At 43.8% G+C, this 576,716-nt stretch overlaps 5 protein-coding genes across 12 annotated transcripts in view; 3 read left to right on the forward strand and 2 right to left on the reverse strand.

Annotated features, from left to right (window-relative positions):
• The window catches only part of LOC106608509 (RNA binding protein, mRNA processing factor), a 58,150-nt gene extending 20,820 nt beyond the window's left edge, over positions 1-37,330 (forward strand). Inside the window, exons 4-9 of one of the 2 annotated variants that reach the window (XM_014206455.2) lie at positions 5,087-5,149; positions 8,723-8,873; positions 10,614-10,741; positions 13,812-13,875; positions 32,511-32,619; positions 33,178-33,253. In XM_014206455.2, the coding sequence (XP_014061930.1) occupies positions 5,087-5,149; positions 8,723-8,873; positions 10,614-10,741; positions 13,812-13,874 (405 nt within the window). In that variant the 3' untranslated portion in view covers position 13,875; positions 32,511-32,619; positions 33,178-33,253. Of the gene's footprint in view, positions 1-5,086; positions 5,150-8,722; positions 8,874-10,613; positions 10,742-13,811; positions 13,876-32,510; positions 32,620-33,177 lie in introns of both variants that reach the window. The other variant, XM_045721467.1, reaches the window with a different exon arrangement.
• A 17,801-nt stretch (positions 37,331-55,131) lies between these two features.
• LOC106608508 (fatty acid-binding protein, intestinal) lies at positions 55,132-60,087 on the reverse strand. The gene is made up of 4 exons (XM_014206454.2): positions 59,783-60,087; positions 58,184-58,356; positions 56,877-56,984; positions 55,132-56,323 (listed from the first exon to the last, which is right to left on the reverse strand). Exons 1-4 carry the CDS (start codon positions 60,072-60,074, stop codon positions 56,273-56,275), a joined length of 624 nt encoding a protein of 207 aa, XP_014061929.2. The 5' UTR covers positions 60,075-60,087; the 3' UTR covers positions 55,132-56,272.
• A 53,199-nt stretch (positions 60,088-113,286) lies between these two features.
• LOC106608505 (doublesex- and mab-3-related transcription factor A1) lies at positions 113,287-115,349 on the forward strand. The gene is made up of 2 exons (XM_014206453.2): positions 113,287-113,877; positions 114,272-115,349. The coding sequence occupies exons 1-2, from the start codon at positions 113,403-113,405 to the stop codon at positions 115,096-115,098; spliced, it is 1,302 nt and encodes a 433-aa protein (XP_014061928.1). The 5' UTR covers positions 113,287-113,402; the 3' UTR covers positions 115,099-115,349.
• Positions 115,350-117,904: 2,555 nt separating this feature from the next.
• On the forward strand, positions 117,905-381,164 carry glu2b (Glucosidase 2 subunit beta). Of its 2 annotated transcripts, none has more exons than XM_045721341.1 (15): positions 117,905-118,107; positions 118,860-118,976; positions 122,125-122,220; positions 126,748-126,805; positions 129,300-129,417; positions 132,618-132,759; positions 148,083-148,155; positions 159,672-159,750; positions 193,261-193,347; positions 210,101-210,170; positions 264,110-264,179; positions 286,585-286,674; positions 303,660-303,734; positions 303,999-304,058; positions 306,148-306,576. In XM_045721341.1, exons 1-15 carry the CDS (start codon positions 118,005-118,007, stop codon positions 306,275-306,277), a joined length of 1,368 nt encoding a protein of 455 aa, XP_045577297.1. In that variant the 5' UTR covers positions 117,905-118,004; the 3' UTR covers positions 306,278-306,576.
• Positions 381,165-434,183: 53,019 nt separating this feature from the next.
• Positions 434,184-496,550, reverse strand: elavl2 (ELAV like neuron-specific RNA binding protein 2). 6 transcript variants are annotated; one of them, XM_014206449.2, is made up of 8 exons: positions 496,130-496,550; positions 470,699-470,789; positions 459,035-459,275; positions 452,263-452,366; positions 444,532-444,685; positions 442,965-443,190; positions 441,115-441,153; positions 434,184-436,746 (listed from the first exon to the last, which is right to left on the reverse strand). In XM_014206449.2, exons 2-8 carry the CDS (start codon positions 470,768-470,770, stop codon positions 436,416-436,418), a joined length of 1,167 nt encoding a protein of 388 aa, XP_014061924.1. In that variant the 5' UTR covers positions 470,771-470,789; positions 496,130-496,550; the 3' UTR covers positions 434,184-436,415. The 6 variants fall into 6 exon arrangements, with proteins under 6 accessions (XP_014061924.1, XP_014061927.1, XP_014061922.1 ...); XM_014206452.2 differs by having other exon boundaries at positions 443,004-443,190; positions 459,035-459,278; positions 496,130-496,542; XM_014206447.2 differs by having other exon boundaries at positions 459,035-459,278; positions 496,130-496,530.
• Positions 496,551-576,716: the final 80,166 nt, after the last annotated feature.

The raw sequence follows: 576,716 nt of genomic DNA on the forward strand, positions 1-576,716 counted from the left end.
GTTCAGTTCCTCAGCAGGATGTTTCAGTGTAGTTTAGACATGGTTCAGTCCCTCAGCAAGCTGTTTCAGTGTAGTTTAGACATGGTTCAGTCCCTCAGCAGGCTGTTCCAGTGTAGTTTAAAAAAAAAAAAAAATAGCACATCACAGCACTACGGAACTGACCTAAATACCTGTAGCATCGCCGTCCTGAACACATCTGGTGTTTGGGTTAAAGTTCAAGATAAGATGTGCCCTTGGCATTAGGATATCAGGGGCCTGCTGGGAGAAAGCAATTGCAAGCAAAGTCTCAGTAGAGTAAGGACCTACTTCTCCTTATGTTATGATAGTTTTATTGAAGTGTATGAAAGTGTATTCTTATTTTGTGTGTGTCTGGTAGATGCTGGTGGGTGTGAGTGTAGTGTGGGGAATTACATTGGAAATGCAAAACAAGTTTATGAGAACTGTAACACGGGGGGGGGGGGGGGTAGACTGTAACACGTTACACTATATCTCAGTTAACCCTTTATGGGTGGTGTACTGTAACACAGCAAATGGTTTAGTTCGATTATATGCACTAGACATGGTGGAGGACGTGAGGCCCATCTGATGATAATGATGACTGTTAAATTTATTTAACAGAGTGGAGTGATGGATCTCTAAAACATCCACATATTTAGCTAAAGTGAAGGATTGAATTGAAACATTAGCTGGAGAACACTCCAACATGGTTGCTGAGGTGAAAGGTTAAATTGAAGCCTTAGCGCGGAGGACACTCCAACATGGTTGCTGAGGTGAAAGGTTAAATTGAAGCCTTGGCGCGGAGAACACGCCACCATGGTTGCTGAGGTGAAAGGTTAAATTGAAGCCTTAGCGCAGAGAACACTCCAACATGGTTGCTGAGGTGAAAGGTTAAATTGAAGCCTTAGCGCGGAGAACACTCCACCATGGTTGCTGAGGTGAAAGGTTAAATTGAAGCCTTGGCGCGGAGGACACTCCAACATGGTTGCTGAGGTGAAAGGTTAAATTGAAGCCTTAGCACGGAAGGAAAGTCCATCTGTAGCTAATTTATGAGCTGAATGGTACGATTGCTACTGTAGAGTGAAAACTGTGGTTGAAGGCTTAGCTGGAGGAATTGTTGCATTTCCATTGTCGTTGCACTTGCATTCAGTAGCATCTATGAATCACATTATTATTATGAACAGTACTGACATCAAACGGGAGAACCAAGGACACGGGTGGTACCTAATGTTGTGAGATTCTCGCTAGTGTTTATAGAAGAACTTCGGTATCCATAAAGTACTTTGAATGGCTGGTCATGGCTCACATCAACGCCATCATACCGGAAACCCCACTCCAATTTGCATTCCGCCCCAACAGATCCACAGATGACGCAATCTCAATCGCACTCCACACCGCCCTTTCCCACCCGGACAAAAGGAACACCTATGTGAGAATGCTGTCCATTGACTACAGCTCATCGTTCAACACCATAGTGCCCACAAAGCTCATCACTAAGTTAAGAACAACTGGAACGAAACACCTCCCTCTGTAACTGGATCCTGGACTTCCTGACGGGCCGCCCCCAGGTGGTGAGGGTAGGTAGCAACACGTCTGCCACAATGATCCTCAACACTGGAGCTCCCCAGGGGTGTGTGCTTAGTCCCCTCCTGTACTCTCTGTTCACCCACGACTGCGTGGCCAAGCACGATTCCAACACCATCATTAAGTTTGCTGATGACACAACAGTGGTAGGCCTGATCACTGACAACAATGAGACAGCCTATAGGGAGGAGGTCAGAGACCTGGCAATGTGGTGCCAGGACAACAACCTCTCCCTCAATGTGTGCAAGACAAAGGAGTTGATCGTGGACTATAGGAAAAGAAGGGCCAAACAGGCCCCATTAACATTGACTGGGCTGAAGTGGAGCGGGTCGAGAGTTTGACATCACCAACCAACTATCATGGTCTAAACACACCAAGACAGTTGTGAAGTGGGCATGACAACACATTTCCCCCCTCAGGAGACTGAAAAGATTTGGGATGGGTCCGCAGATCCTCAAAAAGTTATACAGCTGCACCATCGAGAGCATCCTGACCGGTATTGCAACTGCTCGGCATCTGACCGTGAGGCGCTACAGAGGGTAGTGCATACTGCCCAGTACATCACTGGGTCCAAGCTTCCTGCCAGCCAGGACCTATATACTAGGCGGTGTCAGAGGAAGGCCCAAAAAATTGCCAAAGACTCCAGTCACCCAAGTTATAGACTGTTCTCTCTGCTACCGCACGGCAAGCGGTACCGGAGCGCCAAGTCTAGGACCAAAAGGCTTCTTAACAGATTTTACCTCCCAAGTCATAAGACTGCTGAACAATTAATCAAATGGCCACCCGGACTATTTACATTTACCCCCCCCCCCCCCCACACACACTGCTGCTACTCGCTGTTTATTATCTATGTATAGTCACTTTACAAATACCTCAACTAACCTGTACCAACGCGCATTGACTCGGTACCGATACCCCCTGTATATAGCCTCGTTATTTTCATGTAATTTCCGTGCGTTACTTTTAGATTTAATTTTAAAATAATAATAATAACTTTTGTTTATTTACTAAGTATTTTCTTAACTCTATTTCTTGAACTGCATTTTTAGTTAAGGGATTGTATGTAAGCATTTCACGGTAAGGTCTACATCTGTTGTATTTAAATTGATTTGATTTGAACTGGTTCTAGGATCAGGACCTGCAATTGTAACAGTAAGCAACTGTATTTTTATTTTATTTTATTTCACCTTTATTTAACCAGGTAAGCTAGTTGAGAACAAGTTCTCATTTACAACTGCGACCTGGCCAAGATAAAGCAAAGCAGCGCGACACGAACAACAACACAGAGTTACATATGGAATAAACAAACATACAGTCAATAACACAATAGGGAAAAAATAAAGTCTTTATACAGTGTGTGCAAATGGCGTGAGGAGGTAAGGCAATACATAGGCCATAGTAGTGAAGTAATTACAGTTTAGCAAATTAACACTGGAGTGATAGATGAGCAGATGATGATGTGCAAGTAGAAATACTGGTGTGCAAAAGAGCAGAAAAGTAAATAAAAACAATATGGGGATGAGGTAGTTAGATTGGGTGGGCTATTTACAGATGGGCTATGTACTGTACAGCTGCGGCGATCGGTTAGCTGCTCAGATAGCTGCTGTTTAAAGTTAGTGAGGGAAATATAAGTCTCCAGCTTCAGCGATGTAACAAAATGGATGACTGCAGTGTAGCCGTTATTATGAGTACATGTTTCATGAATTGCTAAGGCATGACAATATGAAAGTGTGTATTCTTATTTTACATCTTTACCTGTCTATTATGTCATGTCGTTGGCTCTCAGATAGCGTGCTTGCAGACACTCTTGTGGGATGTTCAAGGGGAAGGGAGATGGAAGAAATTTGTGGGGTCAAAGCGAAGGTTTTGACAATTTTATTATTATTTTACCTTTATTTAACTTGGCAAGTCAGTTAAGAACAAATTATTATTTACAACGACGGCCTAGGAACAATAATGAGTCTCTGACGGTATCTTTTCGCTCTCTGAGGTGGCTGAAAATGAGCTTGTCTGGTGTGTGTCCACTTGGAGAGCTAGGCAGTTTAGCTTATGTCAGTGTACTTAATGCCAAATGACACTGTGTCCCGTAAAGAGATAACACATTCATTAAAACGGGGTAATGGTCATCGAGATTCCTCATGGACGGTATCGGCAAACGGAAAGCTGTCTTTGCTTTAAGTGGAAGTGAATCCTACATCATATTCATTGTCAGTATTTTGAGGACTTACTTGTTTGCCTTATGCCAGATGTCATATGATGCTTCTGTAGTTGTCATACAGTGTAACGGACTCAAGGCTTTGTTTTGAATGCCTCTTCCATGTTCTGTGTTCATTGCACTGTGAGTTGATCCTTCCTGACTAATGGTAATGACAGTGCTAATGAAAATCAATCATTCCTACAGAGAACACAGCCGTCTCCATATATAGCAAGCCGTCTCGCTCTCTCTCTCTCTCTCTCTCTCTCTCTCTCTCTCTCTCTCTGTCTTTCTAGAAAGCTTTCTACATCGCCCACTGTGGCTTAGCCTCTTGAGAACATGTTTAAAAACTCTCTCTACTTCCCCTCTCTTCTCTGTCTCTCTCTATCTCTCTCTCTCTCTCTACTTCCTCTCTCTTCTCCATGTCTCTCCCTCTCTCTCTCTCTCTCTCCACATCTCTTTTCTTCTCTCTCCCTCTCTGATGTTTGTGTTCAGGAATCTATGAAAAAGTGTCTCCCGTGTTCATAGCCAAAAATTGTTTTCAGCATAGAGACCTTCCTATTCCAAACTAGTACTGCATGTTTATGTCTTTTGATACCAACCAGTACTGCATATGTATGTCTTTTGATACCAAACCAGTACTGTATGTTTATGTCTTTTGATACCAAACCAGTACTGCATGTTTATGTCTTTTGATACCAACCAGTACTGCATATTTATGTCTTTTGATACCAAACCAGTACTGCATGTTTATGTCTTTTGCTCACACCTCTCTCCTAAATATTTGTCCCTGAACAAAAGTGAAGTCACAGAAAATGTAACACATGCACTAATGTTTTGGTGAAAGAAACACAGAACAGGGATTTATGCTTGGCTGCTACAATAAATGACAAGCCTGGAGAGTTCGCAAACAAGTGAACTCCTCTTTCTGCCTCTCCCTCTTTCTCATCTCCCTCTCTTTTCCCTCCCTCTTTCTCCCTCTCCCCCTCTCTCCCTCCCCCTCTTCTTTCCTCTCTCCCTCTCTCTTTCTAGTTCTTTCAAACACACTCGCTGCCCCTTTGCCCGTATTTGGGCATAGGGAGCTATGCACCATCCAGTGAATGTTGAACTCTTGGTGGACTCCACATTGCAGACCTCGAGTTCTCTCTGTCGCCATGATTTTAACAGAGAGAGAGAGAGAGAGGGAGAGAGAGAGAGAAAAACATGTCTATGTCACTCAGACAGAGAAGTGCGGAATCAGTATTATGCCTAAAACTCTGTTTCTTTCCTTTGTTCTGTCTCTTTTTTGTCTTGCCGGTTGTATCTCTCCAGCCAGTGGGGTTTGTCAGCTTTGACAGCCGATCAGAGGCAGAAGCTGCCAAGAATGCCTTGAACGTAAGTTATATGCCCTCATCAAGCTCAAGCACAGCCCAGTCTAACAGTGTTTTTAATGTTTATAATATGTGTTGCTAAATATATATTATAGGCACTCTTACGAACACCCAAATACATTTCTTGGCATCTGTACCTCTGAAAGCACATGATAGGCAAGTACAGATGTACGATCTTAATTTGATCTCTCTTTTGTTGCTGAGAATTTTCATGTGCAGATGAGCTTTGTGACGTACATAAATTCACTGAAAACCTGCACTAACACATGGTTATATTAACAGTATCGCACATTTCCATTCAAGCCTAATTTTGTCCAGCTAATAGCCTAACCACCGATCAAGCAACATTATGGTCTACAATTTCAAATCCTGTTACTGCAGGATTATTTTGCTACGACAATACTGACAACGATCAAAATGTGTCAATTCCCTCAACATTCCCTACATCATTTAATATCTGTGAAAGTCTTTTCAGTCAGGTTTTCAAATAAACCACATTTAATTTAATTTTACATAAAGCTTTGCCATCCCTTTGGATCATACAAGGTCAATCACTCTTAACGCAGTAGAATTAGCACTCCTTCCACACCGAAATAGCAGACATTGATCTAGGATTTGAATTTAATCTAGCTGATTTCAAGCAGAGGCTACCAACCTTGCTTGAGGAAATCATTGATGAGGCAGACAGACTGATGCAAAACAGGACTGATCCCGGCAAAGCTTTAAGTTTATCTATCGAAACAAAGATTCACAGAGAACGCAAAGAAAACTTTCAAATGCCTTTGTTTTTGTCATCTTCGTTTTTTTTAAATGAGTTATTCCAGCTTTATATTTACATATTATGTGCCTCTCGGGTGCAGAAATAAACCAATTTAAAGGTTATATTTGGGTCAATAATGACTACTTTATTACAGAATATCGCGTCTACTGAATCGAAATGGACCAATCCTCGAGATATTGTTGTACATATATCAAAGACGAAAAATGTAATTAAAAAGCAATGCTCACATTATTAGATCAGATCTAGGGTAGGTCTCAAATGAAACCCTCTGTAATGCTGAAAATGGTGTTCTTGTGTGCAGCCCATTTCCCCAGAGTCGTGTAAAGAACACCCCAGTGTCTATAGAAACCTTGTGCCCCCCCCCCCAAGTTTTCTGAGCAAAACATTTGAATGAAAAAAAAAAACGTTTTGGGTATTCTTTTGCATTTTAATTTTTGGACATAAAACTATCAGGAAATCAGCTCCAAGGGATTTTAATTTAAGAAATCTGTTCCCAAGTATTCCCACTCATAATAGAGAGACACTTGAACGTATACAAATGTAAGCAAGATTTGAAATGATTAGGTTTTAGTCAAACATTATATTAGGTTTGGGCTTCCTGAGGTTAATTTGCAGTCCATAAATTATTTGTAATTATGTTTCGGCCCCCCGACCACCCGCTCAAGAAAAAATCTGCCCGCGGCTCAATCTAGTTGATGACCCCTGGTCTATAGCTACATATTAAACTGTAGAATCTAGTTGGTGATCCCTGGTCTATAGCTACATATTAAACTGTAGAATCTATTTGGTGATCCCTGGTCTATAGCTACATATTAAACTGTAGAATCTATTTGGTGATCCCTGGTCTATAGCTACATATTAAACTGTAGAATCTAGTTGGTGATCCCTGGTCTATAGCTACATATTAAACTGTAGAATCTAGTTGGTGATCCCTGGTCTATAGCTACATATTAAACTGTAGAATCTAGTTGGTGATCCCTTGTCAAAAGCTACATATTCAACTGTAGAATCTAGTTGATGATCCCTGGCCTATAGCTACATATTAAACTGTAGTAGAAGAAGAAGAGGTACTCTATACATGTACTATCTGCCTTCACATCAAAACATATAAACCTGTTGGAGGTGTCGAGAAAACTGATAGGCGAAAATAACAATTTCAAGTCAGAGAATCAACTCTCCTCTGAACCTTTTGATTCTGAGTTCAAATTAAAGCAGTCCTCATTATGCCTGTGTAGCTTATTATACCCTCTGTAGCTTCAATTGGCAGAGGCTCAGAGAGTGGTGAGCCAAGGCAATCCTAGTTAATTCCTCCCTTCATGAGAACCGCGATCTCTCGCTTCTTTCAGCGCGGCTCTCTGCATGCCTGCTGGGACGGACCTAGAATCGACCCTAGGTGCGCACCACAGAACTCACTCCACGGGCTTCTCTCTTCATTGATCCGATTCGCTGTGTTTTTCTCTCCGTCTCCGACACACAAAGAAACTCTCATATCGGGGTTGATGTAAGGGTAGATAGCCAGCGGTTAATGCTGTGTTGTACTGTTGATTCACAACTCACAGCAAACAAACAGTGCCTTTGTTTCTGACGAAGAGGACCCATGTTCATCCTGCATTCCATATTTGTATCATCGGTCTCGGGTAGGGTTGGAACATTTTACAATCCTAGTCTTGGGGCTAAAAGTAATGGAGAAGGAAAAATGTTTTGGTAGAAAAGGGAGGTTTTTAATAATTGATGACAGAAATCAAAGTAACCTAACCTTGAGTCAGTTACTCGCAAGGGCCAAAATGTAGCTCCCCTGACTGTATGTTTTGCAGTGGAATCCGAAGAATTTGTCAGGGCTGTCGAAAGATCGCTTTGAGGTGTGGCGATCGCTGTGTGTTATGGTTGGTGGGGGTTTGAGGTCACAGTATTGGGTTACGCTCAGAGTTCGTGAGGGAAAGTGGCGACGTCAGTCTCGTGGCTTCCCTCTTCTATGCATTCTGCCGCTGACACAAGCGACATGGTATCCCCACCAAGCGACATGGTATCCCCACCAAGCGACATGGTATCCCCACCAAGCGACATGGTATCCCCACCAAGTTTGGGTCACCATGAACCAAACCTTAATGCTTGTGTCACCACATGCAACAGAATGAGAATGACGTTGTAATCCAAGTTGAATCCCTCAAGACCACGTTCTTCACAATAGCTCTTAGAATATCTCTTACAATAGCTTTTATAATAGCTCTTAGAATATCTCTTACAATAGCTTTTATAATAGCTCTTACAATATCTCTTACAATAGCTTTTATAATAGCTCTTAGAATATCTCTTACAATAGCTTTTATAATAGCTCTTAGAATATCTCTTACAATAGCTTTTATAATAGCTCTTAGAATATCTCTTACAATAGCTTTTATAATAGCTCTTAGAATATCTCTTACAATAGCTTTTATAATAGCTCTTACAATATCTCTTACAATAGCTTTTATAATAGCTCTTACAATGGTTCTCACAATATGGTTTCAAATGCCAGGCTTTTACATGTGATTTGGTCAGGATATGATTCGCTCGTTGAACACCAACAGTATATCATATTATAGAGGATATCTAAGTTACTGGATGGGTGTAACCAATATCTCTATATTTTAAAGACAGCCTAGATTTATAACTCTGTTCCATACATCGAATAGGCAGTGTGATTTCTTCCTAGAAACTAGGTGTATCTTTATTGTCAAGACAACAAAAGACAAACAAAGTTCTATGTTTTTTTAAATGTATTTTATTGTGTATTTCACCCTCTTCCTTTGAACTCAGGGTGTCCGCTTCGACCCGGAGATCCCCCAGACTCTGCGGCTGGAGTTTGCCAAAGCCAACACCAAGATGGCCAAGAACAAGCTGGTGGGCACTCCCAACCCTCCTCCCTCCCAGCAGAGCCCTGGCCCACAGTTCATCAACAGAGACCCATGTGAGTGTTCCTGTCTGTCTGTCAGACGCTGCTGCAGGGCCCTGCACCACTGATAAGTGGCAATCCCCTTACTTGGGGCGAAAATAGTAGGTCTTAACTGTAGCTACATTATAAACAGACTGTTATAATTGTACACACAGTGTTGATGTATGGGAGCTACATACAACCTAGATTTGAGCCATGTTGGAGTTAGAACTTAGGATCTCAAACTATACAGCTGAAGAAACATGTGTGTAGGTTTTCATTTATCAGTTATAAGACACCCTTGGTCAATGTTTATTTTTACATTTAGAGAGTTATCCAGTATGGAATGTTATGAAATTACTGTCTAAAAGTTTGTCTCTGGTCAATCAGTATGGTTTTAAATGAGGTTAATTAAGGACTAATATTCGTTCTCAAGCTCTCTCAAAACACATTCCCTTGTTAAATGAATGTTTAATAAACATTCTCTCTGTGCGGTACTAGCCTCTGTCATAATCCTACGCACCTAAACCCCTTGACTCTTGAGATTGTGTGGAATTCGCTGATGTAGCTCTGTACTGTTTTACGTCTAGTTAAATATTTTGTCAAGCGTTAAGTTGAACATAGGCCATCTGTGGATTGCGTGGTTGTAGCTAGATTCTTACTTATTGACCAAAACATGTTCTTATCTGAAATCTTTTTGCCGGAGGAGAGAGGGAGTATACTTGTTGGGTCCTTGTGGAATAGGGAAGGAAACGATGAATGAAGATTACGGCGTAATTGTCAACCAATCTCCAAAACAGAAATCAATGGCTGTCATTTTCTGATAAGGAGATACACTACCGGTCAAAAGGTTAAGAACACAATGTAGAAAATAGTAAAAATTAAGAAAAACTCTTGAATGAATAGGTGTTTTAAAAATGTTGACCGGTAGTGTATATCTGCCAGTTGATCTGAGAATACACTGAAATGGACAGTTTTTCAAGGCACATGGAACATGGAAGCCATTGTTATTGTTGTTGATATAGGTACAGCTATTGGTATTCTGTAGATCTATATGCTGCTGTCTGGAGATGACCTCCTCTTTCTATGAAAGAGGAGGCGGCAGGTAGCCTAGTGGTTAGAGCATTGGGCCAGTAACCTAAAGGTTGCTAGATCGAGTCCTTGAGCTGCCAAGGAAAAAAAGTGTTGTTCTACCGCTGAACAAGGCAGTTAACCCACTGTTCCTAGGCTGTCATTGGAAATAAGAATTTGTTCTTAACTGACTTGCCTAGTTAAATAAAGGTTAAAATATATATATATATATCAACTGTCCCATTAATGACTAGGGTATATCTTTTTGCTTTTAATCTGAAAGATTTTTAGTAGTGTAAATATCCACCTGCCCTCAACCGGTAGCCGATTCACTCTGTTCACCTTTAAACAATCTCACCATGTATATTTCTTAATTTCTCCCTCTTACCTCTATTTCAAGTCACGTTCACTCTGTAATACCTCACTCACTGCATCACAGTAGTCTAAAGTTCCTTCTTCGCCTCATCTCCTCTCTTCCAACCACAATGGTCTAAATATAGAGGATACGCGAAAGCAATATGGCGGAATTTCACAGGGAGACTCCCTTTCACCTATCCAGGTCTTTCAGATCAACGCTTACAAAAGAGAGGAGATCACTTATGACGTGTGTACCTACATGTCACACATCCCTCCACCCTGTCTGTTCCCACTCATCCACTCCTTCCGTCACTCCTCACCGTTCTCCTCCTCTTCTTGTCTCCACAGATGAGCTCACAGTACCCGCTCTATACCCTGGCGGCCCAGACATGTGGGCGTCATACCCGCTGTACCCGGCGGAGCTGTCGCAAGCCCTCCCTCCTGCTTTCTCCTACCCCTCCTCACTCCACACTCAGGTAACGCGAACACCTGAGCCCACACCTACCTAACCTACCACACCTATCTGCCTACCTTTATTTATCCCTTATTTTACCAGGTCAGTTGACTGAGAACGCATTCTCATTTACAGCAACGACCTGGGAAATAGTTACAGGGAAGAGGAGGATGAATGAGCCAATTGGAAGCTGGGGATGATTAGGTGGCTATGATGGTATGAGGGCCAGATTGGGAATTTAGCCAGGACACCAGGGTTAACACGCCTACTCTTACCATAAGTGCCATGGGATCTTTAGTGACCAACAGAGAGTCAGGACACCCGTTTAACATCCCATCTGTAAGACAGCACCCTACACAGGGCAATGTCCCCAATCACTGCCCTGGGGCAATGGGATAAAAAAAACATTTGACCTAAAGAAAGAGTTCCTCCTACCGGCCCTCCAACAGCACTTCCAGCAGCATCTAGTCTCCCATCTAGGGACCAACCAGGACCAACCCTGCTTAGCTTCATAGGCAAGCCTGCAGTGGAATGCTGCCCTACCTACCTACAGTTGAAGTCGGAAGTCCACATACACTTAGGTTGGAGTCATTAAAACTTGTTTTTCAATCACTCCATAAAGTTCTTGTTAACAAACTATAGTTTTGGCAAGTCGGTTAGGACATCTACAGTGTGTATGACATAAGTAATTTTTCCAATAATTGTTTACAGGCGGAATATTTCACTTATAAGTCACTGTATCACAATTCCAGTGGATCAGAAGTTCACATAAACTAAGTTGACTGTGCCTTTAAACAGCTTGGAAATTCCAGAAAATGATGTCATGGATTTAGAAGCTTCTGATAGGCTAATTGACATAATTTGAGTCAACTGGAGGTGTACCTGTGGATGTATTTCAAGGCTTACCTTCAAATTCAGTGCCTCTTTGCTTGACATCATGGGAAAATCAAAAGAAATCAGCCAAGACCTCAGAAAAGAAATGGTAGACCTCCACAAGTCTGTTTCATCCTTGGGAGCATTTTCCAAATGCCTGAAGGTACCACGTTCATCTGTACAAACAATAGTACGCAAGTATAAACACCATGGGACCACGCAGCCGTCATACCTCTCAGGAAGGAGATGTGTTCTGTCTCCTAGAGATAAACGTACTTTGGCGCGAAAAGTGCAAATCAATCCCAGAACAACAGCAAAGGCCCTTGTGAAGATGCTGGAGGAAACAGGTACAAAAGTATCTATATCCACAGTAAATCAAGTCCTATAATTGACATAACCTGAAAGGCCACTCAGCAAGGAAGAAGCCACTGTTCCAAAACCGCCATAAAAAAGCCAGACTACGGTTTGCAACTGCACATGGGGACAAAGATTGTACTTTTTGGAGAAATGTCCTCTGGTCTGATGAAACAGAAATAGAACTGTTTGGCCATAATGATCATTGTTATGTTTGGAGGAAAAGGGGGGAGGCTTGCAAGCCGAAGAACACCATCCCAACCGTGAAGCACGGGGGTGGCAGCATCGTCTTGTGGTGGTGCTTTGCTGCAGGAGGGACTGGTGCACTTCACAAAATAGATGGCATCATGAGGTTGGAAAATTATGTGGATATATTGAAGCAACATCTCAAAACATTACTCAGGAAGTTAAAGGTTGGTCAGGAATGTCAGGAATTGTGAAAAACTGAGTTTAAATGTATTTGGCTAAGGTGTATGTAAACTTCCTGAGCGGTATGACGGCTGCGTGGTCCCATGGTGTTTATACTTGTGTACTATTGTTTGTACAGATGAGCGTCGTATCTTTAGGAGTTTGGAAATTGCTCCCAAGGATGAACCAGACTTGTGGAGGTCTACAAGTTTTTTTCTGAAGTCTTGACTGATTTCTTTTGATTTTCCCATGATGTCAAGCAAAGAGGCACTGAGTTTGAAGGTAGGCCTTGAAATACATCCACAGGTATACCTCCAATTGACTCAAATGATGTCAATTTGCCTATCAGAAGCTTCTAAAGCCATGACATCATTTTCTGGAATTTTCCAAGCTGTTTAAAGGCACAGTCAACTTAGTATATGTAAACCTCTGACGCACTGGAATTGTGATACTGTGAATTATAAGTGAAATAATCTGTCTGTAAACAGTTGTTGGAAAAATGACTTGTTTCATTCACAAAGTAGATGTCCTAACCGACTTGCCAAAACTATAGTTTGTTAACAAGAAATGTGTGGGGTGGTTGAAAAATGAGTTTTAATTACTCTAACCTAAGTGTATGTGAACTTCCGACTTCAACTGTATCTACCACATACCTACCTACCCTCCTACCACCTACCTACCTACATACCACCTACCTACCTACCTACCTACATACCACCTACCTACCTACCTACCTACCAAGCTACCAACCTACCTACCTACCTACCACCTATCTACTTACCTACCTACCTACTACCTACCTACCTACCTACCTACCCACCTATTTAAAAGAGAACAAAGGAAAATTAAATTACATTTCGATAAAATCTGCACCGTCCCTAAACTAAGTTACGTAAATAGTAAAAGTAAAATAAATGATTAAGTTGGCTAGCTATCTAATGAGCTAATGCTGGTTAGTTGTTCAAACCTGGTGATTTACATATACACCTCTTTTCGTAGACATTGATTTCATCCATTCCATCTATTTGCTTTTTATGGGCTATAATGGCTTGATTACACACACACGCACACACACACACACACACAAAAAAAATAGGCTTCTGTGTTTTCACTTAGGGCGAGAAGTGCATGAGTTCATTAGGCTCTGAATCAGGTGATTCTGAATGAGTCGATTCTGGTTTCAAATTATTTGATTCATGACTTGAATCTCAGCAGGTTGACACTGGTTAACTGAATCAATTCTTATGACCTGAAGTATGGAGTCAACTCTGTTAAAATGTATCTTAGAAGATTGACTGAATATTTGGTGTAATGAATATGAAGGAATTTACTTGAAAAGGAGTGAGTCGACTCTTTTAAAATTAATCTTAGAGGTTTAACTGAATGTCTGGTGTTCTGAATATGAGCGAGTGGACTCCTTTGAAGTGAATCATGTTGCTGGTGTGCCTTTTGTTCAGATTCGCTGGCTCCCTCCTGCAGATGGAACTCCCCAGGGATGGAAGTCCAGGCAGTTCTGTTGAGGTATGTGTAACGTGACAGACACACACACAGACGTACATACACACCTACACACACACACACACACACACACACACACACACACACACACACACACACACACACACACACACACACACACACAGACGTGCGTATGCACACACACAGAGATGTGCATACACATACATTACACAATACTGTTGTAGTACTCCAAACGAGTCTCGGTCTCAAGTCCGGTCTCGATACCAAATTTTGAGTGTCTTGGTCTTGTCTTGGTTTCGTATACATTTGTACTCGGTCTCGGACAGTGAGGACTCATAATTCCTTCCTGAGACTAGTACTCATAATTATCAGCTTCCATTCTGTCAGTGCAGTGAAACTGATTCGCCAGGCCAAATATATACACTCCTTTCTTGATTCATTTATAATGAACAGTCTTTATATCTTTAATAGACATGTCTGTGCAGTGGTGAACCTATTTGACCTACACTACCGGTCAAACGTTTTAGAACACCTAGTCATTCAAGGGTTTTTATTTTAACTATTTTCTACATTGTATAATACTAGTGAAGACATTAAAACTATGAAATAATACATATGGAATCATGTAGTAACCAAAAAATTGTTAAACAAATCTAAATATATTTTAGATTTCAGATTCTTCAAATAGCCACCCTTTGCCTTGATGATAGCTTTGTACACTCTTGGCATTCTCTCAACCAGCTTCACCTGGAATGCTTTTCCAACAGTCTTGAAGGAGTTTCCACAGATGCCGAGTCCTTGTTGACTGCTTTTCCTTCACTCTGCGGTCCGACTTGTGCCAAACCATCTCAACCAGCTTCATGAGGTAGTTACCTGGAATGCATTTCAATTAACAGGTGTGCCTTAAGCTAATTTGTGGAATTTATTTCCTTCTTAATGCATTTGAGCCAATCAGTTGTGTTGTGACAGGGTAGGGGGTATATAGAAGATAGCCCTATTTGGTAAAATACCAAGTCCATCTTATTATGGAAAGAACAGCTCAAATAAGCAAAGAGAAATGACAGTCCATCATTACTTGAAGACATGAAGGTCAGTCAATACGGAAAATGTCAAGAACTTTGAAAGTTTCTTCATGTGCAGTTGCAAAAGCCATCAAGCGATATGATGAAACTGGCTCTCATGAGGACCGCCACAGCAATGGAAGACTGAGAGTTGCCTCAGCTGCAGAGGATAACTTCATAAGAGTTACCAGCCTCAGAAATTGCAGCCCAAGAATTCAAGGCACACTTAACCAGCATGTCTACCACAGCATTCTGCGATACGCCATCCCATCTGGTTTGGGCTTAGTGGGACTATCATTTGTTTTTCAACAGGATAATGACCCAACACACTTCCAGGCTGTGTAAGGGCTATTTTACCAAGAAGGAGAGTGATGGAGTGCTGCATCAGATGACCTGGCCTCCACAATCACTCGACCTCAACCAAATTGAGATGGTTTGGCATAAGTCGGACCGCAGAGTGAAGGAAAAGCAGCCAACAAGTTCTCAGCATATGTGGAAACTCCTTCAAGACAGTTGGAAAAGCATTCCTCATGAAGATGGTTGAGAGAATGCCAAGACTGTGCAAAGCTGTCATCAAGGCAAACGGTGGCTACTTGAAGAATCTCAAATATAAAATATATTTTGATTCGTTTCTTGATTCCATATGTGTTATTTCATAGTTTTGATGTCTTTACTATTATTCTACAACTATTGGTTAGAGCCTGTAAGTAAGAATTTCACTGTAAGGTCTACACCTGTTGTATTCGGCGCACGTGACAAATACTTTGATTTTATTTTATTTGTAAAAATTTTTTTGTAAAAATAAAGAAAAACCTTTGAATGAGTAGGTGTTCTAAAGCTTTTGACTGGAAGTGTAGGTCTTCAGTGTTTGACAGGCTAGGGATTCTGAAAGGACAGCAACTGTGATTCCAGGGCACTCATGTATGAGTGCACTTTCTGTAAAACACAATGGGCCAGTGGTGTAGTGGAGGGAATACACAGGTATATGCCATATATTTAATTTCAGTGGGAACTCACTTCTTAATCCTTACTGATGCATATCAAAGTAGTATAGTGGATGTGTACGACTTATCAATTATGTAGTGCAACAGAGAAATCGTGTACAAATTAGCCTACACAATCGCAAAGCACGTGAAATATGTTCACATGCGGGCCGTACACATAGCCTAGTTTCAGATGAACTAGCCGACAACAAAAGATAGCTTGCTAGACCGTGGAAAAACTTCTGGTCGCTATTGCGTAGAGAGATTTGTTGGCCTTTGTGAAGGCAGGTTTCCATGATTTTTTTGTTAAAACGGTCCCACCCATTACAAGTCAAAATGTGATTGGTTGATTCCACTGTCACTCCAAAATGTTGCCCTAATACAGTTGAATGGCAGATGCCTAGAATCTAGCTTCTGATGGCCGAGCCAATGGCTGACTTAGCTAGCTAGATTCATCTCCCCAGAGACCACCAAAGAAAAATCCTGATTGGATCTTTTTTTCTCTCTCGCTTCAGTGTTAACCCATTCATTTCCAACAAAAACTCAAGAGATTAAATCAGAGCATCATTGAAAAGAATAATATAATTATTATTTTATAAATCCTTAACCTTTCTCTGAAGGTGTAGAAGGCCCTCATTGTTCTCCACTGTGTTTAGGTTATTAATCATTTATAGAGTGTCTCTATTTGCCCTCAACATGCATTTTTTTCACTATTCTAAATGTCTAAAGATTCCAGATGTTGTTCTGAAATATGAACACAGAAATACTGGACATTTTGAACTCTTATTATGGTTGCGATTTGACAAAATTACTTGAAATGGACTCAAATACTTCTGGTCTCGGTCTCGGACCCCTTGTCCCCCTCCCGGTCTTGACTCGGTCTCGGTCTCGCCCCCTGTCTGGTCTTGTTCTTGACTCGGTCTCGCCCCCTATCTGGTCTTGTTCTTGACTCGGTCTCGCCCCCTGTCTGGTCTTGTTCTTGACTCGGTCTCGCCCCCTGTCTGGTCTTGTTCTTGACTCGGTCTCGCCCCCTGTCTGGTCTTGTTCTTGACTCGGTCTCGCCCCCTATCTGGTCTTGTTCTTGACTCGGTCTCGCCCCCTGTCTGGTCTTGTTCTTGACTCGGTCTCGCCCCCTGTCTGGTCTTGTTCTTGACTCGGTCTCGCCCCCTGTCTGGTCTTGTTCTTGACTCGGTCTCGCCCCCTGTCTGGTCTTGTTCTTGACTCGGTCTCGCCCCCTGTCTGGTCTTGTTCTTGACTCGGTCTCGCCCCCTGTCTGGTCTTGTTCTTGACTCGGTCTCGCCCCCTGTCTGGTCTTGTTCTTGACTCGGTCTCGCCCCCTATCTGGTCTTGTTCTTGACTCGGTCTCGCCCCCTGTCTGGTCTTGTTCTTGACTCGGTCTCGCCCCCTGTCTGGTCTTGTTCTTGACTCGGTCTCGCCCCCTGTCTGGTCTTGTTCTTGACTCGGTCTCGCCCCCCTGTCTGGTCTTGTTCTTGACTCAGACTTGATTTGCTCCGGTCTTGGTCTTGAATCGGTCTCGCTTTAGGTGGTCTTGAACACAACACTGGTACACACACACAAACACACACACACACACACACACACTTGTAATTATTATGGTCTGGTCTAATAACTTATGGGTATTGCAATTGAAAATGCTTCAGTAAATGCTAGGACACAACATACTGAACACATTCATAGGAATAACACACACGGTCAACTTTCACGGGGTAAGTAGTATTTAGTAGTATGTAAGTAGTAAGTAGTATGACAGTCTCATTGGAACTAAGGCTCATGAACAACAATTTATTCAGCATTATACAACCTGTAAACAACCTGACCATGACAACATAAAATACCTTGTAATGTCCTCTTTGCATCCAGATTCACCCGCTGGCCACTCACTTCCTGGTAAAAGGCACTAAAATATATTTTCATTTATTTTTTCCTCCCAGGTCATAGCCCAGTAAGCCAGTCTCTCAATTGATGTCATGCATTTTTTCTTAGATATGAAACATCAAAGGCAATGACTCAAACAGAATGAAGAATCATCTCTGGGGGCTATGTTTTAAAGGTCCGATGCAGTTGTTTTGATCTCAATATCAAATCCTTTTCTGGGTAACAATTAAGTACCTTTCTTACTGTACCTTTAATTGTTTTCAATTGAAATGGTAAAAATAAACAAAAAATAAACAAAACTTTATTAGCAAAGAGCAATTTCTTATGTAAGAATTTAGCTAGAACCGTGGGGAGATGAAAACGGTAAACTAGTCGTTATTGGCAGATAGGTTTGGAACTCTCTTTCTTATTGGTCTATTAACTAATTTATTTTACCAGACAGGCCAAAACTCCATCCCACCAAAACAGCCTGAAATTTCAGGTGGTCTTTTCAAACAGCTCTTACACCAAAAATGGCATTATTATACTTTTCACAATTGCACGGTATTATTCCAATCTCATAGTGTGGAAATATAGATAAAACTTAGAGAAATAACATTTTTGACTCCACTGGGCCTTTAATACTGACTGATAGCTGGAGGGAGATGACATTGAGATGCATGGCTTCCACCTGTATTCAGGATACCTACCATACATCCTGTATTCAGGGTACCTGCCATACTCTTCCTGTATCCAGTGTACCTGCCATACTCTTTCTGTATTCAGTGTACCTGCCATACTCTTTCTGTATTCAGGGTACCTGCCATACTCTTTCTGTATTCAGGGTACCTGCCATACATCCTGTATTCAGGGTACCTGCCATACATTCTGTATTCAGGGTACCTGCCATACTCTTTCTGTATTCAGGGTACCTGCCATACTCTTCCTGTATTCGGGGTACCTGCCATACTATTTCTGTATTCAGGGTACCTGCCATACATCCTGTATTCAGGGTACCTGCCATACATTCTGTATTCAGGGTACCTGCCATACTCTTTCTGTATTCAGGGTACCTGCCATACTCTTCCTGTATTCGGGGTACCTGCCATACTATTTCTGTATTCAGGGTACCTGCCATACATCCTGTATTCAGGGTACCTACCATACTCTTCCTGTATTCGGGGTACCTACCATACTCTTCCTGTATTCAGGGTACCTGCCATACATCCTGTATTCGGGGTACCTTCCATACTCTTCCTGTTTTCGGGGTACCTGCCATACATCCTGTATTCAGTGTACCTGCCATACTCTTTCTGTATTCAGGGTACCTGCCATACATTCTGTATTCAGGGTACCTGCCATACTCTTTCTGTATTCAGGGTACCTGCCATACTCTTCCTGTATCCAGTGTACCTGCCATACTCTTTCTGTATTCAGGGTACCTGCCATACTCTTCCTGTATTCGGGGTACCTGCCATACTCTTCCTGTATTCAGGGTACCTGCCATACTCTTCCTGTATTCGGGTACCTGCCATACTCTTCCTGTATTCAGGGTACCTGCCATACTCTTCCTGTATTCGGGGTACCTGCCATACTCTACCTGTATTCAGGGTACCTGCCATACTCTACCTGTATTCAGGGTACCTGCCATACTCTTCCTGTATTCGGGGTACCTGCCATACTCTACCTGTATTCAGGGTACCTGCCATACTCTACCTGTATTCAGGGTACCTGCCATACTCTTCCATCATTACAGATAGCATACTGTAGTAATGTCACACCTCTAGATAGTTGTACAGTCAACATGTTGAAGGTTTCCAGTCATAACCTCTAGATAGTTATACAGTCAACATGGTGAAGGTATCCAGTCATAACCTCTAGATAGTTGTACAGTCAACATGATGAAGGTTTCCAGTCATAACCTCTAGATAGTTGTACAGTCAACATGATGAAGGTTTCCAGTCATAACCTCTAGATAGTTATACAGTCAACATGATGAAGGTATCCAGTCATAACCTCTAGATAGTTGTACAGTCAACATGAGGAAGGTTTCCAGTCATAACCTCTAGATGGTTATACAGTCAACATGATGAAGGTTTCCAGTCATAACCTCTAGATAGTTGTACAGTCAACATGTTGAAGGTTTCCAGTCATAACCTCTAGATGGTTATACAGTCAACATGATGAAGGTTTCCAGTCATAACCTCTAGATGGTTATACAGTCAACATGATGAAGGTTTCCAGTCATAACCTCTAGATGGTTATACAGTCAACATGTTGAAGGTTTCCAGTCATAACCTCTAGATAGTTGTACAGTCAACATGTTGAAGGTTTCCAGTCATAACCTCTAGATAGTTGTACAGTCAACATGATGAAGGTATCCAGTCATAACCTCTAGATAGTTGTACAGTCAACATGATGAAGGTTTCCAGTCATAACCTCTAGATGGTTATACAGTCAACATGTTGAAGGTTTCCAGTCATAACCTCTAGATAGTTATACAGTCAACATGTTGAAGGTTTCCAGTCATAACCTTTAGATAGTTGTACAGTCAACATGTTGAAGGTTTCCAGTCATAACCTCTAGATAGTTGTACAGTCAACATGATGAAGGTATCCAGTCATAACCTCTAGATAGTTATACAGTCAACATGTTGAAGGTTTCCAGTCATAACCTCTAGATAGTTGTACAGTCAACATGTTGAAGGTATCCAGTCATAACCTCTAGATAGTTATACAGTCAACATGATGAAGGTTTCCAGTCATAACCTCTAGATAGTTATACAGTCAACATGTTGAAGGTTTCCAGTCATAACCTCTAGATAGTTGTACAGTCAACATGTTGAAGGTTTCCAGTCATAACCTCTAGATAGTTGTACAGTCAACATGTTGAAGGTTTCCAGTCATAACCTCTAGATAGTTATACAGTCAACATGATGAAGGTTTCCAGTCATAACCTCTAGATAGTTATACAGTCAACATGATGAAGGTTTCCAGTCATAACCTCTAGATAGTTGTACAGTCAACATGATGAAGGTTTCCAGTCATAACCTCTAGATAGTTATACAGTCAACATGATGAAGGTTTCCAGTCATAACCTCTAGATAGTTATACAGTCAACATGATGAAGGTTTCCAGTCATAACCTCTAGATAGTTGTACAGTCAACATGTTGAAGGTTTCAGTGGATCCCTTTGCACTACTGCTGATTATTTAGAATTCTATTTTTGTTGTGTTTACAACAATAGTTACAATGTAACACATTGCAGGGACATGGCAGTGGGTTTAAAGGCTGTAGAAGAAATGACTCAACTCTAAACAGGACAGCTGCATCACTGCATGGAATAGTCAACAGTAACCGATCCGATTGTGGTACATGCTCATCTGTCGGTAGACAAGCACAACTCTGTTATACAAAGAAGCCACAAAACCACACTCCCTGCTCGTGTGTATGTGTGTGTGTTTGTTCGGCGCCAGTCATATAGTCACCAGACCCCCCCTCCTCCATTCCCAAAGGCTCAGACAGGAAGAAACATGTTCCCGAGACCCCCAAAGGAAAAAGGGAGAGATGAGAAGGGGTGAAGCGCAGATAGGGGAGGGTTAAGACTTACTGTTGATTGGTGCTAGTTCTATTGTGCCGTTCCCCCTAACCCTGCTCCCAGCTCTAGAAACACACAGGCTGTTTTCAGAGGAGGCAAGGACAAAGAAAAACTGACCGTAAATACGATTCCCCCCCCGCTCTTTATCTGTCTATCTTTCTTTCCTTTTGGGGATTCTGGTTCCTCAAGGGGGCAGCGAGGAAGGGAGTGGACAAGGGAGGGGTTTTAGGGACATAAGTGCCCTTCTATCAAACGGAGCTGAAGTCATGTATACGGTCAGGCTGCCCCAGTGGATATTAACCCCTTGATCAAAGAACAACATCCCTGCATCCCGCACTGATTAGGATCAGAGTCAATTGTTGTTTTCTGATTAATTGGTCTGTTTATGGATTAGAGTCAATGGTTGTTTCCTGATTATTTGGGCTATTTTGAGATCAGAGTCAATGGTTGTTTCATAATTACTTGGGCTGTTTATTGAAACTGCACTCATCTACTGTACAAAGACTTGAACATATCTAAAGAAACTCCCTAAAGAGGAGGACTTACAGGAAGTCGAGAGCTTGGAACTGTCTGCAAAAAGAGGATTCTGAGATAATTGGCTTTAATGTTCCGAACCCTCATTGGTTTGAATGGTGTCAGCAATTTGAACTTAATATTACTTTGAACTTAACAACGTGAATTGAGGTATTTATAGTACTATAGGTGGAGAACATTGAACAGAACAAGGCTATGCCAATAACTACATTTTGAACAAAAATCCATATAGTGTCACGGCTTCCACCGAAGTCGGCTCCTCTCCTTGTTCGGGCGACGTTCGGCGATCGACGTCACCGGCTTTCTAGCCATTGCCGCTTCATTTTTCATATATCTTGTCTTGTTTCCATACACACCTGGTTTTCATTTCCCCAATTAATCTACTTGTATTTAACCCTCTGTTTCCCATCATGTTTTGTGTGTAATTGTTTCATGTTATTGTGGTGTTAGTTAACTCGCTTTACTTTTATGTTCTGTGTTTTTGAGCATGTTTGATTTATGTAGTGCTCTCGTTTATGGAACTATAATAAAAGTGCGCCTGTTCATTACACTCTGCTCTCCTGCACCTGACTTCACCTCCAATACACCTTTTGACAGATAGAAAGTTATATAAGTCAGTCCCAAGCTCTCGATATGCACGTGATTACATACAAACATACGCATATGCACGCCTCTGCAGGCACACACGCACACACACACACACACACTCTCTCTCTCACACACACACAAACACATCTCCCACTTTCCACACTACACCCACCACCCCACCACACTAATCGCACACACTAATCCTCACCCTCCCAACACATCCCCAAAATCCCCACAATTGGCATCTAAACGTGTAAAGGCATCCTGAGACAGGATCCCATAAGATCCAGTAAGCTTTGTCCCCATTATAATACATAACGCCATCTATTTCCTGTGACGTTTGGGAAAAGGATAATGAAGTTAAGTTCAAAGGGCTTTGTTTATCCTTGCCCTTTTCAGCTGTGGCTTTTTCTGCAGCTGTGCCAACTCACGGTGGTAGACTAGTACTGACCTCATGCCTTTCTCCAGCATCGCTATGCTAAATGAATTGGTCATAAACGTAGGTATGTGATATTTTAAGACAATAAGTATGTACATAAGATCAAGAGTGCCCATCTATTTAAATCAGTGCTTTCCAGTCAACTACTGTACATTAAAGGTTATACTTGTAACATGTCCACCTGCAATGTGGGGTGGCAGGTAGCCTAGTGGTTAGAGCGTTGGGCCAGTAACCAAAACGTGGCTGGATCGAATCCTTGAGCTGTCAAGGTAAAAATCTATTGTTCTGAACAAGGCAGTTAACCCACCGTTCCCTGGTAGGCTGTCTTTGTAAATAAGAATTTGTTCTTAACTGACTTGCCTCGTTAAATATATAATAGCTGTAAATGTCCATAACATATCAGTAGTAATACAGGAATAAAAAGTGTCAAATGGCAAAGTAGCTTTCTTATCATGGCTAGTCAAACCAGCCTGTTATGCTATGTACATCTTCCTGTTTTACAATTGGTCGTCATTCGCAAGGTTGACAAAAATGTTAAAAAAAATATTGGCAGCACAAAACTGCAAAAGTTATCTTTGGGATTATGATAAGCGAGGTAAGAAAACAATAAGCCATTCCAAGCATTTCTAAGTGGTCTCCTTCAGAAACCCGGATGAAAATCTAAATCATCGTGACATGATTAGCCTTGCTACTGGTATATCCTCACTACTGGTATATCCGCACTACTGGTATAGCCTCACTACTGGTATATCCTCACTACTGTATATATCCTCACTACTGTATATATCCTCACTACTGTATATATCCTCGCTACTGTATATATCCTCACTACTGTATATAACCTCACTACTGGTATATCCTCACTACTGGTATATCCTCACTACTGGTATATATCCTCACTACTGTATATATCCTCGCTACTGTATATATCCTCTCTACTGGTATATCCTCGCTACTGGTATATCCTCACTACTGTATATATCCTCACTACTGTATATATCCTCACTACTGGTATATCCTCACTACTGGTATATCCTCACTACTGGTATATATCCTCACTACTGTATATATCCTCGCTACTGTATATATCCTCGCTACTGTATATAGCCTCGCTACTGTATATATCCTCACTACTGTATATATCCTCGCTACTGTATATATCCTCGCTACTGGTATATCCTCGCTACTGCATATATCCTCGCTACTGTATATATCCTCGCTACTGGTATATCCTCGCTACTGTGTATAGCCTCGCTACTGTATATAGCCTCGCTACTGGTATAGCCTCGCTACTGTATATAGCCTCACTACTGTATATATCCTCGCTACTGGTATATCCTCGCTACTGTATATATCCTCGCTACTGTATATATCCTCGCTACAGTATATATCCTCGCTACTGTATATATCCTCGCTACTGGTATAGCCTCACTACTGTATATAGCCTCGCTACTGTATATAGCCTCGCTACTGTATATATCCTCACTACTGTATATATCCTCACTACTGTATATATCCTCGCTACTGTATATATCCTCGCTACTGGTATATCCTCACTACTGTATATATCCTCACGACTGTATATATCCTCGCTACTGGTATATGCTCACTACTGTATATATCCACGCTACTGTATATATCGTCGCTACTGGTATATCCTCGCTACTGTATATATCCTCGCTACTGGTATATCCTCGCTACTGTATATAACCTCGCTACTGTATATATCCTCACTACTGGTATATCCTCTCTACTGTATATATCCTCGCTACTGTATATAACCTCGCTACTGTATATAGCCTCACTACTGTATATAACCTCGCTACTGTATATATCCTCACTACTGTATATATCCTCACTACTGTATATAGCCTCACTACGGTATATATCCTCGCTACTGGTATATCCTCGCTACTGTATATATCCTCGCTACTGGTATATCCTCGCTACTGGTATATCCTCGCTACTGGTATAGCCTCACTACTGTATATGTCCTCGCTACGGGTATATCCTCGCTACTGTATATATCCTTGCTACTGTATATATCCTCGCTACTGTATATAGCCTCGCTACTGGTATATCCTCTCTACTGTATATATCCTCGCTACTGGTATATCCTCACTACTGGTATATCCTCGCTACTGGTATAGCCTCTCTACTGTATATATCCTCACTACTGTATATAGCCTCACTACTGTATATATCCTCGCTACTGTATATATCCTCGCTACTGGTATATCCTCGATACTGTATATATCCTCGCTACTGTATATATCCTCGCTACTGGTATATCCTCACTACTGGTATATAGCCTCTCTACTGTATATAGCCTCACTACTGGTATATCCTCACTACTGGTATATAGCCTCTCTACTGTATATAGCCTCACTACTGGTATATAGCCTCACTACTGTATATAACCTCTCTACTGTATATATCCTTGCTACTGGTATAGCCTCTCTACTGGTATAGCCTCACTACTGGTATAGCCTCGCTACTGGTATAGCCTCACTACTGTATATATCCTCGCTACTGGTATAGCCTCTCTACTGGTAAATCCTCACTACTGTATATATCCTCGCTACTGGTATAGCCTCTCTACTGGTATATCCTCACTACTGGTATAGCCTCGCTACTGGTATAGCCTCACTACTGTATATATCCTCGCTACTGGTATAGCCTCTCTACTGGTATATCCTCACTACTGGTATAGCCTCGCTACTGTGTATATCCTCACTACTGGTATATCCTCGCTACTGGTATAGCCTCACTACTGTATATATCCTCGCTACTGGTATAGACTCACTACTGTATATATCCTCGCTACTGGTATAGCCTCGCTACTGTGTATAGCCTCGCTACTGTATATATCCTCGCTACTGGTATAGCCTCGCTACTGTATATAGCCTCACTACTGTATATAGCCTCGCTACTGTATATATCCTCGCTACTGGTATATCCTCGCTACTGTGTATATCCTCGCTACTGGTATATCCTCGCTACTGGTATAGCCTCGCTACTGTATATATCCTCGCTACTGGTATAGCCTCGCTACTGTATATATCCTCGCTACTGGTATATCCTCACTACTGGTATAGCCTCGCTACTGTATATATCCTCGCTACTGGTATAGCCTCACTACTGTATGTATCCTCGCTACTGGTATATCCTCGATACTGTATATATCCTCGCTACTGTATATATCCTCGCTACTGTATATATCCTCGCTACTGGTATAGCCTCACTACTGTATATATCCTCGCTACTGGTATATCCTCGCTACTGGTATATCCTCGCTACTGGTATATCCTCGCTACTGTATATAGCCTCACTACTGTATATATCCTCGCTACTGGTATATCCTCGCTACTTGTATATCCTCGCTACTGGTATATCCTCTCTACTGTATATATCCTCGCTACTGGTATAGCCTCACTACTGTATATATCCTCGCTACTGGTATATCCTCTCTACTGTATATATCCTCGCTACTGGTATAGCCTCGCTACTGTATATATCCTCGCTACTGTATATATCCTCGCTACTGTATATATCCTCGCTACTGTATATAGCCTCGCTACTGTTATATCCTCGCTACTGGTATATCCTCGCTACTGGTATAGCCTCACTACTGTATATATCCTCGCTACTGGTATATCCTCGCTACTGGTATATCCTCGCTACTGGTATATCCTCGCTACTGTGTATATCCTCGCTACTGGTATATCCTTGCTACTGGTATAGCCTCGCTACTGTATATATCCTCGCTACTGGTATAGCCTCGCTACTGTATATATCCTCGCTACTGGTATATCCTCACTACTGGTATAGCCTCGCTACTGTATATATCCTCGCTACTGGTATAGCCTCACTACTGTATATATCCTCGCTACTGGTATATCCTCGCTACTGTATATATCCTCGCTACTGTATATATCCTCGCTACTGTATATATCCTCGCTACTGGTATAGCCTCACTACTGTATATATCCTCGCTACTGGTATATCCTCGCTACTGGTATATCCTCACTACTGTATATAGCCTCACTACTGTATATATCCTCGCTACTGGTATATCCTCGCTACTGGTATATCCTCGCTACTGGTATATCCTCTCTACTGTATATATCCTCGCTACTGGTATAGCCTCACTACTGTTTATATCCTCGCTACTGGTATATCCTCTCTACTGTATATATCCTCGCTACTGGTATAGCCTCGCTACTGTATATATCCTCGCTACTGTGTATATCCTCGCTACTGTATATATCCTCGCTACTGTATATAGCCTCGCTACTGTATATATCCTCGCTACTGTATATAGCCTCGCTAGTGTTATAGCCTCGCTAGTGTATATATCCTCACTACTGGTATCGCCTCGCTACTGTATATAGCCTCGCTACTGTATATAGCCTCGCTACCGTTATAGCCTCGCTACTGTATATAGCCTCGCTAGTGTTATAGCCTCACTACTGGTATAGCCTCGCTACTGTATATAGCCTCGCTACTGTATATAGCCTCGCTACTGGTATATCCTCTCTACTGTATATAGGCTCGCTACTGTATATAGCCTCGCTAGTGTTATAGCCTCACTAATGGTATAGCCTCACTACTGGTATAGACTCACTACTGGTATAGCCTCGCTAGTGTTATAGCCTCGCTACTGGTATAGACTCACTACTGGTATAGACTCGCTAGTGTTATAGCCTCGCTACTGGTATAGACTCACTACTGGTATAGCCTCGCTAGTGTTATAGCCTCTCTACTGGTATAGCCTCGCTACTGATATAGCCTCGCTACTGTTATTTTTCACTGTCTTTTTACTGTTGTTTTTATTTCTTTACTTACCTATTGTTCACCTAATACCTTTTTTGCACTGTTGGTTAGAGCCTGTAAGTAAGCATTTCACCTGTTGTATTTGGCGCACCTGACAAATAAACTTTGATTTGACATATTACATGTTTATCTCTTCTTTCTCTCCTTTAATATAGGTATTTTTCTCCCACAAAAAAAATGTATTTTAGTTGTATTTACACCATTGAATTTGGTTAGATTTTTTTTTTTTACAGTTGTTCACTGTGTAATTACATACAAGGAATATTTACCTTTGTAAGTTATACTGGAGAGGGAGCAACAAGATCTCACTTGAGTATTCAACATTTGTCCAGCGGGGGGATTATGTATTTCACCTTTATTTAACTAGGCAAGTCAGTTAAGAACAAATTCTCATTTACAATGACAGCTGAGGAACAGTGGATTAACTGCCATGTTTAAGGGGTAGAACGACAGATTTTTACCTTGTCAGCTCAGGGATTCAATGTAGCAACCTTTCAGTTACTGGCCCAACACTCTAAACACTAGGCTACCTGCCACCCTAAAGTCTATTGGTGAAGGGGCTGTAGGTAAGGGTTAAGGTTTGGCATAGGGTTACAACTGAAAAAAAGAGTGCCTAGCACTGGGATTGAACCATCTATCCTCTATCTGTAGCTCACAGTTTACTAGATGGAAATAGGTGCTCACGTTGCCCCTAGTGGACTGTGTTGAATTGCATGCAGAAGACATCTCCCGAATAAAAACATTTAATACTGCAGTGGATTTGGTGTGACCTGGGTGGACGGAGAGGCCCAATCATACTCTATCAATGCTGTGCAATTGTCCAAACAATGGATGTGCTCTCTTAAGAGTTGCACAGTCATTACAGGCTTGTCGTCCACTTGTGGTCGTTCTAACATTTGCCACATGGTGGCTTAAATTTACGGTCGGGGGGGTTTATGCGGTTGGCAAGCAGAACGTGTAAGTTTCCATGGGAGACTGCGTGTCTGGGTGGTAAACAGCTGAAACGTGACACTGGGCAGAGTGCTCCACGCAGGAAAGGCCTTCAGTCACAGCCGGTAACGAGGTTTATTAATCACCTGGCATCCTGCCTGTCACTGCGGCGGACATTTTGAAAACTCCCAGCTTTAACTGTGCTGTATGTAAGTTTTTTTTTTTTAAGAGCTTTTGGTTCCGAACATATTAATGTGTTGAAGCGTTTGTTTTTTATTCTCCTCCTCCTCCGTCTGAAGTTATTTTTCAGCTGCCTTCATGTCAAAGCAATCTCAGTTTATTTTTCTCCTGTCCACAAGCACATGGTTATGCGCACAGACAACCTAATACTGAACACAAATGCTTAGTGAACTGCAGGGAAAGGTAATCCGGATTTTCCATCTGACAAGACATCATGGGGGAGTGTTTGTGTGTGTTTGTGTGTGTTTGTGTGTGTGTGTGTGTGTGTGTGTGTGTGTGTGTGTGTGTGTGTGTGTGTGTGTGTGTGTGTGTGTGTGTGTGTGTGTGTGTGTGGTTGTGTGTGTGGAGCCTTGCTGCCTGGCCTGGGGGACTTATTGGCCAATAGCCCGACAAACCCAATTCCTGTTGAACTTCTGACTAACTCCCACCAGAGAGGGACTGACCCCCAGCTGAGACCCCTTTAATAAGGAAGTAGAACTTTATTCATCCCCCTTATAACACACTGTCACACATTCAATCTCACTCTCATCCACACACAAAGACATGTACCTACATACAGTCCACATGCATGTGCGATGCCTCTCATCTCCCTCATGCACACACACACACACACACACACACACACACACACACACACACACACACACACACACACACACACACACACACAGTATACAAAGGAGTGTGTTCTGTTCAGGATACATGTCAACAGCTGTGGTCATCACCTCCCCGTCCTACTAGCTGGTCTGGTATGTGAGAAACATGGCTACAGCCTAAAGGCTTTTCAGTGGATTAAGGGACTTTGGCTTCCCCTTTTCATGTTACTGTAAAACAGGTATCAGACTTTGGCTTCCTCTTTTCATGTCACTGTAAAACAGGTATCAGACTTTGGCTTCCTCTTTTCATGTCACTGTAAAACAGGTATCAGACATTGGCTTCCTCTTTTAATATTACTGTAAAACAGGTATCAGACTTTGGCTTCCTCTTTTCATGTCACTGTAAAACAGGTATCAGACATTGGCTTCCTCTTTTCATGTTACTTTAAAACAGGTATCAGACTTTGGCTTCCTCTTTTCATGTTACTGTAAAACAGGTATCCGACTTTGGCTTCCTCTTCATGTTACTGTAAAACAGGTATCAGACATTGGCTTCCTCTTTTCATGTTACTTTAAAACAGGTATCAGACTTTGGCTTCCTCTTCATGTTACTGTAACACAGGTATTAGACTTACAAGCACAGGAGATTATTCAGAGGTGGAATAGGGTTGTAATGCATGGGTATGCAGTATTCCCATTCCAATGTACGCCCATCCCTAATGAATAGGGATCATTTCCTGACAAGATGACGAGAGTCGCACCTATTTCTCTACTGGTGTTCTTGTGATTTTTGGCTGCACCTTGTCTCATGTTAGTTGAAATACTGTCTACTCCGTTCCTCAAAAATAACACAACATATTGCCTGAAGCAGGTCCTATACATTTGAAGTAATACTGTAAATTATTTTTATAGTGCTTTTCTGAAACTCAAACTCTCAAAGAATGTGTTCATTTTGATTATTTTCCAGTCCATTTAGGGCTAGTAGATTATCTTCCAGTCCATTTAGGGCCAGTAGATTATCTTCCAGTCCATTTAGGGCCAGTAGATTCTCTTCCAGTCCATTTAGGGCTAGTAGATTCTCTTCCAGTCCATTTAGGGCCAGTAGATTCTCTTCCAGTCCATTTAGGGCCATAGATTCTCTTCCAGTCCATTTAGTGCCAGTAGATTCTCTTCCAGTCCATTTAGGGCCAGTAGATTCTCTTCAAGTCCATTTAGGGCCAGTAGATTCTCTTCCAGTCCATTTAGTGCCAGTAGATTCTCTTCCAGTCCATTTAGGGCCAGTAGATTATCTTCCAGTCCATTTAGGGCCAGTAGATTCTCTTCCAGTCCATTTAGGGCCAGTAGATTCTCTTCCAGTCCATTTAGGGCCAGTAGATTCTCTTCCAGTCCATTTAGGGCCAGTAGATTCTCTTCCAGTCCATTTAGGGCCAGTAGATTCTCTCCCAGTCCATTTAGGGCCAGTAGATTCTCTTCCAGTCCATTTAGGGCCAGTAGATTCTCTTCCAGTCCATTTAGGGCCAGTAGATTCTCTTCCAGTCCATTTAGTGCTAGTAGATTCTCTTCCAGTCCATTTAGTGCTAGTAGATTCTCTTCCAGTCCATTTAGGGCCAGTAGATTCTCTTCCAGTCCATTTAGGGCCAGTAGATTCTCTCCCAGTCCATTTAGGGCCAGTAGATTCTCTTCCAGTCCATTTCGGGCTAGTAGATTCTCTTCCAGTCCATTTAGGGCCAGTAGATTCTCTTCCAGTCCATTTAGTGCTAGTAGATTCTCTTCCAGTCCATTTCGGGCTAGTAGATTCTCTTCCAGTCCATTTAGGGCCAGTAGATTCTCTCCCAGTCCATTTAGGGCCAGTAGATTCTCTTCCAGTCCATTTCGGGCTAGTAGATTCTCTTCCAGTCCATTTAGGGCCAGTAGATTCTCTCCCAGTCCATTTAGGGCCAGTAGATTCTCTTCCAGTCCATTTAGGGCCAGTAGATTCTCTTCCAGTCCATTTTGGGCTAGTAGATTCTCTTCCAGTCCATTTAGGGCCAGTAGATTTTCATTTGTTTTTTACCATCAACAGTTGCCTATGTAAGTAAATCATTGATAACATTGTCAGATAGGAGATTGCCAGTGGGAAAATCTCTGAGAAATCAAGGCCTCTCAATCTGAAGTAATGTTTGTTTGGCTATCCCACATTACATACACCTGTGTCAGGTTAAGTCAGGAAACACATTAACCCAAAATCAATAAACCTTTCGGTAATCCACGAAGATGTGTTCAATGATAAACCCGCCATCTTTAACCTTTGTGCTTCAGCCAGAACGAATACGAATCTAAAGAATGCATGGAGTCAGTTTGGCCGAGCGTGCATTGATTGTCCCATTCCCGGTTGAACACACAACAGGCATTGCCAAGCCAGCCATGCCTGAGCTTGTTACCTTGTGTACATATGCTTCTCAGTGGATCAAGTCAGGCCCCTCTCTCTTCCACGCACATATTGGTTTTTCTAATTGTTTGTTTTCTTTTGAAGGACTCCCTAAACTTCTGTCATAATCATTGCCAAGTGACGTCTATTTTCTGTGGAGCATCTGCATGCCTGTGGTGGAGGGGTCGACCTTCCATAATTGAGGGGGGGGGGGGGGGTTCTGTTAGGAGCAGGAAGTCCACTGTAGTGACTCTAGGGACATATTCACTGAATGCCATACAGTACCATTCCAAATATGGTATGTCAGATCAGAGTAGACTGGCTTCTACTGTTATTATTATTGTAGTTATTGTTATTTATTATTATCATTATTATTATTATTATTATTATATATATATTTTTATAATGCTGTGGATTATAATAACAGTTAGCATACTGGTATATGAGTTATTACTGATGTAATTTCATTGTTGTTTGAATCTGTTACAAGCAGATTGTCAAATGTATTAAAAGTCATTATAAACCATTATAGCGTTGTAGCATTATAAAGCGCTACGTACTTTTTAACTCCATAGCTTGTTATGTCTCCAGGTTCATGATGTGTGATGGTGGCCACGGTCGGCCTTGATGGTGTTGCTGGCGGTTCTCACGTCCAAACCAGGAGGATTCCTGACCTTGTTTACCGCACAGTGGACCGTTGGTGAGTTCACGGTCAAACGCTCAATGGACTCAAGCTCAGCGATCATGACAGGCAGGTCGAACATGTAACACACACCTTCAGCTGCTGGTCGCCAAGCTCCAATCTGACAGAACATTTTATTTGAATGTGTAGATTTGTGGAAGAAGCTGCGAAAACCAAGTGGAGGTTTTCAGAAATAATATCTCACTCCCAAACAATTGTGCAGAAATGATGTTGAATGCCTGCAGCCATATTGCCACTGTGTCAGCTTTTGTGTGTGTATTTCAGTTAAGGCTTAAGATGGGGTCATTTTTGTTTTAAACCTCGAACAGGACATATGTGGTGAAAACGTGTGTGTGTGTGTGTGTGTGTGTGTGTGTGTGTGTGTGTGTGTGTGTGTGCGCCATGGTAAGTTATCCCTAAAATCTCTCTATCTCTCTCTTTCGCTCTATCTCTCTATCTCTCTCTTTATCTCTCTGTCGCTCTCTTTCTCTCTCTCTCTCTCTCTCTCTCTCTCTCTCTCTCTCTCTCTATTCTCTCCCTCTCCCCCTCCAACCTTTCTCTCTCTGGTTCTATCAGGCAACAACAACCTCACGGGCCTCAGGACATTCCAGACCCAAGCCGCCATCACACATCAGCCCCCCCTCCACCCCCCCTGCTACAACCCCCCTTTTTATACTGTTACATACTCAAGAATTACTGATGACACTTTGGTTCCAGTCCAATACATAAGACCTTATGATGCCTTATGAGAATGACATAGTCTAACATACAGGCTGTGTTCCAATATCCCTGCTAGCACATACACTACCGTTCAAAAGTTTGGGGTCACTTAGAAATGTCCTTGTTTTTGAAAGAAAAGCACATAGCCGTTTCCAGCTACAATAGTCATTTGCAACATTAACAATATCTACACTGTATTTCTGATCAATTTGATGTTATTTTAATGGACAAAATTATTTTGCTTTTCTTTCAAAAACAAGGACATTTCTAAGTGACCCCAAACTTTTGAACGGTAATGTATGTATGCTAGTGTGCTTATTGGAACATAACCACTAAAAACCTTCATTGACATATATCAAACTTTTTTTTTTAATTGACATGAGCCCATACATTTAAACAAAAATTTAAAAAACGTGTGTATTACTTTAAAATACATTCAAGAGTGCAATGTTTGGCCACATCAGTTGGGATGAAGTGTTTCTGAATTTATACCTGTGTGAGTGCAAGGCCTATGCAGGCATTTTGAAAGTCTTATGTAAAAGAGGATGACCAAAATGTTAACAGATTATATTATTATTGATTATAATTATTACCTTTCTGTATACCTTTCCTTATTATGTATGATTATTACTACATGTTGAAGCATGACTCCCCCCCCCCCCCAAAAAAATAAAATGAAAATGCTGTAAATCTTTAGATATTTTAAAGATAAACCAAAATGTATTTTTGTAATCAATCCGATGTTTGAAAATGTTTGATTGTTTTCTGTGTATCAAGTGTGTGAGTAATACTGTTTGAGATCCTCAGTCGTTCTTACTTCTCGTATGAGTGCCAGTCGCCGTGTAATGGCCGATTGCTCTGCCACACTAAAGCAGTCGCATCAGTTCGCAGACTTATGCTTTTTTTTCCTATAGTAACGATTCTGATTAGTCGTGTAGCTTTGTGTTAATCCTTAAGCTTTTTTTTACAAGTGGAGACACTAATATAATGCCAAACTTGTTAGTTCCTACTTGTCATAATACAAAATGTACATAATATTGTACTGCAACAATTGGCTGCTCAACTCCAACCCCTGAGAGAATTGGGCTATGGAGTTGAGCACCCCTGTTCTACACCAAATAGCAGCCATTTAATCACGGTAAATTGATACCAGGCTATAATTAAGCAATAAGGCCTGAGGGGGTGTGGTATATGGCCATTATGCAGAGTGCCTGGATACAGCCCTTAGCCGTGGTATATTTGCAATATACCACAAACCCCCAAGTTCCTTTATTGCGATTAAACCGGTTACCAATGTAATTAGAGCAGTAAAAATACATGTTTTTTCATACCCGTGGTATACGGTCTGGCTTTCAGGGCTCGAACCACCCAGTTTATAATCCAAGATAAGCAATTTCGGAACCATGCCAATATTAAAATCTTCAAGAGTACAGTATCTAGTCACCGTTAAGACAAATGTTTGTCTTACGTATGCAATGTAGGAACGGAAATAGTCGGTCCTGCGTACTTGCGGCGTTTGTAATTGCGGGACAACACTAGCTAGGATCAACATTCTGCATAGCTATTTGTAGTTCTTGTATTGCCTCGGGTATGTCTTGGGCTTTATGGGATACTTCCCAGGTCCAGATTAAACCTACTCCTGGATTGAAAATAGGCTTCTATTGGGGGACTCTATTGAAAATACTTTTTCATCCTGGAGTAAGATTTTTCTTGGTCTGGGATACCAGTCCTGTAAATTAATTGTAAACCAGGACTATACAGACAATACTGACCAAAGGCGTGTTTTTGTAACGTAGCGAACTAGGCTAGTGGAATTATTCCATCTCAACAGCTACGTATGTAATGCTCATATCCTCTGATTTATTTTCAAGAAGTGTGCTATTTTTTCCTGCATGCCTCACGTTTTCACTCAAAATAGTATCCTAGCATCCAGAAAGGAAAAGCATTTTCAAATGTTTCTGTGTCTTATCTAATTAAGTGAAGATTCAACCTCTGGTTTTGTAAAGTATTTTTACTTAAATCAGGGATGGGCAACTGGCGGCCGGCCCCCCTTTTGAAGGCCCTTGGATCCTTACCCCCCCTCCCCTCTAAACTTGTTATCACGGTCGAATTACTGGCAGGGGGGCCCCATTTATTTTGTTAGTCAGTCTCACTCAAATATCATGTTAAAAACTGCAAACATTTCTCTCCACCCTTTTGCAAAATATGTAGAATTGCAGGAAATGAGCTGTAAAACAGCTCATTTTCCTCTCCGGCCCATGGCAAAATGAGGGGCAATTTTTTTGTGTGGTCCTCACCCTTATCAAAGTTGTCCATCCATGACCTAGGTGGATGATTGGAATAAAAAATAATGTTTCCTGTTTCACCGTTGTTCGCCGAGTTCTTGGTTAAAGACTGCAATATAGTTGGCTATACGAGCTCTGTTCATTCTGTGAAGCTTTAGGGCTTAAAGCCTTCGTTCTGGTTGTTCTTCTCCTGTAATCTCAAAATAAAAATATGCAGTCTTGTATTTTCATGTTATGTCCAATAAATGAGTCAAGGATCTCACACAACCAAGAGTGTAATAATAAAAAAAACGGATCTAATATGAAAGTTGGCGGGAAAATCTATAAGGCATTTAAAAATGAAACGCCGATGTGAGCATCGTAAATGCATCCATGAAGTAATATTCCTTTTAACACAGACGCAATTAACCTTCCAGTTCATAAGAGTCACTGTGAGTGCCTAACATAAAATGGATTGGCTGATTGATTGATTGATTGAACTTTATTAGTCATGTTAAAATCATGAGTTTGTAAGTGTTTTAGTGGATGTGATGTGATATAGTGAGTCCATGGAATATTAATCTCAAAATATCCAAAAGTCCTTTATGAAATTAAATATTACCCAAGTTTTTACAATACTTTCCCGCTCTCACCACTTTAAAATATTGTAAAAAAAATTATAATCCTTTTACCAGTTTGCAACGTGAATTGACAATAACGCTATTGCAGGATGTATCTGGCAAATGTTTTAGAATCATATTTTTTGGTCCTTGATTTAATGATTGTACTACATTATCACACATATCGTTATACCCAGATACATGCTGGCAAACTGGCTGCAATAGCGTTAATGTGATGTTAATTCACATTGTAAACTGGGTAAAATAATTATTATTTTTTACAATATTTTGTTAGCGACCCCAAAAAAAAGACATATCTTAAACTGGCTGTTTTCTTTGTTATCTGACAAGATAACAACTAAAATATGATGATATCATGATATCGTATCTTTACTTGGTTGTAATCTGGTTATTTCTGGCCAGATAACAACAAAAAATATGTTGTCTTGATGATATTGTGTCTTTACTTGGTTGTAATCTGGTTATTTCTGGCCAGATAACAACAAAAAATATGATGTCTTGATGATATTGTGTCTTTACTTGGTTGTAATCTGGTTATTTCTGGCCAGATAACAACAAAAAATATGATGTCTTGATGATATTGTGTCTTTACTTGGTTGTAATCTGGTTATGTGATGTCTACAACCAGGAAAACAGTTTAAAACCAGAAAATGTCTTCATTATAACATCGCATGCCACCTTTTAACCATTGGGATGATCAACTGTAAATCAGAGTGAGAATATATGAAAGAAAAGTACATATTTTCACCCAGTGTCACCTTTCAAGACGCAGCTGTTATGTGAGTTGAAATAATCATTCAGTAGAATGTAATTCCTTTGTTTGATGTCCTGAAGCTACTGTAGGACTAAAGCTACTGTAGGACTAAAGCTACTGTAGGACTAAATGGGTGTTATATGCATGTTTGTGTATTTTTTTATATTTTTTTTCAATGCATACTGTTGATATTCATGTTTTGCCAATGTGAGGAGAATACATATTTCAGTGAATTGCAGGGGTTGTTTGAAATTTTTATTGTTAAAACCAAAAAAGATAAGAAAAGTTATGAAAATTAATATGTAAATGAATATGTTCAGGGCATCAGCCATTAAAGATTGATGTTGCCATTGTTGTTGCCTTGCTTTTTCTGTTGAGTGACATGCACACATGATCATTTTATTAATAAAAAATAAAAAATAAAAATGTTATTAGATATTCTTCTTAAAACTGCATTGTTGGTTAAGGGCTTGTAAGTAAGCTGTAAGGTTGTATTCGGCACGTGACAAATTCGATTTGATTTGATTTGATCAAATAATTAACTTCCAATCATATTAACCGTTACTCTCTCGCGGGAAACCTTCTCTCTTGCACAGACATTTAGAAACGAAACAGGTCATTTTGAAAAATAAGCCACGGGAGTTTTTTGAGCGAGAATAAAGATGACTTTCGAGTAGTAAGACATTTGCTTTTGTAGAAAAGCAATAGATACCATTAATAAGAAGGGTCGAGAAGCGTCTTATATTGTGAGCTACCGAGTGGCTAGGACAGGCAAGCCCCATACTATTGTGGAGGACTTAATTCTTACTGCTGCCACGGATATGGCTGGGACAATGCTGGGGGAAAAGCCCCAAAAAACTATACAGACAATGCCTTCATAAAACAACACTGTTTCACGACGCGTCAGTGACATGGCAGGAGATGTTTTGAAACAATTACTGCTTGGCATACAAGCCAGTGAATTCTATGCGTTACAGCTGGATGAGTCAACAGACGTGGCGGGCCTGGCACAGCTCCTGGTATATGTCCGTTACGTTTATGGGGCGTCAAATAAGGAATACATCCTCTTCTGCAAACCACTGGAAACCAGGACAACATGAGAGGATATGTTTAAAGTACTGGACAGCTTTGTGACATCAAATGGACTTTTGTGGTCAAGATGTGTTGGTATCTGTACTGATGGAGCAAAAGCCATGACAGGGAGACATAGTGGAGTGGTAACGCGCGTGCAAGCAGTTGCTCCCGACGCCACTTGGGTACACTGCAGCATCCCCCGAGAGGCTCTTGCTGCCAAGGGAATGCCTTGACAGCTTGAAAGACGTGTTGGACACTACAGTGAAAATGGTTAACTTTGTTAAAGAAAGGCCCCTGAACACTCGTGTATTTTCTGCATTATGCAATGATACGGGCAGCGACCATGTAACGCTTTTACAACATACAGAAGTGCGCTGGTTATCAAGGGGCAAAGTATTGACACATTTTTTTTAAATTGAGAGACGAGCTTCTTTACTGACCATAATTTTCACTTGTCTGACTGCTTGCATGATGACGAGTTTCTCACACGACTGGCCTATCTGGGTGATGTTTTTTCTCGCCTGAATGATCTGAATCTAAGATTACAGGGACTCTCCGCAACTATATTCAATGTGCGGGACAAAATTGTGGTTATGATTTAGAAGTTGAAGCTCTTCTCTGTCTGCATTAACAAGGACAACACACAGGTCTTTCCATTGTATGATTTTTTGTGTACAAATTAACACAAGCTCACGGACAATGTCAAACATAAAACAAAGCACCTAAGTGAGCTGGGTGCGCAATTACGCAGGTACTTCCCCGAGACGGACGACACACTTTCATGCCCTGCCTCCAATCCACTTACCGATATCTGAACAAGAGAGCCTCATCAAAATTGCCACAAACGGTTCTGTGAAAATTGAATTCAATCAGAAGCCACTGCCATATTTCTGGATAGGGCTGCACTCAGAGTTTCTTGCCTTGGCAAATCGCGCTGTTAAGACACTGATGCCCTTTGCAACCATGTACCTAAGTGAGAGTGGATTCTCGGCCCTCACTAGCATGAAAACTAAATACAGGCACAGACTGTGTGTGGAAAATGATTTAAGACTGAGACTCTCTCCAATACAACCCAACATTGCAGAGTTATGTGCATCCTTTCAAGCACACCCTTCTCATTAACCTGTGGTGAGTTATTCACACTTTTTGATGAACAAATAAGGTTTGATATGTAAGATGGTTAAATAAAGAGCAAAATTATTGATTATTATATTATTATTTGTGCCCTGGTCCTATAAGAGCTCTTTGTCACTTCCCACGAGCCGGGTTGTCACAAAAACTCACACTCATTCTTATGTTTAATAAATGTATTGTATAGTGTGTGTCTGTGGCAGGCTTACAATGATGGCAAAAAAACAACATTTAAGAGTGCGCTGACCCTGATGCTAGATGGGGTACGCAGCTGGAGGTTGAATGTTTGAAGGGGTACGGGACTATAAAAAGTTTGGGAACCACTGCATTAGGACAATAAAACAAATCTGACCCTGGAGCAATGGTTAGGGGGCAACTTCTACACCTAGCTCAGAGAAGTGGGACAGTCATTCCCCTTTACCCCTTGGGCGGCAGGTAGCCTAGTGGTTAGAGTGTTGGGCCAGTAACCAAAAGGTTGGTGAATGGAATCCCCGAGCTGACAAGGTAAAAATCTGTCATTCTACCCCTGAACAAACCCTCTGTTCCTAAGCCGTCATTGAAACTAAGAATTTGTTCTTAACTGACTTGCCTTGTTAAATAAAGGTTAATAAAATACACTCCAGCTCCTGAAGGTTACGTCTCTATCCTCCCAGAGCGTCTGTATCCTCCCAGAACATCTCTATCCTCCCAGAACGTCTCTATCCTCCCAGAACGTCTGTATCCTCCCAGAACGTCTCTATCCTCCCAGAGCGTCTCTATCCTCCCAGAACGTCTCTATCCTCCCAGAACGTCTGTATCCTCCCAGAACGTCTCTATCCTCCCAGAACGTCTCTATCCTCCCAGAACGTCTGTATCCTCCCAGAACGTCTCTATCCTCCCAGAGCATCTGTATTCTCCCAGAACGTCTCTATCCTCCCAGAGCGTCTGTATCCTCCCAGAACGTCTGTATCCTCCCAGAGCGTCTGTATCCTCCCAGAACGTCTGTATCCTCCCAGAGCGTCTCTATCCTCCCAGAACGTCTCTATCCTCCCAGAACGTCTCTATCCTCCCAGAGCATCTCTATCCTCCCAGAGCGTCTCTATCCTCCCAGAACATCTGTATCCTCCCAGAGCGTCTCTATCCTCCCAGAACGTCTCTATCCTCCCAGAGCGTCTCTATCCTCCCAGAGTGTCTGTATCCTCCCAGAACGTCTGTATCCTCCCAGAACGTCTCTATCCTCCCAGAACGTCTCTATCCTCCCAGAGCGTCTGTATCCTCCCAGAACGTCTGTATCCTCCCAGAGCGTCTGTATCCTCCCAGAGCGTCTCTATCCTCCCAGAACGTCTCTATCCTCCCAGAACGTCTCTATCCTCCCCGAGGGTCTGTATCCTCCCAGAACGTCTGTATCCTCCCAGAACGTCTGTATCCTCCCAGAGCGTCTGTATCCTCCCAGAACGTCTCTATCCTCCCAGAACGTCTCTATCCTCCCAGAACGTCTGTATCCTCCCAGAACATCTCTATCCTCCCAGAACGTCTCTATCCTCCCAGAGCGTCTCTATCCTCCCAGAGCGTCTCTATCCTCCCAGAACGTCTCTATCCTCCCAGAACGTCTCTATCCTCCCCGAGGGTCTGTATCCTCCCAGAACGTCTGTATCCTCCCAGAGCGTCTGTATCCTCCCAGAACGTCTCTATCCTCCCAGAGCGTCTGTATCCTACCAGAACATCTGTATCCTCCCAGAACGTCTGTATTCTCCCAGAACGTCTCTATCCTCCCAGAACGTCTGTATCCTCCCAGAACGTCTGTATCCTCCCAGAACGTCTGTATCCTCCCAGAGCGTCTGTATCCTCCCAGAACGTCTCTATCCTCCCAGAGCGTCTCTATCCTCCCAGAGCATCTCTATCCTCCCAGAGCGTCTCTATCCTCCCAGAATGAGGTGTCAGAATAACTAGGAGCATTTGGTGCAGTGAATTTCCTCAACCCCTCACCCCCCCTCATTATCACAAATCTAAAAGCACTTACCGACATAAATATGGTCACATTTTCTATTTCACCTATGAGTAATAACGAGACAAGTAAAGGAATAGTTTTTTTTTAAGTTTCCCCAGTTGATTGTTTTTCTTGGCAGAACTAACCAGGTTTATATTAGATAACCCAGTGGTTGCTCCTTTAAAACAAACTCAACCTATGAGGTATCCAGACACCCTGTAAAAAAGGTGCTAGTCTTATTCGATGAAACTCAATTCCCCACTCCTCCCACACCACTTTGCATGACACTTCCCCCATATCTTCAGGTATACTCCAGGGCACGGTGTAGTCTATAGTCATGGGGACACCAAGGGAGATGGAGGCCTCTCTCTGCCCTCTATAAGAATAGCCTCCTTGTCCCAAGGGTTAGGTAGTCAAGGGAGTGGGGAGGGGGCATAGCCAATTAAGTCTTTCTTTCTTTCTCTTGTTTCTTCCCTCTCTCTTCACAGGTCACTATCATCATTCTGTAAGAGGCTTACACTCTGTACAGTACATCTTGTTACATTCTGTACAGTACATCCTGTGACATTCTGTACAGTACATCCTGTGACATTCTGTACAGTACATCCTGTGACATTCTGTACAGTACATCCTGTGACATTCTGTATAGTACATCCTGTTACATTCTGTACAGTACATCCTGTGACATTCTGTACAGTACATCTTGTTACATTCTGTACAGTACATCCTGTGACATTCTGGACAGTACATCCTGTGACATTCTGTACAGTACATCCTGTTACATTCTGTTCAGTACATCATATTTCATCTTGTCTATGCAATCATGTGTCACACTCGCAGACACACAGTTTGTATTGCTATCCTTGTGGGGACCAAATAATTGATTCCCATCCAGAATCCTATTTTCCCTAACCCCTAACTCTAAATCTAACCCTAACCTTAACCTCACCACAACCCTATGCCTAACCTTAACCCCTAACCCTAACCCCTAACCCTGAACCTAACCCTAAACTTAATTCTAACCCCAACTCTAAATGTAAACCTAACCCTAAGCCTAACCTCTAAGCCTAAAATAGCATTTTTCCTTGTGGGGACCTGCAAAATGTCCCCACTTGTTTGAATTTTCCTTGTTTTACTTCTGGTACCCATAAGGACAGTTAAAATAAAACAAACACACACACACACACACGCACGCACGCACGCACGCACTCACACACACACACACACACACACACACACACACACACACACACACACACACACACACACACACACACACACACACACACACACACACACACACACACACACACACACACACACACACACTGTCTATGCTCCAGGGCCTTCTGCTGCAGAGCATTGAGGGGGATGGGTGTGACATGGTGGGTGTAAAATGGGGAGGGGGGGAGGTGTACCCTAGTTCACCTAGCCCAGTGCAGGCATCACATTGTAATGGCGTTAATCCTTTTGACAAGTGCATTTAAGAGGTGTTGCTGTCACTTTTCACGCATAGCTATGGTTTCCACACTCTGCAGCTGCAGCCCAGTCTTAAATAACATGTCTTTGTTTGGGATTTAACTATATATGACTGGGCCACTCAAGAATTCTAGTGTTTGTTCAAAACTAAAATTGGATTATAAATCGTACAGCTCTTCATGGATTACAGCATCACCAAGACATCAGCACTGGTGCTTTGACATCACTACTCCTATAGTGGGTTGTGTTGCTTAGTTTGGACCCTTACACTCCATAGCCTATACCCACTGAGCACACACTGGTTGAATCAATGTTGTTTCCACGTCATTTCATTGAAACAATAGTCCTGGATATTAGATGTCAGAATATAACCTGTAAACAATAGTCCTGGATATTAGATGTCAGAATATAACCTGTCTACAATAGTCCTAGATATTAGATGTCAGAATATAACCTGTCTACAATAGTCCTGGATATTAGATGTCAGAATATAACCTGTCTACAATAGTCCTGGATATTAGATGTCAGAATATAACCTGTCTACAATAGTCCTGGATATTAGATGTCAGAATATAACCTGTCTACAATAGTCCTGGATATTAGATGTCAGAATATAACCTGTCTACAATAGTCCTAGATATTAGATGTCAGAATATAACCTGTAAACAATAGTCCTGGATATTAGATGTCAGAATATAACCTGTCTACAATAGTCCTGGATATTAGATGTCAGAATATAACCTGTAAACAATAGTCCTGGATATTAGATGTCAGAATATAACCTGTAAACAATAGAACACAATCATTGATTGACAAATAATAATAATTATCATCGTCATCGGGCTGACATGCTCTTGAAATGTACATAAATGACGACCATTTCACCATTTTGAACGAAATACAAACACAGCTACGTAACCTGAAGGATTCATTTTTCCCTCATCTCTCTGGGTACACCCCCTTCCTCGTCACTGACAACTCCTTCGTTCTGCCGTCTTCAAAAGCCTGTCATGGTACTGCCCAGTTACTGACCAAATCGTGAGTAATGCGCCAGGCCACATTTCCTGGCAGCATTACCAGATGCTCGACACTCCCTGATTGGTCTCTGTGTCCACTGTCCATCATGATCACAACAAAATCAAACGAGGGGGGGGTCTGATTTGAAGGTGACTCAGTCAATTTGGGTCGATTCTTTCCTCTGTCTCTCTCCTCTCTTCTCCCTTCCACAAGAAACACTTTTCCCAAGGGGAGAACCCTACGCCCTCCGTCTCATAGCAACCAAAACACTGAGGAATCTTGTCACTCCTCTCCTCTTTCTGAAGTGTCATGAATTAATGTCCCGTGCAGTAAAGTACAGTGAAATACCTTTCTTCCCAGCTCCAAACCCCAACAATACAGTAATCAATATCAATGTAGTACTAAAAATAGCATAAGGTAGAACAAAAACACACAATAAATCAAAATAGGAAATAAGAAGAACATGAGAAAGTAAGAATCTATACACAGGATTAGTTTCACTACCATCTTTACAATGTGCAGGGATACTGGAGTGTTGGAGGTAGATATGAGAAAGTAAGAATCTATACACAGGATTAGTTTCACTACCATCTTTACAATGTGCAGGGATACTGGAGTGTTGGAGGTAGATATGTATAGGGGTCAGGTGACTAGTCATCAGGTTCAAAGATAAACAGAGTAGCAGCAGCTTAAATTAGGATTGTATGTTAATTAAGACTGTGTGTGTGTAGAGTCAGTATAAATGTGTGTGCATGTTATGTGTGTGTTGGAGTGTCAGTGTGTGTGTGTGTGTGTAGAGTCCCTTGAGTGTGTGGAGTCCTGTCAGTGTGTAGAGTCCTGTCAGTGTGTAGAGTCCTGTCAGTGTGTAGAGTCCTGTGAGTGTGTAGAGTCCTGTCAGTGTGTAGAGTCCTGTCAGTGTGTAGAGTCCTGTCAGTGTGTAGAGTCCTGTCAGTGGGTAGAGTCCTGTGAGTGTGTAGAGTCCTGTCAGTGTGTAGAGTCCTGTCAGTGGGTAGAGTCCTGTGAGTGTGTAGAGTCCTGTCAGTGTGTAGAGTCCTGTCAGTGTGTAGAGTCCTGTGAGTGTGTAGAGTCCTGTCAGAGTGTGTAGAGTCCTGTTAGTGTGTAGAGTCCTGTCAGTGTGTAGAGTCCTGTCAGTGTGTAGAGTCCTGTCAGAGTGTGTAGAGTCCTGTGAGTGTGTAGAGTCCTGTCAGTGTGTAGAGTCCTGTCAGTGTGTAGAGTCCTGTCAGTGTGTGGAGTCCTGTTAATGTGTAGTCCTGTCAGTGTGTAGAGTCCTGTCAGTGTGTAGAGTCCTGTTAGTGTGTAGAGTCCTGTGAGTGTGCATAGAGACATAGAGTGTAAAAATATAAATAAAATACAAGGGTCAACTCAGAAAGTCTGTGGAGCCATTCTGTTAGCTATTTAGCAGCCTCATGGCTTGGGGATAGAAGCTTCTCAGGAGCCTGTGCGGAAGCAGAAAGAGGAGTCTATGGCTTGGGTGGCTAGAGTCTAACAATTGTCAGGGCCTTCCTTCCACACCGCTTGATATAGAGGTCCTGGATGCTGCTCCACTGCAGCCCCGGCGATGTGGATGGGGGCGTGTTTGTATGCTTGCTTGTGGGTAGAGTAACAATGGTCTAGGACTTTATCGCCCCTAGTGGTGAAGGAAACGTGTTGATGGAAGTTGAGCATCACGTGTCGTAGTGATGCGAAAATAAAATTGCCTGCGACAAGAAAGGCAGCCACCAGATGTACGTTTTCCTGCTTGGTTATAGCCTCATAGAGTTCTTATATTTATTATTATTTTTATTTAACCTTTTATTTAACTAGGCAAGTCAGTTAAGAACAAATTATTATTGACAATGACGGCCAAACCACGTCCAAACCCTAACCCGGACAACGCTGGGCCTATTGTGCGCCGCACTACGGGACTACGGGACCAATCAGAGTTTGTTAAGTGCCAGCTTGTTATATTTCTTATCCTTTGGTGGAATGTATACAACCGTCACCATAACAACTGAAGGGTCAGCATTTGACCATCAGGTATTCGAAGACGGGTGAATAATGGGTCGAGACTACCACTGCGCTGAAGTCAGCACACCATTAAATGGACAAGCAGACAGGACAGTAGACTAAAGGAAAAGTAGAGTCGATTTCCTTGACTCTACTGTCCTGTCTGCTCGGTGAATGGAGAATACATTGAGTTGGATAGCCAGGGGGGGTATCTTGTCCGAAATACATGTTTCAGAAAAGCATAGATTATATTGCAATTTTAAGAGTCCTGTTGCTAGCAAATCCGCGATCGGCGGTCATCCATCTTGTTATATTACATTGACCAATAGAATGGAGGGAAGAGTTGGCCGGTTTCCCTTTGCCTTAATAATCTCACCAGCACTCCCCTTCTCCTGCTTCTGTAACACCAGCGTTTCCTCTTGCATACCCCCGAGAATTGGGTCGGAATTACAGAAAGAGCCCTGGGCAGATGACTCCAAGTTGAAGGCGGAATTGGGGTCTGCCGATCTGATGTTCGAAAGTTCTTGTCGGTTGCAAGAACATATTTCATGAAAATAGATAAACGCCAAAAGAATCACAAAATAACAAAGTTGGGTCGGAGTTTTCAAAACGGAGGCCATCCTCCAATTTCCAAAATTTTACTGAGTTACAGTTCATATAAGGAAATCAGTCAATCAAAATAAATAAATTAGGCCTTAATCTATGGATTCCACATGACTGGGAATACAGATAGGCATCTATTGGTCAGAGATACCTTAAAAAAAAGGTAGGGTCTTGGATCAGAAAACCAGACCGTATCTGGTGTGAGCACCATTTGCCTCATTCAGCGTGACACATTGATCAGGCTGTTGATTGTGGCCAGTGGAATGTTGTCCCACTCCTCTTCAAAGGCTGTGCGAAGTGGCTGGATATTGGCGGGAACTGGAACACACTGTCGTACACGTCGATCCAGAGCATCTCAAACATGCTCAATGGGTGACATGGCTGGTGAGTATACAGTTCATGGAAGAACTGGGACATTTTCTGCTTCCGAGAATTGTGTACAGATCCTTGTGACATGGGGCAGTGCATTATCATGCTGAAACATGATGGCGTGGTACGACAATGGGCCTCAGGATCTCGTTACAGTATCTCTGTACATTCAAATTGCCATCGATAAAATGCAATTGTGTTCATTGATCGTATCTTATGCGAGCCCATACCATAACCCCACTACCACCATGGGGCACTCTGTTCACGACATTGACATCAACAAACCGCTCACCCACACAATGCCATACACGCTGTCTGCCATCTGCCCGGTACAGTTGAAACCGGGATTCATCCGTGAAGAGCACACTTCTTCAGCGTGCCAGTGACCATCGAAGGTGAGCATTAGCCCACTGAAGTCGGTCACCCTGATGAGGACGACGAGCACGCAGATGAGCTTCCCTGAGACGGTTTCTGACAGTTTGTGCAGAGATTCTTTGGTTGTGCAAACCCACAGTTTCATCAGCTGTCTCGGTGGCTGGTCTCAGACGATCCCTCAGGTGAAGAAGCCAGATGTAGAGGTCCTGAGCTGGTGTTGTTACACGTGGTCTGCGTTTATGAGGCCGGTTGGGCCTGCTGCCAAATTCTCTAAAACGACATTGGAGGCGGCTTATGGTAAGGAAATTCACATTCATTTCTCTGGCAACAGCTCTGTTGGACGTTCCTGCATGCCAATTGCACGCTCCCTCAAAACTTGAGACATCTGTGGCATTGGGTTGTGTGACAACACAGCACATTTTAGTGTGCCATTTTATTGTCCCAAGCACAAAGTGCACCTGTGTAATTATCATGCTGTTTAATCAGCTTCTTGATATGCCACACCTGGCAGGTGGAAGAATTATCTTGGCGAAGGAGAAATGCTCACTAACAGGGATATAATCAAATTTGTCCACAAAATTTGAAAGAAATACGTTTTTGTGCATATGGAACATTTCTGGGATCTTTTAATTCAGCTCATGAAACATGGGACCAACACTTTACATGTTACGTTTCCATACTTTTTCAGTATAGTATTGTGTTCTGCTTTGTGTCCGGTACAACAGCCTAGTCTATCCAAGTCACACATATTAAGGTAGGCTTAAGGAGACACCTGCATTCATCCATATTGAGATCCATCCAGTGAAGCAGGAACCACTTTAAATCCTAGTCCAGATTTGACTTCAAATAATATTTGTTCGTTTTTTCAAATACTTTGACTGCTTGATTGAGCCTGCTAAGAGTGCTGGATATGGGCGGTTTGCACTTGTGGGATAATTCCATTGGTTCTATTGTGACAGGCAAGCTGCTCAAGTATTGGAAGAAAACAACTGCTATTTGAACCCAGGTATGCACCGATGCATCAATCTAAGTAACATAATACAAAAAAATGGTGTTCTCTTACGACCCCTCACAAGTGTCACGGGACTCCTCTGAAGGTAACCGGTATGGTTAAAAACATTTATGGAAGTATGGAGGTAGCTTTGTGCCTACACCAAAAAAATACTATATATATGTTTCCTGAGCTTTGTTATATCTCCTAAATATAGGACAGACACTTCAAAACCTTATTACTTATGATACATTTTTTGACTGTCTTTTTTGCCATTTATGAATGTGTTATTCAACACTGGCCTTCCATTAAATGCTACAGTGATCTGACCCTCGAGGAGTGGCCGGTAACACTTTATTTGGATAGTCCATCTGCTCTACAGACTATCTACAGACAAAGATTTCAACTAATTATCTACTAACCCTAACCCTAGCTCTAACCCTAACCTTAACCTTTATCCTAACCCTAAACTTAACCCTTACTCTTATTCTAAACCTAATCCTGAACTTAACCCTCATCCTTACTCTAAACCCTTACCCTAACCCTAACCTTAACCTTTATCCTAACCCTAAACTTAACCCTTACTCTTATTCTAAACCTAATCCTGAGCTTAACCCTCATCCTTACTCTAAACCCTTACCCTAACCCTAACCAATAGATTGTTGATAGTAGAGCGTCTACAGATGGACTATCCATGTATAGTGTGTACAACTGACCTTCCATTACATGCTACAGGAATCCGATCCTCAAGGAGTGGTGGTGTAAGTCAGAAGGTGTGTCCATGTATTTAATTTCAAAGTCAGAAATCGGGGGAAATCTACAATTTTAGGTCAATATTTGACAGTCTTTTCTATACAGAAAGTATGGGCTCATTTTCCAACCTCTGTGTTAAGCTCTAAAGAGTGGACAGTTCTGCTGATGTTCCAAGGGAAATGAAAGGGAAGTGAAATGTAAAGTTTCAGTGGGGACACTGCCATTATTTCAGAGTATAAAGCAGCTCTCTCTTCTGGCCGACAGAAACATTGCAGCTTTCACTTATGACGATCAAATTGTTATAGTGAGTTGAATGTGAATATTTTGTGTACGACATATTAGGCCGCATTTAGCAATGGGTCAAAAACAGAAAGTGTTATGTAATGTGCAAAAATAATTGATTGAAATCAGAACGTGCCGTTTACTAGACCATTTGATACCAGCAATTTAAGCAAATTACAGTTATTTATTTATTGCATTATTATTTTATTTATTTATCATAATATTTTTATTTCCTTTATTTAACTAGGCAAGTCAGTTAATAAGAACAAAATATTATTTACAATGACGGCCTACCCCGGCCTAACCCGGACGACTCTGGGCCAATTGTGCGCCGTCCTGTGATTCAGCCTGGATACTGCAGATAGATATCACAGACATCATTCTGAAATATGTTTTTTTTTTTTGGGGGGTACAATAGATTGAAAACCCACTAGAGAAGGCGACAATCTAAACAAAACAAACTCCAGAACAGCTGAACAGAACCCTGTTCTCCCCTCTCTAAGCTTCAGAACAGCTGAGCAGAACCCTGTTCTCCCCTCTCTAAGCTTCAGAACAGCTGAGCAGAACCCTGTTCTCCCCTCTCTAAGCTTCAGAACAGCTGAACAGAACCCTGTTCTCCCCTCTCTAAGCTTCAGAACAGCTGAGCAGAACCCTGTTCTCCCCTCTCTAAGCTTCAGAACAGCTGAACAGAACCCTGTTCTCCCCTCTCTAAGCTACAGAACAGCTGAGCAGAACCCTGTTCTCCCCTCTCTAAGCTTCAGAACAGACTGTCAAACTAACCCAGCCTCCCCAGAGACTTAGCCCCAGCAGACCATAGTCTCTAGAGTGGATTTAGGGCAGTGCCTGCTTTCAAAGCCGCCCCAGCCTGCAGTAGGTTAGCGTTGGATGATATCGGGGAGGCTGCTGGGGGTCTAGGCAGGGGGCTTCATTGGGCTGTTAATCGATGGCGATGCTAACCGTCCCTCAAGTTGGGGGGGTTTGGGGGGGAAATAATGCTCTTGCTAATGTGCCTAGACGCTAACATGCTATTGTGATAATGTTATAAGTCTGCGACTAACGTGTCAATGCAGGGGTTACGTCCCAATAATCTCTCCTTCCTCCTGAAGCGTGCACTCATTTACTACTCTTCACAAATGTAAAAGCTTTTGATTGAAGTGTACACTTCGGTGGAAAAGTACATTATTTCAAATCAATTCAAATTTTATTGGTCGCATACACATATTTAGCAGATGTTATTGCAAGTGTATCAAAATGATTGTATTCCTAGCTCCAACAGTGCAATAATATCTAACAATTCACAACAATACACACAAATCTAAAAGTAAAAGAATGGAATTTAGAAATATATAAAAATAAGGACGAGCAATGTCAGAGTCCGGAGAATAAATATGAATGAATGTATATATATATATATGTGTGATGGGATGTATAAATATTATGGACAGTATGTGGAAAGAATATTGTATATCTGTAGAACACATATGATATAATAGGTTATATACACCAATAGTTGAATAGGATGGACTTGACTACTACTACAGTACTACTACAGTGTGTAAACATTATTAAAGTCACCAGCGTTCCATTATTAAAGTGACCAGTGATTCCATGTCTATGTATATAGGGCAGCAGCCTCTAAGGTGCAGGGTTGAGTAACCGGGTGGTAGCCAGCTAGTGATGGCTATTTAACAGTCTGATGGCCTTGAGATAGAAGCTGTTTTTCAGTCTCTCGGTCCCAGCTTTGATGCACCTGTACTGACCTCGCCTTCTGGATGATAGTGAGGTGAACAGGCCATGGCTTGGGTGGCTACGAGGTCCTTGATGATATTCTTGGCTTTCCTGTGATATTGGGTGCTGCGGGCATCCTAGAGCGCAGGCAGTGTGCCCCCGGTGACGCGTTGGGCAGACCACACCACCCTCTGGAAAGCCATGCGGTTGCGGGCGGTGCAGTTGCCGTACCGTGCTCTGAGGATGCGGCGAGGGATGCCGTCTGGGCCAGCAGCCTTGCAAGGGTTAATCACATTTACATTTGATACTCACGTCAGCCACGGAGAATGAGAGCCCACAGTCCTCGGGAGCGGCCCATGTCGGTGGCACTGTGTTATCCTCAAAACGGACGAAGAAGGTGTTAAGCTTGTGCAGGAGCACAACCAAGGAATCCGGGGGTAAACTGTGCCTTTCTGGTAATGAACTTATGACCCAACTTCTACCATGAGCCATAGGTGGGTCCCAACTCCCATCCATCCCTAGGGTATCACAGCGATAACACATGAAGAGCATCACAGAGATAACACATGAAGAGCATCGCAGAGATAACACATGAAGAGCATCACAGAGATAACACATGAAGAGCATCACAGAGATAACACATGAAGAACATCACACAGATAACACATGAAGAACATCACATGTATACAACAGGGTTGTGGTCCATTGTTGTCAATTCCCTTTCATTCAGAAAGTAATTTGACATGTAAATCCTCCTAGAAAACGATGGACAATTAACTGGATTTCAGTTGAATTCCTGTATTGACTGAATTGACCACCACCCTGATATGCAGTAGAGATCAGGTGGTTGTGAGGGCATTGTCTAATTTGCTGAGGGATACAACAAGCATGGCTACTCAAACCGAAAGGCTCATGTCGCCATCTTGTGGACATAGAGGGTTGGAACATTAAGTTGGGTCGTTGTTCCTATGTTCATTATTTAAATAGATAATATGCCTTTTTTCAAACCATGGACTCATTTTCAAGTTCATCAAATACACTGAAGCACCTGCAAATGAATGATACATTGTCAATAAGCACAGCACAGATACCATATGACTTTCATGCCATTCAAAATGTCTAAATGTAGCCTACTGCAGAGTTCATTGAACTTTCTCAGCACATGACTGCAAGTCATGGTCATCATGTGGTTGGAAGTAAGAGCAATGTTTAACTCCTCCCTCACCACCACTAAACTGTTGTGAAAATATGAGACCTATAAAATGTAATCTTCATCAAATCGACATTATCATATCTTTATTACGACATCTTGATAACAGGTTGTTATTGTCCAGCTTTGATCTCAAAGTCCACTGATTCAAATTCCTAAAAAGTAGGCAGTGACATTTGAACAATGCCTTCAGAAAGTATGGTATTTCAAAGTGGTATTAAAATGGATTTAACTGGCATTTTAGTCAGTTATTTACACAAAATACTCTGTAATGTCAAAGTGGAAGAAAAATTCTATCATTTGTAAAAAATTCAAAATAAAATATTCAACCCCCTGAGTCAATACATGTTATACAACGGGTGGGTCCAATCCTGAATACTGATGGGTTAAAACTGCATTCTAGCTGGTGTCCATTCCACAAGTCACCACCAGATAAATCTATGACGTTAAAAATGTTATTTTCTCTTTTCCATCTGACTGCGCAATCCACTGTCTCATCAGCCCAGCCAGGCTATTTATAAACTTGATCTCCGCTATAAAAAGCATCTAGACATTATCTCATATTTCTATTATAACATTTAGTTTTCAACAGCGGTGATTTGTATAAACATTGTTGTCTGTCTCTCCGTTTCAATATTTAAATTCGATCTCCAGTTGTTGCATAGTAATGAATGTGTTGGGAGTCGGGATGAGACAGACCGGCAGGCAGCTTTTCTCACCCAGTCGAAATCATGAATCAGCATTATTTTTAGGGATACATAAAAATAAATATCAATAAAAAACAGGTCAAATGAATCAAAGTTCAGCTAGTTTGCAGTCTTTCCAGCTTCAGTTTGAAGTAATTGTGTTAGCTGTGTTGTTGGCTAGCTCCTCTGAACAACAAAGTCCTGACGAAAGAGCACATTTTCTACGCCAGGTGAGATTGAGCGTCATTTGCTCATTGTTATGGATGTATCCAAATAAATGTCACTAGAAAACAGCTTAAACAAATGCAAATGCATCTACTTTGTTGTTATTCTGGCTGCACTGTTCGACTTGGCTGTAAATTAGCCGTAGTTGGATAGCTAGCAAGCAAAGGATTTGAATGTTGCCAGCCAGTATGGCAATAGGACACTTAGAACGAATGACTGGGTCGCGTCTGGGACACATCCCTGGCAATGGAACAGATAGAAAGAACAAATGGCCAGGTTGGATACGACCCTAGATTTGTGTCGGGACTATATCTTGTCGAAGGATGAAATAGTGTGAATAAATTCCTAAAAATTATCATCAGACTGAACCAGGTTTTCCTCTGGAATTTTGCCTGTGCATTGCCCTATTACGTATCTTTTTATCATAGAAAAACCTAGTTCTTGCCAATGACAAGCATACCTATAACATGATGCAGTCACCACCATGCTTGAAAATATGAAGAGTGGTACTCAGTGATGTGTTGTGTTGGATTTGTCCCAAACATAGCCTCATTATTGTTATTTTATTGTGTTCCTTTTTTTGGGTCTTTTTTTTTTACTTTAGTTTTGCATTGTTGGTTAAGGGCTTGTAAGTAAGCATTTCATGGTAAGGTCTACACCTGTTGTATTCGGCACATGTGACAAAAACAATTTGATTTGATTTTGTATTCAGGACACGAACTTCATTTCTTTGCCACATTTTTTGCAGTATTACTTTAGTGCCTTTTGCAAACAGGAAGCATGTTTTGGAATATTTGTATTATGTACCAGCTTCCTTCTTTTCACTCTGTCATTTAGGTTAGTATTGTGGAGTAACTACAATGTTGTTGATCCATCCTCACTTTTCTCCTGTCACAGCCATTAAACTCTGTAACTGTTTTAAAGTCACCATTGGCCACATGTTGAAATCCCTGAGTGGTTTCCTTCCTCTCCGGCAACTGAGTTAAGAAGGACGCCTGTATCTTTGTAGTGAATTACACTCATCCAAAGTGTAATTCCTAATACCATTCTCAAAGGGCTGTTCAATGTCAGCTTTAAAGAAAAATCTTTACCAATCTACCAATTTGTGCCCTTCTTTGCAAAATATTGGAAAACCTCCCTGGTCTTTGTGGTTGAATCTGTGTTTGAAATTCACTGCTCGACTGAGGGACCTTACAGATAATTGTGTGAGGTACAGAGATGCAGTAGTCATTCAAAAATCATCTTAAACACTATTATTGCACAGAGTGAGTCCATGAAACTTATTATGTGACTTGTTATGCAGATTTGTACTATTTAGGCTTGCCATAACAAAGGGGTTGAATACTTAATGACTCAAGACATTTCAGCTTTTCATTTTTAATGAATTTGTAAAAAAAAATTGAAACGTCATTCCACTTTGACATTATGGGGTATTGTGTGTAGGCTAATCTCAATTTAATCAATTTTAAATAAAGGCTGTAACACAACAACAAAAAGTCAAGGGGTGTGAATACTTTCTGAAGCCACTGTAGATACCTATGTAGGCAACAGAGCTTATTGATGTATCTAGCAACACAATAAACTGTTAGAATGTTAAAGACTATTAAATGTGTAGATTTTAAAGGGGCAATCTCCAATTGAAAATGAGGACCCCGCCTCTGTTTTGGTAAAAAGCTGAGGGAAGGGCCTGGAGTAGTTTATCCACTCTGAAATTCATAGACAGAGCAATGTTTATAAACTGATGGGGTTAGACAGTTGAAAGAAGCTCATGAGGCTTTTAGAAGTTATATTCTTAAAGAATCAATGGGTATATACCATTAATAAGTTTACAAAAATAAAACAGATGTAACAACTGCAGATTGCCCCTTTTAAAGTTACATTAATATTCTGGAGAAGCCCTCTCCGACATCTTGTCGACCTTCTCACTGTCTTGGATTGTCTTTTCAGGGGTGTTTTGAGGAATCAGTCTATTTTTTGTCAGTGTTACCAACAATCTCCTAATGATTTGTCAAAACACTTCAACGTGAAGGTCCACATAGTGCTGTCATAATAATGGTAGAGACTAGACGATGATAGAAATTGTCATGACAGATTATGTCAGTTCAGGACAATTGACTCCTGAGCTAAATAACAGCTTGTATCGTGATACGACTTATTTATGACACTTTTACATTGGCCAATGATGGAGGCTTCACGTAAAGTATGATAACAAATCTCACAGTGACATTTTCAAAAAATCATGCAGGCATATACAATTCACTGGAACATTAAAGTATTTTTATTGTGCAAGACCAATTATTTAAAAAAAAAAGTTTAGTATAAAAGGACACCTGTTAAATGTACACCAAAGATGACAAATCCCTTTCTGGATTCAGTGGAGAGTTTAATCTTGATTGTTCAAAGGTTGTAGTCACTCTGGAAGTATATCAGCCAACATAATGTTCCTTGCTTTATGAATTTATGGAGGGTCTTAGTGGGCCACTCTGTGGAATTGCTATTCATTTACTAGAGGGGCTATGTCATAAACCCTCAAAGTTCTAGAATGGAGATGGAAATGGTAGCCATATTGGTCAGGTAGAAATCCAAACCAGTCTAATTGGAATGAATGGCAGTCGAGGCATAATCCAGATTTGTTTCATGCAGGAAAATAAAAGTAAGGCATGTGATATATCAGAAATTGTGTAATATAATTACAAACTAAAATATTGTCATATAATTATAAACACCGTTTATACTTGTTTTATACAAATGTTTTGTATAAATAGCTTCTAAAATACATGTAAACAGACCATAAATGTCTAAATGTTTATTTTCTTTGAAAGCTGTGAGTGCTTTTATATGATACAATATCAGTACTTGTTGCATTTACAACTAAGTCCTTTCATCATCTGATTTCAACCACTGTATCGCTGTGGATTGATTGCATTGTTTCAATGGAATATTGGCAGTTAATTTGAAAAATTGATGGAATCATTCCTCGAAAATTGGCTGGCTAGATAGCTAACAAACATACCAGTGCAGAAACGTTCTTAAAATTCATTATTTTACACAATATCTTATCACAGCACTGGCAAACCGTGGTTGATCAACTTCCTGACCAAAATAGCTAACCTTTATACCGTCATAAGAATGTTCATGACCATTCCAGTATTCTAATTCTTCATTCTGTGGTCCACACCTTCTTAAGGGCTCTTCAGCGGGTGATACGGTCTTCATCCAATAGTGAACTATTGGAGCTATTTTTTGGGGGTACATGGGGTTTAGAGAATGAGGGGAAGGCACTGCAAATTTTGACTTATACTTTAAATTTGGCACCTGAGCCAAAGTCTTGCCACATATTCTTAAGGTTAGAAAAAACGTAATGGTATGTGAGATAGAAATTCATCATGAATCCCTTTAAGCCTTCTTGAAAATCCTCTTGGCATCCACTCCATCGTAGTTATAGCTCTGTTGGAGAGAGAGTCCATAATCAATGTAAAAAGGTTGCCATTTTCATTGAAATAGAAGTACCAGCACAGTGAGTACACCAGAGACTACAATATGAATCTTGATATGATTACAATGCTTATGCAGTTATAACAATAATATTGGTAATGTTTCAGTAGGACAAATGTTCATTCATAAGCATTAATATACTGTATAGGTGGCGTATATACATGTTATAAACATTTATCTGCATTTATGTACATTTTTATGCATTAGCATTTATAACCTTTTAGATTGTAAAAGTTAAAATGATTTCTAATGGCTTATTTGATTTGATTTGATTCATGCTCACAGTCAACAAGACTGGATTATGCAGAAGGTAACAGTTACGAGAAAAAATATACTACATTCAATTGCAAAAAGTCGGGGAAAAAAGTCAAAATTAAAGATTTAAGAACTCACATTTGGTTATTAAAAACATATCACTTCAAGTTATTCTGGTATAAAGTGGTACAACACTATAAAGATAATTTCAAAAGATAAAGATACATGATGTGGGTTTTTCCACACTGACCTGTACTAGCTCTCCTCCCACCAGGGCCCGAGTGGTGGTCAGCACCTTACTGTTGTCTTTCCTGGTGAATTTACCCTTCAACACATCTCCATCCATCTCCCAGGCACCCTGTGGGACAGATAGGGTTAACGGTGTCGACTGTAATGTACGTCGCTCGTAGACATTATATATGCTCAAATCACCCATTGTTATCGATGCATGGGTTAAACAGTATCTTGAGATAAGATATATCTAGGGCATAAGTCGATTCAAACAAATGGCTAGCCAAACATGAGCTAATAAAGAAATGGCTAGCCAACCATGAGCTTATAAAGAAATGGCTAGCCAACCATGAGCTTATAAAGAAATGGCTAGCCAACAATGAGCTTATAAAGAAATGGCTAGCCAACCATGAGCTTATAAAGAAATGGCTAGCCAACAATGAGCTTATAAAGAAATGGCTAGCCAACCATGAGCTTATAAAGAAATGTCTAGCCAACCACGAGCTTATAAAAAAATGGCTAGCCAACCACGAGCTTATAAAGAAATGGCTAGCCAACCACGAGCTTATATAAAAAATGGCTAGCCAACCACGAGCTTATAAAGAAATGGCTAGCCAAACATGAGCTTATAAAAAATGGCTAGCCAAACATGAGCTTATAAAGAAATGGCTAGCCAAACATGAGCTTATAAAGAAATGGCTAGCCAACCATGAGATTGTAAAGAAATGGCTAGCCAAACATGAATTTATACAGCAAATATACATATATTCATTGTAAACTTATTCTAATGGGTTACTCTATATGGACTAAATCTCCAAAACACTTTTACAGTGTACAGTCATGCATAGGTCACTGCCAGACTTCAGAAGGCTTACATCGTATAACCGGTTGTAGCCTGGTTCCTCTCTAGGTTTTTTCCTAGGTTTTTGGCCTTTCTAGGGAGTTTTTCCTAGGGAGTTTTTCCTAGCCACCGTGCTTCTTTCACATGCTTTGCTTGCTGTTTGGGGTTTTAGGCTGGGTTTCTGTACAGCACTTTGAGATATCAGCTGATGTACGAAGGGCTATATAAATAAATTTGATTTGATTTGATTTGATTTGTAAATGGTCAAATCTTCCAACTCCATTATCAGCACAATTTCCACTTTTTCTGAGCATGACAACAGTTTAGCAGAAGTAGAAGTAATTTGAAGCAGAAGTAATTTGGAGGATTTACATTTTATGAAGGCTTTATGACTTGGTTTAGATTTCAATCTCTACAACTGTCTGTTGGATACTGTGTACGATAGCCTACTAAAATAAGTCTAGGTTGAAAGAGTTGAAACATACTGAGACTTCGGTGCCGTCGGCCAGTGCATAGTCAAACTGTACGCCCAGGGTGAAGTCGATGTCTTTGTTACGGAAGGTGCTGGATTCCTTGATGTGGAACTTGTCTCCTGTCTGCTCGATGATAACCTTGAGGTTGTCATGTTCAGCTAACTTCCTCTTCATCACATTGATGCCTGTTGGAAAATGCAGTAGATTGAGTGTTGTAGATGAGGCGTGGGTCTGAGTCTCTTGGGGTAATGGCTAAATTGCTGGATATATAGAGTGTTGTAGATGAGGCGTGGGTCTGAGTCTCTTGGGGTAATGGCTAAATTGCTGGATATATAGAGTGTTGTAGATGAGGCGTGGGTCTGAGTCTCTTGGGGTAATAGCTAAATTGCTGGATATATAGAGTGTTGTAGATGAGGCGTGGGTCTGAGTCTCTTGGTGTAAATACTAAATTGCTGGATATATAGAGTGTTGTAGATGAGGCGTGGGTCTGAGTCTCTTGGTGTAAATACTAAATTGCTGGATATATAGAGTGTTGTAGATGAGGCGTGGGTCTGAGTCTCTTGGTGTAAATACTAAATTGCTGGATATATAGAGTGTTGTAGATGAGGCGTGGGTCTGAGTCTCTTGGTGTAAATACTAAATTGCTGGATATATAGAGTGTTGTAGATGAGGCGTGGGTCTGAGTTTCTTGGTGTAAATACTAAAGTGCTGGATAGATAGTAAAGGTTCAAGCCCAAAGTTGGGATACTAAACATGTTTTATTCACATTGTGTTTACGTACTTAAGAATTGTAAACTGCAGGAGTTATCAATTAAGTCCAAGGTCCAATTTGCTAATTTATTCATATTAACTGTCTGGAAATGGTGCGCGTCCGTCACCATAATATTACCCATTAGACCCTACCTAGATCACAAAAAAGCTTGTGCTTGTTGACAAGCTTTTAAAATGGCAACAGCCAAGAGCTATTATTATAGCTGTGCTGCAATACAGCACGCCTCTGACTGGTAACTCACATATACTCAAACAAGCCACAGGATCAAAGATTACCTCAAAACCAACACAGTCACACACAACATACCAACACTTGCTTTATAAATCCTATATGACACAGTCAGACTTATAGGATGATAATATAAATCTGAATTTTTTTTTAACCTTGGCAAGTCAGTTAAGAACAAATTCTTATTTTCAATGACAGCCTAGGAACAGTGGGTGAACAGTCTTGTTCAGGGGTAGAACAACAGATTTGTACCTTGTCAGCTCGGGGATTTGAACTTGCAACCTTTCAGTTACTAGTCCAAAACTCTAACCACAAGGCTACACTGCCACCCCAGTATCACATATACAGTATCGTATCAGATGATACTATAAATCTGACAGTATCATATAAGATGATACTTTAAGTCTGACAGTATCATATAGGATGATACTATAAGTCTGACAGTAGCTTATACCATTGATGTAAGTGCTGATCATACCAAGCCACATTGGAAATATAATCCTTCATTAAGAAGTGCAACATCACCTTTCATAAAACACAGACACACACACATACAGTACACACACACATGCACATACACATTGCACACATCCACACACACACCGACTCACCCATCTGCTCCATGAACTTGTCATAGTTCTCGTTGCGTTCAACTTTCCAGGTACCGTTGAATGCCATGTCTACGGTGAGCAGTGGTACTACTGTGGCAGGACTGTGGGACTGAGAATGCCCGTTTGCCTCCCTTTTTATAGAGGCCCCAGTTGGCTCTTCTTTATCTAACTGATTATCTGTCTGCTGATGTGGCCATTTAAAGCTGATGTCAAATATAGGGCGATTACTGCACGGCCTCAAGGATACAAAGATAAATGGCCAAGGGCAACTCCCTCCCCATGGCTGGCACATGGACAATGTATCACTGTTCTATTTCAGAAGAGAAAAGCATTAGTTTATAGGACTCTCCTTGGCATATTTCCCAGGGGACCTCTCTCTGTGTCTGTCTGTGTCCAGCATGACAATGAGCCCCTAATGAACCGCTCATTGATGGTGGGAGAGTTCTAGCGTTTTTAATTGGGCTGACAGAATTCGCCCCACTACTAGAAGGTTTTTTTGTAGTTCATGATACAAAGTCGATGCGTAAATTGTAGACTGATATTTTCAGTGTATTCTCACGGTCAATTTTACAGAGGAGATTTTGTGCCCTTGTAACTGGCATACTTTATCAATGAGAACAACGGAGGAATATTGTTACTTAGTTCCCACTTACCATTGCCAATTAGCTCACTGCGTTGAGATTAGATACTGTCGGCCTCCTGGAAAAACCTTGTATCTCCATAAAGGAAACTTTTCATTAATTGATTGCCATATAGTCAAAGGAAATTAATTTTGAATAACTTTAGGTTATATCCTGCCTGTTTGGCCCTGTCCGGGGGTATCATCGGATGGGGCCGCAGTGTCTTCTGATCCCTCCTGTCTCAGCCTCCAGTATTTATGCTGCAGTAGTTTATGTGTCGGGGGGCTAGGGTCAGTCTGTTACATCTGGAGTATTTCTCTTGTCTTATCCGGTGTCCTGTGTGAATTTAAATATGCTCTCTCTAATTCTCTCTTTCTCTCTTTCTTTCTTTCTCTCGGAGGACCTGAGCACTAGGACCATGCCTCAGGACTACCTGGCATGATGACTCCTTGCTGTCCCCAGTCCACCTGGCCGTGCTGCTGCTCCAGTTTCAACTGTTCTGCCTGCGGCTATGGAACCCTGACCTGTTCACCGGACGTGCTTGTTGCACCCTCGACAACTACTTTGATTATTATTATTTGACCATGCTGGTCATTTATGAACATTTTAACATCTTGACCATGTTCTGTTATAATATCCACCCGGCACAGCCAGAAGAGGACTGGCCACCCCTCATAGCCTGGTTCCTCTCTAGGTTTCTTCCTAGGTTTTTGGCCTTTCTAGGGAGTTTTTCCTAGGGAGTTTTTCCTAGCCATCGTGCTTCTTTCACATGCATTGCTTGCTGTTTGGGGTTTTAGGCTGGGTTTCTGTACAGCACTTTGAGATATCAGCTGATGTACGAAGGGCTATATAAATAAATTTGATTTTGATTTGATTTGATTTATGTGTGTCTGAAACCTTCAAACCCTACTTGCAATTTATGTTTTCAAAAGAAATCTAAATAAATAGAGACACAAGCTTTTTCCAGGGTGTCGATGATAGTGGCGTAGTACACCATGAAAGCCATGTAAAACAGGGACAACCAGGGTAATAAAGAATCCTCGGGTGTGGCTCATACGCCAGATGCTATACTGATGTCACAAATGATAAGTCTTTATGTCCTTACAACAAGTCGCCAGTACTTGAACTTTCCACGAGTCTTCTTTTGCACGCCACGTTATCAAACCCCTTTGGAATTATGGGTAGTATTCAACAGTTCATTTAAAGGAGGTCAGTTCAGGTAACATAATGTAACTGCTTACATTCAGTCAAAGATAATCACTGATAACCATATGGGATGGCTTATTCCAACGTACAAAAGTACCCTACGACCGTAAGGCGCTACAGAGGGTAGTGCATACGGCCCAGTACATCACTGGGGCCAAGATTCCTGCCATCCAGGACCTCTATACCAGGCGGTGTCAGAGGAAGGCCCTAAAAATTGTAAAAGACACCCTAGTCATAGATTGTTCTCTCTGCTACCGCATGGCAAGCGGTACCGGAGGACCAGGTCTAGGTCCAAGAGGCTTCTAAACAGCTTCTACCCCAAAGCCATAAGACTCCTGAACATCAAATCAAATGGCTACCCAGACTATTTGCATTTGATTTGATTTGATTTGATTGACAGCATTCTTCATAAAAACTGAAGTCTCAGTGTGAAATGTGTCTATACCAGAAATGTACATAATGGAAATATCAACATGTGGTTGTTGTTATGAAATACTAATGTACTGCTTATTAAAGTGTTATGTATGGATTATGATTGTGTTATGAAGTCCTTATCTAGGTGCCCTTCAACAATACTCATGCAGTAATACAAATACAATAACTACACTACTAAAGTCCTTTTTACTGAGGCCCTATCAACTTTAATAATTTAGGTCCGTTTTGTAACCTGTAACATTAACTTTCCCACACATCTAACATTGCCATGGCATGCTATGTTTACTGTACAACACAGGAGGTTGGGTGGCACCTTAATTGGGGAGGATGGGCTCGTGGTAATGGCTCTAGTGGAATAGTGGAAAGGTATCAAATACATTAAATACATGGTTTCCATGTGTTTAATGCCGCGTTCCATTTGCTCTGTTCCAGCCATTAATGTGAGCCGTCCTTCCCTCAGCAGCCTCCACTGATGTACAATGTCATACATGCGTATGTCTTGAGTTCCTCAATGAGTGAAGACAAAATTGTAAATCAAAGAGGCACTGATCAAGTGTTATTGACCTCAGTTATCAAATCAAGGACTGATTTAGACTATTCTCTGAGAATCATCTCAGGCCGTTGTAACAACATGTGTGCAATACCATGGGATGTTTTACTTTTTATCTCAGCGCAAATGTCAAAAGCCACCAAAAAAAGTTTCTATGATGTGAATTACTGTTTGATAAAAAAAAGAACTAATCTTTATTTCGGCGTACCGAATGTCTCTCACTCACTCACTCACTCACTCACTCACTCACTCACTCACTCACTCACTCACTCACTCACTCACTCACTCACTCACAATTTCCAAAAGAATAAAGACATTTCAAATGTCATATTATTAATATATACAGTGCTGTCACGATGTGCAAATAGTGAAAGTACAATGCCCCACTGTGTCCTCTCTGTTTAGGGCCAAATAGCATTCTAGTTTGCTCTGTTTTTTTTGTTCATTCTTTCCAATGTGTCAAGTCATTATCTATTTGTTTGGGTCTAATCTAATCTCCCTCTCTCTGTCTCTCTCTGGTCACCATGGGGACATAAGTTACTACAATCAAACATTTCTTGTAAAGCATGTCCACAATAACAAAATGACTCACTAATGCAGGGTTGTTCATTATTATTATTCTAATTCATTATTAATGGTTACTTATTTCCCATCTTCTTCCAGTGGAATCAGTTTCTCTCATTAGAAAAAAGCAAGTCTGCCTTGACCGTTGTCCCGGCAACATGTCTAGCTGTGTCATTAGATTCATTTGTAACAAACACATCAGGACAGAGAGGACATCAGCACTTTGTCAGCTGCCATTTGTGATAACGCACTTGCAATAGACAACCGTACAAATTACTTTTATATGTTTATTTAACCTTTAAATAAAGGGGTTCACTACAGCTCAAATAAGTCCATGATGATCCTAAAGGTGACGTTGTGGAGTTAGAAAGGACTCATGCACTCCACACTTGGAGGCCTGAATACCAGTTAGTTTACTGTTATTAAGATCTCTTTGTACAAAATAATATGTATGAATTCATATCCAAACCGTAAGTATCAGTAGTACCTCTGGGGATGAATCTGTACGGTCATTGGGCATAAAGTCCCACACATTCTCATTTAAAAAAAAAAAAACACACATTTGGAAAGTTCTGGGTGATCTTTTACAATCTCTTTTTTTTTCCCCTAACGGCATAGTATGGCCATTCCCCTTACAAATACATAAACACACAAGCATACACAAGGTGACCAGAGACCAGATCATGGATGGCATCCAGCTCCCTGTGGAACAGCATGCCATCTAGTGGCCCACTGAGATCTTACATGTTCACTTATTTCCTTTACTGTGATAATAACAGGAACATATAATCACTATTGCAGTAGTGATCTGGGGGGGTGGGCTGTATGTTTCAAGCGTCTCAGAGTAGGAGATTTAGGATCAGTTTTGTCATTTAAATCACAGTTGATAAGATTTGATTGACAGGACGGGTCTGATACTAGATTAGCTTTCCTATTTGATACCCACGGCCCCTGGTCCAATATGATTTTACAATTAGAAAACGTTTACAAGGAAAACCTTGCACTGTATATTCTTAGTACAAACCTCAGTTGTACGCCTAATAAACCACACATAAAGACAAGCAGTCATAATTAAACAGTCATAACTAGCCAATGGCAATGCGGATTACACAGTGAGCAGACCAGAAGCAGCTGGTTCATAAAAATAAAAAATAACAACTTTGTACTGCCCCCAAAAATACCTAAAATGGTCCTCGGGAGTAATTGAAAGTCAATATTATTGAGACGCGGCAATGAGGCAACATTTACATGTCTAAAGAGCCTTGTATAGTATAGAGAGCTGGTATTCAGTCACTCTGACACGGGAGTACACGAAGAGCGAAGAGGCAAAACGAATGACAGAACGTTGACAAAACAGCGGAAACTTCACGCTGACTGAGAAACAGTGTTTCCCTGAGAGGAAATGGGTTAATTGATCAAAATGAGGGCAAAATTTACCTAGAGCAACAGTAACCAATGCAGGCAAAATGTGGGTAGTGTTAACAGAAAAAAAAAGACTTTCTCGCTGGTATTGCAAATCTCCAACCTTAGTGTTTTAGCTTCAGTGATTTACGTACACTGGCAAATGGGTCAGGGGTACGTTTGATAGCATGTGACAAAAAAAAAAGGAAGGCAGAAATGTTCATATAAGAACAAGTGTACATTGTAATTGCCGTTACCCAATAAGACACTTTCTCACATCATATAACCGAACCCTGTCCAGTGTCATTTCAGTAGCCACTTGGGGTTTTGAGGAGTTGCTGGTCCTCCTTCTCTACTCCCGTCTCCCATCTTTAGCAGTGTCCCCTTCCATATTTATTTTCCAACGTCGACGGTGCGTACCAACTCTGAGAGGGGGATTACACGCCTGGCTTGGCCTACATCCTACAGGCCCCGTCAGGACTGGCTCTGCCACCCACTGCAGGGCCCGCAGGTTATGGGCTACCAGCATGGTTCGTCTGTGGGGTGGCAAATGAACCGGGACCAGGCGCCACACATCACTCCTACAGCAGCCTGAAACACCCTGGCTCCACCCCACCCCTGTCTTTCACATCATTGCCCTCTCATGTCTTTATACTGTACAGCAGACTCCACAGCAACCCTACTCTGGCCCTAGGCACTGAACATCTACCTCTCCCTAGCTTTTGCACAGAATCTCTCAAATAGCATCCCTACATTGGTTAATTTCTTCTCTCAACAGTAGGACTATAACTCTATTTCGTTGGTTCATTTCTTCTCTCAACTATAGAACTCAAACTTCATTTCATTGTGTGGAGGTCTAAACCGACAAGAAAAATGACTAAATTAACCTGAGAGGACAATCTGTGCCTGTGTTATAAATATAGAACTGTATGACTCGGTGTGTTGTGCACTACAAGGAATCATATTACAGAGCAAGCATGTGTCATTTCAATTACAACTGGTAGAGTACACACAAAAAGCCTCCACTGAGAGTTGAAAAAAAAAACTGAGTTTATAGAGGAGGCAATTGTAGGTAAGCACACTGAAGTCACTGAGTTGGTACGATGACACGGCATGAGAGGGTTTTTGTCCCAGACTGCAATGAGGTAAAAATACAAACCAGCGGGACTAAACATAGTCTTTATAAACCAGTAACGGTGCCTCGCAGAAAAATATCAACAATGCTTCTCTGTTTCAGCCTTATGGCTTCTGTAACTGCCACCTGTGACAGGTGGTTAGGAACAGGTAATGCAGTTTCCTGAGTGACTCTCAAAATCTTGTTGTCATTACACACGACAGTTCTGATTGATATGTTGTATACGTGAGCATCGTTTAGCTGGTTCGGTTCGGTTGGTGACTTATGCTTGTGTGGTGAGTAACCCTGTCTGAGACTTATACTATTTCCCAGAGCGTATGTCTAGGCACGGTCTTGTGGTGCATATGAGACCCATGTTGGAACCCAGTGGGTCACATTGGTGCCGTCAGCTGGATGGGGCTCTCCGCAAGAAGGAGGGCTTGAAAGGAAGTGACACGTGTGTTGGAACCCAGTCAGTCACATGCTGTTTGTATCTAAATGACTGACTGGAAATAAACAATCATCACATCTTATTATTAGCTGAAGTATGTTCCTCCCTAACAGAGGGACATGCAGTATGAATTACTCTATTTAACATACGAGCAACAAAGTAAGAGTTATCATGATTACTATATGAGCTGGTACAGTTAACCCTGAGTTACAGTTAACCTCTGAGCTACAGTTAACCCTGAGTTACAGTTAACCCCGACGGGGTTAAAGGTGAGGTACAGCAACCCCTGAGCTACAGTTAACCCTGAGCTACAGTTACCCCTGAGTTACAGTTAACCCCGACGGGGTTAAAGGTGTGGTACAGCAACCCCTGAGCTACAGTTAACCCTGAGCTACAGTTAACCATGAATTAAAGTTACCCCTGACCTACAGTTAACCCTGAGCTACAATTACCCCTGAACTACAGTTACCCCTGAGCTACAGTTAACCCTGAGCTACAGTTACCCCTGAGCTACAGTTACCCCTGAGCTACAGTTACCCCTGAGCTACAGTTAACCCTGAGCTACAGTTACCCCTGAGCTACAGTTAACCCTGAGCTACAGTTACCCCTGAGCTACAGTTAACCCTGAGCTACAGTTACCCCTGAACTACAGTTAACCCTGAGCTACAGTTAATCCCAAGGTACAGTTAACCCCGAGCTACAGTTACCCCTGAGGTACAGTTAACCCCGAGCTACAGTTAACCCTGAGCTACAGTTACCCCTGAACTACAGTCAACCCTGAGCTACAGTTAATCCCAAGGTACAGTTAACCCCGAGCTACAGTTAACCCTGAGGTACAGTTAACCCCGAGCTACAGTTAACCCTGAGGTACAGTTAACCCCGAGGTACAGTTAACCCCGAGGTACAGTTACCCCTGAGGTACAGTTACCCCTGAGCTACAATTAGCCCTGAGCTACAGAACCCTGAGCTACAGAACCCTGAGCTACGGTTAACCACAAGTTACAGTTAACCCCGAGGTACAGTTAACCCCGAGGTACAGTTAACCCCGAGGTACAGTTAACCCCGAGGTACAGTTAACCCCGAGGTACAGTTAACCCCGAGGTACAGTTACCGCTGAGCTACAGTTACCCCTGAACTACAGTTAACCCTGAGCTACAGTTACCCTTGATCCACAGTTACCCCTGAGATACAATTACCCCTGAACTACAGTTTAACCTGAGCTACAGTTACCCCTGAACTACAGTTACCCCTGAACTACAGTTACCCCCGAGCTACAGTTAACCCTGAGGTACAGTAACCCCCGAGGTACAGTTAACCCCGAGGTACAGTTAACCCCGAGGTACAGTTAACCCCGAGGTACAGTTAACCCCGAGGTACAGTAACCCCCGAGGTACAGTTAACCCCGAGGTACAGTTAACCCCGAGGTACAGTTAACCCTGAGGTACAGTTAACCCCGAGGTACAGTTAACCCTGAGGTACAGTTAACCCCGAGGTACAGGCCTTAAAAGTGTTTAATTGGCATTGATTGTCTCTAATTATCCGAGACGTCATAATGGCACTCACAGAGGCTAGGGTGGCTGAGTTTTAGCATCCTGTAAATAATAGTGACATTTGTTCATTCTCTCAACCCTTAGCACATAATACCCCCATAGCCCATCCCACCTGAGCTGAACATTTCCTCTTCTCTTTTCCATCCCAGTCACTAAGGGTTTTTTGTGCCAGAGAGAATTCCTGAGCTCTTAATTGCAGTCCGTGTGTGTGCTTTGCATTTCCCAATCCCCCCACCCCTTTTGTTCTGGCTGCCGAGGGGAGGTACAAAGACCCCTTTCTAACTCCCTGCCATGACTCTCTGAGGTACTGTAGGGAGGAAGAAAGGATTAAGTCAACATTTCTCATGACCTCTGGATCGTCTGATGGATAGAGTGGAGGGAGGAGGGGGGTGGGGGGTGGGGTGGATGGGGAGGGGGGCAGTTTAACACATACAACAGAGCACCTAACTGGGGGGGGTCTGTTTAAATCAAATCAAATTACATTTTATTGGTCACGTACACGTGTTTAGCAGATGTTATTGCGGGTGTAGCGAAATTCTTGTGTTTCTAGCTCCGACAGTGCAGTAATATCTAACAATTTCACAACATATACCCAATACATACAAATCTAAGTAAAGGAATGGAATTTAGAATATACGAATATATGGACGAGCAATGTCAGAGCAGCATAGACTAAGATACAGTAGAATAGTATAGGATACTGTATATACATATGAGATGAGTAATGAAAGATATGCAAATATTATTAAAGTGGCCAGTGATCTCAACTCTGTATGTAGGCAGCAGCCTCTCTGTGTTAGTGATGGATATTTAACAGTCTGATGGCCTTGAGACAAAAGCTGTTTCTCAGTCTTTCAGTCCCAGCTTTGATGCACCTAACTGGAAGGGAAGGGGGGGGGGTAAGAGCTCAAAGCTGTTGACATTGAATTTACAGCATCAATGATCAAAATACATGCATTTCAAGTATCATCATTAAATGATGTGTGATTTCATGTCATTTTAATAAAACAAATGTTCTAAAACAAATGCTCTACTTTAAACGTTTCACTTAAAGATACCAGCAAAAATGTCCACTCTTTTCCATTTGATTATTTAGGGGTAAGAAACACTGAAATGATGCAATCAAATGGTGCAGTATGCACTGAAGAGATACATGTCCGTGTTAACGTGATCAGCAGGAGGAACATGTTGCTACTGTTAACAGTTTTTGTTCATATGTCTTGCATTACACCCCCCTCCATTTTGCTAATTAGTCATGACGGGTAATTTTCCTTCTGGTGTTGATTATACTTAATTAATGACTGCAGGCAGGATGGTGTTCCATGCCCTTAAGGACCTTTTCTGTACCTCCCATGATAATTGGATCATTCTCCCTCCATCACAAAGGAACAATATTATTCTACTCTTTTAGTTTTTTTGTCCCTTGCTGTTGTTGTGTATGTTGTTTTCAAATGGCTAAACTCTGTTGTTTTTATGTAAAAGTGTTTTGCTGAAATGGCTTTGGTATTGCATCACTTGAAGTCAAATCAAATCAAATCCCTGTGTGGTTTCAATGGAAGTTTATTGTTTAGGTTATTGAACAATGCAGTTTTTTTTTTCACAAGATAAATCACTATTTATGAATGATTCTCATCAAATTGTAACTCTGTGGTCGCGTCGCACTGCTGTCGTATGAAGTAGACCAAGGTGCAGCGGGAAAATGTACACTCATCTTCTTATTTATTATAAAAGAAGGAAAAACCAAAAGAAACACGTATACAAAAATGAACGAACGACACTAAACAGTCCCGTCAGGTGCTACATACACTAAACAGGAAATAACTACCTACAATTCCCATTACCAAAACACCCCTATACATAGGACCTTCAATCAGAGGCAACGAGGAACAGCTGCCTCCAATTGAAGGCCAAATCAATAAACTAAACATAGAACTAGAAAGACTGGACTAGAACATAGAAATATACTAACATAGAACATAAACCATAACCCCGGAACACTCTAAACAAACACCCCTCTACAAGACACACAGCCCAACAAACCCCGAAACACTCTAAGCAAATACCCCCTGCCATGTCCTGACCAAACTAATATAACAAATAACCCCTTTACTTGTCAGGACGTGACAACTGCTTTGCTTTATCTTGGCCAGGTCACAGTTGTAAATGAGAACTTGCTCTCAACTAGCCTACCTGGTTAAATAAAGGTGAAATAAAAAAAAATAAAAAAAAATGTAAACTGTTTTTTAATTATTTTTTTTTACTGATTTTCAATATTTCACAATGAGCCATATCGCAACTTGAGGTTCGTACACACCTAATTCGAGTTCATGTACATCTTCCATTGATATTAATGCATGATTGAAATGAATACTTCAGGAATTTTGGCCCTTTATCTCCTTCCCCAGAGTTAGATGAACTTGTGGATACCATTTTGATGTCTCTTTGTCCAGTCTGAAGGAAGTTATTGGTTGTTTTGCGAGCCAACGCTAACTAGCATTATCACAATGACTAAAAGTCTATGGGAATCTGCTAGCATGCTAGCAGACACCTATAGGCTTCCAGTCGTTGCGCTAGCCCTAGTTAGCAAATTCCTTCAAACCGCACACGCGGAGACATAAAAATGGTATCCACCAGTTCATCTGACTCTGGGAAAGTAGATAAAGGGCCAAAATTGCTAAAATCCTGAACTATCCCTTTAAGTGAAAGTACGCTGTCCAATACTCCTTGCTATCATACCACATAATTCATGCCAAGATCCTCTCTACTTCAACCATTGTTCAACGAGAAGTCCCATCTCCTGCTGCACCAGAGAAACCTAGCTGATTAGATCAGTAGTGAAATCCTCATCGGCGAGTACCATGCCAAACTATGCATGTTGCAGGGGAGCAGATCGTGTGGAAGATCTGATTAACATTGTGAAAACTTGCCTTATCTGTGATGACTTGAAACCTCCATACAAGAACAGAAGATTGAGTGATTAAAGGAAGATGCGTTCAGCACGTATGTACAGTGTCTGACAACTACTATGTGATATCTTAAAGACGTCCAGTCAGAACGGGAACATTTTCACAAGGTCAAGTAATGCCAGAGACATAGAATATTTTTATTTTTTATTAAATGAAATATAAAATAATTTCTTTCGTCTCTCTGTTTCATAATTTTCCTTCAATTCGCAAGAGGCTGAATGTATCTCACCCAGAGAAGGCATCTGAGTGAGCAAAATAGCATCCCTTTCTCTCTGTATGTGTAGGCCATCTATCTGATACTGTCTGGTCCAAAAGAGTATGACATTGTTGCCGGCCCATAGCATTGAATGCAAGGGAAGCCAGCGAGCATTTGGCCTCCCTTGATAAAAAATAATAAAATGATAAAATAATAGCCAATCAGCGTTGAGTGCAACTGTGAACAGTACTGGCGCACCAAAACAAAGTGTCAAAGGAAGCCAGTTTGGATTTTGGGCTCACTCACACTAATCACATCGAGAGCATATGTCACTGACAGAAACTCGTTGTGAATTTCGTTGTGTTGTTGTCCTCTGGTGAGTAGCTTGCTAAAATTGGCCCTATCCTAAATTAGCCTTGGACGGATAAGGATTTGGACTTGTGGTTTTACTTAATTCTTCGTACTGGCCAGTAATTATAACGGGGATTCTGATCCAACCATAAATTCATACACTGTTGTGCCCCTGACCTGAGAGGATGGAAGTTTCAATACGCAGCTAGATATAGAAGGCTAATGCTAACTATCTAACGTTGCCCATGAAAGGAAGTTAGGCTAGCGAGCAAGCTTTTTAGCCAGCTAGCCTAGGGCAAGAAAAATTAAAGTGTGTACTGTATGACAGAGTGACAGACCGTTTCTTCAACATGAAAGAGAGGAGGATGGCATTGGCATTTCTCTACAAGTAGGGTAGAGAAACTTGCATGAACACACACACTCACACAGAAATCATTGCCATGGACAGCCACATCATGTTTAATTTACGGTGATTGGACTAAATTGTTTTTTGTATAATTTAGTTGTCACTGTATTAGACTAAGTGTAGGTGATTTGATGATGTTGAAATGTTGAAGTTGAAATGGTGCTGGAATAGTGGAGGCAGCTCCTGATTTCTTTGTGACTTGCAGTAACTCTCCGTGGTTCTAAATCAATCGTTTTTTTTTGTGGATAAGAACATTTTGGAAACATTAACTTCCTTAACCATGCTGTAGGTAATATCATTATTTGTTACATGCAATATCCTTTGTGGACTTCACTGGACAGAGGTTGCTCTCCGGTTTTGTGATGAACAAAGGTGTGGTTGAATTTATTCTGCCACTGTGTCTTCTTATTGTCTAGGCATTTAGGCCTATATATCACAGTGTCAAGACATATGAACTAACAGGTTATACAGCAAACAATGCAATTATCACAACACATATGTTGTAATATGGCTTTTTTTTCTGGCTTGGCTTCCCCAGTGATTTCACCCACACACCACTACTGGGTAATGCTGGAGAAGAATGGTGTGAACAAAGCCATTACTATTATACAATCATTTTTAGAAAAGTTGTTACCAAATGAGGGAGGTAAAACAAGAGAATTCCAAGGTAACACAAGAGAATTCCAAGGTAAAACAAGAGAATTCCAAGGTAACACAAGAGAATTCCAAGGTAAAACAAGAGAATTCCAAGGTAACACAAGAGAATTCCAAGGTAAACAAGAGAATTCCAAGGTAAAACAAGAGAATTCCAAGGTAAAACAAGAGAATTCCAAGGTAAACAAGAGAATTCCAAGGTAAAACAAGAGAATTCCAAGGTAAAACAAGAGAATTCCAAGGTAACACAAGAGAATTCCAAGGTAAAACAAGAGAATTCCAAGGTAAAACAAGAGAATTCCAAGGTAAAACAAGAGAATTCCAAGGTAAACAAGAGAATTCCAAGGTAACACAAGAGAATTCCAAGGTAAAACAAGAGAATTCCAAGGTAAACAAGAGAATTCCAAGGTAACACAAGAGAATTCCAAGGTAACACAAGAGAATTCCAAGGTAAAACAAGAGAATTCCAAGGTAACACAAGAGAATTCCAAGGTAAAACAAGAGAATTCCAAGGTAAAACAAGAGAATTCCAAGGTAAAACAAGAGAATTCCAAGGTAACACAAGAGAATTCCAAGGTAAAACAAGAGAATTCCAAGGTAACACAAGAGAATTCCAAGGTAAAACAAGAGAATTCCAAGGTAACACAAGAGAATTCCAAGGTAAAACAAGAGAATTCCAAGGTAAACAAGAGAATTCCAAAGACAATCTATCCATTCCATTGTCTGTCTTGTCAGTCTAAGGTTTCATTTCATCTGTTTAGATCTTTATCTGTTATGGTTTTCCATTTAAATGTTTTATTCAACCTTTCATTAAGGAGGGACTCATGCTGAGATCACGGTCTCTTTCTCAGATGAGCCCTGCATGAACACATCCATAAACAACTATTACACAAGACATATGTATATACATATCAATTACACTATACATATCTATGTACACATCAATTACACTACACATATCTATGTACACATCAATTACACTATAAATATCTATACTACCGTTCGAAAGTTTGGGGTCACTTATACATTTCCTTGTTTTTGAAAGAAAAGCACATTTTTTGTTCATTAAAATAACATCAAATTGATCAGAAATACAGTGTAGACATTGTTAATGTTGTAAATGATAATTTAGCTGGAAACGGCTGATTATTTTTATGGAATATCTACATAGGCGTACAGAGGAGAAAGAGGAGTCGGAGGCCCCGATGCACAACTGAGCAAGAGGACAAGTACATTAGAGTGTCTAGTTTGAGAAACAAATGCCTCACAAGTCCTCAACTGGCAGCTTCAATAAATAGTACCCGCAAAACACCAGTCTCAACGTCAACAGTGAAGAGGCGACTCCGGGATGCTGGCCTTCTAGGCAGAGTTGCAAAGAAAAAGTCATATCAGACTGGCCCTGGAGTCACCTCTTCACTGTTGACGTTGAGACTGGTGTTTTGCGGGTACTATTTATTGAAGCTGCCAGTTGAGGACTTGTGAGGCATTTGTTTCTCAAACTAGACACTCTAATGTACTTGTTCTCTTGCTCAGTTGTGCACCGGGGCCTCCCACTTCTCTTTCTATTCTGGTTAGCGCCAGTTTGCGCTGTTCTGTGAAGGGAGTAGTACACAGCGTTGTACGAGATCTTCAGTTTCTTGACAATTTCTGCATGGAATAGCCTTCATTTCTCAGAACAAGAATAGACTGACGAGCTTCAGAAGAAAGTTGTTTGTTTCTGGCCATTTTGAGCCTGTAATTGAACCCACAAATGCTGATGCTCCAAATACTCAACTAATCTAAAGAAGGACAGTTTTATTGCTTCTTAAATCAGGAGCAACAGTTTTCAGCTGTGCTAACATAATTACAAAAGGGTTTTATAATGATTAATTACCCTTTTAAAATGATAAACTTGGATTAGCTAACACAACGTGCCATTGGAACACAGGAGTGATGGTTGCTGATAATGGGCCTCTGTACGCCTATGTAGATATTCCATTCAAAATCAGCCATTTCCAGCTACAATAGTCATTCACACCATTAACAATGTCTACACTGTATTTCTGATCAATTTGATGTTATTTTAATGGACAAAAAATGTGCTTTTCTTTCAAAAACAAGGACATTTCTAAGTGACCCCACTTAGAAATGCAGTATATATATATATATATATATATATATATATATATATATATATATATATATATATATATATATATATACTGCTCAAAAAAATAAAGGGAACACTTAAACAACACAATGTAACTCCAAGTCAATCACACTTCTGTGAAATCAAACTGTCCACTTAGGAAGCAACACTGATTGACAATAAATTTCACATGCTATTGTGCAAATGGAATCGACAACAGGTGGAAATTATAGGCAATTAGCAAGACACCCCCAATAAAGGAGTGGTTCTGCAGGTGGTGACCACAGACCACTTCTCAGTTCCTATGCTTCCTGGCTGATGTTTTGGTCACTTTTGAATGCTGGCGGTGCTTTCACTCTAGTGGTAGCATGAGACGCAGTCTACAACCCACACAAGTGGCTCAGGTAGTGCAGCTCATCCAGGATGGCACATCAATGCGAGCTGTGGCAAGAAGGTTTGCTGTGTCTGTCAGCGTAGTGTCCAGAGCATGGAGGCGCTACCAGCAGACAGGCCAGTACATCAGGAGACGTGGAGGAGGCCGTAGGAGGGCAACAACTCAGCAGCAGGACCGCTACCTCCGCCTTTGTGCAAGGAGGAGCAGGAGAAGCACTGCCAGAGCCCTGCAAAATGACCTCCAGCAGGCCACAAATGTGCATGTGTCTGCTCAAACGGTCAGAAACAGACTCCATGAGGGTGGTATGAGGGCCCGACGTCCACAGGTGGGGGTTGTGCTTACAGCCCAACACCGTGCAGGACGTTTGGCATTTGCCAGAGAACACCAAGATTGGCAAATTCGCCACTGGCACCCTGTGCTCTTCACAGATGAAAGCAGGTTCACACTGAGCACATATGACAGACGTGACAGTGTCTGGAGACGCCGTGGAGAACGTTCTGCTGCCTGCAACATCCTCCAGCATGACCGGTTTGGCGGTGGGTCAGTCATGGTGTGGGGTGGCATTTCTTTGGGGGACCGCACAGCCCTCCATGTGCTCGCCAGAGGTAGCCTGACTGCCATTAGGTACCGAGATGAGATCCTCAGACCCCTTGTGAGACCATATGCTGGTGCGGTTGGCCCTGGGTTCCTCCTAATGCAAGACAATGCTAGACCTCATGTGGCTGGAGTGTGTCAGCAGTTCCTGCAAGAGGAAGGCATTGATGCTATGGACTGGCCCGCCCATTCCCCAGACCTGAATCCAATTGAGCACATCTGGGACATCATGTCTCGCTCCATCCACCAATGCCACATTGCACCGCAGACTGTCCAGGAGTTGCGGATGCTTTAGTCCAGGTCTGGGAGGAGATCCCTCAGGAGACCATCCGCCACCTCATCAGGAGCATGCCCAGGCATTGTAGGGAGGTCATACAGGCACGTGGAGGCTACACACACTACTGAGCCTAATTTTTTACTTGTTTTAAGGACATTACATCAAAGTTGGATCAGCCTGTAGTGTGGTTTTCCACTTTAATTTTGAGTGTGACTCCAAATCCAGACCTCCATGGGTTGATAAATTGGATTTCCATTGATTATTTTTGTGTGATTTTGTTGTCAGCACATTCAACTATGTAAAGAAAAAAGTTTTTAATAAGATCATTTATTTCATTCAGATCTAGGATGTGTTGTTTAAGTGTTCTCTTTATTTTTTTGAGTAGTATATATATACTGCTCAAAAAAATAAAGATACACACATCAATACATGAAAAGCAAACACAAAACATATACAGTATGTGGTCATGACAGACAGTTAAAATCATATCAAATAAAAAATAAAAATTTGCAGACCAGAGGTGTAGACTAACAATGAAATACTTACTTATGGGTCCTTTTCCAACAGTTAAAGATGAGACAGGGACTATGGTGGTCTGTTTGAAACATGTAGGTATTAAAGACTGGGTCAGGGAGAGGTTGAAAATATCAGTGAAGACACTTGCCAGCTGGTCAGTGCATGCTCTGAGTACGCATCTTGATTATCCTCCTGGCCCTAGGACCTTGTGAATGTTAACCTGTTTAAAGGACTTACTCATATCGGCTACGGAGAGCACAATCACAAAGTCATCAAAGTCATCCGGAACAGCTGGTGCTCTCACATATGGTTCAGTGTTGTTTGCTTTGAACAAGAATAGAAGGAATTTAACTCATCTAGTAGGCTCATGTCAATGAGCAGCTCGTGCCTGGGTTTCCCTTTGTAATCCGCCACATCAGACGAGCTTCAGAGCTGGCGTAGAAGGATTCGATCTTAGTCCTGTATTGACACTTTGCCTGTTTGATGGTTCGTCGAGATCATAGCATGATTTCTTATAGTGTCTGGGTTAGTGTCCCAAGGCAGCTCTAGCCTTTAGCTCAGTGCGTATGTTGCCTGTAATCCATGGCTTCAGGTTGGGATATGTACGGTACTTATGGTCACTGTGGGGATGACGTTGTCGATGCACTTATTAATGAAACCGGTGACTGATTTGGTAAACTCTTCAATACCATCTGATAACTCCCAGAACATAATCCCAGAACTTATTCCCCTCTGTGCTAGCAAAACAGTCCTGTAGTTTAGCATCCGCTTCATCAGACCACTTCCAAATTGAGCGTGTCACTGGTATTTCCTGCTTGTAAGCTGCAATCAGGAGGATAGAGTTATCCTGCTTAAAGAGGCACTCCAGTGTTTTTAGACCTCATAGTGGTCTCTTGAGTTAGTTCATTTTCAAAGGAAAAAGGTGCAACTACTGCTCACAACTACTGCTCACAATGAAATGCTAAATGCTAAAAACATCAATGGCCTTCATCAAAATGGTTTAATTTGGTGCTCATCCTTTCCGTCATTTGGGGTTTGGACATATAGCTGGATCTACACCAACGATGGTGTGGGATGTCGATTTAGCTTTTCAGGTCTGAACATGGTTTGAACTACTGTTTTAACCAACAAATTGACGGCTCACTTTTCCCATGTGCAGAACACTGGTGAAACAGAGATTGTAGATAAGCAGGAGCCCTAACTGTGGGGTGGTCTGTGTGTCAGTCAAACACCACTTTATTTCTCTGCAGGTACACCCCTTAACCTTTTAACAGGGGGATTAGCATCTTCGCTAAGCCTTTTCCTGTGTCGCTATTCTTTGTTTCCAATAACACATTGTACACCGTACAGAGTGAGGTGGTGGAGGGAGGGGGGGTAGTCTAGAGGAGAGGAGAGATGTGAGTGGATAGGGGGGTACTCGAGAGGAGAGGAGTGATGGGGTGGAAGGGGGGAGAAGAGAGGAGTGATGGGGAGGGGGGGTAGTCTAGAGGAGAGGAGTGAAGGGGTGGAGGGGGATAGTCTAGAGGAGAGGAGTGATGGGGTGGAGGGGGAGAAGAGAGGAGTGATGGGGAGGGAGGGGGAGAGAAGAGGAGTGATGGGGTGGAGGGGGGGTAGTCTAGAGGAGAGGAGTGATGGAGGAGGGCAGGGGAGAGGAGAGGAGTGATGGGGTGGAGTGGGGTAGTCTAGAGGAGGGGAGGGAAGAGGGAGGGCAGGGGGTAATCTAGAGGAGAGCAGTGATGGGGGAGGGCAGGGGAGAGGAGAGGAGTGATGGGGGTTCCTGGTGAGAATTTGAAGGGGTTGGTGTCTTGGTGCCTCATTGTCCCTGATGTTTATCTCGGGACACTCCAGAGGCTGATCGCTGATACCATGCTCCCATCAGCAGCTGCTCCCCGATATCCAAACAACTACCCGGTCTCTATGTGGGTGGTGTTTTTATCTACAGCCTCTAACAATGGGTTATAATAATATGACATCATCATGAGAGAGAGAGAGAGCTTCTTATTTATTCAAGATTAAAATGGCGAATTCTCATTAAAAAAAAAAATGAATCATTGATATGCATGATTTCATTTTTTTTTCTTCCTTTTACTACATCCAAGTACTACATTGCAAAAATATTTAAATAAAGACCACACGAGAGGTGGGGCAAGTACTGGACTGAGCAGAGTAGCATAGTGCTGCCCCCCATCTTTGAATTAACCTAGTGTGCACCGACTGACACAAGACGTCCATGGACGTTGATTATTGGTTTAAATTTGGTCCGTCCGTCCGTCCTGGGCTTGATTTGAACATCCACAGGCGTAGATTTCTGGTTCGGACCAAAAATAGGCGTATATGATTAGTTCAGATTTGGTCCGGTTTGAACCGACCTTGATTTAATGGCTAATGGTATTATATCAAATGGATGTTGACCTTAGAATTTTATTTTACCCTCATCTGCTACTTTTATTTTCTTAAGAACACACAGAAGAGCGTGGAGAAACACATCCTGCTGTTTTAGACAGCCAAGAAACATTCTCTCTCTTTCTTAGTAACACCACAAGCATGCCTTGACAAGTCGATGAGTCATCGATGCCAAAGACTAAATAAACAAGTGATTGACACAGACAAATTGGTTTGCGCTGTCAGGGAGAGTTGAGATATATCAACCCACACAAGCGGACGTTAAAACTTGTTTGACAGAGCAAAGGTAGCAGTGAAATGATCTGTAAAGTGTTTTTTTGCAGATACATTTTGAGTGACAAATACGGATGTTATCTGAGGAAATTATACATGTAAGTATAAGGAAGTAGAAGACATACTGCTGACATATTCAGAAGTGCTCAATATTTGTGACGTCCCTCCCACTCTGTCTCCTGGGATCTCCTGTTTGGTAGTCGGCTTGTTGCAGGAGGCCAACGGGCAGAGCTGGGAGAATCGTCAGCTGATGTGTCGCACCAGGGCAGGCTTGGCCTGCAGGCTATAAAGATTAGCTACATCAGCCAGCACTCTCCCTTTTTCTCCTGACTTGCAGGCTGGCTTCCACCACATTTTGGGTTGTTGGTCTGTTTTCACCATACAACACCCTCTCTTCTCACCCACACACTGCATACGCTACAGACGTCCACAGCTTCTGTTATATTTTGTATTATTATTATTTAGTTTAAAAGTCATGCGTGGTCTCCTTTTGTTGTTACGAACTATGAGCCAGGTCTTAACACCTTAGATACGGTATTTTGTAAAAAAAAAAAAAAACAGTAGTCCTTTTAATCGAAAATCACTTTCTTTCTAATCAATAGTGTTAAGATAAGATTGAAGTCACATGACCCCAGAGGAGTATAGGGTCGTTGTGTCTCACTGGCGTGAGTGACAGTGGGCTGGCCTGTTGCCCTACAAACAGAGTTCAGAGGTGTTTCTGTTTCATGCCTGTTTTAAATCCTGGTCCTCCCTGGATTTTTAACGCACAGCATGACAGGCATGCAATATGAACCTTACTATCTCGCTACTTCACCCTCTCCTAAAACAGAGTGCAAACATTTTAAGGATTACAGCGTTTATTATTTCAGAGTCAATCGTCTAGAAAATGGGCCCCTCAATGGGTGACCTAACTGATACCAGCCCTTAGCAGAAGGAGCTAGCTGGCCAAAGAGAGCAGTGAGGTGGAAGAAATGCAGGCATGCAGGGAGTGGAGAAAGGGAATTAAAACTGAACCTTGGAGAGAGAAAAAAAAAACATTTCCAGGCCCTCTGCTCACAATAGCTTTCAAATTTGGCATGGGGAATCACTGGAGGAAAGTGTTAAAGGCATGGGGAATCACTGGAGGAAAGTGTTAAAGGCATGGGGAATCACTGGAGGAAAGTGTTAAAGGCATGGGGAATCACTGGAGGAAAGTGTTAAAGGCATGGGGAATCACTGGAGGAAAGTGTTAAAGGCATGGGGAATCACTTTAGGAAAGTGTTAAAGGAATGGGGAATCACTGGAGGAAAGTGTTAAAGGCATGGGGATCACTGGAGGAGAGTGTTAAAGGCATGGGGAATCACTGGAGGAGAGTGTTAAAGGCATGTGGAATCACTGGAGGAGAGTGTTAAAGGCATGGGGAATCACTGGAGGAGAGTGTTAAAGGCATGTGGAATCACTGGAGGAAAGTGTTAAAGGCATGTGGAATCACTGGAGGAAAGTGTTAAAGGCATGGGGAATCACTGGAAGACAGTGTTAAAGGCATGGGGAATCACTGGAGGAAAGTGTTAAAGGCATGAGGAATCATTGAAGGAAAGTGTTAAAGGCATGGGGAATCACTGAAGGAAAGTGTTAAAGGCATGGGGAAATCACTGGAGGAAAGTGTTAAAGGCATGAGGAATCATTGAAGGAAAGTGTTAAAGGCATGGGGAATCACTGAAGGAAAGTGTTAAAGGCATGGGGAATCACTGGAGGAAAGTGTTAAAGGCATGAGGAATCATTGAAGGAGAGTGTTAAAGGCATGGGGAATCATTGCCTACATGTGCAGGAGGAAAGTGTTAAGCGGTAGTTAGCGATTAGTGTCTCGTTATCTTTTGGCAGAGGTGTAACTTTGCCCAATGTGGTGTGGGAAATGGCGATACCGAGGAAGAGGGCTCACTCTACAGTTCACTGATTTCAGACCCATATCTCTGTCAAATAAAGTTAAATAAAGGTTAAATAAAAAATTAAATAAATAAACAAATAAATAGTGATATCAAAATGAGTTGCATTTTGCTTTAATGATGGGGCTGTCTAAAGCTAGCATTATGAAATGTATGAACTTGACACATATTATAGTGATAGATGGAATCTTCAGTAGTTCTTCTACCTGCTATTGGTTCAGTGGTCCTTCTAACTGCTATTGGTTCAGTAGTTCTTCTAAACGCTATTGGTTCAGTAGTTCTTCTAACTGCTATTGGTTCAGTAGTTCTTCTAACTGCTATTGGTTCAGTAGTTCTTCTAACTGCTATTGGTTCAGTGGTCCTTCTAACTGCTATTGGTTCAGTAGTTCTTCTAAACGCTATTTGTTCAGTAGTTCTTCTAACTGCTATTGGTTCAGTAGTTCTTCTAACTGCTATTGGTTCAGTAGTTCTTCTACCTGCTATTGGTTCAGTAGTTCTTCTAACTGCTATTGGTTCAGTAGTTCTTCTAACTGCTATTGGTTCAGTAGTTCTTCTAACTGCTATTGGTTCAGTAGTTCTTCTAACTGCTATTGGTTCAGTAGTTCTTCTACCTGCTATTGGTTCAGTAGTTCTTCTAACTGCTATTGGTTCAGTAGTTCTTCTAACTCCTATTGGTTCAGTAGTTCTTCTAACTGCTATTGGTTCAGTAGTTCTTCTAACTGCTATTGGTTCAGTAGTTCTTCTAACTGCTATTTGTTCAGTAGTTCTTCTAACTGCCATTGGTTCAGTAGTTCTTCTAACTGCTATTGGTTCAGTAGTTCTTCTAACTGCTATTGGTTCAGTAGTTCTTCTAACTGCTATTGGTTCAGTAGTTCTTCTAACTGCTATTGGTTCAGTAGTTCTTCTAACTGCTATTGGTTCAGTAGTTCTTCTACCTGCTATTGGTTCAGTAGTTCTTCTAACTGCTATTGGTTCAGTAGTTCTTCTAACTGCTATTGGTTCAGTGGTCCTTCTAACTGCTATTGGTTCAGTAGTCCTTCTAACTGCTATTGGTTCAGTAGTTCTTCTAAACGCTATTGGTTCAGTAGTTCTTCTAAACGCTATTGGTTCAGTAGTTCTTCTAACTGCTATTGGTTCAGTAGTCCTTCTAACTGCTATTGGTTCAGTAGTTCTTCTAACTGCTATTGGTTCAGTAGTCCTTCTAAACGCTATTGGTTCAGTAGTTCTTCTAAACGCTATTGGTTCAGTAGTTCTTCTAACTGCTATTGGTTCAGTAGTTCTTCTAACTGATATTGGTTCAGTAGTTCTTCTAACTTCTATTGGTTCAGTAGTTCTTCTAACTGCTATTGGTTCAGTAGTTCTTCTAACTGCTATTGGTTCAGTAGTTCTTCTAACTGCTATTGGTTCAGTAGTTCTTCTAACTGCTATTGGTTCAGTAGTTATTCTAACTGCTATTGGTTCAGTAGTTCTTCTAACTGCTATTGGTTCAGTAGTTATTCTAACTGCTGTTGGTTCAGTAGTCCTTCTAACTGATATTGGTTCAGTAGTTATTCTAACTGCTGTTGGTTCAGTAGTCCTTCTAACTGCTATTGGTTTGATCAAATCAACATTCAGTGTTTTATCATTGTTATCTCACGATACCTATACCAAGACCTCTATACACCCCTTCAGTTGGCGAACTGGCTGCATCCCAACTCACAGCTCGCTGCAGTTTGTCTTTGATAAGCACACGTGTGTGTCATAATCAGATCACAAAGGCTAATTTGCTCCTAAACCCCAGGAATTCTGAGATAAGCTTATGATCATGGTATGTTGTCATGTTTTACTTTGGTATTCCCAAAATGTATGTATGTTTGGTGTCATCTACTATCAGAAGTGTCAGCCTTGGCCAGGAGTGGCCTTACCCATACATAATGGAAGTGACCGTCTTAAAAATGTCAAAGGTTTTGCTCCACCATTAACTTTCTGAATTGCCATTGTGATTTGACTTGTGGCCATCAACAATGTCATAACATAATTGCCATGACACCGTACTACATTTTACAAGTATGTATACTGTATGTCAACGTGTATATTGTAACCCAGTATCCAACGGCCCCATCTTGACCTGTTGTGGGTTTCACCACTTCAACACCCTGACATTCAAAGAGACGATCCTAATCTCTTTTTTTTTTTTTTGCACATCATTTATTTAAAGGAACACAAAAAGAAAGGTTGTTTAAAGAATTTCACGCCTCATTACCTGAAGTCTGTTCCTTGAAGTTATACTAATGCCATGGAGCTATCATATTCCTCAAAGCTCTGTAAATCCACAGGGGATTAAGCACAAGAACTCCTATGTTGTCAGAGTCAATTCACAACCCAAAGACCACAGTGAGACACTTTACCTGTCTCAGAACCTGTCAATTCACAACCCCAAGACCACAGTGAGACACTTTACCTGTCTCAGTGAATGTGAAAGGCAAGCTGAATCAAGGGGTGACTCATGGGCCTGGGATTTGCAATTAGCAGGAAAGTTATGTTTCCCAACATGTTTCACAAAATTACAAAGCCAAACTCTCATTGGTTCAGTTGTCATTCTAACTGCTATTGGTTCAGTAGTTATTTTAACTGCTATTGGTTCAGTAGTTATTCTAACTGCTATTGGTTCAGTAGTTATTCTAACTCCCATTGGTTCAGTAGTTCTTCTAACTGCTATTGGTTCAGTAGTTATTCTACCTGCTATTGGTTCAGTAGTTCTTCTAACTGCTATTGGTTCAGTAGTTATTCTAACTGCTATTGGTTCAGTAGTTCTTCTACCTGCTATTGGTTCAGTAGTTCTTCTAACTGCTATTGGTTCAGTAGTTCTTCTAACTGCTATTGGTTCAGTAGTTCTTCTAACTGCTATTGGTTCAGTAGTTATTCTACCTGCTATTTGTTCAGTAGTTCTTCTAACTTCTATTGGTTCAGTAGTTCTTCTAACTGCTATTGGTTCAGTAGTTATTCTACCTGCTATTTGTTCAGTAGTTCTTCTAACTTCTATTGGTTCAGTAGTTCTTCTAACTGCTATTGGTTCAGTAGTTCTTCTAACTGTATTGGTTCAGTAGTTCTTCTAACTGATATTAGTAGAGTAGTTCTAACTTCTATTGGTTCAGTAGTTCTTCTAACTGCTATTGGTTAAGTAGTTCTTCTAACTGATATTAGTTGAGTAGTTCTTCTAACTTCTATTGGTTCAGTAGTTCTTCTAACTTCTATTGGTTCAGTAGTTCTTCTAACTGCTATTGGTTCAGTAGTTCTTCTAACTTCTATTGGTTCAGTAGTTCTTCTAACTTCTATTGGTTCAGTAGTTCTTCTAACTTCTATTGGTTCAGTAGTTCTTCTAACTGCTATTTGTTCAGTAGTTCTTCTAACTGATATTGGTTCAGTAGTTCTTCTAACTGCTATTGGTTCAGTAGTTCTTCTAACTGCTATTGGTTCAGTATTTCTTCTAACAGTCAGTTAATTGGCTGCTTTTCCTATATGAAAACGTGAATTGAAACATTCTGCTTTGCTGTGTGACTTGGATCACATGTTTGAAGCTGAGAACACACTGCAGAGAGCGGTGTATTAAATGATCCCATGGCAAATCAATCCCACAGGTCCCCACACACGTACACGCACACGCACACACACACACACGAGAGAGATGGGGGCCTTACTGTCATTTAAGCATCTTTCTTTCCTTTAATGTTGCACTATGGACTTTATTGGAATGTGGATGGAGATATGGCTCTGGTCATTGGTTTCTTTACTTCCAGTGATACAGGAATTAACAGTTAGGACAAATCACCACCATGGTTTGTCGCTAATTTGCAGGAAGGTTTTTAGGTCTCCTTCGAGGTAAAAGGAACAAAAATACAATATTTCCTGCTCATGTGAGAGTTCACAGCTGAGAAAGTTTAATTTTCTACTTAGAGAGCTAAATTCAGGAGCAGCATTGGGAACCTGGTGAGAGAGCCCAGATGAAAGGTGTCTGTGGATGTATCTCACAGTTAGACACACAAACAACTGAAAATAACTCTAGCACTTAGGAATGGCATGCTATTATCTGAAAAATAACCTGCATTTTTCTCCATAGGCACTTCCCAACAAATAGGTGTTTCTGCAAACTGAGACTTTGATGAGTCTCTGCTGTGCTCGGCTTTTGTTAAAGGTGAACATCTAGCTTTGTGTCTTGACGCTTGTGGACAAGCAAGACTTAGAAAGCTTTTGAAACAAGCAGTTTCTTTCTGGTCGAGGCTTTCATCTTATTTACTGGATAGGTCCTGCTACTTTGGAGTAGATGTTTGTTGTTGTGAGAGTTAGCCTCTGGCTAGCCTTAACCTCAGCTAGAGTTAGCCTCAGCTAGCCTTAGCCTCAGCTAGCCTTAGCCTCAGCAAGCCTTCCCCAATGGGGGGGTAGAGCACCCTGCTAGCTTTAGGAAATCAGGTTGTTCTTAAAGAGGACAAAGCCCAAGCAATGATTCGAGAAAGCGGCCTGATAACTTTGTGTCGGGTGAAAGCAAAACACAGCAGGCTAAAAATGCTTCTCCACATTGGAGATAGTTACTCCTTTGGGGACACTTTGACCCCCCTGCTTACCTGAGAGGATCAGTGAGGAGTGTTGAAGGGAGAGAAATTCACTGGGTTTAAGGGCCGAACCTCATATCCTCTTTCCCTATGGGAGAAATGGGAAACGTGGATTCGTTTAACAGGGTAAGGGGTAATTATGTAAACGACCGTGTCCAACGATGTCGTATGTTGCTTTTTGGTGCCATTTCAATGGACTAAAATGACATTTTGAAGAACATTATGACACGTCCATTCACAAGTTGCTTATAGTTATGCCCCTTCTGTCATTAAAATGTTGGTTTGGATTACATCTGAATTGTAAATGATTCTACACAAGGCCTCGGGTGTTATGGGGACAGACGTGCTTTAAAAAAGGATTCAAGCCATGCTTCATCTCCACCAAACCCAGCAATTAAAACAAAAACTAGAAATAAAGGAAACTCACCTCACGAGCTTAAACACTTGTGAAAGACTTTGTTATTATCGGAGGGGGTGGGGCCGACAATAGCGCGGAACACAAAGACACAATGGACTCAACGAGCCCCTGGGTTTGGCACTAGGACATCAGAGGCCCTGTAATCTGTCCTTTGTGTCCCTATCGTCTGTCTTGCCCCCGGCTCGTCCCCCTCGTTCTCACCAGCAGGTTTTCTCGTCCTCGCTAAGCTCTGAGCCAAATCGTCGACCCCCTAACTCCCATCTGACCCTGGTCTGACCCCGGACAGGTCAGGGAAAGGAGAAGGTGACAGTTGGTACTAGTGAAGTTCTGGTGACATGGAAGTCATTGGGGACTGATGCTGTTGGGCCTATAAGAACCGCTTTACCGCCATATAGCCTAATTCATCTTCATCAAATCTTCCTCTGAGTAGGATAAAATAGTCCAGGGGTAGACAACCCTGTTCCTGGAGTGCCACAGGTACTGCACAATTTTGTTCCAACTAGGCACCACACCTGACCAACTGAGCTAATTGATCAGGTTGTGATTATCTAAATTCAACACACCTGATCTTCCAGGTTGGTTTAATCAAAAACATGAAGCGCCTGCAGCCCTCCAGGTCCAGGGTTACCTACACCTGGAAAAAAGGAACAAGTAAAATGCACGTAACTTGTCCCTGAGAGTTTCAAGTTCCTTGGTGTCCACATCACCAATGAACTATCATGGTCCAAACATACCAAGACAGTCGTGTAGAGGGCATGATAAAAACCTTTTCCCCCTCAGGAGACTGAAAAGATTTGGCATGGGCCCCCAGATCCTCAAAAGGTTCTACAGCTACACCATCGAGAGCATACTGACCGGTTGCATCACCGTCTGTTATGGCAACTGCTCGGCATCTGACCGTAAGGCGCTACAGAGGGTAGTGCGAACGGCCCAGTACATCACTGGAGCCAAGCTTCCTGCCATCCAGGACCTATATAATAGGCGGTGTCAGAGGAAAGCCCATAAACTTGTCAGAGATTCCAGTCACTCAAATTATAGACTGTTTTCGCTGCTACCATACGGCCAGCGGTACCGGAGTCTAGGACCAAAAGGCTCCTCAACAGCTTCTACCTCCAAGCCATTAGACTGCTGAACAATTCATAAAAATTGCCACCTGACAATTTACATTGAGACCCCCTTGTACACTGCTGCTACTCGCTGTTTGTTTGTTATGCATAGTCACTTCGCCCCCCACCTGCCTGTAAAGACTACGACAACTAGCCTGTACCCCTGCACACTGACTCAGTACCGGTTTTCTTCTTGTTGAACTGCACTGTTGGTTAAGGGCTTGTAAGTGAGCATTTCATCGTAAAGTCTACATTTGTTGTATTCGGCGCATGTTGCAAATAAAGTTTGATTTGATTTGGTAACATCACATGCACAAACAGCAATCACATGAACTATCACATTGCACCTGCTAGTGGTTACTGGTTTGGGCAAGGCTAGGACATATTTTGTCACTTTCACAATGGAGTTATACAAAAACAATGGAGTTTTAGGGGAAAAAGCAGGAAATCTACGCTTGAGGAGATACTGTATGCAAATATGCTTTACTTTAACTGCTATTTCACAACATTGGAAGGTACTTACTTACAGTTGAAATGTGAAACTAACACCAGCACCACATACTCTACTGGAGAGTCAATATCCAGTTTATATAAACACGTAACCTGTTTGTCGATGAACACAAATGCTTGAGCTCCTCACCGGGGTTAAATTGTAAGGAAACATTTGAGTGCACTAAACACTCTATAAGTTTTAATCCTGCCCCGAGGTCCTGGTAAACAGTGACAACCTTAACACACGCCCCCTTCTCCTTTAGTTGCACACTTATAAACTGATAAATAGGGTCTTTTAAGTAAACATTTTTGAGAAAAGGGAGTGTCCATATCTTTTCTTTAAAAAGGTCCCCCCAAAATATCCAAAACTCCCCCATTTTATGCATGTTTTTATGATTGTGCTTTCTTCACACCTGTGCTGTTGTCTCATTCCATTATCTGTGTACCATCTGCATGCAGCCAGCATTTTACAGTCCATAGTTCTGAATAGACTGCAGTCTGTATTGTTGTCTAGCCCTTCTGTCTCTGTATCTGACTACAGGACTATGCTGGATCCCCGACAGCTTTGAACCACATCCAGGTAACCCAGGCTGTTTCTCTGAATTGGTTCCAAATATATTCATCTGACACTATTTCCACTGCTCTGAATGATGTACCACCATAAATGATGTAGCACCAATGAAAATGCATAGGTGATGCCCACATAAACCCAAGGAGCAGACTGTATTCCCATCAATTTCGCATCAAGGCTAGCTGACTTGAATAACAATTTAGTCAATCAATTATAAGAGCCAAATGGGGCTCTGGAGGCCAGATATAGCCTAATATGGATGTATACCATTAAAGGGGTAATCTGTCACTGGTACATACATTTTTGGAACATTTTGATCACATATTTTAGATTATAAACTGGGTTGTTCGAGCCCTGAGTGCTGATTGGCTGACAGCCGTGGTATATCGTATACCACAGGTATGACAAAACATGTATTTTTACTGCTCTGATTATGTTGGTAACCAGTTTATAATAGCAATAAGGCACCTCGGGGGTTTGTGGTATATGGCCAATATACCACGGCTAAGGTGTGTATTCAGGCACTCCACGTTGCGTCGTGCATAAGAACAGCACTTAGCCATTGTATATTGGCCATATACCACACCTCTTCGGGCCTTATTGCTTAAATATAATCTTGTTTAACTCTATTATTTGTAAATTCTCCAGCCCCATCCGCTAGCTGTTTACCAACATAGTGGTTGGATGACCACTTTGTTGTTGTTTGAACTGCAGATTGCACCTTTAAGGCTAGTATTCAGTCATTGCTGATTGTGAATTTTCCCTGTTTACATGTGCTGGACTATCGATTCCTATATTAAGTGTCATCTCCCATCATCCAGGAAAATCTATCACAATCTGTCAAGATGGAATTCCAGCGAAAGTATTTGACTAAATCTTTAACCGTCTGTGTGTCCTGCATGTGAAGTACAGTATGCTGAACTTTAACCAGGCTCAACCCTAACCTGTACAACAGAAAACTAATTACAAGCCAATTTACAAGCAAATTATTAGGTAACATATTTAAAAGATTCAACATTTAATTAATTTTAGGTTTAACATGCCAACTGCTGAGTGAAAACCATGTGGGTTAGTAGTAACTCAGCCTGCATTGGCCCATATACTCTGTTGCAACACCAAAAAAGGTTGTAAATGTTTTCACAATTACATAAAGTGTGGCCAAATGAATGTTTGCATTACATCAAGAAAAGCATGACTTCAATGGCAGCATTTACACATGCTTTCCCTCAGACTTTTGGGCACCTCTTGTTAACCACACATCCACCTGAGCCAGGTTGAATATTACCAAGGAAACGTACAACAAGGAGCGGCTAGCCAGTATGACAAAGGTCAAAAAAATATATATAATGTTTCCAGTCCTTCGTACTGTAACAGATTTGCCATGGTTCCCTTGCTACCTTTGTGAGAGATGTTTGAGATTACCTTTCATTTCCTGGTCTGATAATGACAGTGGATGAAAGTCGGGCAGATGTGAGCAAACACGTTTTTTGAAGTAAACAAAATGGTGGACAACAAAACGTTTTCAGAGACCAAGACCAATTTATTAAATCATTATTTGTTTGGGAACCAATGCGGGGCTGTATAACATCTTTATGGCCTACTTCAGTTATACAGCTATAATAAAATTCAAGACTCACACAAATGACTTTGCCAGTAAAACGTTCTAGTCTAATTAATCTCATTAGAGGTTGTAAAAACGTTGCGACCCCTTGTCATTCATGTAGTGATGTGTTATTATAAACAATACAAGTTAGTGTATTTCAACCAGCAAGATGGTTACCACAACATAAAAAACTGCATCTACGACACTACAGAGACAGTTGTGTTACTCGTAATCTCTGTAGCAATGTCTGATATGTTAGCAGATACAGTGCCCTATCGCTCCCACCAGTGTTTAACTATTTCTAAGCTGTTATTGTCTGCGACTGAAAGAGTAAAGCATTTTCCCATAACACCCAGCCATAGATGTATCACAGTGATGTCTGTTCCTCTCCTTGGAGCCCATCTGATAGCACCCCCACCCCCCCCCCCCACCCCCCACCCCCACCCCCCCACCACTACCGTTAGCGCCTCTCTTCTTACTCCTCCGCCTTTCCTTGTCCTTAACGCTCTCCTGCTCTTTTTACATGGTTGTTGCAATCTAGAAATGTTTCTGATCGTTCCAGTTTGGCTACCTGTCCTAACGGCGATAAACAATCAAGCACATTACCATGGCTCTTCGGTGAGTAGGGTGAGTATAGATTGAGTATAGATTGAGTATAGATTGAGTATAGGGCGAGTACAGCTTGAGTATAGATTGAGTATAGATTGAGTCTAGATTGAGTATATGGTGAGTATAGATTGAGTATTGATTGAGCATAGGGTGAGTATAGATTGAGTACAGCTTGAGTATAGACTGAGTATAGATTGAGTTTAGATTGAGTATAGATTGAGCATATGGTGAGTATAGATTGAGTATAGACCGAGTATTGATTGAGCATAGGGTGAGTATAGATTGAGTACAGCTTGAGTATAGACTGAGTATAGATTGAGTTTAGATTGAGCATATGGTGAGCATAGGGTGAGTATAGATCAAATCAAATCAAATCAAATTTTATTAGTCACATCCGCTGAATACAACAGGTGTAGACCTTACAGTGAAATGCTTACTTACGAGCCCCTAACCAACAATGCAGTTATAAAAAATACGGATAAGAATAATAAATAAAAGTAACAAGTAATTGAATAGCAGCAGTAAAGGTTAGGTTAGTTGAGGTAATATGTACATGTAGGTACAGAAGAGTTATTAAAGTGACTATGCATAGATGATAACAACAGAGAGTAGCAGCGGTGTAAAAGAGGGGCGGGGGTTGGGCAATGCAAATAGTCTGGGTAGCCATTTGATTAGATGTTCAGGAGTCCTATGGCTTGGCGGTAGAAGTTGTTTAGAAGCCTCTTGGAACTAGACTTGGCGCTCCGGTACCGCTTGCCGTGTTTTAGCAGAGAGAACAGTTTATGACTAGGGTGGCTGGAGTCTTTGACAATGTTTAGGGCCTTCCTGTGACACTGCCTGGTATAGAGGTCATGGATGGCAGGAAGCTTTGCCCCAGTGATGTACTGGGCCGTTCGCGTTACCCTCTGTAGTGCCTTGCGGTCGGAGTCCGAGCAGTTGCCATACCAGGCAGTGATGCAACCAGTCAGGATGCTCTCGATGGTGCAGCTGTAGAACCTTTTGAGGATCTGAGGACCCATGCCAAATCTTTTCAGTCTCCTGAGGGGGAATAGGTTTTGTCGTGCCCTCTTCACGACTGTCTTGGTGTGCTTGGACCATGTTAGTTTGTTGGTGATGTGGACACCAAGGAACTTGAAGCTCTCAACCTGCTCCACTGCAGCCCCGTCCATGAGAATGGGGGCATGTTCGGTCCTCTTTTCCTGTAGTCCACAATCATGTCCTTTGTCTTGATCACGTTGAGGGAGAGGTTGTTGCCCTGGCAGCACAAGGCCAGGTCTCTGACCTCCTCCCTATAGGCTGTCTCGTCGTTGTCGGTGATCAGGCCTACCACTGTTGTGTCATCAGCAAACTGAATGATGGTGTTGGAGTCGTGCCTGGCCGTGCAGTCATGAGTGAACAGGGAGTACAGGAGGGGACTGAGCACGCACCCCTGAGGGGCCACCGTGTTGAGGATCAGCGTGGCGGATGTGTTGTTACCTACCCTTACTACCTGGAGGTGGCCCGCAGGAAGTCCAGGATCCAGTTGCAGAGGGAGGTGTTTAGTCCCAGGGTCCTTAGCTTATTGATGAGCTTTGAGGGCACTATGGTGTTGGGCGCGGAGCTTTAGTCAATGAATAGCATTCTCACATAGGTGTTCCCATGGCAGTGTGGAGTGCAATAGAGATTGCATCCTTTATTCTCCATGTTTGCTAGCAGAATGGAAGGAAGTGGGGATTTATTCGATCGCCTACGTCTTCTCAGAAGGCAGCCCCACTCTCCGGCCCCTTTTTCTCTGCCTCCTCTTCATGCAAATCACAGGGATCTGGGCCTGTTCCTGAGAAAGCAGTATATCGTTCGCGTCGGGCTCGTCAGACTCGTTAAAGGAATACGAGGATTCTGCCGGTCCGTGGTGAGTAATAACAGTTCTGATGTCCAGAAGTTATTTTCGGTCATAAGAGATGGTAGCGGCAACCTTATGTACAAAAAAAACCCACAAAAAAAACACAAACGGTTGGGGACACGTAAAACGTCTGCCTTCTCCAGCACCATTTAGATTGAGTATAGTGTGAGTATAGATTGAGTATAGGGTGAGTATAGATTGAGTATAGGATGAGTATAGATTGAGTACAGGGTGAGCATAGGGTGAGTATAGATTGAGTATAGGGTGAGCGTAGATTGAGTATAGGGTGAGTATAGATTGAGCATAGGATGAGGATAGGGTGAGCATAGAGTGAGTATAGATTGAGCATGGACTGAGTATAGATTGAGCATGGGTTGAGTATAGGGTGAGTATAGATTGAGCATAGGGTGAGTATAGATTGAGTATAGATTGAGTATAGATAGAGTATAGATAGAGCATAGGGTGACTATAGATTGAGTGTAGAAGGAGCATGGATTGAGTATAGATTTAGTATAGATTGAGCATAGATAGAGCATAAGGTGAGCATGGATTGAGTATAGGGTGAGTATAGATAGAGCATAGGGTGAGTATAGATTGAGTATAGTAGAGCATAGGGTGAGCATGGTTGAGTATAGGGTTGATATAGGGTTGATATATGGTGAGTAAAGGGTTGATAGAGGGTGAGTAAAGGGTTGATATAGCGTTGATATAGGGTTGATATAGGGTGAGTAAAGGGTTGATATAGGGTTGATATAGGGTGAGTATAGGGTTGATATAGGGTGAGTATAGGTTTGATATAGGGTTGATATAGGGTTGATATAGGGAGAGTAAAGGGTTGATATAGGGTGAGTATACGGTTGATATAGGGTTGATATAGGGTGAGTATAGGGTTGATATAGGGTTGATATAGGGTGAGTATAGGGTTGATATAGGGTTGATATAGGGTGAGTAAAGCATTGATATAGGGTGAGTATACGGTTGATATAGGGTGAGTAAAGAGTTGATATAGGGTTGATATAGGGTTGATATAGGGTGAGTATAGGGTGAGTAAAGGGTTGATATAGGGTGAGTAAAGGGTTGATATAGTGTTGATATAGGGTGAGTAAAGGGTTGATATAGGGTTGATATAGGGTGAGTAAAGGGTTGATATAGGGTTGATATAGGGTGAGTATAGGGTTGATATAGGGTTGATATAAGGTTGATATAGGGTGAGTATAGGGTTGATATAGGGTTGATATAGAGTGAGTATAGGGTTGATATAGGGTGAGTAAAGGGTTGATATAGGGTTGATATAGGGTGAGTATAGGGTTGATATAGGGTGAGTATAGGTTTGATATAGGGTTGATATAGGGTTGATATAGGGTGAGTATAGGGTGAGTAAAGGATTGATATAGGGTTGATATAGGGTGAGTATAGGGTTGATATAGGGTGAGTATAGGTTTGATATAGGGTTGATATAGGGTGAGTAAAGGGTTGATATAGGGTGAGTATACGGTTGATATAGGGTGAGTATAGGGTTGATATAGGATGAGTATAGGGTTGATATAGGGTTGATATAGGGTGAGTATAGGGTTGATATAGAGTTGATATAGGGTGAGTATAGGGTTGATATAGGGTTGATATAGGGTGATATAGGGTGAGTAAAAGGTTGATATAGGGTTGATATAGGGTGAGTAAAGAGTTGATATAGGGTTGATAAAGGGTTGATATAGGGTTGATATAGGGTGAGTAAAGGGTTGATATAGGGTGAGTATATGGTTGATATAGGGTGAGTATAGGGTTGATATAGGGTCAGTATACGGTTGATATAGGGTTGATATAGGGTGATATAGGGTGAGTAAAAGGTTGATATAGGGTTGATATAGGGTGAGTAAAGTGTTGATATAGGGTTGATAAAGGGTTGATATAGGGTGATATAGGGTGAGTATAGGGTTGATATAGGGTGAGTATACGGTTTATATAAGGGTGATATAGGGTGAGTAAAGGGTTGATATAGGGTGAGTATAGGGTGAGTATAGGGTTGATATAGGGTTGATATAGGGTGAGTATACAGTTGATATAGGGTTGATGTAGGGTGAGTAAAGGGTTGATATAGGGTTGATATAGGGTGAGTATACAGTTGATATAGGGTTGATGTAGGGTGAGTAAAGGGTTGACATAGGGTTGATATAGGGTGAGTAAAGGGTTGATATAGGGTTGATAAAATTGTCCTCCCTGGAAGCCTGTGTTTCAGACATAAGGAAGTGGATGGCGGCAAATGTTCTACTTTTAAACTCGGACAAAACATATGCTAGTTCTAGGTCCCAAGAAACAAAGAGATCTTCTGTTGAATCTGACAATTGATCTCAATGTTTGTACAGTCGTCTCAAATAAAACTGTGAAGGACCTCGGCGTTACTCTGTATCCTGATCTCTCTTTTGACGAACACAACAAAGACAGATTTCTTTCCATCTACATAACATTGCGAAAATCTGAAACTTTCTGGCCAAAAATGATGCAGAAAAATGTATCTATGCTCTTGTCACTCCTAGGTTAGACTACAGCAATGGTCTACTTTCCGTCTACCTGGATAAAGCACTAAATAAACTTCAGTTAGTGCTAAACACGGCTGCTAGAATCTTGACTAGAACCAAAGCATTTTTATCATATTACTCCAGTGCTAGCCTCTCTACACCAGCTTCCTGTTAAGGCAAGGGCTGATTTCAAGGTTTTACTGCTAACCTACAAAACATTACATGGGCTTGCTCCTACCTATCTTTCCGATTTGGTCCTGCCGTACATACCTACACGTACGCTACGGTCAAAAAACGCTGGCCTCCTTACTGTCCCTAGAATTTCTAAGCAAACAGCTGGAGGCAGGGCTTTCTCCTATAGAGCTCCATTTTTATGGAATGGTCTGCCTATCAATGTGAGAGACGTAGACTCGGTCTCGACCTTTAAGTCTTTATTGAAGACTCATCTTTTCAGTAGGTCCTACGATTGAGTGTAGTCTGGCCCAGGAATGTGAAGGTGAACGGAAAGGCACTGGAGCAACGAACCGCCCTTGCTGTCTCTCCCTGGCCGGTTCTCCTCTCTCCACTGGGATTCTCTGCCTCTAACCCTATTACAGGGGCCGAGTCACTGGCTTACTGGTGCTCTTCCATGCTGTCCCTAGGAGGGGTGCGTCACTTGAGTGGGTTGAGTCACTGACGTGATCTTCCTGTCCGGGTTGGTGCCCCCCCTTGGATTTGTGCCGTGGGGGAGATCTTCGTGGGCTATACTATATTGTCTCAGGATGGTAAGTTGGTGGTTGGAGATATCCCTCTAGTGGTGTGGAGGCTGTGCTTTGGCAAAGTGGGTGGGGTTATATCCTGCCTGTTTGGCCCTGTCCGGGGGTATCGTGGTACGGGGCCACAGTGTCTCCCGACCCCTCCTGTCTCAGCCTCCAGTATTTAGGCTGCAATAGTTTTTGTGTCAGGGGGCTAGGGTCAGTCTGTTATATCTGGAGTATTTCTCCTGTGTTATCCGGTGTCCTGTGTGAATTTAAGTTCGCTCTCTCTAATTCTCTCTCTATCTCTTTCTTTCTCTCTCTCAGAGACCTGAGCCCTAGGACCATGCCTCGGGACTACCTGGCCCGATGACTCCTTGCTGTCCCCAGTCCACCTGGCCATGCTGCTGCTCCAATTTCAACTGTTCTGCCTGCGGCTATGGAACTCTGACCTGTTCACCAGACGTGCTACCTGTCCCAGGCCAGCTGTTTTCAACTCTCTAGAGACAGCATGAGTGGTAGAGATACTCTGAATGATCGGCTATGAAAACCAACTGACATTTACTCCTGAGGTGCTGACCTATTGCACCCTCTACAACCACTGTGATTATTATTATTTGACCCTGCTGGTCATCTATGAACATTTGAACATCTTGGCCATGTTCTGTTATAATCTCTACCCGGCACAGCCAGAAGAGGACTGGCCACCCCTCATAGCCTGGTTCCGGCCTTACTAGGAAGTTTTTCCTAGCCACCGTGCTTCTACACCTGCATTGCTTGCTGTTTGGGATTTTAGGCTGGGTTTCTGTACATCACTTTGCGACATCAGCTGATGTAAGAAGGGCTTTATATATACATTTAGTTGATTGATTGATATTTCATCTGTCATGATGAGCGTCCGTCCCCCTATCCCCTAGCCAAGGATCTCCTATCTCTGGTTGGAAATAGAGATACTGCAGCACCTCTCACAGTTAGCCGTCACAGTTAGCCGTCACAATTAGCAGTCTCAGTTTGTTCTCTCAGTTTGTTCTCTCAGTTAGCTCTCTCAGTTAGCTGACTCAGTTAGCTCTCTCAGTTAGCCCTCTCAGTTAGCCCTCTCAGCTAGCCCTCTCAGTTAGCCATCACAGTTAGCCGTCACAGTTAGTTGTCTCAGTTAGCTGTCTCCGTTAACTGTCACAATCTCAGACCTCTGACCTAGGCCAGCTGTAAAGCAGACACTGGGAGTCAGGAAGCAAGTACAGGGGGTGAATTTAATAATTCAAAAAACACGGCACAACACAAAACAAGAGTAGCATCTGGACATGAGAAACACAACTAATAGTGCCTGGGGAAAGAACCAAAGGGAGTGACAGATATAGGGGAGGTAATCAGGAAGGTGATGGAGTCCAGGTGAGTCTCATGAGGCGCAGGTGCGCGTAACGATGGTGGCAGGTGTGCGTAATAATAAGTAAACTGGCGACAATGAGAGTCAGAGACGGGGAACGAGGAGTAGATGTGACACCAGCACAGGTTGTGTGAGAAAGCTATTTGTAATTGAACAACTTGAGGCAAATTTACTTTTGGGGCATTGTCACGGGTGTCATTGGGTAGAGATGACCAAAACGCAGCGGGAATGTGGATGCTCATCTTTATAATTTATGAAATAAAGAGAACCTCAAAAACAACAAAACAAAAGAACGACAGACGACAGTTTCACAGGCTAAGAACACTAGCAGTGCAAAAGACAACTACCCACAAAATCCCCAGGTGAAAACAAGCATCTAATATATGACTCCCAATCAGGAACAACGACGTACAGCTGTTCCTGATCGGAAGCCACACAAACCATGCAGAAATAGACAGACTAGAAAACCATAGAAAACCAACACTAGAACATATACTCAAACCCCAGACTACATAAACCAAACACCCCTTTAATGACACACACAACCCCAACCATACAAAACAAATACCCTTCTGCCACGTCCTGACCAAATTATAATACAATTACTCCCTCTGCTGGTCAGGACATGACAGTACCCCCCCCCAAAGGTGCACCTAAACAACCAAAAAAACAACCAAAAAATAAACCCCTAACTAAAGAGAGGGAAGGGAGGGTGGCTGCCATCAACGACGGCACCTGTCCTACACCCCCCCCCTCCCCAACCCACCTATACTGGAGGTGGCTCAGGTTCTGGCCTACTGTCCTCCAGACTGTAGGCAGACTCTCTTGGCTCCGGACCGTAGGCAGATTCACTTGGTTCCGGGTCGTAGGCAGACTCATTCAGTTCCGTGCTGTAAGCAGACTCACACAATTCACAGTTATTGTCAACCTCATTCTGTTCCGGACCACAGGCAGACTCACTCGGTTCCGGACCGCAGACAGACTCACTCGGTTCCGGACTGCATGCAGACTCACTCGGTTCCGGACTGCATGCAGACTCACTCGGTTCCGGACCGCAGGCAAACTCACTCGGTTCCGGATCGCAGGCAGACTCACTCGGTTCCGGATCGCAGGCAGACTCACTCGGTTCCGGATCGCAGGCAGACTCACTCGGTTCTGCACAGTGGGCCGTCTTCCTTGGTTCCGAACTGTAGGCTATCTCACTCGGTTCTGCACAGTGGGCCGTCTCCCTTGGTTCCGAACTGTAGGCCGTCTCACTCGGTTCCGGGCTTAACACTCTCACCGGATACTCATGACGGGGTACTGTTGTCGGATACTCTGGACGGGGCACTGTTTCTGGACACTCTGGACGGGGCACTGTTTCCGGAAGCTCTGGACGGGGCACTGTCTCCGGACTCTCGAGGCTGGGCTGACGCACTGGAAGCCTGATGCGTGGGGCTGGTAGTGGAGGTACCAGGCTGGAGACACGCACCCTAGGGCTAGTGCGGGAAGCAGAAACCGGCCGAGAGGAACTAATATTACGCACTAGAAGCCTGATGCGTGGTGCTGGTACTGGAACTGCCAGTTTGAGCACACGCACCTCATGGCTAGTGCGAGGAGCGGGAACAGGCTGAGTAGGACTAGGCTGACTCACTGAAAGCTTGATGCGTGGTGCTGGTACTGGACGTGCCAGCCTAGGGGTTCGCACCTAGGGGTCAGCACGAGAGGCGGGAACTGGAAAAACTGGGCCATGGAGGCGCACAGGCGGTCTTAATCGCACCTCCTGCACAACCCGTCCTGGCTGGATGGAGCTAGCAGCCCTGTACGAGCGGGGTGCTAGTACAGGGCGAACTGGGCTGTGCAGGGGCCTGATGGTTACCGTGCGTAGAGCGGGTGTAGGGTAGCCTAGTCCTAGGAGGTGTACCGGCAACCAGACGCGCTGCGCAGGCGTCCTCCTACCAGGCTGGATGCCCACTCTAGCACGGCATCTGCGAGGGGCTGGAATAACGCGCACCGGACTGTGCGTGCGTATGGGCGAGATCGTGCGCACTTCCTTAAACTTCGGCGCCCTCCACTCCATACGTTTCTCCATATAAGCACGGGTAGCTGGCTTAGGGCTCATCCTTGGCCCAGCCAAACTACCCGTGTGCCCCCCCAAAAAAATATATTGGGGGTGCCTCTCGTGCTTCTCCCTCAGCGCGTACATGGCCTCATACCGACGCCTCTCTGCCTTAGCTTCCTCTATTTCTTCCCGTGGGCGACGGTATTCCCCAGCCTGGTGCCAAGGTCCAGCCCCGTCCAGAATTTCCTCCCACGTCCATTTCTCTCGATAGTCCATATAATCCACCTGCTGCTCCTTTCTCTGCTGCCTGGTCTTTTTGTGGTGGGTAGTTGTCTTTTGCACTGCTAGTGTTCTTAGCCTGTGAAACTGTCGTCTGTCGTTCTTTTGTTTTGTTGTTTTTGAGGTTCTCTTTATTTAATAAATTATAAAGATGAGCATCCACATTCCCGCTGCGTTTTGGTCATCTCTGCCCAACGACACCCGTGACAGGCATTGAGGACTTGTGTCTGTCTTATAAAGGCCTTGTCAGAGCATTTATGTTGCAGCCATTTCTTGTCCAATCCATCTGAGAATATATACTTTAACTAAACTAAACAATCATGTAAACCCCTGAAATATTGTATTATTTAGTTAGAATTTGCCTCATCAAATACAACTTTATAGGTTAAAATAATTCTTACACTGAAACACTTGATAAATACGGGCCCTGCTCAGAGAAACATTTGATTCAAGTTTTTTTCTGATTGCTTAGGCACTATCATTGAAACTATAGGGTATTTTTTCAAAACTCTACACACGAACCACAAAACCTTACACCAAACCAGCAAAACATTATACATCTCTTGCAAAAGTAAACAATTCTTGCAGAACTCTTCAAACTCTTTAAAAAAAAAAATTTTTTGCCTCAATACAGCACTGTACACGCAAAACATCATTTGAATAAGCACACGAAGCACCAACTACGCACTGATAGTATAAATGAAAAACACTTTTGCTTTTTCTGCGTGCTAGGCATAGCAGTTTGCAATAAAGTTTTGTCATACAGGTAGTAAACACACATACACACAGGTATCCGAATGTGTAAAGTATCGAGGTGCATTCCGAACATAACACACTATCAGTACAAATAAGGGGTCAAAAGTTCATTTTTTTCTCAAAATGTTCTAACACTCCTCAAACAACAAAAGCGCAGAAGAAGAAAACCAAAACATTTGTGCCAGAAAAAAAAAGAACAGAATAAAATTAGGCTAAATCTCGCCTTCTTTGTGGGTCTGGCCATAAGACTTCATCCACATCACATGCGATGTTGTCTTGAGCTAGGCAGCGTGGAAAGTATCACCAGGAATGCCATGCAGTGTTGTATGGGCCTAGGATTGCATGATGGTGAAGGACGCCGTTTTGACTAACAGCCGCACACATTGTTGTTGCCATCACGTTGTCCAGGGACGACGTTGATGATGGCACGGTGGTCCGATGATATTTCTGCCGCGGCCCCTTGTTTTTGCAAGGTTGAAACTGGCCTTGTCCACATATATTAGCTCATGATGCACTGCATCTGCTTCTAGCTCCATGACTCTCTGAAAGAGACAAGACAAAACAATGTAGCACAGTATGAAAAGACAGGGATCAGTCAATATGATGTAGCACCATACACTTCCAGATCCAGTACCAATGATAGAGTATAGTATATTCATATCTCAGTTGTTTTACACGGTCTGAGTTTCTTTCGAAAGGGACTCTGTTCAGCTGCTTCATCCTAATTCTATTGCGTTTCAGTAGACGAGACAGTGCAGAGAGACTCACCCTGTTGACGTTTTGGAATATGGTGTTACCTGCCATTATTTGGTCCTGCAGTTCTCTGAGTCTGATGGAGTTATTTGCAATGACCAAATTTACAATGTGGGTCTAGTGCTCTGGGGTGTACAGTCAACCTCTTCCACCAGATACTGGTTTTCTTGCAGTTCTGTAAAAACATTTGAATGATTTTAGTGATAAATCTTTCTCATTATAAAAGTACAGAACATATTACTGTACCAGTAAGACTACAGCACTTATAGTTACTTACCGGTTCTCATTTCGATATATCAGGATGATACCTGCAACAGTATAGCAGCTCAGATTTGGTTGAACCCGTTGCCCAGCCTCCCTCATGCTCATCCAATGGTTGACAACACGGTTGACCACAGTCGCTCTGATTTCATCAGCTATTGGGTTACTGACTCCTCTTCCTCTTCTCCGTCCTCTCCCCTTCCCCATCCTACATCACCTCTTCCTCCTCCTCCTCTTACTTCTTCACCTCCTCGTCCTCCTCTAGTTTTCACCCCTCTTACTCTCTGTCCAATATTGGCCTCCATTGTTGTCTAAACCAAATGTTTACCTGTGGCCTATTTATAGTACTCAAGCTCTGATTTGTAAGTGAACTCATTATCTAAAAGGGTTTTCATATGTGTCAATGTGGAAAGGCAATTGGCAAAATAGTGTAGCAATGGAGAGACCAATTTTTACAGTTTTGATAGAAGTGTGTTTTAAAATTACAAACTGAGTGTAAAGCAGAGAAGGTGCATTCAGTCTGGCACACTTGGTAAATGCATTGGCTACAAGTGTTAATGGTTTCAGAGATAGTGCTTCAAGAATCACTGTTAGTGTTTAAGCATTCAGAAAAAAACTGTCATGTTTGGAAAATACTTACTATAGATTTCTGTCAAATCTCAACCACTCACAGAAAATGGAAGTATTAATGAAATTCTCAGTAAGATGAAACAACATTAGGTTTGTATAGTTATTGTTCAGAGACGCCACTCAGGTGAATTTCGCCAGGCCCTTTGGTATTTTCTTCTCATCAATGATCCTCTTTACAGTTTTTTTCCAGCTGCTTACACACAAAATCTTTTCATGTCACACGATTTTTGAAACCTCTCACTCAAAGTGCAAAACTACACACCAAATATCCAAAACCATAAGCTATTTCTCAGCCTTTGACTCAGTTGTCAATTGCATAAAACACTTTTTTCAAAACACTACACACAATTCTCTACCTAAAACACAAAAATCTAACAGGAAGTGACTTGCTTTCCTTTTCCAAACACAACCAATCAAAATGCTACACTTATTCACCAACAGTGTTTACATGGTATATCCAAAAATGTACTATTATGAAAGCAGTGTTTGCCATTTGATGCAAATGCTTCATTCTGACATGTGTTTATGGCATTTTGAATGCAGTGTTACATTTTGAAGGAGATATGAGGCATTTTGCATTTTGTGTGTGCAGTTTAGGGAATTGCGTGTAGAGTTTTGAAAAAAAAAGGAGACAGTTTTGAAAACGTGTGTAAGCAGTTGGAAAAAACTGTAAACGTCCTTGTCATACGAGTGTCACATAGTAGCCTCCACATGGTCCCGTTGACAAGTTATATGACCACCAACGGTTGCTGGGTCAGTGCTGGAGGTCAGTGAGATGTTCTACATAAAGAAGGGCTGTCACAATGGTTTCCTCAGTGCTTACTGTTTGGTGAGTGACATTGCATGTCAAGGTGTTTTGTGTCTGCTGAGGACACACATGCGCACGCACGCACCCACACACACACACACACACACACACACTCATGCAGGTACACACACACACACACACACACACATATGCAGGTACACACACACACACTAATGCAGGTACACACACACACACACACACACACAGACAGACAGACAGACAGACAGACAGACAGACAGACAGACAGACAGACAGACAGACAGACAGACAGACAGACAGACAGACAGACAGACAGACAGACAGACAGACAGACACACAGACAGACACACAGACAGACACACAGACAATCTACACTCATATGCTAAAATTCACTCTAATTTTCTCTCTCTCTCTCTTTCTTATCATCAATCTTCTCGTCCCCTATTCCCCCCTCTATCTCTCTCTCTTTCTCTCGCTCTCTCTATCTATCTATCTATCTCTCTCTCTCTATCGCTCTCTCTCTATCTTTCTCTCTCTCTCTCTCGCTCTATCACTCTCTCTATCGCTCTCTCTCTCTTTCTCTCTCTCTCTCTCTATCACTCTCTCTTTCTCTCTCTCTCTCTCTCTCTCTCTATCACTCTCTCTCTCTCTCTCTCTCGCTCTCTATTTTGCTCTCTCTCTCTATCTCTCTATTGCTCTCTCTCTCTCGCTCACTCTCTCTCTCTCTCTCTCGCTCTCTCTCTCTCTCCTTCCTTTTTTCACACCTCTTTATTCGGGGTCACAGGCATCAGGGAGGTATCCATCAGGGCCCCTTACTTAGCCTGAACATGCCTCACTGGCAGTGAACAATAACAGGCCAAAGACAGCAAACTCGTGTTTGCTCTTAAGGGTGTGTGCGTGCACATGCGTGCCTGCGTGAGTCTGTGCACGTGTTTGAGATGAATAAACATGCATTTATGTTTTTTTTTGTGTTAATCTGTATATGTGCTTGTTTATCTATTGGTGGGGTAGTCATAGGATGTGTCTGACTAACTGTTCTGTTCCTGAAAGCTTCTGGTCAGCTGCCAATGACTGGTGACTTGGTTGTTTAAACAAGGTACAGGTTTTTGTATGTGGGGCAAGGGGGGGCATCCCATTTATTTATCCTTGATTATCATATTAAATAGATATTTATTTCAGTTCACGCTATGGAGTATCCCAACCAAGGAAGTGGAATGCTGACTGAACATTTAAGAAAAGTATTGGCATATTTGGTCATTACAATAGCTGAAATCAAACCATCTATTTTAAGCAACATATAGACTTGCTTACAACAACATAGAACTGGTTCATAGGACTGGTTCATAGAACTGGTTCATAGAACTGGTTCATAGGACTGGTTCATAGAACTGGTTCATAGAACTGGTTCATAGGACTGGTTCATAAAACTGGTTCATAAAACTGGTTCATAAAACTGGTTCATAGGACTGGTTCATAGGACTGGTTCATAAAACTGGTTCATAGGACTGGTTCATAGGACTGGTTCATAGAACTGGTTCATAGGACTGGTTCATAGGACTGGTTCATAAAACTGGTTCATAGGACTGGTTCATAGGACTGGTTCATAGAACTGGTTCATAAAACTGGTTCATAGGACTGGTTCATAGGACTGGTTCATAAAACTGGTTCATAGGACTGGTTCATAGGACTGGTTCATAGAACTGGTTCATAAAACTGGTTCATAGGACTGGTTCATAGAACTGGTTCATAAAACTGGTTCATAGAACTGGTTCATAGGACTGGTTGATAGGACTGGTTGATAGGACTGGTTCATAGGACTGGTTCATAGCACTGGTTCATAGAACTGGTTCATAGGCCTGGTTCATAGGACTGGTTCATAGGCCTGGTTCATAGGACTGGTTCATAGAACTGGTTCATAGGACTGGTTCATAGGACTGGTTCATAGAACTGGTTCATAGGCCTGGTTCATAGGACTAGTTCATAGGCCTGGTTCATAGGACTGGTTCAGAAAACAACATGTGGTGGAGAACAGAACGATGCTGTAGGCATGTCCTGGAGAACTGAACGGTGCAGTAGACATGTGGTGGAGAACTGAACGGTGCTGTAGTCATGTGGTGGAGAACTGAACGGTGCTGTAGTCATGTGGTGGAGAACTGAACGGTACTGTAGTCATGTGGTGGAGAATTGAACGGTGCTGTAGTCATGTGGTGGAGAATTGAACAGTGCTGTAGTCATGTGGTGGAGACCTGAACGGTGCTGTAGTCATGTGGTGGAGAACTGAACGGTACTGTAGTCATGTGGTGGAGAACTGAACGGTGCTGAAGACATGTGGTGGAGAACTGAACGGTACTGTAGTCATGTGGTGGAGAACTGAACGGTGCAGTAGTCATGTGGTGGAGAACTGAACGGTGCAGTGGTCATGTGGTGGAGAACTGAACGGTGCTGTAGTAGTATGGTGGAGAACTGAACGGTGCTGTAGTAGTATGGTGGAGAACTGAACGGTGCTGTAGACATGTGGTGGAGAACTGAACGGTGCTGTAGTCATGTGGTGGAGACCTGAACGGTGCTGTAGACATGTGGTGGAGAACTGAACGGTGCTGTAGTCATGTGGTGGAGAACTGAACGGTGCTGTAGACATGTGGTGGAGACCTGAACGGTGCTGTAGTAGTCATGTAGTGGAGACCTGAACGGTGCTGTAGTAGTATGGTGGACTGGTGGTGGCTCCATATTCCTCTCTGGCTGAAGGAGCAGGAAGCAGAGAGCAGGAAGAGATATGTCTTATTACAGTAGATAGTAAGGCCTTTCTTCTGGTCAGGATGTTTGCTTAGAATCAATACTTGGGCCCATATTCATAAAGTGTCTCCGAGTAGGTGTGCTGATCTAGGATCAGTTTTGGATGACAACAAATGAGATAGCTTAGACACCGTTCAGTTCTCTAGTGGTCTTCCCTGTGGCTCAGTTGGTAGAGCATGGTGTTTGCAATGCCAGGATGGTGTGTGCAATGCCAGGGTTGTGGGTTTGATTCCCATGGGGGGCCAGTACAAAAAAAAAAATGCTTGAAATGAAATGTATGCACTCACTGGTGGTGGACATGTTATAAGAGTGTCTGTAAAAATGAGACTCTGATCCTAGATCAGCACTCCTATTCTGAGATGCTTTATGAATACGGGCCCAGGTCCTTTAAAGATTAGAAAGCTGCTGCGGTCATCCCCCTCTTCAAAGGGAGTGACACTCTAGACCCAAACTGTTACAGACCTATATCCATCCTGCCATGCCTTTCTAAAGTCTTTGAAAGCCAAGTCAATAAACAGATCACTGACCATTTCGAATCCCACGGTACCTTCTCCGCTGTGCAATCCGTTTTCCGAGCTGGTCACTGGTGCACCTCAGCCACGCTCAACATACTCAACACTACCATAACCGCCATCGATAAAAGACAGTACTGTGCAGCCGTCTTCATCGACCTGGCCAAGGCTTTCGGCTCTGTCAATCACCGTATTCTTATCTGCAGACTCAATAGCCTTGGTTTCTCAAATGACTGCCTCGCCTGGTTCACCAACTACTTCTCTGATAGAGTTCAGTGTGTCAAATCGGAGGGCCTGTTGTCCGGACCTCTGGCAGTCTCTATGGGGGTGCCACAGGGTTCAAATCTTGAGCCGACTCTCTTCTCTGTATATATCAACGACTGTATATATCAACGATGTCGCTCTTGCTGCGGGTGATTCCCTGATCCACCTCTACGCAGACTATATCATTCTGTATACATCTGGCCATTCTTTTTATACTGTTTTAACAAACCTCCAAACGAGCTTCAATGCCATACAACACTCCTTCCATGGCCTCCAACTGCTCTTAAACGCTAGTAAAACTAAATGCATGCTTTTCAACCGTTTGCTGCCCGCACCTGCCTGCCCGACTAGCATCACTACTCTGGACAGTTCTGACCTAGAATATGTGGACAACTATAATTACCTAGGTGTCTGGTTAGACTGTAAACTCTCCTTCCAGACTCATATTAAACATCTCCAATCCAAAATTAAATCTAGAATCGGCTTTCTATTTCGCAACAACGCCTCCTTCACTCACGGCGCCAAACGTACCCTCGTAAAACTGACTATCCTACCGATCTTCGACTTTGGCGATGTCATCTACAAAATAGTCTCCAACACTCTACTCTGCAAACTGGATGCAGTCTATCACAGTGCCATCCGTTTTGTCACCAAAGCCCCATACACCACCCACCACTGCGACCTGTATGCTCTCGTCGGCTGGCCCTCGCTACATATTCGTTGCCAGACCCACTGGCTCCAGGTCATCTATAAGTCTTTGCTAGGTAAAGCTCCGCCTTATCTCAGCTCACTGGTCATGATAACAACACCCACCCGTAGCACTCGCTCCAGCAGGTATATCTCACTGGTCATCCCCAAAGCCAACACCTACTTTGGCCGCCTTTCCTTCCAGTTCTCTGCTGCCAATGACTGGAACGAATTGCAAAAATCGCTGAAGCTGGAGACTTATATTTCCCTCACTAACTTTAAACATCAGCTATCTGAGCAGCTAACCGATCGCTGCAGCTGTAAATAGCCCATCTGTAAATAGCCCATCCAATCTATCTACCTCATCCCCATATTGTTTTTATTTACTTGTCTGCTCTTTTGCACGCCAGTATTTCTACTTGCACATCATCATCTGCACATCTATCACTCCAGTGTTAATTTGCTAAATTGTAATTACTTCGCTACTCTGACCTATGTATTGCCTTACCTCCTCATGCCATTTGCACACACTGAATATAGACTTTCTTTTTTTCGATTGTGTTATTGACTGTACGCTTGTTTATTCCATGTGTAACTCTGTGTTGTTGTTTGTGTCGCACTGCTTTGCTTTATCTTGGCCAGGTCACAGTTGTAAATGAGAACTTGTTCTCAACTAGCCTACCTGGTTAAATAAAGGTTGAAATAAAAAAATAAAAAAATAAAAAAATATAATTTGAGTCCGGTGTTTTTCCTGACCGTGTGACAGAATTACAAAGTGTGGGAAACCGTTAACACAGCAATGCTCTCTCTCGCTCTCTCTCTCTCGCTCTCTCTCACTCTCTCTCTCTCTCACACTCTCTCTCTATCTCGCTCTCTCTCACTCTCTCTCTCTCTCTCACACTCTCTCTCTCTCTGGCTCTCTCTCACTCTCTCTCTCACACTCTCTCTCTCTCACACTCTCTCTCTCGCTATCTCGCTCTGTCTCACTCTCTCTCTCACTCTCTCTCTCTCTCTCTCTCTCTCTCTCTCTCTCTCTCTCTCTCTCTCTCGCTCTCTCTCGCTCTCTCTCTCTCTCTCTCTCTCGCTCTCTCTCACTCTCTCTCTCTCACACTCTCTCACACTCTCTCACACTCTCTCTCTCTCGCTCTCTCTCTCTCTCTCTCTCTCTCTCATAAAGGGGTGGGGGACATTATCAGGTTTCTCACACTGAGGTCAGAGATTAGCGGCCACATTGCGTCAGATTAAGTATTGCTTTAGCGATGAGGCCAGAGATTAGCGCCCACCTTGCGTCAGATTAAGTACTGCTTTAGTGATGAGGCCAAAGATTAGCGGCCACCTTGCCTCAGATTAAGTCCTGCTACAGCGACAAGGACCCGACTCAAATCCAGTGCCATGATGAAACACGTTATCTAACGTGCAGATCTGTTGGGGAGCCAATCAAGACACTGTCTGCCCACATCTACAACCACTGAATGTGTCACCCCTCCACCAAGTTCCTTATTGTCATTTCAGCAGTGGGATTGGAAATGAAGAGAAACCAAGAGCCTCTCGTTACCACTGAATATTTACACTATCAACAAGTATTATAGTTCTATAGAGCACACATACGCTTTGTTGGCCCAACGCTCTAGTGGTTAGAGCATTGGGTCAGTAAACCCGAAAGGTTGCTGGATCGAATCCCCGAGCTGACAAAGGTAAAAAATATGTTGTTTTGCCCCTGAGCAAGGCAGTTAACCCACTGTTCCCCGGGCGCCGAAAAAGTGGATGTCGATTAAGGCAGCCCCCCCCCCTTGGGTTAAATGCGGAAGACACATTTCAATTGAATGAATTCAGTTGTACAACTGACTAGGTATCCTCCTTTCCTTTTCCCTTGTATTCTAAACCTAGTTCCTAACACCAGACTGAGAATTGTTCCTTATCTGTTGAATTAAAGAGTACAATTGAAGGGTATGTTTTCCAAGGCCCAGCATTCGTAGATTACCATCTAGCGTAACAGGTAAACACATCTAGAAAAACACACTGAGGTTTGCCATCCTGGTGCTTAGCTCCCCATGCATGAGAAGGATTCACCAGGTGCATTTAAACAAAAGGAGCGATAGCAGCTTAATGTACCTGGATAAGCCAGCCAGCCGCAGATGCAAACCTGAATTCCCTTCACAATGGATGGAATTATAAAGGCCTCATCCACACAGTGACACATCTGTTCTCGAGTTCTCTACCACACAGTGACACATCTGTTCTCTAGTTCTCTACCACGCAGTGCCACATCTGTTCTCTAGTTCTCTACCACACGGTGACATATATGTTCTCTAGTTCTCTACCACACAGTGTCACATCTGTTCTCTAGTTCTCTAAAACACAGTGACACATCTGTTCTCTACCACACAGTGCCACATCTGTTCTCTAGTTCTCTACCACACAGTGTCACATCTGTTCTCTAGTTCTCTACCACACGGTGACATATATGTTCTCTAGTTCTCTACCACACAGTGTCACATCTGTTCTCTAGTTCTCTAAAACACAGTGACACATCTGTTCTCTAGTTCTCTAAAACACAGTGACACATATGTTCTCTACCACACAGTGACACATCTGTTCTCTAGGTCTCTACCACACAGTGTCACATCTGTTCTCTAGTTCTCTACCACACAGTGTCACATCTGTTCTCTACCACACAGTGACACATCTGTTCTCTAGTTCTCTACCACACAGTGTCACATCTGTTCTCTAGTTCTCTACCACACAGTGACATATATGTTCTCTACCACACAGTGTCACATCTGTTCTCTAGTTCTCTACCACACAGTGACACATCTGTTCTCTAGTTCTCTACCACACAGTGTCACATCTGTTCTCTACCACACAGTGACACATCTGTTCTCTACCACACAGTGACACATCTGTTCTCTAGTTCTCTAAAACACAGTGACACATATGTTCTCTACCACACAGTGACACATCTGTTCTCTAGTTCTCTACCACACAGTGTCACATCTGTTCTCTAGTTCTCTACCACACAGTGACACATCTGTTCTCTAGTTCTCTACCACACAGTGACACATCTGTTCTCTAGTTCTCTACCACACAGTGTCACATCTGTTCTCTACCACACAGTGTCACATCTGTTCTCTAGTTCTCTACCACACAGTGACACATCTGTTCTCTAGTTCTCTAAAACACAGTGTCACATCTGTTCTCTAGTTCTCTACCACACAGTGACACATCTGTTCTCTAGTTCTCTACCACACAGTGACACATCTGTTCTCTACCACACAGTGACACATCTGTTCTCTAGTTCTCTACCACACAGTGTCACATCTGTTCTCTAGTTCTCTAAAACACAGTGACACATCTGTTCTCTAGTTCTCTAAAACACAGTGACACATCTGTTCTCTACCACACAGTGCCACATCTGTTCTCTACTTCTCTACCACACAGTGTCACATCTGTTCTCTACCACACAGTGTCACATCTGTTCTCTAGTTCTCTACCACACAGTGACACATCTGTTCTCTAGTTCTCTACCACACAGTGACACATCTGTTCTCTAGTTCTCTACCACACAGTGACACATCTGTTCTCTAGTTCTCTAAAACACAGTGTCACATCTGTTCTCTAGTTCTCTAAAACACAGTGTCACATCTGTTCTCTAGTTCTCTAAAACACAGTGACACATCTGTTCTCTAGTTCTCTAAAACACAGTGACACATATGTTCTCTACCACAGTGACACATCTGTTCTCTAGTTCTCTAAAACACAGTGACACATCTGTTCTCTACCACACAGTGTCACATCTGTTCTCTAGTTCTCTACCACACAGTGTCACATCGGTTCTCTAGTTCTCTACCACACAGTGACACATCTGTTCTCTAGTTCTCTACCACACAGTGTCACATCTGTTCTCCAGTTCTCTACTACACAGTGTCACATCTGTTCTCTAGTTCTCTACCACACGGTGACATATATGTTCTCTAGTTCTCTACTACACAGTGACACATCTGTTCTCTACCACACAGTGACACATCTGTTCTCTAGTTCTCTACCACACAGTGACACATATGTTCTCTACCACACAGTGACACATCTGTTCTCTAGTTCTCTACCACACAGTGACACATCTGTTCTCTAGTTCTCTACCACACAGTGACACATCTGTTCTCTAGTTCTCTACCACACAGTGTCACATCTGTTCTCTAGTTCTCTAAAACACAGTGTCACATCTGTTCTCTAGTTCTCTAAAACACAGTGACACATCTGTTCTCTAGTTCTCTAAAACACAGTGACACATATGTTCTCTACCACACAGTGACACATCTGTTCTCTAGTTCTCTACCACACAGTGTCACATCTGTTCTCTAGTTCTCTACCACACGGTGACATATATGTTCTGTAGTTCTCTAAAACACAGTGTCACATCTGTTCTCTACCACACAGTGTCACATCTGTTCTCTAGTTCTCTACCACACAGTGACACATCTGTTCTCTAGTTCTCTACCACACAGTGTCACATCTGTTCTCTAGTTCTCTACCACACAGTGTCACATCTGTTCTCTAGTTCTCTAAAACACAGTGTCACATCTGTTCTCTAATTCTCTAAAACACAGTGACACATCTGTTCTCTAGTTCTCTACCACACAGTGTCACATCTGTTCTCTAGTTCTCTACCACACAGTGACACATCTGTTCTCTAGTTCTCTACCACACAGTGACACATCTGTTCTCTACCACACAGTGTCACATCTGTTCTGTAGTTCTCTACCACACAGTGTCACATCTGTTCTCTAGTTCTCTACCACACAGTGCCACATCTGTTCTCTAGTTCTCTACCACACAGTGTCACATCTGTTCTCTAGTTCTCTACCACACAGTGACACATCTGTTCTCTAGTTCTCTACCACACAGTGTCACATTTGTTCTCTAAAACACAGTGACACATCTGTTCTCTAGTTCTCTACCACACAGTGTCACATCTGTTCTCTAGTTCTCAGCCTTTCTCTTTTTTTGTGGCAAACACTGGCATGCTGATGGTTAATTTTTGATTATTTCCAAGACTGTGCTGTACTGTACATCCCCTCTACACCTCTCAAGACCCAATCCTTGTGGGGAATCTTTCTGCAAATAGCAATTTATCTCTCTCTCTCTCTCTCTCTCTCTCTCTCTGTCTCTCTCTCTCTCTCTCTCTCTCTCTGTCTCTCTCTCTCTCTCTCTCTGTTCTCTCTCTCTCTCTCTCTGTCTCTCTCTCTCACTCTCTCTCTCTCTGTCTCTCTCTCTCTCTCTCTCTCTGTCTCTCTCTCTCTCTCTGTCTCTCTCTCTCTCTCTGTCTCTCTCTCTCTCTCTCTCTCTCTCTCTCTCTCTCTCTCTCTCTCTCTCTCTCTCTCTCTCTCTCTGTCTCTCTCTCTCTCGTTAATTGCAAAGCTTAGCTCCTTCTGTAGTGATTAGCTAGATGCCTTTTTTCAAGCCCTGTAAGTATGTGATGTATGTGTGTGTGTACCTGCATGTGGTGTGTGTGTGTGTGTGTGTGTGTGTGTGTGTGTGTGTGTGTGTGTGTGTGTGTGTGTGTGTGTGTGTGTGTGTGTGTGTGTGTGTGTGTGTGTGTGTGTGTGTGTGTGTGTGTGTGTGTGTGTGTACCTGCATGAGTGTGTGTGTGTGTGTGTGCGCATGTGTGTGCTAGGCAATAGTTCCCAAGCATAAAAGGTACACACAGACGCTGTTAGGTATATGTCTGATAAGGCCCATGGTTGAAGGACTGACTGATGGAGGGGTCAGCCATGCCAGGCAGTAATGCAGTTGGAGAAAACAAGAGATGGATGGATGGAGAGATGGATGGATTGATGGAGAGATGGATGGATGGAGAGATTGCGATATGGAGAAAAGGAGGGGGTTGTTGCAAGCAAAGGCCATTTACATTAGTGTTTTAAATGTACTGTCATCTTTCACACGTCTGCATGAAGCTGATCGCTAATAGCAAAGCCAAGCAATAATAGTAGCCTAAATATTGATTGTAAACATTATTACAATATCAAACATTAATTTTATAAAATATTTTAGGAAGGACATTTGAATAAGGTATTTGGCCTGAATTGTGTCCAAACATCTTGTTTTAAACATGTAATTACCCACTTTGATGAAACGCTATAGAAGCATTCATTTTAGCCTAGGGGAATTATTAGATACCATCAAAACTCATTAGGGAATAAGATGCTTTTATAATTACAACACCTGTTAATCTGATATATTATACATTAGTAACTATACAGTCAGAACATATCCATAAGGAATATGTATTGGTCAAGTTTGAAGCATAAAATTCGTGTTTAGACTATTTTCCTGCTCAATTATTTTCCAGAAAGGTAAATAATTGTAAAATACAAGAAAAGTAGTCTGGATGATTATTTGTCTTTTTGAAAATACAGTATTACTGAATTTTCACATAAATCAATAAATACCACAACTACACTGAATGACCTGACTTTGTGCTCATAATGCTCCACCACATTATGTTTTCAATTAAAATGTATAATATATAGTCATATAGTGTATTAAATATACCGAAACCTATAAGCACATTTTTATAATCATTATTTATCTGATACAATATCCTGATTACAGATATACAGTCAATAAAGCCACGTGCCCCCCCCCCCAAAAAAAAGTAGGCTAGAATGTCTTTGATCTAAAAAAGTTTGAGTAGATTTTTATATAATTTAAGATGATATACAATGACATTGTTCTTGACAGTAGCTCAAATGAATGATCTTAGTCAAACCTATTAGACCACCCTTCACCCTGGGAGCATATTCATGAGGGCTAGGAAGGGAAAGGGGTGTGACCGCGGTGTATTATTTCAAGACAAACCACCTGGAGGTGAACAACTTTTAAGCGCAAGAGTTTAGAGTGGCAGAGTCAGTTGGAAGAAGACAGTACACAAACATTGACTGACTTCTAAACTACACTGGACTTTCTGGAGACCTGGTTTACGTCTCCACGCGGAATGGAAGGCAGCATTAGACCGCTCGGCTTGGCTGGGCATAGCTCCTCTCCACTCTCCGTCGGGGGCTTACAGATGCCCGCCTCCCTTCTGCGCCCTCCGCCTCTCTTTCTCCGAGCGGCTGCCTGTAAACCGTCGATGGAGAGGGGCTACCCCCGAACTCCGAAGTGTGCAAGGTGCAGGAACCACGGCGTGGTGTCCGCTCTGAAAGGCCACAAGCGCTTCTGTCGTTGGAGAGACTGCGTGTGCGCAAAGTGCACCCTGATAGCGGAGAGGCAGCGGGTGATGGCTGCACAGGTGGCACTCAGGAGACAACAGGCGCAGGAGGAGAGCGAGGCCCGGGAGCTCCAGTTCATGTACACCGGCTCCGGGGCGGGGGAGACCGGACTGACCATGGCATCTGGGGTACAGCGATCTGGAAACACCGTGCCAAGAATATCTAGTTATGATGTTTTTGGAACTGAGGACCAAAAAGACGGTGAGTTAGTCTATCGTTACCTGTTGGTATTGAGAGTCGATTTAAAAACAATGTTTTTGGTCAATTTGATTAATTTGGTTAGTATGGCCGTTTGATGCTTTAATTTGACTTAGCCTAAATTGAGATAGGCCTTTTACAATGGAAAAGTCCCACCTGCAATTATTGTTCAAACTGTTAAAAAAATATGCTTGAATTTATAGTCTTAAACAGGGTATTTCATACGTGCAAATCGACATAGATTAACCAATTATTTGTGGAATGATATCTGACCAATGAGGCGTTTTACGCAGCGTTTAAATCAGAAACCTATAGAAAATGCATACAATTTGGAAAATTAGACATAACGCCCTATCACATATATCTAATCTAATTCCCTTATTATTTATATTTTCAGATGACAAACTGACCAAGTACAACCTAAACAACGGATTCATGGGCCGAACGTTCAATGCGCCTCACTCCGCACCACTGTCTTCTCCATTGGAAAAGAATGATACCTCTCTTAATCAAGAGAAAAAACAGGCGGTCTTCGACAAGGAGAGTGGCAGTCAGTCGGCTCCTTTTGACCAGATGTCAGACCACACAGAGAGCCCAAGGTCTCTGTCATCCTCGGACCTCGAGTCGGGCAGCGAGTCCGAGCGGCCCAAGGACTACCCTTCGCTGGAGATTACCGAGCCCGGTGGCGCGTCAAAGGACCGGGACCCCACCGAGGTCATGACCAAGATATTCCCCCATCACAAGCGGGGTACTTTGGAATCGGTGGTGAAAACTTGCAAAGGGGACATCGTGAAGGCTATTGAACTAGTTCTTAGCTCCAAAGAGAATAAATGCAACACGGATAGCGTCGGTCTATCTCTGTCTGTTCACTCAAATGAACCAAGGCCTCATTTTGGACTTCCAGGGGTAGCATTGGGGGCTCTGGGTACCAAGTCTGCTTTTTCCCCACTGCAAACCACGCCAACACCTGCCGGAGGTGAAAGTATGTACGGGCTGAGTCCTCGCTTTGGTATTAATCCTTTGCGTCTGGCCTACTCAACCGCAGGTGGTGGCATACCTAATTTCATGTCACCGTATGTGACATCCGGACTGATGCCAGTTTTCCCATTTCGCCCGCCGTTGGACTATTCTTTCCCTGGCATGATGCGAGACCTCTCCTATCTCCAGAGTAAAGACTCCCTATGTAACACCGGCATATACTCTCGTATAAATCATGAGAAATAATTTAGGTTCAAGCAACAAAACATACATAGGTAAAATGCCAAAAAAACTAAACAGTTCGACTATTTATCAAACTGCTATGTAACTTCTTTCACAGGTTGTCTGATTGAAAGTACTATTGGGGAGGTGATTATGCAAATAATGTTATCACATATGTCTTAAAATGTTTTCACAGTGTGTTACAATTCCAAGATATTTTTTGAAAATGTACATTTTGTAAAGTTTGTGTCTTAAATAAAACACATTAAATGAAAGGTTTGTTGTATACTTTGTTGTATAATCATGACAAATATCAGCAGACCTGTTGAGGATTCGAATTATATGAAGCTCTTTCATGGTTGTATATTCCAGTTATATTTTGCAATCAAGCATAATTCAAATATCCAAACATTTGGCCTATTCTATGCATAAAAAAACGAAAGAATTCTGAAACGAATCAAAGTTGGACACAAAACCTGCTCTCCATATTGAGTTACAGAATCTGATGCTCTCCATATCGAGTTCCAGAACCTGATGCTCTCTATATCGAGTTCCAGAACCTGATGCTCTCCATATCGAGTTCCAGAACCTGATGCTCTCCATATCGAGTTCCAGAACCTGATGCTCTCCATATCGAGTTCCAGAATCTGATGCTCTCCATATCGAGTTCCAGAACCTGATGCTCTCCATATCGAGTTCCAGAATCTGATGCTCTCCATATCAAGTTCCAGAACCTGATGCTCTCCATATCGAGTTCCAGAACCTGATGCTCTCCATATCGAGTTCCAGAACCTGATGCTCTCCATATCGAGTTCCAGAACCTGATGCTCTCTATATCGAGTTCCAGAACCTGATGCTCTCCATATCGAGTTCCAGAACCTGATGCTCTCTATATCGAGTTCCAGAATCTGATGCTCTCCATATCGAGTTCCAGAATCTGATGCTCTCCATATCGAGTTCCAGAATCTGATGCTCTCCATATCAAGTTCCAGAACCTGATGCTCTCTATATCGAGTTCCAGAACCTGATGCTCTCCATATCGAGTTCCAGAACCTGATGCTCTCTATATCGAGTTCCAGAACCTGATGCTCTCTATATCGAGTTCCAGAACCTGATGCTCTCCATATCGAGTTCCAGAACCTGATGCTCTCTATATCGAGTTCCAGAATCTGATGCTCTCTATATCGAGTTCCAGAACCTGATGCTCTCCATATCGAGTTCCAGAACCTGATGCTCTCCATATCGAGTTCCAGAATCTGATGCTCTCCATATCAAGTTCCAGAACCTGATGCTCTCCATATCGAGTTCCAGAACCTGATGCTCTCTATATCGAGTTCCAGAACCTGATGCTCTCTATATCGAGTTCCAGAACCTGATGCTCTCTATATATCGAGTTCCAACACCTGATGCTCTCTATATCGAGTTCCAGAACCTGATGCTCTCTATATATCGAGTTCCAACACCTGATGCTCTCTATATCGAGTTCCAGAACCTGATGCTCTCTATATATCGAGTTCCAACACCTGATGCTCTCTATATATCGAGTTCCAACACCTGATGCTCTCTATATATCGAGTTCCAACACCTGATGCTCTATATATCGAGTTCCAGAATCTGATGCTCTCTATATCGAGTTCCAGAACCTGATGCTCTATATATCGAGTTCCAGAACCTGATGCTCTCCATATCGAGTTCCAGAACCTGATGCTCTCCATATCGAGTTCCAGAACCTGATGCTCTCTATATCGAGTTCCAGAACCTGATGCTCTCCATATCGAGTTCCAAAACTTGCAGCTTGGAGCAAGTGTAATTGTCATTATACTACCTTCAATGGCAAATTATAACATAACATAGCAACACAATAACATACATTCATATCAATAATTCACTCTTTTTAAAAAATGTTATCCCTTAGTTCCTGCCAACGCAGCAGCTACTCTTCCTGGGGTTTATTAAGGATCCCCATTAGTTCCTGCCTAGGCAGCAGCTACTCTTCCTGGGGTTTATTAAGGATCCCCATTAGTTCCTGCCTAGGCAGCAGCTACTCTTCCTGGGGTTTATTAAGGATCCCCATTAGTTCCTGCCTAGGCAGCAGCTACTCTTCCTGGGGTCCAGCAAAAATTAAAGCAGTAATATACATTTTACAACAGATTTCACAGAGCATTAAATGTGTGCCCTCAGGCCACTACTCTAATACAACCCACGATCCAAGTGTATGTGTGAGTACAGTGTGAATGCTGTGTGTTTGTATGTGTGTTTCTACCTGTGTGTGTGTAACTCTTCACAGTCCTCACTGTTTTTTTCAATCTGATATGACTGCTTGCGTGAATTACTTGATGTGGAATAGAGTTCCATGTAGCCATGGCTCTATGTATACAGAACAAAATATAAACGCAACACACATCATTTTCAAAGATATTACTGAATTACAGTTCCTATAAGGAAATAATAGATAGATGATAGATAGATAGATAGATTGTCATATGTTGTTTGTCATATGTTTTTTTGTGAGAGAGTCAGAGATTTAACACAAATAGCTATCAGCCGGTCTCCACAAAGCAGATCAACAGTCAATGGTAAATGTCAAGTTCATTTGAGTAATAATTTCTCAATTAAACAGTAAATTAATTATATAGCCTATCAGTCAATGTGTAACAGACTGTCTAAAATATTATTTTATTAAGTTTCTATTGTTTGATAACAAACATATTTTGTCTGTGTTAAATACATTTATGCTACTTTTAAACGATTTTTTTTTTTTTACACTGCGGCTTTTATTTTGAAACGTAGACGGTAAAATCCATGCGCACGTGACGTCACATGACCATGTTTCAGGAAGCGCTGATAGTTCACTGGAAAATGTTCAACTAGCTAGCTAATATTTGAGTGTAAAGAGCAATTTAACTGCTTTGCAGCCTGTAAAGAAAGTAATGTTTACAAACTGTTCCCTCGGACATTGTCATATTATCATTGCTGTAGTTCTTTGGTCTATTTGTGTAGACTCGCGGAAAATCAGAGGAATTTCTTTATCTTGTAAGTCTCCCGAAGTAAACAAATATTATGCTGTTGCAAGATTAGCTACATAGCCTGGATTAGCTAGTAAACAAAGTAGCTTCTTAGCATACATTTACAATACTAGCATGTTTTACCAAACTAGGCCTACTGAACTAGTTGAACTAGCTAACGATAGCTGTCTAATTAGTTTAACAATATTACAACATTTGAATTATCCTTTGCTTTCTCCAAGTGTTGTGACTGTCAACAAATCAAATCACATTTTATTGGTCACATACACATATTTAGCAGATGTTATTGCGGGTGTAGCGAAATGCACCTGTCATTGAATCACACATTCAGCCTGGCTATAGGCTACTGTAACATGTAGTAATGTTTTGAATTATTTTAGAATAGAGTAGAATACATCTTTATTTTTTATTTGCATGGACATTGTGTCAGCCCTGGCATATTTGAACCGGCAACCCCCCCTCGTTATGTGGCCCATCTCTCTAACCTACCGCCGACCCCAAAATGAGCTGTAAAGTCAATACCATATGAGACTGTAAACAAATGATGATTAAGACAGTGTGGAATGAGAGAGGGAGGTCTGATTAACATAAAGTGGCAGAAGGGGTAGCCATATTGATTCCCCGCCATTGGGGAGACATGGGTGATCTGTAAGCAGATGTGTTAACCACTAGACAAACCAAGTGTGTAAGTCAAGAATGTCAACACAACACACACGACGTTTGTTTAGATTTTTTCCCTTGCTCTCTCCCTTTTAACAGATAAGAGGTTTTATAGAGAAAGAAAGTCCTTCCTGTGTATCGATGGGTCCAAAATGATCCCTTTTGACCAGGTGAATGATGATTACTGCGACTGTGTGGATGGATCAGATGAACCAGGTAAAGAGGCTCGAGGTACAGGTTGCCCCTAACCACAAATAGAAGATTCTGTATTCATAAAGGGTCTAAGAGTAGAAGTGCTGGTCTAGGATCAGGTCCCCTCTTTCCATGTAATCTTAATCCATTATGACAATAAAATGCTAAACTGATCCTAGATCAGTCCTACTCTGAGACAATTTATGAATATGGGCCCAGATCAGCCAAGTCCCAACTTTAACCATTAGGAGGATAATGATTTTTCTAATCCTGGACCAACAGTTAATGGCAACTTTGATCAACTCCACTGCAGCTGTAGACAGGTATCATTGTGCGGACATAGGCTATACTTCACATTGTCACGATGATGAGTAGAATAACTTTTGCACACCTGAAGTCACCTTTCAGATCACAGGTATAGTATATAGATGAAGCAAAAACTGAAGTGAACTGGTAGAATGACTCTGTCACGTAGACCATCTTCAAGACATTCTGTAAGCATGTGGCCAAATAGCTGTATTGCAAGATAAATGGGTGATTGATTGCTTGCCGGTTATACAATCTAATCAAATAATCAAAAGTTTGGTACAATCAATGACTTTCAGATATTTCAATGGGTTGACTTTATAATGTAATTGAAGTCCTTGTTTAGAGGTGGTAAGTTACCCATGGTAAGTGGGTGGTAAAACCATGATTTACCTGGCTGGTATAGTGATAGAGAACGGTCTAAGTGTGTCTATACATTAGGTATACATGAGCAGGGAGCACAAAGAGTGTAGGGAGACAAGCAGTGCTCTTACACTGACTAGATAACAGCTCTACTGATTCTTGACGATCCCTGGATTTGATTTAGTTTATATTAATGTATAAATATAATATATTCATATATAATAATATAATATATTCACACTTGCTGAGATTTCAAGTTGTCATGAGTTTCTTTGAACTCAAGGAACTAGGTTGCAAGCGAAAATAAAATCAGGGGTGTCAAACTCATTTTTATTGTTGCCCCGGCGACTGCATTCGATCATTGATAGACAGCCTTTTTCAGGTCTTGCCATAGACTTTCAAGCTGATTTAAGTCAAAACTGTAACTCTGCCACTAAAGGACATTCGCTGTCTTCTTGGTAAGCAAGTCCAGTGTAGATTTGCCCTTGTGTTTTAGATTGTTGAAAAGTGAATTTTTCTCCCAGTCTCTGGTGGAAAGCAGACGGAACCAGATTTTCCTCTAGGATTTTGCCTGTGCTTAGCTCCATTACGTTTATTTTTTATCCTGGAAAACTCCTCAGTCCTTAATGACTACAAGCATACCCATAACATGATGCAGCCACCATCTATGCTTGACAATATGGAGAGTGGTACTCATCACTGTGTTGTATTGGATTTGTCCCTAACATAACACTTTGTATTCAGGGCAAAAAGTTAATTGCTTTGCGACATTTTTTGCAGTATTATTTCTTTTCACTCTGTCAATTAGGTTAGTATTGTGGAGTAACTACAATATTGTTGACCCATCCTCAGTTTTCTCCTATCACAGCCATTAAACTGTTTTAAAGTCACCATTGGCCTCATGTTGAAATCCCTGAGCAGTTTCCTTTCTTTCCGGCAACTGAGTTAAGAAGGACGCCTGTATCTTTGTAGTGACTGGGTGTGTTGATACACCATCCACAGTGTAATTAATAACTTCACCATAATCAAAGGGATATTCAATGCCTGCTTTTTACATTTTTACCCATCTACCAATAGGTTCCCTTCTTTGTGAGGCATTGGAAAACCTCCCTGGTCTTTGTGGTTGAATCTGTGTTTTAAATGCACTGCTCGACTGAGGGACCTTACAGATAATTGTATGTTTGGGGTATAGAGATGAGGTAGTCATTCAAAAATAATGTTAAACTGTTATTGCACACAGAGTCCATGAAACTTATTATGTGACTTGTTAAGCACATTTATACTCCTGAACTTATTTAGGCTTGCCATAACAAAGGGGTTGTATACTTATTGACTCAAGACATCTCAGCTTTTAATTTGTATATATTTTTTGGAAAAACTTAATTCCACATTGACATTATGGGGTATTGTGTGTAGGCCAGTGACTAAACATATCAATTTAATCCATTTTAAATTCAGGCTGTAAAACACAACAAAATGTGGAAAAAGTCAAGGGGTGTGAATACTTTCTGAAGGCCCTGTATTTTAGGGATTATTATTGAGCCTGACACAGTCAACAAACTGTATGAATGTATGTTTGTATCATTTTTTGTCATTTTAAGGAATATTCAGTTTGTTTTCGCCCCATTTTTTCCCCCCTTTATTTTCAACACAGTCCGTCCGCTGGCCAGATTGGACCCGGTCCGTATGTTTGACACCCCTGTACTAAATGAATCTACTGGCACAAAGAAGGAATATATTGTTAGAGTGGGTGATGAGGAATAGAGTAAATCTTTAGGGCAGACATATTTTTTATGAAATGTTTAACGAATTTAATTTTTGGAAAAGTGAGGCGATAGAGCGAAACATATATATATATATATATATTTTTTAAGATTAAAAAGTAGACCCTCTTGTTAAATATTATAGCAACCTCAGTTCACCTAGTGACCTAATCCGGAGATTCTTGGGGAGGCTAAAAGAGGCATAGTTCCACCATAATCCGAGAGGATTATCGCTTTATCGGAACTGTAGGACATTATTTTCAATTATTCTGATGCTCACTACAACTTTTCACTTCTTCAGATTTATAGTTATTTTTTTGAAAACATTTAAACATTCAATTAAATCTGTATCGCCTTATTATAATGTAATTAAAAAAAGTAGGTTTGGAAGTTTGTTGTTAATGAACACATTCAGTACGACCCATCTAACCATCTGCCCCTGCAAATTTGGTCTGGTCCCAGAAATGAAACATCCATGTGATTATTTGCAGGACACTGCCACCCTAAGAGCGATTGTGGAAGTGCATGTATTTTCCTTCACAACCCATTCAAGTTTGAACTTTTAATGTCACATGCACAAGTATAGTGAAATGCCTTTCTTGCAAGCTTCATATGAAATATAAAATCAGATAAGCTGTTTCAACATGAATTATTATTCCATTGAAAATCTGCTTCCAATGATTACCTTAGTAATGAAATGCAGTCATCACAGACTTACCTTTGAACTTTGCCCTCTTTAGGCACTGCAGCCTGTCCTAATGGCCGATTCTACTGCACCAACCTCGGCTACCGCTCTCACTACATACCATCTTCACGTGTCAATGATGGCATCTGCGGTAAAGTTTTCCCTATTGTGCATGGCTAGAAAACTGTAGTGTACTGTAATATACTGAACTGTAATGTACTGTACAGTAATGTACTGTAATATACTGCACTGTACTGTACTTAACTGTAATGTACTCCACTGTACTGTAATGTACTGCACTCTACTGTAATGTGCTGCACTGTAATGTACTCTACTGTAATGTACTGTACTCTACTGTAATGTACTGTACTCTACTGTAATGTACTGTAATGTACTCTACTGTAATGTACTGTACTCTACTGTAATGTACTGTACTCTACTGTAATGTACTGCACTGTAATGTACTGTAATGTACTCTACTGTAATGTACTGTACTCTACTGTAATGTACTGTAATGTACTGTCTACTGTAATGTACTCTACTGTAATGTACTGTACTCTACTGTAATGTACTGTACTCTACTGTAATGTACTGTACTCTACTGTACTGTCATGTACTGTACTGTACTCTACTGTAATGTACTGTACTCTACTGTAATGTACTGTACTCTACTGTAATGTACTGCACTGTAATGTACTGTAATGTACTCTACTGTAATGTACTGTACTCTACTGTAATGTACTGCACTGTAATGTACTCTACTGTAATGTACTGTACTCTACTGTAATGTACTGTAATGTACTGTCTACTGTAATGTACTCTACTGTAATGTACTGTACTCTACTGTAATGTACTGTACTCTACTGTAATGTACTGTACTGTAATGTACTGTACTCTACTGTAATGTACTGTACTCTACTGTAATGTACTGTACTCTACTGTACTGTACTGCAATGTACTGTACTGCAATGTACTGTACTCTACTGTAATGTACTTTACTGTAATGTACTGCAATGTACTGTACTCTACTGTAATGTACTGTACTCTACTGTACTCTAATGTAATGTACTATACTCTACTGTACTGTACTTTACTGTAATGTACTGTACTCTACTGTACTCTACTGTAATGTACTGTACTCTACTGTAATGTACTGTACTCTACTGTAATGTACTCTACTGTACTCTACTGTACTGTACTGTACTGTACTGTAATGTAATGTACTGTACTCTACTGTAATGTACTGTACTCTACTGTAATGTACTGTAATCTACTGTAATGTACTGTAATGTACTGTACTGTACTGTACTGTACTCTACTGTAATGTACTGTACTCTACTGTAATGTACTGTACTCTACTGTAATGTACTCTACTGTAATGTACTGTACTCTACTGTAATGTACTGTACTGTAATGTACTCTACTGTAATGTACTGTAATGTACTGTACTCAACTGTAATGTACTGTACTCTACTGTAATGTACTCTACTGTAATGTACTCTACTGTAATGTACTGTACTCTACTGTAATGTACTGTACTCTACTGTAATGTACTGTACTGTAATGTACTCTACTGTAATGTACTGTAATGTACTGTACTCAACTGTAATGTACTGTACTCTACTGTAATGTACTCTACTGTAATGTACTGTACTCTACTGTAATGTACTCTACTGTAATGTACTGTACTGTACTCTACTGTAATGTACTGTACTCTACTGTAATGTACTCTACTCTACTGTAATGTACTCTACTGTAATGTACTGTACTGTAATGTACTGTACTCTATTGTAATGTACTGTACTCTACTGTAATGTACTGTACTGTACTGTAATGTACTGTACTGTACTGTAATGTACTGTACTGTAATGTACTGTACTCTACTGTAATGTACTGTACTGCAATGTACTGTACTCTACTGTAATGTACTGTACTCTACTCTACTGTAATGTACTGTAATGTACTGTAATGTACTGTACTCTACTGTAATGTACTGTACTGTAATGTACTGTACTCTACTGTAATGTACTGTAATGTACTGTACTCTACTGTACTCTACTGTAATGTACTGTACTCTACTGTAATGTACTGTAATGTACTGTACTGTACTGTAATGTACTGTACTCTACTGTAATGTACTGTACTGTAATGTACTGTACTCTTCTGTACTCTACTGTAATGTACTGTACTCTACTGTAATGTACTGTACTCTACTGTAATGTACTGTACTCTACTGTAATGTACTCTACTGTAATGTACTGTACTCTACTGTAATGTACTGTACTCTACTGTAATGTACTGTAATGTACTCTACTGTAATGTACTGTACTCTACTGTAATGTACTGTACTCTACTGTAATGTACTCTAATCTACTCTACTGTAATGTACTGTACTCTACTGTAATGTACTGTATTATCCTCAACCAGATTAGACTATATGCATGTTGAATCCATTTGTTACAGCTTTACTACCTTTACTTTATTAAGCCAGTCATGCTCTTGTGTAAATGTTGATTAGGTAGTTCAAAGGCTTAGTTATTTACAATAATCCTTTGATCCTTCACATTGATGCTACTGACTGCTACTGAACGGCTTCATATTGCTATCCATTATGATTCCCACACTGTTGTTTAAACTAGACTACAAACATCAGCTGTGACTACAGTGGGAGTGAGCTCCACTCCAATAGGAAGAACACTGTCTCAGTGATGTCCCACTGGTTGGCTCTTCTCTTTGAGAACACATTTTGAATGCTGTCAAAGATTGACATCTTGGAAGTTGTTATACCCGCTGCCATTCCCTTTAGTGGAGGAAACAAACTGAGATAAAGAGGCAAAACAGTAAACAAGACCCCCCTCTTCTCCCCCTCTATCGCTTCTCCTTGAACAGCATTCTGTCTTCATCCTCAATACCTCTCTTCCCCTTGAACAGCATTCTCTCTTCATCCTCAATACCCCTCTTCCCCTTGAACAGCATTTTGTCTTCATCCTCAAGACCCCTCTTCCCCATGAACAGCATTCTGTCTTCATCCTCATCTCTCTCTCCTCTCTCTCCCATGAACAGCATTCTGTATTCATCCTCATCTCTCTCTCCTCTCTCTCCCATGAACAGCATTCTGTCTTCATCCTCATCTCTCTCTCCTCACTCTCCCATGAACAGCATTCTGTCTTCATCCTCATCTCTCTCTCCTCACTCTCCCATGAACAGCATTCTGTCTTCATTCTCAAGTCTCCCTCTCCTCTCTCTCCCATGAACAGCATTCTGTCTTCATCCTCAAGTCTCCCTCTCCTCACTCTCCCATGAACAGCATTCTGTCTTCATCCTCAAGTCTCCCTCTCCTCTCTCTCCCATGAACAGCATTCTGTCCTCATCCTCAATACCCCTCTTCTCCTTGAACAGCATTCTGTCTTCATCCTCAATACCCCTCTTCTCCATGAACAGCATTCTGTCTTCATCCTCATCTCTCTCTCCTCTCTCTCCCATGAACAGCATTCTGTCTTCATTCTCAAGTCTCTCTCTCCTCTCTCTCCCATGAACAGCATTCTGTCTTCATTCTCAAGTCTCTCTCTCCTCTCTCTCCCATGAACAGCATTCTGTCTTCATCCTCATCTCTCTCTCCTCACTCTCCCATGAACAGCATTCTGTCTTCATCCTCAAGTCTCTCTCTCCTCACTCTCCCATGAACAGCATTCTGTCTTCATCCTCATCTCTCTCTCCTCACTCTCCCATGAACAGCATTCTGTCTTCATCCTCATCTCTCTCTCCTCTCTCTCCCATGAACAGCATTCTGTCTTCATCCTCATCTCTCTCTCCTCTCTCTCCCATGAACAGCATTCTGTCTTCATCCTCAAGTCTCCCTCTCCTCTCTCTCCCATGAACAGCATTCTGTCTTCATCCTGATCTCTCTCTCCTCTCTCTCCCATGAACAGCATTCTGTCTTCATCCTCAAGTCTCCCTCTCCTCTCTCTCCCATGAACAGCATTCTGTCTTCATTCTCAAGTCTCCCTCTCCTCTCTCTCCCATGGCGTGTGAAGCCTGCTGCTGTAAATCCTTTAATTAGATCATTTTTGTCCTCCTTCCCTCTTGTCTCTGAGCGTTGCAAGCTTTCAAAAAATGGAATGTTTCCCGTTATCGCCACCCCCTCCCCGTCACAGGCGTTCCTGGCTGTTTGTGACGGCACGCGGCAGCGGCAGGCGGTGGAGAAAGAGATGGAACTAAGGGAGGGAGGGGTTAGTGTCTGACTCCGGCAGTGTTTTACCTTCTCATCCTCCCGCCTTGAAAGGAGCCACTTAGAGTTGGTGGTTTGTCCTCTCGGCTCAGTGAGAGCTTTTAACTGTGTCGGGCTCTGGCGCGCTAGCTACTGCTCAACCAATGGGATACCAGCGTAATTGAGGAATTTCCAACTGTGACCGCTCTCGTGGCCTCTGGTCGCTCCCTGGCAAGTCTCGGAATGAAATCCGACCTAGTTAAATAGTAGTTATTTTGTCAGGTGCTGAACATTGCTGTAGGCATCAGCAGATTGGGATTTTTAAATGGCTGCATTTCAATGATCAATAAGAACGCACAAGAGAAGTTTCAGAGGTCAATGTGGCACTCTTGTCTTTGTTGAGATCTCTTGTTCTTGTGTACCTCATTGATTTGCCTGGTGTGTACTTCCTTTTACCGTTCTTCCCTCCAGACTGCTGTGATGCTTCAGATGAGTACAGGAGTCAAACGCCTTGCCAAAATACATGCAGGTCAGTTGGACTGGGAGTCCGTACTTCTAAAATCATACACCTTTAGTCCAGGGGTGGACACCTGCTTGTTTTCTTTTCATCTGGCGCTTATCTGATAGCTCAGAGTACACACCCCTGGTTCCCCAGGTCTAGCTCAGAGTACACACCCCTGGTTCCCCAGGTCTATACTCAGAGTACACACCCCTGGTTGCCCAGGTCTATACTCAGAGTACACACCCCTGGTTGCCCAGGTCTATACTCAGTACACACCCCTGGTTGCCCAGGTCTATACTCAGTACACACCCCTGGTTGCCCAGGTCTATACTCAGAGTACACACCCCTGGTTCCCCAGGTCTATACTCAGTACACACCCCTGGTTCCCCAGGTCTATACTCAGAGTACACACCCCTGGTTCCCCAGGTCTATACTCAGAGTACACACCCCTGGTTCCCCAGGTCTATACTCAGTACACACCCCTGGTTCCCCAGGTCTATACTCAGAGTACACACCCCTGGTTCCCCAGGTCTATCTCAGTACACACCCCTGGTTGCCCAGGTCTATACTCAGAGTACACACCCCTGGTTCCCCAGGTCTAGCTCAGAGTACACACCCCTGGTTCCCCAGGTCTAGCTCAGTACACACCCCTGGTTGCCCAGGTCTATACTCAGAGTACACACCCCTGGTTCCCCAGGTCTAGCTCAGAGTACACACCCCTGGTTCCCCAGGTCTAGCTCAGAGTACACACCCCTGGTTCCCCAGGTCTAGCTCAGAGTACACACCCCTGGTTGCCCAGGTCTATACTCAGTACACACCCCTGGTTCCCCAGGTCTATCTCAGTACACACCCCTGGTTCCCCAGGTCTATACTCAGAGTACACACCCCTGGTTCCCCAGGTCTATACTCAGAGTACACACCCCTGGTTCCCCAGGTCTATACTCAGAGTACACACCCCTGGTTCCCCAGGTCTATACTCAGTACACACCCCTGGTTCCCCAGGTCTATACTCAGAGTACACACCCCTGGTTCCCCAGGTCTATCTCAGTACACACCCCTGGTTGCCCAGGTCTATACTCAGAGTACACACCCCTGGTTCCCCAGGTCTATACTCAGAGTACACACCCCTGGTTCCCCAGGTCTAGCTCAGAGTACACACCCCTGGTTCCCCAGGTCTAGCTCAGTACACACCCCTGGTTGCCCAGGTCTATACTCAGAGTACACACCCCTGGTTCCCCAGGTCTAGCTCAGAGTACACACCCCTGGTTCCCCAGGTCTAGCTCAGAGTACACACCCCTGGTTCCCCAGGTCTAGCTCAGTACACACCCCTGGTTGCCCAGGTCTATACTCAGAGTACACACCCCTGGTTCCCCAGGTCTAGCTCAGAGTACACACCCCTGGTTCCCCAGGTCTAGCTCAGAGTACACACCCCTGGTTGCCCAGGTCTCGCCCTAAATCAGTTGCTGTGGTGGACTGTGATCATTTGGAGCTGGAATATGTTCCCATTGGCATGCCGTCCGACATCCCAATTGAGCACCTGGTTAAAATGTATATGATATGCGTTTCAGAAAGGATGTTTTGGTATGAATAACCTATTAAATATTCCTGTTGTCCTAACCGTTCCGTAGACATATGTGCGGGATCAGAGCCTGTTGGGCCTACGTGACAGTGATAACCAGTGGATCTTCTTATACTGAATGTTAGCACCAGGGGGCGTGTTGTCACTGTGCTAGAGACTGAGAGCTGTATTGACATAATATGATTCCTATAGCAACCCTCCCTTAATGTGAATACATCATGGATAACAAGAGTTCAATATAGGCAGATACAGAGTCGCCACCTCATTGGCTTCTCATTTGCCATCTTATTGTGCTTGTTTACCAAATAGAACTAGAACGGATAATAACAACAGCAGCCGCTCAGTTAAATTGAGACGTTGTGAATATTTTCCTAGGGATAATTGGTTCTTTCCAAACGTCTAAACAACACTTTAGATTTGGTGTCAAAACAGCGAAGGGCTCTAATTCCACTTAAAGAATACTTTTTTCCCTTTCAAGCATTTCTTAAATATATAGGACGTGTGCGTACATTTTTCAGAAGCATATTATTTAGCTAGACCTCAATTAGTAAAACACCCCTAATTGCATTGATGTTCATTTCCACGGCTAGCACATGGGTACACCTTTGGCAAACACAAGCACCAATATAGGTTTAATTGAATTGAATTATGCCATATGCCTCAAAACTACAAATAAACAAAAAATATTATACCTCATTTTCGACCTCACAACCTCCTTCCCTCTACTATATCTCGGGCAAAAGAGATATCTGCTCTCCCACAGAATCCTCCTGTAGCTCATGTACCCAGTTATTTTCCCATTTGGACTGGGTGAGTACACTGTGAGCCCTCCAGAATTGGCCCATGTCGTCACTGTTAGAAGGGGAAGGGAGGTGTCCGTGGAGACAGCAGACGGTGGGTTTTCTCAGTAATGATGGGGCGGCCGCGTTTCCTTTCTTCCAGGAATCTGGGACAGAGGGAGCGAGCGGAGGTGGAGGGCCAGATGAGGGTCCTGGGTGAGGGGCTGAGGCTCAAGCAGCAGCTGATCGAGGAAGGCGTCCTCACCTGGCGGGAGAAACAGGTAGATAACAGTGGTAATATACACTGGCTCCCTGTCTGACTGTCACCCAGGGAAATCAGTGTTTTTCCTACCCTGCCCAATCCTCCATGTCTCCCAGACAAATAGTTGATACCAGAGTACATGTTGCAACCATGCCATGTGTTGCTATGGTTACTGTTTAAACTAGCACCTACCTTAATGTATGTACATGCCTAACTACTACCACAATATTATAAAAGCTGCCATGCTTAGTACCACCACCACTACTACTACTACTACAGTCATCCATAATGACTCACCTCCACCATACTTAGCCGACTACGATGACACGGAATAGTCAGCCGACTACGATGACACGGCATAGTCAGCCGACTACGATGACACACGGAATAGTCAGCCGACTACGATGACACGGCATAGTCAGCCGACTACGATGACACGGCATAGTCAGCCGACTACGATGACACGGCATAGTCAGCCGACTACGATGACACACGGCATAGTCAGCCGACTACGATGACACGGCATAGTCAGCCGACTACGATGAAACGGCATAGTCAGCCGACTACGATGACACACGGAATAATCAGCCGACTACGATGACACGGCATAGTCAGCCGACTACGATGACACGGCATAGTCAGCCGACTACGATGACACGGCATAGTCAGCCGACTACGATGACACACGGCATAGTCAGCCGACTACGATGACACACGGCATAGTCAGCCGACTACGATGACACGGCATAGTCAGCCGACTACGATGACACACGGCATAGTCAGCCGACTACGATGACACACGGAATAGTCAGCCGACTACGATGACACGGAATAGTCAGCCGACTACGATGACACGGCATAGTCAGCCGACTACGATGACACACGGCATAGTCAGCCGACTACGATGACACACGGCATAGTCAGCCGACTACGATGACACTGCATAGTCAGCCGACTACGCTGACACGGAATAGTCAGCCGACTACGATGACACACGGCATAGTCAGCCGACTACGATGACACGGCATAGTCAGCCGACTACGATGACACACGGCATAGTCAGCCGACTACGATGACACACGGAATAGTCAGCCGACTACGATGACACGGCATAGTCAGCCGACTACGATGACACACTGCATAGTCAGCCGACTACGATGAAACGGCATAGTCAGCCGACTACGCTGACACGGAATAGTCAGCCGACTACGATGACACACGGCATAGTCAGCCGACTACGATGATACGGCATAGTCAGCCGACTACGATGACACACGGCATAGTCAGCCGACTACGATGACACACGGAATAGTCAGCCGACTACGATGACACGGCATAGTCAGCCGACTACGATGACACACGGAATAATCAGCCGACTACGATGACACGGCATAGTCAGCCGACTACGATGACACACGGCATAGTCAGCCGACTACGATGACACGGCATAGTCAGCCGACTACGATGACACACGGCATAGTCAGCCGACTACGATGACACGGCATAGTCAGCCGACTACGATGACACGGCATAGTCAGCCGACTACGATGACACACGGCATAGTCAGCCGACTACGATGACACATGGCATAGTCAGCCGACTACGATGACACGGCATAGTCAGCCGACTACGATGACACACGGCATAGTCAGCCGACTACGATGACACGGCATAGTCAGCCGACTACGATGAAACGGCATAGTCAGCCGACTACGATGACACACGGCATAGTCAGCCGACTACGATGACACACGGCATAGTCAGCCGACTACGATGACACGGCATAGTCAGCCGACTACGATGACACACGGCATAGTCAGCCGACTATTCTATACTCAGTCACAACACAGATGTGCACATCTGCACACGCAGACACCATCCTCTGATTGCCAGCTGATGGGCTTCTTATACCCAGGGCACGTTTTGTTGAATATTTCGGGTGAATGTTCTGTTTCTGTGTGTAGGTGATTGACAGATCCAGGCTTGTACAACCCCCTGCCCCTACTGCAGTTCTTGATCCTCTGTTCTGAATGTGTCTCTGTTGATATGGCAGAGTGCTTTAGGGGCTAGTCCTAGGAACCTTACACAATGACCCCAAGGGAACCTATCCTGAGGGGAAACTGTTAGAAGAACACCAGACCTTTTAGAGACATTACTGGAATAATGTATTCTATTGGAATTGTGCACATATTTTTTCATGTTGAGTCAACAGTTCCTTCCAGCGTACTGAATAAAGGATGTTTTGTATTATGTTTCTGTTTTGATTTACAAAAGATTGAGGACTAGATTTAATGACAAACATGCAGTAAAAGAGAATGAAGGACATTCCAACTTTTTGTAAATTTGCCATCAAAGTTTGCCACCAAATAATATAGTTTTTAGTCTTGTGTCGCGGAAGGTAGCTAGTCATGCTAGCATGTTAGCACTTAGGCTAGTTGTTTAGGCTTTAAGTTGATAATGTAGTCTGGAGGCACTTGTTTACTCAGACAGTGCTATACATTGGAGCAGGTATGCTTGCGCTAACTCAAAATGGACTCCATAAATCACTCTGGCTGCTGAATGTGGATAAGGAAGTAACATGCCCCAGAAAGCTAGTCATCCCTATCATAACCACAGCTCTAGAATTCATCATTGCATTATGAGAAACTCTCAGAGGGGATATTTGAAAGTAATATACACACACATACACGTTTTGTTCATTAATTGGACTATTACGGAGAGTGATGATAGTCTATGCTTCTCTGTCATTCAGTGTCATTTTGGTGCCACGGCAACACAGCCTGGTGCTGGTGATTTAAATAGTCCATTGTGTAGGCCCCTCTGCTTTTACAGCAGAGCTGCTGCTGTGAATACAGAAAGAGAGAAAAATAACTGAATAGGAGGCTCAATACTTGAGATTCATCATTAAATCCATTCAGGCCCCACTCTCTAAATGAATGAGATACAATTTAAGGAGTTGTACATTTGCACCCACTCCATCACTTCCATGACTTCTATACAACACATTTTGCCCATACTCTTTCCTTTTCATACAGCAAAACATGCACAGAAAGGTATTCATGCTTGACCATTAAGCTTACCCAAGATAAACCATCTAAGTTTTATTTAGTAAAGTAGTTATGTAATAAATGTGATGCGTTGTAATGTTGTGTTAGGTTGCCATAGGGCTTAGTGTTGCATTGAGTTGAGGATGTCTTCCATTTTGTTTTATCTCCTCAGGCCCAGCTTCGTGACCTGCAGCGGGTCTCTGACGACCTACAGACCCAACTGGACGATCTCAGGAAGGAGGAGGCAAGGAGGAAGGAGGAGGCAGACGCACTCAGAGAGCGGGAGATAGGGGCACTGGAAACGGCGGACAACAGTAAGTGTCATGACAACCAATAGAGTAGTGACAGGGCTACACAGTCAGGGATTGTTAGGCCAGTGCTGGGGTCAAGCTTCCATATAAGATAATAGTATTCGTTTTGGCATTGAGTGTTGGAAATAAGGTTGGTGTTAGAGTAAGCAAGCGGCACGGTTAGGGTAACAGGGTTCGTGTTCCATTCTTTGATGGAAGTGAATTGACCCCAACTCTGCAGGGCCGCATTTAGGGTGACATATTGGAGGGTCACAGTTAGGGCGAGGTGCGTTTTTAAAACCAGGTGCTCTCCGCATCATAGAAATACGTCTATCGGAGTGCTGACTAACAGCATGTTTTCATACTGCATCCTTCCTGTACATCCCCTTGGAGTTGGAGGGACAAGTTTATTCTGAGTCATAGGGGAAATTCCCTTACCACAGTGTGAGTAGGGTTGCAAAGCTACCGGGTAATTTATCAAAGTTACCAGAATATTCAGTAATTTTGGTAGAAAACAGAAAATCTATGGCAATCTATCATAACTTTGGTAATTTAATATATAATATTCATTTATATCTGTGTCCATATGGTTCAAGAGAAAATAGCCAAATTAATTTAAAAAAGCATCGAATCAACAAAATAAATTGTCCAACTATTGACTTTTTTCAAAACTGTTTTGACGGCAAAATATTCACAACATTTGCATATTTATATAGTAAAATAAATAAACGTTTGTAGAAAAATGATATTACATTTTACATTTTAGTAATTTAGCAGACGCTCTTATCCAGAGCGACTTACAGTAGTGAATGCATACATTTCATAAAGGATATGTCATACTGAAACCCTCATATTAAACGCCAGTGGTATTCACTAAGATAATGGTTTATGTTAAGGATAATGTTTTACTGCTTTCTCATTTTAGTTTAATGTTTCGATATATTTTACATGTGATAAGGCCACAAAGAAGAACTGAGATAATTACAGACACCTATGATAATCTGAAGGACCCAAAAGGGCCACTAGATTACATAAAATCTTTGAAAGATACCAACATTCTGGTAGTTTACTGGTAAAGTTTCCAGTAATATACCCTCCTCTTGCAACCCTAAGTCTGCCTAAGCAGGACATGCATTTAATACTACTTTTGGGTTGGGTTGGGGGAAAACTCATGGTTTACACTCCCTGTGCAGGGACTTCAAATCCATTACGTGGGGGGCAAAGCAAAGGTTTGGATATTTAAATTGGATCAGAATTGGGCCTCTGTGTAGTTTGCATAATTAATCGCCTGTGATTCAGTGGCAGCCAGGAAATCCCGAATGAATTAGTCACTCACTTTATCAAACATTCCCATTATACACCCCCCCCCTCCCCCCACTCCCTCCCCTGTCAACCAATCTTAATGGAGACATCATTTAATAGGCCACCATTTTAGGCAGCCTGTGTGTTATTAGTAAGGCCTAAATGTTTCTGTGGTATGGAGTTGTACCTAGATCCTCTTCTTTTCATTTACAACTGTCCTCCGTGTCCTCAAGCTTCAAGATTGATTTGCTGTCGAGGCCCATCTTGCCACCTCTGGGGGGGAAAGTTTTCGGATCGAGGCGGTGGAAAGGTCATTTGACTTTGGCGTCGCCGCCGAGCCCCCATCCATCAGCCTCCCGCGGTGCCAGCTGACCTTTCCCAGGGGCACGTTTTAATGACACGTTAATGACACGCGTGTGTGCGTCGCTCAGCCGTGTTCCCGGGGCCACACGGTCTCCCTTTCTGCATCCTTTTCATCACATCTTCTGGACGTTACACCCATTCATTTTCACTTCCCACGCTAATGACTGCTTTGTTTCGGGGGGGGGGGGGGTGTAGCATGTAGCTGTGTATGTTCTGCAGACTCATGGCCATTTCTGTGTGTGGATCTGTAGATGTGTATTTCGGGAATCAGTTGGTATGGTGAGGTTTTCGTCGTCGGTCCGAAAGGCAAAGTGCACCTAGCCAACCAGCCAGCTATCCAGTACCACGATGCCTAACATTAAATACTGATTAATTCAGGACTCACGTTGTTACACAATAAATGAACAGCACTTTATGAATCCCTGATGGTCCCTTAGCGTTATTGTTCGGTGTCGTGAGCTGGTCAGGGAGCTGGTCAGGGAGCTGGTCAGGGAGCCGGTCAGGGAGCCGGTCAGGGAGCCGGTCAGGGGGCCGGTCAGGGAGCCGGTCAGGGAGCCGGTCAGGGAGCCAGGCCGGTCAGGGAGCTGGTCAGGGAGCCGGACCGGGCCGGTCAGGGAGCCGATCAGGGAGCCGGTCAGGGAGCCGGGCCGGTCAGGGAGCCGGTCAGGGAGCTGGTCAGGGTCAGGGAGCCGATCAGGGAGCCGGTCAGGGAGCCGGTCAGGGAGCTGGTTAGGGTCAGGGAGCCGATCAGGGAGCCGGTCAGGGACCCGGTCAGGGAGTCGGTCAGGGAGCTGGTCAGGGTCAGGGAGCCGGTCAGGGAGCCGGGCCGGTCAGGGAGCCGGTCAGGGACCCGATCAGGGAGCCGGTCAGGGAGCCGGTCAGGGAGCTGGTCAGGGAGCCGGTCAGGGAGCCGGTCAGGGAGCCGGTCAGGGAGCCGGTCAGGGAGCTGGTTAGGGTCAGGGAGCCGATCAGGGAGCCGGTCAGGGAGCCGGTCAGGGAGCTGGTTAGGGTCAGGGAGCCGATCAGGCAGCTGGTCAGGGAGCCGGTCAGGGAGCCGGTCAGGGAGCTGGTCAGGGTCAGGGAGCCGATCAGGGAGCCGGTCAGGGAGCCGGTCAGGGAGCTGGTTAGGGTCAGGGAGCCGATCAGGGAGCCGGTCAGGCAGCTGCATGCATTCAGATATCATTCATTTACATTTTACATTTTAGTCATTTAGCAGACGCTCTTATCCAGAGCGACTTACAGTAGTGAATGCATACATTTCAGACATTTCATACATTTTTCCCCCGTACTGGTCCCCCGAAGTAAAATGCACAGGCCAATTGAGCCAACACGGACATATAAATATTCAATCTGTAACTTTTTACCTTGATTGGATATATGTTGTGGTCTGATTTTTCTCTAGGTCCTTCATTTCTCTGCTTGTGTTTGCTAAGTTCATTATACAGTATATATGCCATTCTGACTGTCTCTTCATGTTCCCTTGTTTGTAGAGGAAAGCTACATCAGCAGATTCCATCTTTATCCGTTCATAATATGGTATACCTTTTGTTTGTTTGCGGGTTCGTTTTCTCCGTGTAGATTGGATCAGTGGTGTATAGTACTTAAGTAAAAAAAGACTTTAAGGTGCTACTTAAGTCGTTTTTTGGGGGTATCTGTGCTTTACTATTCTCTGACTACTTTTACTTCACTACATTCATAAAGAAAATAATGTACCTTTTACTCCATACATTTTCCCTGACACCCAAAAGTACTCATTACATTTTGAATGATTAGCAGGACAGGAAAATGGTCCAATTCACGCACTTATCAAAAGAACATCCCTGGTCATCCCTACTGCCTCTGATCTGGAGGACTCACTAAACAGAGAACATCCCTGGTCATCCCTACTGCCTCTGATCTGGAGGACTCACTAAACAGAGAACATCCCTGGTCATCCCTACTGCCTCTGATCTGGAGGACTCACTAAACAGAGAACATCCCTGTTCATCCCTACTGCCTCTGATCTGGAGGACTCACTAAACAGAGAACATCCCTGGTCATCCCTACTGCCTCTGATCTGGAGGACTCACTAAACAGAGAACATCCCTGGTCATCCCTACTGCCTCTAATCTGGAGGACTCACTAAACAGAGAACATCCCTGGTCATCCCTACTGCCTCTGATCTGGAGGACTCACTAAACAGAGAACATCCCTGGTCATCCCTACTGCCTCTGATCTGGTGGACTCACTATACACACATGCTTCGTTTGTAAATGATGTCTGAGTGTTGGAGCGTACCCCTGGCCATCCGTAGTTAAGAACATGGTGCTGTCTAGTTTGCTTAATATAAGGAATTTGTAATTATTTTTTTGCAATTCCATTTACTTTTGTTACTTAAGTATATTTCAAACCAAATACTTTTAGACTTTTACTCAAGTAGTATTTTACTGGCTGACTTTCACTTTTAGTTGAGTCATTTTCTATTAAGGTATATTTACTTTTACTCAAGTATGACAATTTACTACTTTTTCCACCACTGTAGGTTTGTGTGAATGCCCTCTGTATGTTGTACAATGCATCATTAGTGTGTGCGTGCGTGTGTGGCGTGAGGTACAGGGTCTTGGAGTCAACTCTATGCTATATTTAAGCAAAAAGGCACGAGAGGGTGTGGTATATGGCCAATACACCACGGCTAAGGGCTGTTCTTAGGCACGACGGATGGACACCGACCTATATTGGCCATATATCACAAACCCCCGAGGTGCCTTATTGCTATTATAAACTGGTTACCAATGAAATTAGAGCAGTAAAAATACCTTTTTTTTGTCATACCCATGGGATACGGTCTGATATACCACGGCTGTCAGCCAATCAGCATTCAGGGCTCGAACCACCCAGTTTATAATGGCATTCGTTACCTCTGCTTATAGTAGGTCTCATGGCTCCTTGTTGCCAGTTCCTGGAGTGGTGAACTTAACTGGCAAGTCCCACCTCTGTTAAGCAGGGCTGTGGATGCCCTTCTATTTCATCTACATCATTTCAGACTGCCTTTCCCTTCCCAGCTACAACCAAACATGATGATATTTTAAGCTACCACATTCCACACCACTAAAGCGTGAAACACAAAAAAAAAATAGATACTTATCACAGTGAGAGGCCGTTCCTTCTCTTGCGAGAACAAAAGCGGTAACTGCTGCATGCCGACCCGGTAGTGACGAACCTACCGATTTTTATTTGTAGAATCGCAATGCTCGTCAGTGGCCAACAAAAAGTGCATGTTCGCCGTACATCCACGGGTGAGCAAGTCACTCTTCATATGTAGGCTATGGGATGGTAGCTAGCTAAGTGCACAGACGCAATGCGCACAACACTGAATACTTCACCCAAGCTAGGAGCTAGTAATGACATAATTAAATCACATTGGATTAGCTAGTTTCCATGAAACAGCTGCCGAGTTAGTGCAGTGTCCTTAGCTAGCTAGCTATGTTGTGCTAGGTAGCGAATATGCTAACGTTAGCTAGCTAGCATAACATTTGGCTATGGGCTGCCACTGGCAGTAGGGGATTATGGAGAGTGTATTCAATTGTTCGTCATCATCTTGTTAGGTAGTTATCTAGCTGAGGCCATCTGGCTAGTAACAACAAGGGTTTATTCTACAAAATAGCAACATTAGTGCAGATAGCTTGGAATCTAGACCATAAGCAATGCGCACACATACACTATGCATTGCCAAACAACACTACTGCCACCTTCTGGTTTGGAGTATTTTAACAAGGCAGAGTGTCTGACTTGTTCCGAGGTCTTTGCTGTGTGAACAGAAAAGAGATTGACTGCCAACAAACACTCTGTTCAGAGGTGCTAAATACTGTCGGCAGGCAAACGTTTAACAATCATACCGGTGTGTCCGAGCTTTAACATTTAACCAGATTCCTAGTAAATGAAGTATGTTATCTTCAATCAATTATTTATTTACTCTGCATGGTTGCTTTTAGTCCTCTTCACCATGGCGAATAAAACAAAATATATAATCTAACAAAAAATAAACCATCGTTAATAAACGAAGTTCACAGACATTATGGCCAGTAAGAAGCCTTCTGATTTGTAGGAACTTTTGATTCCTCCCATCATCATGGATTCCTCCCATCATGGGCCAAAAGTCAAGCTCAGCATTTTAACCCTTAAAGATATGGGCCTTTATCCAGTCAGGACCAAGCTAAAACCCTCCAAGGGGTAACAAAGAATGAGATTGATGGGGATTAAATGATCAATATAAACAGAAGTATCACTTTAATAAAGAAACATTGACCCGTCATACCATCTCATCTGTCTTTTTATATCTGTACATGTCAATATGTGGCCAAAGGTGGGAAATACCAACACAGGGGCAAGTAGACATTATGGTTCCCACATTGCCTGTGGGTTGCCCTTTTCTGAGCCAAAATGGAGTCTTCTCCTTTGATTACCGCTGCAGTTGATCAAGGCTGTCTCTGGGGGTTCATATGCAGATATTGGGGAGGGCCGTGTTATTGGTGCCCTCAAAGGCAATTGCAAAGCGACGTGTGTCAGGGGGCCAATGACTCCGGGAGGATTTAATGGAATGAAGACGTGAAAAAAGGGAGCGTTTATTTAAGAGCTGTCTTTCTCATCAGTGGTATTGACTCCATAGGTTAGCGGTTTCTCTTTGGAAATGTAATGGGGAATGAGTTGTTGTTGAGTTTTTGTTGAGTGATGCAGGTTAGGAACGGGTGATGAGTTGACTTACAAGTACACACACAGACGTTTCTGTTGTTGTTGACACGCTGCCTATGTTAACATTTTTTCGAGCAGCGCTGCGAATGAACTGTGACGTGTGTTAGTCATCTTCGATCATCACAGGCTAATCTCAAGCCTTTTTATTATATTTTTACTTTTTTTTATTTTTTATTTATTTATTATATATATATATATATATTTTTTTTTTATTCTGTCACTGTTCCTATTGAGGGAAACCGATCCTAATACATGCAAGATACCTCTACACAACTCCTTCCAAAACAGATGTCCACTATCATGTGAGATCGTATTAGGCGGATTAACGTGCGTACACACTGACTTTAGTCTATTAGCGTTCCTTAGATCTCTATCTTAACCTCCGGCGGCGGTAATTTAGTTTTTTAAAGGGAAAATGTCACACATTGTTTTGACAGAGCGCGGACAACATTACCCGAGTCATCACACATTTTTTTTTTCTCTTTCTTCTTCCATTCGCTAGGCTAACCGATGTTGCTCGGCATTCATAGTCTTAATGGGAGGTCTTTGTTTGGCAAAGAATATTGGGAGATTTGTGGTTAAATCCCTCCTTGAATAACAAAGCGGGCACATTAGTGGGGAGGAGGGGTTGCGGGAGCACTGATTGCATGGGTTGTTTTAAAGAACCTTCTTCCTAATGTCTGTGGTATTGGGTTCACGAGGAGGTCGGCAGTCGCCCCCCCCAATCTTCCCATAAATACAGAAAGTAGTCTACATGCACCATATTATCCTCCCCCCCAAACCCCTGGATATTAATAGCACTAGAGTTGAATGGCAGGAACCCGGTTACCGGGATTTACTGCCCAAAACCACTCCCTTTTCCTGGGATAAATAACTGCGAAAAAACGGTCAATTATTATAAATTATTTATATGAGCAGCATGGCGTGAAATGGAACTGTTAAAATGATATGCAATGTCTAAATCTGGCTTCTCTATGGCCTCTGCCTGAGAGAACGCTCAGGGTGGGGACAGACAGCCCATCTCAGTATGGAGCGCAGTTCACGATGCATATAGACCTATCTTATCATGGTAACTTATTCTCTTGTGACAGGTAGGCCTGCATTTGCTGTAGCATAGCCTATGCTACAGTAATATAAAGACTGAATGCGGGTCTAATTTACCCATCTACATCTGCCTTTCGGTTGTTACCTTGTTTTTTTGAATTGTGAAGATTTGTTATTTTTTTTAATTGCAGCTACAGACGATTAAAACAGCCTATCACTCGAATATCGTTTCTTTAAATCAGTTTCTCGCAGTCTTTCTCTCTGTCCATCAACAGTCAAATTGCATCCAAAATAGATCATCCTGTTCTATATAGCCCTATACACATTGATGTCCTAGCCTCAGGTAATATAGTCAATGCAGTATTGCCCTTATATTTAGCTAATTAATGCATAATAAGCTTCTAACTTAAAACCTTTCTCTTGTGCAATATGCAAGCACCTGAGCTCCACTGGCCTCTCCTTAAGAAAAAATCCTTTATCCTATGTATTGGATAATGGGCTTGGGCTTATTTAAATATCATTAATGCGTGGCTCATAACATATTAAATATACTGTATGGCTCATCAGGCCCAGGTAGCATCAGGTTAGAATTGTCATGCTGATCAAAACTCTTAACAACCATAAATAGCACTGCCCCATATGCAAATCTTCTCTCTGTCCCATTGTATTGAAGTGTGTCATGTTCCGATGTGGAGTTACAGTTGAAGTCAGAAGTTTACATACACTTATGTTGGAGTCATTAAAACTCGTTTTTCAACCACTCCACAAATTTCTTGTTAACAAACTATAGCTTTGGCAAGTCGGTTAGGACATCTACTTTGTGCATGACACAAGTCATTTTTCCAACAACTGTTTACAGACAGATTATTTCACTTATAATTCACTGTATCACAATTCCAGTGCGTCAGAAGTTTACATACACTAAGTTAACTGTGCCTTTAAACAGCTTGGAAAATGCCAGAAAATGATGTCATGGCTTTAGAAGCTAGGCTAATTTACATAATTTGAGTCAATTGGAGGTGTACCTGTGGATGTATTTCAAGGCCTACCTTCAAACTCAGTGCCTCTTTGCTTGACATCATGGGAAAATCAAAAGAAATCAGCCAAGACCTCAGAAAAGAAATTGTAGACCTCCACAAGTCTGGTTCATCCTTGGGAGCAATTTCCAAATACCTGAAGGTACCACTTTCATCTGTACAACCAATAGTACGCAAGTATAAACATCATGGGGCCACGCAGCTGTTATAGTGCTCAGGAAGGAGATGCGTTCTGTCTCCTAGAGATGAACGTACTTTGGTGCGGAAAGTGCAAATCAATCCCAAAACAACAGCAAAGGACCTTGTGAAGATGCTGGAGGAAACAGGTACAAAAGTATCTATATCCACAGTAAAATCAGCCCTATATCGACATAACCTGAAAGGCCGCTCGGCAAGGAAGAAGCCACTGCTCCGAAACCGGCATAAAAAAGCCAGACTACGGTTTGCAACTGGACATGGGGACAAAGATCGTACTTTTCGGAGAAATATCCTCTGGTCTGATGAAACAAAACTGTTTGGCCATAATGTCCATCCTTATGTTTGAAGGAAAAAGGGAGAGACTTGCAAGCCGAAGAACACCATCCCAACCGTGAAGCACGGGGGTGGCAGCATCATGTTGTGGGGGTGCTTTGCTGAAGGAGGGACTGGTGCACTTCGCAAAATAGATGGCATCATGAGGAAATAAAATGATGTGGATATATTGAAGCAACATCTCAAGACATCAGTTAGGAAGTTAAGGCTTGGTCGCAAATGGGTCCTCCAAATGGACAATGACCCCAAGCATACTTCCAAAGTTGTGGCAAAATGGCTTAAGGACAACAAAGTCAAGGTATTGGAGTGGCCATCACAAAGCCCTGTCCTCAATCCTATAGAAAATTTGTTACACCAGCTCTGTCAGGAGGAATGGGCCAAAATTCACCCAATTTATTATGGGAAGCTTGTGGAAGGCTACCAGAAACGTTTGACCCAAGTTAAACAATTTAAAGGCAATGCTATCAAATTCTAATTGAGTGTATGTAAACTTCTGACCCACTTTGAATGTGATGAAAGAAATAAAAGCTGAAATAAAGAATTCTCTCTACTATTATTCTGACATTTCACATTCTTAAAATAAAGTGGTGATCCTAACTGACCTAAGTCAGGGATTTTTTACTAGGATTAAATGTCAGGAATTGTGAAAAACTGAGTTTAAATGTATTTGACTAAGGTGTTTGTAAGCTTCCGACTTCAACTGTACATGGGTCCACTTAGAGTTCTAGGGGTTTCCTCAAGTTGATGGATATTCCAGCGGCTGACCTGATTTTTTACTTTGGAGCGTCTGCGAGCTGCCTTAATGCATGTTTTCTAAAGGTCCACATTTGGCCCATCCATGAAGCCAGCAGGACTTAGTTTAAAAGCACATCAAGTGCACTTGACACCCGAGAGCAAGACCTTGACATTGATTCCATTCTATTATTGTGACAAAATGTTCAGAATATATTATTATGTCAAGGATTCTTAAGATACAGTACCAGTGAAAAGTTTGGACACACCTACTCAGTCAAGGGTTTTTCTATATTTTTTTTACTATTTTCTACATTGTAGAATAATAGTGAAGACATGAAAACTATGAAATACACATATGGAATCATGTAGTAACCAACAAAGTGTTAAACAAATGAAAATATATTTTATATTTGAGGTTCTTCAAAGTAGCCACTCTTTTCCTTGATGACAGCTTTGCACACACTTGGCATTCTCTCAACCAGCTGAATGAGGTAGTCACCTGGAATGCATTTCTTTTAAAAGGTGTGCCTTGTTAAAAATTAATGTATGGCATTTCTTTCCTTCTTAATGCGTTTCAGCCAATAAGTTGTGTTGTGACAAGGTAGGGGTGGTATATAGAAGATAGCCCTATTTGGTAAATTACCAAGTCCATATTATGTCAAGAACAGCTCAAATAAGCAAAGAGAAATTACAGTCCATCATTACTTTAAGACATGAAGGTCAGTCAATACTGAAAAGTGCAGTCGTAAAAACCATCAAGTGCTATGATGAAACTGCCTGTCATGAGGACCGCCACAGGAAAGGAAGACCCAGAGTTACCTCTGCTGCAGAGGATAAGTTCATTAGATTTACCAGCCTCAGAAATTGCAGCCCAAATAAATGCTTAACAGAGTTCAAGTAACAGACACATCTCAACGTCAACTGTTCAGAGGAGACTGCATGAACCAGGCCTTCATGGTCGAATTGCTGCAAATAAACCACTACTAAAGGACACCAATAAGAAGAAGGGACCTGCTTTGGCCAAGAAACACGAGCAATGGACATTAGACTGGTGGAAATCTGTCCTTTGGTCTGATGAGTCCAAATTTGAGATGGTTGGTTCCAACCGCCGTGTCTTTGTGAGGCGCAGAGTAGGTGAACAGATGATCTCCGCATGTGTGTTTCCCAAGTTGAAGCATGGAGGAGGAGGTGTGATAGTGTGGGGGTGCTTCGCTGGTGACACTGTCGGTGATTTATTTAGAATTCAAGGCACAGTTAACCAGCATGGCTAACACAGCATTCTACAGCGATACGCCATCCTATCTGGTTTGCTCTTAATGGGATTATCATTTGTTTTTGAACAGGACAATGACCCAAAACACACCTCCAGACTGTGTAAGGGCTATTTGACCAAGAAGGAGAGTGATGGAGTGCTGTATCAGATGACCTGGCCTCCACAATCATCCGACCTCAACCCAATTGAGATGGTTTGGAATGAGTTGGACCGCTAAGTGAAGGAAAAGCAGCCAACAAGTGCTAAGCATATGTGTGAACTCCTTCAAGGCTGTTGAAAAAACATTCCTCATGAAGCTGGTTGTGCGAATGCCAAGAGTATGCAAAGCTGTCATCAAGGCAAAGGGTGGCTACTTTGAAGAATCTAAAATATATTTTGATTTAACACTTTGTTGGTTACTACATGATCCCATATGTGTTATTTCATAGTTTTGATGTCGTCGCTATTGTTCTACAATGTAGAAAATAGTAATTATAAAGAAAAACCCTTCAATGAGTAGGTGTGTCCAAACTTTTGACTGGTACTGTATTTGAAGTCTATATACGAATTTCCCTCAGTGCTGATTTCATTTGGCTTTTGATGCTTTTGTGCCCGTCTCATGGAAGTCTTCCGTGCCCTTCCGTCTCATGGAAGTCTTCCGTTCCCTTCCGTCTCATGGAAGTCTTCCGTTCCCTTCCGTCTCATGGAAGTCTTCCGTTCCCTCCCGTCTCATGGAACTCTTCCGTGCCCTCCAGTCTCGTGGAATTCTTCCGTTCCCTCCCGTCTCATGGAAGTCTTCCGTGCCTCCCGTCTCATGGAAGTCTTCCGTTCCCTCCTGTCTCATGGAAGTCTTCTGTGCCCTCCCGTCTCATGGAAGTCTTCCGTGCCCTCCTGTCTCATGGAAGTCTTCCGTGCCCTCCGGTCTCATGGAAGTCTTCCGTGCCCTCCAGTCTCATGGAAGTCTTCCGTGCCCTCCCCTCTCATGGAAGTCTTCCGTGCCCTCCTGTCTCATGGAAGTCTTCCGTGCCCTCCCCTCTCATGGAAGTCTTCCGTGCCCTCCCGTCTCATGGAAGTCTTCCGTTCCCTCCCGTCTCATGGAAGTCTTCCGTTCCCTCCCGTCTCATGGAAGTCTTCCGTGCCCTCCCCTCTCATGGAACTCTTCCGTGCCCTCCAGTCTCGTGGAATTCTTCCGTGCCCTCCCCTCTCATGGAAGTCTTCCGTGCCTCCCGTCTCATGGAAGTCTTCCGTTCCCTCCCGTCTCATGGAAGTCTTCCGTGCCCTCCTGTCTCATGGAAGTCTTCCATATTAACCCCTGGAACAAAGAAGCTCCCTGAATGATTTGTTACATGTACTGCAGGTATAGATCTTAAGAGCCCATCTGATGTGTTCCATTCTCTCTCTTCTCTCCCTTTACTTTAAGAGCTCTCGGTGTGCAATCACTACGGTAACGCTCCACGGATGACTGATGGTCTCCATTAGTAAACATAGCCAGCTATATGTGCCGTCTGCCAGGAGAGCCAGTGCCTTCGAACTCGCTTCCCTCCCTCCCTCACTCTCCCTTCCACTCTCTCGCTCTCTTTTTCTTTCTCTCTCTGCCTCTCTCCCACTCACTCCCTCGTTCTCTCTCTTGCGCTCTCGCTTCCTCCTCTCTCTCTCTCTCTCTCTCACTATCTCCCCCCATTTTACGGCTCTGGCTGCTACAGCCCTGCAGTGAATGGAGGGATGACATTGTCTCCCACAAGATGAGTGGAAGAAAGGATGGAGAGAGCAGAGGGACTGCAGCAGGGTGGGATATCAGGATGGAGAGAGCAGAGGGACTGCAGATGGGTGGAGAATGTCAAGCAGCAGGGTGGGATATCAATCAATCAAATGTATTTATGAAGCCCTTTTTACATTAGCAGATGTCACAAAGTGCTATACAGAAATGCCAGCAGCTGAAACACAGGAAATGTCTTTGACATGACAGATACAGAATATGTTGTGTTTGCAAGAGGACATCACCTCACCATGGTACCATGAACCCATGCAACAGTTGAAGACATTGAAAGGTTTCTATGAGATAGGGATAAGAGGCGTATTATTTCCTGGCGCTGGAAGCAGTATATGGACCAGGAAAGGCTGCAGTCCTTGATTTGGTTAGCAGTGTTGGTGACAGTGGCTAAGTAAACAAACCCACAACATGGTCTTTGTCCATAGACTGCTTACACAAATTAGTCATTTTGTAATTTGGGTGAACTGTCACTTTAAATTCAGAGTTGACATAAAATGTAGTTTCTCGTTTAATGATTCTTCCTCCTTTTGAGTTTTGTGAACTTTTGGAATCTTTGAACAAAGGTCGGGGTGAATTCCACATTTAATTGTAATTATAATCTCTCTCCCTGTAAATTACATTTAATTCAATTCAAATTCCAGGTCAGTCTTTGAATTCAGAGATAATTCAATTCCTCTCAATTCCAATGTTTGGTAAATTCCAAGAATTCAATTGCAAATTCATTATCCTTAACAATTCCACAAATTCCAATTCTAATTAAATTCCCCTAGGCTTTCAGGCTGAACATGTCACTGTTCAGATAGCCTAGCTATACTGGAAATATAGAAATACAAGTTGAACTGATTTAAAACAAATTCTGCAGCCAATGTTTGATACTTTGTCCATTAAATCCATTTAGTGGGAAATGTAAAAATACTGAATTCCAAAGATGAAATGTTTTACAATTCCAATAAAAAAAAGTCAAAACAGTCTAATCAAATAAATTCCATAACTTGAAGATTGTTGAAATTCGAATTGAATTCAAATTACATTCTCCACTTCATGAGGGAAATCAAGAATTGAATTGGAATTTCAAGTTAAATAGGAATTGACCTTAACCCTGGATCTATAGATTTAAGATAAATAGTGTACAATGCATTCAGTGTTCATATTTTGCTCTGTTAAATATCTAAACACAGGGATTCTTAATGCAGCACACATACTGTATGGTGGAAAAAAATAGCTAATTTCACTATTAGCTTTTCCATAATTAGCCAAATCATGTACAGAAAGCTAATTATGGCGGATGTGTAATTAGCATGATGTAAAGTGCTTCTTTCTGCATCTTTGGGGCAATCAGTTTGCTCCTTTAGATTCCCAGCTTTTGAGTCAACGATAAGGGATTGGTTTAGTCGTGAATGGAGGTCAACTTCCCCCTTTCTTGCTCATCTCGTTTCTTGTGATCGGAAAGTGAATGTGGCTCACGTGGTTCGGTGAAGGAGAATGGGGGTGCGGGAGTGTAGCTTTTTTCCAGTGCCTGAAAACTAGGGCGAATGGCGAACAGAGGGGAAATCATGTCATTATACTGCCGTACAGCACAAAGCGCCCTGATTGCATTCTGGATCCTGACACGTTTTTATGTTGTTTTTTTTTATTTGTATTTTTTACAGTAGAACCAAATGTTCTCTCAGCATGACTGACTCATCGCCTGATTGCCCAAGCACTGGGTGAACCCCCCTCCCTCTTCCCCATCCTCTCTCCCTCCTCCCCTCAGCCCATCCTCCCCTCAGCCCATCCTCCCTCCCTCCCACCTCTCCCTCCCACCCTCAGTAAAGTTGGCTGGATGTCCTTTGGGTGGTGGATCATTCTTGATACACACAGGAAACTATTGAGTGTGAAAAACCCAGCAGCATTGCAGTTCTTGACACAAACCGGTGTGCCAGGTACCTACTACCATACCCTGTTCACAGGCACTTCAACATTTTTTTTCTTGCCCATTCACCCTCTGAATGGCACACATACACAATCCATGTCTCAAGGCTTAAAAATCCTTCTTTAAACTGTCTCCTCCCCTTCATTTACACTGATTGAAGTGGACATCAAGAAGGGATCGTATCTTTCACCTGGATTCACCTGGTCAATCTATCATGGAACGAGTTACGGATGTTTTGTTCACTAAGTGTATTTTTATTTTATTTAACCTTTATTTAAATAGGCAAGTTAGTTAAGAACAAATTATTGTTTACAATGACGGCCTACCCTGGCCAAACCCGGACGACGCTGGGCCAATTGTTCGCTGCCCTATGGGATTCCCAATCACGTCCGGATGTGATACAGCCTGGATTCGAACCAGGGACTGTAGCGACACCTCTTGCACTGAGATGCAGTGCCTTAGACCGCTGCGCCACTCGGGAGCCCCGTATATTTGATATAGTTAAAGGGGAGTTCCACCACCAAATTGACATTTGAGTAAAATTGTTTTTGCCACTCAATAACTTATTACCGTTTTCACTGAAGGTGGGATTTCACAGTTCACAACAATGTAGCCTAGAACGTTATCAGGTGAGTCCACAATAACCCTTTTGTTACCTTGTTGTGTTCACAGGTCCCACGAGTCACTATAGGACTGAGTCTCCAATCAACGTTTTCAAAGAGTTGGACAGCAATAGAGATGGAAGGTAAAGAACCTCACTGTTACATTCACTGTATATATACTACCAAACATGCAGTGTTACCAAGGTTACTTGCAGTGTTTCCTCTGGAAATATTTGTAGCAGTTGAGGGGAAAAAGTTGCAGAGGGGGGAAGGTTTCCTTGTTTTGTCCCCGCCGGGGACATTTTATGTACAAAGACTGAGAAGTTCAATTACATTCTACTACTAACATTATACTGGCCCCATCTAAAATATAATTTCCATCTCCAGAAATGGGACTAAATAACATATTGATCAGGATTATGTTAAAATGATTTTAACATGTTGGACCATGCATATAGCCGCTGGTCTACAGTATATTATCAATAAGCATGATCACCTGTGGCCCATATGATGCTGCATAGTGTTTTTATTAATATATAGGCTGAAGCATGGGGTTTGCCTCTCTGTAAATACCATGTGCTAATCATAAGCTAGATGTGTTTTAACTAGTTACCATGCGTTGATGAATTTTAGGTTAGCATATACACAGTCGTTTTCTTAGTTTTGTCAATTAGAATCACCGTTCTTAAACGCTTCCTTCAGAATAAACTTTGCGGTATCTTATTGGGTTATTAAGATACCCCACCTATCAGGATTAGCTTATTTGACTAATATGGTGTTCCAACAAAGCTGACAAATCAAATCTGCCGACCATCTGTAAATGTAGATGATATCTTGACTTTGTCTACCTTCGATACAATGATCGATTGTACCTCTTTCGTAGCGGTCAATAAGAAAAATGGTCAACTCATAGGCCTCATTCATCTTGGAATGCATATCCTCCTCCCATTCTTTCGTCTCCGTCGGTGAGTGTCATTAGTCTCTGTGAACACCTCCCTTCCGCTCAACCATCCCACCTTGGATTGTTTGTGCTCCCTCAGCATCGGAAAGCATTTTATTGCCTTGTTTGCGTTGCATAATCTGCCACTTCAAAGGCTTCGACTGACCCGTTTTCACCCAGCGAGACTTCTAACTCTCTGCTGTGGGCTGTGTTTAACCTCCTCTTGTCTGCTGTGGGCAGTGTTTAACCTCCTCTTGTCTGCTGTGGGCAGTGTTTAACCTCCTCTGTCTGCTGTGGGCAGTGTTTAACCTCCTCTGTCTGCTGTGGGCAGTGTTTAACCTCCTCTTGTCTGCTGTGGGCAGTGTTTAACCTCCTCTGTCTGCTGTGGGCAGTGTTTAACCTCCTCTTGTCTGCTGTGGGCAGTGTTTAACCTCCTCTTGTCTGCTGTGGGCAGTGTTTAACCTCCTCTTGTCTGCTGTGGGCAGTGTTTAACCTCCTCTTGTCTGCTGTGGGCAGTGTTTAACCTCCTCTTGTCTGCTGTGGGCAGTGTTTAACCTCCTCTTGTCTGCTGTGGGCAGTGTTTAACCTCCTCTGTCTGCTGTGGGCAGTGTTTAACCTCCTCTATCTGCTGTGGGCAGTGTTTAACCTCCTCTATCTGCCGTGGGCAGTGTTTAACCTCTGTCTGCCGTGGGCAGTGTTTAACCTCTGTCTGCTGTGGGCTGTGTTTAATCTCCTCTGTCTGCCGTGGGCAGTGTTTAACCTCCTCTGTCTGCTGTGGGCAGTGTTTAACCTCTGTCTGCTGTGGGCAGTGTTTAACCTCCTCTGTCTGCTGTGGGCAGTGTTTAACCTCCTCTGTCTGCTGTGGGCAGTGTTTAACCTCTGTCTGCTGTGGGCAGTGTTTAACCTCTGTCTGCTGTGGGCAGTGTTTAACCTCTGTCTGCTGTGGGCAGTGTTTAACCTCCTCTTGTCTGCTGTGGGCAGTGTTTAACCTCCTCTGTCTGCTGTGGGCATTGTTTAACCTCCTCTGTCTGCTGTGGGCAGTGTTTAACCTCCTCTTGTCTGCTGTGGGCAGTGTTTAACCTCCTCTGTCTGCTGTGGGCAGTGTTTAACCTCCTCTTGTCTGCTGTGGGCAGTGTTTAACCTCCTCTGTCTGCTGTGGGCAGTGTTTAACCTCCTCTGTCTGCTGTGGGCAGTGTTTAACCTCCTCTTGTCTGCTGTGGGCAGTGTTTAACCTCCTCTGTCTGCTGTGGGCAGTGTTTAACCTCCTCTGTCTGCTGTGGGCAGTGTTTAACCTCCTCTATCTGCTGTGGGCAGTGTTTAACCTCTCTAGGGTAGGTGGCACCAAATCGTCCCACCTACGTAACAGCCAGTGGAATCCTGTGGCGCGTTATTCAACTAGATTAGAAATGCTATTACTTCAATTTCTCAAACATATGACTATTTTACACCATTTTAAAGACAAGACTCTCGTTAATCTAACCACACTGTCCGATTTCAAAAAGGCTTTACAACGAAAACAAAACATTAGATTATGTCAGCAGAGTACCCAGCCAGAAATAATCAGACACCCATTTTTCAAGCTAGCATATAATTTCACATAAACCCAAACCACAGCTAAATATAGCACTAACCTTTGATGATCTTCATCAGATGACAACCCTAGGACATTATGTTATACAATACATGCATGTTTTGTTCAATCAAGTTCATATTTATATCAAAAAACTGCTTTTTACATTAGCATGTGACTAGCATGTGACTAGCATTCCCACCGAACACTGCCGGTGAATTTACTAAATTACTCACGATAAACGTTCACAAAAAGCATAACAATTATTTTAAGAATTATAGATACAGAACTCCTCTATGCACTCGATATGTCCGATTTTAAAATAGCTTTTCGGTGAAAGCACATTTTGCAATATTCTCAGTAGATAGCCCGGCATCACAGGGCTAGCTATTTAGACACCCAGCAAGTTTAGCACTCACCAAAGTCAGATTTACTATAAGAAAATGTTTATTACCTTTGCTGTTTTCGTCAGAATGCACTCCCAGGACTTCTACTTCAATAACAAATGTTGGTTTGGTCCCAAATAATCCATCGTTATATCCAAATAGCGGTGTTTTGTTCGTGCGTTCAAGACACTATCCGAAAGGGTAAATAAGGGTGACGAGCATGGCGCAATTCGTGACAAAGAAATTCGAAATATTCCATTACCGTACTCCGAAGCATGTCAACCGCTGTTTAAAATAAATTTTTATGCCATTTTTCTCGTAAAAAAGCGATAATATTCCGACCGGGAATCTGCGTTTAGGTAAACAGACAAAAGAAAATAAAGCATGGGGTTGACTCGGGCACGCGCCTAAGCCCATAGTACTCTGATCGGCCACTTGCCAAAAGCGATAATGTGTTTCAGCCAGAGGCTGCCTCGATATCGTTCAGCTTTTTCCCGGGCTCTGAGAGCCTATGGGAGCCGTAGGAAGTGTCACGTTATAGCAAAGATCCTCAGTCTTCAATAAAAAGAGCCAAGATGAAACACAACTTGTCAGACAGGCCACTTCCTGCATGGAATCTTCTCAGGTTTTGGCCTGCCATATGAGTTCTGTTATACTCACAGACACCATTCAAACAGTTTTAGAAACTTTAGGGTGTTTTCTATCCAAAGCCAATAATTATATGCATATTCTAGTTACTGGGCAGGAGTAGTAACCAGATTAAATCTGTTACGTTTTTTATCCGGCCGTGTCAATACTGCCCCCTAGCCCTAACAGGTTAACCTCCTCTATCTGCTGTGGGCAGTGTTTTATCTCCTCTGTCTGCTGTGGGCAGTGTTTAACCTCCTCTGTCTGCTGTGGGCAGTGTTTAACCTCCTCTGTCTGCTGTGGGCAGTGTTTAACCTCCTCTGTCTGCTGTGGGCAGTGTTTAACCTCCTCTGTCTGCTGTGGGCAGTGTTTAACCTCCTCTGTCTGCTGTGGGCAGTGTTTAAACTCCTCTGTCTGCTGTGGGCAGTGTTTAACCTCTGTCTGCTGTGGGCAGTGTTTAACCTCTTCTGTCTGCTGTGGGCAGTGTTTAATCTCCTCTGTCTGCTGTGGGCAGTGTTTCTCTGTTTGCTGTGGGCAGTGTTTAACCTCCTCTTGTCTGCTGTGGGCAGTGTTTAACCTCCTCTGTCTGCTGTGGGCAGTGTTTAACCTCCTCTGTCTGCTGTGGGCAGTGTTTAACCTCCTCTATCTGCTGTGGGCAGTGTTTAATCTCTCTAGGGTAGGTGGCACCAAATCGTCCCACCTACGTAACAGCCAGTGGAATCCTGTGGCGCGTTATTCAACTAGATTAGAAATGCTATTACTTCAATTTCTCAAACATATGACTATTTTACACCATTTTAAAGACAAGACTCTCGTTAATCTAACCACACTGTCCGATTTCAAAAAGGCTTTACAACGAAAACAAAACATTAGATTATGTCAGCAGAGTACCCAGCCAGAAATAATCAGACACCCATTTTTCAAGCTAGCATATAATGTCACATAAACCCAAACCACAGCTAAATATAGCACTAACCTTTGATGATCTTCATCAGATGACAACCCTAGGACATTATGTTATACAATACATGCATGTTTTGTTCAATCAAGTTCATATTTATATCAAAAAACTGCTTTTTACATTAGCATGTGACTAGCATGTGACTAGCATTCCCACCGAACACTGCCGGTGAATTTACTAAATTACTCACGATAAACGTTCACAAAAAGCATAACAATTATTTTAAGAATTATAGATACAGAACTCCTCTATGCACTCGATATGTCCGATTTTAAAATAGCTTTTCGGTGAAAGCACATTTTGCAATATTCTCAGTAGATAGCCCGGCATCACAGGGCTAGCTATTTAGACACCCAGCAAGTTTAGCACTCACCAAAGTCAGATTTACTATAAGAAAATGTTTATTACCTTTGCTGTTTTCGTCAGAATGCACTCCCAGGACTTCTACTTCAATAACAAATGTTGGTTTGGTCCCAAATAATCCATCGTTATATCCAAATAGCGGCGTTTTGTTCGTGCGTTCAAGACACTATCCGAAAGGGTAAATAAGGGTGACGAGCATGGCGCAATTCGTGACAAAGAAATTCGAAATATTCCATTACCGTACTCCGAAGCATGTCAACCGCTGTTTAAAATAAATTTTTATGCCATTTTTCTCGTAAAAAAGCGATAATATTCCGACCGGGAATCTGCGTTTAGGTAAACAGACAAAAGAAAATAAAGCATGGGGTTGACTCGGGCACGCGCCTAAGCCCATAGTACTCTGATCGGCCACTTGCCAAAAGCGATAATGTGTTTCAGCCAGAGGCTGCCTCGATATCGTTCAGCTTTTTCCCGGGCTCTGAGAGCCTATGGGAGCCGTAGGAAGTGTCACGTTATAGCAAAGATCCTCAGTCTTCAATAAAAAGAGCCAAGATGAAACACAACTTGTCAGACAGGCCACTTCCTGCATGGAATCTTCTCAGGTTTTGGCCTGCCATATGAGTTCTGTTATACTCACAGACACCATTCAAACAGTTTTAGAAACTTTAGGGTGTTTTCTATCCAAAGCCAATAATTATATGCATATTCTAGTTACTGGGCAGGAGTAGTAACCAGATTAAATCTGTTACGTTTTTTATCCGGCCGTGTCAATACTGCCCCCTAGCCCTAACAGGTTAACCTCCTCTATCTGCTGTGGGCAGTGTTTTATCTCCTCTGTCTGCTGTGGGCAGTGTTTAACCTCCTCTGTCTGCTGTGGGCAGTGTTTAACCTCCTCTGTCTGCTGTGGGCAGTGTTTAACCTCCTCTGTCTGCTGTGGGCAGTGTTTAACCTCCTCTGTCTGCTGTGGGCAGTGTTTAACCTCCTCTGTCTGCTGTGGGCAGTGTTTAAACTCCTCTGTCTGCTGTGGGCAGTGTTTAACCTCTGTCTGCTGTGGGCAGTGTTTAACCTCTTCTGTCTGCTGTGGGCAGTGTTTAATCTCCTCTGTCTGCTGTGGGCAGTGTTTCTCTGTTTGCTGTGGGCAGTGTTTAACCTCCTCTGTCTGCTGTGGGCAGTGTTTAACCTCCTCTATCTGCTGTGGGCTGTGTTTAACCTCTGTCTGCTGTGGGCAGTGTTTAACCTCCTCTGTCTGCCGTGGGCAGTGTTTAACCTCCTCTATCCTCTGTGGGCTGTGTTTAACCTCTGTCTGCTGTGGGCAGTGTTTAACCTCCTCTGTCTGCCGTGGGCAGAGTTTAACCTCCTCTGTCTGCTGTGGGCAGTGTTTAACCTCCTCTGTCTGCTGTGGGCAGTGTTTAACCTCTGTCTGCTGTGGGCAGTGTTTAACCTCTGTCTGCTGTGGGCAGTGTTTAACCTCCTCTGTCTGCTGTGGGCAGTGTTTAACCTCTGTCTGCTGTGGGCAGTGTTTAACCTCTATCTGCTGTGGGCAGTGTTTAACCTCCTCTGTCTGCTGTGGGCAGTGTTTAACCTCCTCTGTCTGCTGTGGGCAGTGTTTAACCTCCTCTTGTCTGCTGTGGGCAGTGTTTAACCTCCTCTGTCTGCTGTGGGCATTGTTTAACCTCCTCTGTCTGCTGTGGGCAGTGTTTAACCTCCTCTTGTCTGCTGTGGGCAGTGTTTAACCTCCTCTGTCTGCTGTGGGCAGTGTTTAACCTCCTCTGTCTGCTGTGGGCAGTGTTTAACCTCCTCTGTCTGCTGTGGGCAGTGTTTAACCTCCTCTGTCTGCTGTGGGCAGTGTTTAACCTCTCTAGGGTAGGTGGCACCAAATCGTCCCACCTACGTAACAGCCAGTGGAATCCTGTGGCGCGTTATTCAACTAGATTAGAAATGCTATTACTTCAATTTCTCAAACATATGACTATTTTACACCATTTTAAAGACAAGACTCTCGTTAATCTAACCACACTGTCCGATTTCAAAAAGGCTTTACAACGAAAACAAAACATTAGATTATGTCAGCAGAGTACCCAGCCAGAAATAATCAGACACCCATTTTTCAAGCTAGCATATAATGTCACATAAACCCAAACCACAGCTAAATATAGCACTAACCTTTGATGATCTTCATCAGATGACAACCCTAGGACATTATGTTATACAATACATGCATGTTTTGTTCAATCAAGTTCATATTTATATCAAAAAACTGCTTTTTACATTAGCATGTGACTAGCATGTGACTAGCATTCCCACCGAACACTGCCGGTGAATTTACTAAATTACTCACGATAAACGTTCACAAAAAGCATAACAATTATTTTAAGAATTATAGATACAGAACTCCTCTATGCACTCGATATGTCCGATTTTAAAATAGCTTTTCGGTGAAAGCACATTTTGCAATATTCTCAGTAGATAGCCCGGCATCACAGGGCTAGCTATTTAGACACCCAGCAAGTTTAGCACTCACCAAAGTCAGATTTACTATAAGAAAATGTTTATTACCTTTGCTGTTTTCGTCAGAATGCACTCCCAGGACTTCTACTTCAATAACAAATGTTGGTTTGGTCCCAAATAATCCATCGTTATATCCAAATAGCGGCGTTTTGTTCGTGCGTTCAAGACACTATCCGAAAGGGTAAATAAGGGTGACGAGCATGGCGCAATTCGTGACAAAGAAATTCGAAATATTCCATTACCGTACTCCGAAGCATGTCAACCGCTGTTTAAAATAAATTTTTATGCCATTTTTCTCGTAAAAAAGCGATAATATTCCGACCGGGAATCTGCGTTTAGGTAAACAGACAAAAGAAAATAAAGCATGGGGTTGACTCGGGCACGCGCCTAAGCCCATAGTACTCTGATCGGCCACTTGCCAAAAGCGATAATGTGTTTCAGCCAGAGGCTGCCTCGATATCGTTCAGCTTTTTCCCGGGCTCTGAGAGCCTATGGGAGCCGTAGGAAGTGTCACGTTATAGCAAAGATCCTCAGTCTTCAATAAAAAGAGCCAAGATGAAACACAACTTGTCAGACAGGCCACTTCCTGCATGGAATCTTCTCAGGTTTTGGCCTGCCATATGAGTTCTGTTATACTCACAGACACCATTCAAACAGTTTTAGAAACTTTAGGGTGTTTTCTATCCAAAGCCAATAATTATATGCATATTCTAGTTACTGGGCAGGAGTAGTAACCAGATTAAATCTGTTACGTTTTTTATCCGGCCGTGTCAATACTGCCCCCTAGCCCTAACAGGTTAACCTCCTCTATCTGCTGTGGGCAGTGTTTAACCTCCTCTGTCTGCTGTGGGCAGTGTTTAACCTCCTCTGTCTGCTGTGGGCAGTGTTTAACCTCCTCTGTCTGCTGTGGGCAGTGTTTAAACTCCTCTGTCTGCTGTGGGCAGTGTTTAACCTCTGTCTGCTGTGGGCAGTGTTTAACCTCTTCTGTCTGCTGTGGGCAGTGTTTAACCTCCTCTGTCTGCTGTGGGCAGTGTTTAACCTCCTCTATCTGCTGTGGGCTGTGTTTAACCTCTGTCTGCTGTGGGCAGTGTTTAACCTCCTCTGTCTGCTGTGGGCAGTGTTTAACCTCCTCTGTCTGCTGTGGGCAGTGTTTAACCTCTGTCTGCTGTGGGCAGTGTTTAACCTCTGTCTGCTGTGGGCAGTGTTTAACCTCCTCTGTCTGCTGTGGGCAGTGTTTAACCTCCTCTGTCTGCTGTGGGCAGTGTTTAACCTCTGTCTGCTGTGGGCAGTGTTTAACCTCCTCTGTCTGCTGTGGGCAGTGTTTAACCTCTGTCTGCTGTGGGCAGTGTTTAACCTCTGTCTGCTGTGGGCAGTGTTTAACCTCTGTCTGCTGTGGGCAGTGTTTAACCTCCTCTGTCTGCCGTGGGCAGTGTTTAACCTCCTCTGTCTGCTTCATGGAGAATGGCTACAGTTTTGCTTCCCTGTGAGATGTTAACATTTCCTCACAGGCTTGCAGAAAAATCAACCGAGTTTCCAATGAGCCTGTACCTCCCCTTCCTCATCCACCCACATTCCCCCCACTGCCCCTGAAAGAAATCAATACTGTGCAAGCTAACTAGGCATATTCTCTGGGAGAGGATGGCCCCGGGATTGTAAACTAAACATGCTATAAAACATATGGCCGCATCAGAAGGAAATGCTTGTGCAGCTTTTTTTTTGCTAGTGGCGCGGTGGTTAATGACTTCCTGAGCCTCTTGATGTACACCATTATTCAGCCTGCGTCTGTCCCCTCCCCATCGCTGATGTTCAGGGAGCTCGGCTTAAAACAAACACATTACTAAGCTAAAATATATTCCGCTTGTTTTTAGTCAGATATTTGTTTCAATCAATCCGTCATTGGGATTCTGGGCCTAGCTCGAGGGGGGGGGGGTAGCTCCAACATGCCCAGGTGCCAAGCGCAAATTAGATTGCTTTGCGCATGATGTACCTGATACTAGCACAGCTTTCCACATACCGACTCAAAATGCTATTAATATGCACGTTGTGGACTCTTGTAAAAAAAAAAAAATTCAAAAAAGCTTTCTCTTTGTCGCTAATTAGTCACCCTGAAACGCTATGATTTTCTTAATCCTTTTGATAGGAATATATAATTATATGCAAATTCAGCGATAATTGCACTCCATTTATAGGCTGATCTCATGTGTGTTATTTATTTATTCCGTTATCGTTAATAATCACTATTGTTTTCTTAAGAACTTCGATTCCCCCTCTGAAATAAATATGAATGTCAATTTCAAAAATGAAGTCTCAGAAGCCCCCTCACCATAAAGGTTCTCTCCAAAAGGAAGGCTTTAGATTGATGGATTTGTGGTTTTACCAGTTCAAATAGAGGGAATCTGAAAGCAGACATCTTTCTTTGGTTTTGACATGGTAATGCCATATCATATAAGATGATAAACATGCTTAACTTTGTCTTTTTTTTCTTCTTCTACACGTTGTCTTAGCCTTGTCTTAGCGTTGTCTAAACGTGTATCGTATGCTCCTGGGAGGGTTTCTGGTTCTCTGTGTTATGTTGCCCTAAGCCTTCATAAGTACCACACACACAAACGAGTCCCAGTGCCAACAGGCTGGCAGTTGGCAGCCCAGTGCTGGATTAACTGGTACCTGTAGTGCTGCTTATAAATAGTGTGTAACAAATGCTATTGGAAACCAACCACGGCACAGTAACACGTTGTAGTTTTGATCCCCCCTGTGTGTGTGTGTGTGTGTGTGTGTGTGTGTGTGTGTGTGTGTGTGTGTGTGTGTGTGTGTGTGTGTGCGTGTGCGGTGTCGTCTATGCGTGTTTGTTGACACACAGCCACATTTTCTCTGATTGAACATAACCTCCCATAGTCCCCTGCGATTGGGACTGAGGCCAGATCGCCAGCAGTATATAACCGGACCTACTGTATGACACTATACCCTCCATGTTTCCTGTAGTAGATAACCTGACCTACTGTATGACACTATACCCTCCATGTTTCCTGTAGTAGATAACCTGACCTACTGTATGACACTATACCCTCCATGTTTCCTGTAGTAGATAACATGACCTACTGAATGACACTATACCCTCCATGTTTCCTGTAGTAGATAACATGACCTACTGAATGACACTATACCCTCCATGTTTCCTGTAGTAGATAACATGACCTACTGTATGACACTACACCCTCCATGTTTCCCGTAGTAGATAACATGACCTACTGTATGACACTATACCCTCCATGTTTCCCGTAGTAGATAACATGACCTACTGAATGACACTATACCCTGTGTAGAAATGATAATGGGCATTTATTGTCTCTTATAATCCAGATTGCTAACAGCTAACAGTCACCAAAATGAAACCTAGACAGTCAAGGAGCAAATTTTGACGGCGATGAAATATAACACATTTTAAGTGTGGTGGCCCTCTGGACCTCAGTGAAGACCCAAATGCGGCCCCGGGGCAACATGAGTTTGACGCCCCTGCCCCTGAAATAGTGTAGACACCTGGCAGAGGGAGCTAAGTGTTCACTCAGAGAGGGTTGTGTGTGTCTGTGAGTGAGTGAAAGACTGAGAGATTGTTTAAATGAGTGAGTGCGTGGCTTTGTGCCCTCTGAAAAATGCATATCACTCACTGTTAGGAGTTTCATGTGTGGCCATGGAATGCATCAGCGATAGACTTTCAAAATGTTTTCTCCTTCTAGTGGCAACCTCGCATTTACTAAAGCTGCACAAGGGGTTGCAACAACTGACTTTGAAATTGGAGAGAAATGCACCCTTTTAGGTAGCCTCCTCTCTCCTTTATCCAATGGCCATCTCTTAGTGGAGACCTTGACATGGAGAGTTGATCAAAGGTTGGGATGCTGTGAAGAGAGAGTGGGATAATCACCCTGCGCCACTGTAGAGTATAACAGAGAGCTCCACTCCAAGCTAGACACCCACCTCTTCTCCAGCAGAATAAGAGAATACACACAGGAATCTAGCTCTATAGCTTTCCCTCCATCTATTCCACAGTATCTGTGTCTGTTTGGAACTGTCAATCAGTACTGTATCAATGCACATAATATTGGATCCCCATCTCAATGTCTCCCATCTTCCGCTCATACTACCCTTCTTTCCTCCCTTCCTGCTTTCTTTCTTATTTGCTTCCCTTCTTTCCTTTCATTCTTTCCTTTTTTCCCTTCTTTTTTTCCATTTCCCTCCCTCCCTCCCTCCCTCCCTCCCTCCCTGCCTCATTGTTTTTAACCCCTTTTCTCCCGTTTCTTTGACTGCCACAGTATTACCGTGGATGAAGTCCAGGCGAAAGTCTCTCCCGTCCAGGATGAGGAGCATGCTCTATCTGAAGATGAAGCTGTGGTATGTTTAAACTGTATTAAACATCTCACTGATGTTATAGGAGTTTGATGTTAGAAATAATTTGGGTCCTCAAGCGTATATATTTGTTTTTGTTCTAGCCCAGCACTAATCAAAGGCTTTGGTGATTAGTTGATTAGTGGAATCAGCTAGTGCTGGGCTAGAAAATAGGTGAATTAGTTGAATCAGGCGTGTTAACGCTGGGCCAGAACAAAATGTGCACCCCAGGGGCTCAATAAAAATAGCTAGTCTCTTCTTCAATATTTCAAACACAAAGCAGATATCCCAGCCTAATCATTGGTTTCCCGGATTCCTTTGTCAAAATCTCCCATGCTATTCGAAAGTACTCTCACCACAGGGTCTATCCACACTCATTTGAATTCATAGTCAGACAGTTTCCAACAAGGATTTTTCTTCAACCGTGATGTGTGAGAATACCACTGTCTGTTCCACTTTAAACTGTGAGCTTGCGCACCAAGAGCAGATATCAAAGTATTTTTTTTGGGGGGGGGGTGTAAACAAAATACCTGAATCTCCTTTTTCTCTCAATGCTAATTGGTATGCGAGAGGGCCTGCCGGTGTCCCTAGAGTGGGTAGTGGTAGCTTTAGACTTGGCTAGTAAATAGACACATACTGCGAACAGGCTCTCACGTCCACTAAAATGCACCAATCATGCAGCATCAATATTGTATATCTCAATATGCACCATTCATACATCATCCATATTGTATATCTCAAAATGCTTATAGGGGAGGATTACCCAAGGTTCCTTATCATGCAGTCTGCAATTATCGATGTGTGAGCGTGCTCTTGTGTGGGTGAGTGTCTCCGTGTGCGTGTCCGTCTGTGAGACTTATTTGTGTGTCTATGTTCCCTAGAAGTGTCTCCTAATCATGTTCTTGTCCAAGTTAACTTTACGTAACAAGTCTCAGTTGACACAAAGCTAGTTAGCTTTACGTAACATTTACATTTGACATTTTAGTCATTTAGCAGACGCTCTTACCCAGAGCAACTTACAGTAGTGAATGCATACATTTCATTTCATTTTGTGCATTTTTTATTTTTTTTTGTACTGGCTCCCCGTGGGAATCGAACCCACAACCCTGGCGTTGCACACACCATGCTGGCGTTGCAAACACCATGCTCTACCAACTGAGCCACAGGGAGCCAGTTGACACAAAGCTAGTTAGCTTCACGTAACAAGTCTCAGTTGACACAAAGCTAGTTAGCTTCACGTAACAGGACTCCGTTGACACAAAGCTAGTTAGCTTCACGTAACAAGACTCCGTTGACACAAAGCTAGTTAGCTTCACGTAACAAGACTCAGTTGACACAAAGCTAGTTAGCTTCATGTAACAAGACTCCGTTGACACAAAGCTAGTTAGCTTCACGTAACAAGACTCAGTTGACACAAAGCTAGTTAGCTTCACGTAACAAGACTCCGTTGACACAAAGCTAGCTAGCTTCACGTAACAAGACTCCGTTGACACAAAGCTAGTTAGCTTCACGTAACAAGACTCAGTTGACACAAAGCTAGTTAGCTTCATGTAACAAGACTCCGTTGACACAAAGCTAGTTAGCTTCACGTAACAAGACTCAGTTGACACAAAGCTAGTTAGCTTCACGTAACAAGACTCCGTTGACACAAAGCTAGCTAGCTTCACGTAACAAGACTCCGTTGACACAAAGCTAGTTAGCTTCACGTAACAAGACTCAGTTGACACAAAGCTAGTTAGCTTCATGTAACAAGACTCCGTTGACACAAAGCTAGTTAGCTTCACGTAACAAGACTCAGTTGACACAAAGCTAGTTAGCTTCACGTAACAAGACTCCGTTGACACAAAGCTAGTTAGCTTTACGTAACAAGACTCCGTTGACACAAAGCTATAAATACATTTAAATGCAAAGGAATTCAGTATCAGTAAGCAGCATTCTGATTAGACAGCTGTACCAAGCTAATCTCCAGGGTCTACTGATGTTGCGTGGCGTTCTGAACCATGTAGTCTACCAAAAAAGTACCAAGTCCTTCCCTCGCAAGCGACATTAAAGGGCCCAGAATGGGAAACCATTGGCTGTTTGTTATTTATAGCTGGTGAGGACACAGGAAGGCAATCCTAATTAATTCACATACATTTGAAGTGAGTGAATGAATATCAATATGCATGAATATGAAAATGTGCACTTATCCAATCAAACGATGATCAAGCCAGCGAATTAAACAGTTTGCCAAGGACAGTAGTTAATGGGCAATTTACATTAGAACGAGGAAGCAGCCGTATGAAGACGTCGACGCCCTACAAGGAGCTGTGCTTTTTTTTGTTCTGCGTTTCGCTCTGATTGGCAGCAACATTTGTCTCTCATTCAACCTGTTGTTATCAGTAACCCCGTGACATTCTCCCCACAAAGAAGTGTTACGTCAGCCATTTTTATTTTAATTTTTTTACATTAAATGAGACTGCTTATGCTCCTAATACATGAACATGTTCACTTCCTCCCAAGGCGGAGAAATTCCCCCCTCTATTGTTTAGGTTGATAACATAGAACTCCGAGTTGAGTTCCCAGTCGTATTGAGAGCTGTTGTATTTGAGAGATGGTCTGTTATTGTAACGTCCAAAGACTTTCATTACTCGGGCCAGAAGGATGTCAGGAGCAATTGGGCTGTAGTTTTAGATTTCTCACGCTTCCCCCACTTCCTGTCATTTCCACTTAATTTTGATTTGGTTCCTTCCTCGTTTCCTCTCTTGTCTCCTCCCTCGTTTCCTCTCTTGTCTCCTCCCTCGTTTCCTCTCTTGTCTCCTCCCTCGTTTCCTCTCTTGTCTCCTCCCTCGTTTCCTCTCTTGTCTTCTCCCTCGTTTCCTCTCTTGTCTCCTCCCTCGTTTCCTCTCTTGTCTCCTCCCTCGTTTCCTCTCTTGTCTCCTCCCTCGTTTCCTCTCTTGTCTTTCCTCCCTCGTTTCCTCTCTTGTCTCCTCCCTCGTTTCCTCTCTTGTCTCCTCCCTCGTTTCCTCTCTTGTCTCCTCTCTCGTTTCCTCTCTTGTCTCCTCCCTCGTTTCCTCTCTTGTCTCCTCCCTCGTTTCCTCTCTTGTCTCCTCCCTCGTTTCCTCCCTTGTCTCCTCTCTCGTCTCCTCTCTCGTTTCCTCCCTCTCTCTACTTTCTCTGAAAAAGCTTTGGGCACCGCCAGATAATTCAGTTTCCACTTCAGTGGTTCAGATCATTCAAGAACAGAGAGTACCTCAAAACAATTTGATGATCAAAGGAAGCGTTCCTCTCTGTAAGGGAAAGCAGGACTTTAGACAGTGGCATTAGGCAATGCTATGAGAAGAGAAGGCTTTACACTGTGTTCATTGTTTTTAGTTGAGGAATAGTTGTATAATTCTTAGGTGAAAAGTGATTCATTTGAAAAAGGATGGTTTTATAATCCATTGAACCGTATGTAGATAACAAACAATGAACACGAACAACATTGGCATGCATATTATCCACGCTCATGTCCACATTGTCTCAATACCTCATCAGAAATCCACTATATGCACAAGTATGCATTTTGAAGTCTCTCCTCTAGTATCTTTTTTCTGCTGTTGGAACCCTCTTGGTTGTCTCCATCAGAAATCAAACATGGACACCACATACTCGGAGTCGTTCGCGTGTGACCGCACTTGTTGCTCGGATGTGGTGAAGAGAAGCGGAGTTGAGCTGGGGAGATTGCACTCTCCTTGGTGATGGACCTCTAGGCCTCAAAATGAGAGACGTTTTACCCTCTCCTCCTTCAAACTTTGACTCACCTAACCCTTACACCCTTCGTTGGGAATGAAAGGTCTCACCACAGATTAAGTTTCTATAACAAAAAGAAGACGGGAGAGAAAAAAAATCCTGCTGATAAAGAAATCCATCTTAGGTGAGAGAGAGGAAACAGCCATCCCTCTTCACCCTCCATTTCCTGTAGCAAGCTTAGGTAATACTCTAGGTCCTAATTTATGTGGTCTCTGACACCTGGAGTTGCATGGCAAATGGTCCAGGAACAAAAGGACAATGCCCAAGGACTAGTCAGCCCTTCCCCCTCTGAGGGGTATCTCTCTGTTACAGTATTCAGAGGACTGACTATTATTACAGAATAATACAATACCATGTCTGGTATCTATCTGAAACGTGTCCTCCAAACAGGACTCTGAAGCTATCTATATGGATGGATGATCTCTGTGGTTACTTGTATCTGTACAGGGACAACTCTGAATTACTCTACGCAAAGTGGTTTTAGTGTTCCTATTAGGAAATTCTGCCTTATTTATAATCTTCTCATCCCCCAGACAAGCCTTTAGATATTGTGACAACCTGTGGAGTTTGGGCCTGGGAGTGTTTAAGTTATTGTAAACTTGGTATCGTTTGATTGGTCAATGGTGGTTGATTTTGGGTTGAAAGGTTACACCTTCAGATGTTATAAATGGAATGAAATGCCTTTGTTCTCTCTCTTTCCTATATCCAGTCAATGGAGGAAGGTTTATGATCAATTTTCATTTCCTAGGCTTCTCGGCCTCTGGCCTAATAGGTAGATCTTTGTTCGTGCTTTGTAGTCTACGTTAACCTTAGGATCTATATGCCTAGAAGTGTACTTTGATATATCAGTATTGTCTTATAACTTGTTTTATGCCTTGTATGTGAATCCATTCATTGTACAATGTTAATTAAATATCTGCTTTTGATATAGACAATTCTTAGACCCAATTTATGCTAGTCAACGTCAACTCATTGACTAATGCTTGCACTACAATGCCAGTCACTGTTCTGGGATCAGTGGCTAACGTGACGATGCCAGAGAATTCTGTATGTTCTGTTGTAAGGCAAAGATGGATCATCGCCACTCTGTTCTAGTATCAGTGGTGTCATGAACAAAAACAAGGTCTCCTCGTAATTAACACTTTAACACCCATATTTTCCTTCTCACTAATCCTTAATGAATAGATATATTTGTTTGGATGTACAGTACCAGTCAAAAGTTTGGACACACCTACTCATTCTAGGGTTTTTCTTTATTTGTACTATTTTCTACATTTTAGAATAATAGTGAAGACATCAAATCTATGAAATAACACATATGGAATCATGTAGTAACCAAAAAAGTGTTAAACAAAATCAAAATATATTTGAGATTCTTCAGTAGCCACCCTTTGCCTTTACAGCTTTGCACACTTTTGGCATTCTCTCAACCAGCTTCATGAGGTAGTCACCTGGAATGCATTTCAATTAATAGGTGTGCCTTGTTAAAAGTTCATTTGTGGAATTTCTTTCCTTCTTAATATGTTTGAGCCAATAAGTTGTGTTGTGACAAGGTAGGGGGGTATACAGAAGATTCCCCTATTTGGTAAAAGACCAAGTCCATATTATGGCGAGAACAGCTCAAATAAGCAGAGAGAAACTACAGTCCATCATTACTTTAAGATATCCTGAAAATTTCAAGAAATTTGAAAGTTTCTTCAAGTGCATCGCCAAAACCATCAGGCGCTATGATGAAACTGTCTCTCATGAGGAGCCGCCACAGGAAAGGAAGACCTAGAGTTACCTCTGCTGCAGAGGATAAGTTCATTAGAGTTACGGGCCTCAGAAATTGCCTTGATGACAGCTTTGCCCACTCTTGGCATTCTCTCAACCAGCTTCACCTGGAATGCATTTCCGCATATGCTGAGCACTTGTTAGCTATTTTTCCTTCTTGGATCAGATTGATGTCTTGGAGACATGGTTCCATTCACTCCCCCAACCAGGTATCACAGCACTACTGGCTGAAATACATTTGATCACGTCATGAGGGATAAACTGGAGTAGGCTACATTGTTCTCCTCTGTCGTGTTTCAACATCTGTCGGGTCACGAAGGGAGATGTCATCCCATGGAGACTGCAACCTGCACCCCCCTTAAGGCTATAGCGACGACACGTCCGACTTGTAACTTTAACGTGACGTGTCATCTCTTATCTCCCTCATTGCACTTTCGAGCACTTGACACGACGCCACTGGCAGTCCCCCCCCCTCGTCCCACAAGGTCAAACACCCGGCCTAGCTCTTCACATCAGCCGCTTGAGTTTAAGTCCAGCCAGCACTGTGGATTTTCGAGGGGGCATATTTGCATTAAGCTTGGCTCATAGTTGAATGTTGATGCTGTGTACTGTAATGGTCCTTAACCAGGAATAAGATAGTTCACAATGCTAGTTTGATTACCAGGAACAAGTTAGTTCACAATGCTAGTTTGATTACCAGGAACAAGTTAGTTCACAATGCTAGTTTGATTACCAGGAACAAGATAGTTCACAATGCTAGTTTGATTACCAGGAACAAGATAGTTCACAATGCTAGTTTGATTACCAGGAACAAGATAGTTCACAATGCTAGTTGTCAGAGCATACTCTTGTATTTGACAAAGATTGTGAGATATATTATGTCATGTCATGACATATCATCAAACCCATAGGACTAATTAGTGTCAGAGCCTTGGTTTGCCCTGCAAATTATAACTACAAGAGTGGAGGGAAATTCTTTGAAAAATGTAGACTGCTTTTCCACCAGCCATCAGAAGGGGGCAGCAGGCCTCTTGTGGAATAGTCACTAATGTGAAGTCACATTCACAGTTAATTGAATCCCTTTGTTTTCATGGGCTGGGCCTGAGGTGCTGCTTTTCTTTCTTTGTTTGCAGGGAAAGAGATCCCTCCTGTTCTGAGAAGATCCTGATCTCCCTCCACAATAAATTCCTTTCAATTGCGTGTGGGAGCTTATACCGTTTCAAAGGGTTTGATATCTAATGTGTTGACGGGGCTTTTGCTACTGGACTAGTGTAGGGGCATAGTATAGGCTTTCTTTAAATGGCTGCCGTGTCTTTGAGGCTCACAGCTGTATTGGTTTGCGTTATTCTAACAGTAGCAGTCTAGCTTGGCTGTATCAGGCTAGACGTTTTTGTTGTTGCTTGGCATAGGGTCATAGGTTTCAGGGAAGTAGTATTTATCCAACTGGAATAAATATGTTTGAATAGCATTCACTCTTTTAAGCTTGTAGTATCATAGTAGTGTTGTATACACTCACGCTGGTATGTGGTTAGAGTATGTAAACTGTTTTATGGTCTGTATGTTACAACCTTGTTCTATAGGCTGGCTGGCTGGCTGGCTGGCTGGCCGGCTGGCTGGCTGGGGGAGTCTGTAGTCTGAGTTCCCCTGTCACTACGGTTCCTCACTTCTCGTCACACGCCTCATGTTTTTCATGCCCGGCTAGAGTTATATAATGTGAAATGACAACCAGAAGCGGATGATACGTGACTTGTAGTGTCGAAGTAAATAACATTGACCCGTTTAAAACACTGTATTATATGGTGTTATGGTCTTTGTAGGATGAACGTATCATAAAGGATTCTGTTTCTCCTGTGCCTCTCATCTTCTTCCTCCTCTCCTCGTTGTTGCCAAGGTAATGGAGCTAGTGGGAGGTCAAAGGGCGAGAGGGGAAGACGGAGTTTTGTGTTCTCCTCAAACTTTTTTTTTATTGAGCGCGGCCTTATTTCTATCACAGCATATTGGATGACTGGCATTCATTTTCCATTCACCCAGTTCAATGTAACAGCGATAGATTTAGGCTACTACATGATACTAGAATTTTCCCTGTACCCATCATGAGGTTGCCTCAACTTAGCCTACAAATTAAAGTTTGCAACGTAGGTGCACAGGTCGAGAGAAATTATTGTAGGTGACAGGTGACAGACAGTGACACATTTAGTACTACCTTGCACACTCTTGCCTGCTTCTAGCTGATCTATGGTGTAGCCATTAGTCTAAGAGTTGCAAGCGAGAGTTTCTATTGGACAAATTCAGGTATGTTTGTCCTCTCTTCGTTACATTTGCTTCCGTTTTAAGAAACGTTTTTCCACATAATCGGCATGATGAATACACCCCTGATCACACGCAAACACAGAAGTAGCAGCCACATGCAAACCGCATGATCACTTTGCTCGTTGTATATATCATTCCTTCTTGCATCTACACTCCTGTCACTTTTTCCCTTCGCTTGTGAACTTAGTGAACAATACAACAGCTGTCTTGTGACCAGGTGAAAAAACCTTTCCAAGCCAAACATTCATAACCGCTAACCGCTACACAAAGCCTACGCTGTTTTTGCCATATTAACGTCATAGTCGACATAACTACTAGAACTAACGCGTTAGTAAACCCGTTACAATCACTCTGCTGTGAAAACAGGGCATTAACATGGCCTAGACTCTGCTGTGAAAACAGGGCATTAACATGGCCTAGACTCTGCTGTGAAAACAGGGCATTAACATGGCCTAGACTCTGCTGTGAGAACAGGGCATTAACATGGTCTCAACTCTGCTGTGAAAACAGGGCATTAACATGGCCTAGACTCTGCTGTGAAAACAGGGCATTAACATGGCCTAGACTCTGCTGTGAGAACAGGGCATTAACATGGCCTAGACTCTGCTGTGAGAACAGGGCATTAACATGGCCTAGACTCTGCTGTGAGAACAGGGCATTAACATGGCCTAGACTCTGCTGTGAGAACAGGGCATTAACATGGCCTAGACTCTGCTGTGAAAACAGGGCATTAACATGGTCTCAACTCTGCTGTGAAAACAGGGCATTAACATGGCCTAGACTCTGCTGTGAAAACAGGGCATTAACATGGCCTAGACTCTGCTGTGAAAACAGGGCATTAACATGGCCTAGACTCTGCTGTGAAAACAGGGCATTAACATGGCCTAGACTCTGCTGTGAGAACAGGGCATTAACATGGTCTAGACTCTGCTGTGAAAACAGGGCATTAACATGGTCTAGACTCTGCTGTGAAAACAGGGCATTAACATGGTCTAGACTCTGCTGTGAAAACAGGGCATTAACATGGCCTAGACTCTGCTGTGAAAACAGGGCATTAACATGGTCTCGACACTGCTGTGAAAACAGGGCATTAACATGGTCTCGACTCTGCTGTGAAAACAGGGCATTAACATGGCCTAGACTCTGCTGTGAAAACAGGGCATTAACATGGCCTAGACTCTGCTGTGAAAACAGGGCATTAACATGGCCTAGACTCTGCTGTGAGAACAGGGCATTAACATGGCCTAGACTCTGCTGTGAAAACAGGGCATTAACATGGCCTAGACTCTGCTGTGAAAACAGGGCATTAACATGGCCTAGACTCTGCTGTGAAAACAGGGCATTAACATGGCCTAGACTCTGCTGTGAGAACAGGGCATTAACATGGCCTAGACTCTGCTGTGAAAACAGGGCATTAACATGGTCTAGACTCTGCTGTGAAAACAGGGCATTAACATGGCCTAGTCTCTGCTGTGAAGACATTAACATGGCCTAGACTCTGCTATGAAGACATTAACATGGCCTAGTCTCTGCTGTGAAGACATTAACATGGCCTAGACTCTGCTGTGAAGACGTTAACATGGCCTAGTCTCTGCTGTGAAGACATTAACATGGCCTAGTCTCTGCTGTGAAGACATTACCATGGCCTAGTCTCTGCTGTGAAGACATTAACATGGCCTAGTCTCCCGGGGACTCTGCTGTGAAGACATTAACATGGCCTAGTCTCTGCTGTGAAGACATTAACATGGTCTAGACTCCCGGGGACTCTGCTGTGAAGACATTAACATGGCCTAGTCTCTGCTGTGAAGACATTAACATGGTCTAGTCTCTGCTGTGAAGACATTAACATGGTCTAGTCTCTGCTGTGAAGACATTAACATGGCCTAGTCTCTGCTGTGAAGACATTACCATGGCCTAGTCTCTGCTGTGAAGACATTACCATGGCCTAGTCTCTGCTGTGAAGACATTAACATGGCCTAGTCTCTGCTGTGAAGACATTAACATGGCCTAGACTCCCGGGGACTCTGCTGTGAAGACGTTAACATGGCCTAGTCTCTGCTGTGAAGACATTAACATGGCCTAGTCTCTGCTGTGAAGACATTAACATGGCCTAGTCTCTGCTGTGAAGACATTAACATGGCCTAGTCTCTGTTGTGAAGACATTAACATGGCCTAGACTCCCGGGGACTCTGCTGTGAAGACATTAACATGGCCTAGACTCTGCTGTAAAGACATTAACATGGCCTAGACTCTGCTGTGAAGACATTAACATGGCCTAGACTCCCGGGGACTCTGCTGTGAAGACATTAACATGGCCTAGACTCCCGGGGACTCTGCTGTGAAGACATTAACATGGCCTAGTCTCTGCTGTGAAGACATTAACATGGCCTAGACTCTGCAGTGAAGACATTAACATGGCCTAGTCTCTGCTGTGAAGACATTAACATGGCCTAGACTCCCGGGGACTCTGCTGTGAAGACATTAACATGGCCTAGACTCTGCTGTGAAGACATTAACATGGCCTAGACTCCCGGGGACTCTGCTGTGAAGACATTAACATGGCCTAGACTCTGCTGTGAAGACATTAACATGGCCTAGACTCTGCTGTGAAGACATTAACATGGCCTAGTCTCTGCTGTGAAGACGTTAACATGGTCTAGTCTCTGCTGTGAAGACATTAACATGGCTGACATTAGAGGGTTAAGGGTCAGGGGTTCACTGAATGGAAAGGATGAGCAGGGAGTCATGTAATGGGAGCGATCCAGTCCGATCTCAAAACTTCTGCATAGTGTTTCTCATGTCAGGAACCACATTCATATTATGTAATGGGGCGGCATGTGGCCTAGTGGTTAGAGCGTTGGGCCAGTAACTGAAAGATCGAATCCCTGAGCCGACAAGGAAATAAATCTGTCGTTCTGCCCCTGAACAAGGCAGTTAACCCACTGTTCCCCGGTAGGCCATCATTGAAAATAAGAATGTGTTCTTAACTGACTTGCCTAGTTAAATAAAAAATGTAAATGTATTTTCCAGAGAACGCATAGAGCCTTGAGTTGATGATCCCGCTTATAACCACAGCTATAGTTGAACACATTTGCCTGTAGAAATGTGTTCATCGTCCACTGAATTAGCTAGCAAGTTTACTAGATAGCTAAAGTAGTTGCCTTGGTAACCAAACAAACGGGCTTGCTAGCTCAGCTAACCAAACCATCAGTCCTGCTGTCTTGCTATTATGAAAATCGAAATTCAACAATGCAAATGGTATTTTCAATTCGACTTTTGCTTTCAAAAGCAGCTCAAACATAGAACTGAGTATTGCAATGCATTATAGAGAAATAATGGCCACTCTATAAATGCCCTTCTAGCCAATCATGGTATAAATAGCAATCTTCTGCTTAACTGATATAGCAACTTCTGAGCGGCTCTGTATGTTAACCTGAATCCACATGCCTGCGGAGGACCTCAACCTCATGCGTGGGGTTTTACTATGCAAAGTACACCACTAGGCCTTGGAATTACATTTTCTTCTCAACGTGCGAAGTTGAATTCTCTTATGCACCACAAGATATATTTGTATCATTAATGCAATAACACAGAGATATGGTGATTCTCCCAAAATATTATGCTAGAGAAATCACCGTACAAGCTACATTGGCAGTCCCTAAAAGCAAGCCCAGGGCAACAATTAGTATTCTTATCACCCTTCTCCACTCGTCAACCACTTTTGACGCTGTACGAGTATGTCTCCTGTCACAAGCTATGGGCACCCGTTTACAATGATATCCAGGAGCACAGTCATTGGTTTCCATGGCACCATCAAAGAGCTGCTAACCTCTGCTCAACCTATACCTTTGTTAGCCAGATGGACACATTCACAGGTGATATAATGTGATTCTATAGACTAATGCTTTGTCGACCATAAACTTAGGCCTACTTGTTGCATATTTTATTTTTTTTCCCCCCCAATGCACATTCTGCATGCGTGCTTAAATTATGACATTGTATTTTCCACAAGCTGTTACCTCAATCTGTTTAATACAAATCTACCAGCATGATAATTGTTTTTCTTTTTGTGTGTGCTTATTTGATGCTGTTTTGTATGAAGTATGTCTTTGGGTAAAGGACACACAAATCTGTTTGACACCTCCCAGTTGATAGACTCACCTCATAGGAGAAGCTGAGTTGAAATATTTTTGTATTTACATTTAAAATCATATCTGATCACAACAGCGTCAAGAGGCTGTAGACAGGCAAACCGGCAGACTGACTGACTGACAGGCAGGCAGTCAAGCAGACAGACAGGCTAGGTGACGAACACTAAGTCCTTTGTGGGGGAAAGAAAATGTATTTTGCAAGGTCTCCATGACGACCCCACTGTATGGCAGATGAGGCGATGACGATGAGCTCCAAGAGAACACAGCCACTGTCAAGGCCCTTGCTATTTTGGCTTGAAGGAGTTGACGAAAATGTTATGTTAGCCAAAAAGAATGTTTCTCTCTCATCTCTTGGCTTTTCTACCATTTGAAAGCCCTCCAATTCGGCTCGCTGGTGAGGAATGACACAGCGGATGACAAAACTCCTGTGTCTGACTGTCTGTCAAGCTCGCTTTTTATCCGACTGACATTTGCTGGCTCAGGTACAGCCAAGCTCGGGAGAGCCAGGGATAAGAGCCAGACACAGATGGCTTTTCCTCAGAATTCTGTCGAGCTCAAGATTTTCCGGAAAGCTCCTGAATCGAGGCGTTTGCACACTCCTCAAAATGTAATTGGTTATGGTGGAGATCACAGTGTATTCTGTCACTATGTTCCATAACAGCTCCGTGGTTCACGCTGCTTCGTCCATGACTTTTAATTTGTCTAATTCCACAAACCGCCCCCACTCTCTATTAGCGAGTAAGGCTTGGTACACCGATACTTCAGTACCTTTTCAGTCTTCCATTAGTGAGTAAGTGAAAGAAAAACAGGTCAGTGGAGGCTCTTCAGAGGAGGAAGGTTCAGGATTGGTGGAGGTCAGTGGAGGCTCTTTAGAGGAGGAAGGTTCAGGATTGGTGGTGGTCAGTGGAGGCTCCTCAGAGGAGGGAGGTTCAGGATTGGTGGAGGTCAGTGGAGGCTCCTCAGAGGAGGGAGGTTGAGGATGGTGGAGGTGTAGCTGTTTCGTTGATTGACGAGAAAGCATCTGGTTACGCTACAACACAGTGAGACGCCTCAGAAACGCAATGCCATTGTTTTTCGGCAACAAGAGAGCATTCTGTCTTGCCGAGGAGTGTCGTCCTCAGAAAACTCACACAGCAGAAGCACAGTTATGTAAGGAACATTTAGAGCTTGTCTTTTGTTTGCTGTCTGGGACCTTGATCTATTTTCTCTTCGTTTCTTCTGATTTTTCCTCCAGTTTTCTCTCGCTTTCATCTGGCTCAGGGTTAACACATAGGGAAATAATGACAGGGTTTCCCAGGTAAGAGTCAGCCGATGATCCAATGACAGAAATGGCACAGGGGCCAAGGGGGCCCCAGGTTTTGCCCTGTCTGAAGCAGGCACACCGGGGAGGGGAAGGAAAAGGGGTGGGGGTGAGGAGGGGTGTCACGGGAGATTGCTTCCTCTGTGACAAGCCGCCATGTTGCGTGCAGACTTCCTGACAGCGAGCTAAGCAAAGAGACAGAACGGGCTGACCCTCGCCATTGCAAAACAGGAGCCAGATTTTTGAGGACAGCGTTGATGTCAGAAGGAAGGGAGATCTACATTTTCCTTTAAGTTCATTTCATTTCAGTATGTATGCTTCAGTAAAGGCCCTCTTATTGTTTGTGGTTAGGAGGGCTGTGCAGGGATGCCCAGTTTCAATTGCGTTGGACCTGTACTGGTTGTGTTGGACATTGATATACAGTACCAGTCAAAAGTTTGGACACACCTACTCATTCAATGTTTTTTCTTTATTTGTACTATTTTCTACATTGTAGAATAATAGTGAAGACATCAAACTATGAAATAACACATATAGAATCATGTAGTAACCAAAAAAGTGTTGAACAAATCAAAATGTATTTTATATTTGAGATTCTTCAAAGTAGCCACCTTGATGACAGCTTTGCACACTCTTGGCATTCTCACAACCAGCTTCATGAGGAATGCTTTTCCAACAGTCTTGAAGGAGTTCCCACATATGCTGAGCACTTGTTGGCTGCTTTTCCTTCACTCTGCGGTCCAACTCATCCCAAACCATCTCATTTGGGTTGAGGTCGGGTGATTGTGGAGGCCAGGTCATCTGATGCAGCACTCCATTTTATTTATTTCACCTTTATTTAACCAGGTATGCAAGTTGAGAACAAGTTCTCATTTACAATTGCGACCTGGCCAAGATAAAGCAAAGCAGTTTGACACTTACAACAACACAGAGTTACACATGGAGTAAAACAAACATACAGTCAATACTACAGTAGAAAAATAAGTCTATATACAATGTGAGCAAATGAGGTGAGATAAGGGAGGTAAAGGCAAAAAAAGGCCATGGTGGCGAAGTACATAAAATATAGCAAGTGAAACACTGGAATGGTAGATTTGCAGTGGAAGAAAGTGCAAAGTAGAAGTAAATAATGGGGTGCAAAGGAGCAAAATAAATAAAATAAATAAATACAGTAGGGGAAGAGGTAGTTGTTTGGGCTACATTATAGATGGGCTATGTACAGTTGCAGTAATCTGTGAGCTGCTCTGACAGCTGGTGCTTAAAGCTAGTGAGGGAGATGTGTTTCCAGTTTCAGAGATTTTTGTAGTTCGTTCCAGTCACTGGCAGCAGAGAACTGGAAGGAGAGGCGGCCGAAGGAGGAATTGGCTTTGGGGGTGACCAGTGAGATATACCTGCTGGAGCACGTGCTACACTCTCTTTCTTGGTCAAATAGCCCTTACCCAGCCTGAAGGTGTGTTTTGGGTCATTGTCCTGTTGAAAAACAAATGATAGTCCCACTAAGCGCAAACCAGATGGGATGGCCTATTGCTGCAGAATACTGTGGTAGCCATGCTGGTTATGTGTGCCTTGAATTCTAAATAAATCACAGACAGTGTCACCAGCAAAGCACCATAACACCACCTCCTCCATGCTTCATGTGGGAACCGCACGTGGAGAGATCATCCGTTCACCAACTCTGCGTCTCACAAAGACACGACTGTTAGAACCAAAAATCTCAAATTTGGACTCATCAGACCAAGGTATAGATTTCCACTGGTCTAATCTCCATTGTTTGTGTTTCTTGGCCCAAGCAAGTCTCTTCTTCTTATTGGTGTCCTTTAGTAGTGGTTTCTTTGCAGCAATTCGACCATGAAGGCCTGATTCACTCAGTCTCCTTTGAACAGTTGATGCTGAGATGTGTTTGTTACTTGAACTCTGTGAAGCATTTATTTGGGCTGCAATTTCTGAGGCCGGTAACTCTAATGAACTTATCCTCTGCAGCAGAGGTAACTCTGGGTCTTCCTTACCTGTGGCAGGCCTCATGAGAGCCAGTTTCATCATAGCGCTTGATGGTTTTTGTGACTGCACTTGAAGAAACTTTAAAAGTTCTTGAAATTTTCGGGATTGACTGACCTTCATGTCTTAAAGTAATGATGGACTGTCATTTCTCTTTGCTTATTTGTGCTGTTCTTGCCATAATATGGACTTGGTCTTTTATCAAATAGGGCTATCTTCTGTATACCACCCTTTCCTTGTCACAACACAACTGATTGGCTCAAAAGCACTAAGAAGAAAATAAATTCCACAAAGTAACTTTTAACAAGGCACACCATTTTACTGAAATGCATTCCAGGTGACTACCCCATGAAGCTGGTTGAGAGAATGCCAAGAGTTTGCAAAGCTGTCATCAAGGCGAAGGGTGACTACTCCAAAAATATAAAATATATTTTGATTTGTTAAACACTTTGTTGGTTACTACATGATTTCACATGTGTTATTTCATAGTTTTGATGTATTTACTATTATTATACAATGTAGAAAATAGTACAAATAAAGAAAAACCCTTGAATTAGTACGTGTGTGAAAACTTTTGATTGGTACTGTTGATATGAATCATCACAAGGGAGATGTCAGCATTTCCCCCCACACTGCAATCATTTCCCCCACCCTGGAAGCATTTTCCCCCACCCTGCAATCATTTCACCCCACCCTGCAATCATTTCCCCCATCCTGCAATCATTTTCCCCCATCTTGGAAGCATTTTCCCCCACACTGGAAGCATTTCCCCCCACCCTGCAATCATTTGGGGCGGCAGGTAGCCTAGTGCTTAGCGCGTTGGACTAGTAACCGAATTGTTGCAAGATCGAATCCCCGAGCTGACAAGGTGAAAATCTGTCGTTCTGCCCCTGAACAAGGCAGTCAACCCACTGTTCCTAGGCCGTCATTGAAAAAAATAATTTGTTCTTTACTGACTTGCCTAGTTAAATAAAGATAAAAATATATATTAAAAAATTCCCTCCACCCTGCAATCATTTCCCCCGACCCTACAATCTGGCCCCATGCCATGTGTCACACTGCTTCCAGCCTCTGTTGAGATGGGTTTCTATTTACAAACAAAGGTCAAAGGGTTGCAACCTGTTACGTGAGGTCACAATGTCGATTTTGGGATCATGCCATTTCTCACTGTGTGCCCTTTGAGTCAGGAAAACATACCCTCCCTCCCTGTCTCCCACCCTCCCTCCCTGTCTCCCTTCCTCCCTCCCTGTCTCCCTCCCTCCCTCCCTGTCTCCCTCCCTCCCTCCCTGTCTCCCTCCCTGTCTCCCTCCCTCCCTGTCTCCCTTCCTCCCTCCCTGTCTCCCTCCCTCCCTGTATCCCTCCCTCCCTCCCTGTATCCCTCCCTCCCTCCCTGTCTCCCTCCCTCGCTCCCTGTTTCCATCTCTGCTCGTACATGTATCATGATCAGTGTTATGGGAAGAATCCAGTCGTATGTTCTCATGCTTGTATGATTGGGTTCTCTGTTCTCTGGTGCTTTTAAGGTAATTATTGGTCCCCCCCGGTCCTCCCCCTGGCCTTGTGTTCTCAACTGGTTCCTTCTCCCCCCTGGCCTTGTCTTCTCTCCTGGTTCCTTCTCCCCCTGGCCTTGTGTTCTCAACTGGTTCCTTCCCCCCCTTGCCTTGTCTTCTCTCCTGGTTCCTTCTCCCCCTGGCCTTGTGTTCTCAACTGGTTCCTTCTCCCCCCTGGCCTTGTTTTCTCTCCTGGTTCCTTCTCCCCCCCCCTGGCCTTGTGTTCTCAACTGGTTCCTTCTCCCCCCTGGCCTTGTCTTCTCTCCTGGTTCCTTCTCCCCCTGGCCTTGTGTTCTCAACTGGTTCCTTCTCCCCCTGGCCTTGTCTTCTCTCCTGGTTCCTTCTCCCCCTGGCCTTGTCTTCTCAACTGGTTCCTTCTCCCCCCTGGCCTTGTGTTCTCTCCTGGTTCCTTCTCCCCCTGGCCTTGTCTTCTCAACTGGTTCCTTCTCCCCCCTGGCCTTGTCTTCTCAACTGGTTCCTTCTCCCCCCTGGCCTTGTGTTCTCAACTGGTTCCTTCTCCCCCCTGGCCTTGTGTTCTCTCCTGGTTCCTTCTCCCCCTGGCCTTGTCTTCTCTCCTGGTTCCTTCTCCCCCTGGCCTTGTGTTCTCAACTGGTTCCTTCTCCCCCTGGCCTTGTTTTCTCTCCTGGTTCCTTCTCCCCCCTGGCCTTGTCTTCTCTCCTGGTTCATTCTCCCCCCTGGCCTTGTGTTCTCAACTGGTTCCTTCTCCCCCTGGCCTTGTGTTCTCAACTGGTTCCTTCTCCCCCTGGCCTTGTTTTCTCTCCTGGTTCCTTCTCCCCCTGGCCTTGTTTTCTCTCCTGGTTCCTTCTCCCCCCTGGCCTTGTTTTCTCTCCTGGTTCCTTCTCCCCCTGGCCTTGTTTTCTCTCCTGGTTCCTTCTCCCCCTGGCCTTGTGTTCTCTCCTGGTTCCTTCTCCCCCTGGCCTTGTTTTCTCTCCTGGTTCCTTCTCCCCCTGGCCTTGTGTTCTCAACTGGTTCCTTCTCCCCCTGGCCTTGTGTTCTCAACTGGTTCCTTCTCCCCCTGGCCTTGTTTTCTCTCCTGGTTCCTTCTCCCCCCTGGCCTTGTTCTTCTCTCCTGGTTCCTTCTCCCCCCTGGCCTTGTTTTCTCTCCTGGTTCCTTCTCCCCCTGGCCTTGTGTTCTCAACTGGTTCCTTCTCCCCCTGGCCTTGTGTTCTCAACTGGTTCCTTCTCCCCCTGGCCTTGTGTTCTCAACTGGTTCCTTCTCCCCCTGGCCTTGTGTTCTCAACTGGTTCCTTCTCCCCCTGGCCTTGTGTTCTCAACTGGTTCCTTCTCCCCCTGGCCTTGTTTTCTCTCCTGGTTCCTTCTCCCCCTGGCCTTGTCTTCTCAACTGGTTCCTTCTCCCCCCTGGCCTTGTGTTCTCTCCTGGTTCCTTCTCCCCCCTGGCCTTGTTTTCTCTCCTGGTTCCTTCTCCCCCCCTGGCCTTGTTTTCTCTCCTGGTTCCTTCTCCCACCTGGAGTCCAAGAGTCCCCTCTGCATTCTCAGTTGCTCACCCATCTCTCCTCTACAAAGTGACATTTATTCATTAAATATAGTGTACAGGCGCAGGACGTGCTTCCCTTCCCACCGTTTCCAGACACTAATAATTACATTGGCATTTACCGCCGCGATAAGACGACCCTTTGGCCTTTATGAAATGTGTCCCGAGCCTGGATACCTAGCAAATATAAACCAATGCGAACCGTGCATTGATCCAGGCTTTTTGTGTTTTTACCTTAAGAGAAGACGTACTGTTTATTATCAGGGTTAATTCATGCATCCTTATCTGATGTCACACCTGTCTGTAATATTGTGTCTATTAATGTAATAATTAAAAGTGTCCATCTGTTGTGAACATGGGTGACCATTCATAGTGGCCATCTGTTGTGAACATGGGTGACCATTCATAGTGGCCATCTGTTGTGAACATGGGTGACCATTCGTAGTGGCCATCTGTTGTGAACATGGGTGACCATTCGTAGTGGCCATCTGTTGTGAACATGGGTGACCATTCATAGTGGCCATCTGTTGTGAACATGGGTGACCATTCATAGTGGCCACCTGTTGTGAACATGGGTGACCATTCATAGTGGCCACCTGTTGTGAACATGGGTGACCATTCATAGTGGCCATCTGTTGTGAACATGGGTGACCATTCATAGTGGCCACCTGTTGTGAACATGGGTGACCATTCATAGTGGCCACCTGTTGTGAACATGGGTGACCATTCATAGTGGCCACCTGTTGTGAACATGGGTGACCATTCGAAGTGGCCATCTGTTGTGAACATGGGTGACCATTCGAAGTGGCCATCTGTTGTGAACATGGGGAACCATTAGTAATTGGTGTCTGTTGTGAACATGGGGAACCATTAGTAATTGGTGTCTGTTGTGAACATGGGGAACCATTAGTAATTGGTGTCTGTTGGGAACGTGGGGAACCATTAGTAATTGGTGTCTGTTGTGAACGTGGGGAACCCTGGGGTGTATTCAATAGGAACCAAATGAAAACAAACGTGATGAAACTGGGAGGGACCTACCTGAGTTTGTCAAATAGAAACAGGTTTTATGTTGCAAAACATTTTCCACTGCGAAAGATTTTGCTGCGGTTTGCACTAATAAATACACCCCTGTATTCCTGTTCCATGGAATCGAATGTAATCACAAGTGTGACATCAATAGAATCTTCAAATAAGGCCCTTAGGCTTGTGCCTCACCGTATCATGTAAGATGATCAGAATGGCAGCCTGGGAAATCTCCCAATGAGCCCTTTTATTTTGGTTGGTGTTCCCCCCCCATCGAGCGCTTGTGAAGAGATCACTTGTGACTGCTTCACCATGCTGGAGATGGGACATTGGGAGGGTATTCTCTCTGAATACTGGAGATGGAACGTTGGCAGGGTATTCTCTCTGAATGCTGGAGATGGGACATTGGGAGGGTATTCTCTCTGAATGCTGTAGATGGAACGTTGGCAGGGTATTCTCTCTGAATGCTGTAGATGGAACGTTGGCAGGGTATTCTCTCTGAATGCTGGAGATGGGACATTGGGAGGGTATTCTCTCTGAATGCTGTAGATGGAACGTTGGCAGGGTATTCTCTCTGAATGCTGGAGATGGAACGTTGGCAGGGTATTCTCTCTGAATGCTGTAGATGGAACATTGGGAGGTATTCTCTCTGAATGCTGTGGATGGAACATTGGCAGGGTATTCTCTCTGAATACTGGAGATGGAACATTGGCAGGGTATTCTCTCTGAATGCTGTAGATGGAACATTGGCAGGGTATTCTCTCTGAATTCCTTAGATGTAACGTTGGCAGGGTATTCTCTCTGAATGCTGTAGATGGAACGTTGGCAGGGTATTCTCTCTGAATTCCTTAGATGGAACGTTGGCAGGGTATTCTCTCTGAATGCTGTAGATGAAACATTGGCAGGGTATTCTCTCTGAATGCTGTAGATGGAACGTTGGCAGGGTATTCTCTCTGAATTCTGTAGATGGAACATTGGGAGGTATTCTCTCTGAATGCTGTAGATGGAACATTGGGAGGTATTCTCTCTGAATACTGGAGATGGAACATTGGGAGGTATTCTCTCTGAATGCTGGAGATGGAACATTGGCAGGGTATTCACTCTGAATGCTGTGGATGGAACATTGGCAGGGTATTCTCTCTGAATACTGGAGATGGAACATTGGCAGGGTATTCTCTCTGAATGCTGTAGATGGAACATTGGGAGGTATTCTCTCTGAATGCTGGAGATGGAACATTGGCAGGGTATTCTCTCTGAATGCTGTAGATGGAACGTTGGCAGGGTATTCTCTCTGAATGCTGGAGATGGAACATTGGCAGGGTATTCTCTCTGAATGCTGGAGATGGAACATTGGCAGGGTATTCTCTCTGAATGCTGTAGATGGAACATTGGGAGGGTATTCTCTCTGAATGCTGTAGATGGAACGTTGGCAGGGTATTCTCTCTGAATGCTGGAGATGGAACGTTGGCAGGGTATTCTCTCTGAATGCTGTAGATGGAACATTGGGAGGTATTCTCTCTGAATGCTGTGGATGGAACATTGGCAGGGTATTCTCTCTGAATACTGGAGATGGAACATTGGCAGGGTATTCTCTCTGAATGCTGTAGATGGAACGTTGGCAGGGTATTCTCTCTGAATACTGGAGATGGAACATTGGCAGGGTATTCTCTCTGAATGCTGTAGATGGAACGTTGGCAGGGTATTCTCTCTGAATGCTGGAGATGGAACATTGGCAGGGTATTCTCTCTGAATGCTGGAGATGGAACGTTGGCAGGGTATTCTCTCTGAATGCTGGAGATGGAACATTGGGAGGGTATTCTCTCTGAATGCTGGAGATGGAACGTTGGCAGGGTATTCTCTCTGAATGCTGTAGATGGAACATTGGCAGGGTATTCTCTCTGAATACTGGAGATGGAACATTGGCAGGGTATTCTCTCTGAATGCTGGAGATGGAACATTGGCAGGGTATTCACTCTGAATGCTGTGGATGGAACATTGGCAGGGTATTCTCTCTGAATGCTGTAGATGTAACGTTGGCAGGGTATTCTCTCTGAATACTGGAGATGGAACATTGGCAGGGTATTCTCTCTGAATGCTGTAGATGGAACGTTGGCAGGGTATTCTCTCTGAATGCTGGAGATGGAACATTGGGAGGTATTCTCTCTGAATGCTGGAGATGGAACATTGGCAGGGTATTCTCTCTGAATGCTGTAGATGGAACGTTGGCAGGGTATTCTCTCTGAATGCTGGAGATGGGACATTGGGAGGGTATTCTCTCTGAATACTGGAGATGGGACATTGGCAGGGTATTCTCTCTGAATCCGGTATGGGAGAAAAGCTGTGGGATAAGGAGGACTTCTGACACTCATACCATACCTGTGGCAGATTAATAACACGTGTGGGTGTTTGCACGTGTGGGTGCGTTTTAATATTCCCACTAGTGTGTGTTTGGGTTTATGGTAATACTATATACATATTTGACTGCGTAATTTTTCTCATACTTTATCTGTGGAAGGTGATATTTTGACAAGCATAACCAGAAAAGGTGATTCTCCCAACCCAGGTATATGTGGCAATATTGTAGATAAACACAGCTGGGAATAGTTCTGTCTGCACCGTATGTGGGTGTGTGGATTCATATTGCCATATAGCTGTAAGGTAATAGATCTCCTCCTGCTTGCTTAGCCCCTGTTTATTTGACTACATCTAGTGTAGAGTTTGTGGGCCAATACAAAACCCCAATAACAACATCTGACTGAAATACCTGTTTGACGAGGATGTGTTTTAGAAGCAGGGTGTTAATGGTTTCTCCTATAAACATATATATATATATATATATATATATAACTGAGTCAACAAAAAGGGATGCAGTACGTGATGTAATTAAAAAAATAAGTAAATGTTGTTTTCATTAATGCCGTATTTCATGGGGTATGAAATAGCCGCTTCAAATCTGTTATTATTTCATCACATTCTCCTTTTCAGTTGGAAATGTACACCTTTTTTTTTCATTTAGATCTGATTTCAAATGTAATCCAGAGCAAAGGGACCAATTTGGAATAATCCAAATATCTATGCATGTTTTATTCCACTACTACTTTTATACATTTATAAATGATCATGAAATACAATTACACCCAGGGAATTGGGGTGAGGGCTTAAATAAGTTCCCCAATTTCCATTTGGTGTGGTCCAAAACGGCGAGCCAAGGCCTCAACATGGCCGTCATTAGATATACAATTGAATCCATGCGAACCGTTTTCATGGAAACATAACAGATAGTTTGTGTGTCTATGACAAGATGGCTTTACCACTATATTATTGATCTAGCCTCCGTCGGTCTGAAATGCGTACCAAATTACCACATTCATAGTTTCTTCATTATTGATGCTAGGTCTTATCTGTAGACTAGTACAATACGATGCAAGCTGGCTATCACCAATTCTGGGATTTCAATGTCTATCATACAATGCTACCTACAATGCATATAAAAAAGAGCATCTACAATTGGGTGTTCGGATACATCTGGTTCTTTCATCTATTGCTTTATTTGTTAAAGCAAGACGAAATATCTGGCCAATAAATGGAAAGGTGGTCTTAAAAGTGAAACTTGGGCCTAATACCAAGCGTTTTACATTCACCACTAATTTCCCGGTAGTCACTCAAGTTATTTTCACAGTGGCCCTTTAAAGAATACATGTGCAGAACAAAGCACTTTGGATGTCTGTCACTGTCCTTTGTGAGGTCGACAGTAGTGCTGCACATATAGCACCACTGTTTTGTCTCTGTCGAGTCCGAGCACGGCAGCGCTGTTTATTAGGTTAGCTTAATTGTTCATAGTATCTAAAGGTCAACGCCTGCTGCGCTACAGCACTGCCAAAATGGCTTCCAGTGGGACTCCATTTCACATGAATAAACACACGGGTCTACTTCCCAAATGGCACCCTATGCCCTACATAGTGTTCTTAAGCCTCCGGTCAAAATAGTGTGTCATTTACGACTTAAACTGGGAGCCCCCACCACCTTCGTCTCCCATCAACCCTCCCTCCCTCTGCACAGCAGCGCCGTGTTGGTGTTCACAAGCAGTGTCTGATGGTTATTCACTGGTGGACATCGCTTCACTGGCTCGCTTTTGAACAGTGGTGACGCCGCTGGCGAGAGAGGAGGTCGAGTCCAGATTTATCCTCTCATCAATGTTTTTTTGGTTGTTTTGAAACTGATTTCCGTGCCCTTGTTGCATAAGTATATTCCAATTAGAAATGTACAGTGGCTTTCGAAAGTATTCACCCCCCTTGGCATTTTTCCTATTTTGTTGCCGTACAACCTGGAATTAAAATTGATTTATTTGGGGGGGGGTTTGTATCATTTGATGTACACAACATGCCTACCACTTTGAAGGTGAAATAAGACAAAAAAAAAATAGAAAACTTGAGCGTGCATAACTATTCACCTCATTTATTTGGGCTGCAATTTCTGATGCACATAACTCTAATGAACTTGTCCTCGGCAGTAGAGGTGACTCTGGGTCTTCCTTACCTGTGGCGGTCCTCATGAGAGCCCGTTTCATCATAGCGCTTGATGGTTTTTGAAATGCACTTGAAGAAACATTCAAAGTTCTTGAAAGTTCGTGATATCTTAAGTAATGATGGACTATTCTCTTTTCTTATTTGAGTTGTTCTTGCCATAATATGGACTTGGTCTTTCACCAAATAGGGCTATGTTCTGTATTCCCCCCCCCCCACCCCCATGACTACCTCATGAAGCTGTCAAGCAGCATGTGCAAAGCTGTCAAGACAAAGAGTGACAATTTTGAAGAATCTCAAATATAACATCTATTTTGATTTGTTTAACACTTTTTCGGTACTACATGATTTCATATGTGTTATTTCATAGTTTTGATGTCTTCACTATTATTCTACAATGTGGAAAAAAATTCAAATAAAGAAAAACCCTGGAATGAGTAGGTGTGTCCAAACTTTTGACTGGTTCTGTGTGTTTGACTGATATGGGTCATTCTACTGAAATGGTGTAAATTGGGGGTTGGGAAAAAAAAGAACATTTGTATTCTATTTCTCCTAAACTGTCAGCACACATCTTCCAACACTTCAGGTAGACTCACACACTTTGTTTGTATTGCATATTTGAAATATTTACCTGAATTCCTAACCACCACACTACGTTGTTCACTACTGAAACATAGTGGAAAAGTCACGCTAAAGGCAGAACCCTGCACAGTAATGATCATTTTGATGAACCTTCTATTACATCATTTTCGGAGGGAAATTCTATTTGCATACCAAATTAACAAAATAGTAAAATCATGACTTTTAACCAGATTTTTCAAAACCTTTAAATAGAATTTTGAAAAATATGTCTGTTGTTCTCTGTAAAATGTTCAATGTTCATTGTATGAATCTGAAACGTTTTGATTGGTTGAATTACTTATGGATCTAATTAATTATGTTGTTAGATGTATAGAAACTCAGCAAAAAAAGAAACGTCCTCTCACTGTCAACTGCATTTATTTTCAGCAAACTTAACGTGTAAATATTGAACATAACAAGATTCAACAACTGAGACATAAACTGAACAAGTTCCACAGACATGTGACTAACAGAAATGGAATAATGTGTCCCTGAACAAAGAGGGTGGTCAAAATCAAAAGTAACAGTCAGTATCTGGTGTGGCCACCAGCTGCATTAAGTACTGCAGTGCATCTCCTCCTCATGGACTGCACCAGATTTGCCCGTTCTTGCTGTGAGATGTGACCCCACTATTCCACCAAGGCACCTGCAAGTTCCCGGACATTTCTGGGGGGAATGGCCCTAGCCCTCATCCTCCGATCCAACAGGTCCCAGACGTGCTCAATGGGATTGCGATCCGGGCTCTTCTCTGGCCATGGCAGAACACCGACATTCCTGTCTTGCAGGAAATCACACACAGAATGAGCAGTATGGCTGGTGGCATTGTCATGCTGGAGGGTCATTGTCAGGATTATTATTCTACCTTTATTTCTACAAGGAACACAGACTGAGACCAAGGTTGATTTTACAGCTGGGCCCTGCGTATACATGTTTACACATACAGTTTAGGTACAATGATTAAGAAATTACACAAGACAAACAAAACGATCACAGATAACACAAAAAAATACAGCAGCAGATTATTACATTTACACATAGGTTATTCCCCTAACAGCACAAGAACTTGCATTACCCGAAACAGTTACAAGCAATACAAAAATAAAAATCCTCCAATAAATGTTTAAAATGAGCAAGGGGGACAAGAGTCTGAAGTTTAAGTTTAGTCTGCAGGCTATTCCATAGGCAAGGAGCGTAACAGGAAAAGGCAGCCACACCCAACTGTGGAAATCGCACGGGCCTCAAGTGTAATCCATGCTTGAGACCTGGTTTTAGGAATTGTAATTCTAATATTGATGAGTGATAATAAATAAGAAGGTAGCTTATTCAGAAGTGCTTTATAGACAAACACGAGAGCATGTTGTTCTCGTCGCATGGACAGCATAGTCCAACCCACATTTTGATATAAAACACAGTGGTGAGTTCTGTAGCTAGCACCCGTAATAAACCTAATGTGCGCAAATGATAAGTAGCATCCAGCGATTTTAGTGTTGAGGCCGTAACATGCATGTAGATAATATCCCCATAATCTATAACAGACATAAAAGTGGCTTGCACAATTTGTCTTCTATTTGTAGAGGACAAACATGTCCTGTTTCTATAGAGGAAGCCTAGCTTAAGTTTTAGCTGTTTACAAGGTTCGTCAACATGCATTTTAAAAGACAGTTTATCATCCAGCCATATCCCTAAGTATTTATATGCAGAGACCTGATTCATTCCAGAACCATCTAAGCTCGTAAGTGCAAGTGTATTTTCAACCAACTTTTTGAACCTATTAAAAATCATAAAATGTGTTTTCTTTGCATTTAAAACAAGTTTCAGCTGACCCTTGTAATATCTTAAAATCTGTCTCCAATAGTGATAATGGTTGGTCAGCCATTGAAGCGATAGAGTACATGACAGTGTCATCAGCATATAAATGAATTTTACACTTTCTTATCTCATCACCGATATTGTTAATGTAGAGAGTGAACAGTAATGGACCAAGTATAGAACCTTGTGGGACCCCTTTAACCAACTCCAATAGCTCCGACTGGATGCCGTCGACTCTAACTTGTATCCTTTAGATAGTCATGCAACCAACGACAGGCATCCAATCCCAGTCCTATTGACGACAGCTTATCCAAAAGTATCGCATGGTCTACAGTGTCAAAAGCTTTCGATAAATCTATGAACAAGGCTGCACAGTGTTTTCTATTATCTAGGGCATTAGTAATATAATTTACAACACGTACAGTGGCCGTAATAGTACTGTATTTAGGTCTGAAGCCAGGATGAGCCTGCAGGAAGGGTACCACATGAGGGAGGAGGATGTCTTCCCTGTAACGCACAGCGTTGAGATTGCCTGCAATGACAACAAGCTCAGTCCGATGATGCTGTGACACACCGCCCCAGATCATGACCAACCCTCCACCTCCAAATCGATCCCGCTCCAGAGTACAGGTTTCGGTGTAACGCTCATTCCTTCAACGATAAACGCGAATCCGACCATCACCCCTGGTGAGACAAAACCGTGACTCGTCAGTGAAGAGCACTTTTGGCCAGTCCTGTCTGGTCCAGCGACGGTGGGTTTGTGCCCATAGGCGATGTTGTTGCCGGGGATGTCTGGTGAGGACCTGCCTTACAACAGGCCTACAAGCCCTCTGTCCAGCCTCTCTGAGCCTATTGCGGAAAGTCTGAGCACTGATGGAGGGATTGTGTGTTCCTGGTGTAACTCGGGCAGTTGTTGTTGCCATCCTGTACCTGTCCCGCAGGTGTGATGTTCGGATTTACCGATCCTGTGCAGGTTTTGCTACACGTGGTCTGCCACTGCGAGGACGATCAGCTGTCCATCCTGTCTCCCTGTAGCGTTGTCTTAGGCGTCTCACAGTACGGACATTGCAATTTATTGCCCTGGCCACATCTGCAGTCCTCATCCCTCCTTGCATCATGCCTAAGGCCCGTTCATGCAGATGAACAGGGACCCTGAGAATCTTTCGTTTGGTGTTTTTCAGAGTCAGTAGAAAGGCCTCGTTAGTGTCCTAAGTGTTCATAACTGTGACCTTAATTGCCTACCGTCTGTAAGCTGTTAGTGTCTTAACGACCGTTCCACAGGTGCATGTTCATTCATTGTTTATGGTTCATTGAACAAGCATGGGAAACAGTGTTTAACACCCTTTACAATGAAGATCGGTGAAGTTATTTGGATTTTTACGAATTATCTTTGAAAGACAGGGTCCTGAAAAAGTGACTTTATCTATCTTTATTTTGGAAAAATAACAGCCGTTTTGGTGTTATGTGTAAATTATAGAGATATTTACAGGACTACATGGAAATAATTCATTTTACTATAGACATTGATGGCTTCCACCATTTTAGAAGTTGTTAACTGGGTGGGGATTCCTATGGCTTGGGAGTGATCAGCCAATGTCTCCTTCTAATTGGATTTTCTATGGTTTGTACAGTGCTGAACTGTACTGTACTCTGCTGTTATACTATTCTGTACTCTACATTACTGTACTCAAGTTTACGCAAGTTTCTTACAATTGAAGAAGTGTGGTGAAATAATGATAATACAAATAATAATACAAAAATAAAACAATTACTGGGATTAGAAATGATGCAATCAATTAAATTGACAGAACCCAAAATCTATCATTGCTGTTCATAGTACAGTATAGATCATTATAGGCATCTATGTTTTGGCCAGATAGATGTCAATGTTTGGGCTCTTGGAGGGTTGGATCCCCCCTGCTGGCTATGCATCTCAGTACTCTACACTTTTTCCTGAAGGGTGCACTTGTCCATTCCCTACATGGTGGCCCTCTGTAACTTAGTTGGTAACGCATGGCACTTGCAACTTTAAAATGGAGATAGTCCCAATGGAGCGGCCCGTGCTGTCACAAGCTGTATAATGGCACTGATACAAAGATGAGACCTCTATATATCTCTATGGTGTCAATTGTTTCAGTTGTGACCGTTTCGTGTTTGGACAATTTTGACTTAACTTGGATTTGAAAGAATCCCCATTGACAGCTATATGTAGCTATCTTTAATTTGGACCAAGCTACATCCCAGCAAACATATATTGTAGTCCCTAAACTGTACTTTACATATTTATAGATGTATTCAATGTTCGGTAGTGACATGAGGTTTACCAACTTGCTCACTCAATTTCTCCAAAATGTTTGCACACAGACTACTAACCATGTGGCTACCATGCTGGAGAGGGGTTCAATCCCATCAACTGGTGATATTTGTAGGGTTGTGGCTTAAGGCACATTCATTCTACAGTCTTTTAATGTGTGTGTTTTCGTAGTGACATCAAAAGTGGGGACAGTGTTTTTCAGAGAAAGGTGTTTAAAGATTAACCAAGCTAATAATTATATAATTATATCAGTGAGTGTACAAAACATTATGAACACCTGCTCTTTCCATGACAGAGACTGACCAGGTGAATCCAGGTGAAAGCTATGATCCCTCATTGATGTCACTTGTTAAATCCACTTCAATCAGTGTAGATGAAGGGGAGGAGACAGGTTAAAGAAGGATTTTTAAGCCTTTAGACAATTGAGACATGGATTGTGTTTGTGTGCCATTCAAAGGGTGAATGGGCAAGACAAAATATTTAAGTGTCTTTGAACGGGGTATGGTAGTAGGTGCCAGGTGCACCGGTTTGAGTGCCAAGAACTGCAATGCTGCTGGGTTTTTCCACTCTCAACAGTTTCCAGTGTGTATCAAGAATGGTCCACCACCCAAAGGACATCCAGCCAACTTGACACAACTGTGGGAAGCATTGGAGTCAACATGGGCCGGTATCCCTGTGGAATGCATTCGACGCCTTGTAGAGTCCATGCCCCAACGAATTGAGGCCGTTCTGAGGGGAAACGGGAGAGAGGGGAGCAACTCAATATGAGGAAGGTGTTCCTAATGTTTGGTATAGTCAGTGTAGAACTATGTAATAATTGAACAACTCAAGATGTTTCGCTAAAATAATAGTTAAACATATTTTTTTTATCATTAATTGCTTTGTTTTCAAACATACAGTAATGTTTAGGAGTCAGGGTTTGGGACAGTCATCTCTCAATAGTAATACGTGTATAAACAGTGACTTTGTACTATATTCATTTAACAATATGTTTGTTGTTGTCTTGGATTGAATTACAACATATCATATAAATAAATGTCCCAAGTTTGGAGACTTAACTGTTTTTTCTGTTGTTTTTTTGGTGGTAGGACAGCAATTTACACCACTTCTGTAGAATCACCCAAGCAGTACACTTTAGCAGTGTGGCTGTAGTAAGGCTGCTTTAATGAGAGAGTGACTGGAATAAATAAGCAGATATGGTGGTGGGTATGTTTTGGGAGAGTGACTTTTTGGTGGTGGGTATGTTTGGGAGTGTGACTCTATGGTGCTGGGCGGTGGGTATGTTTGGGAGTGTGACTCTATGGTGCTGGGCGGTGGGTATGTTTGGGAGAGTGACTGGTGCTGGGCGGTGGGTATGTTTGGGAGTGTGACTCTATGGTGCTGGGCGGTGGGTATGTTTGGGAGAGTGACTGGTGCTGGGCGGTGGGTATGTTTGGGAGTGTGACTGGTGCTGGGCGGTGGGTATGTTTGGGAGTGTGACTCTGGTGCTGGGTGGTGGGTATGTTTAGGAGAGTGACCCTATGGTGCTGGGCGGTGGGTATGTTTGGGAGAGTGACTCTGGTGCTGGGTGGTGGGTATGTTTAGGAGAGTGACCCTATGGTGCTGGGCGGTGGGTATGTTTGGGAGAGTGACCCTATGGTGCTGGGCGGTGGGTATGTTTGGGAGAGTGACCCTATGGTGCTGGGCGGTGGGTATGTTTGGGAGAGTGACCCTATGGTGCTGGGCGGTGGGTATGTTTGGGAGAGTGACTCTATGGTGCTGGGCGGTGGGTATGTTTGGGAGTGTGACTCTATGGTGCTGGGCGGTGGGTATGTTTGGGAGTGTGACTCTATGGTGCTGGGCGGTGGGTATGTTTGGGAGAGTGACTGGTGCTGGGCGGTGGGTATGTTTGGGAGTGTGACTGGTGCTGGGCGGTGGGTATGTTTGGGAGTGTGACTCTGGTGCTGGGTGGTGGGTATGTTTAGGAGAGTGACCCTATGGTGCTGGGCGGTGGGTATGTTTGGGAGAGTGACTCTATGGTGCTGGGTGGTGGGTATGTTTGGGAGAGTGACTCTATGGTGCTGGGTGGTGGGTATGTTTGGGAGAGTGACCCTATGGTGCTGGGCGGTGGGTATGTTTGGGAGAGTGACTCTATGGTGCTGGGCGGTGGGTATGTTTGGGAGTGTGACTCTATGGTGCTGGGCGGTGGGTATGTTTGGGAGAGTGACTCTATGGTGCTGGGCGGTGGGTATGTTTGGGAGAGTGACTGGTGCTGGGCGGTGGGTATGTTTGGGAGAGTGACTGGTGCTGGGCGGTGGGTATGTTTGGGAGAGTGACTCTATGGTGCTGGGCGGTGGGTATGTTTGGGAGAGTGACTGGTGCTGGGCGGTGGGTATGTTTGGGAGTGTGACTATGGTGCTGGGTGGTGGGTATGTTTGGGAGAGTGACTCTATGGTGCTGGGCGGTGGGTATGTTTGGGAGAGTGACTCTATGGTGCTGGGCGGTGGGTATGTTTGGGAGAGTGACTCTATGGTGCTGGGCGGTGGGTATGTTTGGGAGTGTGACTCTATGGTGCTGGGCGGTGGGTATGTTTGGGAGAGTGACTGGTGCTGGGCGGTGGGTATGTTTGGGAGTGTGACTGGTGCTGGGCGGTGGGTATGTTTGGGAGTGTGACTCTATGGTGCTGGGCGGTGGGTATGTTTGGGAGTGTGACTGGTGCTGGGCGGTGGGTATGTTTGGGAGTGTGACTCTGGTGCTGGGTGGTGGGTATGTTTAGGAGAGTGACCCTATGGTGCTGGGCGGTGGGTATGTTTGGGAGAGTGACTCTGGTGCTGGGTGGTGGGTATGTTTAGGAGAGTGACCCTATGGTGCTGGGCGGTGGGTATGTTTGGGAGAGTGACCCTATGGTGCTGGGCGGTGGGTATGTTTGGGAGAGTGACCCTATGGTGCTGGGCGGTGGGTATGTTTGGGAGAGTGACCCTATGGTGCTGGGCGGTGGGTATGTTTGGGAGAGTGACTCTATGGTGCTGGGCGGTGGGTATGTTTGGGAGTGTGACTCTATGGTGCTGGGCGGTGGGTATGTTTGGGAGTGTGACTCTATGGTGCTGGGCGGTGGGTATGTTTGGGAGAGTGACTCTGGTGCTGGGTGGTGGGTATGTTTAGGAGAGTGACCCTATGGTGCTGGGCGGTGGGTATGTTTGGGAGAGTGACCCTATGGTGCTGGGCGGTGGGTATGTTTGGGAGAGTGACCCTATGGTGCTGGGCGGTGGGTATGTTTGGGAGAGTGACCCTATGGTGCTGGGCCGTGGGTATGTTTGGGAGAGTGACTCTATGGTGCTGGGCGGTGGGTATGTTTGGGAGTGTGACTCTATGGTGCTGGGCGGTTGGTATGTTTGGGAGTGTGACTCTATGGTGCTGGGCGGTGGGTATGTTTGGGAGATTGACTGGTGCTGGGCGGTGGGTATGTTTGGGAGTGTGACTGGTGCTGGGCGGTGGGTATGTTTGGGAGAGTGACTCTGGTGCTGGGTGGTGGGTATGTTTAGGAGAGTGACCCTATGGTGCTGGGCGGTGGGTATGTTTGGGAGAGTGACCCTATGGTGCTGGGCGGTGGGTATGTTTGGGAGAGTGACCCTATGGTGCTGGGCGGTGGGTATGTTTGGGAGTGTGACTCTATGGTGCTGGGCGGTGGGTATGTTTGGGAGTGTGACTCTATGGTGATGGGCGGTGGGTATGTTTGGGAGTGTGACTCTATGGTGCTGGGCGGTGGGTATGTTTGGGAGAGTGACTCTATGGTGCTGGGCGGTGGGTATGTTTGGGAGAGTGACCCTATGGTGCTGGGCGGTGGGTATGTTTGGGAGAGTGACCCTATGGTGCTGGGCGGTGGGTATGTTTGGGAGAGTGACCCTATGGTGCTGGGCGGTGGGTATGTTTGGGAGTGTGACTCTATGGTGCTGGGCGGTGGGTATGTTTGGGAGTGTGACTCTATGGTGCTGGGCGGTGGGTATGTTTGGGAGAGTGACTCTATGGTGCTGGGTGGTGGGTATGTTTGGGAGAGTGACTCTATGGTGCTGGGGGGTGGGTATGTTTGGGAGAGTGACCCTATGGTGCTGGGCGGTGGGTATGTTTGGGAGAGTGACTCTATGGTGCTGGGCGGTGGGTATGTTTGGGAGTGTGACTCTATGGTGCTGGGCGGTGGGTATGTTTGGGAGAGTGACTCTATGGTGCTGGGCGGTGGGTATGTTTGGGAGAGTGACTGGTGCTGGGCGGTGGGTATGTTTGGGAGAGTGACTGGTGCTGGGCGGTGGGTATGTTTGGGAGTGTGACTCTATGGTGCTGGGCGGTGGGTATGTTTGGGAGAGTGACTGGTGCTGGGCGGTGGGTATGTTTGGGAGTGTGACTATGGTGCTGGGTGGTGGGTATGTTTGGGAGAGTGACTCTATGGTGCTGGGCGGTGGGTATGTTTGGGAGAGTGACTCTATGGTGCTGGGCGGTGGGTATGTTTGGGAGAGTGACTCTATGGTGCTGGGCGGTGGGTATGTTTGGGAGTGTGACTCTATGGTGCTGGGCGGTGGGTATGTTTGGGAGAGTGACTCTATGGTGCTGGGCGGTGGGTATGTTTGGGAGTGTGACTATGGTGCTGGGCGGTGGGTATGTTTGGGAGAGTGACTCCTGAGATGGATAGTGTGCAGTTTGTTATCAGTTATTAATGCATTTTTCTTATACTACTGTACCCGCAGGGCTAGCAGGTATGTTTGTGTGTGAGAGAGTGTATTTTGGTATGTGTGTTGCAGTTCATGTTGCTTTTTGTTTATACACTCTTCTTGAGTGTTTCCATTTAGTGTGTGTGTGTGTATCTTGCCCTGTCCTCATCAGTGTCTTTGTCCCCAGGCTTTGCTAGGAGGGGCCCACCGGGTTGATCTCTCCAGGTTTGAGGAGACACTCTGGACCAGTCTGAGGACAGGTGACACTGTAACAGTAAGCTCAACCCCTTTCTCTCTCTCTCGTCTCACTGACACACTCTGTCCTCTACCCTCTCCATCATCATGATACATCAATACCCTGTTACACTCTGACCTCTCTACCTTCTCCATCATCATGATACATCAATACCCTGTTACACTCTGACCTCTCTACCTTCTCCATCATCATGATACGTCAATACCCTGTTACACTCTGACCTCTCTACCTTCTCCATCATCATGATACGTCAATACCCTGTTACACTCTGACCTCTCTACCTTCTCCATCATCATGATACATCAATACCCTGTTACACTCTGACCTCTCTACTTACCGCTTTGAACTCCATCATCTTGCTATTCCAGGTCATTTGTTAGTTCTGGCTCACTTATGGTTGGAGAGGCTAAAACATCACTTTAACACAGTGGCTTATACTGGGTTGCCCCCCACACCCCAACACACACCAACTCGCAGCACCTAACCCGTCCACACCAACAGTTACCATAGCATCACACAGTCTTGACAAACCCATTCTTCGAGTTCCTAGCATAGCATTTCTCAAGCCCTTGTTCTTATATGATGGGCGAGTTCCCCAAAGAATAGGCCCATTGGCTCGTGCAGACAAGACCCGTCTCACGAAGCCAAGACGCTGTGCAGCGTACGTCGCTCCAGATAACATCCTTTCATTTCCTCCGTACCGATAAAAGATGAGCGCGAGAGGAGGAGACCGAGGCCTATCGCGTCTCGTTGTGATTGAGTCCCTTCACTAAGCCACTGAGAGAGTCTACACAAATACCCCCTGGATTGATAAGGAGCTGGTCATTTCCAAATAACTTTTAAAAATTCTATTCAGTCAAGATTAGATTGTCTCGTGCCCCAAGCTGGTTTATTGGGTGTCGTCTATCATGGAATGCAGATATGAAATCACCTCAGGCCGCCCTTCTTCTTCATGACACTTTTGAAAACATGAAGCTTTATTTGTTTTTGATTCATCTGGGCTTTTGTTGTTGTTGCTGATTTGAATGGATACGTCAATCTTTTAAGTAGAGGAAGCTGGTGCTGTGGCGTGGAAACGACGCAAATATAGTAATTATCTTAACACAAACAGAGGTTCGGCAAAATCTTCTATTGAAGTTCTATTGCAGTGTTTATATAACTATAATACAGTACAACTTAACGTTTTATATACAGTACCTTGAAAGGGATGTTTCTTATGAATGCCCTCTGTGATCTTTAGATTTTGTTTTTAGTGTTTCCAAACTGGAGTTGAGAGAATGTGATGAGTCACTCCCATCACATCCAGATATATTTATACTGTTTGATAATGTAATATTTATCACACCGACCAACCGCCTCGGCGCTCCTGTCACTGCCTCTCTGTTCCGCCTCCTTTCCTTTAGTTCTTCTTCCCAGGCATGTGAATCAACAATCCTGATAGGAAAACAGGGGATTATAATAATGTTGACAGAAGTGACCTTTTCACACAGATACTAAGGGACTGTGGGCCTGTTTCTGTTCTCTAATTGTGTTGTGCTCGAGCAGCTAGCACGGCGGCAGCTAATGGCTCCTTCCCACAATACTCCAGGCCACGTCGCCCTACATAAGTAGCTCTCACTCGGTGGCGGCTGCCACGACAACTGCCACAGCGGCCCGCTGTTTAAAAAGAAAACACTCATAATGACTCCCCCCCTTTGTTTTCTTTTTGACTATAAGCTGGCCCAGTTCCTCTTATCAAAGCAGTACAGCGTGGCATTAGGGGGCGAGGGGAGTGGGCGGCAGTTGTACCAGCCTTCACCATGAGTTGGGCGGGCTCTGTTGCTTCATGAGAAGATAGGAAATCATGCCACTTTAGTGTCTGAACACCCCCCCCCCACCAACCCACCGCTTGTTCCATGCAAGTTATCTCTTGCCCTGGATCTCTCCCATTCTTTGTCTTTGGAGGCTGAATTATGCATACATCCATACATATCTGGCCTCCTTTGCCTATCAGCACAAGTAGAGACAAAGTATTTGTTTAAACTGAGCACTTGACTCTACATTGTGTGAAGTTGCTGATATTTTTGGATTCAGGAGATTCATTTTCTCGAAAAAGGCAGTGAAGTTCATTTGAAACTTCCAAGTTTGTGATGGTTTGGAGCAGAGAAATTGTAGTGTTTCTTAGTCCTAACTATTTTGCCTCTCTCCTATGGCCTCTCTAGTCTTATACGAATGGGAGCCAATTCATGATATGGCCCATGACTCAGGGGGGACTCAGGCTACCTCAAGTAAGGTTATGTCGCAACTCAAACAAACTACAAAGAACAGCACACACATTGATATCGTTAGTACACCTCTTACCAATCACACATTCATCAAGTTCAAATAAAAATGGGATTTTCATAGTAACTAATTGTTATATGCTAAGCATAAAGACGGGCTTTTAACTGTCTGCCAGCTGTAGATAACACTCCAGAGGACTGGTTTGTTAAATGAGGAGAATCTCCCCAATGACAGAATGGAAAGGATTTATTATACATGTGGTACGAGGAGTGCACACCATGCATAGCAGGCACCTATTGTAACTTTGTTGACATTTACAGTGACTGTACAAAATATTAGGAACTCCTGCTCTTTCCATGACAGACTGACTAGGTGAATCCAGGTGAAAGCTACGATCACTTATTGATGTCACTTCAATCAGTGTAAATGAAGGGGAGGAGACAGTTTAAAGAATGATTGTTAAACCTTGAGATATTTGAGACATGGATTGTGTATGTGTGCCATTCAGAGGGTGACAAAATATTTAAGTGCCTTTGAAAGGGGTTTGGTAGTAGGTGCCAAGGCGCACCGCTTTGAGGGGGCTTAAAATGGTGGAGTTAAACGCCATGGGGGGGCTTAAAATGGTGGAGTTAAATGCCATGGGGGGGGGGGCTTAAAATGGTGGAGTTAAACGCGATGGGGGGAGCTTAAAATGGTGGAGTTAAACGCGATGGGGGAGCTTAAAATGGTGGAGTTAAACGCCATGGGGGGGCTTAAAATGGTGGACTTAAATGCCATGGGGGGGCTTAAAATGCTGGAGTTAAACGCCATGAGGGGAGCTTAAAATGGTGGAGTTAAACCCCATGGGGGGGCGGCTTAAAATGGTGGAGTTAAACACCATGGGGGACTTAAAATGGTGGAGTTAAACCCCATGGGGGGTCTTAAAATGGTGGAGTTAAATGCCATGGGGGGGCTTAAAATGGTGGAGTTAAACGCCATGGGGGGATTAAAATGGTGGGGAGAAACGCCATGGGGGGGCTTAAAATGGTGGAGTTAAACGCCATGGGGGGGGCTTAAAATGGTGGAGTTAAACGCCATGGGGGGGTTTAAAATGGTGGAGTTAAATGCCATGGGGGGGCTTAAAATGGTGGAGTTAAACGCCATGGGGGGGCTTAAAATGGTGGAGTTAAACCCCATGGGGGGCGGCTTAAAATGGTGGAGTTAAACGCCCATGGGGGAGCTTAAAATGGTGGAGTTAAACCCCATGGGGGGGACTTAAAATGGTGGAGTTAAACGCCATGGGGGGCTTAAAATGGTGGAGTTAAACGCCATGGGGGGCTTAAAATGGTGGAGTTAAACGCCATGGGGGAGCTTAAAATGGTGGAGTTAAACGCCATGGGGGGCTTAAAATGGTGGAGTTAAACGCCCATGGGGGGCTTAAAATGGTGGAGTTAAACGCCATGGGGGGTGCTTAAAATGGTGGAGTTAAACGCCATGGGGGGGCTTAAAATGGTGGAGTTAAACGCACATGGGGGGGCTTAAAATGGTGGAGTTAAACCCGATGGGGGGAGCTTAAAACGGTGGAGTTAAACGCCATGGGGGAGCTTAAAATGGTGGAGTTAAACCCCATGGGGGGGACTTAAAATGGTGGAGTTAAATCCCATGGGGGGGACTTAAAATGGTGGAGTTAAACCCCATGGGGGGGACTTAAATTGGTGGAGTTAAACCCCATGGGGGGGACTTAAAATGGTGGAGTTAAACCCCATGGGGGGGACTTAAAATGGTGGAGTTAAACCCCATGGGGGGACTTAAAACGGTGGAGTTAAACCCCATGGGGGGGCTTAAAATGGTGGAGTTAAATGCCATGGGGGGGCTTAAAATGGTGGAGTTAAATGCCATGGGGGGCTTAAAATGGTGGAGTTAAATGCCATGGGGGGCTTAAAATGGTGGAGTTAAACGCCATGGGGGGGCTTAAAATGGTGGAGTTAAACGCCATGGGGGGTTTAAAATGGTGGAGTTAAATGCAATGGGAGGGGGGCTTAAAATGGTGGAGTTAAACGCCATGGGGGGGGCTTAAAATGGTGGAGTTAAACCCCATGGGGGGGGGCGGCTGAAAATGGTGGAGTTAAATGCCATGGGGGGAGCTTAAAATGGTGGAGTTAAACCCCATGGGGGGACTTAAAATGGTGGAGTTAAACGCCATGGGGGGGGCTTAAAAGGGTGGAGTTAAACGCCATGGGGGGGGCTTAAAATGGTGGAGTTAAACGCCATGGGGGGCTTAAAATGGTGGAGTTAAACGCCATGGGGGGGCTTAAAATGGTGGAGTTAAATGCCATGGAGGGGGGGCTTAAAATGGTGGAGTTAAACCCCATGGACGGTGGGCTTAAAATGGTGGAGTTAAACGCCATGGGGGGGACTTAAAATGGTGGAGTTAAACGCCATGGGGGGGGGCTTAAAATGGTGGAGTTAAACGCCATGGGGGGGCTTAAAATGGTGGAGTTAAACGCCATGGGGGGGCTTAAAATGGTGGAGTTAAACGCCATGGGCGGGCTTAAAATGGTGGAGTTAAATGCCATGGAGGGGGGGCTTAAAATGGTGGAGTTAAACGCCATGGGGGGGCTTAAAATGGTGGAGTTAAACGCCATGGGGGGGGCTTAAAATGGTGGAGTTAAATGCCATGGGGCGGGGGGCTTAAAATGGTGGAGTTAAACGCCATGAGGGGGGGGCTTAAAATGGTGGAGTTAAACGCCATGAGGGGGGGCTTAAAATGGTGGAGTTAAATGCCATGGGGGGGGCTTAAAATGGTGGAGTTAAACGCCATGGGGGAGCTTAAAATGGTGGAGTTAAACCCCATGGACGGGCGGCTTAAAATGGTGGAGTTAAACACCATGGGGGGAGCTTAAAATGGTGGAGTTAAACCCCATGGGGGGGACTTAAAATGGTGGAGTTAAACCCCATGGGGGGGCTTAAAATGGTGGAGTTAAACCCCATGGGGGGGCTTAAAATGGTGGAGTTAAATGCCATGGGGGGGGCTTAAAATGGTGGAGTTAAATGCCATGGGGGGGCTTAAAATGGTGGAGTTAAATGCCATGGGGGGGCTTAAAATGGTGGAGTTAAACGCCATGGGGGGGGCTTAAAATGGTGGAGTTAAACGCCATGGGGGGCTTTAAAATGGTGGAGTTAAACGCCATGGGAGGGGGGCTTAAAATGGTGGAGTTAAACGCCATGGGGGGGCTTAAAATGGTGGAGTTAAACCCCATGGGGGGGCGGCTTAAAATGGTGGAGTTAAACGCCATGGGGGGGGCTTAAAATGGTGGAGTTAAACCCCATGGGGGGACTTAAAATGGTGGAGTTAAACGCCATGGGGGGCTTAAAATGGTGGAGTTAAACGCCATGGGGGGGCTTAAAATGGTGGAGTTAAACGCCATGGGGGGGGCTTAAAATGGTGGAGTTAAACGCCATGGGGGGCTTAAAATGGTGGAGTTAAACGCCATGGGCGGGCTTATAATGGTGGAGTTAAATGCCATTGAGGGGGGGCTTAAAATGGTGGAGTTAAACGCCATGGGGGGGCTTAAAATGGTGGAGTTAAACCCCATGGACGGTGGGCTTAAAATGGTGGAGTTAAACGCCATGGGGGGGCTTAAAATGGTGGAGTTAAACGCCATGGGGGGGGCTTAATATGGTGGAGTTAAACTCCATGGGGGGGCTTAAAATGGTGGCGTTAAATGCCATGGGGCTGGGGGCTTAAAATGGTGGAGTTAAACCCCATGAGGGGGGGGGCTTAAAATGGTGGCGTTAAACCCCATGAGGGGGGGGCTTAAAATGGTGGAGTTAAACCCCATGAGGGGGGGCTTAAAATGGTGGAGTTAAACGCCATGGGGGGGCTTACAATGTATGAACATGTATGAACATTTAATGGACCCCCTGCCGCTCCCCTCTTCTCCCCTCTTGGAAGAAAGCCTAAGTAGACCTGACACGGTGCATTTGGATAACTCTCCATCACACCACAGTTTTTTCCCGTCGCCCCCCCTTTTTATATTTTAGGAAAGACAACTTAGGTGAATATTTTATGGGGTACATTGCCTCAGTTACACTCGGCCGAGCAGTGAGCGTGGCACGCGACGACTCCCTGACAGGCAGATATGCCAGCATCCACAGGGAGACAGCATCCACATATAGACCAGAATTGACACGGAGTCAGCATCTACAGTACAAGGAGTCAGCATCTACAGTACAAGGAGTCAGCATCTACAGTACAAGGAGAAAGTATCTACAAGGAGACAGTATCTACAAGGAGACAGCATCCACATGGAGACCCATCCACAAGGAGACAGCTTTCCATGCGTCTGTCCTCCCACAGTTCTTCCCTCCGTTCATCCCTCTGTTCCTCATCCTCCTTTCCTCTGTCGTTAATATCTTGAGTACTGGGAGACAGCCAGCCACTGGCAGGTTTTGGCTGACCGTTAGCAGGAATTTGAGCTAAAAGACACTCTGGAACACTGTACACATTCATCCCTCTTCCTCCTCATCCACCTTTCATCTGTCGCTAAAGATCAGTCTCTTCATTATAACACCCTTCTGTAAGTTGTTGAATCAGAGGGACAGTTTTATGGGTTTACCATCTCTCACAGCCTCATATATCCTTCCTGTATGAGGGACAGTTTTATGGGTTTACCATCTCTCACAGCCTCATATATCCTTCCTGTATGAGGGACAGTTTTATGGGTTTACCATCTCTCACAGCCTCATATATCCTTCCTGTATGAGGGACAGTTTTATGGGTTTACCATCTCTCACCGCCTCATATATCCTTCCTGTATGAGGGACAGTTTTATGGGTTTACCATCTCTCACAGCCTCATATATCCTTCCTGTATGAGGGACAGTTTTATGGGTTTACCATCTCTCACAGCCTCATATATCCTTCCTGTATGAGGGACAGTTTTATGGGTTTACCATCTCTCACCGCCTCATATATCCTTCCTGTATGAGGGACAGTTTTATGGGTTTACCATCTCTCACAGCCTCATATATCCTTCCTGTATGAGGGACAGTTTTATGGGTTTACCATCTCTCACAGCCTCATATATCCTTCCTGTATGAGGGACAGTTTTATGGGTTTACCATCTCTCACAGCCTCATATATCCTTCCTGTATGAGGGACAGTTTTATGGGTTTACCATCTCTCACAGCCTCATATATCCTTCCTGTATGAGGGACAGTTTTATGGGTTTACCATCTCTCACAGCCTCATGTATCCTTCCTGTATGAGGGACAGTTTTATGGGTTTACCATCTCTCACCGCCTCATATATCCTTCCTGTATGAGGGACAGTTTTATGGGTTTACCATCTCTCACAGCCTCATATATCCTTCCTGTATGAGGGACAGTTTTATGGGTTTACCATCTCTCACAGCCTCATATATCCTTCCTGTATGAGGGACAGTTTTATGGGTTTACCATCTCTCACCGCCTCATATAGACTCCCTGTATGAGAGTGCTAAAGCATAGGTGTTGACGCACTCTCCCCGTTAACCACAAGGTTGCTGGTTGAAACCCTGCATCAGCTATTCCCCCTGTAAGTGCTACTGCACTACTATATTAATCAAAGGTCAGTCCAGAGGCTGACGTTATCTGTTAGCATTTCAATACAATGGGGGGGATCCCCTGATAATATCAGTACGGCTCACCAGGATGCTATGCCATGTGCTGGGTTAGAAGTACATCGACGTCAGTAATTCTTTGTTGTAGGTATTCTATTCTGTTCTGTCTTATGCTTCTTTTAAGAAACTGGACTATGTTGGGGAGTTTGAAGTGTAGTTCAGTGCTTGACCTGACCAGCAGGAAATGGTTTCTGGGTACCCAGCTGGACCAACTTGACTGTGTCACACATCAAATATTGCAGTAGAGGCGAACCATCCCAGTTTTTGGTAGTACTGAGTACTTACCGTAATTTCCGGACTATAAGCCGCTACTTTTTTCTCACGCTTTGAACCTCCCGGCTTAAACAATGACGCGGCTAATATATGGATTTTTCCCGCTTTCAAATGTAAAAAAAAAAAAAACATTCTGTGACGTGCTCAGTTTTTTGGCGGCATGAAGCTTTCATTAGACCAATGAAATTGCCGAACGGGTTAAGGTCAAACAACTTTTTTGTTTACTGTTTAGATTAAATCGAGCGCTCTCAAACTTCCCATCATTCTGATTACGGTAGTCATTTTGTCACCCTCATCATGGCAAAGACATGGAGAAATGCATTTGATGCAGCTTTCAAGTTGAAGGCGATTGATCTGGCTGTTGGAAAAGGAAATAGAGCTGCTGCACGGGAGCTTGGTCTGGAGCAATGACTTTCTTGGTAGGCTACTGTTTACTGCTAATTTAAAAAAAATTGTTACAAGCCGTGTTTCGTTAAAGCCTATTTATTTTTGTTACAAGCCGTGTTTCGTTAAAGCCTATTTATTTTTGTTACAAGCCGTGTTTCGTTAAAGCCTGTGTAAAGTTAATTTGTTTCAATGTACCGGTAGGCACCTGCCGTTTATAGACATGTGCGGCTTATTTATGTTCAAAAAAATATATATATTCAGTGGATGCGGCTTATATTCAGGTGCGCTCAATAGTCCGGAAATTACGGTAGTGTTTCTCAGAGAATCTCCATTGAAAATCCTGTTTAGTCCAAGATTAGGTTTAATCTGTGACAGGGGAAACTGCCCTGTAAAGTCTGTTTCTTGTTTGAACAGTACCTATGGATGCAAAAAGGGATCTTAAATATATTATATGACTCCTCTACCCAATTACTCTCCTCCTCCCTGCACATCTTTCTTACAGTGTATAAACAATACAATAAAACCACCATCATCATCACCCTTCTTGTCTTCTGAATGACTAACTCTACCCGAACACCAGAAAGCCATCCTCTCAATTTCATAGTTCTCCAGTGCAGGCTCCAATGATCTCCTTTGCTGTTAGTAAAGGGCACACTTCATTTCCTCAGTTTGGATGTGAAACGGTGACTCGCGCCACCACTTGTTCTGACCCCGACGGAGCTATACCACACGTTTACCGGCGTTTTGTTTGTGGTTGGTGTCCACCTTCCTCCTTGATCTCATCATCGGTGTCTTTGCTCAACTTCCGTTTCGCCTCGTTCGTCCTGACGAGCAACAGAGTGGTGTCATGGTGACACAGGGGGGTTCTGTTGCACTGCTATGACGACACATTTGATGTGGAAGTGGCAAGCCTTGTCTACCATGCGTTCTCTCTCTATCACTCTCTCTCGCTCTTTCTATCTCTCTCGCTCTTTCTCTCTATCACTCTCTTTCTCTCTTTATCTCTCTCTCGCTTTCTCACTCTCTCTTTCTCTATCACTCTCTCGCTCTTTCTCTCTATCACTATCTTTCTCTCTCTCGCTCTATCACACTCTTTCTCTCTCACTTTTTCTCTCTCTTTTCTTTCTCTATCTCTCACTCTAGTTCATTTGTTTATCTGACTGTCTTTTGGAAACTTTCTGATAATTTAGATATGGCTCTGTTTTTAACACGATAGGTTTCTGTGGGCTACTCACTTCAACTTACACACCACTTCGAGTGTCAGTATTTACACACATTCTGAAACCAATATCATTTAAAGTTTACGCAGCCTTAATGACTGACATTAAAAGTGACTGACTATCTTCTTCTTAAAGAAGCAAGAGCGATCTTAGTTGACTGACTTTTTCCTCTCGAGAAGCTCCACTGTGGATCACGTATAAAGACAAGACATACATGAGTGTGTTGGCTCTCTCCTCTAATACAATCTGCTTTCCCAGAAAACCCTCCATTCCCCAACAGCAGAGGATGCCAATGTGTGTATCTCTCTCTTCACAGTTTTTTTTACTTCCATTAAAAACAATCAAATTAATTAAGAACAGGGTATATAAATCAACCTCCATGCCCATCACTCTGTACCTTCGGGACAGAAGGACATTGCTGAAACTGCTGCTCTTGTTGTTTCACACACACGGACATGCATGCACACACACACACCATTTTAAAAGGCATACAATACTGCATCTCACTTGAAGCGAGTAGTAGAAATTAAGTGTAATTTTCTTTAAAAACTCTGTTAGCTGTTTACAGTTTTCATATCATATGTGCTCTTTACATTGGTGCTTTCGTAGTTAATATTTATTAGGATCCCCAATAGCTGCTGGATAATAGTGGATACTATTTTTATGTGTCTGTGTGCAATATGAAGGAAATTGGAAGTAGATTCGTGAGCCAATGCTAACTAGCATTAGCACAATGACTAGAAACCGACAGGTACGGTAAAGTAAGCTAGTTTAATTCCTGTCATTGAGCTAATTGCAAGAATCTCCCTTTAATGGCATAGAGTGCATGCTTTTCGTGCCACCATACTAGATAGCCTTGGATCAATGGTTTGGGAAATGTTTGAATCATATATTATGGAAAACCATCAAAAATACAAAAAACGGCTTACTTTCACTTTGATCATTAAGAAATATATACTGTTAAGCAGCGCTCACATGCTACTATTGGGTGAATCACACAGCGAGTGACGACCTGATGTGGTTGTGGAAACAACTTATAAAAGTTAGGAGCACAACATAACATTTAGGAACGTGTAGCCTATGTTGGACCGAAATGTATTCTAGGCTAGCTACTTCTCAAACACATGTTGTGCTCTAGAAACTAATAAGTAACCCTGTAAATTCATTTATTTATTATAGAAAGATGCAATGTTGAAACAAATACCTGTCATCGAGATTACAAAGTAATTTCTGGAATAATAGGATTCACATTGTGAATAGCACTATTTCCTGTTGAGATGCGTTATATTGAAAATTGTACACTGTCACTTTAAGAACATCACGTTTGTGAAACATCATGCTTGAGACCGGTCATCCATTCATTGCTATGAACATGGATCTCATGAAGAAGCTATCCCTTTTCCTTTCTTTCCAGCCTAGTCTCATAGACAAGACGTAACATAGTAAATGTCAATCCGAGATATTTAAATTAGTATGATATGTTACGTTTGTATGATTACATAAGACATGCAAGAAACGGAAGTAGGGTGGTTGGTTGGAGTGGGCGTACCACGTGAATCTCATCATGGAAATCAGCATTTTTGCTGATTAGCAACTTTTCAACTACTTACTACTTTTTAGCTACTTTGCAACTACTTAGCATGTTAGCTAACACTTACCCTAACCTTAACCATTATAGCTAACCCTTCCCCTAACCCTAACCATTATAGCTAACCCTTCCCCTAACCCTAACCTTATCCATTATAGCTAACCTTTCCCTTAACCCTTTAACTTTACTCCTAAACTTAACCTTAACCCTAACCATAACCTTAACCCTAACCCTTTAACCTAACTCCTTAAACTTAACCCTAACCATAACCTTATCCCTTATAGCGAACCTTTCCCTTAACCCTTTAACTTTACTCCTAAACTTAACCCTAACCTTAACCTTAGCCCTAACCTTAAACTTAACCCTAGGCTTTTTTTTTATTATTCATTTTTTACCCTTTTTTGTGGTATCCAATTGGTAGTTACAGTCTTGTCTCATTGCTGCAACTCCCGTACGGATTCGGGAGAGGTGAAGGTTGAGAGCTGTGCGTCCTCTGAAACACAACCCAACCAAGCCGCACTGCTTCTTGACACAATGGCCAATTAACCCAGAAGCCAGCCGCACCAGTGTGTCAGAGGAAACACCGTACTCCTGGCGACCGTGTCAGCGTGCACTGCGCTCGGCCCGCCACAGGAGTCGCTAGAGCGCGATGGGACAAGGACAGCCCTGCCGGCAAAACCGTCCCTAACCCGGTACGACGCTGGGACAATTGTGCGCCGCCCCATGGGTAAATGATCATATTTATTTGTACCACCCGTGACTGACAAACCTACATGCCAATATAGACCTTATTATTGTGTTCCGTGCAGGTTATTGAGAACTTTCTCTTTTAGTGTTTCCTCAGTAGGTTTCTTGAAGGAGAATGCCCCCACTTCTATATCAAAGATCACTTAAAAAAAACACTGCAGTACATAATATAGTAATACTATAGTATTTATACTATAGTAAACTGTAAATACAAGTGTATAGTATATTAATATCTTGCCCAAAACACTATAGTTAATACTACAGTAAAATCCACAAAAAAACTGTTTGTAACAACTAACTATACAGAATGTCTGGTATTTAGAGATCCTCATTCTGTTAGATCCCCAGAAGAATAAAGGTCTACATTGCACTGACATATCCATCACAACCATTCTCTCGCCAACCTCACTGACCTGTAACCAAAGAGCCCGGAGACCCTGAGACCTGAAATCACTACCCCATTACGATGGAACAGCTCGTCAGAATGGCAAGAACAACAGAGGACGAGGAGAATGAGGAGTAGGATACATACGGCCTACTATTGAGGGAATTCAGTACATCTCGCTTACAAGAGGAGGCCTATGTCACTCACAGTTGGCTGTCAGAAATATAGGTCTGCCAAAAAAGGAAAAACAAGATGTGGGGATTTTCAAAAAAAATAAATTACATTTTTTTTACATAATTTGATATTCTCAGTGGAATTTGGACCACAGTCAGTGCATGGGGGCAGCTATTTAAATTGCACCAGTTCCCTTTTATGTAAATGTGGATAGCCCTCAACTCCCACCAAGCTTTTAGCCATCTATTTTGTTAAGGGCTGTATCTATAAGAGAAGTCTCTCAAGTCAGCGCTGTGGGTAGGGAACCAAATGAAGTCTGTTTGATTAATAATAAACTGGGAATTATCTGCTTGTCAATTAATTAATGGTTTCCAGTTTATGTTCCCATTTCATTTACCGCGGCCTGGCTTTCTCTCGGTTGACACATACCCCCAGTGCCCCATTGAATTTCCAAACAATAAAATACACTGGCAGTCTGGGAAGAGACAGACTCTTCAAAGTCCCTACTCTAGTTTATAGTTCCCTACTGTAGTTTATAGTTCCCTACTGTAGTTTATAGTCCCTACTGTAGTTTATAGTTCCCTACTGTAGTTTATAGTCCCCTACTGTAGTTTATAGTTCCCTACTGTAGTTTATAGTTCCCTACTGTAGTTTATAGTCCCTACTGTAGTTTATAGTTCCCTACTGTAGTTTATAGTTCCCTACTGTAGTTTATAGTCCCTACTGTAGTTTATAGTCCCCTACTGTAGTTTATAGTCCCTACTGTAGTTTATAGTTCCCTACTGTAGTTTATAGTTCCCTACTGTAGTTTATAGTCCCCTACTGTAGTTTATAGTCCCCTACTGTAGTTTATAGTCCCTACTGTAGTTTATAGTTCCCTACTGTAGTTTATAGTCCCTACAGTAGTTTATAGTTCCCTACTGTAGTTTATAGTTCCCTACTGTAGTTTATAGTTCCCTACTGTAGTTTATAGTCCCTACTGTAGTTTATAACTCCTACTGTAGTTTATAGCTCCCTACTGTAGTTTATAGTTCCCTACTGTAGTTTATAGTCCCCTACTGTAGTTTATAGTCCCTACTGTAGTTTATAGTTCCCTACTGTAGTTTATAGTCCCTACAGTAGTTTATAGTTCCCTACTGTAGTTTATAGTTCCCTACTGTAGTTTATAGTCCCTACAGTAGTTTATAGTTCCCTACTGTAGTTTATAGTCCCTACTGTAGTTTATAGTCCCCTACTGTAGTTTATAGTCCCTACTGTAGTTTATAGTCCCCTACTGTAGTTTATAGTCCCTACTGTAGTTTATAGTCCCCTACTGTAGTTTATAGTCCCTACTGTAGTTTATAGTTCCCTACTGTAGTTTATAGTCCCCTACTGTAGTTTATAGTCCCTACAGTAGTTTATAGTTCCCTACTGTAGTTTATAGTCCCTACTGTAGTTTATAGTCCCTACAGTAGTTTATAGTCCCTACAGTAGTTTATAGTTCCCTACTGTAGTTTATAGTCCCCTACTGTAGTTTATAGTCCCTACTGTAGTTTATAGTCCCTACTGTAGTTTATAGTCCCTACAGTAGTTTATAGTTCCCTACTGTAGTTTATAGTCCCTACTGTAGTTTATAGTCCCCTACTGTAGTTTATAGTCCCTACTGTAGTTTATAGTCCCTACTGTAGTTTATAACTCCTACTGTAGTTTATAGTTCCCTACTGTAGTTTATAACTCCTACTGTAGTTTATAGTCCCTACAGTAGTTTATAGTTCCCTACTGTAGTTTATAGTTCCCTACTGTAGTTTATAACTCCTACTGTAGTTTATAGTCCCTACTCTAGTTTATAGTTCCCTACTGTAGTTTATAGTTCCCTACTGTAGTTTATAACTCCTACTGTAGTTTATAGTCCCTACAGTAGTTTATAGTTCCCTACTGTAGTTTATAGTCCCTACTGTAGTTTATCGTTCCCTACTGTAGTTTATAGTTCCCTACTGTAGTTTATAGTCCCTACAGTAGTTTATAGTTCCCTACTGTAGTTTAATGTCCCTACTGTAGTTTATAGTCCCTACAGTAGTTTATAGTTCCCTACTGTAGTTTATAGTTCCCTACTGTAGTTTATAGGCTCTACAGTAGTTTATAGTTCCCTACTGTAGTTTATAGTTCCCTACTGTAGTTTATAGTCCCTACAGTAGTTTATAGTCCCTACTGTAGTTTATAGTTCCCTACTGTAGTTTATAGTCCCTACTGTAGTTTATAGTCCCTACAGTAGTTTATAGTTCCCTACTGTAGTTTATAGTTCCCTACTGTAGTTTATAGTCCCTACTGTAGTTTATAGTCCCCTACTGTAGTTTATAGTCCCTACTGTAGTTTATAGTCCCTACTGTAGTTTATAGTCCCTACTTTAGTTTATTGTCCCCTACTGTAGTTTATAGTTCCCTACTGTAGTTTATAGTTCCCTACTGTAGTTTATAGTCCCTACTGTAGTTTATCGTCCCCTACTGTAGTTTATAGTCCCTACTGTAGTTTATAGTCCCCTACTGTAGTTTATAGTTCCCTACTGTAGTTTATAGTTCCCTACTGTAGTTTATAGTTCCCTACTGTAGTTTATAGTCCCTACTCTAGTTTAAAGTTCCCTACTGTAGTTTATAGTTCCCTACTGTAGTTTATAGTCCCTACTGTAGTTTATAACTCCTACTGTAGTTTATAGCTCCCTACTGTAGTTTATAGTTCCCTACTGTAGTTTATAACTCCTACTGTAGTTTATAGTTCCCTACTGTAGTTTATAGTTCCCTACTGTAGTTTATAGTTCCCTACTGTAGTTTATAGTTCAGCCACTATTGTATTTTCATGTACTGGTTAATTTCAAGAATCATGTCTGGCAGCTTGAAGGTTCAATTCGTTTTGTGTTTCTTTTGAGTTTAAGTCGTCGCCACAAGTGCTTGAATAATAGTCATGAAGGTAGGCAATCTTTGTACTGAACGTGTGATATGTGAATGAAATTCACTTAGACTGTTTCTCCAAGTGTGACAACAAAGACAAAGCTTGTGGTCAAAATTCGGTGTACTCTTCATTTCGAAGAGGACGTGCTCTTTAGTGTTACAATACAATTTATTTGAGTAACAACATTACATTTTCAATGACACAAACATATACCATAAACATTAATACTGCACTTTTTTTAATGCAATGATAATATTGCTCTTTGCTGCATTTCACATCATGTTCAATCTTAAAAAAGAAAGAAATGTTTGAGTAATTTCCCCCCTCTGTCTCAAAAGGCCTGTGTTTCTGTCAGCAGGTACCTTCTGCAATGGAACCAGTGTCCATGTGATCCTTAACAGGTGTTTAGTCTCCTCAGAGAAAGTGACCCACAATCCGTTTGGCAATGTCTCTCATTCAAAGGGCTAGTAATGTCACTGGCTCTCAGTGGTAGGATCACAACATCATCGTCACATCCTCAAACCAGACCTATATTCCATTGTCCCTGGTGTAGACGTGCCATATTTAGTCTAGTTAAGCATCAATGGTGCTCCACAAAAAAACGAATGCTTTGAACTGCACATATTTAATATCACTACAGTATAATTTTTTGGGGGGGAGTGTCTGTAAGCATCAACAAAATAAATCTACACAGCAGTAAATACACAAAGCACGATTGTGACCTCTCAAACTGGAGATATGTATGTCATTCCAGTGGTGTATTTTAATATTCACCACAGGTTATACAGTCTAATAATTCACTCTCTTTAAAGACCCCCAAATTCAAGGTTGAATTTCATTTGACACATTTTCCAAATAAACACTTGCTTCAAACATGGTACATCAAATTGTATCACCCCCCCCACCACCCCTCGCATATGGGGCCCCATGCGGCCAAAACAGCCACAGAACCCATGCTTGGCGTTTTGTGTCTGACTGTCTGTTGAGAGACACCACACAGAGACTCACAGCTATGTAGCTGCAACAAACCAATGACCATGTTACTTCAACCCCTGTCACACACATCCTGCTTTATAGATGAATGCAGGAGATACCCAAGGTCCTTTCAGAATACACTGTATATCTTTCACCTTGTTCTCTCTCCCCTCTCTCCTTCCATTACGTGTCCGTAGATCAAAGGGAGACATGGTGTGCCAGGCAGTCTGGCAGATGAAGACCCCAACATCAAGGCCGCCGTGAGCGGTAAGTCAGTACGCCTCGCCCCCCCTCTCCACCACCATCGCCAAAACCCCCTCCATCCTCCACGTCATTCCAAACCATCATGCTCCACAGATCTGCATCAGATCTAGGATGACTAATCGCGCGTGCGCGCGCGTGTGTGAGCGAGCGTGCGTGCGTGCGTGCGTGCGTGCGTGCGTGCGTGCGTGCGTGCGTGCGTGCGTGTGTGTGTGTGTGTGTGTGTGTTCAGAATAAAAAAAAACTGCCATTTGAAAGACATGTACTGTATGTGATGGAGTGGCCATATATTACATCTCTATACTGGTCCTCCTCCTGAACCCAGGAGATCAGATACTAATCATGGCTTCCTGAACCCAGATCAAATACTCATCATGGCTTCCTGAGCCCAGATCAGATACTAATCATGGCTTCCTGAACCCAGATCAGATACTAATCATGGCTTCCTGAACCCAGATCAGATACTAATCATGGCTTCCTGAACCCAGATCAGATACTCATCATGGCTTCCTGAACCCAGATCAGATACTAATCATGGCTTCCTGAACCCAGATCAGATACTCATCATGGCTTCCTGAACCCAGATCAGATACTAATCATGGCTTCCTGAACCCAGATCAGATACTCATCATGGCTTCCTGAACCCAGATCAGATACTAATCATGGCTTCCTGAACCCAGATCAGATACTCATCATGGCTTCCTGAACCCAGATCAGATACTAATCATGGCTTCCTGAACCCAGATCTGTCTGTCTGTCTGTCTGTCTGTCTGTCTGTCTGTCTGTCTGTCTGTCTGTCTGTCTGTCTGTCTGTCTGTCTGTCTGTCTGTCTCCGTCTGTCTCCATCTGTCTCTTTCTCTGCCTGTCTGTCTCTTTCTCTCCATCTGCCTGTCTTTCTCCGTCTGTCTCTCTTTCTGTTTCTCTCCATCAGTCTGTCTTTCTCCTTCTGTCTCTTTCTCCTTCTGTCTGTCTCTCTCCTTCCTTCTATCTTTCTCTGTCTGTCTGTCTTCCTCTGGGCTTGCTCAGATCTTGTACTGTGCACATTGACCATTTGGTGTTGGAGCAAAAAGCATGGAAATACAGTATAAGATGGATATTTTTGCCATGTTCTTTTGAAGCCCTTTGATTTCCTTCACTGCTCCTTTGGCTAGTTCTCAACTCCATTACCCTACAATACACAGTCAGTTACTCTACAGTACATATAGTCAGTTACCCTACAGTAGATAGTCAGTTACCCTACAGTAGATATAGTCAGTTACCCTACAGTAGATAGTCAGTTACCCTACAGTAGATACAGTCAGTTACCCTACAGTAGATACAGTCAGTTACTCTACAGTAGATATAGTCAGTTACCCTACAGTAGATAGTCAGTTACTCTACAGTACATATAGTCAGTTACCCTACAGTAGATACAGTCAGTTACCCTACAGTAAATAGTCAGTTACTCTACAGTACATATAGTCAGTTACCCTACAGTAGATATAGTCAGTTACCCTACAGTAGATAGTCAGTTACCCTACAGTAGATACAGTCAGTTACCCTACAGTAGATACAGTCAGTTACCCTACAGTAGATAGTCAGTACCCTACAGTAGATAGTCAGTTACCCTACAGTAGATAGTCAGTTACTCTACAGTAGATATAGTCAGTTACTCTACAGTACATATAGTCAGTTACCCTACAGTACATAGTCAGTTACCCTACAGAAGATAGTTAGTTACCCTACAGTAGATAGTCAGTTACCCTACAGTAGATATAGTCAGTTACCCGACAGTAGATAGTCAGTTACTCTACAGTAGATAGTCAGTTACTCTACAGTAGATATAGTCAGTTACCCTACAGTAGATAGTCAGTTACTCTACAGTACATATAGTCAGTTACCCTACAGTAGATACAGTCAGTTACCCTACAGTAGATAGTCAGTTACCCTACAGTAGATACAGTCAGTTACCCTACAGTAGATAGTCAGTTACTCTACAGTACATATAGTCAGTTACCCTACAGTAGATATAGTCAGTTACCCTACAGTAGATATAGTCAGTTACCCTACAGTAGATACAGTCAATTACCCTACAGTAGATATAGTCAGTTACCCTACAGTAGATAGTCAGTTACCCTACAGTAGATAGTCAGTTACCCTACAGTAGATAGTCAGTTACCCTACAGTAGATACAGTCAGTTACCCTACAGTAGATACAGTCAGTTACCCTACAGTAGATAGTCAGTTACCCTACAGTAGATACAGTCAGTTACCATACAGTAGATACAGTCAGTTACCCTACAGTAGATAGTCAGTTACCCTACAGTAGATACAGTCAGTTACCCTACAGTAGATACAGTCAGTTACCCTACAGTAGATAGTCAGTACCCTACAGTAGATAGTCAGTACCCTACAGTAGATATAGTCAGTTACCCTACAGTAGATAGTCAGTTACCCTACAGTATATATAGTCAGTTACCCTACAGTAGATAGTCAGTTACCCTACAGTAGATACAGTCAGTTACCCTACAGTAGATACAGTCAGTTACCCTACAGTAGATAGTCAGTACCCTACAGTAGATAGTCAGTTACCCTACAGTAGATAGTCAGTTACTCTACAGTAGATATAGTCAGTTACTCTACAGTACATATAGTCAGTAACCCTACAGTACATAGTCAGTTACCCTACAGTACATAGTCAGTTACCCTACAGTAGATAGTCAGTTACCCTACAGTAGATATAGTCAGTTACCCTACAGTAGATAGTCAGTTACTCTACAGTAGATAGTCAGTTACTCTACAGTAGATATAGTCAGTTACCCTACAGTAGATAGTCAGTTACTCTACAGTACATATAGTCAGTTACCCTACAGTAGATATAGTCAGTTACCCTACAGTAGATAGTCAGTTACTCTACAGTACATATAGTCAGTTACCCTACAGTAGATACAGTCAGTTACCCTACAGTAGATAGTCAGTTACCCTACAGTAGATACAGTCAGTTACCCTACAGTAGATAGTCAGTTACTCTACAGTACATATAGTCAGTTACCCTACAGTAGATACAGTCAGTTACCCTACAGTAGATAGTCAGTTACTCTACAGTACATATAGTCAGTTACCCTACAGTAGATATAGTCAGTTACCCTACAGTAGATAGTCAGTTACTCTACAGTAGATAGTCAGTTACCCTACAGTAGATACAGTCAGTTACCCTACAGTAGATAGTCAGTACCCTACAGTAGATAGTCAGTTACCCTACAGTAGATAGTCAGTTACTCTACAGTAGATATAGTCAGTTACTCTACAGTAGATACAGTCAGTTACCCTACAGTATACAGTCAGTTACCCTACAGTAGATAGTCAGTTACCCTACAGTAGATAGTCAGTACCCTACAGTAGATAGTCAGTACCCTACAGTAGATAGTCAGTTACTCTACAGTACATATAGTCAGTTACCATACAGTAGATAGTCAGTTACCCTACAGTAGATAGTCAGTACCCTACAGTAGATAGTCAGTTACCCTACAGTAGATAGTCAGTTACCATACAGTAGATACAGTCAGTTACCCTACAGTAGATAGTCTGTTACCCTACAGTAGATAGTCTGTTACCCTACAGTAGATACAGTCAGTTACCCTAGACATTAAACTGTGACCATCTTGTAACCGCTGATCTACTCTCTTGCTATAAAATCTACAACAGCTGTTAAGACGCTCTTTGAGGGAAATGTTTAATAAAAGTCTTATTTTTTATTTTTTTGTAGCTTTTTTTTGAGCTTCCACTTCACTCCAGGTCTAGCTGAAAATAATTTTTATGGACAGTTTGTTTGTTCTTCATTTCATGCAGCCCGGTTTAACTTCGAGATAAAGATTGTTTACTTTTTTGTTTCCTTTGTTGTCATTGTTGGAAGCATGTCTCTTCTATTTCCTTCAGTGTGTTCTATTGGGTTGAACAGCGTGTTCTATTGGGTCCAACAGCGTGTTCTATTGGGTCCAACAGCGTGTTCTATTGGGTCCAACAGCGTGTTCTATTGGGTTGAACAGCGTGTTCTATTGGGTCCAACAGCGTGTTCTATTGGGTCCAACAGCGTGTTCTATTGGGTCCAACAGCGTGTTCTATTGGGTCCAACAGCGTGTTCTATTGGGTCCAACAGCGTGTTCTATTGGGTCCAACAGCGTGTTCTATTGGGTCCAACAGCGTGTTCTATTGGGTTGAACAGCGTGTTCTATTGGGTCCAACAGCGTGTTCTATTGGGTTGAACAGCGTGTTCTATTGGGTCCAACAGCGTGTTCTATTGGGTCCAACAGCGTGTTCTATTGGGTCCAACAGCGTGTTCTATTGGGTCCAACAGCGTGTTCTATTGGGTCCAACAGCGTGTTCTATTGGGTCCAACAGTGTGTTCTATTGGGCCGAACAGCGTGTTCTATTGGGTCCAACAGTGTGTTCTATTGGGTCCAACAGTGTGTTCTATTGGGTCCAACAGCGTGTTCTATTGGGTCCAACAGCGTGTTCTATTGGGTTGAACAGCGTGTTCTATTGGGTTGAACAGTGTGTTCTATTGGGTCCAACAGTGTGTTCTATTGGGTTGAACAGCGTGTTCTATTGGGTTGAACAGTGTGTTCTATTGGGTCCAACAGCGTGTTCTATTGGGTTGAACAGCGTGTTCTATTGGGTTGAACAGTGTGTTCTATTGGGTCCAACAGCGTGTTCTATTGGGTCCAACAGCGTGTTCTATTGGGTCCAACAGCGTGTTCTATTGGGTCCAACAGCGTGTTCTATTGGGTCCAACAGCGTGTTCTATTGGGTCCAACAGCGTGTTCTATTGGGTCCAACAGCGTGTTCTATTGGGTCCAACAGCGTGTTCTATTGGGTTGAACAGCGTGTTCTATTGGGTCCAACAGCGTGTTCTATTGGGTCCATTAGTGTGTTCTATTGGGTCCAACAGCGTGTTCTATTGGGTCCAACAGCGTGTTTTTTTTGGGCCGAACAGCGTGTTCTATTGGGTCCAACAGCGTGTTCTATTGGGTCCAACAGCATGTTCTATTGGGTCGAACAGCGTGTTCTATTGGGTCCAACAGCGTGTTCTATTGGGTCCAACAGCGTGTTCTATTGGGTCCAACAGCGTGTTCTATTGGGTCCAACAGCATGTTCTATTGGGTCCAACAGCGTGTTCTATTGGGTTGAACAGCGTGTTCTATTGGGTTGAACAGTGTGTTCTATTGGGTCCAACAGTGTGTTCTATTGGGTTGAACAGCGTGTTCTATTGGGTTGAACAGTGTGTTCTATTGGGTCCAACAGCGTGTTCTATTGGGTCCAACAGCGTGTTCTATTGGGTCCAACAGCGTGTTCTATTGGGTCCAACAGCGTGTTCTATTGGGTCCAACAGCGTGTTCTATTGGGTTGAACAGCGTGTTCTATTGGGTTGAACAGCGTGTTCTATTGGGTTGAACAGCGTGTTCTATTGGGTCCAACAGCGTGTTCTATTGGGTCCAACAGCGTGTTCTATTGGGTTGAACAGCGTGTTCTATTGGGTCCAACAGCGTGTTCTATTGGGTCCAACAGCGTGTTCTATTGGGTCCAACAGCGTGTTCTATTGGGTTGAACAGCGTGTTCTATTTGGTCCAACAGCGTGTTCTATTGGGTCCAACAGCGTGTTCTATTGGGTCCAACAGCGTGTTCTATTGGGTCCAACAGTGTGTTCTATTGGGTCCAACAGTGTGTTCTATTGGGTCCAACAGCGTGTTCTATTGGGTCCAACAGCGTGTTCTATTGGGTCCAACAGTGTGTTCTATTGGGTCCAACAGCGTGTTCTATTGGGTCCAACAGCGTGTTCTATTGGGTCCAACAGCGTGTTCTATTGGGTCCAACAGCATGTTCTATTGGGTCGAACAGCGTGTTCTATTGGGTTGAACAGCGTGTTCTATTGGGTTGAACAGTGTGTTCTATTGGGTCCAACAGTGTGTTCTATTGGGTTGAACAGCGTGTTCTATTGGGTTGAACAGTGTGTTCTATTGGGTCCAACAGCGTGTTCTATTGGGTCCAACAGCGTGTTCTATTGGGTCCAACAGCGTGTTCTATTGGGTCCAACAGCGTGTTCTATTGGGTCCAACAGCGTGTTCTATTGGGTTGAACAGTGTGTTCTATTTGGTCCAACAGCGTGTTCTATTGGGTCCAACAGCGTGTTCTATTGGGTCCAACAGCGTGTTCTATTGGGTCCAACAGCGTGTTCTATTGGGTTGAACAGCGTGTTCTATTGGGTCCAACAGCGTGTTCTATTGGGTCCAACAGCGTGTTCTATTGGGTCCAACAGCGTGTTCTATTGGGTCGAACAGCGTGTTCTATTGGGTTGAACAGCGTGTTCTATTGGGTCCAACAGCGTGTTCTATTGGGTCCAACAGCGTGTTCTATTGGGTTGAACAGCGTGTTCTATTGGGCTGAACACACTAAAGGATACAATGCTATTTCTTAGTTGTAGATGGTCTGCTTGTGACATTGGAGTTTGGTTCATTAAATCTACAATGTGCATTTTGTATATAAAAAAAAACCATTGTATGGACACAAGAATGCAATATATACTACAATGCCTGCAGTAGCTACTCGGTCATAACTCATAACTAAATCACAACCAAGAATGCATTTTTTCCTAGAGCTGCTGAAAATGACGGCTAGCCATGTTGTGTTTTCAAGGTGATCCAGTGAGATTTACAGCATATCTGACAACCACACTGAATTAAAAAGGAGCATGCAATTTATTTAGGAGTTGGTGTGTGTGTGTGTGTGTGTGTGTGTGTGTGTGTGTGTGTGTGTGTGTGTGTGTGTGTGTGTGTGTGTGTGTGTGTGTGTGTGTGTGTGTGTGTGTGTGTGTGTGTGTGTGTGTGTGTGTGTGAATAAGTACACACCAAGCGCCTGTGCTCTGAAACACCAGCAACAGATAACAGATGGTCCCCCTGCATTAAAAGTGTTTTATTTCCCTACAGAAACCAGATATGTCAAAAATAAGCCTGTGCAACATTAGTCATTTGGAATATTCATGTCGGTGCCCTCTATCCGTTTTCCTCTTCACAGCCAAAATACCACCAGTCCAAATCTCCTCAGGAACTAGGTGAAAGGGAGGTAAGAGGGGGAAAAAATGCAGTCAGCTGAAATAGGCAAAAAGGCTCACATGACTATAATGGACAGACTTTGTTTCTGGTCTCTTAATTGAACATGCGTGGTACACAATTACAAGGAGCAGCTCTGTAGATTATTCTACATGTTCACAGCTCGTAATGCGTCCCTCTTAACCTAAACCACTGGACCGCCCTCCTCTGGGCTTTACTCAGCCCGGCTACTCGACCGTGGAGGACTCGTGGCAGCTCTCCTATCCAGTACCTCTCCTCTTCTTCTCTCCAGTACCTCTCCTCCTCTCCTCTTCTTCTCTCTAGTACCTCTCCTCCGCTCCTCCTCTCTCCAGTACCTCTCCTCCTCTCCTCTTCTTCTCTCCAGTACCTCTCCTCCTCTCCTCTTCTTCTCTCCAGTAACTCTCCTCCGCCCCTCCTCTCTCCAGTACCTCTCCTCTACTCCTCTTCTTCTCTCCAGTACCTCTCCTCCTCTCCTCTTCTTCTCTCCAGTACCTCTCCTCTACTCCTCTTCTTCTCTCCAGTACCTCTCCTCTACTCCTCTTCTTCTCTCCAGTACCTCTCCTCCACTCCTCTTCTTCTCTCCTCCGCTCCTCCTCTCTCCAGTACCTCTCCTCCTCTCCACTTCTTCTCTCCAGTACCTCTCCTCCACTCCTCTTCTTCTCTCCAGTACCTCTCCTCCTCTCCTCTTCTTCTCTCCAGTACCTCTCCTCCTCTCCTCTTCTTCTCTCCAGTACCTCTCCTCTACTCCTCTTCTTCTCTCCAGTACCTCTCCTCCACTCCTCTTCTTCTCTCTAGTACCTCTCCTCCTCTCCTCTTCTTCTCTCCAGTACCTCTCCTCCGCTCCTCCTCTCTCCAGTACCTCCCGTCCACTCCTTCTCTCCTCTTCTGCCTATCCTCCTCTCCTCCTTCTTCACCTCTTTAATTTCCTTCCACCATATTATCCTCTCTAAGGTCTTCTCCTGCTCCCTTTCTCTCTGTCACCTTACCACCCTTCCTTCCTCTCTCTCACATTACCACCCTTCCTCTCTCTCACCTTACCACCCTTCCTTCCTCTCTCTCACCTTATCACCCTTCCTCTCTCTCACATTACCACCCTTCCTCTCTCTCACCTTATCACCCTTCCTCTCTCTCACCTTACCACCCTTCCTTCCTCTCTCTCACCTTACCACCCTTCCTTCCTCTCACCTTACCACCCTTCCTCTCTCTCACCTTACCACCCTCCCTTCCTCTCTCTCACCTTACCACCCTTCCTCTCTCTCACCTTACCACCCTTCCTCTCTCTCACCTTACCACCCTTCCTCTCTCTCACCTTACCACCCTTCCTCTCTCTCACCTTACCACCCTTCCTCTCTCTCACCTTACCACCCTTCCTCTCTCTCACCTTACCACCCTTCCTCTCTCTCACTTTACCACCCTTCCTCTCTCTCACCTTACCACCCTTCCTCTCTCTCACTTTACCACCCTTCCTCTCTCACCTTACCATCCTTCCTCTCGCACCTATCATCCTTTTTATTCTCCCTTTCTCTCTCTCGCTCTCCTTTCTCTCTTGCTCTCCTCTTTCTCTCTCTCTCTCTCTCTCTCTCTCTCTCTCTCTCTCTCAGCTGCCGTTCTTGTCCTTGGTGGCGTGCCTGAGCCTGCATCATTATCAGCTCTGAATTAACCATCCGCTCAGTCGGCAGCCCAGGGCCCACTAGGGGCCTGGCACATGTTTTTCTACCCCCGAAAAAGCAGGAATTGTGAGTAGCAGTTTTCTCTCTCTCTCACCGGTCCCTCCTGATCAGGGTTAACGTATGGCAGCATGCATGAATGCGGGGGAAAAACGACCGGCATCAGCGCCGCTTATCGCACAAATGCAATATAATTTATTCGGGGATATGCAAATCCAAATCACTCTGCCTTGTTTACCCGAAGGGACCTGCTGATTCAGAGTGAGAAAAGAGGAGGAGAGAGAGAGGAGGAGAGAGGGAGAGCGGAACAATCGAAAACCAAACAAATCCATGTGCATGTACGGAGGCGCCCAGGCTAATTTAATTGGATTTCTTTAAGCGTCGGAAATGGAGGGTGTGAGACTGATGTTTTTTGCCGTTTCAAGGCCACAAAGACAGTGTTAATTACTGAGAGGCTACATTATGGCCACAAATTGCCTTGGTTTTACTACGTTTGTCTGTTTACCACCACTCTTATGAAGACATGGCTGGGATGTTGCTAGGTCCAAAACTGTACCTGCCATATTGAATTGGATATGCCTGTAATAATCTACCATGCATAGTGATATGGAATAGACAAAACAGGGCATACTTTAGTTATCTAGTTATCAAACAGAGCAGGGCTATGACCACCATAAGAAGGTAATGTACATGCGGTGTTTCTAAGGCGTCAGGGGTTAGAGTAGGATTAGATATAATAGCATATCCTAGTTACTTGAAAACCCTATAGGGACTACAGAACATGAATTACACCTATGCCCATCCAACGCTTGTCAAGTCAACTGACAAATAACCTAAAGTTGTCAACATGACCTTTACTAGCAGACTCAAACTGAACGAGCCCAAATTGGAATATCTTACATAAACCCAAAAGAGTACATTCTATATCCAAACTCAGCTTCTCTCCACCTTCCTCCTCCCCCTCTTTCTTGTCCTCCTCCAGGTGATGAATCGTCTAGGAGGCTAGCCACATGTTGGGAATGCGAGATGTGTTGCCGAGCGTCCACGCTAGCCAATTAGCCACCCCAAAGACAGGATAGGGCCCTCCTCAGTCACTTAGATAGACCATTACACCGAGCTGTGGCAAAAGCCCCAGCGTCACTTACACGCCCACCTTCACAACTCGTCGTAGCTTCCCTCCTCTCGATTCTCTGCTCCTTTTTCCTTGTCTACTCCAGAATGTTTATGTAATCCATTTAAACTTTGTTTGTCTATTAATAAGGATCTTGACAGTTGTTACGTAATGCAAGAAAAGGAAATAGCTGTGACCTGGATTTGGGAATTCATTGGTACTCGAGGTTGTGCAGGGACTCCGAGACAACCTGAGAAACGGATGTTGTGATGCAATGGAATGTGTAGTGTTGTTGAGGGCTGTGAGAAATTAGATGATTGTGTTTGGGCAATATGTTTCAGTGAATTTGATGTGGACTCATTTACGCGTTAGTTGGTCTGCGTTTGAAACGATGATTGTCATCGTATCACGAGACCGCATCAGATGATGGAGTGTTTTGACGTTGCTAAGGAGTAGCGCTGAGGAACAGTCGACATGAAAAGCAGATTTGTCTGCGCAAACATATTTTCTCAGTGAAAAAAAAAATATATATATATTTTTTTTGTTGTATTGCCAAAAGGCAACATTACATGCAGTGGCTTGTTGATACAGTATTACAGGATAGTGCTCCATAAGTACACTGGAAAACACCACTACATATCAATCCTATAGGGTACTGTTATTTGGACATCCCTACAACAGATCCAAAGATTAACATAGAAAAGCATAATGAATCACAATCCGTTTCTATTTTTACAATCGCATTTTTCTCACCGTACTGGTCGTCACATTCAATCCCTCCTTCATCTTCTTGTGGCTCTGAATCCATCTTGTAAATTAGAGCCATTTCCTGTTTCTCTGCTGGGAGCCCAATTAGCATTGGGAGTTTTTTTGTTTTCTCAACAGAGTGCTATGTGTTTGGATTTCAGGTTTGAGACCTACAGCTAGTGAGAGTACCTCCAAAGACAACAATTATCTCCTTTCCACAAGAATCTCTAAGGCCACACACTGGTGAGCCGAGCTCAGAAAATGAATCCTTCTGAGCGAGCTCCCTCTGGATAAGTGGAAATATATATTTTAGCACTGAAAGAAGGAAACACTGACCTTTATGTGTACTGCTGAGGCAAACAGGAAGGAATCCTAACATGGCCAGTCATTTTGTTTTCTCTGTAATAACTATTATACCTCGAGGACAATATGCTTTAGACAGTACAGGAAATGACTCAACTTCTGAAGGTACAACGGGTATCGATCCATGACCTTCTGTGTGTACCTGTCAGATTGTGTTTGGTCAGCTTCGTGTGTCTTAACAGTGTCCCTCGAAATGCATGAATGTAGTGGATATACAGTCATTTAAACATGTATATACATGAGCTGTACAATAACTAAGAGACAGTATTGCTTTAGGACTTGGCGACACTTGAGGGACCGATGCGAAAGGTCAACATTAGCATTACATTGCACCTGACATAAATATTAATGTATTTATAACTAACATGTGTGAGACATGTTTTTAAGGTCATTTGGAGGTTGTATTGACGGAAGTCCATTCATAATACTGGCAGGTATTGGCTCACATATTTTTCTATTTAACAAGGCAAGTCAGCTAAGAACAAATTCTTATTTACAATGACGGCCTAGGAACAGTGCTTTGTTCAGGGGCAGAATGACACATTTTTACCTTGTCAGCTCTGGGATTCGAACTAGCAACCTTTCGGTTACTGGCCCAACTCTCTAACCACTAGGCTACCTGCCGGATTTGAATCACATTAGGTTACACCATGTAGCCTGCTTTATGATTGACAATGAATGTATGCATTTTCAGCTATCGTTGATAAGAAAACCCTTTGCCATTTTGTTGTGCTTTTGTACTCTTGACATCTGTCTCCGTTGTGCATGATGAGGTGGAGGCATTGTGACAGAGATGGTTTTCTGGCCTTCCGTGACACATTTCTCTGTATTCAGACACTCTGCGACAGTCTTGTAATGTACCAGAATAAATAGTTTCTTGGAAATCCATTTTTAGGTCCTTTATTGTAAATAATGAATGGCTGTGGTAAGTAAATTATGATGCAAGCGCTGCAGAGATTTGCACTTTTGTCTAGGCAATTCAGAACCAACCCATCCAAACACACGCAAAGGCACACACAGAAACCAGACACACACATACCGTGGATGAACACACTACACAAATACACACATAAAGGGCTACTTTAAAAGGGCATTTGTCCACAAGATGCTATAATGTGCCTTGAAATGTTCAAAAGAACAGGAAAGTAGACAGAGGAGCACTTTTCAGTCGTTGAATAGAGCATTGTTTAAGACAAGTTGAAAGGTTTCAAAGACTAACCATGGGTAGTGAACGCTCTGTAAAAGATGCTCATATACCACGAGCACACTTTTGGTACGGCTATATAAACATTTGGGTCATTTAGCAGACTTTAGTCAGTGCATTCAACTAAGGTAGATAAAACAGCCGAGTAAAAAACTTTCCTCAATAAAACAGCTATCAGCATAGTGTGTAATAGTAAGAAAAGACACGTGCGAGTTAGGAAAGTACAACGGTAAGGTTGTATAACGGTGTTTGAGGACACGATAATATTGCTTTAGTGAGAAATGTCATGATGGCTGTCCATAGAAATGTAGAGGGCTTCACCGTCGAGTGGCAAGTGTGCCCTCTATCCATCTCTAAGCAGTGGTCTAACCCAGCGGTCCCCAACCCAAAAACGCTGGTCTAACCAACAGGAGAAACTGTTTCCCTCTGTCAGCCAATAAAACAGTTGAGGTTTTATGAGTTACATTTTACTTTTTTTTTTAAAGTGTCACCAAGTATTATAAAGAGTAATACGAGGTCTTACTTTCCGTGAAAAGTAATATTGTAACATAACGCGTTAATTTTTACTTTTTCTAGTAACGAATCTTAACACTCTTTGTATGTAGTCTCATATACAGGCTTGGTTTAGTATGTTTTGTTTTAGTATGGAATGATTGCTAATCGCTATCTGTATCATGAAGTTGACACTTTCCCATACTATTTCATTGCTATATCTCCATAGTCCCATGCTTAATCACCTAAAAATGTTCACCCTTGGACTTTAGCCGTGGGAGAACCTAACCGACCAGACGTAAACATACTCGAATGCACAAACAGACCAATCATTCAACTATAAACACGTTTGATGTGTCATGTCTGTCGGTACAAGACTAGACAGTGATCGTTTCATGTTTTCTGTCGTTACAAGACTAGATAGTGGTCGTCTATGTCGTTATAAGACTAGATAGTGGTCGCTTCATGTTGTCTATGTCATTATAAGACTAGACAGTGGTCGCCTCATGTTGTCTATGTCATTATAAGACTAGACAGTGGTCGCCTCGTGTCATCTGTTGTTTCAAGACTAGATAGTGGTCGCCTCATGTGGTCTATGTCATTACAAGACTAGAAAGTGGTCGTCTCATGTCGTCTATGTCGTTACAAGACTAGACAGTGGTCGCCTCATGTCGTCTATGTCGTTATAAGACTAGACAGTGGTCGTCTCATGTTGTCTGTTGTTTCAAGACTAGACAGTGGTCGCCTCATGTCGTCTATGTCGTTACAAGACTAGACAGTGGTCGCCTCATGTGGTCTGTCGTTACAAGACTAGACAGTGGTCGCCTCATGTGGTCTGTCGTTACAAGACTAGACAGTGGTCCCCTCATGTCGTCAAGTCTATGTCGTTACAAGACTAGACAGTGGTCGCCTCATGTTGTCTGTTGTTTCAAGACTAGACAGTGGTCGCCTCATGTCGTCTATGTCGTTACAAGACTAGACAGTGGTCGCCTCATGTCGTCTGTTGTTTCAAGACTAGACAGTGGTCGCCTCATGTTGTCTGTTGTTTCAAGACTAGACAGTGGTCGCCTCATGTTGTCTGTTGTTTCAAGACTAGACAGTGGTCGCCTCATGTTGTCTGTCGTTATAAGACTAGACAGTGGTCGCCTCATGTTGTCTGTTGTTTCAAGACTAGACAGTGGTCGCCTCATGTCGTCTATGTCGTTACAAGACTAGACAGTGGTCGCCTCATGTTGTCTGTTGTTTCAAGACTAGACAGTGGTCGCCTCATGTTGTCTGTTGTTTCAAGACTAGACAGTGGTCGCCTCATGTTGTCTGTTGTTTCAACACTAGACAGTGGTCGCCTCGTGTCATCTATGTCGTTACAAGACTAGACAGTGGTCGCCTCATGTTGTCTGTTGTTTCAAGACTAGACAGTGGTCGCCTCATGTCGTCTATGTCGTTACAAGACTAGACAGTGGTCATCTCATGTTGTCTGTCATTACAAGACTAGATAGTGGTCGCCTCATGTTGTCTGTTGTTTCAAGACTAGACAGTGGTCGCCTCATGTCGTCTGTTGTTTCAAGACTAGACAGTGGTCGCCTCATGTTGTCTGTTGTTTCAAGACTAGACAGTGGTCGCCTCATGTTGTCTGTTGTTTCAAGACTAGACAGTGGTCGCCTCATGTTGTCTGTTGTTTCAAGACTAGACAGTGGTCGCCTCATGTTGTCTGTTGTTTCAAGACTAGACAGTGGTCGCCTCATGTTGTCTGTTGTTTCAAGACTAGACAGTGGTCGCCTCATGTTGTCTGTTGTTTCAAGACTAGACAGTGGTCGTCTCATGTCGTCTATGTCATTACAAGACTAGACAGTGGTCGTCTCATGTCGTCTATGTCGTTATAAGACTAGACAGTGGTCGCCTCATGTTGTCTGTTGTTTCAAGACTAGACAGTGGTCGCCTCATGTCGTCTATGTCGTTACAAGACTAGACAGTGGTCGTCTCATGTTGTCTGTCGTTACAAGACTAGACAGTGGTCGCCTCATGTCGTCAAGTCTATGTCGTTACAAGACTAGACAGTGGTGGTCTCATGTCGTCTATGTCGTTATAAGACTAGACAGTGATCATCTTATGTGCTTACTGTTTGATCTCTGATCTCTCTGTTGGCTGCCTCGTTTGCTCAACAACCACACAGACATATTTTTACATCTTGTTGTTTCGCTGTGAGAAAACTGTTGACCTCCTCTTGTCTGTGCCAGCATCACGTTTATCTTCCTACCTCTGAGTTCAACCACGTCCATAAGAGAGATGTCACATTTATTATGACAAAGACTTAATTGGCTGTAAAAAGCTGAAGCGTTCTCCGGGTTATTTTGAGATTTCAGCGAGCTGTGACTCGTTTCAGGAAACTAGGCGTATGTCACGCGTCACTACTTCATAGGAGAGCCGTTTGAAAGTAAACTTTTTTTAAATTAAAATGTGTTTGGCAGAAATGCTTTCTGGAACATGTGATCTTTCATGTGCTTTAATAACAAACGTGTATACCATCTGTAAATACGAATAAAATTGTTCAATTATGAGCCTAGTTGGTTTAGCCATGGAAAAGGGAGCAACCTTCCCGCTAGCCATGATTGGCTGAGATAATGAGTGGGCTGGACATGCCGAGAGATGAGTTCGGATTAGTCTGTCATGTTGCACGCTTCTGCCTATAATATGAGCTGGTTAGTATATGTAGGGAATCCTGTCTAACGCGGCTTTTTTGAAATATATCGCGTAGTAGAACTGCATAAGTGTTGCTCGCCACTTTCTGGAGGACCGAGTTTTGAAATGAATGGAATTAAAGTATGATAGCTAAGGAGATGGAGAAAATTCTGGCGTTTGATTGTAAATATGCAGATGGAGTCGAAAAGAGAACACAGAAGGCTCAGGATTACATCTTCAAACTAAGAGCATCCATGGCATCCGTGACAGAGAGGGAGAAGCGTCCATCTATGTATATGGGTAAGAGAGTCTAGCTAGCGATATTTTCAGATATTACATGTTTCTAATTTTGGCAGTAAAATGTTTGATGTCACTGCGACAACTGTCGATAGACGCAGCTGGTCTATCGACAGCTGGTCGCTTTGGCTATCTACTCCGATTTCAGAGCACTCTCGTCTGTGTGCGCCATGGCGCAGAATAACTTAGGAATTTATGTTGCTCAACACCTGTGGAATATGGCCGGTGTCAGTAAATGTTAAAACAACAAATAAAGCGTAATTAAATTGTTGCAAGCAGCACAGTTACAGTCACCAACGCTCTGGATAACATAAAAACAGCCCAACCAGCTCTGCTAGGGTGAGTAAAATGGTCAGAGTGAGCTGTTCTCTCATTTGTGTCTGGAAGCAGCTAACAAGCTAGCCAATGTTAGCGAGTTAGCTTGGGTGCTTGACTGCTGTTGTTAGGTCAGAACGCTCTGATCAATCCTACTTTTTGGCCAGAGCGTCCAGTGTGCGCTCCGAGAGCGAAACGCTCTGAATTTACAAACGGACAATCTGACAACGCTCTGAGTTTACGAACGCCCAGAGCACGCTCTGGCATTCCAGATTTAATTTACGAACTCACCCCTAATATAAACCAGTCTTTAGTCTTGAAAATCTTTGGCTGTTTAATACATAGCCTCACATGTGAATCCTTAAAGAGATGGGTGGGGGTAAACCTTAAAAGGGTGTGAACGATGCTGAATGGGCATCGACAAAGAAGAGCTCTCCAGTAGGTTTTAAAACATTCAAGAGCCATTTTCTCAAAGGGGAGTTTACATGTTTATCAACTTTCAAAGCAGAATGACTTTCCCATTGTTCTTCAACTGCAGTGTATGATATACCATTTTGTAGCTCTGAGTCTCTACTTTTATCCAATGTAAAAAAAAGACAATTTTAAATTTAGCTACATAAGACCGAATCGAGCCAGTCGGTTATATGCATACAATAGAAATTAAACTATTCATTGGATATGGCACATCTGGGCAACACAAGTATCATTGTAAAAACAGGCCACCTTCCTTATTGTGGTCAGAGTGCATAGCCCTTGGCGATTTTGCGGTGTCTTGTGGGTTGCAGAAGAGGCTCTGTAAACCATTTTGAAGATTTCTCGCTCTCTGTGGGTATCCCATGAATCAGTGGGGTTCATAGTCCATATTCCCACCACTATGCTCTAGCCTAACTGACTGAGAAAATGGCTCCTTTTTTATGTTGTCATATGAACAGTACAGCGCTAATCTGCTGAGGTCATACCTTACACGATGCTATTACTGTTTGCAGCACGCATCTTGCCTTAGAGGTCAGATGCATACCCAGGCTCTTACTAGGTTGAATTGCTTGGAGGCAGAAGTTAATTTCCAGCTCAAGAGAGACAAATGACTTTCCCGTGACCTCCCGTGCTCTCCGGCATAACAAGGAATTGGTGCTTTTCGAAGGGAGACAAGCACAGTAAATATATTTAATTTAGCAGTGGTTTTCATTATCTGCTGAATTAATAGATTTGATTTGGTAACAATGATTAGTTGGCTGCCACTGTCTTTTTTTCTGCTGAGTTCTGTAAGTCTTGTATAATACAAAGCACCTTTTTCCCAGCGTTCTATTATTTCAGACGGGCAGATTGGATCTTTAGATGAAGGCATTTATTGTTGTTGAGTGTTTTCTCACAATCTTATATGGGCCCTGCAGGTTTTGTCTTTTGTTTGGACACATGAAAAGTCATTTGAATTTTATATTTGTCCCTCAGTCAGTTTCCACTGCGGCTGGAGCATCCCGTGGTTTATATTCTTTTTTTTATAAAATGAAAATCCTTGTACTTTTTGTAAAAATTAGTTTTAAGAAGGTCACACAACTAAGTAGCATATTTTATTCACCTTTCAACTGGCTTTACCTATGACCCAGAACAGTGCAGGAAGTGTGATGCTACTGAAGGAAAAAGAGTGGCGTGTGTGTTCAATGACAACCCTATGTGTACTCATTTTGTTTTCAGCCGTTACAAAATTAGTCATTCAGTCGTGTGGTCAGGTGCCTTAGGAAAATTGAAATTGGCTGAGAACAGGGCAGCACGGCTGGCCCTTGGATGTACTCAGAGAGCTAACATGAATAATATACACGTCAATCTCTCCTGATTCAAAGTGGAGGAGAGATTGACTTCATCACTACTTGTATTTGTGAGAAGTATTGACATGTTGAATGCACCGAGCTGTCTGTTTAAACTACTGGCACAGCTCGGACACCCATGCAGAGGTCTCTTCACAGTCCCCAAGTCCAGAATAGACTATGGGAGGCGCACAGTACTACATAGAGCCATGACTACATGGAACTTTATTCCACATCAAGTAACTCATGCAAACAGTAAAATTAGATAAAAAGATAAAAATACAAGTTATGGCACCCTGGCGTCTGTGAAGCAACACAAACATAGGCACAGAAACATGCATACAAACACATAACATACGCACTATACACACACGTACACATGGATTTTGTGTTGTAGATATGTGGTAGTGGCGTAAGGGCCTGAGGGTGCACACTTAGTGTGTTGTGAAATCTGTTGTAAATGTATTGTAATGTAAAAAAAACTGTCTTAACGGGGATCCATAATAACTACAAATACATGAGGTGTATATGTGGAGAGATGAAATACCCATGTGTACCCCATACTAGTAGAGACTGAGCTCCTGTATTTAGGTCTATCATGCTCATTCCATTGTTCCGTTGATTGGCCCATCGTGGCCTGTTCCCAAGACCTTTGTGTCCCCTACAGGTTTATGTGACATTTTTCCAGGAATTGATATTCATAAGCCTTTCTCCATATATCAACTGTCCTTTACGTTGATTATTGTCATATTGTCATGCAAGTCTGTACAAATGAATTAGCTGAAATGTTAATGAAAAGTCACACTTGCCAATGTATTGTGGGAATCATTTAGGAATCCTAAATAACAATGGGCTAAAATGAATGAAATGGTGTAGTTGATAAGTAGATATATTTCAAGGAAGGTATGTCTATTTAACCATACTATACTATATGTAAAATGTCTATATCCTATTCTCCACATACATCCTCCTATATATTCTAATACGTTCAGATAAAGAGGATAGTGCCTCAGATTCCCGCGATGTCATTTCCAGATCCATGCATATCATTACTGTGTAATAGTTTTCCTCCATCGTAGGGAAATGATCCATGGTGTGTGGTGGTGGACGTTGGGAGGGGGAGAGGCTTAATTAATCCGGTATCCATGGATTCTGAACAACAGGGCGATTGGGTTGAGCCATGCACAGCTATATTTTAAAACCCTCTTAGATGTAAAATCATGTTTTGGGGACCTGCGTGGTTCTGGTACTGGTTCCCGACCAACATTGTCGCTTATAAATCTTTATGTAGACACTATAGATGGAAATGGTTTGCATTTGAGCGTTTGCCCGGACTCTTCTGACTCTTCTGCCTGTGTGAAGCAGGATGTGAAATCTGACACCACTTGAAGCTGGGTTGTCCCTCTTACCATTTAATTCGCTTCTCCGACTGTCCATCAACCCTACGTCACAGCCTGGAATCCTTATGTCATAACGCAGCCAGAGAGAATGGTTTCATCGCTGTAGCACATTCGGAAATCAATTTGTAGCCAGTAATCTAAAATAATACAAAGATTTTAAACAAAAATCAATTTTTGTTTGTCATAGCTGGACAAGATTAATGTGAGATGAAAGGCGAGTTCCTAGCGAGTTCAGGAAGCCAAGTTAAAGAGCTTTGAGACATTTACAGTGATTTGGGCAGACGTTTTGATCAACGGAGAACAATAGAAAATATGCACGTCTTCTCCAACACTAAATATACTGTACAAATATGTATTTTACAGTTATAAGGAAGGTGAAATCTTATAGTTAGTCATTTTATAAATCTATTATACTATATTTAGAAAAAAGTAATTTTAAGCCTTAGTCATACTGTTTTGTTGAATAGCAAATACATAATATAAAATATTTAATATTTTCATATTAATTATCATATTTGTACTGTGTACTTGAGCTTTTGTCTTCAAAATTGAATACACCTCAGAAATGTATTAAAAATAATACCAGAAAGTTGAGATTTGAACCTTTTCTTGGAGGATGCAGCATTACTAGTTATTGTTTATGGCCCTCTCATGATAAATCATTACTTTTGGGGATTACGTAGATTACATTTTAGATTACATTTAGTTACATTTAAGAGGTTATTAACAGAGAGGTTGTACATCCTTTCAATCTTCATTAGCTTCTCAATGTTTCGCCTCGGCGTTCTCCTCTGGCCGATCATGCTGCTTCAGCACTTATTAAAAGCACGAAGTGCTATGTGCTCACACACTCAGTCCACTTTTCAGCACACTTTCCAGTGAGATTTCAATGTTTTTTTTTTAAGGTGGCCAAACACATTTTCTGCTTGAAACAAAAAAATTCTCGTGTGATGTACTTTTGGAGGTAGCACAACATTTTCTGCTTGAAATCTAAAATCCTGGTGTGATGAGATATAATGATCCTGGTGAATGCTAGTTTCATTTTTGAGATGTGTCTAGGATATATATATATATATATATAGACTGTCTATCCAATCTGTCACACCTGAAGATCATCAGTTACTCTCATGAGAGGATACTTATACTGTCTGTAACTAAACACATTGGTAACAGCATATTCCTTTTATGTAATGAACTCCACAATATTGTCTAATTATAAATGCGTTTTTTTTTTTAACCTGTCCTGCATGCGTTATGTATTGGCAGTTGTGTGATCTCTGTAAAGCACTCCTATTCGGTTTGACCAACCAACGCTCTCATGTTCAGTCACATTTTATTCTGCCCACAGGCTAAGTGAAAGCCAACGCAAGCAGTTGGATGGAATGCTGTTGAAATTCCTCAGTCGTGTTAAATAAATGGGTTATTGGCAGATATGTTTCTGATTCGATCTGCATGTCTGATTTTACAGGGACAAAAAAAGCCTTGCTGATTGAAAAATGAAGCTGACATTCAAACACGGGAGAATGTTACAGATAGCTTGTCGCCATCCCTTAATGATATGGAAGACATCAGTTGAGCTGCGCTTTGTCTCTCGAGCACAAGGGTTTTTAATTGCAGCACAGGTTTGGAGGTGATTGTGATGTTTGAGCCAGCGCTCCCATAGAAAGTACATCAAGGATCATTTTGAAACTACTTTTGAAACTTTTGAAACATTGACTTGTAGATGACTGGTCTATTACAATTTGTCTTGATGTTGAATTGGAGCTGGATCTTCCACTAGATTATATTTGGATTTAGTTTGAGTTTGATGTTTGGTACAGTAGCTCTCTTTGGCAACTTCAGTAGCATCCTTGGGACCTCTAGGGATACGCTGTTCATCCGTAGGCTTGGTTACTTTCTAAATGTTACTCTCCAATCCTGGTCGTCTGTAGACTTTCACAAAGTAGGGTAAGAGCAGCAGACATTGGATTCACCTGTCAACAGTAGATGTTGTGACTGTGAAATAAAGGCATGACATGTCCTTAATATGGTCTTTGGTCACTGTTGCTATACATTTAGGCTGTGTCAGTGCCAATGCTAATCAGAAGAAGAAAGAAAAAAAACGTCTGAACCTCTTCTAATGGCTTAGGAATCTTCACCACTTCCTTTCAAGTGAGCTTCTGCTACTGGCAGCCATTTTAAAAACATTGGCCAACACTTTCATCATGTGCCATTCTTCATTCGCTTGCCTACAAAGCCTGCGTGAATGTCTTTGTGTTTTAACAGTGTAGTGAACCGTTGAAGCTCTACACTGAACAAAAAATATAAACGCAACATGCAACAAGTTCAAAGAGTTACAGTTCATATAAGGAAATCAGTCCATTGAAATACATTCATTAGGCCCTAATCTATGGATTTCACATGACTGGGAATACAGATGTGTATCTGTTGGTAACAGATACCTGACCAGAAAACCAGTCAGTATCTGCTGTGACCACCATTTGCCTCATGCAGAACGATACATCTCCTTCACATAGAGCTGATCAGGCTGTTGATTGTGGCCTGTGGAATGTTGTTCCACTCCTCTTCAATGGCTGTGCGAAGTTGCTGGATATTGGTGTGAACTGGAACACGCTGTCGTACACGCCGATCCAGACCACCCCAAACCTGCTCAATGGGTGGCATGTCTGGTGAGTATGCATTTCATGGAAGAACTGGGACATTTTCAGCTTCCAGGAATTGTGTACAGATCCTTGCGACATGGGGCCATGCATTATCGTGCTGAAACATGAGGTGATGGCGGCGGATGAATGGCACGACAATGGGCCTCATGATCTCATCACGGTATCTCTGTGCATTCAAATTGCTATCGATAAAATGAAATTGTGTTCGTTGTCCGTAGCTTATGCTTGCCCATACCATAACTATGGGGCGGCAGGTAGCCTAATGGTTAGAGCGTTGGACTAGTAACCGAAAGGTTGGTGGATGGAATTCCTGAGCTGACAAGGTAAAAATCGACCGTTCTGCCCCTGAACAAGGCAGGTTAACCCACTGTTCCTAGACCGTCATTGTAAATAAGAATTCGTTCTTAACTGAGTTGCCTAGTTAAATAAAGATTAAATAAAATGTTTTAAAAACACTGCCACAATGGGGCACTGTTCATAAACGTTGACATCAGCAAACCGCTCGCCCACACACTGCCATACACGTTGTCTGCCATATACCCTGTACAGTTGTAACGGAGACTCATCCATGAAGACCACACTTCTCCAGTGTGCCAGTGGCCATGGAAAGTGAGCATTTGCCAACTGAAGTCAGTTTCGACGCCAAACTGCAGTCAGGTCAAGACCCTGGTGAGGACGACGAGTACGCAGATGAGCTTCCCTGAGATGCTTTCTGACAGTTTGTGCAGAATATGTTATGTGTTATTTCAACATTTTGACGTCTTCAATACTATTCTACAATGTAGAAAATAGTCAAAATAAAGAAAAACCCTTAAATGAGTAGGCGTGTCCAAACGTTTGACTGGTAACTGTATATCAAAAGTATCATCAGCAGCAAATGTAGGCTACTGTTAATCATTAGCATTTCCCCATTGAAAAATAATGTTTGCTTATGGTCATTTCTGTTTTTTCAATGTATTAATACTGCATACCCTTCTCATTCTCATAGTGTACACGTTGTTTGGAGAGCTCCACTGAGCAGTAATAGTGAACTATATTTCATTATATTGACCGGTTCTATGTAAATTTCTTCATTGTCTTTTGTTTGGAGCACGTCTGGTTTCTCCGTCTTGTCACTATTGTGTCAAAGTGCGCGCTTGAGTGAGCACAGATTTAGGCTACCTTGCCTGAGCGTTGTTGTTTTAAACCATTTCAACTGCGTTTTGTATAGAAAGTATTTTTTTTTGCTTCAATGGAGCGATCAGGGGCATTCAACTATGGTTTTCCATTACAGAAAATAGCTTCATTTTCATCAGATGACAACAGAAGTGCAACGCTATTTGGCTAGCAGCCACACAAGTAAATGAGCTTACAATGAAAAAGCAAGGTATTTTTTGCAAAAACAAAACATGGCCATTATATTTACATTTACATTTTTACATTTTAGTCATTTAGCAGACGCTCTTATCCAGAGCGACTTACAAATTGGTGCATTCACCTATAATATCCAGTGGAACAACCACTTTACAATAGTGCATCTAAATCTTTTAAGGGGGGGGTTAGAAGGATTACTTTATCCTATCCCAGGTATTCCTTGAAGAGGTGGGGTTTCAGGTGTCTCCGGAAGGTGGTGATTGACTCCGCTGTCCTGGCGTCGTGAGGGAGCTTGTTCCACCATTGGGGTGCCAGAGCAGCGAACAGTTTTGACTGGGCTGAGCGGGAACTGTGCTTCCTCAGAGGTAGGGAGGCGAGCAGGCCAGAGGTGGATGAACGGAGTGCCCTTGTTTGGGTGTAGGGCCTGATCAGAGCCTGAAGGTACGGAGGTGCCGTTCCCCTCACAGCTCCGTAGGCAAGCACCATGGTCTTGTAGCGGATGCGAGCTTCGACTGGAAGCCAGTGGAGAGAGCGGAGGAGCGGGGTGACGTGAGAGAACTTGGGAAGGTTGAACACCAGACGGGCTGCGGCGTTCTGGATGAGTTGTAGGGGTTTAATGGCACAGGCAGGGAGCCCAGCCAACAGCGAGTTGCAATAATCCAGACGGGAGATGACAAGTGCCTGGATTAGGACCTGCGCCGCTTCCTGTGTGAGGCAGGGTCGTACTCTGCGAATGTTGTAGAGCATGAACCTACAGGATCGGGTCACCGCCTTGGTGTTGGTGGAGAACGACAGGGTGTTGTCCAGGGTCACGCCAAGGCTCTTAGCACTCTGGGAGGAGGACACAAGGGAGTTGTCAACCGTGATGGCGAGATCATGGAACGGGCAGTCCTTCCCCGGGAGGAAGAGCAGCTCCGTCTTGCCGAGGTTCAGCTTGAGGTGGTGATCCGTCATCCACACTGATATGTCTGCCAGACATGCAGAGATGCGATTCGCCACCTGGTTGTCAGAAGGGGGAAAGGAGAAGATTAATTGTGTGTCATCTGCATAGCAATGATATGAGAGACCATGTGAGGATATGACAGAGCCAAGTGACTTGGTGTATAGCGAGAATAGGAGTGGGCCAAGAACAGAGCCCTGGGGGACACCAGTGGTGAGAGCACGTGGTGCGGAGACAGATTCTCGCCACGCCACCTGGTAGGAGCGACCTGTCAGGTAGGACGCAATCCAAGCGCGCGCGGTGCCGGAGATGCCCAGCTCGGAGAGGGTGGAGAGGAGGATCTGATGGTTCACGGTATCAAAGGCAGCAGATAGGTCTAGAAGGATGAGAGCAGAGGAGAGAGAGTTAGCTTTAGCAGTGCGGAGAGCCTCCGTGACACAGAGAAGAGCAGTCTCAGTTGAATGCCCAGTCTTGAAACCTGACTGATTAGGATCAAGAAGGTCATTCTGAGAGAGATAGCAAGAGAGCTGGCCAAGGACGGCGCGTTCAAGAGTTTTGGAGAGAAAGGAAAGAAGGGATAGTGGCCTGTAGTTGTTGACATCGGAGGGATCGAGTGTAGGTTTTTTCAGAAGGGGTGCAACTCTCGCTCTCTTGAAGACGGAAGGGACGTAGCCAGCGGTCAAGGATGCGTTGATGAGCGAGGTGAGGTAGGGGAGAAGGTCTCCGGAAATGGTCTGGAGAAGAGAGGAGGGGATAGGGTCAAGTGGGCAGGTTGTTGGGCGGCCGGCCGTCACAAGACGCGAGATTTCATCTGGAGAGAGAGGGGAGAAAGAGGTCAAAGCACAGGGTAGGGCAGTGTGAGCAGGACCAGCAGTGTCGTTTGACTTAGCAACGAGGATCGGATGTCGTCAACCTTCTTTTCAAAATGGTTGACGAAGTCATCCGCAGAGAGGGAGGAGGGGGGGAGGGGGAGGAGGATTCAGGAGGGAGGAGAAGGTAGCAAAGAGCTTCCTAGGGTTAGAGGCAGATGCTTGGAGTTTAGAGTGGTAGAAAGTGGCTTTAGCAGCAGAGACAGAAGAGGAAAATGTAGAGAGGAGGGAGTGAAAGGATGCCAGGTCCGCAGGGGAGGCGAGTTTTCCTCCATTTCCGCTCGGCTGCCCGGAGCCCTGTTCTGTGAGCTCGCAGTGAGTCGTCGAGCCACGGAGCAGGAGGGGAGGACCGAGCCGGCCTGGAGGATAGGGGACAGAGGAAATCAAAGGATGCAGAGAGGGAGGAGAGGTGGGTTGAGGAGGCAGAATCAGGAGATAGGTTGGAGAAGGTTTGAGCAGAGGGAAGAGATGATAGGATGGAAGAGGAGAGAGTAGCGGGAGAGAGAGAGCGAAGGTTGGGACGGCGCAATACCATCCGAGTAGGGGGAGAGTGAGAAGTGTTGGATGAGAGCGAGAGGGAAAAGGATACAAGGTAGTGGTCGGAGACTTGGAGGGGAGTTGCAATGAGATTAGTGGAAGAACAGCATCTAGTAAAGATGAGGTCAAGCGTATTGCCTGCCTTGTGAGTAGGGGGGGAAGGTGAGAGGGTGAGGTCGAAAGAGGAGAGGAGTGGAAAGAAGGAGGCAGAGAGGAATGAGTCGAAGGTAGACGTGGGGAGGTTAAAGTCACCCAGAACTGTGAGAGGTGAGCCATCCTCAGGAAAGGAACTTATCAAGGCGTCAAGCTCATTGATGAACTCTCCAAGGGAACCTGGAGGGCGATAAATGATAAGGATGTTAAGCTTGAAAGGGCTGGTAACTGTGACAGCATGGAATTCAAATGAGGAGATAGACAGATGGGTCAGGGGAGAAAGAGAGAATGTCCACTTGGGAGAGATGAGGATTCCAGTGCCACCACCCCGCTGGCTCGATGCTCTAGGGGTATGCGAGAACACGTAGTCAGACGAGGAGAGAGCAGTAGGAGTAGCAGTGTTATCTGTGGTGATCCATGTTTCCGTCAGCGCCAGGAAGTCTAGGGACTGGAGGGTAGCATAGGCTGAGATGAACTCAGCCTTGTTGGCCGCAGACCGGCAGTTCCAGAGGCTGCCGGAGACCTGGAACTCCACGTGGGTCGTGCGCGCTGGGACCACCAGGTTAGAGTGGCAGCCTCTGTGTTTATCATAGAAAGAAGGTAGCCAGATCTAAAAAAAAAATATGTATTTGTGTACTCTACTACAACAACAAAAAATGTGTGTACTCAAACATGGCAAATGCATGTCAAATGCCCATCCCTACTTGGGACGATGGAGTAGCTAACTAGCTAAGGTTGCAAAAGCCCATTGCATGCATGACAATTTCCCCAAAGTTTGGTGTTGGTTTTGAACTGATTTACATTAGCTAGCTACTTAGCCATGTTTTGTGGAAAAATGTACGACTGGCATTTGGACATGAGTTGGCTAACGTTAGCTAGCTTCTTTGCGAGGTCAGATGTTGTTGTTTGGCTCTAGCTAAGTAGCTAATGGCTGAAGTAATTTGTGTACAAACATTCCATAACCAAATATAGCTAGCTACCTTTATTTGCCTGTTTGTTAGCAAGCTATCTTTCAGCTGACTGATGTTAGCTAGCTACAGAGGCTAGCTGCTGGAATTTGGACAATCAAGCTAATGTTAGCTAACGTTAGCTAGCTAGCTAATCAAAATATCTGTTCTCATTTATTGATTAACCTCAGCTTAACCTGTTAGCGATCACTTCTTATGACTGGCAGCCAGGTGCAAGCAGCTGTGTTGTTGCCAAGCAACCGACTCTGAGCTTAGCTAAAAAATATTTTAGCATTATCAGAAATGCTACAAAACGGTAGCACATCATTGTTTCTAAATCGAAAGAAATGAACACATGAAAAAGATAAATGATACATTTAATCAAAACTGTTAGCCCTACAAACATATTCAGTCTGAAAGGTGCCAAGTCTAAATGTCACTTTATGGATGCTGTCGTCTCCTTTTTATCCTACGCCTAGATATTGAGCTAAACTCAGGAAAAAGAAAGAAACGTCCCTTTTTCAGGACCCTGCCTTTCAAAGATAATTCGTAAAAATCAAAATAACTTCACAGATCTTTATTGTAAAGGGTTTAAACACTGTTTCCCATGCTTGTTCAGTGAACCATAAACATGTAATGAACTTAACGACCTGTGGAACGGTCGTTAAGACACTAACAACTTACAGACGGTAGGAAATTAAGGTCACAGTTATGAAAACCTAGGACACTAAAGAGGCCTTTCTACTGACTATGAAAAACACCAAAAGAAAGATGCCCAGGGTCCCTGCTCATCAGCGTGAACCTGCCTTAGGCATGCTGCAAGGAGGCATGAGGACTGCAGATGTGGCCAGGGCAATAAATTGCAATGTCCGTACTGTGAGACGCCTAAGACAGCTCTACAGAAAGACAGGACGGACAGCTGATCGTCCTCGCAGTGCCAGACCACGTGTAACAACACCTGCACAGGATCGGTACATCCGAACCTCACACCTGCGGGACAGGTACACGATGGCAACAACAACTGTCTGAGTTACACCAGGAACGCACAATCCCTCCATCAGTGCTCAGACTGTCCACAATAGACTGAGAGAGGCTGGACTGAGGGCTTGTAGGCCTGTTGTAAGGCAGGTCCTCACCAGACATCCCCGGCAACAACGTCGCCTATGGGCACAAACCCACCCACTGTTGCTGGACCAGACAGGACTTGCAAAAAGTGCTCTTGACTGACGAGTCACGGTTTTGTCTCACCAGGGGTGATGGTCGGATTTGCTTTTATCGTCGAAGGAATGAGCGTTACACTGAGGCCTGTACTCTGGAGCGGGATCGATTTGGAGGTAGAGGGTCCGTCATGGTCTGGGGTGGTGTGTCACAGCATCATCGGACTGAGCTTGTTGTCATTGCAGGCAATCTCAACACTGTGCGTTACAGGGAAGACATCCTCCTCCCTCATGTGGTACCCTTCCTGCAGGCTCATCCTGACATGACCCTCCAGCATGACAATGCCACCAGCCATACTGCTTGTTCTGTGCGTGATTTCCTGCAAGACAGGAATGTCAGTGTTCTGCCATGGCCAGCGAAGATTCCGGATCACAATCCCATTGAGCACATCTGGAACCTGTTGGTTCGGAGGGTGAGGGCTAGGGCCATTCCCCCCAGAAATGCCCGCGAACTTGCCGGTGCCTTGGTGGAAGATTGGGGTAACATCTTACAGCAAGAACTTGCAAATCTGGTGCAGACCATGAGCAGGAAATGCACTGCAGTACTTAATGCAGCTGGTGGCCACACCAGATACTGACTGTTACTTTTGATTTTGACCCCCCCCCCTTTTGTTCAGGTACACATTATTCAATTTCTGTTAGTCATAAGTCTGTGGTACTTGTTCAGTTTATGTCTCAGTTGTTGAATCTTGTTATGTTCATACAAATAGTTACACATGTTAAATTTGCTGAAAATAAACGCAGTTGACAGTGAGAGGACATTTATTTTTATGCTGAGTTTCGGATGGGGGATGAAATTGCATTTTTTTCCCTAACGCTAAAGACCCTGTTAAAAATCTAAAAATCTGGTATGTGCTTCCCGGTAACGGACGGATGGCTCATGACGAGAGACAGGGATTGTTTTGTCTTCTGTGCCACCAGGTGATTGCAAATTTTCTCGACATTGGTATTCTATTGGCTATTGGCTAAGCCAATAGAATACCAATGTCGAGAAAATTTGCATGGTTGGGAGATTTGAATTTTACTTTGAGCTTCAATCAAAGCTTACGGAAATACTCAAGAGATATGTTCTGTGGATAAAGCCACTCTTAGAGTATGAAATGTAATTCAATTACATTTCTGTCTTGTTTTTAGATGATATAAAGGGAATATTCCATCGAAATACTGGAATGATTTATTATTTTATTTATATATATATATGTATGTAGACATTCAGCGGACATCTCCAATAACCTTTTAGACTTTGTTAGACAAGCAGGTGTAGGGACTTTGCTTAGTGTCTTGGTGGAATTCTCCCCTATTCCAAATGCCTGCGTTGCCAACCACCAACTACACTACTGTTGGAAACCCGACACAGGTAACTGATTTCTCCACTGACGACGCAGCGGAAGAAAAGCTTATTACTCCACCATTCAGACCATCTGGAAGTATGTCTGAGACTTGAGTCTGACATGTAACTTTTAATTGGAGAGACACTAGAGGGAGGCAGTAGAGGAAACAGGGAGGCTCCCGACGGATAGCCAGACAGCGACGGCCGGCAGATGGACAACCTGAGTGCGCTGGAATACACCATTATTCTGGTCCTATAGGGAGGACCTGCGGATACCAGTTTAGTTCAGAATCAGACCAGAGGGCGCTTCAATTCCTTGGTTGGCACAAGACATCTAAAAAAAATACTCTAACCGCCCAAGAAATGTACTAATATTTGATCAGGGCTCGAACAAGCATTCCTTGTGGCCTGTAGAGTTACATTGCATCTTGCATTTTTCTCTTTGATTAGTTCTCCACCTTGGGATTGTAAGCATTTCAGGCAAAGCCCACATCAGTGTCAGTTAAAGAAATGCAATCCAACTTGTGCTTGACGCCAATTCGCTCTGAAACTTAGCCTACGGCCATGGCCGCAAAGCAGGAAGTGTTCGCTCTGGAACGTAGCCGAAGGCCACGACCGCAAAGCAGGAGGCTTTCACTCTGGAACATAGCCTTGGGCCATGACCGCGAAGCAAGGCGCGTTACGCTAGGTTGGGTAAGCGGGTGGGGGGCAGTGGCATTGTGTTTTGGTCTGAAACATGGCTAATGTTGCCTCCTTCAGGATACCCCCCCTCTCTTGTTCTTTCTCTCGCTCTCTTTCTCTCTGTCTCTCTCCGTTTCTCCATGCTTCTCCAAGCCTGTATTAATGTATGTATATTTTTATATCTTTTTTGTTCATTTCACACTTCTCTCACATTGCATATTCATTTTAACCCCCCACCCACGACAGTCCCCCCCCACCACCCGACCCCAAACCCCTCAACGTGGGAATCCAATTTGTACTGTATGTTTCATTTCTTCTCAGATTAGATTTATTTCATGTTGGCTGCTTTTAATTAACTCTCTGGCATCACGACGAGAGAGATATAAAAACTCCTTACACCCGCCAATGACTTACACCGGCAATGAGTTACACCAGCAATCATTTACCACTTAGACAGCGGTGCAGGAGCCCCCGTCCGTTGCCCTGGCAACCGGCACCTTGGTGATTGATCCCTCGCCAGTGTGGCGTCGCTGCAGGGAATAGAGAGCGTGTGCTTAGCGTGCTCACTACATCTTCCTAATTAAAATGGGATTACTGTTTTTTTCCTGGATCATAAAGGGGCTTTGGTGGTGGGCGTGGCATGGGGCGTGGCCGTGGATGTGGTCGGCCTATCGGTACGGCTGATTTTTAGATTACATTTTAGGGCCCCCATTTTAGCAGTGTAGTGAAATGTTAGCATTTTTAAGCATCCAATTTATTTTATTTTTTTACACTGTTTGGATTTAGGGATTTCTGTAAATGTCAAGGAAGTTAAATACAACACAAGAAAAATCTAATGCAAAGCTCAATACACTGAAATGTACAATGTCTATATTGAGCTACTTCAATAGAGTGATCAGAGGTGTCCGTCTATAGTTTTCCTTTACCGAAAATAAATTAGTGCAATATACATTCATCATAGAGTAGCTTGTTTTTCCTCAGATGACAACAGAAGTGCTACGCTATTTGACTAGCAGCCACACGAGTAAATTAGCAATGTATGGCCGTCCTATTTCTAATGTTTATCATAGAAAGAATGTAGCCGGCTACATTTCCTAATCTAATGTTTTACTCTTATGCGATTTTTCTCACGCGTGGGGTTGTATTACAGTGAGTGAATGTGGTGTGCACATTCATTTTCAGTGACACTGTGTAAATCATGTTTTATTCTGTGCAAATTGCCTCAGACAACAGCAATTAGTCTGTTGTTTGGTGTTGGTAATTACAGAATATTCCTCAAATCTGAGTTTATTATGTATGTCCCATTAACAACGCCTTCTTATTGTAATTGGATTCTTTTTACTTTTTTTTATTTATTTAACCTTTTAACTAGGCAAGTCAGTAAATTCTTATTTACAATGACGGCCTAGGAACAGTAGGTTAACTGCCTTGTTCAGGGGCAGAAGGACAGATTTTTTTACCTTGTCAGCTCAGGGATTTGATCTAGCAACCTTTCGGTTACTGGCCCAACGCTCTAACCACTAGGCTTCCTTCCACATTATGCTTAAATCAATGCTGGTCTAGTTGTTTCTAGGTCTTTCTGGAGAGTACCCATTGAATCTGTAAATACTCCATACCCAAGTTGGATAAATTGGATCACTACAGGTCTGACAACAGACCTGTTAAGCACAAACATGTTTAAATGCATGTGCTGTCGCTTATTGCTTCTTTCAAACAACCTCCCAACTAATAATCCTGACCTTAAAGATCCACACCCCAGACTCTTTTCAAGGTGCACTCATCCTTTGTTTTGGGGCAGTTACCACGTCATTCATTCAAATCATTCAGTAGTACATTTGCCAATAGTCAGGCCTCTGTTTACAAACGGACATCTTAGGGGCCTCCCTTTGGGCAGAAACAGAGATTATTAAGGAGTGCAACTTTAAAACTTTTCTATTCACACCTGTGTAACATTCTTAGTATTTCAATCACAACTCAATCTCAATAGTTACAGAACCATTTCCTGGGACTTAAAGGTGCTTTAAGTGTTTCTTCCTGTGCAGCCTCTGATTCAGATCTCTGATTCATATCTCTGATTCAGATCTCTGATTCACATCTCTGATTCAAATATCTGATTCAAATCCCTGATTCGCATCTCCGATTCACATCTCTCATTCACATCGCAAAGTGAGCTCTCTGAGCTGACCCATTACCCTTAGATATAGAGAAGGAGAGTTAGCGAGGGAGAGGTCAAAAGGCAGAGATAGAGGGAGAGGTCAAGAGGCAGAGATAGAGGGAGAGATCAAGAGGCAGAGAGAGAGAGGTCAAGAGGCAGAGAGAGAGAGGTCAAGAGGCAGAGATAGGTCAAGAGGCAGAGATAGGTCAAGAGGTGAAGAGGCAGAGATAGGTCAAGAGGCAGAGATAGGTCAAGAGGCAGAGATGGAGAGAGGTGAAGAGGCAGAGATAGATAGAGATCAAGAGGCAGGGAAAGGTCAAGAGGCAGAGATAGAGAGAGGTCAAGAGGCAGAGATAGAGAGAGGTCAAGAGGCAGAGATAGAGGGAGAGGTCAAGAGGCAGAGATAGAGGGAGAGATCAAGAGGCAGAGAGAGAGGTCAAGAGGTAGAGAGAGATAGGTCAACAGGTAGAGAGAGAGAGGTCAACAGGTAGAGAGAGAGAGGTCAACAGGTAGAGAGAGAGAGGTCTAGAAAATAAGGGAAAGCCGCACACTCTAAGAGCTCAGACGCAAAAATGTAATAACCAACGTTTCGACAGCAAAGCTGTCTTCATCAGGGTATCATCACAAACACTGCGAGATGAGTCATTTATATAGTGTCAAGAGACACACAGGTGTTTGTAATCATGGCCAAGTGTGGCCTAATATCATTGGTTAACTCAAATATTTTAAAAAAGAGAGAGAGAGAGAGGTCAACAGGTAGAGAGAGAGGTCAAGAGGTAGAGAGAGAGAGGTCAAGCGGTAGAGCGAGAGAGGTCATGAGGTAGAGAGAGATAGGTCAAGAGGTAGAGGTAAAGAGGTAGAGAGAGAGAGGTCACGAGGTAGAGAGAGAGGTCACAAGGCAGAGAGAGAGAGGTCAAGAGGCAGAGATATAGAGAGGGAGAGGTCAAGAGGCAGAGAGGGAGAGGTCAAGAGGCAGAGAGAGAGGTCAAGAGGGAGAGAGAGAGAGAGGTCAAGAGGCAGAGAGAGGTCAAGAGGCAGAGAGAGAGAGAGATCACGAGGCAGAGAGAGAGAGAGGTCAAGAGGCAGAGAGACAGAGGTCAAGAGGCAGAGATATAGAGAGGGAGAGGTCAAGAGGCAGAGAGGGAGAGGTCAAGAGGCAGAGAGAGAGGTCAAGAGGGAGAGAGAGAGAGGTCAAGAGGCAGAGAGAGGTCAAGAGGCAGAGAGAGAGAGGTCACGAGGCAGAGAGAGAGAGAGGTCAAGAGGCAGAGAGAGCGGTCAAGAGGCAGAGAGAGAGAGTCAAGAGGCAGAGATAGAGAGAGGTCAAGAGGCAGAGATAGAGAGGTCAAGAGGTAGAGAGAGGTCAAGAGGTAGAGAGAGGTCAAGAGGTAGAGAGAGGTCAAGAGGTAGAGAGAGGTCAAGAGGCAGAGATATATAGAGAGAGGTCAAGAGGCAGAGATATAGAGAGAAAGGTCAAGAGGCAGAGATATAGAGAGAAAGGTCAAGAGGCAGCGATAGAGTGATAGAGGCAGAGATAGAGAGGATAAGAGGCAGAGAGAAAGAGAGGTCAAGAGGTAGAGAGAGAGAGGTCAAGAGGCAGAGAGAGGTCAAGAGGGAGAGGTCAAGCAACAGAAATAGAGAGTACGGTGGCCTGGAGCAGTTTTTTTTGTATTTCTCAATCACAGCAATGCATTTAGCAAGGCTTAACATGGCGCCTTGAGCCCATTTTGAATCTGCGCTCTTTTGGCGCGCTGTGTCTTTACAGCAGAGGGCAATAATAGACCGTGGACTTTATAATGTGGATCTTTATGTCCCTACATGTCGGAACATAGCCAGAAAGCAGAGGCTGTTGGGAGTAAAAAAAAATACATGTTTGGTCTCGAACGGCGGAAAGCCTATAACCGCCTGATATGTCAAGCGATGGAAACGTATATTAAACCCCACATCGATGCCTCTTGAATGGAACACACTTCAATTTCACCCCTATCAAAATGCAAAATCACTCCGACCCATAGATGGTACAGCAGGCGCTACTATATCATCCGTGAAGTGGTGTTTTTTTTTACGCCCTCTGTGTGGTAACAAACTACTCTCTGAAATGAAATGAGTGCTGTTATAGCATTATGAAGCTGAGTGCCAAGATCAATCGTCCATTTTATTTTAGTTTTCTGCCACAATCGTTCTCTCACTGAAAATGGCTGTCTGGTATTTGTGTACTTAGGGAGTAAGTAGTTGGACGTGCCTTTCTTTGTCTCCACAAAGAAACGTCAAATGAATGCAATTTCTGCTATATTTTTTTTCTTTGTTTTTTCGAGAAGGATTTAAAGCTGCAATATGTAACTTTTTGGTTGATGCAACCAAATTCATATAGAAATGTGAGTTATAGATCTGTATTTCTCATCGAAAGCCAGTCTAAGATGTGTTGGATCTGTTTTAGGTGCGCTATATCTATGCTTCCAGTTCTTACATTTTGTTTTTGCGCCTTTTACTTTTGTACACCAGCTTCAAACAGCTGAATTTTTATTTTTTTTTATGGAACGATACTGTATTTCACAACGGTTCTGATGGTACAATGATTCTCTACAGTCTTGTCAGATGAACTGAAATTAGACAAACTGTTAGAATTTTTGTAACCAGGAAATGGCAGAGCAGTTTCTGCATTTCGTACATTTTAAATTGAGATTTTTATTCAATCAGTCAACCATTTTGTTTCTCATAAATTATTGGTTCAGTATGTTTTTATTCAAAGGTCTTGGAATAATACTTTATCATTACAGTTATGTTGAGGGATGTTCAATGGTTACATTATAATTTATACTGATTTCTGGCCCTACAATCGGAAAAATACCCCAAACACAACACCAGACTTTTAGCCAAAGTTCTTGTGATGCAGTGACAAATAGGGAAACAGGCGAATGAGGCCAGGGACATGTTCATTAGGGTACACCACTGTAAAACAACTTGCAACTGACAACGAAAACAATTGTTTCTTAATAGATGAACTTCAGGTTATATCCCCCCCATTTCACTCAGTTTTCTTCTGTTTTGTGCCTAACTGAACACAACCCCTGCTTTTAGGTTGTTGGTTGTAATGGCTGCTTCTGAACCTTCGAGTGTGAATGCTGTTTACACAGGGCCTTACCCGGAATACATGGAGTTGAATCCTACTCTCTATAAGGCTTAGCTGGCTGAGGGATGTGACAGTGTACCGTTTTAGTGTTTGTTAAAATCACACGTACGTGTGTGCGAATGGCAGTGTGCTCGGTGGAGAAGGAAACCATCTGGGAATGTGTTTGTGTTAGGCAAAGTGCAATGCTTTTTTTTTTCCCCCTCACAGACGCGTGGCATCATGTTGAGAGGAATATGGAATCTAAATCTGGGACGCTGATAGAAATGGTGGGTCACACTGTTCGTTGTGTAACTTAAAAGCCATGATGAAGAGAAGGTCCAAAGTATTCACGCTATTACCACCTGGGTTTAATCAACATGTGACGTAACGTTTTAGTTCTAACAAGGGCACTTTGAAACAGCGGAAACAAGATGAAAATGTGTTTTTCGATGAGAAATTGACATGTCAATATTGTCTTTTTGTAACCGCATATTTTACCCCAACTTTTGTGTTCTTTTCATCCTGTTCTGTTTTTTAATTTATTTATTGTTATGCCTTAACTCCTCATGTGTTTTGGTCATAAAAACCACTAAAAGGTATCATCACTAAAAAGGGGTTGAACCTTTCGTACAACACCATCCTGACAACCAATTGAATGCGAGCAAAACAGAGTTTCTCCTGCCTTCCTCAGCTCATCTAACCCCCCCCAAAAAACGCACTCTTTCAGACAAACCATCCAATTTTAGTTGACAGCGCTCTTTCGCAGTATCTCGCACGTGAGGAACACACATTCCAGCTACAAATATAGAAGCACGTTGGTTCAGTTTGAAGTTACTAAATGTAAGCATATACTTAACAAAAAAATAATGCAGGTTATATTGTACTGGTTGTCTGGATGGTAAATGTCATTCGTAGACACACAAACAGAGCTGCATAATACACCCTCTCACACATTGTGACACCTTGCGTACAAAACACTCTCACACACACAGCGCTCATCAACAGCCGTTTAGTCTTCTCCCGTCACATCCGTCCATCCCTTCCTTCCTTCCCTCCTTCCTTCCTCATCTTCGACTGATGTGAAGTGTCAGGAGTCAGAGGTTACACACACACACACACACACACACACACACACACACACACACACACACACACACACACACACACACACACACACAGGGAGCCCTGAATACACACCTGTCATCACCACATCAACAGCTGTGATTCAGCTCTCTGCCTCTTCCTTCAGCTATGCTCAACCATGCCAAAGAAGAGCATTCCATTTCTATTAATAATTTATCAGTCAAATGCTTTGATTTCAGTGATTGGATATACCACCTCTAGTTCCTCCCCCTCTCTCCCGCTGCTGCCCCTTGGGAGGGCTCAATGTCTCTGCTAGCTTTCCTCCTGTGTGTGTGTGTGTGTGTGTGTGTGTGTGTGTGTGTGTGTGTGTGTGTGTGTGTGTGTGTGTGTGTGTGTGTGTGTGTGTGTGTGTGTGTGTGTGTGTGTGTGTGTGTGTGTGTGTGTGTGTGTGTGTGTGTGTGTGAGAGAGAGTGCATGCATGCGTGCACTCCACTGCCTCAAAAGGGGTGATATGATATCACACCTTTAGTGATGTGTTTTTGATTATTGTCCAATTCTGTCTATATAAGACACAAATTCAGCCACAGTAGATGTTCACAGCTCTGATAAACATGCCACACTTAATCAGAATGTGTACATTGATTCATTACATGAACCCGTAACAGGAGCGATGTCAGCGTGTCAACCTGTAGTCTAGTCTCAGTACGCTAAAGAGAGTCTGGAACAAGTCCAAGACGTTTCAAACCGCAACCAAGAAAATAGCGGTGTTTCTCATCATCAATGAAGTCAAGTACAAAGCCACGCTGAGATGTTAAACAGAATTGCGTGTGCCGTGAGACAATTGGATAGATTTGCCATCTTTATTCCCGTAACCACAAGTGCCATGCCAACACTGGCTCAGGGCCCTTTGTGTTAAAATAGTTTTGGGGGCCTGTCATCGGCCATTATAATTAGTGGATGTTGATGTCTAAATAATTACCATCAGGCCGTCATGTTGCTGTGGCTGGACCAGTGTTGGTGCCTCAGCTCCGTCCCCTCCTGTCCTCTGGAAGCAGTATTATTTCAAGGGCTTCGTTTCGGGGAGACTTTCGACAGCGCCCACAGATCTCACTCACTGACAACAGCTGCTTGTTTTCCGCGGTTGGAAAATAATTAACAGACGTGCAAGATGGTTCGGCATTGGCGTCCCGTTTGTTTAGTCTCTCCCTCCCTCCCTCGATCCCCTTATTTTGGTGGCCTCGCTGTTTGATTGTGATTTGGAAAAGGCGAAGGGAGAGGAGGAGAGACATCCCTATGGGGATTGTGGATCGACATAGAAGCATGGTAAAGCAGATGGGGCCTCACCGCCTCCCTTGAAATGTAGAGAAAAACTCAGTATAGAGCGACTGTGTGGGGCTGTTGTCACACCAGCATCATGTTTGCCTTCACAGTGTGATGTCCTGTAACATACAGGTGCCATTGTTTCAGTAATGTTGCATCATGGTATTTATGTACTGTAACATACAGGTGCCATTGTTTCAGTAACATCCTGGTATTTATGTCCTGTAACATAGAGGTGCCATTGTTTCAGTAATGTAGCATCCTGGTATTTATGTCCTGTAACATACAGGTGCCATTGTTTCAGTAATGTCCTGGTATTTATGTCCTGTAACATAGAGGTGCCATTGTTTCAGTAATGTAGCATCCTGGTATTTATGTCCTGTAACATACAGGTGCCATTGTTTCAGTAATGTAGGATCCTGGTATTTATGTCCTGTAACATACAGGTGCCATTGTTTCAGTAATGTCCTGGTATTTATGTCCTGTAACATACAGGTGCCATTGTTTCAGTAATGTAGCATCATGGTATTTATGTCCTGTAACATAGAGGTGCCATTGTTTCAGTAATGTCCTGGTATTTATGTCCTGTAACATACAGGTGCCATTGCTTCAGTAATGTAGCATCATGGTATTTATGTCCTGTAACATACATGTTTTGATACCCGGCTATCAGTTCACCGCTTCAGCAATCAGATTGTCTACTTGACATGCTTGACAGAGGCTAATTGTAGTTACATAAAAGGTCTGTGTCATCAGGTCGTAGTTAGTAATCGTCCGTGTTGTATATAGGTATGGTTTCTATATAGGGCTGTGCTCAGGGGAGGAGGGGGCTATGTCTGTGTGTATCGAGAGCCGTCGTGTGAAGACTTGAGTCACACTTGTCAGTCTCCTTCTCTCGCCCCTGATTAGACAGATGTATTGTGGCGACATATACGTAACCCACCTCCATCCCCCACCTCTATACGCCACCACCATCCAGAACCTCCATCCAGCACCTCCATCCCCCACCTCTATACGCCACCACCATCCAGAACCTCCATCCAGCACCTCCATCCCCCACCTCCATCCCCCACCACCATCCAGAACCTCCATCCAGAACCTCCATCCCCAACCTCCATCCCCCAGCTCTATCCAGAACCTCCATCCCCCACCACCATCCACCATCTCCAACCCCCACCTCCATCCCCCACCACCATCCTGTCTATTGTGCCCTGCAAGTACAATACCAGTCATAAGTTTGGACATGCCTACTCATTCAAGGGTTTTTCTTTATTTTTGCTATTTTCATTGTTTTGAAAACATCAAAACTATGAAATAACACATATGGAATCATGTAGTAACCAAAAAAGTGTTTAACAAATCAAAATATATTTTGTATTTGAGATTCTTCAAAGTAGCCACACTTTGCCTTGATGACAGTTTTGCACTTTGTTGGCATTCTCTCAACCAGCTTCATGAGGTAGTCACCTGGAATGCATTTCAATTAACAGGTGTGCCTTGTTAAAAGTACATTTGTGGAATTTCTTTCCTTCTTAACGCGTTTTAGCCAATCAGTTGTGTTGTGACAAGGTAGGGGTGGTATATAGATGATAGCCCTATTTGGTAAAAGACCAAGTCCATATTATGGCAAGAACAGCTCAAATAAGCAAAGAGAAATGACAGTCCATCATTACTTTAAGACATGGTCATTCAATCCGGAAAATTACTGTATACTCTGTACTGTATATTATATGGTTCTCTGGTAAACGAGTCACAGCCTTGAATGACATCATCAGTGAAGACATGGGATAAAGTGCTTCTTATAGTACCATTATGTTTGACAGAAATGTGATCTAATACTCAGAAACACAGTTCAGATGTGGTCCTCGCCTAACCGGTGACCCTGCACATTGACTCTGTGCCTGATTTGATTTGATATTTCATGATGTTTTCTTATCCCTGTGCATTTGCCCTCTGAAAATGTAACTACTGTAATTTTGGCCAACCACACTGTAACCTTCTGGTTGTGAGAGGTCAGCAGAGCTAGAGTTTAGTGGTTAGATGCTGCCTACTAGACTGCCAAGATGAGATCGCATGGTTCTGGTCTGGTGGGCGCTGTCCGTGGCCCTGGACTGGTGGTCGCTGTCCGTGGTCCTGGACTGGTGGGCGCTGTCCGCGGTCCTGGACTGGTGGGCTCTGCCCGCGGCCCTGGACTGGTGGGCGCTGTCCGCGGTCCTGGACTGGTGGGCGCTGTCCGTGGTTCTGGTCTGGTGGGCTCTGTCCGTGGTCCTGGACTGGTGGGCGCTGCCCGTGGCCCTGGACTGGTGGGCGCTGTCCGCGGTCCTGGACTGGTGGGCTCTGTCCGTGGCCCTGGACTGGTGGGTGCTGTCCGCGGTCCTGGACTGGTGGGCGCTGTCCGTGGTTCTGGTCTGGTGGGCTCTGTCCGTGGTCCTGGACTGGTGGGCTCTGTCCGTGGCCCTGGACTGGTGGGCACTGTCCGCGGTCCTGGACTGGTGGGCGCTGTCCGCGGTCCTGGACTGGTGGGCGCTGTCCGTGGCCCTGGACTGGTGGGCGCTGTCCGTGGTTCTAGTCTGGTGGGCGCTGTCCGCGGTCCTGGACTGGTGGGCGCTGTCCGCGGCCCTGGCCTGGTGGGCGCTGTCCATGGTGCTAGTGTAGCTCCACTGTCCATGGTGTCAGCTCGGCTGACAGTGTCCATGATGCTAGTTAGCATGGCTGACGTTGTCCATGGTGCTAGTTAGCATAGGTGACGTCCATTTTGCTAGTTAGCATAGCTGACGTCCATTTTGCTAGTTAGCATAGCTGATGTCCATGGTGCTAGTTAGCATAGCCAACGTTGTCCATGGTGCTAGTTAGCATAGCCAATGTAGTCCATGGTGCTAGTTCGCATAGCTGACTTCCATGGTGCTAGTTAGCATAGCTGATGGTGTCCATGGTGCTAGTTAGCGTAGCTGACGTCCATGGTGCTAGTTAGCATAGCTGACGTTGTCCATGGTGCTAGTTAGCATGGCTGACATTGTCCATGGCGCTAGTTAGCATAGTTGACGTTGTCCATGGTGCTAGTTAGCATAGCTGACATTGTCCATGGTGCTAGTGTAGCTGGTGCTTTCTATAATGCTTGTTTGGCCTTGTTGCTAGCTTTGCTGGTGTAGTCCATGGTCCTGGTCTACTGTTATTGCAAGAGCCATGTATTCGCAACATTAGCACCAACTGGTACTCTCCATGGTACTGAAAGCTCCACCATGTCTGTGGGGAAATAATTTTTATTTAATTCAGTCTGGTTCATTTGAGAAGTTGTGTTTAACTAAGACAGAACACTAGTGAGAAGGAGGTACCCTCAGTCCAGCTGGTGAGGCCCTGGCTGAGGAAAACTTAATAGATAATGTACTTAGATACGTAGATAATGTACATTTAATGATACAAGGAGCGTTAGACTTCCTTTTGGAGTACTATGTGATTATACACCGCTAGCCCAATATCCAATTACATTAGGCAGTCTATTCCTGTGACTAAAGAAAGACAAAGATATTGTCTTTAATATCGTTCAGTCGGCTCTTATGAATACAGAAAGTTAATGATATTGTCTTAATATCATTCGGTCATCTCTATCAACTTTCTCTGCAGGTACTTCTTGTACTTTTTTATTTGCTTGTGATTTTATTACAAAAATGCACATTATAGGGCTGGTTGCACTTTCACCCTTCAGCACGCACCTTAAATTAATCTCAGTGGTGAGTTAGACTAAGGGATTCAATGTCTTGTCTGCCCTCCACCGAAAGAGTTGGACAGGCAACAGCGAACCTGGGGGGCAGGCAAAGAGATATGTGCTCTTTTAGGTTACCCACCTTGGCAGAGAGAAGTTAATTAAAGGTTCTGTTCAGCACTTTCAAAATTAGCTGTGAAATGTTAATCAGGGGGGCTGCCCATTAACCGCCGCCTCCGTCAGCGCGAACCACGACCTCTGACCCCAGCTGAGGGTGACGCGTCCTTGAGACATAATTAAGCTCACCTGGTGCAGTTGTTCAACAGGGGGAGAGAGGGGGGAGGAGAGGTGGGAGAGAGGAGAGGGGAGGGAGAGAGGGGAGTGGGAAGGGGGAGTCCTTTGCTACACGGCCAGACTGAGCACTACTTTTTCCATTCTTCTCTTCATTCCTCTCCTGTCAGACTGCCACCCTCCCCCTATCTGAACATCTTCTCTGGGTAAAATAGGCCTGTCAGACTGCCACCCTCCCCCTATCTGAACATCTTCTCTGGGTAAAATAGGCCTGTCAGACTGCCACCCTCCCCCTATCTGAACATCTTCTCTGGGTAAAATAGGCCTGTCAGACTGCCACCCTCCCCCTATCTGAACATCTTCTCTGGGTAAAATAGGCCTGTCAGACTGCCACCCTCCCCCTATCTGAACATCTTCTCTGGGTAAAATAGGTCTGTCAGACTGCCACCCTCCCCCTATCTGAACATCTTCTCTGGGTAAAATAGGCCTGTCAGACTGCCACCCTCCCCCTATCTGAACATCTTCTCTGGGTAAAATAGGCCTGTCAGACTGCCACCCTCCCCCTATCTGAACATCTTCTCTGTGTAAAATAGGCCTGTCAGACTGCCACCCTCCCCCTATCTGAACATCTTCTCTGGGTAAAATAGGCCTGTCAGACTGCCACCCTCCCCCTATCTGAGCTTGCGTGCACTGATAGCCGCGGGTGGAATTTATTGGATTCTTACCATGAGAGGGATACACCGAGTGGCTGATTTTTTATTTGAGAGGCTGCCAGCTTTCTCGCTTCTCCCTCTGTTCTGAAGCGTTTGTCTGAAATAGATTTTTTTCTCCACCCAGTCTGCTGAAGCTAACAGTATTCGGCATCAATCCCAGCTGATTGGAGATTAAGATATTTCTATGAGTTTTGTAAGGGATGCAATGGTGGAATACTCCAGTGTACTCTCCCAGATGTCTGGAGCCTTTGTTATCTCTACAAACAGAGTGCTTGTCTATCAGTCATTTATCTGCCTCTCCTCCCCCCTCGCCCCTTTCCCCCTCTCCCCTTTCTCACCCTCTCCCCCTCCTAAAATTACTCCCACCCTCTCGTTTTTGTGTCTCAGTATGATTATTCACATTACTTCGATGTATGTTAACGTGATGTAATGTTAGTATGTTTGCATTGATTTTGCTAAAGCAGACTGACTTTCACTGTTTATTGTAATCTGTTGACGCCATTGGATCCTTGCCATGACATCACAGGATATATAGCCAAGGTTGAATTGAGCATACATTTCCCCACCGACTAAATTCACAAACATGTCAAGACTAAATATTCACGTACTTCAAATGAATGACATAGCATGTCATTATGGAAATGACTGCCAACCACCTATTAATGCATTAAAATGGCAAGATGACAGCGCTACCCCAGGTGGGGACTAAGTAGAGGCGCAAAAGTAGGTCGGCTCTTCGGCGTTTGTTACGGCATACATATTCATAAACCGCACCCAGTTGTTGCGGAGGTAATTCACTGAGACTATTGGTCTGTTTATCATGCTGATTTGGAGTGGCGTTCAGCGTCAAACGACTTCCTACGAGCTCCTTCGCCACGCCAAAATACATTTTTCCAATAGATGCTAATATTCAATATTCATGGTAGAATTGTTGTATTTAATGTAATGGCTTTTGTTGTCAGGAATTGTTTTTTTCATAATGACTATGTGCTGTATTTGTGGGCCAGGATGTCCTTCAATGGCTGTGAATAGGGGGTTTGGAGTGTGGGAGAATGAATGAAACTGAGTTAGTCACCGGGATATTACTTGCTCTGATAGTCCAAAACATGATGCTAATTCTGTCGGCTAGCATTACTCACTCAGCTCTAATACAATCAGACACTCCAACACAGCCGTAAAGCGGGCTAGATTGACCTCTGCTCAACTCCCAACAGTCTGCGTTACCATTTCTGGGGACTAGGACAGAGTGGGGAAAGAGTACTGTAGGGATATGTGATTACAGTAGTGAATTTGTATAGTTTGTATACTGTATGTGTTGGTTGAAGATCGAGCTGTAGATTGGTGTGTTTCTATCTCACAGCCTTAAGGCCGGGAAGTACTCGATGCATGTACGCCTAGTGACATCATCACAAGTCGACATTAGGTGAACGTAAACAAACGCAACCCTTCTAATGACTGGTCTAACAATGTGGTTCTCAAACCTCTACTCTGGGACCTCCAGCCGTTCCAAACCTCTACTCTGGAACCTCCAGCCGTTCCAAACCTCTACTCTGGAACCTCCAGCCGTTCCAAACCTCTACTCTGGAACCTCCAGCCGTTCCAAACCTCTACTCTGGAACCTCCAGCCGTTCCAAACCTCTACTCTGGAACCTCCAGCCGTTCCAAACCTCTACTCTGGAACCTCCAGCCATTCCAAACCTCTACTCTGGAACCTCCAGCCGTTCCAAACCTCTACTCTGGAACCTCCAGCCGTTCCAAACCTCTACTCTGGGACCTCCAGCCGTTCCAAACCTCTACTCTGGAACCTCCAGCCGTTCCAAACCTCTACTCTGGAACCTCCAGCCGTTCCAAACCTCTACTCTGGAACCTCCAGCCGTTCCAAACCTCTACTCTGGAACCTCCAGCCATTCCAAACCTCTACTCTGGAACCTCCAGCCGTTCCAAACCTCTACTCTGGAACCTCCAGACGTTCCAAACCTCTACTCTGGGACCTCCAGACGTTCCAAACCTCTACTCTGGGACCTCCAGCCGTTCCAAACCTCTACTCTGGAACCTCCAGCCGTTCCAAACCTCTACTCTGGGACCTCCAGTCATTCCATGTATATGAACTGTTCCAGAGCTATCACACCTGATTCAACTTGTCAACTTAATCATCAAGCCCTTGACTAGGTGAATCAGATGAGTGAGCTCAGGGCTGCAACAACATTTTGAAATGTCTGGGGTTCAACCGAGGAGAGGTTTGACAACCACTGATCAACAAAAATATGATAGCAAGGGAGTATGAAAAGAAAACATGCAAATTGTTCCCTTCTAACATTAGCATATACCGTTTTAAAATGTTCATATTTGCATGGAATATGATATGGCCGTTACTCATGTTATAGCACGAATGTAGTCTTTTGGGCTCTTTTGATGGCAACTTTTTCTTTAATCTTACCTTTTCATGGCAGTATCGGTAATGTGTTTTCGTACCCTCCCTTGGTTGTATTCTCGCGGGGCAGAAATCTCAGAGGTCAATTGGTAAACTCTGATTTACCACCCCAAAATATACCACCGCCCAGTATCTCCTTGCGCCTCTACTGGATGGAAACTACAAGTGTAATGGATGTGCTGAACACAGTGGCACTTACAAATGTAGATCCTTCAAACAACCCCAAACAGGGAAACAGATCCCAATCGAAGGTGTTATCACATGTCCCACTAAGGCAGTTTTTTTATTTTCTTACAACTTTTCCGTGTGGTAAAAATAATGTGGGTAAAATGAAGCACAAACTAAAAGTAGGAATCCCTGAGCATCGTAGCACTGTTAGGTGCAAAAACTCTACGTAACCAGTTGCAGGCCACTTTTTGGAGGCAGACCACTCTATTTCGTCCCTTCGTTATATCGGCATCGAACATGTCACCTACCCTAGGACAGGGGGTGACCTCTACAATTTATTGTTAAAACAAGAGGCTGCCTGGATCTCTAATTTAAAGATCCTTGCTCCCTTCGGTCTCAACGTAGACTTTGATCTGAAGCCATTCTTGTGATTATTGTGTTTTTGCTATCCATTGTAAATAATGTTTGTAGGCCTAAGTAGCCAAGTTATATCTATGATCGTATGTTATCCATTCATGCTTTTTTTATGTGTTCTATCTCTAAATCAACCAATGAAATCAAGCCATGATTTCAGACACCTGTGTGTCCTTTCAAACTATATAAACTAGTGACCTGCAGTGTTCGTCATTATACCCTGATGATGACAGCTTGTCTGTCCAAATGTTGGTTCTTAAATTATTGCATCTGAGCTCCAAGAGTGTGAGGTTCTCCCTCTCCTGTGAGGCTCAAGTTTTCTACATCACTAGCCAGCACCTCTCCTAAACAGGTGTTCTACTCCGCTAGCCAGCACCTCTCCTAAACAGGTGTTCTACTCCTCTAGCCAGCACCTCTCCTAAAGAGGTGTTCTACTCTGCTAGCCAGCACCTCTCCTAAACAGGTGTTCTACTCCGCTAGCCAGCACCTCTCCTAAACAGGTGTTCTACTCTGCTAGCCAGCACCTCTCCTAAACAGGTGTTCTACTCTGCTAGCCAGCACCTCTCCTAAACAGGTGTTCTTCTCTGCTAGCCAGCACCTCTCCTAAACAGGTGTTCTACTCTGCTAGCCAGCACCTCTCCTAAACAGGTGTTCTTCTCTGCTAGCCAGCACCTCTCCTAAACAGGTGTTCTACTCTGCTAGCCAGCACCTCTCCTAAACAGGTGTTCTACTCTGCTAGCCAGCACCTCTCCTAAACAGGTGTTCTACTCTGCTAGCCAGCACCTCTCCTAAACAGGTGTTCTACTCTGCTAGCCAGCACCTCTCCTAAACAGGTGTTCTACTCTGCTAGCCAGCACCTCTCCTAAACAGGTGTTCTACTCTGCTAGCCAGCACCTCTCCTAAACAGGTGTTCTACTCTGCTAGCCAGCACCTCTCCTAAACAGGTGTTCTACTCTGCTAGCCAGCACCTCTCCTAAACAGGTGTTCTACTCTGCTAGCCAGCACCTCTCCTAAACAGATGTTCTACTCCGCTAGCCAGCACCTCTCCTAAAGAGGTGTTCTACTCCGCTAGCCAGCACCTCTCCTAAACAGGTGTTCTTCTCTGCTAGCCAGCACCTCTCCTAAACAGGTGTTCTTCTCTGCTAGCCAGCACCTCTCCTAAACAGGTGTTCTACTCTGCTAGCCAGCACCTCTCCTAAACAGGTGTTCTTCTCTGCTAGCCAGCACCTCTCCTAAACAGGTGTTCTACTCTGCTAGCCAGCACCTCTCCTAAACAGGTGTTCTACTCTGCTAGCCAGCACCTCTCCTAAACAGGTGTTCTACTCTGCTAGCCAGCACCTCTCCTAAACAGGTGTTCTACTCCTCTAGCCAGCACCTCTCCTAAACAGGTGTTCTACTCTGCTAGCCAGCACCTCTCCTAAACAGGTGTTCTTCTCTGCTAGCCAGCACCTCTCCTAAACAGGTGTTCTACTCTGCTAGCCAGCACCTCTCCTAAACAGGTGTTCTACTCCTCTAGTCAGCACCTCTCCTAAACAGGTGTTCTACTCTGCTAGCCAGCACCTCTCCTAAACAGGTGTTCTACTCTGCTAGCCAGCACCTCTCCTAAACAGGTGTTCTACTCTGCTAGCCAGCACCTCTCCTAAACAGGTGTTCTACTCTGCTAGCCAGCACCTCTCCTAAACAGGTGTTCTACTCTGCTAGCCAGCACCTCTCCTAAACAGGTGTTCTACTCCCTCTCCTAAACAGGTGTTCTACTCTGCTAGCCAGCACCTCTCCTAAACAGGTGTTCTACTCCCTCTCCTAAACAGGTGTTCTACTCCCTCTCCTAAACAGGTGTTCTACTCCCTCTCCTAAACAGGTGTTCTACTCCCTCTCCTAAACAGGTGTTCTACTCCCTCTCCTAAACAGGTGTTCTACTCTGCTAGCCAGCACCTCTCCTAAACAGGTGTTCTACTCCCTCTCCTAAACAGGTGTTCTACTCCCTCTCCTAAACAGGTGTTCTACTCCCTCTCCTAAACAGGTGTTCTACTCCCTCTCCTAAACAGGTGTTCTACTCTGCTAGCCAGCACCTCTCCTAAACAGGTGTTCTACTCTGCTAGCCAGCACCTCTCCTAAACAGGTGTTCTTCTCTGCTAGCCAGCACCTCTCCTAAACAGGTGTTCTACTCTGCTAGCCACCACCTCTCCTAAACAGGTGTTCTTCTCTGCTAGCCAGCACCTCTCCTAAACAGGTGTTCTACTCTGCTAGCCAGCACCTCTCCTAAACAGGTGTTCTACTCTGCTAGCCAGCACCTCTCCTAAACAGGTGTTCTACTCTGCTAGCCAGCACCTCTCCTAAACAGGTGTTCTACTCTGCTAGCCAGCACCTCTCCTAAACAGGTGTTCTACTCTGCTAGCCAGCACCTCTCCTAAACAGGTGTTCTACTCTGCTAGCCAGCACCTCTCCTAAACAGGTGTTCTACTCTGCTAGCCAGCACCTCCCCTAAACAGGTGTTCTACTCTGCTAGCCAGCACCTCTCCTAAACAGGTGTTCTACTCTGCTAGCCAGCACCTCTCCTAAACAGATGTTCTACTCCGCTAGCCAGCACCTCTCCTAAAGAGGTGTTCTACTCCGCTAGCCAGCACCTCTCCTAAACAGGTGTTCTTCTCCGCTAGCCAGCACCTCTCCTAAACAGGTGTTCTTCTCTGCTAGCCAGCACCTCTCCTAAACAGGTGTTCTACTCTGCTAGCCAGCACCTCTCCTAAACAGGTGTTCTTCTCTGCTAGCCAGCACCTCTCCTAAACAGGTGTTCTACTCTGCTAGCCAGCACCTCTCCTAAACAGGTGTTCTACTCTGCTAGCCAGCACCTCTCCTAAACAGGTGTTCTACTCTGCTAGCCAGCACCTCTCCTAAACAGGTGTTCTACTCCTCTAGCCAGCACCTCTCCTAAACAGGTGTTCTACTCTGCTAGCCAGCACCTCTCCTAAACAGGTGTTCTTCTCTGCTAGCCAGCACCTCTCCTAAACAGGTGTTCTACTCTGCTAGCCAGCACCTCTCCTAAACAGGTGTTCTACTCCTCTAGTCAGCACCTCTCCTAAACAGGTGTTCTACTCTGCTAGCCAGCACCTCTCCTAAACAGGTGTTCTACTCTGCTAGCCAGCACCTCACCTAAACAGGTGTTCTACTCTGCTAGCCAGCACCTCTCCTAAACAGGTGTTCTACTCTGCTAGCCAGCACCTCTCCTAAACAGGTGTTCTACTCTGCTAGCCAGCACCTCTCCTAAACAGGTGTTATACTCTGCTAGCCAGCACCTCTCCTAAACAGGTGTTCTACTCTGCTAGCCAGCACCTCTCCTAAACAGGTGTTCTACTCTGCTAGCCAGCACCTCTCCTAAACAGGTGTTCTACTCTGCTAGCCAGCACCTCTCCTAAACAGGTGTTCTACTCCCTCTCCTAAACAGGTGTTCTACTCTGCTAGCCAGCACCTCTCCTAAACAGGTGTTCTACTCCCTCTCCTAAACAGGTGTTCTACTCCCTCTCCTAAACAGGTGTTCTACTCCCTCTCCTAAACAGGTGTTCTACTCCCTCTCCTAAACAGGTGTTCTACTCCCTCTCCTAAACAGGTGTTCTACTCTGCTAGCCAGCACCTCTCCTAAACAGGTGTTCTACTCCCTCTCCTAAACAGGTGTTCTACTCCCTCTCCTAAACAGGTGTTCTACTCCCTCTCCTAAACAGGTGTTCTACTCCCTCTCCTAAACAGGTGTTCTACTCCCTCTCCTAAACAGGTGTTCTACTCTGCTAGCCAGCACCTCTCCTAAACAGGTGTTCTACTCCCTCTCCTAAACAGGTGTTCTACTCCCTCTCCTAAACAGGTGTTCTACTCCCTCTCCTAAACAGGTGTTCTACTCCCTCTCCTAAACAGGTGTTCTACTCCCTCTCCTAAACAGGTGTTCTACTCCCTCTCCTAAACAGGTGTGCGTTTCTTTTACCTCCAGATTTACCTTTTCATGGCAAACATGTCACTCTTGTGTCATTGTAGTGCTTTCACACAGTCCTGTTTGATGCAAACAGGTGTTTATTAAACCGTTGCTTATTATTGCTGGTGTAGTTCCTGTTGTCAGTAAACAAAAGAGGGCCTTGTTCACTAAGGCAACCTGTCATAAACATCTCATTGGGAGAGCTCTAACTGTATATTGCAGTCTCCCTTTGCCTCAGACAGAACAAGGTGTACAAGAGATAGAGAGAGAGATGGACAGAGGGAGAGAGAGATGGACAGAGAGAGAGACAGAGAGAGAGAGAGAGATAGAGAGAGAGCGAGGGATGGATAGGTGGAGAGATAGCGAGTGAGATAGAGAGAGAGATGGACAGCGAGTGATGGATAGAGGGAGAGAGAGAGATGGACAGAGAGAGAGGGATGGATAGAGGGAGAGAGAGGAGGACAGAGAGAGGGGATGGATAGAGGGAGAGAGAGGAGGACAGAGAGAGAGAGGGATGGATATAGGGAGAGATATATAGAGAGAGAGATGAAGAGGGACATAGAGGGGTGGAAAGCGATGAGAGACCGAGAGAGAGAGAGAGAGAGAAGTTGTGAGCATCATGCCAGCCCATATTAAGCGAGTATCCTCTAGTGACAGCACTGCGTCAGCAGCAATAACTCTTACGTGTGTGGCAGGTGGTATAGACGTTGTACCTGTTACTTACGTTAGTGTGGGATCATGGGCCACCTCTCCTCCCTTTGTTTTTACATTGTACCTGTTACTTACGTTAGTGTGGGATCATGGGCCACCTCTCCTCCCTTTGTTTTTACATTGTACCTGTTACTTACGTTAGTGTGGGATCATGGGCCACCTCTCCTCCCTTTGTTTTTACATTGTACCTGTTACTTACGTTAGTGTGGGATCATGGGCCACCTCTCCTCCCTTTGTTTTTACATTGTACCTGTTACTTACGTTAGTGTGGGATCATGGGCCACCTCTCCTCCCTTTGTTTTTACATTGTACCTGTTACTTACGTTAGTGTGGGATTATGGGCCACCTCTCCTCCCTTTGTTTTTACATTGTGCCTGTTACTTACGTTAGTGTGGGATCATGGGCCACCTCTCCTCCCTTTGTTTTTACATTGTGCTTGACCGATGCACACTGCACTCTCGGCAGGCTGAGAGTTGGTGGGGGAGTGGGGTGTATCTATATTTATGGGCTACCAGCTGAGACCACATGTGAGGAACATGCTAATTGGTATGCAGGCTGGGCTCTGACAGCCTCCCACTCAGCCACACACGCATGTGCTCCCGTTGCCACGGTGGTTGGGCCCCGCTGATAAAGGTGAACCACGGTCCCCCCCCTCAACAAGATCCCCCCCCTCAACAGTCTTTACTCTGCCTCCAATGGACGTGTCTTTTTTATTCATCTCAGCTACAGTTATGATGTATATAGTGATATGTATATTTTTATTGTTGTTTTGTATTTTCATTATTTTATTTAACTTAGTCCTGCATGTTGGAGCTCAAAGCCTAAGAATTTCATTGTACCCAGAATTCACATTTGCAACCTTGTACATGTGACTGTTAAACACTCTAGCGATAAGATTCAGTGCCCTCCTCTCTTCAGAAACACAGTAAATCCCCTGGACTACCAGCTAGTAAGACAATGAATCTAGTTCACTAAGCCGCTCCACTTCGAGTTTCTATTTTCTTTCTCTCTCTCTTTTTCTTTGTTCTTTTCATACATTTCTTGTTTCTCACTGGCTTTGTGTTTCTGAATGGGTATCAGACCCCCCCCACCCCATCCGTTATCAGACCCCCCCCACCCCATCCGTTCAGCTTTGTGTTTCTCTATGGTTATCAGGCCCCCCCCCCATCCGTTCAGCTTTGTGTTTCTGTATGGTTATCAGACCCCCCCCACCCCATCCGTTATCAGACCCCCCATCCGTTCAGCTTTGTGTTTCTGTATGGTTATCAGACCCCCCCACCCCATCCGTTATCAGACCCCCCATCCGTTCAGCTTTGTGTTTCTGTATGGTTATCAGACCCCCCCCCCACCGTAGACCCCCATCCGTTCAGCTTTGTGTTTCTGTATGGTTATCAGACCCCCCCCACCCCATCCGTTCAGCTTTGTGTTTCTGTATGGTTATCAGACCCCCCCCCCCCACCGATCAGACCCCCCATCCGTTCAGCTTTGTGTTTCTGTATGGTTATCAGACCCCCCACGTTAAGACCCCCCCCATCCGTTCAGCTTTGTGTTTCTGTATGGTTATCAGACCCCCCCCACCCCCATCCGTTCAGCTTTGTGTTTCTGAATGGTTATCAGACAGTGCAGTGTGACAGCTAACGGTGCAGTGTAACAGCTAGCGGTGCAGTGTGACAGCTAGCGGTGCATTGTGACAGCTAACAGTGCATTGAGACAGCTAGTGCTGTGACAGCTAAGAGTGCTAACGTGCAGCAGCGGTGCAGTGAGTGTGACAGCTAACGGTGCAGTGGCAGTGCATGACAGCCGGCAGTGTGACAGCTAACGGTGCAGTGTGACAGCTAACAGTGCAGTGTGACAGCTAACGGTGCAGTGTGACAGCTAACGGTGCAGTGTGACAGCTAACGGTGCAGTGTGACAGCTAACGGTGCAGTGTGACAGCTAGCAGTGCATTCAAAATCAGGGGAAAAGTGGGGGTGGACTTGGAATGCAGACAGCAGAGTTCTTTCCCAATGCTTTGAATGCACTGTTAGCTGTCACACTGCATTGTTAGCTGTCTCAATGCACCGTTAGCTGTCTCAATGCACCGTTAGCTGTCACAATGTACCATTAGTGGTCTCAATGCACTGTTAGCTGTCTCAATGCACCGTTAGCTGTCTCAATGCACTGTTAGCTGTCACACTGCACTGTTAGCTGTCTCAATGCACCGTTAGCTGTCTCAATGCACCGTTAGCTGTCTCAATGCACCATTAGCTGTCTCAATGCACTGTTAACTGTCACACTGCACTATTAGCTGTCTCATTGCACCATTAGTGGTCTCAATGCATTGTTAGCTGTCACAATGCACTGTTAGCTGTCACAATGCACCGTTAGCTGTCACACTGCACCATTAGCTGTCACACTGCACCATTAGCTGTCTCAATGCACTGTTAACTGTCACACTGCACTATTAGCTGTCTCATTGCACCATTAGTGGTCTCAATGCATTGTTAGCTGTCACAATGCACCGTTAGCTGTCACAATGCACTATTAGCTGTCACAATGCACCATTAGCTGTCTCAATGCACTGTTAACTGTCACACTGCACTATTAGCTGTCTCATTGCACCATTAGTGGTCTCAATGCACTGTTAGCTGTCACAATGCACTGTTAGCTGTCACAATGCACCGTTAGCTGTCTCAATGCACCATTAGTGGTCTCAATGCACTGTTAGCTGTCACAATGTACCATTAGCTGTCTCAATGCACTGTTAGCTGTCACAATGCACCGTTAGCTGTCTCAATGCACTGTTAGCTGTCTCAATGCACCGTTAGCTGTCTCAATGCACTGTTAGCTGTCACAATGCACCGTTAGCTGTCTCAATGCATTGTTAGCTGTCACAATGTACCATTAGCTGTCTCAATGCACTGTTAGCTGTCACAATGTACCGTTAGCTGTCTCAATGCATTGTTAGCTGTCACAATGTACCATTAGCTGTCTCAATGCACTGTTAGCTGTCACAATGTACCGTTAGCTGTCTCAATGCACCGTTAGCTGTCTCAATGCACTGTTAGCTGTCACAATGCACTGTTAGCTGTCACAATCGCTCGTACAATGTAGAATTATCAATAATGTCATGTCATCCTGACATCACACTATCATAGTACTAGCATGTACAGTAAAAATGAAGCAATGAATGCTGTGGCACAAACCTTTCCATGACCATCTAGTCTCATCTCATCTCTCTGTTAGCACACTATTGTCACTATGAAATGACTCATTCAGCCCTGCAGGCTCCTCTGCTGCCGCCACACCTGGAAATAGCATGTGTGTTTGTTTACAACTCAGCTTCTCATCTCCCAGACCCAGACACAACACCACTGGCAGACATCAACAGCCACTGTTTGGCAACACACAGGATGTTTAGATACCACACTATGCATCATTGATAGCAAGCCTATCGGTTAGAGTGTTGGGCCAGTAACCGAAAGGTCGCTGGTTCGAATACCCAAACCTACATGTTGGTAGTGTCACTTGAATAACTCTACCTACATGTACATTTTAACTCAATTACCTCGACTAACCGGTGCCCCGCACATTGACTCTGTACTGGTACCCCCCTGTATATAGCCTCGCTATTGTTATTTACTGCTGCTCTTTAATTATTTGTTACTTTTATTTCGTATTTTTGGGGGTATTTTTCTTAAAACTGCATTGTTGGTTAACATCTGTTCTATTCAGTACAACAACAACAAAAATGTATGAAATGTATGCATTCACTACTGTAAGTCGCTCTGGATAAGAGCGTCTGCTAAATGACTAAAATGTAAAAAATGTAAAAATGTATTCTACGCATGTGACAAATAACATTTGATTTGATTTGATAAGATGAAAAATCTGTTAATTTGCCATTGAGCAAGGCATTTAACCCTATTTTTCTCCAGGGGCGCCGTACTACTATGGCTGACCCTGTAAAACAACACCTACGGTGTAGGGGACAAGAAAACATGTATGTTTTTTAATTTGAGTAATTATTATTTATTTAATTTTTTTCCTAGCTGCTGAAAAGGCGGCTGCTGATCTAAAAAGAGTTGAAGACGCATACGAAACGGTGTACATGGAAATCAGGTAAGAGAATACATCTTGGATATTCTTCTTGGACCAATTGCCCTTAGAAAGAACTGAAGGCTGTGGCTTTTTTTTGCTTTGCACCTTTCCCTGATGACGGGTACACAGTAATGAGTTTGCACTGTTAGGGACCCTAGGTGAATTTTAATGATGAAAATCAAATGCTACTGGTGGAGAGGGTCTATTCTAATTCATTTCTCTTCTGCAACATGGTATTTGTCAGAGCATGAATAATCCAAAACTTTTGACAGAATTCACTGTCTCAAGACAGGTGTAAAACAAAATAGCTGACAATTATGCCATGTTGTAATTGTGTAGCTCTGTGAAAATAAGTGAAATGCTGTCACAAATTCAGAATACCCAAAGATTTCAACATAAATATTCATGTAGAGGGTTGTAGGTTGTAGTTGACCATTTTTGCTGTTACTTTTCTTTCATTTTCTTCAAGCAGACATCGAATTTTACCATTCCCCCAGGAATTAATGCCTTTACACTAGAGATACAGTAAATAGAGTACATATCATGCATACTATTGAGCACAAAACATACACTTGCTAACATGCAATAATACCACATAGGAATACATGTTCCAGCATGATCACACAGTAGAAAAAAGCCACTGCAGGATTTCCTATTGCAGCCAGTCGCTCTGCTTCCGAGATGTTTGCACAGAGCCATTTAGACAGCCAGCCAGACAGACAGACAGACAGCCAGACAGACAGACAGACAGACAGACAGACAGACAGACAGACAGACAGACAGACAGACAGACAGACAGCCAAACAGCCAGCCAGCCATTCAGACAGACAGACAGACAGACAGACAGACAGACAGACAGACAGACAGACAGACAGACAGACATTCAGACAGACAGACAGACAGACAGACAGACAGACAGACAGACAGACAGACAGACAGACAGACAGACAGACAGCCATTCAGACAGACAGACAGACAGACAGACAGACAGACAGACAGACAGACAGACAGACAGACAGACAGACAGACAGACAGACAGACGGCCAGACAGACGGCCAGACAGACGGCCAGACAGACAGACAGACAGACAGACAGACAGACAGACAGACAGACAGACAGACAGACAGACAGACAGCAAAACAGCCAGCCAGCCATTCAGACAGCCAGACAGACGGCCAGACAGACAGCCAGACAGACGGCCAGACAGACAGCAGTGTTGATAGGGAGTTGCTACTGTACTGTAGACCCGGGGCTGGTAAACTGTTCATTACACTTGGGAGGCAGGAGATAGGCAGCTACAATCAGAGAGTTGTGGAAAGGTCAAGCTTTTATAATGAAAATAAAGCCTGTGTGAGCGAAGGGAGAAAGATTCTAGCATGACTCCAGTTCTTCTACTTCTTCATTTTCCACCTTGCTTTGAATATCCCTGGTCAAATGATGCCCCTGGTCAAATGATGCCCCTGGTCAAATGATTCCCCTGGTCAAATGATGCCCCTGGTCAAATGATTCCCCTGGTCAAATGATGCCCCTGGTCAAATGATGCCCCTGGTCAAATGATGCCCCTGGTCAAATGCTGCCCCTGGTCAAATAATATCCCTGGTCAAATGATGCCCCTGGTCAGATAATATCCCTGGTCAAATAATATCCCTGGTCAAATAATATCCCTGGTCAAATGATGCCCCTGGTCAAATGATTCCCCTGGTCAAATGATTCCCCTGGTCAAATGATGCCCCTGGTCAAATGATTCCCCTGGTCAAATGATTCCCCTGGTCAAATGATTCCCCTGGTCAAATGATGCCCCTGGTCAAATGATTCCCCTGGTCAAATGATTCCCCTGGTCAAATGATTCCCCTGGTCAAATGATTCCCCTGGTCAAATGATGCCCCTGGTCAAATGATTCCCCTGGTCAAATGATGCCCCTGGTCAAATGATTCCCCTGGTCAAATGATTCCCCTGGTCAAGTGACCCATGTGCCCCCCATATCAACCATGCATGGTGGAACAAGAGATATGACTCATCTCTCTCTCTCTCTCTCTCTCTCTCTCTCTCTCTCTCTCTCTCTCGTTTTCTCTCTCTCTCTCTTTCTCTTTCTCTCAATTTCAATTGAAGGGCTTTATTATGTGAAATATATGTTAACATTGCCAAAGCAAGTGAAATAGATAATAAACAAAAGTGAAATAAACAACAAAAATGAACAGTAAACATTACACTCACAAAAGTTACAAAATAATGAAGTTATTTAAAATGTCATTTTATGTCTATATACAGTGTGGTAATGATGTGCAAATAGTTAGTAAAAAAGGGAATATGTGTCTCTAATATGGTCATACATTTGGCAGGAGGTTAGGAAGTGCTGCTGTTTCCACCTCATTTTGTGGGCAGTGTGCACATAGACAGTCTTCTCTTGAGAGCCAGGTCTGCCTACGGCGACCTTTCTCAATAACAAGGCTATGATCACTGAGGCTGTACATAGTCAAAGCTTTCCTTCATTTTGGATCAGTCACAGTGGTCAGGTGTTCTGCCACTGTGTACTGTCTGTTTAGGGGCAAATAGCATTCTAGTTTGCGCCGTTTTTTTGTTAATTCTTTCCAATGTGTCAAGTAATTATCTTTTTGTTTTGTCATGATTTTGTTGGGTCTAATTGTATTGCTGTCCTGGGGCTCTGTGGGGTGTGTTTGTGTTTGTGAACAGAGCTCCAGGACCAGCTTGCTTAAGGGACTCTTCTCCAGATTCATCTCTCTGTAGGTGATGGCTTTGTTATGAAAGGTTTGGGAATCACTTCCTTTTAGGTGGTTGTAGAATTTAACGGCTCTTTTCTGGATTTTGATCATTACCGGGTATCAGCCTAATTTTGCTATGCATGCATTATTTGGTGTTTTATGTTGTACACTGAGGAAATGTTTGCAGAATTATGCATGCAGTTTCAATTTGTTGTTTGTCCCATTTTGTAAATTCTTGGTTGGTGAGCGGACCCTAGACCTCACAACCATGAAGGGCAATGGGTTCTATAACTGATTCAAGTATTTTTAGCCAGATCCTAATTGGTTTGTTAAATTTTATGTTCCTTTTGATGGTGTAGAAGACCCTTCTTGCCTTGTCTCTCAGATCGTTCACAGCTTTGTGGAAGTTACCTGTGGTGCTGATGTTTAGGCAGAGGTATGTATAGTTTAATGGGTTAGGGTTAGGGTGTCTAGATGGAATTTGTATTTGTGACCAACCACCTTGATTTGGTCTTGTGTAGCAACATTTGAAATAGTGTTTTTTACATTGGTAAAAGCAGAGACACAGAGCTACAAAATGGTATATCATACACTGCATTTTTTAGGAACAATGGGAAAGTAATTCTGATTTGAAAGTTGATAAACTTGTAAACAACATTTTGAGAAAATGGGCTTTGAATGTTTTGGTTCCCCATACTGGAGAGCTCTTCTTTGTCTCCACCCATTCAGTATCATTCACACCCTCTTAAAGACCTTAGCCCCACCCATCTCTTTAAGGATTCACGTGTGAGGTCATGTGCTCAACAGGGAGTAGTGTAGTAAAGATGAAGACTAAAAGGAAATATTCCAGGTAAACAGAAAGTGTCCAGATACAAATATTTAATAAATATTAGATGATTCTTACCCAGAAACACTTGTATAAATTGATGAGTCATGTGAAAGAAATGTTATATCCTCCAGCCACATCAGGCTAAGTGGATGTGTCTCTACAGAAGGTGTGAACGATACAGCCAGATGGTTACTTGCATAGTAGCAATATCAGAAATAGATAGTGTCAATATAAATAAAATAATATACAGTATGTAGAAGAACAATAACGATATCAGTGATATATGAGGTCGTTATATGCATACAATCAGGGGTAAAGTGGCTGAGCAGCGGGATAAAAAAATGTAGCAGCAATGTACAGTATGGCGTGTGTGTAAGGAGAGAGTAATTTGAATAGAGGCACTGCAGATAGTGCTGATGACTGGTCTGTCTGAACCACGCATGAACAAGAAAATCTATATTCGGAGAGCCTGTTTCTGTCCTGCCCTTGACTTTGGTGCAGGGCATGTGATGTCCATGGCCTCTTCGTCGCAACACTCCCTGATCTTCTCAAAAAGATACATTTGTCTAACTGTGTCCAGTCCAGGTGGTGCTTGTACAGGCAGACCATCTATGGGAGGAAGGATGTCAGCGTTGCGCACCAACTGAAACTTGGTCCCGACTGAGTCCGAATGCTCCTTGGCAACAACAACACCAGGCTCCAGAGCATCAAAGCTGTAAAACAGGAAATAAGAAGAAAAAAATCGAGAAGACATTACAACCTTGAACAACATAAATTTACCTCCCAAGTTTAGACCTCATACAATGCAATGAAAATGATATTCACCTGAAGTGCTGGTACTGTTTGATCTGTGGCAGCGGCCTGAGTCAGGTGTTGTTGTCAGCCATAGCTTTCCACCAGCACCGTACCATCCTCCAGTCCAACCAACCTTGGGATATAAACGTGTTGTTTATGCTTTACATACCAAGTGTTGTCATCGATTCCTTGTAGAGACTCCACACTGCTGCTTTTGTCACATGGGATGGCAGCAGCTTTCCACCAAGGTGTTTTCCTGGGTGGCATCCTGGTAATACTATTGCATTATCCTCTGCATAGTTGTTGATGAAGTCCACCACTCGCTGCAAGTCCTCATGATTCAGGTGTAACCTGTGCTTGCTTGGGCCAGCTCTCTTTTTGATGGAAGGTATTAAACCACTCTCCTTGTATGACTGGTGGAGGAGAGTCAGGCGTGTTCTACTGATGCTGAAAGACAAATTACAGATACAAATATTTTAGCATTATTATACAATAGATAGCCGTAATCACCATCAGCCACACCTGTCTAACTTGATTGGTCGTCTGCTAGCTAGCAAACAGTAAACTTTAACTTGGGGTCTTTTGTTTAGACATGCTAGCTAGCTAGCTAGCTAGCTAAACAATGAACCATATTCCCAATCCATTGAGTACTAGCAATACAAACTGATTGTCATAGCTAGCTAAAGTTAACCAAATAGGTTCAATGTTAGTTGGTTAACTAGCTAACATTAGGCTATAACTAGCAGTGCGAAATGGCATTCAGAGATAACATTACTACACACAGATCACAAACGTAATGTTAGCTAGTGAGCCAGCCATCTAACGTCAGCTAGCTAGCTAACAGTAAGCTTTAACTTGCAATGAAAACAACTTTCTAACAAAATTAAAAATGTATAATATCTGACTGTAGCTAGACTCTTTTTAGATTTTTATTTCTTTTTATTTCACCTTTATTTAACCAGGTAGGCCAGTTGAGAACAAGTTTTGATTTACAATTACAACCTGGCCAAGATAAAACTTTATCCCAGAGTTACACATGGGATAAACAGACGTACAGTCAATAACACAATAGAAACGTCTATATACAGTGTGTGCAAATGTAGTAAGATTAGGGAGGTAAGGCAATAAATAGGCCATAGTGGCGAAATAATTACAATTTAGCATTAACACTGGAGTGATAGATGTGCAGATGATGATGTGCAAGTAGAGATACTGGGGTGCAAAATTGCAAAAAAGAAAGAACAATATGGGGATGAGGTAGTTGGCTGGGCTATTTACAGATGGGCTGTGTACAGGTGCCGTGATCGGTAAGCTGCTCTGACAGCTGATGCTTAAAGTTAGTGAGGGAGATATAAGTCTCCAGCTTCAGTGATTTTTGCAATTCGTTCCAGTCATTGGCAGCAGAGAACTGGAAAGAAAGGCGGCCAAAGCAGGTGTTGGCTTTGGGGATAGCCAGTGAAATATACCTGCTGGTGCGCGTGCTACGGCTGGGTGTTGCTATGGTGACCAGTGAGCTGAGATAAGGTGGGGCTTTACCTAGCAAAGACTTATAGATGACCTGGAGCCAGTGGGTTTGGCGACAAATATGTAGCGAGGGCCAGCCAACGAGAGCATACAGGTCGCAGTGGTGGGTAGTATATGGAGCTTTGGTGCCAAAACTGATGGCACTGTGATAGACTACATCCAATTTGCTGAAAGGAGTGTTGGAGGCTATTTTGTAAATGACATCGCCAAAGTCAAGGATCGGTAGGATAGTCAGTTTTACGAGGGTAAGTTTGGCAGCATGAGTGAAGGAGGCTTTGTTGCGAAATAGGAAGCCGATTCTAGATTTAATTTTGGATTGGAGATGCTTAATGTGAGTCTGGAAGGAGAGTTTACAAGCTAGCCAGACACCTAGGTATTTTACCCGTATTCATGGAAGAACACTTCACGGTAGACTGCAACCCCTTTCATTAAATAAGACGTCCTGTGTAGTTTCCATTTTGTTTGTGCAGCTTGCTTGGCCTGTTGTGTCAAGTCACTCTGGTTCACACTGACCTTGTGCAATGCCAATAAGAACCCCAACCCAAACTCTGACCATTTTACTCGCCCGAGCAGAGCTGGTTAGCTGGTTATCCAGAGCGTTGGTGACTGTAACTGTGCTCCTGGCAACAATTTAATTACGCTTTTTTAACAACGCTTAATGACACCGGCCATATTCAACGGGTGTTGAGCGTTCGTAAATTCGTCATATATTCTGCGCTCTCTGGCACAGTCAGACGAGAGTGCTCTGAAACAGTTGCAGTAACATTCTATTGAAATGGATACTTGCATTGTGGAGTCTTTTGTTACATTTTACTACGCAATAAAAAATAAAAAAGCCACGTTAGACAGAATTACCTACACATACTGACCGGCTCAAGTAGATAGAAGCAGGCTATATGGCAGACCAATCCAAACTCATCTCTCGGTATGTCCAGCCCACTCATTATCTCAGCCAATCATGGCTAGCCGGAAGGTTGCTGTCTTTTTCTGTTGCTCAACCAACTAGGCTTTTATTCGTATTTACAGATGTAATACAAGTTTGTTATTAATCCACATGAAAGTTCACATGTTCGAGAAGTGCATTTCTGCCCCCCCCGCCGAAAAAACGCATATTGATAAAAAAAAAAAACGTAGGTATTGTCGTGTCTTTACTATGGATTAAGTGATATATGACATGCTATTTTATCAAATCAACTCTCTGTAATTAATATTACCTGATTAAACTAATAATCATGTAAATGTAACCACGGAAGAAACGTTTATAGAGCTGTTATCTTCCAAATAAACTCTTAAAGACCTGGTAATCTTTTATATCAATAGCAGTCAATTATTAATCATCACCTTATTCAGTCTCATCTGAACGTTGTGAAATTCTTGGTTATCTTCACGAACTCTGGCTAACAAGTTGAATCAGTAATACAACATTTGGTTTAATTATTCATTTACTAAATACCTAAATAATCACACAGAATTACATATACACAGGATGGATCATACATTGATTACTAATTATGTAATAAAAGAAAACGTCCCTAGCGGATGAAACCAAAATGATGGCTGGTTACACAAAGAAAGGGAGTTGGGTTTGAATGAAAGTGCGGGAAGACTGAGGAACAAAAGGATTGGGTCTCTATCGGACCTTATGAAGCTATGCTGTCGTAAATACAGAATCTTATGCAATCTAAATTACCGCCCATTCGGAAAAGGAAAATGCAAGAAAAAATTTCCTCTGAGCTGCGCTTCGATAGATTGGTCGAAGATGGAAGGATGGGTTGCCCAGCAGAGATCTCCCTTGTCCTTTGAAGAATATTTCTGGGCGGATACGTTGTAGTACCCTGTCGCTCTGAAGAGATTGTTTGTCCTTTCCTAGTCCACGCACGTTTACAGCTGCTGCTGATAACTCGACGTCTAGGGTGTATCACTTCTTTAGTGAATAAGAGTTCAAAGTTCATACCAAGTTGACATACTAAGCTCATGCTATATTCTGGATGGTATAGTCAAAATTCATCCTTCCAGCGTGGCGATCGTCACCTCCATGTTGAAATTCGCCCTTCTAAACGTATGGACATCAGTCCTCACGTCATCGGGAACACAATGTTAATATCGTTAGGTTGTAGTCGGTCAACCATTTGCAACCAAAGCTCACGCTGAGCTTGGCTTAGTTCGCCGTGAACTGGGTCACGGGGGCTCTTGTAGAAAAGGGGTTGGTTCATCCTTTCCAACCAATGCCTATTCACGTGGGTGTGGCCACTGATTGAGCATATTTTACTTATGAAAACAATTCTCTCATTTTAAAAACTAAAATTACATTTCATCTTTTCACAAATAGTTTCATATTTAAACATTTTAAATTGCACAACAATTCCATGTGAATCTCATGTGTAGATTTTCCCAGATACAGTTTATGTCGTCCTGTCATCAGTCATAATGTCTCAGATGACAACTGATCTGATATCATATTCTTTAAGTACAACAGGGCAATGTCATGACAGCGTACAGTGGCCCACGATCAGCAACCATCACTCCGGGATGCTGGCCTTCTAGGCAGAGTTCCTTTTACCCATCTTAATCTTTTCTTTTTATTGACCAGTCTGAGATATGGCTTTTTCTTTGCAACTCTGCCTAGAAGGCCAGCATCCCGGAGTCGCCTCTTCACTGTTGACGTTGAGACTGGTGTTTTGTGGGTACTATTTGATGAAGCTGCCAGTTGAGGACTTGTGCGGCGTCTGTTTCTCAAACTAGAGACTCTAATGTACTTGTCCTCTTGCTCAGTTATGCACCGGGGCCTCCCACTCCTCTTTCTATTCTGGTTAGAGCCAGTTTGCGCTTTTCTGTGAAGGGAGTAGTACACAGTGTTGTACAAGATCTTCAGTTTCTTGACAATTTCTCACATGGAATAGCCTTCATTTCTCAGAACAAGAATAGACTGATGAGTTTCAGAAGAAAGTTCTCTGTGTCTGGCCGTTTTGAGGCCTGTAATCAAACCCACAAATGCTGATGCTTCAGATACTCAACTAGTCTAAAGAAAGACAGTTTTATTGCTTCTTTAATCAGGAACAACAGTTTTCAGCTGTGCTATCATAATTGCAAAAGGGTTTTCTAATGATCAGTTAGCCTTTTTAAAATGATAAACTTGGATTAGCTAACACAACGTGCCATTGGAACACAGGAGTGATGGTTGCTGATAATGGGCCTCTGTACACATATGTAGATATTCCATAAAAAATCAGCTGTTTCCAGCTACGATAGTCAATTACTACATTAACTATATCTACACTGTATTTCTGATCAATTTGATGTTATTTTAATGGACAGAAAAGGGCATTTCTAAGTGATCCCAAACTTTTGAACAGTGGTGCACAAATGGGATGTGTAATGCAAGATATACACTGCGTGCATAATTATTAGGCAATTGAGGATTCTGATCTTATCATTGTTTCTATTCACATTTTCGAACTCCAAACCATATACACTTGAATGCTTATTGGATTTAATCATTTTCAGGTGATATGTATTTGTGTAATGAGGGAGGGTGTGGCGAAAGTGAATAACACCTTATATCAAGGTGTGCATAATTATTAGGCAGCCTCATTACCTCAGGTAAAATGGGCCAAAAAATAAATTTAACTGACACTGAAAAACCAAAAATGTAAAATGCCTTTCAGACGGATGCGACACTCATTAAATAGCTAAACTATTGAGGTGTGACCACCGGACATTGAAACGTTTTGTTACGAATAGTCATCTGTGCCACCGTATTCCAGAACTGCAACCTACCTGGAGTGTTCAGAAGTACAAGGTGTCAAGTGCTCAGAGACATGGCCAAGGTCAAGAAGACTGAAACAAGACCACCACAGAATAAGATTCACAAGTTGAAGCGTCAAGATTGGGCAAAGAAATAGCTGAAGACAGATTTTTCAAAGGTTTTATGGACAGATGAAATGAAAGTGACTCTTGATGGACCAAATGGATGGGCCCGTGGCTGGATCAGTAATGGACACAGGGCACCACTTTGAGTCAGGTGCCAGCAAGGTGAAGGAGGGGTACTGTTATGGGCTGCTATCATTGAGGATGAGGTAGTTGGACCTTTTCGGGTTGAAGATGGACTGAAACTAAACTCCCAAACCTACTGCCAGTTTCTGGAAGATTCTTTTGTCAAACAGTGGTACAGGAAGAAGTCCTCAGCATTCTAGAAGGCCATGATCTTTATGCAGGACAATGCTCCATCACATGCATTCAAGTACTCCACTGCTTGGCTAGCCAGCAAGGGCCTCAAAGATGCCTGAATAATGACCTGGCCCCCTTCCTCACCTGACTTAAATCCTATTGAGAACTTGTGGGCCCTTCTCAAACGTGAGATTTACAGTGATGGAAGACAATACACTTTTTGAACAGCATTTGGGAGGCTGTGGTTGCTGCTTCAGTGAAAATTAATCGTGAACAGATCAAGAAACTGACAGACTCCATGGATGGAAGGCTCATGGTAGTTATTGAAAATAAGGGTGGCTATATTGGTCACTGAATATTTTTGAAATGTTAAATAATTGTCATTTTGTGTTACTTATCTGTTACACTTACTCTAAAAAATTGAAAATAAACAAGTGAGTGGAGAGAAATTATTTTTGTAATTTAGTTGCCTAATAATTCTGCACACTAATAGTTGCCTAATAATTGTGCACACTTACAGTGGGGAGAACAAGTATTTGATACACTGCAGGTTTTCCTACTTACAAAGCATGTAGAGGTCTGTCATTTTTATCATAGGTACACTTCAACTGTGAGAGATGGAATCTCTACAGAAAATCACATTGTATGATTTTTAAGTAATTAATTAGCATTTTATTGCATGACATAAGTATGTGATACATCAGAAAAACAGAACTTAATATTTGGTACAGAAACCTTTGTTTGCAATTACAGAGATGATACGTTTCCTGTAGTTCTTGACCAGGTTTGCACACACTGCAGCAGGGATTTTGGCCCACTCCTCCATACAGACCTTCTCCAGATCCTTCAGGTTTCAGGGGCTGTCGCTAGGCAATACGGACTTTCAGCTCCCTCCAAAGATTTTCTATTGGGTTCAAGTCTGGAGACTGGCTAGGCCACTCCAGGACCTTCAAATGCTTCTTACGGAGCCACTCTTTAGTTGCCCTGGCTGTGTGTTTCGGGTCGTTGTCATGCTGGAAGACCCAGCCACGACCCATCTTCAATGCTCTTACTGAGGTAAGGAGGTGCTTGGCCAAGATCTCGCGATACATGGCCCCATCCATCCTCCCCTCAATACGGTGCAGTCGTCCTGTCCCCTTTGCAGAAAAGCATCCCCAAAGAATGATGTTTTCACCTCCATGCTTCACGGTTGGGATGGTGTTCTTGGGGTTGTACTCATCCTTCTTCTACCTCCAAACACGGCGAGTGGAGTTTAGACCAAAAAGCTCTATTTTTGTCTCATCAGACCACATGACCTTCTCCCATTCCCCCTCTGGATCATCCAGATGGTCATTGGCAAACTTCAGATGGGCCTGGACATGCGCTGGCTTGAGCAGGGGGACCTTGCGTGCGCTGCAGGATTTTAATCCATGACGGTGTAGTGTGTTACTAATGGTTTTCTTTGAGACTGTGGTCCCAGCTCTCTTCAGGTCATTGACCAGGTCCTGCCGTGTAGTTCTGGGCTGATCCCTCACCTTCCTCATGATCATTGATGCCCCACGAGGTGAGATCTTGCATGGAGCCCCAGACCGAGGGTGATTGACCGTCATCTTGAACTTCTTCCATTTTCTAATAATTGCGCCAACAGTTGTTGCCTTCTCACCAAGCTGCTTGCCTATTGTCCTGTAGCCCATCCCAGCCTTGTGCAGGTCTACAATTTTATCCCTGATGTCCTTACACAGCTCTCTGGTCTTGGCCATTGTGGAGAGGTTGGAGTCTGTTTGATTGAGTGTGTGGACAGGTGTCTTTTATACAGGTAACGAGTTCAAACAGGTGCAGTTAATACAGGTAATGAGTGGAGAACAGGAGGGCTTCTTAAAGAAAAACTAGCAGGTCTGTGAGAGCCTGAATTCTTACTGGTTGGTAGGTGATCAAATACTTATGTCATGCAATAAAATGCTAATTAATTACTTAAAAATCATAAAAATTACAGACCTCTACATGCTTTGTAAGTAGGAAAACCTGCAAAATCGGCAGTGTATCAAATACTTGTTCTCCCCACTGTATATATTTCCATGAGAAAGACAAAACTCACTTTTCCTTTGTTAAACATTCAGGTTTGAGGTTCAATAACATTTTGGATTGACTGAGAGCATTGTGTTTGTTCAACAATAAAATTAATCCCGAGGAATACAATTTGCCTAATAATTGTGCATGCAGTGTATAAACATTATTAAAGTGACTAGTGATCTATTTTTTAAAGTGGCCAATGATTTCAAGTCTGTAGGCAGCAGCCTCTCTGTGTTAGTGACGGCTGTTTAACAGTCTGATGGCCTTGAGATAGAAGCTATTTTTCAGTCTCTCAATCCCAGAGTTGATGCACCTGTACTGACCTCGCCTTCTGGATTGTAGCGGGGTGAGCAGTCAGTGGCTCTATTGGTTGTTGTCCTTGATGATGTTTTGGCCTTCCTGTGACAATGGGTGCTGTAGGTGTCCTGGAGGGCAGGTAGTTTGCCCCCAGTGATTTTTTGAAATCAACAAAGCATGAGAAGACTTTGTTTTGGTTTGTTTGTTTGTCAATTAGGGTGTGCAGGGTGAATACGTGGTCTGTCGTACGGTAATTTGGTAAAAAGCCTATTTGACATTTGCTCAGTACATGTACGAGTCTGAGAAAATGTACAAGGATACAGAGGATTTTCCCAAGGTTGCTGTTGACGCATATCCAACGGTAGTTATTGGGGTCAAATTTGACTCACTTTTGTGGATAGTCCTTGGTTCCAAATATTGGGGAAGATGCCAGAGCTGAAGATGATGTTAAAGTTTAAGTATAGACAAATCAATTTGTGGTCTGTATATTTGATCATTTCATTTAGGATTCCATCAACACCACAAGCCTTTATAGGTTGGAAGGTATGTATTTTGTCCTGTTGTTCATTCAATGTAATTGGAGAATCCAGTGGGTTCTGGTAGTCTTTAATAGCTGATTTTAAGATATGATCAAGGATATGTTTTTGCTGTTTGTTCTTTGTTATAGGGCCAAAAAGATTGGAGAAGTGGTTTATCCATACATCTCAGTTTTGGATCGATAACAATTTGTGTTGTTGTTTGTTTAGTGTGTTCCAATTTTCCCAGAAGTGGTTCGATTCTATAGATTCTTCAATTACATTGAGCTGATTTCTGACGTTCTGTTCCTTCTTTTTCCGTAGTGTATTTCTGTATTGTTTTAGTGATTCACCATAGTGAAGGCGTAGACTCAGGTTTTCTGGGTCTCGATGTTTTTGGTTGGATAGGTTTCTCCATTTCTTTCTTAGGTTTTTGCATTCTTCATCCAACCATTTGTCATTGATTTTCATTTTCTTAGGTTGTCTCTACATTTTTAGATTTGATAAGGAAGCTGAAAGGTTAAATATACTGTTTAGACTTTCTACTGCCAAGTTTTCACCTTCAGGAAGTTGTTCTAAAATGGATTGAATTTGTTGTTGCCTAATTGTTTTTTGGTAGATTTCCACACTACTTTCCTTCTTTCTACAGCATTTCTTAATATTATTCAGTTCCTTTGGCTTTGATGCCTCATGATTGAGTATTGCTCTGTTCAAATAGACTGTTCAAATAAAATTGTCAGTGGGCTGACTGTGAACGCTCTGAGAGACTCTGGGTTGAGATCATTGATAAAGTAATCTACAGTTCTACTGCCAAGGGATGAGCTGTAGGTGCTAACATAGGAGTCTCCTCGAAGCCTACCATTGACTATGTACAGACAGCTGCAGGAGTTGTGACCCATTTTTTGTTGGTTGTTTTTGTCACAGTTCTGTCTAGGGGGGCATATTTGGGAGGGAATACTGTCAACTCCAGGTAGGTGTTTGTCCCCCAGTGTGCTGAGACAGTCAGGTTTTGGCCAGTTCTGGCATTTAGGTCATCACAGACTAGTACATGTCCCTGGGCCTGGAAATGATTGATCTCCCCCTCTAAGATGGAGAAGCTGTCATCGTTAAAGTATGGGGATTCTATTGAGGGGGATATAGGTAACACACATGAGGAAATTGCTCTCTGTTGAGATCATTTCCTTATTAATTTCTAGCCAGAAGTAAAATGTTCCTGTTTTGACTAATTTAATAGAGTGGGTTAGGTCTGCTCTATACTGAATTAGCATACCCCCTGAGTCTCTTCCCTGTTTCACACCTGGTAGTTTGGTGGATGGGACTACCAGCTCTCTGTAACCTAGAGGGCAACCAGTGGGTCCGTATCCTCTATACCATCTTTCTTGTACGAGGACAACGTCTGTATTTCCAATTGCTTTGGTGAAGTTTATATTCCAGCTTTTTAGTCCAATGACAGATGACCTCAGACCTTGTATATTCCAGGATGAGATAGTAAAAGCTTTGTGTTCCACAGTGTCTAGTGTTGCTTTATTTCTCTCTCTCTCTCTGGCATGCCTGTGTGTGTGTGTCCCACTTACCTGTGTATGCCCTGCTTGGCATTACAGTGTGACCCACTGTAACCTATTATTTTCCTTGCTTCGGCCTTGGGGCTATGATCGTTGTGGACGGCGCACTTTCCACCAGTGCTGGGTGGAGCGCAGAACATCAAGAACCCTACAGAAAAGTTCAAAAGCACATACATACAAACATACATACATACACGCACGCACGCACATACATACATACATACATACATACATACATACATACATACATACATACATACATACAGTACACACATACAGTACACACACACACACACACACACACACACACACACACACACACACACACACACACACACACACACATATACACACAAGAAAAGCACATTTTCTGTCCATAAAAATAACATCAAATTGATCAGAAATACAGTGTAGCCATTGTTAATGTTGTAAATGACTATTGTAGCTGGAAACGGCTGATTATTTTAATGGAATATCTACATAGGTGTACAGAGGCCCATTATCAGCAACCATCACTCCTGTGTTCCAATGGCAAGTTGTGTTAGCTAATCCAAGTTTATCATTTTAAAAGGCTAATTGATCATTAGAAAACCATTTTACAATTATGTTAGCACAGCTGAAAACTGTTGTGCTGATTCCCAACGCACTTGACGACCAGTTCTTATAGCCTTTAGCCGTATCCTACTCCTCCTCTGTTCCTCTGGTGATGTACAGATTAACCCAGGCCCTGTAGCCCTCAGTACTACACCTATTCCCCAGGCGCTCTCATTTGTTGACTTCTGTAACCGTAAAAGCCTTGGTTTTATGCATGTTAACATCAGAAGCCTCATCCCTAAGTTTGTTGTATTCACTGCTTTAGCACACTCCGCCAACCCTGATGTCCTAGCCTTGTCTGAATCTTGGCTTAGGAAGGCCACCAAAAATTCAGAAATGTTCATCCCCAACTACAACATTTTCCGTCAAGATAGAACTGCCAAAGGGGGCGGATTTGCAATCTACTGCAGCGATAGCCTGCAGAGTTCAGTCTTACTATCCAGGTCTGTGCCCAAACAGTTTGTGCTTCTACTTTTAAAAATCCACCTTTCCAGGAATAAGTCTCTCACTGTTGCCCCTTGTTATAGACAAAGGATGCCCTCAGCCTGGAAGGATGCCCTCAGCTCCCAGCTGTGCCCTGGACACCATACAGTTGAAGTCGGAAGTTTACATACACTTAGGTTGTAGTCATTAAAACTCGTTTTTCAACCACTCCACAACTTTCTTGTTAACAAACTATAGCTTTCGCAAGTCGGTTAGGACATCTACTTTGTGCATGACACAAGTAATTTTTCCAACAATTGGTTACAGACAGATAATACAATAATACAGATTATTTCACTTATAATTCACTGTATCACAATTCCAGTTTGTCAGAAATGTACATACACTAAGTTTTCTGTGCCTTTAAACAGCTGGAAAATTCCAGAAAATGATGTCATGGCTTTAGAAGCTTCTGCTAGGCTAATTTACATAATTTGAGTCAATTGGAGGTGTACCTGTGGATGTATTTCAAGGCCTACCTTCAAACTCGGTGCCTCTTTGCTGGACATCATGGGAAAATCAAAAGAAATCAGCCAAATTGTAGACCTCCACAAGTCTGGTTCATCCTTGGGAGCAATTTCCAAACCCCTGAAGGTACCACGTTCATCTGTACAACCAATAGTACGCAAGTATAAACACCATGGGACCACGCAGCCTTCATACCGCTCAGGAAGGAGACGCGTACCGTCTCCTAGAGATGAACATACCTTGGTGTGAAAGTGCAAATCAATCCCAGAACAACAGCAAAGGACCTTGTGAAGATGCTGGAGGAAACAGGTACAAAAGTATCTATTTCCACAGTAAATCGAGTCCTATATCGACATAACCTGAAATTCCGCTCAGCAAGGAAGAAGCCACTGCTCCAAAACCATCATAAAAAGGGCAGACTACTGTTTGCAACTGCACATATGGACAAAAATCATACTTTTTGGACAAATGTCCAATTGTCTGATGAAACATAAATAGAACTGTTTGGCCATAATGACCATCATTATGTTTGGAGGAAAAAGGGGGAGAAGAACACCATCCCAACCTTGAAGCACGGGGTGGCAGCATCATATTGTTTGGGTGCTTTGCTGAAGGAGGGACTGGTGCACTTCATGAAATAGATGGCATCATGAGGGAGGAAAATTATGTGGATATATTGAAGCAACATCTCAAGACAGTCAGGAAGTTAAAGCTTGGTCGCAAATGGGTCTTCCAAATGGACAATGACCCCAAGCATACTTAAAAAATTGTGGCAAAATGGCTTAAGGACAACAAAGTCAAGGCATTGGAGTGGCCATCACAAAGCCCTGACCTCAATCCTATAGAAAATGTGTGGGCAGAACTGAAAAAGCGTGTGCGAGCAAGGAGGCCTACAAACCTGACTCAGTTACACCAGCTCTGTCAGGAGGAATGGTCAAAAATTCACCCAACTTATTGTGGGAAGCTTGTAGATGGCTACCCGAAACTGAAGTTAAACAATTTAAAGGTAATGCTACCAAATACTAATTGAGTGTATGTAAACTTCTGACCCACTGGGAATGTGATAAAATAAATAAAAGCTGAAATAAATCATTCTCTCTACTATTATTCTGACATTTCACATTCTTAAAATAAAGTGGTGATTCTAACTGACCTAAAACAGGGAATGTTTACTAGGATTATGTGTCAGGAATTGTGAAAAACTGAGTTTAAATGTATTTGGCTAAGGTGTATGTAAACCTCCGACTTCAACTTTATGTGAATTGATTGCCCCCCATCTATCTTCAGAGTTCGTACTGTAAGGTGACCTAAACTGGGATATTCTTAACACCCCGGCCGTCCTACGATCTAAGCTAGATGCCCTCAATCTCTCACAAATTATCAATGAACCTGCCATGTACAACCCTAAATCCGTAAACATGGGTACCCTCATAGATATCATCCTGACCAACTTGCCCTCCAAATACACCTCTGCTGTCTTCAACCAGGATCTCAGCGATCACTGCGTCATTGCCTGCGTCTGTAATGGGTCCTCGGTCAAACGACCACCCCTCATCACTGTCAAACGCTCTGTAAAATACTTCAGCGAGCGTGCCTTTCTAATCGACATGGACCGGGTAGCCTGGAAGGATATTGACCTCATCCCGTCAATAGAGGATGCCTGGTTGTTCTTTAAAATTGCTTTCCTCACCATCTTAAAAAAGCATGCCCCGTTCAAAAAATGTAAAACTAAGAACAGATATAGCCCCTGGTTCACTCCTGACTTGACTGCCCTTGGACAGCACAAAATCATCCTGTGGCATTAGCATCGAATAGCCCCCGCGATATGCAACTTTTCAGGGAAGTCAGGAACCAATATTCACAGTCAGTTAGGAAAGTGAAAGCTAGCTTTTTCAAACAGAAATGTTCATCCTCTAGCACTAATTCCAAAAAGTTTTGGGACACTGCAAAGTCCATGGAGAATAAGAGCACCGCCTCCCAGCTACCCACTGTACTGAGGCTAGGAAACACTTTCACCACCAATAAATCTACGATAATCGAGAATTTCAATAAACATTCATCTTCGGCCGGCCATGCTTTCCACCTGGCTACCCCTACCCCGGCCAACAGCTCTGCAGCAACTTCCCCAAGCCCCCCCCCCTCTGAAAGAGCTGCAAAATCTGGACCCCTTCAAATCAGCTGGGCTAGACAATCTGAACCCTCTCTTTTTAAAATGATCCACCGCAATTTTTACTAGCCTGTTCAACCTCTCTTTCATGTCGTCTGAGATATCTAAAGATTTGAAAGCTGCCGCTGTCATCCCCCTCTTCAAAGGGGGAGAGACTCTAGACCCAAACTGTTACAGACCTATATCCATTCTGCCCTGCCTTTCAAAAGTCTTCGAAAGCCAAGTTAACAAACAGATTACTGACCATTTCGATTCCCACCGTACCTTCTCCGCTATGCAATCTGGTTTCCGAGCTGGTCATGGGTGCACCTCAGCCACGCTCAAGGTCCTAAATGATATCATAACCACCATCGATAAAAGACAGTACTGTGCTGCCGTCTACATCGACCTGGCCAAGGCTTTCAACTCTGTCAATCACCGCATTCTTATCGGCAGATTCAATAGCCTTGGTTTCTCAAATGACTTCCTCGCCTGGTTCACCAACTACTTTTTAGATAGAGTTCAGTGTGTCAAATTAGAGGGCCTGTTGTCCGGGCCTCTGGCAGTCTCTATGGGGTGCCACAGGGTTCAATTCTCAGGCAGACAATTTTATCTGTATATATCAATGATGTCGCTCTTGCTGCGGGTGATTCTCTGATCCACCTCTATGCAGACGACACCATTCTGTATACATCTGACCCTTCTTTGGACACTGTGTTAACAAACCTCCAAACGAGCTTCAATGCCATACAACACTCCTTCCGTGGCCTCCAACTTCTCTTAAATGCTAGTAAAACTAAATGCATGCTCTTCAACCGATCGCTGCCCGCACCCACCCGCCCGACTTGCTTCACTACTCTGGACGGTTCTGACTTAGAATATTTGGACAACTATAAATACCTAGGTGTCTGGTTAGACTGTAAACTCTCCTTCCAGACTCACATTAAGCATCTCCAATCCAAAATTAAATCTAGAATCGGCTTTCTATTTCGTAGCAAAGCCTCCTTCACTCATGCTGCCAAACATACCCTCGTAAAACTGACCATCCTACCGATCCTTGACTTCGGCGATGTCATTTACAAAATAGCCTCCAACACTCTACTCAGCAAAGTGGATGTAGTCTATCACAGTGCCATCCGTTTTGTCTCCAAAGCCCCATATACTATCCACCTCTGCGACCTGTATGCTCTCGTTGGCTGGCTCTCGCTACATATCCGTTGCCAAACCCACTGGCTCCAGGTCATATATAAGTCTTTGCTAGGTAAAGCCCCGCCTTATCTCAGCTCACTGGTCACCATAGCAGCACCCACCCGTAGCACCCACTCCAGCAGGTATATTTCACTGGTCATCCCCAAAGCCAACTCCTACTTCGGCCGCCTTTCCTTCCAGTTCTCTGCTGCCAATGACTGGAACGAATTGCAAAAATCACTGAAGCTGGAGACTCATATCTCCCTCACTAACTTTAAGCATCAGCTGTCAGAGCAACTTACCGATCACTGCACCTGTACACAGCCCATCTGTAAATAGCCCACCCAACTACCTCATTCCCATATTGTTCTTTTTTTGCTCTTTTGCACCCCAGTATATCTAATTGCACATCATCATCTGCACATCTATCACTCCAGTGTTAATGCTAAATTGTAATTATTTCGCCACTATGGCCTATTTATTGCCTTACCTCCCTAATCTTACTACATTTGCACACATATAGATTTTTCTATTGTGTTATTGACTGTACATTTGTTTATTCCATGTGTAACTCTCTGTTGTTTTTGTCGCACTGCTTTGCTTTATCTTGGCTAGGTCACAGTTGTAAATGAAAACTTGTTCTCAACTGGCCTACCTGGTTAAATAAAGGTGAAATAAAAATAAATACATTTAAAAAATAAGCAATACAACTGGCCTTCTTTAGACTAGTTGAGTATCTGGAGCATCAGCATTTGTGGGTTCGATTACAGGCTCAAAATGGCTAGAAACAAAGAATTATCAGTTATTATTCTGAAACTCATCAGTCTATTCTTGTTCTGAGAAATAAAGGCTATTCCATGCAAGAAATTGCCAAGAAACTGAAGATCGCTCTGTGTACTACTCCCTTCACAGAACAGCGCAAATTGTCTCTCTCCAGAATAGAAAGAGGAGTGGGAGGCCCCGTTGCACAACTGAGCAAGAGGACAAGTATGTTAGAGTGTCTAGTTTGAGAAACACACGCCTCATAAGTCCTCAACGGCAGCTTCATTAAATAGGACTCGCAAAACACCAGGCTCAACGTCAATAGTGAAGAGGCGACTCCGGGATGCTGGCCTTCTAGGCAGAGTTCCTCTGTCCAGTGTCTGTGTTCTTTTGCCCATTTTAATCTTTTGTTTTTATTGGCCAGTCTGAGATACGGCTTTTTCTTTGCAACTCTGCCTAGAAGGCCAGTATCCCAGAGTTGCCTCTTCACTGTTGATGTTGAGACTGGGGTTTTGCAGGTACTATTTAATGAAGCTGCCATTGAGGACTTATGAGGCGTCTGTTTCTCAAACTAGACACTCTAACGTACTTGTTCTCTTGCTCAGTTGTGCACCTCCCACTCCTCTTTCTATTCTGGATAGAGGCAGTTTGCGCTGTTCTGTGAAGGGAGTAGTACACGGCGTTGTATGAGATCTTCCGTTTCTTGGCAATTTCTCGCATGGAATAGCCTTCATTTCTCAGAACAAGAATGGACTGACGAGTTTCGGAAGAAAGTTCTTTGTTTCTAGCCATTTTGAGGCCAGTAATCGAACCCACAAATGCTGATGCTCCAGATATTCAACTAGTCTAAAGAAAGCCAGTTGTATTGCTTCTTTAATCAGGAACAACAGTTTTCAGCTGTGCTAACATAATTGTAAAATGGTTTTCTAATGATCAATTAGCCTTTTAAAAATGATAAACTTGGATTAGCTAACACAACGTGCCATTGGAACACAGGAGTGATGGTTGCTGATAATGGGCCTCTGTACGCCTATGTAGATATTCCATAAAGAATCTGCTGTTTCCAGCTACAATAGTCATTTGTAACATTAACAATGTCTACACTGTATTTCTGATCAATTTTATGTTATTTTAATGGACAGAAAATGTGCTTTTTCTTTAAAAAACAAGGACATTTTTTATGTGACTACAAAATTTTGAACGGTAGTGTACATGCATGCATACATACACACATTCACACACATACATACACAATTGCCTTTGTGACCTTAGTGGGAGGCCCCACTCCACCCCACTTTATCAGTCCAAAGAGAGTACCCGCCTCAACCAAAATGCATTAGCATTTGTGTATCATAAATATGGAAATGGACCTTTGCACAGTGAGAGATAACGGGCTCCGTTCCTGTATTCTCGATTAGGGAGGGAATGCCAGTCTGCTTCGGCCTGATAATTGGTGACATTGCAATACCAAAATGGTCTGAAAGGGTCACGTCATCTTCGTGTAGCACCAATCCAGTCACTCTCAGTTGTAGATGTTAGAAGGGAGCTGAAAGTGACGAGAGGCTGTTGACCCTATCCTTTTAATTTAATGCAAAACTATTTTGTCACTGACTTGCAACAAATGGCCAAGGTTTTTTGTGTAAGATGATGGATCAATGTAAAATTATTTATTTTGGTTATGAGTTATTCTTCACTTTATTAGTTTGTTTGAAATTGTATTTTAAAGAAACAGCAAAGGCTACTTAAATGCTTCAACGACTCAGATATTATCAGAGGCTGACATGTAAATTCAGCAAATGTCACTTTGTGGTGTGGGTAGGGTGCCAAAGCTTTTAAGATTTTTTTGCATTAAAATGAAACTGCGTGAATAATCAATTGGAAATTAAATGGGACAGAAATTATAACAGCGTTGCAATCGGTTTTACGTCAATTAATGAAGTGACACATTTGTTCCAGTCTCACTGATGTTCTTGATCTGAACGAAGCGTCTTACCTAAGTCAGGAAGTTTCTTTTTTTAAAGAGACAGGTCTTTTGATCACTGTCTTTGTATTTGGTATAATGTTAACTTACTGTATGTTATTGGTTTCAATATGCTACTGCTACAAATCGACCCTGTATGTCCCATGTATAGAGATACGTGTGATTAATATTAGTGTTGTATTTAGTTCCGTGTGTCAATTACCATCAAATTCATTCAGATGTGTCTCAAATTAATACATGGGACTCGTTTCTATCGTTTCATTTATGCAAGATTATCGTCAATAACTCATCAAAAGTAAAATGTTAAAGAGTAATTGCTTTCTCTTTAAACTGTTTTTCCCCAAAGGGACCTAAGGGAGAAACTTTCCATAGACTACGGATCCGAGAGAGAGTTTCTATTCCTGCATAACCAATGTTTCCAGCTGAAGGTCCATGAGTAAGTACCTTTCACTTTAACCCTTAACTCCACTCTGGGGTTGTATGGTTGGCAGCAACTTATAAACCCGTTACAGTCAGTGTAAAACCTTCCGTAGAAAACTGGTCTTTGGCATGGTGAAAGTAATGAATGGAACAATTATTAATGTCTTCAGACACCAGATATACTTTATTGTCTGCATTAATTGAGTCCAACACTCAGAAAGGAAACTGTTTGTTGAAAAATTATTATTGACATGGTCAATAGATGGTAGGTTGAAGGGAATTCTACATTCTACATTCCGACATATACTGTACAATGGATATCCAACTGAAAGTGGCTATTCATACTGAAGGTGCCCATAGACCCTAGAGCCTCATTGTATTAAGACATGATGGTAGGTGTACTTCTGGAACAGGTCTCTCTTGTAAAATAGATTGTTTATCTCAGTGAGACTAACCTGTATAAATAACGATGATATAAAAAAAAACACAACCGGAGGTTTGCAGGTCGGTCTTCCTACCTTGAAGACTTGTAGCCATGTTACCTTAGTCAACCTGAGCCAACTCAGGTAAATATCTTCTGTAGAACTGTAAATCACCCTGGAGGAGAAGCTAAGCGGCTAAATAAACTAAATTTAATCAACAGTATAGCTTCTTTCACTTCCCTGCCTGTCTCCCTATGGCCCCAGTCTGTGTAGAATCTGTTCTCTTCAGAATTGCTTGCCAGCTGGAGTCTTCTGAGCCTGTGGGTGGTTGCAATTTTAAAAGATTAAAATAAAAAGGATCTGAGATCTCGCTGCAAATACGTTCAGGGCCTTCTCGGAATCTGTGGTTACCAATTCTCTCTCACACTACCAAGTGCACACTTTCTCTCTCACACTACCAAGTGCACACTTTTGCTGCATTTACTGTGGAAATAATTATATTCTAAAATAATAGAAAATAATGTTTCAGACTTGGCTACTGCAACTTCTTTTCTTTTGCTCTTCTACACGTAATACATGTTTACTGGAGATATTCTACAGGTATAATACATGTTTATTGGATTCATCATGGACTAGATACACAACAAATAGCTTTCTTTGTTCGTTTTTTAACCCCACTTGACCTCTCTATCTCTCTGTCCATGTTTTCTTCACGTACATCTCTACACCCCACTTGAATTGTCTTAACTCAGTTCAACAGCACCAGACAGAAGTTGTGTGTCCAGTTGGCCTACTTTTCTCAATCACACACTCTACACCCCCGTAGCCACTCTTTCCTGGGCTTAGAGTGTCACCCCCCCCCCTTCCTTTAAGACACCAGAGAACATAGTCTCCACCAGCTCAGTGTCCTTAGCGACCAGCCAAACACCCAAGGCGACGTACCAGTCTTCACTTTCCTTTACCCTTGCCATGTGCCTTGAACCATGATCCTGAAAAGACGTGGCATTGATAGACACATAAACCCAGGGCCCTCTCGTCTCACTCCCCCGTGCCCCCCGTGGACCGCCAGCATCGCTCCGAGTCCTTTCCGATAATGGAAAGAATCTCTCTGTCTCTCCCACTTCTTGATCATCAGTAGAAGTCTTCTCGTATCCACCTCCCTTTGCTTTTAGATGGCTCATCCACCTCCCTTTGTATTTTATTAAAAAAAATAATATATTATTTCACCTTTATTTAACCTGGAAGGCTAGTTGAGAACAAGTTCTCATTTACAACTGCGACCTGGCCAAGATAAAGCAAAGCAGTGTGACACAGACAACAACACAGAGTTACACATACAATAAACAAGCCAATAACACAATAAACAAGTCAATGACACAGTAGAGAAAAAAAAGAAAGTCTATATACAGTGTGTGCAAAAGGCATGAGGAGGTAGGCAATAAATAGGCCATAGGAGCGAATAATTACAATTTAGCAGATTAACACTGGAGTGATAAATGAGCAGATGATGATGTGCAAGTAGAGATACTGGTGTGAAAAAGAGCAGAAAAGTAAATAAAAACAGTATGGGGATGAGGTAGGTAGATTGGGTGGGTGGGCTATTTACAGATGGACTATGTACAGCTGCAGCGATCGCTTAGCTGCTCAGATAGCTGATGTTTAAAGTTCAGTGATTTTTTTCAATTCGTTCCTGTCACTGGCAGCAGAGAACTGGAAGGAAAGGCGGCCAAATGAGGCGTTGGCTTTGGGGATTATCAGTGAGATATACCTGCTGGAACGTGTGCTACGGGTGGGTGTTGTTATCGTGACCAGTGAACTGAGATAAGGCGGAGCTTTACCTAGCATAGACTTATAGATGACCTGGAGCCAGTGGGTCTGGCGATGAATATGTAGCGAGGGCCAGCCAACTAGAGCATACAGGTCGCAGTGGTGGGTGGTATATGGGGCTTTGGTGACAAAACGGATGGCACTGTGATAGCCTGCATCCAATTTACTGAGTAGAGTATTGGAAGCTATTTTGTAGTTGACATCGCCGAAGTCGAGGATCGGTAGGATAGTCAGTTTTACTAGGGTAAGTTTGGCGGCGTGAGTGAAGGAGGCTTTGTTGCGAAATAGAAAGCCGATTCTAGATTTGATTTTGGATTGGAGATGTTTAATATGAGTCTGGAAAGAGAGTTTACAGTCTAACCTGACACCTAGGTATTTGTAGTGGTCCACATATTCTAGGTCGGAACCGTCCAGGGTGGTGATGCTAGTCGGGCGGGCGGGTGCGGGCAGCGAACAGTTGAAAAGCATGCATTTGGTTTTACTAGAGTTTAAGAGCAGTTGGAGGCCACAGACTGAGTGTTGTATGGCATTGAAGCTCGTTTGGAGGTTAGTTAGCACAGTGTCCAAGGAAGGGCCAGAAGTATACAGAATGGTGTCGTCTGCGTAGAGGTGGATCAGGGAATCGCCCGCAGGAGGAGCGACATCATTGATATATACAGAGAAAAGAGTCGGCCCGAGAATTGAACCCTGTGGTACTCCCATAGAGACTGCCAGAGGTCTGGACAACATGCCCTCCGATTTGACACACTGAACTCTGTCTGCAAAGTAGTTGGTGAACCAGGCGAGGCAGTCATTAGAAAAACCAAGGCTATTGAGTCTGCCGATAAGAATACGGTGATTGACAGAGTCGAAAGCCTTGGCCAGGTCGATGAAGACGGCTGCACAGTACTGTCTTTAATCGATGGCGGTTATGATATCGTTTAGTACATTGAGCGTGGCTGAGTTGCACCCGTGACCGGCTCGGAAACCGGATTGCACAGCGGAGAAGGTACGGTGGGATTCGAAATGGCCAGTGATCTGTTTATTAACTTGGCTTTCGAAGACTTTTGATAGGCAGGGCAGGATGGATATAGGTCTGTAACAGTTTGGGTCTAGCGTGTCACCCCCTTTGAAGAGGGGGATGACTGCGGCAGCTTTCCAATCTTTAGGGATTTCGGACGATACGAAAGAGAGGTTGAACAGGCTGGTAATGGGGGTTGCAACAAAGGCGGCAGATAGTTTTAGAAAGAGAGGACCCAGATTGTCTAGGCCAGCTGATTTGTATGGGTCCAGGTTTTGCAGCTCTTTCAGAACATCTGCTATCTGGATTTGGGTGAAGGAGAAGCTGGGGAGGCTTTTGGGCGAGTAGCTGCGGGGGGTCGGAGCTGTTGGGTTGGAGTAGCCAGGAGGAAGGCATGGCCAGCCGTTGTGAAATGCTTATCGGAATGTTCGATTATCATGGATTTATCGGTGGTGACCATGTTACCTAGCCTCAATGCAGTGGGCAGCTGGGAGGAGGTGCTCTTGTTCTCCATGGACTTTACAGTGTCCCAAATCTTTTTGGAGTTAGAGCTAGGTGCCCATAGACCCTAGACCCTTTTTCTGCTTGAAAAAGCTAGCCTTTGCTTTCCTGACTGACTGCGTGTATTGGTTCCTGACTTCCCTGAACAGTTGCATATCGCGGGGACTATTCGATGCTATTGCAGTCCACCACAGGATGTTTTTGTGCTGGTCAAGGGCAGTCAGGTCTGGCGTGAACCAAGGGCTATATCTGTTCTTAGTTCTGCATTTTTTGAACCGGGCATGCTTTTCTAAGGATGGTGAGGAAATTACTTTTAAAGAATGACCAGGCATCCTCGACTGATGGGATGAGGTCAATATCCTTCCAGGATACCCGGGTCAGGTCGATTAGAAAGGCCTGCTCGCAGAAGTGTTTTAGGGAGCGTTTGACAGTGATGAGTGGTGGTCGTTTGACCACGGACCCATAACAGATACAGGCAATGAGGCAGTGATCGCTGAGATCCTGATTGAAAACAGCAGAGGTGTATTTGGAGGGCAAGTTGGTCAGAATAATGTCTATGAGATTGTTTACGGATTTGGGGTTGTACCTGGTGGGTTCCTTGATGATTTGTGTGAGATTGAGGGCATCTAGCTTAGATCGTAGGACTGCCGGGGTGTTAAGCATATCCCAGTTTAGGTCACCTAACAGAACGAGCTCTGAAGCTAGATGGGGGGCGATGAATTCACAAATGGTGTCCAGGGCACAGCTGGGAGCTGAGGGGGTCTATAACAGGTGGCAACAGTGAGAGACTTGTTTCTGGAGAGATTCATTTTTAAAATTAGAAGCTCGAACTGTTTGGGTATAGACCTGGGAAGTATGACAGAACTTTGCAGGCTATCTCTGCAGTAGATTGCAACTCCTCCCCCTTTGGCAGTTCTATCTTGATGGAAAATGTTGTAGTTGGGTATGGAAATCTCAGAATTTTTGGTGGCATTCCTAAGCCAGGATTCAGACACGGCAAGGACATCAGGGTTGGCGTAGTGTGCTAAAGCAGTGAGTAAAACAAACTTAGGGAGGAGGCTTCTGATGTTAACATGCATGAAACCAAGGCTTTTTCGACCACAGAAGTCAACAAATGAGGGTGCCTGGGGACACGCAGGGCCTGGGTTTCCCTCCACATCACCCGAGGAACAGAGGAGGAGTAGGATGAGGGTACGGCTAAAGGATATCAAAATTAGTCGCCTAGAGCGTTGGGGACAAACAATAAAAGGAGCAGATTTCTGGGCGTGGTAGAATAGATTCAGGGCATAATGTGCAGGCAGGGGTATGGTGGGGTGCGGGTACAGCGGCTGTAAGCCCAGGCACTGAGTGATGATAAGAGAGGTTGTATCTCTGGACATGCTGGTTATAATGGGTGAGGTCATCGCATGTGAGGGAGGTGGGACAAAGGAGGTATCAGAGGTATGATGAGTGGAACTAGGGGCTCCATTGTAAACTAAAACAATGATAACTAACCTAAACAACAGTATACAAGGAATATTGACATTTGAGAGAGACATACAGCGAGGCATAAAGTAATCACAGGTGTTGATTGGGAGAGCTAGCTAAGACAACAACAGCTAATCAACTAAAACAACAACAACAGGTAAAATGGCGATGACTGGGCAGAGAGGGTCGGTTAACTACACGCAGAGCCTGAGTTCGCGGCTGGGGCAGACAGATAAACAAAAAAATAAACAGAATGGAGTACAGTGATTAATGGACAGTCCAGCAGGCATCAGCTATGTAGCCAAGTGATCATAGGGTCCAGGGGGCAGCAATAGATAGAACAGGGAAGCCGCGGAGTAGTCGCTACTACGCTAGCACGCGGGCGACACGGCGTTTAAAGTTAGTAGCCCGGGGCTAATAGAAGCGTCTGCTCCGACGTCCGACGGAGGCTGGTTGAAGGCACAGCGGATGGAGTATTCGTCGGCAGACCAGTCGTGGTGGTGCGGCGGGGCGCCGTGTCGACAAAGGATCCAAGCCAGATGGCGAAAGAGGTATTGTAGTTGTAGTAATTTAGTTTGCTAGCCGGGAGATGCGCCTGGCTCATGGCTAACTGGTGCTAGCTTCGGGGCAGGGGGATTAGCCACTCGGTAGCAGCGGTGATCCGGTGCCAAGGTCCAGAGCTTACGGCAAGGATCCGGTGGAGTAGTGGGTTCTAGCCGTGTTTGGGTGGAGTCTGGGTGAACAACTGAGTAGGCCGGGAGGTGGGCCTCAGGGATAGCTTCGGTACTGGGTAACTCGGTGGGTGCTAGCTAGCTGTGAAGATCAGGAGTAATGGTCCAGGGATTACGGCAGGAATCCGGCATTGTAGTGTAGAGACAGTCCGATACTGGTAGGCTAGCTTGTAGCTAATTAGCTGGTTAGCTTCTGATGGCTAGGTGGTTCTTGCTATAAGGTCTAAAAATTTAAAATAATAGCGGTTCCGTATCACATTGGGTGAGGCAGGTTACCGGAAGGTATAATTGAATTAAAATGGAAAAGAGATTGAAAATAAAATTGAAATATATACAAAAAAAGACGAAAAGTACAAAAGTACACGAGAGGACGAACAAAACACGCCTGCACTGCTACGCCATCTTGGATGTTAGTTTGGTTGGCTCATGCACCTCCCTTGTGTTTATATGGCTCATCCACCTCCCTTGTGTTTAGATGGCTCATCCACTTCCCTTGTGTTTAGATGGCTCATCCACTTCCCTTGTGGTTAGATGGCTCATCCACTTCCCTTGTGGTTAGATGGCTCATCCACTTCCCTTGTGGTTAGATGGCTCAGCCACGTCCCTTGTGGTTAGATGGCTCAGCCACGTCCCTTGTGTTTAGATGGCTCATCCACTTCCCTTGTGGTTAGATGGCTCATCCACTTCCCTTGTGGTTAGATGGCTCTCTCTCTTTTTCTGAACAGCAGACAATATTGGAGAGAAATGCCTGGAGCGGTAAAAGTGAGCTCTGGGAACCCATACACTGCCTATCTTTAATATAACTAATAGTTGTACATTATTTAAATACATTGAATTAATTTCGTACTCGTGCGAGAGCGTTGGTGGAGTATCATTCTGAGACAATGATGGGAGCGGAACGAGTGGCTCAGTGTATTAGATAGCCCTAATGGAGGACAGAAATTACAAAAGCTGATTGAGACACAGAACCCCACACAGACACACATACTCTCTCTCTCTCCTCCCCCCCCCTCTCTCGCATACACACATACATACTCTCTTTCTCCCTCACAAACACACACACACACTCCACTCACACATACTCTCACACACAGACACTCAATTCAGCTCAGTTTACTCTTTAGATACTGTTCATGAGAACTCAACTCCTCCTCGTTGATTTGAAGAATGTTCAGTCTCAACTCCTCCTCGTTGATTTGAAGAATGTTCAATCTCAAATCCTCATTGATTTGAACAACTCAACTCCTCTTTGTTGATTTGAAGAATGTTCAGTCTCAACTCCTCCTCGTTGATTAGAAGAATGTTCAGTCTCAACTCCTCCTTGTTGATTTGAGGAATGTTCAGTCTCAACTCCTCATTGATTTGAAGAATGTTCAGTCTCAACTCCTCATTGATTTGAAGAATGTTCAGTCTCAACTCCTCATTGATTTGAAGAATGTTCAGTCTCAACTCCTCTTTGTTGATTTGAAGAATGTTCAGTCTCAACTCCTCCTTGTTGATTTGAAGAATGTTCAGTCTCAACTCCTCATTGATTTGAAGAATGTTCAGTCTCAACTCCTCTTTGTTGATTTGAAGAATGTTCAGTCTCAACTCCTCCTCGTTGATTTGAAGAATGTTCAGTCTCAACTCCTCATTGATTTGAAGAATGTTCAGTCTCAACTCCTCTTTGTTGATTTGAGGAATGTTCAGTCTCAACTCCTCTTTGTTGATTTGAGGAATGTTCAGTCTCAACTCCTCCTTGTTGATTTGAAGAATGTTCAGTCTCAACTCCTCATTGATTTGAAGAATGTTCAGTCTCAACTCCTCTTTGTTGATTTGAGGAATGTTCAGTCTCAACTCCTCCTCGTTGATTTGAAGAATGTTCAGTCTCAACTCCTCCTCGTTGATTTGAAGAATGTTCAGTCTCAACTCCTCATTGATTTGAAGAATGTTCAGTCTCAACTCCTCCTCGTTGATTTGAAGAATGTTCAGTCTCAAATCCTCCTCGTTGATTTGAAGAATGTTCAGTCTCAACTGCTCCTCGTTGATTTGAAGAATGTTCAGTCTCAACTCCTCATTGATTTGAAGAATGTTCAGTCTCAACTCCTCCTCGTTGATTTGAAGAATGTTCAGTCTCAAATCCGCCTCATTGATTTGAAGAATGTTCAGTCTCAACTCCTCTTTGTTGATTTGAGGAATGTTCAGTCTCAACTCCTCTTTGTTGATTTGAGGAATGTTCAGTCTCAACTCCTCCTTGTTGATTTGAAGAATGTTCAATCTCAAATCCTCATTGATTTGAACAACTCAACTCCTCTTTGTTGATTTGAAGAATGTTCAGTCTCAACTCCTCCTCGTTGATTAGAAGAATGTTCAGTCTCAACTCCTCCTTGTTGATTTGAGGAATGTTCAGTCTCAACTCCTCATTGATTAGAAGAATGTTCAGTCTCAACTCCTCTTTGTTGATTTGAGGAATGTTCAGTCTCAACTCCTCCTTGTTGATTTGAAGAATGTTCAGTCTCAACTCCTCATTGATTTGAAGAATGTTCAGTCTCAACTCCTCTTTGTTGATTTGAGGAATGTTCAGTCTCAACTCCTCCTCGTTGATTTGAAGAATGTTCAGTCTCAACTCCTCCTTGTTGATTTGAAGAATGTTCAGTCTCAACTCCTCATTGATTTGAAGAATGTTCAGTCTCAACTCCTCCTCGTTGATTTGAAGAATGTTCAGTCTCAAATCCTCCTCGTTGATTTGAAGAATGTTCAGTCTCAACTGCTCCTCGTTGATTTGAAGAATGTTCAGTCTCAACTCCTCATTGATTTGAAGAATGTTCAGTCTCAACTCCTCCTCGTTGATTTGAAGAATGTTCAGTCTCAACTCCTCATTGATTTGAAGAATGTTCAGTCTCAACTCCTCTTTGTTGATTTGAAGAATGTTCAGTCTCAACTCCTCCTCGTTGATTTGAAGAATGTTCAGTCTCAACTCCTCCTCGTTGATTTGAAGAATGTTCAGTCTCAAATCCGCCTCATTGATTTGAAGAATGTTCAGTCTCAACTCCTCTTTGTTGATTTGAGGAATGTTCAGTCTCAACTCCTCTTTGTTGATTTGAGGAATGTTCAGTCTCAACTCCTCCTTGTTGATTTGAAGAATGTTCAGTCTCAACTCCTCATTGATTTGAAGAATGTTCAGTCTCAACTCCTCTTTGTTGATTTGAAGAATGTTCAGTCTCAACTCCTCCTCGTTGATTTGAAGAATGTTCAGTCTCAACTCCTCCTCGTTGATTTGAAGAATGTTCAGTCTCAAATCCTCCTCATTGTTTTGAAGAATGTTCAGTCTCAACTCCTCCTCGTTGATTTGAAGAATGTTCCGAATGTTCAGTCTCAACTCCTCCTCGTTGATTTGAAGAATGTTCAGTCTCAAATCCTCCTCGTTGATTTGAAGAATGTTCAGTCTCAACTGCTCCTCGTTGATTTGAAGAATGTTCAGTCTCAACTCCTCATTGATTTGAAGAATGTTCAGTCTCAACTCCTCCTCGTTGATTTGAAGAATGTCCAGTCTCAACTCCTCCTCGTTGATTTGAGGAATGTTCAGTCTCAACTCCTCATTGATTTGAAGAATGTTCAGTCTCAACTCCTCCTCATTCATTTGAAGAATGTTCAGTCTCAACTCCTCTTTGTTGATTTGAAGAATGTCCAGTCTCAACCTCCTCATTCATTTGAAGAATGTTCAGTCTCAACTCCTCCTCGTTGATTTGAAGAATGTTCAGTCTCAAATCCTCCTTGTTGATTTGAAGAATGTTCAGTCTCAACTGCTCCTCATTGATTTGAAGAATGTTCAGTCTCAACTCCTCCTCATTCATTTGAAGAATGTTCAGTCTCAAGTCCTCCTCATTCATTTGAAGAATGTTCAGTCTCAACTCCTCTTTGTTGATTTGAAGAATGTTCAGTCTCAACTCCTCCTCGTTGATTTGAAGAATGTTCAGTCTCAACTCCTCATTGTTGATTTGTTGAAATTTCAGTCTCAACTCCTCCTTTGTTTGATCGCCTCGTAAAGTACGTCCATATGAATAATTTCCCCTCTTCTAGTTTCTTAGCCTTCTCTGATGTTAGTCGAGGGAAAATATATCGATGTTTGGATTTAAAAAAGAAACTAACTATTTTCCAATACAACTAGGCCTACAGAAATGTTTTCACCTCTCTTTCTGCTAAATATTTTTTTTAATGAATACAAATTTCGCAAACACCCAACTCTAATAATCTCTGAACGTTTCACACAAAAAGTTCATTTGACATACCTAAGTTAAGATTGTCACCTATAGTACGTGGCTCTGTCACGCCTCAGATATCGTCTCGGCAGCCGCAGTTGACGCAACTCAGTAAAGTGTGAAGGAGGACACCCCATAATAAACCTCTCAGAAGTGGAGCTACCTACAGCCAAGTCTTAATACTCCTGTGGATTTGTGAACGTTTCCTCAAAGCAACTTTAAATTGAGGGCCTTGGATTTATGCAATACTGTCAGGTCAGATTCACTCAGCCTTCCAACTGTAGTGGCATTAGAAACTAGTGTGGTGAATGAGTCATGCCTTGTGACAGGAAGGAAGTGAAAAGAGAACGTTTACACAACTCAGTTGGCACTTCCCTGTCTTTAATATCACATATAGGTTTAACATAAAATAGGTTCTTTTAGGGGTTCTTTTGGGGGGGGGGGCAAAGAAACACTATCGAAATCAATGGCTAGAGGGGACAATTTGAGATAGATGCGATGGAGCCAGTTCAAGCTGGCGTGCGTCGAGTGCTTGATGTGGCGACTGCCTCAGGAGTTACCAAGGCGATGTAAACAGTCTGTTAGAGCTCTGGAAGAGCAAATCGAGGTTGGTAAAACCTCAGGGACAGACACGTGCAGAAGATTTTGGTGTAATGTATATGTACTGTCATGATATTAGGCGTCATACAGCTCAAGAGCATTTTCTCCTCATTTTCTCAACAGTATCTTTCACGCCACGTTTGTTCCATTGCAGTTTTAGGGCTCAGAATTGAGGCGAGCCTCTGCGTGTCGATGTCAGGTGTCACGTCGAGTATACAACTGCCCGTGTGTGTATTAAATATAGCAGACCTGGATTCAAATACTATATCAAATAATACTTTTGCTGTGCTTGATTGAGATTTCCTGGCACAATGGAACCAATAGAATTGTCCCTAAACCCCACCCACTACAGACAGGCTAGAGCAAATTCTCTAACTATTTGAAAGATTTCAAATTGTATTTGAACCCAGGTCTGGATGGTATGATGCCGCAGGGATAAATACTGAACAATAAAATATAAACACAACATGCAACAATTTCAAAGCTTTTACTGAGTTACAGTTCATATAAGGAAATCTGTAAATTGAAATAAAACATTTTATTGTCCACAGCACAAGGTGCACCTGTGTAATGATTATGCTGTTTAATCAGCTTCTTGATATGCCACACCTGTCAGGTGGATGGATTATCTCAGCAGTGGAGAAATGCTCGCTAACAGGGATGGAAACACATTTGTGCAAAACACAAGAAATAAGCTTTTTGTGCATATGGAACATGTCTGTTTTCTTTTATTTCAGCTCATGAAACATGAGACCAATACTTTACATGTTGCGTTTATATTTTTTGTTCAGTGTATGTGTGGAGAGGAAGCCAGAAGGCCTGAAGCCCAGTCCATCATAATATGAACGAGTTTGACGACAACAGCTGCGTCGGTTACTTATGCAGATCCACGCCTTGCAGAGCCAGCTCTTTGTCACTCTCGGCAGCTTTTGAAATGATGATAGATGTGGCAGGGACAATGTCGTTAAATGAATGCATGATTTTTAGCATTAGTGTTAATAAGTTACCCCAGAAATTAATTCATTTCAAAGGTCACATTTGGTCGATTGTCCAATAAGAAGAGGGTCTCTTACACACTCAGGCACATTCACTAATCAAGTAGTTGACCTCAGGATTGATGTCATAGAGAATAATACATCTTCAATCAGGGGGCTGAAGGTGAAATGACCGTCTGAATTGCTCTATTTAATAACTGCTATTAAAAGTCTTCTCCTCATTAGACGATGCCTCTGCATAAATGTCCTGGAAAATAGTGCAGTGGAGAACAGCAGTGCAACACTTCTCCTACGTCCAAGTAGTCTTACACGGCTTCCTTTCCTTGCCTCTTCTCCTCCATGACCACTGATCCCCAAGGACTTGATTGGTGAAAATAATATGGTGGGCACCCGTCCAGAAACAACCCCTAGCCCTAACCCCTAGTCCTAACCCCCATCCCCCATCCAGAAACAACCCCTAGCCCCATCCCCCATCCAGAAACAACCCCTAGCACTATCCCCATCAGAAACAACCCCTAGCCCTAACCCCCATCCCCCATCCAGAAACAACCCCTAGCCCCATCCCCCATCCAGAAACAACCCCTAGCCCTAACCCCCATCCCCATCCAGAAACAACCCCTAGTCCCAACCCCCATCCAGAAACAACCCCTAGCCCTAACCCCCATCCCCATCCAGAAACAACCCCTAGCCCTAACTCCCATCCCCATCCAGAAACAACCCCTAGCCCTAACCCCCATCCCCCATCCAGAAACAACCCCTAGTCCCAACCCCCCATCCCCCATCCAGAAACCACCCCTAGCCCTAACCCCCATCCCCCATCCAGAAACAACCCCTAGCCCTAACCCCCATCCCCCATCCAGAAACAACCCCTAGCACTACCCCCATCCCCCATCCACAAACAACCCCTAGCCCTAACCCCCATCCCCCATCCAGAAACAACCCCTAACCCCCGTCAGAAACAACCCCTAGTCGCAACCCCTAGCCCTACCCACTTTATTTCTCTCTTATGGTAGAGAAATTAACATTAAATGATCTGGCAACAGCTCAGGTGGACATCCCTGAAGTCAGCATGCCAATTGCACGTACTTGTAAAACTTGAGATATCTGTGGCATTATGTTGTCTGACAAAACTGCACATTTTAGAGTGGCCTTTTATTGTCCCCAGCACAAGGTGCACCTGTGTAATGTTTAATCAGGTTCTAGATAGGCCCCACCTGTCAGGTGTATGGATTAACTTAAAGGAAAAATGCTCACTAACAGGGATGTGAACAAATGTATGCACCAAATTTGTGAGAAAGAAGCTTTTTTTTTCAGTATGGAAAGGATTTGATAGGGAAAGGCAATATGCAAAAACAATCCCACTATCAGAGGGCAAGGTGGAGCTCCTACCTTATTGTTTATACCTAGCCAGTTATTATCTACATATCATAGGGCAGGGTGGAGCTGCTACCATATTGTTTATACCTAGCCAGTTATTATCTACATATCATAGGGCAGGGTGGAGCTGCTACCATATTGTTTATACCTAGCCAGTTATTATCTACATATCATAGGGCGGGGTGGAGCTGCTACCATTTTGTTTATACCTATCTAGTTGTTATCTACATATCATAGGACAGGGTGGAGCTGCTACCATATTGTTTATACCTAGCCAGTTATTATCTACATATCATAGGGCAGGGTGGAGCTGCTACCATATTGTTTATACCTAGCCAGTTATTATCTACATATCATAGGGCAGGGTGGAGCTGCTACCATATTGTTTATACCTAGCCAGTTATTATCTACATATCATAGGACAGGGTGGAGCTGCTACCATATTGTTTTGTACCTGAAAGGCCTAGGAAGTAGACTAGAGGCTTGGGGATGTTTCTGGACTGGGCCATGGGATGTCCATGAAATCCATTCAGTTGTTCCGCCAGCCAGTGACCATTAAGGGAAGGAGACGGCGAGAGGAAGCATAACAAGACTGTTGGGAACACAGCTATTGGTTGGGGAGTGAGTCATCTCACCTGCTTTACCAGATGTCAACCTGCAGCAGCACATCAAGATGGCTTCCACACTACACCTTATGTACCCCTAGTTAACCAGACTCCTTATGTACCCCTAGTTAACCAGACTCCTTATTATGTACCCCCATTAAACCAGACTCCTTATGTACCCCCAGTTAACCAGACTCCTTATGTACCCCCAGTTAACCAGACTCCTTAAGTACCCCTAGTTAACCCAGACTCCTTATGTACCCCTAGTTAACCAGACTCCTTAAGTACCCCTAGTTAACCAGACTCCTTATGTACCCCCAGTTAACCAGACTCCTTATGTACCCCTAGTTAACCAGACTCCTTATGTATCCCTAGTTAACCAGACTCCTTAAGTACCCCTAGTTAACCAGACTCCTTATGTACCCCTAGTTAACCAGACTCCTTATGTATCCCTAGTTAACCAGACTCCTTATGTATCCCTAGTTAACCAGACTCCTTATGTACCCCCAGTTAACCAGACTCCTTATGTACCCCCAGTTAACCAGACTCCTTAAGTACCCCTAGTTAACCCAGACTCCTTATGTACCCCTAGTTAACCAGACTCCTTAAGTACCCCTAGTTAACCAGACTCCTTATGTACCCCCAGTTAACCAGACTCCTTATGTACCCCTAGTTAACCAGACTCCTTATGTATCCCTAGTTAACCAGACTCCTTAAGTACCCCTAGTTAACCAGACTCCTTATGTACCCCTAGTTAACCAGACTCCTTATGTACCCCTAGTTAACCAGACTCCTTATGAATGAGTAGGTGTGTCACTGCTGCTCTTTTTCACTATTCAGTACCAGTCAAAAGTTTGGACACACCTACTCATTCCAGAGTTTTTCTTTATTTGTTCTATTTTCTACATTGTAGAATAATAGTGAATACATTAAACTATGAAATAACACATATGGAATCATGTAGTAACCAAAAAAGTGTTAAACAAATACAAATAAAATATATATTTGAGATTCTTCAAAGTAGTCACCCTTTGCCTTGATGACAGCTGTGCACACTCTTGTCATTATCTCAACCAGCTTCATAAGGTTGTCACCTGGAATGCATTTCAATTAACAGGTGTGCAGGTGTGCCTTCTTAACCTCTTGACGGTCGCCTAGGATAGGGGGCGCTACAGCAATTTTTGAAAAAAATTAGTGCCCATTTTAAACGGCCTCCTACTCCAACTCAGAAGCTAGGATATGCATATAATTAATACTTGTGGATAGAAAACAACCTAAAGTTTCTAAAACTGTTTGAATGGTGTCTGGGAGGATAACAGAACTCATATGGCAGTCAAAACCCCGAGACCGATCGTAACAGGATGTGGAATTCTGAATTGCGGACTCAACTTCATCACTTTGCCTATAAATCACACCGTGAGCAATGGTTCATTGAGCACTTCCTATTGCTTCCACTAGATGTCCCCAGTCTTTACAAAGTGGTTTGAGTCTCCTACTGTGAAAACTGACTGAATGAGACGCTGTGGAAAGTGGTCACATGAGGAGGGCCATCACCATTATGACGCCGGCGCACTTGGCTACCCTCCCCTTTCGAAACGTTTTGAAAGACAATGCAATCGTCCCCCTTGAATCTTATTGGAGCTCTGGTTGAAAAAGGCCCTAAAGATTTATGTTATACAACGTTTGACATGTTTGAACGAACCTACATTTAAAAAAAATGCATTTTATTGAAAGAGGAGTCCCGCAGCCGACGGAAGTTTTGGAGCAGCCTTCAGAACGCGCTAACAAGAACAAGCTATTGGGACGTAAAGGATTAACTTTTTCGAACGAAAATACATTTGTTGTGGACCTGGGATTCCTGCAAGTGCTTTCTGATGAAGATAATCAAAGGTAAGGGATTATTGACAATAGTATACAAGAGTAGATTTGATATGCGATTGTTCCAAGATGGCGCTGACCTGTAACGGAAGCCTATTTTTCTGAGTATCGCATCCCCTTTTATCGCAAAGTGTGATTACCCAGTAAAGTTATTTTTAAATCTGGCATTACAGGTGCTTTCAAGAGATATTCATCTATAAATCTTAGAATGACAATATTACATTTTAAAAATGTTTTCGAATAGTAATTTAGTAAATTGTAGCGCTGTTTCACCGGATGCATTTGAGGGATAATAGTTAGTCAACGTCACGCGCCGATGTAAAATGCTGTTTTTATATATAAATATGAACTTTATCGAACAAAAGAATGCATGTATTGTGTAACATGATGTCCTAGGAGTGTCATCTGATGAAGATTGTCAAAGGTTAGTGCTGCATTTAGCTGTTTTTTGGTTATTTGTGATGCATGTGGTTGGTCGGAAAATTGCTACTTTTACGATATACTCCTCTAACATAATCTAATGTTTTGCTTTTGCTGTAAAGCCTTTTTGAAATCGGACAACGTGGTTCGATTCAGGAGAGGTGTATCTATAAAACGATATAACATAGTCCTATATTTGAAAAAATATATATATTACATTTTGTTATGCTAATGGCGATAGGATTTTTCGCTGGATGTGGGACGGAGCCCGACCAGGGGTTAAAAGTTCATTTGTGGAATTTCTTGAGTTGGACTGCAGATGCTCAGCATATGTGGGAACTCCTTCAAGACTGTTGGAAAAGCATTCCAGGTGAAGCTGGTTGAGAGAATGCCAAGAGTGTGCAAAGTTGTCATCAAGGCAAAGGGTGGCTACTTTGAAGAATCTAAAATATAATCTGATTTATTTAACACTTTTTTTTGTTTACTACATGATTCCATATGTGTTATTTCATAGTTTTGAAGTCTTCAGTATTATTTTACAATTAGAAAATAGAAAAAAAATACAAAAAATTGAATGAGTAGGTGTGTCCAAATTTCTGACTGGTACTGTACGTAATTTTTTGGGGTTGAAATGACATTCGTTCTTCATATTGGTAATGGATGCCTCAAAAACAATAATGGAAAAAACTAATTGAGATCAAAGTGTATTCTTTCAACTGACATTATAGCAGTGTATAGACCTGCGTTTTTGCATCTCATCGGTAGAAATGGGCAAGCTACATTTCCTGGTTGCCAAAATTCATATCCAGTTGCTGTGAGAAATATCAAAATGTCTGTTTGTAGACAGAACATTCAAACAAAGGATTTTGAAATGGGACAGAAGTCTCAACTGGCGGGGTTTCCATGTCGTCGAATGTTGAAAAGTGATGCTATTCCATAGATTTTCCCCTTCACTTCAAAGAGGAAGGCATCCGATCGGCCAACATCAGAGCAGCAGAAAAGAAGTCAAGCTGAGGTAACGTAGCTAACCTTACCTACCTAATTAGCTAGCTAGCTAGCGAATTACATTTGTTTATCTAAACCAAAATCTAGCTAGCTAGCTTTCATAATACGATGGCTAGACATTCCAAAGCATATCAATGTAAATAGCCAGCTGCTATCTGTCGATGGTGATTTGTAACTTTGCAAGCTAACGTTAGCTTCATTAGGTTACGTTAGCTAACTGTTAGCTAGCTAACTAACTACCGCAGAGGCGAACGTGACTATGTGTTCTATTTAGAGTCCGATCCCGTCAACAACTGCAGAGGCATCGACATCAAGCTCAGCACCAGGAACTAGTGTAAGTCACCATCTAAAATCAGACTAACATCTACTAAATCTTTCAATGACTCCATGATGAGCAAATGGATATACTGGAGCTAGGCATGAACATGGTCTCTGTCTTGTTGGTGTATTTACAAGTAGGCTACAACTTCTACTGTAGTTTCTCTGTATTGTGGACGTTTAGTTGATTGTTCATACAAGACTTGAAGTCTAAATTGGAGAAGAGGTGTTAGATGCATATTGTATTGACATTAAAGGGGTGGGTGGCTATAGTACCTTGTTTGAGTGTGTATTGATGGGGACAAAGTAGTCAAATGTTTGCTAATCACTGACTAGTGTGAGTCCTACAGACTAATCCATCTGCTGATGACGTTGAACTTGACACCAGCTTTTGTTGTACAGAGCCTGTACATTCGTGGCCAAAAGTTTTGAGAATGACACAAATATTAATTTTCACAATGTTTGCTGCTTCAGTGTCTTTAGATATTTTTGTCAGATGTTACTATGGAATACTGAAGTATAATAACAAGCATTTCATAAGTGTCAAAGGCTTTTATTGACAATTACATGAAGTTGATGCAAAGAGTCAATATTTGCAGTGTTGACCCTGGCATGCTGTCAATTAACTTCTGTGCCACATCCTGACTGATGGCAGCCCATTCTTGCATAATCAATGCTTTGAGTTTGTCAGAATTTATGGGTTTTTGTTTGTCCACCCGCCACTTGAGGATTGACCACAAGTTCTCAATGGGATTAAGGTCTGGGGAGTTTCCTGGCCATGGACCCAAAATATCGATGTTTTGTTCCCCGAGCAACTTAGTTATCACTTCTGCCTTATGGCAAGGTGTGCCATCATGCTGGAAAAGGCATTGTTTGTCACCAAACTGTTCCTGGATCGTTGGGAGAAGTTGCTCTCGGAGGATGTGTTGATACCATTCTTTATTCATGGCTGTGTTCTTAGGCAAAATTGTGAGTGAGCCCACTCCCTTGGCTGAGAGGCAACCCCACACATGAAGGGTCTCAGGATGATTTACTGTTGTCATGACACAGGACTGATGGTAGCGCTCACCTTGTCTTCTCCGGACAAGCTTTTTTCCGGATGCCCCAAACAATCGGAAAGGGGATTCATCAGAGAAAATGACTTTACCCCAGTCCTCAGCAGTCCAATCCCTGTACCTTTTGCAGAATATCAGTCTGTCCCTGATGTTTTTCCTGGAGAGAAGTGGCTTCTTTGCTGCCGTCCTTGACACCAGGCCATCCTCCAAAAGTCTTCGCCTCACTGTGCGTGCAGAAGCACTCACACCTCCCTGCTGCCATTCCTGAGCAAGCTCTGTACTGGTGGTGCCCCAATCCCGCAGCTAAATCAACTTTAGGAGACGGTCTTGGCGCTTGCTGGACTTTCTTGGGCGCCCTGAAGCCTTCTTCACAACAATTGAACTGCTCTCCTTGAAGTTCTTTATGATCTGATAAATGGTTGATTTAAGGTGCAATCTTACTGGCAGCAATATCCTTGCCTGTGAAGCCCTTTTTGTGCAAAGCAATGATGACGGCACATGTTTCCTTGCAGGTAACCATGGTTGACAGAGAAAGAACAATGATTCTAAGCACCACCCTCCTTTTCAAGCTTCCAGTCTGTTATTCAAACTCAATCAGCATGACAGAGTGATCTCCAGCCTTGTCCTCGTCAACACTCACACCTGTGTTAACGAGAGAATCACTGACATGATGTCAGCTGGTCCTTTTGTGGCAGGGCTGAAATGCAGTGGAAATGTTTTTTGGGGGATTCAGTTCATTTGCATGGCAAAGAGTGACTTTTTAATTAATTGCAATTCATCTGATCACTCTTCATAACATTCTGGAGTATATGCAAATTGTCATCATACAAACTGAGGCAGCAGACTTTGTGAAAATTAATATTTGTGTCATTCTCAAAACTTTTGGCCACGACTGTACACCCATTGGATGAAAGATAACCTTGACACCAACTTTAGTTGTACAGAGCATGTAGACCCATTGGATGAAAGATAACCTTGACACCAGCTTTAGTTGTATGATCCGTCTTCATGTTTTACACATCCTCATGATCAGTCTTCATGTCTTTCCAGGAGACTTGCAGGACAAACAAATCTTCTGCAAGAGGTCGAAGCAGTAGGTGGTGAAGAAAGTGTACGAGAGACTTGTCCGCCTGACTGTAGAGTACAGAAAGGACCAGACAGTTGTCTACAAGGAGCCTGATTCACAGCTCCCTAAAACCCAACATCCCTGCCAACATCGCCACAACGTCAAAGCCTGCTAAACCAGCTGCCATTACCCAACACAAGAAGAGGTTCACCAGCTGAAGAACATTCTGGAACTTGTGTGTAACATTCAACCAATACAACATCCATATTCAGTTAGACTGATGTTGTTGTATATGCGTAGTATGCTCACAACTGCATTGTGGTAAATATATTGTTAGCTGTGGTACTGTACATATGTATATAATTGTGTTTTACATTATATTTTTTTACAAGTGTACTGACAAGTGCTTAAATTATTCCAGCTGCATCAGAAACCAATAAAGTGTTGGCTTCAACTTCTGGAAATGTATTTGGATAAACTAGCTTCAATCTTACTGCTAAAAACAAATGATGCAGGGAGTTGGTGTATCATTTAAACGAATTTGTTGGCAAGTAAACATGTTTCAATAAAACTATATATTAGTCTGTCAATATAGCAAATAAGTAAACATGGCATGTATTCAAGACAAAGTTTATTTGCTCTGGAGACTGAGGTGAGTTTTCACAGCAGTATGCAGGAACAGTTACACAATGTATGATATATATTTATGATATATATGTAGTATTTATTAGAAGCGTTAGTAGTATATTTTTCTTCTAATATATATATATATATATATATATATAGTAGAAGAAAAATATCACAATGAAGTAGAAGAAAAATATACTACTAACGCTTCTAATAAATACTACATTTCTACAAAGGGAATACTTGTATATGATGTGTTTGGGCGGTGCAGTGAGGTGTTCAGAGTCACTGATACAAGGGTTGTTATGGGACCTTTCACATCTCCTCTTGAAAGTCATCATATTCTTTGTATACAAGCGGTTTTGTGTGTGAGAAGAAAAGTCAAAATGCTATTACACATTCATGGGTAATCGTTGTGTACTGTCTGTATTCCTACTGTAGCAGCACGGTGTAGAATATGAGACATCTCACAGACACACGTTAGCTAGCTAGCTACAACACACAGGTGTAGCTACTCCAATACTAATATGAGTCATCAAGACAAAGTCATTCTTTTACTTCTCCGCCATTATCATCAAAAATATATCCAGTTGTGTTCCTAATGAGAGGTACTCTGCCTAGGTAGGCTAGTTAGCTAGCTATAACGTTAGACTACAGTACATTTTAGGTGTAGCAAGTACACAGCTAGCTGGATAAACTTGGCTAGTTTGCCTTGTAATGGTACTATTCAATCACCAAATTGTAATCAACTGAACAACACCGCCTCGTGTAAAAAGTGAGCTTATATTGCTAGCTATCTACCGACAGCTAAAACAATTTACTCGTTTGTTATTTGTCCTCCTGAGTCCTGGTTCAGCTGGTCTAGGCTGCCGCCGCTGCTTGCTGGTCTCACAGTTATTTTTCTCGCTGTCTCAACTCTTCTTCAGTGTATTCCAGCTCAAATAAATAGGACTGTATGTTCCTATATAAACATAAAAATAAATGCCGTCGTCCATCTCTTCTTGGAAAGAGGAATTAAAAGAAGCAACTATTGTAATTATTTAGCCATCTCGGATAGACAAGTCGATGGTAAAATAGCTTACATGAACCTGTAAACTAGTATCTCCCCCGTTTTGGAAAAGCCTGCCTTCAAGGGTTTGAACAAGGAAGTAGGGCTCCCATCAGGCTTTAGTCTTTACAAAACCAGGAAAAATGAGTCAACCTAGATATCCTGCAATGTGCTTGGCAGATAGGAACATTGTTGAGGCAAGTCCAATGACTCTATTGAACAAGGACAACAATATCTACTCGCTGCTAGCGTGATCGTGCAATCGGCGAAACACAAAGACCACAATAATTGTTACAAAACATGACAAACATATATTTTTTTAGATCAGACAGCAGGCTCAATCAACCAATGACGTCATTGTTTGAACTCTCCCGATGCGAAAAATACAGCTATAGTGCATAATTATGTCTGGAACACCTCTCATCACTCTCATGTAGGGAGACTGGAACACCTCTCATCACTCTCATGTAGGGAGACTGGAACACCACTCATCACTCTCATGTAGGGAGACTGGAACACCTCTCATCACTCATGTAGGGAGACTGGAACACCTCTCATCACTCATGTAGGGAGACTGGAACACCTCTCATCATTATGTAGGGAGACTGGAACACCTCTCATCATTATGTAGGGAGACTGGAACACCTCTCATCACTATGTAGGGAGACTGGAACACCTCTCATCACTATGTAGGGAGACTGGAACACCTCTCATCATTATGTAGGGAGACTGGAACACCTCTCATCACTCATGTAGGGAGACTGGAACACCTCTCATCACTCATGTAGGGAGACTGGAACACCTCTCATCATTATGTAGGGAGACTGGAACACCTCTCATCATTATGTAGGGAGACTGGAACACCTCTCATCACTATGTAGGGAGACTGGAACACCTCTCATCACTATGTAGGGAGACTGGAACACCTCTCATCACTATGTAGGGAGACTGGAACACCTCTCATCACTATGTAGGGAGACTGGAACACCTCTCATCACTATGTAGGGAGACTGGAACACCTCTCATCACTATGTAGGGAGACTGGAACACCTCTCATCACTATGTAGGGAGACTGGAACACCTCTCATCACTATATAGGGAGACTGGAACACCTCTCATCATTATGTAGGGAGACTGGAACACCTCTCGTCATTATGTAGGGAGACTGGAACACCTCTCATCACTATGTAGGGAGACTGGAACACCTCTCATCACTATATAGGGAGACTGGAACACCTCTCATCATTATGTAGGGAGACTGGAACACCTCTCTTCACTCATAATTACATAGGGAGACTGGAAAAACACCCAAAATACTGTCTAGCGGGGAAGTTTCCTTTTAAGGACATTTATATACACATCTTGGTGTTAATGTCATTTTTAGTCGTTCGAAAACAGATTTTGCTAAACTATTCTTGGCACCAGAGTTTCTAGAGACGTTGTTGGATATGTGTGTTGCAGTCATTTCTATTCAAAGTGAAGTCTGTTTCTATTTGAATCCCCAGAGGTATCCATAATGTATGATAATGGATTCATTTAGTCATAGGGTGGGTAAATCGAGATTTTATTATATAACTGATAGGCGTGACAGGTGGTTGTTTTGGGTGGTTCTGGTTTTCTGTTTCTATGTGGGGTTTTCTAGATTTCTATTTCTATGTTTTTGTTTTCTATGTTTTGGCCAGGTATGGTTTCCAATCAGAGGCAGCTGTCTATCGTTGTCTCTGATTGGAGGCCATACTTAGGCAGCCTGTTTTTCATGTGTGGGTAGTTGTTTTCCGTTTTGTGAGTATCACCTGTCGGAACTGTTGGCTGTCGTTTTGTTGTTTTTTGTTTAAGTGTTATCATTAAAAGTAAATATGAGCACTCTACACGCCGCGCCTTGGTCCCCTTTATACGACCCTCGTTACGTACTTACGATTGTTTATTTCAAATAAAATCTAACTTTATTTGCCACGTGCCAAATACAAAAAGTGTAGACTTTACCGTGAAATGTTTACTTACAAGCCCTTAACCAACAGTGCAGTTCAAGAAGAAGAAAATATTTACCAAGTAGACTAAAATAAAAAGTAACACAATAAGAATAATGAGGCTATATACAGGAGGCACCGGTACCGAGTCAGTGTGCGGGGGTACAGGCTAGTTGAGGTCATATGTGGGTGAAGTGACATTGCATAGGTAACAAACAAACAGCGAGTACCAGCAGTGTACAAGAGGGGGTCAATGTAAATTGTCCGGTGGCGATTTTTATGAATTGTTCAGGATTCTAATGGCTTGAGGGTAGAAGCTGTTGAGGAGCCTTTTGGTCCTAGACGTGGCGCTCCGGTACCGCTTGCCGTGCGGTAGCAGAGAAAACAGTCTATAACTTGAGTGACTGGAGTCTCTGACAATTTTATGGGATTTCCTCTGACACCGCCTATTGGATAGGTCCTGGATGGCAGGAAGCTTGGCCCCAGTGATGTACTGGGCTGTTTGCACTACCCTCTGTATCGCCTTACGGTCAGATGCCGAGCAGTTTCCATACCAGGCGGTGATGCAACCGGTCAGGATGCTCTCGATGGTGCAGCTGTAGAACCTTTTGAGGATCTAGGGGCCCATGACAAATCTTTTCAGTCTCCTGAGGGGGGAAAAGGTTTTGTCGTGCCCTCTTCACGACTGTCTTGGTATGTTTAGACCATGATAGTTTGTTGGTGATGTGGACACCAAAGAACTTAAAACTCTCGACCCGCTCCACTACAGCCCCGTCGATGTTAATAGGGGCATGTTTGGCCCGCCTTTTTCTGTAGTCCACGATCAGCTCCTTTGTCTTATTTCATTCTAACTCACTGTTTCATTCTAACTCATTGTGTAACTCAAAATGATCTAAATTGTTTTCAATATTCCTGCCAGTCCCTTGATGTTTAGTCCCTTATTGAGAGTACCTCTCCTCTGCTTTCCACTTCTATGTTATGACAAGGAAAATAACTAGCAACAAAACATATTGACAAAGGGACTCTGTGGTAAGAATAGTACTTTAAATGATCTGCCAGAAGCTATTTGCCTCATTGCCTTTAGTGATGGCTCTCAACTATAAATTGGCTTGAAGTTATGCTTGTTTTGTTTCCCTTTTTTTCCATCTAAATTGAGGCTTGTTTTTTTAGGGAGAGATGGGCTCTCTCACAGTATAGCTTCTTCCTGGGTAAAAGGCCCTACTGCAACCCTCCAAATCTTGTTTCAGAGAAGCAATGCATATTAAGATAAAAAAAATACAAAAATGTATGCATCACTCATGGCTTCTGCATTAAGAATTTCAAGGCTGAAATATGATAAGCTGTCAGCAAAGCGAGCTCCCATCAGACTGGAATGGAATCCCCATACGCCATTTTATTTAAACTTGCATTCGGGGTCCATCATGTAGAAAATGAAGGTAAACTGAAAAATTGCCTACTTTGAGTATGTCTCCTTCTCTTGAAGGGGTTACAGGCAGTTGGGTCTAACCCTAAGCTTCTCTGGTAGGAAATACAAGGCATTTGGGTCAAACCCAACCTTCTTTGGTAGTTAATACAAAGCATTTGGGTCTAACTCTAACCTTCTCTGGTAGGAAATACAAGACATTAGGGTCTAACCCCAACCTTCTCTGGTAGGAAATACACAACATTTGGGTCTAACCCCAACCTTCTCTGGTAGGAAATACAAGGCATTTGGGTCAAACAACCTTCTGGTAAAAAAGATTTGGTTAACTAACCTTCTCTGGTAGGAAATACAAGACATTAGGGTCTAACCCTAACCTTGTCTGGTAGGAAATACAAGGCATTTGGGTCTAACCCTAACCCTAACATCACCTGGTGAACCAGCAGAGGAGGAGCCCATATTCCCCTCCTCGATTTCAAGGGACCTGCTGACACACCTGCCCCTGAGCCCCCTGAGGGGACAGTTCAGGACAACGCAGTGGGAGGATCAGAACTTGAAAGCCATCACGGACCAAGTGATAGCGGTGGATGGCCAGCTTCTTCCGGGGGTGAGTGACTGGTGATAGCCCCATTTCCAAAAATAACCTCATGTATCAGGTGACGCACAAACAGAGGTAACTTCGAGAGGTGCTGTTGCTGCCGCCCCGTCCCCGGTACATCAGAATCGTTCTTCAGCCACTGGCCTGGGATGAGGCGGGACGTGGAAGACTATTGCCGCAGCTGCCCGGAGGTGCCAAAGCACACCCGCTGGTTCCCCTACGGATCATCGGAGTGCCGTTTGAATGCATCGCCATGGACAGCCCGAGGACGCCGATACATCCTAGTAAAAGTAGATTATGCCACCCAATATCCCAAGGTCATTCCCCTACGGGTGGCAGTCTCCAAGGGAATCGCCCGGGAGCTGTTCCACCTCTTCAGCTGGGTGGGCATCCCAAACAAGATCCTGACCGACCAAGGTACCGAGTTCATGTCCCGGCTGATGAAGATTTGTGTGCTCTCCTACACATAAAGCAGATTCGGACCTCTGTCTTTCACCTGCAGACGGATGGGCTTGTCGAACGGTTCAATAAGACGCTCAAACAAATGCTGCGGAAAGTCATCGAGCGGGATGGGAAGAACTGGGACCTTCTACTACCCCACCTAATGTTCTCGATCCAAGAAGTGCCCCAGGCCTCCACTGGGTTTTCCCCTTTTGAACTCCTCTAAGGGAGGAGACCACGCAGCCTACTGGACCTCGCCACTGGAGGTGTGGGAAGCCCAGCCAACCCCCTTACGCAGCGTGGTGGAACACGTAGAGATGATGAGGGAGCGGATGACAGCCATATGGCCAGTGGTAAGGGAACATATGGTGAAGGCCCAGCGCGCCCAAGCCAAGGTCTACAATCGGGGGACCCAACCCCGAGAGTTCCAGGTGGGTGACAAGGTGTTATTTTTAATCCCCCTGGCAACATGGCACAGGCCGTACGAGGTGACAGAGAAGCTGGGACCCGTAAATTACCATGTACGGCAGTCGGGGAGACGGAAATCCAAACAGATTTACCACATTAATCTATTGAAGAGGCGGCACGTGAGGACAGCCTTGGTTGGGTTGTGGTCAAAACCTGGGACATCGACGGACATGTGGTGGTACCGAGCAGTGAGGACCTCCCATTGCCCCTCACGCGGCGGTGGCTCCCTCTGCTGGACGTGCCAGGTCTCGACGGATCCTCCTGCCAGACTAATTGGGGCTGATTGCTCACCGGCTGCACAGGGCCCATAAGGCTGCCTGGAGGGCAGCACAGGGGAGGTTGGAGGTAGTGATCGGTTGCTACTTCCTCACGGTCTGCTTCAACCGAGAGGCTCTGTGTACCCCAGAGAACACAGTATTCCCCGGAGCCCTGAAGACGGTAACCCGGGAAGAGGTCTCCTGTAGGGGACCGGTTTCTTTTCTTTTTCTTTATTGTCAGAAATAAAAAACCCTTGAAACTGAGGTATCACACTTATGTCTGGTCTGTGTAAACGTTTAGATCAAACCCCCTGGTCTGCCACAGTGTATTATATAAACATTTGCATATATTCAATATGTGTATCATCAAACTAGTGGTGGATGAAGTGAAAAGTTGTACAGGAATGAAGAGTAAATCTCTTAAAGACTGTGCAGTCATTGGTCCTTTCTTTTCTTACATGTCCATTATCAATTTCAATGTATATGTTTATAAAACATGCTGCAACTCAAAAGAAAAATAACAGAAATAAATACATTCAGAATCTAAGTGATAATAAATTAAATATACTGTAAACAAAAAAAGAAATGGGCCTCCACCCCAACCTCCCATCCAATTCCCCCAACCCCACCCAGCCAACATGTCTACACCCCCAACCTCCCATCCCAGCCCCACCCAGCCAACATGTCTACACCCCCAACCTCCCATCCCAACCCCACCCAGCCAACACGTCTACACCCCCAACCTCCCATCCCAGCCCCACCCAGCCAACATGTCTACACCCCCAACCTCCCATCCCAACCCCACCCAGCCAACATGTCTACACCCCCAACCCTCCCAACCCCACCCAGCCAACACGTCTACACCCCCAACCTCCCATCCCATTCCCCCAACCCCACCCAGCCAACATGTCTACACCCCCAACCTCCCATCCCAACCCCACCCAGCCAACATGTCTACACCCCCAACCTCCCATCATTCCCCAACCCCACCCAGCCAACACGTCTACACCCCCAACCTCCCATCCCATTCCCCCAACCCCACCCATCCAACATGTCTACACCCCCAACCTCCCATCCCATCCCCCCAACCCCACCCAGCCAACATGTCTACACCCCCAACATCCCATCCTTCCCCAACCCCACCCATCCAACATGTCTACACCCCCAACCTCCCATCCCATTCCCCCAACCCCACCCATCCAACATGTCTACACCCCCAACCTCCCATCCCATCCCCCAACCCCACCCATCCAACATGTCTACACCCCCAACATCCCATCCCAACCCCACCCATCCAACATGTCTCCACCCCCCAACCTCCCATCCCATCCCCCCCAACCCCACCCAGCCAACATGTCTACACCCCCAACCTCCCATCCCATTCCCCCAACCCCACCCATCCAACATGTCTACACCCCCAACCTCCCATCCCAACCCCACCCAGCCAACATGTCTACACCCCCAACCTCCCATCCCAACCCCACCCAGCCAACATGTCTACACCCCCAACCTCCCATCCCATTCCCCCAACCCCACCCATCCAACATGTCTACACCCCCAACCTCCCATCCCATTCCCCCAACCCCACCCAGCCAACATGTCTACACCCCCAACCTCCCATCTTTTTCCCCCAACCCCACCCATCCAACATGTCTACACCCCCAACCTCCCATCTCATTCCCCAACCCCACCCAGCCAACATGTCTACACCCCCAACCTCCCATCTCATTCCCCAACCCCACCCATCCAACATCTCTACAACCCCAACCTCCCATCCCAACCCCACCCATCCAACATGTCTACACCCCCAACCTCCCATCTCATTCCCCCAACCCCACCATCCAACATGTCTACACCCCCAACCTCCCATCTATTCCCCCAACCCCACCCATCCAACATGTCTACACCCCCAACCTCCCATAATTCCCCCAACCCCACCCATCCAACATGTCTACACCCCCAACCTCCCATCTTGTTCCCCCAACCCCACCCATCCAACATGTCTACACCCCCAACCTCCCATCCCAACCCCACCCAGCCAACACGTCTACACCCCCAACCTCCCATCTCATTCCCCCAACCCCACCCATCCAACACGTCTACACCCCCTATCTCCCATCTCATTCCCCAACCACACCCATCCAACACGTCTACACCCCCTATCTCCCATCTCATTCCCCCAACCACACCCATCCAACACGTCTACACCCCCTATTTCCCATCTCATTCCCCCAACCCCACCCATCCAACATGTCTACACCCCCAAACTCCCATCCCATTCCCCCAACCCCACCCAGCCAACATGTCTACACCCCCAACCTCCCATCTTGTTCCCCCAACCCCACCCATCCAACACGTCTACACCCCAACCTCACATCTCCCCAACCCCACCCAGCCAACACGTCTACACCACCAACCTCCCATCTCATTCCCCCAACCCCACCCATCCAACATGTCTACACCACCAACCTCCCATCTCATTCCCCCAACCCCACCCAGCCAACACGTCTACACCACCAATCTCCCATCTCATTCCCCCAACCCCACCCATCCAACACGTCTACACCACCAACCTCCCATCTCATTCCCCCAACCCCACCCAGCCAGCATGTCTACACCCCCTATCTCCCATCTCATTCCCCCAACCCCACCCAGCCAGCATGTCTACACCCCCTATCTCCCATCTCATTCCCCCAACCCCACCCAGCCAGCATGTCTACACCCCGTATCTCCCATCTCATTCCCCCAACCCCACCCATCCAACATGTCTCCACCCCCAACCTCCCATCTCATTCCCCCAACCCCACCCAGCCAACATGTCTACACCCCCAACCTCCCATCCCAACCCCACCCAGCCAACATGTCTACACCCCCAACCTCCCATCCCATTCCCCAACCCCACCCAGCCAACATGTCTACACCCCCAACCTCCCATCTCATTCCCCCAACCCCACCCAGCCAACATGTCTACACCCCCAACCTCCCATCCCAACCCCACCCAGCCAACATGTCTACACCCCCAACCTCACATCTCATTCCCCCAACCCCACCCAGCCAACATGTCTACACCACCAACCTCCTATCTCATTCCCCCAACCCCACCCATCCAACATGTCTACACCACCAACCTCCCATCTCATTCCCCCAACCCCACCCAGCCAGCATGTCTACACCCCCTATCTCCCATCTCATTCCCCCAACCCCACCCAGCCAGCATGTCTACACCCCCTATCTCCCATCTCATTCCCCCAACCCCACCCAGCCAGCATGTCTACACCCCGTATCTCCCATCTCATTCCCCCAACCCCACCCATCCAACATGTCTCCACCCCCAACCTCCCATCTCATTCCCCCAACCCCACCCAGCCAACATGTCTACACCCCCAACCTCCCATCCCAACCCCACCCAGCCAACATGTCTACACCCCCAACCTCCCATCCCATTCCCCCAACCCCACCCAGCCAACATGTCTACACCCCCAACCTCCCATCTCATTCCCCCAACCCCACCCAGCCAACATGTCTACACCCCCAACCTCCCATCCCAACCCCACCCAGCGAACATGTCTACACCCCCAACCTTCCATCCCATTCCCCCAACCCCACCCATCGAACACGTCTACACCCCCTATCTCCCATCTCATTCCCCCAACCCCACCCAGCCAACATGTCTCCCAACCTCCCATCCCAACCCCACCCAGCCAACATGTCTACACCCCCAACCTCCCATATTCCCCCAACCCCACCCAGCCAACACGTCTACACCCCCAACCTCCCATCCCATTCCCCCAACCCCACCCAGCCAACACGTCTACACCCCCAACCTCCCATCTCATTCCCCCAACCCCACCCATCCAACACGTCTACACCCCCAACCTCCCATCTCATTCCCCCAACCCCACCCATCCAACACGTCTACACCCCCAACCTCCCATCTCATTCCCCACCCATCCAACACGTCTACACCCCCAACCTCCCATCCCATTCCCCACCCATCCAACATGTCTACACCCCCAACCTCCCATCCCATTCCCCCAACCCCACCCAGCCAACATGTCTACACCCCCAACCTCCCATCTCATTCCCCACCCATCCAACATGTCTACACCCCCAACCTCCCATCCCATTCCCCACCCATCCAACATGTCTACACCCCCAACCTCCCATCTCATTCCCCCAACCCCACCCATCCAACACGTCTCAATCCCCACCCAGCCCCCACCCCACACACACACACGGAAATCGAGTGTGTGTGTCTGCCTCTCAACTAGGGCTGCTCGTCAGTCACCTCCCGGCAACCAGAGAAAACCCTCCCCATACCACCCCTTCTCCGTGGGCCTGAAAGCAAAGAAAGTGAAAAATAATAAAATAAGCTGTTTCTTTGTGACTGGTACCAAACTTTTGACTGGTGCTGTACATATATGTATATGTTGGGCTTTAGGGATTGTTTAACTGTATGTGTTGAGCTTTAGCGGAGGTTATTCTTGACAGAGTCAAGTATATTTGTCCAGGCCTCAATTGTTTCTTGACAAGCACTATTCATTCTCGCTGTTGATAATTGTAATATTAGGACATTTAATAGTAACTGTATCCACTGGTGAATTGGGAGATAGTGAGTTGATTGCCATCTAAGAGCCAACATCTTTTCTTGCGGCAGTGCTGCCTACCAGCAGTAATCTTCTCTGATTCATTGAGAGATTCGAGGACCTATCATCGTTAAGTAACATAATAGATGCAAAGCATTAAATATTTAAATTCATGCGCTTCCAAATTAATTTAGTAACTTTGCCCCAGAAGCATTAAACTGCAGGGTACTCCCACATCATATAGAGGAATGTGCCTACCTTATTTAGTGGACCAACTATTCGCAGCCTTTTCCATCTTACTTTAGGCTCTATAAAGCATCACAATGCAGCAAATAACACGGTGCAAATGCTCTTTCCAAGCGTATATACTTACCTCACTCCGAGGTGTTCTTACCTCAGATCCCTTAAGAACAAGTGTTCTCTACTGTATCAAGACAGGCTTCACATCCCATTGCTCCCACCAATTGTTTCTGATGTAAGAACCTTACTTCTTTAAGAGCTTAATAACAACAGGAGCTGCAGTAATTACAATCAAGTGTTTTGCAGAACAATACAGCCCTGGAAGTAATTGAAAATGCCCATTATGACAAATCAGCAAGCGTAGTGTTATGACATTAGGTGTAACCTAGTAACACATGTTGACGTAGACATAACCAAAGAAAAGTCCTACTTTATGTGCCACAAATTCTGTGATGACTTACTATGCCCATGGAAATCACGTTTATGGGCATATCAAAACTGTGAAGAAAAATGTTAAATGTTGCAGGTGACTGATGTATGCACAGCTTATCAATTGGTGTGTCTGTTGCTCTATGACACTGCTCAGGTGTAACCTATTGTGTTTATTGCCTTGCACTGCTTGTCTGTTTTCAGCATTCCATCATTTAGCATTTAGCATCATATCTCTTAAATGATTAGGTTAAAGTTGGAGCAAAGTTGTCTTCCAAAACTCTATTAAAGCGGAAATCCGCAGTTGAAACAATAACAAAGCATTTACTCCGCCTCTGTTTTGGTAAAAAGCTGAGAGATGGGCCTGGAGAAATGTAACCACTCTTAAATTCATAGACAGAGCTATGGATGCAAGGACCATCCATGATATCAAAAGTATAGTTTTGAAGACCACGTGCAGTTAAAAACGTGATTTCTTGTGTTTTATATATACAATATTTCCACACTTTGAGGTTGTAATAATACTGTGAAAAATGATGATAATACCCTTTTATTGTTAAACTGTTTGGTGGGATGGAGTTTTAGCCTGCCTGGTGACATCACCAGGCGGTGCATATGTTAATAGACCAATAAGAAAGAGAGTTACAAACCTCTCTGTCGATAACAGATCATTTTCTGTTTTCCCCTCCCCACTCAGACCACTCCAGGACTGTCCTAGCTAAATTCTTGCTTAAGAAATTGCTATTTGCTTAGAATCTATTTTTGTTTCTTTTTGACCATTTTAATTGAAAACAATCACAGTAAGGTACTTAATTGTTACCCAGAAACTATTTGATATTAGGATTTTTTTTTTTAAACAGCTGCATTGGACCTTTAAGCATATTTTGAGGCTATGCAGTGTTTGTTTACATGTACAATGTTTACTAACATTGGAGTAAGACAAGCTTATATTTTGGATTCTGATTTTGTACGGCTTATTAGGAATATATAAGTTATATTCTTCAAAAATCACTGCCTATCTATAATTACTTTAAAAGTCCAAAATGCATGTACCAATCCCAGATTGTCCCTTTAAAGATCCAGTAGAGCCATGTGTCAGGTAAAAAAAAGGGTTTTTCCAGGGCTGTCTGGGAGTGGACAGACTGCACACACTCACAGGGAAGTGGAAAGGGGAGTGTATTCCATTTCTTATAGCAGGGTGTCATAGGAGCGATTTGAATGCAGATTTTTTTTTTTTGTCTCTTAATTGGTCTATTCAATTGTCCCCTCATTTAGAACTTGCTGAAAATAAGGGCTTTATACATTCCCGTGAGAAAAATGTATTGACCAAAAATATGTATTTTAAACCAAAAACCTCAATGTCTTTTGCTCATAGGGGACCAGCAACTATTGTGCAATAACACTGATCACATTTTCCATGCTGCTACAGTGTAAGATTCAGCAGCTGTTGTTCAAAAATGATATGAAACACAATAAAATGTTCATTCTGACTGCACTGGGCCTGATGGTGGCATAGAATAATATGCCTACAGGCATGACTATTCCTGTCAGCTACAGCACTGGTTGAGCAAGTTGTTTATGTTCATGCTAGACCCACTTAATTGCATTTGTGAAATTTTTGAACTGGTGTTAATACACTCTAGCACTGTAAACAGATACAATGAACTCCAACTAATTGTGCTGCAGTTTATAAACCCAACGTGTCACCATTAGGGTTGTGGCGGTCATGACATTTTGACAGCCAGTGATCGTCATGGAAATAACTGCCGATCAACACTACTTTGTTGCAGAATCAGCAGTTAATGTCTCAAATGGAGAAGCAATTATCTAAATTAATTTATATAAACAAAGGATCCTGGAGGTCTGTGGTAACACTGTTGATGATCCTGGAGGACTGTGGTAACACTGTTGATGATCCTGGAGGACTGTGGTAACACTGTTGATGATCCTGGAGGACTGTGGTAACACTGTTGATGATCCTGGAGGACTGTGGTAACACTGTTGATGATCCTGGAGGACTGTGGTAATATTGTTGATGATCCTGGAGGACTGTGGTAACACTGTTGATGATCCTGGAGGACTGTGGTAATATTGTTGATGATCCTGGAGGACTGTGGTAACACTGTTGATGATCCTGGAGGACAGTGGTAACACTTGATGATCCTGGAGGACTGTGGTAACACTGTTGATGATCCTGGAGGACTGTGGTAATACTGTTGATGATCCTGGAGGACTGTGGTAATACTGTTGATGATCCTGGAGGACTGTGGTAACACTGTTAATGATCCTGGAGGACTGTGGTAACACTGTTGATGATCCTGGTGGCCTGTGGTAATATTGTTGATGATCCTGGAGGACTGTGGTAATATTGGTGATGATCCTGGAGGACTGTGCTAACACTGTTGATGATCCTGGAGGACTGTGGTAATACTGTTGATGATCCTGGAGGACTGTGGTAATACTGTTGATGATCCTGGAGGACTGTGGTAACACTGTTGATGATCCTGGAGGACTGTGGTAACACTGTTGATGATCCTGGAGGACTGTGGTAATACTGTTGATGATCCTGGAGGACTGTGGTAACACTGTTGATGATCCTGGAGGACTGTGGTAACACTGTTGATGATCCTGGAGGACTGTGGTAATACTGTTGATGATCCTGGAGGACTGTGGTAATACTGGTGATGATCCTGGAGGACTGTGGTAACACTGTTGATGATCCTGGAGGACTGTGGTAATACTGTTGATGATCCTGGAGGACTGTGGTAATACTGTTGATGATCCTGGAGGACTGTGGTAACACTGTTGATGATCCTGGAGGACTGTGGTAATACTGTTGATGATCCTGGAGGACTGTGGTAACACTGTTGATGATCCTGGAGGACTGTGGTAATACTGTTGTACTCTACCTTGTTTTCATCCAGTTTAAACAAATCAACCAACACAATATTACAGAATTAGAAGACCAATTATCACAACTTGAAACCAAAATGTGCTCTGTGCATGTAATGGGTGCGTGTTGGTGGCAGGGAAGTCAGGCGCAGGAGAACGAACTTGGTATTAACGGAGTCATTTAATAAGTGCTCACAAAACTCCAACACCAAAATATACAAAATAATAAAAGTGGGTACAAAACCCAACGCGCACCAGAACATAACTTGCACATAACATACAAACAAACAATCACCGACAAGGACATGAGGGGAAACAGAGGGTTAAATACACAACATGTAATTGATGAGATTGGAACCAGGTGTGATGTAAGACAAGACAAAACCAATGGAAAATGAAAAATGGATCAGCGATGGCTAGAAGGTCGGTGACGTCGACCGCCCGAACACCGCCCGAACAAGGAGAGGGACCGACTTCGGCGGAAGTCGTGACAGCGCATCTCTCCACAAACTATTCTTGATCGGTTGATTATCAGAAATTAACTTAATTTATTATATAGACACCAGGCAGGAGCTCTCATTCATAAAACATGTTCCTTTAATTATTTTCCAGCCGTCTATTAGCTCAGAAATTACGTGCCAATGAAAACTTTTGAAATATAACTTATATTCTAATCAATGGATGGCGCTATACACTCTGACCCAGTATTAGTAAGTACAGCAAGACCAGAAGGTTTATCTTTTCCATATTGGGTCAATGAATACCGACTCTCCATCAGTCATATTGTTATTGGAGGCAGAAAAAGCCTTTTGTCTGCCTAGAGTGGCAATATTTATTGCTTGTTTTACGGCGTATGGGAATTGGGGAACAATTCCTTTATGCCAACCCATGGTACAAACTGTCAAAATACACTACCGGTCAATAGTTTTAGAACACCTACTCATTGAAGGGTTTTTCTTTATTTTTTACTATTTTCTACTTTGTAGAATAATAGTGAAGACATCAAAACATTGAAATAACACATATGGAATCATGTAGTAACCAAAAAGGTGTTAAACAAATCAAAATATGTTTTATATTTGAGTTTCTTCAAATAGCCACCCTTTGCCTTGATGACAGCTTTGCACAATCTTGGCATTCTCTCAACCAGCATCTTGAGGTAGTCACCTGGAATGCATTTCAATTAACAGGTGTGCCTTCTTAAAAGTTAATTTGTGGAATTTATTTCCTTCTTAATGCATTTGAGCCAATCGGTTGTGTTGTGACAAGGTAGGGGGGTATACAGAACATACTTGACCATAACATGGCAAGAACAGCTCAAATAAGCAGAGAGAAATGACAGTCCATCATTACTTTAAGACATAAAGGTCAGTCAATCAGGAAAATATCAAGAACTTTGAGAGTTTCTTCTAGTGCAGTCGCAAAAACCATCAAGCGCTATGATGAAACTGGCTCTCATGAGGACCGCCACAGGAAAGGAAGACCCAGAGTTACCTCTGCTGCAGAGGATAAGTTCATTAGAATTACCATCCTCAGAAATTGCAGCCCGAATAAATGTTTCACAGAGTTCAAGTAACAGACACATCTCAACATCATCTGTTCCGAGGAGAATCAGGCCTTCATGGTCATCTGCAAAGAAACCACTACTAAAGGACACCAATAAGAAGAAGATACTTGCTTGGGCCAAGAAACACGAGCAGTGGACATTAAACCGGTGGAAATTTGTCGTTTGGTCTGGAGTCCAAATTGGAGATTTTTGGTTCCAACGGCTGTGTCTTTGTGAGACGTTGTGTGGGTGAACGGATGATCTCTGCATGTGTATTTCCCACCGTAAAGCATGGAGGAGGTGTTATGGTGTGGGTGTGCTTTGCTGTTGACACTGTCTGTGATTTGTTTAGAACTCAAAGCACACATAACCAGCATGGCTACCACAGCATTCTGCAGCAATAGGCCATCCCATCTGGTTTGGGCTTAGTGGGACTATCATTTGTTTTTCAACAAGACAATGACCCAAAACACACCACCAGGCTGTGTAAGGGCTATTTGACCAAGAAGGAGTGATGGAGTGCTGCATCAGATGACCTGGCCTCCACAATCCCCCTGACCTCAACCCAATTGAGATGGTTTGGGATGAGTCAGACTGCAAAGTGATGGAAAAGTAGCCAACAAGTGCTTAGCATATGTGGGAACTCCTTCAGTACGTTTGTGAAAGCATTCCAGCTGAAGCTGGTTGAGAGAATGCTAAGAGTGTGAAAAGCTGTCATCAAGGCAAAGGGTGGCTATTTGAAGGATCTCAAATATAAAATATGTTTTGATTTGTTTAACACTTTTTTGGTTATGTAGAATGTAGAAAATAGTCAAAAGAATACAGAAAAACCCTTGAATGAGTAGGTGTTCTAAAACTTTTGACCTGTAGTGTATGATCATCCCAATTCAACACAGGCCGAAATAGCCGACAGGGTTGTGCTCTAAGTCCAATGCATTTTGCTCTATCCCTAGCAAGCTGTCCGACAATCACTACATCATGATCCCATTACTGTACTTGGCACAGACTACCAAATATATCCATATGCAGATGATGTACTGCTCTGTGTGGGCAATGCACCTCAGTCATTACCTAACCTTCTCAGCATTTTTTATAACTACAGCTCTATATCTGGATATAAAATCAACTGGACAAAGTCTACTCTATTGACCCTGAATGATTCAGATCTGCCTCTAAACAGCCCCAGAGTCCAACATTTGAATGATTCAGATCTGCCTCTAAACAGCCCCAGAGTCCAACATTTGAATGATTCAGAGCTGCCTCTAAACAGCCCGAGTCCAACATTTGAACGATTCAGAGCTGCCTCTAAACAGCCCCAGAGTCCAACATTTGAACGATTCAGAGCTGCCTCTAAACAGCCCCAGAGTCCAACATTTGAACGATTCAGAGCTACCTCTAAACAGCCCCAGAGTCCAACATTTGCGCTACCTGGGAGTAGAATACTATCCTCCTTTACAATCAACAGTCAAAAACAACTTCAACACCACCTAAAGAAGCATAGTCTGTTGTGGAAAGATGGGAGCAAATCCCAAACTATTTTCAGGCTCAAGTCTCGACAATTAAAATTAATATATAGCCATGGATCAACTTTTATAGTTCCATGATCCCTCTTTCAATACCAGCAGGATACTGGGATAGGATACATTCTTTACTTGCTAAATTCATTTGGAAGAGGAAATTCCTCCGTAATAAATTCTCGACACTTCAGCGTAGAAAATGTGCAGTTGGCCAAAACCTCCCAAAATTCGTTTTTGGGGGCTTTCATCTTACATCATGGTTACATCCTGATACAGCTGTATTCTGGCGCCCCCTGGAGAAAAAAGTAGTTGCCCATCATAGACTCCAAGACAGAATCCATTCTGATATCCCTCTTCAAACACTGCAAACTCAAATTCGGCCCTATCATCTCACAACTTATCTCAGTCTAGCGCCTGGTTGGTAAACAGACTAAAATCAATCTGAAATACCACCCTCACCTCCTCTTATTTCACAACCACGTTCTCCAACTGTTGTGTTCGACCTCTCCTTTCATCAATGGTCTGAAAGAGGGATTCATACTACCTCAGATATCACTGAATGCTACTGTATGCTTTCCAAGACCTCCAGAAGCAGTTTAACCGCCACTAACTTTTAATTTGACTTACATTCCTCTGTTGCTTTGTGTGCATATGGAGTCTTCTGGGGACATGAATGGTCTATCCATCCAATCCACAAATTATTTTATCCTTATTGGTACAGAGGGACTGGCTCCCTAAATTACAATCTCTGCTGCTTGAAATTACTCACAAACCAATCCCGTCCCATACTTCATGGAAGGAAGACCTCTACGTGTGTACTACTGTGGCCAACTGGACCAGAGTTTGGTCCAACATCTCAATTTCATTTTTATTTTTTAAACACCAAATGATACATTACAGTTTTGCCCATATAACTACTCAAGATGAAAGCTAGACAATCCCCAAATTTCTCATTGTGCCGTCAGGGGGCTCCTGGCACATTGTTTCATATGGTTTGGGAGTGCCCAGAGTGTTTTACATTTCTGTAGTTGTTTTATTCTGTCTCTCTGACATAATGTGTTCACCATCTATTTTCTAGTTAACTTATTACACTACTTTCGACCTATCTGTCACACAGTGACATATTTGGCTGGCTGTATTAACAGCAGCCAAGAAGATGATAGCTTCACGTTGGCAGGCCGTGTGAAGCTATCCTCACGTCCTCATTCTTTAAACAGACAGCCGTCTCTGCTGTCATTCATGGACATTAGAAACATGGAAATATCTGTAGGACGCATGCATGGGGCGAGTGAAAGAAACATAACTGCTCTTTCATCAGCGTATGACTCTGTAAGACTGCTGTTGTGAACCACTAATCTAACTTTGGGGAAGTCCTGTGGGTGGGGGGGACTGTTTGTCTTGTTTGGTCTGCACTTCTGTTCATGCCTACCTGTTTTGTGTACCTAAATATATATATATATTTGATCATCAAATATCTGCCGGTAATTTACCATTAATTAACATCACCATATTTAGCATCTCCTCGTTGCCACGCACAGCCTACAAGCCACTGATGCGGACCTTTGAAACATCTACATTTTAAAAAACCTAATAAATCAATTTAATATAGCTTTCACAATACATTTTATGCAGGTCTAAAGAAACATTATGATATGAAGAAAATAGATTTCTATACCATATAGCTGTGGTCTACACTAGTTCGTCTTGCTTATCATTCCCATGCCATCATTTTATATTTTGGTTAGTGGCCCAGGCTACCTGCCGCCCAACATTTGCTTAATTTAGAGTTATTTATCCAACTTTAGTTATGATACAAACGTTGGGCTATATGTTTAGATTTTTAATACATTCTAAGGTATGATGCAACTCTAATGCTGATTTGAAAAAAAAGTAGCATGAAAGGCATGCTCTCTGTTTCATTTGCACGCTGCACACACTTCATCAGTCTCTCATTCCTAATTTGAGAAGCACTTGATAATATCATCACCCATCAGACTATTCTCAATTTAATCTGGACTTTACATACAGCCTACTACTATACAGTGAGCTCCAAAAGTATTGTATTGGCTCTGTACTCCAGCACTTTGGATTTGAAATGATACGAAGTGCAAACTGTCAGCTTTAATTTGAGGGTATTTTCATCCATATACTGTTTAGAAATTACAGCACTTTTTCTATATAGTTCCCCCCCCCCCCATTTTAGGGGGACAAATGTATTAAAGTAGTAAAAAGTTAAGTATTCATAGCACGGAATGACTACATCAAGCTTGTGTCTCTACAAATGTGTTGGATTCATTTGCTGTTCGTTTTGGTTGTGTTTCAGATGATTTTGTGCCCAATAGAAATTAAAGATAAATAATGTATTGTGTCATTTTAGAGTCACTTTTGTTGTAAATGAAAATAGAATATGTTTCTATACACTTCTACATTAATGTGAATGCTACCATGATTAATCCTAATAGTGAAGACATCAAAACTATGAAATAACACATATGGAAACATGTAGTAACCCAAAAAGTGTTAAACAAATCAAAATAAAATCTTGGCATTCTCTCAACTAGTTTCACCTGGAATGCTTTTCCAACACTCTTGAAGTAGTTCCCACATATGCTGAGCACTTGTTGGCTGCTTTTCCTTCACTCTGGGGTCCAACTCATCCCAAACCATCTCAATTGGGTTGAGGTTGGATTATTGTGGAGGCCAGGTCATCTGATGCAGCACTGCATCACTCTCCTTCTTGGTCAAATAGCCCTTACTCAGCCTGAAGGTGTGTTGGGTCATTGTCCTGTTGAAAAACAAATGATAGTCCCACTAAGCACAAACCAGATGGGATGGCCTATCACTGCAGAATGGTGTGGTAGCCATGCTGGTTAAGGTGTGCCTTTAATTCTAGGTAAATCACTGACAGTGTCACCAGCAAAGCACCCCCACAACATCAGACCTCCTCCTCCGTGTTTCACGTTGGGAACCACACATGCAGAGACACAGCAGTTGGAACCAAAAATCTCAAATTTGGACTCAAAGGACATATTTCCACCGGTCTAATGTCCATTGTGTTTTTTGGCTCAAGCAAGTCTCTTCTTCTTGGTGTCCTTTAGTTGTGGTTTCTTTGCAGCAATTAGACCACGAAGGCCTGATTCATGCAGTCTCCTCTGAAGAGATGATGTTGAGATGTGTCTGTTACTTGAACTCTGTGAAACATTTATTTGGGCTGCAATTTCTGAGGCTGGTAACTCTAATGAACTTATCCTCTGCAGCAGAGGTAACTCTGGGTCTTCCTTTCCTGTGGCGGTCCTCATGAGAGCCAGTTTCATTTTAGGGCTTGATAGTTTTTGCGACTGCACTTGAAGAAACTTACAAAGTTCTTGATATTTTCTTAAAGTAATGATGGACTGTCATTTATCTTTGCTTATTTGAGCTGTTCATGCCATAATATGGATTTGGTCTTTTACCAAATAGGGCTATCTTCTGTATACCACCCCTACCTTGTCACAACACAACTGATTGGCTGAAACACATTAAGAAGGAAAGACCATAAATTTCACAAATTAACTTTTAACAAGACACACCTGTTAATTGAAATGCATTCCAGGTGACTACCTCATGAAGCTGGTTGAGAGAATACCAAGAGTGTGCAAAGCTGTTATCAAGGCAAAAGGTGGCTTCTTTGAAGAATCTCAATTATAAAATATATTTTGATTTGTTTAACACTTTTTTGGTTACTACATGATTCCATATGTGTTATTTCATAGTTTTGATGTCTTCACTATTATTCTACAATGTAGAAAATAGTAAAAATAAAGAAAAACCCTTGAATGAGTAGTTGTGTCCAAACTTTTGACTGGTACTGTATATTGTCGTTCCACCGTTTATTTAAAAAAAAATGTATTTCACCTTTATTTAACCAGGTAGGCTAGTTGAGAACAAGTTCTCATTTACAACTGCGACCTGGCCAAGATAAAGCAAAGCAGTGTGACACAAACAACAACACAGAGTTACACCGTAGTGACAGATCAGTGATTCCAAGAGGTTCGGCGGGGTGGTGGACTAAGTCAGGCTTGCATCTTGCTCTGGAAAGTTGTAATAGTAGAATGCACAAGTTGCATTAACAGTTGTCCTTGTCATGTCAGTCATTGCAGACCTTATGTTCCCCCAATGATGGAAGGTTTGGGAACCACTGTTATAGATAATAAGAGACTGAATAGGCAGGAAGAAGAGAGAGCTAGCCTCACTCTCCTTTTCTCTCCTCCGCCTTATGTCCTCCTTCCTGCGTTAGTGATGGCGGAAAAAACCCACAATCAAGTCACTTATCGAGATATTATTTTGAACGATATAGCGTATCGTTTTGACATTATCGCAATTGTTTTTTGTTTTTTTGCGGTAGTCGGCTGTTCATGCACCAAAACCCAAACTTTCCTTCATAGCTTGTTCTCCATCTTCCTTTAAAATAGGGAGCCAATTTGTTTTCAGCACTTTTATTTGTTTCCTCATGGCTCTCTCTCTTATCCCTCTGCTGCAGACACATGGTGAGCAATATGTTTGGAACATCGAATCGCAATAAAATCACAGTATCGAATCGCAATACATATAGAATCGTGAGAATCATAATATATACTGTATTGTATCGGCCCCTAAGTATCTTGATATCGCATCGTGAGGTCCCTGGTAATTCAATACATATCGTATCGCCACCTAAGTATGGTGTTAATATGACATTGTGAGGTCCCTGGTAATTCAATACATATCGTATCGCCACCTAAGTATGGTGTTAATATGACATTGTGAGGTCCCTGGTAATTCAATACATATCGTATCGCCACCTAAGTATGGTGTTAATATGACATTGTGAGGTCCCTGGTAATTCAATACATATCGTATCGCCACCTAAGTATGGTGTTAATATGACATTGTGAGGTCCCTGGTAATTCAATACATATCGTATCGCCACCTAAGTATGGTGTTAATATGACATTGTGAGGTCCCTGGTAATTCAATACATATCGTATCGCCACCTAAGTATGGTGTTAATATGACATTGTGAGGTCCCTGGTAATTCAATACATATCGTATCGCCACCTAAGTATGGTGTTAATATGACATTGTGAGGTCCCTGGTAATTCAATACATATCGTATCGCCACCTAAGTATGGTGTTAATATGACATTGTGAGGTCCCTGGTAATTCAATACATATCGTATCGCCACCTAAGTATGGTGTTAATATGACATTGTGAGGTCCCTGGTAATTCAATAGATATTGTAGCATTTTCGGTGCCGGCTTCTTTGTAAGGCAGGTTTTACACATACAGCCACACAACACCTGTCCAGGTAAAGGGTTAAACCTGTTTAATACTGTCAGGCTTTGGCAGCGTTCTTGTTATACAACATCCAAAACAGACAGAGTAAACACTTGTCCACCAGTGGAAGGTCCTCCAAGCTTTGTCTTTGGGGGTTCAATCTTCGTTGAAATCATATTTTCCTTTCTTCTTTAAAACCTCCTTCTCCACCGTACGCTCTGTCTCTCCAATAACCTCGTACTCCTTCACCTGCCAGGGAAGAAACCCAGGGCGGGCCTCCTGAGTGGTGCAGTGGTCTAAGGCACTGCATCGCAGTTGCCAGCTGTGCCACCAGAGATTCTGGGTTTGAGTCCAGGCTCTGTCCCAGCCGGTCGCGACTGGGAGACCCATGGGGCGGCGCAAAATTAACCCAGCGTCGTCCGGGTTAGGGGAGGGTTTGGCTGGCCAGGATGTCCTTGTCTCATCACGCTCTAGCGACTCCTGTGGTGGGCTGGGCGCAGTGCACGCTGACACGGTCGCCAGGTGTACGGTGTTTCCTCCGACACATTGGTGTGGCTGGCTTCCAGGTTATGCAGGCATTGTGTCAAGAAGCAGTGCGGCTTGGTTGGGTTGTGTTTTGGAGGACGCACGGCTCTCGACCTTCACCTCTCCCAAGTCCGTACGGGAGTTGCAGCGATGGGACAAGACTGTAACTACCAATTGGATGCCGTGAAATTGTGGAGAAAAAGGGATAAAAGTTTTTTTTTAAAAACGAACAAAAAAACACACGTGAAACCCGTGGTGTGGTTAAATAGAGAAAGTGATTGGTTTCACCTGTCTGCAGTTTGGCTCTGATTACAACTGGAGACAGGTGTGGCTGTTCTGATGCAGTCTGGAAGTTTCCGCTGTGCTGTCCGTGGTACTGCCTCTGGGGAATACTTCACATTGCTCTCCGTGGTCCTGCCTCTGGGGAATACTTCACATTGCTCTCCGTGGTCCTGGCTCTGGGGAATACTTCACATTGCTCTCCGTAGTCCTGCCTCTGGGGAATACTTCACATTGCTCTCCGTGGTCCTGGCTCTGGGGAATACTTCACATTGCTGTCCGTAGTCCTGGCTCTGGGGAATACTTCACATTGCTCTCCGTGGTCCTGCCTCTGGGGAATACTTCACATTGCTCTCCGTGGTCCTGCGTCTGGGGAATACTTCACATTGCTCTCCGTGGTCCTGGCTCTGGGGAATACTTCACATTGCTCTCCGTAGTCCTGCCTCTGGGGAATACTTCACATTGCTCTCCGTGGTCCTGCCTCTGGGGAATACTTCACATTGCTGTCCGTAGTCCTGCCTCTGGGGAATACTTCACATTGCTGTCCGTGGTCCTGCCTCTGGGGAATACTTCACATTGCTGTCCGTGGTCCTGCCTCTGGGGAATACTTCACATTGCTGTCCGTGGTACTGCCTCTGGGGAATACTTCACATTGCTGTCCGTGGTACTGCCTCTGGGGAATACTTCACATTGCTGTCCGTGGTACTGCCTCTGGGGAATACTTCACATTGCTGTCCGTAGTCCTGCCTCTGGGGAATACTTCACATTGCTGTCCGTGGTCCTGGCAGCCAAAAAACAAAGACACGTCATAGGCACATAACGTCCATCCACAACACAAGCCCTGAAACCGCTACAATATTGTATCGCCACCTAAGTATGGTGATAATATGTCATTGTGAGGTCCCTGGTAATTCAATACATATCGTATTACCACCTAAGTATGGTGATAATCCCGTAGGGTGGCGCACAATTGGCCCAGCGTCGTCCAGGTTTAGCCCAGGGGAGGCCGTCATTGTAAATAAGAATTTGGTCTTAACTGACTTGCCTAGTTAAATAAAGGATAAATAAAAATTGCATCGTGAGGTCCTTGGTAATTCAATATATATTGTATCGCCACCTAAGTATGGTAAAAATATGGCATTGTGAGGTCCCTGGTAATTCCCAGCCCTACCCTGCGAGTCATCATCGTGGCCTGTACAGTCGGTGGTTCACAATGTCACCAGCACACTGACTCTTTCTTTTTGATTTCCCTCTCTTTCTGTCTCTTTTTCACTCCCTGTCATTCACTGTCCTCTGTATTTCCCACGCTGTCTCCTCTTCCTCTGTCCATTTTGCTCAGCTTCTCTTTCTCTTTCTCTGCCCTCTCTCCTCTCTCTCTCTCTCTCTCTCTCTCTCTCCGTCTGTCTGTGTCTGTCATTGTTTCTCTCTTTCTTTAGTGTCTTGGCTTAAAGACACGGCTTACCAAACTCTATCCACCTACACCTGCGTTATCTCTGGCTAGCTAGCATTTAAATATCACTCCATCTTACAAAGCGGTCACAGCTCTTTATTAAGTCTTACACTGCAGCTTTATTCTCCCACGTGGAGGCGAGGGCTCAAGGTTGTCAGACCACCGTACCACCCCCCACCTCCTCCATGCATAGCCCAGCCGCGTTGTGCAGCGTTGGCTCGATGGATGGCTTTTCCTTACTGAAGGGGAGGAGACAGAGAGACCAGGAGAGAGAGAGAGAGATAGTTACCCCTCCCTTCTTTCCTCCCCTGTCTCTCTCTCTCTCTCTCTCTCCCAGTATCCAGTGCCATCTGTTTCTGTGTTCATACAAGGATGTTTGTTGTTTAAACACCTGCTTTACTAACTTAATGAATCCTGAGGCTTGCATGAAGGACAATAAAGGAGTGTTGGTTGGGGAATTTGTTTGTTTTTCATGGAAGGCTGCGGTGGATTTTTCATTTGCTTTATTTGGGTTCAGTTCTTACTCAGCACTTTAAGTGAAAATAATAGTTGTTGAAAAAAATAAGACCAACCCAGGTGTATTTTTCACAACACAATTGAAAGTCAGAACAGATGTTCACGGATGTGTTTGGAATGTTTATTTCAAGTCATGTAATGCTTATGTAAGTGTTGTAAAAGACATGGGCTCCCAGGCAGAGCTACTGTAAGGCGTCACTGGAATTATCGTATGTAAAAGACATGGGCTCCCAGGCAGAGCTACTGTAAGGCGTCACTGGAATTATCGTATGTAAAAGACATGGGCTCCCAGGCAGAGCTACTGTAAGGCGTCACTGGAATTATCGTATGTAAAAGACATGGGCTCCCAGGCAGAGCTACTGTAAGGCGTCACTGGAATTATCGTATGTAAAAGACATGGGCTCCCAGGCAGAGCTACTGTAAGTGTTGTAAAAGACATGGGCTCCCAGGCAGAGCTACTGTAAGTGTTGTAAAAGACATGGGCTCCCAGGCAGAGCTACTGTAAGGCGTCACTGGAATTATCGTATGTAAAAGACATGGGCTCCCAGGCAGAGCTACTGTAAGTGTTGTAAAAGACATGGGCTCCCAGGCAGAGCTACTGTAAGTGTTGTAAAAGCCAATGGCTCCCAGGCAGAGCTACTGTAAGTGTTGTAAAAGACATGGGCTCCCAGGCAGAGCTACTGTAAGTGTTGTAAAAGACATGGGCTCCCAGGCAGAGCTACTGTAAGTGTTGTAAAAGACATGGGCTCCCAGGCAGAGCTACTGTAAGTGTTGTAAAAGACATGGGCTCCCAGGCAGAGCTACTGTAAGGCGTCACTGGAATTATCGGGCTGGTCTCTTTGGTGTTGAGGGTCTGTAGTGGGTCAAGACCAGTTCTGCAAAGTAATCCTCAAGAACACCTCACTCTTCCAGTAGAGAATAAAAGAGAGAACAAGAAAAAAGAGGAGACAAGAAAAAATTCTGTGCGGAAATTACTTTTCATTTGTACTTATTAAATCCTCTCTATTTGGAGTAAAATACAGGTTTTCCCTCTAGATGTAGTTTTGTTTGTGTGGGGGAAAAGCAGGCACAAAAGGCTCCCACAACACAGAGGCATATGTACATCACATGGCTGCCAACTCAAAACATTTGTTGTGCAAATATCTTTTGGCTGTGGGTTAAAGCTAGGTCTAGTAATGGTAGGTGAAACACTGTATAGGAGGACACACTATTTAGACATTATATACAGTGATTTCTCTATTTTATATCATTTAGACAATATATACAGTGTTTTCTCTGCAACATTTTACCAGTCTAGAAAGGGAAGGAGGACAAGCATACATTCCACATGAAAGGATAAATGCTTAAACAGAACTCCTGGAGACAAGAAACATTTAATGCAGTCAGCAAACATCCTTATGAACGGAGAGCTCTGTGTCCAATCACTTACCTCTATCTACCCCTCTCTATACGCCCCTCTATCTACCCCTCTCTCTCTCTCTACGCCCCTCTATCTACCCCTATCTCTCTATATGCCCCTCTCTCTCTATACGCCCCTCTATCTACCCCTCTGTCTCTCTATATGCCCCTCTCTCTCTATACGCCTCTCTATCTACCCCTCTCTCTCTCTATACGCCCCTCTCTCTACCCCTCTCTCTCTATACGCCCCTCTATCTACCCCTCTCTCTCTATCTACCCCTCTCTCTACGCCCCTCTATCTACCCCTCTCTCTCTATATGCCCCTCTCTCTCTCTACGCCCCTCTATCTACCCCTATCTCTCTATATGCCCCTCTGTCTCTATATACGCCCCTCTATCTACCCCTCTGTCTCTCTATATGCCCCTCTATCTACCCCTCTGTCTCTCTATATGCCCCTCTATCTACCCCTCTCTCTCTATACGCCCCTCTATCTACCTCTCTCTCTCTCTATACGCCCCTCTCTCTACCCCTCTCTCTCTATACGCCCCTCTATCTACCCCTCTCTCTCTATATGCCCCTCTATCTACCCCTCTCTCTCTATATACACCCCTCTCTCTACCCCACTCTCTCTCTATATACACCCCCTCTCTCTACCCCCCATCTCTCTCTACCCCCCTTTCTCTCTCTACCTCCCTCTCTCTCTCTCTCTCTGTCTACCTCTCTCTCTACCCCCCCTCTCTCTACCCCCCTCTATGTCTACCCCTCTCTCTCTCTACCCCTTCTCTCTCTACCCCCCCTCTCTCTCTCTACCCCCTCTCTATCCCCTCTCTCTCTACCCCCCTCTCTCTCTCTACCCCCCTCTCTCCCCCTCTCTCTCTCTGTCTACCTCTCTCTCTACCCCCTCTCTCTCTCTACCCCCTCTCTCTACCCCTCTCTCTCTCTCTCTCTCTGTCTACCCCCCTTTCTCTACCCCTTCTCTCTCTCTACCCCCTCTCTCTCTCTACCCCCTCGAAAAACCCCCTCTCTCTCTACTCCCTTTCTCTCTCTCTACCCCCTCTTTCTACCCCCCTCTCTCTCTCTACCCCCTCTCTCTCCAGCCCCTCTCTCTCTCTACCCCCTCTCTCTCTCTACCCCCCCTCTCTCTCTACCCCCTTCTCTCTACCCCCCTCTCTCTACCCCTCTCTCTCTCTACCCCCTCTAGCCCTCTCTCTACCCCTCTCTCTCTCTCTCTCTCTGTCTACCCCCCTTTCTCTACCCCTTCTCTCTCTCTACCCCCCTCTCTCTCTCTACCCCCTCGAAAAACCCCTCTCTCTCTACTCCCTTTCTCTACTCCCTTTCTCTCTCTCTACCCCCCTCTTTCTACCCCCTCTCTCTCTCTACCCCCTCTCTCTCCAGCCCCTCTCTCTCTCTACCCCCTCTCTCTCTCTCTACCCCCCTCTCTCTCTACCCCCTTCTCTCTCTACCCCCCCTCTCTCTACCCCTCTCTCTCTCTACCCCCTCTAGCCCTCTCTCTACCCCCTCTCTCTCTCTAGCCCTTTCTCTCTACCCCCCTCTCTACCCCTCTCTCTCTCTCTACCACCTCTCCCTACCCCCTCTCTCTCTCTAGCCCTCTCTCTCTACCCCTCTCTACCCCTCTCTCTCTCGCTACCCCCTCTCTCTCTCTACCCCCTCTCTCTCTCTAGCCCTCTCTCTCTACCCTCTCTCTCTCTTCTCTGATATTAATCGTTATTTTTCTTTCATCTTCATTTTTTCTCTCACTGCTTTTGACCCCTCCCCAACCCACATCCACTTTCACGTCAACCTTTCTTCCACCCCATCCCTTGCTCTTTCTCTTCCCTCTCTCACTCTCTTTCATTTTGGTTGACTTGGCCTCTTCCTTTCTTTTGTATTAGTCAATGCATTGGTTCAAATGTCAAGAACAAACCCTGCTGGCTTACCTCTGTCCGTTTCTCTATCCAGTTCTTTGATCAGTTTACTGGAGCTCTTCTCTGTCTTTTCCACTCTCTGGCGCTCACTAGCAAACATTAACAACGGCCTGCACTAATTGCTAGCTTCTCCAGTCTCCTGAGTCTGGGTAGAAAAGCTGTGCGTGGCCACCAGTGGCTCCTTGTCAGCCCCCCCCCCCCCGGGACAGAGAGTTGAGACAAAATGGTGGCCACCGGGGCTTTGTTCAATAATGCTGGCCTGTGTCTGTATGTCTGCGTTCGTCTTTGTACCTTCCTCATATAGCTGTGTGACAGAAGGGATATACAGTACCAGTCAAACGTTTGGACACACCTACTCATTCAAGGGTTTTTCTTTATTTTCTACATTGTAAAATAATAGTGAAAACATCAAAACTATGAAATAACACATATGGAATCATGTAGTAACCAAACAAGGGTTAAACAAATCTAAATGTATTTTATATTTCAGATTCTTCAAAGTAGCCACCTTGATGACAGTTTTGCATTCTCTTAACCAGCTTCACCTGGAATGCTTTTCCAACAGTCTTGAAGGAGTTCCCACATATGCTGAGCACTTGTTGGCTGCTTTTCCTTCACTCTGCGGTCCAACTCATCCCAAACCATCTCAATTGGGTTGAGGTCAGGTGATTGTGGAGGCCAGGTCATTTGATGCAGCACTTCATCACTTCATCAGCCTGGAGGTGTGTTTTGGGTCATTGTCCTGTTGAAAAACAAATGATAGTCCCACTAAGCGCAAACCAGATGGGATGGCCTATTGCTGCAGAATACTGTGGTAGCCATGCTGGTTATGTGTGCCTTGAATTCTAAATAAATCACAGACAGTGTCACCAGCAAAGCACCATAACACCACCTCCTCCATGCTTCATGTGGGAACCGCACGTGGAGAGATCATCCATTCACCTACTCTGCGTCTCACAAAGATACGGCGGTTGGAACCAAAAATCTCAAATTTGGACTCATCAGACCAAAGGACAGATTTCCACCGGTCTAACGTCCATTGCTCTTGCTTCTTGGCCCAAACAAGTCTCTTCTTATTATTGGTGTCCTTTAGTAGGGGTTTATTTGCAGCAATTCGACCATGAAGGCCTGATTCACGCAGTCTCCTCTGAACAGTTGATGTTGAGATGTGTCTGTTACTTGAACTCTGTTAAGCATTTATTTGGGCTGCAATTTCTGAGGCCGGTAACTCTAATGAACTTATCCTCTGCAGCAGAGGTAACTCTGGGTCTTCCTCTCCTGTGGCGGTCCTCATGAGAGCCAGTTTCATCATATCGCTTGATGGTTTTTGTGACTGCACTTTAAGAATCCTTCAAAGTTCTTGACATTTTGTGTTAAAGTAATGATGGACTGTCATTTATTTTTGCTTATTTAAGCTGTTCTTGACATAATATGGACTTGGTCTTTTACCAAATAGGGCTGTCTTCTGTATACCACCCCTACCTTGTCACAACACAAATGATTTGCTCAAACACAATAAGAATGAAGTAAATTCCACAAATTAACTTTTAACAAGGCATATCTGTTCATTTAAATGTATTCCAGGTGACTACCTCATTTAGCTGGTTGAGAGAATGCCAAGAGTGTGCAAAGCTGTCATCAAGGCAAAGGGTGGCTACTTTGAAGAATCTAAAATAAGAAATATATTTTGATTCGTTTAACACTTTTTTGGTTACTACATGATTCCATATGTGTTATTTCATAGTTTTGAAATCTACTATTCTACAATGTTGAAAATAGTAAAATAATAATGAACCCTTGAATGAGTAGATGTGTCCAAACTTTTGACCGATACTGTGTATTAAGGGGCTGGTTTCCCGGACACAGATTAAGCCTAGTCCTGAAATGAAAAAGCAATCTCGATATCCATTGAAAATGATTTTTTAGTCCAGGCTTAATCTGTGTCTGGGAAACTGACCCAATGTGTTTTCCACATCAATATATTTTTGTAAATGAACAAAGAATTGGACACATCATTGGAGATTAGTACAGAGCAGAATGTAGAGTAAAATTAACACCATTCTATGTTCAACAGGACATGGTGAACGTAACTCATTTTCTAAAATATATTTTTTGTTCTATTCTTCTCTGAAGGTATATTTACGAGCTGTGTCCCTTCAGTCAAGTAACGCAGAAGAGTGCTTCAGGAGAAGTGGTGTCCTTAGGGTGAGTACCTTGTTAACGTTCACCGGTGTTACCACAGTTTAAACCTGTACCGGTTTCCCCCTCGTGACGCCATGGCTTTTGGAGGACTCTTGGAATATTCAGCTATCCTCTTTAAAAGCCATCACTGGCTAACCGCAATTAAGTCCTATTTTTTAAAAGGCTATACGTGTGTAAATGAATCTCTTTCACCTTCTCGACAAAGGAATGAATATATGTTCGACAATGTGCCTGCTGTATTTATTTGGGATGTGTTGTTCTCACTCCAGACTCACAAGATGGTTCTGCAGCATACGAATGCTCTCATTTGGTTCTTTAGACAAGCACATATTAGCGTTTGCCTTGAGTTATGCAGCTACCTCTGTTTATTTCACCGGATGGAAGCAGATCAGCTAGCATTTCTTCTTTAAAAATTACTGTGAATGCTTCTTGATACGTATTCTGCTGCCAGTCCCAAAACTCCTTCATCATTGTTATGTTGCGTGTGGACTAAAACCAATATTTCTGCCCGATATTGACCTTTTTATTGTTCTTCAACATCTGTTAGGCTACATGTGACCTTTAATCAATTGCTAACAAATCTCTATTACGGTTATCATACCTTTTGATCAATTGCAAAAAAGGGGGGGGGAGTGGACTTCATATACTGGACTGGGTTGTATTTATTCCACTGTGAAGGGTTTCCATTTCATCTGAAGGGTTAAAGTATGGCCTTTTAGTTTCTCCCGAGGGATTGGATCTGTGATAAGGGGATCTGGGATAAGGGGATCTGGGATAAGGGGATCTGGGTTTGGATCTGTGATAAGAGGATCTGTGATAAGGGGATCTGGGATAAGGGGATCTGGGATAAGGGGATCTGGGTTTGGATCTGTGATAAGAGGATCTGGGATTGGATCTGTGATAGGGGGATCTGGGATAAGGGGATCTGTGATTGGATCTGTGATAAGGGGATCTGTGTTTGGATCTGTGATAAGGGGATCTGGGTTTGGATCTGTGATAAGGGGATCTGGGTTTGGATCTGTGATAAGGGGATCTGGGTTTGGATCTGTGATAAGGGGATCTGTGATTGGATCTGGGATAAGGGGATCTGTGATAAGGGGATCTGGGATTGGATCTGTGATAAGTAAATCTGTGATTGGATCTGTGATAAGGGGATCTGAGATAAGGGGATCTGTGATAAGGGGATCTGTGATAAGGGGATCTGGGATTGGATCTGTGATAAGGGGATCTGTGATTGGATCTTTGATAAAGGGATCTGGGATTGGATCTGTGATAAGGGGATCTGGGATTGGATCTGTCCACTGGTGGACATTTCGGTGCTATGGTATGAAAGGGGTGTACTCAGCCCTATGTGTAGAACTTTGATTTCTCTTTTGTAGAATTTGTTGTTATTTTGGAGTGTTGGCATGTCGGTGCAGAGAGTCGGTATGAAGGCTGTCTATGTACCTGTGAAGCTATAGGAACCTGCAGAAAGGTGCATTACCAGATCGATCAGTTCTAACACGTCCTTTCCACCCGCCCCATGGGATATCTTCTATCACGCTTGTCTTTTACGCCATTCTATTTTTCTCCTCTGCGTGATCACATTATGCTCCCCTTGCCGTCTTGTTGCCTCAGTTACTGTCAAACTTATATTTATCTCCTTATCACCGTTTTGCTGGTGTCAGGAGATTTGAGGTGTTGATTATGGGATGTCGCTCCGCTGTCCTCTCTCTTCTCTCGCTCTCTCTCATTATCCTTAACCGTCAGCCATCAGACACTTTATAGGGTACAATTATTGAAATGCTATTCTATTGACATTACACTTCTCTTTAAAAACTTTTAATGTGCTTTTATGATTGACTTAAACTCCTCCCGAGCCTCGATTTTGACGCCATTTGTGCTGTGGGCCACAAAGGTTAAATACTTGTTTTGGAGCATTGACAACGAACAGGGCTTAAATTACCAGATGTTTTTTTTTTTTGCATTAAGTGTCAAAACATTTTCCGTTTCAATAAAATTATGTTATTAGATGCTGGTGGCAGCAGTATCTATCTGTTTCAGTTGGGAGGGAAACATGATGTGGTAACGACCTACAAAGGAACCAATGTGTTACCTGACTCTGTGTAGACATCACGTGTAAAGGAGACGTGTTATGGACCGAGGCTTAAACGTCACGTGTAAAGGAGACGTGTTATGGACCGAGGCTTAAACGTCACGTGTAAAGGAGACGTGTTATGGACCGAGGCTTAAACGTCACGTGTAAAGGAGACGTGTTATGGACCGAGGCTTAAACATCACGTGTAAAGGGGGAGGATGTGTTGTGTGGCTGTAGTCAAAGGATGCTTGGGCTTGGCAATTAAGGCTATAAACCCAATGTAAAAGACAGGGAGCGGAGATTCTGGAAAAGACAGATCAGGAGCTCATTGATATATTAGAAGTTAAAAGACTTTTGATTTTAAAGTAAGAACATAACTTGATTGTTATTGTTAGAAGCTAGTGCATTATTGTTGCTTAATTAAACTATAAAATCCATCAGTTGTGGAAGCAAAATAGAAGTGTTACTGGTTTTCATTAACTAGTGGAACCAAAAGAGAAGTGTTACTGGTTTTCATTAACTAGTGGAACCAAAAGAGAATACTGGTTATTAATAGGGAACAAAAGAGAAGTGTTACTGGTTTTCATTAACTAGTGGAACCAAAAGAGAAGTGTTACTGGTTTTCATTAACTAGTGGAACCAAAAGAGAAGTGTTACTGGTTTTCATTAACTAGTGGAACCAAAAGAGAAGTGTTACTGGTTTTCATTAACTAGTGGAACCAAAAGAGAAGTGTTACTGGTTTTAACTAACTAGTGGAACCAAAAGAGAAGTGTTACTGGTTTTCATTAACTAGTGGAACCAAAAGAGAAGTGTTACTGGTTTTCATTAACTAGTGGAACCAAAAGAGAAGTGTTACTGGTTTTCATTAACTAGTGGAACCAAAAGAGAAGTGTTACTGGTTTTCATTAACTAGTGGAACCAAAAGAGAAGTGTTACTGGTTTTCATTCACTAGTGGAACAAAAAGAGAAGTGTTACTGGTTTTAACTAACTAGTTAAATGACTTGTTGAATAAAGTGCTGAAGAAGAAGAGTAGCATTATAACAGCTACAGACTCAGGGGTGTCATGAAGTTGGCCTGTGGGTAAGGTTTATTACCCCCCATAAATACCTTTCTCCCTTTCCTCTCTTGACTCTACTGAAGGACTCTTGAAAAGCCTTTGTTAAACATAGAGAGTCGTGGAACATCAAAAGGTGGGGGGAAAAGAACCATATTTCGGTAATCCAACCAGTTGAAAATATGTGTTGGTACTTAATGAATATGATGTCTGTTCGGGTGTCATCTGAGACATTATGACTGATGACAGGACGACATAAACTGTATCTTGGAAAGTCTACACATTCTAGTTATCAGATTCACATGGAATTGTTGTGCAATTTAAATGTTTAAATATGAAACTATTTGTGAAAAGATTAAATGTAATTTTAGCTTCCAAATGAGAGAATTGGGTTTTCATAAGGTTAGAGCGCTGCTCAATCTGTGGCCCGCCCCTGTGAAGAGACATGGGTTATAAACTATGAAACACACCCTTCTCTCCCTCCACTATATAAGCCCTTGATGAAAATGTAACCTTCTGTTCCGAGTAAAGGACTCAGATAATAAGCTGTTCCGAGTACGCGAGGCCTGCAGCCTCACATTAAAAGGACTCAGATAATAAGCTGTTCTGAGTACGCGAGGCCTGCAGCCTCACATTAAAAGGACTCAGATAATAAGCTGTTCCGAGTACGCGAGGCCTGCAGCCTCACATTAAAAGGACTCAGATAATAAGCTGTTCCGAGTACGCGAGGCCTGCAGCCTCACATTAAAAGGACCCAGATAATAAGCTGTTCTGAGTACGCGAGGCCTGCAGCCTCACGTTAAAAGGACTCAGATAATAAGCTGTTCCGAGTACGCGAGGCCTGCAGCCTCTGCGTTAAAAGGACTCAGATAATAAGCTGTTCCGAGTACGCGAGGCCTGCAGCCTCTGTGTTAAAAGGACTCAGATAATAAGCTGTTCCGAGTACGCGAGGCCTGCAGCCTCTGTGTTAAAAGGACTCAGATAATAAGCTGTTCCGAGTACGCGAGGCCTGCAGCCTCACGTTAAAAGGACTCAGATAATAAGCTGTTCCGAGTACGCGAGGCCTGCAGTCTCTGTGTTAAAAGGACTCAGATAATAAGCTGTTCCGAGTACGCGAGGCCTGCACCCTCTGCGTTAAAAGGACTCAGATAATAAGCTGTTCCGGGTACATTAGGGCGACGGTCCGATGTCAGAAGGATTCAGATAATAACTACAGAACTAAGCCAACCTCAGAGTGAGCTTTGGTTGCGAATGGTATGAACTTTGAACTCTTATTCACTACAGAAGTGATACCTCCTAGCCGTTGAGTTAGCAGCGGCCGCTGTAAACGTGGGCTAGGAAAGGACGGACAAAGGATCTCTTCTAACAAACAACACGACACTGCCAAGTATTCAGTTTACCACCAGAGACACTCATAAAGGGACAAGGAAGATCTCTGTTGGGCAACACGGCTAGCATCTACGACCAACCTACCGAAGCGCAGCTCAGAGTAAATATTTATTGCATTTTCCTTTTCCAAATGGGCGGTTATTTAGAATGCATAAGATTCTGTATTTACGATAGCATAGCCTCTCCCTTTGTTCTTCAGTCCTCCCGTGCTTTCATTCAAGCCCAACCCCCTCTCTTTGTGTAACCAGCCATCATACAGGTTCCGTCCACCAGGGACATTTTCTGTAAGGACATAGTTAGTAATCAATGTATGATCCATTCTGTGTATATGTAATTCTGTGTGATTAGTTAGGTATTTAGTAAATAAATAATTAAATCCAATTTTGTATTGCTGATTCAACTTGTTAGCCAGGGTTCGTGAAGATAACCAAGAATTTACAACTTTCAGATGAGACTGAAATAAGGTGACGATTAATATTGACTGCTATTGATGTAAAATATTTCTAGGTCTTTAAGAGTTTATTCGGAAGATAACAGCTCTATAAACACTCTTTCGTGGTGCCGACTTTCTAGTTAATTACATTTACATGATTAGCTTAATCAGGTAATATTAATTACAGAGAAAGGATTTTATAGAATAGCATGTCATATCACTTAATCCGGCATAGCCAAAGACACGACAGGGGCTTCACCTTAGGTGTCCTGCAGCCAAACCATATTGTGGGGTCCAGCAGGACACCACATGGGAGCTCCAGGGTAAATGTGTAAAAGACACACAAAAGGAGCACTTGGTATCTGTAGTTTGTCCTTTGTCAGACGAAGTGTCGAATCCCTGCGTTCAGCTAAGAATTAATTTCAAGTAATTAGTCTTAGCTGAAACCCTATACCCGGGACTTAGCGAGTGTGACTCACCTGTCAGGGTGTTGTCCGGTCAACTAGAAAGGGAGGACCAGCCGCTAGCAGGATTGTCTGACTATGACACGCTTATAAAAGTACTATAACCCAGTGGTTGAATGTATCCTGTGTAAAATAGCGCAGAGCAGTCTATAAATACAGTAAGGGAAAAAAACATATTTTATCCCCTGCTGATTTTGTACGTTTGCCCACTGACAAAGAATTGATCAGTCTATAATTTTAATGGTAGATTTATTTGAACAGTGAGAGACAGAATAAAAATTTAAAAAACGCATGTCAAAAATGTTATAAATTGATTTGCATTTTAATGAGGGAAATAAGTATTTGACCCCCTCTCAATCAGAAAGATTTCTGGCTCCCAGGTGTGTTTTATACAGAGATTAGGAGCACACTCTTAAAGGGAGTGCTCCTAATCTCAGTTTGTTACCTGTATAAAAGACACCTGTCCACAGAAGCAATCAATCAATCAGATTCCAAACTCTCCAGCATGGCCAAGACCAAAGAGCTCTCCAAGGATGTCAGGGACAAGATTGTAGACCTACACAAGGCTGGAATGGGCTACAAGACCATCGCCAAGCAGCTTGGTGAGAAGGTGACAACAGTTGGTGCGATTATTCGCAAATGGAAGAAACACAAAAGAACTGTCAATCTCCCTCGGCCTGGGGCTCCATGCAAGATCTCACCTCGTGGAGTTGCAATGATCATGAGAACAGTGAGGAATCAGCCCAGAACTACACGGGAGGATCTTGTCAATGATCTCAAGGCAGCTGGGACCATAGTCACCAAGAAAACAATTGGTAATCTTGGGTGAGAACCTCCTTCCCTCATCCAGGGCATTGAAAATGGGTCGTGGATGGGTATTCCAGCATGACAATGACCCAAAACACACGGCCAAGGCAACAAAGGAGTGGCTCAAGAAGAAGCACATTAAGGTCCTGGAGTGGCCTAGCCAGTCTCCAGACCTTAATCCCATAGAAAATCTGTGGAGGGAGTTGAAGGTTCGACTTGCCAAACGTCAGCCTCGAAACCTTAATGACTTGGAGAAGATCTGCAAAGAGGAGTGGGACAAAATCCCTCCTGAGATGTGTGCAAACCTGGTGGCCAACTACAAGAAACGTCTGACCTCTGTGATTGCCAACAAGGGTTTTGCCACCAAGTACTAAGTCATGTTTTGCAGAGGGGTCAAATACTTATTTCCCTCATTAAAATGCAAATCAATTTATAACATTTTTTACATGCATTTTTCTGGATTCTTTTGTTGTTATTCTGTCTCTCACTGTTCAAATAAACCTACCATTAAAATTATAGACTGATAATTTCTTTGGCAGTGGGCAAACGTACAAAATCAGCCGGGGATCAAATACTTTTTTCCCTCACTACATATTGGATTGCTCATTGGTGTTGTACACAAAAATAGCCCCCACTGACACATAGTATACCGTGTCACAAACTACCCGTGAAGTGTTAACAGTAGGAAGGAGTGAGCTAACCTCTGTGGCTAGCAGAGATGGACCAGGAGTAAATTAACCTCTGTGGCTAGCAGAGATGGACCAGGAGTAAATTAACCTCTGTGGCTAGCAGAGATGGACCAGGAGTAAATTAACCTCTGTGGCTAGCAGAGATGGACCAGCAGTGAGCTAACCTCTGTGGCTAGCAGAGATGGACCAGGAGTGAGCTAACCTCTGTGGCTAGCAGAGATGGACCAGGAGTGAGCTAACCTCTGTGGCTAGCAGAGATGGACCAGGAGTGAGCTAACCTCTGTGGCTAGCAGAGATGGACCAGGAGTGAGCTAACCTCTGTGGCTAGCAGAGATGGACCAGGAGTGAGCTAACCTCTGTGGCTAGCAGAGATGGACCAGGAGTGAGCTAACCTCTGTGGCAAGCAGAGATGGACCAGGACAGGTGGCCTGGTTGATAAAGTGGAGCCCAGGGGTTCACTGCTAACTCAGCCTCGGGTAGGAAGACAGGGAGGTCCCTTCACCCGGGAACGAAGCTCATACCGCGGGATAATCCAGAGCTACGGCGCGTGGTAGGACTTGACCTGTGTGGTCAAGAGAAGATCCACAGGTAAAGACTTTGTGCGCGTTAGTGAACCTAGTACGTCTGTCTGGGAGGAGGCCCGTACTAGTCACCTCGACACAGTGCAAATCTCCTTATGAAGTAAAATCATTGGAATCTGAAGAATGACTTCATGTTCTCTTTTCTCCACTTCCTCACTACCCACTCACATGTTTTACTGTGTCCTCATTGAGGGAAAGGGGACAGCATGCAAGCTCTGACTAATTCCACCCAGAGTCTACGTTTGACTGTCAAACAGTATCAGGGCAGAACGGAGCTGTCTGCAGCTGTCTCCTATACATGTGACTCAAGGTGAGGTCACAGTGTCCTCTGACTGCAGACTCCTTCTGGGCATACTGTGCCAGTCTGTCTCACACAAGATGGCTGCCAGATGATACTTAGCTCACAGCCACAGTGAGCACCCTTCACACACAGACACCAAGTGGGGCTAACAGCACTTTCATACCCTAGTCAGGGTTTTAACTAGGATACATACATCTCTGCTTCAGATCTTTCCAGTACAACGGTCTCCTCTCACTGATCACCTTGACGACGGAAAAGGGGTGCTCGTGTGCCACCCGCTTTGAAAATGGCGTCCAACGAAAAATCTCCAATGTTAGAAAAGCCAACCCAGTTAAGAGGTTATTTAATATTTCAGCTGGTTAACGGAAAGTAAATGGTCACTTTGGATGCAGCTGAGTATAACTCACACACACAGACCCACACGGTAATGGGATTTGCTGGGGTGGGCAGGTGGTGCTACACTAGAAGATGTAGCCCACATGTTTCCAGGGAGAGAGCAGTGTACTGTGGTACGGTGGGGGTGGGGGGGGAGAACATGAATCATAGCCGGCGTGCTGGGAATGAAGTTCATTTTTTATCCAGACAGACCATCACTCAGCCCTTGCAGGATATGGTTGGGCCCCCTGATATCAATCTGCATGGAGACATCCTCCCCTCCCCAGAGTCAGGTAGGGGGAGAGAGGAGGAGGGCTTTGATTTAAACGGCAGCATTTATCACACCTGCTTCAGCATCCTAAAGGACAGAGAGAGAGAGAGAGAGAGAGGGGGGGCGAGAGAGAGATAGCGAGAGGGGGAGAGAGGGAGGGAGGGAGGGAGAGGGGGAGGGAGGGAGGGAGAGAGAGGGGGAGAGAGATAGCGAGAGAGAGGGGGCGAGAGAGAGAGAGAGAGGGGGGAGAGAGAGAGGACATTAACATGCATGACTTGTCATGGGAAGGTGTGAAGTTGTACTACTAGTCCATCTACGACACAAATAATGTTCTTTCCATTGCAGTCACAGCACCACCCCCATGACTAACAGTAGCTGTAGTACTAGATGGAATAGTGAGCGTAGGAATACTGAAAGGCTTTCAATGGCAGCACTAGTATCACTACTGTGATTACTGTGTAGCCTTAATAATGCATACCATTTCCTTTATCACTCAAGGGGCTCATTTGTACAGACTGTACAAAACATTAAGAACACCTGCTCTTTCCATGATAGACTGACCAGGTGAATCCAGGTGAAAGCTTTGATCCCTTATTGATGTCAGTTGTTAAATCCATTTCAATCAGTGTCGATGAAGAGGAGGAGACATGTTAAAGTAGGATTTTTAAGCCTTGAGATAATTGAAACATGGATTGTGTATTTGTGCCAGGATGAAGACAGAAAATTTAAGTGCCTTTGAACGGGTTATGGTAGTAGGTGCCAGGAGCACCGGTTTGTGTCAAGAATCGCAACGCTGCTGGGTTTTTCACGCTCAACAGTTTCCCGTGTGTATCAAGAATGGTCCACCACCCAAAGGACATCCAGCCAACCTGGAGTCAACATTGGCCAGCATCCCTGTGGAATGCTTTTAACACCTTGTAGAGTCCATGCCCCTACCAATTGAGGCTGTTCTGAGGGCAACTCAGTATTAGGAAGGTGTTCCTAATGTCTGTGTTCACTAGCCTTGCCTTGTGCTAGTTGAATGTACAGTTTTCTTTAAACCACTAGACGCACAAATAGCTCTCAGTAACAATCAATTTAGTTTGAGGATGCTTTTCTTTGGCTGTGGCTCGTTCATACAATATAGCCACCCCATATTGCCATAATGTATAACCCAGGCAGAGAAGTGCTTCACGGTGTCTGCAAATATACAGGTAACTGCCAAAATAAAGGAAACACCACAAGCTACCAGAACAGCTTCAATGCGCCTTGGCATAGAGCTGCTCCAGAATCTCCCATAAGTGTTCAATTGGGTTGAGATCTGATGACTGAGACACACACACACACACCCTTATGTTCCTTTGAGGAGGACTCTTTCAAAGTCACTGAGATTTACATTTTAGTCATTTAGCAGACGGTCTTATCCAGAGCGACTTACAGTAGTGAATGCATACATTTCATTTCATTTTTTTTTTTGTACTGGCCCCCCGTGGGAATTGAACCTACAACCCTGGCGTTGCACACACCATGCTCTACCAACTGAGCCACAGGGAAGACAGATCTCTTCTTCTAGCCATGGTAGCCAAAATAATGGGCAACTGGTTATTTTTAATACATGACCCTAAGCATGATGGGATGTTAATTGCTTAATATACTCAGGAACCACACCTGTGTAGAAATACCTGCTTTCAATATACTTTGTATCCCTCGTTTACTCAAGTGTTTCCTTTATTTTGGCAGTTACCTGTAGATAAGATGCAACACACACCCGTCAATGTATTTCAATGGCTGCATTTTCTATGCTAAGTGTTCTTTTTCACAGTGATCAGCACATCTGTATTCGTGCTCTGAGAATGGAATAGAATAACAACACCATCAGCCATGATAATGTTAACAGAGTAGGGCAAAACACTCATACAGCGACAACACCGTCGTCCCGTGACAGCGTCGTCCATCTTAATAATGCCAGGTACACACCGACGGGAGAGAGACACACCCTGTTAGGGAAATGGTAGTCAGTCACCTGAAAGGAAAACAGACGTATAGCAGTACCTATCTGTTTAGAGTTGGGAGGGAAACATGATGTGGTAGCAGTACCTATCTGTTTAGAGTTGGGAGGGAAACATGACGTGGTAGCAGTACCTATCTGTTTAGAGTTGGGAGGGAAACATGACGTGGTAGCAGTACCTATCTGTTTAGAGTTGGGAGGGAAACATGACGTGGTAGCAGTACCTATCTGTTTAGAGTTGGGAGGGAAACATGACGTGGTAGCAGTACCTATCTGTTTAGAGTTGGGAGGGAAACATGACGTGGTAGCAGTACCTATCTGTTTAGAGTTGGGAGGGAAACATGACGTGGTAGCAGTACCTATCTGTTTAGAGTTGGGAGGGAAACATGACGTGGTAGCAGTACCTATCTGTTTAGAGTTGGGAGGGAAACATGACGTGGTAGCAGTACCTATCTGTTTAGAGTTGGGAGGGAAACATGACGTGGTAGCAGTACCTATCTGTTTAGAGTTGGGAGGGAAACATGACGTGGTAGCAGTACCTATCTGTTTAGAGTTGGGAGGGAAACATGACGTGGTAGCAGTACCTATCTGTTTCAGTTGGGAGGGAAACATGATGTGGTAGCAAAACACAGCATGACTTCTGGCTAGCTGAAGCCAATGACTCATGGAAGCGTTTTGCATGGAGTAATTAGCTGTGTTGAAGAAGCCATTTTCTCTGTAGCTGCTAACAACAACAGAACACTTTACCTGCATGGGCCATAATAACCTTTTGCCATGAGCAGAAGAGCAGCTAAAATATTCATATATGCCTTTATGGAGTTTGCTTTGGATAAACACAGGGAAAATGGATCTACATACGCTGATATGGAACAGTGGGTGGGCCTAAACATAGCTCTAAGGACACTGAACTCAAAAGACCCAAATACTGTACTGTACATTGAAGTAGCAACAACAAAACAAAAGAATGTACTGAAAAACTGTTTCCCATGACAATCTAACAATTCAAATATGTTGACCTTACAAATTGGACATAACAGAAATCATTCAACATCATAGTAGGACAAAACAGACATCATAGTAGGACAAAACAGACATCATAGTAGGACAAAACAGACATCATAGTAGGACAAAACAGACATCATAGTAGGACAAAACAGACATCATTCAACACCATAGTAGGACAAAACAGACATCATTCAACACCATAGTAGGACAAAAAAGACATCATTCAACATCATAGTAGGACAAAAAATACATAATTCAACATCATAGTAGGACAAAACAGACATCATTCAACATCATAGTAGGACAAAACAGACATCATAGTAGGACAAAACAGACATCATAGTAGGACAAAACAGACATCATAGTAGGACAAAACAGACATCATTCAACATCATAGTAGGACAAAACAGACATCATTCAACATCATAGTCCTGGCAAAACATGTCCAGTAGCATGGTGGGCCTACTGGCTGGACTAGCGCCTCTTATCCCTTAGCTGTATCAGTCTCTGTTGTCTCTTTGACTGGGGGAGGGGGGGCATTTACATAGAGCTGAAAGAGAGGCATGGGTCGGCGGGTCACAGAGCCTGGGCTCTGGGGAAATCAGGTGGCCACGCGCCTGGGTTCACAGGGTCGCAGTGTGCCACCCAATAGGGTTCAAGGAGCCTCCCCCTGGGCGCAGGTTCAAAACGCTCTTTGCAGACGCTGTGTCATCGCTCACAGCAAATCAGGGGACAGAACAAGAGGCTTTGGAATTGCGACCAGGCCGGCGAGCAGCTTGCCCGTTCACCAATTAACCTTGGGAGCCCACAATGTTGCCCTGTCCTTTCTTGGATCATGTCCAATATCTCACTAGAAAGATGACGAGTAAGCGGCCCGTACCATGCAGAACACTATAGTGAACTATTAACAGAAAATATATACAAAGAAATACATATAGCAGATCAGCCTATAAAACGTCCTGCTGTTAACTGTAGCCTGATCTGGTTAACTATTTGGTTAACTACAGGCTGATCTGGTTAACTGTAGGCTGATCTGGTTAACTATCTGGTTAACTGTAGGCTGGTCTGGTTAACTGTAGGCTGGTCTGGTTAACTGTAGGCTGATCTGGTTAACTGTAGGCTGGTCTGGTTAGCTATTTGGTTAACTGTAGGCTGATCTGGTTAACTGTAGGCTGATCTGGTTAACTGTAGGCTGATCTGGTTAACTATCTGGTTAACTGTAGGCTGGTCTGGTTAGCTATTTGGTTAACTACCGGCTGATCTGGTTAACTGTAGGCTGATCTGGTTAACTGTAGGCTGATCTGGTTAACTGTAGGCTGATCTGGTTAACTGTAGGCTGATCTGGTTAACTATCTGGTTAACTGTAGGCTGGTCTGGTTAGCTATTTGGTTAACTACAGGCTGATCTGGTTAACTGTAGGCTGATCTGGTCAACTATAGGCTGATCTGGTTTTAACTATCGGCTGATCTGGTTAAATATCTGGTTAACTATAGGCTGATCTGGTTAACTAGCTGGTTAACTGTCATGTTAACTGTAGGCTGATCTGGTTAACTATAGGCTGATCTGGTTACCTATCTGGTTAACTATCGGCTGATCTGGTTAACTATCAGCTGATCTGGTTAACTATCGGGTTAACTATAGGCTGATCTGGTTAACTATCAGCTGATCTGGTTAACTATCGGCTGATCTGGTTAACTATCAGCTGATCTGGTTAACTATCGGGTTAACTATAGGCTGATCTGGTTAACTATCGGGTTAACCTGTTGGGTCTAGGGGGCAGCATTTGCACGTCTGGATAAAAAAAATGTACCCGATTTAATCTGGTTACTAATCCTACCCAGTAACTAGAATATGCATATACTTATTATATATGGATAGAAAACACTCTAAAGTTTCCAAAACTGTTTGAATGGTGTCTGTGAGTATAACAGAACTCATTTGGCAGGCAAAACCCTGAGACATTTTCTGACAGGAAGTGGATACCTGATGTGTTGTATTGACTTTAAACCTCTCCCATTGAAAAACACAGGGGTTTAGGAATATTTTGGCACTTCCTATTGCTTCCACTAGATGTCACCAGCCTTTACAAAGTGTTTTGAGTCTTCTGGAGGGAGATCTGACCGAACAAGAGCCATGGAACGGTGATGTCCCATTAGACACCTGGCGCGCTACTTCATGTTGGGTACCCTCGTTCCAATACGTTATAAAAGGCTATGCATTCGTCCACCTTGAATATTATTCATGTTCTGGTTAAAAAGGCCCTAATGATTTATGCTATACAACGTTTGACATGTTTGAACGAACGGAAATATATTTTTTCCCCTCGTTCATGACGAGAAGTCCGGCTGGCTTACATCATGTGCTAACGAGACGGAGATTTTTGGACATAAATGATGAGCTTTTTTTGAACAAAACTACATTCGTTATGGACCTGTGATACCTGGAAGTGACATCTGATGAAGAGAATCAAAGGTAATGGATTATTTACATAGTATTTTCGATTTTAGATCTCCCCAACATGACGTCTAGTCTGTATCGCAACGCGTATTTTTCTGGGCACAGTGCTCAGATTATTGCAAAGTGTGATTTCCCAGTAAGGTTATTTTTAAATCTGGCAAGTTGATTGCGTTCAAAAGATGTAAATCTATAATTCTTTAAATGACAATATAATATTTTACCAATGTTTTCTAATTTTAATTATTTAATTTGTGACGCTGACTTGACTGCCGGTTATTGGAGGGAAACGATTTCCTCAACATCAATGCCATAGTAAAACGCTGTTTTTGTATATAAATATGAACTTGATAGAACTAAAAATGCATGCATTGTCTAACATAATGTCCTAGGAGTGTCATCTGATGGAGATTGTAAAAGGTTAGTGTATCATTTTACCTGGTTTTATGGTTTTGGTGACCCTGTCTTTGACTTGACAAAACATTACACACAACTCTTGTAAATGTACTGTCCTAACATACTCTAAATTTATGCTTTCGCCGTAAAACCTTTTTGAAATCGTAAAACGTGGTTAGATTAAGGAGATGTTTATCTTTCAAATGGTGTAACATAGTTGTATTTTTGAAAAATTTGAATTTTGACATTTATTTGGATTCAAATTTGCCGCTCTTGAAATGCACCTGCTGTTGATGGAGTGCACCACAGGTGGCACGCTAGCGTCCCACCTAGCCCCAAGAGGTTAACTATAGGCTGATCTGGTTAACTATCAGCTGATCTGGTTAACTATAGGCTGATCTGGTTAACTAGCTGGTTAACTGTCATGTTAACTTTAGGTTAATCTGGTCCTATATGTATTTCTTTGTATGTTCTGTTAATAGTTCACTAGTGTTCTGCATCGTATGGTCACTTACTTTTTTTTTTTTAATATACAATTTCATTTTTTTACATTTTTTATTTAACCATTATTTAACTAGGCAAGTCAGTTAAGAAAAAAATATTATTTACAATGATGGCCTACCCCGGCCAAACCCGGACGACGCTGGGCCAATTGTGCGCCGCCTTATGGGACTCCCAATCACGGCCGAATGTGATACATCTTTCTTGGATTACATGCCATTTAGGGTCCTACCCTCCACTGCCCTCACTAGAGAAAGGAGACACAAAATAGGCATAGTAATTCCATAGTAATTCTGATTAAGTAGATTTTCTCTGGTGCTTTTATAGTGCTTTTATGCCACCACAGTGATAACTCAACACAGAGATACATTAGCGCCACCACAGTGATAACTCAACACAGAGATACATTAGCGCCACCACAGTGATAACTCAACACAGAGATACATTAGTGCCACCACAGTGATAACTCACAGAGATACATTAGTGCCACCACAGTGATAACTCAACACAGAGATACATTAGTGCCACCACAGTGATAACTCAACACAGAGATACATTAGCGCCACCACAGTGATAACTCAACACAGAGATACATTAGCGCCACCACAGTGATAACTCAAATGAAATGCTGTGGGGGAAAAAAACATATACCGATTGAAAGACATTCATCTATCTTTTTATGGGGAGGATTGTGATGGGGAAAGATGCCGCATGCAGCAGACGTATTGCTGTTGTGCTACAGAGTCAAAGAGAAAGAAAAGGTCTATTGTGAAAGCAAACGAAAACCTATTAGTACTGTCAGTGGCCTTTGCAGGTTCACATTACTCAGTGTTCAAACCCACAGGTCTCCCTTGAGCCGCTTTATTGAACAGTAGATTTTCAACAAAAAAAAGAAACTGAGAATGGAGGTAGCCTAGCAACATTGAGACCACGGAGAAGAAGCGCGGCATACCCGCTGCGAATGCGGCATGCAGTATCCAGCCAGTCTTCGGCAGTAAGCCCCGAGGAGAGTGGGATGTTCTGGTCACTATGAACATATACATCTGCCTTCAATCGAGTAGTGCCAGCAAACCTTCATTTAGGGAATAAAAAATGTTTAAAAAAATTTGAAAAATTAAAAAAGGTATAAACTAACAGAGCATATAATTATGTTTAGCCTTTTGAGAAACTTTTGTTATTAAATGCTTTAATGATGTGATCCCTCTGGCTTTGTTTGTACTTTTTAACAGTACAATTGTTTACCCCCAAATAAATAAAATCCTGTGAGCTATGATCGCTGTGCACACCTATAGCTTATGACAGCGTTATATTGTATGAACAAAGGCCTCTCATAGGATGTGTCTTCAGATGAATTACAACCTGCCCTCAGGAATGAGCTCAGCAGTTGTCCTAAAATATAAACCCCCCAGAGCGATGACATCCCTGCGTGGGGGGGGGTGGGGCTAAACTGAACGATCCAGCTGAGGCAGATTTATGGGGGACGGGCCAGAAAGAGAAACTCCACTTAGGTGGCCATGGTAATATGGAAATGTGTTCATTTGATCAATAAGAGTTGATGCCTCATGAGAGGCGCTGGAAAACCCCCAGAGCCTTTTTAAAAGTACTACGAGAGAGATGCTCTGACCGAAAATACATCCCATCCTTTTTCCTTTAAGATGAATTACTGTTCATTTGCAGTTTTTCAGCAGTAGCGGTGCATGTATAAACAGTGGGGAAGTGTGAGATTCTCACAATGGGTGGCCATTTTGTGGGCATGCCAATCACAAGGGAGCTGTAAAACATTATGATAAATCTATTACAACTTCAGAGGGTTACAAGAGATTCCAGTCAAATGCCCATAACTGTGGAAGATTTGAGAATGGCAGAGTACATTAGCTTTTGACGATACGAGATTAGTGAGATGCTGATGGTTTCGGTGTTGTTATGTTTGAAGGACAATAATGCTGAATTGTGTTGTACATACATGTACACTGACTATACCAAACATTAAGGACACCTTCCTAATATTGAGTTGCACCCCCCCCCCCCCCTTTTGTTTTGCCCCCAGAACAGCCTCAATTCATCAGGGCATGGACTCTACAAGGTGTCGAAACCATTCCACAGGGATGCTGGCCCATGTTGACTCCAGTTGTGTCAAGTTGGCTGGATGTCCTTTGGGTGGTGGACTGTTCTTGATACACACTGGAAACTGTTGAGAGTGAAAAACCCAGCAGCTTTGCAGTTCTTGACACAAACCGGTGCACCTGGCACCTACTACCATACCCTGTTCAAAGGCACTTAAATATTTTGTCTTGACCATTCACTCTCTGAATGGCACACATACACAATCCATGTCTCAAGGCTTAAAAATCCTTCTTTAACCTGTCTCCTCCCCTTCATCTACACTGATTGAAGTGGATTTAACAAGTGACATCAAATAGCTTTCACCTGGATTCACCTGGTCAGTCTCGATCATGGAAAGAGCAGGTGTTCTTAATGTTTTGTACACTCTGTGTATATGCGAATGGAATCACCAAAATGTATATGGTTATTAGGAAGCTGTGTGGATGCTACGCATTTCAATTCAGTCCTAGCTAGAATAATTACGACTCGGTTAGCCATTAGCATCACATTCTCTACACGGTTCTTAGAAGACTGTGCACTTTGAATCATTATGAGTTGACTGAGGTAAATAGACCTAGAAGAGGAACAATTAGACTTTTGTGACAGGTCTCTAATCCTTCAAACAGGTATATCTTCTCCTTTGGCTGTTTGTTGAAACAGTGCCATTGTCACGTTTGGAGTTTTTGATGCTCTTTAATCTGGCGGTCCTTTGTACTGGATATCAGAAGGAATTGATGGAGACGGTGAGAGTAGTCATCTTTAATCCTTCTCTCAGCATAGGGTGACAAGCCTGACTGTTTGGAATGGATCTGTATGTACATTCCACTTTACTCAATTTCGTTAAGCAAATGATGTTTGATGACATAATTTACGTTACATAATTGATTTACAGTACATACTTGGTCGTGGGGGTTTTATCAGTTGCATAGCTACCAATTCCATACTAATTAACATTTTAGCAATTTATTATTATTCTAAATTATAATAATTATGAGCCGAGGTTGTGGTCTGTCTTTAAAGTGTGGTGTTAGATTAAGATAACATGGTGTCAGATTAAGACAACGTGGTGTCAGATTAAGACAACGTGGTGTCAGATTAAGACAACGTGGTGTCAGATTAAGATAACGTGGTGTCAGATTAAGACAACGTGGTGTCAGATTAAGACAACGTGGTGTCAGATTAAGATAATGTAGTGTCAGATTAAGGTAATGTAATTTGTAAGTCGCTCTGGATAAGAGCGTCTGCTAAATGATGTAAATGTAGTGTCAGATTAAGATAATGTAGTGTCAGATTAAGGTAATGTGCTGTTAGATTAAGGTAATGTGCTGTTAGATTAAGATAATGTAGTGTCAGATTAAGGTAATGTAGTGTCAGATTAAGATAATGTACTGTTAGATTAAGATAATGTAGTCTAATTTTAAGATAATGTAGTCTCAGATGAAGGTAATGTGGTGTTAGATTAAGGTAATGTGGTGTTAGATTAAGATAATGTAGTGTCAGATTAAGATAATGTAGTCTAATTTTAAGATAATGTAGTCTTAGATGAAGGTAATGTGCTGTTAGATTAAGATAATGTGGTGTCAGATTAAGATCATGTAGTGCCAGATTAAGATAATGTGGTGGCATATTAAAGTAGTGTGGTGTCAGATTAAGTTAGTGTGGTGTCAGATTAAGACAGTGTGGTGTCAGATTAAAACAGTGTGGTGTCAGATTAAAACAGTGTGGTGTCAGATTAAAACAGTGTGGTGTCAGATTAAAACAGTGAAGATGGTGTCAGATTGATGGTGTAGATTACATGTTAAAATATTGTCCTAATAAGACAGTGTTTCATTGACCGCTGTTCATTGAGGCGTTGTATGTATCGTTCATTTTGAAGGGGTTTAGGTGTTTTGAGAGAAGGAAAGATGTCAATACATATCCTGAATGGATATTTTCTTCCACACTGGAGTATCAGTGCCTTGATTTGAGTCGACCTTTAAAACGAGGTCTTGGCACACAACACATTATGCCAGGAGGAGTGATGTCAGCACTCAGCGGCTGTCCCAAATGGCACCCTATTCCCGTATATAGTGCACCATTTCTTACCAGAGCTTCTATGTGCCCTATTCTAAAGTAGTGCACTACATAGGGAATAGGGTGCCTCTATGTGCCCTGTTCTAAAGTAGTGCACTACATAGGGAATATTTAGGACGTAGACAGTGTCTTCCTCTCTGTAGTTTGTGTTTATGTGTCACCGCCGTCCCAATGCCATCGCTTAACAACTCCACGGCAACCGCCTTTCATGTGTTCATATCAAAGGCAATCTCCATTCCTTAATTGTTTTGATAGGCTTTTGAGAAGGTTTGATTCGTTTTTTTTGTGTGTTGTTTTTCTATTCTCAGGCGTAATGATTTAACCCACAGAGTGGCGTCGGTAGCATAATTATACATTAAAGTGTTCCTACTTAATGGGCTCGTTTTCAAACTGCCAAGGGCGTTCGCTGGAGTGCCATTAGAGAGATGGCCTCTTACCTGGGAACATGGCAGCCACTTAATGCCCAACTCTCCGGCTCCGCACTGTATTATACAGCCCACTGACAGACAGCCAGGTAGTTATATAGTAACAGAGTGGTTGTATTCAACCCACTGACAGATAACCAGGTAGTTATATAGTAACAGAGTGGTTGTATTCAACCCACTGACAGACAACCAGGTAGTTATAACGGAGTGGTTGTATTCAACCCACTGACAGACAGCCAGGTAGTTATATAGTAACAGAGTGGTTGTATTCAACCCACTGACAGACAACCAGGTAGTTATATAGTAACAGAGTGGTTGTATTCAACCCACTGACAGACAGCCAGGTAGTTATATAGTAACAGAGTGGTTGTATTCAGCCCACTGACAGACAACCAGGTAGTTATATAGTAACAGAGTGGTTGTATTCAGCCCACTGACAGACAACCAGGTAGTTATATAGTAACAGATTGGTTGTATTCAACCCACTGACAGACAACCAGGTAGTTATAATGGAGTGGTTGTATTCAGCCCACTGACAGACAGCCAGGTAGTTATATAGTAACAGAGTGGTTGTATTCAACCCACTGACAGACAACCAGGTAGTTATATAGTAACGGAGTGGTTGTATTCAACCCACTGACAGACAACCAGGTAGTTATATAGTAACAGAGTGGTTGTATTCAACCCACTGACAGACAACCAGGTAGTTATATAGTAACAGAGTGGTTGTATTCAACCCACTGACAGACAACCAGGTAGTTATATAGTAACAGAGTGGTTGTATTCAGCCCACTGACAGACAACCAGGTAGTTATATAGTAACAGAGTGGTTGTATTCAGCCCACTGACAGACAACCAGGTAGTTATATAGTAACAGAGTGGTTGTATTCAGCCCACTGACAGACAACCAGGTAGTTATATAGTAACAGAGTGGTTGTATTCAGCCCACTGACAGACAACCAGGTAGTTATAACGGAGTGGTTGTATTCAACCCACTGACAGACAGCCAGGTAGTTATATAGTAACGGAGTGGTTGTATTCAACCCACTGACAGACAACCAGGTAGTTATATAGTAACAGAGTGGTTGTATTCAGCCCACTGACAGACAACCAGGTAGTTATAACGGAGTGGTTGTATTCAACCCACTGACAGACAGCCAGGTAGTTATATAGTAACAGAGTGGTTGTATTCAACCCACTGACAGACAGCCAGGTAGTTATATAGTAACAGAGTGGTTGTATTCAACCCACTGACAGACAACCAGGTAGTTAGTTATATAGTAACAGAGTGGTTGTATTCAGCCCACTGACAGACAACCAGGTAGTTATATAGTAACAGAGTGGTTGTATTCAACCCACTGACAGACAACCAGGTAGTTATATAGTAACAGAGTGGTTGTATTCAACCCACTGACAGACAACCAGGTAGTTATATAGTAACAGAGTGGTTGTATTCAGCCCACTGACAGACAGCCAGGTAGTTATATAGTAACAGAGTGGTTGTATTCAGCCCACTGACAGACAACCAGGTAGTTATATAGTAACAGAGTGGTTGTATTCAACCCACTGACAGACAACCAGGTAGTTATATAGTAACGGAGTGGTTGTATTCAACACACTGACAGACAGCCAGGTAGTTATATAGTAACAGAGTGGTTGTATTCAACCCACTGACAGACAACCAGGTAGTTATATAGTAACAGAGTGGTTGTATTCAACCCACTGACAGACAACCAGGTAGTTATATAGTAACGGAGTGGTTGTATTCAACCCACTGACAGACAACCAGGTAGTTATATAGTAACAGAGTGGTTGTATTCAGCCCACTGACAGACAACCAGGTAGTTATATAGTAACAGAGTGGTTGTATTCAACCCACTGACAGACAACCAGGTAGTTATGTAGTAACAGAGTGGTTGTATTCAACCCACTGACAGACAACCAGGTAGTTATATAGTAACAGAGTGGTTGTATTCAGCCCACTGACAGACAGCCAGGTAGTTATATAGTAACAGAGTGGTTGTATTCAGCCCACTGACAGACAACCAGGTAGTTATATAGTAACAGAGTGGTTGTATTCAACCCACTGACAGACAACCAGGTAGTTATATAGTAACAGAGTGGTTGTATTCAACCCACTGACAGACAACCAGGTAGTTATATAGTAACAGAGTGGTTGTATTCAGCCCACTGACAGACAACCAGGTAGTTATATAGTAACAGAGTGGTTGTATTCAGCCCACTGACAGACAACCAGGTAGTTATATAGTAACAGAGTGGTTGTATTCAGCCCACTGACAGACAACCAGGTAGTTATATAGTAACAGAGTGGTTGTATTCAACCCACTGACAGACAACCAGGTAGTTATATAGTAACGGAGTGGTTGTATTCAACCCACTGACAGACAGCCAGGTAGTTATATAGTAACAGAGTGGTTGTATTCAACCCACTGACAGACAACCAGGTAGTTATATAGTAACAGAGTGGTTGTATTCAACCCACTGACAGACAACCAGGTAGTTATATAGTAACAGAGTGGTTGTATTCAGCCCACTGACAGACAACCAGGTAGTTATATAGTAACAGAGTGGTTGTATTCAGCCCACTGACAGACAACCAGGTAGTTATATAGTAACAGAGTGGTTGTATTCAACCCACTGACAGACAGCCAGGTAGTTATATAGTAACGGAGTGGTTGTATTCAACCCAATGACAGACAACCAGGTAGTTATAACGGAGTGCTTGTATTCAGCCCACTGACAGACAGCCAGGTAGTTATATAGTAACAGAGTGGTTGTATTCAACCCACTGACAGACAACCAGGTAGTTATATAGTAACGGAGTGGTTGTATTCAGCCCACTGACAGACAACCAGGTAGTTATATAGTAACAGAGTGGTTGTATTCAGCCCATTGACAGACAACCAGGTAGTTATATAGTAACAGAGTGGTTGTATTCAACCCACTGACAGACAACCAGGTAGTTATATAGTAACAGAGTGGTTGTATTCAACCCACTGACAGACAACCAGGTAGTTATAACAGAGTGGTTGTATTCAACCCACTGACAGACAACCAGGTAGTTATATAGTAACAGAGTGGTTGTATTCAACCCACTGACAGACAACCAGGTAGTTATATAGTAACAGAGTGGTTGTATTCAACCCACTGACAGACAACCAGGTAGTTATATAGTAACGGAGTGGTTGTATTCAACCCACTGACAGACAACCAGGTAGTTATATAGTAACAGAGTGGTTGTATTCAACCCACTGACAGACAACCAGGTAGTTATATAGTAACGGAGTGGTTGTATTCAGTCCTGCTATATGTTTTTGTATTTAAGGGTTGTTCATCCCACCCTGGTGATACTCTAGTCAGTCCCCCAGCTCCCTCCATCTTCCCCCTCATGTGCCAGTCAAGGCCTCGGGTAATGGTCCTTGTTTGTCTGAATTGACAGAGAGACTAATGGCTACCATGGGTAGCCATGGTAACGTGGAGACCCTCTGTTAATGAGGCACGGGTGAGCTGTTAACGGAATACTGATTTAGATTTGACATCTGTGGATTAATATCTGCTGGGAGGTGTTGGTTTGTTTTCCTCACGTCTGTAAGCGTGCGGGTCTGTCTGTGTAAATTTGTACAGAACAAAATGTGTTTGGAAGGTCGCCAGTTTAATTGACGTTCACAGGTCCAATGTACTGAGCGTACTGTGTCAACTTAAAGCTAAACTAAATGAAGGCACAAAACAACAACAAAACTACGCCACACTGCAGACATCCCACCTGCGACAAAGAACTACAACCTGGACTACACCTTCAATCTCTTCATGTAGTCTATAATGCTGAATAAGCTTTAAAGTGATTTGGCGCAAGCAGGGCACTACCACTGGATAACGTCTTCTGGTCCGGTTATGCTGGTTGCCATGGTAGTCTACCTAAAGATTTGGTTCCATATTCAAATCTTTAGCATGACATCAGGAAGTGTCACTGCAATGGGAATAGGAGTGAAAAGATGATGAAGAATCATCCCATCATTCTATTTCTGTTATATTACATAAAGCATGTTAGCCAACATCTCTCACCTACTGATTGTGCCTGGGGCAGAGATGATTGTGGTCCAGTATAGTGTGTATGTTAACATCCTAGCCCTGTTAAAGGAGTTGGTCGCAGTCAGTACAGTCCCTGGTTCGAATCCAGACTGTATCACATCCGTCCGTTATTGGGAGTCCCATAGGGCGGCGCACAACTGGCCCAGCGTCGTCCAGGTTTGGCCAGGGTAGGCCCGGCATTGTAAATAAGAACTTGTTCTTAAATGGCTTGCCTAGTAAAAATGAAAGATTCAATTAAAATTACATTTAAAAAAGTAAGGTTGCGTGGAGTTCAACACCATAATACCTTGATTCTACCTGGTTATCCAATGGGGAGGGTTAAAATAAGATTGGCGATGACAATATCTTAACACAAGTATGTCATTAGTGGTAATGTACTGTGTACCGTCATGGTTCATTGAAAAGTTAGCATTCGGAGACAGGTAAACAAATCCAAATTATGGATCGCTGTATTACCTTGTCCACTGCTAACAGGGTAAAGGAACCAAATATGTAATATTGCAATTTGTATGAAATATCTCTTTAATCTCTGTTTCCGCCAAAAGCTAGGTACTAATGATTTCTGTTTGTGAACAATTAGGTGTGTATTTGGCCACTTTAAAATGTCTATGAGGTACGGCTGTTACTAGGTTTATTTTCTGCATATTTCTTTCAATGCAAAACCCACCATTGGTGTGCGTTGCCAAAGAACTCTATTTTCATGTCATCAAACAAATGTAAACGCCTGGAGTTTCCTAAACAGCATCGGCACTTGGATTGGAACCGGTGCTTTGGTCAGATGACATGAAAATAGAGCTCTTTGTCCACACACACCAATGGTGGGTTTTGCGTGGAAAGAAATATGCAGAAAAGAACCCCATACCTACTGCAAAATATGATGGTGGATCTTTGATGTTTTATCCTCGCAAGGTGAGGTATTGAAAACGGGGGGGTGCCAATCATTTTGACCGCTATCTTTTTGAGGTAAAATAGTACTTATTAAAGAAAATCTCTTTCGCTGAGCACTTGTTTGTGTCAATTGATTAACACAACATGCCTACCACTTTGAAGATGCAAAATATTTTGTGTTGTGAAACAAACAAGAAATAAGACCAAAAAAAACTTGAGCGTGCATAACTATTCACCCCGCCAAAGTCAATACTTTGTAGAGCCTCCTTTTTGCAGGATTTGCAGCTGCAAGTCTCTTGGAGTATGCTCTATAAGCTTGGCAGATCTAGCCACTGGGATTTTTGCCCGTTCTTCAAGGCAAAACTGCTCCAGCTCCTTCAAGTTGGATGGGTTTCTCTGGTGTAGAGCAATCTTTAAGTCATACCACAGATTCTCAATTGGATTGAGGTATGAGCTTTGACTAGGCCATTCCAAGACATTTAAATGTTTCCCCTTAAACCACTCAAGTGTTGCTTTAGCAGTATCCTTATAGTCCTTGTCCTGCTGGAAGGTGAACCTCCGTCCCAGTCTCAATTCTCTGGAAGTCTGAAACAGGTTTCCATCGAGAATTTCCCTGTATTTAGCGCCATCCATCAGTCCTTCAATTCTGACCAGTTTCCCAGTCCCTGCCGATGAAAAACATGATGTTCTCGGGGTGATGAGAGGTGTTGGGTTTGCGCCAGACATAGTGTTTTCCTTGATGGCCAAAAAGCAAAATTTTAGTCTCATCTGACCAGAGTACCTTCTTCCATATGTTTGGGGAGTCTCCCATATGCCTTTTGGCAAACACCAAACGTGGTTGCTTATTTTTTAATTTAAGCAATGGCTTTTTTCTGGCCACTCTTCCGTAAAGCCCAGCTCTGTGGAGTGTACGGCTTAAAGTGGTCTATGGACAGATACTCCAATCTCCGCTGTGGATCTTTGCAGCTCCTTCAGGGTTATCTTTGGTCTCTTTGTTGCCTCTCTGATTAATGCCCTCCTTGCCTGGTCCATGAGTTTTGGTGGGTAGCCCTCTCTTGGCAGGTTTGTTGTGGTGCCATATTCTTTAAATTTTTTAATAATGGATTTAATGGTGCTCTGTGTGATGTTCAAAGTTTCTGATATTTTTTTATAACCCAACCCTGATCTGTACTTCTCCACAACTTTGTCTCTGACCTGTTTGGCGAGCTCCTTGGTCTTCATGGTGCCACTTGCTTGGTGGTGCGCCTTGCTTAGTGGTGTTGCAGACTCTGGGGCCTTTCAGAACAGGTGTATATATACTGAGATCATGTGACACTTAGATTGCACACAGGTGGACATTCTTTAACTAATTATGTGACTTCTGAAGGTAATTGGTTGCACCAGATCTTATTTAGGGGCTGGATAGCAAAGGGGGTGAATACATACGCACGCACCACTTTTCCATTTAAAATTATTTTAATTTTTTTGAAGCAAGTTATTTTTTTCATTTCATTTCACAAATTTGGACTATTTGGTGTGTCCATTACATGAAATCCAAATAAAAATCAATTTAAATTAGAGGTTGTAATGCAACAAAATAGGAAAAACACCAAGGTGAATGAATACTTTTGCAAGGCGCTGTATTAGTATAAAATAATCATTTTTCATTTTATTTTTACATTCAGTATTTGTATTATTTATTTGCTAGTCTTTTTTTGCTCTTCTTTATCAAGGCTGCCATTAATTTCGGACCTGACTGTAGGTACAGTTTAAGACATGCTCACACCTATCGTTTTAAATGTATCAGATTACTGAAACTCCTGTTGTTTGAGGTTTAAACGCTGAGGTAAACACTAATGCTCAGACACTATTTCAAAGAAAGAAACATTTCAATATAAAAGCTTATTCAGATTCAGAACATATTGACTTCCAAAGAATCATCGAAGAATCTTTTCTTCCAAAAATGGTTCTTAGGATGAAAAAGGGTCTAGGTACTGTAGAACCCTTTGCCTTACAAAGAGTACCCGTCTTCCAAAAAGGTTCTTAAGATGAAAACGTTTATTTTGGAACCCTTTTCTAAGACTGTACTACACGCCCATAATAATGCATGCTACAAATCCCCAAAATGGTGCTTTCACCATAGCTATATGCATGAGGCAGATCATCTATAATGCTCTAATATTATCTCAGGGAACTTTCTAATGAACACACACAAACTAGATACGTTTCAAAGACAGCACCCAACGCAAATGAGATGATCTATATTCATTCCACTTGAGGAAACAAACCAAACATTTATTTCGCCCCGTGGTTTGTTCATTCAAGTTCCCCCGCTGAAGTCCTGGTCCTCGTTTCCCCTCCGCCTGCGTTTTGTCTCAACCCCGTATCTGCAGGGTTTAGATGACTTGTCTAAATGATCATTGCTTCTGACAGGTTGATGTGTGGCGGGAGGGGTGGGGGGGGGGGGTGGCTAACTCCGCTCTCAGTTCTATCTGAGATTAGTGTGGATTTTGCTGGATTTATCACTAGAGGCATGCAGATTAGCGGCGTGAAGTTAAACTGAATCACTGGATAGCAAATATTTAAAAAAGAAGAGGAGCTTATATCATCAGCTCAAGCCATTATTATAATATGAGAAAGCTAATCAGCTTTTTAGAAAGCTAATTATTCTTAATCAGGATTAGATTTAAACATCAATTAAACAATGTGGGTATTCCAGGCCCACTTTGTGCCAAAATTCATTACAACATTTCGCTCTGTGCATATGTTCCAGCAGCTTGAGTTGATTGGCAGTTTTGGTCGACTGACTGAGTTCTGATCTATTAGCAGGCCTCACAATTAAGATGCATGTATTCCATTGGTTCTCTCATATTCTCTATTAACTCTGCTACTCTAAATAAAAACTCTATTACTCTAAATGAAAACTCTGTTACTTTAAATGAAAACTGATGCTCTAAATGAAAACTCTGTTGCTCATTTCATTAACTCACTCTAGCTCTTCATACTCTTAAAAGGGGAATCCTGCCAAATGACTATTAGTTGCAATATATTTGGCCACAACTAATAGCATACTATTCATTATTTGGTAACACTTTATTTTTTGTCCGAAATAGATTGTTGGTAGATGTTTAACTAACTATCCTAACCTTAACTCTAACCCAAGCGATAATTCTAACCTTAACTCTAGCTCTAACTCTAGCTTTAGCTCTAGCTCTAACTCTAATTCTAACTCTAATTCTAACTATAACCTAAACTCGAACTCTAGCTCTAACATTAACTCTAATTCTAGCTCTAACTCTAGCTCTAACCTTAACTCTAATTCTAGCTCTAGCTCTAACTCTAACTTTAACTCTAGCTCTAGCTCTAACTCTAACCTTAACTCTAAGTCTAGCTCTAGCTCTAACCTTAACTCTAGCTCTAGCTCTAACCATAACTCTAGCTCTAGCTCTAACCTTAATTCTAACCTTAACTCTAACTCTAGCTCTAACCTTAGCTCTGACTCTAACCTTAACTCTAGCTCTAACTCTAACTTTAACTCTAGCTCTAACTCTAACCTTAACTCTAAGTCTAGCTCTAACCTTAACTCTAGCTCTAGCTCTAACCATAACTCTAGCTCTAGCTCTAACCTTAATTCTAACCTTAACTCTAACTCTAGCTCTAACCTTAGCTCTGACTCTAACCTTAACTCTAGCTCTAACTCTAACTTTAACTCTAGCTCTAGCTCTAACTCTAACCTTAACTCTAGCTCTAACTCTAGCAAGCTGTTGCCATGTCAACAGAGTTACAGTAATAGTTAGTTAATAGCTTCACCATCTGTAGATCATCTATAGGGACTATCCAAATAAAGCCATTATTTTCATGTGTGACAAACAATGTTTTAATCCAAATATAGCTGGTTCCAACTAGAATGGTGTAAACAGATGATAACTCCCCTTTCTCATTACTGAATTGATGGAGCCGGCTAAAGGACCTTTGGTCCTTTAAGCCAACTTTGGCAGTCTCTATTTCACACTGTGGAGACATTATTAGTTATACAGTACGAGTCAAAAGTTTGGACACACCTACTCATTCAAGGGTTTTTATTTATTTTTACTATTTTCTACATTGTAGAATAACAGTGAAGACATCAACACCATGAAATAACACATATGGAATCATGTTGTAACCAAAAAAGTGTAAAACACATCAAAATATATTGATGAAAGCTTTGAACACACTTCGCATTATCTCAACCAACTTCACCTGGAATGTTTTTACAACAGTCTTGAAGGAGTTCCCACATATGCTGAGCACTTGTTGGCAGATTTCCTTCACTCTGTGGTCCAACTCACCCCAAACCATCTCATTTGGGTTGAGGTCGGGTGATTGTGGAGGCCAGGTCATCTGATGCATCACTCTCATTCTTGGTCAAATAGCCCTTACACAGCCTGGAGGTGTGTTTTGCGTCATTGTCCTGTTGAAAAACAAATGATAGTCAGATGGGATGGCGTATCGCTGTAGAATGCTGTGGTAGCCATGCTGGTTAACTGTGCCTTGAATTCTAAATAAATCACCGACAGTGTCACCAGCGAAGCACCCCCACACTATCACACCTCCTCCTCCATGCTTCAACTTGGGAAACACACATGCGGAGATCATCTGTTCACCTACTCTGCGCCTCACAAAGACACGGCGGTTGGAACCAACCATCTCAAATTTGGACTCATCAGACCAAAGGACAGAGTTCCACCAGTCTAATGCTCGTGTTTCTTGGCCCAAGCACGTCTCTTCTTTTTATTGGTGTCCTTTAGTAGTGGTTTATTTGCAGCAATTCAACCATGAAGGCCTGATTCATGCATTCTCTTCTGAACAGTTGATGTTGAGATATGTATGTTACTTGAACTCTGTGAAGCATTTATTTGGGCTGCAACTTCTAAGGCTGGTAACTCTAATGAACTTATCTTGTTCCACAGTGGTGACTCTGGGTCTTCCTTTCCTGTGGCGGTCCTCATGAGAGCCAGTTTCATCATAGCGCTTGATGATTTTTGTGACTGCACTTGAAGAAGTTCTTGACTGACCTTCATGTCTTAAAATAATTAAAGTAATGATGGACTGTAATTTTTCTTTGCTTATTTGAGCTGAACCTGCCATAGTATGGACTTGGTCTTTTACCAAATAGGGCTATCTTCTGTATACCACCCCTACCTTGTCACAACACAACTGATTGGCTCAAACTCATTAAGATGGAAAGAAATTCCACAAATTAACTTTTAATTTAAATTAATTCCAGGTGACTACCTCATGAAGTTGGTTGAGAGAATGCCAAGAGTGTGCAAAGCTGTCATCAAGGCAAAGGGTGGGTACTTTGAAGAATTTAAAATATAAAATATATTTTGATTTGTTTCACTTTTTTGGTTGCTACATGATCCCATTTGTGTTATTTCATAGTTTTGATGTCTTCACTATTATTCTACAATGTAGAAAATAGTTAAAGTAAATACCCTTCAATGAGTACAGTGGCTTGCGAAAGTATTTACCCCCCTTGGCATTTTTCCTATTTTGTTGCCTTACAACCTTGTATCACTGTATCATTTGATTTACACAACATGCCTACCACTTTGAAGATGCAAAATGTTTTTTATTGTGAAACAAACAAGAAATAAGACAAAAAAACAGAAAACTTGAGCGTGCATAACTATTCACCCCCCCAAAGTCAGTACTTTGTAGAGCCACCTTTTGCAGCAATTACAGCTGCAGGTCTCTTAGAGTATGTCTCTATAAGCTTGGCACATCTAGTCACTGGGATTTTTGCCCATTTTTCAAGGAAAAACTGCTCCAGCTCCTTCAAGTTGGATCGGTTCTGCTGGTGTACAGAAATCTTTAAGTCATACCACAGATTCTCAATTGGATTGAGGTCTGGGCTTTGACTAGGCCATTCCAAGACATTTAAATGTTTCCACTTAATAAAGCGCTCGAGTGTTGCTTTAGCAGTATGGGTCATTGTCCTGCTGGAAGGTGAACCTTCCTTCCCAGTCTCAAATCTCTGGAAGATTGAAACAGGTTTCCTGCAAGAATTTCCCTGTATTTGGCGCCATCCATCATTCCTTCAATTCTGACTAGTTTCCAAGTCCCTGCCGATGAAAAACATCCTCACAGCATGATGCTGCCACTACCATGCTTCACTGTGGGGATGGTATTCTCGGGGTGCTGAGAGGTATTGGGCTTGCACCAGACATAGCGTTTTCCTTGTTGGCCAAAAATCTACATTTTAGTCTCATCTGACCAGAGTACCTTCTTCCGTATGTTTGGGGAGTCTCCCATATGCCTTTTTTGGCGAACACCAAATGTGTTTGCTTATTTTTTTCTTTTTAGCAATGTTTTTTTTCTGGCCACTCTTCCGTAATTTTTTATTTTATTTAACCTTTATTTATCTAGGCAAGTCAGTTAACCTTAAGAACAAATTCTTATTTACAATGACAGCCTACCGGTGAACAGTGGGTTAACTGCCTTGTTCAGGGGCCCAGCTCTGTGGAGTGTACGGCTTAAAGTGGTCCTATGGACAGATACTCCAATCTCCGCTGTGGAGCTTTGCAGCTTCTTCAGGGTTGTCTTTGGTCTCTTTGTTGCCTCTCTGATTAATGCCTTTCTTGCCTGGTCTGTGAGTTTTGGTGGGCAGCCCTCTCTTGGCAGGTTTGTTGTTGTGACATATTCTTTTAATTTTGTAATAATGGATTTAATGGTGTTCCGTGGGATGTTCAAAGTTTCTGATATTTTTTATAACCCAGCCCTGATCTGTACTTCTCCACAACTTTGATCCCTGACCTGTTTGGAGAGCTCCTTGGTCTTCATGGTACCGCTTGCTTGGTGGTGGCCCTTACTTAGAGGTGTTTCAGACTTTGGGGCCTTTCAGAACAGGTGTGTCTATATATACTGAGATCATGTGACAGATCATGTGACACTTAGATTGCACACAGGTGGACTTTATTTAACTGAAGGTAATTGGTTGCACCAGATCTTATTTAGGGGCTTCGTAGCAAAGGGGGTGAATACATATGCATGCACCACTTTTCCATTTTTTAGGCTGTGTCGTCGTTCTCGGTGATCGGGCCTACCACTGTTGTGTCATTAACAAACTAAATGCTGGTTTTGGAGTTGGCCGTGCAATCATGAGTGAACAGGGAGTACAGGAGGGGACTGAGCACGCACCCCTGGGGGGCTCCAGTGTGGCGGATCAGAGTGGCGGATGTGTTGTTACCTACCCTTACTACCTGGGGACGGCCCGTCAGGAAGTCCAGGATCCAGTTGCAGAGGGAGGTGTTTACTCCCAGGGTCCTTAGCTTAGTGATGAGCTTTGAGGGCGCTATGGTGTTGAACGCTGAACTGTAGTCAATGAATACCATTCTATATGTTGTATTTTTGTGCAAATACTCTTGCAAAAATAGTGTTGGTAACCGATGATACTTTTTGAATATTTGAAAAGGCATTGTTGCTATCCAAAATAGTCCCTTTAATTTTCATTCAAATCAGAGTAATTTCTTTGTTACAAAGATCATCGTTTGACTTAAGGCTGTCATTAGATACTGTTTGATAGTTTTGATCTGTTGACTATTATTCTACAATGTAGAAAATAGTAAAAATAAAGAAAAATCCTGCAATGAGTAGGTGTCCAAGGTTTTGACTGGTACTGTATGTCAAGGGGTCGGTGAGTAACAGGTATATAACAGTGTAACATGTAGGTAACAGAGTAACAGGTATATAACAGTGTAACAGGTATATAACAGTGTAACATGTAGGTAACAGAGTAACAGGTATATAACAGTGTAACAGGTAGGTAACAGAGTAACAGGTAGGTAACAGAGTAACAGGTAGGTAACAGAGGAACTGGTAGGTAACAGAGGAACAGATGAGGAACTGGTAGGTAACAGAGGAACAGATAAGTAACAGAGGAACAGGTAGGTAACAGAGGAACAGGTAGGTAACAGAGGAACTGGTAGGTAACAGAGGAACTGGTAGGTAACAGAGGAACTGGTAGGTAACAGAGGAACCGGTAGGTAACAGAGGAAAAGATAAGTAACAGAGGAACAGATAAGTAACAGAGGAACAGATAAGTAACAGAGGAACAGATAAGTAACAGAGGAACTGGTAGGTAACAGAGGAACAATATGTACTCCAGCGTTTTTAAATGTCATTGCAAGTGGTTAAAAAGGATCAGATTGCGCGAGGCTAAGAGCGTTTTCTCCCTGAATGATAGATTGAATAATATAGAAGAAAATAACACATTGAGTTCCCTTTAGAGGGGACATGGTCGTCACAGTGGATGAATGTCAGACGGGTGTATGATAGCTCCATGGAACAGGCCAGTCAATAGACTGTCAGGTATTATTACAAGGAGTGATTTGTCAATACGGCTCCATCCGGATACTCCTGTGAGTCCTAAATGACTGGAGTCTATAGCGCAAGTGTCCGTGATAACTGGGGCCTAATTGACAGGGCCTCTCCTGACTCCTGGGGTGCGGGTAGTACTGAGAAAGGCGAGAATGGAGGTCTGACGAGGCAAGGGACAGAACCCTGGGGATGAGAGAGGTGGGACATAAGGGAGAGCACAGTAGGGATCACACTGGTGGAAAGAGGCCAGCACTGACACTCTCTTAGCCCCCTCTGTTCCCAGACACTCTCTCTGTCTCTGTCCCCTGACACTCTCTCTGTCTCTGTCCCCTGACACTCTCTCTGTCCCCTGGCCCTGACACTCTCTCTGTTCCCTGGCCCTGACACTGTCTCTGTCCCCTGGCCCTGACACTGTCTCTGTCCCCTGGCCCTGACACTGTCTCTGTCCCCTGGCCCTGACACTCTCTCTGTCCCCTGGCCCTGACACTCTCTCTGTCTCCACGCCACCACGTCTACACGCCACAACGTCTCCACGCCACCACGCCTCCTCTGTCTCTGTCCCCTGACACTGTCTCTGCCCCCTGGCCCTGACACTCTCTCTGTCCCCTGGCCCTGACACTCTCTCTGTCCCCTGGCCCTGACACTGTCTCTGTCCCCTGGCCCTGACACTGTCTCTGTCCCCTGGCCCTGACACTGTCTCTGTCCCCTGGCCCTGACACTGTCTCTGTCCCCTGACCCTGACACTGTCTCTGTCCCCTGGCCCTGACACCGTCTCTGTCCCCTGACACTCTCTCCGTCTCTGTCCCCTGGCCCTGACACTCTCTCTGTCTCTGGGCCCTGACACTGTCTCTGTCCCCTGGCCCTGACACTGTCTCTGTCCCCTGACCCTGACACTGTCTCTGTCCCCTGGCCCTGACACTGTCTCTGTCCCCTGGCCCTGACACTCTCTCTGTCCCCTGGCCCTGACACTCTCTCTGTCCCCTGGCCCTGACACCGTCTCTGTCCCCTGACACTCTCTCCGTCTCTGTCCCCTGGCCCTGACACTGTCTCTGTCCCCTGGCCCTGACACTGTCTCTGTCCCCTGGCCCTGACACTCTCTCTGTCCCCTGGCCCTGACACTGTCTCTGTCCCCTGGCCCTGACACTCTCTCTGTCCCCTGGCCCTGACACTGTCTCTGGGCCCTGACACCGTCTCTGTCCCCTGACACTCTCTCCGTCTCTGTCCCCTGGCCCTGACACTCTCTCTGTCCCCTGGCCCTGACACTGTCTCTGTCCCCTGGCCCTGACACTCTCTCTGTCCCCTGGCCCTGACACTGTCTCTGGGCCCTGACACCGTCTCTGTCCCCTGACACTCTCTCTGTCCCCTGACACTCTCTCTGTCCCCTGACACTCTCTCTGTCCCCTGGCCCTGACACTCTCTCTGTCCCATGTGTCCCCTAGCCCTGACAGCAATCCATTTGAGGTTCCCTGGCACTGACCGAGTGCCAGGGGAGAAGAAAAGGGCCACGTGGCTCCGTGTGACCCATTCAGACAACTTAAACAAGCCATGCGTGGAGGCATGGTGGCGGGAGGCCTGGTGGCGTGGAGGCGTGGAGACGTGGTGGCGTGGAGACGTGGTGGCGTGGAGACGTGGAGGCGTGGAGGCGTGGAGACGTGGAGACGTGGTGGCGTGGAGGCGTGGAGACGTGGTGGCGTGGAGGCGTGGTGGCGTGGAGGCGTGGAGACGTGGTGGCGTGGAGACGTGGAGACGTGGTGGCGTGGTGGCGTGGAGACGTGGTGGCGTGGAGACGTGGTGGCGTGGAGACGTGGAGACGTGGTGGCGTGGAGACGTGAAGACGTGGTGGCGTGGATGCCGGGAAAAGGAGCTAGTGGACTCAGAGACCTTAGGATAGGACTCGCTGTCCGTGTCTCTCAATCTGGACAAGGCTAAAGAATGTTTAAAAGTCATAGAACGGGCTTGTTGTCTTTGAGGACAGATGAGAGTGGTGTTAGACAGATATGAGTCCTGGAAGGGGACCCAGTGTGTTTACATTTCTACTGAAAAGGGTTTGTGTTTCTCTCTATATTTATCCCTCAGTGATCATCCAACAACAATCTCCTTTTCTGTGTCATTATTTTCAACAAGGTCTGACATTTAATACTAATAGTGATTGCTGTTTGATGTCTAAAAAAATTCATCTGAGATGATATACAATCATATGTTTGTATATGGTTTCTTTTGTCCAAAGCAACTTACTCTTAAAGGGACAATCCATTTAGCTACATCCATTTTGGATTAATAAATGAATTATATGCACCCATTGATTCTTGATTAATATAATGTATAAATGCCTCATGAGCTTAGTTCAACTGTCACCCCCAATCAGAACCCAGCATATAAGCTTGTTTTAGTCCATTGTTTGTAAACAATGTAAATGTAAACAAATGCTGTATAGCCTCAAAACATGGTTAAAACTATACATTTGATATCATGGATGATCAGTCCTTGAGTTCTGTCTATGAATTTGAGAGTGGTTACGTTTTCTCCAGCACCATCCCTCAGCTTTTTACCCGGTAACTCGTTGTTTCAACTGCTGATTGCCCTTTTAACACAGTAGGCCTGTTCAGAAACAGACTGGAATCAAAATCACAACCCTGTCACTCTAACCAACTGAATCATTGAGGTTCACTATTTACTATTGTGTCGCACTGCTTTGCTTTATCTTGGCCAGGTCGCAGTTGTAAATGAGAACTTGTTCTCAACTAGCCTACCTGGTTAAATAAAGGACTTGTTCTCAACTAGCCTACCTGGTTAAATAAAGGACTTGTTCTCAACTAGCCTACCTGGTTAAATAAAGGTGAAATAACTAAATTGCGGAGTCAGAACCATGTTAACCAGAACCATAAAACTGAGGTAAAATGTATTTTGCCATCGCATGGGCAGGCAACGCCTTATTTAAGATCTGGTTCAGTATTATTGTTCTCCCCTCCCTCCCGCCCGCCCTCGCTCCCGCCCTCGCCCGCCCGCCCGCCCTGTGCAGAACAGTACAGACAATTAAATCACTCAAATGGTAATTCATATTTTTTGTTGGAGGAGAGACAGAGAGAGACAGCGCCGGGCACCAGGGACTAGCAGAGGCCACTGCAGCCACCTCCGCTAGACTTTTGTTTTGCCCAGTTAGTAAACCTGGTGCTAAGTGATGTCAACATTTTGTCTCAATATTTATCAGGAATTTGGGATTATAATAATGGAGTTTATATTCGCTCTCTGTCTCTCTCTCTCTCTTTGTTTGTTTGTCTGTTTCAGGAAGTGGGGGTCATGGGCGGGGTCACCAGAGAAGCAGTATTACCAGATGAGGTATGAGAGTGGAGAGCCCTGCTGGCAAGGCCCTACCAGGAACACCATGGTAAGTACATTACAGTACACTAACTTCACACTGAAGGACATAGAAACAGAGAGCCTTAGAGACAGGCAGGCAGAAAGACAGACAGACAGACAGACAGACAGACAAAGAGGTAGACAGACAGACAGACAGACAGACAGACAGACAGACAGACAGACAGACAGACAGACAGACAGACAGACAGACAGACAGACAGACAGACGTAGGAAGGCAGGCAGGCAGGCAGGCAGACAGACAGACAGACAGACAGACAGACAGACAGACAGACAGACAGACAGACAGACAGACAGACAGACAGACAAAGAGGTAGGACAGACAGACAGGCAGGCAGGCAGGCAGACAGACAGACAGACAGACAGACAGACAGACAGACGTAGGAAGACAGGCAGGCAGGCAGGCAGACAGACAGACAGACAGACAGACAGACAGACAGACAGACAGACAGACAGACAGACAAAGAGGTAGGAAGACACAGACAGACAGGCAGGCAGGCAGGCAGACAGACAGACAGACAGACAGACAGACAGACAGACAGACAGACAGACACAGACAAAGAGGTAGACAGACAGGCAGGCAGACAGACAGACAGACAGACAGACAGACAGACAGACAGACAGACAGACAGACAGACAGACAGACAGACAGACAAAGAGGTAGGAAGGCAGGCAGGCAGGCAGGCAGACAGACAGACAGACAGACAGACAGACAGACAGACAGACAGACAGACATACAGGTAGCGATAGACGCCATTTTCATCCTCATGTTATCATTGTACACTATTCACTAGTAGAAAGACACTTTATGAAACCACCCAATTTCTGAAGTCCCATAAAAAGTGAAACAAAAACAGGGCTGTAGACAGTATTACCCGGAGGGAAGCAGACGTACTCTTCACCTACTTTTCTCTGTCCGTCCTGTCTCCAGTCACTTCGTATTGGGGCGGCAGCGTAGCCTAGTGGTTAGAGTGTTGGACTAGTAACCGAAAGGTTGCAAGATCGAATCCCCGAGCTGACAAGGTACAAATCTGTCGTTCTGCCCCTGAACAAGGCAGTTAACCCACTGTTCCTAGGCCGTCATTGAAAATAAGAATTTGTTCTTAACTGACTTGCCTAGTTAAATAAAGATAAAATAAAAAATACTCTCTCACACAGAGTTCACAATGTCTCCAGTCACTTCATACTCTCTCTCACACAGAGTTCACAATGTCTCGTCTCTCACAGAATGTGTGCGCAGGAATTTGTTCAATTAAAAATGTAGCATGTTTAATCATCTCATTTTTCAGCGTCCCCCCCACCCCTTCAACCGTTTAAATGGTTTCCGATAATCTGTAAATATATGTTCCTACCATCCAGAGGCCCTTTGAAAAGCCTCAATTGAATTCCTTTGATATGACTCCCTTTTCCAAACCGTGTGCATACGGCACAAATGAAGTCTCCACTAGAAGAAGTCGTCCCTCATTATATTTGAAATGCTGAAGCCGGCTTTGCTCTTTTACCTCGGTGAAAGAGGCTTCTCTACCCCTTAGCGGGAGAATGGTAATGCGGGCAGTGGACGGCATTGTTTCAATGCAGGATATGAAACTAATTCAAAAGCCAAAGGGACCCGTGCGGTGTGCCTGTTAAAAGACACTCCAACAGTGAAAGGGTGAGTCGGACTTAGTGTTTATTAATTCGATTCAAAAGGCTAGGGCTAATATGTGTGTTATGGACCGTGGATTTGGTCTCTAACTGGAATATATTGTAGATTTACCCTATATATATATCTCAATTCTGAACGTTTGTGAAATGGATGTGTGAAAAGGTATCGGGAAGCACTGAGCTAATTAGCACAGCCCCTAGACAACACTCAGATACATGGTTCCCCTGTTCCCTTTTATTTCTCTGACAATATACCATAGATGAAGCACAATATCCTGTCCCCACTACTGGGCCGAGCCGGGCCGAGCCGGGCTACACTGGCCTGGTTACACATCCACCTTAGTTGTTGGAACCGTGTTGGAAAGGACGACGTTAACCCCATCAGTCCCGAGACTCTGCTTTTCATTTCATCAGACTTTAATCGATCCGCATGTCCAGCCCTTTACATTTATCCTCACACTGAAGTGTTTGACCATGTTCTTTTCAGGACCACCAGGGCTACAAGTAGAAAAACTATTTGATGTAAACAGCTGGAGGTTTATTGACACGTCAATAGATAAAAAAGGTCTGCCAAAGCATAAACCTGATAAAAATGTATGTATATAAATGCTGTACAGAAATGGTTTGATTACTGGGAAATTAATATCCAACTAGTCAGTGACAACTGTTTGGAGTTCGTGACAGCAATTATGTGAGCTTATTCCAGTATTATAGACACTATGTCCTGGGATTTACTATGATCTATGTAGAAGAACCCCTTACAGTATTATAGACACTATGACCTGGGATTTACTATGATCTATGTAGAAGAACCCCTTACAGTATTATAGACACTATGACCTGGGATTTACTATGTAGAAGATCCCCTTACAGTATTATAGACACTATGTCCTGGGATTTACTATGGTCTTCTATGTAGAAGAACCCCTTACAGTATTATAGACACTATGACCTGGGATTTACTATGGTCTATGTAGAAAAACCCCTTACAGTATTATAGACACTATGTCCTGGGATTTACTATGGTCTTCTATGTAGAAGAACCCCTTACAGTATTATAGACACTATGACCTGGGATTTACTATGGTCTATGTAGAAGAACCCCTTACAGTATTATAGACACTATGACCTGGGATTTACTATGGTCTTCTATGTAGAAGAACCCCTTACAGTATTATAGACACTATGTCCTGGGATTTACTATGGTCTATGTAGAAGAACCCCTTACAGTATTATAGACACTATGTCCTGGGATTTACTATGGTCTTCTATGTAGAAGAACCCCTTACAGTATTATAGACACTATGTCCTGGGATTTACTATGGTCTATGTAGAAGAACCCCTTACAGTATTATAGACACTATGTCCTGGGATTTACTATGGTCTATGTAGAAGAACCCCTTACAGTATTATAGACACTATGTCCTGGGATTTACTATGTAGAAGATCCCCTTACAGTATTATAGACACTATGTCCTGGGATTTACTATGGTCTTCTATGTAGAAGAACCTCTTACAGTATTATAGACACTATGTCCTGGGATTTACTATGATCTATGTAGAAGAACCTCTTACAGTATTATAGACACTATGTCCTGGGATTTACTATGATCTATGTAGAAGAACCCCTTACAGTATTATAGACACTATGTCCTGGGATTTACTATGGTCTATGTAGAAGAACCCCTTACAGTATTATAGACACTATGTCCTGGGATTTACTATGATCTATGTAGAAGAACCCCTTACAGTATTATAGACACTATGACCTGGGATTTACTATGGTCTATGTAGAAGAACCCCTTACAGTATTATAGACACTATGACCTGGGATTTACTATGATCTATGTAGAAGAACCCCTTACAGTATTATAGACACTATGTCCTGGGATTTACTATGGTCTATGTAGAAGAACCCCTTACAGTATTATAGACACTATGTCCTGGGATTTACTATGGTCTTCTATGTAGAAGAACCCCTTACAGTATTATAGACACTATGACCTGGGATTTACTATGATCTATGTAGAAGAACCCCTTACAGTATTATAGACACTATGACCTGGGATTTACTATGGTCTTCTATGTAGAAGAACCCCTTACAGTATTATAGACACTATGTCCTGGGATTTACTATGGTCTTCTATGTAGAATAACCCCTTACAGTATTATAGACACTATGTCCTGGGATTTACTATGGTCTTCTATGTAAAATAACCCCTTACAGTATTATAGACACTATGTCCTGGGATTTACTATGGTCTATGTAGAAGAACCCCTTACAGTATTATAGACACTATGACCTGGGATTTACTATGGTCTTCTATGTAGAAGAACCCCTTACAGTATTATAGACACTATGTCCTGGGATTTCCTATGTAGGAGAACCCCTTACAGTATTATAGACACTATGACCTGGGATTTACTATGGTCTTCTATGTAGAAGAACCCCTTACAGTATTATAGACACTATGTCCTGGGATTTACTATGGTCTATGTAGAAGAACCCCTTACAGTATTATAGACACTATGACCTGGGATTTACTATGGTCTTCTATGTAGAAGAACCTCTTACAGTATTATAGACACTATGTCCTGGGATTTACTATGGTCTATGTAGAAGAACCCCTTACAGTATTATAGACACTATGTCCTGGGATTTACTATGGTCTTCTATGTAGAAGAACCCCTTACAGTATTATAGACACTATGTCCTGGGATTTACTATGGTCTATGTAGAAGAACCCCTTACAGTATTATAGACACTATGACCTGGGATTTACTATGATCTATGTAGAAGAACCCCTTACAGTATTATAGACACTATGACCTGGGATTTACTATGGTCTTCTATGTAGAAGACCCCCTTACAGTATTATAGACACTATGACCTGGGATTTACTATGGTCTTCTATGTAGAAGAACCCCTTACAGTATTATAGACACTATGACCTGGGATTTACTATGGTCTATGTAGAAGAACCCCTTACAGTATTATAGACACTATGTCCTGGGATTTACTATGGTCTATGTAGAAGAACCCCTTACAGTATTATAGACACTATGACCTGGGATTTACTATGGTCTATGTAGAAGACCCCCTTACAGTATTATAGACACTATGACCTGGGATTTACTATGGTCTTCTATGTAGAAGAACCCCTTACAGTATTATAGACACTATGTCCTGGGATTTACTATGGTCTATGTAGAAGAACCCCTTACAGTATTATAGACACTATGACCTGGGATTTACTATGGTCTTCTATGTAGAAGAACCCCTTACAGTATTATAGACACTATGTCCTGGGATTTACTATGATCTATGTAGAAGAACCCCTTACAGTATTATAGACACTATGTCCTGGGATTTACTATGATCTATGTAGAAGAACCTCTTACAGTATTATAGACACTATGTCCTGGGATTTACTATGTAGAAGATCCCCTTACAGTATTATAGACACTATGTCCTGGGATTTCCTATGATCTATGTAGAAGAACCCCTTACAGTATTATAGACACTATGTCCTGGGATTTACTATGGTCTATGTAGAAGAAACCCAGTATTATAGACACTATGTCCTGGGATTTCCTATGTAGGAGAACCTCTTACAGTATTATAGACACTATGTCCTGGGATTTCCTATGATCTATGTAGAAGAACCCCTTACAGTATTATAGACACTATGTCCTGGGATTTCCTATGATCTATGTAGAAGAACCCCTTACAGTATTATAGACACTATGTCCTGGGATTTACTATGGTCTATGTAGAAGAACCCCTTACAGTATTATAGACACTATGTCCTGGGATTTACTATGGTCTTCTATGTAGAAGAACCCCTTACAGTATTATAGACACTATGACCTGGGATTTCCTATGGTCTTCTATGTAGGAGAACCCCTTACAGTATTATAGACACTATGTCCTGGGATTTCCTATGGTCTATGTAGAAGAAACCCAGTATTATACCCCTTACAGTATTATAGACACTATGTCCTGGGATTTCCTATGTAGGAGAACCTCTTACGTTAATAACTCTTCTGTAGCTTGTGAGGTCATAGAGCAAAACGTGTTCGTGAGAGTCTCGGTTTTTCTTAGATAGCTTTTAATAGTGTGTAGCTCAAAGCGTTCAGACTCTACAGGTGTTTTAGTAAACATTCCCGGGGCCCCCGGTTCCCTTTTGGGATCTGCCTCTAGCGCAGCCCCCCCCCACGTTACTCAGACTAATGCAGAGGAAATAGACGAATCCAACGGTACGACTCAGAAGTCTGTAGCTCAAACACACAATGTATAAAAGAGGTTAGAAGTCATAAATCACTGTGACGTGACGGTGGGTCAATAATGAAACCTAATCGCAACCAAAACGTCAGTACTGTCATTTACTGTGGTCCATTTCAGAAAATACAACATGGACATACTGTTTACACCTAGTCTATGGTGTAATGGAAGGTTCTGCCTTGTGTGGTAGGTTTTAGTGGGCTTTGACGCTCTTTATGTAGGTGTCATAACCAGCCATAAGATAACACAATATGTCACAACAGGTGTTAATATATGGGTCATGAAAGTGTTATGACCATGTTATAACAGGTTATGATGAGTTATATCAGCTGTTATGACATATGGTGGCATGGTTATGAAAGTGTTAGCGTAATTTGTGTGAGTCTGAATGTGTGTTGTCGAAGAAATAATTCTGAACTACTGTTTAAGTGTTGGGCCTAATTTGATCATTACTTCCTCTTATTCTACCACAGTATCACAACAGTAATTCTATAACAACAACAACAATCATACAACGAATGTGTAGAGACACAAATGTAATGCTTCTTAATATACACAGCAGCAATGCCACATATCTGGTGCTTCTCCTGTGGTATACGCACAGTTCTTTACGAGAGGCAAACGACAAGCTTCTTGACTTAACAATGTCTCTCTCTCCTCTTCTATTCACTTCTTCTCCGTGACTATCCCCCTCCATTGCCTCGTTTGTTTTTCTAGGTCATGTTGATATGTGGGACAGAGACAGCCTTGAGATCGGTAAAGGAGCCCAGCAAATGCCAGTACGTCATGGAGCTTCAGACTCCCGTGTCCTGTCAGCCGGCGCTGAGGCAGCGGGGCATACACAGTGAACTTTGACCCCCAGGGACCAAGGGAGGGAGCCATGCAGCCCCCATGCCGCTGGTGACAGACTTGTTCCGGGGCCACTCGGGCCCCAGTGTCCTCGGCCTTTGTGTCAGAACACATATCGCAATAATTGCTGTAGCTTATAATATGTTTTTGTCTTCCGTTGTCTTGTTACCATGGTGTTTTCGTTCCTCCTGACTGTCACGCTGTTCATTTCGTGTTTCTTTGAGCTTTGTGGATTGAGGAGTTGAAGGAGTCTTTTCATGTAAAATTTGGTTCTAGAAATGTAGACATTTTAATTACACTTGCTGTCTGTGTTGTTAGGTTTTACGCTTTGCAATACAGGGAATAAGCTTCTCTGTGTCATTCCTGTTAAACAATTATAATCACAGTAGTTTCCAAACAGTATCTAATGACTGCATTAAGTCAATCTATGATCTTTGTAACAAAGAAATGACTCTGATTTGAATGAAAATAAAGGGACTTTTTTGGATAGCAACAATGCCTTTTCAAAAAGTATCATCGGTTACCAAGAGTCTTTGCACAAAAACAACATACTGTATAACAACAAAATATACAGTACCAGTCAAAAATGTGGATACGCCTACTCATTGGACATTAAAACTATGAAGTAACACATGGAATCATGTAGTAACCAACACAGTGTTAAACACATCTAAATATATTTTAGATTCTTCAAAGTAGCCACCCTTTGCCTTGATGACAGCTTTGCACACTTGGCATTCTCTCAACCAGTTACATGAGGTAGTCACCTGGAATGCATTTCAATTAACAGGTGTGCCTTGTTAAAAGTTAATTTGTGAAATTTCTTTCCTTCTTAATGCGTTTGAGCCAATCAGTTGTGTTGTGACAAGGTAGGGGTGGTATACAGAAGATGCCCTATTTGGTAAAAGACCAAGATCAGCTCAAATAAGCAAAGATGATCTGATGAGTTCAAATTTCAGATTTTTGGTTACAACTGCCGTGTCTTTGTGAGACTCAGACTAGGTGAACGGATGATCTCTGCATGTGTGGTTCCTACCGTGAAGCATGGAGGAAGAGGTGTGATGGTGTGGGGGTGCTTCGCTGGTGACACTGATTTATTTAGAATTCTAGGCATACTTAACCAGCATGGCTACCACAGCATTCTGCAGCGATACGCCATCCTATCTAGCTTGCGCTTAGTGGGACTATCACTTGTTTTTCAACAGGACAATGACCCAACACACCTCCAGGCTGTGTAAGGGTTAGTTTTTGGGGGGGGTTGCTACATGATTCCATATGTGTTATTTAATTGTTTTGATGTATTCACTATTATTCTACAATGTAAAAAATAGTTAAGATAAAGAAAAACCCTTGAATGAGTAGGTGTCCAAACTTTTGACTTGTACTGTATAACACCACAACATATAACACAACAAATACAAATCAAATCAAATTGTATTGGTCACATACACGTGATTAGCAGATGTTATCCTCTATGGGCTAGGTGGGACGCTAGCGTGGTGCACTCCATCAACAGCAGGTACATTTCAAGAGCGGCAAATTTGAATCCAAATAAATGTAAAAATTCAAATTTTTCAAACATACAACTATTTTACACCCTTTGAAAGATAAACATCTCCTTAATCTAACCACGTTTTACGATTTCAAAAAGGTTTTACGGCGAAAGCATAAATTTAGAGTATGTTAGGACAGTACATTTACAAGAGTTGTGTGTAATGTTTTGTCAAGTCAAAGACAGGGTCACCAAAACCATAAAACCAGCTAAAATGATGCACTAACCTTTTACAATCTCCATCAGATGACACTCCTAGGACATTATGTTAGACAATGCATGCATTTTTAGTTCTATCAAGTTCATATTTATATCCAAAAACAGCGTTTTACTATGGCATTGATGTTGAGGAAATCGTTTCCCTCCAATAACCGGCAGTCAAGTCAGCGTCACAAATTAAATAATTAAAATTAGAAAACATTGGTAAAATATTATATTGTCATTTAAAGAATTATAGATTTACATCTCTTGAACGCAATCAACTTGCCAGATTTAAAAATAACCTTACTGGGAAATCACACTTTGCAATAATCTGAGCACTGCGCCCAGAAAAATACGCGTTGCGATACAGACTAGACGTCATGTTGGGGAGATCTAAAATCGAAAATACTATGTAAATAATCCATTACCTTTGATTCTCTTCATCAGATGTCACTTCCAGGTATCACAGGTCCATAACGAATGTAGTTTTGTTCAAAAAAGCTCATAATTTATGTCCAAAAATCTCCGTCTTGTTAGCACATGATCTAAGCCAGCCGGACTTCTCGTCATGAACGAGGGGAAAGAATATATTTACGTTCGTTCAAACATGTCAAACGTTGTATAGCATAAATCATTAGGGCCTTTTTTAACCAGAACATGAATAATATTCAAGGTGGACGAATGCATACTCTTTTATAACGTATTGGAACGAGGGTACCCAACATGAACTCGCGCGCCAGGTGTCTAATGGGACATCATCGTTCCATGGCTCTTGTTCGGTCAGATCTCCCTCCAGAAGACTCAAAACACTTTGTAAAGGCTGGTGACATCTAGTGGAAGCAATAGGAAGTGCCAAAATATTCCTCAGCCCCTGTGTTTTTCAATGGGATAGGTTTAAAGTCAATACAACACATCAGGTATCCACTTCCTGTCAGAAAATGTCTCAGGGTTTTGCCTGCCAAATGAGTTCTGTTATACTCACAGACACCATTCAAACAGTTTTAGAAACTTTAGAGTGTTTTCTATCCATATATAATAAGTATATGCATATTCTAGTTACTGGGTAGGATTAGTAACCAGATTAAATCGGGTACATTTTTTTTATCCAGACGTGCAAATGCTGCCCCCTAGCCCTAACAGGTTATTGCGGGTGTAGCGAAATGCTTGTGTTTCTAGCTCTGAAAGTGCAGTAATATCTAACAAGTAATATCTAACAATGCACACAACATACACCCAAATCTAGTATGAATGAATTAAGACTACATACATATGGATGAGCCATGTCAGACGGAATGGACTAAGATACAGTACTGTAGAATAGTATAGAAAACAGTATATACATATGAGATAAATAATGCAAGATATGTAAACATTATTAAGTGAATGAGATACCATAGAATGGGGTAGAAAACAGTATATACATATGAGATGAGTAATGCCAGATATGTAAACATTATTAAAGTGACTAGTGATCCATTGCTTAAAGTGGCCAGTGATTTCTGGTCTATGACTATAGGCAGCAGACTCTATGTGTTAGTGATGGCTATTTAACAGTCTGATGGCCTTGAGATAGAAGCTGTTTTTCAGTCTCTTGCTCCCGGCTTTGATGCACCTGTACTGATCTCGCCTTCTGGATGATAGCGGGGTGAACAGGCAGTGGCTCGGGTGGTTGATGTCCTTGATCTTTTTGGCCTTCCTGTGACATCGGGTGCTGTAGGTGTCCTGGAGGGCGGGTAGTTTGCCCCCAGTAATGTGTTGGGCAGACCGTACCACCCTTTAAAGAGTCTTGCGGTTGCGGGCGGTGCAGTTGCCTTACCAGGCGGTGATACAGCCCAACAGGATGCTCTCAATTGTGCATCTGTAAAAGTTTGGGAGAGTTTTAGGTGACAAGCCACATTTCTTTAGCCTCCTGAGGTTGAAGAGGCTCCGTTGCACCGTCTTCACCACGCTGTCTGTGTGGGTGGTCCATTTCAGTTTGTCAGTGATGTGTATGCTGAGGAACTTGAAGCTTTCCACCTTCTCCACTGCGGTCCCGTCTATGTCGATAGGGGGGTGCACTCTCTGCTGTTTCCTGAAGTCCACGATCATCTCCTTTGTTTTGTTGACGTTGAGTGAGAGGTTGTTTTCCAGGCACCACACTCCCAGAGCCCTCACCTCCTCTCTGTAGGCTGTCTGGTCATTGTTGGTAATCAAGCTTACTGCTGTTGTGTCATCTGCAAACTTGATGATTGAGTTGGAGCCGTCCTTGGCCATGTAGTCATGGGTGAACAGAGTGTACAGGAGGGGGCTGAGCGTGCACCCTTGTGGGGCCCCAGTGTTGAGGATCAGCGGAGTGGAGGTGATGTTTCCTACCTTCACCACCTGGGGGCGGCCCGTCAGGAAGTCCAGGACTCAGTTGCACAGGGCGGGGTTCAGACCCAGGGCCCGAGCTTAATGATGAGCTTGTAGGGTACTATGGTGTTGAATGCTGAGCTGTAGTCAATAAACATCATTCTTACATAGATGTTCCTCTTGTCCAGATGGGATCGGGCAGTATGCAGAGTGATGGCGATTGCATCGTCTGTGGATCTATTGGGGCAGTAAGCAAATTTAAGTGGATCTAGGGTGGCAGGTAAGGTGGAGGTGATATGATCCTTGACTAGTCTTTCAAAGCACTTCATTATGACAGAGGTGAGTGCTACGGGGCGATAGTCATTTAGTTCAGTTACCTTTGCCTTCTTGGGTACAGGAACAATGGTGGCCATCTTGAAGCATGTGGGGACAGCAGACTGGGATAAGGGAGAGATTGAATATGTCCGTTAACACACCAGCCAGCTGGTCTGCGCATGCTCTGAGGACGCAGCTAGGGATGCCATATAGGCCGGAAGTCTTGCGAGGGTTAACACATTTAAATGTTTTACTCACGTCGGCCACAGAGGAAAGCCCACAGTCCTTGGTAGCGGGCCGCGTTGGTGGCACTGTCTTATCATCAAAGCGTGCGAAGAATGTGTGAAAGCCTGTCCGGAAGCAAGACGTTGATCTCGGCGACGTGGCTGGTTTTCCTTTTGTAATCCGTGATTGTCTGTAGTCCTTGATTGTCTGTGGTCCCTGGGGTGGCAGGTAGCCTAGTGGTTAGAGTATTGGACTAGTAACCAAAAGGTTGCAAGATTGAATCCCCGAGCTGACAAAGTAAAAAATCTTTCGTTCTGCCCCTGAATAAGGCAGTTAACCCACTGTTCCTAGGCCGTCATTGAAAATAAGAATTTGTTATTAACTGACTTGCCTAGTTAAATAAAGATAAAACAACAACATACGTCTCGTGTCTGAGCCGTTGAATTGCGACTCCACTTTATCTCTATATTGACGTTTATCTTGTTTGATTGCCTTGCGGAGTGAATAACTACACTGTTTATATTCTGCCATATTAATACCACAACATATAACATAACAACTAGTCCAGTAGTACATACAGTAGTAGTAGGCCCTGCCGGAGGCCTCTTCTCCCTATTAAAGCCCTGCCGGAGGTCTCTTCTCTCTATTAAAGCCCTGCCGGAGGCCTCTTCTCCCTATTAAAGCCCTGCCGGAGGCCTCTTCTCCCTATTAAAGCCCTGCCGGAGGCCTCTTCTCTCTATTAAAGCCCTGCCGGAGGCCTCTTCTCCCTATTAAAGCCCTGCCGGAGGCCTCTTCTCTCTATTAAAGCCCTGCCGGAGGCCTCTTCTCTCTATTAAAGCCCTGCCGGAGGCCTCTTCTCTCTATTAAAGCCCTGCCGGAGGCCTCTTCTCTCTATTAAAGCCCTGCCGGAGGTCTCTTCTCTCTATTAAAGCCCTGCCGGAGGCCTCTTCTCTCTATTAAGGCCCTGACGGAGGCCTCTTCTCCCTATTAAGGCCCTGCCGGAGGCCTCTTCTCCCCATTAAGGCCCTGATGGAGGCCTCTTCTCCCCATTAAGGCCCTGATGGAGGCCTCTTCTCCCCATTAAGGCCCTGATGGAGGCCTCTTCTCCCTATTAAGGACCTGCCGGAGGCCTCTTCTCCCCATTAAGGCCCTGATGGAGGCCTCTTCTCCCTATTAAGGCCCTGATGGAGGCCTCTTCTCCCTATTAAGGACCTGCCGGAGGCCTCTTCTCTTTATTAAGGCCCTGCTGGAGGCCTCTTCTCCCTATTAAGGCCCTGGTGGAGGCCTCTTCTCCCTATTAAGGCCCTGGTGGAGGCATGCCTCTTCTCTTTATTAAGGCCCTGCTGGAGGCCTCTTCTCCCCATTAAGGCCCTGATGGAGGCATGCCTCTTCTCTTTATTAAGGCCCTGGTGGAGGCCCCTTCTCCCCATTAAGGCCCTGGTGGAGGCCTCTTCTCCCTATTAAGGCCCTGATGGAGGCATGCCTCTTCTCCCTATTAAGGCCCTGGTGGAGGCCTCTTCTCCCTATTAAGGCCCTGGTGGAGGCATGCCTCTTCTCCCTATTAAGGCCCTGCTGGAGGCCTCTTCTCCCTATTAAGGCCCTGGTGGAGGCCTCTTCTCCCTATTAAGGCCCTGATGGAGGCCTCTTCTCCCTATTAAGGCCCTGGTGGAGGCCTCTTCTCTTTATTAAGGCCCTGGTGGAGGCCTCTTCTCCCTATTAAGGCCCTGGTGGAGGCATGCCTCTTCTCTCTATTAAGGCCCTGGTGGAGGCTTCTTCTCCCTATTAAGTGTTGGGTTAGTCAACTGTCAGGTTGTCCAGCATCAATGTCCTGGTGGGACTTTTGCCTGGTAGCAAGGCAATGGCCCCGGGCCCTGTATCCATAGAGACTGCTACTCTTATTTATCTAGATTCAGCTCCCATGCAGGCCTCTGTTTGATGGGAAATCCCTGTCTCGCATTTCGCCTCCAGTTTGCAGGATAATTGTCAGTTTTGTGCTTAGGGATAGAGTGAGTGGGAGGAAGGTGTTTGCGCTCGAACTGAAAACTCTGACATTTAGAAGCGAGGATCAGGGGAACTGCCATGATCTGAGAGGTGTTGTGGTTCACTGTCACGGTCATTTGTGTACTAGACTTAATTTATCAAATCTATTGCCAAATAGGAAGCTACTATTCTGCAGGTGGCAGAAAATATGGTGGTGTCCCTGTGGGACACATCAGGTAATATAGCACTTGCCAAGCTTTAATAAACAACGTCAGGTAACATAACACTGACCAAGCTTTAATAAACAACGTCAGGTAACATAACACTGACCAAGCTTTAATAAACAACGTCAGGTAACATAACACTGACCAAGCTTTAATAAACAACGTCAGGTAACATAACACTGACCAAGCTTTAATAAACAACGTCAGGTAACATAACACTGACCAAGCTTTAATAAACAACGCATGTTTTAGTCCTCCATTTAATCCGTATTGTCGAAGTTCAGTGCTATAACGCGCTTGAAATGTAAAGGTAATTTCCGATTGAGCCGACATATGCATAGTTTACCATGAATGTAGTCTCTGCGAACACAGGAAAATTGGCAGTAAAGGTTTTCGTGCTATAGCGCTAAACTTCGGCGATATCGACCCCTTATCATTTTGCTTCTTGATCCACCAACATATCCAGCTCAACGTAGCCATCCATTGAATTGACATGAAAACAAAACTGAGTTTGTCCATGTCAACAATGGAATCTATTTTAACGAACCAGAAGGAATGTCAATGTTTGTCATGCCCACCTCTTGGGAGGGAGAAGTTATCATTGTACAGACATATACATTTCTCATGTACAACTGGGGATACAAATTGTGCAACAGATGCCCAATTTAATGTCAGCATAAAACTTGACACAGGAAACTGCCAATCACATAGAAAGGTGTCAAGAGCAAAACTACTTCGGATATTGCAGATGCCACTAATACATTGGCAGCTGGGGAAAAGTTTATAGCACAGCATTTCCATACAAAAGCTTTCGGAAGGTTCTCTAGAAGCAACGAGGATAAATGCCACACTAGAAAAGGTACGGAGAGAGAACCTACTGCATGGTGACAATTCATCTCAACAGGTAATTATCATTAAAGTCCAAACGACAGGCTTCACTTACTCATACATACAACAATTGGTGTGTCAGTACCATCCATTTAATTCCCCGTTTTTCAATTCAGTGGGTTCAGTGGGACCAAGCCGTGGAGGGTTCAGTGGGACCAAGCCGTGGAGGGTTCAGTGGGCCCAAGCCGTGGAGGGTTCAGTGGGACCATGCCGTGGAGGGTTCAGTGGGACCATGCCGTGGAGGCTTCAGTGGGACCATGCCGTGGAGGGTTCAGTGGGACCAAGCCGTGGAGGGTTCAGTGGGACCAAGCCGTGGAGGGTTAAGTGGGACCAAGCCGTGGCGGGTTCAGTGGGACCAAGCCGTGGAGGGTTCAGTGGGACCAAGCCGTGGAGGGTTCAGTGGGACCAAGCCGTGGCGGGTTCAGTGGGACCAAGCCGTGGCGGGTTCAGTGGGACCAAGCCGTGGCGGGTTCAGTGGGACCAAGCCGTGGCGGGTTCAGTGGGACCAAGCCGTGGAGGGTTCAGTGGGACCAAGCCGTGGAGGGTTCAGTGGGACCAAGCCGTGGCGGGTTCAGTGGGACCAAGCCGTGGAGGGTTCAGTGGGACCAAGCCGTGGAGGGTTCAGTGGGACCAAGCCGTGGAGGGTTCAGTGGGACCAAGCCGTGGAGGGTTCAGTGGGACCAAGCCGTGGAGGGTTCAGTGGGACCAAGCCGTGGAGGGTTTAGTTGTACCGAAGCCATGGAGGGTTCAGTGGGACCATGCCGTGGAGGGTTTAGTGGGACCAAGCCATGGAGGGTTTAGTGGGACCAAGCCATGGAGGGTTTAGTGGGACCAAGCCATGGAGGGTTTAGTGGGACCAAGCCATGGAGGGTTCAGTTGGACCGAAGCACACCTCCAGTCAGCACATGAAGGGGAAGGATAGGAAGTCTTTCCACAGTCAGGGCATGGGCATGTTTGTGTGTTGACTGGGAAAGTCAGTTAAGAACAAATTCTTATTTACAATGACGGCCTAGGAACAGTGGGTTAACTGCCTTGTTCAGGGGCAGAACGGCAGATTTTTACCTTGTCAGCTCGATTCGATCTAGCAACCTTTCGGTTACTGGCCCAACACTCTAAACACTAGGCTACCTGCACAAAGGCTTCACCATTGCATTAAATGCCCTACTCAGCTCTTTTGAAACTAGTTCAACGGTACCTGTTCTTGCTAAGGAGAGAGACAGAAACTAGTTCAACAGTACCTGTTCTTGCTAAGGAGAGAGACAGAAACTAGTTCAACAGTACCTGTTCTTGCTAAGGAGAACAGCAGGAACTGGACTCCCACTGCAATAGGCAACACACTCCTCTTTGGAGTTTGTTTTTGGAGTCCCTTTTTTTTTTAAAGGCCAGTTACGCCCCCGGGGTGTGAGGGGAAGAAAGGCTTGTTTGAGTCGGCGTGCGACAGTGACATCCATCTCCCCATGCGTCTTCCAGTGCCGCTGGATATAGTCACGATACTTTCACAGAATGTTGAAAAGTCAACTCCAGTCCATCCACAACACTTCCATAATACAGCGGTCTATTTAAAGTTCCAATGGAAACACGCAAAGCTCATCTTTTCTTGACTAAGAATGAAACGTGGGTTTTGGATAAAAATCGTACAATTCATGTCTGACCATGACAACTGCTATAGCAGTCTATTTTGTAGTTCCAGTAGAAAGCATTATCGCCTAACGCTCAGCTCATCTTCACTGAACTAAAATGACGTGAACAGGATAGTGTTACAGTAACATGTGAACAGCCTTCCCTGTGGCTCAGTTGGTAGAGCATGGTGTTTGCAATGCCAGCATGGTGTGTGCAACGCCAGGGTTGTGGGTTCGATTCCCATGGGGGGCCAGTACCCCAAAAAAAATGTTTTTAAATGCATGAAATGAAATGTATGTATTCACTACTGTAAGTCGCTCTGGATAAGAGCGTCTGCTAAATGACTAAAATGTAACAGGATAGAGTTACAGTAACCCGTGAACAGGATAGTGTTACAGTAACCCGTGAACAGGATAGTGTTACAGTAACCCGTGAACAGGATAGTGTTACAGTAACCCGTGAACAGGATAGTGTTACAGTAACCCGTGAACAGGATAGTGTTACAGTAACCCGTGAACAGGATAGTGTTACAGTAACCCGTGAACAGGATAGTGTTACAGTAACCCGTGAACAGGATAGTGTTACAGTAACCCGTGAACAGGATAGTGTTACAGTAACACGTGAACAGGATAGTGTTACAGTAACACGTGAACAGGATAGAGTTACAGTAACCCGTGAACAGGATAGAGTTACAGTAACCCGTGAACAGGATAGTGTTACAGTAACCCGTGAACAGGATAGAGTTACAGTAACCCGTGAACAGGATAGTATTACAGTAACCGTGAACAGGATAGTATTACAGTAACCCGTGAACAGGATAGAGTTACAGTAACACGTGAACAGGATAGAGTTACAGTAACACGTGAACAGGATAGAGTTACAGTAACACGTGAACAGGATAGTGTTACAGTAACACGTGAACAGGATAGTGTTACAGTAACACGTGAACAGGATAGAGTTACAGTAACACGTGAACAGGATAGTGTTACAGTAACACGTGAACAGGATAGAGTTACAGTAACACGTGAACAGGATAGTGTTACAGTAACACGTGAACAGGATAGTGTTACAGTAACACGTGAACAGGATAGAGTTACAGTAACACGTGAACAGGATAGTGTTACAGTAACAGGACAAATGGTGTTGGGTCAATACTATTAAATAAACATTATAAATTGTATTTGTTTACAGTCTGATGGCCCAGGGACTGTATTAAGCAAAGAACTCCGGCTGCTGACTGGCTGCCTGAGCTCCTGATTTTTTCTTGGTTTATGGTTTAAGGTAACGTACAGCGGAGCACAGAGACAGCAGGTTAATACAGCATGTTAATACAGCGACTGCAGGTTAATACAGCATGTTAATACAGCATGTTAATACAGCAGGTTAATACAGAGACAGCAGGTTAATACATTGACAGCAAATTAATACAGAGACAGCAGGTTAATACATTGACAGCAAATTAATACAGAGACAGCAGGTTAATACATTGACAGCAAATTAATACAGAGACAGCTAATTCTATACACCAACAGCAAGTTAATACAGCGACAGCAAATGAATACAGCGACAGCATGTTAATACAGCGACTGCAGGTTAATACAGCATGTTAATACAGCGACTGCAGGTTAATACAGCATGTTAATACAGTGACAGCAGGTTAATACAGCATGTTAATACAGCGACTGCAGGTTAATACAGCGACAGCAGGTTAATACAGCAAGTTAATACAGCGACTGCAGGTTAATACAGCGACAGCAGGTTAATACAGCAAGTTAATACAGCGACAGCAGGTTAATACAGCAGGTTAATACAGCGACAGAAGGTTAATACAGCGACAGAAGGTTAATACAGCGACAGCAGGTTAATACCGCATGTTAATACAGTGACAGCAGGTTAATACAGCATGTTAATACAGCAACTGAAGGTTAATACAGTGACAGCAGGTTAATACCGCATGTTAATACAGTGACAGCAGGTTAATAAAGTGACAGCAGGTTAATACCGCATTCAGGATGTTAATACCGCATTCAGCACATTAATACAGTGACATTAAGTTAATAAAGCGACAGCAGGTTAATACAGCAACATTAAGTTAATAAAGCGACAGTAGGTCAATACAGCGGCAGCAGGTCAATACAGCGGCAGCAGGTTAATACAGCGGCAGCGGGTTAATACAGTGACAGCGGGTTAATACAGTGACAGCAGGTTAATACAGTGACAGCAGGTTAATACAGCAGGTTAATACAGCGACAGCAGGTTAATACAGCGACAGCATGTTAATACAGTGACAGTATGTTAATACAGCAATATCATGTTAATACAGCGACAGCATGTTAATACAGCGACAGCAAGTTAATTCAGCGACAGCAGGGTAATACAGCGACAGCAGGTTACTACAGCGACAGCAGGTTAATACAGCGACAGCAGGTTACTACAGCGACAGCAGGTTAATACAGTGACAGCAGGTTATACAGCGACAGCATATTAATACAGCGACAGCAGGTTAATATAGCATGTTAATACAGCGGCACCATGTTAATACAGCAGCAGCATGTTAATACAGCGGCAGCAAGTTAATTCAGCGACAGCAGGTTAATACAGCATGTTAATACAGTGACAGCAGGTTAATACAGCATGTTAATACAGTGACAGCAGGTTAATACAGCATGTTAATACAGTGACAGCAGGTTAATACAGCATGTTAATACAGTGACAGCAGGTTAATACAGCATGTTAATACAGTGACAGCAGGTTAATACAGCATGTTAATACAGTGACAGCAGGTTAATTCAGTGACAGCATGTTAATACAGTGACAGCAGGTTAATTCAGTGACAGCATGTTAATACAGCGACAGCATGCTAATACAGCGACAGCAGGTTAATACAGCATGTTAATACAGCGACAGCAGGTTAATACAGCATGTTAATACAGCGACAGCAGGTTAATACAGCATGTTAATACAGCGACAGCAGGTTAATACAGCTTGTTAATACAGCGACAGCAGGTTAATACAGCTTGTTAATACAGCGACAGCAGGTTAATACAGCATGTTAATACAGTGACAGCAGGTTAATACAGCATGTTAATACAGTGACAGCAGGTTAATACAGCATGTTAATACAGTGACAGCAGGTTAATTCAGTGACAGCAGGTTAATACAGCGACAGCATGTTAATACAGTGACAGCAGGTTAATACAGCGGCAGCAGGTTAATACAGCATGTTAATACAGTGACAGCAGGTTAATTCAGTGACAGCATGTTAATACAGTGACAGCAGGTTAATACAGCGACAGCAGGTTAATACAGTGACAGCAGGTTAATACAGTGACAGCAGGTTAATACAGTGACAGCAGGTTAATACAGCATGTTAATACAGTGACATCAGGTTAATACAGCATGTTAATACAGTGACATCAGGTTAATACAGCATGTTAATACAGTGACAGCAGGTTAATACAGCATGTTAATACAGTGACAGCAGGTTAATACAGCATGTTAATACAGTGACAGCAGGTTAATACAGCATGTTAATACAGTGACAGCAGGTTAATTCAGCAACAGCAGGTTAATACAGTGACAGCAGGTTAATTCAGCGACAGCAGGTTAATACAGTGACAGCATGTTAATACAGTGACAGCAAGTAATACAGCAGGTTAATACAGCGACAGCATGTTAATACAGTGACAGCAGGTTAATATAGCAGGTTAATACAGCGACGGCAGGTTAATACAGCAGGTTAATACAGCGGCAGCAGGTTAATGCAGCAGTACAGTATGTTAATACAGCAATATCAGGTTAATACAGCGACAGCGGGTTAATACAGTGAAGGCATGTTAATACAGCGACAGCAGGTTAATACAGCGACAGCAGGTTAATACAGCGACAGCAGGTTAATACAGTGAAGGCAGGTTAATACAGCATGTTAATACAGTGACAGCAGGTTAATACAGCATGTTAATACAGCGACAGCATGTTAATACAGTGACAGCATGTTAATACAGTGACAGCAAGTTAATACAGCAGGTTAATACAGCGATAGCAGATTAATACAGCGACAGCATGTTAATACAGTAGACCATTTGCTCCATGTCCTAGTCATATTTTATCTTAACGAGAGGGCTGCTGCCACAGCTTAGTGCCTCTGCACAGAAACAGACAGAAAGAAATAGAAAGAGAGAGCAGGAGAGAGAGCGAGGTAATACAGACAGAATGACATGGGGGAGGAGAGGTAATACAGACAGAATGACATGGGGGAGGAGAGGTAATACAGACAGAATGACATGGGGAGGAGAGGTAATACAGACAGAATGACATGGGGGAGAGAGAAAGAAGGTACGTTTAGGGAAGAAGAGAGTGTAATAATGTTGTATATTATACAATAGGGCTGTTTGTCACGTCGGGGGGGGGGGATGAGGCTCAACACTTCCCCTGCTGGGTGGAAGAGTGTGTGAGGTGAGCGCGAGGGCCTAGCTGTGATAGGTCGGAGGGTCTAGCTGTGATAGCATACGGGCCCCAGGGTGGCAGGGACTCCCACAGATATGACGCATCCTGCCTGGGAGAGCTCTTTACTCCAGAGTGGGGCCAGCAGGCCTTTCTCTTGGATAACACTCTCAACTAGAGGGACTTCCTTGAACTAGATCTATAGTCTAGTACTAATATTATCATCTGTACATCTGTCCATTAATCCATGAGGCTGTTTACCCCTCCAAATCTATATACTTACAATCCTCCACATAACTATCTGTTTTTGCACAATCTAAAAGGTACAGTTTATCTACAGTTATGTGTAACTTTGTCCATGTGATGGTTGCATTTTACTAATAACCACAGTGCCTGGACGACAGAGTTCACAACACCAGGCCGCTGTGCTTGTGGACCGAACAGATTCAAATTCTGACGGGAACACATCAATTCCAGCTTGTCCTTCCCTGGCTGACGTGGATGGGAGGCTAGCCTTGCAAATGACAACTTCAGCCCTGGGGGGGGGGGGATCTTGGTGGTTTAATGTATAGAATGCTCGGGACACTGGCTAGAGCTCCAGGACAACCCTTCCCTCATCACTTCTCAGGCTGTCTCACCTGGTATAAATACATTAAGATGATAGATGAGAGGATGGTTCATCTTTCAGAGAGACTAAAGGGATGAGGAGAGAGTGGAGGGAGGAGAGGAAGCATGAGAAGCACAGAAATACACAGTAGAGATGAAGCGAGAGAGAGAGCAGTAGAATCCCAGGGAGAGAGCGAGAGAGAGCAGTAGAATCCCAGGGAGAGAGCGAGAGAGAGCAGTAGAATCCCAGGGAGAGAGAGAGCGCAGTAGAATCCCAGGGAGAGAGCAGTAGAATCCCAGGGAGAGAGAGAGAGCAGTAGAATCCCAGGGAGAGAGCAGTAGAATCCCAGGGAGAGAGCAGTAGAATCCCAGGGAGAGAGCAGTAGAATCCCAGGGAGAGAGCAGTAGAATCCCAGGGAGAGAGAGAGAGAGAGAGCAGTAGAATCCCAGGGAGAGAGCGAGAGAGAGAGCAGTAGAATCCCAGGGAGAGAGCGAGAGAGAGCAGTAGAATCCCAGGGAGAAAGCGAGAGAGAGCAGTAGAATCCCAGGGAGAAAGCGAGAGAGAGCAGTAGAATCCCAGGGAGAGAGAGAGAGAGAGCAGTAGAATCCCAGGGAGAGAGAGAGAGAGCAGTAGAATCCCAGGGAGAGAGAGAGAGAGCAGTAGAATCCCAGCGAGAGAGAGAGAGAGCAGTAGAATCCCAGGGAGAGAGAGAGAGAGCAGTAGAATCCCAGGGAGAGAGAGAGAGAGCAGTAGAATCCCAGGGAGAGAGAGAGGGCAGTAGAATCCCAGGGAGAGAGAGAGAGAGCAGTAGAATCCCAGGGAGAGAGAGAGAGCAGTAGAATCCCAGGGAGAGAGAGAGAGCAGTAGAATCCCAGGGAGAGAGAGAGCAGTAGAATCCCAGGGAGAGAGAGAGAGAGAGCAGTAGAATCCCAGGGAGAGAGAGAGAGCAGTAGAATCCCAGGGAGAGAGAGAGAGCAGTAGAATCCCAGGGAGAGAGAGAGAGCAGTAGAATCCCAGGGAGAGAGAGAGAGAGCAGTAGAATCCCAGGGAGAGAGAGAGAGAGAGCAGTAGAATCCCAGGGGAGAGAGAGAGAGAGCAGTAGAATCCCAGGGGAGAGAGAGAGAGAGCAGTAGAATCCCAGGGAGAGAGAGAGAGCAGTAGAATCCCAGGGAGAGAGAGAGAGAGCAGTAGAATCCCAGGGAGAGAGAGAGCAGTAGAATCCCAGGGAGAGAGAGAGCAGTAGAATCCCAGGGAGAGAGAGAGAAGTAGAATCCCAGGGAGAGAGAGAGAGCAGTAGAATCCCAGGGAGAGAGAGAGAGCAGTAGAATCCCAGGGAGAGAGAGAGAGAGAGAGAGCAGTAGAATCCCAGGGAGAGAGAGAGAGCAGTAGAATCCCAGGGAGAGAGAGAGAGCAGTAGAATCCCAGGGAGAGAATATACAGAATATACAGACTACTACTGTATATTCAGCTTGGTCTCTCCACAGGAGCCTGTTTAATGACCGACGAGTTTGGAAGTAATTATTGGTTATCAACCTGATAATAGTCATTGCTCCATTTTACATCGCAGTTTCCACATACTTATACAATTATGGCAAATTATTACCGGAGCAGTAGTTTGGGGCTCTCGATTGCATACTTTAAATTTCAAACGTGCCGTACAACTGTGGCTGTCATTATTAGAATATTATATAATGTATAATATTTAAGGGGAAATACAAAAATAATGGTATGCAGAAAAATCTAAACCTCACCAGGGTAAAAACGCAACTAAAAAAATACTATCATAGCTTCAGAGATATTTGTATCGCTTAGAATCCTGAAAATGTCCTGATATGTACGAACAAAACACCAACTCTGCGATTCAATCAGAGACACATTGTGAACAAGACTGATATGCTTTACTATAGTTTATAAGCAGGTGATGGTGACTACAACCTTGGTTGAATATTTACTCTGGTCATTTATGACTATTATCTCTAACAAATAAAAGACAAATAAGCCAAGTGCTTCCTGCAGAGCTAACCTGAATCCTACATGTGTGTTTGTATGCTGGAGAGCGAGAGAGGAGATGGTGATAGCGAGAGAGAAAGAGAGAGACTGTGTGTATTAGCTCCCTCTGAGGAAGGAAGTCATCCATTTTACACGACTGGGCTGTGCAGAGGACTTCTTGGGCTTTCATTAGCAGGTGAGACTGTCCCAAAAGGACCAGCTATTCCCTATAGTTCACTACTAAATAGAGAATAGGATACCATTTGGTCTTGATCTGAGGAGACAGCCAGCCGGCCAGACTACAGCAGTCTGATAGATTGCCAATTGACAATGCCACAGTGGGAAAGCCTATCATTCAGCTTGATTGATACACACAAAGCAACGCATAAGCACATCTATACATACATACCGTATACACATACACACAGGTATCCCCGCATCCACAACTTCAAATAACTAACAACTACAAAAGCCTTGTACTATCCAGGACATAAAGGGCCTACCTGTATGAACCCACTTCAGCTATCTCTACCCAGTGTGTTGAGATATGGTATCAAAAAGGCCTTACAAACATGGATGTTGCCCTTCGAATGAACAAAGATTCATCCCTGTGAATTGCCGGTGCTTTTCCATTTTTTAGGTCATACAGAGCCTTCAGAAAGTATTTACACCCCTTGACTTTTTCTACATTTTGTTGTGTTACAGCCTGAATTTAAAATTGATTAAATTGTGATTTTTGTCATCACTAGCCTAAACACAATACCCCATAATGTCAAAGTGGAATTATGTTTTTCAAACATTTTATAAATGAATTAAAAATGAAAATCTGAAATGTCTTGAATCATTTAGTGTTCATCCCCTTTGTTATGTCAAGCCTAAATATGTTCAGAAGTAAAAATGTGTTTAACAAGTCATATAGTAAGTTGCATGGACTCCCTCTGTGTGCAATAATAGTGTTAAACATGATTTTGAATGACTACCTAATCTCAGTACCCCACACATACAATTATCTGTAAGGTCCCTCAGTCGAGCAGTGAATTTCAAACACAGATTCAACCACAAAGACCAGGGAGGTTTTCCAATGCCTCGCAAAGAAGGGCACCTTTTGGTAGAAGGTTAAAAAAAAAAGCAGACATTGAATATCCCTTTGAGCATGGTTAAGTTATTAATTACACTTTGGATGGTGTATCAAGACACCGTCACTACAAAGATACAGGCGTCTTTCCTAACTCAGTCGCCGGAGAGGAAGGAAACCATTTAGGGATTTCACCATGAAGACAATGGTGTCTTTAAAACAGCTGCAGAGTTTAATTACTATGATAGGAGAAAAGTGAGGATGGACCAACAACATTGTAGTTACTCCACAATACTAACCTAATTGACAGAGTGAAAAGAAGCAAGCCTGTAAAAATACAAATATTACAAAACATGCATCCTGTTTGCAACAAGGCACTAAAGTAATACTGCAAGAAATGTGGCAAAGCAATTCACTTTTTGTCCTGAATGCAAGGTTTGGGTCAAATCCAACACATTACTGAGTACCACTCTCCATATTTTCAAGCATAGTGGTGGATGCATCATGTTATGGGTATGCTTGTAATCATTAAGAAATTGGGAGTTTTTCAGGATAAAAAATAAACATAATAGAGCCAAGCACAGGCAACCTCCTAGAGTAAAACCTGGTTCAGTCTGCTATCCACCAGACACTGGAAGATGAATTCACCTTTCATCAGGACAACAACCTAAAACATAAAGGCCAAATCTACACTGGAGTTGCTTACCAAGAAGACAGTGGAATGTTCCTGAGTGGCCGAGTTAACATTTTGTACTTAAATCTGCTTGAAACCACCAACCTCATCTGTTCATAGAACATTCTTCCAAGATTCTTGATGATCATTTTTGGCAAACTTAAGTCAACTTTTTGGACGAGATGGGTCCCATTATGTCTGGTGAAAACCAAACACTGCATTCCACAGTAAGAACCTGGTGGTGGTTCAGTAGCATGGTGGAGGTAGTGTGATGGTTTGGGGATGCTTTGCTGCCTCAGGACCTGGACGACTTGCCTTAATAGAAGGAACCATAAATTGTGCTCTATATCAGAGAATTCTACAGGAGAATGTCAGGCCTGTCTGTGAGCTGAAGATGAAGCGCAGCTTGGTAATGCAGCAAGACAATGATCCTAAACATACAATCAGGTCTACATCAAAATAGCTAAAAAAATCAACACATTTGACGTTTTGGCCTAGTCAAAGTCCAGACCTAATCCCAATTGAGATGTTGTGGCAGGACTTGAAACCAGCAGTTCATGCTTGAAAACCCACAAATGGTCGCTGAGTGAAAGCAGTTCTGCATGCAAGAATGGTCCAAAATTCCTCCACGCGATGTGAGAGGCTGATAAAACTACAGGAAGCATTTGGTTGCAGTCATTGTAGGAAAAGGTTACAGAAGCAGTTATTGAGTGAAAGGGGGCAATTACTTTTTCACATAGGGGAATTGAGTGTTGCATAACTTTGTTAATAATTAAATAAATAAAGTTTAATTTTGGGGGGTTATTTGTAAACTCAGGTTCACTTTATCTAATATTAGGTTTTGGTTGAAGATCTAATAACATTAAATATCAAAAATTTAGAAAATTATAAAGGGGGCAAATTTCAGAGCACTGTAGCTCTGACTGAAAGATGTACAATTCACAAGACACATTGAATTAAACACTTACAAACCAATACAGCAACACAGATTGAAATTGTATTTTCTTTGCATAAAAGCATAATTTATGCATATAGTAGTACTGTAGTATAACACGTTCGTTTCATGAATGCACCCTAGTGTCATAGATTGTGCTTTCCCAATCAATCCTAAAATGGGAGTAACAGAGGGAGCCACAGAGGGCTACACTGCTGCTAGTCTCTCTGCTAACATGAAACCATAAGGATTAATACAGGAAGAGGTTTAAAATAATTGCCTCCTCTCACAACTGTATTAAGGGCAGGGAGAGGGAGGGGGGATTAAATGTTGCATTATTTCTAGAAATTATTGTGGGGGCTATGGCATTGGTTGACGCTCAATGTTACATTCAAATCTCCCTACCATCATATCTAAGCCAATATGACATTGTTGATGAAAATATGCAAATCAACTTGATTGGAGGTACGCAACACACTCCTCGCCTCTCATCATGAGCCGTACGGCCGTTACCGAGAACCACATACCGGATGTTTAACATGTTGTTAGTATTAGGGAAAAAATACAATTTGTTGCCCCCGGTCTAGCTCCAATATCTAGGCCTCAGATAACAACAAGACTACAGCATATATAGACTTAGCACCTTTCGGACTGTTTTGATCAATTATAAATGTTATCGCTCTCATGTCCTCATTTCTGTTCATTAAGAACCAATAAATGTTCTACCTTTTTGTAGCTTCTCTGACAATGCTAACATATTTTTCAGGCAAATCTGAGAGTTCTAAAATCGGACCAAAGCACTTGGGTTGCGCAGCAACAGCGCTAGTAGCTAGCTTAACACCAGTCGGATGAGAGGCAAGCTACAAGCAAAGCAAGCTATATTATCCTATGAAAGGTTTTTCACATCTGAAGTCATCTAAATGTAAACTGTTGGCCTTGACACTTGCGTGTAATAAGAGCATAAACTAATAAGCACATGTTAGCCAGTAAACATTAGCTAGCTAGCTAGCTACAAGCCAACAAGGCTGTAACAGATGTATGGACAGATCTCCATGTTGACAATATTTCCCACATTCTTTCACAAAACACAGCTAGCTAGCTAAGTAAAGTTCATGGACAACACCAAACGTTGGGAAACCGCCACACTGCTCATTTATAATACATGGAGTGGGCATTGCTCATCTAACGTTAACGTTAGCTAATGTTACTCCATACACTAGTCAACCTGGCTTGCTTAGCAATGTAGCTAGCTAATGTTACAACCCTTACGCATTGATTCAGTACGCTCCCTCCGTTGTCAATAAATGTCCTTCTTGTCATTAGGGTTAGGAGGAATAATGGTCTGGGACTGTTTTTCATGGTTCATGCTAGGCCCCTTAGTTCCAGTGAAGGGAAATCTTAACACTACAGCATACAATGACATTCTAGACAATTCTGTGCTTTCAACTTTGTGGCAACAGTTTTGAGGAAGGTCCTTTTCTGTTTCAGCATGACAATGCCCCCGTGCACAAAGCGAGGTCCATACAGAAATTGTTTGTTGAGATCAGTGTGGAAGAACTTAACTGGCCTGCACGGAGCCCTGACCTCACTAATGCTGTTGTGGCTCAATGGAGGCAAGTCCCCACAGCAACGCTCCAACATATAGTGGAAAGCCTTCCCAGAAGAGTGGAGGCTGTTATAGCAGCAAAGGGGGGACAAAACGGAAATGCTGAATTGTTTCAATGCGCACTTTGTATCATCTGGTAGGATGTTTGATTCAGTATCCTCTGGCTCTGTACAACCCTGTTTGGATGAACCAGTGAGAGCTGGTCAAACTTTTAGCTTTTTGCCATTCTCAACGCAGGAGGTACATAAAGCCCTGAAATGATTAGATCAGAGAAAGCCTGCAGGTCCTGATCTTCTTGATCCCTGCTTTTTAAAACTGTCTGCTGATTTCATAGCTGAACCACTTACATATCTGTTCAATCTAACTGTGGAATGTAATGAAATTCCAAAGATCTGGAAATCAGCATTTGTCCTACCACTTTTAAAAGGGGGAGATCAAACACTTTTAAATAACTATAGGACAATCTCAAAGCTGTCACCCCTGCCGAAGTACTTGAAACCGTTGTTAGTGAACAGTTAAAAGAGTTTTATATACTAACTCCATTTTATCAATGTATCAATCGAGCTTCAGGAAGAAGCATAGCACAATTACAGCAACCATGAAGGTTTGAAATGATATCACTGAAGCCCTTGACAAAAAACAGCACTCTGTCTCACTTTTATTGATCTCTCTAAGGCTTTTGATACAGTTGATCATGCTATGCTGATGCAGAGATTGTCGAGCGTCGGTCTTTCAGAGCATGCAGTTGCATGGTTTGCTAACTATCTGTCTGATAGAACTCAGTGCACTCAATTTGATGGGCTCGTATCTGTTAAATTGTCTGTAATGGTGTGCCCCAGGGCTCTGTACTTGGTCCCCTCTTACTCACTATTTGCATAAATTATTTAGACAAAAATGTGCAAAATGCGCAACTTTTATGCTGATGATACTGTTATTTATTGTTGTGCCTCGTCTCTCACAAAAGCGTTCCAGAACTTGCAAACTGCTTTTTATACTGTTCAACATACCTTGTGTCAATTGAAGCTTATCCTCAATACTGACAAAACCAAACTAATGGTGTTTTCTAAAACAATAAATATAATTGAATTTTAATTGATGACGGCCTCTTTGAAATTACATATTCTACAACTTAAAAAAAAAAAAGATTTTATTTTAGGAATAAGGCAAGTTTTTCTTTTGAAGCCAGAAGGAGGCTAGTATCAGCTATATTTATGCCTTTACTAGACTATGGGGATATTGTATATATGAATGCTTCCGCTCAGTGTTTGAGATCAATTGACACCCTTTATCATGGAGCTTTATTTTATTTTTGGACTGCAAAACCCTTACGCACCACTGCACTTTATATACAAGGGTTGGCTGGCCTAGTCAATCGTAGGCTCAGTCACTGGTATACTTTTATTTACAAAGCCATTTTTGGTTTACTAGTAACAGTTGATAAAGAGCTTAAAGAATTTAAAGTTAGGATATCCTGAACATGTGGAAGTAGGTTTGGTGTCTTTAGCTTGAACATTAATAACGTTACAATTATTGTTGGTGGGTATTACATGCTAGTTTCTATAGTGTGAACCAGAGCAGTTGTTGTGGTCAGTAGTTGTGTGGTTCAGAAGTTGTGTGGTTCAGTAGTTGTGTGGTTCAGTACTTGTGTGGTCAGTAGTTGTGTGGTCAGTAGTTGTGTGGTCAGTAGTTGTGTGGTCAGTAGTTGTGTGGTAAGTACTTTTTAGGTTGGTGTCTATAGCTTTGTGGTAAGTAGCTGTGGTCATTAGCTGTGTGGTTGTGGTCAGTAGTTGTGTGGTCAGTAGTTGTGTGGTCAGTAGTTGTGTGGTCAGTAGTTGTGTGGTCAGTAGTTGTGTGGTCAGTAGTTGTGTGGTCAGTAGTTGTGTGGTCAGTACTTTTTAGGTTGGTGTCTATAGCTTTGTGGTAAGTAGCTGTGGTCAGGAGTTGTGGTCATTAGCTGTGTGGTTGTGGTCAGTAGCTGTGTGGTCATTAGCTGTGTGGTCATTAGCTGTGTGGTTTTGGTCAGTAGTTGTGTGGTCATTAGCTGTGTGGTCATTAGCTGTGTGGTCATTAGCTGTGTGGTCATTAGCTGTGTGGTTGTGGTCATCAGCTGTGTGGTTGTGGTCATTAGCTGTGTGGTCATTAGCTGTGTGGTCATTAGCTGTGTGGTCATTAGCTGTGTGGTTGTGGTCATTAGCTGTGTGGTTGTGGTCAGTAGTTGTGTGGTTGTGGTCATTAGCTGTGTGGTTGTGGTCAGTAGCTGTGTGGTTGTGGTCAGTAGCTGTGTGGTTGTGGTCAGTAGCTGTGTGGTTGTGGTCAGTAGCTGTGTGGTTGTGGTCAGTAGCTGTGTGGTTGTGGTCATTAGCTGTGTGGTTGTGGTCATTAGCTGTGTGGTTGTGGTCAGTAGTTGTGTGGTCATTAGCTGTGTGGTTGTGGTCATTAGCTGTGTGGTTGTGGTCATTAGCTGTGTGGTTGTGGTCATTAGCTGGGTGGTCACTAGCTGTGTGGTTGTGGTCATTAGCTGTGTGGTTGTGGTCAGTAGCTGTGTGGTTGTGGTCAGTAGCTGTGTGGTTGTGGTCAGTAGCTGTGTGGTTGTGGTCAGTAGCTGTGTGGTTGTGGTCAGTAGTTGTGTGGTCATTAGCTGTGTGGTTGTGGTCATTAGCTGTGTGGTTGTGGTCATTAGCTGTGTGGTTGTGGTCAGTAGTTGTGTGGTCATTAGCTGTGTGGTTGTGGTCATTAGCTGTGTGGTTGTGGTCATTAGCTGTGTGGTTGTGGTCATTAGCTGTGTGGTTGTGGTCATTAGCTGTGTGGTCATTAGCTGTGTGGTTGTGGTCATTAGCTGTGTGGTTGTGGTCATTAGCTGTGTGGTTGTGGTCATTAGCTGTGTGGTTGTGGTCATTAGCTGTGTGGTCACTAGCTGTGTGGTCACGGTCAGTAGCTGTGTGGTTGTGGTCAGTAGCTGTGTGGTTGTGGTCAGTAGCTGTGTGGTTGTGGTCATTAGCTGTGTGGTTGTGGTCATTAGCTGTGTGGTCACTAGCTGTGTGGTTGTGGTCAGTAGTTGTGTGGTCATTAGCTGTGTGGTCATTAGCTGTGTGGTTGTGGTCATTAGCTGTGTGGTTGTGGTCATTAGCTGTGTGGTGTGTGGTCAGTAGCTGTGTGGTCAGTAGCTGTGTGGTCAATAGCTGTGTGGTCAGTAGCTGTGTGGTTGTGGTCATTAGCTGTGTGGTCAGTAGCTGTGGTCATTAGCTGTGTGGTTGTGGTCATTAGCTGTGTGGTTGTGGTCATTAGCTGTGTGGTCATAGCTGTGCGGTTGTGGTCATTAGCTGTGTGATCAGTAGCTGTGTGATCAGTAGCTGTGTGGTCAGTAGCTGTGTGGTCAGTAGCTGTGTGGTCAGTAGCTGTGGGGTCAGTAGCTGTGCGGTTGTGGTCATTAGCTGTGTGGTCAGTAGCTGTGTGGTCAGTAGCTGTGTGGTCAGTAGCTGTGTGGTCACTAGCTGTGTGGTCACTAGCTGTGTGGTCACTAGCTGTGTGATTGTGGTCAGTAGCTGTGTGGTCATTAGCTGTGTGGTCATTAGCTGTGTGGTTGTGGTCATTAGCTGTGTGGTTGTGGTCATTAGCTGTGTGGTTGTGGTCATTAGCTGTGTGGTTGTGGTCAGTAGCTGTGTGGTCAGTAGCTGTGTGGTTGTGGTCAGTAGTTGTGTGGTCATTAGCTGTGTGGTTGTGGTCATTAGCTGTGTGGTCATTAGCTGTGTGGTCATTAGCTGTGTGGTCAGTAGCTGTGTGGTTGTGGTCATTAGCTGTGTGGTCATTAGCTGTGTGGTTGTGGTCAGTAGTTGTGTGGTCATTAGCTGTGTGGTTGTGGTCAGTAGCTGTGTGGTTGTGGTCAGTAGCTGTGTGGTCGTGGTCAGTAGCTGTGTGGTCAGTAGCTGTGTGGTCAGTAGCTGTGTGGTCAGTAGCTGTGTGGTTGTGGTCAGTAGTTGTGTGGTCAGTAGCTGTGTGGTCAGTAGCTGTGTGGTCATTAGCTGTGTGGTTGTGGTCAGTAGCTGTGTGGTTGTGGTCTGTAGCTGTGTGGTCAGTAGCTGTGTGGTCAGTAGCTGTGTGGTTGTGGTCAGGAGCTGTGTGGTTGTGGTCAGGAGCTGTGTGGTTGTGGTCAGGAGCTGTGTGGTTGTGGTCAGGAGCTGTGTGGTTGTGGTCAGGAGCTGTGTGGTTGTGGTCAGTAGTTGTGTGGTCATTAGCTGTGTGGTTGTGGTCAGTAGCTGTGTGGTCATTAGCTGTGTGGTTGTGGTCAGTAGCTGTGTGGTTGTGGTCAGTAGCTGTGTGGTCAGTAGCTGTGTGGTCAGTAGCTGTGTGGTCAGTAGCTGTGTGGTCAGTAGCTGTGTGGTTGTGTGGTCAGTAGCTGTGTGGTTGTGTGGTCAGTAGCTGTGTGGTTGTGGTCAGTAGCTGTGTGGTTGTGGTCAGTAGCTGTGTGGTTGTGGTCAGTAGCTGTGTGGTTGTGGTCAGTAGCTGTGTGGTTGTGGTCAGTAGTTGTGGTCAGATTGATTGATTGATAAATAGGATAGTCTGAACATGTGAAATTTGGTTTGCTGTGTCTAGCTTGAACAGTTCAGTTACGGTTGGCAAGTAATTTATGTAAATTATGCACATGTATGTAGGTATAGTTTATTAGTTGGGATGGCATGAATTTTTTTTACAATTATTCTTGTAGCTTAATTGGCCAAGAAGCAGGACCATTTTGAACAGCTAACACTGTATTCCTATGGTTCTCATTCAAACCCATGTTAATTTATGCTAATTACAGCATCCAAAAGCCTTTTTGACAAGCAATCTTAGTTCAAGTCTATGGCCTTTTTTTTTTTTACCACTGAAATACATTGGGAGCTCATTTAAATATTGTTACAGTTAACAAAAAAAAAAGTGTAAATACAAATCAAAAATATTTTCTTAAGCAATCTAAGTTGGGGCAGTCTGGACATTTGGGAAGTTAGTTGTGTGTTAATAGCTTCAATTGTTTAACCTCTAGTGGGTGGAATAAATATAATAATAATAATAATAATAATAATAATAAACAGTATGTACTGTAAAACAAAATCTAGAGTTGTGCTTTGCCTTCAGCAAGCACACCTAATTATTGAGTGAATTCTAAAAAGTATTCTGAGGGAAAGCCAGCTACAGCATTTAAATGGATTCAGCTTCTGAGCTAGCAGAATACATCTTTCTTTTACATTGGGAATCTTTATGGTGTATTTATAGCTATATATTTTTGGTGTGTAGGCAGATGAGCCAATTATTTTGTTCTGCTCATTTGGTCGATTTGTAAAAGATAAGCTCAATCTAAAATGTCCGCTTTTAACAAGAATGCTGAATATGAAGCTGTCATTGTCTAGTATATCAGAGGAAAGTTTGTGACTGATGTATCCCTCTTTTGTTCGAGTCCTTCCCTGGGTTTACAGCACTACCATGTGTTTACATTATAATAAAGTATTCTCTTGAAAAGCAGTGTGCCCGCAGAATGTTATTTGCTCCTCTTTTTTGTGTTCACTTCAGCACAGCAGAATGTGCAAGCCTCAGTTGAATAGTGTTATTTGACATCCCAGTCTCCAAAGGGATACATATTTCAGCCGTATAAAATAAAGGGATACATATTGTGGGAGAGGCAGGTACTCCTCATGGACCCTCCTATCTCCAGGCAAGATTTCTGCTGTTTGATGGAGCTCAACAGACTGAGGTAACGTGAAGGGGGAAACAACAACTATGCCCCCAGGGTAAAACATCTGCAGTTTGCCAAATGTGTTATAGTAGAAGAAAATCAAAGTCATTCAGCATCTATGCATTAATAAATATCACAACAACAACAAAAATCTATAAAACTAGACAAGCACATTTCCTGAAGAAAATGTGGTGTGCTTAACAGCTTGTGGAGGATTGATTGATTGATAGGATAGCCTGAAGATGTGAAAGTTGGTTTGGTGTCTCAAGCTTCAATTATTTTATGCACATTTGTATAGTTACCATTGATAAAGATTTTAAAGAATTTGGAGTTCCAATAGCCTGAACACGAAAAAGATGGATTGGTGTCTCTACGGTTCAAGCATTACTGTTGTTGAGTTATTTTATCCAAATGTATGGAAATATATATATAGTTGTTGACAGAGATTTGAAATAATTTGAAGATAGGACAGCCTGAACATGTGAACGTTGATTTGGTGTCTCCAGTTTAAACAGTCCAAGAGTTACTGTTGTTGGGTTATTTTATGCAAATGTAGGCCATCCTGATCTCTCAAATGTACATTCTGTTTCGCTATCCGTGTAGCGAAATAGAGTTTAAGCTCACAAGATCAGGATGGTTTGTATGAGGCTAGTATTCCTACGGTTCACATTTTAACCCATGTTCATTTAAAAATCGTAATAGTTCAGAAAGTATACCTAGTATCAAAAATCCTTTGACAATCAATCTAAGTAGAGGCAGTCTGAACATCTCAACAGTGGTTTTGAGTTGATCGCTGAAAAGATTAAAGAGGAGATAGGGCTACAATATATATATATATATATATTAATATATTGTTATAGTTAAAGTATAAATGCTATCAAAAATATTTTCTCAAGCAATCTAAGTTGGGGCAGTCTGGACATTTGGAAGTTGGTTTCATTTTAATAGCTTAAATCTTTGTAGCTAGATCGGGTGGAATAAATTGAATAATTATAAGACTATGTAAGAAATCTAGAGTGGTGCTTTGCCTTAAGCAAGGACACATAAACACATTTTGATAACTAAAGCAACCAAAACGGGTGTATATAAAATCAAACCAATAACCTAACACAACTCCAATACGCCAAATCGGTTTTAAATCGATCGATACAATCCAGTTTTGACCAAGTTCAAGACTCTCATAGATCTCGAGGATGAGTTATCACTGTGATCTATCCTTTTACTCTCTCTAACAGCACTATAGTGTTTCCTAAACCCACAGGTTCCCTCATCCCGCTGGCCTAGCTGTCCCTCAGTTTGCAGCCTTGCCTCCGGGCTGGAGATGTTGTATTAATTAACTTGCCTCACTGCACTCTCATCAAGCTGCTGGTAAATGGCTTCGGTCCAACTTTCCCTCCTGAAGCGTATCAAGATGGCAGGGTTGTAAAACAACTTCCAAAATGTATGGTACCACAGTCACAGTGTTCCATACACATTGAAGTAAGCCTTGGCTTCTCTGTATACGTTCAATTTAAAAAAAAAAAAAAGGTTAGTGCTGCAGTGTTTTAATTTCTAAACGCATTTTCGCTACAGTAGTCTACACTCAGACTTTAACTGTAAAAAAAATACATTTGTGATTTGCAATTACATTTCGGCAAACAAAAGACAATCCATTTGCTGTTCACTCCAGTATCAGGAATGCCTATTGCTTTATGATTGTGAAGTCATAAACAATGTTACAATACCTTGTGTTATTGCCATTGTGATTAAAAAAGTCCAGAGATAAGTATTGTCTCAATATTAGCTTGAATGACAAGCTACGCTAATGCTACGCTGATGTTAATGTCTAGCAGTCAGAGAAAGGTACATATATATGTATATATTATGAGGTAAATAGTACCACTGTGTTTCACCTTTTTAGGGTGTCAGAAGAATTTGAGCCGGGCTGCTGAGAGAGAAAACTCAAGTCCCAGGAGGCCTCTGGGCTCCAGTTTAACTTTGATTAGCTGCAATAAATTACAGTCAGATTGGAAATTGTAATAAAGTGTGTTGTCAGCAAAACCAAACTAATTAATACCCAGGAACAAATTACTGTTGTTTTTTTTTTCTTCATCTCTCTGTAAGCCCTGCGAGAGCAGTTTACCCCAATGGAGGTAATCATTTTTGATTGTTCAATGAAGCTTTGACAGCAGACGCTAACTAGGCCCCGCTTTTAATTTCCGGCAGTGGCAAAGACAGAAAAAAAAAAAAAAAAAAAACACAACCGGGATTTAGAGTTTAACGTCTCTGGATGTTACAGTGAATAATTAGCAGATAATAGTGTTGGGGTTCATTATCCATATTCCCTGTGTTTCTATGGCACCATATAACGTACTGACTTCCAGATTAAGGTATTTTCATTGTCAGAATGCATCCATATATTTGGCTACCGTTTGAATCATAGCAATAGATAGAGGACTCTAGTGCCCAAAAGTCAGTTTTAGTATGATCAGCGCCATTGAGGACTTCCACCATTTTGAAGTAGTCAACTGGGTGGGCCTTCTTATGGGTTAAGGAAGGATCACATGATTCCATCCAGGTCATCGGGGGGGGAAATCAGCCAATGAATGCTTGTGAGGAAACATTCCATAACTGCAGGTGGTACTAAATCGCCAACCTTGCCAAAATTGAGATGGCCTCAATAGCAATACCCATGCTCTCACAGAGGCCATAATTATACAGATACAATGATGTGATGTCTATCTAAGGTCTGACTTTAACTGCTGAGTTTATCAGAATAGGAAGTAAAAATTCAGCTCATGTGATGCTTATAGACTAGGTAGCTCAGAGCTTAACTCACACTAACCTAATTACAATTCTACTGCATAGGCCTACAGCTCTCTCTCTCTCTCTGTGGTGTATTGGCCTAGTGGTGCACTGCATGGATCCATCCTTCAGCTGGTCCTCACAAATAACCACTAGTGGGATATATTCTCCTGGTGTTTCTGTCCTACTGGTAACAAGGGGGGGGCAGTGAGAGTAAATAGCCCTTAGAGGCACACCTCGCTGTGAGTCAAATCAAACATCATTATTTCCTGACCAAATATTTGGAGAAGATGATATTTTGGTTCAACGCTGAGTAAAGGAGAGGAGAAGCCTCTTCCTGGTGATGTTTGGTCATCCTTAATTCAGCTCTTATTAGGAGATGAAAGCAAGAGCGACTAGCAGCGTACTCGACACACAGGGTCGGCTCCAGGCATAAGTGACATAAGCGGCCGCTAGAGTCCCCCCCCCCCCAAAAAAAAAAATATATATATATATACACACACAGTACCAGTCAAAGGTTTGGACACACCTACTGATTCAAGGGTTTTTCTTTATTTTTTCTATTTTCTACATTGTAGAATAATAGTGAAGAAATCGAAACTAAGAAATACCACATATGGAATCATGTACTAACCCAAAATAATGTTAAATAAATCAAAATATATTTTACATTTGAGATTCTTCAAAGTAGCCACCCTTTGCCTTGACAGCTTTGCACACTCTGGCATTCTCTCAACCAGCTTCATGAGGTAGACACCTGGAATGCATTTAAATTAACAGATGTTAATTTGTGGAATTTCTTTCCTTCTGCGTTTGAGCCAAGTTGTTTTCATGACAAGGTAGGGGTGGTATACAGAAGATAGCCCTATTTGGTAAAATAAGGAAAGACAAAACGACAGTCCATTACTTTAAGACATGAAGGTCAGTCAATCCGGAAAATGTCAAGAACTTTGAGATTCTTCAAGTGCAGTTGTAACCGATGTGAAATGGCTAGTTAGTTAGCGGTGGTGCGCGCTAATAGCGTTTCAATCGGTGACGTCACTCGCTCTGAGACCTGAAGTGGTTGTTCCCCTAGCGTTGCAAGGGCTGCGGCTTTTGTGGCGCGATGGGTAACGATGCTTCGTGGGTGTCAGTTGTTGATGTGTGCAAGGGTCCCTGGTTCGAACCCAGGTTGGGGCGAAGAGAGGGACGGAACCTACACTGTTACAGTCACAAAAACCATCAAGCGCTATGATGAAACTGGCTCTCATGAGGACCGCTACAGAAAAAGGAGGACCCAGAGTTACCTCTACTGCAGAGGATAAGTTCATTAGAGTTACCAGCCTCAGAAATTGCAGCCGAAATAAATGCTTGAGTTCAAGTAACAGACATCTTACCATCAACTGTTCAGAGGAGACTACGTGAATCAGGCCTTCATGGTCAAATTTCTGCAAAGAAACCAGTGCTAAAGGACACCAATAATAAGAAGAAACTTGTTTGGGCCAAGAAACACAAGAAATGGACATTAGACTGGTGGAAATCTGTCCATTGGTCTGATGAGTCCAAATTTGAGATTTATGGTTCCAACCGCCGTGTCATTGTGAGACGCAGTGTAGGTGAACGGATGATCTCCGCATGTGTGGTTCCCACTGTGAAGCATGGAGGAGGAGGTGTGATAGTGTGGGGGTGGTTTGCTGGTGACTCCATCTGATTTATTTAGAATTCAATGCACACTTCACCAGCATGGTTAAGTGTGCATTCTGCAGTGATACACCATCCTATCTAGTTTGTGCTTAGTGGGACTATTATTTGTTTTTATATATGGGACAACGACCCAAAACACCTCCAGGCTGTGTAAGGGCTATTTGACCAGAAGGAGAGTGATGGAGTGCTGCATCAGATGACCTGGCCTTCACAATCAACCGACCTCAACCTAATTGAGAGGGTTTGGGATGATTTGGACCGCAGAGTGAAGGAAAAGCAGCCAACAAGTGCTAAGCAATGTGGGAATTCCTTAAAGACTGTTGGAAAAGCATTCTAGGTGAAGCTGATTGAGAGAATGCCAAGAGTGAGCAAAGCTGTCATCAAGACAAAGGGTGGCTACTTTGAAGAATCTATATATATAGATATAGATTTGTTTACCACCTTTTTTTGTTTGGTGTCGTTGCTATATGGGACACCTACTCATTCAAGGGTTTTTCTTTCTTTTTACTATTTTCCTCCCGAGTGGCACAGTGGTAAAAAAGGCACTGCATCACAGTGCTAGCTGTGCCACTAGAGATTCTGGGTTCGAGTCCAGGCTCTGTCACAGCTGGCCGCGAGCCGGGAGACCCATGGGGCGGCACACAATTAGCCCAGTGTCGTCCGGGTTAGGGGAGGGTTTGGCCGGCAGGGATGTCCTTGTCCCATCGCGCACTAGCAACTCCTGTGGTGGGCCGGACACAGTGCACGCTGACACGGTTGCCAGGTGCACAGTGTGCCCTCCGACACATTGGTGTGGCTGGCTTCCGGGTTAAGTGTGCACTGTGTCAAGAAGCAGTGCGACTTGGTTGGGATGCGTTTCGGAGGACACTCTCGACCTTTGCCTCTACCGAGTCCATACGGGAGTTGCAGCGAAGACTAACTACCAATTGGATATCACAAACGTGGGGAGAAAAATAAAATAAACACACACACAAAAGTATGTGGACACCTGCTCGTCGAACATTCATTCCAATATCATGGACATTAATGTAGACTTGGTCCCCCCCTTTGCTGCTACAACAGCCTCCACTCTTCTGGGAAGGCTTTCCATTAGATGTTGGAACATTGTGGCAGGGAAATTCTTCCATTCAGCCACAACAGCATTAGTGAGGTCGGGCACTGATGTTGGGCGATTAGGCCTGGCTCGCAGTCGATGTTCCAATTTATCCCAAAGATGTTCAATAGAGTTGAGGTTAGGGCTCTGTGTAGGCCAGTCAAGTTCTTCCACACCAATCTCGACAAACCATTTCTGTATGGACCTCGCTTTGTGCACAGGGCCATTGTCATGCTGAAACAGGATTTCCCTTGCTTGGAACTAAGGGGCCATGAAAAACAGCCCCAGACTATTATTCCTCGTCCACCAAACTTTACAGTTGGCACTATGCATTGAGGCAGGTAGCGTTCTCCTGGCATCCGCCAAACCCAGATTCGTCCGTAGGACTGCAAGATGGTGAAGCGTGATTCATCACTCCAGAGAACACGTTTCCACTGTTCCAGAGTCCAATTACAGTTGACCGGGGCAGCTGTAGCAGGGCAGAAATTTGATAAACTGACTTGTTGGAAATGTTGGCATCCTATGACGGTACCACGTTGAATGTCACTGAACTCTTCAGTAAGGCCATTCTACTGCCAATGCTCATCTATGGAGATTGCACACCTGTCAGCAACAGGTGTGGGTGAAATAGCCAAATCCACTCATTTATCCACATAGTTTTGTACATATAGTGTATCAACACACACAGTGGGAGGGTTATGGCCCCAGCTACTGCAATCTATAAGAGTGTCCGGTCTGTCTGCCATGGAGGGAGGAAAAAAAATGTCAGCTTCGCCTCCCCCACTCTCTCTAGTCTCCTCGGGCCCTCAATTACATTTTACGGGGGCCATGCGAGTGGCTGTGTGTGCCGAGGAAATGGAATGGGCATCGGCGGCAGGTAGTCACGGGGCTCCCGGTGTGTGACTCTTTCTCTGTCAGGGGCCAAGGTACAGTGAGAACAAAAACAAGGACTTTGGCTTTTTATCAGTGGCACACAGGGGCCCACAATGCACAATGCCCCACGAACACGCCTACAGTACTTGTACAGTAGCTGTGAAAACGGACATTCTATTGTGTGTTTGTATTGTTCCACTAGGCTGTGTAAGAGAATGGCTGGTGTGTCAGCTGTTGTCGTGTGCGGTCACAGTGCGAGGTCAGTGTGATGAGGTCAGAGAGTGATGCTGCCTCGTACTGTAGAGGTCAGTGAGATGCTGCCTCGTACTGTAGAGGTCAGAGTGATGCTGCCTCGTACTGTAGAGGTCAGAGTAATGCTGCCTCGTTCTGTAGACGCATTTATGAAACTACTTTTTTTCAGTTACTAATAAGCTGTAAGAGAATTTAAGAAAATGACTAAAAACTTAAATCCCCGTGGATTGACGAGGAATTGAAAAATTGTATGGTTAAGAGGGATGAGGCAAAAGGAATGGCAAATAAGTCTGGCTGCCCAACTGATTGGCAAACGTACTGCAAATTAATAAGAAATCATGTGACTAAAATAAATAAAAAGAAACTACACTATGAAACAAAGATAAATTATATAAAGAATGATAGTCAAAAGCTTTGGGGCAACTTAAATGAAATTTTTGGGAAAAAAGCCAACTCGGCTCCTTCGTTCATTGAATCAGATGCTCATTTACCACAAAACCCACTGATATTACCAACTACTATAATGACTTTTTCATTGGCAAGATTAGCAAACTTAGGCAGGACATGCCAGCAACAAACTCTGACACTACACATCCAAGTATATCTGACCAAATTATGAAAGACAAGAATTGTACTTTTGAATTCCGTAAAGTCAGTGTGGAAGATGTGAAAAAAATGTTGTCTATCAACAATGACAAGCCACCGGGGTCTGACAATCTGGATGGAAAATTACTGAGGATAATAGCAGACGATATTGCCACTCCTATTTGCCACATCTTCAATTTCAGCCTACTTGAGAGCAGCGTGTGCCCTCAGAGCGGGAGGGAAGCAAAAGTGATTCCGCTACCCAAGAATAGTAAAGCCCCCTTTACTGGCTCAAATAGCCGACCAATCAGCCTGCTACCAACCCTTAGTACATTTTGGGAAAAATTGTGTTTGACCAGATTCAATGCTACTTCACAGTAAACAAATTGACAACAGAATTTCAGCATCCTTATAGGGAAGGACATTCAACAAGCACAGCACTTACACAAATGACTGATGATTGGCTGAGAGAAATTGATGATAAAATGATTGTGGGGGGCTGTCTTTTTAGACTACAGTGCAGCTTTTGACATTATCGATCATAGTCTGCTGCTGGAAAAACGTATGTGTTATGGCTTTACACCCCCTGCTATAATGATGGCTTTACACCCCCTGCTTTAATGTGGTTAAGAGTTGCTTGTCTAACAGAACACAGGGTGTTCTTTAATGGAAGCCTCTCAAATATAATCCAGTTAGAATCAGGAATTCCCCAGGGTTGCTGTTTACTAACGACATGCCACTGACTGAGTAAAACCAGAGTGTCTATGTATGCGGGTGACTCAACACCATACACATCAGCTACTACAGCAACTGAAATGACTGCAACACTCAAAGAGCTGCAGTTAGTTTGAGTGTGTGGCAAGGAATAAGTTGGCTCTAAATATTTTATAAACTAAAAGCATTGTATTTGGAAAAAGAACTCACTAAACCCTAAACGTCAACTAAATCTTTTTTTTTTTTTTTTATAATGTGGAAATTGAGCAAGTGGAGATTAATAAACTGCTTGGAGTAACCCTGGATTGTAAACTGTCACGGTCAAAACATATTGATGCGGTAGTAGCTAAGATGAGGAGAAGTATGTCTATAATAAAGCGATGTTCTGCCTTCTTAACAACACAATCAACAAGGCAGGTCCTACAGGCCCTAGTTTCTACCTTCTTAACAACACTATCAACAAGGCAGGTCCTACAGGCCCTAGTTTCTACCTTCTCAACAAGGCAGGTCCTACAGGCCCTAGTTTCTACCTTCTTAACATCACTATCAACAAGGCAGGTCCTACAGGCCCTAGTTTCTACCTTCTTAATAACACTATCAACAGTGTAAGTCCTACAGGCCCTAGTTTCTACCTTAACAACACTATCAACAAGGCAGGTCCTACAGGCCCTAGTTTCTACCTTCTTAACAACACTATCAACAAGGCAGGTCCTACAGGCCCTAGTTTCTACCTTCTCAACAAGGCAGGTCCTACAGGCCCTAGTTTCTACCTTCTTAACATCACTATCAACAAGGCAGGTCCTACAGGCCCTAGTTTCTACCTTCTTAACAACACTATCAACAAGGCAGGTCCTACAGGCCCTAGTTTCTACCTTCTTAACAACACTATCAACAAGGCAGGTCCTACAGGCCCTAGTTTCTACCTTCTCAACAAGGCAGGTCCTACAGGCCCTAGTTTCTACCTTCTTAACAACACTATCAACAAGGCAGGTCCTACAGGCCCTAGTTTCTACCTTCTTAACAACACTATCAACAAGGCAGGTCCTACAGGCCCTAGTTTCTACCTTCTTAACAACACTATCAACAAGGCAGGTCCTACAGGCCCTAGTTTCTACCTTCTCAACAAGGCAGGTCCTACAGGCCCTAGTTTCTACCTTCTTAACAACACTATCAACAAGGCAGGTCCTACAGGCCCTAGTTTCTACCTTCTTAACAACACTATCAACAAGGCAGGTCCTACAGGCCCTAGTTTCTACCTTCTTAACAACACTATCAACAAGGCAGGTCCTACAGGCCCTAGTTTCTACCTTCTCAACAACACTATCAACAAGGCAGGTCCTACAGGCCCTAGTTTCTACCTTCTCAACAAGGCAGGTCCTACAGGCCCAAGTTTCTACCTTCTTAACAACACTATCAACAAGGCAGGTCCTACAGGCCCTAGTTTCTACCTTCTTAACAACACTATCAACAAGGCAGGTCCTACAGGCCCTAGTTTCTACCTTCTTAACAACACTATCAACAAGGCAGGTCCTACAGGCCCTAGTTTCTACCTTCTCAACAAGGCAGGTCCTACAGGCCCTAGTTTCTACCTTTTTAACAACACTATCAACAAGGCAGGTCCTACAGGCCCTAGTTTCTACCTTCTTAACAACACTATCAACAAGGCAGGTCCTACAGGCCCTAGTTTCTACCTTCTTAACAACACTATCAACAAGGCAGGTCCTACAGGCCCTAGTTTCTACCTTCTTAACAACACTATCAACAAGGCAGGTCCTACAGGCCCTAGTTTCTACCTTCTTAACAACACTATCAACAAGGCAGGTCCTACAGGCCCTAGTTTCTACCTTCTTAACAACACTATCAACAAGGCAGGTCCTACAGGCCCTAGTTTCTACCTTCACTCAACAAGGCAGGTCCTACAGGCCCTAGTTTCTACCTTTTTACAACACTATCAACAAGGCAGGTCCTACAGGCCCTAGTTTCTACCTTCTTAAACACTATCAACAAGGCAGGTCCTACAGGCCCTAGTTTCTACCTTCTTAACAACACTATCAACAAGGCAGGTCCTACAGGCCCTAGTTTCTACCTTCTTAACAACACTATCAACAAGGCAGGTCCTACAGGCCCTAGTTTCTACCTTCTTAATAACACTATCAACAAGGAAGGTCCTACAGGCCCTAGTTTCTACCTTCTCAACAAGGCAGGTCCTACAGGCCCTAGTTTCTACCTTCTAACAACATATCAACAAGGCAGGTCCTACAGGCCCTAGTTTCTACCTTCTTAAACATTTAACAACAGCTAGATAAACACTATCAACAAGGCAGGTCCTACAGGCCCTAGTTTCTACCTTCTCAACAAGGCAGGTCCTACAGGCCCTAGTTTCTACCTTCTCAACAAGGCAGGTCCTACAGGCCCTAGTTTCTACCTTCTCAACAAGGCAGGTCCTACAGGCCCTAGTTTCTACCTTCTCAACAAGGCAGGTCCTACAGGCCCTAGTTTCTACCTTCTCAACAAGGCAGGTCCTACAGGCCCTAGTTTCTACCTTCTCAACAAGGCAGGTCCTACAGGCCCTAGTTTCTACCTTCTTAACATCACTATCAACAAGGCAGGTCCTACAGGCCCTAGTTTCTACCTTCTTAACATCACTATCAACAAGGCAGGTCCTACAGGCCCTAGTTTCTACCTTCTTAACAACACTATCAACAGTGTAAGTCCTACAGGCCCTAGTTTCTACCTTCTTAACAACACTATCAACAAGGCAGGTCCTACAGGCCCTAGTTTCTACCGTCTTAACAACACTATCAACAAGGCAGGTCCTACAGGCCCTAGTTTCTACCGTCTTAACAACACTATCAACAAGGCAGGTCCTACAGAACTTAGTTTTGTTGCACCTTGACTACTGTTCAGTCTTGTGGTCAGGTGCCACAAAAAATAACTTAAAAAAATTGCAATTGGCTCAGAACAGGGCAGCACGGCTGGACCTTGGATGTACACAGAGAGCTAATATTAATAATATACATGCCAATCTCTCATGGCTGAAAGTGGAAGAGAGTGACTTCATCACTACTTTTATTTATGAGAGGTATTGACATGTTGAGTGCACCGAGCTGTCTGTCTAAACTACTGGCACACAGCTCAGACACCCATACATATACCACCAGAGGTCTCTTCACCAGTCCCCAGAACAGACTATGGGAGGCACACAGTACCAGATAGAGCCATGACTACATGGAACTCTATTCCACATCAAGTAACTTGTGCAAGCAGTAAAATTTGATTTAAAAAACACCTTACGGAACAGCGGAGACTGAAGCAACACAAACATTGGCACAGACACATGCATACACACACACGATAACATACATACACATGGATTTAGTACTGTAGATATGTGGTAGTGGTGGAGTTGGGGCCTGAGGGCACACAGTGTGTTGTGAAATCTGTGAATGTATTGTAATGTTAGCATTTTATAAACTGCCTTAATTTTGCTGGACCCCAGGAAGAGTAGCTTCTGCTGCTTTGGCAGCATCTAATGGGGATCCATAATAAATACAAATACAAAAGAGGTCAGGGTGACGCTGCCTCGTACAGTAGAGGTCAGGGTGACGCTGCCTCGTACAGTAGAGGTCAGGGTGACGCTGCCTCGTACAGTAGAGGTCAGGGTGACGCTGCCTCGTACAGTAGAGGTCAGGGTGACGCTGCCTCGTACAGTAGAGGTCAGGGTGACGCTGCCTCGTACAGTAGAGGTCAGGGTGACGCTGCCTCGTACAGTAGAGGTCAGGGGTGACGCTGCCTCGTACAGTAGAGGTCAGGGTGACGCTGCCTCGTACAGTAGAGGTCAGGGTGATGCTGCCTCGTACAGTAGAGGTCAGGGTGACGCTGCCTCGTACTGTAGAGGTCAGGGTGACGCTGCCTCGTACTGTAGAGGTCAGGGGTGACGCTGCCTCGTACTGTAGAGGTCAGGGTGACGCTGCCTCGTACTGTAGAGGTCAGGGTGACGCTGCCTCGTACTGTAGAGGTCAGGGTGACGCTGCCTCGTACTGTAGAGGTCAGGGTGACGCTGCCTCGTACTGTAGAGGTCAGGGTGACGCTGCCTCGTACTGTAGAGGTCAGGGTGACGCTGCCTCGTACTGTAGAGGTCAGGGTGACGCTGCCTCGTACTGTAGAGGTCAGGGTGACGCTGCCTCGTACTGTAGAGGTCAGGGTGACGCTGCCTCGTACTGTAGAGGTCAGGGGTGACGCTGCCTCGTACTGTAGAGGTCAGGGTGACGCTGCCTCGTACTGTAGAGGTCAGAGTGACGCTGCCTCGTACTGTAGAGGTCAGGAGTGACGCTGCCTCGTACTGTAGAGGTCAGAGTGACGCTGCCTCGTACTGTAGAGGTCAGGAGTGACGCTGCCTCGTACTGTAGAGGTCAGAGTGACGCTGCCTCGTACTGTAGAGGTCAGAGTGACGCTGCCTCGTACTGTAGAGGTCAGAGTGACGCTGCCTCGTACTGTAGAGGTCAGAGTGACGCTGCCTCGTACTGTAGAGGTCAGAGTGATGCTGCCTCGTACTGTAGAGGTCAGAGTGATGCTGCCTCGTACTGTAGAGGTCAGAGTAATGCTGCCTCGTTCTGTAGACGCATTTATGAAACTACTTTTTTTCAGTTACTAATAAGCACGCACCCATTAAGAAAATGACTAAAAACTTAAATCCCCGTGGATTGACGAGGAATTGAAAAATTGTATGGTTAAGAGGGATGAGGCAAAAGGAATGGCAAATAAGTCTGGCTGCCCAACTGATTGGCAAACGTACTGCAAATTAATAAGAAATCATGTGACTAAAATAAATAAAAAGAAACTACACTATGAAACAAAGATAAATTATATAAAGAATGATAGTCAAAAGCTTTGGGGCAACTTAAATGAAATTTTTGGGAAAAAAGCCAACTCGGCTCCTTCGTTCATTGAATCAGATGCTCATTTACCACAAAACCCACTGATATTACCAACTACTATAATGACTTTTTCATTGGCAAGATTAGCAAACTTAGGCAGGACATGCCAGCAACAAACTCTGACACTACACATCCAAGTATATCTGACCAAATTATGAAAGACAAGAATTGTACTTTTGAATTCCGTAAAGTCAGTGTGGAAGATGTGAAAAAAATGTTGTCTATCAACAATGACAAGCCACCGGGGTCTGACAATCTGGATGGAAAATTACTGAGGATAATAGCAGACGATATTGCAACTCCTATTTGCCACATCTTCAATTTCAGCCTACTTGAGAGCAGCGTGTGCCCTCAGAGCGGGAGGGAAGCAAAAGTGATTCCGCTACCCAAGAATAGTAAAGCCCCCTTTACTGGCTCAAATAGCCGACCAATCAGCCTGCTACCAACCCTTAGTACATTTTGGGAAAAATTGTGTTTGACCAGATTCAATGCTACTTCACAGTAAACAAATTGACAACAGAATTTCAGCATCCTTATAGGGAAGGACATTCAACAAGCACAGCACTTACACAAATGACTGATGATTGGCTGAGAGAAATTGATGATAAAATGATTGTGGGGGGCTGTCTTTTTAGACTACAGTGCAGCTTTTGACATTATCGATCATAGTCTGCTGCTGGAAAAACGTATGTGTTATGGCTTTACACCCCCTGCTATAATGATGGCTTTACACCCCCTGCTTTAATGTGGTTAAGAGTTGCTTGTCTAACAGAACACAGGGTGTTCTTTAATGGAAGCCTCTCAAATATAATCCAGTTAGAATCAGGAATTCCCCAGGGTTGCTGTTTACTAACGACATGCCACTGACTGAGTAAAACCAGAGTGTCTATGTATGCGGGTGACTCAACACCATACACATCAGCTACTACAGCAACTGAAATGACTGCAACACTCAAAGAGCTGCAGTTAGTTTGAGTGTGTGGCAAGGAATAAGTTGGCTCTAAATATTTTATAAACTAAAAGCATTGTATTTGGAAAAATAACTCACTAAACCCTAAACGTCAACTAAATCTTTTTTTTTTAAATAATGTGGAAATTGAGCAAATTGAGATTACTAAACTGCTTGGAGTAACCCTGGATTGTAAACTGTCACGGTCAAAACATATTGATGCGGTAGTAGCTAAGATGAGGAGAAGTATGTCTATAATAAAGCGATGTTCTGCCTTCTTAACAATATCAACAAGGCAGGTCCTACAGGCCCTAGTTTCTACCTTCTGGTCAACAAGGCAGGTCCTACAGGCCCTAGTTTCTACCTTCTTAAAGGGGCTAGTTTCTACCTTCTCAACAAGGCAGGTCCTACAGGCCCTAGTTTCTACCTTCTTAACATCACTATCAACAAGGCAGGTCCTACAGGCCCTAGTTTCTACCTTCTTAACATCACTATCAACAAGGCAGGTCCTACAGGCCCTAGTTTCTACCTTCTTAACAACACTATCAACAGTGTAAGTCCTACAGGCCCTAGTTTCTACCTTCTTAACAACACTATCAACAAGGCAGGTCCTACAGGCCCTAGTTTCTACCGTCTTAACAACACTATCAACAAGGCAGGTCCTACAGGCCCTAGTTTCTACCGTCTTAACAACACTATCAACAAGGCAGGTCCTACAGAACTTAGTTTTGTTGCACCTTGACTACTGTTCAGTCTTGTGGTCAGGTGCCACAAAAAATAACTTAAAAAAATTGCAATTGGCTCAGAACAGGGCAGCACGGCTGGACCTTGGATGTACACAGAGAGCTAATATTAATAATATACATGCCAATCTCTCATGGCTGAAAGTGGAAGAGAGTGACTTCATCACTACTTTTATTTATGAGAGGTATTGACATGTTGAGTGCACCGAGCTGTCTGTCTAAACTACTGGCACACAGCTCAGACACCCATACATATACCACCAGAGGTCTCTTCACCAGTCCCCAGAACAGACTATGGGAGGCACACAGTACCAGATAGAGCCATGACTACATGGAACTCTATTCCACATCAAGTAACTTGTGCAAGCAGTAAAATTTGATTTAAAAAACACCTTACGGAACAGCGGAGACTGAAGCAACACAAACATTGGCACAGACACATGCATACACACACACGATAACATACATACACATGGATTTAGTACTGTAGATATGTGGTAGTGGTGGAGTTGGGGCCTGAGGGCACACAGTGTGTTGTGAAATCTGTGAATGTATTGTAATGTTAGCATTTTATAAACTGCCTTAATTTTGCTGGACCCCAGGAAGAGTAGCTTCTGCTGCTTTGGCAGCATCTAATGGGGATCCATAATAAATACAAATACAAAAGAGGTCAGGGTGACGCTGCCTCGTACAGTAGAGGTCAGGGTGACGCTGCCTCGTACAGTAGAGGTCAGGGTGACGCTGCCTCGTACAGTAGAGGTCAGGGTGACGCTGCCTCGTACAGTAGAGGTCAGGGTGACGCTGCCTCGTACAGTAGAGGTCAGGGTGACGCTGCCTCGTACAGTAGAGGTCAGGGTGACGCTGCCTCGTACAGTAGAGGTCAGGGTGACGCTGCCTCGTACAGTAGAGGTCAGAGTAATGCTGCCTCATACTGTAGAGGTCAGAGTAATGCTGCCTCCATTGTCATTCAGGTCAGTGTTTGCATCCAGGAAGGAAATGAGCAGCGGCCTCCTCCACCATTCAGTAGATCTTGACATGTAGGTATGATGATTTCATAGACTTGATTACTGTAAGGCTGCTACTCTACTTCCTAAGTTAAACACACTAGTTACACCAAGTGTCTATATTCCATGCCATCTATGAAGCATTGGAAGTTATAGGCCGTCTGTAGTACAATGGAAAATGGTTCCTGCTTTCCGATCCCAAAAGCAGAAGTGTAATGAATAGGAGACCACAGAATCATCCCGGCCATCCCCTCACCACGAAGACTGAACGACAGTCGACATGGCCCCTGTTCTTCCTTGAGAACACCAGCTGAACCCTTGAGGAAGACTTGTTGATAATGAGCATTGGAATAGCCCTCACAGTAGCTCCTCCCCCTTGCTTAAAACATCATCTGGGATGATTAGTGATAGGCAGCAGTCAGAGGCATGGATTTCTTCTCTATTTCCTAACAACCGATATTGTGAGAGAGGAGGAAAGGAAAGGGCTGTTTTGTTGATTCTGTCCTTGCGCCAGCGGTCTGCCACCACAGAATGTTTCTTCTCTGGGCTTTTTTTTTTGCGTGGGGGGGATTGAGAGGAGGATTTTTCAGTCGCACTGCGAAATGGGAAATGACATGCTTTCCCCCACGCGCGCCGCCTCATCGACCTGATATGGATTAGTTAAGGATGTTATTCTAATCTTCTCCTCTTTTCTTCATAGCCTCATTATGAAATGGAGGTGCCAAGACCTCAGACAGAGTTACAGTACAGAGCACAGCTCGAGTGCTTTCTAAAAACACATGCTTCTTCCTCACTGAAGGTGCCCGCTTCATCCGAAGGCCGGGCGCTACATCCGACGGCCGGGCGCTACATCCGACCGCTACATCCGACGGCCGGGCGCTACATCCGACGGCCGGGCGCTACATCCGACGGCCGGGCGCTACATCCGACCGCTACATCCGATGCCGGGGGCTACATCCGACCGCTACATCCGATGCCGGGGGCTACATCCGAGGGCCGGCGCTACATCCGATGCCGGGGGCTACATCCGACGGCCGGGCGCTACATCCGACGGCCGGGCGCTACATCCGACGGCCGGGCGCTACATCCGATGCCGGGGGCTACATCCAACCGCTACATCCGATGCCGGGGGCTACATCCGAAAGGCCGGGCGCGACATCCGATGCCGGGCGCTACATCCGAAAGGCCGGGCGCTACATCCGATGCCGGGGGCTACATCCGATGCCGGGGGCTACATCCGAAAGGCCGGGCGCTACATCCGAAAGGCCGGGCGCTACATCCGACCGCTACATCCGATGCCGGGGGCTACATCCGAGGGCCGGCGCTACATCCGATGCCGGGGGCTACATCCAACCGCTACATCCGATGCCGGGGGCTACATCCAACCGCTACATCCGAAGGCCGGGCGCTACATCCGATGCCGGGGGCTACATCCGAAGGCGACCGCTACATCCGACTGCTACATCCGACCGCTACATCCGAAGGCGACCGCTACATCCGACTGCTACATCCGACCGCTACATCCGAAGGCGACCGCTACATCCGAAGGCGACCGCTACATCCGACCGCTACATCCGAAGGCGACCGCTACATCCGACCGCTACATCCGAAGGCGACCGCTACATCCGACCGCTACATCCGAAGGCGACCACTACATCTGACAGTAGGTGCAAACCAAAGTGGAAGTATGGCTCCGCACCATATTACTCCCAACTGTTGGCCAGTCGGGTCCTTGATCACTTGGACTATGGAAGGCTAGTGCCACTGACTGGCATGAATACAGTATGTGCCTTGTGAATGTGCAGTTCTGTTTTCTGTGAATTCTGTAGTTCTGTATGGAACAAATTAATAATTTCAGTCACTAGAGCAAAAAGGTTATTCCACAGAACTGTGACCATCCTACCCATCATTTTACTATGGCCTGCATGGTGTACACATTTTAGCTCTATTTTATGATGCGTTTTAAACTGTCACCTCTCATTTTGATTGGCCTAAAATTGACAACAACCATAGAGTGTGAACCCAAAGTATTAGGCAATTATCCTTTTTAAACCTGCATGAAAATGTCTAAACCTCGGTCGTTAATTACTTCAAAAAGGATGTTTCAGAAGGTGCTTGTTGAAAAATCACTGCAGAGAGGGCCCTTGTGAATGTATCGTTGAAGTATCTGTGATACTTTGCCATTAAAAAGGACCACTCAACGTCATCCACTTAAGATCTTTTCATTTAATACGTTCAAGTGGTAAACCGGCAGATGAAAGACATTCGTATTAGGCCACATTTTTAATCAACAGCTGTTTCGTGAGCAACATTTTTTTGTATAGCTCTGGTCAACAGTAGTGCACTACAGTATATAGTGAATAGGGTTCCATTTGGGACACGGCCATTGAGAACCTCTGGGAATAGGGTTTCATCCTCTGCTTTTTCAATTTATTTATTTAACCTTTAACTAGGCAAGTCAGTTAAAGAACAAAATTCTTATTTACAATGACGGCCTACCGGGGAACAGTGGGTTAACTGCCTTGTTCAGGGAGAGAACGACAGGGATTCAGGGATTCGATCCAGCAACCTTTCGGTTACTGGCCCAACGCCGCAATCACTAGGCTACCTGCTGCCCTGCAAAAAATGAAAATCCATTGATTTATTTTATCAATACAAATGGCCAATGCAACTGATTATGTATTCAAGCACGAACCCTTTCAACGAAAGGAATTATGTTTTGTTTAGCTCCTGAAACTACCACTTATTTTTTTGATTGAATAACGGGCCCCTTGCTTTCGGGATACGTGCCCCTTGCTTTTGGGATTCCATGCCAAAATATCTCTTGTTCACCGGACAAAATAAGATTGTCAAGCTTTGTGGTAACTGTATCCATGAGGTACGATTACGTTTTCACTGAAACAGTGACACCTTTAAAAATGTTCAAATGTTACAAGTGCTCATGGTGTCGAGTATGCATTGATAACTTCAGGATGAACCTGAGGGAGGGAGAGCAATAAACCTAGGGAGTCAAGGAAATAGAATGGTGCTGGTCTGCCCGTTCTTTCCCCACTGGATGAATACATAAAAATATAGGTTTTGGACATGGTGGTGGTGGCCGGTATCATGCATATTTTTGTTTTTATACTGGGATGTGTAAAAATGTTTATATTTTATCCTTTTTCCTATATCCAATAGGATACATTAATTTAATGGCATTTGAATATTCATTAATGCATACATTCTCACCTAATCATTAGACCACTATTGTATTGTGGGATGATGCTCTTTTACTGTTATATATAACAGTAAAATATATAGTGCCTTCAGACTGTATTCATACCCTTGACTAATTCCACATTTTGTTGTGTTACAGCCTGAATTCAAAATTGATTACTGTTTTTATTTCTCACCCATCTACACACAATACCCCATAATAACCAAGTGAAAAGATGTTTAGACATTTTTGTAATTTTATTAAAAATGAAATACAGAAATAATATAAATAATTTACGTAAGTTCAAACTTTGCAGAAGTCTTTCGGGGTAAGTCTCCACACCTGGATTGTTCAACATTTGCCAATTATTATTTTCAAAATTCTTCAAGCTCGGTCAAATTGGTTGATGAACTTTATTCTGTACAGGCATCCTTCTTTTCACTCTGTCATTTAGGTTAGTATTGTGGAGCAACTACAATGTTGTTGACCAATCCTCACTTTCCTCCTGTCACAGCCATTAAACTCTAACTGTTTTAAGGTCACCATAGGACTCATGGTGAAATCCCTGAGCGATTTCCTTACTCACCGGCAACTGAGATAGGAAGGACGCCTGAATCTTTGTAGTGACTGGGTGTATTGATACACCATCCAAAGTGTAATTAATAACTTCACCATGCTCAAAGGGATATTCAATGTCTGCTTTTAAAAAAACAAAAACATTGTAAACCATCTACCAATAGGTGCCCTTCTTTGCGAGGCATTGGAAAAACCTCCCTGGTCTTTATGGTTGAATCTGTGTTTGAAATGTACTGCTCGACTGAGGGACCTTACAGATAACTGTACTGTATGTGTGGGGTACAGAGATGAGATAGTCATTAAAACCAATGTTAAACACTTATTGTACACACAGTGAGTCCATGCAACTTATGTGACTTGTTAAGCAGATTTTTACACCTAAACTTATTTAGGCTTGTCATAACAATAGGGGTTGAATACTTGACTCAAAACATTTAAGTTTTTCATTTTTAATTAATTAGTAGAAATTTCAAAAACAAATTCCACTTTGACATTACGGGGTATGTGTGTGTAGGCCAGTGAAAAAAGGGGCCATGGGGTGGGACTACTTTCTGAAGGCACTGTAGTAACACCCACCCGTAGAGGAAAGAGGAGACGAAAATGGCTTCATTGTCGTTCGCCTGCCGAGCAGTGTTGTTGACAGGAAGATCGGTGCTATAAATGAGAGTAATAGAAAATCCGGCGTACCATATATCACGTCGACAGACAGCCGCATGTAAATGTGTTTACGGCGTCTTGCTGACAGCGGCGCCAGACCGAATTTACTGACATGTCCCATTCCCCCCCCCCCCCCCGTGATTTGAGCTAGGGGAGGGGGGGAGGGAGGAGAGCTAGGGGGGGGGGAGTAAGAGATGGGAGGAGAGTTAGGGGGAGGGGAGAGAAGGATTAGAAGGAGAGCTAGGGGAGGAGAGCTAGGGGAGGGGGAGGAGGGTTAGTAAGGGTTGGGAGGGGAGCTAGGAGGAGGGGTAGTAAGGGATGGGAGGAGAACTAGGGGAGGGGGGGGAAGGGTTAGTAAGGGATGGGAGGAGAGCTAGGGGAGGAGAGCTAGGGGGTGGAGGAGGGGTAGTAAGGGATGGGAGGAGAGCTAGGAGGAGGGGTAGTAAGGGATGGGAGGAGAGCTAGGGGAGGAGAGCTAGGGGGGGGAGGAGGGGTAGTAAGGGATGGGAGGAGAGCTAGGGGAGGGGGGAGGAGGGGTAGTAAGGGATGGGAGGAGGGCTAGGGGAGGAGGGGAAGGGTTAGTAAGGGATGGGAGAGGGGCTAGGGGAGGGGGGAAGTAAGGGATGGGAGGGGGGCTAGGAGGAGAGCTAGGAGGAGGGGTAGTAGTAAGGGATGGGTTGACAATGGATAAAATGTGTGACCCTTCTCGCCCTCCATTATCACTGAATCTTAAATATGGCTGCGAGAGAGCGAGAGCGAGACTAGTGAGGTCACCTTTCGGAACCACATGCCTCGCCCATATGGGTGCAGTGATCTAGAGACAAGCTTAATGTTAGTAGTAGTAGCATCAAGGATATTTAAGTCATTAGATAGCCAAGCTGCATTTATAAAACTTCAAAGTGGGTAAACTAAGTACTGTATTTCTAGTCCATTCTACATGACCCTGATAATAAATCAAACTATTCAAAACGCTTTGGAACCAGATACAGTACATGCACATTCTAATAAAACATTTGTCACATGAAGATAGTGCTTTCAGAAAGTATTGATACCCCCTTAACTAGTTTAGCATTTTGTTGTGTTACAGCCTGAAATGCAACATTTATAGATTCTTTCATCACCCATCTACACACAGTAACCCATAATGACAGTGAAAACATGTTTTTAGAAATGTTTGCAAATGTATTGAAAATGAAATACAGAATTATATAATTTACCTAAGTTTTCACACCCCTGTATATTAGCCTGTATTTACCCCCCAAAATGAAATACTAATTAGCTTCTAATGTGGCTATCATAAAGAACTACAAATACCATGATGATCTGGACGAGACTGCCGAACCGAGGTAAGAATCTCTGGATTAACTACAGCAGCTAATGTTTACTACATTTAGTTATGAACACGTTCTTTAAAAAAAATGACAATTCTGTCAACTGTCTTGTGCAAGTTTTAAATTTACACAATACCTGTTAGCAAAGGTGTCAGCTAGAGATGTGTAGGAGCTTGCTGGGACTTGTAGTCTTGCATGATGTCTACTTTGACACTAATTACCAATTTTAGAATCTTAGAGGAAATGGAGCCAAATACATTGATAAAACTCACCTTGTCCGAGATATATTTACATGGTTATCAAAACGTCACTCGAGTATAAGCCTAAGCAAAACACAGCCCTTATTTTTAGTTTCTCTAAAATCCCCTATGGAAAAAAAATATGAATGGTGGAAAAACTGTTAAACAGGGAAATGGTTCTAACAACTAGGTATTTATGGGTATTATGACACGTCCACAGTGGGGCTCTATACTTTCTAGAGAAGCATCTTTGGCAGCAATTACAGCTGAGAGTCTTTCTGGTTAAGTCTAAGAGCTTTCCACACCTAGATTGTGCAACATTTTCCCATTATTATTTTCAAAATTCTTCAAGCTCTGTCAAATTGGTTGATGATGATTGCTAGACAACCATTAGGTCTTGCCATAGATTTAAGTAGATTTAAGTCAAAACAGTAACTCACTCACTGGCTTCTTGGTACGCAATTCCAGTGATTTGTCCTTGGGCTTATTGTCCTGCTGAAAGGTGAATTCATATCCCACTGTCTGGTGGAAAGCAGACAACCAGGTTTTCCTCTAGGATTTTGCCTGTTCGTAGGGCCATTCAGTTTCTTTCTTCATCCTGAAAAACTTCCCAGTCCTTAACGATTACAAGCATACCTGTAACATGATGCAGCCACCAATATGCTTAAATATGAAGTGGTACTCAGTAATGTGTTGTATTGGATTTTACTGCAGTGCCTTGTTGCAAACAGGATGCATGTTTCTATTCTGTTAAGGTTTCCTTCTTTTCACCCTGTCAATTAGGTTAGTATTGTGGAGTAACTACAACATTGATCGACCCTCACTTTTCTCCCATCACAGCCATTAAACTCTGATTTAAAGTCACCATTGGCATTATTGTGAAATCCCTGAGCGGTTTCCTTCCTCTCCGGCAACTGAGTTAGGAAGGACGGCTGCATCTTTGTAGTGACTGGGTGTGTTGATACACCATCCGAAGTGTAAATAGTAACATCACCATGCTCAAAGGGATATTCAATATCACCTTTTTTTTTTACCCATCTCCCCAATAGGTTCCTTTTTTGGTGAGGCATTGGAAAACCTTCCTGGTCTTTGTGGTTGAATTTGTCTGAAAGTCACTGCTCGACTGAGGGACCTTACAGATAGATACTTGTGTGGGGTACAGAGATGCAGTAGTCATTCAAAAATAATGTTAAACACTATTATTGCACACAGAGTCCACGCAATTTGTGACTTAAGCACATTTTTACTGGTGAACTTATTTAAGCTTGCCCTAACAAATGGGTTGAATACTTAATGACCAAGACATTTCAGCTTCTTATTTTTAATTAGGTAAAAAAAAAAAAAAAAAGTGTCTAAAAACAGTTCAACTTTGACATTGTGGTGTAGGTCAGTGAAACAAAAATCTTCATTAAATCCATTTAAATTCAGGCTGTACCACAAAATGTGGGAAAAAGTCAAGGTGCACGAATACTTTCTGCAGTTTCAACCAATGGTCTTGGCTAGTTTTAAACCATGGCTTTCAATCCAAACGCAATGTCATATTTTAGCCCCTGTTGCATGCGCTGAAGAGGGGTCACAGAAAATAAATTGGTGAGCTCTTAATTTTAAAACTCATTTTAGCACTTACTCATCATTCACTTCTGTGGCTATCAATACCATCTGAATGGCTACTTGCTGAAAGAAAACCATATTAAAAGGTCTCTTTATAGAGTACAGGTAGAGAAATCACTCACAAAATGTTACCATACATCAAAGGATATCAACTTAAAACTAACCCTGTGAGCTTCCGTTTAGCCGCTGTAGTATTCGCAAAATCCCGTCACCGTGTAATCAAGACATAGCTAGCCTGTAGGACCTCAAATCACGTCGTTTTCCGCCAGTCTGTCATGGTAATGAGAGTGTACAGCTGAGAACAACTGTTACAGACGCAATGGAATAAGGGTACACACGGAGTCAGTAAAAGACGTCAGATATGATCACTTCTGTTGCCACAAGCAGACTTAAATAGACCAGTGTGTTTGAGGATACTTTAAGGCCCTAAAAGCATACAGATTAGATCCCTTATCCTTTGCCAGCCATGCAGAAACACTAAGATGACTTCATGATTGAGCACAAGGTAAATATTGTCTTCATTAAACTAAGTGGTTTGGCTCTTCTCCCCCCCCCCCGACAGACCCTTTGCTTAAGGGGCAATCTGGGTTTCAGAACAAAGAATTCACCCCCACTTGTTTTATTAAACAGCTGAAGGAAGTTCTATTTTTCAATAATCAAATGGCTATATTTAAACAGGTCCTCCCCCAAAAAACGGATGGCCCTTTAAAATAACTTTGTTTACGAAAGCTGTTGTATCCCTGCGTCCTTCCAATGCCACTTAAATGACAGACGGGCAGCGCGAGGCGTCTCCACAGCGGGGAAGCGCACTTCAAAGCAGGTCATTTCATTGCAGAAGCGGTTGGCCCTCAAGTGGAGCGTGAGGTAAGGAAAATCAATGCTCTATATCAGGCTTTCCTACAGCCCTTTGCCTGGCTCGGCGACAGCAGCAGTGCATTCTGGTGCCTGAACTATACTTCAATTAACTGTTGGGGCAGCTCGTAAAACAGTTGGATTTTTCTAGGACTACGTTCCAAATGGAACCCCACTCCCTGTCTAGTCCACTACTTTTGACCAGGACCCAGAGGGTGCACGATACAGGGAATATGGTGCCATTTGGGATGTTCACAGACATCCAAGTTGAAGTCAAAGCAGCCCTCTAGTCAAAGCAGAGCAATGATTGGCATTCTTTAATGTCCATCTTTCACGCTGCTTCTTTGGATAGAATCTTTGCCAGACAAAGTGACAAATCAATCGGAGCAGCAGTGTTCACAAGATAAAACATTCCGCTATGGGAGATTACATTTCAAACATTCTTGCGAAATGTCCATCATGCACCTCTAGTCAGAGAAACTCATTGTGGTTTTGGTGATTACCTCACCACAACGACCACCAGTAAAGAAACCTGTCATAACAGCAGAGCCTCTAAAGGTGAATGACCTGAGAAACATGAAAGCTACAGTCTGCCATTTGAAAAGCAACAACAACAACAAAAGCAGTGTCCCCACTTGTTTTGGTTTACAGCTGGGCATAGGGGGTAGGGGAAATGTGAACCCTCTCAAATTCAGACAGCGCTCTGGATGCAAGGAATGACAACCCATCACATGTGGGGGACCTACAGTAACCTGCCGATACGGTGGGGGGGACGGACGGACCGACCGACAGTAACCTGCCGATACGGGGGGGGACCTACAGTAACCTGCCGATACGGGGGGGGACCTACAGTAACCTGCCGATACGCGGGGGGGGACCTACAGTAACCTGCCGATACGCGGGGGGGACCTACAGTAACCTGCCGATACGCAGGGGGGACCTACAGTAACCTGCCGATACGGGGGGGGGACCTACAGTAACCTGCCGATACGGGGGGGGAACTACAGTAACCTGCCGATACGGGGGTGTAACTCCAGTAACCTGCCGATACGCGGGGGGGGGACCTACAGTAACCTGCCGATACGCGGGGGGGACCTACAGTAACCTGCCGATACGCGGGGGGACCTACAGTAACCTGCCGATACGCGGGGGACCTACAGTAACCTGCCGATACGCAGGGGGACCTACAGTAACCTGCCGATACGGGGGGACCTACAGTAACCTGCCGATACGGGGGGGGTAACTACAGTAACCTGCCGATACGGGGGTGTAACTCCAGTAACCTGCCAATACAGGGGAACTACAGAAGCTGTAGCCTGCTGATACAGGGGAACTACAGTAACATGGTCATTTCTCAGGTTGCTGAACACGCACTTCCATATGGGTTACGGTCTGACGCCTGCAACCTTGTGATATGGGCCACACCCCCTCAGTGCTAGGGACACAAAGACTAGACAGGACACTAAGACTAGACAGTCATCTTTAGAACTGTACCTATCACTTACATTATTTACTTCATGTAAAAAAAAAAAAAAGTCAAATAAACATCTATATTATTAGCAAAGAAAAACAACCAAAATACCACCTCAAACTAATGACCAACAAGGTTGAGTGCATTTTGCTATGGTCAGGGATCATTGAGTCAAACTATCTACCTTGTATCTACCACGGTGGTCTTCCTACCTGCTCTGCCGTGTCTGTCTGGTGGCCAGGCACCAGCCGTTCCCTCTGGGGTAAAAAGCAGTATAAAAGAAAAATGAAGGGATGGAGATCAATCACAACCAGCAATAGTCAAATCCACATGGACATGCTTTGCAACGAATTGCCTCTAGAAGGTACTTTCCACTAAACACACACAAAAGTATGTGGACGCCTCTTCAGAATTAGTAGATTCGGCCATTTCAGCTACACCTGCTGCTGATAGGGGTACAAAATTGAGCACAACCATGCAATCTCCATAGACAAACATTGGTAGTAGAACGGCCTTACTGAAGAGCTCAGTGACATTCAATGTGGCAGTCGTAGGATGCCATCTTTCCAACAAGTCCGTTTGTAAAATTCCTGCCCTGCTAGAACTGCCCCGGTCAACAGTTAAGTACTGTTATTGCGAAATGGCAACATCGGAGCAACAACGGCTCATCCGCGAAGTGTTAGGCCACACAAGCTCACAGAACGGGACTGCCCGAAGTGCTGAAGCGTGTAAAAATGGTCTAACTCACTATAGAGTTCCAAACTGCCTCGAAGCAACATTCGAAACAAGAACTGTTCGTCGGGAGCTTCATGAAATGGTTTTCCATAGCCAAGCAGCCGTACACAGGCCTAAGATCCCCCATGCTCAATGCCAAGCGTCGGCTGGAGTGGTGCAAAGCTCGCCGCCGTTGGGACTCTGGAGCAGTGGAAATGCGTTCTCTGGAGTGATGAATCACGCTTCACCATCTGGCAGTCTGACGGATGCATCCGAGTTTGGCAGATGTTAGGAGACGCTACTTGCCCCAATGCAAAGTGCCAACTGTAGAGTTTGGTAGAGGCTACGCCCCTTAGTTCCAGTGAGGGGAAATCTTAATGTTACAGCATACTATGACATTCTAGACGATTCTGTGCTTCCAACTTTGTGGCAACAGTTGGGGAAGGCCCTAGCCTGTTTCAGCATGACGACATGAGGTCCATACAGAAATGGTTTGTCGAGATCGGTGTGGAATAACTTGACTGGCCTGCACAGAGCCCTGACTTCAACCCCCTTCGAACACCTTTGGGATGAAATGGAATGCTGATTTTGAGCCAGTCCTAATCGCCCCAACATCAATCCCTGACGTCACTAATGCTCTTGTTGCTGTCCCCACAGCAATATTCCAACACCTAGTGGAAAGCCTTCCCAGAAGAGTGGAGGATGTTATAGCTGCCAAGGGGAAGGGAGGGGGACCAACTCCATATTATTGCCCATGGTTTTGGAATGAGATTTTTGATGAGCAGGTGTCCACATGCTGTTGGTCATGTAGTGTAATATGAGACATGATGGAGAAGTTAACTTGAGGGTTGTGCTGAACACACAGGGTCCGTCCACAGAGCTGCATTTCCCTTCAACGTATTTATTGATGTACTGAACATGAAAAAATACAAAGTATTCCAAACACAAAGAAAATAACATGTACATCCTTTTTTAAATACTCAAGATATATTCTATCCCAAAACCGCTGTGGAACCAAGTAATACTGTACAACTTCAAATAAATAATAATTCTCACATTTAGAATTGAAAGTGGGTGTGGGGGGGCTCATTTTGCCATGCCTAGCTAGTCAGAGCCCCCTCGGGTCCGTCAAGTTATCCTCAATCAAGACCAGTGAGAGGCCGGGCATGAGAAAATGGGGGCCCCTTCCCCCACAGCAGCAGTGTCACAGCTAATCTATAATCAAAGTTGAACTTGTACAATTAACCAAAAAAAAAAGAGAAAAAGTATAAGAAAAGCAGTTGGTAAATATATAAATGTATATATATATAATGCACAGCACACTGCTCGATAAGGAGACGTATGACTAGTAATGAGCTCAAGACAAAGCAGGATGCAGGTGCAGTACTCAGTGCATCTAAGGGCTTGACCAGCCTCTGTTCGAGAGAAGCAAGATGTTGTTCGGCAATCTCTTGCAACCCTTTTTGATATGGTCATGGAACCGCTTCAAGTGAATAAAGCAATACACCTTTTACGATTTTTAAGACAGGTTATTATGCATTACGTCTATATGAATGAAAAAAAAAAAGTAATCAGAAAGCTAAAAACTGGTTTATATCCATTCTTTACCACATAAATATATATCTATAATGTTTATATATAAAACAAACCAACTTAAATGTCTATAGTTTTCTTAATAGCAGAAGCAAGACCATCTAAAGACCAAAATCACCAACAAATCTGACACTGTAATGCTAGTCCATAGGACAACAAATCAAGTATTTTAACTGAATGTGAACTTTCAAAGTCGAACTGAAATCAAAATAAGGCAATATCTCCCCAGAAAAATCAATAAATCACACTAGTTACTCAAATAAAAAAAGCACTTCGCCATAAAGTCCAAAAAAATAACAAATATGCTAGCTAAATACTCAACATAAAAAAAAGGACTTATTTACATAGCTCTAAGCCCAGGAGTAATCTTCCCCATCTTTCATTCAAACTCGTTTACTTAATCAGCTGCCTTGGTCAGCTTGTCCTCTCCCTCTTTCATACAAAGTAGGTAAAACCCTTATTTGTTTAATATAAAGACAAAATGATATAGTAAGTACACCACAAACCACCATGAGCGCTGTCTTGAAGGGAATTCTTTAGGAAGAACTGATTTTTATCCCCCCCCCCTTTTACCTTGAAGATATTTCCACTATAATTTTGCATGCACTTTTGCAAATAAACCTTTGTATTTTTTCTGTCTGCATTTCCAAATCAAAAGTGAATGGGAGTTGCTAGTCATAACAGCCAGGATGATAGGACAACCCACAGGTGATTATACAAATGAAACCATCACTGCCATTGATTCTAGAATCGAAAGATAATACAAAGATCTCAAAAGGTATCTTTTACATCAGAAATCTCTCCAGAAATGTCAACCACTGCAAACTTCCTGGTAAGGTGTCATATGAAGATATTTCTCAAAGTATCCAAGTCAAAATATTTGTTCCAGGTCCAGTAAAAAGTTTCTCCAAATTTGTCTTTTTATAAAAATAGATGCTTTTTAAACCCACATCAAAGAGGTTCTTAGCTCTTTGGCAAGGTACTGCTTTAAGATATATTTTTTTGTGTTTTTCCTCCATTAAATTTTACAATAAGCAATATTATGCAGCCAACCAATAACTCATATTACAATAAACATAATACTAACAATTTGTTTAAACTGAATAATCAAAAATAAATACTTCGTTAACCACTTAAGACGCAAAAAGCACCAAGGCAAATCAGGACACAGAAGAATACAAAAGAAAAATCACTACACAAAGCCTTACAAAACTTCCTGTTTTACAGCAGATGTGCAACAAAACAAAAAAAACCTTTAGTAACATTTTAAAAGGTCCAGCTTTAAAGACAGGCGTGAAAACCTGCAGTATTTTTTCTGGTTTAACGCAAAGTATTTTAAGAAGTTTCAAAGCCTAGCAATGAAGGAAAGGAAAACACTGTTGGACGCTAAGTATAGTTTCCCTTCGTAACACTGATTTACAAAGATGTTTTTGCTAATGTAGAAAGTTTACGGTCGGTAGGTTTCCATTTTAGGTTTTTCCATTTTCTGTAGAGTTTTCTATAAACAATCCGAGATGAGATTAGGCTTTGTGCGTTTTGTTGGTTTTGAACGAGACTTGCAGAACTCTGTCCCCGAGGCGGTATCCGTTCAAGCTGGCGATGGCCATGGCTGCCTCGTCGTAGTTAGTCATGGTGACAAATCCGAACCCTTTGCACTTGTTTGTGTTGAAGTCCCGGATGACCTTGACGTTTGTGACGGCGCCAAACGGACCAAACATCTGCCACAGAATACTTTCGTCTGCATCCGGAGCCAGGTTATAGACGAAGATGCACCAGCCGGTGCCCGCGTGCCCTGGGATGTTGATGCCAGCCAGGCTGGTCACCCCATCGATGGCCATGGGGGAGAACCGGCTGTAAAAAACAAAGACAAGCACAGGTCAATACAAAACCCAGACAAGCATCACTGAAGGTGGTGACAGTATTATGGTCATGAAATACTGTACTGCATTTCAGTGACTTTTCATTGAACTCAAATAGCTTTTAGGTTTATATAACTGCACAAAAACTGATGTTCACTTGACACAATCACTTGCAACTGCATGTTTATGACCACATTAAGGTTGAGCCAAAACATACCCCATTTAGGGATGACCATTTTGGTCAATTTTGCTGCCGACTAACTGACCCTCATTAACCAGTCAACAGTAAAATGACGTGACCAACAGAAAATACTATCAGAGACCTGTATATAATGACAAGATGCTTATGTTTTCGAACCAAGGAGGAAGGCAGGTGACAAGCTTAGGCCCAAAATAAACCTATAGAAACACAATGGGCTTCTTTAGGACAGATTTGTGGTGAGAATGAAACCTCTCGCTTCGCCCTCTATGATACTATGCATGGACTGGACATTTTTCACAAACAGCTTAATAGAAACCAGCAACAATAGCGAGCCTATAGTCTTAGTTAAAAAGGCTATATAGCCTATTATTAAAAATGTCAAAATGCAAATTAGAGGAAAACCACATTCTAAAAACAGCACAACTTAACGCGAGTAATTCCATGTGACAGGTGAAAATCTCAGTTGTAAAAATTTAGAAAACGAGGAGGAATCTAATACCAACAACTATGATGGTTGCTAATATGACTAGGATTGTGCCTTTGGCTTCTGGACAATGAAAGAATGTTGCTCTGAAAACCAATAGAACAGGAGAGAAATGCTGGTTAAATGGCATGAGGAAGTCTTTATAAAAAAAATAATTGCCTCCATGTTTCTGTGGATGGACTTTCACTAGGCTACTTTGAAGCAAGGTATGACATGCTTTTATTTAAAGTAAAACGTTGAGGTTTCAAAACAATTACACTTCCTCAAGCTCCCAGTGCAAAGCGGTCAAGCAGTGGGTGATGCACCGAGAGTCAATCCCTCCATCAGCGCTCAGACTGTCCGCAATAGGTTGAGAGAGGCTGGACTGAGGGCTTGTAGGCCTGTTGTAAGGCAGGTCCTCACCAGACATCACCGGCAACAACGTCGCCTACGGGCACAAACCCACCATCGCTGGACCAGACAGGACTGGCAAAAAGTGCTCTTCTCTCATGAGTCGCGGTTTTGTCTCACCAGGGGTGATGGTCGGATTTGCGTTCATCGTCAAAGGAATGAGCGTTACACCATGGCCTGTAATCTGAAGCGGGATCGATTTGGAGGTGTAGGGTCCGTCATGGTGTGTCACAGCATCATCGGACTGAGCTTGTTGTCATTGCAGGCAATCTCAACGCTGTGGATTACAGGGATGACATCCTCCTCCCTCATGTGGTACCCTTCCTGCAGGCTCATCCTGACATGACCCTCCAGCATGACAATGCCACCAGCCATACTGCTCATTCTGTGCGTGTTTTCCTGCAAGACAGGAATGTCGGTGTTCTGCCATGGCCAGCGAAGAGCCCGGATCTCAATCCCATTGAGCGCGTCTGGGACCTGTTGGATCGGAGGGTGAGGGAAAAGGCCATTCCCCCCAGAAATGTTAGCGAACTTGCAGGTGCCTTGGTGGAAGAGTGGGGTAACATCCTACAGCAAGAACTGGCAAATCGGGTGCAGTCCATGAGGAGGAGATGCACTGCAGTACTTAATGCAGCTGGTGGCCACACCAGATACTGACTGTTACTTTAGATTTTGACCCCCCCCCCCTTTGTTCAGGGACACATTATTCCATGTCTGTGGAACTTTTTCAGTTTCTCAGTTGTTGAATCTTATGTCCATACACATTTTACACGTTAAGTTTGCTGAAAATAAAACGCAGTTGACAGTGAGAGGACGTTCATTTTTTTGCTGAGTTTATAACTAGGCTCTGTATGCTGTCTGACATGTAATATTAGGCTTTGTATGCTGTGCAAGTGATAGATAAAATGCATGACGATTAGCGAAAATATACACACCAATTTAACTTCACTAAATTATGCATATTAACCCAAAAGCAAATGTATTTTTCGGTGACTAACCGATTAACCACCATAACCCTACTTTCTCATTGCCACTTGACCACCTTAGGAAAAACATGGGATACTTCCTAAATAGCACAGTGGAAGAATTTCCTGAAAAACCAGGAGGGAAATCCCACCATATGAAATTTTAGGTTACAAAGCCAATAATGAAGTCTCCTGAAATCTCAGCTCGTAGGTAATCGTGGTTTTGCAGTTTGAGAGAGAGAGAAAAAAAAAAGTGCACAGGAGAGCATGAATTATTTCAGCAGTTGTCAGATGAGATGAGCTGCTTCAGTTGTCCTCTCTGGGAACATACATCATGACAGGTGTGCTCAGAGCATCACGGAACCAAGACACCAGCCCACGAGCAGTAAGAAATCACAAGTCTACCAGTGAAGGAAAGGAGAGCCTTCAGAAGAATTGAACTTCAATCAGGCTTCAGGAAGGAAGGGGGGGTGAAATGAAGCTCAAACAAAATGCCAGACTGGAGTCAAGTTCCTGAGAGGCGGCTGACACTGCCGTCTCGGTTGTTTAAAAACAGGACACGATTGTCAATAATGGATCAAGGTAAGAGCGCGAGAGGCTGGCCGCGTGCGAGAGGCAGAGCGCACGCGAGAGCGAGAAAGGCGGAGCGAGCGCGAGAAAGGCGGAGTAAGAGAGGCAGAAAGAGGGAGAACGAGTGCCCAGGGTTATAGGATCAGGTAAGCACTCACTGTCTGACATGTGACCCATCACTGGCATCTCTCCTGCCAGCGTGAATCAGCCTCAGAACTCAGCAGCTTGTTCGCCCCTGACCCGCTCTCGTTCACACACGATGCGCAGGTTGACCCGCAGTTCCCACGGTGATGTCCGTTGGGCGGGTCAAATTGAGAGAAAATAACTTCGAAATTGCACAAGAACGTGATGTTTTTCTATCTATAGGCTACATTGAGGTTTTTCTTTCATTAGTGAAGTCTATCTGGTATTAGTGAGTGAGTCTGCGCTTTAGAGAATAACTGGACGTGGGCCCAATAGCCTACACACCAAATACTTTTGGGAACGGGGAAGAAAAAGTTCATGTCCATCCACGGAGGTAAAAAAGGACAATGTCAACATTTAGTTCAATAAGAGAAGCTGTGGAATGGAGAGTTGAAAAGGAGGGAGGGTCAGAACAGTAATGTTTGGGAAAGATTTTAAGGGGTAAAAGAGGATGATGGCAGTGCCTATTTTATGTGTGATGATTGTGAGGCGCTATACAAATTCGACAGTCAAGATGGGGACTTCAAATAGGCCTACGGTACCTTAAGGGAACTCTAGCCTACTGTTCAGATGGGTTAAATGGAAACTGAAATCTGGACACTGACTGAAGGTCTATAACCTCTCACATAGTCCTTATTAACTCCTGCAGAATTAAACATTTTACACCAAACGTTTTGACTCGGGAACAGGAGTGGAGAAATACGATTTCTTCATTCAACATTTTGAAATGTGCAGTTCAATAACGTTTGTGTCGAGGTGCTACCTTTATCAGCATCATAAAAGCTGATAGTATTTATCAACCACATAAAATATGTATCCAAGCCAAACTGAAATCTTATCAGAAACATGTTGGTCGTTTTCAAAAGCTTTCCATGACCTTACAACCGGTCAAACTGAAGTCATTTGAAAAATCTCGCACCAACATTTTTTTCTTTTTTGCATTTTCTCACCGGTCCCTAAACGTCTTTGTTCTGCGAAAGAAGCAGAGATGACAGAACTTTACAGATGTAAACTAGATTGAAGCATTCATTCTATCATTTATGACATTCTGGTGAGCAAGGGTTTATTTAGTTTTGTAGGGCAACATAATGACAAAAGAGAAGCTGCATGTATATCTAAATTATAGACAAGTTGACTAACAAATAGCTTACCAAAATACTGGAAGTTATAAGCAGAAACATATCTAAAAATCAGGCCAATAAAATCCTGCATGCCCTGTGAAATATCATCCCACCATCTGACTGTAGCCTACAGAACATGTTCTATATTAGAAGGTTAGGGTCAGGTGCAGCCCTCTGATTGTCACATCTAGTTGAGTGGTTGAGGAGCAAACACAGCTCACCCGCGCTCCACACACACACACCCCCCTCCCAAAGCCCTCACTGGCTTACACAAAAATGCCAAAATATTTGACCGACAACCTGAAATTCTAGTCAGTATAGGGTTCAGGCAACAGCTGAATACAGTCATGGAAAATGATCTAGGCCTCACCTTGGATGGAAAAAACACCCAATGTGTCCCAAAGAATTTCCTAATGCAAAACTGCAACTGTAATAGTTGAATTACCTCTTGACTCCGTATGCCATGTTTAGCAGATTGTCCAACCTGAAATGAAAGTGGAGTTCAGTTGAAGCAAATACTGCAGTCTGCAGAACATTGAAGTTCAACACATTCATAAAAAAAGATAGCCGTTGAGCAAATGTTTTCAGAGATTGTCTCTCATAATTGACTGGCTAACACGAGCTAAGCAATTTAACTCGTTGGGAATCCCCGGGGAAATTACATCCAAATTGCCTTGTTTACATTGTGTGGTATAGACGCACTAATGTTGATGTAAAGGACAAGCGCATGCCGTTATATGGTCAACAAGAATAATGAAAAGAAATACAAAGCCATTGTGCACTACAAGTGCACACACATGAAATAAAAAGAGCAAATAAAAAGTGAGTCACTAGGGAAGATAAGTATTGTTAAAGTCCCAGTGCAGTCAAATGTGATTATCCTGTGTTTTATACACACACACACACACACAATTCAACACTATAGAGGTTGGAATAATACTGTGAAAATGATCATAATGCCATTGTAGTGTTTGAAAAGACGGCTTGGATTCTCTGCCCGTTTTGGTGGGATGGAGATTTGGCTTTGCATAGTGACATCGCCATGCAGTAAATGAGCTAATAGACCAATAGAGTTCCAAACCTCTGCCAATAAGAACAAATGTTCTCTTTTCTCATCCCCACTCAGTCCTAGCTAAAGGATTTTAATTGAAAAATAAATAAATCACAGTAAGGTACTTAAATAATTACCCAGATGTGGTTTAATATGGAGATAAAATTGGCTGCATTGACCCTTTAATAAATATTCAGCTTTCACGATATAGTTAGAATACACAACATTTCTTACACCAAGACCACCAACAATGTGAATTTGGACAGCTCAATAACAAGTCATTCAGCAGCAATAGAAAGGGTGGCAACACAGAACATAAGCCCATTTGTTGCTTTTTTGCCTCTTTTCCTTGGAGGGGGTTCAAATAGTTATGTGTTTCAATGACCAAAAATACTCAAATCCCTCAGACCCACATTCAACAAGATTAGATATTTGCAACAGGAGGAACACAAAGTAAAAGTGTGGGTTAACTCTGGGATGTTTTGATAAGTAAAACAGAACGTTATAGCGTCATGTAGTCTAGAGTATTCCACTGTAAAGTGTGACAATTCAAAATGCAGTTTTTAAAGTGTTTATCCCCTATGAGGAATAAATGGATTTCATGTCATTGTAGGTAGGCTATGACTTGGCTTAGCTCTAATCATAAACGCAGTAGGTGGGTTTGTTTTTAGTGTACCCCTTTACCTGAAGCGCTGTACCTGCTGTGGGTTTGTTTTTTAGTGTACCCCTTTACCTGAAGCGCTGTACCTGCTGTGGGTTTGTTTTTTAGTGTACCCCTTTACCTGAAGCGCTGTGCCTGCTGTGGGTTTGTTTTTTAGTGTACCCCTTTACCTGAAGCGCTGTACCTGCTGTGGGTTTGTTTTTTAGTGTACCCCTTTACCTGAAGCGCTGTACCTGCTGTGGGTTTGTTTTTTAGTGTACCCCTTTACCTGAAGCGCTGTACCTGCTGTGGGTTTGTTTTTTAGTGTACCCCTTTACCTGAAGCGCTGTACCTGCTGTGGGTTTGTTTTTTAGTGTACCCCTTTACCTGAAGCGCTGTACCTGCTGTGGGTTTGTTTTTTAGTGTACCCCTTTACCTGAAGCGCTGTACCTGCTGTGGTAGGTGGGTTTGTTTTTTAGTGTACCCCTTTACCTGAAGCGCTGTACCTGCTGTGGTAGGTGGGTTTGTTTTTTAGTGTACCCCTTTACCTGAAGCGCTGTACCTGCTGTGGTAGGTGGGTTTGTTTTTTAGTGTACCCCTTTACCTGAAGCGCTGTGCCTGCTGTGCGAGGGGTCCGGGGTACCTTCGATTGGGCGACTGGTACAGCTGGGAGAGCAGAGCCTGGCTTGTCTTCTGGCTGGGGTTGTTGGCGAACTTCACGGTGATGGGCTCTGTGGCGCCCGGTGGCTTCTGGCCATTCAGGCCCTTGATGGCTTCTTCTGCTTCGATTCGCCGGTCAAACCGGATAAAACCCACCCCTCTGGAGACACCTGGGGAACACAAGCGTCATGTTTAGACAGGTGGCAATATTGTGGCGCTCTGACTTGGTTAGCTACATGTCATATTACTAAGTAAGCCTAGTCTGAGCCAGAACTACGGAAAAGTGAGGCAGCTTGACCTACAAGTACTGGACAGGACGCTAGTTGCCAGGACAATGAATAAGAACACTGCTAGTTTATGGCAAGGCAATGTCAATATACTTGGAAAATAAAAAGCTGTATGGACAGACATTTGTGGTCAACCTGGGACATCAAAACATCAAGCCTACAACTGATATTAGAAAATGTAGTTATTTTTCAAAATCAGCACAACAAATCCCACAAGGCAACTGATATCATTTAGTCAATAAGCTAACTGATTGAACCCATCCTCAGACGAAGAAGCATGAATAAGATTTCTTCTCCAAAACCCACTGTAAGCACACATTCTAACAGAAAAAATTATAATTGTATTGGCAACAAATTACATTTGGAAGCCTTGTCCCTAACCCTTGACTGAATATTATACATTTCTACAGCAGAGAGGTTCTGTTTATTAGTATTTCATAAGGAGCGTACAGATTCCATTTCCACATGGTAGTTTGGAAATGGAGATTAGAACATTTATATTATTTCTTGCCATGAAACACGCATTACAGCTACACCTTCAGGGGCAATACGGAGGGAGAGCGAGCCAGAATCAGAGAGCGAGGGCAGAGAGCAGAGAGCGAGGCGAGGGCAGAGAGCGAGGGCAGAGAGCGAGGGCAGGGCAGAGAGCGAGGGCAGGGCAGAGAGCGAGGGGAGGGAGGGCAGAGAGCGAGGGGAGGGGAGGGCAGAGAGCGAGGGGAGGGGAGGGCAGAGAGCGAGGGGGGGGGAGGGCAGAGAGCGAGGGGAGGGGAGGGCAGAGAGCGAGGGGAGGGCAGAGAGCGAGGGGAGGGCAGAGAGCGAGAGGGGAGGGCAGAGAGCGAGGGGAGGGGAGGGCAGAGAGCGAGGGGAGGGAGGGCAGAGAGCGAGGGGAGGGAGGGCAGAGAGCGAGGGGAGGGAGGGCAGAGAGCGAGGGGAGGGGAAGGCAGAGAGCGAGGGGAGGGCAGAGAGCGAGGGGAGGGGAGGGCAGAAGGAAGTTGTAGAGATAAAGAGGGAAGATGTACATACTATTAAATTACTACACTTCAATCTTCCTACTCTACAATCAATTTCATATTTCATCCAGCTATGTACATTGATGAAAGGCTGCAGCAGTAAAATGGCATGTTGGGACACAGCGGTACATCACATTCATTCCTGAGGCCTGGCTGGGGGGGGGGGTACTGGGACAAAACACAAAGAGAGAGCGAGTGAGGGCTTCCTACTCACCGGTCACTTGGTCCACCAGAATGCGAGAGGTAATGATTCGTCCGTACTGAGAGAAGAGCTGCTCTAGTTCCTTCTGAGTCATGGTTTTTGGTAAGCCACTGACGTACAAATTTGCATCTCTAATGGAGGCTGAGCTTGGACGAGCGTAGGAAACCTAGAGCAGGAGCAATCACATGAGAATTACATTAAGTGTCCCCTTCAATACACCAACCACAGACTGGTTCAGTGTCCCCTTCAATACACCAACCACAGACTGGTTCAGTGTCCCCTTCAATACACCAACCACAGACTGGTTCAGTGTCCCCTTCAATACACCAACCACAGACTGGTTCAGTGTCCCCTTCAATACACCAACCACAGACTGGTTCAGTGTCCCCTTCAATACACCAACCACAGACTGGTTCAGTGTCCCCTTCAATACACCAACCAGACTGGTTCAGTGTCCCCTTCAATACACCAACCACAGACTGGTTCAGTGTCCCCTTCAATACACCAACCACAGACTGGTTCAGTGTCCCCTTCAATACACCAACCACAGACTGGTTCAGTGTCCCCTTCAATACACCAACCACAGACTGGTTCAGTGTCCCCTTCAATACACCAACCACAGACTGGTTCAGTGTCCCCTTCAATACACCAACCACAGACTGGTTCAGTGTCCCCTTCAATACACCAACCACAGACTGGTTCAGTGTCCCCTTCAATACACCAACCACAGACTGGTTCAGTGTCCCCTTCAATACACCAACCACAGACTGGTTCAGTGTCCCCTTCAATACACCAACCACAGACTGGTTCAGTGTCCCCTTCAATACACCAACCACAGACTGGTTCAGTGTCCCCTTCAATACACCAACCACAGACTGGTTCAGTGTCCCCTTCAATACACCAACCACAGACTGGTTCAGTGTCCCCTTCAATACACCAACCACAGACTGGTTAGTGTGCTCTTCAATATACCAATGACAGTTCACAGTGAAGAATACCACTAGTGCCCTTACAGAAATGGTGACGACAGCCTTGACACACTTCCAGCAGTGGAGAAATGAGAAATCCCAACCCCCACCCGTGTTTATGTCTAACGAGTGCAGGGCCAATCAAAAGCATTGAATTCAATGATCAAGATCCAGTGCTCTGAATAAATTGTTTATTTCAACAACAACAAATCTACTTCTGCCACAATTATGGGGAAATTCATATTCACGAGTCTCAGTCTCCATGACTGCTTCTGGAATGTTCCAAACCCAAGGGAACAGAACCAGGGTGGGAGTAACAGCAAGTGTTTTCGCCACTGATGAAAACATTTCAGGTTCCAGACCTTTCTGTAGACACTTAGTAGGCTTGTTTGATATAAAAAAAAGTATTGAAGGATAATATTAATAAGTGGGCTTTTGCAGGAGGTTGGTATTAGGGATGGGCACGATTATTCAAACATCCAAAAGGGATGTTAGTATTTGATCACTTGAAAGAGTTCATTTTGAGAACATTTGTTAGACCCATTTTTAAAAAAGAAAAGAAAAAGCTGATTAAATTGTATTATCCTTGTGACATTGTCACACACATTACTACCACAATAGTGTATTGAAAGCAGGTGGTTCCCGAGTTAATTAAGCAATTAACATCCCATAATGCTTAGAGTCATGTATTAAAAACGCTGGGTGGGCCATTATTTTGACTACCATGGCTATGCCCCCATAGGATAATAATGCCCCCATCCACAGGGCACCAGTGGTCTCCAATGGTTTGATGAGCATGAAAACCAAGTAAACCACATGATTGTCTCAGTCACCAGATCTCAACCCAATTCAACATGTATGGGAGTTTCTGAAGCGATGCCTGAGACAGCGTTTTACCACCACCATTAACAAAAAACAACAAAATAAAGAATGGTGTCACATTCCCTCCAATAGAGTTCCAAGGTGATTTAAAGCAGTTCTGGCTCGTAGTTGCCCAACGCCCTATTAAGACACTTTGCCATTTCCTTTACTTTGGCAGTTACCGGTATACAGTCCATTCAAGCCAGATCTCATACAGGTCTATGTTGTGTAGGCTTAGTGTGTGTTATTCACCTTCCATAGACAGGCTAGCTGGCTCAGACTTGGTTGGGTTGTGCATGTTAGGGGTGAAGCCTCACATAGTGACCCTCTGGTCCAGAATCTGAAGGGGCGTAGGGGGTCAGGGAGAATCTGAAGGGGCCGTAGGACCTGGGGGATCAGGGAGAATCTGGAGGGGCGTAGGGCCTAGGGGGTCAGGGAGAATCTGGAGGGGCGTAGGGCCTAGGGGGTCAGGGAGAATCTGGAGGGGCGTAGGGCCTAGGGGGTCAGGGAGAATCTGAAGGGGCCGTAGGACCTGGGGGATCAGGGAGAATCTGGAGGGGCGTAGGGCCTAGGGGGTCAGGGAGAATCTGGAGGGGCGTAGGGCCTAGGGGGGCAGGGAGAATCTGGAGGGGCGTAGGGCCTTGGGGGTCAGGGAGAATCTGGAGGGGCGTAGGGCCTAGGGGGTCAGGGAGAATCTGGAGGGGCGTAGGGCCTAGGGGGTCAGGGAGAATCTGGAGGGGCGTAGGGCCTAGGGGGTCAGGGAGAATCTGGAGGGGCGTAGGGCCTAGGGGGGCAGGGAGAATCTGAAGGGGCCGTAGGACCTTGGGGGGGGCAGAGATTCTGGAGGGGCGCCTGAAGAATAGAGTTCCAGACAGTTGTAGAGTATGTCAAATTGCATCGAAGCTGTTCTGGTGACCCAACAGCCCTATTAAGTTGCCATGTTGGGGTTCTCTTATTTACGGCAGTTACCTGTACCGTGACATTTGACATTCTTACTTTAATAAAAAACAAGTTGATTTTCTCTTTCATGTTTGTGTTTTACATGAAGATATTTTACCATAGTGCATCGCTGCCATTTTCCCCCCAACTAATAGCAAAATAGTAATTAGAGGCAGGCACTCATCCAAGTTCTGTACATAACCTGTCGGTGCATTTCGCATCAACACTGGGACCAAAACTAACTTCTCCATGTTAGCCAGAAGAAATATATAAAATAGTCAAAAAACACACATCCATGTAATAGAAAACACAAGGGTACCAAGATAGTCCACTAGACCTGAAGACCAACAGGAATACACACCGGTCTTAATTTTCTGAGGATACCATCCCCTTCTACGCAGGCCACGTACACAGCGTGAGAGTTCAAGCATGGGGACAGTGTTGCCCAGTGTGGGTGGCTGCCTACAGGTCTGTGTGTGGCGAGGTCTGTGTTAGACCTGTGTATTATCAGGAGCGTGTACCACGGCCGTATTTCATTAGGTGTCAAACCCGCTAAATGGTCCTCTACCAAGACCAGCTCCGCAATCTGGCCCGATGGATTTGATCAATAAAATTCACTCACTCCAATTAAACTCCAAATAGGAATCCCCCCCCCCCCCAATCACACTGCATTTGATGCCAATACAAAGTATATTCTACTGGCTCATGGTTTTTTTGCACTTCTGAAAGAGCAGCTGGAGAATTTCGTGTGATACATCTCTCTCTCACACACTTTCGGTGTATGTGGACAACCCTTCCAAATAGTGGATTCGGCTATTTCAGCCACACCCATTACTGACCGATGAATAAAAATCGAGCACAGCCACGCAATCTCCATAGACAAACATTGGCAGTAGAATGGCCTTACTGAAGAGCTCAGTGACTTTCAACGTGGCACCGTCATAGGATTCCACCTTCCCAACAAGTCAGTTTGTCAAATTTCTGCCCTGCTGAAGCTGCCCCGGTCAACTGTAAGTGCTGTTATTGTAAAGTAAAAACTGCCTCTGGAAGCAACATCAGCACATTAGAACTGTTCGTTGGGAGCTTAATTTTATTTTAAAAAGGCAAGTCAGTTAAGAACAAATTCTTATTTACAATGACAGCCTAGGAACAGTGGGTTAACTGCCTTGTTCAGTGGCAGAAGGACAGATGTTTACCTTGTCAGCTCGGGGATTCGACCTAGCAACCTCTCAGTTACTGGTCCAACACTCTAACCACTAGGCTACATGCCACACCTTTCTTCATGAAATGGGTTTCCATGTCCGAGCAGCAGCACACAAGCCTAAGCTCACCATGTGCAATGCCAAGTGTCGGCTGGAGCGGTGTAATGCTCGCACCCGTTGAACTCCGGAGCAGTGGAAACGCGTTCTCTGGAGTGATAATCACGCTTCACCATCTGGCAGTCCGACAGACGAATCTGGGTTTGGCAGATGCCAGGAGAACGCTATCTGCCCCAATGCATAGTACCGACTGTAAAGTTTGGTAGAAGAGGAATAATGGTTTGGGGCTGTTTTCATGGTTCAGGCTAGGCCCCTTAGTTCCAGTGAAGGGAAACCTTAATACTACAGCATACAATGACATTCTAGACGATTCTGTACTTTGTGGCAACAGTTTGGGGAAGGCCCTTTTCTGTTTCAGCATGACAATGGCCCCGTGCACAAAGCGCAAGTCCATACAGAAATGGTTTGTCGAGATCGGTGTGGAATAACTTGACTGGCCTGCAGAGCCCTGACCTCAACCCCATCGAACACCTTTGGGATGAATTGGAACACCGACTGCGAGCCAGGCCTAATCTCCCAACATCAGTGCCCAACATCACTAATTCTCGTTGCTGAATAGAAGCAAGTCCCCGCAGCAATGTTCCCAACATCTAGTGGAAAGCCTTCCCAGCAGAGTAGAGGCTGTTATAGCAGCAATGTTCCCAACATCTAGTGGAAAGCCTTCCCAGCAGAGTAGAGGCTGTTATAGCAGCAATGTTCCCAACATCTAGTGGAAAGCCTTCCCAGCAGAGTAGAGGCTGTTATAGCAGCAATGTTCCCAACATCTAGTGGAAAGCCTTCCCAGCAGAGTAGAGGCTGTTATAGCAGCAAAGGGGGGGACAACTCCATATTAATGCCAGTGTTCTAATTTCAGAGTAGGGATGAGTATTCAAAATAATTTCACTATTTGAATAATAAAAATATGGATATCGAGAATGCCCCAATAAATGGTTTTGTAACTTCACGCTTTCTGCGCAACCTTAGCAACACAGGAGAGAAGGTGCACGCTGATTGCAAGGGGGGGGCTGGCATGTGACATAGGAGAGGAAAAAGTAGCCAGAGCCAAGCTAGATCGATACTTGTAGCTGCCATAGGTGGTTTGTGAACCGATCTGTAAAAGGCTGTCTTTAGCGCTACGTTAGCTAGCCATCTAGGCTAATTGAGGAAGTTTTGCTTTGCTGCGCTCCTCATCTACAACAACGCCATTCAGATTAAACAGCCTACCTGTTGGTTACTCGTTGTAGCCTACTCCTAATTTAGCTAACTTAATCCGTTCATTTATTTAATTCCATTTTGCATCAGCGATCTCCCACTTCACATTTCTACACATGGAACCTCTGACTAATGCGCAACTAGCCTAGCGGTTAGAGCGTTGGACTAGTAACCGAAAGGTTGCAAGATCGAATACCCGAGACGACAAGGTACAAATCTGTTGTTCAGGGGCAGAACAAGGCAGTTAACCCTCTGTTCCTAGGCTGTCATTGAAAATAAGAACTTGTTCTTAACCTGTTTAGGATAGGGGGCAGTATTTTCACGGCCGGATAAAAAAACGTACCCGATTTAATCGGGTTATTACTCCTGCCCAGAAACTAGAATATGCATGTAATTAGTAGATGTGGATAGAAAACACCCTAAAGTTTCTAAAACTGTTTGAATGGTGTCTGTGAGTATAACAGAACTCATATGGCAGGCCAAAACCTGAGAAGATTCCATACAGGAAGTGCCCTCTCTGACCATTTCTTGTCCTTCTATAGCCTCTTTATGGAAAATAGAGGATCTCTGCTGTAACGTGACATTTTCTAAAGGCTCCCATAGGCTCTCAGAAGGCGCCAGAACGGGGAATGATGACTCTGCAGTCCCTGGGCGAAAAACAGTAGGTGTTTTGGAAAGTGGTTGATCTGAGAACAATGACACGGGCGTGCGCATGCATGTGAAGACTCCATTTTCTATTTTCAGTCTTTGAACGAAAACAAGGTCTCCCGGTAGGAATATTATCGCTATTTTACGAGAAATTGCATAAAAATTGATTTTAAACAGCGTTTGACATGCTTCGAAGTACCGTAATGGAATATTTTGTCACGATACGCGCCGGCGCGTCACCCTTCGGATAGTGTCTTGAACGCAAGAACAAAACGCCGCTATTTGGATATAACTATGGATTATTTGGAACCAAAAACAACATTGGGTGTTGAAGTAGAAGTCCTGGGAGTGCATTCTGACGAAGAACAGCAAAGGTAATAACATTTTTCTTATAGTAAATCTGAGTTCGGTGAGTGCCAAACTTGGTGGGTGTCAAAATAGCTAGCCTGTGATGGCCGAGCTATCTACTCAGAATATTGCAAAATGTGCTTTCACCGAAAAGCTATTTTAAAAATCGGACACCGCGATTGCATAAAGGAGTTCTGTATCTATAATTCTTAAAATAATTGTTGTGTTTTTTTGTGAACGTTTATGGTGAGACATTTAGTAAATTCACCGGAAGTTTTCGGTGAGTATGCTAGTTCTGAACGTCACATGCTAATGTAAAAAGCTGGTTTTTGATACAAATATGAACTTGATTGAACAAAACATGCATGTATTGTATAACATAATGTCCTAGGAGTGTCATCTGATGAAGATCAAAAGGTTAGTGCTGCATTTAGCTGTGGTTTTGGTTTTTGTGACATTATATGCTAGCTTGAAAAATGGCTGTGTGATTATTTTGGGCAGGGTACTCTCCTGACATAATCTAATGTTTTGCTTTCGTTGTAAAGCCTTTTTGAAAATGGACAATGTGGTTAGATAAAGGAGAGTCTTGTCTTTAAAATGGTGTAAAATAGTCATATGTTTGAAAAATTGAAGTTTTGGGATTTTTGAGGAGTTTGTAATTCGCGCCACGCTCTATCATTGGATATTGGCGAGGCGTTCCGCTAGCGGAACATCTAGATGTAAGAGGTTTTAACGGACTTGCCCAGTTAAATAAAAGAAAATAGGCAATTTACTTAACGTCCCTTTGTATATTTGAATAAAAATGCCCATTCCTATTTAAGAGGGTTTTTTGGGGGAGGAGGGGGGGTTTAGAGACGCAGGACACGTTTTCACAAGCAGCCATTTTCACCCCCTCTTGGATCAGGCCAGTGTATGTACCGTGGAAAATCACATCCAATAAAAATCAGCCCCAGCCTTCACAGGTCCTGACGCACTGCATGAAGCAAATGAGTTTCTCCAGCACATCAATACCGGCTCTGCCAGATGAATACCAATAAGAGAGCCACCTCCCTGTACCGGCATCATACACAGGCGCTCGGCGCTCTACAGCAGCACATGCAACCATAGAAACAGCTCTGCTCTACATATTACAGGCTCCCTCTCCTTGCTTCACAATGACTCTACTTAATAACAAACAGAAGTTAGAACATTTGGACAGCACACAATTACCATGCAATGGTCCTTTTTTGCAACTGGATACTAAGCGTATGGAAATGGCTTAGAATAACAGAATAGAGTAACACAATAGAACATTGTTATATTCTAAAGTAACACAATAGAACATTGTTATATTCTAAAGTAACACAATAGAACATTAACACAACAGAGCAGAACAATAAGAATAAAGTTATCAGGTTAAAATTCCATCAGTGGACGATTGGATGAACAATCCCATGTGATACTTGAGGGATCGGTGGGTGTTTGCTTACCTTAATGGTTTTGGTCTGTAGTCTCAGGCCATTTAATGTGTTAATGGCTTTCTCTGCATCTTTCGGGTCCACGTAATTCACAAATCCATAACCGAGGCTCTGCCCTGCAATCAGAAAACAAACCAATTAGAATCACTGAAGTTCAACTGTGGGCAGATCAGGTCCGTCTTTTATTTAACCTGGCAAGTCAGTTAAGAACAAAACTGTTATTTACAATGACGACCTACTGGGGAAAAAGTGGGTTACCTGCCTTGTTCAGAATGACAGATTTCTACCTTGTCAGGTAGGGGATTCGATCCAGCAACCTTTCGGTTACAGGGCTAACACTAACCACTAGACTACCTGCCGCCCCACCCACACACACCAATGCATAAGACTAGATAGACGTACAACAGTTCCACTTTAAAGAGCATATGATGAACTTGAAGCCTCAATGGTTCAGAGCTAAAGTCACACACACACACACCAAGGAAAACAAGTCCTGGAGCCCTCCCATTCTCATAACTTGACATACTGTACATCTCTGGCCTCATTTCTCTTCATGTTGTTTGACTAGCTGGTGATTTAGAGTCTCCCATGGCCCAGTGTATTTAGCTTAAACCGTATGCTGCTTGTGCTAGCTACCTCAGATGTTGGGTAAATCACAAGACTCTCCCCCCCCCCAGCCTGCACGTCCCCCCCCCCTCCCAGCCTGCAGCCCTGCACGTCCCTCCCCCTCCCAGCCTGCAGCCCTGCACGTCCCTCCCCCTCCCAGCCTGCAGCCCTGCACGTCCCCCTCCCAGCCTGCAGCCCTGCACCTCCTCCCCTCCCAGCCTGCAGCCCTGCACCTCCCCCTCCCAGCCTGCAGCCCTGCACCTCCCCCCTCCCAGCCTGCAGCCCTGCACCTCCCCCCCTCCCAGCCTGCAGCCCTGCACCTCCCCCCCTCCCAGCCTGCAGCCCTGCACCTCCCCCTCCCAGCCTGCAGCCCTGCACCTCCCCCCTCCCAGCCTGCAGCCCTGCACCTCCCCCTCCCAGCCTGCAGCCCTGCACCTCCCCTCCCAGCCTGCAGCCCTGCACCTCCCCTCCCAGCCTGCAGCCCTGCACCCTCCCCTCCCAGCCTGCAGCCCTGCACCTTCCCCTCCCAGCCTGCAGCCCTGCACCTCCCTCCCAGCCTGCAGCCCTGCACCTCCCCTCCCAGCCTGCAGCCCTGCACTCCTCCCCTCCCAGCCTGCAGCCCTGCACCTCCCTCCCAGCCTGCAGCCCTGCACCCCTCCCCTCCCAGCCTGCAGCCCTGCACCCCTCCCCTCCCAGCCTGCAGCCCTGCACCTCCCCCTCCCAGCCTGCAGCCCTGCACCTCCCCTCCCAGCCTGCAGCCCTGCACCCCCCCTCCCAGCCTGCAGCCCTGCACCTCCCTCCCCCTCCCAGCCTGCAGCCCTGCACCTCCCTCCCCCTCCCAGCCTGCAGCCCTGCACCTCCCTCCCCCTCCCAGCCTGCAGCCCTGCACCTCCCTCCCCCTCCCAGCCTGCAGCCCTGCACCTCCCTCCCCCCTCCCAGCCTGCAGCCCTGTACGTCCCTCCCCCTCCCAGCCTGCAGCCCTGTACGTCCCTCCCCCTCCCAGCCTGCAGCCCTGTACGTCCCTCCCCCTCCCAGCCTGCAGCCCTGTACGTCCCTCCCCCTCCCAGCCTGCAGCCCTGTACGTCCCTCCCCTCCCAGCCTGCAGCCCTGTACGTCCCTCCCCCTCCCAGCCTGCAGCCCTGTACGTCCCTCCCCCTCCCAGCCTGCAGCCCTGTACGTCCCTCCCCTCCCAGCCTGCAGCCCTGTACGTCCCTCCCCTCCTAGCCTGCAGCCCTGTACGTCCCTCCCCCTCCTAGCCTGCAGCCCTGTACGTCCCTCCCCCTCCTAGCCTGCAGCCCTGTACGTCCCTCCCCCCTCCTAGCCTGCAGCCCTGTACGTCCCTCCCCCTCCTAGCCTGCAGCCCTGTACGTCCCTCCCCCTCCTAGCCTGCAGCCCGGTACGTCCCTCCCCTCCTAGCCTGCAGCCCGGTACGTCCCTCCCCCTCCTAGCCTGCAGCCCGGTACGTCCCTCCCCCTCCTAGCCTGCAGCCCGGTACGTCCCTCCCCCTCCTAGCCTGCAGCCCGGTACGTCCCTCCCCCTCCTAGCCTGCAGCCCGGTACCCTGGATATCTACAATAGAGAACATCCAATGTCTTTCAATAACAATGGATTCAACCACAGGATATTCTAAAACATGAATCCACATGCCAACTGGCAGCATTAGAAACAGTTAAGGCTAGGCTCAGAATCTTGGCCCATCTTGACAAAAGGTCGTGAAGTCACCAATTGCCGGAAGATTCCTCTGCTTCGAAGTGAGTCATCTGACACAGACGAGCGCCGAGGTTCAACGTGTTCCCCTCTATCATTTATTTCCAAAATCTACAATAGATTGACACCCACTCCTTATGTGCACACTGTCAATTCAATTTCCTCCACCCACTCCTTTTAGTCTGCAATTCGACTGGTGGTTAAGTTCACAAGCAACTTCAAAATATATGAATAAATATAGATATAAATTAAGATATGGAAACCTAATATGAGATTAGATTGAAATCTTGGGGGGGGGGCATTTTCATAATCCCTTGGTAGCACGCACAAATTACCCCTTAAACTAAATTCAAACGTACACATGTAATGCTTCAATGTGGGATGCAGATTCAACAAAGGGTGGCTTTCTACAGGCCTCTCTTCAAAACAGTCTGCCATTTTACATGCTATAATAAAAAAATACAAGATTGGGAGATTCACTCCCATTCTGGCTCAATGTGGGCCATCACCGTGAGTCATTGCTTGCACGGGTTCCACGGCTGCTATAGAGAACAGCTGATAAACTTAAATTCACCTTGCATCTCCGGGAGCGCTATAGCCAGGAGAAAACAGTGAGCCTTTGAAATGAGCTGGTGAGATGACACTTCCATTTGAGCCTGAAGGGCAAACGAATCCTGACTGGATTCAGCTATGTTTAGAAAACGACACATCTTCCTATGGATAATCCCTTTGTTCTGATTAGGCAGATGTTTGAGGAGCCCCATACTCTTAATTGGCTCCCCAGACATTACAGGCAATCCAGGGGGGGTCCACATTTAAAAACAGGGAGATTGCACTAGAGCACATACAGGTTAATCTCTCAGGATGTCTGGTGATTACGCAACATCTGACGTAGCTAGCACGAGAGACACTTCCTGTTGTTCACACTCGTCTGAAGATAAACATTTTTTTAAATCCATACCCAACTCACTTGCCAACAGCTAAAAGCTTACTAAAGCAGGCAATCACACTTAGTCCAAACCATCATAACAGTCCTTAGACACATTATTTAAACAGTTGTCAGATTAACAATTCAGACGTATTCCAGACAATTTCCAGTAATAATCTTGTCTGTCAAAAGTAACAACACTCAAGGCTGATCTATTTGTTTAGAAGACTATCAAGAGAATAAAAGGCTCCAATGTAAATATCGCAACTTAGACTGTTCAATCCTAGTCCATTATTAGGGCCGGGACAATGCCAGTATTGCAAAAATGTTTCATGGCAAAAATGCTGCTGTATGTAAATATTGTGTGATTATAGCTTGGATGACAATGTTTCCAACATTAGGGCCGTTTTCCTAAAGAAGTTAAAACCACTTCGTGTTTTATTTCCTTGCCACAACAAGAACGAGTATTGCGACGCTAGTATCGTCCTGACCCCTACCCATTATGCATTCATACAGTTTCCATACGCATCTCTCATGGGAGAAGAGGCCTAATCCAGACGTCATCCCATGTGACAGTCTAAATATATTATAGCCAGTTTACATGCAAATACATCACTTTAAAAAAAAAAATGGAACAAGCAGAATATGGCACAAAGCACAGTAATTTCACAGGTTGTTAGCCTCGCTGCGTATTGTGTATAATTATGGCGAGTGGCTTTATTTCCCAGAGAGAATGGGTATCCCTCATTAGAGACAGAGCACAGTGTAGTACTGGGCATGCAGGGACATGGATGCATTTAGCTCAAAACACTGAGAGCATTATATTTTTAGACTTGGACACACCATTACGAACGAGGTGGAGTTACTGAGAAGCACGCACAGGAGCCTACCAGGAGACTCTTTCTTTTGAAAGCTGCTCAGCTATACGTAAGCATGGTAAAATATTCAACACCATTCATATTTTAGAAGGGAGAGGGTTGTTGGTTTACAGGTAGGCCTATTTAACGAAGACGGGATACACCGGGAATAGATCAATATCATTGACAATCACCTACAGCTCTATTTCAATGTGACTAGTATTACTAGAGAAGTTGTGTAATTATTAACACAGCAGGTGCCTTATTCATAACGATTGACACGGGATTCCTTTTTCCAAACTACCCCATATAAAGAAACTTTTTATTTTTTTTTTTTTTTTTACTTCTCTCATTCAATTGATTCATGACGGAAAGCTGGAGATTTGAGATGAGTTACTAGGAAGTGAACTTGCCATTTCCAAAAAGTTTAGCTCAGTTGGGGAATTCTGGGATTTTTATTGTCATTTAATTAAACTGATGGATTTAGAGATGTTCACCTTCTATTCATTGGCATAAAACATGCCTATAAACATAAGAACAAATTTGTTATGCTGAGCGCGAACTTGAATGTTGTAAAAACTCTGCAACTTCCAGCGCTCATTTACTGTGAACATGGAGGCTGTACCAGTTTTAAGTTAGTAGCCTGTTTGGCCACTGTTAAAACTATGGCTATTTTAATAATGTAGGCCTACCATCAAAAACAATGGAGAAAAAGCATTCCATAACATTTTACCAGCTGTTCTATCAGTCAGCATACAGTAGCAGGCATTGAATATGTACATTACATGAGACTTGCAGGGCTTAAAATTAACCTGTTTATCCACTTGTCCTTTAGACACGGTGACTGAATGTTTGATGCAAGAAACCACTTTACAAAACAATTCATAAAATTATTACAGAAAAGACGAATTATGCCACCCTCTTCCTATTGGCTAATTCAATCCCATTAAAATACAACACCCCTATAAGACAAAAAGAGAAAAAAAGCTCGCTTTTCAAAGACGTATAGAAATGTAGACATTTTGTGCTCTTGTAGGAAGCAATAGCACCGCAATTCCTGACTATAAAATATCTATAACTGGGATAATAACTAGCAAAGAATATGAACAAAAATGTGCACACGTGGCTACAGTACATGCAGCTCTCGCTTTGATCTCAAAACAAGCTGCATCTACTCACGACCGCTCATGCTGTAAACACAGTCCAGTTCAAAAGGGACTGACAGATCCATATGACAATTATGTATTTGCATATAGATGTGTTATGCCTACAACCAAAATCTCTTGCGTAGTTTGTTTTGGTATGTTGCATTGAAAGTGGCTAATATTGTGTTGATTTGGTCAATTGCCACATTAAAAAGGGAAACGATAATGATAAGAGGGAAAAACTCTAGAAAGTTGAAATCTCATGTTTCTTTCAGTGGGCTGATATTTCTTCTGCACAGCAGTCTTCTGGAACATTGCTTACGAGTACAAAAACACATTGAGTCAATTCAAATGGTTTCACTTGCTATGGGTGGGGTGGGGGATTGTTATGACCTTCAGAGTCTACCAATGGGATAAGGCACCGCACTACACTGAGGCACAGTAAATGTTTCAGGGTCAAATGCAAATGAAAACGGATACAATTCTCACTACAGCTACAGACGCACTACCAAGTCCCTGTGTGTGAGAGTACTAACCAGCAGAGAGAGGTCTAGGTAACCTTGATACACTGAGCAGTTATAATCCAACAGCATCATCTACCCCAGGGGTCTCAAACTCTTCCCATGGAAGGTCTAGTGTTTGCTGGTTTTTACCTTCAATTAAGACCTAGACAACCAGGTGAGGGGAGTTCCTAACTAACCATTGACCTCAATTCAATCGATCAAGTACAAGGGAGGATCGAAAACAGGCAGACACTATGCCCTCAGTGGAATGAGTTTGACACGTGATCTACATAGTCATGTCCGAGATGTCATGTCAATGTGTGCTTATGCCTTTTGCTTGAGCTCTGCAGCATTTCCCCTTCCTTCACACAGCCACTGATTCTAAAATGGTGACATTAAGATTTCCACCTAGAAAAGCCATTCAACAAATACAGGTGTATTACAGTGAAAATATCACCTCAGGTAAAATTTCTGGACAAAATCCTGTAAAAATGTTAGCCTAGGAAGTAGTCCTTTTCCATTAAAAGGAAAACAAATGTTTCATGTCCAGATACCCAAAAGGTTGCCCTCTTTTGGCATGATGGATGACAGGAGCAAGCTTTTTTAAAGAACAAGTTAAACCAGTGATGTTTAACAATTTAAAAATCAGTCCTTTCTAGAGTAAGTCAATCTGGTTTGCTGCTGGGTAAGTTTCATAATGGCTTTCACTTAGAGATGCCATCTAATTATACCATTTTGTTCAGAGACTTATCGCCTCACTAAATATAATCTTTAAAAGCAAGATCCATGCTTTAATTGGGGATAAAAAGCACAACGTTCCATAATTCATGACACTGGAGAATAAAATGGCATCAAGTTAGCGAGGGGGGGGAAAAAAATGGATGCAAGAGAGGCAAATGCCCATGACATCATCCACCCATAAACCACCACATGGCTGTGGTCTCAACTGATATACCCCTCCCAAAAAATAAACATTTACAACTTTAAAAGAAAACAACAAAACAGCTCTTAACAATTCAGTGGCATCTGCATACCTTACCTGTTATTTTGTCTCGAACTAATTTACAGGACTCAATTTCCCCGATGCTCCCAAACAAACTCTTGAGCTCTTCTTGGGTCATGTTCTGAGGCAGGTAGTTTACTATCAAGTTAGTTTTACTGTCCTCCATGCTCCCCGACTCTACCGGAGAGGAGCAGTTGTTTGAGATTGTTGAGGGACCGTTGCTCGTGTTGTTGCAAGTGGGCCCATTGGACAGCTGTGTTTCCATGGCTGCAATTACCTGCTAAAGAGACAGAAAAGTCCACATGCTAACAGACCGGATACAAATACCATTTCAAAAACATTAATTACTTCTACAAACATTCAAAGTTATCATATCTTTTATTTGAAAAGACACGTTTTTTATTAATGAATTTGGAAATAAACTTGGAAAGCATTTAAAATTCTAAAATGCATTAACCCCAGTATTTGAAAACTGTAAAATACAATTTTGGTAAAGATTTTTTATTTATTTATTACAAATTATCTGTAAAATACTCAAATAAAAACACTTGTTTTGAGCTGTGTATATTTAAATGCGCACAGAAAAAAAGTATATTAAATACCAGATACTCAAATACACATGTATTTGAAGCCAGCTCATGTTAATAAAGCCAACAGCAAGCTGACATATTGGATCGCTAAAGGATGCTCTTCACATTGAGGATTGAATTCAAACTGAAGCCATTCTATGATGCCATATCACGCTTACAGCCTCTCACTTTTGGGAACTGTGTAAAGTTGGACTGAACTGTAAAAAAAAAAAAAAATACAATTACATGAACACCAATTAGTGTGAGGAGACCCATTATAATAGGCTAATGAACACTATGCTAGTCATCACAGAGTACTCAAGATTATGACTATTAGGCCTAAATAACTTAAACCTGAAAACACAGCCCTCCCAGATACGTGTGTTACAGGCATAGGCCATTGTATCCCCATTATATAATTCAGTGGCTGCAATGCCGGAATATGTGGAACTAAAGACAGATTTCTGCTCAGGATGTACAATAATTGTTATTTTTTTTTAAGTAGGGGAGTGGATCAGAAATGTGACCACCATTTGCCTTATGCAGCGCAACACATTTTCACATAGAGTTGATCTGGCTATTGATCATGGCCTGTGGAATGTTGTCCCACTCCTCAATGGCTGTGCAAAGTTGCTGGATATTGGTGGGAACGGGTAAACGCTGTCGTACACGTCGATCCAGAGCATCCCAAACATGCTCAATGGGTTACATTTTAGTTCACTGAAGAACAGGGACATTTTCGGCTTCCAGGAAGTGTGTACAGATCCTTGCGACATGGGGCCGTGCATTATGCTGAAACATGAGGTGATGGCGGCGGATAAATGTCACGACAATGGGCCTCCGGATCTCGTCACGGTACCTTTTTACGCAAAACATTGAGAAATAAGCTTTTTGTGCATCTGGGCTCTTATTTCAGCTCATGAAACCAACACTTTACATTGCGTTTATATTTGTTCTCACCACATTCACAAAAGTTTGGGGTCACTTAGAAATGTCCTTGTTTTTGAAAGAAAAGCACTTTGTCCATTAAAATAACATGAAATTGATCAGAAATACAGTGTACACATTGTTAATGTTGTAAATGACTATTGTAGCTGGAAACGGCAGATTCTTTTATGGAATATCTACGTAGGCGTACAGAGGCCCATTATCAGCAACCATCACTCCTGTTTTCCAATGGCACGTTGTGTTAGCTAATCCAAGTTTATCATTTTAAAAGGCTAATTGATCATTAGAAAACCCTTTTGCAATGACGTTAGCACAGCTGAAAACTGTTGTTCCTGATTAAAGAAGCTATAAAACTGGCCTTCTTTACACTAGTTGAGTATCTGGAGCATCAGCATTTGTGGGTTCAATAACAGGCTCAAAATGGCCAGAAACAAATAACTTTCTTCTGAAACTCGTCAGTCTATTCTTGTTCTGAGAAATGAAGGCTATTCCATGTGAGAAATTGCCAAGAAACTAAAGATCTCATACAACGCTATGTACTACTCCCTTCACAGAACAGCACAAACTGGCTCTAACCTGAGTAGAAAGAGAGGGAGGCCCCGGTGCACAACTGAGCAAGAGGACAAGTACATTAGAATGTCTAGTTTGAGAAACGGATGCCTCAAGTCCTCAACTAGCAGCTTCATTAAATAGTACCTGCAAAACACCAGTCTCAACGTCAACAGTGAAGAGGAAGCTCCGGGATGCTGGCCTCAGTTGTGCACCGGGGCCTCCCACTCAGGTTAGAGACAGTTTCCTCTGTTGTGAAGGGAGTAGTACACAGCGCTGTACAAGACCTTTAGTTTCTTTCAAAAAACAAGGACATTGCTAAGTGACCTCAAACTTTTGAACAGTAATAAAATATGATTGTTCGTTCAAAATCGCCACCAGGTTATTTCAGCTGTTCAGAAATATGAGGTAGACATAGGGTACATCATGTCGATCGAATTGGGTAAGGGTTCAGAAGAGTGTGAGAGCAAAGCAGTGAGACACTTGAATGTGTAAAATAACACGCGGAAAACATTATTTGGATCCTTAGTTCTGAGAAAGAAGCTTCCAGAGGGGCGAAAACTATTTGTACCCTCTGCCTAGGGCTTATATAAATTTCCCCTTCTTAGACTATAGCAGAAGTTAAATAAACTTTCAGGATGCTGCAGCAATGTGTTATTTCCCTTCGTGTTACAGGGATGGGACCTTACTAAAGAGCATGAAAAGTGCAATGTGTTACTGTAATCAAGTTATCAACTTCCTGGTTCCATAATTACAGTTTTAAGTTGGCCCTGGTCAAGACTTGTCAGAAAAAAATTAAAATAAATAGATCCTTTTAACTAACCCATCCTTCATATGGCATCTCAAATATGAGAGAGGTACTTTGACTTCCTTTGAATAAGTGCAAAGTTGAGACGTGTTAACCTGTTAGGGATAGGGGGCAGTATTTACACGGCTGGATAAAAAAACGTACCCGATTTAATCTGGTTATTACTACTGCCCAGAAACTAGAATATGCATATAATTATTGGCTTTGGATAGAAAACACCCTAAAGTTTCTAAAACGGTTTGAATGGTGTCTGAGTATAACAGAACTCATATGGCAGGCAAAAACCTGAGAAGATTCCAAACAGGAAGTACCCTCTCTGACCATTCCTTGGGCTTCTTGGCTCTGTTTATTCAACATTTAGGATCTTTGCTGTAAGGTGACACTTCCTACGGCTCCCATAGGCTCTCAGAACCCGGGAAAAAGCTGAATGATGTAATTCCAGCCGCTGGCTGAAAAACTTTAGCGCCTTGGTTAAGTGGTCTATCAGAGGACAATGGGCTGAGGCGCGTGCACGAGTCGACCCCATGTTTTTATTTTCGTTCGTCTTTGAACCTAAACACAGATTCCCGGTCGGAATATTATCGCGTTTTTTAACGAGGAAAATGGCATAAAAATTGATTTTAAACAGCGGTTGACATGCTTCGAAGTACGGTAATGGAATATTTAGAATTTTTTTGTCACGAAATGCGTCGTGCGCGTCACCCTTCTTTACCATTCGGATAGTGTCCTGAATGCACAAACAAAACAGAGGATATTTGAACATAACTATGGATTATTTTGAACCAAACCAACATTTGTTATTGAAGTAGAAGTCCTGGGAGTGCATTCTGACGAAGACAGCAAAGGTAATAACATTTTTCTTATAGTAAATCTGACTTTGGTCAGGGCTAAACTTGGTGGGTGTCTAAGTAGCTAGCCCTGTGATGCCGGGCTATCTACTTAGAATATTGCAAAATGTGCTTTCACCGAAAAGCTATTTAAAAAAAAAAGAAAAAAAAAAAAAAAAAAATACGGACATAGCGAGTGCATAGAGGAGTTCTGTATCTATAATTCTTAAAATAATTATGTTTTTTGTGAACGTTTATCGTGAGTCATTTAGTAAATTCATCGGAAGTTTGCGGGGGGTATGCTAGTTCTGAACGTCACATGCTAATGTAAAAAAGCTGGTTTTTGATATAAATATGAACTTGATTGAACAAAACATGCATGTATTGTATAACATAATGTCCTAAGATTGTCATCTGATGAAGATCAACGGTTAGTGCTGCATTTAGCTGTGGTTTGGGTTTATGTGATATGCTAGCTTGAAAAATGGGTGTCTGATTATTTCTGGCTGGGTACTCTGCTAACATAATCTAATGTTTTGCTTTCGTTGTAAAGCCTTTATGAAATCTGACAGTGTGGTTAGATTAACGAGAGTCTTGTCTTTAAAATGGTGTAAAATAGTCATATGTTTGAGAAATTGAAGTAATAGCATTTCTAAGGTATTTGAATAACGCACCACAGGATTCCACTGGCTGTTATGTAGGTCTGGCCCTAGATAAGTTAAGGGAAACCACAGTCCCGTGTGGCTCAGTTGGTAGAGAATGGAGTTTGCAAAGCCAAGGTTGTGGGTTCGATTCCCACGGGGGACCAGTACGGAGAAAAAAAAAAAAAAAAAGGTATGCATTCACTACTGTAAGTCTCTCTGGATAAGAGCGTCTGCTAAATGACTAAACCGTAAAACCAAAATGGTTACTGCAGGCTGCGGTCCTTTCCTCTTAAAGGCCAATGAGAAGAGAAACTCTTCATTGTAATGTCAAGCAGATATCAAGCTGGCAGAAATCACAATCTGCACTGCTGTAGGGTTGCACAATAGGCTGTTTGCAACTAATTGCAATTTTTTTTAACCAAATATTGCCATTGAGATTTTCAAAAAAACTTTAGGTGAACTGTTAGAATCATAGTAATAAAACAATTATATGATTGGAATAGTGTTTCCCAGGGGACAGTAGTGACATTTGAATACTCAGACAAAATCTTCACATTCCTGTCCGATTCAGAACATGCGGTAGCATAAATATGCAGATGTAGGTATACCACCACTGTATTAGAGCTAAAGTTTCTTAACCAGAATTGCATATGTGCAACTTGCTAAGAGTAACTAGCGTTTTGCAGATAGCAATTTGGAAGCGAACAGTAATCTACCGGAGAACTGGCACCTGTGCCTGCCTGATTGAGTGACAGTGACAGGGGGATGTGTGTCATCCGCATTTTGCCCAACCTCTGAATCAGAGGTGCCGAGGGGCTGCCATTCTACATTGGCAGTAGAATGGCCTTACTGAAAAGCTCAGTGACTTTCAATGTCGCACCGTCATAGGATTCCACCTTCCCAACAAGTCAGTGTCAAGTTTTTGCCCTGCGAGAGCTGCCCGGTCTACCGTAAGTGAGGTTACGTCTAGGACAGGGCTGCCCAAACCTCTTCCTGGAGATCTACTGTTCTGTAGGTTCAGTCCAACTCTAATTTAGCATATCTGATTCAGCTAGTTAAGGTCTTGTTGAGCAGCTAATTAGTAGAATCAAGTGTGTTAAATTAGGATCGGACTGAACCCACAGGACAGTAGATCTCCAGGAAGAGGGTTGGGGAGCCCTGGTCTAGGAGCCACACAAGCTCTCAGATTGGGACCGCAGAGTGCTGAAGCACGTAAAAATATAGTCTGTCCTTGGTTGCAACACCCACTACCAAGTCCCAAACTGCCTCTGGAAGCAAAATCAGCACAAGGACTGTTCGTCGGGAGCTTAATGAAATGGGTTTCCATGGCCAAGCAGCCGCACACAAGCTTAAGATCACCATGCACAATGCCAAGCATTGGCTGGAGTGGTGTAAAGCTCGCCGCCATTGGACTCTGGAGCAGTGGAAATGCGTTCTCTGGAGTGATGAATCACGCTGCACCATCTAACACTGACAGACAAATCTGGGTTTGGCGGATGCCAGGAGAACACTACCTGCCCCAATACATAGTGCCAACTGTAAAGTTTGGTGGAGGAGGAATAATGGTCTGGGGTTGTTTTTCATAGTTCGGGCTACGCCCCTTAGTTCCAGTGAAGGGAAATCCTAACGACAGCATAAAAAGACATGCCTGATGATTCTGTGCTTCCAACTTTGTGGCAACAGTTAGGGAAGGCCTTTTCCTGTTTCAGCATGACAAAACAAGGTCCATACAGACATTTAAATTACCTAAAATTATTTTACCTTTAACTAGGCAAGTCAGTAAGACCAAATTCTTATTTACAATGACGGCCTACCGGGGAACAGTGGGTTAACTGCCTTGTTCAGGGGCAGAATGACAAATTTTAACCTTGTCAGCTCGGGGATTCGTTTACTGGCCAACACTCTAACCACTACGCTACTTGCCGCCCCAAAAGTGACATACTAGATGGTTTGTCGAGATCGGTGTGGATGAACTTGACTGGGCTGCAGAGCCCTGACCTCAACCCCGTCGAACACCATTGGGATGAATTGGAAAGCCGACTGCGAGCCATGCCTAATCTCCCAACATCAGTGCCCGACCTCACTAATGCTTGTAGGTAAATGGAAGCAAGTCCCCGCAGCAGTATTCCAACATCTAGTGGATAGCCTACTCAGAAGAAGAGTGGAGGCTGTTATTGCAGCAAAGGGGGGGGAGTAACTCCATATTAATGCCCATGATTTTGGAATGAGATGTTCAACGAGCAGGTGTCCACATACTTTTGGTCATGTAGAGATGGATATATAGATACACGCACAACAAGAATAAATGCAACATGTAAAGTGTTGGTCCCATGAGCTGAAAGATACCATAAAGGTTCCATACGCACGAAATGCTTATTTCTCTCAAATGTTGTGCATAAATGTGTTTGCATCCTTGTTAGTGAGCATTTCTCCTTTGCCAAGATAATCCATCCACCTGACAGGTGTGGCATATCAAGAAGCTGATTAAACAGCATGATCATTACACAGGTGCACCCGGTGATGGGGACAAAGGGTCACTAAAATGTGCAGTTGTCTCACAACACAATGCCACAGATGTCTCAAGTTGAGGGAGTGTACAATTAGCATGCAGACTGCAGAAATGTCCACCAGAGCTGTTGGATGACTTTATTTAATGTTCATGTCTCTACCAAAAACTGCCTCCAATGTGGTTGAGGATTTGGCAGTACATCCAACTAGACTCACAACCGCGTGTAACCAAGCCAGCCCAGGACTTCCACATCTGGCTTCACCTGTGGGATCGTCTGATTGGCTGGGCCTGGCTCCCCAGTGGGTGGGTCTATGGCACCCATACCCAGTTGTGAAATCCATAGATTAGTGCCTAAGGAAAGTTCAATTGACCAATTTATGTATATGAACTGTAACTTTAAATTGTTGCATTTATATTTTTTGTCTAGTATGTATGCATAAACACTATTCAGACCCCTTGACTTTTAACATTTTTAGGTTACAGCCTTATTTTAAACAGATTAAATAGTTTCCCCCTCAATCTACACACAATAACAACACAGGTTAAGAATTTTTTGCAAATATATATATATTTTTTTAAATAAAATACTCAGTACTTTGTTGAAGCACCTTTGGCAGCCTCGAGTCTTATTGGGTATGACGCTACAAGCTTGGCACACCTGTATTTGGGGAGTTTCTCCCATTCTTCTCTGCAGATCTTCTCAAGCTCTGTCAGTTGGATGAGGAGCATCGCTGCACAGCTATGTTTCAGGTCTCAAGAGATGTTTGGTCGGGTTCAAGTCCGGCCTCTGGCTGGGCCACCCAAGGACATTCAGTGACTACCCACTCCTGTGTTGTCTTGGCTGGGTGCGTAGGGTCATTGTGAACCTTCACCCGTCTGAGGTCCAGAGCACCCTGGAGCAGGTTTTCAAAGAACTCGCTGTACTTCGCTCCGTTCATCTTTCACTCGATCCTGACAAGTCTTCCAGTCCTGGCAGCTGAAAAACATCCCCACAGCATGCTGCCACCATGCTTCACGGTAGGGATGGTATTGGCCAGGTGATGTGCGGTGTCTGGTTTCTTCCAGACGTGACGCTTGGCATTCAGGCCAATGACTTCCAACTTGGTTTCATCAGACCAGAGAATCTTGTTTCTCATGGTCTGACAGTCCTTTAGGGCTCCCGAGTGGCGCAGCGGCCTAAGGCACTAGATCTCAGGGCTAGAGGCGTCACTACAGACACCCTGGTTTGAATCCAGGCCATCACAACCGGCCGTGATTGGGAGTCCCATAGGGTGGCGCACAATTGGCCCAGCGTCGTCCAGGTTTGGCCAGAGGAGGCTGTCATTGTTCTTAACTGACTAGCCCAGTATATATTAAAAAAGTGTTTTATTAAGGTGCCTTTTGGCAAACTCCAAGCGGGCCGTCATGTGCTGTTTACTGAGGAGTGGCTTCCGTCTGGTCACTACCATAAAGGCTTAATTGGTAGAGTGTTGCAGAGATGGTTCTCCTTCTGGAAGGTTCTCCCATCTCCACAGAGGAACTGTCAGAGTGACTATAATTTATTGGTCACACCCTGACCAAGGCCCTACTTCCCTGATTGCGCAGTTTGGCCGAGCGGCCAGCTCTAGGAATAGTCTTGGTGGTTCCAAAATTCCATTTAAGAATGGAAGCCACTGTGTTCTTGGGGACCATCAAATGCTGCAGACATTTTTTTGTACCCTTCCCCAGATCTGTACCTCGACACAATCATGTCTGAGCTCTACGGACAATTCCTTCAACCTCATGGCTTGGTTATTGCGCTAACATACACTGTCAACTGTGGGACCTTCCAAATCATGTCCAAACAATTGAATTTACCACAGGTGGACTCCAAGTTGTAGAATCATCAAGGATGATCAATGAAAACAGGATGCACCGGAGCTCAATTTCAAGTCTCATAGCAAACGGTATGAATACTTAAATATAAAAGGTTTATTTTTCATTAAAAAAAATTAAAAATGTGCAAAAACTTTAAACCCGTTTTCGCTTTGTCATTATAGGGTAGTGTGTGTGGATTGAACGGGAAAAAAATATTTCATCCATTTTAGAATAAGGTTGTAATGTAAGAATGCACACACATTTGAAGTCGGAAGGTTACATAAACGAGTTTTCATGACTCCAACCTAAGTGTTTCAACCACTCCACAAATTTCTTGTTAACAAACTATAGTTTTGGCAAGTCAGTTAGGACATCTACTTTGTGCAAATCACAAGAGCTTTAGAAGCTTCTGATAGGCTAATCATTTGAGTCAATTGGAGGTGTACCTGTGGATGTATTTCAAGGCATAACTTCAAACAGTGCCTCTTTGCTTGACATGGGGAAATCAAATGAAAAATAAGCCAAGACCTCAGAAAATTATTGTAGACCACAAGTCTGGTTCATCCTTGGGAGAAATTTCCAAACACCTGAAGGTACCACGTTGATCTGTACAAACAATAGTATGCAAGTATAAACACCATGGGACCACACAGCTGTCATACTGCTCAGGAAGGAGACGCGTTCTGTCTCCTAGAGACGAACATACCTTGGTGTGAAAAGTGCAAATCAATCTAGAACAACAGCAAAGGACCTTGTGAAGATGCTGTAGAGAAAAAAAAGGTACAAAACTATCCACAGTAAAACAAGTCCTATAAAATCGACAACCTGAAGTTGAACTGCTCCAAAACCACCATAAAAAAGCCAGACTACGGTTTGCAACTGCACATGGGGACAAAGATCGTACTTTTTGGAGAAATGTCCTCTGGTCAGGGCTTTGTGATGGCCACTCCAATACCTTGACTTTGTTGTCCTTAAGCCATTTTGCCACAACTTTGGAAGTATGCTTGGGGTCATTGTCCATTTGCGACCAAGCTTTAACTTCCTGACTGATATCTTGAGATGTTGCTTCAATATATCCACATCATTTTCCTGCCTCATGATGCCATCTATTTTGTGAAGTGCACCAGTCCCTTCTGCAGCAAAGCACCTCACAACATGATGCTGCAACCCCACAACATGATGCTGCAACCCCCGTGCTTCACGGTTGGGATGGTGATCTTCAGCTTGCAAGCCTCCCCCTTTTTCCACAAAACGGTTCTATTGTTTCATCAGACCAGAGGACATTTCTCTAAAAAGCTCGATCTTTGTCCCCACGTGCAGTTGCAAACGTAGTCTGGATTTTTTTTAATGGCGGTTTTGGAGCAGTGGCTTCTTCCTTGCCGAGCGGCTTTTCAGATTATGGCGATATAGGACTCGTTTTACTGTGGATACAGAAACTTTTGTACCCGTTTCCTCCGGCATCTTCACAAGGTCCTTTACTGTTGTTCTGGGATTGATTTGCACTTTTCGCACCAAGGTATGTTCATCTTTAGGAGACAGAACGCGTCTCCTTCCTGAGCGGTATGAAGGCTGCGTGGTCCCATGGTGTTTATACCTGCGTACTATTGTTTGTACAGATGAACGTGGTACCTTCAGGCGTTTGGAAATTGCTCCCAATTTCTTTTGATTTCCCCATGATGTCAAGGAAAGAGGCACTGAGTTTGAAGGTAGGCCTTGAAATACCTCCACAGGTACACCTCCAATTGACTCAAATTATGTCAATTAGCTTACTAGAAGCTTCTAAAGCCATGACATCATTTTCTGGAATTTTTCCAAGCGGTTTAAAGGCACAGTCAACTTAGTGTATGTAAACTTCTGACCCACTGGAATTGTGATACAGTGAAATAATCGGTCTAAACAATTGTTGGAAAAATTACATGTGTCATGCACAAAGTAGATGTCCTAACTGACTTGCCAAAACTATAGTTTGTTAACCAGAAATTTGTGGAGTGGCTGAAAATTGAGTTAATGACTCCAACCTAAGTGTATGTAAACTTTCCACTTCAACTGTATGTGTACACCAAAAGATGGTTAATTTAAACCGTTTTCTGATAGAAATGGGGCATTATTTGAAAAAATTTGAAGGGTGGCAATATTTTTGGCCACTGTATATATAGCAATGATTGGGGGGGGAAATGTAATTATAATTTTTTAACAAAAGGGGCATACCACAATATTATTTTGGCCAAAATATCGCTACTTTGACTCCAAGGATGGATTTGTTTTTGCGAGGTTGCGTTAGCCAACACTAGTTGGCAGTAACTGCGCCAAAACTGCTATTTTTCATCCAATAGCTTGTTCTCCAACTCCTTTGTAAGTAGTGAGCCAACATTTTCTCAGCACTTATTTCCATGACTCATCAAAAGCACATTTTCTCAAATCTCACGTCTCTCTGCAGCAGACCTAGTGAGCAATATGTTTGGAACGTTACATCGCAATACATATAGAACTGCAAAATATATCCTATCGGCACCTAAGTATCGTGATGTCCCTGGCAATCCCCAGCCCTAACGGACCGTTAAATTCAGTAGGTCATCTCCATCATTCAAGTCAGTGTTGTGAATACAAATAGTTGCTAGACTACAACCATGAGAATACTGGCACTACAAAAACAAAAAGTACTACAGGATAGGATGTCATACTTCTCCTACAAAAACTACATCTCCCTACAAGTATTTCAAATGCTATACTACTTTAAGTGCATACATTTAGACAGTCATTATCAAAGTGACAGTTTTAGACCATACCAAAATGGACAGACTACTACAAGTTTCTCGTAACCAAAATGGAATAGCACCGTAAATTAGCCTAATATTGAACACAAAAGACAGTTCTGGCAAAATTGGTGAGAGCTAGTCAGTCATTGGTATGGCCTGAGACGATGAGCATTTAAAAAAAATTAATAAAATAAAAAATAAATAAAAATAAAAAAATCGGCCAAATGAATTAAAGAAGAAGAAGTGCCACCAACCCCAGTCCAAGGCTCTGCCGCCCACGAACCACTTCTAAGCAGAGAAGCCACGTCGCACAGTCTGACTGCCATGTTAGTTTGGAGTTGCCGTCTGCAAATATGGGGACACAAAAAGTACGGTATGTTAGATTCAACGGCACAAAAGCAAGCCAGTGGGGGGGAGAGAAATCACTTAATTGTTGGGAGAGGGGAGGTCATAATAAGTAAGTCATCTTTAGGAAGGAGCAGAAATGAGACGGAGGAAATATCTGTATGGAGTTAAGAGTCAAGAAAAATCAGGCCACGCAAACAGGAACAACAAGCATGAGTAATGATAATTAGTTGAATGGATGGGATGCGTCAGAGTAAAATCCATAGAGATGCACAGTACAGCTTACATCTGAAGCTCACCAGATATAGAGCCACCGCTTTAATTATGATGACACATTCACTAACCGATGATCAAGTAGCTCACAAAGCACTAAAATCCCCCCAATCTGATGTCATTCAAATTACATTGTGTCTCATGTGATCAAGCAAAATCAGGCTACAGTCAGGTCTTTGTAACCATAAACCAGGTTATAACCACAACAAGTCAGGTATAGCCAAGCCTACTACATCAAATCACTAATAATCAAAGTGGATACATTTCCCCACAGTCGAAATCTGAGGAAGGTCCAGTCCAACAAAGCACGACAGATCTCCCTCTGGAGACTATGGTATTTAAAAAAAAAAATATATATATATATACACACACACACACACACAAAAAACATCAATGTAGTCAGAAAATGGAAACATCACCTAGTTTAAAAAAAAGAAACCATCTTTAACCTGTTGGGGCTAGGGGGCAGTATTTTCACGGCTGGATAAAAAAACGTACCCGATTTAATCTGGTTACTAATCCTACCCAGTAACTAGAATATGCATATACTTATTATATATGGATAGAAAACACCCTAAAGTTTCTAAAACTGTTTGAATGGTGTCTGAGTATAACAGAACTCATTTGGCAGGCAAAACCCTGAGACATTTTCTGACAGGAAGTGGATACCTGATGTGTTGAATTACCTTTAAGCCTATGCCATTGAAACACACAGGGGTTGATTAATGTTTTGGCACTTCCTATTGCTTCCACTAGATGTCACCAGCCTTTACAAAGTGTTTTGAGTCTTTTACTGTGAGATCTGACCGAACAAGAGCCATGGAACGGTGATGGCCGATTAGACTCTGGCGCGCGAGTTCATGTTGGGTACCCTCGTTCCAATACGTTATAAAAGAGAATGCATTCGTCCACCTTGAATATTATTCATGTTCTGGTTAAAAAAGGCACTAATGATTTATGCTATACAACGTTTGACATGTTTGAACGAACGTAAATGTATTTTTTCCCCTCGTTCATGACGAGAAGTCCGGCTGGCTTAGATCATGTGCTAACACGGAGCTTTTTGGACATAAATGATGAGCTTTTTTGAACAAAACTACATTCGTTATGGACCTGGGATTCCTGGAAGTGACATCTGATGAAGAGAATCAAAGGTAATGGATTATTTACATAGTATTTTCGAGATCTCTCCAACATGGCCGTTTGTCTGTATAGCAAAGCGTATTTTTCTGGGCGCAGTGCTCAGATTATTGCAAAGTGTGATTTCCCAGTAAGGTTATTTTTAAATCTGGCAAGTTGATTGCATTCAAGAGATGTAAATCTATAATTCTTTAAATGACAATATAATATTTTACCAATGTTTTCTAATTTTAATTATTTAATTTGTGGTGCTGACTTGACTGCCGGTTATTGGAGGGAAACGATTTCCTGAACATCAACGCCATAGTAAACCGCTGTTTTTGGATATAAATATGAACTTGATAGAACTAAAAATGCATTTATTGTCTAACAATGTCCTAGGAGTGTCATCTAATGGAGATTGTTAAAGGTTAGTGCATCATTTTAGCTGGTTTTATGGTTTTGGTGACGCCTGTCTTTGAATTGACAAAACATTACACACAGCTATTGTCAATGTACTCTCCTAACATAATCTAACTTTATGCTTTCGCCGTAAAGCCTTTTTGAAATCGGACAACGTGGTTAGATTAAGGAGATGTTTATCTTTCAAAGGGTGTAAGATAGTTGTATGTTTGAAAAATTTGAATTTTGACATTTATTTGTTTTCAAATTTGCCGCTCTTGAAATGCACCTGCTGTTGATAGGGTGCACCACGGGTGGCACGCTAGCGTCCCACATAGCCCCAAGAAGTTAACTGCCATAACTGTAACCAGAAGACAAAGTTAAGCATGACGGGAAAAAGGAAACCTCTCAAAAGCAGTGGAAGTGTTAAAAAAAAATAAAAACAATTTAAATAAATAAAATCACTGACCAAAAATAGATGCAACAATTTCAAAGACCGTTACATTTCATACAATGAAAAATCAGTCCAAAATAAATTCATTAGGCCCCAATCTATGGATGTCACATGACTGGGAATACAGATATGCAACTGTTGGTCACAGATACCTTAAAAAAAAAAGGTAGGGGTGTGGATCAGAAAACCAGCCAGTATCTGGTGTGACCATTTTCCTCATGCAGCACGACATCTCCTTCGCATAGAGTTGATCAGGCTGTTGATTGTGGCCTGTGGAATGTTGTCCCACTCCTCAATGGCTGTGCGAAGTTGCTGGATATTGGAGGGAACTGGAACACGCTGTCGTACACGCCGATCCAGAGCATCCCAAATATGCTCAATGGGTGTATGAGTATGCAAGCCACGGAAGAACTGACATTTTCAGCTTCCAGGAATGTTGTACAGAGCAGTGTGACATTGGGCCGTGCTTCACCATGCTGAAACATGAGGTGATGGCTGCAGATGAATGGCACGACAGATTTCAGGATCTCATCAAGGCATCTCTGCGCATTCCAATTGCCATCGGTAAAATGCAATTGTGTTCGTCGTCTAGCTTATGCCTGCCGATACCATAACCCCACCATGGGGCATTTTTTCCCACAACGTTATCAGCAAACTGCTCGCCCACACAATGCCATACACGTGCTATGCGATTGTGAGGCCGGTTGGAGGCACTGCCAAATTCTCTAAAACGACATTGAAGGCAGCTTATGGTAGAGAAATTAACATTCAACAGGACATTCTTGTAGTCAGCATGCCAATTGCGCGCTCCCTCAAAACTTTATACTTCTGCGGCATTGCGTTGTGACAAAACTGCAAATTTTTAGTGGCCTTTTATTGTCCCCAGCACAAGGTCCCCCTGTTTATTGATGATGCCGTTTAAGCAGATTCTTGATATGTCAAAGCTGTCAGGTGGGTGGATTATCTTGGTAGCGATAAACAAATGTCACATTTTTGGGGGGAGAAATAAGCTTCTTGTTTGTCTGGAACATTTCTGGGATCTTTTATTTCAGCTCATGAAACATGGGACCAACACTTTACATGTTGCATTTAAATTTTTGCTCAATGTACATGTATCAAGTGCTACTCAGTTTAGTGCAAACACGCAATCAGCAAACATTGGCTCTTATCGTGAAGTCACAACCTTTGCGACTGCTCATAACACCAGCGCAGAAACACCGTCAAAATCTTAATATGTTACAGTCATGTCTAAGCCTTGATAACCAGCACGTTCTAATTTACCATTACATGTTACTATTCCAAACAAACATCAAAATTGATAAGTCAATTAATGTATGCATTTCTGTACACAAGACTAGGCCTATTTGTTGCATTTTAAAATCAATATTTTATTGGTAGGAACAGACTGAGCTCTTGATGTCACAACTGCAAAATGGTTCGATACTCAGGGTACGACAGTTTAATACACACACGAGAATCTGCAGCCCACTCAAATACATGCACAAAAGTGCAATCCAGAAGCAATGTTGCCACTGGCAACAGACTGACATTGAACTATGAAAAGACAACTTGCTTTGAATTGTTTGAAACAAATACGCTTTAATCAATGGTTTACCGTCTCCCCATGAATTCCAATATCACGTATGTTTACTTAGCCTAACAAAGCTGAAAAGATTAACACCTTCAGTTTTACCCATGACTCTTAGCACTGTACATCATAACCCACATGATGTACCTTAACACATCTCGATTGAAACTAACCTTGCTGTATTTACCTATTGGCTACAGTGTTCGAGGAAGGATTACAAATGATTGAATTTTGATGAGACAAGCCAAGCTAGCGTGCCTTCTTGTTACATAACTTTTTAACCCGTTGTTCGACTATAGTTAAGTTGTTAGACGGCAGCATTTCTAATTAATATTTAAGAGTATCACAATGCATGTTTCCCCTAGATTTATGTTTCAGGCAGTCATAAAAAGCCCCAAAGCCAGCAACCAGGAGAGTCAACTTAAAACCAACAGAGTAAGCCAAACTTTTACAGTGAGGCAACATCAACAGGCTTTAGGTAGTAATGTCCCTCTACCAAGGTCAACGCTGTAACTAAACTAGGGCTCTACAGCTGACCACACAGAATTACACAGCTCTTTACAACAGTAGTGGCAGTCACAAGGACACCATAATGAGATCAGTTAGGCTGAACATGGCGGGACTAGAATTACTTCCAACATGGTGTGTACTCTGGCTTTTTTGCTCTTAGTAATGCTTGAACAGCCCTTCATCTGACTGGTGTGGCTTTTATCATTAATGACAGCCCTTCAGATGGACCTCAAAACAATGGATTCAATTCATCTCCAGACCAAATATCAATGTAGGGCCTACACTTCACCTCAAGGTTAATAATCCATTGAGTTTGGTTAGAATAAAAAAAATTAAAAAACATTCATTTTTTTAATGGTTGCTGACTGTCAGAACTGGCTGGTTTACTGAAAACTGAACATACACACAATGGCCAAAAGTATGTGGGGCATCCCATCGAACGGCTCATTCCAAAATCATGGGTATAAATATGGAGTTGGTCCCCCCTTTGCTGCTATAACGGCCCCTGAAGAGTGGAGAAGGCTTTGCACTAGATTCTGGAACATTGCTGCAGGGACTTGCTTCCATTCATGAGGTCGGGCACTGACGTTGGGCGATTAGGCCTAGCCTGCAGTGGGCGGTCCAATTCATCCCAAAGATGTTCGTTGAGGTTGCGGTCAAGGTTCTGTGCAGGCCAGTCACATTCTTCCACACCAAAAATCGACAAAACATTTCTGTACAGACCTCGCTTTGTGCACGGGGGCAATGTCGTTTCGAATGTCATTGTATGCTGTAGCGTTAAAGTTTCCCTTCACTGGAACTTATGGGTTCAGCTCAAACCATTATTCATCCGCCACCAAACTTTACAGTTGCCACTATGCATTGGGGCATGTAGTGTTCTCCTTGCGTCCGCCAAACGCAGATTCCACTGTTCCAAAGTCCAATGGCAGCAAGCTTCACACCACTCCAGTCAACGTTTTGCATTGCGCACGGTGATCTTAGTCTTGTATGCGGCTGCTCAGCCATGGAAACCCATTGCATGAAGCTCCCAACAAACATTTATTGTGCTGACGTTGTGTCCAGATGCAGTTTGGAACTCTGGTAGTGAGTGTTCCAACCGAGGACAGAATTGTTACGCGCTACACACTTCAGCACTCGGCGGTCCCATTCTGTGAGCTTGTGTGGCCTACCACTTTGCGGCTGAGCAGTTGTTGCTCCTAGACGTTTCCACTTCACAATAACAGCACTTATGGTTGACCGCGACGGCTCTAGCAGGGGTAGAAATTTGACAAACTGCCTTGTTGGAAAAGTGTCATCCCTATGATGCTGCCACATTGAAAGTCACTGAGCTCTTCAGTGAGGCCATTCTACTGCCAATGTTTATCTTCGGAGAGTGCATGGCTGTGTGCTCGATTTTATACACCTGTCAGCAACAGGTGCGGCCGAAATAGCCAAATCCACTAATTTGAAACTTCACAAGAGCGCCATCTGTCATCTCCTAGGTTGACAGAAAACCGCCTTCACTCTTGCTCTAGCCTCTGCAGAGTCCAACAACAAATAGGTACACCCTCTAACGAGACACTTCTTTTGGACCTTAAGGCGACGTCTTAACTCCTCCACATTTACTAGATTGGAGTTTCTCTTCTGCACTGTTCAACCAATGTTTGTTTTTTTTTCCCTCTTCCCCGTTTTCGTCAAGATTAGTATATTAGGGAGCTCTAGTGTCAAGGTGTTTATTTTACACCCGCTACGTTAGGTTACCCTTGCTATGACCTAATAAACTATAGACATATGGCACAGGAGATTGGTGTCACCTTAATTGGGGAGGACGGGCTCATGGTAATGGCTGGAGCGGAATGGTATCAAATACATCCACCAATTTCCATGTGTTTGATAACATTCCATTTACTCCTTTCCAGCCATTATTATGAGCCATCCTCCCCTCAGCAGCCTCCACTGAAATCTGGCTGATTTGTTAAGAAACCTACACATTGTGTTACCTTGCTGTTACCCTTCATACACCACCATTTTAGAATAAATCCCATCAATAAATCCAAAAATACATTCAACTGAGAATAACAAGAAAATCAGGTTGTAAAGTTAACAGGCCCCGTATTCACAGCAATCTAGGATCAGATTAGCCTTTTAGATCATAAGAACCTGACCCTAGATCAGCACTACTGTGAAACACTGAATACAGGACCCTGGTATGAAAATAATTCAACAGGTGAAAGGTAAAACCCCATAATGCTTTCAAACCGGTCAACCTTATACAGGTCAGTGCAGATAAGGAGAACAAGGGAATCAAGCCCATTTACATATCAACTTACTCTCCCCTAATAGAATGTTAACATTACTTCACAACAAAACAACAAATACAAAACATATATATTTTTTATTTACAAAAAAATAACACCAAATATCCTAGTCTCTCCAAATTGGGCCAAAACAGACAACGGCGCCACCATACACCCAAATGTTGATGGAAGAAATACTTGCTTTGTCACCTCCCATTCTTAGTGTCACCTTTAATTAGAAGTACAAAGTATAAACATTGGCCATTGTCCCACTGGAGAAACTGCTACAAGGCACAAATATTTCATTAGATAAACACTTAGAAAATGGAACTTGGCAAGGCTCTGCCTCAAATCTGTCCCAGTACAGGCTTTGTGCATGTGCAGCCAACCAGCAGCCTCATCCTGGCATTTGAGCATGGTGCATCTTGTCCCCCTGGAGGCCTTGCTGAGCAGTTATTTAAAAATAAATAAAAAGCCGCATTTATTATTATTTTTATTAAACCAGTGTGCTAGGCTAAACCCATCCACCTCTGTTTTACCTCACTGAGCAGGCTCCCTTTTTAAAGACTCATTAAAATGCAGCATGCTTAGTTACCGGCCCTCTCACAGGAGGGGGAAAATACACCTGGCAGCAACGAAGAGCCCCCACGCCTGGCAGCAACGAAGAGCCCCCACGCCTGGCAGCAACGAAGAGCCCCCACGCCTGGCAGCAACGAAGAGCCCCCACGCCTGGCAGCAACGAAGAGCCCCCACGCCTGGCAGCAACGAAGAGCCCCCACGCCTGGCAGCAACGAAGAGCCCCCACGCCTGGCAGCAACGAAAGCCCCCACGCCTGGCAGCAACGAAGAGCCCCCACGCCTGGCAGCAACGAAGAGCCCCCACGCCTGGCAGCAACGAAGAGCCCCCACGCCTGGCAGCAACGAAGAGCCACCACGCCTGGCAGCAACGAAGAGCCCCCACGCCTGGCAGCAACGAAGAGCCCCCACGCCTGGCAGCAACGAAGAGCCCCCACGCCTGGCAGCAACGAAGAGCCCCCACGCCTGGCAGCAACGAAGAGCCCCCACGCCTGGCAGCAACGAAGAGCCCCCACGCCTGGCAGCAACGAAGAGCCCCCACGCCTGGCAGCAACGAAGAGCCCCACACCTGGCAGCAACGAAGAGCCCCCACACCTGGCAGCAACGAAGAGCCCCCACGCCTGGCAGCAACGAAGAGCCCCCACGCCTGGCAGCAACGAAGAGCCCCCACGCCTGGCAGCAACGAAGAGCCACCACGCCTGGCAGCAACGAAGAGCCCCCACGCCTGGCAGCAACGAAGAGCCCCCACGCCTGGCAGCAACGAAGAGCCCCCACGCCTGGCAGCAACGAAGAGCCCCCACGCCTGGCAGCAACGAAGAGCCCCCACGCCTGGCAGCAACGAAGAGCCCCCACGCCTGGCAGCAACGAAGAGCCCCCACGCCTGGCAGCAACGAAGAGCCCCCACGCCTGGCAGCAACGAAGAGCCCCCACGCCTGGCAGCAACGAAGAGCCCCCACGCCTGGCAGCAACGAAGAGCCCCCACACCTGGCAGCAACGAAGAGCCCCCACACCTGGCAGCAACGAAGAGCCCCCACACCTGGCAGCAACGAAGAGCCCCCACACCTGGCAGCAACGAAGAGCCCCCACACCTGGCAGCAACGAAGAGCCCCCACACCTGGCAGCAACGAAGAGCCACCAAGCCTGGCAGCAACGAAGAGCCACCACGCCTGGCAGCAACGAAGAGCCCCCACACCTGGCAGCAACGAAGAGCCCCCACACCTGGCAGCAACGAAGAGCCCCCACACCTGGCAGCAACGAAGAGCCCCCACGCCTGGCAGCAACGAAGAGCCCCCACGCCTGGCAGCAACGAAGAGCCCCCACGCCTGGCAGCAACGAAGAGCCCCACGCCTGGCAGCAACGAAGAGCCCCCACGCCTGGCAGCAACGAAGAGCCCCCACGCCTGGCAGCAACGAAGAGCCCCCACGCCTGGCAGCAACGAAGAGCCCCCACGCCTGGCAGCAACGAAGAGCCACCACGCCTGGCAGCAACGAAGAGCCACCACGCCTGGCAGCAACGAAGAGCCCCCACGCCTGGCAGCAACGAAGAGCCCCCACGCCTGGCAGCAACGAAGAGCCCCCACGCCTGGCAGCAACGAAGAGCCCCCACACCTGGCAGCAACGAAGAGCCCCCACACCTGGCAGCAACGAAGAGCCCCCACACCTGGCAGCAACGAAGAGCCCCCACACCTGGCAGCAACGAAGAGCCCCCACACCTGGCAGCAACGAAGAGCCCCCACACCTGGCAGCAACGAAGAGCCCCCACACCTGGCAGCAACGAAGAGCCCCCACGCCTGGCAGCAACGAAGAGCCCCCACGCCTGGCAGCAACGAAGAGCCCCCACGCCTGGCAGCAACGAAGAGCCCCCACGCCTGGCAGCAACGAAGAGCCCCCACGCCTGGCAGCAACGAAGAGCCCCCACACCTGGCAGCAACGAAGAGCCCCCACACCTGGCAGCAACGAAGAGCCCCCACACCTGGCAGCAACGAAGAGCCCCCACACCTGGCAGCAACGAAGAGCCCCCACACCTGGCAGCAACGAAGAGCCCCCACGCCTGGCAGCAACGAAGAGCCCCCACGCCTGGCAGCAACGAAGAGCCCCCACGCCTGGCAGCAACGAAGAGCCCCCACGCCTGGCAGCAACGAAGAGCCCCCACGCCTGGCAGCAACGAAGAGCCCCACACGCTGGCAGCAACGAAGAGCCCCCACACCTGGCAGCAACGAAAAGGCCCCCACACCTGGCAGCAACGAAAAGCCCCCACGCCTGGCAGCAACGAAGAGCCCCCACGCCTGGCAGCAACGAAAAGCCCCCACACCTGGCAGCAACGAAAAGCCCCCACACCTGGCAGCAACGAAAAGCCCCCACACCTGGCAGCAACGAAAAGCCCCCACGCCTGGCAGCAACGAAAAGCCCCCACGCCTGGCAGCAACGAAAAGCCCCCACGCCTGGCAGCAACGAAAAGCCACCACACCTGGCAGAGAAAGCTTAATTTAGGGAGTAAATGTGTCCGTTTAAATAAGGTGAAAATACGTTTACTTCTGACACCCTTAATAGTCAATATTTCATGACCAGCTGCCTTTAGAACCTTAAAAAGATCCTAAACATACTGGCTCGGTCATATTTTTCATACAAAGTTAGTGTTGCACTACTGATGCTGAAATCTAGCTCCAGGTTACACATTGTTTCAGTTAGTTGGATTAAGTACCTGGTCTTGAGGGGGGTGCAGGTTGTCTCATTGATTAGTGTCCAGGCTAATTAATAGGGTTCAGAAGACACTGTGCAGGGGTGTTTGAATGTGGGAAAGACATTCTACTGAATGAATCATGCCAGTTAATCAATTGAGACAGTGGGACAATGGCGTCCTGTGGATGCTGCAATCCCTCTGAACTCTCGATTTGCTCCAACTGGAGTACACCGCTTTTCTCGAGAACATTACAGGTAAAGTTATCCAATGCCATTTCTATCCCTTACTAAAATACACTGAACAAAATGCTAAATTGCAAAGACTTTACTGAGTTACAGTTCATAGAAGGAAATCAGTCAATTGAAATACATTCCTTAATCTCCTATGGATGTCACATGACCAATCTGGTGTGACCATTTGCCACATACAGCGCAACACATCTCCTTTGCATAGAGTTGATCAGGCTGTTGATTGTGGAACGTTGTCTCACTCTTCAATGGCTGTGCGAAGTTGATGATATTGGCAGGAATTGGAACACATTGATCCGGAGCATCCCAAACATGTGCAAATGGGTAACATATTTGGTGCGTCTGCAGGGCACAGAAGAACTGGGTCATTTTCAGCTTCCAGGAATTATGTACAGATTCTTGCGACATGGGGCCGAGCATCATCATGCTGAAACATGAGGTGATGGCGGTGGATGAATGGCACGACAATGGGCATCAGGATATTGTCAGGGTCTCTGTGCATTGAAATTGCCATTGATAAAATGCAAATGTGTACCATAACCCCAGCATTGGGCAATCTGTTCACAACATTGACATCAGCAAACCGCTCTCCCACACGACACCATACACGTGGTTTGCCAAATTCTCTAAAACAATGTCAGAGGTGGCTTATGGTAGAGAAATGAACATTAAATTCTCTGGCAACATTCCCACAGTCAATATGCCACTTGTACGCTCCCTCAAAACTGGAGACATCTGTAGCATTGTGTTGTGTGACAAAACTGCACATTTTAGAGTGGCCTTTTGTCCCCAGCCCAAGGTCCACTTTCGCAATGACTGTTTAAAAATCAGCTTCTTGATATGCCACACCTGTCAACTGGATGGATAATCTTGGCAAAGGAGAAATGCTCACTAACAGGGATGTAAACAACATTTGAGAGAAATTATAAAATTGTGCGTATGGAACATTTCTGGGATCTTTTATTTCAGATCATGAAAACATGGGACCAACTCTTTACATGTTGAGTTTATATTTTTGTTCAGTACACAAAACGAGTCTAGGTGGCGATTCAGCTTTCATTTTTCCTAAGAATAGACTCATTGTGCACGTGATGTATTTTGAAACATTTATGACGAAGAATTCTACCACCGCAGAACTACAAAGAAACTGCTAGTAACATAAGAGAAGACAATCAAAAATAGGTGGCAAGATGTATTATAGCCTGTGATTCAGTGCAATCAAAGCATTTACAGAAATCACATTAGTTCCAACAAATACTACAGGATAAGTTCAATAATAAAACTGCATTTAAAACCTGTGTTTTCATTAGCGCCGGCCTTTACCTAGTCACACGATTATTTCCCCCCCACTTCATATTAACTTAACTACTTTTCATTTAAAAGTTTAAAATTAGATAGTCCGTCGAGCCCTCTCAAGCTAGAATGAGCGATATGCATCTTCTAGCGATCTGTTGATAGGATAGGCGCCTGTCGAAGCAAGCGACGACAGGGAAACGGAGTTTGTCCTGTCTCCTGGTACAATGTGTGGGTGGTTGGTTGCAGTCAAATTTCTTTACACGGGGGGCATGACGCGCGCAAATTTGCACATCCCATGTAATGCAAGTGGTACCGATGAGTCTAAATCCACTTAGCCTAAATAGTTTTGACATTTTATTTCGCACGTTTCATACAGCCAGCCACCAAGTTGTGGCGCAGTTTATTTTTATGTCCTCAGCTTTGATTGACAAGTGAACAGCAAGTGTTGACTCATTTTTTAAAAGGTGTCCGATTGAATAGTCTCACCCTACATCCCTTTCGCCATTCAAATCCTGCAATGTGGATGGATATTTAATATTATAAACTGGGTGGTTCGAGCCTCGAATGCTGATTGGCTGACAGTCTTAAGCTCCTTAAATTTGCATATGCTACTGGTAGGCCTAGACTTCTTGGGGATTACCTGCAAAAAATAAATAAAAATGAAAACATTTGAAGATGGCGAATCATCACTGCAGGAACAATAGGTAGTGGAGAGCCTCATTCTGGTCCAAATATGACCATTACGGCCCTCACGGAATCCAGGCATTAAAACAGGATTCAAAAAATATTCTATAAAGTATTTCTCTTAGTAGGGAACCAACTAAATGGATTGAAAATTAACTAAATTTGCGCAAGTGTATCATAAAACATGAACAGAATGCATCCATGATTCATACTTCCCACAACTTTCTCAAGAGGCAATGAGAAACATGGCCGTCTGCGATGCGCTTGTCTCCCTCTGTGTAGCCGTTAGCGATGACGCTAGTGAAAACAGGCTAACCTAAATGTTAACGACAATGTAGCCTACGCTTACCTGCCAGAATGACAATGATTATTTTCATCAATCTAGTGGGTACACATTACATGTGTGCTACAAACACACTGCTATACAACAACTGCCTCTCGCCAAGTGTGCACTTGAATTAAAAACGTTAACTACACCCATAAATCTACATTGATCATATTTTCCCCCAGACCTCCAACATGGTCTCCTGGTTTGAACATTGTGGACAATTTTTTTATATATTTGGGAAAAGACCAAGATGGAATCATGCGAAAATTGATTTTATAGAGCCCTACCTAATGATAATTTATTAAATTTAGGCTACATAAAACCATAAATATATAATAAGACCAGGGCTCTAAATAACATAGCACTGATAGTCCCAACTTAAAAAAGTAAGGAACACCACAAAGTAAGATGTATTTTTATTGATTGAGACAACTACAATTCATATAGGCCCAATAATGGCTACTTTTGAAGCACGTGGTGGGCTAGAAACTAATACGTAACCCTGTAAATAGATTTATTATAAGAGCCAAAATGTTCATACGAATACCCGTCGTTGAGATTAGTCATTTGTGGAATATTAGGTTGCTACATATTGTGTAGAAGCACTATTTCCTGTTGAGATTCATTACAAAGAAAATTGTATACCGTCTCTTTAACCTGTCAAGGTATAGGGGGCAGTATTTTCGATTTCGGATTAAAAACGTGCCCAGAGTAAACTGCCTAATACTCGGGCCCAGAGTCAAATATTTGCATATTATTAGTAGATTTGGATAGAAAAAAAAACACTGAAGTTTCTAAAACTGTTTGAATGATGTCTGAGTATAACAGAACTGATATGGCAGGCAAAAACCTGAGAAATCCAACCAGGAAGTGGGAAATCTGATGCTTGTAGTCTAAGTCATTGCCTATCTAACACAGTGACTTGGGGTTCATATTGCACTTCCTAAGGCTTCCACTCGATGTCAACAGTCTTAAGAACCTAGTTTCAGGCTTTTGCGGTGAACACAGAGCGAACAAGAAGGCCGGGAAGTTGGTGACTCAGAAAATGGCATGAGTTTTGTGGCGCGCATTCACGTGATGAGGTAGCTGTGTTCCATAACGTTTTCACGACATTGGAATATTATTGAAGTTTTGTTAAAAAGGCCCTAAAGATTGATGCTATACAACGTTTGACATGTTTCAACGACCGTAAATAGAACTTTTTGTTGACTTTGTCGTGAAATTTGGGCGCGCTTCCCACATTTGGAGTAGCTTACTGAACATGCTAACAACAAGGAGGTATTTGGACATAAATTGTGGACCTGGGATTCCTGGAAGTGCCTTCTGATGAAGATCAAAGGTAAGTGAATATTTATAATGCCATTTATGATTTTAGATGACTCCAAAATGGCGGGTATCTGTATTGCCTGTTATATTTTTCTGAGCGCCGGACTCAGAATTGCAAAGTGTGCTTTCCCCGTGAAGCTTTTTTGAAATCGGTCACAGCGGTTGCACTCAGGAGATGTTTATCTATAATTCTTTGAATAACAGTTTAATATTTTATCAACATTTATGAGTATTTTTGTAAATTGTTGTGCTGATTCACCGGCAGTTTGAGGAAAAACATTTTCTGAACATCACGCGCCAACGTAAAAATTGGGTTTTTGGATATAAAAATGAACTTTATTGAACAAAACATACATGTACTGTGTAACATTGAGTCCTAGGAGTGTCATCTGATGTAGATCGTCAAAGGTTAGTGCTTAATTTTAGCTGCATTTATGGTTTTTGTGACCCCTCTCCTGCTTGGAAAATGGCTGTGTGGTTTTTCTTGTGTTGGCACCTTCCTAACATAATCTAACTTTATGCTTTCACCGTAATGCCTTTTTGAAATCGGACAATGTGGTTGGATTAAGGAGAGGTTTATCTTTAAAATGGTGTAAAATAGTTGTATGTGTGAGAACTTTGAATTATGACATTTTGTTGTTTTGAATTTGGCACTCTGATTTTTCACTGGCTGTTGAATAGTGTGAAGGTAGCGTCCCACGCAGCCCTGAGAAGTTAAGAACATCAAGTTCTCGCTGTGCCCCCAAATGTTTGGATATACTGTTAAGGTTACCAGGTTCAGCTAGTTAGCTAACGAGATAACATGACTGAACAAAGTGTAAACAAATGGTTAACGACGTCGCCGCATGAGTAGTTTCAGAACAGCCCACTCCACTGTTTATGAATGTAAAAAGCAGTACCAGTGAGCTGCTATAGGAAGTAAGAAATGTTGAGCTCTGTAATATAGGTCAGATCTTTTGACCTGGTTGAACTAGAAGGAAGCCGTTTTCACTGTAGTAATGGAGCAACCAAGATGCTAACGACTCTGCATTTGCTCGTCTCTAGGCCACTCAACACTACAGCGAATCCACATTACAACAATCTGGGAGACTTTTTTCATAGTCGCATAGCCCAAAATAAAACTCCTGGTCACAAAGCAAAATATCTAGTTGCATATGTGACCAAATTGGTGGCACTTTAGACTGAAAACCCTTTGATTTTAAACATTACATTTTTCAAGATAAATGTGGGCCATTCACACAATTTGTTTTTAATAGAATAGATAACTTGAAGAACAGCGACAATTCATATCTTGCAGTAAAACCTGTAAATAGGACTAATCAAGAGAAGACAGGTTTAAAGTTCTCTTAGAAAATAGTCCTGATCAGATATACCTAGAGCCCTAGACAATATCCAGAACTACTAAATACACTGAATTCATACATTTAAAACTGTAAAAGTTACGTCTTTCTACACTGTCACAAACTGTTTCTATATGGGAGGTACACGCGATAAAGTTGTCAATAATTTCGCTGTGTATTTCGGATGGAGAAATAAAAAAAAAAAAAAAATAGAACCCTGTGGGGCAAGCACTCATGGATCGGGGACACCTGGCTGGCTACTCTATGTACTTGTGGAAAACCCTGGTAGCGTATGGGCCAGATAATTCCACTACACTAGGCAGTTCAGAGTAAACAGCGGAGCATGCTGTGGGAAAAGGAGCATCACCTTCTACAAGCCTCATCAAATCAATGATAAAAATGAAATATGAGCAGATACAGCAAACGCAGATTAAGGCAATTTTCTGTGAACAGAAAAAAAAAAAAAAAACACCTTAATGGATTTAATATTCTGTTTTTCAGCTTGTGAAAAACAGTAGCCTAATCACATTTCTCTGGTGAGTGCTTAAAACCTGTTGGGGCTCGGGGGCAGTATTGAGACATTTTGAAAAAAATATGTGCCCATTTTTAACTGCCTCCTACACCAACTCAGAAGCTAGGATATGCATATTATTAACACATTCGGATAGAAAACTCTGAATTTTCTAAAACAGTTTTAATGGTGTCTGTAAGTATAACAAAACTCATATTGCAGGCAAAAACCTGTGAAAAATAGATCCAAAAAATTTTTAATTTTGTGACTGTACTATTTAGTGTCATTGTTTTATAGATACCATAGTGAGAAAGGATTCATTTCGCAACACCTACGGCTTCCACTAGATGTCAACGATCTTTATAAAGTTGTTTGAAGCGTCTATGATAAACAGAGAGCAAATTAGAATCCAAGGAAGTTGACATGTCATCACTTCATTTTTTTGCGCCTGCGCATAAATCTGAGAAGCGTGAGTTTGTCATCATTGTTTATCTAGACATAGGATAGGTTGTGTGAAAATATTACTGATGTTTAACGTGAAAAATGGACCAAAAGATTAATGCTAAACAACATTTGACATGTTTGAACGAACGTAAATAGATTATTTACTAGGTTTTTTTAGCTTTTCGGCGTGATTTTACACCCCCCCACCACGTTTTGTGGGAGCATAATGAACGCTAACTACTTGGTGTTACTTGGACATAAATTATGAACTTTGTCAAAAGAAACCACATTTGTTCCGGACCTGGGATTCCTGGCAGTGCCTTCTGATGGAGATAATCAAAGGTTAGGGGATATTTACAATGTTATTATCGATATTAGATGATGCTAACTGTATAGCATAGCTTATTGTTCTTAGCATAGCACCCCGTTTATTGCAAAATGTGATTTCCCAGTAAAGTTATTTTGAGATCTGGCCATTCGGTAGCAATTACGAGATGATAATATATTATTGTTTGAATGACAATATTATAATTTACCAATGTTTTCGAATAGTAATTTTGTTATGTTCACCGGAAGCATTTCAGAGAAGAAAAAAATCTGAATTTCACGCTACTGTAAAATGCTGTTTTTGGATATAAATATGAACTTGATGGAACAAAAAATGCATGTATTGTATAACATAATGTCCTAGGAGTGTCATCTGATGGAGATTGACAAAGGTTAGTGCATAATTCTAGCTGCTTTCGGTGACGCCTGACCTTGAATTGAAAATGGATGTTTGTACTTTTGTGGCTATGTACTGTCCTAACATAATCTAACTTTATGCTTTTGCCGTAAAGCCTCTTTGAAAATCGAACAATGTGGTTAGATTAAGAAGATGTTTATCTTTTAAATTGTGTAAAATAGTTGATTGTTTGAGAAATTGAAATTATTAGATTTTTGATGTTTTGAATTTCCAGCCTTGTTAGCAATCCCGACTCGGGGTTCATTGCTAACCTGTAGCCCCAACAGGTTAACAATGACCACTGACTGACAACGTCAGTGAGTGCATCTAGTTAGTGTACAAATGCATTGTACAGAGTTGCAGATATTAGCAATAGGCTTTGCACTATTAGTTTACACTGTTAAAGTAGTCTACTTGGGCATGTGTTAAAGGGATAGTTCAGGATTTTGGCAGTGAGACCTTTAATTTACTTCCTCAGTCTGATGAACTCGTGGATAACATTTTTTCATTTGTCTGTGTGCAGTTTGACAAAAGTTGCTAATTAGCGTTAGCGCAATTGCTAACTAGCGAAACCACCTCTAATGTCCTTCATACTGGACGCAGATACATAAAAATGTTATCCACGAGATCAGTCTCTGGGGAAATAGATAAGGCATCATTTGCCTGGACTAAGCAAATTCAATGGAGTTCCATGTTCTAAGTATACAATATTTCTGAAAGAATGTTTCTGAACCAATGCTGATGCGAAACAAACATCTGCTGACTAGATAGTCAGCCATCCACTTCAAAGTGACGGCAAAACCAGCCCCTCAGTGTTTCTCAGCTAAATGACACTATGGATCTCTTAGGCCTGCAGTTATCACTTCATGGAAGGAGCATGCAGATGCACAGGCCGTACTATACTACGGGAGAATCCTAGTTTTGTGTTGATAAGGTCAGGGTGTTCCAAAGGGCCCTTTTCAGTGTGTGTGTATATGTATGTGTCCTTGAACATTAATGCATAGCACTTCATCACTTACAATGAGCCCTGACATTTCTTTGTTCAAGTCACAGGAGTAGCTACTCTACTGCCACAAATTGGCTAAGACAACCAAGCTATACACACACACGACTCTTGCCATTACAGCACTGCAGCCACGCAAAAGTTAAGTGGCGCCTTTTGAGAGACGGGACAAAGAAAATACGATACACGTAAAGTGTTGGTCCCATGTTTCGTGAGCCGAAATAAAATTCTAGAAATATTACATATGTACAAAAAGTGAATCTCTCAAATGAACAAATGTGTTTCCATCCTTGTTCAAGAGCCTTTCTCCTTTGCCAAGATAATCCATCCACCTGACAGGTTTGGCATATCAAGAAGCTGATTAACTTCATTGGTGTAGGGGGCAGTATTTTGACGTCCGGATGAAAAGCGTGCCCGTAGTAAACTGCCTGCTACTCAGGCCCAGAAGGTAGGATATGCATATTATTAGTAGATTTGGATCGAACAATGAAGTTTCTAAAACTGTTTGAATGATGTCTGTGAGTATAACAGAACTCATATGGCAGGCAAAAACCTGAGAAAAAAATCCAACCAGGAAGTGTGGAAATCTGAGGTTTGTAGTTTTTCAAGTGATTCACTATCCAGTATACAGTGTCAATGGAGTCATTTTGCACTTCCTAAATCTTCCACTAGATGTCAACAGTCTTTAGAACATTGTTTCATGCTTCTACTGTGAATGGGGAGAGAACAAGAGCCATTGGAATCAGATAAGTGAGAAAATGACATGAGCTCAATCACGCGCACTCACGTGAGAGTTAGCTGCATTCCTTTTCATTTCTGAAGACAAAGGAATCGTCCGGTTGGAATATTATGGAAGAATCATCCTAAAGATAGATTCTATACATCGTTTGACATGTTTCTACGAACTGTAAAACAAAATGGAGGTATTTGGCCATAAAGATGAACTTTATCGAACAAAACGAACATTTATTCTGGAACTGGGATTCCTGGGAGTGCATTCCGATGAAGATCAAAGGTAAGTGAATATTTATAATGTAATTCTTGTCATTTCTGTTGACTCCAAAATGGCGGGTATCTGTATGGCTTGTTTTGATATCTGAGCACTGTACTCAGATTATTGCAAAGTTGGCTTTCGCCGTGAAGCTTTTTTGAAATCTGACACAGCGGTTGCATTAAGGAGAAGTCTATCTATAATTCTTTGAATAACAGTTGAATATTTTATCAATGTTTATGATGAGTATTTCTGTAAATTGATGTGCTCATTCACCGGAAGTTTTGGGAGGCAAAACATTTAACATTACACGCCAATGTAAAAAAAAAAAATTGGGTATATAAATATGAACTTTATCGGGCAAAATATACATATATTGTGTAACATGAAGTCCTATGAGTGCCATCTGATGAAGATCAAAGGTTAGTGATTAAGTTTAACTGTATTTCTGGTTTTTGTGACGCCTCTCCTTGCTTGGAAAATGGCTGTGTGGTTTTTCTTGTCTAGGCGCTGTCCTAACAATCTAATGTTATGCTTTCGCTGTAAAGCCTTTTTGAAATCGGACAATGTGGTTGGATTAACGAGAAGTGTATCTTTAAAAATGGGATATAATTGTTATATGTTTGAGAAATTTGAATTATGTGATTTGTTGTTTTGAATTTGCCACCCTGCTATTTCACTGGCTGTTGAATAGTGTGTCCCGCAGGTGGGACGCGTCCCACATACCCCAGAGAGGTTAAACATGATCATTACACAGGTGCACCCTGTGTTGGGGACAATAAAAGGCCACTAAAATGTGCAGTTGTGTCACAACACAATGCCACAGATGTCTTAAGTTGAGGGAGCGAACAATTGGCATGCTGACAGCAGGAATATCCACCAGAGCTGTTGCCAGAGTTTTGAATGTTCATTTCTTTACCATAAGCCGCGACCAATGTTTTAGAGAATTTGGCAATACGTCCAACCGGCCTCATTACGTTAGACCACACCAGCCGAGGACCTCCAAATCTGAGACCAGCTACACAGACAGCTTAAGAAACTGAGTATATCCATCTGTAATAAAGCCCTTTTGTGGGGAAATACTCAGACTAGCTGGGCCTGGATCCCCAGTGGGTGGGCCTGGGCTGCACCCCTGCCCATTCATGTGAAATCCATAGATTAGGGCCTAATGAATTTACATCAATTGACTGATTTCATATGAACTTTACCTCAGTAAAATCATTGAAATTGTTGCATTTATATTTTTGTTCAGTATAATAGAAAAAGCCCACTACTTCACCCACAGAAAATATTTCCTTTAAAAATGAGGTTTTCTGAAGTGGCACAGATTGTACAGGGAAAATAGCTATGAGATGGCCAGCAATCCTGAGCATGATTGGTTGTTAGAGCATATTGCACTAAGTTTCATAAGACATTCAAGTCATACCAATGCTGTCAAACATAAAGGAGCCAAAAAAAAAAAGTAAACCCTCACTTATGTGCAGGCCAATCTATATATATATATATATATCTATATATCTATATATATATATCTATCTATCTATATGTTCATCTTTCCTAACATAAAACTCCTATTTGCCAAGAGAACAACTTGATGTTGATAAATGGAGAGATAAAACATTGAGGATAATTTAATTGCAGTGAGTTCGAGACAAGGCTGGGTCTGGAAGTTGTAGGTCCTTTACGATTACATTAAAGTAGAGAAGAGAATCAGGGGGAGGCAGAACTTCTACTTAATTAGCTAAATAATTTTATATGCAAGAAATACAATATTTTTTTTCTTAAGGCCAAGGAGTTCTACTTGAGTATGTGACGTAAACTTTGATGAAAAAAAAAATTAAAGCTATTGCTACCTGCTTTGACCACTTTCATTAGAAGGAAGAGTAGTTTAGTCATGCCAGTAATAATGACACGTCGAAACAGCATCTGCTTCATTTGAAAAACAGAATCTTGGAGGGGGGGGTCCAGCACATGCCATGAGTTGAGGGAGGTCTACCATGACGCAGAGACAGGTCCAAGGACACTGCGGCGCTGGCCTTGGGTAATGACCTGCACACACTGTTGGGAGGGACACCTTGTGGCCAACATATAGGATGAGGGCGTGAGCACCACATACCATCTACACCACAGGACTCAACGTTCACTGCAGAGAGAAAGAGCTGGGAGGAGAGTAATATTTTTCAGCTGGAACCACCCCACTGTAAACTAACCCATTTCTCTTGACAGTGCTGCACAATGACTTGGCCTTTGGAAGTTCACTCACTCTCATGCGTTTTAGGCGTTCTGTCAGCGGTCTTTATTTAGAAAGGAAAAATGTCTGGGCTCAATAATACAGCAAGACAACCCCTCGTATCCACTCTTATGTCCCTCACAGTATCTGTTGAAATCATGGAAGAACCATGAGATGTGTATGAGGAAGGGAATTGCCCAAAAGCAGCATCTAAGCCTATAAATGAATAACATTTCTTGGAAACTGTTAGGGACTTGCAGAAAAGATTAAAGAACCTAGCTCAATTTATGTTCCCCAAACATCAACTTTAAAAACGGCAAGCAAATTGTAGTTTCTATTTACCAACTACCACCTTGCCAATGAATAATTTTAAACATTGTCCTAAGCCAGCATTTCCACAAACTCAGTCCTCAGGACCCCAAGGGGTGCACATTTTGTATTTTGCCCTAAAACTACACAGCTGATTCAAATTATCAAAGCTTGATGATTAGTTGATTACAGGAATCAGCTGTGTAGTGCTAGGTCAAAAAATATATTTAAAAAAAACCATGCAACCCTTGGGGTCTGAGGACCGAGCTTTGGGAATCCCTGGCTTAGTGTGGCAATATTGTTCAGGGAGGAGAGATGAGACTTGAGCTAGCTTCTAGAGGGAAGCACTGAGCCACGCCCTCCCCCCGGGATTACTCCCTACAAGACCAGCGAGGACACAAGTCAGCAGCCTCCTAGTAAATATTAACTGGCCACGTTTCCAGTTGCTTCCTTGACGATTCGTAAATCTATTCATGACCTTCTGACTGATTACTCACTGCAGTCTGCCTACTCACTGGAAAACAAAAACGCCTGAGACAATGCTGAAGCATCTCCACAGACACTGCTTGTTCAGTACCCAAGGTCAGATAACAACCGTGAGCACTAGGGATGCTCACTGAGTGTATAGCTGGTCGACACTATAAAAAGACCAATAAGTAACAGAATCTAACAGAAAATTATAAACCACTAGATGAAAAGTTGTTTCCCCATGTGTCCGTAAACTTTCATGAGAGGTGTGGACAAATGGTATAACAAGATGAGTGAACTAATGGATAAATACAGGTAGTAACAAGTTTATTTTAAAAGTCAAGACATGTGCTATTTTCATTCAAACATATTCTGATTGGAGGCCATTTAAGATTAATTATAAACTGGGTGGTTCAAGCCCTGAATGCTGATTGGCTGACACCCGTGGTATACGGTTTTGTTATACCACCGCTATGACAAATAACATATTTCTAATTCTCGAATTACGTTGGTAACCAGTTTATAATGACGTTAAGGCGTTGCATCATGCCATGGTATATTGGTCATATACCACACACCCTCGTGCCTTATCGTTGTATTAACATCCATATGAGGCGTCAACATGGAACACAGGCCTTACAATAACATGAGGGTGGGATGCATAATGTTATATTTTAATACCATAGCTAGCTATAAAGATTGGAAGTTCAACCAACAATTACCTCAATAGCTGGAATATACCTGTGCGTTTCACGGAGAGGAATGCCACGCTGCATGCAGGGAGACGAGCTGGCATAACAATGAGTTCATCTTTACCACCTGCGTTAATTACTCAAGTAACAAAATGTGCTGACCTCGCGCTGCATTACCAATTACCTCCTGCATCGTGTGCTAACGGTGAATATGCACCGTGATTTGTTATCTCGAGTCTATGCATTTAACTAGATACAAGTACTAAAATTAAAATGTATTGACTGTGTGAGAAGCCAACTCGTTGGTGGGTACACATCTTGACATGAACCGCATGACAATCCGCATGCCGGTATAACATTACTGCATAGCCAGCACTAATTGACCCGTGGCTAATTAAAACACTTTGCACGTTACAAATTGCCTTCCAACGAAGCAGTACAAAGTTACCGGTCGTACAAAAGTACAACTATATAATAAACCCAGTTTCCTCAGCCGACCCGTCACTAACTAACGTTATAGCACTGTAGTTGCCTATCAAATAAGCCAACCAGGTAACTAAACCGGTGACTGAAGTTCGGTTAACTAGTCTGGCCACGTCGTTATATATTATTGTCTACGGCAGCTAACGTTAACTATTTAGTTAGCTGGTTATATCCACTTGGTCGGAATACATTCGTTCACTTTTATGTTAGTCGGCTACAATGGACTAGCTACCTGGACCAGTACAAAACATTGACTAACAAAAATAAATAAAAGGGCAAAAAGCATCATGCATGTGCAAATAGTAGCCGGTTTAACGTTAGAAAGTGAACCAATACATAGTGGTAGCTGAGATGTCCCTGCAACAGTAGGGTTCACGACCACCAAACCAACTAGCTAGCAAGCTGTAGCATTTCAAAGAGCATGCCATTTTCTTTACTCCTTTATACGGGTTGGCTTCTTCGTTGGATACAGTCAAATATTATTTACAATTCTTACCTTGGGTAATAAATACAGTTTATAACAATTTGTATAATTGACGAAAGTCCATGCAAACTAACGACCGGTCCTTCTCCAAAGTTTGCTTGGTGGAGAATGGTTGGTGAGTGGCGGGAACGTTAACTAGCCTAAATAAAGTGACAGGAGAGACAGCCAATAGCAGAGTTATCCTACTTCCACTTGTCAACCAGCCCGAATAGAAGGGAGGCACATTTTAATTTGCATCAGGTGCACAGACCATGGCTCATCCAAGTCAAGGTCCCAGACAGTACAAGAAAAACTAGCTATTCATGAATCAAAATGAGGACCCTGTAGCCTAGTGCAATGCATTCTTTATTTTTGCCCTCATGTTTTTATTTATTATTATTATATTTTTTTTACAAGTTGTAGTTCCTCCAGTTTGACTAATTGAAGGAGAAATCTGCAGTAGCAAACAACAAAGCCCATTCCCGCCACTGTTTTGGTTAACAGCTGAGGAATGGGCCTGGATAAACAGTCTCAAATTCTTAGACAGATCAATGGATACAAAAAGACTGACCCTCCATGATATAAAAATATAGTTTTAACCATGTAGAAGGCTATAGTGTTTGTTTACAATGATTGTTTACAAACAATAGTAACAAAAATTACTTCTTTTGGGTTCTGATGCGGTACCACAGTTGATCTAAGGGGAATGTATAAATTATATTATTAAATAATCTATGGCTATATAATTAATTTAAAAGTTCAAATTGATGTATTAATCTCAGATTGCCCATTTAAAGCAGGGTGCAGGTGAAAGGATTGGGGTACTTTTAAATGGATAAAGCCCTTGAAAGTCCCACCACTGCCTCTCTGATTTACAACCTTTTTTTGAAGACATCACAGGACGATGGTGGCACCTTAATTGTGGAGGACCGCTTCGTTGTAATGGCTGGAGTGGAATGATATGAAATACATCAAAACACATGGAAACCATTCCATTCTCTCCGTTCCAAGCGAACCTCCCCTCAGCAGCCTCCTTTGGTTGACATCCACCTGAATGTGGGTCTTCGTGGCGCATAGGCTAGTCTCAGGTAGTCTGGATTTAACTGCAAATCAGACGTGAATTCGCAAGCAAAAATGTTTCACACCTTAGACCTACATCATCGATTCTTAAATTCATTCCAGGGCCTGTTTAAAATAGCCAATCCAATCGTATTGGCAAACGAGTCAGTGCATAAGTTGCATTTATCAATTAGTGTATTTAGAGATGAATGCACCAAGTTTTAAATCGATAAAGCAGCCAAGACCTACCACCAATCCGTAGTTGATCGCCCCCCAAAAAACTATGGCACTTTTTTTTGTCGTGCAGTTTAGACCATAACCTATCCCAGTTAAGTAGGATAGGGTCTGGGATTGCGACCCTAATCATGTAAACTGGTAATAAGCAAAAATAACCATCCATATGCAGAGACCGGCTTACTTATCAGTAAATGTGTCACTCCCATTGCATAGAAAAGAAGACTACAGAATATATATAGCCAGTTAAACCAATACTATTGAAGACAACGCGCTGCCTATAGCCTATCAAATGCATATTGTAGTATTCACACTCGTGGCTTGGTTACCAATAAGACATGCGAAACCCAAAGATTCGCGTTCACCTGACACACACACACACAGAATGTAGCTTGACATGGGTAGCAAAGAATCTAGGCGCAGATGGGTTGATCTAATCGAGACATTCATATTTATGCACCGCAATTCTACACAATTCATCTCTGAAAAAAATAGTCAAATGTTACATTTTGTTGTGGTCTATGGTCCTCATGCTACGATATCAAACAATAGCCTACAATCATATTGTTATACAACTTGGAAGTCACAAAATATCGATTTCACATAGGCTAATAATGAATAAATGTCTTACCGTTTCTACAAATGAAAGTTACAGACGTCCTTAGGCAAACAATCTCTTTAAAAATAGAGAATGAAGAAGACACTTGCAAATAGGCTATAAAAATATGAATTCGGCCTTTCTCTTAGTTCAAACTTGGAAACAGAAATCAACACATAAACAAGATAAAATGATTAAATAAAATATTTATTTAACCAAAATACAGAAATGAGTCCCTTTCAGCCAATGGATTAAATAAACTCAAAATAACTGAAGAAATAAAAATGAATCAAATCATTAAAAAAGCTGGCTTCTGCCTGTCTTGCTCTTTACAGGTTCACCACATAAATACGCGACATCACTAAGTGAAAACCAATGTAAGGAGGAGGTTGTCTTTAAAAGGAAGATAGTCCTGTCAGCAAATATATAGGGCCGTATCACAGCAACGCTATACCTCTCCGCTGTCGCTGTTTCATCCATTCAACCTACACACACGAGCACGCATGCACGCGGAAGTATACCCGGAGTAGCTCCGTCCACCGTGATGCATCGAGGTGCCTGAATGTAATTGGCTATAACGCGTTCTCATCGGGTTTCTATTGGTTCTATTTGATGCCATTCAAAAATATCACGTTTTTTTTTTTCTTCCTTAATATGGAATTTGATGTCTGACAATACTGACTTGCCACATAATAACATACTATCTGGCACGCAGGAATGACAAAATGTCTTGCTTGATCATTAATTTGTCTTGGATTGAACAGAAAAATATGCGTTAGAATCTTGCCGTTTTATAGGTTACAGTAAAATCCCTTTACCTATTGAAAGAGTCGATCATGTAAGGACACATTTCCAACACGTGGGAACGTATTTTCAATTGAATGAAGTAGGCTATAAACTAATGCCCCTCTCAACTTTACGTTATTCGTTGAGGCATCTAAACTGTTAACTTGAAAAGCTGTGAAGTAAAGTCAATATAGCCTAGTCTACTCCGTGTACCATAGGTCTACGATATTAAAATGCTATATCCTACAGATCTTTATTGCACATTATAAAAGCCAATATGTTGCACCAACGCAAAATAGTGTGTGGATTAAGAGGCATTGCTGTCGTATTTCCATGCACACCGCACGAAGAAATCCAGAAATCGGCATTCAGCCCCACAGCTTTCAGCACCAAGGACAGCGAACCAGAGTTCTGACAGAGAGCACGAGGTCTTCCTCTGGCTTTGTACTTACTAAGCGCGTGTAGACATTTCGCCTACTGCTTTCCCCACAGCATTTTAGCCATGTTATTCATAACAAGGTGTACATAAGCATAAGCATTACCCCAGTACAAGTAGATGTCACGCTTTCAAAAGATCTACACGTTGAATAGTGGATAGACCTACGTTGTGCATCTTCAAAAATGGTATATCAAAAATGATAACTATACTGTGTGTGTAAATCTACATAGCCTATAATAGGTTATTGCCCCCAAACAACAGGTCCAAGGCCTGTTTTGTTGTTTCTGTGCAATGGTTAAAGTCAGGGCTAAGGGCGTGAAACATGATCCTAGATCAGCTATGAAAGACAGAATATATAGGACCACTAAGAATCTTTTAGTGATGGGCAATTCCAACACAGAATGATAATGACTCAGATTTTTCACTTTAAAATGTATGCCAATCAAAAACCAGTGATTGCAAAGTTAAACATACCATACAACTCTATCCACACAAACGACTTTTAAAGGCCCAGTGCAGTCCAAAACATGATTTACCTGTGTTTCATGTACATTTCCAGACTATGAGGTTGGAATAATACTGTGAAAATTATAATAATGCCCTTTTAGTGTAAGAGCTGCTTGAGTCTGTTGGTAGGGTTGAGTTTTGGCCTGCCTGGTGACATCACCTGTCGGTAAATGAGTTAGTAGTCCAATAAGAAAGAGAGTTCCAAACCTCTCTGCCAATAACAGCTAATTTTCAGTTTTCTCCTCCCCACTCAGACCACTCCCAGACAGTTCTAGCAAAATTCTTGCTTGAGAAATTGCGCTTTACTAAGAAGCTATTTGTTTATTTTTGACCATTTTCATTTAAAAACAAATCACAGTAAGGTATTTAATTGTTACCCAGAAATGATTTGATATTGAGATAAAAATGGCTGCATTGAACCTTTAACAATTTCCACTGAACATTTGGCAGAAACACATTTACTTGAAAAATAGTGCAGATGCAAAGTTTGGTAACAGAATGACAGCACCAACAGCACAATTGACACATTTTAAAGTGACAAATCTGAGAATCAGCATCACCCTGTGCATTTTCATGTTCTCAAGACGGTCGTCAAGCAGGCCTACATAATATAATCCTCGTCTGCATTTACATCAGAATTCATTTGAGCACTCAGTGTTTTATTTAGGTAATGCAACCTGATGGTAATTCGCCAAAGTCCTGCACGTTGCTTTGTTGCAGTGAATGGCAATTTCAAATTGCATCAAAAGTTCCACTGACACAGCTATAACAGAGTGAATTATGTTACACAATAGCCTCGTTCGAATAATTTAAGAATGCATTTCTCCTTACTGCTTTCCTTGAAGAAATCCCTGATCTGACATGGCTGCATTGGTTATGTTTACACCTATCAATTTGTGTTCAATCTGGGATTACTTCATGGAAGGGAGAAAAGAGTGTTTTAAAGCAGTGTTTCCCCAACCCTAGTCCTCCAGCACCCCAAACAGTACAGATTTTTATTTTAACCCTGGACAAGCACACACACGATTCAACTTGTCATCAGGCCCTCAAATGAGCTGAATGAGGTGTTTGTGTCCAGAGCAACAACTATAATTTGTACTGTTGGGGGTACTGGAGGACTAGGGTTGGGAAACATTGTTTTAAAAGTATTCAAATTGTATTATATAGTCTCAAATAGTTTAAAAGGACATAAAAAAAAGGGCTGATAGGAAGATGGAAGAAAATCTGACCGCATTAAAAAAATAAATAAAATAAAAAAAATACATTCCCTGTTCAATTGTTTTTCAAAATGCTTCCTTCCTTCCTTGAAATAGTCACAGGTTAGTTGTATTTTAGAAAGTGAGAGTGGTAACCTACTCCCCCCCCCTCATAGATCTGTGATTACCTCAAGGAGACAAGAAAGGATAGATGTATTTGTGAAGGATTCTAACCGGGCCATGCGTCTTCCTCTCGTCTATCCTCGTGGTAGCTTATTCATCAGTGATCAGGAACGTCATTGGAGGAGTCAAATCAAGGTTTCCACCCAACTGCTCGTCATTGGATGAGTCAAATCAAGGTTTCCAACCAACTGCTCGTCATTGGATGAGTCAAATCAAGGTTTCCACCCAACTGCTCGTCATTGGAGGAGTCAAATCAAGGTTTCCACCCAACTGCTCGTCATTGGAGGAGTCAAATCAAGGTTTCCACCCAACTGCTCGTCATTGGATGAGTCAAATCAAGGTTTCCACCCAACTGCTCGTCATTGGAGGAGTCAAATCAAGGTTTCCACCCAACTGCTCGTCATTGGAGGAGTCAAATCAAGGTTTCCACCCAACTGCTCGTCATTGGAGGAGTCAAATCAAGGTTTCCACCCAACTGCTCGTCATTGGATGAGTCAAATCAAGGTTTCCACCCAACTGCTCGTCATTGGATGAGTCAAATCAAGGTTTCCACCCAACTGCTCGTCATTGGAGGAGTCAAATCAAGGTTTCCAACCAACTGCTCGTCATTGGAGGAGTCAAATCAAGGTTTCCACCCAACTGCTCGTCATTGGAGGAGTCAAATCAAGGTTTCCACTCAACTGCTCGTCATTGGAGGAGTCAAATCAAGGTTTCCACCCAACTGCTCGTCATTGGAGGAGTCAAATCAAGGTTTCCAACCAACTGCTCGTCATTGGAGGAGTCAAATCAAGGTTTCCACCCAACTGCTCGTCATTGGAGGAGTCAAATCAAGGTTTCCAACCAACTGCTCGTCATTGGAGGAGTCAAATCAAGGTTTCCACCCAACTGCTCGTCATTGGAGGAGTCAAATCAAGGTTTCCAACCAACTGCTTTTACCCATGACCCTCTCTGATTACACTCAAAAAGTTAACCCCACAAGCATATAAATATGGACATTAGGTAGCCTAGCATTTAAGAGCATTGGTCACTGGTTCGAATCCCGAGCCGACTTGGTGAAAAAAATCTGTGGATGTGCCCTTGAGCAAGGCACTTCACCCTAATTGCTCCTTTAAGTCGCTCTGGATAAGAGTGTCTGCTAAATGACTCAAATGTACAGTGCATTCGGAAAGTATTCAGACCCCTGGACTTTATCCACATTTTGTTGCCTTAGTCTTTTTCTAAAATCGATAAAATAAAAAAATCCTCAATCTACACACAATACCCCATAAAAACAAAGCGAAAAACAGGTTTAGAAAATGTTTGCAAATGTATTAAAAAATAAATAAATAGCAATGCCTTATTTACGTAAGTATTCAGAAACTTTGGTATAAGACTCAAAATTTAGCTCAGGTGCATCCTGTTTCCATTGATCATCTTTGAGATGTTTCTACAACTTGGAATCCACCTGTGTTCAATTCAATTGATTGAACATGATTTGGAAAGGCACATACCTGTCTATATAAGGTCCCACAGTTGACAGTGCATGTCACAGCAAAAAAATCAAGCCATGAGGTAAAAGGAATTGTTCGTAGAGCTCCGAGACAGGATTGTGTCGAGGCATAGATCTGGGGAAGGGTACCAAAAAATGTCCCCAAGAACTCAGTGGCCTCCATCATTCTTAAATGGTAGAAGTTTGGAACCACCAAGACTCTTCCAAGAGCTGGCCACCCGGCCAAAATGAGCAATCGGGGAGAAGGGCCTTGGTCAGGGAGGTAACCAAGAACCTGATGGTCACTCTGACAGAGTTCCTCTGTGGAGATGGTAGAACTTTCCAGAAGGACAACCATCTCTGCAGCACTCCACCAATCAGGCCTTTATGGTAAAGTGGCCAGATGGAAGCCACCGCAAGATTCTCTGGTCTGATGAAACCAAGTTTGAACTCTTTGGCCTGAATGCCAAGCGTCACGCCTGGGAGACTACTCAAGATCGAGGAACAGAGCAAAGTACAGACGATCCTTGACGAAAACCTGCTCCAGAGTGCTCAGGACCTCAGACAGGGCCGAAGGTTCAGCTTACAACAGGACAACGACCCTGGCTTCGGGACAAGTCTCTGAATGTCCTTGAGTGGCCCAGCCAGTGCCCGGACCTGAACCCGATCTAACATCTCTTGAGAGACCTGAAAATAGCTGTGCAGCCACGCTCCCCATCCAACCTGTCACTGTACATAGATTTTTCTATTGTGTTTTTGACTGTATGTTTGTTTATCCCATGTGTAACTCTGTGTTGTTGTTTTTGTCGCACTGCTTTGCTTTATAAATAAAAGGTAAAATAAAAATAAAAAATCTTGGCCAGGTCGCAGTTGTAAAGGAGAACTTGTTACCTGGTTAAATAAAGGTGAAATATATATTTTTAAATGTATAAAAACACCTGACAGAGCTTGAGGATTTGCAGATAAGAATGGGAGAAACTCCCCAAATACAGGTGTGCCAAGCTTGTAGCGTCATATCCAAGACTCGAGGTTGTAATCGCTGCCTAAGGTGCTTCAAAAAAGTACTGTGTAAAGGGTCTGAATACTTATGTAAATGTGATATCAGTTTATTTATTTTATTTGCAAAAATGTCTAAAAGCCTGGTTTCTGCATTGTCATTATGTGGTATTGTGATGTCCTTATGGGGTATTGTGTGTAGATTGATGAGGGGGAAAAACAATTTAAGCAATTTTAGAACAAGGCTGTAACTTAACAAAATGTGAAAAAGTCAAGGGGTCTGAATACTTTCTGAATGCACTGTAAGTATGTACAGTTGTTATAACTACCATTCCCTCTTAACAACAACATTGGAGAAGCGTTTGATTTAACTGTACCTGTTAAGCAGCAAGTGTCCCACGTTGGAAGATATCCATAGACGGTTATTATTAAATTGGCAACCCTTCCATCACCGAGCAGTTCCCCATAAAGTATTAAATCCAATTGTTAGATGCTACACCCCCCCCTCTTCAAATCAAAGTCAAACGCTCCGTAATACTTCCCGTCTCTGGCAACATGGCGCCAGAGACAGGAATGAACTTTTATTGGTAACATACTGTAGACATATTTAGTGGGTGTAGCGAAATGCTTGTGTGAAATGCAAAGCAAAAACATGGAGTCTGTTACATTTTTATTGGGGGGGGGTAGCATCTAACAATTGGATTAAACTGCAGTGGGCTAAATCAGGGTCACACAGAGTGTTTCTGGGTAGTCTTAAGCAAATTTACTTTGAAACAAAAGTATATACCTCACACACATGGTTATGGGCTTAAAAAAAGAAGACACCTGTACCATGTCATATATAGAGTTGAAATGTATTCAATTTGCATCCCAATTTTACACTTTATATACACTTCACAGAAGACTGAAATATAACAAAATGGTTTGACATAGAAACACCGTACGTGTTTAAAAAATGATGTTATTAATTATGAAATTGTGAAAAATATGAATAACATTACACCCATGAGGACAAAGAGGGCGTTTTTGGTCATTGACTGCAGGAAAGGTCTATGTCGCATGGTTTGCTAGCGATATGCTCAGACCTCGTTCATCGAAGTCTACAATACAGTGAGGGAAAAAAGTATTTGATCCCCTGCTGATTTTGTACGTTTGCCCACTGACAAAGAAATAATCAGTCTATAATTTTAATGGTAGGTTTATTTGAACAGTGAGAGACAGAATAACAACAAAAAAATCCAGAAAAACGCACGTCAAAAATGTTATAAATTGATTTGCATTTTAATGAGGGAAATAAGTATTTGACCCCCTCTCAAACAGAAAGATTTCTGGCTCCCAGGTGTCTTTTATACAGGTAACGAGCTGAGATTAGAGCACACTCAAAGGGAGTGCTCCTAATCTCAGTTTGTTACCTGTATAAAAAGACACCTGTCCACAGAAGCAATCAATCAATCAATCAATCAGATTCCAAACTCTCCACCAGGGCCAAGACCAAAGTGCTCTCCAAGGATGTCAGGGACAAGATTGTAGACCTACACAAGGCTGGAATGGGCTACAAGACCATCGCCAAGCAGCTTGGTGAGAAGGTGACAACAGTTGGTGCGATTATTCGCAAATGGAAGAAACACAAAAGAACTGTCAGTCAATCTCCCTCGGCCTGGGGCTCCATGCAAGATCTCACCTCGTGGAGTTGCAATGATCATGAGAACGGTGAGGAATCAGCCCAGAACTACACGGGAGGATCTTGTCAATGATCGCAAGGCAGCTGGGACCATAGTCACCAAGAAAACAATTTGTAACACACTACACCGTGAAGGACTGAAATCCTGCAGAGCCCGCAAGGTCCCCTTGCTCAAGAAAGCACATATACATGCCCGTCTGAAGTTTGCCAAGGAACATCTGAATGATTCAGAGGACAACTGGGTGAAAGTGTTGTGGTCAGATGAGACCAAAATGGAGCTCTTTGGCATCAACTCAACTCGCCGTGTTTGGAGGAGGAGGAATGCTGCCTATGACCCCAAGGACACCATCCCCACCGTCAAACATGGAGGTGGAAACATTATGCTTTGGGGGAGTTTTTCTGCTAAGGGGACAGGACAACTTCACCGCATCAAAGGGACGATGGACGGGGCCATGAACCGTCAAATCTTGACCTCCTTCCCTCAGCCAGGACATTGAAAATGGGTCGTGGATGGGTATTCCAACATGACAATGACCCAAAACACACGGCCAAGGCAACAAAGGAGTGGCTCAAGAAGAAGCACATTAAGGTCCTGGAGTGGCCTAGCCAGTCTCCAGACCTTAATCCCATAGAAAATCTGTGGAGGGTGCTAAAGGTTCGAGTTGCCAAACGTCAGCCTCGAAACCTTAATGTCTTGGAGAAGATCTGCAAAGAGGAGTGGGACAAAATCCCTCCTGAGATGTGTGCAAACCTGGTGGCCAACTACAAGAAACGTCTGACCTCTGATTGCCAACAAGGGTTTTGCCACCAAGTACTAAGTCATGTTTGCAGAGGGGTCAAATACTTATTTCCCTCCATTAAAATGCGAATCAATTTATAACATTTTTGACATGCATTTTTCTGGATTAAATTTTGTTGTTGTTATTCTGTCTCTCACTGTTCAAATAAACCTACCATTAAAATTATAGACTGATCATTTCTTTGTCAGTGGGCAAACGTACAAAATCAGCAGGGGATCAAATACTTTTCCCCCCTCACTGTATGAGATCTCAAACAGTTCCTGATCTCAGTATTTTTAATACCACTGTTAAAAAAAAGGAGAAAAAAAAAAAAAAATAAGAGTTAAATGGACATATCCAGTCCTCTCACCACATGTCATTGGCTGCATCCTGATTCTATGCCCTTCTCCCAATGTTCGTACTTGCACACTTTGTTTCATTAAATCGTGGATCGTTCCACCTCAAAAAGCAGAATAAAGAGGATTTCCACACCCACCATCTCAGATTGTTCTGAAAACGTTTCTGTTGTTGGAAACAAAATTAAAAAATTTTGAAAAATAATAAGATCTGAGAAATTAAGCTAATTGATTGCACCCAAATTGGCCATTTTCAGTTATAGGATTCATATAATATTCAATAATTTTAGTACCCAACATCCAATTTGGACCAAACATTTTTCTAACAATGAGTAAGACATGAGGAATCCAAATAAGTAGTCAAAAGCCATCCACACATCCCCCACACTCCACTCCAATCCCATCTCAATAACGAGTATACAGTATCAGTTCTCTATGTTTTACAAGTAGTATGGAGCTGCGGCTTAGAGTATTGTTTCTTCATCCTATGTATTCTCAGTGTATTTGGTGATGCTTTTTTGTTCCCCTGTTCAGAGAAATTAGTAATTTAGATTTTTGGGTTTATGTCCCATCCTACATCCTGATATTACTAGGTTCTGACCACTAGATGGTGCTGTTCCTGCTATTAGGTGATTATTTTTTAAAGAATCCCCCTTCCCCCATTGTTAATGGGATAGTTAACCCAAATAAAATTACATATTGGTTTTCTTACCCTGTAAGCAGTTTGTGGACCAGGTATGAAAGCAACCCATGCTTTGGTTTACCTGTCCACTGTTTCAAATGCTAACCTTTCAGCATTTATGTCACAAATCCAATGCAAGTCAATGGTACCTATATTAGCATTTTCATCCTTCATGCATCCTTTCCGTTCCCCCCGTCTCCAATAGACTCTCGCAGAGGAGGTACAATGTCAATAGCGGTTCTTTTGAGACATTAGCATGCTCTGTATTCGAGACCCTTCAGTGCCAATGGCTCCCGTGTTGTATTCAGGTGATTACAATGTACCCCACTGGGACCAGAGTGAAATATGTCAGTATGACCTTCCCTGAGAAGGCTAAAGGAGATAATGAGCATAATTATTGTTAAAGACTGCTTTTAAAAAGAGCCTTTACTTGGCTACCTTATAGGCAATGATCACAATGGGTGTTATAAACAGGGAGAGACAGGCCAGGGGGAAGTTGAAATGAGATATCATACATTTCCGTCAAATTGAGATTGTTGAAAGGTAAGCTGTGAGAGGGTTTCTACTCTAATAGATGTTGATGGGTGACCTCTGAGAATATTGGATAAAACTTACGAACAGTAAATCAAAATCAAATGACAATCGTAAACATATTGTCTCCCACGAATGAAACAACGAGTCCTCTCTCCCAACTTGGGCCAATTGAGATATCGTGTGACTAACACATTTCTGTTAATTACCATAGATCCTTCAGTGGTCCATTCACCCATGTTTCGTCAAAATTGTCCCGGTCCTGTCTGAGATATCGCATGTGACCATTGTGGCATTTTTTTCTTCCAATATTAAATTAATAACCGATTATTATTAATATCATGTTTTTTACAAGGCACTAATAAAACTAACGGTTTCTTTTTATTTTCTTGTTTTTGGCAAAAAGTAAAACATCCAGAGAGTCTCTGTATTGTCCAAGCCCTCTATCTACATGAAATGGTTCGGTCCTGCCCCCAAACCAGGCGCGAACGGTACTTGCTAGCAGTGAATTGCGAGTGAGGAGTGTCGGTGGGTCATCATGTCTCAGCTTCCTAAAGAAGAATCTGGCTTCCAAAAACGATAAGAAAGACAGGAGAGAGAAAAGAAAGGGCGACAGTATGTCACCCAATTTTTCACAAAGGAAGCTGAGTGTAGTCCGTGAGTGATGGAAATTAACCTGTTAGCTTAGTCCACAGTGAAATAGGCTACTTTTGCTCCCCTAACATTAGTTATTTAATATCTTCACAGAAAATTCTGAGTGTTTACATTTCGCTCCTATTTTAGCCGACATTTAATCAATCAATGCAGGCAAACTTTTAGCATGCTATTCATACTAAATCAGTTGTCCCCTGCCTGGTGCCAGGCCCAACAGATGCAGCTTCAGGCACAGCAGCCCAGTCTCCCCATCCCCATACCCCTGAACCAGCCCAGTCTCCCCATCCCCATCCCCCTGAACCAGCCCTGTCTCCCCATCCCCCTGAACCAGCCCTGTCTCCCCATCCCCCTGAACCAGCCCTGTCTCCCCATCCCCCTGAACCAGCCCTGTCTCCCCATCCCCATACCCCAGTCTCCCCATCCCCACACCCCTGAACCGCCCTACTCCCAACTGAAGGAGGTGAGCAGCATTGTGTTGAATGACATGTCAGTTGGCATAATTGCAGGTACTGCAATGCATTGAGGACAGGAATGTGATTCTCCAGTTAGGAAAAATCTCACTTGACACAGAGGCAGCCAATATCAGAGCCTTAAAGGAAGAGATGCAGGCTCTTAGAGATGGATGGGAGTCTCTCCTGTCTGAGGAAACACTGATTGCTACGCAAAATGGATGTTGCACCTCAATTTATCAAGGAACACAGCCGCGACATCACAAGTGACTTGGACACTAGGTTCCACACCACTGCAAAAAATGGTAGAATAATTTTCTGCTGTTCTGAAAGTTGGGCAGATTAGTGAGGATAAAGTCCCTTCTGGGTGCCAACCACTGATCATGAAGTATTCCAGAGATCTTACACCTGAGTTTCAAAATGAAGTAAGACACCTGAACACTGTATATGCTGCCATTTCCCCCCCTAACTTGTCCCCTCTTGGTCTCCTGAATGCAGTTTGTAAGATGCAGCTGAAAAAGCATTTTTGGAGAAGTGTGCATTGCTTTACGTATATTTTGCACACTGCCTGTGACTGTTGCTTGTGGTGAGAGACCTTTCAATAAGCTAAAACTGATTAAAAAAACTATTTGAGGTCCACTATGTCCCAGGACAGGCTTTGCAGTCTTGCCATGCTGTCCATTGAAAGTCAGTTAGCTAGAAAGCTGGACTTCAAAGACTTGATCGGTGACTTTGCTAGCAAGAAGGCTCGGTGCTGGGCTCTTGGTGAGTAAGACTGAACAAGGGCCAGTGATAACTGTTAAAAGGCATGGCTATGGATATTGGATCACAACACACATGATGCCCACAGGCTGAGAACAAGACTGAGAATAGACTGAGAACAAGATATATCTCAAAGTAATGGCTGGATTGTGCACAACAAATTTTATGGCAATCAAGACCCCAAGTGGAAGAAACCTGTTGATTTGATGACCACTTGACCTTTCCTCTAGCGCCACCATCAGGCCTTTTCATTTCCATTTTGTTTTCCATTTTCCGTTTCCACTTTTACAGCTGCTTATTGTCTCATTGGTATGTATACTTAGTTCAGAAAGCTGCTGCTGATTTATTATTATTATTATTATTATTATTATTATTATTATTATTCTTCTATAGATGATAGTTATTTTAATTGAAGAGGTTAATGTACACTGCTCAAAAAAATAAAGGGAACACTTAAACAACACAATGTAACTCCAAGTCAATCACACTTCTGTGAAATCAAACTGTCCACTTAGGAAGCAACACTGATTGGCAATACATTTCACATGCTGTTGTGCAAATTGAATAGACAACAGGTGGAAATTATAGGCAATTAGCAAGACACCCCCAATAAAGGAGTGGTTCTGCAGGTGGTGACCACAGACCACTTCTCAGTTCCTATGCTTCCTGGCTGATGTTTTGGTCACTTTTGAATGCTGGTCACTTTTGAATGCTGGCGTCTCATGCTAGTGGTAGCATGAGACGGAGTCTACAACCCACACAAGTGGCTCAGGTAGTGCAGCTCATCCAGGATGGCACATCAATGCGAGCTGTGGCAAGAAGGTTTGCTGTGTCTGTCAGCGTAGTGTCCAGAGCATGGAGGCGCTACCAGGAGACAGGCCAGTACATCAGGAGACGTGGAGGAGGCCGTAGGAGGGCAACAACCCAGCAGCAGGACCGCTACCTCCGCCTTTGTGCAAGGAGGAGCAGGAGGAGCACTGCCAGAGCCCTGCAAAATGACCTCCAGCAGGCCACAAATGTGCATGTGTCTGCTCAAACAGTCAGAAACAGACTCCATGAGGGTGGTGTGAGGGCCCGACGTCAACAGGTGGGGGTTGTGCTTACAGCCCAACACCGTGCAGGACGTTTGGCATTTGCCAGAGAACACCAAGATTGGCAAATTTGCCACTGGCGCCCTGTGCTCTTCACAGATGAAAGCAGGTTCACACTGAGCACATGTGACAGAGTCTGGAGAGGCCGTGGAGAACGTTCTGCTGCCTGCAACATCCTCCAGCATGACCGGTTTGGCGGTGGGTCAGTCATGGTGTGGGGTGGCATTTCTTTGGGGTCCGCACAGCCCTCCAAGTGCTCGCCAGAGGTAGCCTGACTGCCATTAGGTACCGAGATGAGATCCTCAGACCCCTTGTGAGACCATATGCTGGTGCGGTTGGCCCTGGGTTCCTCCTAATGCAAGACAATGCTAGACCTCATGTGGCTGGAGTGTGTCAGCAGTTCCTGCAAGAGGAAGGCAATTGATGCTATAGACTGGCCTGCCCGTTCCCCAGACCTGAATCCAATTGAACACATCTGGGACATCATGTCTCGCTCCATCCACCAACGCCATGTTGCACCACAGACTGTCCAGGAGTTGGCGGATGCTTTAGTCCAGGTCTGGGAGGAGATCCCTCAGGAGACCATACGCCACCTCATCAGGAGCATGCCCAGGCGTTGTAGGGAGGTCATACAGGCACGTGGAGGCCATACACACTACTGAGCCTCATTTTGACTTGTTTTAAGGACATTACATCAAAGTTGGATCAGCCTGTAGTGTGGTTTTCCACTTTAATTTTGAGTGTGACTCCAAATCCAGACCTCCATGGGTTGATAAATTGGATTTCCATTGATTATTTTTGTGTGATTTTGTTGTCAGCACATTCAACTATGTAAAGAAAAAAGTATTTAATAAGATTATTTCATTCATTCAGATCTAGGATGTGTTATTTTAGTGTTCCCTTTATTTTTTTGAGCAGTGTATATTTAAGTTACTTATTTTAAGTTATTCATTAACGTTAGAGAATTTCCCATTCAATAATTTGACCATTAAAATTACATTTACACGATAAAAGATGGCCTTTAGCACATTTCTTATAGAGGGTGTCAGTCTTGCGTTAAATAGTGAATTCCACTGTATGCAGAATGTTGCATGCATGTCTGCACAGTGTTATATTATCACAGCTCACTGTCAGTAAATATTGTACAGTAAATATTGACCTACAAGAGAGCTGCAAGCCTGCGAAGGTAGGAGTTATTTAAAGCTTTGAATGGGTCGATTGGGTTCTGGAGGTGTGTGGTTACAGCAATTTCGCAGGGTTGGTGTCGCCTGTGATGGTGGGGCCCAATGTGATATCTTTTCATAGTGGCCAAAATCCCCGGCGGCGCCCCTTCGTGTGACTAACGGTACAAGCGAACGGATGGAGAGAGATCCACAGTCCCCTGCCCCATTTCATTGTGGAGGACAAAATACAAGTATATTAAATTGTTATTTTGTATTCAATTTAGATTTAGAAAATGTGGTTATGATGAAGTGATTGGGACCCCGATGCCAGATGTATTCAACTTCAACCGGATGTTCACCGTCTTCACAGAAGCCCAGCACTCAAGAAAACATGACTTGAGGCCTGTTTGAAATGCATGCTTCCTTGAAGTGATCACAGATTACATTTTATTTTGGATTGGTTAAAGTAAAGGGAGAATGACCTTGCTTTCACGTATCCAATCACTTACAGTGCCTTCGGAAAGTATTTTGACTACTTGACCTTTTCCACATTTTGTTACGTTACAGCCTCATTCTAAAGTTGATTAAATAATTTTTTTTCCCATCAATCTACACACAATACCCCATTATGATAAAGCAAAAACAGGTTTTAGAAATGTTAGCAAATGTATTAGAATAAAAAAACAGAAAATCACATTTACATAAGTATTCAGACCCTTTACTCAGTACTTTGTTGAAGCACCTTTAACAGTGATTACAGCCTCGAGTCTTCTTGAGTATGATGCTACAAGCTTGGCACACCTGTATTTGGGTGAGTTTCTCCCATTCTTCTCTGCAGATCCTCTCAAGCTCTGTCAGGTTGGATAAGGGGCGTCACTGCACAGCTATTTTCAGGCCTCTCCAGAGATGTTAGATCGGGGGTCAAGTCCGGGCTCTAGCTGGGCCACTCAAGGACATTCAGAGACTTGTCCCGAAGCCACTCATACTTTGTCTTGGCTGTGTGCTTAGGGTCATTGTCCTTTTGGAAGTTGAATCTTTGCCCCAGTCTGAGGTCCTGAGTGCTCTGGAGCATGTTTTCATCAACGAGCTCTCTGTACTTTCCTCTGTTCATCTTTCCTTCGATCCTGACCAGTCTCCCCGTCCCTGCAGCTGAAAAACATCCCCACAGCATGAGGCTGTCACCACCATGCTTCACCATAGGGATGGTGCCAGGTTTCCTCCAAACGTGACACTTGGCATTCAGGCCAATGAGTTAAATTTTGGTTTCGTCAGACCAGAGAATCTTGTTTCTCATGGTCTGAGTCCTTTAGGTGCCTTTTGGCAAACTCCAAGCAGGCTGTCATGTGGCTTTTACAGAGGAGAGGCTTCAGTCTGGCCACTCTATCATAAAAGGCCTGATTGGTGGAGTGCTGCAGAGATGATTGTCCCTCTGGAAGGTTCTCCCATCTCCACATAGGAACTCTGGAGCTCTGTCAGAGTGACCATCAGATTCTTGTTCACCTCCCTAACCAAGACCCTTCTCCCCTGATTGCTCAGTTTGGCCGGGCAGCCAGCTCTAGGAAGAGTCCTGGTGGTTCCAAACTTCTTCCATTTAAGAATGATGGAGGCCACTGTGTTACTGGGGACCTTCAATGATGCAGACATTTTTTGGTACCCTTTCCCAGATCTATGCCTCGACACAATCCTGTCTCGCAGCTTTATGGAGAATTCCTTAGACCACATGACTTGGTTTTTGCTCTGACATACACTGTCAGGTAGACAGGTGTGTGCCTTTCCAAATCATGTCCAATCAATTGAATTTACCACAGGTGGACTCCAATCAAGTTGTAGAAACATCAAAAGGATGATCAATGGAAACAGTCTGCACCTTAGCTCAATTTCGAGTCTCATAGTAAAGGGTCTGAATATTTATGTAAATAAGGTATTTTCTTTATTATTGTTAATACATGTGCAATTTTTGTTTTTTGTTATGGGGTATTGTGTGTAGATTGATGAGGAAAAATGTATGAATTAATTTAATCCATTTTAGAATAAGGCTGTAATGTAACAAAATGTGGAAAAAGGGAAGGGGTCTGAATACTTTCTTGTATATACACTGAATGCACTGTATATACATTGTGTGCTAACATCAAGGAAACAAGGACGGATTCATTAGAACAGGGCTTTGATTTATAGTCACCTTTGACCCTGGGCCCCTTGGGCACCTATTTCATGTCGTTATTATTCCCTTACCCTGAATGGCTCAGAGAGTTGAGGTTGAACTGAGATCATTTCCTTCTGTAGCACTCCCTAGGAGGTCTGGTTGATGCTTGATGATGTCATTGATTGTAGCACATGCAATGTGGCTCCTGCTGGGAAGTAAGAGTTCCTTCCCACTGTGGCCATTATGGACAGCTTGAGAGATGTCACACCAGGGACAAGAGAGAGAGAGAGAGAGAGAGAGAGGGAGAAAGAAGGCCTGTCTGGTCACAAATATACTGTAAGTACAGTAGATATGGGCATAGTGAAAAAACACAAAGGGGTTTTAAAAAGTATCTGAACATTCTTTTTGAAAAAAAAATATAAAGTGCACATGTATAATCATGTCTGCATGGAGAAAAACAGTATACTGAAAACGTAATCTGTTGATGTATACAGAACCTTGTATATAAATACTTGTTTTATAGAGCAAGGTTATCTTTGGTAATTTATCCATCTGATACACAGTACTGTATTTGTCCTGCTTATATAGGGAGGACACAGTACCACAGAGAAGAACATATTCATCCTGGGCCTGTAAGACATCCTGGGCCTTGACTCCAGCATGTAAAGGATTTTTGTAAATAATGCACAGCATGGGGTAAACCGATAGTTTAAGGGACTATCATAATGTCAAAGTAGCATACAGGGACTATCATACGGTCAAAACAGAATACAGGGACTATCATACGGTCAAAATAGTCCCTGTACGCTGCTTTGACCTTCTGATAGTTCCTGTATTATCATACGGTCAAAACAGGATACAGGGACTGTCATAAGGTCAAAACAGGATACAGGGACTGTCATAAGGTCAAAACAGGATACAGGGACTGTCATAAGGTCAAAACAGTATACAGGGACTATCAGACGGTCAAAAGACAATACAGGGACTATCAGACGGTCAAAAGACAATACAGGACTATCAGATGGTCAAAACAGAATACAGGGACTATCATACTGTCAAAACAGCGTACAAGGACTATCATACTGTCAAAACAGCGTACAAGGACTATAAGGTCAAAAGACAGTCCCTGTATTGTCTTTTGACCGTATGATAGTCCCTGTAAGCTGTTTTGACCTTATGATAGTCCCTGAATTCTATCATATGGTCAAAACAGTATACAGGGACTATCATAAGGTCAAAGCAGCGTACAGGGACTATCATAAGGTCAAAACAGAATACAGGGACTATCATAAGGTCAAAACAGACTACAGGAACTATCATACGGTCAAAATAGAATACAGGGACTATCATACGGTCAAAACAGAATACAGGGACTATCATACTGTCAAAACAGCGTACAAGGACTATCATACTGTCAAAACAGAATACAGGGACTATCATACTGTCAAAACAGAATACAGGGACTATCATACTGTCAAAACAGCATACAAGGACTATCATACTGTCAAAACAGCATACAAGGACTATCATACTGTCAAAACAGCGTACAAGGACTATCATACTGTCAAAACAGAATACAGGGACTATCATACGGTCAAAACAGCGTACAAGGACTATAAGGTCAAAAGACAGTCCCTGTATGCTGTTTTGACCATATGATAGTCCCTGAATTCTATCATAAGGTCAAAACAGACTACAGGAACTATCATAAGGTCAAAATAGAATACAGGGACTATGATAAAGTCAAAACAGAATACAGGGACTATCATACGGTCAAAATAGTCCCTGTACGCTGCTTTGACCTTGTGATAGTCCCTGTATTGTCTTTTGACCTTATGATAGTCCCTGTATTGTCTTTTGACCTTATGATAGTCCCTGTATTATCATAAGGTCAAAACAGGATACAGGGACTATCATAAGGTCAAAACAGGATACAGGGACTATCATAAGGTCAAAACAGGATACAGGGACTATCATAAGGTCAAAACAGGATACAATATATACTTCGCTCTATTCACTTGTTGAGACGAGTACTTGTTGACACAGTTTAAAAAATTGGAGCCTTGGGCTTTTAAATGCTTTAGTTACCTCATCAAAGAGCTTGCGAGCAGTAAAAGATGTTTGTGACTATCTTGACAAATCCATGCATGCAGACAAATAAATTGTGATGGAAATAACACCAAGCTCCCATGTCCTGTGAGCCTTGATCAATAGTTGATTGGGATTAATTTATTCAGCAACTTTCAGATAAACAAAATAAAACACAGGCACTTTGTATACTAAATAAAAGAGGCACATCTTATTGAAAAGCTGTTCTGCTCTGATAAAAAAAAAGTCCTTAAAGAAACAACCAAATAATCCCTGAAAACAATTTCTTTCATCTTGATCCTGTGGGAAATTCCCCTGCTTGTGGTGTAAAGAGCGAGTTTTTGGATCGTGGGGAAAATAGGGCATGAAATCTCAGTGAAACATCTGAAGATCCTGATAATTTTCAACACTTGCCCTTCCCCTCTCTCTCTTCTGAGACATTGAGGAGATCTTGTCCAAACTGAAGCTCCATTCCCTCTCTGAAATAGCCTGGTATAAATAGTCTGAGTTTTTAAACAACTAAATTGACCAAGGTCAGTTGAATTATTAGAATTTATTTCATTTTTTCATTTTATTTTTTTACTTTTTTGGGGCTCAATGCACACATTCTGCAGTTTCTCTAGAGATAAATCAGATCAAGCCCCAACTGCGATGTAGTAGGGAGTTGTAGTTTCCAAAAGGCCAATATTTCTACATAGTTTAGCGCAGAAAATGTGGTCATTAACTACAATGACCATAATCCATATTGATCGCCTACTTGTCCGGTCTGTGTGTTTCCTTTACGCCTGCCATGTTAGGTTAGTGTGGGGCAGACTGAGGTAGGTCGGGCAGACAAGGAGAGTGAGAGAAGAGACAGAAGAATGCATTTTCGAGAGGGATACGGAGCAGTTGCTTCACCAGGTATCTCTAGCTGAAAATACATGATCTAAGTGACTGATAGTTGGTATTCAGCAGTCATAGTAGTATGCCTTATTTACTTTGAAGAACTACTAAAATAGTGATTTTGTCAGACAGCAGCTCTATAGAGATGAGATGACTTGGAATGAAATAATAAAGTTATCATATAAAACAAATGTAATAAACACAACTGAAATATTTTATTAAAGTAGATGAATGTGAATGATGGTTAATAAGTGATCAGCAGTAATGGACAGTTACTCCCAACATGCGACTTGTATTCATTGTTTTATTCTGTGTTGTTACAGCATTCAACCCACATAATGCATAGCGCATTTAATGTACTGTACATTTTTTTTTAAATCGAAACTGAAATCGAACTGACCTCAAAAGCAGTAATTCGCTCAACACTAGTGCAGGGGCTTCCAGGGGCTGAAGCCGTAGGGGGCTCAGGATGATAGAGTATAGTACATATTATATATGCAGTTTATCTTAATTTATTTCTGCAACAGCCATCCACAGCAGGACCCAGGAGCCTGTTCTCAATGAGTATAGACAGCCTGCTGCTGCCTGCTGGGTAACTGGGAAGCCCCAGCATGGTTGGGTAACTGATTCAGGGCCCGCCCTAGCCTTAAAAAAAGCCCTGGTGGGTGCAGGGGAGAGGAGCAGGTGCAGGGGGAGATACCGATCGATTTGGTTGTCCACCGATAAAATAAGAAATCAGGGCTTTACTCGGCGCTGACTTGGCAAGCCTTCAGAGGGCTGAGGAGATTAGAAAATAGAATTTCCCGACAACAAACAAAGGGCATGGTTAAAGAGCCCAGTCCTGCCCGCTTGCCACTTTGTCTCTTTCTAAGTGTGATTAGATCTGAGTCTTTCCATCCTGTCTGGGAGGAGGAGGGGATCTGAACTCTGGCTCTATAAATGTCAATATACTCTTGTTTTAGATGACTTTATTCTTCTGAGATGAGACACAGAGCTGGAAAAGGTTCAACGTTATAAGCAAAGTGACATTCATCTGCAGTCATGTGTTCTAAAGTGACAATCTGTGATTGCTACATCAGTTTTTGGACTTTTAAATTCATTATATACACTGAGTGTACAAAACATTAAGAACACTTTACTAATATTGAGTTGCAGACCAGCCTCAGTTCATCAGGGCATGGACTCTACAAGGTGTTGAAAGCGTTCCACAGGAATGCTGGCCCATGTTAACTCCAATGATTCCCACAGTTGTGTCAAGTTGGCTGGATGTCCTTTGGATGGCGGACCATTTTGATACACACAGGAAACTGTTAAGCGTTAAAAACCTAGTAGCATTGCAGTTGTTGACACAAACGGGAGCGCCTGGCACCTACTACCATACTCCGTTCAAAGACACTTAAATCTTTTGTCTTGCCCATTCACCCTCTGAATGGCACAATCCATGTCTCAATTGTCTCAAGGCATAAAAATACCTATTTAACCTGTCCCCTCCCCTGATTTAACAAGTGACATCAATAATGGACCATAGATTTCACCTGGACTCACCTGGTCACTCTATGTCTTTTGGGATCCTGAGTGGCGCAGCGGCCTAAGGTACTACATCGCAGTGCTAGAGGCGTCACTACAGACCTGGGTTGGATCCCGGGCTGTATCAAAACTGTCCGTGATCGGGAGTCCCATAGGGAGGTGCATAATTGGCCCAGCGTCGTCCGGGTTAGGGAAGGGTTTGGCTGGGGTAGGTCGTCATTATAAATAAGAATGTGTTCTTTACTGACTTGCATAGTTAAATAAAGGTTAAATAAAATTAAAAATAAATGTCATGGAAAGAGCAGGTGTCCTTAATGTTTCGTACACTGAGTGTACATGGCAGGTAGCCTAGCGGTTAAGAGCCAGTAACCGAAAGGTCGCTTGTTCGACTCCCTGAGCCGGCAAGGTGGGGCAAATACAATCTGCCGTTCTGCCCTTGACCAAGGCAGTTAACCCCAAGCAACAACTGCTTCCCGGGTGCCAATGATGACAACTAAGGCATCCCCCCCAATATTTTTGGAAACAAACAATGTATAGCCTCAAAACTATCATTTAGAGCTCATGCATGGTCAGTATTTGCATCCATTTTGCAGTCTATGAATTGGAGTGTGGTTACAATTCTCCAGCACCATCCCTCAGCTGTTAACCAAATCATTGACATGGTGATGCTTTGTTGTTGTTTGAACTGCAGAATGCCCCTTTATGTTACACTGTAATTTAAATTGTTGCCTCTAGGTTCAAGGGATCATCATGTAGGTTCAGTGGTGTAAAGTACTTAAGTAAAAATACTTTAAAGAACTACTTAAGTACTTTAAATTTTTTACTACTTTTACTTTACTACATTCCTAAAGAAAATCATGTATTTTTTACTCCATACATTTTCCCAGACACCCAAAAGTACTCGTTACCTTTTGAATGCTTAACAGGACAGGAAAATGTTCAAATTCACACACTTTTATCAAGAGAACATTCCTGGTCATCAAACGGCGTGCTATAAATTCTCGGACAACCCAAAGATTCCTAGACGCCCTTCCAGACTCACTCCACCGACCCAAGGATGTCAGAGTACAAAAATCGGTTAACCACCTAACTGAGGAATTAAATGTAACCTTGCGTAATACCCTAGATGCAGTCTCACCCCTAAAAACATTTGTCATAAGAAACTAGCTCCCTTGTATAGAGAAAATACCCGAGCCCTGAAGCAAGCTTCCAGAAAATTGGAACAGAAATGGCTCTACACCAAACAAGTCTTCCCGACTAGCCTGGAAAGACAGTACCGTGCAGTATCGAAGAGCCCTCACTGCTACTCGATCATCCTATTTTTCCAACTTAATTGAGGAGAATAAGAACGATCCAAAATTTATTTTTGATATTGTCGCAAAGCTTACTAAAAAGCAACATTCCCCAAGAGAGGATGGCTTTCACTTCAGCAGTGATAAATTCATGAACTTCTTTAACGAAAAGATCATGATCATTAAAAAGTAAATTCCGGACTCCTCTTTAAATCTGTGTATTTCTCCCAAGCTCAGTTGTCTGGGAGTGTGCACAACACTGCCAGGACCTAGGATCAAGTTTTTTAATACTATATCTCTTGACAAATTGATGAAAGTAGTCTTGGTCTCTAAACCTTCAAGCTGCATACTGGACCCTATTCCAACTAAACTACAGAAAGAGCTGCTTCCTGTGCTTGGCCCTCCTATGTTGAACATAATAAACGGATTCCTATCCACCGGATGTGTACCAAACTCACTAAAAAAGTGGCAGTAATAAAGTCTCTCTTGAAAAAGCCAAACCTTGACCCAGAAAATATATATTTTTTAAAAGAATCGGCCTCTATCAAATCTCCCATTCCTCTCCAAAATTTTTGAAAAAGCTGTTGCGCAGCAACTCACTTTCTTCCTGAAGACAATGTATACGAAACGCTTCAATCTGGTTTCAAACCCAATCATAGCACTGAGACTGCACTCGGGAAGGTGGTAAATTACCTTTTAATAGCGTCAGACCAAGGCTCTGCATCTGTCCTCGTGCTCCTAGACCTTAGTGCTGCTTTTGATAACATCGATCACCACATTCTTTTGGAGAGATTGGAAATCCAAATTGGTCTACATGGACAAGTTCTGGCCTGGTTTAGAGCTTATCTGTCAGAAAGATATCAGTTTGTCTCTGTGGATGGTTTGTCCTCTGACAAATCAACAAATCAACTGATATCTTTCTGACAGATAAGCTCTAAACCAGGCCAGAACTTGTCCATGTAGACCAATATATTTTACCTCTTGGTGATGTCATTCGGAAACATAAGGTTAACTTTCACCTCTATGCGGATGATACACAGCTGTACATTTCGATGAAACATGGTGAAGCCCCAAAATTGCCCTCCCCGGAAGCCCGTGTTTCATACATAAGGAAGTGGATGGCGGCAAATGTTTTACTTTTACACTCAGACAAAACAGAGGAGATACTAGTTTTAGGTCCCAAGAAATAAAGAGATCTTCTGTTGGATCTGACAATTAATCTTGATGGTTGTACAGTCATCTCAAATAAAACTGTGAAGGACCTCGGCATTACTCTGGATCCTGATCTCTCTTTTGACGAACATATCAAGAATATTTCAAGGACAGCTTTTTTCCATCTTCGTAACATTGCACAAATCAGAAACTTTCTGTCCAAAAATGATGCAGAAAATATATCCATGCTTTTGTCACTTCTAGATTACTGCACTTACTCTACTTTCCGGCTACCCGGATAAAGCACTAAATAAACTTCAGTTAGTGCTAAACACGGCTGCTAGAATCTTGAGTAGAACCAACAAATTTGATCGTATTACTCTAGTGCTAGCCTCTCTACACTGGCTTCCTGTTAAGGCTTGGGGTGATTTCAAGGTTTTACTGCTAACCTACAAAGCATTACATGGGCTTGCTCCTACCTATCTTTCCAATTTGGTCCTGCCGTACATACCTACATGTACTCTATTCTGTCCCTAGAATTTCTAAGCAAACAGCTGGAGGCAGGGCTTTCTCCTATAGAGCTCCATTTTTTATGGAATGGTCTGCCTACCCATGTGAGAGACGCAGACTCGGTCTCGACCTTTAAGTCTTTATTGAAGACTCATCTCTTCAGTAAATCTTAAGATTGATTGTAGTCTGGCCCAGGGGTGTGAAGGTGAACGGAAAGGCTCTGGAGCGACGAACCACCTTTGTTGTTTCTGCCTGGCCGGTTCTCCTCTCTCCACTGGGATTCTCTGCCTCTAACCCTATTACAGGGGCTGAGTCACTGGCTTACTGGTGATCTTCCATGCCGTTCCTAGGAGGGGTGTGTCACTTGAGTGAGTCATTGACGTGATCTTCCTGTCTGGGTTGGCGCCCCCCCTTGGGTTCGTGCCGTGGGGGAGATCTTCGTGGCCTATACTCGGTCTTGTCTCAGGGTACTGGGTTGGCGGTTGAAGATATCCCTCTAGTGGTGTGGGGTCTGTGCCTTGGCAAAGTGGGTGGGGTTATATCCTGCCTGTTTGGCCCTGTCCGGGGTTATTGTCGGACAGGTCCACTGTGTCTCCCGACCCCTCCTGTCCCAGCCTCCAGTATTTATGCTGCAATAGTTTGTGTCGGGAGGCTATGGGCAGTCCGTTATATCTGGAGTATTTCTCATATCTTTTCCGGTGTCCTGGGTGAATTTAAGTATGCTCCCTCTAATTCTAAATTTTTTACTCTCTCTCTCTCTCTCTTCTCTCGGAGGACCTGAGCCCTAGGACCATGCCTCACGACTACCTGGCCTGATGACTCCTTGCTGTCCCCAGTCCCCCTGGTCATGCTGCTGCTCCAGTTTCAACTGTTCTGCCTGCTGCTATGGAACTCTGACCTGTTCACTGGACGTGCTACCTTGTCCCGGACCTTCTGTTTTGGACTCTCTCTCTACCGCACCTGCTGTCTCTAACTCTGAATGATCGGCTATGAAAAGCCAACTGACACTTACTCCTCAGGTGCTGACCTGTTGCACCCTCTACAACCACTGATGATGATGATGATTATTATTATTATATCTGACCCTGCTGGTCATCTATGAACATTTGAACATCTTGGTCATGTTCTGTTATAATCTCCACCCGGCACAGCCAGAAGAGGACTTGGCCACCCCTCAGAGCCTGGTTCCTCTCTAGATTTCTTCCTAGGTTCTGGCCTTTCTAGGGAGTTTTTCCTTGCCACCATGCTTCTACATTTGCATTGCTTGCTGTTTTGGATTTTAGGCTGTGTTTCTGTACAGCACTTTGTGACATCGGCTGATGTAAAAAGGGCGTTATAAATACATTTGATTGATTGATTGATTCCTACTGCCTCTGATCTGGTGGAATCACTAAACACAAATGCTTAATTTGTAAATGATGTCAGTGTGCCCTTGACTCTCCGTAAGTAAATAAAAAAAAATTAAAAAAAATTGTGCTGTTTGGATTGCCTAATAAGTCATTTGAAATGATTTATACTTTTTTTACAATTACATTTTGATACTTAAGTATATTTAAAACAAAATACCTTTATACAAGTACTATTTTACTAGGCGACTTTCACTTTTACTTGAATCATTTTCTATTAAGGTATCTTTACTTTTACTCAAGTATGACAATTGGGTACTTTTTCCACCACTGTGTAGGTTCAAGGCATCACCGTGTAGGTTACAGGCATCACCAGGCATCACCGTGTAGGTTACAGGCATCACCGTGTAGGTTACAGGCATCACCAGGCATCACCGTGTAGGTTACAGGCATCACCGTGTAGGTTACAGGCATCACCAGGCATCACCGTGTAGGTTACAGGCATCACCAGGCATCACCGTGGAGGTTACAGGCATCACCGTGGAGGTTACAGGCATCACCAGGCATCACCGTGTAGGTTACAGGCATCACCGTGTAGGTTACAGGCATCACCGTGTAGGTTACAGGCATCACCGTGTAGGTTACAGGCATCACCGTGTAGGTTACAGGCATCACCGTGTAGGTTACAGGCATCACCGTGTAGGTTACAGGCATCACCAGGCATCACCGTGTAGGTTACAGGCATCACCGTGTAGGTTACAGGCATCACCGTGTAGGTTACAGGCATCACCGTGTAGGTTACAGGCATCACCGTGTAGGTTACAGGCATCACCGTGTAGGTTACAGGCATCACCGTGACAACTGTGTGTGTATTGCCACTTGCTTAAAGCCGAGTCCGTCACGTCAGAGTACAGGAGCGCAAGTGATGCTTACAGTAGAGACAAGGGTTTTTCTGTGGGGAGTTGTTTGAATACTTGGCTGACATATTGTGTTAGAGCCCCGTCGGAGACAACCCTTTTACAGTAGGTGGTTTCCTCCCTCAGGTGCCATGAGTGTCACAGGAAATGATATGTTGACGCAGCCAATGGCAACGTGTGTGACATATGACATGGAAATGACCTCACAGTGTCAGGGCAGGGGGTTACGTTTCACAGCACCAAGACCAACCGACCCATTTCATACTCACCAAGAGTCAATGTGCGGCACTGGATATCACTATAGAAAGAACATTATGGGGCCTATGTAACATTCAGGAGCAAGGGCTATTTAAAACAGAATGCTGTGCGGTGCCGTCTTTAAGCCAAAATGGCCGCCGCGCTTCACCCAGGTTCATGTCCCAAGGTGTCCCCGACCTTGTATTAAAAATGCCATATAATTACAATGTATTATGCATTAGCCCTAATGAAATCCACTTAGGATGTTGCAGGCGTAAACACAGAATCATCAAAGCAGTAATATTTTTCAAATTAAAGGGACAATTTCATTAGAAGACAAAAAAAGTGGATAAATGTTATACATTGTTGGTCAAACAAACGAGCGATGGAATGTTTATTCAGTCGTGGCAGTTTGCTGAGGTAATGGATTCTTTGGCCAATAATGAAATTTAACAAAAGAAAAACATTTCAAACATTACACCCCACCATTTCAGTTATAAATTGTTAGCGATGTCACATCAATACAGATCGCTGTAGAAAGGTTTGTTCAATCTATGCAATTAGACCAGTGGTCACCAACCGGTCGATAAAAAAACCCAACAACAAAGCTTTCACATTTCTATTTTCATTTATTTATTTGTCTGGCGCTGTTGAAGGTAGGTAGATTCAGCTGCCCTGCATGCTGGGTAGGTGAACTATTACAATTTCATGTGTCTGACGGTACAAACTCTGCCTTTCCGGTGGGCCCCGAGAGCAAATGAAGTGCATTATAGTCCTACCACTGGCCAATCGGATGGCTCAGTTTACAGTGTCTGCAGTAACGTATCAGGCCTGAAAGAAAGTTAAAGCAAAGACTGAGTCCCTTGAATGCACCATTTACCATGGCAGATGTGAAAAGGGCAATAAATAAGGCTGGGTTAACTTCACCTGGGAAAGATGAGGTGTGCTATGTTATGTTGGCCCATCTTAGTGATGAAGCACTGGATAAGGTATTGGTGTTGTACAACAGAGTGTGTGAGGAGGGGAAACTACCAGACAGCTGGAAGGAGACAGTAGTGGGACCAATCCACTACCAGACAGCTGGAAGGAGGCAGTAGTGGTATCAATCCACTACCAGACAGCTGGAAGGAGGCAGTAGTGGGACCAATCCACTACCAGACAGCTGGAAGGAGGCAGTAGTGGTATCAATCCACTACCAGACAGCTGGAAGGAGACAGTAGTGGTACCAATCCACTACCAGAGAGCTGGAAGGAGGCAGTAGTGGTATCAATCCACTACCAGAGAGCTGGAAGGAGACAGTAGTGGTACCAATCCACTACCAGAGAGCTGGAAGGAGACAGTAGTGGTACCAATCCACTACCAGAGAGCTGGAAGGAGACAGTAGTGGTACCGATCCACTACCAGAGAGATGGAAGGAGACAGTAGTGGGACCAATCAACTACCAGACAGCTGGAAGGAGACAGTAGTGGTACCAATCAACTACCAGACAGCTGGAAGGAGACAGTAGTGGTACCAATCCGGAAGCCAGGGAGGGACCCAACGAGGCCAACAAGCTATCGGCCAATAGCCTTAACATCACATGTATGTACAATTATGAAACGTATGATTACGGAGAGGCTAACTTACTTCCTGGAGAGCAGTGGGTTAGTATCGCTACATCAGAGTGGATTCAGGAAGGGTAGGGGAACAATGGACCCAGTGCTCTGCTTAGAAGCAGAAGGAAGGCTCAGTGAACAAGGAGACTGTTGTAGCTGTTTGTTTTCTATGTGGAGAAGACATGTGATATGATGTGGAAGGAGGGGTTGTTAATCAAGCTTGATATTATGGGGTTAGGAGGAAGAACGTACAACTGGATAAAGGATTTGTTGTTTGGAAGGTCGATCCAGGTGAGGGTGGGGAAGTCTCTCTCAGGCAGCTACCTGGTGGATAATGATACACCACAGGTGAGGGTCCATGTATGTTGCATTGATCTGATCTGTAATGGACTATCGCAGTATAGCATCTGGTTCGGCAGCCCAGACATCATTGGAAAGGCTAGATGTTATACATGGAAAAGGACTCTGAATATGTAGTGGGGCGTTCCGGACGTTCCCAGCAGCTGCACTACAGGTGGAGATGGGGGAAATGCCATTGCAGATTAGGAAAGTTGGGCAGGGGAGAATGGCAGGAAGGCACAGAAGAGAGGAGGCTATATTTACAAGATTAAGGGTGGGACACAGTCAGTTGAATAAGACCTTACATGTGATAGGGAAGCATCCGACAGAAAGTGTGATTATTGCCAGGAAACAGAGACCTTGGAGCATGTATTGCTACAGTGTGGGCAGTATCAGAGGGAAAGAGAGAGGCAGAGATCGAGTATGAGCGAGAAGGGGATACAGGAAATTAGTTTAAGGAGGATATTGAGTAGTATGTTATCTTTTTAAAGAGCAAAGGGACTGGCAGGTAGGATTTAGTTTATCCCTGTCTCTAGCCCACACTCCAGTACAGTCGGTGGCGGTAATGCACCATAATGTTGGATGCCAACCGCTGATAAACCCCACAGAAGAAGAAGAATGTCCCTTTTTGGTCAGTGTCAGCGGAGGAACGTTGACAGGCGGACCTCAGTCTGCTGAACTCTCCCACCGCTGAGACTGACAGTCAGATGCAGGCACCATCAGCCCAGTAAAATACAAATAAAAAGCTAATTATTTAAAATGTACACTCACTCAACAGCAGATCCATTACCTGTATGATCATATAGCCTAAAAAAATAATACAAACAAATGGTCTAAACAACAGTGCATTGGCATGGCAATTCAAGAAAATAAAGAAAGATCTTACCAGTGCAGTTGATCAGTTCAGAAAAATGATCGGAAGGAAATCCACAAAGCCCCACCCCCAAAACATTTATAGGCCTGTGGAAATAGGATTCCAAAAAAACTTGTCAGACAATCCACAGAAAGGAAAAACGTTTTCTTAATTCTCCAATACAAGTATGAGACAAGTCTCACCTGTCCTGCATCACAAGAAAACTAGGTTCTTCCAACTAACAAAAGTTTCCCGGTCAACAAAATCTTTATTCTCCCACCTTTCTCCTGTCAAAATTCATCCTGGACTTGACACACCCACTTCCTATAGCCACTCAAAGCAGGAAGTGACAATGGGTGTGTCTAGGCCTAGGGGGTGATCAGGGTGGAGCCTACAGCCCCAACACATCAAGAAACTATAGAACCTTGTAGGTTACACAATGATAATGTATTGGGCCTATAGCCTACTGCACAAACCTCATTGTTATAGTACTGTTTTTATTGTTGCATAGGCTTGGGCTATGTTTTTTAAGTCATGTTAAAAAAAAAATCTGAATGGTAGATTACATTTTTGACTCAGAAAGTGATATTGACTTAGAAAATGTTGGTGACCACTGAATTAGACAATCCATCCCAACCATGGAAATGAATAGCCAATGTATTTCATTTGTTAAGGGCCTAAGGCAGATCGTTTCTCCATTTGTTGTGGTCTTGTGTAGGGGCGCTATGCACCCCTAAAATCTAAGGGGGCACAAAGTACGTGAGGATGGCTAGGGTGTGGTCTGGAGGCTGTCTGGGCCACCCGACTGTAAATTGGAGAATTCTATTTTAATCGTATTTATTATAATTTTTTGCACTGACTCTCTTGCACAGGCTTGATGTATACTCACTGGACTTTAACCACACTCAACCACACTCAAACACACACACACACACACACACACACACACACACACACACACACACACACACACACACACACACACACACACACACACACACACACACACACTCACATACAGTGCATTCAGGAAAGTATTCAAATGCCTTGACCTTTTCCACTTTTTGTTTCAGCCTTATTCTAAAATGTATTAAATAGATTTTATCCTCATCAATCTACACACAATACCCCATAATGACATCACAATACCACATAATGACTTCACAATACCACATAATGACATCACAATACCCCATAATGACATCACAATACCACATGGGATTCTCTGCCTCTAACCCTATTACAGGGGCTGAGTCACTGGCTTACTGGTGTTCTTCCATGCCGTCCCTGGGAGGGGTGCGTCACTTGAGTGGGTTGAGTCACTGACATGGTCTTCCTGTCTGGGTTGGCACCCCCCCTTGGGTTGTGCCGTGGCGGAGATCTTTGTGGGCTATACTCGGCCTTGTCTCGGGATGGTAAGTTGGTGGTTGGAGATATCCCTCCAGTGGTGTGGGGGCTGTGCTTTGGCAAAGTGGGTGGGGTTATATCCTGCCTGTTTGGCCCTGTCCGGGGGTATCATCGGATGGGGCCACAGTGTCTCCTGACCCCTCCTGTCTCAGCCCCCAGTATTTATGCTGCAGTAGTTTATGTGTCGGGGGGCTAGGGTCAGTCTGTCACATCTGGAGTATTTCTCTTGTCTCCGCCTTGGGTTGTGCCATGGCGGAGATCGTTGTGGGCTATACTCGGCCTTGTCTTAGGACGGTAAGTTGGTGGTTGGAGACATCCCTCTAGTGGTGTGGGGGCTGTGCTTTGGCAAAGTGGGTGGGGTTATATCCTGCCTGTTTGGCCCTGTCCGGGGGTATCATCGGATGGGGCCACAGTGTCTTCTGATCCCTCCTGTCTCAGCCTCCAGTATTTATGCTGCAGTAGTTTATGTGTCGGGGGGCTAGGGTCAGTCTGTTACATCTGGAGTATTTCTCTTGTCTTATCCGGTGTCCTGTGTGAATTTAAATATGCTCTCTCTAATTCTCTCTTTCTCTCTTTCTGTCTTTCTCTCGGAGGACCTGAGCACTAGGACCATGCCTCAGGACTACCTGGTATGATGACTCCTTGCTGTCCCCAGTCCACCTGGCTGTGCTGCTGCTCCAGTTTCAACTGTTCTGCCTGCGGCTATGGAACCCTGACCTGTTCACCGGACGTGCTTGTTGCACCCTCGACAACTACTATGATTATTATTATTTGACCATGCTGGTCATTTATGAACATTTTAACATCTTGACCATGTTCTGTTATAATATCCACCCTGCACAGCCAGAAGAGGACTGGCCACCCCTCATAGCCTGGTTCCTCTCTAGGTTTCTTCCTAGGTTTTTGGCCTTTCTAGGGAGTTTTCCTAGGGAGTTTTTCCTAGCCACCATGCTTCTTTCACATGCATTGCTTGCTGTTTGGGGTTTTAGGCTGGGTTTCTGTACAGCACTTTGAGATATCAGCTGATGTACGAAGGGCTATATAAATACATTTGGTTTGATTTGATTTGATTCTTATCCGGTGTCCTGTGTGAATTTAAATATGCTCTCTCTAATTCTCTCTTTCTCTCTCTCTCGGAGGATCTGACCCCTAGGACCATGCCTCAGGACTACCTGGCATGATGACTCCTTGCTGTCCCCAGTCCACCTGGCCGTGCTGCTGCTCCAGTTCCAACTGTTCTGCCTGCGGCTATGCAACCCTAACCTGTTCACCGGACGTGCCACCTGTCCCAGACCTGCTGTCCCAGACCTGCTGGAACCCTGACCTGTTCACCGGACGTGCTACCTGTCCCAGACCTGCTGTTTTCAACTCTCTAGAGACAGCAGGAGCGGTAGAGATACTCTCAAAGATCGGCTATGATAAAGCCAACTGACACTTACTCTTGTGTTGCTGACTTGTTGCACCCTCGACAACTACTATGATTATTATTATTTGACCATGCTGGTCATTTATGAACATTTGAACATCTTGGCCATGTGCTGTTATAATCTCTAGGTTTCTTCCTAGGTTTTGACCTTTCTAGGGAGTTTTTCCTAGCCACCGTGCTTCTACACCTGCATTGCTTGCTGTTCGGGGTTTTAGGCTGGGTTTCTGTACAGCACTTTGCGATATCAGCTGATGTAAGAAGGGCTATATAAATACATTTGATTTGATGATAATGACATCACAATACCATATAATGACATCACAATACCCAATAATGACATCACAATACCCCATAATTACAAAACAAAAACAGGTTTTAGAAATTTTGTCAAAGTTATTAAAAATAAAATGCTGAAATATTACATTTCCATAAGTATTCGGACCCTTTACTCAGTACTTTGTTGAAGCACCTTTGGCAGCGATTACAGCATCAAGTCTTCTTGGGTATGACGCTACAAACTTGGCACGCCTGTATTTGGGGAGTTTCTCCCAATCTCCTCTGCAGATCTTCTCAAGCTCTGTCAGGTTGGATGGGGAGCGTTGCTGCACAGCTATTTTCAGGTCTCTCCAGAGATGTTCGATCGGGTTCAGGTCCAGGCTCTAGCTGGGCCACTCATGGACATTCAGAGACTTGTCCCGAAGCCACTCCTGTGTTGTCTAGGCTGTGTACTTAGGGTCGTTGTCCTGTTGAGGTGATGAGCACTCTGGAGGAGGTTTTTTCAAGGATCTCTCTGTTCATCTACCCCTCAATCCTGAATAGTCTCCCAGTCCCTGCAGCTGAAAAACATCCCCACAGCATTATGCTGTCATCACCATGTTTCACCATAGGGATGGTGCCAGATTCCCTCCAGATGTGACGCTTGGCATTCAGGCCAAAGCGTTCAATCTTGGTTTCATCAAACCAGATAATCTTGTTTCTCATGGTCTGAGAGTCTTTAGGTGCCTTTTCACAAACTCCAAGCAGGCTGTCATGTGCCTTACTGAGGAATGGCTTCTGTGTGGCCACTAGTGCTGTAGTGCTGCAGAGATGGTTGTCCTTCTGGAAGATTCTCCCATCTCCACAGAGGAACAGTGGAGCTCTGTCAGAGTGGCCATTGGGTTCTTGGTCACCTCCCTGACCAAGGCCCTTCTCCCCTGATTGCTCAGTTTGGCCAGACGGCCAGCTCTAGAAAAAGTCTTGGTGGTTCCAAACTTCTTCCATTTAAGAATGATGGTGGCCACTGTGTTCTTGAGGACCTTCAATGCTGCAGACATTTTTTGGTGTGCTTCCCCAGATCTGTGCCTCAACACAATTCTGTCTCGGCGCTCTACGGATAATTCCTTCGACCTCATGGCTTGGTTTTTGCTCTGACATGCACTGTCAACTGTGGGACCTTATATAGACAGGTGTGTCCCTTTCCAAATCATGTCCAATCAATTTAATTTACCACAGGTGGACTCCAATCAAGTTGTAGAAACATCTCAAGGATGATCAATGGAAACAGAATGTACCTGAGCTCAATTTCGAGTCTCATATCAAAGGGTCTGAATACTTATGTAAATAAGGTATTTCCGTGTTTTATTTTTCTGCAAACATTTCTAAAAACCTGTTTTCGCTTTGTCATTAGTGGGTATTGTGTGTAGATTGAGGAGGAAAAATATTTTTGGAATCCATTTTCAAATAAGGCTGTAACATAACAAGATGTAGAAAAAGTAAAGGAATCTGAATACTTTCCAAATGCACTGTATGCTGCTGCTACTCTGTTTATTATCTTTCCTGATTGTCTAGTCACTTTTACCCTTACCTACATGTACAGTACCAGTCCAGTGCTTGGACACCTACTAATTCAAGGGGTATCTTTATTTTGACTATGAAATAACACATATGGAATCATGTAGCAACCAAAAAAGTTTTAAACAAATCAAAACATATCTTAGATTTTAGATTCTTCAAAGTAGCCATTCTTTGCCTTGATGACAGCTTTGCACACTCTTGACATTCTCTCAACCAGCTTCACCTCGAATGCTTTTCCAACATTCTTGAAGGAGTTCCCACATATGCTGAGCACTTGTTGACTGCTTTTCCTTCACTCTGCGGTCCAACTCATCCCAAAACATCTCAATTGGGTTGAGGTCGGGAGATTGTTGAGGCCAGGTCATCTGATGCAGCACTCCATCACTCTCCTTCTTGGTCAAATAGCCCTAACAAAGCCTAGAGGTGTGTTGGGTCATTGGTTTGCACTTAGTGGGACAAATGATAGTCCTACTAAGCGTGAACCAGATGGCATGGCGTATCGCTGCAGAATGCTGTGGTAACCATGCTGGTTAAGTGTGCCTTGAATTCTAAGTAAATCATTAACAGTGTCACCAGCAAAGCAGCCCCACACCATCACACTTCCTCCTCCATGCTTCACCATGGGAACCATACATGCAGTGATCATCCGTTCACCTACTCTGCAGAGATCATCCGTTCACCTACTCTGCGTCTCACAAACACACGGCGGTTGGAGCCAAAAATCTCAAATTTGGACTCATCAGACCAAAGGACATATTTCCACTGGTCTACTGTCCATTGCTCGTGTTTCTTGGCCCAAGCAAGTTTCTTCTTCTTATTGGTGTCCTTTAGTAGTGGTTTCTTTGCAGCAATTCGACCATGAAGGCCTGATTCTCCTCTGAACAGTTGATGTTGAGATGTGTCTGTTACTTGAACTCTGTGAAGCATTTATTTGGCCTGAAATTTCTGAGGCTGGTAACTCTAATGAACTTATCCTCTGCAGCAGAGGTAACTCTGGGTCTTCCTTTCCTGTGGCGGTCCTCATAAGAGCCATTTTCATCATAGCGCTTCATCTGTTTTGCGACTGTACTTGAAACTTTCAAAATTCTTGAAATGTTCCGTATTGACTGACCTTCATGTCTTAAAGTAATGATGGACTGTTGTTTCTCTTTGCTTATTTGAGCTGTTCTTGCCATAATATCAAATCAAATCAAATCAAATTGTATTAGTCACATGCGCCGAATACAACAGGTCACCTTACAGTGAAATGCTTACTTACGAGCCCCTAACCAGCAATGCAGTTTATAAAAAAAAAAATATGGATAAGAATAAGAAATAAAAGTAACAAGTAATTAAAGAGCAGCAGTAAAATAACAATAGTGAGACTATGTACAGGGGGTACCGGTACAGAATCAATGTGCGGGGGCACCGGTTAGTTGAGGTAATATGTACATGTAGGTAGAGTTATTAAAGTGACTATGCTTAGATGATAACAACGGTGAGTTACAGCAGTGTAAAAGAGGGGGGTAATGCAAATAGTCTGGGTAGCCATTTGATTAGATGTTCAGGAGTCTTATGGCTCGGGGGTAGAAGCTGTTTAAAAGCCTCTTGGATCTAGACTTGGTGCTCCGGTACCGCTTGACATGCGGTAACAGAGAGAGCAGTCTATGACTACGGTGGCTGGAGTCTTTGATAATTGTTTGGGCATATATGGACTTGGTCTTTTACCAAATAGGGCTATCTTCTATATACCCACTCTACCTTGTCACAACACAACTGCTTGGCTCAAATGCATTAAGAATGAAAGAAATTCCACAAATTAACTTTTAACAAGGCATTCCAAGTGACTACCTCATGAAGCTGGTTGAGAGAATGCCAAGAGTGGGTTATAGCTGTCATCAGGGCAGCATCATGAAGAAGAATCTCTAATATAAAATATATTTAGATTTGTTTAACACTTTTTTGGTTACTACATTAATCCATATGTGTTATTTTATAGTTGTAATGTCTTCACTATTATTCTACAATGTAGAAAATAGTAAAAATAAAGAAAAACCCTTAAATGAGTAGGTGTGTCCAAACTTTTGACAGGTACTGTATATGTTTTTAACAGGACAAATCTGAGGGATTACATGTGCCTGTGCCCCCTACTGTATGGGCATGACACCTGAAGCTGAAAGTATACATTGTTCCTAACAGTTCTAGGATCAGATTACCCAACCCCAAATCTTTACCTTAATCTCTCAACTGATAAGCATATATCTGACCCTGGACGTATGCTTAGGGGAAACTTCCACCAGCTCCACATGACCAGGAAGGGTGTTGAGAATGGAGGGTGATGAGAATGACCAGGAAGGAAGGGTGTTGACAATGGAGGTTGGTGAGAATGACCAGAAAGGGAGGGTGTTGACAATGGAGGTTGGTGAGAATGACCAGGAAGGCAGGGTGTTGACAATGGAGGTTGGTGAGAATGAATAGGAAGGGAGGGTGTTGAGAATGGAGGGTGTTGTGAATAGAGGGTGGTAGGAATTGATAACTACAGGTGTCAATCATTACAGGTGTCAATCTCACATGGAAAACCAATGTCCATTCACTAAAGGTTAAAAGTGGATACACGAAACAGTCACAAGGGTACACATCCCTCTTGAGGGTTCACACACTGATGATGTTGGCTTGATGTGATCTCAATGGCCACAGTGCCAGAGGCGTTTGCAATCAGAGGTACAAACATTCTCTTCACATAGCTTGCGTGACCCACATCTAATAGCACATCTTAGTTTGGAGATGAGCCAGAGCTAAATATATTTGTTTGTGTTTTAGTGTAAGCAAGTTCTGAGGTGTAACTTTTGTTTTGAGCAAAATCTGGAGAGAACTGAAAAGTAAGCCTGAGACATTTTGAGTCGTTTCACATGTAGAGTTACCGTAAATCTTCTATTAAATGCAAACTCTTAAATAGCCAGCTGACCATTTAATAGCCAGGCAACGCCAGCCATTTCAGCAAATAATTGCCTGTTTCAAATAAACGCCAGGTCTAAATGCATTGTTTAGGATGTTACCATGAATTATTTACAAGGTTTAATGTTTTATTTGGAACATTAAATAATTCAGTAATGACTCAAAATAATTATGGAAATCATCTGTTTTTATCGCCAGTAAGAAACTGCTAGCCATTGGCTGCTAACATCTGAGAACTGCTAGCTAACTGGCAAGCACAAAAACATTCAACAGCTTCGGGAGTACAGACCCCCAGAAATCGGCAGTAAGAACTGCCAAAAATGCACAATCAAAGATGAGAATAATTATTCTGTCAAGGAAAAGTTTTTTTTTTCTCTCACGAAATAGAGGCATACTAAGACAAAAGAAATGTGGCACAGTGTGTAAATGATAACACATTAGTGCAGGAAATTAAGATGTATTAAAATGTTGGAATGAAACAATTAACTATGCAAATGAGCACAACACCATTCTGTATACTTCTGGCCCTTCTTTGGCCACTGTGTTAACAACCCTCCAGACAAGCTTCAATGCCATACAACTCTCCTTCCGTGGCCTCCAACTGCCCTTAAATACAAGTAAAACTAAATGCATGCTCTTCAAACCGATCGCTGCCCGCACCTGCCCGCCCGTCCAGCATCACTACTCTGGACGGTTCTTACTTAGAATATGTGGACAACTACAAATACCTAGGTGTCTGGTTAGACTGTAAGCTCTCCTTCCAGACTCACATCAAACATCTCCAATCCAAAGTTAAATCTAAAATTGGCTTCCTATTTCTCAACAAAGCATCCTTCACTCATGCTGCCAAACATACCCTCGTAAAACTGACCATCCTACCGATCCTCGACTTCGGCGATGTCATTTACAAAATAGCCTCCAATACCCTACTCAATAAACTGGATGCAGTCTATCACAGTGCCATCCGTTTTGTCACCAAAGCCCCATATACTACCCACCACTGTAACCTGTACGCTCTCGTTGGCTGGCCCTCGCTTCATACTCGTCGCCAAACCCACTGGCTCCAGGTCATCTACAAGACCCTGCTAGGTAAAGTCCCCCCTTATCTCAGCTCACTGGTCACCGTAGCAGCACCCACCTGTAGCACGCGCTCCAGCAGGTATATCTCTCTAGTCACCCCCAAAGCCAATTCCTCCTTTGGCCGTCTCTCCTTCCAGTTCTCTGCTGCCAATGACTGGAACGAAGTACAAAAATCTCTGAAACTGGAAACACTTATCTCCCTCACTAGCTTAAAGCACCAGCTGTCAGAGCAGCTCACAGATCACTGCACCTGTACATAGCCCATCTATAATTTAGCCCAAACAACTACCTCTTCCCCTACTGTATTTATTTATTTTGCTCCTTTGCACCCCATTATTTCTATTTCTACTTTGCACTTTCTTCCACTACAAATCTACCATTCCAGTGTTTTACTTGCTATATTGTATTTACTTTGCCACCATGGCCTTTTTTGCCTTTACCTCCCTTATCTCACCTCATTTGCTCACATTGTATATAGACTTATTTTTCTACTGTGTTATTGACTGTATGTTTGTTTTACTCAATGTGTAACTCTGTGTTGTTGTATGTGTCGAACTGCTTTGCTTTATCTTGGCCAGGTCGCAATTGTAAATGAGAACTTGTTCTCAACTTGCCTACCTGGTTAAATAAAGGTGAAATAAATAAAATAAAATAAATAGCAAAACCTGTGTGTATTAATACATATAAGTGCATTTGTCCCAATACTAGAGTAAGGAGCCAAAATAAAACAAAACAAAAAAATGAGTCACAGTCCAAATGCTTTGAAGCTCACTGTAGTGCCTTTTCCCCCAACACCAACTATATCAGAGCAAAATCCTCATTTCAAATTCGCTTCCATGAGATTCCCTGAGAATATCACTAATACTGGCCAGTTTAGGCAGCTCACAATAGGCCTAATACTGTGTTTGGAACCATACTTCCTGTTGGAACTTTCATTAATACCCTGCAGCCTCTCACAGAGAAATAGCAGTCTTGTCTATTGTTTGGATTTTCACTGTGACAGCTACAATGTGTAGGTCTAGACTCCACTGTCCTATTAATGTTACTGCATTTAATATAACGCTGTGAAATACCACAGAGCGAAGAACCTAAAATGGTGAAAAGATGGCGCCTCATTTGGTACAAGAATGATGATAAGTCTTCAAGAAGTGTTTTTCACATCGCAGAGAGAGTAGAACTCCTGCCACCTACTACTAGACAATAGGGACTAGGACTGAAAGAAAATGATTAAAAAACACAAAATGGCCTGTGTTACATGATTAAGTGTCGTCGATGACTGGCCTAAAAATAGAAGACGATTTGGTTAATACAGCGGTTGCTTTTCTGTTGCCATTGGTAACCAATTTGTGCACCTCAACCTTTTGTTGCCCAATTAATTAAATGTTTATTATAGGCAGCCTTACTATAACTCTCACAAAACAGAATGTATAACTCCTGGTAGTAAAAAAAGCCTTTGAGTAATCCAGTGCTGTAACTGGGAGAACTAAGGCCTCCTGGGAAGAGGAGAAGACAGGCTTTTTTGAGAACATTAAAATCAATAATAATCTACTAAAGGGGTAAATCTCACAGCATTAATCTTTGCCATTCACCAATGAGGCATAGATTAATTAATCAATGCTGAAAACGAGGGGAAATTGCCAATTAATCTTTAATTCTCTAAAGAGACAGAGGGAGTGAGGCTATAGCAAGACTAAGTTCAGTTAAAAGCTTGTGGTCTTTTCAATACCAACATGCATGGAAGATGGAGAAGCGATGTTATTTATTTCAGCTGATTCAGCTCATCTGGTCGGTGTAGTTTGCACTTTTGGTACCATTCCATTGGTCCTAAAGTGCGAACTCCACACAGCTGACATGCCATGCTAAATGAAACACACAGGACAGGTAGCGTGGAGGATATAGAGGGGGAGTCAGCAGGCGGAAGGGCCGGACGATTAAAAAAACAAAAAGGGAAATGAACTGGCAGCGTGGAGGACAGATCATCTCTCTGATCCCAGGATGACCCACTTCTGTTGAGCCCATGAGCAAGGCACTTAACCCTTAACTTGCTCTCCATCCAGGTTAGATAGCCTACAACACAGCTGATCCTATGTCCTTTAGTGTGCGTGTGTTTTGAGGTGTTTGGTTAAAGGCAGAAGACACATTCCTATTCGAACCTCACAGCTTTGCTGTATGTGGCTTGAAAAAAGTAACTGAGGCTGGTACAAGTACACAGTATATACAGTACAAGTACACAGGACATACAGTACAAGTACACAGTACATACAGTACCAGTCAAAAGTTTGGACACACCTACATTCAAGTTTAATTTTATTTTTACTATTTTATACATTGTAGAATAATAGTGAAGACATCAACACTATGAAATAACACATATGGAATCATGTAATAAACAAAAAAGTGTTCAACAAATAAAAATATATTTTAAAAATATATTATTTGTGATTCTTCAAAGTAGCCACCTTGATGACAGCTTTGCACACTCTTTGCATTCTCTCACCCAGCTTCACCTGGAATGCTTTTCCAACATTCTTGAAGGAGTTCCCACATATGCTGAGCACTTGTTGACTGCTTTCCATTCACTCTGCGGTCCAACTCATCCCAAACCATCTCAATTGGGTTGAGGTTGGCTGATTGTTGAGGCCAGGTCATCTGATGCAGCACTCCATCACTCTCCTTCTTGGTCAAATAGCCCTTAGACAGCCAAGAGGTGTGTTGGGTCATTGTCCTTTTGAAAAACAAATGATAGTCCCACTAAGCACAAACCAGATGGGATGGCATATCGCTGCAGAATGCTGTCGTAGCCATGCTGGTTAAGTGTGCCTTGAATTCTAAGTAAATCATTGACAGTGTCATGAGCAAAGAACCCCCACACCATCACACCACCTCCTCCATGCTTCACGGTGGGAATCACACATACGGAGATCATCCGTTCACCTACTCTGCGTCTCACAAAGACACGGCGGTTGGAACTAAACATCTAAAATTTGGACTCATCAGACCAATGGACAGATTTCCACTGGTCTAAGTAAGTCTCTTCTTCTTATTGGTGTCCTTTAGTAGTGGTTTCTTTGCAGCAATTTGACCATGAAGGCCTGATTCATGCAGTCTCATCTGAACAGTTGATGCTGAGATGTGTTTGTTACATGAACTCAGTGAAGCATTTATTTGTGCTGCAATCTGAGGCTGGTAACTCTAATGAACTTATCCTCTGCAGCTGAGGTAACTCGGGGGCCTTCCTTTCCTATGGCTATCCCCATAAAATCATTCTTCATCATACCGCCTGATGGTTTTTGCGACTGCACTTGACAAAACTTTCAAAGTTCTTGAAATTTTCCGCATTGACTGAACTTCATGTCTTAAAGTAATGATGGTCTGTCGTTTCTCTTTGCTTATTTAACGTATTAAGAAGGAAAGAAATTCCACAAATTAACTTTTAACAAGGCACACCTGTTAATTGAAATGCATTCCAGGTGACTACCTCATGAAGCTGGTTGAGAGAATACCAAGAGTGTGCAAAGCTGTCATCATTGAAGAATCTCAAATCTAAAATATTTGTTTTATCTGTTTAACACTTTTATGGATACTACATGATTCCATATGTGTTATTTCATAGTTTTGATATCTTCACTATTATTCTACAATGTAGAAAATAGTTTAAAAAATAAAGAAAAACCCTTCAATGAGTCGGTGTGTCCAAACTTTTGACTGGTAGTGTATCTGTAGTTCCCTCTCCTGTGACATGCAGGCTCATACCTGACTAAAACCTTTTCCATCTTTGGCCAGAACAAAAAGACTCCATAGAGTTAAATCAGTAAGGTCCACTTGTGCTGATCCACTTGACAGGTATGTGCAGAGTACTGAGTGCTCCAGAACGCCCCCCCCACTCTCTCTCTCTCAGCTTCTTGACAATCTCAGAAATAGTGCCATACTAAAGAAAAGCACAGCTAAAGGCGCATAAAATGAATGCACTCAACATCTTCAAGCAGGAAAAATGGGAGGGATGAAGGGAATGAGAGAAAAAACGAGACAGTCGTGATGATGTCCTCCATCCTGCCTGTCCACTTTTCAAACTGACTCTTTGATTTATTGCCTGTTCTAGTATTTATTTATCCACTTACTTAAACCATACCAACCGAAATGGCACAACAGTATTCTGATTCAACCATACCAACAGAAACAGCCTTCGAGGACGCTGCCTGACTCTACATCTCACTGTAACAGCCTTCGAGGACGCTGCCTGACTCTACATCTCACTGTAACAGCCTTCGAGGACGCTGCCAGACTCTATATCTCACTGTAACAGCCTTCGAGGACGCTGCCTGACTCTACATCTCACTGTAACAGCCTTCGAGGACGCTGCCTGACTCTACATCTCACTGTACCAGCCTTCGAGGACGCTGCCTGACTCTACATCTCACTGTAACAGCCTTCGAGGACGCTGCCTGACTCTACATCTCACTGGAACAGCCTTCGAGGATGCTGCCAGACTATACATCTCACTGTAACAGCCTTCGAGGACGCTGCCTGACTCTACATCTCACTGTAACAGCCTTCGAGGACGCTGCCTGACTCTACATCTCACTGTAACAGCCTTCGAGGACGCTGCCTGACTCTACATCTCACTGTAGCAGCCTTCGAGGACGCTGCCTGACTCTACATCTCACTGGAACAGCCTTCGAGGACGCTGCCTGACTCTATATCTCACTGTAACAGCCTTCGAGGACGCTGCCTGACTCTATATCTCACTGTAACAGCCTTCGAGGACGCTGCCTGACTCTACATCTCACTGTAACAGCCTTCGAGTACGCTGCCTGACTCTACATCTCACTGTAGCAGCCTTCGAGGACGCTGCCTGACTCTATATCTCACTGTAACAGCCTTCGAGTACGCTGCCTGACTCTACATCTCACTCTAGCAGCCTTCGATGACGCTGCCTGACTCTACATCTCACTGTAACAGCCTTCGAGGACGCTGCCTGACTCTACTTCTCACTGTAGCAGCCTTCGAGGACGCTGCCAGACTCTACATCTCACTGTAGCAGCCTTCGAGGACGTTGCCTGACTCTACATCTCACTGTAGCAGCCTTCGAGGACGCTGCCTGACTCTACATCTCACTGTAGCATCCTTCGAGGACGCTGCCAGACTCTATTTCTCACTGTAGCAGCCTTCGAGGACACCGCCTGACTCTATATCTCACTGTAACAGCCTTCGAGGACGCTGCCAGACTCTACTTCTCACTGTAGCAGCCTTCGAGGACGCTGCCAGACTCTACATCTCACTGTAGCAGCCTTCGAGGACGTTGCCTGACTCTACATCTCACTGTAGCAGCCTTCGAGGACGCTGCCTGACTCTACATCTCACTGTAGCATCCTTCGAGGACGCTGCCAGACTCTATTTCTCACTGTAGCAGCCTTCGAGGACACCGCCTGACTCTATATCTCATTGTAACAGCCTTCGAGGACACCGCCTGACTCTATATCTCATTGTAACAGCCTTCGAGTACGCTGCCAGACTCTATATCTCACTGTAACTGCCTTCGAGGACGCTGCCTGACTCTACATCTCACTGTAGCAGCCTTCGAGGACGCTGCCAGACTCTACATCTCACTGTAGCAGCCTTCGAGGACGCTGCCAGACTATACATCTCACTGTAGCAGCCTTCGAGGACGCTGCCAGACTCTACTTCTCACTGTAGCAGCCTTCGAGGACGCTGCCAGACTCTATCTCTCACTGTAACAGCCTTCGAGGACGCTGCCAGAATCTATCTCTCACTGTAACAGCCTTCGAGGACGCTGCCTGACTCTATATCTCACTGTAACAGCCTTCGAGGACGCTGCCTGACTCTACATCTCACTGGAACAGCCTTCGAGGAAACTGCCTGACTCTACATCTCACTGTAGCAGCCTTCGAGGACGCTGCCTGACTCTACATCTCACTGTAGCAGCCTTCGAGGACGCTGTCAGACTCTACTTCTCACTGTAGCAGCCTTCGAGGACGCTGCCAGACTCTATCTCTCACTGTAACAGCCTTCGAGGACGCTGCCTGACTCTACATCTCACTGGAACAGCCTTCGATGACGCTGCCTGACTCTACATCTCACTGTAGCAGCCTTCGAGGACGCTGCCTGACTCTACATCTCACTGTAGCAGCCTTCGAGGACGCTGCCTGACTCTACATCTCACTGTAACAGCCTTAGAGGACGCTGCCTGACTCTACTTCTCACTGTAACAGCCTTCGAGGACGCTGCTTGACACTATATCTCACTGTAACAGCCTTCGAGGACGCTGCCTGACTCTATATCTCACTGTACCAGCCTTCGAGAACGTTGCCTGACTCTACATCTCACTGTAGCAGCCTTCGAGGACGCTGCCTGACTCTACATCTCACTGTAACAGCCTTCGAGGACGCTGCCAGACTCTATCTCTCACTGTAGCAGCCTTCGAGGACGCTGCCTGACTCTATATCTCACTGTACCAGCCTTCGAGAACGTTGCCTGACTCTACATCTCACTGTAGCAGCCTTCGAGGACGCTGCCTGACTCTACATCTCACTGTAACAGCCTTCGATGACGCTGCCTGACTCTACATCTCACTGTAGCAGCCTTCGAGGACGCTGCCTGACTCTACATCTCACTGTAGCAGCCTTCGAGGACGCTGCCTGACTCTACATCTCACTGTAACAGCCTTAGAGGACGCTGCCTGACTCTACTTCTCAAAGTAACAGCCTTCGAGGACGCTGCTTGACACTATATCTCACTGTAACAGCCTTCGAGGACGCTGCCTGACTCTATATCTCACTGTACCAGCCTTCGAGAACGTTGCCTGACTCTACATCTCACTGTAGCAGCCTTCGAGGACGCTGCCTGACTCTACATCTCACTGTAACAGCCTTCGAGGACGCTGCCAGACTCTATCTCTCACTGTAGCAGCCTTCGAGGACGCTGCCTGACTCTATATCTCACTGTACCAGCCTTCGAGAACGTTGCCTGACTCTACATCTCACTGTAGCAGCCTTCGAGGACGCTGCCTGACTCTACATCTCACTGTAACAGCCTTCGAGGACGCTGCCAGACTCTATCTCTCACTGTAGCAGCCTTCGAGGACGCTGCCAAACTCTATATCTCACTGTAACAGCCTTCGAGGACGCTGCCTGACTCTATATCTCACTGTAACAGCCTTCGAGGACGCTGCCTGACTCTACATCTCACTGTAACAGCCTTCGAGGACGCTGCCTGACTCTACATCTCACTGTAACAGCCTTCGAGGACGCTGCCTGACTCTACATCTCACTGTAGCAGCCTTCGAGTACGCTGCCTGACTCTACATCTCACTGTAGCAGCCTTCGAGGACGCTGCCAGACTCTATATCTCACTGTAGCAGCCTTCGAGGACGCTGTCAGACTCTACTTCTCACTGTAACCGCCTTCGAGGACGCTGCCTGACTCTACATATCACTGTAGCAGCCTTCGAGGACGCTGCCTGACTCTATATCTCACTGTAACAGCCTTCGAGGACGCTGCCTGACTCTACATCTCACTGTAACAGCCTTCGAGGACGCTGCCTGACTCTACATATCACTGTAGCAGCCTTCAAGGACGCTGCCTGACTCTATATCTCACTGTAACAGCCTTCGAGGACGCTGCCTGACTCTACATCTCACTGTAACAGCCTTCGAGGACGCTGCCTGACTCTACATATCACTGTAGCAGCCTTCGAGGACGCTGCCTGACTCTATATCTCACTGTAACAGCCTTTGAGGACGCTGCCTGACTCTATATCTCATTGTAACAGCCTTCGAGGACGCTGCCTGACTCTACATCTCACTGTAGCAGCCTTCGAGGACGCTGCCTGACTCTACATCTCACTGTACCAGCCTTCGAGGACGCTGCCTGACTCTACATCTCACTGTAACAGCCTTCGAGGACGCTGCCTGACTCTACATCTCACTGTAGCAGCCTTCGAGGACGCTGCCTGACTCTATATCTCATTGTAACAGCCTTCGAGTACGCTGCCAGACTCTATATCTCACTGTAACAGCCTTCGAGTACGCTGCCAGACTCTATATCTCACTGTAACAGCCTTTGAGGACGCTGCCTGACTCTACATCTCACTGTAACAGCCTTCGAGGACGCTGCCTGACTCTACATCTCACTGCAGCAGCCTTCGAGGACGCTGCCTGACTCTACATCTTACTGAAACAGCCTTCGAGGACGCTGCCTGACTCTATATCTCACTGTAACAGCCTTCGAGGACGCTGCCTGACTCTACATCTCACTGTACCAGCCTTCGAGGACGCTGCCTGACTCTACATCTCACTGTAACAGCCTTCGAGGACGCTGCCAGACTCTACATCTCACTGTAGCAGCCTTTGAGGATGTTGCCTGACTCTACATCTCACTGTAGCAGCCTTCGAGGACGCTGCCTGATTCTACATCTCACTGTAGCAGCCTTCGAGGACGCTGCCTGACTCTACATCTCACTGTAACAGCCTTCGAGGACGCTGCCAGACTCTACATCTCACTGTAGCAGCCTTTGAGGATGTTGCCTGACTCTATATCTCACTGTAGCAGCCTTCGAGGACGCTGCCTGATTCTACATCTCACTGTAGCAGCCTTCGAGGACGCTGCCTGACTCTATATCTCACTGTAGCAGCCTTCGAGGACGCTGCCAGACTCTCTTTCTCACTGTAGCAGCCTTCGAGGACGCTGCCTGACTCTATATCTCACTGTAACAGCCTTCGAGGACGCTGCCTGACTCTACATCTCACTGTAACAGCCTTCGAGGACGCTGCCTGACTCTACATCTCACTGGAACATCCTTCGAGGACGCTGCCTGACTCTACATCTCACTGTAACAGCCTTCGAGGACGCTGCCTGACTCTACATCTCACTGTAACAGCCTTCTAGGACGCTGAATGACTCTACATCTCACTGTAGCAGCCTTCGAGGACGCTGCCTGACTCTATATCTCACTGTAACAGCCTTCGAGGACGCTGCCTGACTCTACATCTCACTGTAGCAGCCTTCGAGGACGCTGCCAGACTCTACTTCTCACTGTAGCAGCCTTCGAGGACGCTGCCAGACTCTACATCTCACTGTAGCAGCCTTCGAGGACGTTGCCTGACTCTACATCTCACTGTAGCAGCCTTCGAGGACGCTGCCTGACTCTACATCTCACTGTAACAGCCTTCGAGGACGCTGCCTGACTCTCTTTCTCACTGTAGCAGCCTTCGAGGACGCTGCCTGATTCTACATCTCACTGTAGCAGCCTTCGAGGACGCTGCCTGACTCTATATCTCACTGTAGCAGCCTTCGAGGACGCTGCCAGACTCTCTTTCTCACTGTAGCAGCCTTCGAGGACGCTGCCTGACTCTACATCTCACTGTAGCAGCCTTCGAGGACGCTGCCAGACTCTCTTTCTCACTGTAGCAGCCTTCGAGTACGCTGCCTGACTCTATATCTCATTGTAACAGCCTTCGAGTACGCTGCCAGACTCTATATCTCACTTTAACTGCCTTCGAGGACGCTGCCTGACTCTACATCTCACTGTACCAGCCTTCGAGGACGCTGCCAGACTCTACTTCTCACTGTAGCAGCCTTCGAGGACGCTGCCAGACTCTATCTCTCACTGTAACAGCCTTCGAGGACGCTGCCTGACTCTATATCTCACTGTAACAGCCTTCGAGGACGCTGCCTGACTCTACATCTGACTGGAACAGCCTTCGAGGACGCTGCCTGACTCTACATCTCACTGTAGCAGCATTCGAGGACGCTGCCTGACTCTACATCTCACTGTAGCAGCCTTCGAGGACGCTGTCAGACTCTACTTCTCACTGTAGCAGCCTTCGAGGACGCTGCCAGACTCTATCTCTCACTGTAACAGCCTTCGAGGACGCTGCCTGACTCTATATCTCACTGTAACAGCCTTCGAGGACGCTGCCTGACTCTACATCTCACTGGAACAGCCTTCGAGGACGCTGCCTGACTCTACATCTCACTGTAGCAGTCTTCGAGGACGCTGCCTGACTCTACATCTCACTGGAACAGCCTTCGAGGACGCTGCCTGACTCTACATCTCACTGTAACAGCCTTCGAGGACGCTGTCAGACTCTACTTGTCACTGTAGCAGCCTTCGAGGACGCTGCCAGACTCTATATCTCACTGTAACAGCCGTCGAGGACGCTGCCTGACTCTACATCTCACTGTAGCAGCCTTCGAGGACGCTGTCAGACTCTACTTCTCACTGTAGCAGCCTTCGAGGACGCTGCCAGACTCTACATCTCACTGTAGCAGCCTTCGAGAACGTTGCCTGACTCTACATCTCACTGTAGCAGCCTTCGAGGACGCTGCTTGACTCTACATCTCACTGTAACAGCCTTCGAGGACGCTGCCAGACTCTATTTCTCACTGTAGCAGCCTTCGAGGACGCTGCCTGACTCTATATCTCACTGTAACAGCCTTCGAGGACGCTGCCTGACTCTACATCTCACTTGAACAGCCTTCGAGGACGCTGCCTGACTCTACATCTCACTGTAGCAGCCTTCGAGGACGCTGCCTGACTCTACATCTCACTGTAGCAGCCTTCGAGGACGCTGCCAGACTCTACTTCTCACTGTAGCAGCCTTCGAGGACGCTGCCAGACTCTATCTCTCACTGTAACAGCCTTCGAGGATGCTGCCTGACTCTATATCTCACTGTAACAGCCTTCGAGGACGCTGCCTGACTCTACATCTCACTGGAACATCCTTCGAGGACGCTGCCTGACTCTACATCTCACTGTAGCAGCCTTCGAGGACGCTGCCTGACTCTACATCTCACTGTAGCAGCCTTCGAGGATGCTGCCAGACTCTACATCTCACTGTAGCAGCCTTCGAGGACGCTGCCAGACTCTACATCTCACTGTAGCAGCCTTCGAGAACGTTGCCTGACTCTACATCTCACTGTAGCAGCCTTCGAGGACGCTGCCTGACTCTACATCTCACTGTAACAGCTTTCGAGGACGCTGCCAGACTCTATTTCTCACTGTAGCAGCCTTCGAGGACGCTGCCTGACTCTATATCTCACTGTAACAGCCTTCGAGGACGCTGCCTGACTCTATATCTCACTGTAACAGCCTTCGAGGACGCTGCCTGACTCTATATCTCACTGTAACAGCCTTCGAGGACGCTGCCTGACTCTACATCTCACTGGAACAGCCTTCGAGGACGCTGCCTGACTCTACATCTCACTGTAGCAGCCTTCGAGGACGCTGCCTGACTCTACATCTCACTGTAGCAGCCTTCGAGGACAGAGCCAGACTCTACTTCTCACTGTAGCAGCCTTCGAGGACGCTGCCAGACTCTACATCTCACTGTAGCAGCCTTCGAGGATGTTGCCTGACTCTACATCTCACTGTAGCAGCCTTCGAGGACGCTGCCTGATTCTACATCTCACTGTAGCAGCCTTCGAGGACACTGCCTGACTCTATATCTCACTGTAGCAGCCTTCGAGGACGCTGCCAGACTCTCTTTCTCACTGTAGCAGCCTTCGAGGACGCTGCCTGACTCTATATCTCATTGTAACAGCCTTCGAGTACGCTGCCAGACTCTATATCTCACTGTAACAGCCTTCGAGGACGCTGCCTGACTGTACATCTCACTGTAGCAGCCTTCGAGGACGCTGCCTGACTCTACATCTCACTGTAGCAGCCTTCGAGGACGCTGCCAGACTCTACTTCTCACTGTAGCAGCCTTCGAGGACGCTGCCAAACTCTATATCTCACTGTAACAGCCTTCGAGGACGCTGCCTGACTCTATATCTCACTGTAACAGCCTTCGAGGACGCTGCCTGACTCTACATCTCACTGGAACAGCCTTCGAGGACGCTGCCTGACTCTACATCTCACTGTAGCAGCCTTCGAGGACGCTGCCTGACTCTACATCTCACTGTAGCAGCCTTCGAGGGCGCTGTCAGACTCTACTTCTCACTGTAGCAGCCTTCGAGGACGCTGCCAGACTCTACATCTCACTGTAGCAGCCTTCGAGAACGTTGCCTGACTCTACATCTCACTGTAGCAGCCTTCGAGGACGCTGCCTGACTCTACATCTCACTGTAACAGCCTTCGAGGACGCTGCCAGACTCTATTTCTCACTGTAGCAGCCTTCGAGGACGCTGCCTGACTTTATATCTCACTGTAACAGCCTTCGAGGACGCTGCCTGACTCTACATCTCACTGGAACAGCCTTCGAGGACGCTGCCTGACTCTACATCTAACTGTACCAGCCTTCGAGGACGCTGCCTGACTCTATATCTCACTGTAACAGCCTTCGAGGACGCTGCCTGACTCTATATCTCATTGTAACAGCCTTCGAGTACGCTGCCAGACTCTATATCTCACTGTAACAGCCTTCGAGTACGCTGCCAGACTCTATATCTCACTGCAACAGCCTTTGAGGACGCTGCCTGACTCTACATCTCACTGTAACAGCCTTCGAGAACGCTGCCTGACTCTACATCTCACTGCAGCAGCCTTCGAGGACGCTGCCTGACTCTATATCTCACTGTAACAGCCTTCGAGGACGCTGCCTGACTCTACATCTCACTGTAACAGCCTTCGAGGACGCTGCCTGACTCTACATCTCACTGGAACATCCTTCGAGGACGCTGCCTGACTCTACATCTCACTGTAACAGCCTTCGAGGACGCTGCCTGACTCTACATCTCACTGTAACAGCCATCTAGGACGCTGAATGACTCTACATCTCACTGTAGCAGCCTTCGAGGACGCTGCCTGACTCTACATCTGACTGGAACAGCCTTCGAGGACGCTGCCTGACTCTACATCTCACTGTAGCAGCATTCGAGGACGCTGCCTGACTCTATATCTCACTGTAACAGCCTTCGAGGACGCTGCCTGACTCTACATCTGACTGGAACAGCCTTCGAGGACGATGCCTGACTCTACATCTCACTGTAGCAGCATTCGAGGACGCTGCCTGACTCTACATCTCACTGTAGCAGCCTTCGAGGACGCTGTCAGACTCTACTTCTCACTGTAGCAGCCTTCGAGGACGCTGCCAGACTCTATCTCTCACTGTAACAGCCTTCGAGGACGCTGCCTGACTCTATATCTCACTGTAACAGCCTTCGAGGACGCTGCCTGACTCTACATCTCACTGGAACAGCCTTCGAGGACGCTGCCTGACTCTACATCTCACTGTAGCAGCCTTCGAGGACGCTGCCTGACTCTACATCTCACTGGAACAGCCTTCGAGGACGCTGCCTGACTCTACATCTCACTGTAACAGCCTTCGAGGAAGCTGTCAGACTCTACTTCTCACTGTAGCAGCCTTCGAGGACGCTGCCAGACTCTATATCTCACTGTAACAGCCGTCGAGGACGCTGCCTGACTCTACATCTCACTGTAGCAGCCTTCGAGGACGCTGTCAGACTCTACTTCTCACTGTAGCAGCCTTCGAGGACGCTGCCAGACTCTACATCTCACTGTAGCAGCCTTCGAGAACGTTGCCTGACTCTACATCTCACTGTAGCAGCCTTCGAGGACGCTGCTTGACTCTACATCTCACTGTAACAGCCTTCGAGGACGCTGCCAGACTCTATTTCACACTGTAGCAGCCTTCGAGGACGCTGCCTGACTCTATATCTCACTGTAACAGCCTTCGAGGACGCTGCCTGACTCTACATCTCACTTGAACAGCCTTCGAGGACGCTGCCTGACTCTACATCTCACTGTAGCAGCCTTCGAGGACGCTGCCTGACTCTACATCTCACTGTAGCAGCCTTCGAGGATGCTGCCAGACTCTACTTCTCACTGTAGCAGCCTTCGAGGACGCTGCCAGACTCTATCTCTCACTGTAACAGCCTTCGAGGATGCTGCCTGACTCTATATCTCACTGTAACAGCCTTCGAGGACGCTGCCTGACTCTACATCTCACTGGAACATCCTTCGAGGATGCTGCCTGACTCTACATCTCACTGTAGCAGCCTTCGAGGACGCTGCCTGACTCTACATCTCACTGTAGCAGCCTTCGAGGATGCTGCCAGACTCTACATCTCACTGTAGCAGCCTTCGAGGACGCTGCCAGACTCTACATCTCACTGTAGCAGCCTTCGAGAACGTTGCCTGACTCTACATCTCACTGTAGCAGCCTTCGAGGACGCTGCCTGACTCTACATCTCACTGTAACAGCCTTCGAGGACGCTGCCAGACTCTATTTCTCACTGTAGCAGCCTTCGAGGACGCTGCCTGACTCTATATCTCACTGTAACAGCCTTCGAGGACGCTGCCTGACTCTATATCTCACTGTAACAGCCTTCGAGGACGCTGCCTGACTCTATATCTCACTGTAACAGCCTTCGAGGACGCTGCCTGACTCTACATCTCACTGGAACAGCCTTCGAGGCCGCTGCCTGACTCTACATCTCACTGTAGCAGCCTTCGAGGACGGAGCCAGACTCTACTTTTCACTGTAGCAGCCTTCGAGGACGCTGCCAGACTCTACATCTCACTGTAGCAGCCTTCGAGGATGTTGCCTGACTCTACATCTCACTGTAGCAGCCTTCGAGGACGCTGCCTGATTCTACATCTCACTGTAGCAGCCTTCGAGGACGCTGCCTGACTCTATATCTCACTGTAGCAGCCTTCGAGGACGCTGCCAGACTCTCTTTCTCACTGTAGCAGCCTTCGAGGACGCTGCCTGACTCTATATCTCATTGTAACAGCCTTCGAGTACGCTGCCAGACTCTATATCTCACTGTAACAGCCTTCGAGGACGCTGCCTGACTGTACATCTCACTGTAGCAGCCTTCGAGGACGCTGCCTGACTCTACATCTCACTGTAGCAGCCTTCGAGGACGCTGCCAGACTCTACTTCTCACTGTAGCAGCCTTCGAGGACGCTGCCAAACTCTATATCTCACTGTAACAGCCTTCGAGGACGCTGCCTGACTCTATATCTCACTGTAACAGCCTTCGAGGACGCTGCCTGACTCTACATCTCACTGGAACAGCCTTCGAGGACGCTGCCTGACTCTACATCTCACTGTAGCAGCCTTCGAGGACGCTGCCTGACTCTACATCTCACTGTAGCAGCCTTCGAGGACGCTGCCAGACTCTACTTCTCACTGTAGCAGCCTTCGAGGACGCTGCCAAACTCTATATCTCACTGTAACAGCCTTCGAGGACGCTGCCTGACTCTATATCTCACTGTAACAGCCTTCGAGGACGCTGCCTGACTCTACATCTCACTGGAACAGCCTTCGAGGACGCTGCCTGACTCTACATCTCACTGTAGCAGCCTTCGAGGACGCTGCCTGACTCTACATCTCACTGTAGCAGCCTTCGAGGACGCTGTCAGACTCTACTTCTCACTGTAGCAGCCTTCGAGGACGCTGCCAGACTCTACATCTCACTGTAGCAGCCTTCGAGAACGTTGCCTGACTCTACATCTCACTGTAGCAGCCTTCGAGGACGCTGCCTGACTCTACATCTCACTGTAACAGCCTTCGAGGACGCTGCCAGACTCTATTTCTCACTGTAGCAGCCTTCGAGGACGCTGCCTGACTTTATATCTCACTGTAACAGCCTTCGAGGACGCTGCCTGACTCTACATCTCACTGGAACAGCCTTCGAGGACGCTGCCTGACTCTACATCTAACTGTACCAGCCTTCGAGGACGCTGCCTGACTCTATATCTCACTGTAACAGCCTTCGAGGACGCTGCCTGACTCTATATCTCATTGTAACAGCCTTCGAGTACGCTGCCAGACTCTATATCTCACTGTAACAGCCTTCGAGTACGCTGCCAGACTCTATATCTCACTGCAACAGCCTTTGAGGACGCTGCCTGACTCTACATCTCACTGTAACAGCCTTCGAGGACGCTGCCTGACTCTACATCTCACTGCAGCAGCCTTCGAGGACGCTGCCTGACTCTATATCTCACTGTAACAGCCTTCGAGGACGCTGCCTGACTCTACATCTCACTGTAACAGCCTTCGAGGACGCTGCCTGACTCTACATCTCACTGGAACATCCTTCGAGGACGCTGCCTGACTCTACATCTCACTGTAACAGCCTTCGAGGACGCTGCCTGAATCTACATCTCACTGTAACAGCCTTCTAGGACGCTGAATGACTCTACATCTCACTGTAGCAGCCTTCGAGGACGCTGCCTGACTCTACATCTCACTGTAACAGCCTTCGAGGACGCTGCCTGACTCTATATCTCACTGTAACAGCCGTCGAGGACGCTGCCTGACTCTACATCTCACTGTAACAGCCTTCGAGGACGCTGCCTGACTCTATATCTCACTGTAACAGCCTTCGAGGACACTGAATGACTCTATATCTCATTGTAACAGCCTTCGAGTACGCTGCCAGACTCTATATCTCACTGTAACAGCCTTCGAGGACGCTGCCTGACTCTACATCTCACTGTAGCAGCCTTCGAGGACGCTGCCAGACTCTACTTCTCACTGTAGCAGCCTTCGAGGACGCTGCCAGACTCTACATCTCACTGTAGCAGCCTTCGAGGACGTTGCCTGACTCTACATCTCACTGTAACAGCCTTCGAGGACGCTGCCTGATTCTACATCTCACTGTAGCAGCCTTCGAGGACGCTGCCTGACTCTATATCTCACTGTAGCAGCCTTCGAGGACGCTGCCAGACTCTCTTTCTCACTGTAGCAGCCTTCGAGGACGCTGCCTGACTCTATATCTCATTGTAACAGCCTTCGAGGACGCTGCCAGACTCTATATCTCATTGTAACAGCCTTCGAGGACGCTGCCAGACTCTATATCTCACTGTAACAGCCTTCGAGTACGCTGCCAGACTCTATATCTCACTGTAACAGCCTTCGAGTACGCTGCCAGACTCTACATCTCACTGTAGCAGCCTTCGAGGACGCTGCCTGACTCTATATCTCACTGTAACAGCCTTCGAGGACGCTGCCTGACAGTACATCTCACTGTAGCAGCCTTCGAGGACGCTGCCTGACTCTACATCTCACTGTAGCAGCCTTCGAGGACGCTGCCAGACTCTACTTCTCACTGTAGCAGCCTTCGAGGACGCTGCCAAACTCTATATCTCACTGTAACCGCCTTCGAGCACACTGCCAGACTCTACATCTCACGGTAGCAGCCTTCGAGGACGCTGTCAGACTCTACATCTCACTGTAGCAGCCTTCGAGGACGCTGCCTGACTCTACATCTCACTGTAACCGCCTTCGAGCACGCTGCCAGACTCTATATCTCACTGTAACAGCCTTCGAGGACGCTGCCTGACTCTACATCTCACTGTAACCGCCTTCGAGCACGCTGCCAGACTCTATTTCTCACTGTAGCAGCCTTCGAGGACGCTGCCTGACTCTTTATCTCACTGTAACAGCCTTCGAGGACGCTGCCTGACTCTACATCTCACTGTAGCAGCCTTCGAGGACGCTGCCAGACTCTACATCTCACTGGAACAGCCTTCGAGGACGCTGCCAGACTCTACATCTCACTGTAACAGCCTTCGAGGACGCTGCCTGACTCTATATCTCACTGTAACAGCCTTCGATGACGCTGCCTGACTCTACTTTTCACTGTAGCAGCCTTCGAGGACGCTGCCAGACTCTACATCTCACTTTAGCAGCCTCGAGGACGCTGCCTGACTCTACATCTCACTGTAGCAGCCTTCGAGGACGCTGCCTGACTCTACATCTCACTGTAACAGCCTTCGAGGACGCTGCCTGACTCTATATCTCATTGTAACAGCCTTCGAGTACGCTGCCAGACTCTATATCTCACTGTAACAGCCTTTGAGGACGCTGCCTGACTCTACATCTCACTGTAACAGCCTTCGAGGACGCTGCCTGACTCTACATCTCACTGCAGCAGCCTTCGAGGACGCTGCCTGACTCTACATCTTACTGAAACAGCCTTCGAGGACGCTGCCTGACTCTATATCTCACTGTAACAGCCTTCGAGGACACTGCCTGACTCTACATCTCACTGTAACAGCCTTCGAGGACGCTGCCTGACTCTACATCTCACTGGAACATCCTTCGAGGACGCTGCCTGACTCTACATCTCACTGGAACAGCCTTCGAGGACGCTGCCTGACTCTACATCTCACTGTAGCAGCCTTCGAGGACGCTGCCTGACTCTACATCTCACTGTAGCAGCCTTCGAGGACGCTGTCAGACTCTACTTCTCACTGTAGCAGCCTTCGAGGACGCTGCCAGACTCTACATCTCACTGTAGCAGCCTTCGAGAACGTTGCCTGACTCTACATCTCACTGTAGCAGCCTTCGAGGACGCTGCCTGACTCTACATCTCACTGTAACAGCCTTCGAGGACGCTGCCAGACTCTATTTCTCACTGTAGCAGCCTTCGAGGACGCTGCCTGACTTTATATCTCACTGTAACAGCCTTCGAGGACGCTGCCTGACTCTACATCTCACTGGAACAGCCTTCGAGGACGCTGCCTGACTCTACATCTAACTGTACCAGCCTTCGAGGACGCTGCCTGACTCTATATCTCACTGTAACAGCCTTCGAGGACGCTGCCTGACTCTATATCTCATTGTAACAGCCTTCGAGTACGCTGCCAGACTCTATATCTCACTGTAACAGCCTTCGAGTACGCTGCCAGACTCTATATCTCACTGCAACAGCCTTTGAGGACGCTGCCTGACTCTACATCTCACTGTAACAGCCTTCGAGGACGCTGCCTGACTCTACATCTCACTGCAGCAGCCTTCGAGGACGCTGCCTGACTCTATATCTCACTGTAACAGCCTTCGAGGACGCTGCCTGACTCTACATCTCACTGTAACAGCCTTCGAGGACGCTGCCTGACTCTACATCTCACTGGAACATCCTTCGAGGACGCTGCCTGACTCTACATCTCACTGTAACAGCCTTCGAGGACGCTGCCTGAATCTACATCTCACTGTAACAGCCTTCTAGGACGCTGAATGACTCTACATCTCACTGTAGCAGCCTTCGAGGACGCTGCCTGACTCTACATCTCACTGTAACAGCCTTCGAGGACGCTGCCTGACTCTATATCTCACTGTAACAGCCGTCGAGGACGCTGCCTGACTCTACATCTCACTGTAACAGCCTTCGAGGACGCTGCCTGACTCTATATCTCACTGTAACAGCCTTCGAGGACACTGAATGACTCTATATCTCATTGTAACAGCCTTCGAGTACGCTGCCAGACTCTATATCTCACTGTAACAGCCTTCGAGGACGCTGCCTGACTCTACATCTCACTGTAGCAGCCTTCGAGGACGCTGCCAGACTCTACTTCTCACTGTAGCAGCCTTCGAGGACGCTGCCAGACTCTACATCTCACTGTAGCAGCCTTCGAGGACGTTGCCTGACTCTACATCTCACTGTAACAGCCTTCGAGGACGCTGCCTGATTCTACATCTCACTGTAGCAGCCTTCGAGGACGCTGCCTGACTCTATATCTCACTGTAGCAGCCTTCGAGGACGCTGCCAGACTCTCTTTCTCACTGTAGCAGCCTTCGAGGACGCTGCCTGACTCTATATCTCATTGTAACAGCCTTCGAGGACGCTGCCAGACTCTATATCTCATTGTAACAGCCTTCGAGGACGCTGCCAGACTCTATATCTCACTGTAACAGCCTTCGAGTACGCTGCCAGACTCTATATCTCACTGTAACAGCCTTCGAGTACGCTGCCAGACTCTACATCTCACTGTAGCAGCCTTCGAGGACGCTGCCTGACTCTATATCTCACTGTAACAGCCTTCGAGGACGCTGCCTGACAGTACATCTCACTGTAGCAGCCTTCGAGGACGCTGCCTGACTCTACATCTCACTGTAGCAGCCTTCGAGGACGCTGCCAGACTCTACTTCTCACTGTAGCAGCCTTCGAGGACGCTGCCAAACTCTATATCTCACTGTAACCGCCTTCGAGCACACTGCCAGACTCTACATCTCACGGTAGCAGCCTTCGAGGACGCTGTCAGACTCTACATCTCACTGTAGCAGCCTTCGAGGACGCTGCCTGACTCTACATCTCACTGTAACCGCCTTCGAGCACGCTGCCAGACTCTATATCTCACTGTAACAGCCTTCGAGGACGCTGCCTGACTCTACATCTCACTGTAACCGCCTTCGAGCACGCTGCCAGACTCTATTTCTCACTGTAGCAGCCTTCGAGGACGCTGCCTGACTCTTTATCTCACTGTAACAGCCTTCGAGGACGCTGCCTGACTCTACATCTCACTGTAGCAGCCTTCGAGGACGCTGCCAGACTCTACATCTCACTGGAACAGCCTTCGAGGACGCTGCCAGACTCTACATCTCACTGTAACAGCCTTCGAGGACGCTGCCTGACTCTATATCTCACTGTAACAGCCTTCGATGACGCTGCCTGACTCTACTTTTCACTGTAGCAGCCTTCGAGGACGCTGCCAGACTCTACATCTCACTTTAGCAGCCTCGAGGACGCTGCCTGACTCTACATCTCACTGTAGCAGCCTTCGAGGACGCTGCCTGACTCTACATCTCACTGTAACAGCCTTCGAGGACGCTGCCTGACTCTATATCTCATTGTAACAGCCTTCGAGTACGCTGCCAGACTCTATATCTCACTGTAACAGCCTTTGAGGACGCTGCCTGACTCTACATCTCACTGTAACAGCCTTCGAGGACGCTGCCTGACTCTACATCTCACTGCAGCAGCCTTCGAGGACGCTGCCTGACTCTACATCTTACTGAAACAGCCTTCGAGGACGCTGCCTGACTCTATATCTCACTGTAACAGCCTTCGAGGACACTGCCTGACTCTACATCTCACTGTAACAGCCTTCGAGGACGCTGCCTGACTCTACATCTCACTGGAACATCCTTCGAGGACGCTGCCTGACTCTACATCTCACTGTAACAGCCTTCGAGGACGCTGCCTGACTCTACATCTCACTGTAACAGCCTTCTAGGACGCTGAATGACTCTACATCTCACTGTAGCAGCCTTCGAGGACGCTGCCTGACTCTACATCTCACTGTAACAGCCTTCGAGGACGCTGCCTGACTCTATATCTCACTGTAACAGCCTTCGAGGACGCTGCCTGACTCTATATCTCACTGTAACAGCCTTCGAGGACGCTGCCTGACTCTACATCTTACTGTATCAGCCTTCGAGGACGCTGCCAGACTCTACATCTCACTGTACCAGCCTTCGAGGACGCTGCCTGACTCTACATCTCACTGTAACAGCCTTCGAGGACGCTGCATGACTCAACATCTCACTGTAACAGCCTTCTAGGACGCTGAATGACTCTATATCTCACTGTAACAGCCTTCGAGGACGCTGCCTGACTCTATATCTCACTGTAACAGCCTTCGAGGACGCTGCCTGACTCTACATCTCACTGTAGCAGCCTTCGAGGACGCTGCCTGACTCTACATCTCACTGTAACAGCCTTCGAGGACGCTGCCTGACTCTATATCTCACTGTAACAGCCGTCGAGGACGCTGCCTGACTCTACATCTCACTGTAACAGCCTTCGAGGACGCTGCCTGACTCTATATCTCACTGTAACAGTCTTCGAGGACGCTGCCTGACTCTTTATCTCATTGTAACAGCCTTCGAGTACGCTGCCAGACTCTATATCTCACTGTAACAACCTTCGAGGACGCTGCCTGACTCTACATCTCACTGTAGCAGCCTTCGAGGACGCTGCCAGACTCTACATCTCACTCTAACAGCCTTCGAGGACACTGCCAGACTCTACATGTCACTGTAACAGCCTTCGAGGACGCTGCCTGACTCTATATCTCACTGTAACAGCCTTCGATGACGCTGCCTGACTCTATATCTCACTGTAACAGCCTTCGAGGACGCTGCCTGACTCTACATCTCACTGTAGCAGCCTTCGAGGACGCTGCCTGATTCTACATCTCACTGTAACAGCCTTCGAGGACGCTGCCTGACTCTACATCTCACTGTAACAGCCTTCGAGGACGCTGCCTGACTCTATATCTCATTGTAACAGCCTTCGAGTACGCTGCCAGACTCTATATCTCACTGTAACAGCCTTTGAGGACGCTGCCTGACTCTACATCTCACTGTAACAGCCTTCGAGGACGCTGCCTGACTCTACATCTTACTGAAACAGCCTTCGAGGACGCTGCCTGACTCTATATCTCACTGTAACAGCCTTCGAGGACACTGCCTGACTCTACATCTCACTGTAACAGCCTTCGAGGACGCTGCCTGACTCTATATCTCACTGTAACAGCCTTCGAGGACGCTGCCTGACTCTACATCTCACTGGAACAGCCTTCGAGGACGCTGCCTGACTCTACATCTCACTGTAGCAGCCTTCGAGGACGCTGCCTGACTCTACATCTCACTGTAGCAGCCTTCGAGGACGCTGTCAGTCTCTACTTCTCACTGTAGCAGCCTTCGAGGACGCTGCCAGACTCTACATCTCACTGTAGCAGCCTTCGAGAACGTTGCCTGACTCTACATCTCACTGTAGCAGCCTTCGAGGACGCTGCCTGACTCTACATCTCACTGTAACAGCCTTCGAGGACGCTGCCAGACTCTATTTCTCACTGTAGCAGCCTTCGAGGACGCTGCCTGACTTTATATCTCACTGTAACAGCCTTCGAGGACGCTGCCTGACTCTACATCTCACTGGAACAGCCTTCGAGGACGCTGCCTGACTCTACATCTAACTGTACCAGCCTTCGAGGACGCTGCCTGACTCTATATCTCACTGTAACAGCCTTCGAGGACGCTGCCTGACTCTATATCTCATTGTAACAGCCTTCGAGTACGCTGCCAGACTCTATATCTCACTGTAACAGCCTTCGAGTACGCTGCCAGACTCTATATCTCACTGCAACAGCCTTTGAGGACGCTGCCTGACTCTACATCTCACTGTAACAGCCTTCGAGGACGCTGCCTGACTCTACATCTCACTGCAGCAGCCTTCGAGGACGCTGCCTGACTCTATATCTCACTGTAACAGCCTTCGAGGACGCTGCCTGACTCTACATCTCACTGTAACAGCCTTCGAGGACGCTGCCTGACTCTACATCTCACTGGAACATCCTTCGAGGACGCTGCCTGACTCTACATCTCACTGTAACAGCCTTCGAGGACGCTGCCTGAATCTACATCTCACTGTAACAGCCTTCTAGGACGCTGAATGACTCTACATCTCACTGTAGCAGCCTTCGAGGACGCTGCCTGACTCTACATCTCACTGTAACAGCCTTCGAGGACGCTGCCTGACTCTATATCTCACTGTAACAGCCGTCGAGGACGCTGCCTGACTCTACATCTCACTGTAACAGCCTTCGAGGACGCTGCCTGACTCTATATCTCACTGTAACAGCCTTCGAGGACACTGCCTGACTCTATATCTCATTGTAACAGCCTTCGAGTACGCTGCCAGACTCTATATCTCACTGTAACAGCCTTCGAGGACGCTGCCTGACTCTACATCTCACTGTAGCAGCCTTCGAGGACGCTGCCAGACTCTACTTCTCACTGTAGCAGCCTTCGAGGACGCTGCCAGACTCTACATCTCACTGTAGCAGCCTTCGAGGACGTTGCCTGACTCTACATCTCACTGTAACAGCCTTCGAGGACGCTGCCTGATTCTACATCTCACTGTAGCAGCCTTCGAGGACGCTGCCTGACTCTATATCTCACTGTAGCAGCCTTCGAGGACGCTGCCAGACTCTCTTTCTCACTGTAGCAGCCTTCGAGGACGCTGCCTGACTCTATATCTCATTGTAACAGCCTTCGAGGACGCTGCCAGACTCTATATCTCATTGTAACAGCCTTCGAGGACGCTGCCAGACTCTATATCTCACTGTAACAGCCTTCGAGTACGCTGCCAGACTCTATATCTCACTGTAACAGCCTTCGAGTACGCTGCCAGACTCTACATCTCACTGTAGCAGCCTTCGAGGACGCTGCCTGACTCTATATCTCACTGTAACAGCCTTCGAGGACGCTGCCTGACAGTACATCTCACTGTAGCAGCCTTCGAGGACGCTGCCTGACTCTACATCTCACTGTAGCAGCCTTCGAGGACGCTGCCAGACTCTACTTCTCACTGTAGCAGCCTTCGAGGACGCTGCCAAACTCTATATCTCACTGTAACAGCCTTCGAGGACGCTGCCTGACTCTACATCTCACTGGGACAGCCTTCGAGGACGCTGCCTGACTCTACATCTCACTGGAACAGCCTTCGAGGACGCTGCCTGACTCTACATCTCACTGTAGCAGCCTTCGAGGACGCTGCCTGACTCTACATCTCACTGTAGCAGCCTTCGAGGACGCTGTCAGACTCTACATCTCACTGTAGCAGCCTTCGAGGACGCTGCCTGACTCTACATCTCACTGTAACCGCCTTCGAGCACGCTGCCAGACTCTATATCTCACTGTAACAGCCTTCGAGGACGCTGCCTGACTCTACATCTCACTGTAACCGCCTTCGAGCACACTGCCAGACTCTACATCTCACTGTAGCAGACTTCGAGGACGCTGTCAGACTCTACATCTCACTGTAGCAGCCTTCGAGGACGCTGCCTGACTCTACATCTCACTGTAACCGCCTTTCGAGCACGCTGCCAGACTCTATATCTCACTGTAACAGCCTTCGAGGACGCTGCCTGACTCTACATCTCACTGTAACCGCCTTCGAGCACGCTGCCAGACTCTATTTCTCACTGTAGCAGCCTTCGAGGACGCTGCCTGACTCTTTATCTCACTGTAACAGCCTTCGAGGACGCTGCCTGACTCTACATCTCACTGTAGCAGCCTTCGAGGACGCTGCCAGACTCTACATCTCACTGGAACAGCCTTCGAGGACGCTGCCAGACTCTACATCTCACTGTAACAGCCTTCGAGGACGCTGCCTGACTCTATATCTCACTGTAACAGCCTTCGATGACGCTGCCTGACTCTACTTTTCACTGTAGCAGCCTTCGAGGACGCTGCCAGACTCTACATCTCACTTTAGCAGCCTCGAGGACGCTGCCTGACTCTACATCTCACAGTAGCAGCCTTCGAGGACGCTGCCTGACTCTACATCTCACTGTAACAGCCTTCGAGGACGCTGCCTGACTCTATATCTCATTGTAACAGCCTTCGAGTACGCTGCCAGACTCTATATCTCACTGTAACAGCCTTTGAGGACGCTGCCTGACTCTACATCTCACTGTAACAGCCTTCGAGGACGCTGCCTGACTCTACATCTCACTGCAGCAGCCTTCGAGGACGCTGCCTGACTCTACATCTTACTGAAACAGCCTTCGAGGACGCTGCCTGACTCTATATCTCACTGTAACAGCCTTCGAGGACACTGCCTGACTCTACATCTCACTGTAACAGCCTTCGAGGACGCTGCCTGACTCTACATCTCACTGGAACATCCTTCGAGGACACTGCCTGACTCTACATCTCACTGTAACAGCCTTCGAGGACGCTGCCTGACTCTACATCTCACTGTAACAGCCTTCTAGGACGCTGAATGACTCTACATCTCACTGTAGCAGCCTTCGAGGACGCTGCCTGACTCTACATCTCACTGTAACAGCCTTCGAGGACGCTGCCTGACTCTATATCTCACTGTAACAGCCTTCGAGGACGCTGCCTGACTCTATATCTCACTGTAACAGCCTTCGAGGACGCTGCCTGACTCTACATCTTACTGTATCAGCCTTCGAGGACGCTGCCAGACTCTACATCTCACTGTACCAGCCTTCGAGGACGCTGCCTGACTCTACATCTCACTGTAACAGCCTTCGAGGACGCTGCCTGACTCAACATCTCACTGTAACAGCCTTCTAGGACGCTGAATGACTCTATATCTCACTGTAACAGCCTTCGAGGACGCTGCCTGACTCTATATCTCACTGTAACAGCCTTCGAGGACGCTGCCTGACTCTACATCTCACTGTAGCAGCCTTCGAGGACGCTGCCTGACTCTACATCTCACTGTAACAGCCTTCGAGGACGCTGCCTGACTCTATATCTCACTGTAACAGCCGTCGAGGACGCTGCCTGACTCTACATCTCACTGTAACAGCCTTCGAGGACGCTGCCTGACTCTATATCTCACTGTAACAGTCTTCGAGGACGCTGCCTGACTCTATATCTCATTGTAACAGCCTTCGAGTACGCTGCCAGACTCTATATCTCACTGTAACAACCTTCGAGGACGCTGCCTGACTCTACATCTCACTGTAGCAGCCTTCGAGGACGCTGCCAGACTCTACATCTCACTCTAACAGCCTTCGAGGACACTGCCAGACTCTACATGTCACTGTAACAGCCTTCGAGGACGCTGCCTGACTCTATATCTCACTGTAACAGCCTTCGATGACGCTGCCTGACTCTATATCTCACTGTAACAGCCTTTGAGGACGCTGCCTGACTCTACATCTCACTGTAGCAGCCTTCGAGGACGCTGCCTGATTCTACATCTCACTGTAACAGCCTTCGAGGACGCTGCCTGACTCTACATCTCACTGTAACAGCCTTCGAGGACGCTGCCTGACTCTATATCTCATTGTAACAGCCTTCGAGTACGCTGCCAGACTCTATATCTCACTGTAACAGCCTTTGAGGACGCTGCCTGACTCTACATCTCACTGTAACAGCCTTCGAGGACGCTGCCTGACTCTACATCTTACTGAAACAGCCTTCGAGGACGCTGCCTGACTCTATATCTCACTGTAACAGCCTTCGAGGACACTGCCTGACTCTACATCTCACTGTAACAGCCTTCGAGGACGCTGCCTGACTCTACATCTCACTGGAACATCCTTCGAGGACGCTGCCTGACTCTACATCTCACTGTAACAGCCTTCGAGGACGCTGCCTGACTCTACATCTCACTGTAACAGCCTTCTAGGACGCTGAATGACTCTACATCTCACTGTAGCAGCCTTCGAGGACGCTGCCTGACTCTACATCTCACTGTAACAGCCTTCGAGGACGCTGCCTGACTCTATATCTCACTGTAACAGCCTTCGAGGACGCTGCCTGACTCTACATCTCACTGCAGCAGCCTTCGAGGACGCTGCCTGACTCTACATCTTACTGAAACAGCCTTCGAGGACGCTGCCTGACTCTATATCTCACTGTAACAGCCTTCGAGGACGCTGCCTGACTCTACATCTCACTGTAACAGCCTTCGAGGACGCTGCCTGACTCTATATCTCACTGTAACAGCCTTCGAGGACGCTACTTGACTCTATATCTCATTGTAACAGCCTTCGAGGACGCTGCCAGACTCTACATCTCACTCTAACAGCCTTCGAGGACACTGCCAGACTCTACATGTCACTGTAACAGCCTTTGAGGACGCTGCCTGACTCTACATCTCACTGTAACAGCCTTCGAGGACGCTGCCTGACTCTACATCTTACTGAAACAGCCTTCGAGGACGCTGCCTGACTCTATATCTCACTGTAACAGCCTTCGAGGACACTGCCTGACTCTACATCTCACTGTAACAGCCTTCGAGGACGCTGCCTGACTCTATATCTCACTGTAACAGCCTTCGAGGACGCTGCCTGACTCTACATCTCACTGGAACAGCCTTCGAGGACGCTGCCTGACTCTACATCTCACTGTAGCAGCCTTCGAGGACGCTGCCTGACTCTACATCTCACTGTAGCAGCCTTCGAGGACGCTGTCAGTCTCTACTTCTCACTGTAGCAGCCTTCGAGGACGCTGCCAGACTCTACATCTCACTGTAGCAGCCTTCGAGAACGTTGCCTGACTCTACATCTCACTGTAGCAGCCTTCGAGGACGCTGCCTGACTCTACATCTCACTGTAACAGCCTTCGAGGACGCTGCCAGACTCTATTTCTCACTGTAGCAGCCTTCGAGGACGCTGCCTGACTTTATATCTCACTGTAACAGCCTTCGAGGACGCTGCCTGACTCTACATCTCACTGGAACAGCCTTCGAGGACGCTGCCTGACTCTACATCTAACTGTACCAGCCTTCGAGGACGCTGCCTGACTCTATATCTCACTGTAACAGCCTTCGAGGACGCTGCCTGACTCTATATCTCATTGTAACAGCCTTCGAGTACGCTGCCAGACTCTATATCTCACTGTAACAGCCTTCGAGTACGCTGCCAGACTCTATATCTCACTGCAACAGCCTTTGAGGACGCTGCCTGACTCTACATCTCACTGTAACAGCCTTCGAGGACGCTGCCTGACTCTACATCTCACTGCAGCAGCCTTCGAGGACGCTGCCTGACTCTATATCTCACTGTAACAGCCTTCGAGGACGCTGCCTGACTCTACATCTCACTGTAACAGCCTTCGAGGACGCTGCCTGACTCTACATCTCACTGGAACATCCTTCGAGGACGCTGCCTGACTCTACATCTCACTGTAACAGCCTTCGAGGACGCTGCCTGAATCTACATCTCACTGTAACAGCCTTCTAGGACGCTGAATGACTCTACATCTCACTGTAGCAGCCTTCGAGGACGCTGCCTGACTCTACATCTCACTGTAACAGCCTTCGAGGACGCTGCCTGACTCTATATCTCACTGTAACAGCCGTCGAGGACGCTGCCTGACTCTACATCTCACTGTAACAGCCTTCGAGGACGCTGCCTGACTCTATATCTCACTGTAACAGCCTTCGAGGACACTGCCTGACTCTATATCTCATTGTAACAGCCTTCGAGTACGCTGCCAGACTCTATATCTCACTGTAACAGCCTTCGAGGACGCTGCCTGACTCTACATCTCACTGTAGCAGCCTTCGAGGACGCTGCCAGACTCTACTTCTCACTGTAGCAGCCTTCGAGGACGCTGCCAGACTCTACATCTCACTGTAGCAGCCTTCGAGGACGTTGCCTGACTCTACATCTCACTGTAACAGCCTTCGAGGACGCTGCCTGATTCTACATCTCACTGTAGCAGCCTTCGAGGACGCTGCCTGACTCTATATCTCACTGTAGCAGCCTTCGAGGACGCTGCCAGACTCTCTTTCTCACTGTAGCAGCCTTCGAGGACGCTGCCTGACTCTATATCTCATTGTAACAGCCTTCGAGGACGCTGCCAGACTCTATATCTCATTGTAACAGCCTTCGAGGACGCTGCCAGACTCTATATCTCACTGTAACAGCCTTCGAGTACGCTGCCAGACTCTATATCTCACTGTAACAGCCTTCGAGTACGCTGCCAGACTCTACATCTCACTGTAGCAGCCTTCGAGGACGCTGCCTGACTCTATATCTCACTGTAACAGCCTTCGAGGACGCTGCCTGACAGTACATCTCACTGTAGCAGCCTTCGAGGACGCTGCCTGACTCTACATCTCACTGTAGCAGCCTTCGAGGACGCTGCCAGACTCTACTTCTCACTGTAGCAGCCTTCGAGGACGCTGCCAAACTCTATATCTCACTGTAACAGCCTTCGAGGACGCTGCCTGACTCTACATCTCACTGGGACAGCCTTCGAGGACGCTGCCTGACTCTACATCTCACTGGAACAGCCTTCGAGGACGCTGCCTGACTCTACATCTCACTGTAGCAGCCTTCGAGGACGCTGCCTGACTCTACATCTCACTGTAGCAGCCTTCGAGGACGCTGTCAGACTCTACATCTCACTGTAGCAGCCTTCGAGGACGCTGCCTGACTCTACATCTCACTGTAACCGCCTTCGAGCACGCTGCCAGACTCTATATCTCACTGTAACAGCCTTCGAGGACGCTGCCTGACTCTACATCTCACTGTAACCGCCTTCGAGCACACTGCCAGACTCTACATCTCACTGTAGCAGCCTTCGAGGACGCTGTCAGACTCTACATCTCACTGTAGCAGCCTTCGAGGACGCTGCCTGACTCTACATCTCACTGTAACCGCCTTCGAGCACGCTGCCAGACTCTATATCTCACTGTAACAGCCTTCGAGGACGCTGCCTGACTCTACATCTCACTGTAACCGCCTTCGAGCACGCTGCCAGACTCTATTTCTCACTGTAGCAGCCTTCGAGGACGCTGCCTGACTCTTTATCTCACTGTAACAGCCTTCGAGGACGCTGCTTGACTCTACATCTCACTGTAGCAGCCTTCGAGGACGCTGCCAGACTCTACATCTCACTGGAACAGCCTTCGAGGACGCTGCCAGACTCTACATCTCACTGTAACAGCCTTCGAGGACGCTGCCTGACTCTATATCTCACTGTAACAGCCTTCGATGACGCTGCCTGACTCTACTTTTCACTGTAGCAGCCTTCGAGGACGCTGCCAGACTCTACATCTCACTTTAGCAGCCTCGAGGACGCTGCCTGACTCTACATCTCACAGTAGCAGCCTTCGAGGACGCTGCCTGACTCTACATCTCACTGTAACAGCCTTCGAGGACGCTGCCTGACTCTATATCTCATTGTAACAGCCTTCGAGTACGCTGCCAGACTCTATATCTCACTGTAACAGCCTTTGAGGACGCTGCCTGACTCTACATCTCACTGTAACAGCCTTCGAGGACGCTGCCTGACTCTACATCTCACTGCAGCAGCCTTCGAGGACGCTGCCTGACTCTACATCTTACTGAAACAGCCTTCGAGGACGCTGCCTGACTCTATATCTCACTGTAACAGCCTTCGAGGACACTGCCTGACTCTACATCTCACTGTAACAGCCTTCGAGGACGCTGCCTGACTCTACATCTCACTGGAACATCCTTCGAGGACGCTGCCTGACTCTACATCTCACTGTAACAGCCTTCGAGGACGCTGCCTGACTCTACATCTCACTGTAACAGCCTTCTAGGACGCTGAATGACTCTACATCTCACTGTAGCAGCCTTCGAGGACGCTGCCTGACTCTACATCTCACTGTAACAGCCTTCGAGGACGCTGCCTGACTCTATATCTCACTGTAACAGCCTTCGAGGACGCTGCCTGACTCTATATCTCACTGTAACAGCCTTCGAGGACGCTGCCTGACTCTACATCTTACTGTATCAGCCTTCGAGGACGCTGCCAGACTCTACATCTCACTGTACCAGCCTTCGAGGACGCTGCCTGACTCTACATCTCACTGTAACAGCCTTCGAGGACGCTGCCTGACTCAACATCTCACTGTAACAGCCTTCTAGGACGCTGAATGACTCTATATCTCACTGTAACAGCCTTCGAGGACGCTGCCTGACTCTATATCTCACTGTAACAGCCTTCGAGGACGCTGCCTGACTCTACATCTCACTGTAGCAGCCTTCGAGGACGCTGCCTGACTCTACATCTCACTGTAACAGCCTTCGAGGACGCTGCCTGACTCTATATCTCACTGTAACAGCCGTCGAGGACGCTGCCTGACTCTACATCTCACTGTAACAGCCTTCGAGGACGCTGCCTGACTCTATATCTCACTGTAACAGTCTTCGAGGACGCTGCCTGACTCTATATCTCATTGTAACAGCCTTCGAGTACGCTGCCAGACTCTATATCTCACTGTAACAACCTTCGAGGACGCTGCCTCTCTACATCTCACTAAGACTCTACATCTCACTCTAACAGCCTTCGAGGACACTGCCAGACTCTACATGTCACTGTAACAGCCTTCGAGGACGCTGCCTGACTCTATATCTCACTGTAACAGCCTTCGATGACGCTGCCTGACTCTATATCTCACTGTAACAGCCTTTGAGGACGCTGCCTGACTCTACATCTCACTGTAGCAGCCTTCGAGGACGCTGCCTGATTCTACATCTCACTGTAACAGCCTTCGAGGACGCTGCCTGACTCTACATCTCACTGTAACAGCCTTCGAGGACGCTGCCTGACTCTATATCTCATTGTAACAGCCTTCGAGTACGCTGCCAGACTCTATATCTCACTGTAACAGCCTTTGAGGACGCTGCCTGACTCTACATCTCACTGTAACAGCCTTCGAGGACGCTGCTTGACTCTACATCTTACTGAAACAGCCTTCGAGGACGCTGCCTGACTCTATATCTCACTGTAACAGCCTTCGAGGACACTGCCTGACTCTACATCTCACTGTAACAGCCTTCGAGGACGCTGCCTGACTCTACATCTCACTGGAACATCCTTCGAGGACGCTGCCTGACTCTACATCTCACTGTAACAGCCTTCGAGGACGCTGCCTGACTCTACATCTCACTGTAACAGCCTTCTAGGACGCTGAATGACTCTACATCTCACTGTAGCAGCCTTCGAGGACGCTGCCTGACTCTACATCTCACTGTAACAGCCTTCGAGGACGCTGCCTGACTCTATATCTCACTGTAACAGCCTTCGAGGACGCTGCCTGACTCTACATCTCACTGCAGCAGCCTTCGAGGACGCTGCCTGACTCTACATCTTACTGAAACAGCCTTCGAGGACGCTGCCTGACTCTATATCTCACTGTAACAGCCTTCGAGGACGCTGCCTGACTCTACATCTCACTGTAACAGCCTTCGAGGACGCTGCCTGACTCTATATCTCACTGTAACAGCCTTCGAGGACGCTACTTGACTCTATATCTCATTGTAACAGCCTTCGAGTACGCTGCCAGACTCTATATCTCACTGTAACAACCTTCGAGGACGCTGCCTGACTCTACATCTCACTGTAGCAGCCTTCGAGGACGCTGCCAGACTCTACATCTCACTCTAACAGCCTTCGAGGACGCTGCCAGACTCTACATGTCACTGTAACAGCCTTCGAGGACGCTGCCTGACTCTATATCTCACTGTAACAGCCTTCGATGACGCTGCCTGACTCTATATCTCACTGTAACAGCCTTCGAGGACGCTGCCTGACTCTACATCTCACTGTAGCAGCCTTCGAGGACGCTGCCAGACTCTACATCTCACTCTAACAGCCTTCGAGGACACTGCCAGACTCTACATGTCACTGTAACAGCCTTCGAGGACGCTGCCTGACTCTATATCTCACTGTAACAGCCTTCGATGACGCTGCCTGACTCTATATCTCACTGTAACAGCCTTCGAGGACGCTGCCTGACTCTACATCTCACTGTAGCAGCCTTCGAGGACGCTGCCTGATTCTACATCTCACTGTAACAGCCTTCGAGGACGCTGCCTGACTCTACATCTCACTGTAACAGCCTTCGAGGACGCTGCCTGACTCTATATCTCATTGTAACAGCCTTCGAGTACGCTGCCAGACTCTATATCTCACTGTAACAGCCTTTGAGGACGCTGCCTGACTCAACATCTCACTGTAACAGCCTTCGAGGACGCTGCCTGACTCTACATCTTACTGAAACAGCCTTCGAGGACGCTGCCTGACTCTATATCTCACTGTAACAGCCTTCGAGGACACTGCCTGACTCTACATCTCACTGTAACAGCCTTCGAGGACGCTGCCTGACTCTACATCTCACTGGAACATCCTTCGAGGACGCTGCCTGACTCTACATCTCACTGTAACAGCCTTCGAGGACGCTGCCTGACTCTACATCTCACTGTAACAGCCTTCTAGGACGCTGAATGACTCTACATCTCACTGTAGCAGCCTTCGAGGACGCTGCCTGACTCTACATCTCACTGTAACAGCCTTCGAGGACGCTGCCTGACTCTATATCTCACTGTAACAGCCTTCGAGGACGCTGCCTGACTCTACATCTCACTGCAGCAGCCTTCGAGGACGCTGCCTGACTCTACATCTTACTGAAACAGCCTTCGAGGACGCTGCCTGACTCTATATCTCACTGTAACAGCCTTCGAGGACGCTGCCTGACTCTACATCTCACTGTAATAGCCTTCGAGGACGCTGCCTGACTCTATATCTCACTGTAACAGCCTTCGAGGACGCTGCTTGACTCTATATCTCATTGTAACAGCCTTCGAGTACGCTGCCAGACTCTATATCTCACTGTAACAACCTTCGAGGACGCTGCCTGACTCTACATCTCACTGTAGCAGCCTTCGAGGACGCTGCCAGACTCTACATCTCACTCTAACAGCCTTCGAGGACGCTGCCAGACTCTACATGTCACTGTAACAGCCTTCGAGGACGCTGCCTGACTCTATATCTCACTGTAACAGCCTTCGATGACGCTGCCTGACTCTATATCTCACTGTAACAGCCTTCGAGGACGCTGCCTGACTCTACATCTCACTGTAGCAGCCTTCGAGGACGCTGCCTGACTCTACATCTCACTGTAACAGCCTTCGAGGACGCTGCCTGACTCTATATCTCACTGTAACAGCCTTCGAGGACGCTGCCTGACTCTATATCTCACTGTAACAGCCTTTGAGGACGCTGCCTGACTCTACATCTCACTGTAACAGCCTTCGAGGACGCTGCCAGACTCTACATCTCACTGTAGCATCCTTCGAGGACGCTGCCAGACTCTACATGTCACTGTAACAGCCTTCGAGGACGCTGCCTGACTCTATATCTCACTGTAACAGCCTTCGATGACGCTGCCTGACTCTATATCTCACTGTAACAGCCTTCGAGGACGCTGCCTGACTCTACATCTCACTGTAGCAGCCTTCGAGGACGCTGCCTGACTCTACATCTCACTGTAACAGCCTTCGAGGACGCTGCCTGACTCTATATCTCACTGTAACAGCCTTCGAGGACGCTGCCTGACTCTATATCTCACTGTAACAGCCTTTGAGGACGCTGCCTGACTCTACATCTCACTGTAACAGCCTTCGAGGACGCTGCCAGACTCTACATCTCACTGTAGCATCCTTCGAGGACGCTGCCTGACTCTACATCTCACTGTAACAGCCTTCGAGGACGCTGCCTGACTCTATATCTCACTGTAGCAGCCTTCGAGGACGCTGCCTGACTCTATATCTCACTGTAACAGCCTTCGATGACGCTGCCTGACTCTATATCTCACTGTAACAGCCTTCGAGGACGCTGCCTGACTCTACATCTCACTGTATCAGCCTTCGAGGACGCTGCCAGACTCTACATCTCACTGTAACAGCCTTCGTGGACGCTGCAGACTCTACATCTCACTGTAACAGCCTTCGAGGACGCTGCCTGACTCTATATCTCACTGTAACAGCCTTCGATGACGCTGCCTGACTCTATATCTCACTGTAACAGCCTTCGAGGATGCTGCCTGACTCTACATCTCACTGTCGCAGCCTTCGAGGACGCTGCCTGACTCTACATCTCACTGTAACAGCCTTCGAGGACGCTGCCTGACACTATATCTCACTGTAACAGCCTTCGAGGACGCTGCCTGACTCTATATCTCACTGTAACAGCCTTCGAGGACGCTGCCTGACTCTACATCTCACTGTAGCAGCCTTCGAGGACGCTGCCTGACTCTACATCTCACTGTAACAGCCTTCGAGGACGCTGCCTGACTCTATATCTCACTGTAGCAGCCTTCGAGGACGCTGCCTGACTCTATATCTCACTGTAACAGCCTTCGAGGATGCTGCCAGACTCTATTTCTCACTGTAGCAGCCTTCGAGGACGCTGCCTGACTCTACATCTCACTGTACCAGCCTTCGAGGACGCTGCCTGACTCTACATCTCACTGTAACAGCCTTCGAGGATGCTGCCTGACTCTATATCTCACTGTAACAGCCTTCGATGACGCTGCCTGACTCTATATCTCACTGTAACAGCCTTCGAGGACTCTGCCTGACTCTACATCTCACTGTAGCAGCCTTCGAGGACGCTGCCTGACTCTACATCTCACTGTAGCAGCCTTCGAGGACGCTGCCTGACTCTACATCTCACTGTAGCAGCCTTCGAGGACGCTGCCAGACTATACATCTCACTGTAACAGCCTTCGAGGACGCTGCCTGACTCTACATCTCACTGTAGCAGCCTTCGAGGACGCTGCCTGACTCTACATCTCACTGTACCAGCCTTCGAGGACGCTGGCTGACTCTACATCTCACTGTAACAGCCTTCGAGGACGCTGCCTGACTCTACATCTCACTGTAACAGCCTTCGAGGACGCTGCCTGACTCTACATCTCACTGTAACAGCCTTCGAGGACGCTGCCTGACTCTACATCTCACTGTAACAGCCTTCGAGGACGCTGCCTGACTCTACATCTCACTGTAACAGCCTTCGAGGACGTTGCCTGACTCTACATCTCACTGTAACAGCCTTCGAGGACGCTGCCTGACTCTATATCTCACTGTAACAGCCTTCGAGGACTCTGCCTGACTCTACATCTCACTGTAGCAGCCTTCGAGGACGCTGCCTGACTCTACATCTCACTGTAGCAGCCTTCGAGGACGCTGCCTGTCTCTACATCTCACTGTAACAGCCTTCGAGGACGCTGCCTGACTCTACATCTCACTGTAGCAGCCTTCGAGGACGCTGCCAGACTCTACATCTCACTGTACCAGCCTTCGAGGACGCTGCCTGACTCTACATCTCACTGTAACAGCCTTCGAGGACGCTGCCTGACTCTACATCTCACTGTAACAGCCTTCGAGGACACTGCCAGACTACATGAGCGAGTGGTTTAGAATGAAACTGCCAGGAACTGACAGCTTCGGAGCCCAGAGAGAGAGGCACAGACATAACAGGAAGCACTGTCAAACTCCAGGGCCTGCCATGCAGCTCCCTGCCTCTCATTAGAAGCGAAAGATGACACAGACACAAGCACTGGAGGAAGAGAGAGGAAGAAAACGTGAAGATAGTGAGAAAGAGGGGAAGGAGAGAGGACATGGATAGAGAGAGAGCTCTTCTCCCGAGCTCCCACTGATAAGCTTTCTCGAGCTCAGTTCCACCCAGTGATACCACTAAAACAAAGCTTTGAGCGAGGAGCAGGATTTATAATGTAGCTTAGTATGTGTAGTGTGGCCAGTAGTTCTCAGCTACAGCCACATTCACAGTGTGCATACCGCATGTGGATTTCTGTTCATTCTGTGTATATTATGTTGTCTGTATATCCTGTTTATTGTCTGTCTGTATATCCTGTTTATCATCTCTATATCCTATTTATCGTCTGTACATCTTGTTTATCGTCTGTCTGTATATCCTGTTTATTATCTGTATGTCCTGTTTATTGTCTGTACATCCTGTTTTTCGTCTGTCTGTATATCCTGTTTATTATCTCTATGTCCTGTTTATGGTCTGTATATCCTGTTTATTATCTGTATGTCCTGTTTATGGTCTGAACATCCTGTTTATCGTCTGTCTGTATATCCTGTTTATTATCTGTATGTCCTGTTTATCGTCTGTACATCCTGTTTATCGTCTGTCTGTATATCCTGTTTATTATCTGTATGTCCTGTTTATCATCTGTCTGTATATCCTGTTTATTATCTGTATATCCTGTTTATTATCTGTATGTCCTGTTTATCATCTGTCTGTATGTCCTGTTTATTATCTGTCTGTATATCCTGTTTATCATCTGTCTGTATATCCTGTTTATCATCTGTCTGTATATCCTGTTTATCGTCTGTATATCCTATTTAATATCTGTATATCCTGTTTATCGTCTGTCTGTATGTCCTGTTTATTATCTGTATATCCTGTTTATCGTCTGTCTGTATATCCTGTTTATTATCTGTATGTCCTGTTTATCATCTGTCTGTATATCTTGTTTATCATCTGTCTGTATATCCTGCTTATTGTGGCTGAACCATTTCAGTCAAATTCCTGTACATGCAAATGTATTTGGGGATTCTGATTCTGAGAAGAGGGAAAAAAACACCTAATTGAAAATTGTACTATGATAGGCCAACGGGATTCCCACTGAGTAACAGTCCATCCCACAGACACCAGTAGCAGCACCTTCTGGTGAATGTACAGTGAAGGAAAAAAGTATTTGATCCCCTGCTGATTTTGTACGTTTGCCCACTGACAAAGAAATGATCAGTCTATAATTTTAATGGTAGGTTTATTTGAACAGTGAGAGACAGAATAACAACAAAAACATCCAGAAAAACGCATGTCAAAAATGTAATAAATTGATTTGCATTTTAATGAGGGAAATAAGTATTTGACCCCCTCTCAATCAGAAAGATTTCTGGCTCCCAGGTGTCTTTTATACAGGTAACGAGCTGAGATTAGGAGCACACTCTTAAAGGGAGTGCTCCTAATCTCAGCTTGTTACCTGTAGAAAAGACACCTGTCCACAGAAGCAATCAATCAATCAGATTCCAAACTCTCCACCATGGCCAAGACCACACCTGGAGACAGGTGTCTCCAAGGATGTCAGGGACAAGATTGTAGACCTACACAAGGCTGGAATGGGCTACAAGACCATCGCCAAGCAGCTTGGGGAGAAGGTGACAACAGTTGGTGCGATTATTCGCAAATGGGAGAAACACAAAAGAACTGTCAATCTCCCTCGGCCTAGGGCTCCATGCAAGATCTCACCTCGTGGAGTTGTAATGATCATGAGAACGGTGAGGAATCAGCACAGAACTACATGGGAGGATCTTGTCAATGATCTCAAGGCAGCTGGGACCATAGTCACCAAGAAAACAATTTGTAACACACTACGCCGTGAAGGACTGAAATCCTGCAGCGCCCGCAAGGTCCCCCTGCTCAAGAAAACACATATACATGCCCGTCTGAAATTTGCCAATGAACATCTGAATGATTCAGAGGACAACTGGGTGAAAGTGTTGTGGTCAGATGAGACCAAAATGTGCTCTTTGGCATCAACTCAACTCGCCGTGTTTGGAGGAGGAGGAATGCTGCCTATGATCCCAAGAACACCATCCCCACCGTTAAACATGGAGGTGGAAACATTATGCTTTGGGAGTGTTTTTCTGCTAGGGGACAGGACAACTTCACAGCATCAAAGGGACGACGGACGGGGCCATGTACCGTCAAATCTTGGGTGACAACCTCCTTCCCTCAGCCAGGGCATTGAAAATGGGTCGTGGATGGGTATTCCAGCATGACAATGACCCAAAACACACAGCCAAGGCAACAAAGGAGTGGCTCAAGAAGAAGCACATTAAGGTCCTGGAGTGGCCTGCCAGTCTCCAGACCTTAATCCCATAGAAAATCTGTGGAGGGAACTGAAGATTCGAGTTGCCAAACGTCAGCCTCGAAACCTTAATGACTTGGAGAAGATCTGCAAAGAGGAGTGGGACAAAATCCCTCCTGAGATGTGTGCAAACCTGGTGGTCAACTACAAGAAACGTCTGATCTCTGTGATTGCCAACAAGGGTTTTGCCACCAAGTACTAAGTCATGTTTTGCAGAGGGCTCAAATACGTATTTCCCTCATTAAAATGCAAATCATTTTATAACATTTTTGACATGCGTTTTTCTGGATTTTTGTTGTTGTTATTCTGTCTCTCACTGTTCAAATAAACCTACCATTAAAATTATAGACTGATCATTTCTTTGTCAGTGGGCAAACGTACAAAATCAGCAGGGGATCAAATACTTTTTTCCCTCACTGTATCTCCAGTGTGTGTGTCTGAGCTTGGAGATGCAGCCCCCCAACATGCTGTAGTCTAGAAAGCAAGTAGCATTGTGAAAAACTGAGAATGAACGAAGACAGTCAGCTCTATAGTTCTATTGTCAGTTCTAGTGTATCTACGTCTCTGTGTTTCCAAAAGAGTTCTATACATCTATTTATACAAAGATATGTAACGAGTATCTAAGAATACTTTTGTGTATTTAATGAAATGGACAGTGTGTTGTGATAGCCTGTACGTTGTTGGACTTCTGCTCTTGTTGCATCTAACGGGCACTCAAAGCAGTCAAAATCTGACAGTTTTCCTGTGGGGATCAATGGAAGCACAGAGTGACGAATCTGTATGCGTGGCGAAAAACCAGCCCATCGGTGGCGCGAATGCTGCTGTCATAAACTGTGAAGACGGTGCCAGATGCTGTCAAACGGCAGGTACTGAGTCACGCTGTCTGTAACTATGACATTTTATGCTCTGCCGAACATGCAAGGACCACCGTGTCACAGCTCTGAGAAAAAGGACCATCGGTGTCACAGCTCTGAGAGAAAGTTTGGAGAAGACATACAAGCGTTTGGCAGACACCAACCGCAAGAAAATGGCCTCCTGTTTGAATGGGTCAGGAGAGAGAGTCAAGGCAGAAGATCTTCTTCCTCTTTTGACTTTATATATAGGTTTTGAGAAACGGCAGAACATATTTTATAACATTATTGCATTGTGAATACTTAATTTAACCTGGACTGTAACTCATTGACCAATGGTAGCTACTGTGTCTCGGTCTCAGAATCTGTATGCTCACAGGGCCAATCACCAGAGCATGAGCGCTGAGGGCGCAACAGTTTTTCACCTACCAAAAATGTATAACACTACGAAAGAAACAGTCATCGTAAATCATTGTCTGACTGAACACAAAGATAAACCAAAAGTTATGTCTCGACACATTGTGTTACTCAAGCTTGACATGACTGACGCCCTCACTAGTAGCATTTACTTGCATCTTGCTAGCCTATTCGGTAGTATGAATCTTTCAGTTTCATTCTGTTATTTGCACAGGTCAAGAAATAATGACCTTTTCTTCATAGGGCATCCTTTTCATAGTGCATCCTCTTCATAGGGCAGCCTCTTCATAGTGTTTCCTCTTCATAGGGCATCCTCTTCATAGGGCATCCTCTTCATAGTATTTCCTCTTCATAGGGCATCCTCTTCATAGAGTATCCTCTTCATAGCGTTTCCTCTTCATAGGGCATCCTCTTCATAGGGCATCCTCTTCATAGGACATACAAAAACCACATGTTGAGATACATATAGTCGAGATAGATAACTATATCCCCGCCAAACTTTGCTTCACAGCCTTTACATTTACATTTTAGTCATTTAGCAGACGCTCTTATCCAGAGCGACTTACAGCAGTGAATGCATACATTTCATAGATATTTTTTTTTTTTTTTTCTGTGCTGGCCCCCCGTGGGAATCGAACCCACAACCCTGGTGTTGCAAACACCATGCTCTACCAACTGAGCTACAGGGAAGGCTACTGAGCTTTTAACAGTAGTTTTAATTAACCCTAACCTTAACCCGAACTTTAATTAACCTGACTTAACATAACCTTAACCTAAACCTTGACAAAGCTAACCCACTTACGATTTCGCCAGATGCGCTGCGTTTTGGCCGAAAGTAATTTTGCAGTGTCTTTGCCTCATTTTGTCACGTTGGAAAACACATTAAACTGTACCTTAACTTTGGTACTACACAAGAGGGCTTCTCAAACCTTCAACTTTGCTACTAAACGACAGGGCTGCTCAAACCTTCAACTTTGGTACTAAACGACAGGGCTTCTCAAACCTTCAACTTTGGTACTAAATGACAGGGCTACTCAAACCTTCAACTTTGGTATGATACGACAGGGCTTCTCAAACCTTCAACTTTGGTACTAAATGACAGGGCTTCTCAAACCTTCAACTTTGGTACTGAACGACAGGGCTTCTCAAACCTTCAACTTTGGTACTATACGACAGGGCTTCTCAAACCTTCAACTTTGGTACTATACGACAGGGCTTCTCAAACCTTCAACTTTGGTACTAAACGACAGGGCTTCTCAAACCTTCAAATTTGGTACTAAACGACAGGGCTTCTCAAACCTTCAACTTTGGTACTAAACGACAGGGCTTCTCAAACTTTAAACTTTGGTACTATACGACAGGGCTTCTCAAACCTTCAACTTTGGTACTATACGACAGGGCTTCTCAAACCTTCAACTTTGGTACTAAATGACAGGGCTTCTCAAACCTTCAACTTTGGTACTAAACGACAGGGCTTCTCAAACCTTCAACTTTGGTACTATACGACAGGGCTTCTCAAACCTTCAACTTTGGTACTAAACGACAGGGCTTCTCAAATTTTCAACTTTGGTACTGAACAACATGGCTTCTCAAAGCCTTCAACTTTGGTACTATATGACAGGGCTTCTCAAACCTTCAACTTTGGTACTATACGACAGGGCTTCTTTCTGGGGCTGGGGATCCCTTTTGTGATAGCAAATTCATCTGAGACCATCTCATAATCAGAACACAACTCGAGTGAGATAAAAATAGCATACAAGGAGTTTTACTATGACTTCAGCATTGCATGGCTAGACGAACCAATTCTCGGGCCCTGGCAAGGAACATTTTAAAAGCCCGCCTCTTGGCATCGGAGAAAACGTTTAGCATTTTTCAAGCTAATTTCCTGCAATTCTACCGATCTTGTCATGTGGCAGAGAGATGTTGTTGTTTTAGGTTTAAAACAAATATCCTGAAATTCTACACATTTTCCCATAAGGCAGAGAGAAAAAGTTGCCGTTTTAAAGCTTAAATTACAGTGCATACTATTTATTTTTGTAAGTATTGAGTGGAAACATTGAGGCCTATAGGTCTACTGTGGATATCCCTGTGAGCCTCCCAGGCACATGTTACCCAGGGTTAACAACATTCGCTGAAGATTGCTAATATTACATTGTATTGTATTGTATTACCCCCTCTAAGGTCATTCCACAGATCCCTTGGCCAAAATTCATTTCATCTGTTGTTGTTAGTATTGGTCATAAAACACACACATAGCGCTTGATGGTTTTTGCGACTGCAGTTTGAAGAAACTTTCGAAGTTCTTGAAATTGTCCGTATTGACTGACCTTCATGTCTTAAAGTAATGATGGACTGTCATTCATCTTTGCTTATTTGAGCTGTTCTTGCCATAATATGGACTTGGTCTTTTACCAAATAGGGCGATCATCTGTATACCACCCCTACCTTGACACAACACAACTGATTGGCTCAAACGCATTAAGAAGAAAATAAATTACGCAAATTAACTATTAACAAGGCACACCTGTTAATTGAAAGGCATATATATATATATATATATATATATATATATGGGGTCCGTGCCAGATATATTTTTTTATTATATATATGCAGTACTTCCGCGGACCCCACTTTGAGAACCCTTGCTTTCCTAAATGGCATGATGTTGTGTTGTAAAACTACATTGAATAATAATGTCCAATTCCATCCCGCTTTCAGCAATGAAGTAAGAGCAGCATTAAGGCCCTGTGAAGTGGTTGATTACTCCTTGTGGTTTACACCACTTCAATATCAGCGTTTCCCCTCCCAGGTTTACATCAGATACACAGCAGACTGATGTATGGCTCACGATGTTACCCACCCCAAGCAGCAGTCACCAGAGCATGGCGGGAACACTCACTCTCTGGGGAGATGACCACAGCATCACTTCCTGAACAAGAGAAGGAAGAGAAAGTAAGAGAGAGAGAGAGAGAGAGAGAGAGAGAGATAGTCCGAAGGGGGCGGGGCATCGTCATGACAGAAGCCAGAAACATTTAGTACGTCCTCTCCATATGCTGCTCAGTTTATGGTGTCACTAAGATGTGGCCAAGATGTGGAGGAGAGTTGGCACAGTACCAGGGATCCCTA

The sequence above is a fragment of the Salmo salar genome, chromosome ssa07 (genome assembly GCF_905237065.1).
Source record: "Salmo salar chromosome ssa07, Ssal_v3.1, whole genome shotgun sequence".
NCBI lineage: Eukaryota > Metazoa > Chordata > Actinopteri > Salmoniformes > Salmonidae > Salmo > Salmo salar.

Bases quoted from the DNA above. Each gene is read 5' to 3' on its own strand.
- elavl2 (XM_014206447.2), bottom strand. From the start codon at position 470,770: ATGGCAGTCAGACTGTGCGACGTGGCTTCTCTGCTTAGAAGTGGTTCG. The intron at 459,279-470,698 runs GTTGGTGGCACT...CTGTCTCTTTAG, and splicing joins CGGCAGAGCCTTGGACTGGG to CAGGTAATTGCAGCCATGGA. The intron at 444,686-452,262 runs GTAAGCAAACAC...CTCCTGCTCTAG, and splicing joins TACAGACCAAAACCATTAAG to GTTTCCTACGCTCGTCCAAG.
- LOC106608508 (XM_014206454.2), bottom strand. From the start codon at position 60,074: ATGTGCCAGCCATGGGGAGGGAGTTGCCCTTGGCCATTTATCTTTGTA. The intron at 56,985-58,183 runs GTATGTTTCAAC...TCTGTCCCACAG, and splicing joins CCGACGGCACCGAAGTCTCA to GGTGCCTGGGAGATGGATGG. The intron at 56,324-56,876 runs GTCAGTGTGGAA...TCTCTCCAACAG, and splicing joins TGGGAGGAGAGCTAGTACAG to AGCTATAACTACGATGGAGT.
- LOC106608505 (XM_014206453.2), top strand. From the start codon at position 113,403: ATGGAAGGCAGCATTAGACCGCTCGGCTTGGCTGGGCATAGCTCCTCT. The intron at 113,878-114,271 runs GTGAGTTAGTCT...TTATATTTTCAG, and splicing joins AACTGAGGACCAAAAAGACG to ATGACAAACTGACCAAGTAC.
- glu2b (XM_045721341.1), top strand. From the start codon at position 118,005: ATGTTTACAAACTGTTCCCTCGGACATTGTCATATTATCATTGCTGTA. The intron at 118,108-118,859 runs GTAAGTCTCCCG...CCCTTTTAACAG, and splicing joins CAGAGGAATTTCTTTATCTT to ATAAGAGGTTTTATAGAGAA. The intron at 118,977-122,124 runs GTAAAGAGGCTC...TGCCCTCTTTAG, and splicing joins GGATGGATCAGATGAACCAG to GCACTGCAGCCTGTCCTAAT.